This window comes from Chironomus tepperi, unplaced genomic scaffold (genome assembly GCF_022539635.2).
Source record: "Chironomus tepperi strain 1889 unplaced genomic scaffold, CSIRO-AGI_Ctep_v1 contig_177, whole genome shotgun sequence".
Lineage (NCBI taxonomy): Eukaryota > Metazoa > Arthropoda > Insecta > Diptera > Chironomidae > Chironomus > Chironomus tepperi.
Window position 1 is genome coordinate 726333 of NW_027226299.1, and position 559139 is coordinate 1285471.

The 559139-nt window shown below is 31.6% G+C and overlaps 87 protein-coding genes, 3 long non-coding RNA genes and 2 pseudogenes across 121 annotated transcripts; 43 read left to right on the plus strand and 49 right to left on the minus strand.

Moving 5' to 3' along the window:
• Nucleotides 1-4070: 4070 nt before the first annotated feature.
• Nucleotides 4071-9476, minus strand: LOC139089344 (heterogeneous nuclear ribonucleoprotein 27C-like). 4 transcript variants are annotated; one of them, XM_070638856.1, is made up of 9 exons: nt 9131-9476; nt 8797-8928; nt 8651-8696; nt 8553-8590; nt 7780-8447; nt 7590-7712; nt 7300-7416; nt 6923-7012; nt 4071-6793 (listed from the first exon to the last, which is right to left on the minus strand). In XM_070638856.1, the coding sequence occupies exons 1-9, from the start codon at nt 9172-9174 to the stop codon at nt 6789-6791; spliced, it is 1263 nt and encodes a 420-aa protein (XP_070494957.1). In that variant the 5' UTR covers nt 9175-9476; the 3' UTR covers nt 4071-6788. The 4 variants fall into 4 exon arrangements, with proteins under 4 accessions (XP_070494957.1, XP_070494956.1, XP_070494955.1 ...); XM_070638855.1 differs by lacking the exon at nt 4071-6793 and having other exon boundaries at nt 6800-7012; nt 8663-8696; XM_070638854.1 differs by lacking the exon at nt 4071-6793 and having other exon boundaries at nt 6800-7012; nt 7599-7712.
• Nucleotides 9477-11619: 2143 nt separating this feature from the next.
• On the minus strand, nt 11620-13055 carry LOC139089555 (phospholipase A2 inhibitor-like). The gene is made up of 4 exons (XM_070639108.1): nt 12995-13055; nt 12119-12936; nt 11923-12043; nt 11620-11866 (listed from the first exon to the last, which is right to left on the minus strand). The coding sequence occupies exons 1-4, from the start codon at nt 13021-13023 to the stop codon at nt 11839-11841; spliced, it is 996 nt and encodes a 331-aa protein (XP_070495209.1). The 5' UTR covers nt 13024-13055; the 3' UTR covers nt 11620-11838.
• Nucleotides 13056-16805: 3750 nt separating this feature from the next.
• Nucleotides 16806-18164, minus strand: LOC139089514 (tubulin polyglutamylase complex subunit 2). Its single transcript, XM_070639069.1, has 3 exons — nt 18092-18164; nt 17470-18032; nt 16806-16967 (listed from the first exon to the last, which is right to left on the minus strand). The coding sequence occupies exons 1-3, from the start codon at nt 18162-18164 to the stop codon at nt 16806-16808; spliced, it is 798 nt and encodes a 265-aa protein (XP_070495170.1).
• A 10696-nt stretch (nt 18165-28860) lies between these two features.
• On the plus strand, nt 28861-30395 carry LOC139089477 (protein lin-32-like). The gene is made up of 2 exons (XM_070639032.1): nt 28861-29992; nt 30052-30395. The coding sequence occupies exons 1-2, from the start codon at nt 29547-29549 to the stop codon at nt 30236-30238; spliced, it is 633 nt and encodes a 210-aa protein (XP_070495133.1). The 5' UTR covers nt 28861-29546; the 3' UTR covers nt 30239-30395.
• Nucleotides 30396-31179: 784 nt separating this feature from the next.
• On the minus strand, nt 31180-34676 carry LOC139089452 (uncharacterized). Its single transcript, XM_070638999.1, has 8 exons — nt 34202-34676; nt 33667-34134; nt 33431-33606; nt 32668-33373; nt 32506-32561; nt 32365-32445; nt 32096-32306; nt 31180-32035 (listed from the first exon to the last, which is right to left on the minus strand). The coding sequence occupies exons 1-8, from the start codon at nt 34350-34352 to the stop codon at nt 31608-31610; spliced, it is 2277 nt and encodes a 758-aa protein (XP_070495100.1). The 5' UTR covers nt 34353-34676; the 3' UTR covers nt 31180-31607.
• A 331-nt stretch (nt 34677-35007) lies between these two features.
• On the plus strand, nt 35008-36894 carry Grip71 (WD repeat-containing protein Grip71). Its single transcript, XM_070639070.1, has 2 exons — nt 35008-35215; nt 35278-36894. Exons 1-2 carry the CDS (start codon nt 35008-35010, stop codon nt 36885-36887), a joined length of 1818 nt encoding a protein of 605 aa, XP_070495171.1. The 3' UTR covers nt 36888-36894.
• Nucleotides 36895-37206: 312 nt separating this feature from the next.
• Nucleotides 37207-46468, minus strand: LOC139089378 (forkhead box protein D1-like). 2 transcript variants are annotated; one of them, XM_070638902.1, is made up of 10 exons: nt 45740-46468; nt 41922-41976; nt 40422-40680; nt 40283-40359; nt 40168-40181; nt 38821-39007; nt 38536-38713; nt 37911-38056; nt 37743-37835; nt 37207-37687 (listed from the first exon to the last, which is right to left on the minus strand). In XM_070638902.1, the coding sequence occupies exons 1-10, from the start codon at nt 45788-45790 to the stop codon at nt 37575-37577; spliced, it is 1173 nt and encodes a 390-aa protein (XP_070495003.1). In that variant the 5' UTR covers nt 45791-46468; the 3' UTR covers nt 37207-37574. The 2 variants fall into 2 exon arrangements, with proteins under 2 accessions (XP_070495003.1, XP_070495002.1); XM_070638901.1 differs by having other exon boundaries at nt 37743-37853.
• Nucleotides 46469-52931: 6463 nt separating this feature from the next.
• Hexo2 (Hexosaminidase 2) lies at nt 52932-55829 on the plus strand. Its single transcript, XM_070639040.1, has 3 exons — nt 52932-53024; nt 53586-54448; nt 54846-55829. Exons 1-3 carry the CDS (start codon nt 52969-52971, stop codon nt 55697-55699), a joined length of 1773 nt encoding a protein of 590 aa, XP_070495141.1. The 5' UTR covers nt 52932-52968; the 3' UTR covers nt 55700-55829.
• Nucleotides 55712-56856, minus strand: LOC139089486 (probable palmitoyltransferase ZDHHC24). Its single transcript, XM_070639041.1, has 2 exons — nt 56643-56856; nt 55712-56579 (listed from the first exon to the last, which is right to left on the minus strand). Exons 1-2 carry the CDS (start codon nt 56742-56744, stop codon nt 55842-55844), a joined length of 840 nt encoding a protein of 279 aa, XP_070495142.1. The 5' UTR covers nt 56745-56856; the 3' UTR covers nt 55712-55841.
• Nucleotides 56857-57364: 508 nt separating this feature from the next.
• On the minus strand, nt 57365-63297 carry l(2)05287 (WD repeat-containing protein l(2)05287). The gene is made up of 5 exons (XM_070639071.1): nt 63009-63297; nt 62742-62946; nt 61676-62682; nt 60118-61597; nt 57365-57688 (listed from the first exon to the last, which is right to left on the minus strand). Exons 1-5 carry the CDS (start codon nt 63185-63187, stop codon nt 57365-57367), a joined length of 3195 nt encoding a protein of 1064 aa, XP_070495172.1. The 5' UTR covers nt 63188-63297.
• On the plus strand, nt 59522-60055 carry LOC139089484 (uncharacterized). Its single transcript, XM_070639039.1, has 2 exons — nt 59522-59693; nt 59758-60055. Exons 1-2 carry the CDS (start codon nt 59598-59600, stop codon nt 59899-59901), a joined length of 240 nt encoding a protein of 79 aa, XP_070495140.1. The 5' UTR covers nt 59522-59597; the 3' UTR covers nt 59902-60055.
• Nucleotides 63298-63741: 444 nt separating the features above from the next.
• LOC139089453 (uncharacterized) lies at nt 63742-69850 on the plus strand. The gene is made up of 3 exons (XM_070639000.1): nt 63742-63961; nt 69275-69448; nt 69547-69850. Exons 1-3 carry the CDS (start codon nt 63942-63944, stop codon nt 69695-69697), a joined length of 345 nt encoding a protein of 114 aa, XP_070495101.1. The 5' UTR covers nt 63742-63941; the 3' UTR covers nt 69698-69850.
• Nucleotides 69851-70149: 299 nt separating this feature from the next.
• tadr (torn and diminished rhabdomeres) lies at nt 70150-76300 on the plus strand. 3 transcript variants are annotated; one of them, XM_070638931.1, is made up of 9 exons: nt 70150-71107; nt 71233-71378; nt 73137-73331; nt 73399-73475; nt 73557-73706; nt 73838-73992; nt 74200-74591; nt 74666-75211; nt 75280-76300. In XM_070638931.1, coding segments are annotated over exons 1-9 (2040 nt in total). In that variant the 5' UTR covers nt 70150-71105; the 3' UTR covers nt 75657-76300. The 3 variants fall into 3 exon arrangements, with proteins under 3 accessions (XP_070495032.1, XP_070495033.1, XP_070495035.1); XM_070638932.1 differs by having other exon boundaries at nt 74669-75211; XM_070638934.1 differs by having other exon boundaries at nt 70150-71378; nt 73022-73331.
• Nucleotides 76301-78590: 2290 nt separating this feature from the next.
• LOC139089517 (homeobox-like protein HDP1) lies at nt 78591-81827 on the plus strand. Its single transcript, XM_070639072.1, has 3 exons — nt 78591-78886; nt 78963-79032; nt 79253-81827. Exons 2-3 carry the CDS (start codon nt 78978-78980, stop codon nt 81748-81750), a joined length of 2553 nt encoding a protein of 850 aa, XP_070495173.1. The 5' UTR covers nt 78591-78886; nt 78963-78977; the 3' UTR covers nt 81751-81827.
• A 252-nt stretch (nt 81828-82079) lies between these two features.
• Nucleotides 82080-83395, plus strand: wol (Dolichyl-phosphate beta-glucosyltransferase wollknaeuel). Its single transcript, XM_070639176.1, has 2 exons — nt 82080-82234; nt 82319-83395. Exons 1-2 carry the CDS (start codon nt 82163-82165, stop codon nt 83228-83230), a joined length of 984 nt encoding a protein of 327 aa, XP_070495277.1. The 5' UTR covers nt 82080-82162; the 3' UTR covers nt 83231-83395.
• A 245-nt stretch (nt 83396-83640) lies between these two features.
• On the plus strand, nt 83641-88106 carry LOC139089597 (probable citrate synthase 2, mitochondrial). Its single transcript, XM_070639175.1, has 5 exons — nt 83641-83802; nt 84992-85153; nt 85629-85988; nt 86078-86304; nt 86601-88106. Exons 1-5 carry the CDS (start codon nt 83752-83754, stop codon nt 87208-87210), a joined length of 1410 nt encoding a protein of 469 aa, XP_070495276.1. The 5' UTR covers nt 83641-83751; the 3' UTR covers nt 87211-88106.
• Nucleotides 88107-88486: 380 nt separating this feature from the next.
• Nucleotides 88487-106104, plus strand: sky (GTPase-activating protein skywalker). 6 transcript variants are annotated; one of them, XM_070638847.1, is made up of 12 exons: nt 88487-88610; nt 90314-90877; nt 96454-96656; nt 96731-96935; nt 100281-100514; nt 100640-100859; nt 101616-101784; nt 102469-102558; nt 102680-102838; nt 102923-102992; nt 103729-103879; nt 103945-106104. In XM_070638847.1, exons 2-12 carry the CDS (start codon nt 90751-90753, stop codon nt 104084-104086), a joined length of 1770 nt encoding a protein of 589 aa, XP_070494948.1. In that variant the 5' UTR covers nt 88487-88610; nt 90314-90750; the 3' UTR covers nt 104087-106104. The 6 variants fall into 6 exon arrangements, with proteins under 6 accessions (XP_070494948.1, XP_070494950.1, XP_070494949.1 ...); XM_070638849.1 differs by lacking the exon at nt 88487-88610 and adding an exon at nt 88644-88711; XM_070638848.1 differs by lacking the exon at nt 88487-88610 and adding an exon at nt 89415-89493.
• A 1182-nt stretch (nt 106105-107286) lies between these two features.
• Nucleotides 107287-109741, minus strand: LOC139089316 (T-cell activation inhibitor, mitochondrial-like). Its single transcript, XM_070638809.1, has 6 exons — nt 109582-109741; nt 108680-109523; nt 108341-108574; nt 108192-108234; nt 107738-107837; nt 107287-107667 (listed from the first exon to the last, which is right to left on the minus strand). Exons 1-6 carry the CDS (start codon nt 109602-109604, stop codon nt 107433-107435), a joined length of 1479 nt encoding a protein of 492 aa, XP_070494910.1. The 5' UTR covers nt 109605-109741; the 3' UTR covers nt 107287-107432.
• A 5125-nt stretch (nt 109742-114866) lies between these two features.
• Nucleotides 114867-237767, minus strand: GATAd (GATA zinc finger-domain containing protein GATAd). 2 transcript variants are annotated; one of them, XM_070638802.1, is made up of 8 exons: nt 234910-237767; nt 157059-157211; nt 117942-118520; nt 117465-117882; nt 117280-117401; nt 116773-117205; nt 116568-116707; nt 114867-116388 (listed from the first exon to the last, which is right to left on the minus strand). In XM_070638802.1, the coding sequence occupies exons 1-8, from the start codon at nt 235237-235239 to the stop codon at nt 116230-116232; spliced, it is 2334 nt and encodes a 777-aa protein (XP_070494903.1). In that variant the 5' UTR covers nt 235240-237767; the 3' UTR covers nt 114867-116229. The 2 variants fall into 2 exon arrangements, with proteins under 2 accessions (XP_070494903.1, XP_070494904.1); XM_070638803.1 differs by lacking the exons at nt 157059-157211; nt 234910-237767 and adding an exon at nt 133003-133290.
• Nucleotides 237768-238174: 407 nt separating this feature from the next.
• On the plus strand, nt 238175-239171 carry EMC10 (ER membrane protein complex subunit 10). Of its 2 annotated transcripts, XM_070638988.1 has the most exons (3): nt 238175-238227; nt 238293-238387; nt 238446-239171. In XM_070638988.1, exons 2-3 carry the CDS (start codon nt 238319-238321, stop codon nt 239073-239075), a joined length of 699 nt encoding a protein of 232 aa, XP_070495089.1. In that variant the 5' UTR covers nt 238175-238227; nt 238293-238318; the 3' UTR covers nt 239076-239171. The 2 variants fall into 2 exon arrangements, with proteins under 2 accessions (XP_070495089.1, XP_070495088.1); XM_070638987.1 differs by lacking the exon at nt 238175-238227 and having other exon boundaries at nt 238234-238387.
• A 285-nt stretch (nt 239172-239456) lies between these two features.
• Nucleotides 239457-241356, plus strand: LOC139089444 (histone H3-like). 2 transcript variants are annotated; one of them, XM_070638990.1, is made up of 3 exons: nt 239457-239613; nt 240429-240867; nt 240934-241356. In XM_070638990.1, the coding sequence occupies exons 2-3, from the start codon at nt 240464-240466 to the stop codon at nt 241001-241003; spliced, it is 474 nt and encodes a 157-aa protein (XP_070495091.1). In that variant the 5' UTR covers nt 239457-239613; nt 240429-240463; the 3' UTR covers nt 241004-241356. The 2 variants fall into 2 exon arrangements, with proteins under 2 accessions (XP_070495091.1, XP_070495092.1); XM_070638991.1 differs by lacking the exon at nt 239457-239613 and adding an exon at nt 239661-239777.
• A 640-nt stretch (nt 241357-241996) lies between these two features.
• On the minus strand, nt 241997-248418 carry emb (exportin-1 emb). Its single transcript, XM_070639174.1, has 7 exons — nt 248348-248418; nt 245787-247435; nt 245063-245602; nt 244614-244991; nt 244221-244553; nt 243800-244165; nt 241997-243505 (listed from the first exon to the last, which is right to left on the minus strand). The coding sequence occupies exons 2-7, from the start codon at nt 247182-247184 to the stop codon at nt 243356-243358; spliced, it is 3165 nt and encodes a 1054-aa protein (XP_070495275.1). The 5' UTR covers nt 247185-247435; nt 248348-248418; the 3' UTR covers nt 241997-243355.
• A 781-nt stretch (nt 248419-249199) lies between these two features.
• On the minus strand, nt 249200-254683 carry Zn72D (Zinc-finger protein 72D). Its single transcript, XM_070639119.1, has 8 exons — nt 254427-254683; nt 254102-254232; nt 252456-254015; nt 252156-252395; nt 250544-250647; nt 250007-250102; nt 249583-249934; nt 249200-249515 (listed from the first exon to the last, which is right to left on the minus strand). Exons 1-8 carry the CDS (start codon nt 254474-254476, stop codon nt 249442-249444), a joined length of 2607 nt encoding a protein of 868 aa, XP_070495220.1. The 5' UTR covers nt 254477-254683; the 3' UTR covers nt 249200-249441.
• Nucleotides 254684-254692: 9 nt separating this feature from the next.
• On the plus strand, nt 254693-256950 carry CCT3 (chaperonin containing TCP1 subunit 3). Its single transcript, XM_070639120.1, has 3 exons — nt 254693-254845; nt 254908-254969; nt 255167-256950. Exons 1-3 carry the CDS (start codon nt 254815-254817, stop codon nt 256703-256705), a joined length of 1632 nt encoding a protein of 543 aa, XP_070495221.1. The 5' UTR covers nt 254693-254814; the 3' UTR covers nt 256706-256950.
• Nucleotides 256951-257029: 79 nt separating this feature from the next.
• On the plus strand, nt 257030-266353 carry LOC139089566 (G-patch domain and KOW motifs-containing protein). Its single transcript, XM_070639121.1, has 3 exons — nt 257030-257822; nt 265526-265658; nt 265732-266353. The coding sequence occupies exons 1-3, from the start codon at nt 257109-257111 to the stop codon at nt 266286-266288; spliced, it is 1404 nt and encodes a 467-aa protein (XP_070495222.1). The 5' UTR covers nt 257030-257108; the 3' UTR covers nt 266289-266353.
• LOC139089567 (uncharacterized) lies at nt 257824-259062 on the minus strand. The gene has a single exon (XM_070639122.1). The coding sequence runs from the start codon at nt 259036-259038 to the stop codon at nt 257839-257841; it is 1200 nt and encodes a 399-aa protein (XP_070495223.1). The 5' UTR covers nt 259039-259062; the 3' UTR covers nt 257824-257838.
• On the minus strand, nt 259183-264806 carry LOC139089366 (uncharacterized). The gene is made up of 5 exons (XM_070638887.1): nt 263880-264806; nt 263321-263819; nt 261793-262448; nt 261164-261582; nt 259183-260753 (listed from the first exon to the last, which is right to left on the minus strand). Exons 1-5 carry the CDS (start codon nt 264739-264741, stop codon nt 259383-259385), a joined length of 3807 nt encoding a protein of 1268 aa, XP_070494988.1. The 5' UTR covers nt 264742-264806; the 3' UTR covers nt 259183-259382.
• LOC139089569 (sodium-coupled monocarboxylate transporter 1-like) lies at nt 266276-270412 on the minus strand. Its single transcript, XM_070639125.1, has 11 exons — nt 270191-270412; nt 269966-270125; nt 268521-268590; nt 268174-268221; nt 267947-268014; nt 267721-267881; nt 267585-267657; nt 266982-267490; nt 266916-266922; nt 266814-266855; nt 266276-266743 (listed from the first exon to the last, which is right to left on the minus strand). Exons 1-11 carry the CDS (start codon nt 270394-270396, stop codon nt 266348-266350), a joined length of 1740 nt encoding a protein of 579 aa, XP_070495226.1. The 5' UTR covers nt 270397-270412; the 3' UTR covers nt 266276-266347.
• Nucleotides 270413-270540: 128 nt separating this feature from the next.
• Nucleotides 270541-273020, minus strand: Csas (CMP-sialic acid synthase). Its single transcript, XM_070639124.1, has 3 exons — nt 272590-273020; nt 271647-272028; nt 270541-271581 (listed from the first exon to the last, which is right to left on the minus strand). Exons 1-3 carry the CDS (start codon nt 272873-272875, stop codon nt 271440-271442), a joined length of 810 nt encoding a protein of 269 aa, XP_070495225.1. The 5' UTR covers nt 272876-273020; the 3' UTR covers nt 270541-271439.
• Nucleotides 273021-273082: 62 nt separating this feature from the next.
• On the minus strand, nt 273083-289187 carry LOC139089561 (apoptosis-resistant E3 ubiquitin protein ligase 1). 5 transcript variants are annotated; one of them, XM_070639115.1, is made up of 13 exons: nt 285598-286741; nt 284048-285069; nt 279845-280001; nt 279470-279713; nt 278441-279403; nt 277635-278013; nt 277473-277520; nt 277193-277390; nt 276886-277002; nt 276509-276810; nt 276228-276422; nt 276031-276098; nt 273083-275955 (listed from the first exon to the last, which is right to left on the minus strand). In XM_070639115.1, exons 2-13 carry the CDS (start codon nt 284118-284120, stop codon nt 275853-275855), a joined length of 2847 nt encoding a protein of 948 aa, XP_070495216.1. In that variant the 5' UTR covers nt 284121-285069; nt 285598-286741; the 3' UTR covers nt 273083-275852. The 5 variants fall into 5 exon arrangements, with proteins under 5 accessions (XP_070495216.1, XP_070495218.1, XP_070495219.1 ...); XM_070639117.1 differs by having other exon boundaries at nt 284048-285114; XM_070639118.1 differs by lacking the exon at nt 285598-286741 and adding an exon at nt 285511-285563 and having other exon boundaries at nt 284048-285114.
• A 3091-nt stretch (nt 289188-292278) lies between these two features.
• On the minus strand, nt 292279-295533 carry LOC139089389 (neural cell adhesion molecule 1-B-like). The gene is made up of 6 exons (XM_070638921.1): nt 295350-295533; nt 294088-294426; nt 293889-294020; nt 293569-293733; nt 293296-293477; nt 292279-293238 (listed from the first exon to the last, which is right to left on the minus strand). The coding sequence occupies exons 1-6, from the start codon at nt 295405-295407 to the stop codon at nt 292717-292719; spliced, it is 1398 nt and encodes a 465-aa protein (XP_070495022.1). The 5' UTR covers nt 295408-295533; the 3' UTR covers nt 292279-292716.
• Nucleotides 295534-296326: 793 nt separating this feature from the next.
• On the minus strand, nt 296327-298213 carry LOC139089385 (neural cell adhesion molecule 1-B-like). Its single transcript, XM_070638918.1, has 5 exons — nt 297995-298213; nt 297494-297763; nt 297310-297441; nt 297103-297252; nt 296327-296778 (listed from the first exon to the last, which is right to left on the minus strand). The coding sequence occupies exons 1-5, from the start codon at nt 298029-298031 to the stop codon at nt 296405-296407; spliced, it is 963 nt and encodes a 320-aa protein (XP_070495019.1). The 5' UTR covers nt 298032-298213; the 3' UTR covers nt 296327-296404.
• A 125-nt stretch (nt 298214-298338) lies between these two features.
• Nucleotides 298339-300534, minus strand: ArgRS-m (arginyl-tRNA synthetase, mitochondrial). Its single transcript, XM_070638917.1, has 2 exons — nt 300452-300534; nt 298339-300393 (listed from the first exon to the last, which is right to left on the minus strand). Exons 1-2 carry the CDS (start codon nt 300485-300487, stop codon nt 298768-298770), a joined length of 1662 nt encoding a protein of 553 aa, XP_070495018.1. The 5' UTR covers nt 300488-300534; the 3' UTR covers nt 298339-298767.
• A 46-nt stretch (nt 300535-300580) lies between these two features.
• On the plus strand, nt 300581-302952 carry eIF2A (eukaryotic translation initiation factor 2A). Its single transcript, XM_070638865.1, has 4 exons — nt 300581-300662; nt 300820-301599; nt 301661-302266; nt 302356-302952. The coding sequence occupies exons 1-4, from the start codon at nt 300650-300652 to the stop codon at nt 302856-302858; spliced, it is 1902 nt and encodes a 633-aa protein (XP_070494966.1). The 5' UTR covers nt 300581-300649; the 3' UTR covers nt 302859-302952.
• An 8-nt stretch (nt 302953-302960) lies between these two features.
• Nucleotides 302961-306733, minus strand: LOC139089349 (DNA topoisomerase 2-binding protein 1-like). The gene is made up of 3 exons (XM_070638864.1): nt 306557-306733; nt 303673-306504; nt 302961-303608 (listed from the first exon to the last, which is right to left on the minus strand). Exons 1-3 carry the CDS (start codon nt 306674-306676, stop codon nt 303024-303026), a joined length of 3537 nt encoding a protein of 1178 aa, XP_070494965.1. The 5' UTR covers nt 306677-306733; the 3' UTR covers nt 302961-303023.
• Nucleotides 306734-306823: 90 nt separating this feature from the next.
• LOC139089411 (putative E3 ubiquitin-protein ligase UBR7) lies at nt 306824-308304 on the plus strand. The gene is made up of 3 exons (XM_070638952.1): nt 306824-306967; nt 307056-307493; nt 307553-308304. Exons 1-3 carry the CDS (start codon nt 306907-306909, stop codon nt 308203-308205), a joined length of 1152 nt encoding a protein of 383 aa, XP_070495053.1. The 5' UTR covers nt 306824-306906; the 3' UTR covers nt 308206-308304.
• Nucleotides 308305-308530: 226 nt separating this feature from the next.
• On the plus strand, nt 308531-322805 carry Ufd4 (ubiquitin fusion-degradation 4-like). Of its 4 annotated transcripts, none has more exons than XM_070639002.1 (16): nt 308531-308669; nt 310840-310929; nt 312261-312467; nt 312533-313709; nt 313854-314117; nt 314194-314330; nt 314578-314751; nt 315425-315623; nt 315688-315744; nt 315817-315993; nt 316178-316216; nt 316617-316789; nt 316858-319405; nt 319576-321458; nt 321522-322264; nt 322326-322805. In XM_070639002.1, the coding sequence occupies exons 3-16, from the start codon at nt 312261-312263 to the stop codon at nt 322606-322608; spliced, it is 8061 nt and encodes a 2686-aa protein (XP_070495103.1). In that variant the 5' UTR covers nt 308531-308669; nt 310840-310929; the 3' UTR covers nt 322609-322805. The 4 variants fall into 4 exon arrangements, with proteins under 4 accessions (XP_070495103.1, XP_070495106.1, XP_070495105.1 ...); XM_070639005.1 differs by having other exon boundaries at nt 316858-319207; XM_070639003.1 differs by lacking the exon at nt 308531-308669 and adding an exon at nt 309827-310105.
• Nucleotides 311284-312211, plus strand: zuc (Mitochondrial cardiolipin hydrolase zuc). The gene has a single exon (XM_070638978.1). The coding sequence runs from the start codon at nt 311314-311316 to the stop codon at nt 312025-312027; it is 714 nt and encodes a 237-aa protein (XP_070495079.1). The 5' UTR covers nt 311284-311313; the 3' UTR covers nt 312028-312211.
• A 175-nt stretch (nt 322806-322980) lies between the features above and the next one.
• brm (ATP-dependent helicase brm) lies at nt 322981-333741 on the plus strand. Of its 2 annotated transcripts, XM_070639011.1 has the most exons (5): nt 322981-323164; nt 324206-324235; nt 328697-331435; nt 331497-333303; nt 333362-333741. In XM_070639011.1, the coding sequence occupies exons 1-5, from the start codon at nt 323144-323146 to the stop codon at nt 333538-333540; spliced, it is 4776 nt and encodes a 1591-aa protein (XP_070495112.1). In that variant the 5' UTR covers nt 322981-323143; the 3' UTR covers nt 333541-333741. The 2 variants fall into 2 exon arrangements, with proteins under 2 accessions (XP_070495112.1, XP_070495113.1); XM_070639012.1 differs by lacking the exon at nt 324206-324235.
• Nucleotides 323288-325765, minus strand: LOC139089462 (beta-galactosidase-like). The gene is made up of 6 exons (XM_070639015.1): nt 325676-325765; nt 325322-325479; nt 325132-325261; nt 324483-325077; nt 324300-324424; nt 323288-324242 (listed from the first exon to the last, which is right to left on the minus strand). Exons 1-6 carry the CDS (start codon nt 325727-325729, stop codon nt 323382-323384), a joined length of 1923 nt encoding a protein of 640 aa, XP_070495116.1. The 5' UTR covers nt 325730-325765; the 3' UTR covers nt 323288-323381.
• LOC139089461 (beta-galactosidase-like) lies at nt 326181-328430 on the minus strand. Its single transcript, XM_070639013.1, has 4 exons — nt 328346-328430; nt 327354-328283; nt 327173-327297; nt 326181-327120 (listed from the first exon to the last, which is right to left on the minus strand). Exons 1-4 carry the CDS (start codon nt 328407-328409, stop codon nt 326257-326259), a joined length of 1983 nt encoding a protein of 660 aa, XP_070495114.1. The 5' UTR covers nt 328410-328430; the 3' UTR covers nt 326181-326256.
• An 11000-nt stretch (nt 333742-344741) lies between the features above and the next one.
• On the plus strand, nt 344742-351430 carry DIP-lambda (Dpr-interacting protein lambda). The gene is made up of 11 exons (XM_070638953.1): nt 344742-345294; nt 346906-347015; nt 347132-347250; nt 347845-348030; nt 348566-348696; nt 348765-348829; nt 348903-349034; nt 349341-349460; nt 349785-349955; nt 350121-350321; nt 350616-351430. The coding sequence occupies exons 2-11, from the start codon at nt 346937-346939 to the stop codon at nt 350795-350797; spliced, it is 1386 nt and encodes a 461-aa protein (XP_070495054.1). The 5' UTR covers nt 344742-345294; nt 346906-346936; the 3' UTR covers nt 350798-351430.
• A 4943-nt stretch (nt 351431-356373) lies between these two features.
• LOC139089337 (major myo-inositol transporter IolT-like) lies at nt 356374-358381 on the minus strand. The gene is made up of 2 exons (XM_070638839.1): nt 357768-358381; nt 356374-357707 (listed from the first exon to the last, which is right to left on the minus strand). The coding sequence occupies exons 1-2, from the start codon at nt 358029-358031 to the stop codon at nt 356532-356534; spliced, it is 1440 nt and encodes a 479-aa protein (XP_070494940.1). The 5' UTR covers nt 358032-358381; the 3' UTR covers nt 356374-356531.
• A 3060-nt stretch (nt 358382-361441) lies between these two features.
• LOC139089519 (ATP-binding cassette sub-family G member 1 pseudogene) lies at nt 361442-363176 on the plus strand (annotated as a pseudogene).
• A 316-nt stretch (nt 363177-363492) lies between these two features.
• Nucleotides 363493-372274, minus strand: LOC139089520 (lachesin-like). The gene is made up of 9 exons (XM_070639074.1): nt 372254-372274; nt 367556-367686; nt 367423-367487; nt 367220-367351; nt 366794-366913; nt 366297-366467; nt 365859-366132; nt 363737-363836; nt 363493-363516 (listed from the first exon to the last, which is right to left on the minus strand). Exons 1-9 carry the CDS (start codon nt 372272-372274, stop codon nt 363493-363495), a joined length of 1038 nt encoding a protein of 345 aa, XP_070495175.1.
• A 9139-nt stretch (nt 372275-381413) lies between these two features.
• LOC139089416 (uncharacterized) lies at nt 381414-382183 on the plus strand. The gene is made up of 2 exons (XR_011544293.1): nt 381414-381543; nt 381608-382183. It is a non-coding gene; the product is annotated as an uncharacterized lncRNA (long non-coding RNA).
• Nucleotides 382184-383582: 1399 nt separating this feature from the next.
• On the minus strand, nt 383583-384725 carry LOC139089522 (actin-binding protein IPP-like). The gene has a single exon (XM_070639075.1). The coding sequence runs from the start codon at nt 384723-384725 to the stop codon at nt 383583-383585; it is 1143 nt and encodes a 380-aa protein (XP_070495176.1).
• A 7846-nt stretch (nt 384726-392571) lies between these two features.
• Nucleotides 392572-393464, minus strand: LOC139089523 (uncharacterized). The gene is made up of 2 exons (XM_070639076.1): nt 393042-393464; nt 392572-392979 (listed from the first exon to the last, which is right to left on the minus strand). Exons 1-2 carry the CDS (start codon nt 393462-393464, stop codon nt 392572-392574), a joined length of 831 nt encoding a protein of 276 aa, XP_070495177.1.
• A 6648-nt stretch (nt 393465-400112) lies between these two features.
• Nucleotides 400113-402601, minus strand: LOC139089371 (uncharacterized). The gene is made up of 6 exons (XM_070638894.1): nt 402352-402601; nt 402031-402286; nt 401673-401972; nt 401041-401614; nt 400392-400882; nt 400113-400336 (listed from the first exon to the last, which is right to left on the minus strand). Exons 1-6 carry the CDS (start codon nt 402588-402590, stop codon nt 400232-400234), a joined length of 1965 nt encoding a protein of 654 aa, XP_070494995.1. The 5' UTR covers nt 402591-402601; the 3' UTR covers nt 400113-400231.
• A 2829-nt stretch (nt 402602-405430) lies between these two features.
• LOC139089524 (uncharacterized) lies at nt 405431-407711 on the minus strand. Its single transcript, XM_070639077.1, has 6 exons — nt 407476-407711; nt 407164-407419; nt 406806-407105; nt 406176-406749; nt 405619-406109; nt 405431-405563 (listed from the first exon to the last, which is right to left on the minus strand). The coding sequence occupies exons 1-6, from the start codon at nt 407709-407711 to the stop codon at nt 405459-405461; spliced, it is 1962 nt and encodes a 653-aa protein (XP_070495178.1). The 3' UTR covers nt 405431-405458.
• An 893-nt stretch (nt 407712-408604) lies between these two features.
• LOC139089330 (helicase POLQ-like) lies at nt 408605-411731 on the minus strand. The gene is made up of 3 exons (XM_070638829.1): nt 411523-411731; nt 410041-411465; nt 408605-409980 (listed from the first exon to the last, which is right to left on the minus strand). Exons 1-3 carry the CDS (start codon nt 411608-411610, stop codon nt 408614-408616), a joined length of 2880 nt encoding a protein of 959 aa, XP_070494930.1. The 5' UTR covers nt 411611-411731; the 3' UTR covers nt 408605-408613.
• A 222-nt stretch (nt 411732-411953) lies between these two features.
• Nucleotides 411954-413547, plus strand: LOC139089331 (arrestin domain-containing protein 1-like). Its single transcript, XM_070638830.1, has 4 exons — nt 411954-412136; nt 412200-412241; nt 412316-412417; nt 412476-413547. The coding sequence occupies exons 1-4, from the start codon at nt 412058-412060 to the stop codon at nt 413213-413215; spliced, it is 963 nt and encodes a 320-aa protein (XP_070494931.1). The 5' UTR covers nt 411954-412057; the 3' UTR covers nt 413216-413547.
• A 268-nt stretch (nt 413548-413815) lies between these two features.
• Nucleotides 413816-415906, plus strand: LOC139089332 (arrestin domain-containing protein 2-like). Its single transcript, XM_070638831.1, has 4 exons — nt 413816-414029; nt 414094-414135; nt 414554-414655; nt 414712-415906. Exons 1-4 carry the CDS (start codon nt 413954-413956, stop codon nt 415449-415451), a joined length of 960 nt encoding a protein of 319 aa, XP_070494932.1. The 5' UTR covers nt 413816-413953; the 3' UTR covers nt 415452-415906.
• A 1513-nt stretch (nt 415907-417419) lies between these two features.
• LOC139089387 (trypsin II-P29-like) lies at nt 417420-419047 on the plus strand. Its single transcript, XM_070638919.1, has 4 exons — nt 417420-417537; nt 417604-417950; nt 418155-418425; nt 418494-419047. The coding sequence occupies exons 1-4, from the start codon at nt 417498-417500 to the stop codon at nt 418715-418717; spliced, it is 882 nt and encodes a 293-aa protein (XP_070495020.1). The 5' UTR covers nt 417420-417497; the 3' UTR covers nt 418718-419047.
• A 12397-nt stretch (nt 419048-431444) lies between these two features.
• Nucleotides 431445-434804, plus strand: LOC139089483 (globin CTT-IIIA). Its single transcript, XM_070639038.1, has 4 exons — nt 431445-431594; nt 434007-434266; nt 434321-434438; nt 434507-434804. The coding sequence occupies exons 2-4, from the start codon at nt 434052-434054 to the stop codon at nt 434633-434635; spliced, it is 462 nt and encodes a 153-aa protein (XP_070495139.1). The 5' UTR covers nt 431445-431594; nt 434007-434051; the 3' UTR covers nt 434636-434804.
• A 2114-nt stretch (nt 434805-436918) lies between these two features.
• LOC139089525 (actin-binding protein IPP-like) lies at nt 436919-438061 on the plus strand. The gene has a single exon (XM_070639079.1). It carries the CDS (start codon nt 436919-436921, stop codon nt 438059-438061), a length of 1143 nt encoding a protein of 380 aa, XP_070495180.1.
• A 2425-nt stretch (nt 438062-440486) lies between these two features.
• Nucleotides 440487-444221, minus strand: LOC139089414 (ethanolaminephosphotransferase 1). Of its 5 annotated transcripts, none has more exons than XM_070638955.1 (7): nt 444103-444221; nt 442352-442420; nt 441877-442251; nt 441575-441798; nt 441317-441497; nt 440892-441140; nt 440487-440790 (listed from the first exon to the last, which is right to left on the minus strand). In XM_070638955.1, exons 1-7 carry the CDS (start codon nt 444157-444159, stop codon nt 440728-440730), a joined length of 1218 nt encoding a protein of 405 aa, XP_070495056.1. In that variant the 5' UTR covers nt 444160-444221; the 3' UTR covers nt 440487-440727. The 5 variants fall into 5 exon arrangements, with proteins under 5 accessions (XP_070495056.1, XP_070495055.1, XP_070495058.1 ...); XM_070638954.1 differs by having other exon boundaries at nt 441575-441816; XM_070638957.1 differs by lacking the exon at nt 444103-444221 and adding an exon at nt 443896-444038 and having other exon boundaries at nt 441575-441816.
• A 4616-nt stretch (nt 444222-448837) lies between these two features.
• Nucleotides 448838-450571, minus strand: LOC139089405 (alpha-(1,3)-fucosyltransferase C-like). Its single transcript, XM_070638944.1, has 4 exons — nt 450308-450571; nt 450039-450246; nt 449798-449979; nt 448838-449745 (listed from the first exon to the last, which is right to left on the minus strand). Exons 1-4 carry the CDS (start codon nt 450555-450557, stop codon nt 449165-449167), a joined length of 1221 nt encoding a protein of 406 aa, XP_070495045.1. The 5' UTR covers nt 450558-450571; the 3' UTR covers nt 448838-449164.
• Nucleotides 450572-450885: 314 nt separating this feature from the next.
• LOC139089553 (alpha-(1,3)-fucosyltransferase C-like) lies at nt 450886-452372 on the minus strand. The gene is made up of 3 exons (XM_070639107.1): nt 451838-452372; nt 451602-451783; nt 450886-451541 (listed from the first exon to the last, which is right to left on the minus strand). Exons 1-3 carry the CDS (start codon nt 452365-452367, stop codon nt 450928-450930), a joined length of 1326 nt encoding a protein of 441 aa, XP_070495208.1. The 5' UTR covers nt 452368-452372; the 3' UTR covers nt 450886-450927.
• Nucleotides 452373-452535: 163 nt separating this feature from the next.
• On the minus strand, nt 452536-454579 carry LOC139089552 (solute carrier family 23 member 2). Its single transcript, XM_070639106.1, has 4 exons — nt 454060-454579; nt 453808-453993; nt 453427-453743; nt 452536-453366 (listed from the first exon to the last, which is right to left on the minus strand). Exons 1-4 carry the CDS (start codon nt 454482-454484, stop codon nt 452621-452623), a joined length of 1674 nt encoding a protein of 557 aa, XP_070495207.1. The 5' UTR covers nt 454485-454579; the 3' UTR covers nt 452536-452620.
• Nucleotides 454580-456985: 2406 nt separating this feature from the next.
• Nucleotides 456986-462303, minus strand: Su(dx) (Suppressor of deltex). Its single transcript, XM_070639105.1, has 7 exons — nt 462110-462303; nt 461165-461277; nt 459435-461094; nt 458699-459284; nt 458542-458640; nt 458288-458471; nt 456986-458125 (listed from the first exon to the last, which is right to left on the minus strand). Exons 2-7 carry the CDS (start codon nt 461217-461219, stop codon nt 458040-458042), a joined length of 2670 nt encoding a protein of 889 aa, XP_070495206.1. The 5' UTR covers nt 461220-461277; nt 462110-462303; the 3' UTR covers nt 456986-458039.
• Nucleotides 462304-462467: 164 nt separating this feature from the next.
• On the plus strand, nt 462468-465978 carry Hel25E (ATP-dependent RNA helicase 25E). The gene is made up of 7 exons (XM_070638804.1): nt 462468-462587; nt 462833-463059; nt 463271-463675; nt 463856-463974; nt 464919-465197; nt 465259-465514; nt 465655-465978. The coding sequence occupies exons 2-7, from the start codon at nt 462867-462869 to the stop codon at nt 465666-465668; spliced, it is 1266 nt and encodes a 421-aa protein (XP_070494905.1). The 5' UTR covers nt 462468-462587; nt 462833-462866; the 3' UTR covers nt 465669-465978.
• On the minus strand, nt 465944-467129 carry LOC139089313 (uncharacterized). Its single transcript, XM_070638805.1, has 2 exons — nt 466972-467129; nt 465944-466889 (listed from the first exon to the last, which is right to left on the minus strand). Exons 1-2 carry the CDS (start codon nt 467025-467027, stop codon nt 466067-466069), a joined length of 879 nt encoding a protein of 292 aa, XP_070494906.1. The 5' UTR covers nt 467028-467129; the 3' UTR covers nt 465944-466066.
• A 36-nt stretch (nt 467130-467165) lies between these two features.
• On the plus strand, nt 467166-467788 carry ND-13A (NADH dehydrogenase (ubiquinone) 13 kDa A subunit). The gene is made up of 2 exons (XM_070638807.1): nt 467166-467351; nt 467430-467788. The coding sequence occupies exons 1-2, from the start codon at nt 467220-467222 to the stop codon at nt 467673-467675; spliced, it is 378 nt and encodes a 125-aa protein (XP_070494908.1). The 5' UTR covers nt 467166-467219; the 3' UTR covers nt 467676-467788.
• Nucleotides 467789-468234: 446 nt separating this feature from the next.
• On the plus strand, nt 468235-472204 carry LOC139089491 (endoplasmic reticulum transmembrane helix translocase). The gene is made up of 4 exons (XM_070639043.1): nt 468235-468608; nt 468673-471542; nt 471625-471904; nt 471965-472204. Exons 1-4 carry the CDS (start codon nt 468342-468344, stop codon nt 472082-472084), a joined length of 3537 nt encoding a protein of 1178 aa, XP_070495144.1. The 5' UTR covers nt 468235-468341; the 3' UTR covers nt 472085-472204.
• Nucleotides 472186-475482, minus strand: LOC139089493 (arrestin domain-containing protein 4-like). 2 transcript variants are annotated; one of them, XR_011544304.1, is made up of 8 exons: nt 475322-475482; nt 475228-475269; nt 475078-475164; nt 473455-474821; nt 473353-473394; nt 473218-473283; nt 472399-473160; nt 472186-472337 (listed from the first exon to the last, which is right to left on the minus strand). XR_011544304.1 is itself a non-coding variant. In XM_070639048.1 (5 exons), exons 1-5 carry the CDS (start codon nt 473528-473530, stop codon nt 472297-472299), a joined length of 987 nt encoding a protein of 328 aa, XP_070495149.1. In that variant the 5' UTR covers nt 473531-473907; the 3' UTR covers nt 472186-472296. The 2 variants fall into 2 exon arrangements, 1 of the variants encoding a protein (XP_070495149.1); XM_070639048.1 differs by lacking the exons at nt 475078-475164; nt 475228-475269; nt 475322-475482 and having other exon boundaries at nt 473455-473907.
• A 46-nt stretch (nt 475483-475528) lies between these two features.
• Nucleotides 475529-477493, minus strand: LOC139089494 (arrestin domain-containing protein 17-like). Its single transcript, XM_070639049.1, has 4 exons — nt 476918-477493; nt 476756-476863; nt 475808-476629; nt 475529-475745 (listed from the first exon to the last, which is right to left on the minus strand). The coding sequence occupies exons 1-4, from the start codon at nt 476991-476993 to the stop codon at nt 475696-475698; spliced, it is 1056 nt and encodes a 351-aa protein (XP_070495150.1). The 5' UTR covers nt 476994-477493; the 3' UTR covers nt 475529-475695.
• Nucleotides 475581-480977, plus strand: LOC139089497 (uncharacterized). Its single transcript, XR_011544305.1, has 3 exons — nt 475581-476156; nt 476237-479175; nt 479238-480977. It is a non-coding gene; the product is annotated as an uncharacterized lncRNA (long non-coding RNA).
• LOC139089496 (arrestin domain-containing protein 2-like) lies at nt 477647-479214 on the minus strand. Its single transcript, XM_070639051.1, has 3 exons — nt 478751-479214; nt 478653-478694; nt 477647-478593 (listed from the first exon to the last, which is right to left on the minus strand). The coding sequence occupies exons 1-3, from the start codon at nt 478824-478826 to the stop codon at nt 477791-477793; spliced, it is 921 nt and encodes a 306-aa protein (XP_070495152.1). The 5' UTR covers nt 478827-479214; the 3' UTR covers nt 477647-477790.
• On the minus strand, nt 479334-481088 carry LOC139089495 (arrestin domain-containing protein 3-like). Its single transcript, XM_070639050.1, has 5 exons — nt 480876-481088; nt 480773-480814; nt 480622-480687; nt 479766-480563; nt 479334-479702 (listed from the first exon to the last, which is right to left on the minus strand). Exons 1-5 carry the CDS (start codon nt 480949-480951, stop codon nt 479668-479670), a joined length of 1017 nt encoding a protein of 338 aa, XP_070495151.1. The 5' UTR covers nt 480952-481088; the 3' UTR covers nt 479334-479667.
• On the minus strand, nt 481087-483427 carry LOC139089492 (arrestin domain-containing protein 17-like). 2 transcript variants are annotated; one of them, XM_070639044.1, is made up of 5 exons: nt 483275-483427; nt 483090-483216; nt 482800-482908; nt 481837-482745; nt 481087-481364 (listed from the first exon to the last, which is right to left on the minus strand). In XM_070639044.1, the coding sequence occupies exons 2-5, from the start codon at nt 483165-483167 to the stop codon at nt 481318-481320; spliced, it is 1143 nt and encodes a 380-aa protein (XP_070495145.1). In that variant the 5' UTR covers nt 483168-483216; nt 483275-483427; the 3' UTR covers nt 481087-481317. The 2 variants fall into 2 exon arrangements, with proteins under 2 accessions (XP_070495145.1, XP_070495146.1); XM_070639045.1 differs by having other exon boundaries at nt 483175-483216; nt 483275-483425.
• A 697-nt stretch (nt 483428-484124) lies between these two features.
• Nucleotides 484125-485669, minus strand: LOC139089298 (arrestin domain-containing protein 17-like). Of its 2 annotated transcripts, none has more exons than XM_070638789.1 (5): nt 485510-485669; nt 485407-485448; nt 485288-485353; nt 484444-485226; nt 484125-484387 (listed from the first exon to the last, which is right to left on the minus strand). In XM_070638789.1, the coding sequence occupies exons 1-5, from the start codon at nt 485586-485588 to the stop codon at nt 484323-484325; spliced, it is 1035 nt and encodes a 344-aa protein (XP_070494890.1). In that variant the 5' UTR covers nt 485589-485669; the 3' UTR covers nt 484125-484322. The 2 variants fall into 2 exon arrangements, with proteins under 2 accessions (XP_070494890.1, XP_070494891.1); XM_070638790.1 differs by having other exon boundaries at nt 485407-485461.
• Nucleotides 485493-486298, plus strand: LOC139089301 (uncharacterized). The gene is made up of 2 exons (XR_011544287.1): nt 485493-485718; nt 485870-486298. It is a non-coding gene; the product is annotated as an uncharacterized lncRNA (long non-coding RNA).
• LOC139089295 (arrestin domain-containing protein 2-like) lies at nt 485866-488624 on the minus strand. The gene is made up of 6 exons (XM_070638786.1): nt 488114-488624; nt 488006-488047; nt 486775-487665; nt 486615-486716; nt 486527-486556; nt 485866-486391 (listed from the first exon to the last, which is right to left on the minus strand). Exons 1-6 carry the CDS (start codon nt 488304-488306, stop codon nt 486303-486305), a joined length of 1347 nt encoding a protein of 448 aa, XP_070494887.1. The 5' UTR covers nt 488307-488624; the 3' UTR covers nt 485866-486302.
• Nucleotides 488625-488764: 140 nt separating this feature from the next.
• Nucleotides 488765-490584, minus strand: LOC139089299 (arrestin domain-containing protein 3-like). Its single transcript, XM_070638791.1, has 4 exons — nt 490359-490584; nt 490051-490128; nt 489048-489857; nt 488765-488983 (listed from the first exon to the last, which is right to left on the minus strand). The coding sequence occupies exons 2-4, from the start codon at nt 490070-490072 to the stop codon at nt 488904-488906; spliced, it is 912 nt and encodes a 303-aa protein (XP_070494892.1). The 5' UTR covers nt 490073-490128; nt 490359-490584; the 3' UTR covers nt 488765-488903.
• Nucleotides 490585-490628: 44 nt separating this feature from the next.
• On the minus strand, nt 490629-492574 carry LOC139089296 (arrestin domain-containing protein 3-like). The gene is made up of 5 exons (XM_070638787.1): nt 492435-492574; nt 492290-492331; nt 492106-492207; nt 491194-492054; nt 490629-491131 (listed from the first exon to the last, which is right to left on the minus strand). The coding sequence occupies exons 1-5, from the start codon at nt 492508-492510 to the stop codon at nt 490998-491000; spliced, it is 1215 nt and encodes a 404-aa protein (XP_070494888.1). The 5' UTR covers nt 492511-492574; the 3' UTR covers nt 490629-490997.
• On the minus strand, nt 492497-494595 carry LOC139089297 (arrestin domain-containing protein 3-like). The gene is made up of 4 exons (XM_070638788.1): nt 494392-494595; nt 494285-494326; nt 493182-494126; nt 492497-493120 (listed from the first exon to the last, which is right to left on the minus strand). Exons 1-4 carry the CDS (start codon nt 494465-494467, stop codon nt 492987-492989), a joined length of 1197 nt encoding a protein of 398 aa, XP_070494889.1. The 5' UTR covers nt 494468-494595; the 3' UTR covers nt 492497-492986.
• An 857-nt stretch (nt 494596-495452) lies between these two features.
• LOC139089526 (chymotrypsin-like protease CTRL-1) lies at nt 495453-498922 on the plus strand. Its single transcript, XM_070639080.1, has 7 exons — nt 495453-495479; nt 495558-495645; nt 496363-496752; nt 497830-497881; nt 498017-498323; nt 498398-498539; nt 498662-498922. Exons 1-7 carry the CDS (start codon nt 495453-495455, stop codon nt 498868-498870), a joined length of 1215 nt encoding a protein of 404 aa, XP_070495181.1. The 3' UTR covers nt 498871-498922.
• LOC139089575 (putative molluscan insulin-related peptide(s) receptor) lies at nt 497801-503089 on the minus strand. 3 transcript variants are annotated; one of them, XR_011544312.1, is made up of 9 exons: nt 502208-502693; nt 502006-502147; nt 501869-501949; nt 501414-501706; nt 501151-501356; nt 500936-501092; nt 499429-500877; nt 498957-499359; nt 497801-498817 (listed from the first exon to the last, which is right to left on the minus strand). XR_011544312.1 is itself a non-coding variant. In XM_070639140.1 (9 exons), the coding sequence occupies exons 2-9, from the start codon at nt 502231-502233 to the stop codon at nt 499008-499010; spliced, it is 2706 nt and encodes a 901-aa protein (XP_070495241.1). In that variant the 5' UTR covers nt 502234-502358; nt 502731-503089; the 3' UTR covers nt 497801-499007. The 3 variants fall into 3 exon arrangements, 2 of the variants coding, with proteins under 2 accessions (XP_070495241.1, XP_070495240.1); XM_070639140.1 differs by adding an exon at nt 502731-503089 and having other exon boundaries at nt 497801-499359; nt 502208-502358; XM_070639139.1 differs by having other exon boundaries at nt 497801-499359.
• A 249-nt stretch (nt 503090-503338) lies between these two features.
• Nucleotides 503339-505158, minus strand: LOC139089577 (RNA-splicing ligase RtcB homolog). Its single transcript, XM_070639142.1, has 4 exons — nt 505018-505158; nt 504847-504959; nt 504688-504790; nt 503339-504617 (listed from the first exon to the last, which is right to left on the minus strand). Exons 1-4 carry the CDS (start codon nt 505099-505101, stop codon nt 503397-503399), a joined length of 1521 nt encoding a protein of 506 aa, XP_070495243.1. The 5' UTR covers nt 505102-505158; the 3' UTR covers nt 503339-503396.
• A 38-nt stretch (nt 505159-505196) lies between these two features.
• LOC139089580 (large ribosomal subunit protein mL41-like) lies at nt 505197-505897 on the plus strand. Its single transcript, XM_070639144.1, has 2 exons — nt 505197-505382; nt 505445-505897. The coding sequence occupies exons 1-2, from the start codon at nt 505288-505290 to the stop codon at nt 505833-505835; spliced, it is 486 nt and encodes a 161-aa protein (XP_070495245.1). The 5' UTR covers nt 505197-505287; the 3' UTR covers nt 505836-505897.
• Nucleotides 505898-506300: 403 nt separating this feature from the next.
• Nucleotides 506301-510041, plus strand: LOC139089576 (uncharacterized). The gene is made up of 4 exons (XM_070639141.1): nt 506301-506521; nt 506611-508275; nt 509109-509236; nt 509304-510041. Exons 1-4 carry the CDS (start codon nt 506464-506466, stop codon nt 509664-509666), a joined length of 2214 nt encoding a protein of 737 aa, XP_070495242.1. The 5' UTR covers nt 506301-506463; the 3' UTR covers nt 509667-510041.
• Nucleotides 509733-511865, minus strand: LOC139089579 (tubulin gamma-1 chain). The gene is made up of 4 exons (XM_070639143.1): nt 511731-511865; nt 511551-511663; nt 511407-511496; nt 509733-511348 (listed from the first exon to the last, which is right to left on the minus strand). The coding sequence occupies exons 1-4, from the start codon at nt 511777-511779 to the stop codon at nt 510239-510241; spliced, it is 1362 nt and encodes a 453-aa protein (XP_070495244.1). The 5' UTR covers nt 511780-511865; the 3' UTR covers nt 509733-510238.
• Nucleotides 511866-516959: 5094 nt separating this feature from the next.
• On the plus strand, nt 516960-517829 carry LOC139089527 (brachyurin-like). Its single transcript, XM_070639081.1, has 3 exons — nt 516960-517140; nt 517198-517476; nt 517531-517829. The coding sequence occupies exons 1-3, from the start codon at nt 516960-516962 to the stop codon at nt 517827-517829; spliced, it is 759 nt and encodes a 252-aa protein (XP_070495182.1).
• A 546-nt stretch (nt 517830-518375) lies between these two features.
• Nucleotides 518376-519240, plus strand: LOC139089528 (chymotrypsin-like). Its single transcript, XM_070639082.1, has 3 exons — nt 518376-518556; nt 518616-518894; nt 518945-519240. Exons 1-3 carry the CDS (start codon nt 518376-518378, stop codon nt 519238-519240), a joined length of 756 nt encoding a protein of 251 aa, XP_070495183.1.
• Nucleotides 519241-520174: 934 nt separating this feature from the next.
• On the plus strand, nt 520175-522331 carry LOC139089409 (sodium-coupled monocarboxylate transporter 1-like). The gene is made up of 5 exons (XM_070638950.1): nt 520175-520475; nt 520526-520683; nt 520745-520853; nt 520916-521058; nt 521114-522331. The coding sequence occupies exons 1-5, from the start codon at nt 520185-520187 to the stop codon at nt 522174-522176; spliced, it is 1764 nt and encodes a 587-aa protein (XP_070495051.1). The 5' UTR covers nt 520175-520184; the 3' UTR covers nt 522177-522331.
• Nucleotides 522332-527212: 4881 nt separating this feature from the next.
• LOC139089583 (uncharacterized) lies at nt 527213-529226 on the plus strand (annotated as a pseudogene).
• Nucleotides 527775-531223, minus strand: LOC139089582 (glutathione S-transferase 1-1-like). Its single transcript, XM_070639151.1, has 3 exons — nt 529968-531223; nt 529746-529913; nt 527775-529525 (listed from the first exon to the last, which is right to left on the minus strand). Exons 1-3 carry the CDS (start codon nt 530313-530315, stop codon nt 529370-529372), a joined length of 672 nt encoding a protein of 223 aa, XP_070495252.1. The 5' UTR covers nt 530316-531223; the 3' UTR covers nt 527775-529369.
• On the plus strand, nt 530875-532930 carry LOC139089529 (uncharacterized). Its single transcript, XM_070639083.1, has 6 exons — nt 530875-531247; nt 531312-531479; nt 531628-531762; nt 531942-532409; nt 532502-532669; nt 532738-532930. The coding sequence occupies exons 1-6, from the start codon at nt 530900-530902 to the stop codon at nt 532873-532875; spliced, it is 1425 nt and encodes a 474-aa protein (XP_070495184.1). The 5' UTR covers nt 530875-530899; the 3' UTR covers nt 532876-532930.
• A 2235-nt stretch (nt 532931-535165) lies between these two features.
• On the plus strand, nt 535166-538246 carry LOC139089530 (uncharacterized). The gene is made up of 7 exons (XM_070639084.1): nt 535166-535558; nt 535613-535780; nt 535848-535991; nt 536677-536753; nt 536831-537134; nt 537407-537574; nt 538028-538246. The coding sequence occupies exons 1-7, from the start codon at nt 535217-535219 to the stop codon at nt 538178-538180; spliced, it is 1356 nt and encodes a 451-aa protein (XP_070495185.1). The 5' UTR covers nt 535166-535216; the 3' UTR covers nt 538181-538246.
• Nucleotides 538247-541401: 3155 nt separating this feature from the next.
• On the plus strand, nt 541402-551311 carry LOC139089531 (uncharacterized). The gene is made up of 9 exons (XM_070639085.1): nt 541402-541472; nt 541535-541844; nt 541912-542217; nt 546831-546856; nt 547956-548028; nt 549992-550051; nt 550121-550411; nt 550752-550838; nt 550978-551311. Exons 1-9 carry the CDS (start codon nt 541447-541449, stop codon nt 551125-551127), a joined length of 1329 nt encoding a protein of 442 aa, XP_070495186.1. The 5' UTR covers nt 541402-541446; the 3' UTR covers nt 551128-551311.
• On the plus strand, nt 542561-546547 carry LOC139089500 (glutathione S-transferase 1-like). The gene is made up of 5 exons (XM_070639054.1): nt 542561-542626; nt 543983-544048; nt 544123-544181; nt 544238-544495; nt 544861-546547. Exons 2-5 carry the CDS (start codon nt 544021-544023, stop codon nt 545173-545175), a joined length of 660 nt encoding a protein of 219 aa, XP_070495155.1. The 5' UTR covers nt 542561-542626; nt 543983-544020; the 3' UTR covers nt 545176-546547.
• Nucleotides 551312-559139: the final 7828 nt, after the last annotated feature.

The window sequence follows — 559139 nt, forward strand, 5'->3', positions numbered from 1 at the left end:
TTTTACTAGGGGCTTCTCCTTAAGTGTTACTAATGTCAATTAATTATTTCATATTTTTTTCTTTTTTTTATCTCATTATTTAAATTTGTAGGTAGTAATTCAACTTGTCAATTTACTATATATTTTTTGTTATTTTTTCATTTTTTGAGAGATAATTGCATTATGCATATCATCCTAAACACAAATCAACAAACAGTTAATTAAGCCTAAAGATTTTTTTCTTCTATTCCCGAACAGAAAAATTATGAAGGGCATTCCAACGTAAAAATAACTCATGAATTTATTATTATATTTTTTTATCAATAGAAATTGGAGTTGATTCTTGATGATTGATTTTAGAGCTGTACAACAATGTACAAGATTAAAATATTGAGACTTAAAATTTAACGACTTTTCTAAATTCAAATTTTGTCGGTTATTCAAAATTAACGGACAAAATTATTTTAAAATCAAAACATTGCAACAGCTTTTTCAAAGCCTTTCAAATGTTCTTAAGTGCTAGTCTTATCATAAAACTATACAAATGAGTGTTTCAAACCCATACAAATGTTATTATTTCCAAAACCGTACAATTGTTTTTAAATTATGATTGATTAAAATCTATCAGCAAATGCATCCAAATTCATGAATTTGATACTCTAACCTTACAAAATCTATTGACTATCTTATAGACTTTTCAAATTCGAAATACCTAAATAAACCCTGTAAAATGTCATTATTACAAATTGATTCATTCACAGAGCTCAAAGTCGAGCTTTGAGTTTTGTTACTTTTAATCCAATCGAATTAACCCCCTTAGCTGCCCATTAACCAATTCAATCAAAAATCAACACCAATTCCCATCCGTATTTTGTTTCCATTTCGAAACAACAGCAAACTCCACGTCGTTTAAAAGGTCAGAAAATGTTAATTATGTAATCGAACTGTCATCATTAATATGAATTTTTTGTATTCAATTCATTGACCATGACATTACTTCTGTAAAAAAGTCATCCAAAAAAGTTTTATAAAATTTTACATATGTTTTTTTTGTCTTCTCATACTCTCATTACATCTTTTTTATGTATCATGTTTTAGAAAGATCTCGTTATGAAGGCAAGCTTAAGAGTGAAAAATTAGAAAATTAATTAATATTAGGAATTAACTATCAAGAAGAGAGGGGTGGGGGGTAGGGGGGATTGGTGGACAAAAAAAATCATTGCAATGAGACTTGATCATTCTAAAAATCTTCTTATGAGAAAATGAGGAGAGATATCTCCATAATACAATCATAAAACTTATTCAAGATTGATATCCCATCAGTAATTATATTATTAATAAGGCAAAAAAGAATTTATATTTTTTTTTGTTATCAACAGTGATAAGATTCTCCTTAAATTATGCTCGTTCTTACTTTTGAGACGATCATTCATTTATTAATTGCTGGGACTATGAAGTAATAACGTTTTTATTTTATTCTTAGTTTTTTTTTTGCTTTGCTTAATTATTGTATCTTTATATATTGACTCGACTTGACCTATTCAGTTCATTTTTTTCTCAGTAAATTTTTTTTTTTTATCTTTAAATTTAAACTAAAGCTTTTTTTAAATTTTTATTTCTCTTATCATAAACTTTCCTTGTAAAAAGAGGGACTTACAATTTTATTCATTTGAATTCTGCTATATTTATTATAATCGTCGTATTTTTCATCTTTTTAAATTAAAAAAGGTTCAACAGTCTTTTGATTTTTGCTTTATCTTAATTATTTCATCTTAGCAACAAGTTGTAACTAACCGAAAAACTATTAAACATTTCATTTATTTTTTTTTATCGTCATAAAAAATTTTTATTTTTTTTATTTTTTTGTTTTTCTCTTACGATAATTTTTTTTAAGCTGGTTTTTTGAAAATCCTTATCATACCCGTGCAATATATGTATGTCTATAGATTTGTTTTTTTTTCATTATGTATCGTTTAATGGGAAACATGATAATTTAGTCAGATTTTATTGTTTCTTCATCTTTCTTTCTTCTCTTAAATGGGACTTAAGAACATTTTTTTACACAATAGATAACAATTTTTTTATTCATTTTAATATAACATTAAGTTTTTTTGCATCTGATATACCTGTTCGACTTTAATAACTACAATAAAGAATTATGAGAGAAAATTATTTTAAAAAAAAATCTTGAAAAGGACCGAAAAATTAAAAGGAATCCAGTAACACATTCTATCCACTTAACACATGTTTTAATGTTGTTCACCTATCTTTAATTAAACTATTATTATTGTAATCTTCAGCAGATAACGATTTTTTAATCTCATAAGCTTTTACTCGTTTTTTTTCCCTTATACCAAAGATATAATTAAGCTATGTAAGGAGCTTATAGTCGAAATATTGAAAGACATAGATTGCAATGTCGAATTCACTTTTTTGCTGATTTTCAACATTTGTAGATCATTTGATTAATTTTGAAATTATAACGGTCGATAAAAATTTGAAAATATGAATTTGGTCGTTCAGTAATCAATGTTCATCTTCGTTCAGTTTAACGAAATTGTTCAGTAATCAAAACTTCATTTTTGTTCAGTTCAAATTTTGAATTTTTAACGGAAAATCTGAATTCTTTCAAAATCTCATTTCCACAAAAGGTGAAAAGTCAGCATCAAGTAGATCCTTCGTCAGGCAAAAATTCAGCCAATGTGTAAGTATATAGATTAAATTAGTTAGTAGTCGAGGTATTTGATTTCTTAGCAGACAGAATGGTTTGAAACATTACTGGACAGGTGTGAGAACTTTTACATTTTAAAAAAGATGAAGTGATACTTATACTCTATTTTTTCAATATTTAAAAAAACTTTTTTAAGCATTTCTGTCATCTCATTTAGAAAAACTCAGTCCCAATATTAATTTAATTTACGATTTAAATTTACGTTCTTTTAAGACTATTCTCGATGAAAATTTGTGAATTCTTTTTTTTTAAACTAAAAATATATATCATTATTTATCATAAGAAATTTATGAATTAACAAAAGAATTAATAAAAAAAAAATATTTTATGGTTTAAAAAATGCAAAAACAAAATTATTTTGTATAATATATCTATTAGGTTCTATAATTATTTCATTTAAGGACTTTTAATGAAAAAGGATTTTTACAAGTTTTTCTTTATTCAAAAATTTTTCATTTTTTAAGGAAGAATTTGAAAAATTCGGTTTAACTCGCTTATCATTTCTTTTTTTTTGAATATAGAGAATAATTAATCGTGAAATTTACAAATATTTTTTTTTATAATTACGATTACACAATCGACACTTTATTTCCTTTCTGCATGGAGTTCGCTGTATTTTTGAATCTTAACTGTTAATTGATATTACAAGGTATAAATTTTTTACTTATATAGGTTCTTTTCATAGCATTTCTTCTTACATAATTTTTAACTTTATTATTTTTTTGCCATCATTTTTTCTTTTTTTAAATGTTACTTGCAAATGCCATCGTATGATGTTAAAATTTGTTGGACTAGTGAAACTAAATTTCAGCTTTTGTGATCCTTTTACTGATCCAGCGATTTGGACTGACGTCAATAGCTCCTCATTATTGATTAATTCTCAAATTCAGAGTTTAATTTTCCAAACAAAATCTTAGCCGACTTCAAACTCTGCTAACAAATAGTTAAGAGCTCATCTAAATGCACTTTATCAGTCAAAATCATACAAAGCTTAAATTCAAAATCTCTAGTCCAAACCATTTTTTTAAAAAATGTGAAAACTAAAAACTTTCAAATAATTTATGAAATTGCATAAAATTTTCTTTTTTTATCAATATTTTGTTTTATATATTATAAAGTGATTTTTATGCTTAAGTTTGATGTTAATCAGTATAATTAATTAATTAATCAATTAAAAATAACATTCAGCACTTGTTCTTTCCATTTCCTTTTCAATGAGTATTCAGGGTGGGATCAAGTGTAAAACGCCTAAGACCACCGCTTTAACTTTTTTACTTATTACTTCTTTTTTTTATTTGACATAAGAAACTAGGATTATAGTCGTTATGACTGGGACGCTTCTCTTGGACTTGCAGTTCAAGGATCAAACATTTTGATGTTAAATTGCTTTAGATTCGATAAAAATCAAACCTAATCTCAAACCTAAACTGAAGTGAAAAAGTTAAATCCAAGAGAATAATCCATTAAAATATATATATCGAATTATGATCATTATTGTAAGAATTGAATTAAATTTATTTCTCATAGATATTTTTTCTCATTTTCTAAACAAAAAATTAAGATATATATTTATTCAGTTTAGGTACATTATATTCAAAAAAATCTAAGCCATCAGTTCGCATTTTGTTTAATAAAATCAATAAGAGAAAAATAGTATAATTGTGTAATATTTAGGTATTGTATATTCATCATCATACAATATTTTCTTACATTTTGAAAAAATTTAAATCTTGTTGTTTCTTTATCTCCTTTTTTGACACTATATTATTAATTCATTAATTAGAAATTATGAAAAAGCTTTTAAAATTACAAATGGAAGGAAGGAAAATATATTATTTATCAGTCCCACGTGCCTTAAAATGATGTTTTTTTTCTACCACTAATTTATAAACTTTATGTCTATTATCCTTCACGTATTGTATTTTTAGTTGTTTATTCTCTATTTTAATATCGAAAAGGACACTTTTTAAAAGGAAGAGAACGTAAGAAAACAAAAAAAAATATTATTAAGATATAAACGGCCCTGGTTGCTTCTTCTTTATATTCTAAATAGTTTTTTTACATCAAATTTGATATTACATATACTCTTAAGATCGACAAGATGACCTTTTAGAAAAGTCATCTTTTTTAAATGAATTAATAATAAGAAAATTTATCTTCACTTTGTAATTAAAAGAAGTGTTGCTGTCTATCCAGAAAGTTGTCGATGAATGGCTTATGATTCGTCTTGGGTTGAGGATCTAAGAACTAAACTTCTGGGTCTACAAGATTTAATCTATTCATTAAGAATCCTCGAAGGAGCTAGAAATTGTAAAATCAAACTACTCAAGATGTACCCCAAAAATGATCAACTTCCAAGTCCCAATTTCTCTAAGATATTCTAGAGCTTATCCCATGACACCCCAAGAGACTCACAAAAACCATCAACAAAATCCCAAAACAAACCACAACAATATCGATCTATATAATTTAAAATGTGGTAGTAAATAGTATTCTAATTTATGAAATATGGAAAAAATGAGAATTAAAAATTAAAAACAAAAAAAAAAAAAATGATAAAAGCAATAAAACCTAAAATCAAAAAAAAAAATGTTCTGTAAACTAAAAATCACATTTGGTAAGCGCAGCCATTATGAGAAACTTATTTTTATAGAAATCATAATAATATTAACTACTAAATTTTGACTTAATTAGTTGCAGGATTGATAATAAAAAAGGTTTTTTTGTCCTTATAAATCTTCTCTTACAATATTTTTTTTTTCTCGTTTCATCATAACACAATTATACAAATTTCTTCATTTATCGTATATGCTTAATCAAGGTGTTTTTCATACCCTTTCTAATTTTTTTTTTCCTTTTCCTCTATCATTATTCATTCTTATTCTTTTTCATTTAAAATTTAAAATGGGAGAGAGAGATAAAAACTTTTTTAATTAATTGCAATGTTTTTTTTTTCTAACTTATCAAAATGAATCATATTCATCGTATAAATTATGCTGGATTGTTGCTTGAATCTTGTTTAAATGAAGGTCGCTCAATAAAAAGTCCTTAATGTTTGAAAACCGTACAAATGTTTTAGAAATAGATCAAAACTGTACAAATGCTTTTGGAATTTGTATGGTTTTGAAAGTCAAATTGTGATGTTTTGACACAATCATATTCAAGCTGTTGTAATGTTTCAATGTTTTAGAAACTTTTTCTAATGTTTTGATGATAAAATTGAATGTTTTCAAAGTAGATCTTGAGTAGATCTAATCATCAAAATCACTTCTAAGCTATTCCAAATGAACAAATCCAAGCAATTCCAGCATCAGTTCAAAATATTTTAAATCGAGTTATGCATCAAGGATAGTATAAAATGTACTAAATACTATGAACGATGTTCACATTATTCTTAAAAAATTCTAAAAGGCGTTTTTCTTTTGTCTTAAAATAATTCTTTCCAAAAAATTTTTTTAGCTTTTCCATGAATTTAATAAATATAGTGGAAGTATGACAAACATGATAGAATATTTCTTTTTCTTCCTCTTATAACTTTTTTCAACGAAAATGTGTGTGTTTAATAATAAATTAACATAAAATTTTTCATTTCTACATGAGTAAATACAATTTTTCTTCTTCTCAAATTTGATGTATATAATCTTATTCGTCAAGGATTTTATTTTCCATTTTAACAAAAAAACAAAATAAAGAACTTATTTAGTCGACCTACAAATCTAATTATTTTTTTTAAACTTCTCCACTTTTAACGTGAATATTTTTTTCAATTAATTAATTAATTACTTATTTTTTTCTTCTCATAATATGCATATATCATTAATCAAGAGTTGCCCCCGAAATTTTGGATTTTTTTAGCGATTTTTTTGTTTTTCATTATGTCAGTTAAATTTTTTCATAAATTTTTCTTGAAAATGAGACTTGATTACAAATCTTGTAAATCAATTTTGATTTTTTTTATTTCTTTTTTATATAAAAAGGTTTCTGTGAAAATGGAAAAGCAAAATTCATAAAAATGTATAAAATAATAATTAAAGAGTGTTATTAATATATCTATCGATATACATCATCAACGTAAAAGTTATTCTGATTATAAAACAAAAAAAAAAAAAAAATAAAAAAAGGGAAAATTAATTAATTAAACTCATTTTTTTTGCATATCATTTTAAATTATTTGCTTAATATTCTGATTTAAATATCTTTTATAATCGTCACCTGTTGGTGGATATTGGCCTATATCGTTTCCATAAGTTGAACGTGTTGGAGGTCCTCCATACGATTGTGGTTGATCATTTGTGTAATTGCCTAAATATATATATACATATTGAAATATTGAATCTTGATTAACTTTCTTGAAATTTTGAGCATTATTCTTAATTTCTAAATTTTTTCAAATTTGATTTCGTCAATCCAAAGCCTTTTAATGTCTGGATGAGATAAAATTTCCGCTAAATGTGCGAAAATTTAGTGTATATAATATGAATGTGAATAAATGAGCGCGACTGTGTATTTATAGATATTTTTATTTATGTTAAATAGGAAGGAAAAAAAAGACGACGATGATGATGAGTAGTAAAAGAAATTTTACTCACCATAACCTCCATAAGAATAATCAGCAGACGGTCCTTTGCCGGTGTTATTTCCTGCATTTCCTGTAGGTCCCATTCCTGTTGGAGCTGATGATCCCGACTGACGATTATACATTTCGTCTGTGAAAATTTCATTAACAAATCATTAGTAATGCCACATAAAACAGTTACAATGATCAATTTTAAGGTAAAAGAGTTAATTTTGCATCAAATTTTTTTCATTAGACTTCTACTATATTGTATGCCACGAACTATGAAGGTAGAAGAATGATAGAAAAAAAAATTAAACCTACAATACTCACTAGATCCGGCAGATGCGCCGGAATTTGTCAGTGGACCCCAAGAGTTCCAATTTCCTCCAGAAATTCCCGAGCCAGGAGCAGCTGTTTGCGCAGCATTTGAGGAATTGTACATGTCTAAAAGAGGACATCACAGATTTATCACTTATTTCACATCACCAAAAAATTATACTCGATTTCTTACCATATGCAGAGCCATATCCTTGAGTTTGCTGTGCTGTAGCATTATAATTACTCCATTGATGAGGAGGTGGGGCTTGTGGTGCAGCTTGAGGTGGACTTGGACCCCATCCTTGATTATATGCATTTGCAGGACTTGGACCGCCATAACCGTAATTTTGTTGTTGAGATCCCCAACCAGCTGTTGAAGGATATCCACCCATCATATTTGGTGCCATCATATTCATCGGTGGTCCAGCATTCATTTGACTATTCGGTCCTTGCATTGTCATTGGATTACCAATTTGAGCTGATGGTGGTGGTCCCCAATTCGAATTCATTGACTGATTAATTGGATCTTGATTCATCTTATGATTTTGTGATCCATCTCGAGGTTCTGCCTTCTTAATCTCGACTTGCTTGCCATTTAATGTAATATAATGTTCTGTTGTAACACGTTCAACTGACGCTTCATCCTCAAATGATAAAAATCCAAATCCTCTCGATTTCTTCTTTTCTTGATCATACATGATAACAACTTCCATAACTTTACCATAACGTCCAAAAAACATACGCAAATCTGTCTCCGTTACATTGGATGGTAATCCACCAAGGAAAACTTTTGGATATGAACCGCCGCGTGTCTTAGGCTTTTGCATCGTTCTCGGATTACATTGTTTAGGGTCAATGGTCCTTTAATAAAGAAGAGAAGCATACGATAAGTACGAGAATAAGAAGAATTTTACATGTTATGTACATAACATATGTTAACAACATAACACTATATTTTATGCTTACCTTCCGTCCAAATTATGTGGGCCCGATTGTAAAACAACCTGAGTGTGAAAATTAAATTAATTGGACGTGATAGTAGAGCTAAAATCAGAGAGACGTACATCCATACATACCTGCACATTATTTGGATCAGCAAAGGTTACAAACCTACGCAGTAAATATGGAAATGATAGAAAAAAGTATAAGTAAGTGTGCACTGGATATAAGGTTAAAAAATGAGTAAGTAAAATATGGAAATGTCATTTACCCGAAACCTCTCGATCTGCCTGTTTCATTATTTTTCATAACTACACAATCGATGACTTCTCCATATCGGCTAAAGTAACGTTGCAAGGAGTCTTGTGTCGTCTCCCATGATAGACCGCCGACGAAAAGTTTCCTGTAAGTCAATCCATAAAAGCCATGAGACACAAACACAAAATGAAAGTAAGGAAAATATAAAAGTTACGTATGATAAGAATGTGATCAAATTAAATTAAAGACCATTTTTTTTTTTCTTCTCTCCTTTGCGATCATAAAATTTGTCACATCATCAAAAATATTTTTGTTAAAAATAACACTTTAAAATGCCTTATTCTTACCCTTTTTCGTCATCCTCCACATCGACACCAGCATTCATACGCATTTTTCCTCTGTGGGACTGAATTTTGATGAATTTATTGGACAAATGAGATGTGAAAAAAATGCGTTTTTCTCTTTTCTGAAGTTTAGTTCCCCGTACGTAGACTGACTTTTTTTTTGGAAGTCTGTTCTTTCACACGATAAATTTTCTTATTTACAATTAATTTTAGATTTTAATTTACAATTAAGCTTATTTTAAATGTTGATAAAAGCTAATTAATTTGTTTTGGGTGTTTTGTAGATTAAATTAATGTCTAAAATTAAAAATAAAAAAATTTTGCTTATCCTAGAAACTTTAGAGAAGATTTTTTTTAGCTATCACGAAATTCCGTCACTATTTCCACCTTCCAGACATGTCGAAATGTACTTTTATGGCTGGGCTGTTTGCGGGATCTTTTGAATTTCGTGAATTATCTAATTAATGAATACTTACCATCAGAAATAAATTGTCTTAATGCTAAAACATATATTTGACTTTACAAAATGATTTTTTTAAATGATTTGCCTACTGCAATCAATTTTTTTTTGTTATGATTCTTTTAACCGCCAAAAAAATTTTAAAACAAAAACAACATAAACCACAACAAAATTCAAAAATATTAATTTAATTAAATATCTAAAGAAGTACGGCACTTAGAGCTGTCAAAATATTACAATCCATTAGGTAATATCAACATTTACTGATTCTTATAGAAATTCAATCGAGTAACCAATGAAATACTTTTCTTTTTGCAGAAAATTTAAAAATTTTGAAAAATAATGGGAAAAAATTCAAAAAGAAGGAAGACAAACAGAAATGAAATGATCGTCACTGAACAGAACAAGAACACCTAGAAATGACCGACCGTGACTGGCGTATTTTCAGAGGAGATTCAATATCACTATCAAAGGTCGTCAAATTCCTAATCCAATTCTTAAATGGAATGAAGCTAATTTCTCAAACATATCATCAAAACAGTTGGATACAAAGAGCCGACAGACAATTCCAATTGGTTTACAAAATCGAGATAGTATCGGTATTGCAGGTAAATTATCGGCACTTTTGTTTATAGATTTTTTTGCTAATCTGCTCTTATCTTTTTCCAGGAACACTCGGGTAAAACACTTGCATTATTAATTCCTTTATTAATATGGATTTAGTAATTTTCGAAACAAGAACGTCAAGAGAATGTCGTTTGATTGATGTCCTTGAAAATCTATCGTTATCTTATGGAAGAAGGTAATTATCGTTTATTTTAATCCTCAGATTTAAGATAAATCCATGGATTTATTTAATGTTCTCCTCAAAATTTAACTAATGATCTAAAATTAATTTAATTTCTCAACAGCTGACAGAATGATAGAGATGGGTTTTGAACCTGATGTTCAAAAGATTTCGGAGTTCATGCCCGTATCAAATTTGAAGCCAGACAACGAGGATCCAGAGACTGGTGCAGCTATAAGTTTGGTGACAAAAGATGTCAGTCCATTGTTTTATGATCTTAAACAGTTTATTCAATATCAAGCCGTCTACCAGAATTGATGAATCATCCGGATGTACAGCATAAGTCTGGAACTGTAACTAAGAAACGACGCGAGGAGAAAATATTTGCGTGAGTAAAGAATTTTTCATGACCTTTTTCTACCTCAAATGCAATGTTTACCGCTAAAAGATCAAAATAGAATTTTTCATCTTAAAAATACTTAAAAACCATCGCGAGGATTAATAAAGCAATATTTTTTCCCCGATTATTCATGGTCCGACCATTTAAGGTATTTGAAAAGGGATTGATTTGTGCAATATAGGCAAAAGAAAAATGTGTGGCGTTTAAAATGGGACGAACCTTTCAAAAATGGTCTATAATTTTCTCACTTATTGTAACAGACTCTTGCAATGCGAAAAAAAGAAAGAAATTTAATTTTTTACGGCTCATTAGGTTGCTTTGAAATTTGAGGAAGAAAATTGAATCATAGGCTGTTACAGTCGCGTGGTCAAAAAAATTAAAAATATGTTGTAGAATGTCTTATGAAAATGCTTTTAATATGTTCTCAAGTTTTGTGGATGCTTTTTGTCTAGCATTAATTTAGCATAATTTGTTCAATAATCTTGTAGTTCATTTCAGTTCAGTACATTTTAAATTCTAAAAACCGGTAATATTTTAAATTTTTCAAAACCGTTAAAATTTTTGAATTTCATTAAGTCTCAAGTCATGCGCTAAAGTCGTTCTGTACACAATAACTCGATGTTCTTCATCAGTTGTTGCTTTATACAGCGAAATGTATAGATTTAATCTCTTTACTTTTGGTATTATAGTCATTAATAAATTATTTTCGAGTTTGTGGTTGAGAAAAATAAGTAAGAGATTCTGATAAAATTGCTTACTTGCGAAATTGCTTTAAGTAAATTTTTAAGACGAGATAATGAATCAATTTCACTTTTGATTACAAATTACATCTTACAAGATTTTTAATGATTCTTCCTTTATTCTGCTTTCTATTTTCATTACAGTGTTTAATAAAATTGTTTCTAATCATCAAAAAATGATCGAGGGTAAGAACAGAAGCTGTTTAATGAATACTTTTCATCCTTCCTCTGCTTGCTTAATGTTATGTAGAAAATAAAGAGTTGAATGGGAGGTAATAAAGATAAGTTAAAATCACTTCATTCAAATAAGAAGTATAATGTGCTTTATATTATCTGTTTAGTACGATTTTTCCTGTCAAAATCAAGATTTCAGTGAATTTTAAATAACCAGAAGTACCGACAAATTACAGTAGATATCTCGATTCCTCCTTACATCCAACACCGTGAATATTTGAGGAATTCAAAATGATCAAATGAGGCACAACATCAATAGTAACTTTATATTTCTCCATCCAAATGAAAATATCAGCTGTGCGTGCGGAGATGAATGAACAAAAGATTATAAAATAATTAAATTTGTTTTAAAGAATATTTTTCATATTACCCAACGTTGTACAATAGAACTCATTATCGCTTAGCTGAATATGTTTCAAGGACTTTAGAACATCGAGTATGCCATCGGGAAAGATATGCTGACGAAAGCGGAAAATTCGATTGCCATTTAAGTGTAAGTATTTTAATTTAGTTAACGAGATTATTGACTTAAGTGTGAAATTTTCCAACTTGTTGTATGAAAGATCCAAAGTTACAAGAGAATTTGGGAACTGTCCATAACGTACGATGAATGTATTATTTGACAAGTTAAGAACTCTCAGTCGTTCCAATTGTGCCAATGCTTTGTGTGGAATCAAACTCAATTTATTGTTAGAAATGTCAAGCTCTTCCAACTGATACAATTTGTCAAAAGCATCGACGTCAATTTCCTCAATCTCATTATGATTGAGCACAAGCTTCCTCAAATTTGTGCATGGCGTGAAAACTTTTTCATCCAATTTTGTCAATTTATTCCAACTGAGATTCATGTCAAGCATATTTGTTGCATTTTCAAAAGTTTCGGAAGGAAGATGAAGCAAATCGATTCCACTTGCATACAAACTGTTTACAGCTTTATACTTGTTAAACAAATTACTTGGCAACTTGCTTATTGTGCTATTGACAAATCCAACACAATCGAGTCCATAATTGGCTTCGTCATAATTCAAAACCAAACTTGTGCTTTCATCGACGTGGATTTCCTCAAAGAAGCATGATAGTCCATTGATACAACGGTAAGGTAAGTGAACAATTGATTGAACATCAAAATTTGGGTTACATTTTAACTCGATTACTTTTGAGCACTCGAAAGTAACTATCAATGTTGAGCTACAAAAATATTCTTAGAATTCTCATAACAGGAACTAGTTTTGAGTCTAAAACTTACAGAAAAATTGATAAAAATATAAATCTCATTCCGACTAAAAGATTTGTTGTTTGCACAGCGAATTCACGATAAAGACTACTGAATTTTAGGGACAATAGCTTAATATCCACTCTCAAAAATTACAGAATTTTTCTCTCAAATTAGAATATTCGCTCTAAAAACATTTTGCTGTAAGAATCGTCAGACACAGATTAGAAGCATTGGCACTGACCTATTATATCGTTTTTATTTTTGAGGGTTAATGTTCTGATAACAATAAAAATGAGCAATGAGATCTGCGGATGATTCCAAATGTTTAGTTAGACTTTTCTTAAGCTACACACCAATTGATCTAAATTCAAGTGTAAAATTTACAGTTAGAGGTAAATCAAACACTTTAAAGCTTATTAGAAAGCAATCATAGATTAAAGATGAACAAACAAGTAGCATGTAAGCAATTGCAAAAATCCACAATCAGAATTTGTATTATAAATGGACTTTGTGGTCTGAATATGAGTCAGTTATTTACCATTATAGGTCAATGATATGGTGTGAAGCTTTTTATGAAAATTTATGTTTGCGGTTCTTAATACTTACAGACTACATAGATCTTTAAATGGCAATGATATGATCTAACAGAAAGAATAGCAATGAATGATGAGGATGAAATGAAAGGATTTGAATGACTGCTCAGTGAGAATATGATCATAATCAGTCTTTCTGTGTATTCTTAAAAGCATAATCATCCTAAAAATTTCTTTATGATTGATGACACGCCAACAATGAGATTTATTAGCTTCTTCATCGGTATTACTGATCATTTCACACCGTTTAAGTTAATTATATTACAATTAATCGACAATCACATTCACACACAGTCAAAATATTCATTGATGTAAAGGCAGGCTCTCTTTCTCAATTGGAATCGGAATCGCATCATCATTTTCATTTCATTTCTATTTTGGAATTTAAGTCTGTTTAAATAACAATCACAATTATTTACCTTTGATGTTGTTGCGCACTATGTGCTGTGCTGTATGTTACTAGCTTGTTGTGCCTGACATCAAAAGAATCTTCGCGAAGAAATTTGTGAAAAGAAATAATTGAAAGACAATCGATTGCTGTGTTTAGTGCCTTAGTCATTCTTGCAAATTCCATAAATTCTCCCACTGGACCTTATTGGCTGTAAATCGATAATCTCTGTTAAGTTTATAATGAATTCGAGACTTAGACATTCTAAATGCATCTAGACTTTCTGATTAAAAGGAATTAAGGCATGTAGAACATCAAAAAATATTTAAATCACGCAAAATGTCAAAAATATCAAGAATGCTGCATTTTTTGCTCAAGGCACGTGCTTGCATGATTTCTAATTTATTCAGAATAATAATTTGATGAAATTATGGAAGCTGAATATTCATTTAATTAAATTGTGCTTCACTTTGTGAGGCAGGTAGTCATGCAGGCATCAGCAATTGCAGTTATACTTTCATTCATTGATTTTTTTCATTGAATGGACAGTAAATTGGTTCTTAATGGAAAAATTGGTTTCATTGGAAGCGCGGGAATTGACAACAAAAGAAAGCGACAAATTTGCCATTTGATAAACATGATTGAATGCAGCTTACAACGGGTTTTTAGTGTTCGATTTCAATTCGATCGAATGTGAGACAATTTCATTAATTGATTTAATCGATTTACAGCATTAATTACAACTACAACAAACTGAAATGCACTGTGAAGTGATTGCCGATCACTATTTCCCTTTGTTCTTCCACCGATTTATTCCGCAAATATTTCAGATCCGATCCATCGAGAATGATTGAATTCCTTAAGCATGTTTTTCTGTATCAAAATTTTCTTCTTTATTTTACTTATTTTACATCCAATTGCACAACACTTATGGACTAAATACATAATAATAATAATTTCAGTCTTACATAAAACTAATCAACTACTTTGTTCCTAAATTTTAACATGCGGCACTAAGAAGTTATTGTCAAAATTACAATGCAATTAACAAATTGTCTTTAATCTTTAACAATCCGAAAGGAACTGCCGCAAACAGATTTGTCGTATTCTAAATCATCATGTCGCCTCAAGCAGCTTTAGCAAGTATGTATAATGTCCAACAATAGTAGTACTTAAGCAGTCACTCACTAAACAGATTTTTACACGTTTATGATGGAAATCACTTAATAGCTACCTTCAGTCCCTCTTTAGTAACTCATTTAGTGCTGCGATATATGTCTGTGCCATTTGTAGTGTTTCGTATTTTGACAATTTCCTGTCATTTCCCAAATTCGGAACTACATCTCTTAATCTGTTTAGAAGAAATTTCTCATTTAATTTTATATCCAATAAAAATGGAATCAATGATTGCCTTACCTATCAAATGCATAATTCAAGTTGTTCATCCTTTTTCGTTCTCTTGCATTTGCTGCCACACGTCTTCTTTTAAGGATTTCGGGTTTTACAATCACAGACTTATCTTCGCCTGAATTTATCTGAAGACTTTCACATCTGCTGATAACTTTTTGATGATCCTTGATTGTGTCTTGTCTGCAGTTACTGAATTTTTGGCATTCTTCAATTTTATTGATCGGATTTGGTTGCTGATAATATGTCAAGTTGTTCTGATGATTCTTTGTCATATTCTGATCATAATATCCATTATATTGAATATTCATATGACATTGTACATTATATACCGGTGATGAAATGGGAGATGCTGAATGTTGGTATTCATCCGAAAATTCACTTGCCGAGTCATTAAAATAATTGAGTCCATAGTTCGAATATCCATGGAAATTGTTGTAATTCACTGAATTTATTGACGATGTCATAAACACTGAAGTCATTTTTGTTCCTTATTATTTATTTTTTCACGTCTGATCTTCACCTCGAATCAATTCAAACTGATCCGCACATCGACCAGAAAAATTTCTCAACATAAAATAAGAAAAGTAATCATCGATTAGGTTTTTACCTGCGAGCGATATCAAAATACAGACAGCATAAAGGAGAAAACATGAAAATTTTGAGAGAAGTTTGTGGATAGACGAAGAAAAGAAACTGAGTGTAAAGCAGAAAAGATGAAGATTTTGAGTATAACTCACTCACTTTTTAAAAAATCACCACTACACAGATACATCATAAAAATGGATTTAGCCAATCTGAAGATGCTTTGACTCCACCTTTTCGAGTGATATTCATGTAAATTTATTTAAATGACCAGACTTGACAAGATTTATCGCTCAACACTTTGAGTAGTCAATAAAAAACACGATGGTGGTATTGAATAATTTATTGAGTACTTAACAATGCCTTCAATGTTGTAGGATTCTCCGTTGCTAATTTTGAACAATAGAAGAAGGATAATAGACCGTAAAAAATTTTATTTTATTTTTGCAAGGGCAAGTGGCGCTTTATCGAACAAAAATTACAGGGCGATCTAAAGTGCCCAACCCATTTTAAACGCTTTGATATTTCATGGTCTTTGACTTTTACATCACAAATGCCACAAATGGAAGTAAAATGATGCCTTCCTTGAAGATCATAAAGAATTATAAAATATTGCTCTATTAAAAAGTCCAAAAAATTCTGTTATTTCGTAGAACTGAAACATTTATGATGATGGATCAACAAGGTATTGACAGGAAGACTTTATCTCCTGACCACATAATTACCTAGAAAAGAAATGGATCTGCAAAATAGAAAATATTCTACATCCTTGTCAAATATTTTGATGAATGCTTTTATTTCTATCTCCAAAATTATCAACAATTTGCAATCTATTTACGATAAATATCAACAGATATTGAGAAGATTACTATTTATGTTTAGGTGCCTTACTCGAACGTGGCTTACTTCTAAATACAGATGGGTCTAATGTATTGTACGGAGTTTCTTCGTTTCCATTATGAAAATTTTTAACATTTCTCCTCGGTTCATTATTTTCCAGTAAATGTGGTGCGAGTAATAAAAATAATTGCTAATTTGGATTGAAAATCGAGAGAAATTCCGTTTTAATGATCGCAAGTTAGGCTGCTAATGTTTTGGTATGTATAGTATTTGGATTAGGTGAGAGCGCAGGCTTATTTTAATTTATTACTGAGGTTAATTCTTTCAATTTTAGTTGTTTTTGGTTAGGTTTTCAGGTTCTAACATAGCATTTTACATGATTGACCATAAATAATATCGAACACCTTTACAAATTCCTAATCTACAGGATATGACATTCCTACCAAAACACTCTTTAAGAGAAGCTTATCATACTTTTCTTAGGCTTCATATGAAACCTAGTAATCAGACAATATCGTCCCTAATACGAAACCCAGATCACTTTGTTTCTCAAATTCCTAATAATAAACATAATAAGTACCAAAATGAACAACATTCCCAACATCTACCCAAACAAGCTAATAATTCAATTAAACGAATAATAATCCAAATACTAATAAATCAGCTTAGTAAGTGCATTAAAATCATTTTACCTGTGTCCATGGTGGAAGCGTGCACGTTGAGAAACATAATTCCCAATAAGGTAGACCGAGATGTGCAACCGACATACGTAAATACTCTGAAAATGTGTCGGCTAAGAATTGAAGTTTAAGCGATTCCATTTCTAATAAATAAATCCTCATAACGTTCGTTTCTGGAACTTCATAAATCATAACGACTTTCGCTACATCGAGAATTGTGCTTAGTTCAAAAATTTTACTTTTCGGTGTTAGATGTAGTGATGGAATTGCGTCATTAGCAGAAGACGATGATGATGATTTTGATGTGTTTTGATTTGCAGCCATAATCGATTCCATATTTTCTCTAATTAAAGTGATTTGGATGAGATGTGGGATATGAATCTTACCGACACGTTTGTTATCAGTTGCTGAATATTCGTAAGACCAAAAGAGACAAAAGCCATCAGTGCATAAGAAAAAGGCTTTCATATCTGAAGGTAGACTAACATTGTGTCGAGTCTCCCATGCATTTACACTATTCCGTTCGGCTGGATATCTTTTATCGTAATTAATATTGTTGATCCGTTGGATTTGATCTATTTTATGAAAAGAATTGTAATAAATTATCTTAGGAACCTTCTCATATTTTACTCACTTAACACTTTTATAAGACCCAACGTAAGATTCTCGTAAAATGCATCATCTGATGCTGCAACAACTGCTGACATTTTTGCATTAAAATGAAAAATTTAATAAACAGAGAATAAAAGGCTTAAACGGTGAAATCGATCTAACAAACACAATGTGGTCATGGTTAACAAAGGACACAAACTGCGCATGACTCGATAATTTTCATGATCTTGTGCGGCACAATACAACAAAAGGTTGATTCCTCAAAACCAGAAAAGAAGCATAAAATCAGGAAGAATGAGATCAAAACCATAATCCTTTATTGTTTATCAATGCATGCAATCCTTTACAAAAGAGGATATACAGCTAGTGCTATCAGCATGAACACAATTCCCATTTCATGGACATTAGCGTTTGTATAGCAACAAAATTTTATTGTTTTTTAAAAGTCGAGAAAATGAACAATTTTCTGAATATTTTGATTTAAAGATCACTTCCGTTGAATATGAAATATTCTTAATACTTAACTCATTATATTATAATGCGCGAGAGTCAAAACAGCACTTGAACTTAAATTGAATATTAATTGAGAATTTATGAATAGGTGGAGTCAAAATTACTTCAGTTTCTTCATCTTTCCGCTTTCGTCTTGTTCCTTTTATTGCCTCTTCTCTCACAACTTTTTACTTCTCTTTATTTTCCTTTATGCTGTTTTTGATATCGCTCGCAGGTAAAAACCTAATCGATGATTACTTTTCTTATTTTATGTTGAGAAATTTTTCTGGTCGATGTACGGATCAGTTTGAATTGATTCGAGGTGAAGATCAGACGTGAAAAAATAAATAATAAGGAACGAAAATGACTTCAGTGTTTATGACATCGTCAATAAATTCAGTGAATTACAACAATTTCCATGGATATTCGAACTATGGACTCAATTATTTTAATGACTCGGCAAGTGAGTTTTCGGATGAGTACCAACATTCAGCATCCCCAATTTCATCACCAGTATATAATGTACAATGTCATATGAATATTCAATATAATGGATATTATGACCAGAACATGACAAAGAATCATCAGAACAACTTGACATATTATCAGCAACCAAATCCAATCAATAAAATTGAAGAATGCCAAAAATTCAGTAACTGCAGACAAGAAACAATCAAGGATCATCAAAAAGTTATCAGCAGATGTGAAAGTCTTCAGATAAATTCAGGCGAAGATAAGTCTGTGATTGTAAAACCCGAAATCCTTAAAAGAAGACGTGTGGCAGCAAATGCAAGAGAACGAAAGAGGATGAACAACTTGAATTATGCATTTGATAGGTAAGGCAATCATTGATTCCATTTTTATTGGATATAAAACTAAATGAGAAATTTCTTCCAAACAGATTAAGAGATGTAGTTCCGAATTTGGGAAATGACAGGAAATTGTCAAAATACGAAACACTACAAATGGCACAGACATATATCGCAGCACTAAATGAGTTACTAAAGAGGGACTGAAGGTAGCTATTAAGTGATTTCCATCATAAACGTGTAAAAATCTGTTTAGTGAGTGACTGCTTAAGTACTACTATTGTTGGACATTATACATACTTGCTAAAGCTGCTTGAGGCGACATGATGATTTAGAATACGACAAATCTGTTTGCGGCAGTTCCTTTCGGATTGTTAAAGATTAAAGACAATTTGTTAATTGCATTGTAATTTTGACAATAACTTCTTAGTGCCGCATGTTAAAATTTAGGAACAAAGTAGTTGATTAGTTTTATGTAAGACTGAAATTATTATTATTATGTATTTAGTCCATAAGTGTTGTGCAATTGGATGTAAAATAAGTAAAATAAAGAAGAAAATTTTGATACAGAAAAACATGCTTAAGGAATTCAATCATTCTCGATGGATCGGATCTGAAATATTTGCGGAATAAATCGGTGGAAGAACAAAGGGAAATAGTGATCGGCAATCACTTCACAGTGCATTTCAGTTTGTTGTAGTTGTAATTAATGCTGTAAATCGATTAAATCAATTAATGAAATTGTCTCACATTCGATCGAATTGAAATCGAACACTAAAAACCCGTTGTAAGCTGCATTCAATCATGTTTATCAAATGGCAAATTTGTCGCTTTCTTTTGTTGTCAATTCCCGCGCTTCCAATGAAACCAATTTTTCCATTAAGAACCAATTTACTGTCCATTCAATGAAAAAAATCAATGAATGAAAGTATAACTGCAATTGCTGATGCCTGCATGACTACCTGCCTCACAAAGTGAAGCACAATTTAATTAAATGAATATTCAGCTTCCATAATTTCATCAAATTATTATTCTGAATAAATTAGAAATCATGCAAGCACGTGCCTTGAGCAAAAAATGCAGCATTCTTGATATTTTTGACATTTTGCGTGATTTAAATATTTTTTGATGTTCTACATGCCTTAATTCCTTTTAATCAGAAAGTCTAGATGCATTTAGAATGTCTAAGTCTCGAATTCATTATAAACTTAACAGAGATTATCGATTTACAGCCAATAATGTCCAGTGGGAGAATTTATGGAATTTGCAAGAATGACTAAGGCACTAAACACAGCAATCGATTGTCTTTCAATTATTTCTTTTCACAAATTTCTTCGCGAAGATTCTTTTGATGTCAGGCACAACAAGCTAGTAACATACAGCACAGCACATAGTGCGCAACAACATCAAAGGTAAATAATTGTGATTGTTATTTAAACAGACTTAAATTCCAAAAAAGAAATGAAATGAAAATGATGATGCGATTCCGATTCCAATTGAGAAAGAGAGCCTGCCTTTACATCAATGAATATTTTGACTGTGTGTGAATGTGATTGTCGATTAATTGTAATATAATTAACTTAAACGGTGTGAAATGATCAGTAATACCGATGAAGAAGCTAATAAATCTCATTGTTGGCGTGTCATCAATCATAAAGAAATTTTTAGGATGATTATGCTTTTAAGAATACACAGAAAGACTGATTATGATCATATTCTCACTGAGCAGTCATTCAAATCCTTTCATTTCATCCTCATCATTCATTGCTATTCTTTCTGTTAGATCATATCATTGCCATTTAAAGATCTACCTATGTAGTCTGTAAGTATTAAGAACCGCAAACATAAATTTTCATAAAATGCTTCACACCATATCATTGACCTATAATGTTAAATAACTGACTCATATTCAGACCACAAAGTCCATTTATAATACAAATTCTGATTGTGGATTTTTGCAATCGCTTAACAAGCTACCTGTTTCATGCTCTCTATCAATCTCTACTGTACATGATATTCATCAAACAAAAGACTTGAAGAAATTGAACCTGCAACAAAATATATTCCTCAAGTGTTTTTATTCTTTCTTTTATAGTTTGTTTCATTGAAACATTAAAGAACGAAAAGGAGAGGAAAAAAATATTAGAAATGATCCAAGCGATCAGTATTGGAAGTTCACACGATCAAACAACAAAAGAAGTTGGATGTAATTTAGAAATTTTGCGGTATAATAAACACAACGGAGTTGAGATTCTAAATTGTTTTTATAACCAAACAATAAGCAATCCTTATGAGTTCTCTCCGGCTGGTAAAGATAACAATGCGGTATCGTTTAATATTGTGTACTACAATTGCCTTCAACATAGTCTCCTCAGGAAATGAACTGCACGAATGCCTTTTGTGATAGCAAATTATGATTTTTATTTTATTGAAAATGTTTTGATCCATCATTTTAATTGAATGGTATAAAGGAGAAAACTTTTTGATCCGCACATCACTTGAGTCTATTGCCAAGATTTATTTTGAAACAATTTAGAAATTTTTTTTATTTCATATTTCATGTCGGGCCGCATCAAATGAAATTTTAATTTCTAAGCAATCGAATATCCAGCTGCGAAAATTAAAGATAAAATAGTTAATTGAAGATAAGACGATCGGTAAATTAATAGTACGTAATTTATCCAAGGTCATTCCTCAGATTTTAATCGATATTCAATGAATTTCAAAAAATTGTTCGATTATGAATAAATTAAATTACGATTTGTTTCAAGAAGCCGCAAGGTGGAGAAATATTGCAGCATGTTCTATTAAATAATTTAGCACGTGGATTTTTTTGCAATTTCACCAGCACATATGGTCATTAAGGAATTTTTGCTGAGTTGTTGCGAATTTTAACGGATTTTTTTGAATTTAATTAAAATTTAATGTCATATGCCGATCGACGCCGATTTTGAGATATTTAATTTGAAAATTGTATAATTTTAATTTTTCACTTTTTCAAATGATTTGGTTGATAATCCCCTAGTAGATCAATTTTCAAAAATTTAACGGTCATAATTGAGTTGATATTACCCTAGTAGATCATAATTCTAAGAAATTTAAATTTCCAACGGTTCCTTCGACCGATCATTTGTCATAATTTCGCTTCTAGCAAAAATATTTAACATCTCAATTTCACACCACAATAAGTGGCATGTACACACTTGATTTACAGATATTATCATCAATCATGTGTACAAATAGTCACTTAATTGTCATTTATCTTCAAAATAAAAATTTTAAATTTCTAATTCCATGCTAAATTCAAAGAAATGTTCCATCTATCAAAAATTATTACTAACCATCAGCACATTAAATATAACAAGAGTGAGACTAAAAGAAAATAAGATAATATGCGGCTGCCTCGGCAGCTCGTAAGTATCGTCAATTGTATTCTGCCTTATTTTTTTTTAAAGAGAATTCTTCAACGAGATAATTTGTCTCGTACGTAACTACCAAAAACATATATGAAGCTATAAAGTGTTGCTGACTAACTAACGAAAAGAAAAGACGAGAAAAATTGGAAACATCAATCTTTTGCGAAAGACGAATTTGAAGCTGTCTAGTGCTGTCTAGCTTCTGTAATAAGTTTGTTGAAAAAGTACCTAAGTTGTGCTATCAAAAGGAAGCAATTTGCATGAATTCCATAAAGTAGATTATAGCCAACAATATGAAAATGGCTTAATTTTTGTTATTATTAACAAACACGAAGGTGTGATTAGCATAAATCAAGCCTTAAATTCTAAGAAAATTTGCCAAAGCTAAAATGAAATCGAAATTAATCAAAAATTCACTCAATAATGTTGGATTTATGATTTTAATTTATTCACGTCGATGAAATTTTTACATAACTATGTGTCGTCGCATTTAAGTAAGACGTTATGAATGGCTAATTAAGTGTAGTTTATGAATTAATGAAGAAATAATAAAGAATGAGAAGTTCCGGGTTGGATGTGATTGTCACAAAGTTGCACGTAGTATTTTTATTGATGATTTTAAAAGGTATCGCAAATTGGATTTTGTAGCAGCATAAGATTTTGGTTTGACATGGAAATGGTAAAAATGTGTTAAAGATGCGAAACTTTTGCTTCGAATTTTACTCAAAACTTATTAAAGATGCGATAATTTTGCTTCTTAGTATTTAAATTATGAAAGATGCAACAAGTTTTGCGCCATTTTTGCGATTCATGAAGCACAAATCTCTTAATCTGATTTATTAGCGTCCTACGATTAACAGTGGATCAAAAGGAACTAATCATCAATCCTAAAATTCAGATAAGAAGCAATTAAATCGCTTGTCTGCATGAAAGATCCAAAAAGAGATGCAAGAGTTTAAAAGAGATGCGAGACTCAAATGAACCAAATGTTCTTCAAAATTAGACAAAAAACCGTTTCCACTCCTTAATTTAATGTAATTCCTTTAATCCAACAAAACAATAATTTTTAATATAAATTAGAGGATATAACCAGCACGGGCACTTCCTTAAAAAATTTCCAAATTTCTGTAAACTCATCCTAAGGAAACAAAAAACAAAAAATAAATCGGAAATTTCATTTTAAAGTGTTACAGATGCGGAGGAAAGTAGCAATTATCGTTCAGTTGTTGTTATTGTTGATCGAATCGTCTGAACGATGATACTTCAAATTTCTTATAGATTTCCTTTTTCGGAATTTATGATGTTATTTTCTCACTATATTTGTGCCTGCATCAAAATTTATGATGACTTTTTGGGTCATCTTGTTCCTTTTCGTATTTACTCTTGTTTTACGCAATTTTAACACAAAATAAGAAAACAAAAAAAGGAATTGTGAAGAAAAGATTGTGCTTATCTAAATTACATATTGACTGAATCTTTGGAATGTGCAGTAGAAGAAATTTTACAGTAGTTTAAATTTATAATAGGTCACTTATGTGATTTTGATCTTTTGTTTCTTCGTCTAAAGTGCAATTTATGATACTTTAGGTCTTAATTCTACTAATTTCTAAATAGTAAGTAAGCCATTTAAAGATTTTTATCGATGCTTTCTCCTCAATATTTATTGTTTCAGCGCTTCTTTGATGATCAACAAAAAGGCAAGCAAGGAAGAAAATTGCTTATCGAAAAGAAATAAAAGTTAATTAATTGCAATTAAAGTCAATTTTGTTCGAATGTTAGGAATGCGATAATGAATGTTTTATGACTTTCTTCCTTTCCACACAAAATTTTACACTTTTTTTGTTTTCGTCAACAACACAGCACAGACATCTTATCATAATTTATGGTAGGTTTTATGTCAACATCATCTCATGTCTTCTTCCTCATGGACATTCAATTACATGAGTTGTCGTGTTCCTTATTCACATGTACAGTTAAGTAACATCACCCGTTAATGACTATTACTGTTTCTCCTGTTTACAATCGAATGATGTTAAAAATACATATTTACTAAGGCACGAGCCGCTCATTAACCAAAATCATCCTTTCATGCATCGCTGCTGACCCTTTTTTTATTATTATTGAAAAACGGCCGCGGCCGGTCATATGAAGTGGAATATCCAAAAGAAACTCGTGTTTGGATCATCCTTAAATTTCTTCTTTAAAATGCATTTCCAATTCCAAATAGAATTGATTTTTGGATATAATGAAATCAAATTAACGATATTCTCACGTTTCTATTGAGTTGGAGATAATTTTCAAATCCGTTTCGAATTGTATTGATTGAGAAACACTTGATGATGACTTATCAGATTTTATTTTACTTTGTAATACTTCTTCTTTGCATTTACGGATGTTTTTATTGTTATTAAATCAGATTAGTTTGAGAAAAAAGGGTAAATCTTAATTTAGTAATTGATAAAGTCATTAGATTTCATGGGAAATGATTCAATTCAAAATAACTTCATTATCGCTTGCTTACTGGAAATGAAGAGTTAACTGTGCTTCATTAATGGGTTAACTTCTAGAACATTTCCATTGTTCTAAGGGTGTTAATTATTTTTTGTATTGTGTCATGTAAAATTACATGTTGTGACAAGGAAATGAAGTCATTGAAGTCTTTTGTATGAATTATAAGTTGATGAATTGCTTTATAAATTTTTAACGGTTTTTTGAATTTTAAAAATAGCAATATAAGATGCAAATTGTGATGCGAAAGCTTCTGCGTCTTTTTAAGTTTTTTTGTTTAGCTTCGTTATTTTTGCGTCAATTTTCTTAGATTTCAAAATTTTTGCATCAATTTCAGTTCTTTGGATCTCTTAAAATTGACCACAAGCTTGAATTTTAAGTATTCAGGCGAAATTGTCGTATTTTAAGTAGAATTCAACTCTTAAACCACAATAATGTCAAACAATTGAAAATTCTTACAAGCACTTGAATAAAAATCAATTGAGAACAACTTCAAATTCCCTAAAAAATCTTCAATAATTCTCCCAAAAAACAGACATACGCCATAAGGTCCTCTATGGTCATCAGATGAAATTTTTATTGAATGATTGATGAATGTAAAAATCAATTTAATAATGATCAATAAAGACCTTTCTTTTATGACTCGTGCCTTTATTGCCCGAATATCAACAATATGAGTATGGTCACCAACTGACGCTACACAAAAAATTTCTCGTCCTTCTTTTATTCCTGATCGCATAATTCACCTTCTCAACCATAACGATCGCATTGCTATCTTCGGTCTGTTGAATGGCATCAGGGGTGAATATATTTATTTGTTTGAGGGATATGAACTTGCTAATTATTATTCGAGGGATGAGTTCCAGTTCAGGTATAATGAAAATTCCACAACATAAAATATGAAAATTTCAATGTACAATACCAAAAAGTAAGTTAAGTGAATAAGTTCACCCTAGAGTTAAAAAATTGTTCATCCATGACTCTTTAAACTCAACTGAACAACATCAATAAGGAACGGATAGAAAATAATATTAATTAATCAGAACTGATCAAAACAAATGTTAGTTTGAGTCAATTAATCTCATTTGATAATAACACCCTTAATTTCCAAGATGAGATTCATTATGTAGAGAACCTTACAGTTCCACATTTATTTATTAATGCCGCGATAATGTATAATAAGAAGCAGCAGCACGGGAGGGAATAAAAGATTATTCACAGATTAAATTTCATTTCCGTTTCTTCTGTGTTTTGTGGATCTTCTTGAATTGAATTAATTCCCATAGATGCTCTCTTATAATAATGATGAGAAATTTTTCATCTACACAAGGTCTAAAATTTAAATTCATATTAGCTTGAATTATAGTCCAACGAGTACATACATATGAAAATTCTCTCTATTCTCTTACTTTATAAGCTAATTGGGCGCCCAATGATGGTACATACTGAAATATTAGACGATAAACCACCACAGGCATCAGCATTAGCACACTCAATAATGTTTTCGGATGTAATTTGTTATAATTTTACGGCTACTTTTATTCTGTTAATGAATTGTGGAAATTGAATATCATAATAACAATTTTCTTTCTCGTTATTTCTGATTCCGTTTTTCTCTTTCTTCCCTGCGAGCCAGCTCCGATGGACAGAAAACAATTTTCGAGAATTTCATTCAAGACCTAACAAGTTTGAACGCGGGAATCTTTATTTAATTAAATTTCAATTTTCTCAAACGTGTTTATTTAAATTAGCAGCATTTTTCTTCGAAATGCGGTAAGTATTGTTCTTTGTATGAGCATCATACATTTATGAATAAGTCATTAAATCAATTTTCATATTTCATTTATTTAAATTGAACCTTTTTGTGGATCAACGAAATGATTTGTATGTGAATGAAGTGAAATTTAATTTGTAACGAAATTTTTGAATTTGAATTTTTAATGAAATTTCGGATTTCAATTTTTTAACGAAAGTTTTATGTAACGAACTTTTAAAATTCAAATATTTCGCATCTTTTTCAACAAATTCAAATTTTTATTGGCAGTTGAATTTTCAAATCTTTTTAAATGATGACCAACTTCTGGGAAGCTAATGATTATAAAGTCAAAAATTGGCACAGGATACAATCAAAGTCTGGCATGAAATTAGAACACGTTTCGTAAAACTTATCAAACAAAAATTGAATTCAAAAAAAATTACATCAAAAGCCAATAATTAAACTCAATTTGCTGTATCATTTTCGTAACTATAATTACTTCCGCTTCATTTCATTCATAATTGCTATTTTTAATAAAACTTTTCACTATCTCCCGTAATCATCCAACACATAAGATGTGCCTAATTTCACACAATTTCTTTACATCTCCAACTGCCAAAATGCATGCAAAAGTATCGTCAGTTGCATGATTTTTTTGTCGGAAAGATGTTTATTTCTATTGTTACAGATACATTTCTTGACACAAAAGATGAACATAATTCGATGTTTATTCTTCTGGAAGGAACTAATTCTTTTTTGACCACAAATGTTTGCTTTTTCGCATCATAAACATCAACTATTGGTGGTCAAAACATATGATATGTGATGTCTAATTATGCATTTGTGTAGAGTTAATTATGTCCTTATTTTGACTGTATACATCCGGATTTATGTCTGCTAATTTATTGCAATTATTTCAGAGAAAAACATCCTTTCATCCACTTGAGTCCCTTCATCTTGTGATAGTTCCGCCTATCCAATTTTAAGCCATTTATGCTACACAAACAAAAAATTACCAAAAATGAATCCTTTTTAACAAAAAAGGTTCTTTGATGAACCACCTCAATTCCGAAAGACTTTCTTAGTCATTTCTAATGTAATTTTAATGATGATATCTCTCCGGTGAGCATCAAAGAAGTCATTGCGGGTGGCTTTTTTGTTATTATTGAATGAAAAATTGAAAGTCATTGAGTTTCTTAATACTTTAATCCATTCCAATAAATATAATAGAGAATTGTACATAAAAGAATTATTGTTATTGAAGAATTTCACTTTTGTGAAATGAATTAAAACTCAATTAGTGCTGTTGAAAGACTTAAAATTGAGAATTTTCTATGCTCTTATTGAAAATTGTCGTTTAAATTAATTTAAAGTAGTTGTTAATGATCAATAATCAATAAGCGTGTAGCTGACTCATGAAGCATAACTATTTTTTGTACCCTTACTTCTTTATTGTATGTCCATATGACGTTGTTTTTTATTGGTAGAAATAACAAAACTGAAGTTACTGGATGTTATCTTCAGATTTTGTTGTTACAAAGGATTTGACAAATGCTGTTGAATTTATTGAGGGTTCTTTATCTCTTTTCAATTACGATAGAGCTGTTGCAAGTCAATATTGTTTGAAACGAGAGGAAAAACTTAATTAAATTGAGCCAATTGACAACAAATTAACTTTGCTATAAAAATTTAAACGTTTGCTATAAATTTTGAATTTCAAAATCCAAATTTCCTATAAAATTCAAATTTATTTCAACCGTTAATTTTTAAATTGCAAAAATCCGTTAGCATTTCATAGAGACCAAATACTCAAATAAAACGTGAATAATCATGTCAGCAACTCCCAAATCCAATTTTTTTTAATGACATTCCTTGCATTTTAAGGACTTAACATATTTCTTTTTATCCACTTGAAAAATCTCTCGCAAGAAAGTCGAAGGAATCACAAAGCGTAACACAAAATACATCTGTGAATTTCATTTTTAGCCTTCTGTCCTTTTTACATGTTTCGGTGCTTTGTGGGCACCTTAAAGAAGTGAAAAAGAAAAACAAAAGAAATAAAAATATATACGAATTTAATAAATTTTAAGCGAACGAGTGTTCAGTGCGTGCCACATAAATATACTTTAAAGGAGCACCACACATATGACTCTGTGGCACTTTTTGCTCCCTTTACATTTGTTCTGTTCATTTTTGTTTTTCGCCTGATGTCTTTAGCCAGATGATACCAATTTAATTATGAACTGAATATATTTTATAAAAATGTAGGGATCCTCCGTATTCAGTCATTATCCCTTCCAACTTATTTTTTATGGAAATAAGAGTATGCTAGGACAAAAGCTCACTTTTAGGATAGAATGACGATCAGTTGAACTTGAACTGTCTGCAATGTTACATCGCGTTCTCTGAGGGAACCAACAAAAAATATACGAAATTGGATTAATTTAAAGAGTTTTTTTTTGTGGATCAAAAGAAAGAAAAATCAATTTAGAAGCAATGGAAATTGAGGCTTATGGCTATATTCCCAATTATCCAATTACATTAAGTTCATCATCAGATCACGGAAATATTTATAGCCTCCAGTCAAATTACAATTATCAATATTCTAGTGATAATTTAGTATGGAGCAATACTGAAAGCTACATAAATCATCAAAGTGATTTATCCAGCATTTCATCGCCAACATCGTTCTACTACCAAAATCAAACGATAAATTCAACACATTCCGATGAGCAGCAACCAATTGTGATCGATAATTATACGAAAGGTAAGAGAGGAAGGAAAAAAGGTTGCGGTAAAAAAGCAGAAAAATCAGCAACAAGAAGAAATTCAAAACGATCTGAATCATCTCCGGCAAGTCCAACTGTAATGAAGAAGCGTAGACAAGCTGCAAATGCACGCGAACGAAGAAGAATGAGTGGACTTAATACAGCATTTGATAGGTAAATGATAGCTCAATTAAATATATTCAGCAATACTGAATTAATTTATCTTTCAACAGATTAAGAGAAGTCGTTCCGAAATTGGATGCTGATTATAAGTTATCGAAATTCGAGACTCTGCAAATGGCACTTAATTATATTGGAGCAATGTGTGAATTACTTGATAAAGGAACTGTTGAAAGTTCTTTCGAATTTTTCGGGGCTAGTGAGAATAATAACTGCTCCAAAATACTCAACAAAAATTAATTAATGAGCACAAAGTGATTATTTAAGAAAATGATACCAAAAATTGATGTTAAGGGGGAAAAAATTATTATTTATGACTTATACAGTGCAAATGAACTCACCTTTGATCAAGGCTTAGACGTCGTACTTTATTTCGACGGCTTTGTAAAATTTGAAATTTTAACGGTTCTGTAAAATTTGAACATTTTAACGGTGTTGCAAAATTTAAAATTCAAACATTTCTAAAATTTGAATTTTCAACGGTTATTTGAAATTTGAATTTAAAAAGTACTACACCGGTAGATCTAAATATTTCAAAAATTAAAAGTACGTTAAATTTAATCTACTTGAATTTCAAATACTACAATCATAAATATTAAAATAATGATGCATAATGAAGTGTCTAAGACTTTTAGGAAACCTGACAATAACTTTAATGAAATGTGTGCACCTGCTTTCACATACCATTTAATAAGAAAATATAGACAATTTTAAATAAATTTTTACTACTAGTCTGTAAATAAATAAGACAATAAATTAATGAATTATCAATGAGTTTCATCTTTTTATTCTTAAAATTACTGTACATAATAGCTTAACTCTATCATTAAATCGAAAAAATCAGTCAACTGTTTGTAAAAAAATTTACATATCTACACGATAAATACACAAATATGATGCTTTTATGTTCACGAAACGTTTGTACTCGAAGGATTAAGGTAATGAAAAATTGTATATGAGTGTGACTTCATTGACTAAATGCAAAATACGAAACTAAAATAAAATTAACTAAAACTCTTCGTTCTAAACATACAAAAAACAGTCGTTCGCAGCATAAGAAAAAGCTAGATGCCTAATAGAATGATATTAAAAATTGTCACAGCCAAAAAAGTCATGCATCTAGTCGAACGTAAGAGAGAATGTGTCTAAAAAGATCTTTAAGTAGTCATTGACCAAGAAAATGCGTAGATGAAAATTATCTTTATTTTCATACTCATAAATTCCATTGAGATAATTTAATTCATCATTTTTTTATATCCAACATTACGTCCTTAATTGATATAAATAATTAATTAAAGAAAATTTTGACGTAATCTTTATAATGACAATAAAAAATGCTTTTAGAGTAAAACAAGTCATCGAAATTTACTTAAATTCTAAGAAATGAAGTGCCTTTCTTCTTCCTTAGCAGCAATATCCTCAACATTCGAGGATCAGCATAGCATTTTTAAGCATACCAAAATTGCTGCTAAGGATCTACACATTTTTAGTTAATGAAAACACTCATAAACAATTTTATCATTACATCTTATTAAGTGATTCTTAAAACTAAATACAGTTACAATAGTTATAGTAATTCATAAACACTATAGCTAGCTGTCAACGTCCATTACCATGGACCGCCTCGAAAATTATTTCCACCACGAAATCCTCCTCTGCCTCGTCCACGATTCTTAAAATTATTTATATTATATGGCGAATTGTTGCCATTTCCATTATTGCTATTCATACCGCCTCGCATCATATTCACGCCTCGAATTTGTCCACGGAAATTACCTGGATTTCTTGGTCTAAATCCTGGATTGAAATTTGGATTTGGTGGAGGAATTCCGAGTGGTGGCTGCTGTGTATCCGGTAAATCAATATCATCTAATGGCGGTAGATCAGAATTTCCAGGATTATTATGAATCCATGACTTTCTTTGTTGATTCATAGGATCATTATCCAAAGGCAATGATGGTGGCGGTCTATTAAGACTTATTGGATGAGGTTGGTAGCGTGGATGACCGTGCATGTTCGGATTAATGTTGTAGAAATCTAGATTGGACATTAAATATGTTAATTTGTTTGACATATCAATTATTTTCAATTGCTTACCATTTGACATGTTTCCATCAATAGCTGTAAGATCATCGTCAGATAGTTCCATGTCCATTTCAGAAGATTCCATTTCATCAGGACCTTTTGATGAGTCACTATTTATGCTCATATTTCGCGAATATCTCATTGGCGGCATATTTGGAGTTGGAAGTAAAGGAGGTCGTTGATTTCGGTGTTGCGTAGGGAAATTAGACATGCCAGGATGTGGCTTTGTAAGAAAAATTATTATTAATTGAATTTTCACATATTTTTCTTAAAATACTTACCGGATAGTTCATTTGTTGAGGAGGATGATCTAACATTGGCGGTATGAAATCATTATTTCCATTTGTATGCAAGGGAATATTCTAGACATAAAAACGATTCATTAAATGAAAATCAATTTTGAATAAATTTAAAATAATTACATTTTGCATTTGACTTGGGGACCCTGTGAGTGAAATTAAATTTCTGTGATCCACATCTGCAAATAAAATAAATTTTATATAACGGATTTTCAAAATTCAAATTTTAACGGATTTTAAATATTCAATTTCAAATATTCGTCTAAAAACCGTTAAGAATTATACCTTTTGTCTCAATATCTGCACCAAACAATTGTCGATGATCAATGTCATTTAATGAACTATCAATATCTCTCAAGCTTTCATCCACATATTCTATAATGCTACTTTCATCATGTCCTTTGCGTTCATAATTTGGCGGAGACACTGGCGTGTCAATGTGATGCATATTCCACTCATTCCATGAATAGTCATCATTGTTACTTGAATTGAGTGACTGATTATTATTTTGTGAAGTTGGTGGAGGAGGAGGAGGTGCTGTACATATGAAATTCATTGGTGGCGCTGATGAAGGTAATGGAGGTTGTTGAGGCTGTCTGTAGGAATCATTATAACCTAATGCTGGATTATAAGCTTCCATTTTTGGAGGCATGATATTATTATAAAAATCATTTAATGGTGCAGTTGGTAGCTGCTGTTCCTGTGATTGTATGACTTGAATTGATTGATTATGTTCAACGGGAGGAGGCGATTCCCTATAAAATTCATTTACATCAAATGGCAATGGACCATCGTTCAAAAAAGACCCAAATGTCCCGTTCATATTTGAATTGTAGAAGTTGACATCTGCTGGAAGGTCAAAATCATCATTATCAGGCTCAGGTGACGGTGCATTTATGTCTGGTGATGGTATTGGACTGGGTAAATTGCTCATTTTCTTATTCAGTTCCGTTTGAATGGATTTTATCCTTTCTCCGAAGTTCTTATAAGCCTGAAATTGAGATTTTTTATGGATTACTATAATTTACAGCAGTTATGCACAACTTACATAAACGACTTTCTTGACATCTCTTCTTTGGTTACGATAAAACCTTTCTGCTTGATCAAGAGCAGTCAGCAAGGTTTTACGGGCTTTAATTTCAGCATTTATGCTATTGATGAATGACTCATGCTTTGTTGCTGCATTTTCGACTTCTTTTTCCACTTCTTCAACTTGTGTTCGATCTGTGAAAATAAATATTAATTATAGACAAAGCTTATCAGACAATAAACAAACTTTCTTACCTTTTAAACTGTTTCGTACTTTCTCAATGTCAGGAACACTTGCTTTGATAACGTGCTTTAAATTAATGTCAGTTTCAGTTTCAAGTGATACACAGCTTTTAATATTGGATATAAGTGATTGAAGCTGGAATTCATCCTCATTATCGTCTGAGCGATGTGTTGGTGATGATACAGGAGATGCTGTATAGCTTGTTGTGGCCGATGGAGTGAATAATGGCTTTTTTACTTGATTTATTAAGAGCAATCCATTAAGATCAGAAATAAAGTCTTCAGCATAAACTTCACGTTGTTGCCATATATTGAAGATCCGAGATACTTTATCCTTAACTCGTGCATCATCCCTTACTAATGTTGATGCTCTTTGTAATGTAGTAGCCCAGCTGTCAACAAATTCATAGCTCTTTCTCTTGCTATGTTGAATGACATCATTTGCGAGATAAAACAGCGTAAGCCGTTGCTCAATTTTAACTAAAATAAGAATTAATGCCACATTTTTAATGAAAGATCCAGAAAGGATGTTTTTTGTTTATCTTACCTTCTTTTAAAACTTTTAGCCAGCATTTGACAATCGATTTGTGTGCCGCTCTTTTGTTTAAACACCATTTGGAAAGACCTGTGATGGAATCCTGCGTATCCTTTAAGTTTTTCAATCTATGCTCAAATTTTTCACAATCGAAATCTTCCATTTTTATCAAATTACACTATTTTAAGAATTTCACATAATTCACACAATTTAATGAATCATTAATGATCCACAGCACTTTGACAACTTCCAGTCCAACTATTATTTCTTTTAATATGCGTATTTTTTCTTGAAAATTGTCGTCCTTGTTTACAAATCAAATATTCCGCTTAATTGCTATAATTTGTGTAATATAACAATTTACTCGGAACTTTGATGTCAAATTACACTTGTTCACAACTTCTACACTTTCTTATTTTGCTTAATTAAAGTAGAATTTACTAAATTGTCAAATTTCAATTTATTTTTCCAATTTTTAAAATTCAATGTCGACAATCCCCTTATTGTATATTATTGATGTCGATGATTTCAAATTTCTGTTAGTCGTTAAAAAAATAAGGTGAAAATCACTTTAAATTTTTTAACATTTACTACAACTAAATACATAAAATCAAGAATTAACAATTTTAGTTGCAATTTTAGAAACATTTCAATGCTACTTTGATTGTCTAGAGTTGTCTAAATGAAAATAATATTTAACGAAAAGGGGATTGTCGTCAATTGTACAATCTTGTTTTCAAATTCAAATTTAAACAGAAAAACGGTCAATTCCAAAATATTACTCGATATTTTAATTGTTTTTATTAATATTATTAAATATGAGCATTCTTTCCATAAGCTCAAAAACAAGGGTGCATTTGTCAGCTGAGTATTTATCGACTGTAACATGTGAAAGTACACATAATCAAGAAGATTGTGTATCCGATGCATCAATACTTCCAATTTCAAATAGTTTTATCCAAATTTTTAAGTCCTCAAAGGACTCGTGGCTTAATATCTGTAAAATCAAGAAAGAAGGTGATAAAGGTAAGTAACTTAACATATATAAATAAACTAGATGCTTAATTACATGCATTTACTACTTTTAGAATCGATCCAGTTATGTGTAAAAAACAAAGTAGACAATCTTACAGCGGTTGGATCTTCAAAGAAAAAAGGCGCGGGATTATGCTATGCTAGTGGATATTCCAATGGTCAAATAAAGATCAGAGACTTGAAAAACAGCAGTTTAGTGAAAGAATTCTCAGCACCAACAAGTGGATCAAGTGTCTTCTTTCTGGATTTCAATTCCTGTGATGAATTTTTAGCTAGTGTTTATGAAGATGGACTGATTAATGTTTATGGAATGCAAACTTCAGTTAAACTACATTCATTCACATTAGATAATCAAAGTACATTAGCTCGATTCCATCCACAAAAGCGATCAAATTTAGGAGTTGCTTCATACAGTGGAAAAGTATATTTACTGGATGTTCATGCAAAGAAGACAATATTCAAAAATGATGGACATTCAGCTCCGTGCTCAGATATTGCTATGTCTGAAGACTTTATTCTATCTTCAGGTTACGATGGTATTGTGAAAATCTTTGATTTACGTAAGAAATCTCCAGGTCTTCAAATTCACGCAAGTTATGGATGGACAAGTATTTCACTATCCAAATGTGGAGCTTATTTTGTCGGTGGAAATATGAAAGGAGAACTGATGAGCTACGATATGAGAAATATTAAGAAACCCCTTACAAGTGCTCGAATTGAAAGTTCTAATAACAAAATTTCTCGTGTTGCCTTCCTTTCTGATGATGAGAGCTCGTCAATGGATTTTTCAAAGAGTGTACGTCAATCACTCCTTAAAATTGAGGAGGAAATTGATGGAAGAGTAGGAGAATCAAATGATAGCTTTATAGAGGACATAGTTGGTTTCCAGCGTGGGAGAATTTCAGACTTTTCATCAAGTGCCATGTATGGCACAAGAGTAAGCACAGCATCACGTAGAGTGAGCACAGAATCACGATTCTCAGATGTTTATGGACGTAACATGCAGGAAGCACTTAATGATTTTGCTAGTCCATCACAGTCACCATCTATTGAACTTGATGACAGTCGTGTAAATAAGAGCAAACGTCGAAGTGGAAAGTCAATTGGAGTGATTCCAATGGAAAATATTAATGAAGAATTAAGCAATGATAAGGAAAATGATGCAAAAAGTATGAATCTTGAACTTCCAAAAACTCCAAACACAGGCAACAATGCGCCGAGATTTTCCAGTACACCAACAATTGTATTGCCAGATACTCCTAATGTCCAAAAGAATAAAATTGATGAAGACGATGAGGTAATAGAAGTCGATGGCAATGAGTCCTTCCAGAGTGCTGTACAAACTCCACAAATAGCATCAAATAGTAATGAACAGAAAATCCCTAACGGCCTTGATTTCCGTAAAGAGTTCGATGCGTTAGCTGAGAAAATTCATGTTGAAGTCGGGATAATGAATATGGACCAAAATATGCGGTACATAGAGATAATGAGCCATATTGGCGATCAGAAAAGACAGCTTCAAAACCGCATTGATATGATTGAACAGTCAATGGCCATTTTACTAAATGATGATTTTAAGATTAATTTAATTAATGAATTACAAGCTGAAAATCAGCAGCTTCGTAAACAAGTCAATGATTTAACTCGTCGTTTAAGCAATTAAATTAAGTATATTATTAAATACACTTTAATTATTTTATGTATTAAGAAAAGTAATAAGGAAATCAATAAATGCCTTTCGTGATAATTCTTAGTTCTCCGTTAAAAATATGGTCCTTAATGCTGCTTTAGATTTTTGTTCAAATTTTGAAAATTTTTGATTTTTCAAAATTGTTCAAAATTTCATTTCAAATTTATTTTGACCGTTAAATAATTTGAATTATTTTTAGCCGTTAAACAATTCAAATAGTTTTTGATCGCTAGAAATTTAAAAGTATTTCCCAAGTTTAATTGAATAAATCAGCAAGTACAATTTTGTTTACAAAGATTTTATTTGAGTACATAAACAGTTTACAGTAAGAATTAAAAATATTATGATACTTTTTGTTACCTTTTCAATTAATTGTTGATATTTTTTTTTGTATTTTAAATTTAGATTAATTAAACTAATTAACTACAGACGGACGGATGTGCCAAAATCGTCCTTTGTTTAAGCACAAGTACATTGAATAAGAATTATTTAGTACATATTATTAATGTCCAATTACTTAATACAACTAACCAGATCTACAAGAATTTTTAAAATTAATTACAATACAAAAGTATGCACAAATCGTTAGACTAAACAATTAAATACATTAATTAAAACGTCTTTTCATTAGCATTTCCCTTTAATTTAAAATTAGATAGTTTATGTTTGAGGCACATATTTTTGGTAATTTTGATGCGTCGATGTAACATTCTGAATGGAAGTTGGAGACGATAAGACATTCGATTCCTCCTTAACCAGCTGCTGCAGTGACACTGTAATTGAAATACATTAGAGTCATTCAAGCTTGAAACATTTCATTGGACATACTTGTAGGCTCCCAATTGTATAAACTTTGTGTAGGTTCAAAACGTCGTTGTGGATTTGAGCATGATAGTGACGGAGATGTCGTACTTTGTGGAACTGGTGGGAAATAGTAATCTAAGATGAATATTTTCAAGGCACAAAATTCACACAGTTTAATTAACATCTACTCACCACTAATACTATTAGAAAAACCACTATAAGAATTATTAATTAATGAAACTGTCTGTGCAGGTTGCTGTAGCGGTGCTGAATATGAATAACTCGACCGAGATGTGCATGTGTTGTATGCTAAATGTTGAGAGCCTGGCATCCAATGTCTGTCATGAGAAATACATAGGAAAGTTATTGATAAGATGCATGACTTCATTAAAATAATTCATGATCATTATGATCACTTTTAATTGCCTATTTGAACGCTGATAAAGTTATTATGGAGATAGAAATTAATTCTATTCACATATGCATGAATCATTGCATACTGGCACGTGATGATTCAAGAACCAAATTTATTGAATTTTCAACGGACGGAAAAAATTCAAATTTCATTTTAACGAAACACTTAACGAAGAAAATTTTGAATCTCAATATAACCGTTGAAAATCATTTTTTTAAAAATAATTAAAATTAAATACAGTTAATCTACATTCCATTAATAGCTCATTATCAGCGTATAAACCAGATGAACTTGACTCAATAAGGAAGATAATTAAACGGATGGAATCAAAAGAATTGCAATCATTAGACGATCAAACTTTGCGGAATCAATCGACACATAGAATAAAATCTAGAAACTTACGCTGTCTCATAACGTGGCGGATATGCTTGATAAGGTTGTGGAAACACTCCTCGATGACCGAAGTTTCCATAAGTCTCGCTAAACATTTTCTGAAAATGTGATCCTGTTCTGTATGGACGCTTCATTCTTCTACGCCGTCGGTAATTTCCGTTCTCGAACATGTCATCGTACTGTGGATCTATAGGATGGAATAGGAGAGTAGATGTCATTAAGTTTGGGGAACTTACAAAAAGGATTTATTTTAATGCGAAGATTAATTCAAAGACTTAATTTTTAGAGTCATACCTAACGTCCAGTAATTTCCCTTTCGCTCGCCGCCACCTTCTCTAGGAATTTTTATGAAGCACTCATTCAAACTCAAATTATGTCGTATTGAATTCTGCCAGCCCTTCTTATTTTTCTCAAAATAAGGAAATCGTTGAGTAATGTAATTGTAGATCTCACTTAGTGTCGCACGCTTGCTCGGTGAGTTCTATACACGAATGTGAATGAAACGAAGAAAAATTGTTAAGTTTAAAGGAATGTCATTTAGAATCAAATAGCAATTTATAACAACTTCTTTCATGTTTTAGCTTCCGTGCGATCATTTCTATGGAGCTGACATACTGTAATTAAGCAAAATGATCGCATAGAAGTCAATCGTTCCTCATAATTTCATGATGGTATATAAATCATAAGAGATGTTAATCCCCGTGTCGTATACATTTATCAGCTAGCTTTAACATACATCCGATCTTAATTGAAGTGATATATCCATTCTGATTTAAAAGAAAAAAGTATAGGCAGATCAAGGAATTTCCCGAAAATCTTAAAAGATTTCTCATGTTACGAAGTACGGAACGGAAAAAAATTATTTTTCATTAATTTCATCGCTTTTCATTCTCGTTTTTCAAAATGAATCGACTGTGACAAAAGACAACGAAGAAAGAGAAAAAAAATATCACATTTTTCCCGCGTCTCGTACACAGTCGTCGAATGGCACAAAATTAAACGTCTCTAATAAATTTTCGTTTTTTAATTTCTTACGACAGATGGATTAAGCAACATGTTGCTAATTAATAGGTGTATATTTGAGAATAAGAGATGAAATCCTCTACTTTTGATAAACTAATCCATTTAAAATGTCTCTATTCTCTGAATTACTTTCTTTTTCCACTGTTTTCCCCTACTTATTATGAAGAGTTACTTTTTTGTCTGATTTGTAATCCAATCCTAAGTTTCTTGAACTACAAAGATTCGAAAAACAAAATTCAAATTTTAACGGTTTTCCATAATTTGAAAATTAACGACTTTTAAAAATTTGAATTTTACCGGGTTTCAAAAATTTAGCGAATGGTAACGGTTTTCAAAAATTCAAATCCAATGAAAACCTTCGTTAAATTTTCAAAAAATAACTCAATTCAAATTTGAAAAATCCGTTAATCACAAAATTTCCAAGAGATCCCCAAATATTCTCAAAAAAATGCGTTTAAATCACCAAAAGAAAATTAAATAGCAACATTTTACATAATAAATGAGAGCTTTTTCATTTTCGAAGCTATCAATGTCAACTACAATGAGGAACAATTGAGTGAAGCGGGAAAGAAAAGAATTTTTACAACTCATAAAAAGTCAATTTTTGTTATTACTTACAGCGATCGCCATAGCTTTAAAAAAAAGAGGCAAAGAGAAAATAAAAGATGGAAAATTGTTAATTAAATTGAATTAATAAGTCTTTATAATTAGATGAATGTGAGGTTAATAGTACCTATCAAGGCGACATAGCTGTAAGGAGGTTTACTGTTGCCACTTCTCTCAGAATTTGTCGTAGATGCAGCGGATGAGCTAGAAATAAGAAATTTTCTTATGAATCTCATGAATAATAAATCAGATCTCATTACTCCTACCTGGTACTTGCGGCAACTGTTGACGTTGTTGTCGTTGAATTCTGACGATCTTCAATCATTAAATTACTTGTTTCATTTGATACCTCCTCAATTTTTAATGCTGTATTTGTGGATGTATTGTTGCCAATTGATAGATTACTGATATTATTGTTGTTATTATTCTGATTGTACTTGTCGACATCCCTCTCTAGGACTGATGTTGGAATGATAATCGATGACGATGAGGTTGGCTTGAGCGTCTCTTCGTATGATGTAGGAACTGTGCACAAAACAATATGATAAGAATAAATATAAAAATAGAAGGAAAAAAAAGAAAAAAAATTGTCTCGTCAATGGAAATTAATTCAACCATGAGAGAATCGAGTAATGATTCGCGTATTGGCTGCCGCCTATGACCTCTCCAATATGATAAGAACCCGTCTTATCAAATTCATATGAATGTTTTGGAACCGTTTATGAGACCTTAATTGTAAATATTTATATAAATCTATCATCAATGAATCTCTTTTGTTTTCAAAATTATATGCTCTCTAATTAATTTTATTATTTATAAACATATACACATTAAGGTGGATCAAGTATGTGTCCCGAAATAGCGAACGCACGTGCGACATGCGCGCGCGTCAGCTTCTTTTATATTATTTTGGTGCACAATTTTGTAATAACATTTCAATTGAATTTCTGACATTTTTTCCATGATTGCAAAAAAATATAAATTGTGGATTAAAAGTAGAATAATTAATGGGGTCGCACTCGATCAAACTGAAATATGAAGTCAGCATTTCTTCATAAAAAAAAGTTATTTTATGTTCATTATGTGTTGCACAAAAAAAGAGTTTAATTTTGCATATAAAATTTACATTTTGTTGCACGATTTAAAATAAACAATAAATCCATAATTCTTTTTTATCTTAAATGTTGATAAAAAGGATCAGATTTGTGTACTGCTTCACAGTAGCAATGTTGATTTTCTTTTATCTCATTCAGGATGTAACTCGATCGACTTTTAGTTTGGGTTAACTTCATTTTTTTATGCATCAAAATAACATGACCGTGAATTTTTATCGCAGTTTACAGCCCAAACGTTGTGTAAATAAATGATGATTGTTTGTTGATCTTTATGGATTTTATGAAATTTGAGGAAATAGAATTTGATGCTGTGTAAAAGTCGTTTTTTATGCAAATTTTTGAATTTTTTCATTGTAGAACTCAAGGTAGAACTAAAATTTGAATTCTAAATGTTCGTTAAATTTTGAATTTGAAAAGTTCGGTAAATTTTATAGGAAACTTTTAGTTTTGAAATTTCGCTAGAATTTATAGGAACTTTTGAATTCTAAAAGTACGATAAATTTTGAAATGGAAAAGGTCGTTAAATTTTTAAAATACGGCAAATTTCATTAAAATTAAAAAGAATTCTATTAGCTAAACATTTGCAATTTAAGCTACGACTAGCTATAAAATAAAATAAATTAAGTAATAAAAATGAACATTTGTGCCTACCTAATACAGTCGATGGAAAGTTTTCATGTTTTAGCTTGGACATGTTGAGGAAATTCTGTAAAAAAATAGGAAGGTGTAAAATATATAAAAATACATATTTCAACAATATTAAAAAACAAAGTCTTACGGAAGGAACGAGAGATTTTTTTATGATATGAGACTTTATGATGACATGAATGACACAAAATATTTCATTAGATGAAAATTGTCAGAATTAAAATACAAGAAAATGAGGAAAATCTCTTTATAAATCATTCCTGTAAAGTATTTTTATGTGTGTGACGATATAAAAATCAGTAATGGATATTAAAAATTAGCATTAACCGTCATAAATATCCATAACCACTTGCTATTAATGTTTATTAAAATGTGTCTTAATGCTCCCTCCATCACTCGTCGCTTCCATTCCAAATGTGTGAACAGAAAACAATTTTTTTTCCTACTAATTTTCATCGTAATCGTAAATGAATTTATAGCTACAAATTGAATGATTTTTTTTATTTTATTTGAGTTCTCACTCATGCTTTACAATGAAATTGATGAGATTTTGTGTATTTACAAACAAAAAAAAGAACTTTGTGTTGAAATGTTGAGCATTGAACGGGAGCGATTAACACCTCGAAAATGAAAAGGAAGGAAAAAAATCACACACAGAGTGTTTGGTCTGTATGCCTGACTGCCTGCTTCCTTGTTACGGATTTCGTATCAAATTTTGACACAAGTGCAATACGAGTCCGTCTTATCGTCTTCTCCTCCTTCTTATTTTCTATTTTTGTTACAAAATTCGCGGACTGTCGAGTAATTAGAGATATCTGGAATGTTTAGGGTGATGAATCATTCGTGACTTTATGGACGTCTTAATGAAATGAATTTATTTATGGTTCGAGATTGAGGGATAATTAAACTATTAAATGTCGCTTTTTTAAGTATTTTGAACTGAATTATGAATTTGTTTTCTATTATTGATTGTTTTTGCAATTATTTTAATAACAGCTGCATTTGTTTTGCAATATTTTTGCACAATTTTAATAAATATTGAATTAATGGAATTTTTTTAGATTTTAACGGACTTTTTAATTTTGAATTTACACGATACAAGAGTAGAAAGTTTCAATTTAAAAACTAGACAAATTTGCTTCGAATATGCTGTTTTCTATGTCTAAAATATAAACAAGGCATACTTCATGAATCATTTTATCAATTTGAGCAGATCCAGTTGAGAAATTCTCAGTAAAAAGCAGAAATTTCAGCAAAATTAAGTTTGCTATAAAAAAGTTCTCTTAAGAAAAATTCAAAATTATTTTTACAGTTATTCTGTCAATAGTTTCCTATAAAAATTAACATTGCACTTGAAATACGCAAAAGGCATTAGATTAATACAAAAATGAATTGATAATGTTATTGCCTAGAGATTTTATGACTGCAATTAATTCGCCTTTGTTTACAGGAATACAACTCGACTTATGAACGAAATTAAGCTCACATTCAACTTGACCTTTTCATAAACTGCATTTCCTTGTTTGATAAGTTGGAAAATCTATTTGCGAATTTAAGATTTTTATCAGTTCAGACTATAAATCCTAAAATTAATATTGTTTTACAAAAAAATAACAATAACAAAATGTTTTTTATAATCTGTGGCTTTTAATTTCTTAAATTTTTAAGCGGCGCGACAATTTAATTCAAATAAAAATCGTCAATTCCTAAAAATAGTCACTCACATGAGATAAAATTCCTTTAGATTTATTTATAAGGTGAATGAATCACATCAAATTTGATATCTTTTGTTTCTTACATGTCTGATATTCGCGCTTATTCTCATGTCATGAAAAATGGAAGTTAATTAAAAAGAAGAAATGCGTGAGAAAAGTTATTGCAAAATATTTTCATTCCATTGTAATAAAGAAATTCAAAATACAGGCTATGCATGTTCTTCTGTCATATTATTTGACAATTATGTGAGTGTGAACAAGTTAAGGCCAATTTTTTATTAATTCACTTGTCTGCGGTTTTATTGTGAAAAAGGACATTAATTAACTTTTATTTTACTTTTCCATTGAAAAGATTTTTCCAGCATAATGACTGGGAAAATGAGTTTTGAGGTGAATTTAATAAAGCTTTAACGGAAATTTCATTTTTGAAAATTCAACAAATGCTTTTGAGGTGAAAAAGGGGTAAAATTGTAACGAATAATTTAAAATTTGAAAAGTTAACGAAAGTTTTGTGGTAAATTTGGTAAAAATTTTGATTAATTTTGAATTTTAACGTATTTTTTGGTGAGTTGAATTAATTTAGTAGAAATTAACCTTTTAAAATTCAAAATAAATAAAAAACGTGACGATTTGATTAAATTTTCTTCATTAAATACTCCGAATCGCTTGTAATCCTTCCGTAAAATTCCACATATTAAGCATTTCACTTTTAATTCCCCATTTTCAGGAAAATCACGATAATAAACTATAAAATGTCTTCATTCATATATCAGAAAAAAAAAAGAATCTGTATCAGCTGTGGTTTTCATATATGATTAATGTTATTTATTGTCATCACGACAAATAATCATAATTAATGTTAATGTGATCTTTATATGAGAGATAAATTTATCAACAAATAAATTAACAGCAATAAAAGGGATAAATAATTTCTCATAGAATATTCAAATCCTCCAGTGGCTCATAATGTTGATTCCATTTAGCGCACATAACGATAGTCATATATTTAATGGTGCAATCTATTTTTAAGATAACTAAGAGAATGCTTGTAACTTGACATCAGTTCAGCTGTTTAAAATATTTTTTAAGAAAGAAAAAAAAGTGAAAATTTTTGTGATCACATTTTTAATTTGAGCGTATCGGAGGGGAAAATTTTCTCAATATGAGGGAAATTGACGGTGAAATTTCATCTCTAAATCTTTTTATATAAATACTCTTTTTCTTGTCACACTTAATTATAATAGAGGATTAATAAATTTGAGGTGCAAAATTTGTTTATTTAGAATTTTAAAATTGAGATTTTGGAGATTAAAATTTGAATTTTTTAAGGATTTAAGTTTTTGAGTAGAATCTAATTTACTGAATTGAATTTTAAATACCTAAGATTATTATAAACTTAAATTGAATGACAACAAAATGGGTTTCAAATAAGTAAATTGAGAAATTTATAAAGTTTTAATATTGAGGATTTACTAGTTTAATGATAAGGATTAAATGTCTTAAATTCGATCATAAATTGAAACATCCCGATGGTTTTTCCGCAAGATTGCCAGAAAATTTCAATTATTCATAGAAAGTTGATGTTTTAAGTTAAAACTTTATTTAAATCAATTTTTCAATTGCCTTTTAAGTAAAGGCACAATTCAAAAAGTTGTTTGTTCTGGTTATAAACTAGTTTATATGGATTCGAGATTTTAGGAGTTTTTGCAAGGATGAAAAGAATTTAAGAATCAAATTTTAACTCTTTGGATAACTTGCTTCTAGATTAATCTTAATCCTAACTTGCACATCAATATTTATAACGTTTTTTGTGCACTCGAGAATTAATATCCATTTATAAATCTGTTAAATTTACAATTTTTGTGATATTCCACCGTCAATATTTTGTTTAAAATTTATAAAAAGAGTTTTCCTCATTTTCCTTTTTGTAAACATTCCTTGTTCAAATTTTTGGTGCCTTTCAGATAATTCAATAAAATTCTAAATACACAATTTAACTTTAAAACTGGTCAACAATCTTCAAATTCTACAGAAAGTCTCAATCATGTCAAATTTCACTCCAAACAAAGTCAATAAAAGTGTAAAATAACAACAATAAATACTTACCAAATGCCATTTTGGATCAGAATATGTAACTTGACTTTCAGGCAGTGTCATAGCATCAACAATTAACTACGTATTATTATAAGAAATAACCAATAATTTACAATTTCTTACAATATACCGGCGGTATAATTAATAAAGAATAAATTCACTCCTATACAGTATTAAATTTATGCTGATTAAGCTCCTTTTAATTGTGTCAATCAGCAACGTTGTACTTGGACGGAAATTGAAAAATATGTAGTGGATATCTTCTTACAACGACCACAAGTCACACTCCAAATAAATGATCAAATTTACACACAAGAACAACATAAATTTACAAATAGATCCACTTCATAGATATCCCCATACATCTATATATGTTGTGAAATGTCGATGTCACAATAATTAGTTAAAGTTAATTCCTTTCCGACACAAAAACTCTTTCCTTTCTTTTAAATCCAATTCACAAATTTCTTATTTTTTTCTTATATTTTCTTTTCTTTTCGGCGCTTACTGAGCAGAATGTTTACAAATATTCTAACATGTTTTCAAAATAATTAATTTTATTACTTTCAAAATTGTTCAACTTTTATTTGCAAATAATATGAGGACGATCATAACAACGATCTACTTGGGCATCTCCCAAATATTTTTATATAGTCCACACAATATCAAAAAATTGATAAGTCTGATTCACTAGTAATTTAATTAAAGAACACTTTTTTTGGGAAACGTGTTTACTATTTGTTGTTCAAGCGATAACTGACTGCGAGTGAAATACAAAAATATAAATAACGAAAATCATACATACGGATTTCGATTCATCCAAGCACACAATTCTCCTCTCTTACTTTCTCATATAAACATTTTAATAAGTAGCGTAGTAAGTAGGCATGAAGATGTTTTTTTATGTATTGTGCTGGCTTGCTTTACTGTAAAGAATTGCAGAAGAAAGAAAATATTTGAATTTTCCATGTGTATTTACATTTATACATTCGCAACTTGCTTCCATTCGCTGTTTTTTTTTCCTTTCTTAATTGCATTCTTACTCCGTGACTTACTCTTTTTCTTCATTGTGGAAAATATATATTTGTTCTGTGTGTGTGAGTTTGTGCTTGAATGGCATTATATGAGAATTGAGTTTTTTTTTTGGAAGAGATTATTTTATTTATTGAGTCTTTTGATAGACAATTTGGTAAATTTTTGGGATTCAGAATTTGAAAAATAATTAACGGAAATTTTTAATTTGAAAAATTGTTGCTCAGCGATGAAGCTTTTGCTATAAAATTTAAATGATGATTTTATGAGTCATAATTGGAGTTTAGAGCCTGAAAATAAGTTCTAAATCAAAAACCTATGAGAAACACGCGATAATTAAATGTTAGTTTAAATTTGCTATAAAATTCAATAACGGAAATTTAAAATTTGAAAAATATTGTTCTGTTCAGCTCTTGCTATAAAATTTAAATTTTCAAAAACCGTTAAAATTTTGCATTTTTTTGGTACCAAATTGTTACTTTGGATTAAACCCCCAAAAATTTTGTTAAAAATCATTTGAAGTTGAACGATGGCATATTTAATGGTTTTGAAACCTATATCTTTTCTTTGTAGGCTAAAGGTAGACATAAAAAATTTTCATAAACCTTGTAAAGCTCATAATGCGCAGCTATGAATCTTAAAATCTGAATGACTGAAGTTCAATTCAATCATGAAGTTGCCATCTGAGATAGTTTGATACAGTTTTATTTAAATGCCTTGTAGTTGAAATTTGTTATTTATTATCAAAATGGAAAGTTAACCTTAAAAGGCATATTGAGTCCAAATGAACTTAAAACTCCGTGTGGCTTCTAAATGGAGCCTAGTGTCTCATACTCTATTGTTCAGTAAATTTTTGCAATCTTATCAAAATTACAAATATACACGGATTTCCCAATTAAATTTACAGCAAGTAAATGCACAATTAAGAGATTTTTATTGCATTATCAATCAAAACAGAATTAATTTTAATTAATTAAATTCCCTATTATAATTCAGATGACTATAACAAATCCCTATGCATGTACGTAATCTCTTCCTGACACATTCCCAAAATAGCACAGGAACCGCAATTAAAATTCCTTTTCAAAATTTAAAATAGAATGTTGTCAAAATAAAAGATTTAAATTGCAATTCCTGAGCTAGGGATGTAGTCAGGTGAGAACAGATAGCCACCTAAGCTGCCTACATGTTCCTAACTAAGCGCCATTTTGCATTAAAAGCCATAAAGTTAATAAAATATTTAAAAATTTAAATCTGCGGTAATGAAAAAAAGAATAATAAAATTAAGCTATTTCAAAATGTGACATTGCATAATTTATAGTTAAATATAATTTTTTTATCACGGAAAAATTTTATAAATGTTAATAGCAGCACAAGACATGTTTTTAAAAACATTTACTTTACGTTGAACAAAATATTTTGAAAAACATTTTTAAATATTTTGATTTTTTTCCTCAGAAAATTTGAAAAATTAATGTCACTCGGGTTGTTGGAGGCAATTATATCGCGTGAGCTCATTACTGCTGCAATTAACTTACAGCTGATGCATGCAGATCTACTAAAAAAAATGCAATCGACAGCACATGATTCCGTGAAATATTTGCAATTTGTAACACAAAAAAATGTGTGCAGCAACAGATTTTGCGTTTCGATTTTCAATTCTTTTCGATTCCGTTCCCTTTGTCCAAATATGCAAATCGATTGTGATCACGTACGAGCGATAGAATTACAGTAAATAGCTCTCGTCTTGTTGCACTGCTTAGGTTTTTTTAGTGCATTGATTGATGAAAGTATTTAAAGATCTTAGAAATGTGAAAATTATTAGCTAAATATACATCATAAATGCACATTTAGTTATTAAAATTTTGAGGAAATCATTCAATCATTTTACATTCTTTTCTCTGTGCTGTGCGCTGCTTTGTAAAGTGAAGGAAATTCTTTTTTTCTCTGTTGTTATGATTCATTTTCCGCATGCTTTTTAGCTCCGCCTTTATTTTATATTCACACGCTGTAATGTGCTCGTTGTGTGACTGGATGGGGCTGTGTGAGAAAGTAAGTACTGTTGATATATTGTCTGTTTTACTTGTGGATATTGAAGATGGATTTTTAAAGTTTTTGGAATTTTAAAATTTCATGGCATACTATTTTGTAGTTAAGGTGATCCCGAATCGCTGTTTAAACCTTGAATTAATCCATTTGAACACTTCATTCATGTGACTTCCAAAGAGCCGGTTGACTGCTTTTGTATTTCTCTCGGTTGTTCAGTTCTATAATAGAAAGAATAGAAATAATTACTCAATTTAAATATTCTAAATTTTCAATATAACTTTTAATTTCTAGAGGCAAATTCTATGAAGAGTTTATTTCCTTTATGTAATATAAATACGACAGTTTTGACAATTTGCAACAGTTTCTCTTAAACTCTAGCTTATCAGTTGCTCAATTCTAGAAGAGATAGAATAGAAATACTTATTCATCAATTTAAATATTCTAAATTTTCAATATAACTTTTAATTTTGAAAAATGGGGTCGTTAGCTTATTTTGCAGTCAGGAGTGGGTTGTTGGTATGCGAGATTCAAAAAATAGTTTTTCTAAGTATTTCATTGTTTTCTTTTTTGTTATAAAAATTACATCGTAATAATGTAACATAATAAGTGAACGTCCCCTATCTACATTGTACATCAAATAATAGGTAAGTAAATACCTTAATTTTTCGGAAAATAATCCATCAACAATAAGGCGGAGTCAAAAATTTCGGATGCTTAATTAGGTAATTGATACATTTTTGGATTATGAGCGAATGGAAATTTTATCTAGTTTTTTGAGATATATTTTCTGCCTTAAGCCATCATTTCGGATTTTGTATTGTTGATGATACTTATCAAAATATTTTGATGTAATAAATTAAAATTGGATACGCGCAAAAGTTCATTGAAATGACATTAGTGTGGGATGATACACAAATGATGTCTTGAGTATGAAAAGATTCTCAAAAATTTTAATTTCTAACGGTTTTTTGAGCATTCAATAATTTTAATATTTAACGGTTTTTTGAAATTTGAAAAATTTTCAAGTACGGAACCTATCAAGGACCCGAAAAAAAACTGCTATTTGTCTCAATAAATCAAAATATCAAACTCGACTTTTTGAAGAATGAAAAACAGAAGCTTAACAATTAAAACACAGTAAAAGTCGGTAATTTACAGTCAGCTCGTTGCACGTTGTCATTTTAACGATTTTACTCGATTCATTGTCATCAATCAAGTGATGAGAGAGCAAGACTAAGGCATAAAATGTGTCATAAAATTTGAGTATAGTGAGAAAAATTCTTTTTTATGGTTCCTGAATGGAGCATCATTGTTAATTTGTTGTATGAATTGAAGCTATAAATCATGGCAATAATTAAATTCTCACACCTCATGTTACACATAAATATTTGCATGCTATTCATGTAAATATTTTATTTTGATGAAATGAAATACATCTACTGCATTCTCAGTGGCATAAATGCAGCAAAAAAAGGCTTAAAATGTAATAAAAATTTTTACAGAGCATAAAAGATGCCGTGAGATAAAATACGTTTCCTACATGACGAGTTGATAGAATTTCTTCCTCTAAAAATACAAAGTTTCTCAATTTTATTTCCTCTCTTACTCGATTTAATAGGATCATAAAGATGTCTAAAAACTAGAGCACTAATAACATCTTCTTGATTACTTCTTCCATTACTGGTTTTTTCTGTACCTTACAGTCGTTAACAGGTGGTTCATTAGCTGTTTTTGTGTTTTAATTGAAATTTTGAAGAGATTTATAAAGTGCTTAGAATTTATGGCAATTTTAATTGCAAGAAATAATAAACTTTTTAAAAATTGGAAGATTAACGGTTAAAAAATATTTAAATTTTGACTGAACAAAAAACCATACAACAGTTTCTGTTAGTGAAGTATAGCTTTGTTCATTTATTTTTTTTTTCTTGACGCTAGAAAAATCAAATTTTCTCTTTAATAAGTGCTTTATAGTATTTTGTTTCTATTTTTTAATTTGTATCCAATTCCGATCATTTTATAAGATTTTAAAGTCTGTTAGTTGCTACTTACACTTTGCAATTGATAAATAATCTTGATAAATTATCTTAGAATATTCCATGCTTAGGTTATATAGAAAGATTTTAAGTTTTCAGAGCAATTTTTGAGATTCCCTCGTGTCTAAATCTGTTTAACTATTAATAGTTAGTACTTACAACTCCTTTAAATCTTGTTCTTTCCACTTACAGCTCATTTTTTGATAAAAATTTACAAATTTCACAATCTGAAAACTTCAAAAATATAAAACTTTACAACAGTTCAAAAATTTAGAATAAAACCATACAACAGCATATGAAATCTTGTAAAGTCACCTGAATAATTAGCAAAAATGTAATTCCGCCTAATCTCAATTAAGAGTTTCCAAAATAAATTTATTTAATTAATAAAAACTATAAACATCGCCTATAAAACAGTATTTTATGAATATTATGATCAAAGTTCGCCCACTAACTTATAGAAAACAACATTCATTTTAGGTATACAGAAGATTTACAAATAAATTTGTCATTAATTGCATATTTGTATCAATTTAATATGAAATTAATGTCCAATAGATACTTAATTACATTTTTGAAAAGAAGAAAACAAATTAGTTGGGGAAAGAATTCATTGTGACATGGAGAAGAATTTAAAATTTATGCTGCTCAATATTTACAAAACATATCTCGAAAACATTTAAATTGCATTATTTATTCGTGTGAAATGTTTAGATCCAAATGAATCAATTGGCCTAGCATAAAATATGTTTAATGTTCTAAATGGAAATGTGCAGGAAGAAAAAGAAAAGAGAAGAAAATGTTCTATTCATATTTTATTTTAAGATCATCATCATAGATAGCCTCAGCTGTTTGAAATATATTTTCAAAAACAGCAAGTGACGTACAGCTATCAAAAATTTGATGCCTGTACAACATGAGAAAGAAAAGTCGGAAAAATTATTTTATTATCAAAAAATATTTAAAATCCAATAAAAATAGATTGCATATTATGTAATAGATGTAGACATTGAGCATAGAAGTGTGTATAGTGTGTAAATGTCAAGTTGAATAATACAAAAGACTTCCTTTAATGCTCACTTTCATCATCATTATTCTTTTCCTAGAATGCATCAGAATATGTAGAGTATAACTTAGTATTCAGCATAAATCATGCGTTTGATGCATTTTTCTTGGATTTTGGATGTGTATCTACTCCAGGAGGGGAGGGGGTTAATTGTTGACTTAGTCAATCAGAAGACGGGGTCTGGGGTGGCCTACTTGGATCTCTCAAGGAATAATTCCAAACTCCCTCCTTTAGTAAATTAGTAAATGACAAGGTACGGCACGTGACCTGATACACAGAATCTTATTTTAACATCAACATTCTAACCCTCAATATCAAGACTTACACCTCATCCATAGAACAATCATACATTCTAATAACTTAATTATTAATATTAAATATGAACAATTTTCCCTCAAATTACCTCACAGAGAGTAAAAATGAGCATCGCTACATGTTAGGGTCTGACATTTATGACAATAAAATTTTCAAAACAACTGCTCATCATAGGTAGTGTGTGCAGCACACGCCAAAAAGGATGTATTACCTTGTTAAAATTAATTGAGCAGTTCATTTCGCTTTCAGCAGTGATTATATCATTTTACTGTGGATGTAAAATTGTCAGTTAATGAAGATTACGCACATCCTATCATTTTACATTTCCTCATTTACTTCCAAAGCTGACAATTGTTGCTGTATTTAGTTTCTTGACATTTTTTGGAATTTCCGAGTTCAAATTTGTGTATAAAGGCAAGGTTCTATAAACTTTATATCAATTTCTTCTTCTACGTGCTTTGCATCTGTAATTTATGTAAAAAAAGTAAAAACATTGTACAGCTTTGATGTCACACCAAAATATATGCTAGATCAAGCCGTCCACAGAATATCAATGGCATTAAAAAGTAAAAAAATAATCAATTCTCTTTTGCCTCACATTCTATACCACATATATGTGACGTAAAATCTAATACAAGCCATTCATCGTACACATTTTTATTTTCACTTTCCTGATCGGCGTTTAATTGCTTTTCGTTTGTGCAGTAAGACAGTCGTGTTTATTTTTGTTCTACTGTTTGAAAAATATGTACAAGTTAATAATATTCTTACAAGTCATCATTTTGATTGGGTCATCTATCAGGTATTTCTTATGATTTATATTTAGATCAATATTGAGATGATCTAATAAAGTTAGAACAGTATCCGGATACTTTAACGAATTTATTACTGGGTGTTAAGATCTGTGTTGTTTGGATCTGATAATAGATTGATTAGTGTGGAATGGAAGCAGAAAGGAAGTGTGGTTTTCATGCTTTGAAAGCGATCTGAGACTAGACTCAGTGATCTGAGAATTAGAGTAGATGGCAATGAACATCTTATTAGACGATAGGTATATGCCGAAAAGTCATAGATATCTAAGTACTTTTGAGATTGAGAAACAGATATCCCGATCAAGTATTCAAGATTCTAGTGGTTAATTTCTCGGACTCGACCTTGTCATCATAGAGACCATAGCTAGGTTATACCCGAGAAATCGACTTCAAAGAGATCCGTAGGGGCATTGGTCCAAGTCTTACTAAAGATCCCCAGTCGTGTGAGCACAGCTACGTCGCCTAGTTTGTGTGCCAGTTCACCAATATTAGATCCTAACCAAATAAACAGCTATTAATTCCATTAACATATCATTTTCATCTTATTTCAGCTATCAAACAGACTACGTTTGGTACTGTCGTGATGATGTCTATTGTCTGCCTCTGAAAAATCATAATAAACAGTCAACTGTTCAGGCATACAATAATCAAAACATCTGCCGATTAATGTGTGGCAAGTTTGGCGGATTGTGGCCGAAGCCGACAATAAAATGCAATTTAGAAAAGTCAACAGTCGGCGTCAACGCGGAACTCATTAGATTTGAATATCCACAAAGTGATAATGGCATACGAGAATATTTAAATGAAGTGTCTTTCTTATTCCTTAAGAATATAAATGATGAATGTGGAAATATATGCAATAGTCCGTCCGATACTGAAATGTTTATACGATTATCTATAAGTGAATTGAGTGACTTGAAGTTTACTCACGATACTGATGAATCTTATCAGCTGAATATTAGCACATCAGATAATAAAATTAATGTACTGATTTCCTCGAAAACTGTTTTTGGTACTCGACATGGTTTAGAAACTTTATCTCAATTGATGGTCAAGATTGTGGATGATAAGGGTCGCAATGGCCTTGTTACAGTAGCTAATGCTGAAATATCTGATAAGCCATACTACAGGCATCGTGGATTATTATTAGACACTGCACGTCATTTCATTCCAATTGAGACAATTTTGAAGATTCTTGATGGGATGTCAATCAATAAAATGAATGTATTCCACTGGCACATAACAGACTCACAGAGCTTTCCGATGGAAGTATCAAGAGTTCCACAAATGCATTTTAATGGCGCTTTCTCTTCCGATAAAGTCTACAGTCAAAGTCAAATTAATGACATTGTAAAATATGCAAAGTACAGAGGCATTCGTGTTATATTTGAGCTAGATGCACCGGCACATGCAGGTTTGTATTCTTACCAATGTATTATTTAGGTCTAAATGATTAAAGCTAGCTGATAACGATGCTGTTCGTGCGACAGAAAGTAGAAAGATTTTTTAGATACTTATCGTTGATAATTAAATCGTGAGTTAAGTGCTAGTAAGGAAGTAAGAGCTATGTTGGAGTTTCTAATCTTACCAAGAAGTCAAATGTATCGATTTTTCGCGCCAAATTTTTTAAGTTCAAATTTTGAACTTTAATTTGAATTTTGATTTTCAGTTAAATTTCGAATTTTAAATTTCCGTTAAATTTCTCTTGCACTAGACTTGACATTGTTTTCAATGCATCTAGTCGGTCAAATACATTCTGATAAAAAAATACAGTCTGATTCTAATGTAATATATTTTTCATATCTTTTTAGGTCATGGCTGGGAATGGGGAAATAAAGAAGGCTTAGGAAACTTGGCAGTTTGTGTTGATAATCAGCCTTGGAGAAAGTCATGCATACAGCCTAACTGTGGACAACTGAATCCAGCAAATGAGAATTTATATACAGTATTGCGTGATATTTATCAAGATATCCGAGACTATAAAGAGAAAGGCGAGTTCTTTCATATGGGAGGTGATGAGGTGTTTATGGCTTGCTGGAATAATACTAAAGAGATTACGGATTACATGAAGTCAAGTGGTTATGAATTAACAACAGAGGGATTTTTAGATTTTTGGTCTGAATTTCAAAGTAAGGCACTGGAAACTTATGACTCGATAAGTGATGAGAAGATACCGATGATTATGTGGTCAAGTGAATTAACACATCCTAACAATATCGAAAAATACCTGCCTAAGAATCGATACATCATTCAAACTTGGCTGCCAGATACATCAGATATTCCTGAAAAGTTGCTGAATAAAGGGTATCGACTCATCATGTCCACAAAGAATGCTTGGTACTTTGATCATGGATTTTGGGGCATAACTCAGTATTACAACTGGAAGAAAGTCTATGCCAATACTCTTCCTAGACATCAACTAGTCCTTGGCGGTGAAGTCTGCATGTGGTCTGAATACTGTGATGAACATTCTGTTGAATTTAAAATATTTCCTCGCCTTAATGCTGCCGCTGAAAGATTGTGGACCAATCCAACGACTGACCTGAAATCTGCAGAGCCTCGATTCAATCGACAAAGAGAAAGAATCATTACCCGAGGAATCAAAACGGATGCTGTGTATCCTGAGTATTGCACACTTTTCGAAGGTGAATGTGCTAACTATTAAGTAATTTACATCTTAAAATTTTAAAAACATTTATTGTAACCCGAGCTGTATGCTATATACATAGCTATTGTGTGCAGCTCGGGCATATAGCCTTTAAATCATCACACAAATAAATGAATATTTATTAAAATTCTTTGGTAATTTATCTACCCTTTTGACTTTCTGCTGGATTCCAGTAGATTTCAGGTAATTTACTATCAACAAATGGCCAAAAAATGCTCCAGAACCATCGATCACCAAACACAATCTTTAAGTTCTGTGTTGTTCCTAAGTCATAAGCACCTTTGTTCTTTTCATGTGTCGTTGCATTTCTAATGATTAACTTTCCATGATAAACAAGTAGCACGCCGGTAAAAATAGATCCAATCATGATAAGCATGTAAAGGAACAAGTGCCAATCATTATTTGATCTAAAGATCATCATAAACATTGGGAATACCATCTTAAATGGAGTAAACCATTCAAGATATGAAGTTCCACGGACAATCCAGATGTAGTATGAATTGTAAAAGAATGAATAAGTAGCTCCAATAAAGAAGTGAAGAAGGAAAATCATGAAATATCGATTATTCTTGTATCCAACACAATTTCCAGCAAACATACAGTGATGATCTCTTTTCAGCATACAAACTTTGCAAACATCACAATGCCATGAACGAGGAGGAACAATTAGCTCACATTTTTCACATAAATTCCAATCTTTGGCTGTTGGGTCTGTCTGAAATCTAGAAGCTGTCATAAGCTCATCGGACGAAAATACACTTGTATCAACCAGAATGATGTGCAGTAGATTTACGATTATGTTGAACACTAAATATGTTCCAAGGATAAGGTGCGTGTAAAGGATATAATTATATCCATGAATTGCATGCAGGACGTACTGAAAAAGTTGAAAATTCTCAATATCATTTTCATTGAAATTTTAATTTACTTTGGAACTTACCTGGATTTCATAATAAAATACTGTTGGAATGATTGTAAACAGAAATAGAGAGCAGGCAATGTCCTGCTTTGAATTAGAAATGATTGACTTGCGAAATTTCATCTTTGGTATTATCACTGACTCAGTACTTTTACTTAACTTTATGCATAATTTAAAAGAAAGAAAAATTTATGTATTGCTGCCGATAAGGAAAAGTTATTCACATGGCATGCCCTTCAGGATTGAATTTTAAGTGAACGTTATTTTTTTTGTCGTGTACAGGATGAAAATGTTCATGCGATGTAGGTAATGAGGGGATACTTTGTATTTTGAGAGATTGAATTCTGATGATCTGATATCAAGATTTTGTATATTTTCTCAATGCCTACTTTGCTTACTCTATTATGAGAACAAGAATAGAACTTGTTGATGTCTACTGCGTCGACCTTATTGACACTTTATCTTGTCTATATCATCATTATGAATGACGCATGCATATTGGCTGCTTACACTGATTTGTGACTTGGTGTTCTACTGTAGAGCAGGAATATATCCACAAAGACGAATTGGGAGATCTGAAGATGTTTTATGTCCTAAATTCAATGAAAATTAATGGAAAGTTATCAAAAGGAATCAAAATAATGCCAATAGGCTTGACATACTTAAAAACAGCAATTTAGTAGCCAAATTTATGCTAAAAAAATATTTATTTCACTTTTGGTAATTCAATCAAATTAAAAACTTTAATTCTTAGATATACAAAAGTCAACAACTTCATCCAACTTCATGTTCTTCAATTCATTCTCAATATTTAAATCTGCTTCCTTCTTTTTGGCAATATGTTCCTTAATCTTCTTCTCACTTTCCTCATAAGCCTTTCTCTTTACTGCCGTCTCATCAATTTCAGTCACGTCCATTTCCTCATCACTAAATTCAACAACAGTTTCCGATAGTTTGATTGCTTCAGATTTTTCAACAGGTTTACGATGGGATGTCAGGAGTGATGCAACAAATTTAGTGCATAGTATCGACATTGGAGGCATTCCATGATTTGACAGGTTGATTAACTGCAAGAAAAGAAGAATGACATAAATAGACAATTGCAATATTTTTTCATATCATATGCATCATTATCGAATGCAAGTGACAATTCTATTATAAAGTTCATATAGTGCATTTACGTAAAATTAATGGAATCTGCAATTCTCAGATTGGAATTGTTTTTTCCTTGAGTTATTGCCAAGTAGATGATTTATTGTGCAATATTACCTTGACTTACATTATGAATTATAATTTGGGATTTATGCACTTTATTTATGTTAATAAGATTTGAATGAAAGTGAGAAATATACTACTTCAAAGGAGCTATGGGATGTTACTTAAAGATTTTAGTTTAATGCGCAATTTTGAGTTGGATTTTTAACGGTTTTTTTCAAATTTGAATTTTGAACTCAAATGAAATTAAAATTTGATTTTTACCGAATGTCAACGATCATTTTAGATTTGAAATTTGAACTAAACGAAACTGAACTCAAATCCAATTGAATTACTGAACAAATTAAATTCAAAAATTTAACGGCTTTTTGAAAGATCCTGAACAATATGATTCTAAAAACTACATCTGCCTTGCATGACTACATAGAAAAAGGCATGTTACAATAATTTACTTAAATAATCTCCTTATGCGTCTATTGTGCATTCATTTGTAGGACGTTCATTCACACTAGCCAGCTACGTGCACGTAATAACTTTCTATGAAGTAATGATCAAAATTCTATTTCAGGAAGATATACACGGTATGTAAATTTCCGAAAAACTACGTAAGTCCAGCATTGTTATAATTTTGAGCTAATGAATAAATTCATTGACTAGTGACGAAAAAGCTCTTGTTCTGCTTAACAAAAAAATATTCTGACGTAAACATGCTGATGCCTTTGAACTTAAAATAACTCAGAAAAATGTAATAATAATTAATATTTATTTTCGTTTACAGTTATCTGCCCCAAAACCATAAAACCCCCTTAAAAGTGTTTTTGACTGACATCGTTTTGGAACAACGGAAAAAATTTAGCGAAATTAATTTTTTCATGTTTATCCTTTGGGTACATTTCCACATCATGTTATTATTTTTTCTCTGTACCAAAGATGTTGTTGGTTTTCAGTGGAACATGCTTTCGACAAAATTTGATGATCGCGAAAAAAAGTTTTTCATGAATGAAACTTCTAATGTGATTGCATGCTTCTTCCTACATGTCTACAAGACATTTCAATTTTTAAAAACATGTTTTAATGTCATCAGCAGAGTTATGTCCTTTTTAGCAACATGTACTTCATGAATGGGTCTAAACAGACGTCATAAAAATGTTCATTACGATTGTTTTGCCTTCTTACTTAGATTTTAAATGAAAATATAGGAAGAATGTTAAGAATTATTGAATTTTGTAAGACAGTGGCTGATTAGGCGCATCCTATGTCTTAAAGACATTTAATGTCAGCTTTTAAAAAAATTTGTTCTTTTTCAGTTAAAATTCAAAAAATAACGAAAAATTTCGTTAAAATTTGACGAAGAAAATTCAAAATAATTTTGGACGTTATGAAATAATTTCTCACAGACAGGTCAATATTTCATAACAAACAGAACAATCCTTAATTGTCACATCAAAATTTGCAATAGAAAACAAAACTAGCTTTTCCTGTCCATCAAAATATACAATTGATCAAAAAAGACAAAATGTCTTATGCAATGCCTCAACATTCTAAGGAAAATTCCTCACACACAGAAAATATGAAGGAATAAAGCATAAAAAGTTATTATACGAGCTGTGTGAGTAACGTTCAGGCAGAAAGAAAATTATATAAATGCGGTGAACAACATGAGATTTCTATTCAGTCCGATATTGCCTTCGCATCTAAGTGGAAGCTAATCTCTCTCAGAGTTAATTCAAAAGTTTAGTTAAATTATTAAAGGATATAATCATGAAGTGTTTAAGTGTTTTACTTTGCGTGCTATTCACAATTTTATATTTCAATCAAACTGATGCTTATCCTGCATCAAATCCAGAAATGATTGCTGTAAGTTCAGAATCATGTGCTAGTGCCAATGTATGTCAATTAAATGACTATAAAATCTTTACAGGGTCGAGATTTATCGATCATTCCTCAGTTCCATTGCCTACGTTACTTTAAGCATGATGTTAATTTATTGAGGCGCTGTCGATACACCCGATTCTTAAGACGACCTGATGTTGACGAAGGCGATGAATTTGACGGTGGAAATTGAAATTGGATTATGAATTATTACAATTACCGAATTGATGCTCAAAAACCTCAGTTGCAAAGAGACTTAAATTAAATTAATTACCTATGTTATAACATAAACAATTGGACATAAATATTCCCCATTTTGTATTTTCTTAATAATTGTTCAGAATAATTGTGTGCATAAAGTTTAAATATATTATATTAATGGAATAAATTTATTAAGTATTTCACTCACCTCCTTAACATTTCCAGATCCATTCGTGATAATATGTTGAATTGAAATGTCTTTAGCTTGATTTCTTGTGTCTTGTCTTGTCAGCATAGCTGCAAGTGGTGTAGTCGTTGAATATTCATTAATGTCACTCATAAATGGTGTCAAGTCGATGATTTCTTCCGAATTTGGTGACGATAAGCAACAAATCTCTTGATCTTCAGTTAAGAACAACAATTGTGAAGCAGCTTGCCAATTTACACTCAATGATTGTCGTCTTGGATTCTCTTGCGGTACCCAAATTGCACTGCATATTTTCGGGATATTTTTCTGGTGGAATATAGTCATAGGCGGTGATGGATGAATAACAAACAATTCATCGAATTTTGTGAAAATTGCTACAAGATTCGTCAGCGGATCAAGTACAATATGCTTGCATTGAATTTTAAATGAACCTTGGATCTTTAATGTCAAAAGATTCCAAACCAAAATTCTGTTTGATGTGCTAATTATAACGAGATGCGATAATTCATCTGTACAAAAGTGAATGCTGTTTATGCTGTTTGTGTTTTTGACAGGTAAAAATGTGTTTTCAGGCTGTGAGCTTTTATGCTTAATTGCTTCTTCCTTTATCGGATTTTTCAGTAATTTTCTCACTGTTATAATTTTTCGGTTCCTTTTCACGTCCAAATTTTTCCACGTGTTATATCTCCATAAAAGTTTGAATTTTGAATGAGTCTTGACTTCATTTATGCTGCTTCTTAATGATTTGTAAAGGTGTTGATCCTCAGCTATGTTCCTTGATATAAAATCAACAACTTCATTTTCTAATCGACTGCTAATGTTGTAATAAATGTTCAATTTGTGTAAAACTTGAAGCTTCTCATTGAAATTAAGGTTTGCTGTGGACATGACAGTTTGGAAAATCAATTTCTTCTCGTTATGCTTCAAACTCTTAGGCTTAACACTTTCCAATGATTTTCTCTTAAAAATTCGACTTTTTTCTTCCGTCATGTTCTTAACTAGCGATTGATTTGATGCTGGATCATTGATAATTGCATTCATCAACTGTAAAGTCTTTTGTCTTTTCTCAGCTAGACTTGATAATGTATTTTTCGTCTTACTTCCTTTACTTTTGCTTGATAATGAAATTAAAACACGATTTGTTGATCCATCCAGAATAGACGGTGCACTTAGCGCACATTTTAGTTTAAAATCAATTGCATCCCAAACGCATAAAACATTTCCGAAACCAGCAGAAAGGAGGGAAGAATCTTGTGAAAATGTCAAGCATCTTATTGGTAAATTTTTGTATGTCAATTCTTCAATCAACATCCAAATCATTTTCGGATTTTTGATTTCTTCTGAAGCTTCAAGTGACCAGATTTTTATGACACGATCTAATCCAGCAGTTGCACAAATGTAGGAGTTATCAATATTCGAAAAAGCTACGCTGACTATCTTCTTGTCGTGAGGTTGTTCGATTTGTGTGTGCAAGGCATATCTATGGAGAGAAAAAGAGGGTTTAGATATTCAGATTAAAAATATATCCTAGGATTAATTCTAGAGTTAAGTCACTCACGTTTGTTTCTGTTCCAAAAATGACCAAAATTTGAGACGGGACTCGATTGATGATACTCGATCATTCCAGCATTCAATTGTAGCCATCCACATTCCACATGATGAAAATGCAACATGAGTTACTTCCGTTGAAAAATGATTGCAATTCTTCTGTCTTGGAATTGCATTTTGCATTGTAATATCGATGTTGAATAACAGTCTCATAGTTTTTGTTGAGAAGAACTGTAAGTGACCGATTCTGCCATTCAAGACTAAATGCTGATTTCTTGGATTAACAGTGATTTTAGCAGGAAATGGTTCATTTAATCCTAAATCGTATGCTGAAATTTGTGTAAAATCTTGAATTGTCTTAAGCTGATTAAGATTTGAGTTGATGATCTGGATAGCATTGTCATCCAATGATATTGTAAGCTTATCATGTGCTGGATCTACACTAATTTGTTTAATGCTTCCTGATACACGAGGTAAAAAGTTCTTTTCTTGTGATTTTTCCTTGATTTGCCATTTTACAAGTACACATTCAGTTCCTCCAGAATATAAAACAGTTCCAGATTGTGAAAATGCAATACTTAAGACAATTTGATGATGCCAATGCAATTCATTCTTGATTGCATTCTTACTGAAAATATTACTCCAAAGAACAATTTTTCCTTTAATATCTCCAGTTGCAATAACATCATCTGTTGGATGGCACTCGACAACATTAATTGGAAAGAATGAATTTTTGTGATGTGAAAATTCAAAGGATTTCTTATCAACCACAAATAGATCCAGTTTGTGAGTTATAGCTATAAATCCATTTCCAGCAGCAAATTTCACTTTCGCTTCTGAGGTTTTATCTATTCCTGGTAAATTAAATTGATGCACTATCTCGTTTTTCGTAATATCCACTATGACTATGCTGGATTTCTTGTTTGTGTCAATGTAATGCACTAGTCCATGCAAAGTATCATCAATTAATGTGATTAAGAATCTTTTAACTGTTGCCAACATCTGAATATTGAGTTTCTATAAAAGATAAATGTTTATTAAATAATGTATTATTTAGTGATATGAAGGCAGTTTACCTTTTTTTGTGTGATAATATTAGAATCCAGTTTCCAAAACGAAATTTCTCCATTTACTGTGCAAGAAATCAATGACTTCTTTGTTATTGGGTCTAAAAATAATCCAACGATTGTTCCATTTTTATTGTCGGTTAGCTCTGTGATCAATTCTCCTGTTTCTACGCTGTATGCACGAATTTTGTCGTTCCGGATCACATAAATGATTCTAGGTTAAGTGAGACAAACTTTAAAAACAGCATTTTGAATGAATTAATTTATGTTACTTACTCTCCATTTACATCAAAAATTGGTTTCTCATCGATTAAACTTCCACCACATAAACTTTTGATGTTTAATTTTAGTTCTGAAGCTGGACTGTCTGTTTCCATCATTGTTAAATTTCTCGTAAAATTTTGATTCACTAATATATTCTGATTATTATAATGGTAATCTATATCTAAACACATGTTCCGTCAATGCAAACTTGATGGATAAATTATTTTCCTACTTCCCAATTTCTTAATCGCTTCAAATTTAATTAATTCTAGCGATTTTGGGAGACAATGTTTTCAATCTTAATTTACGTAGACTTTTACGCAGACGTTTACGTATAGCAATCAAAAATTTGAATTTTTCAAATACGTTACTCCGATTCTGGAATTTGAATTTTTTTACAACGTAAAATTTCTAACAATTTGTAAAACTTAATGTAATTAACAAAACATTAATTAGTGCAATTTAAATTCACATAATGTTTTGGACAAGCAGCATTAATTAATTTTAAAAAATGTTTAAACTGCTTAAAATAAATGCTTGTAAAATAATGTTTCCAATTATGCTGAACATGTGACTTACTGACTAGGAAATAAATCCTCTCTTCACTTCTCTCTAACTGGTTTTTAAAAAATAATATTTTTGTATCCACATTTTCCTTCTACTTACCATCTCAGTTTATGTATATTTTTAAGTCAAGTCAAGCCAGCATGTTCAGTATTTTTTTATCAGTCAGTTGGTCGCGCGACTTCATGCGATGCAAAGCAAAATAAAAAGTTAAAAGCAGTGAAATAAAGTAGTAATTTTGTGACTTGCTTAATCTCTTATTTTTGGATTAACTGAAACAATTATATTGCATAATATAGTGAACACACGACAAGATTATTTCCCTAATAATTGAAAACTGTCACAAGTTGTTGGCTTTTTATTTAAACTGTGCTTACAACAATGGTAAATTTATCAAAAATGTGAGTAAATGGAATTATTGTTGTGAAGTTGTGTACAGAAATGCAGACGACAGGCTTAGTTTTATGTTCTAATCTGAACTTGTTGCTTCAAAAATGAATTCAAGAAGAAATGACGCAAAAATTTTGCATCAAAAGTGTATTCAGTAAAACAATTCTACATCGAAAGTGCATTCAGTAAGAAAAGACGCGGAATGTTGGGTTTAATAGTGTGTTCAGTAGAATATTTCTGGATTAAAAGTGCATTAAAAGATTACTTCGCTGACCGTACAGATCAAATGTGGTCCATGGCCTTCCACAAATTTTGCCTGAAACTAACCCTATCTTTGAAAATTTCAAATACCAAATGCAATATGTCTCTGTCAACAGCTTCTTCCCACGAATTCTCGTGATCTTGAAAAGTGCATCCAGTAAAAAATTTCTGCATCAAAAGTGCATTCAGTAAAAAAAGACGCAAAGATTTTCAATCAAAAAATCGACCAGTAAAGCTTTATAAAGTTCTAGTAAGCACAGCAATATCATTATGCTAATATCACGTAAACTGCAATTCAAATCTGCCAACCTCCAATTGAGATGATAGATAAACAAGGAAATTGATATTGGCAAATGACTACTCAAAAGTTAACTCGACTCGGTCCATTTAAGAGCCCAATTGTCATGAAATATTAAGTCAATATGCTTTGTAAGTAAAGAGATTAAGGCGATTATTTGAATAAACACCAAAAAGTGTGCCTATTGAATGTACAAAAGCACATAAAATTATCATTTAAGTACATGCCATTCATTAATTGAATAAATTAAAGCATAGATAATAATAGAAGAAAATAATACAGCCACAAAAGAAGCTCTCATCGGATGAACTTGAAATATATTTTTTATAATTGCAGAAAAGTGTAAAGTGGGTAATAAGATGTTGATTTTATGAACTCATACCATAAATTAGTAATTGTGCATTCATTCATTTTGTCAAGCTTAATCTTTTTTTGTTGCTCTCTTGTGCAAACAATGCCACGAGAATACCTTCAATGCGTACATAAATTAAACATGAAAACATTGTGGTACTTGTACATTATTATTGTCATTTCCATAATAATGGACATTAAATATTTATGTCAATTGATATTTGGCAAATGTTTAAAAATATCTTTAATTGTTGTCAATGCACAAATTAACTTAGGGGCCAAAAGATGACGGTTGCTACACAAAGTATAATAAGTATAATGGCTTTGTTGACGACAGAGCTTTTACCTTCCTACAAATTAGTCAGTTAATTTTGTATAATGGAAGTGATGTGGAAATAGAATGGAATGCTGTGGGGTTAAGGAACTAGAGAACATAAAGAAACTATAATTAAGTATGATGCATGCCTTAGTTATTCAGTAGTTCAGATGCATACAAGTTAATTCTCTCACGATCCTTCGTAATTATTGATTATGTCTTAAATTACGCAGTAAGATGATACCAATCATCATCAAAATCAATAAATCATTTCGAGACAGCTACTCATTTCCTTTCGGTAAATAATACTCAGTGGTCATGAACAAGTGATGTCTAGTGTTTTGGATGGAAGTGCTTAGAGACTTGACTTAGGGGAGGTTGAGTTGTCTCTTAACACTCTATTCCATGCTTTACCTATGTTCTTTATTTGAATAAGGCAGGAAGACCATATACTTAATTGGATTATTTACATTTCCTAAGTACTACTCTAAATTCAGAACTGAAGGCACTCGACACCTTCAATGTCGAAGTAGACAACACTTGAAATGAACCCTTAAGCCGATTATTTAGCCAATTTATGTTGAAAAAGTTTGACGTACACTTCAGTGACATAAACGACATAAGCTTAATCATCATGATCATGAAAAGTACATTACCTGTGTAGTTCAAGTGTCATCAATATTATTACTTTACTTTTACATGACATTGACGATGGCATTGATCAATAATTGCTAATAATTTGGTTCTTTCACCATCCATAAGCCGCAGCTTTATTGACATAAAAAAAGGTTAATAAAATAAACAGACGTGAATAAGAAGCAATTTTCTAATTACAAATTGATTGCTTATTGGCATTGCTTGATTTATGTTTTGTTTCTGACTTTAATGCCAAAACAATTACTTTCGATTCAATATTTTGTGGATTAAGAAATAAATCGATTTTGGTCTATTTTTGAGGTAAAATTTAATCATTAATTTAGTTTAATTCCGTGTCATTTGAATCATGCAACTATGTATACATAATGGATATACTTTCATACCTAACAATCAACACATTTTCTTGAATATTGCATCTAACAATTTCATCAGTCATCAGACGTATGCTTCGCATCATGATACGTACTTTTATGCACAAAATAAAAGTAAAGTGAAGTAATAATATACAGGCAGTCAGCAAGAAGAGAGATGAAAGTAATATGTCTGTTATTTTTTGCGTTTCATCTATTAAATAAAACCAGAATGAATGATATAAAATGTGTACGGAGCGCTTATTGAAATTGAATAGTGCACAAAAATTATGTAATATTCCGCATCCATGCGCGTTCTTCGCTCGCATACGAATCAAGTTATATCCAGTTTTATGTTATTGAAAAGATGTGCACTGTATGTAAACACGGACGGTAAATTAAATTAATGCCAAGAAAAATCGTAAAAATATGGAAATTTTGCAGCACTAAAGAGTTAATTTTGTAATTCAATTAATGCGTCGCACATTTAAATGAACCTTTCTTCCATGATATAAAATAAGTTTATTTCTCTTCTACTCTATTTATCATTCGCATGGCAAAACTATCATAGCGTAACACCGCCAGCTGATTTTATAATACCTGCTTACTTAGACTAATAAAAAAAGTATAAAAATTGCAATTAAATCAATATCCATAAGGCGTTCATATAATGTGAGATAACATGAATTTTGTCGCAATAATATCAAAGCATAAAGGCTACTGTTGTTACTGCACAGCATCTACTTTCTTTAAATATGCCAATTATTCCCTTGAGCAACTTAAATGATGATTTGATAATTTCATTTGGCCTTTTCAGTAGCGTACAATAGCTGCTCATTACATTTGATTAAAGTACACCACTGATGACTTCCATGAAAAAATACCCTTAGGCACCAATAAGCATAAGTAATATATTAAAATTCATTTAACGATGATTATGCTATTTTGCATCAATTTGCATTATAATTAATCATGATTGCGAAGTATCATAATTGGAAAATTATTGCAAATATGTGACTATGATGAACAATTATCGTGTGTCAATAAGTTTAAAAATAAAGCTTCATTTTTAATACCTTCTTCCACTTATTTTACAACCGTTGGCAATAAAAGTCGTGATTTAAATTAATAATATGGATTTAATCAACATGCTTTATGTCTCTATTATTCAATTTACATTTTGTAGTTATTCATTATGACAGCTTCTTCTCTTTTTTGGTTTATGGACCTTTTACAATTTATTTGGCGAAACAATTAGGCTGTGCGGATGATGATGAAGAAATATTTCAAAGCATGCCGAAGGATTTACTTCGTGCACATTTATAAGCTTTACTTTGATGTTTCACGATTCAGAAAATTTTTGATACAATCTCCTCAAATGTTATGTTTTATGGACATTTTTATCGTCTGATGTTACTTTTTATGAGTGCAAATTCTCTCAAGTGCTTTAAATAAATTCTTGACATCTAATTGAGTATGCAGAGCATGCTATGATTGTGTCATTTTGTGAATTTTATGTACGGACGGTGATTTTTCTCCTCTTTCCAGTTTTCATGAAGATTTTGAATGCAAATGTCTATAAATGATATGATTCATTTAAATTTGGGTCGAATTTATGCTCTCGTTGAAATAAATTAGATGATGTTTTGTCTTTGAAATCTCAGTAAACTCTAATTTTTAATAAACAATGAAAAGGGTAAATCAACTAAGAAAGGGGAAGTCAGATGTTTTTAGGTGTCTGAATAATCCAAAATTAAAATGACCGTTTAGATATTATTTCCTTAAATAATAAATTTCCTTAAACGTAAGCCAAACTAGCATTAAAAAGGTAATCATAGCGCAAAATACACGATTATGTGCTGTTAAACGACATCAAATTAGATTAGTCGGTGGTTTTCCATGCGAAACAATCATTAGTTCAGCAGATAAATTTTATGTTAATGAAAATGTGACAAACAACAAAAAGTCATCGTAAAGGAAGTAACAACAAAGTGTTGATTGTTATAAACTTTTCTCCATTGCATCATAATCATAAAGATTTGATAAACAACAATTTAATTAACAAAAGAAAACACAATTAAAGATGTTATTGTTGATGCTGGTCAGTTCATCACAAGGTTAATTTTTTATGGTTGACAACTTCACTGATTTATAGAGATAAATTTTGTTTAGCATTCACTCTAAATATGTAGACATAATAATGATGTATGCCTTGTGGACAGAAGAGAAATAACAACAATCTACCATAATAAAATCTATTATGATCATGAGTATGGTCGTCTTGAATGAACAAAACAGGTTCATTATTGAGCAATACCGATTTTTATATTATTTTACATCGAGTTTACACCTTTCATTTTGCTTGTTTTAAACATTCATTTGCGGAAATAAAATATATTGCTGTTTTCAAAATTAAATGTATGAAAAGGTATTTTTATAGACATAGAAATGAGCTAATAACAGCACGTTGCATTAGATTAATTGCACATTTCTAATGGATATCTTGTAAATGTCTCATTGTTAGGTAATAATTAATATTATTAAATTTATAGACCTTTGTGCTGCATTTTATTGTAAATAATGTGGTTTTGGATTGTTTGGATTTTGGGTAACTGGATCATGGTTATTCTGTCTATTTGGTACGGAACTTAAGTTTTGTATATGGAATCTGGATTGAAATGTTAAGAATCCATAAAAAGATATAAATAGCTATATTCTGCATCTCAAACATAATTGAATATTCAAGTGCCATTCAAAATTTCATTTGCATGATATTGGCAGTCTTCAAATTCAAGGAGATTTCAAGCATTCTTAAACAGCTTGTTAGAATAACAACCTCGGAAGTTATTGCGCTTTGATCAAAGACTTTAAATACCTTGTTGACTTGATCAATAAAAATGGTTCAAAACAGCAATTCATGTGCCTTAATAAGCACAGTAGGTGTGCTAATATTTTCTTCTGAAAGCAAAAATATTAAACGAAAAATAAATTGAAATAAACATTGAACTTGCGTCATGCATTTCTGTATGGAACTATAGCACATAGCACAAAAATAAATTTGTTTTATTAAATATTCATTTACATTTTCAAGGACATCAAGGATTGCATTACCGCTAGTAATAGTGCTATTGGCAACTGTAACAAATATTTTTGCACGTCCACACCACACTCCACAGCCTTATGCTCATCCCGCTGTATTGGAGAACGAGGCAATCGAGTCACAATATCCAAGCTATTTGAAAAATCCATTTTATAAAACTCCAAGGTAAGCTTACAGTTTAAACCCAATAATTATCTTAGAAATACATTCCTATATGTGTGGCTTAATTTTATTAATAATAACAATCTTGCTATTAATTTTAGAGTACGTGCATATCTCGCAAGACATAGTTGGCTAGCGTATGGCGAACAACCTGTCGAAAATAGAATTGCTGATGCAGTCCCACGAAAAGAGATTTATAAATTGTTAACACATGCTGGCTTTGTTTCGCGGGATGAGTATCCATACGCGTAGTCATAATCATTGCTGCCTAGGCAATGCCACTTAATGTACCATAAAATTTAATTTCTTGTATTTTTTGTAAATATTAAGCATAATTGTACACAATCCAGCATTTTAGTCATAAATTGTGTGGATAATAAAATATTTTACTATTTTTGATATAAATCTAAGATGTGTCATGGGGATCGTTCACAAATGATGTAACTTTAAGATTGGAATTAAATGCATGAGGACATGGGTTGCCACAACTCAATGGACCTTCATATACATGAAGTCAAAACGTCATAAGTGAACGACTCTATGTCATTACGAAGTTTTGTTTACAGTAAAAGCACATGGCACCAAAAGACGAAAGCTTTCCAGTTCATCAATGCGCATATGCACAACACTCGCCAAGCTTTCCAGTAGATAACATTTCATTCAGATTTTGATGAAAAAAATATATTTTTAGTTTGCTCGAACATTTCGCCACGTCTAGACTGAAAGTCTTTCGAGTTGCTTCCTTATCGTGTTTTTTTACTCATTTTTTATTGATGTAGAAATTTAATGCAGTGAAAAAGGGGAGAAGGAAAGGAAAACATATACAAAGTTCTTTGTCGATAAGTAAATTTACATAAAAACTAGTGATGTATTGCCGCTAAAGAGCTTTAGAAAAGTTTCACACGAGTGAATGTGGATGTGTTTGATCGATTTTACACAAAAATATAAAAAGAGACTTGCTTACTCCTTTTTGAATGTGCAATTTTCGTGTCATTATGTGGAAGAAATGAGAAAGTACATAAAATTCATTTTTAATTGAAAATTTCATCCACATATAGGACGTTGTGTATTACCGCAGCATAAAGAAAATTAATTCATGTTGCATTATGCCATAAAATAGGTTTTAGTTCCTTAAAAATCAATGAATTTTCATATACATTAGTATTTAGTGCTAACGAAAGACATTTCAAATGTAAAGTCGTGTACAGGAACAAGAAGTGAATCAATTTATTGATAATTACTTAAATATTGATGGATGAAGCCATACCGAAAAAGTTCGTGGAATGTGTAATTTTATCTAATCTATTCACAGTGAAAGAAGATTGTTCCAATTTCCGAAAAAAATATATACAAAGGCGCAATAAGAAGGAAAACGTCACTGATTGCCAATTTTCTCATAATAGAAGAAACAATACATAGTAAATGAATATTCTGTGTTTTGGCTACAGGGAATAAATAAGAGTTCCACCCGTGGTGAAATTTATTGTACATGAAATTAACCATTTTAGTAGCCTCGAGCTTTGATTTGTCCCTTGCGCGCAACTTTTCATTGCGTGCCATAAAACAATAAACCAAAAAAAGGAAAGAATTATTTATGTAAATTGGATTTTTTACTGTAAAAATAAAAAGACCGTCTGGTGGTGAAAACCTATATTCAGATATGTAAGCATTCTAATCTCTAATTTTCATCTACAACCATGCACGAGACAATAAATATTTCCATCATTATAAATTTTCTCCTTTTAATTCCTTTTGTCTATTTTAAATGAATATAAACGACATTTTAGGCTGCTCTCAAATATACCAAGTGGAACTTTCGGTCGATGGTGTTTTGGTCTTATCATATTAACACATTTAATCGCATATAATGAAAGTGGAAGTTTGTGCGTACTTGTTGCTGCGGGATTTGCGATGCTTAGTTCTTTGTTAATGGGTAGGTGTCATGATTAGTTATTTCGATAATTATATGTAGTGTAATGCAATATTTACTGATTAACTTGTTACCACATTGAACACGCTGTTGTCGTTCTACTTTACATTGATACTATATAGTCAGGAATGTATTCAGATGCTTCGTGTAGCATATAATTATAATTTGCGATGTTTATTCTTTAGAATTCAAATACAAACTGAGTTTTTGTACGAAAAGGGGTTTACAACTATGTACAATTAATAATATTTAAATCTCAAATGATCGTTATGACAAGGTGGCTTTAATATAATGATAAAACAGGATATTCTAGATACGATAATGTATAAATCTCCTAGATACGTCCGTGCATTTATTTGTTTGCAATTTATCACAAGCTCATTTAAAGGCGATAACTAATGACTGGATTTTACTCGAGTGCTCACTGCTATCCATTTGTTTTATCTAAGAATCACTTGAGCATTGTTGAATGGCAATAAAGCTAATTCAAAATACCCGGAAGGTTGTTTACTGTCAACATAAACCCAGACATGATGATTGTTGCCTCTAAGATGTTTTGACAGAATTGTTCTATAAACATTCAGCCATCATAAATGTCAAAATTGAGGATCTAAAAAAGTATTTTCAAGTCAAGAATTTGATCCGGGTTCAAACAATCAAAAAGCAATTTGAACAGCCAAAAAGCTGAGCTTACTCGTAACCCTTAAAGCCATCATAGAAGCCCCAAGAATTTTGATAAATAAAGCATAAATATTTGTTCTTACTAAAAAGGATACAAAACACTGAACTGTTTATTTTGAGAATAAAATTAAAGACTAAACAGTTTAAATTTCATCTTATCGGTTGCCAAGGCAAACATGTCCCATGATTCTTAATGTTTTCCATTACAAAGCACAATTAAGTAAAAATTTAAAGAATTTCTTAATTGAAAGAAATGTCCTTAATAAGGGTTCTCGCCCTTTTACTTCAATTAAAATGTGCTGTTTCATAGCTGATGAATAATACAGTATTTACTGTCGTACAATAGAGAGCTTTCAAAAAATTCTTTTGTAGTGCTTCAAAAACATATTCTTTTCCAGGTTTTTTGAGATGTAAATACAGTTTATTGTCAGAAACATATGTATTGCATAGTAACCAAGGAGATTTACATATCAAATCATATTATTTTACAAACAAGATACTTTACAATTTTTAGTTGAATATGTTCGTACTAGATTGGGGGTCCTCGGTTTAAATAATTATCCATTTTCCCCTTAGATTAGAGTGTTGTCCTCCACTAGTAGCTTCATTTTGATATTTAGACATATATACATCGATAATGATCGATACCTTCGTCATTAGCAGTATTTCTTTCAAATAAAAATATATATTCAAACCGAGGACTCCCGGATTCTTTCAAAGAAATAATCTTGTTTACCATTGTTTTGACTGATATTTGCGTATCTCAATGTGATGTAAAACAACAAAATTTTTTCGTTCAACAAGTCAGTGATTGATATTTTGATTGATTGCATTAAATTGAGGTTAGCAGAAAGCAACAGAACAATAATAAAAAAAAGGTTGTTATGTTGGGGTTCACATTATTTTCTGTTCAATCGCACAAATTAAATGGGAAAAATTGCTGAATACCTAACAATCATTTTCAGCATGATATTTTTTTATTCATCCGTTGAACCCTTATCAAGTGGATGGGAAAAGGCTTCTAAAAAGTTTTTCTCGTTCAATTACTTTGCATGCATACCTGCTTCATCATTCATCCAGTTTACAGCAAAAATGGACTAAATCAAATTCAAATTCCGTATCTAAGAGCAAGTCAGCGGTTAGATTTCATATGTCTGTTCATGGCATTATGGATGGAACTTTTGGTTCTTGTGGCAACAGATGCTGCTATAATAAGAACAATATCATATTGTCTCGACGCGATGTCTGGAGGTTTAATAAGAATTTACATTTTAGGTAAGATTGACACGAGTGATTGCATGCTGAAAAATATTCATATTTTCATTCTAAAAAACTTTTCAAGGACGCAACTCTAGTCTCAGTGAGCCATGGCCTGACGTTTGTGGAGTTGTTGTTGTGTTCATCGTTTCATTTATGTTTGTAAGATATACATAACCTTGAAAAATTTTCTGACAATTTATTAATGCTATGTCTTATGCCTTGTACCTTATTTTTGGATAGATTATGGGATTAGAGAACTCCAAAATCTTTACAATTTTGATGATAACAGGCGTTCTCAGTATATCCGCTCTAATTGCTGTTATAACGTACGTCCGTGGAAGTACGGACTCGTGGAATCATGAAGGACTCTTTCCACATGATATGTCTGGTGTAAGATTAATTAATTCTTATTAATACCTAGCATTGCTTCCATTTTATCACTAAAATCACTAATAATGACCATTTCTGTTCTCTTTTTTACTTCCATTTCTTGTTCCGTTTATATTTATTTGCACAATCAGATTTTATCTGCTTCTGCGTTGCTTATTATGTCATTTCCGAATAGCCTACCAACAGGCGAACGACATCCGAAAATTAAAGCTGCTTTATTATCCTTTGCTATTTTATTGTCCATTTTATTAATAGCTGGCTGTCTATCGACATTGATAACAATTAGGTGTGTAATTTCAGCATTTCCATATTTTAATCTTGTTTACAATTTTATTGATGTTGTTTCCATGCTTTAAATTCATTTAATATGGGGGTCCTCGGTTTGAATAATTGATTAACCTAAAATATTAAAATTGAGAACTCCCAAATTCATTGTGTCATATATCCTTGCGCCTACATGCTGTAATAATACATTGTATTTTCATTTCAATAGCAAGTCGTCACATGACTACGAAACGGTGCCAATATTACGAATATTGGAAATAAAAAATCTCCACAAATTGATTCCAGCGATAAGTTGCTTGTACATAATATCATGTTCGGGAATTCTCCTTGAATTATTTCCCCAAACATTTAATATCATTGTACGGCTTGCCACATCTGAATGGAAAATTTTATTAAAACAAATTGGATATGAGAATCGCGAGACTGGCAATCCATCGTTAGCCATTTTTTTATCTGGCAGTTTAATTGCAATTTTAACTTTCGCATGTCCTCTACAAAACTTAACATTCATCATTGCCGGTGCGCAATTATGTCATGGAATCTTAGTTGCGATATTCTTCTTATATTCTCCACACCGACCAAAAGTTACAGAGACAAAACGTGAGTTCCGTTTGCTTATTTTTATCTTTTCGTTCACAATAAAAACCAACATAAATTTTCGTTTAAATTCCCAGAAGATTCAACATTAGCATACAGTCGTCTCGACACCGGAACTTCTAAGACCCCGAAGTCAACGGCACCGAAAAGATCAGCAACATGGTTTCTTAATAAAGCTGTTCCGTCCCTTAGCAGTCAAAGCTTATCAAAGTCAATAAACAAGTTGAATAAGAAACATTCAAAAAAGGAAGAGCGTGAATGGCTTTTACTGGCAGAACCATCATCACCTGTTGTTCGAAATGCACAATACGACGAAGAATGTAATGCGGAATCGTCAATATTAAGTGATACGACAACGTCAGATATAGATTGTATAATGAAGGCTGAACAGCTAGATACGGAGACCTCTGAGGAAGAAGAGGATATTGATAGTATTGTTGAGGAGTTCCAACAAAAAATAAAGATTTCTACAACAGGCTTAAAGGATACAGTGTTGAAACTACCCACAATAAATTCATGGAGATTTAGTATACTGTGTATAGCCATAATATTCACAACATGTATTTGTGGATGCTATGGAGCAACTAATGAAAATTTAATTTATATTATAATTTCTTCCATAGGTAAAAATTTATGAGAATCCATTTATCATATCTTAATATTCTAATTCCATTTTTTCTGCTACTTCCAGCAATTTTAATCATAAGTTTCATAATGATATGGATACCCAAATATTCTTCTTCGCATGCAACACCATCATCATTTACGTGCATAATATTCATATACACCAGTTCCGTTCTACTTTCTTCCATAATGTTTGATAGCTGGCTAGCTATCATATTTTGGTTTATATCTGGAATCATTCTATCTCTACAGTCACTAATAAAATGCGACATATTTTGTTGTTTATGCTTAGACTATCCACATAGTTCAGCACAAACAACAATTGTCATGGAAGAGCACATCATTCCAAATGGATCAAGCAATAGCTTGGCTGCTACATCAATTAGAATCAAAAACCCACCGAAAGGACTATCGGTAGTTAATCACGTACAAAAGTACAGATGACATCATATTGATAGTGAATCAGAATCTGATAGTGAGTACTATGAAGAAGATACGGTTGAGGAATGGACTGACTAAACTTTTTTTTATTATAACATTGTGATGTAAAATCAATAATGCGTATAGCTATAGTTTTATGGTGGGGGTTGTTGACATATAAGGTTTGCATGGGATGGGTAGGGTTCACGAACACGTGGCACTAAGCAAGAATGGAAAAGTGCTGCGATAAAGGTCGGGTATTGATGGATACAATTGTTTGATGGACATCATATGTAAAGGAACCCAAGAGAAGATGATGAAACTTTTTCGGAAAAGGAAATTGGGACAGTATTAGATAGATAAAGATTTATGAAACGAAAATGTCTTATAAAAGAGAAAATCTCAATTATTTTTCAATACTTTATCGATTTTATTGTGACAGTATATAGCCATAATGCGAATAATGGATACTCATGAGTGTTCATGAAACACGAAGTTGAAATTAATGTTAAACAATGTCAATTTTTTTTCTAAATGTTATAAAAAGATTTTACATTTAAGAAGCAATGAAATTTTTATTTCTGTTCCTTTAAGCAATTCTTGTAAGTGGAAACAAAAAAAACTTTGAATAAAAACTTTTAATTCCAAAAAAAGTATTTTGAGACAGATATGACTGGAGGTACTTTTATTTACTTTGTGATTAACGGAAGTTTACTTTTTGGAAGTTTTTGAGTGATTTTTTGAGTAATCCTTACAAAGGTTGTTCTGGTTGATATCTTTGTTTGATGGATTGTCGCTGTTTTGAGAATGTAGGTCTTATTCTTCAGGTATTATAATGGAAAGCACAATAGAAACTAATCAGAACACGTGGTCAATGTTAGATTAGTTCGATGCAGAACTCGGCGTTCAATTGGCACCAAGTAAGCAATATTTTGTCACATTAGTTGGTCTTACAGATCAGTTGTGTCACCCAGCCTCCCTCAGATGACACGTGAAGCTATCTCCATCGCTGAACTACCGCATAGCAATTCCCATCACCATGTGTAATACTTTCTTAATTAAAAGCTTCTTTTCCATGAGTTCTTCAACTCTCTGGCAACAGACCTCGTTACCAAACATCTTTAAAACGATTTAAAAGTCAATCCTTTTCATGTTTGATGTAGATGAAAATAACTTTACCCCACTTTACCTTTTTCAGTCTTCATTAAACTTTAAAAATAGCCCACAAGCAATACAGAACTAACATTTAATGAACCAAAGTAAAAGTCAATTACCTCATTTGATTCCTCTGCAATCTTAATAAAAAGTTACCTAGACTATGCAAATAAGGTAAAGAACTTGACATAGAAACAAGCTTGTCGAAAAATTATGAAATTAAAATAATTGAGCACGAATTATTTTTTTGGGGGAACCAGACTAGAATAAAGAAATAAATTTCCTCGTCAAATTATTAAATCATCGACTCCGCCATAGGCAAACATCTTAATTTGTTCATGAATCAATTAACTGTTGGAACTAAAGGCAGGTAAGAAATTTTTCCTCTCTAATGCTTTTGCTTACTTATTTGAAAGAAAGTAAAAGTTATAATAATTGATTTGCATATTTCAGCACCATTACAACGTGTAAATTAAAATACACAACACGTTTAGTATGAAAAAAATCATTGGACCTTAGATAATGCTCGAGCATAAATGGTAATAAAAGTACCACCTTATTAAAAAATTATTGATTTATAATTTATTAATTACTTGTAAGTTATCAATTGATATGAGGTAAGTGGTAAGAGGGTCATTAACATATTACATTCAATATTAAGGATGGATCCTATTGCCTTTATAATTTACATCACTTAAGAACGACACTTTAGGTACGACAAGCTACTCTGAATACATTATATACGAAAAGAAGCTTTTAATTTCAATTTTCATTAAAAATGAGACCAGGAAAAGTTTCATTTACGAATATTAAGGTATTTAGAGCAGTCACATGTTTAGTTAATTAGCAATTTAATGAAAATTTCCATTTCTAATCGTTTTGTGTCTCAAATATTCATTCAAATATAAATTCAACTTTTTAATCTCATTAAGACCTACGATTATGATATTCCATCAGATCAAGCGTGATGATTTCTAATCTGCTGACTCGTCTTTCCGAATCAAATCAAATGGAAAGAACAAATATTGCGAAAAGTGAAAGGCATGTGAGGAAATGATTTACATGCAATTTGATATGTGACAACAATCTATTCCTTTTAATGTGTTATCTCTTTTTATTGTTGAAAAAAATGAAATTACTCCAAATATTCATGAAATGTATCTATGTCTACGCAGTGCAGTCATTCCACTTCTAATGGCAAACAAATAGAAGCAAGGAATGCTTGTTCATTCATTTATTAGAGGCGCATTCTTAATTTGAAAATTAAGACATGACTTCATGAAATGTCTCTTTTGGTATGGTAAGAATTTGTGCCAATTGAAGACAATAAACGTTATTTTTTCAGAAATTTGAAATTTCCCGCATTTTTTTTCATATTTGTTTACAACGTCAAAGTTTTGCTAGGAAAGAATTGAATTAAAGTTTTACAAATTTTAAACGATTTAAAGAGTTTTGTCATCTTAAAAACAGACTTAACAGATCTAAGTGACATAGAATATATTGCTTAGAACATTATAAGAGATTGATAATATCAAATAAAGGTAAAAACAGTGGGAGAAATGTGAACAAATAATTTTAGAGTAAAATCTTTCAGCCATTAAAGAATGAGATCCAAACTGACCATATTAGCATACCAGTCATCGTTAAAAGTACGCAATATGTGTTAATCAATTGACAAAACAGAAAAAGCAGTGAAAGAATGTCGTCGTAGAAAAATTTTTCTTTCCTTCTACGAGAGCTTGCTTAATTCATAACATTTTCTCACTCAATTATCCCAGAAAGAAACTCTCGTATCGCTGTTAATTTAAAGTAAATTCATAGATAATAATGCTCAAACTGGTAGTTGTTAAATTTTCTTTCAATTTCTTTCGGTTTTTTATCGAATAATTCTCGCTTTTCATCGCTCAAGTTCGGGGGCATAAAGAGAATGCCATACTTAATCTCATTTATGCAGATTGAAAAACGCAGAATATTGGAATCATTCATTTTTTAGATTTTGACGAAGAAAGTACTCAAACTCATGAAATATTGAGAGAAGAAATTTCTTCTAATATTTAAAAGACTTATTGTTAAGTGTCTAACCTCAAAATTGTGTGGTTGTAAGTGAATTAGAGATTCAATTAAATTTTTACAAGTGTTAATAATCATTTTACTTCTGTTTATGAAATCTATCAGTTTAACAGACGAATTATGTTGAAGACAAAACATCTTTTAGCGTTATTGGTTTTGTGTTTTGTGAGCTGCGGTGAGAGTTCAATATTCGATCCTGGGAGTCTTCGATTTGAATAAATTTTGGCCACATCAATTTTCAAAAGCTCAACTCGAATTGTTGGCATTTTTGAAAATTTCCCTACAAAAATCCAAATTATTCAAACCGAGGACCTCCTGATTTTCGATATTATTTTCTATTGATAAGAAAGTGGTTCAACTCAAAAGTAAATATTATTTTCTGTGTGTATCTTCAGATGCTCGCGAAGTTAACTGTCCCGATTCAACACGACCGCATAAAACTGAATGCAATAAATATTTTAAGTGTATTAAACTTCCTTCCAACTCATTATCGTGGATAACTTTAACGTGCCAGGAAGGACTAATTTATGATAAAAATTTAAGAAATTTGAAATTTCCCGCAATTTTCTTTATATTTGTTTACAACAACAAATCATGTGCCATAGCTCCTGAAAATTGGGATTGTAATTTGAGTAGTGAAGTTGACGACGACGATGCTCAAAGTGGTGATTCTAATAAATTTGAAAATAATAAAGATTCCGAATCAGTTCAAACTGAGGCAAATGTAGAAGCTGCTGAAGATGATGTTGTAAGAAAAGAAAGTGACGAGTTCCTCGAAATCATTGATGGTGATAAAGATTTTGGAAATATTGATGCAACGTCAAGAAATGTCGATGATGAAAATAGTGGTGAAGATACGTCAGAATCCAGTGGAGATGATGAATTAATAAGTTTTGTGACTCCATCATCGGCCACTGCAAGTATGATTACGACTCAAGTTCAGAGATTAACACAGTTAGTTCAGAATATTCCTAAAAGAACTAGCGACATATCGGCTGATGATATTAACTCATACTTAGATACTCAAAAAATTCAATCAAATCCACCAAATCACAGATATAATTCGAATGGTAAAACGACAGTGCCTGCAGATGGAAAAGTTCATCCAGAAATTGAATCGGAAATAATAAATCTGCAAAATACATTAAATTCAAGATTGACGACATTGCCAATGGGATACACAACACCTCCAACAATAAAGCCAATGTTTTACATCAACAAGGAGCCAATAACTGAAATTAAATTGAAACATGGCCAAGGACTTGAAGGCATTGGAACGCATCAAATTGTAGTTAATCGCCCTGAAGGTTCTGTTATGTTCAATGTCCCAGCTACAAGTGATAATACTAATAAGCAAAATCAGCCTTATTTGTCTCAAGACATCCTCAAAACTATTTTAGAGCTATCAAAGCAGATGGTCTCACAAAAGATTTCAAGCAGTCAAGACAATCATCAACCGACACATCCAATCTACTACGCAATTCCAGTCCCAATTGTTCCACCACAAAGTAATGTACAAAATTATTATGGACAGTTTCCTAATCAATCTATGATTACAACCGAACGTCCACAAGTTACGAACGACATATACCAAACGACTCCTCAATATAAGTCACCATTAGTTAAGAATAGCTATGGTGAATTATATACAGATGTACATCCCGAAATAGCTAGTAATTTAGGTCCCTATCAAGCCCCACCAATAAGCAATAATAATCATCATCATCATCGGCACAATCTCAAAACTTCTCAACCAATTAGTAATCAATACGGCGATCAATCTTATAATGTAAAGAGTCAACAAGGAAATTACCAAAATTATGATCCACAACAACAATATCAACAGCAATACCCTTCAAATAATTATTCGCCTTACAACCCTCAAAATTATCAGCAATATTACAATCCACAGTCTTACTATCAATACTCAGAAAACAACCAATACAGTCCAAATCCACAAAATAATTTCAATCAATTTTCAAATTATAATGGTGCATATTACGGAAATAGACCATTCGTGAGTGATTCATCAGCACCTTTTGTAGATCACACATACAATTTACAAAAGAATCCATATCGAAAAGAAAGTTTTTCATCACCACAAGTGTCGTATGGAAATGATGAATATGATGTATTCCACGAAGAAAGTGATGACGAGTCTGAGAAATTTGATGACGATTTGTTAGAGGATGAAAGTGAGGAAGAGAAGCCAAAGGATGCTACTGATGGACTTATATGCACGTATGCTGTCGCACGACAAATTAATCAGACAGATTGCTTTAGATATTATGTCTGCAATGCAAAAACTAAGGAAGTTATATCATATACATGTCCAGAATTTACAGCATTTAATGATCAAACAAAATATTGCGATTCAAGTATGTATAAGGAATGTAAAAAATCTCAGGATCGAACCACTGGAAGTTTTAAAAATAAAAAGTATTATGCTGAAGCTCAGAAGGCACTGCAACAAGCTAAACGAGAATCTCAGAAAGTCGAACGTATAGCCAATATGGTTAAAAAGCAATCACAGCAAATAATGTACAATAGAAGAAATCAAGTTCAAAATAATTATGATCAAGTAGAAGATGTACCTAATTATTATCAGCAGCCACAAGTCCAACAAGCGCCAGTAATGCAGAGACCTAAGCAAACTAAGAGAACTCGCCCTAAAAGTACCAAAAGAGTAACTGTATCCAAATCCAATAGAAGAAAAAGTCAACCCAAAAAGGTGAAATGCATTACCGATGGAAATATACCAGATCCTAATGATGATTTCTCATACTGGCATTGCTTCAAAGGTACCGATGGACGCATGAAAAGAATTCATAAGAGATGTACCAATAATCTTAGATTCTGTTCCGATTCACGCTACTGCTCGCCATCATGTTGATAGTTTAGCTTAATTTATTTATTTATCTATTTATTTGTGTGTGTTATTGCATCAATAAACCATTAATCGAAGTATTATTTAGTGATGTTACTTACTTTCTCAGTATTTTTATTGCAGCACGTGGTTGAATTTCCGTTTTTTGGAATTACTTAAATGTCAACGGCAATTTCAAATTTGAATTTCTGCAGCTAACTTCACTTTTGTTTACAGTTTTCCTGCTTTGATTTTTCCTCAGTTTTTCTTAATTACAGTACACTAAAAAAATCAATACTGGACAAGCATACTAAGATTAACGGTTGAAATATTTTTAAACACTAGTTTGTTGACAAGACAAATATATTAAAAACAAGGAATCGTAAAAATCATGAAATAGTGCATTTATTTAATTAATAAGACACGTATAAGCATAAAAATGTCATTACTAGGACTGCTATTTACATTAATTTATTATGGATTAGTGTGTTTCGTATTAGTTTTGATAATAGTAAGTATTTGTCATAAATCATGGGAAAATTTCCACGTAATTTTTCCTAAAATTATCAAATCATTAATTAAACTATTATTTTAGCTATGTATAGTACTAAAAATCTCATCAACACCATTCCCAATTATTCACCGGCATAAAGAAGAAGAGTATTTCATAGATCCAAATGATTCGGATAAAAAGTGTTCATTTCCATCAATTAATGATGATCCAACAGTCGATCTTAGTGTGATAATTCCTGCATATGATGAGGAAAAAAGATTACCAGTGATGTTAGAAGAATGTATGGAGTTCCTTGAAGAAAAAGTGAAAAAAGAACCAAATTTCAAGTATGAAGTCATAGTTGTCTCGGATGGCAGTAAAGATAAGACTGTTGAGTGTGCATTAAAGTACAGTAAAAAGTATACGTGTGAAAAATTCCGCGTATTGGAACTAGTTCAGAATCGAGGTAAAGGAGGAGCTGTCAGATATGGAATGATGAGCAGTAGAGGCAAATATTTGCTGTTTGCTGATGCTGACGGTGCCACAAAATTTCCAGACTATACTTTACTTGAGAAAAGTATTTACAAATTAGCAAAAAGCTGGAAGGATGATGTTATAGTTATCGGATCCAGAGCTCATCTCGAAGAAGAATCAATGGCTAAAAGGAGCATTTTCCGTACTTTCTTAATGCATGGATTTCATTTCCTCGTGTGGATTTTTGCTGTAAAAGGAATCAAAGATACACAATGTGGCTTTAAATTATTAACAAGAAGTGCAGCACGAAGAGTATTCAGTATAATGCATGTCGAGCGATGGGCTTTTGATGTTGAGCTTCTGTTCATTGCACAATCCTATAAAATGCAAATCGATGAAATTGCAGTGAGATGGGAAGAAATTGATGGATCTAAAATCACACCGTTCTTCAGTTGGATACAAATGGGCCGTGATCTCATTTTCATTTGGCTGCGCTATCAGATCGGTGCTTGGAAGCTTAAGCCAATCAAGTCTGATTAAATTTTTGTATTGTACCTAGTTTCTCACTTGCTATAATTTTACGATCAATGTATAACCGTCTTTTGCAATTCAAATATTTGTTTAAAACGTACATAAGTTACGTCGCATTTTTTAATCAATACAATAAAGTGGGCGATTCCATGCACTAATTTTATAACAAAGAAACATGTGGCTTTTTATTTTGGTCATAATTTTTGAAAAATAAATTTGCTATAAAAATTTAACGGAAATAAAAAATTTGAATTTTTACGAAAAAAATTTTACTGGATTTTAAAAAATTTGTCTAAAAATCAGCTCCTCAAAAAAAAATTTTTTTAATTAAGTTATCATAGCCTATAAAATAATATAAAGTATAAAAAGTTGTCACGCGCTTGTGGAATCATCCATCAAGAAAAACATTACTTATAAATAGCTGTCCGGAACGCGGTTGAAGTGAAAATTTTGTCTCATCTTCTTTTTTTGAATTAGAGTTAATTCACGTTTCATATCGATCACACGAGCTGAATAATTACTAGTGAACAATGGCTTTATTTAGAGTAACTTCGTCTAAATACATAACCGAAGCACATCAGGTAATTAAATGCATCTTATTACATCAAGCATTTTCTCCTTAGATTTTTTTCTTGCATAAATTTAATCAAATCCAGCTAATGTTACACGCATTCAGTTTTTTGGGACACAAGTTTTGAATTATCATCACTAATTGTGTGTGTGCTATGTGAAATTTATATTACTTTAATTCATGCTGAAAAAAATCTAAAAAATCGACTTTCCATATCGCGCGACTCTTACATAATATATCACATCCATAAACTACAACTACTCGCGAAATTTTCGATAAAAATGATCTCTCGTCTTACCGATGATCTAACAAATAAAATGAACCAAGATACACAGTATTCAATGTCAAAATCACTTTTGATAAAAACAAAATTCCGTGCCAATTATTATCCACTTTTCCTAAAATTGTAATACTTACGTACGATACCTTGATAGTTATAAATATTCATCGAAAAGGAAGTCAAATGTTAATAATACTAGCTAATTAAAATAATATTATAACTGTAAGTGCAATAAATGATATTCTCGGAAACTTATCAACTCGTGATGGATGTCGATATACTTAATTAAATTCCCGATATATCTTTTATTGCCAATGCCAATAATTTCGCCATTTATTGGACTTTTTTTTGCGAAATTTTTCCCAAATATTATTTTTTGTTGACAACAATCTGTGAAAAACAATGTATCTCAAATTGCTCGTGTCGATGTCAATTAGCAGTTAAAGCAGACGGGCCAGAATAACTGTATTAATGATAACAATGTAGAATTACAACTCATTTTTTTCTCGCGTTGCGTCACTCATCTTACAATGCGGTATTTATACGATTTTTTTTGAAAGCATGCTTTAAAACCAGTTTTGGGGCTTTTAAATGAGTCGATCGAGGAAAAAAACCATAAAGAAGGTCTAGATCAATGTTACAAACCGATTTCAAGGTCAGACCATCGTAATTATTATGATTGCGATTACGTAACAGAAATTATCGAACAGAACAGAACTGAAATATAAATAACTCTTTGAACTTGTATTGATGCAATTTTTATATACAGTAGTATAATTTATGCAAGGATAAATATCCGAGAAGATATTATGAGAAAATATTTGACTATTTTTTTTTTGTTTTTCACGAAAATTTGTAAATATATCTTAAAAATATCTTTTTACTCATTTTCATTAATTCCGCCGCTGCCGAAAACCAGAGATTGTTGCCAGCTATCGTAACATGCGTACGAAACATCTCAGCTGATAGCACTGACTTGAAGGGTATTCTTGCAGACAAAGTTCCAAAGGAACAAGAGCGCGTCAAGAACTTCCGTAAAGCACATGGAGCTACAAAAGTCGGTGAAGTTAATATCGATATGGTGAGTAAACCTATTCAAGGCTATATATTTCTATCAATCTCATGATCGCATCTGTCATCCGAGCAACAAAAAGTGCATTTTTATTAAAGTGAATGTGCTTTTTAAATCAGCAAAATGAAATGACAATTTGCAAAAGTATAGACATCATGTGACTATACAGAGACGTAATCAATTATATTATATAGCTATGATCATAAAAAATTTCCTCAAATTAAAACAATGAACTGTACTTTTTTCATTGACGTGATTTAAAATGAAATGTAAAACTATTACGAGATTACTTAGATTTGAATATTCCTAATTTGCTTCTGTAAACATCGAAGCCTTTATCTCTATTTTTTGTTCATAAACACAACATATGAAATGACAAGCAAACGGACAAAGTTTCATTACTGATTACCGATATTGAGATTACATTTTATTTTTATAGAAAGATAATAATTCCCTTTTAATTCTTTTTCGTCGAAAAATGTAGATGTATGGTGGTATGCGTGGCATCAAAGGTCTCGTATGTGAAACATCCGTATTAGATGCTGATGAAGGTATTCGCTTCCGTGGACTTTCAATCCCAGAATGTCAACAAGTTTTGCCAAAAGCACCAGGTGGTTCTGAACCATTGCCTGAAGGTCTTTTCTGGCTCTTGATCACTGGTGATGTTCCAACTCAAGCACAAGTTGATGCACTTTCAAAGGAATGGGCTAACCGTGCTGATTTGCCAGGACATGTCGCCACCATGCTCAATAACTTCCCATCAACACTTCATCCAATGTCACAGCTCTCAGCCGCCGTTACAGCATTGAATCACGAAAGCAAATATGCTAAAGCCTATTCAGAGGTAACATGCATTTTTTTGTATTCATTTAAAATGCGATGATGCAGTTAATTGTATGTACTTATATATGACTATTGAACTAACTTTTACAGGGTGTTCATAAATCTAAATACTGGGAATATGTTTATGAAGACAGTATGGATTTGATCGCTAAATTGCCAGTCGTTGCTGCCACAATTTATCGTAATACATACCGTGACGGTAAGGGAATCGGAGCAATCGATCCAAAACTCGATTGGTCAGCTAACTTCTGCCGCATGTTAGGATATGACAGCAAGGAATTCATTGAATTGATGCGCTTGTACTTGACAATTCACAGGTAAATATCGACCAAACAAAACTGATTTATTATTAATTAATGGAACTGATATTATTTTATGATTCATTCTGCGGCAACTCAATCCATAGATAAACTGTAATCCTTGTTTTGATTCCAATTTATTTTAATCCTTTGGATTTATTATTAAATCAAAGGATTTATTTAAATTTATCAACTTTCCGTGCCCACACACAGTGCTTTAGAATGAAAGAGAAATTAATTGATAATGATGACGCTTAGTGATAGGAATATTATTAATAATAATTGTAATCTTTTCATTTTTTCACACATTTTAGTGATCACGAGGGTGGCAATGTTAGCGCACATACAGTTCATCTTGTCGGATCAGCTCTTAGCGATCCATACTTGTCATTCGCTGCCGGTATGAACGGTTTGGCTGGACCACTCCACGGATTGGCCAATCAAGAAGTATTGGTATGGCTCCAAAAATTACGCTCAGAACTCGGTGATAATGCTAGCGAGGAGAAGGTCAAGGACTTCATCTGGAAGACACTTAAATCAGGACAAGTCGTTCCTGGTTATGGACATGCTGTTTTAAGAAAGACCGATCCTCGTTACACATGCCAACGTGAATTTGCTCTTAAACATTTACCTGACGATCCCTTGTTCAAACTTGTCAGCAACATCTACAAGGTCGTTCCTCCAATCCTCACTGAATTGGGCAAGGTTAAGAACCCATGGCCAAATGTAGATGCTCACTCTGGTGTCTTATTGCAATATTATGGATTGAAGGAAATGAACTACTACACTGTCTTATTCGGTGTTTCACGTGCTCTTGGTGTTCTCGCTTCACTTGTGTGGGATCGTGCTCTTGGTTTACCTATCGAACGTCCAAAATCATTGTCTACTGATGGATTAATGAAGGCTGTTGGATACAAACCTTAAATTTATTTCATAACGTAACACAAAAAAAAAAAATCAAAATAAAGCATTATTTTGAGTTCAGTGAACTCAATGTTAACATTGTAATCAGCTAGAATAATGACCTTCAGCTGCAATAGAAATAACGAAATGCAAAGTTACTTTACCAAAAAATAATTCCTCAAGCAAGCAGCAGCAGCAACGCTAAATTTACATTTATTTCAACTATTTATTTGTTCATGTATTTCAATTTTACTATCACTACACGCAACATAATTGTAATGTATTGATCAAGAATTCGAATGGTACGATAAAATTGCAAATATCTTAAAATAGAAGAAAAACTTGATTTTTCTGTCATTCTAGTATCATTCGATCCTGCCTTTTTTTTATTATTTCTGTTCTTTTCTTTTGTTGATTATAAAATCATCGAATTGGAGACTTAAGTGGGCATTGACTTTAAAACAAAACATTAATAAATATTAAATCTTGTCTGCTAAAACCAAAAAAAGAACGGATTGGCTTATGATTATTATTATTATTTCCTACCTCAGTGAATTATCTCGTCATTACGGTTTTTTTGATATGAAAATTGGTTAATTAAAAAATTTGTTAATTTATTCTTTAATTGTTAAAAAAAGAAGATGAGAGAAACTGCATGCGGAAATATGTTAGAAAATGGTCGTTGTAGGGAACTTAATGGCAAGAGTTAAATTAATATAGTTGATAGATACTAGCAACCAAAAACACATATAACAATAAACGTAGTGAAACGGACACAAAATTACTCGTGAATATTAATAATAGTGATTAATTCGTGGTAAAGGCAAAGAAGATAATAATTTAAAAAATTTGTAATTCACTTTCGGCGATACACATTTTGATTTGAGAATTTCCAATAAAACGTATTAAACGAAAAAGAGTCTTGTTACTTACATTTTATTCGCATCATTAATCCTTCATCAATCTCATATTTCAGATCATTTAACATTTATTGAAAAGTTGCTTGTTGTAAAAATAACGAACTTTTAAAATTTAAAAAGCTTTTTAATTGCAACGGTCGTGAAAAATTTGAAATCATTAAAACAGCGCAAATGTTTGGAAACCAGGGTTGATATTTGTGATTCAACTGGAATTGACAAAGTTTTTGAGAAATTTCCAGATTCCCACTGATTTCAAGTAATGAATTCATGTGTATAAGTCATAAAATCATATTTGTATCCAAGACATTACCTATGACCAGTCATCATCTATGAGATATTTATTGTCCATACCTGGACACCTAGAAACCATCCCTGGATCAAAACCTTACGACAAAAAACAATAAAAAAAGATATTGAAAAAATATATTCACAAAAAATTCAAAAAGCATAATCTGCACATATAAATCATCGGAGATGTAAACTACTGGAATAAATAATCAGGTAAGAGTGAGATGAGACAGAAGATATCAAGAATTAGATCAATTTGGATAAAATTGTTTATTTCATTGCAAAAAGTTTACGATCGAAGAGAAAATTTTTGTGTAATTTCCATTTAATTTTCATTAATAATGTGGAAATATTCGTATGATTGAGGTGTACTGTGTATTTCATAATTATATTCTAAATCCAGTGAACTTGTCGTGTGCCAAAAATAATATTTTGTCATTGAAAAATTTTGTGGAGAATTTTTACAGTTGCTCGTACCTTTTAATCACATTTATAAGATTGCCTTCTTTTTTCTGTTGTATACAGCTTCAGCATTAAAGATTTTTTTAAGCCTCCTCAATTGAAAAAAATTATATATATATATTCAAAGGAAATGACAGAAGTCACGTCGCGCAAATTTTGTTTTCTTAATAATATTACATTTGCAAGTTCTATGTAATTTTGTGAAATTTCAAGCTACAAGGACAATAAAGCCTCGTTAAACATAATCTTTTGAATCTCTATTTATAGAGATAATGTTACAATTTACTCAACAAAACTGTTTATTGCCCAACTCATCGCGCTCTGATGTGCTGTACATCCAATTTAAATAATGCACAATAAAACTTTATTTTTATCCCACTTTCATTCATCCAATAACATCCAACACACATATGTGTGCCGTTTATGAACAACATACAACAAAGTGCAAATATTAATATTATTAAATGTTATCACTTATATTTGTAAACATTACAGAACCAGTACTTGCTGTTTTTTTTTGTTTCATTATTGTCTGTGAATATGTGGGAGTCTGGTTGGTTATTTAGTGCGATAATGATAAGGAATTTCATCAAGAATAATAATAATGACAAAAGTCGAAAGGAGGCAATAAACAGTCAGTATTACGTAAAGCCTAGCATTATGTCTGTGCATCAAGCTAATCAAATGTTATCTTAGCAATCGGGAGAAACAAAAAAATTAAATTTAAGATAAGATTAGTCATTAGTATCTGAGAGCTGACATAAGAATTATCAGTGATATGAGTATTTTTAATTATATACACAGTTTGATAGCACAACCTCCTATATGCTCTAAAAAAATTATTATTTTTTCAGTCGTGTGGGAAATTTCGGTTAGTTTGTTTTATTCCCGTTTTGATTCTTTTTGTATTTTCAATTTTTTATTTTATAACTTTTTGACCATGTGACTTGAAGTATTTGTGAAAAACATGCATTAAATATCAATTCATGGGCATCGAATGAAGTTGTTTATTGTAGATTACATTATCTTTTAGCATAACTATTGTGCATTTTGCTTATTTTTATTAATTGTATAATAGCAATTGTTATTAAATAATAATTGACAAATAAGTGCTTTGTTTTAAAATATTCCTTAGCTGTAAACACCTTTCCAAGCAGCACTTTTCTCTATCATTCGAAGCACATCGGTTTAACATAATTTTCAAATCTGTGTTCAAAAACCGTTCAGTAAATCAGTGTTCGTTTCGGTTCAGTTCATTTGAAATTTCAAAAACCGTTATAATTTAAAATTTTAATAACCGTTAAAAATCTATTTTTTTTGACAAGTTCAAGGCTTGAAAAAACTGCGTCTCAATCATCTACGAAGCGTTGTCCATGGAAAATTTTCATGCATAGTACCCACATCGTTCAAACAATAGTGACTTATGAGCTCTTATTTCTATTTTCTCATTACAGTTAATATAATGGCATCAATGAAATTGAATGTGAGCCGGAAAGTTCTTAGAAAAAAGTGAATAAAGAAATAATCAAATTACGATCAAATCATAGTGCTACAGTAATTAATTAAAGTTTAAAAAGAAAATAATTCGAAGAAAAAAGTGTATTTTTTGTGTGTTCTAACAAGTGAAAAACAACAAAAATTTCTAGTCAATCGGAATTAAAGCTGAAAATAAAAAGCACTTGCCCGGGAAGATTGCCAATAAACCTCAGCTCATTACTTGATAACTAATACAATATTAAGGTCTTGTTTGTGTAAGATTTGCAAAAATAAGAAGAAAAGTTTATCTTCACTTACTCCCTATGACATAGGCATAGAATTGTCTTATTAAGAAGAAAAAGTGAGAATAAAAAATATTAAAATAGGATCAAGACGAAAAGTACGTAATTCCACAATGCCTGGCGGTGGTGCAATTCAATCGGACATGCTGAGCGGTATCGAAGAGGAAAGTGATATGTATGAAGGATTTGCACCGCATGTTGACTATGCAAACATTCCCATTTCAAATGAAAGCTCTCCAGGTAAGTTCCTACACATGTTCTGAATATTTTAAATCTAAACCAGACGAAAAAGTGAACAATGACTGAATAAGAAGTTAATTTTGTTTACAGTCGCGAATGTTTAATTATTCTTTAATTTCTCAAGTATAGTCAGTTCAAATTGACGCTTTATTATACATAAAAATATCATCAAACAATTAGAGTCTCGTGTAGATCATTAATTCGTTCCCTCCTCCTGTTTGCTGCTACACGATACTATTCCCTTCAATATATCAATGACTTGAACAAGTTTTAAAGCATTTTTCAGTTTTATTAGATGTGTCTGCGCACTTATTAATTTTCATTTTACGTGTTCTGTCATGAATAGATTAGTTTTCGATACGATTTGATTTATTTGTCGTTGGTCAAATTTATTTGCTATCGGATACTCAAATTCTAGATTGCCATTATTTTGAAATAACAATTCAATTGAATATTCTAAAGAGGGAATTATGCTAATGAAGAATTATATTCGGCGATTACCATTTGTATTAGAATTTAATTTATATTCTCATTCCATATACAATTCTCAATTTATGCACGGTTGCTACACGTGAAATTAAAAAAAAATTGACTCTCTTGTTTCGTCGATAAGAAATCAATTATGTGGGTACGTCATATGATTCATATTCTAATCTTCTGTATGCTATTTTTGGTTAGACTGGATTAATTATTTGTGTATTACATTAACATTGCTTAAAAGTTTTATGAATCACTGATTAATTTCTTTGAAATCAGTTAAGATCAGCAAATATTTTATGAATGAAAGAATTTTATAATATACTTGATAATTTTTGTTGCGAAAATATTTGATTAGCTGCAGATAAGATTGAAAAAATAATTAGTTATGTCCAATAATCAAATTTCCATGATTAACGGATATTTTTAATTCAAATAATATTCTTCGTTAAATTTTTAACGAAAAATATTCAAAACTGAAAAAGCCGTTAAAATTTTAAAAATTAAATTTCCGGTAATTGTATTAAATTGAAATTGTATTATTAATCACAGTTAGACGCTAAATGACTCGACAAAACGTAACAAGTAGCATCTTTCGCTTGATAAATATTCGCGAAAAAGACCCGGTAACGAAATCAAATAAATAACTAAAATAAAATATGAAAAATCACACATTCGTCTATGTATAGCAATGAATCTGATCTATGATAGTAAGTGAGCGAGGAAACACAATGTTACTCAAAAAAAAAAAAAAAATTCTACTTGTAGATTACTCGAAAAACAAAACACAAAGTATATACAGTAATTTTTACAGTACTACAAATAAAGCAATAAAGTAATTGAGAATATAGTTTGGGCTTGCAATTCAATTGTAATTAAAATTTTATCAATTAAATTGCGGTTTTATCAGGAGCAAAGTTTGATTATGCAATACTGTAATAGCTTTATAAGGCTTTTTATACCAGATCTATAAATGACTGCATATCTACATGCATATATCAATTTCATTTTTCGTTACGTTGACTTATAATTATGATAATTAATTGAACTGAATTAATTAATTTATATATTAGTAAAAAAAATCTTCATACTTATGACATAAAGACAACGATGAGAGGCTCTTGTCTGTGTGTACAAATATTTTTACGACACTACATAAGTGTGCAATACATTTTGTGTCAACAAAAACAGAGAAAAATGACTGAGCGGGAGAGAAATCAGTAGGCAAATCAAGTCAAGTAGAATAAATCGCTCAGTTAAGTGAAGCTAGTGAAACTATTAAGTTCAAATCTGAAAATTAATTTATTTTTTTTTTAATATAGAAAAGGAATTAAGTTCGGAAGTTAAATACGTACGATAATTAAACAGAATCGGATATAAATAATTAACAGATTAAAGATTTCAATCTTCTCAGATTCTTAATGAGGAAATTGAAGCTTGATTATAGTGTAGTGGAATAATTAATTGTATCAAAACAATCCACTTGTAACGGTTTCTCCGATCATCCTTGAACAGCCATTATATCAAGGTCGATAATCACTGATAGTGTGAATGTGCAATTTCACTTCTACAAGTGTCTTAAATTATTTAAATATAAAAAGAGTGAAAAAGTATTAAAGTGAGTGACTAAAGCGCAGTTTTAGATGAAATTGATCAGTTACTTCACACGTGAATGTTTGTTTATTTAAGGAGTGAAGGAATTGTTTATTGAAATTAAGGTTCGATTAGCTTATGACGTTCTACATGTAAAAGTCCAATGTTGACATAATTTATGTCCAACTCCTTAGAATGACAATAGATGTTTACAATATATCATGTTCCGACAAACGTAGTGGAATTCACTGGAACAATGCAAAAGTTGAAATTTGAGTCTTAAGATGGAATTTTAGCCTTGAAAAGGGTTGAATCATTCGCTTAAAGACAGAACATAAATGATATTCGAAACTTGAGGCATTTTTGAATAAACAGAAATTTAATTCCATGTATTTCCGTTACCGCTCATTAAGTATGTATTATGGAAGAAGATGTTGCGGATGTGGAGATGAGGTATACGCACTTTAATGTGGTATGAAGGAGAATTTTCTTCATGGAATACATTGACTCATTAGTATCTCAATTTTAAGGCTAAGAATTCATGAAGGTTGAAGATTTTGTTGCTAAATGAGAATAATTAAGGATTTCAAGCTTCTTAGTGGGGATCAAAATATTAAAAAGTTCAAGTTCTTGCTAATTATTCATTTAATAACGTCTTAATGTTAGCACATGCTGCATTGACTTGAAAATTAAAAGTAGATCCTACATTTTTAGAGAATTTGACTCATCCTCGTGCCTACGTGCATAAAATGTGTCAAGCAGAAGCTTGTTTAGTGACTTATTTGATATAAAAAGCAATGATGAGATTTAAGAAGCATCCGCATGCCTTAACAAATATTTTCATACCTTAAAAAAGTCAACATTTTTCGGCAAATCCTCATTCTGACGCCAATTCTATTGTCAATTGTTGTTTACACCCCAAAAAAAGCTTGATTCAGAAAGTCAACAGCAGACAAGATGTTTTTGTGTGCATTTTTCTTTTGTTCTGTTGGCTATGAATTTATATCTGTGACACTTTTGAACAATAAATCTTAATAAATAAGAATTATTAGCTTGGACGCCAATTTCAAATTGAGCAATTCAGACCTTTTGAGTTTGTAATCCTGATGAAGGAATTTCTGATGTCACAGTTTGAATTACTTATTTGGAGTGACTCCAAATGAAATTCATTTTTCATGACTTTTCAAAGAATTTTCGGAATTTTCATTTAAAAATAAATTTTCAAGAATTATTTTCCAATTTTAAATTCGCTTCTGTTAATGAAGATGAATAATTGCATTACAGGGTATAATACAGTACAATGCAATTATCCTCGCATTCCTTAATAATGAGAAATTCCATCTGATCCTATACTTTGTTGTGAAATTTACATCTTCTCAAGTATGAGATTCTGGTTTATAAGTTGTAGTTCATCTTAAATCTATCAAGTTTAAGGGTTGCTGCCGCCGAGATCAATCCTTCCCGATCTGACTCTCGACAAATCTCGAGATCGAGTCTTCGAGAATCCCTTAATTAAAATGCCTTTCTTCCACATCATTAATCTCACAATCTGCAACTAAACTTCTCAGAACAAGCTACTAATTTAGACTAAATATTATTTGGTCATTATTATTTTTAACTTTTTTGGCAAAAACACCTCCTTTTAAGCTCTATTTTGAATGAGTCTCAGAAATTTCTCGCTAATTCCACCTCCTCAAATCAACAATCATACACAGTGTAGCTGATAACTTCTTCAAAAAATTGTACAAAAAGTAACATGATGCATTATTTAATATAGAGTCAATAAAGTCACGAGGATTTAAAGTCTATTGAAAGAGAAATTCAAGATTAATGTTGATCCATCCAGTTGGGAATGCTACACACGCTAAACAAATGACAATCGATTTGTAAACATTGTTATCATCTGTGTAACCTAGTGTACTTTACTGATTATTATTTACATTCGAATACACACAGCAATAAGCAAGCAGTAGCAATAAAAAAGTAGAATGAAAACATGATTGTGACTTGATACTTTATAGAAAGTCCAAGTAAACAGTCAAGGAGCATCATATATCTACACATAGTTGAAAGAAATTAATATTTATTATTTATTGACACTGATAAAACGGAATTGATTGATTCCATTTGACAATGGTCGCTAGAAAATTATCATCATTTGATGTTGGAATGTCTTCCGATCTTTGTAAACGACCGAGTGTCTATATCGATCCCGAAAGCGACATATTTGAAGGTTTACAATATTTACAACATATCGATAAAGATAATTGTGTAAATTGTATACAGTTATGGAAATCATCATCATCACCAATGACGGAAGGTAACGAGTTTCGATATAAAATCTATACTTTATGAGCCTAAACGATAAGATGTCAAATTAGCAATTTTAATTTTGTGCATATACATGAAAATTTTCCGCTTTAAATTATGAAGATTCTTATTATAAATAACCGTACATTGTTGAATCATCATGTCAAGTTGAAAAACTGAATTCATCAGCCAATAAATTATACAAACATATTTTTTTCAAAAAAAATTATTTGTTTGTTGAAAAATTTTCGCATAAATTAGCATAAATACGTTGCAGTCACCTGACAGAACTCGTGCTTTTTCAGTATTTTCATTTGTAGTGAGCTGTGACAAAATGCAAAAAAAACTACTTGTTCACTGATAATTTATTCGTTATTTTCTTTTAATTTGTTAGTCTGAAAGTTTAGAATACTTTATATTGGAACTAATCTAAATTTTATTTAGTTTCTGGTTTGTTGTTCTCTAACTGGATCTATCTAGTTGAAATTTTTACGATATTCCTTGAAAAAATCATGCTTTATCTTCTTTGTTACGATTAGTTCCTTGTTTACTAGATTATTCTATTAAATTGTCTATAACCTGATGCTTTTATTAGATTTTCTGATCAATAAATTTTCATGGCAACCTTTGATAATGAAATTGTTGGAAAATTCTGTGGCTTTTTGAGTTTTCTTCATAAATTTACTGTTTGACTAACTTTGTTGATGACTTTAGGCCACTAATTATGATTGGCTTCTACTCAAAACAGCCTGAAACTTGAGAAATATTAGTGAATTCTTAAAATTTCTTGTTTACAATTTAGTCAGAAAAAAACGTGAATTTTCAAAATTCAAAAAGCCGTTAAATATTTTCACTTTCTAATACTTTTCAATGAACTCAAATGAACTTAAATCAATAATAGCTAGGTTCTTGATGATTTCACGCAGCTTCCAATAAATCCTTTGTAAAGTTATTTACTCACGTCTTCATGTGACTGAATATGGAACTCATTTATTGTTTGTTAATATATTTATGAGACATGTTTTAAAGTGTAAATTGGCTTACTAATTCTGTACGTAAATAGTATAGTTAATGAAATGCGTTGTTATATTATTATATCGTGAGATCAGAGAGAAAATATTCAGACATAAATCACTTTGAGTCAATTGGTTTAATTGAAATGTAACGAAATTTAATTCTCATTTTTCTATTAATAGCCAAAAAGCAACAATTGAAATCATTCAATGATATAAAAGGTCTGATTCAGCAAGGTAAAAAACGTGAAGTCAAACTCATCATTCGTGAAAATGCATGGCCGGTAAATGCTACAATCAGAAGTCAATTATGGCCGGCATTGTGTGCGCAACATCAACACAGTAAAAGTACATTAGACGGCTATTATTGGGATATGGTCAATCAGGTAATGATTAATGCATAGAATAAATGATGAAGTCCATTCAACCGTATAACTTTTGACTTTTATTTTATCAAAAGGTTTTTGGCACAACAGAGCTGCCTGAAAAGCCAATTATGCTTCCTCCGTTCGTCGACTCATCTCACTGCTTACCATATCATCTTACGAAAAAAGGCAGAGCTGTGGCTGACCGAGTTGTTAGTGTATTGGGATTTAATAGTCCTGATATCACATACAGTCCATCTCTCTATCCAATCGCGGCTGTTCTTCTGCACTACATGTCAGGTGAGCTTTATTTTTGATTTATTTCTATGGAATTTTATTTTGCTGTTGATAATTATGTGGAATTTAATGTTATTTAAAGTGTCATATTATGTCATATTAGAAAATTGTTGACTAGGGTCGACCATGACTATGACTGGTTCATGACGTTATTCTAGATATTTTTGACCGTTATTTTCAAATATTTTTTAACGGGTAATTTTTAAATATTTTTTGACCGTTAATTTTCAAATATTTGTTGGCCGTTATTTTATATGTCATTTATTAATATCCACGAAAGACGAATTTAGTGTCAATTTAAGCGCATATTTTGAAGTTACTTAGTGTCAACAATAAAATTTTGCGATCTATAAATATGCTGCGGCAAATAATATATAAAAATATATCATTGACATCATCGAATACTTTTAAAAAGCTTTCAATTTGAACAAGTCGACGGAAATTACACTTTATTCTTATTCTGCGCGAACATTGCTTCCGTTTTGGATTGTAATACAATTATTATGCTGATTATGAAGGAATTCACGCTGAGTGTTTAACAAGGCGCTCTTATATAGTTTTTATAGCACTCGAAATTCTCTTATTAACTCTATTGAATTTCCTTGGGTTGCCTGTGGAAATTAAATATTTGTGAGCTTTATCGATTTTTCTCTCTTTTCTCCATCAAAACTTTTCAGCAACAACTAGGCTTGTAATTAAAAATAGAAACAGGGTCAAAAATGAAATTTAATAGCTCGACTCTATTAGATATGGGATGTCTATCAAGTTAGACTACATTTTCTGTGGTTTTATCATTATGGAGACATAAATTGCTATTTTGCAATCTTCTTGTCTTGTTCTAGTTCTCTTTATTCTGGAAAATGCTGAAATTCGTACACAACAGCCATGAACTATATTTTTAGCTGCCATAATACAATTAAAATTAATTGAAAATAATGTCCCACGGCATGAAAATATTCAACAGTTCTCAAAGTCCTTAATGGCTCTCATTATGGAATGGGAAGTATTATCAGATTTATCACTTTATCTTCGTGATTATGAAGTCATATAAATTTCAGTTTGTTATTTAGATGTTTAGCATAATCCACAGTAAGCCCCAAAAAAGACCGGCTACGAAGCCTTAATTTATTGTGATTCATGCTTATTATTTTGTTAATGTTCGACGTAGCCAGTCAGACGTCGATAGGTGGTGTTTGGAATAAAATTATCACGTATAGATTATTCAAATGATTATTCATCTATTGACATTATGGTCTATGTGACTAGGTATTCATAGACATTGAAGGATCGATCTGGATTGTTCTATGGATATTAGATTAATGGAAATTGGATAAAACTTGAGTGGGAGGAATAAAGAAATTAAGTTGTCTAGCAGCATCATGTCGTCAGGTCACCTACTCAGTCTGATGCTGTTTGGGTGCTTACGTATGCTAGACTAGATCCAATTATCTGTCGACTGAGACAATATGAAGCCTTAGTCTAAATGATTGACCCTTCAAATCCAGACAATGTTAGATTAAGTGAACATCTACATAAAATTCAGCTTTACAGTCTGGTAACTGCCTGCAGTCAAGTATCATATTTAAAATTAGATTAGAAACTCCTTCCTTATGCCAATTTAAATGTTTATCGTAAAATTTCCTTGGAAAAAACGTCCAAGTATGAATTTATTGATGCCTGATTAATTTGTTGTGTACTTCCCCAGCAAATTTGCCATAACAATATTGTTTACTTTCCAACTTAGCATAAGCAAATTGAGAAAACAAAAGAATTAAGGTTCATCGATTTATTTTCGTCAGTTATTCTATCCAGTTACTTACCAACAATTCTTGAATTTGTTGAAGCCAATTAACATGTTTTCTTGATCTCTATAGCCTCTAATTTTTCAATTTATAGTTCAGACTCGAAGCAAATATAGTCTTATTTAAATAAATATTCTGTTTGTATGCAAATGATATCGGCAATTGTGTAATAATTAAATTATAGCTGCGTTAAGCACTTCAAGCGAATGAAATTTCATCTCAGATTGTTATCGTCGTTTTAAGAAGAAAAATCAGTACACTAAGGAGATGAGATTTTCATGCTTGAATTCCGAGTAGTGTGATTTCTGTCTTGTTTAATTGACAACAAGACATAGGCGATCACACGAGTGCAATTTACGGTGCCAAAAATATTAAAATATCTAGTTTCACATGTATGTAGCTATCATGTGTCAATATTAATTGATATTATTATTACATGAAAATATTATGACGTAAAAATATTTGATGGAATGAAGGCAGAAGTAGATGAAAAACGTGCCGATAGTCGAGCAATTAATCACTGTATTTTTCGTTCTCAAAATCCATAATTGAATACATTCGCATGTGAACGAAAAAGTATTTATACAAAACAATCCCTTAACTTATTTTTAGAACACTTAACAAGATAAAGCTGAGAGAAAATAAAGGCTTTTGCTAATTATTTACGTGACAGTATCTGAGTTAGATTTACGATCTATAATAAAGATGTAAATAAATATTATTAATTCGGTTTCCTGAGAGTTATTGTTATAGGCAACGGATGAAATTATTACACGATTAAAAGGTCTCATGCGATTTATATTTATTATCTATTGTACTTAATTATCAATAAATTTCAAACTTATTATTTTATTCAATTAGCATGACAATTATAACGGCTTTTCACGTTTTGAATTTTTAATTACCTGCCGTTCAGTAATCCATGAGTTCATTTCATTTCAGTTTATTTACAATTGAAGAGCAATCTTAATTTTCGAAATTTCTTATCAAAAAAGAGTATAATAGACCTGAAATCTACCGCAATAAAGTTTCTGGGTCATGACAGATAAGGTTGATGTCCCAATTTAAGTAATTTTGGCGTTTTAAAAGCAGAAATTGGAATAATTATATTTGACGAAACTTTTCTTTTTGACGTCATGAAATCTTCGTTGAATTTTTGAAATTTAGAAGACCGTTAAATTTTTAATTTGCTATAATTTGAGGAACAACTCGTTGAAACTCGTTTTGAATTCTAAATAAAATTGCGTTCAAATATCAGTGAACCAGTCTTTATGACACAATATGACAGCAGCGTTTGAATTTTTATGAATAAATTGCATTTAAATTAATGTTTCTTTAATAATCAGTTACAAATCAATACACTTATTATTAAAAAGATATTTTTGCAAATCAATTATTGTTATGAGGCAATTAGTAATATTTTTTCCATAACAATGCGATGTGCAAATATCCATTTAATATATTTTTGTGTTTTGTAGATAATGTGTTATTATTTAATTAATTAATTATCTAATTTAATATATATTTCTTTTGTGTCTATTTACAGAGGAGGAATGCTATCATTGTATGACCAGTTTGGTAGCAGCAAAAGACAAAGTGTTCATAACACAAACAAAATTATTATATGAAGTCACATGGAAGACTGTGATGCAAATTGCAAAGAAATATGCAAAAAATTCTGTATTATATCTTCAGCGATTGTGTCAGGGTCAAAAAGCTGAGAGATTATTTACAGACTGGTGCTGGTGGATTCTCGGTGGACTGCCATTTCCGCACTTGGGTATGTGATGAGCAATTAAAAGTTTAATTAACTTAATAAGGCAATAAAATATTTTTATCTTATTTATTTTCATTTATTTCCTCCTGCGGTTGACTGTTGCTGCTGTTTTTTATTACAACATCAAGTTCGTGTGATGGATTGCTATTTTCATGAAGGAATTAAAGTATTATATCGTGTGGCATTAGCAATATTGATTCTATTTCATAAACATACACAAAATTCATCTGAATGGGATTCAGATTCACTAAAAAATGACATCGACAATGCAATTCCAAAGTTTTGCAAACAAATACCTGTAACTCCATTAAAATTAATGCGAACTGCATTCAGTATTCGTGCATTGAGGTAATTCAATTTTAATATTATTTTAATTCAATTTATTGTATTCAATTTAAATTAAACTTTTATCGCATTTTTCCGGACTTGTCGCGATTGAAAAAGCGCAATTATTCATTTTATGAGCTTCTGACTGTTTATCTAACTAACTATCGCTTTAATGTAACTTCAAAAGAAGAAAATAAGTGCATTGACTTGATTTATAATCTTTATTAGCACAGATAAACATTACAGATATGTGTCAGACTTTGCCGCTTCTTGAAAATTACTGTTTTTAACTCAATTTATTATTATTTATTGTGATGGTGTGAGATGATGATTGAAGGATAATCAACTTTCCTTGTGGGTTGATGCATTTATGGCTTTAGTAACTTGATAACTTTGAATTTTGTTTACAAAGTAGCAATCTTGTGTTTATTTTTAAGGCAGCCTGCTTGTATAGAGTCTGATTTAAAGTGAAATTCTCAGATTAACATTAGATTAATCCTCGGATTAAATTAAATCCTAGAATTAAAAGTCAAATTGAAATTCTAAGGTAAATCAGACCAAAAATACAACCTGACTTACACGTTTTATTCAGCCAGAAGCACAAAAAATCTCATTCGTGACAGAGAATACCTAAAACCTCAATGCTTACAGCAAATATAATTTTCAATTGTGAATTTCCATGGAAAATGTCATTTACAGCTTCCTTTTGATGAAAAAAGCTTTTGTTAATTTTGAACTCATAACTTAATTTCTCTTTTCCTTTTTCAAAAAATCCAGTTCATCATACATAACACGAGTATTCATAAAGACTGAGATGCTAATCAAGAGTATGTCAGTTCGTAGTGGAAATACGCAACTGATACGATCACGATCAACAGACAATCTACCAACAAGTCAGTCACAAATTAATATTCAAATGATGTCACATACGCTGACAATAAGAGAAGTAAGTGTTTTTAAATCCTGTTATATCCATTGAATCTCATCATTTAATTTTCATTTTGATAAAGGACTTTCCTGGGGAAATTTTCTATTTTTAAAAGCGCATTTTTCGATATATTTAAATTGTGACCGTTAATTTTCAAATTTTGTTTCGTTAAATTATCAAAACTTTTTTCGTTAAATTTCAAATTTAATTTGACCGTTAAATTTTCAAATATTTTTTGACCGTTAATTTTTGAATTCTTTTACATATGTCAAAATGCGCTTCCATAGATCGCTCATGACTATCTTGACTACATCTCCACTAGTTTAATATTCCTTTTAACATATTTTAATTTTCTATTTTATTTTTCTTGCCCCTTTTTATTTCGTTTATTTTAAATTCACAAAAAAAATTAGAATCCACCGCCAAAATTACCAACCCTTGATCATGGCTCATGCCGTCAAATGGTAAAATTTTTCTTGCCATTTGTAATTTGATGTACTTTTTTTATGTTTTTTAATTTGTTTGCTCATTGACTTACTTCCGTTTTGTAGTTAAACATCTAATTAATGAAATTTTTTTATTTTTGAAAACTTAACATGACTTTTTCTATTTTCTCTCTTTTAATGCTGCTTGCCATTTTTGTGTCTAAATTAATCTCTTTAAAAAAATTATCTTAAATTTGAATTAAATACTAATCTTAAGGGTGCCCGTTCGCCCGATGTTCGTGGCGTATCGACGGGTGTTTTCCCAATTCAAGCAATAAAAAGTAAAGTTGTCTTAGAGAATAATGATGTAAGTTTTGGATGTCTAACAAACTAACCTTTTCATTCTTACATTAAATGTCTGTTTTTTTGCTATTGTTAAAATTTGTTATTTATACTGATAATATAATGGATGAATAAATATATTTTAGCTTTTCACATTGTGGTCATGGCTGCCTGTAAGAATAACAATGTATCAACCTGTATTACTGTACACTACAGAAGAGCATGGATGTTCCTTGACTACATTTTATATAAGAGTTGAACAGTATGAACCGACATTACTCATGATAAAGACGTGCAATAATGAAGTAAGTGAACTTTAACAGCATTTCTTGTTCTTGTGTCAGTATAAGGAAATAAATTTTCATTTTTTGCTTCTCTTTTGTGCTTAGGTATTTGGAGCTTACTTGTCATCGCGGTGGTATGAACGAAATTTGAAAGACGACAAAGGAAACAGACAAGGTAAAATTGAATTTATTGCTTATAAAAAAATTGTTGTTTATGCGAGACATGAGTGGATTTTCTGCTTAAGCATCATATTCAATACTTTTGACCTGAATTTTCCGCATAAATACTTGAGTCAAAACTCTACGCGAATCTTTTTTTGTTTATAAACAATTGAAACATCACGAGAATGTCTTGTTTACTAGCTTTTGAAAAATGTTCACATTTTATTGCCAATTTATTTTTGGCACAAAAATTTTCTTCCTTTGTTTTGTAACCTAGCATATGATATCCTAATTAATTTGAAGGTTTTGATGCTTCCGATTTTCATACAATCAGATTTACTTTGTAACGGTTTTCAAAAATTCAAATGAACTGAACGAAAATGAATTTGGATTACTGAACGACTAAATTTTGAAATTTTAACGTATTTTTAAATTAATCCAACAGATTAAAGTTTAATCCGATGGATTGAAATGATGTAAGCATTCAAAGACTCGACAATAATTAAACAATTCAACTTACTCAAGCTTAATCAACATCGCAAAATCATTTGTCCAAGACTAAATGTCGTCAAACCCCAAACAGCAAATAAACAAATACTTTATGTAATCCCAAAAGTTTTTCGTTACGCACGAGTACCAAAAACAATTTGAGTTTTAATTACTCCAAGTCTTGTCTCGTCTCGTTTCATCCAATAAATGACAAGTTTTAGCAACAAGAATAATATTATTTTTTTTCCTATCTTCCACAGCATATTTCGGAACTGGTGAAAGTTTTCTGTTTTCATTATATCCAGAACGTGCTAAATATCCTTGGGTGGGAATAGACAGCGACAGAAATGTTGACCATTCCGCAGAACTTTTCATGGCTGCTGACAATAAAATGTTGACAATTGGTGGAGGGTGAGTGAATGCCTAAATGCCTTATAGCATGTTTCAATTTAATACTCATTTATATACACTTACAGTGATGGACAAGCTATTTGGATGGACGAAAACATAAGATTTGGCAAAAGTGATAGATGTAAGACGTTCAACAATCCACCACTGTGTCCGTCAGGTGACTTTGAGATTAGAGTGTTAGAGGTCTATGGTTTCGTTGGAGTTTAAAGCTTAAGACATGGAATATCTTTAGAATAACTACATTAAATATTATTCAGTTGTCGTCATTGCATTATACTGTGTAATTGGATTCATGTTCTTCACACACAAACATTACATTTATTCGTGAGCTTTTTAAAAAAACGAAAGGAACCGCTTTTTCTGTCCGACATTCTTTATGTCTATGTTCAGCAGCAACGAACAAGATGAAGGAAATGACACAAACATGCTTATGCCCGTAAGAAAAATCCTATAGTTGGATTCTTTCGTACAAATTATTATACGAAGTTATCGAAAAACTTATCAAAAATTCAACGATTCAACGAATTTTTTGAAGGAGAAAATTTAATTTTGTTAATTTTTTGTTATCGCATTCCTGAAAAAAATGCATTGCAATAGACTACGTATATATGTAACAATTATTTTTGAGGTTGACAAGAAAGGATTTTTTGTAAATTTTTATGTTTTTTGAGAGAAAAGGATTAAAAAAAACTGTTGGAAATTAATTAATTTAACCATGTGGAACATACATAAACGAGAGAGTAAATATATTTATTATTATTGATTGAAAAAAGATTAAATTTTGGTTGATAATTATCTCATAGTTTATTTTCATTCCATTCTTGAAGCTAATTAGCTCCTTTGTGAAAATTCGGAAGTAATTTGAGATACATTTCGATCAATTTATTGATTTTTGCGCTTATCATTCCAATGAACTCTAAATTTCTATGTATTCTTGGATTATTGTGGGTTGTTGAGGGTGATATTGTGCGATACATGGTTGTATGAGAGACTTACTAGGTAGCTTTTTTGAATGAAAGCTTCTGTCAAATTTTTAACGGTTTTCAAAAATTCAAAAATAACGATTTTCTAAAGTTTGAATAAACTGAACGAAATTGAACTTAGACTACTGAACAAATGAATTTTGAATTTTTAACGGTTTCGAAATCGGAATTTAATTCAATTGAAAAACAAGACTTCTGCAAGTTCCTTGAATTAATTGCAAATTAAATTCAATCTTGAAAAGAGAAAATCCGCACAATTTTGACCTCAACAAGTCTCAATGTCTCATTGACTTTTCCTATATCTTAAGATGCTTAAAATTGAAATTATAGTCATTTGCATTAATTGAAAGCTAAGATAAAAAGAAATCTGTACACCTATATTATATTTTGAGAATGTAAAACGATATAAGAAAGAAAAAAAAATTGATACCAAAAATGTAGATTTAATTAATTAATTTGTGTGTTTTAAGATTTCATTCTCATCAAATATAGAGCAATATAAATGTAAAGGCAGGAAGGGAGAAAGGCTTAGACAAAACAAAACAAAAAAAAAAATAATATATATATGCAGAAATTTCATTCTACATTGTTCGTTCATAAGTTGACTTGAGAAGCTAGAAAGTAGTAGTAAAGTTCCAATGTATTTAACATTTTTTGAATGCTATATAATTAAAACATAAATGCGTATTGACGTGAGATTCAATTTCTAAGAAGTTAAAGCTAGTAGGAAAAAATAGTTCATAACAAAGTCAGATAATAAATGCTAAACAAGTACTTGATTAAACATTTACAACACAAATCAATGATAAATACTACGTAATCAACCATGAGGAACCAATACGAACAATACTAAACCTATAATAATAAACTTGCTGAAACAAATGATCAAAAAAATTATGAAAAAAAAATTCAAAGTCCTCAGGATCGAATCATTTAAAAAAGTATAAAAATATCAGACAATGAAGAAATTAAAACAATTAAATATTTTATCTGCTTTCGCTCATTATTGAAAGAAATTGTTAAATATTTTAAGTTTAAACAAAGGAATGAATTCCCTATTGTGATTATTTGTTAAGTTATTTTATTGATTGATGTCAAAACAGAAACAAAAAGGAGAAAAGAAAAGATTTTTTGTTTTTCTTTTTATTAATTTAATGATTGCTAGCTTGCAATTGATCTTAGTCTCTAATGGAAATATTTAAAAATAAAATATGACAACATTTAAAAGTGATGAAATTGAAATCAATCATGTCTTAAATCTATTTGATTTGCTGTTTTTCAGGCACAATTCAATTGAAGTTTATGCCAAAATATGTGAAATTGATTTATGGAAATTTATAAACAAATCTAGTCGCTGTTACTGCTTTGAAGGAATAGTTCAAGGAAACGAAACACAGAACAGGCAATTTTTATTTGAAAAGTGTGACAAGCTGTAAATTACTGCATAAAAATAGAAAATATGCAATAGATTAATTCATTTCACACTTTTGAATATTCTGAACTTAATTAAAAATGTGGTCATTCATGCGATCGATTTGAAAAATTTCCATAGTCCGATTGATGTTTTAAAGACCTTTTCTCGTGAGTATATATTTTAATTTGATTATAAATTGGTGGATTAGGGATTCATTTATTGAATTATTACTTGAACATTGTTGATTCTTTGACAATTTTAAATGAAATTTGTTACTTTTAACGGTCATTTTTGAATTTTCGCATCTTTTAACGGTAGCTTTTTGAAAATTTGCTTCCAGTTTTAACTGCCATTTTAAAAGCTTTGCTTCAATTCTGAACATTTGTTGAAACTTTGCATCACTTTCAAAACTCCGCGTCTTTAACTGATTTGCTTCTTTTTAAAACATCTTTCTGCATCTTTAGCTGCAAATTTATAAGTTTAGCGTCTGTTTCGCATCATTCACCGGTAACATTGAGTTTTGCATCATTTAATTTTCTGTTTCTATTCGACAAATTCAAAAAAATCGTTAAAAATTTCCAGATAATTTTACGTCACTCATATTATTGCGCAATTACATTTAAATTAGGTTAACAAGCTGACAAATGATAAATTACGATAACAATATGATAATTATGAAAAATTTCTATAAATTAATTCAAGCATATTAATCATTCTGAAGTGATTATTGACTTGTTTATAGACAAACACCAAACATTGTTGTAGTCATTGAATTTAAGCGATAATGATTGATTTTCTACGTAAAAAAAGTCTCATCTCTGACGAAAATGCTCCATCAATTGTCGATTCCAGTCAGTTACGTTAACTTATTAGATAATCACAATTCAATGTAAATATCGACGTGAGGTTCTAAAACGTGTCAATAATCAGCACATCCTCATCTGATGTAAGTTATTTTAATACTGTAAAAAATTTATCTTTATCTATCCAAATATATCACAACCACAGGCTTTAAATCTCATTTATATAAATTTATTTCTTATCACATTAAGGCATTATGCCTTGTTATACAAAAACAATAAATCAACTAGGCCATCTACCTTTTGCATACCCGTATTAAAATGTCACCAAAAAAATGTTCCAAAATATATATCAATCATTCATTCTTAAAGTTCCAAGGTATGCAAACAGTCCCGTCCGATAATATGGAATAATAATTAGTTACATTAATATTTAAATTATTGAGTTTTAGTTTCGAGTTGCCAATATTAAGAAGACGTTGCATGCAGTCAATCATCATGTCCGGTGAGATGCTGTCATCTTTTATTAACGTGTTGAGTCTCAAGTTTTCAATGCAGGCTTTGTGGAGGTCTTTTTCGATGTATTTATTTCTAAAATTAAAGTTAATTTTTATTTTTGTTGTATTTTTAGGTACGGAATATTGTGTGGATGAATTCTTACTTTTCATATGCCACTTGCTTTATTTTTGCTTCTTCTAAATTCTTGGAAATGAAGTCAACGAGTAGGAAGCCTGGACATGTTGATGGAGCGATCAGTTGACCTATGAGGATTATCAAGAAAGTAATAAGAAATTCATGGACATGATTGATTGGACAGAGTTGGAAGTAATGTAGCGGTCATTGGCATGTCATTACAACAAGCTTAATTGCTCATAAATCAGATAATTAAAAAGGGGTTGTTAATATTATTGGATAAATGCAACCAGGGTTCATCCAAAACTGAAGGTCTGCAGCCCGAACATATAAGGTACAGTCCGAATCAGCAGGTCTGCGCATCTAAAACGCAGTATATGCCGGTCTGCGATTCTTGACCGAACCCTAGCTACAACTCTGTCTTTACAATATTAGAATGACCTTGCCCTCGGCAACACAGTAAATCGTAACTCATATCTCACCTGTCGGACTAATCATCAAAGGTCCACTCTCACTCTCAACAACCTAAAAATAAATCCATACTTAAGATTACTGTAATCTTCAGATAATTTTTTTCATGTCATATCCTCTTCAACTACTCAATTTAATAAATATCAATGTCCAATCATACCAATTCATAGTCAGCCAATGATGTCGGCCATGTCTCAGGATAACGGTTCTTACTCAAAAAGTCCAAGACATTTGTGATTACTCGACTAAGATGACTTGAGTAATTTTTTGCCAATGTACTTGGCATGAACTTCCTACGCGCAATTTTGATGTTCAACAACACTTGTGACAATGTATTTTCGTACATTGGGATTGTTGACAGGTAGACTTCTTGTTTTGGTATGTGCTTAATAAGCTAAAATGAGCACAATATGTTAGTATACAGGATAAATGTCTAGGAATGTTAGAGACCGGCTATTAGATTGTATGGCTCCAAAAAGCCAGCCTCAGAGCAACTCACATCAAGCCAGTTATTCTGGACATCTCCTGTATACAAATGAATCTGCCCGTCGATTCCGACGCCAGTAAATTGTGAAAAGATGACAGTCTTGTTGAGCAAGTACTCCATATCATCGCCATACAAGTCATAAAGCTTCTCCAAACTTTTTAAGCATCCTCGAAAATGTTCATAGTTCCATCCACAATCATAGATTATTTGCTGTAGTCCCAACTTATTCTCAAGTTTAATCCTCAATTTCTCTACTTCCTCACGTAAATCTTCTAATGCTTTCGTACGGATATGTGCTAAGTCCAAATTCTTCCTTACAAACTTCTCAAGATTCTCATTCTCTTTGGCCTTACGGACTCGAATCTGAAAAATATCAAATTCCTCACTAAATTGTCCTTCATTATTGTCGACTTTATATTTAATTCCATTATTTGGTCGTTGACTATAGTCGGAGAAACTTGAACGCTTTGGAGATTTTGGTTCCGAATATATTTTCTCAACATATGTTGTTTCAAGGTCACATGTCTGTAAAATCTTTGTGACAAAGGACCTTGTCGTTTTCTCAATGTGTAATGGCACTTTAACAAGTCTAAATGGATTGGATGTATCCTTATTACGTAAATAAAATGGAAGTGATGGTGGACTAGATTGTGGATAATATTGTCGTTGAAGTGCTTCGAGATGTGCTGATAAGACTTTTAAGGAATTCTCATTGATCGCACGCTGTTCAGGAAACTTGCCAAATAGGTCAGGATGACATAGGAAGAAGAATGGACGTAATGCGGTCTGTAATTGTGATGAAGTGAAGCTCCTTTGGATTACAAGACGTCCAAAGTTTCCGCGATTCTCATGAAGGCTACAAAGAGTGATATTAAGCTTGAATTATTGAAATATAGGACAAATTAAATACTTGCCATGATTTTAAACAGTATTGCATTGTTCCTTACTATGTTAATGTATAAAAATAAAGTATTTAATATGATTAAAAATAATATTGCGACGAATACATTTGTTGAACGAAATTTTTATGTAAACACTACTGCTGTGGCAACACTCGTCTCATAGTCTCTCCTCCTATGCATTGCACATGAAGCTTTTAGTCACGTACACATCTATATTGATCATATGGTCGGCAAAATTTTTGTTTTTGTTTTGTGTAAACAAAAAAGGTTTTCTTTAGACAGCTTTTATGAATGAAATTTTGAATTGAGATTTTCGGTGAAGTACGATGAGAATTGATTTTGGCTACTTTGATTGAAAGTGATGAGAATGTTTAGAAAGGAAAGATAATTGATGGGTGTTATAGGAATATCTATACAAGTGAGAGTTATTCTAAGTTCTATATGATAAAATTGATAGAATACGGATAAATTGATAATGGAGTGGGACTAGAACCATGGTCAAATATATGATTCCCAATCGCCTACTCCTATCACTGAGCTGGAGGACGGTTACTCGGCAATTGGAATATTTAAGCTTATCATAGTGAATTATCATTAGTTATTATAGGAATTCTTGATTTCAATTGATTTTGTATGCATATTAATATCTATCCAAATCTTAGACTCTTCCAATTTTCTCCTTCACCCCTCTTAAGCCTTACGTGATAAGTTACAGGTCCCAAGGGGTAGTTCACCTACTATGTTCGCTTTATATTTGGAGATTGTACAATTTTACAACAGATTAACCCAGTGTGCCCCCAAAACTTTCTGGAAATGATGTAAATAGTAAGTGATGTGCGGTATAGTATGTCGTATCCGGTTCTATTCTAGGCGTCCTACCAAGGTGTATCGTGAAAAATAACGTGCATTTTGTAACGAGGGTGGGGAAAGAGTGGGCATGTTGGTGTCTGAAATTGAGTTCGATACGTAATAAATAAATAGTCTCTACAGATATTCAAGTTGTATATACTTGCCCTAACAGACAAAGAGACCGATTTTAGTGGTATTTCTGTACCATTTAAGCATGCTCTTTGCTTGTTAGGCTTAGTCACTTAGCTAAACTCTTAGCAGAGCTCGAAGTCGAGTCGACTTGAGTCGTCTCAAAAAAAACCGAATCGACTCGAGTCGACTTCAATCATATCGACTTCGAGCTCTGACTCTTAGTATGTCTAACAATGTCTATCGAGAAACGAAATCCTATGATTCTAACAATACTAGAGATAATAGCTGACTGGGGGTTTACCCGACAAAACCGGTCCCCAAGTAAAACCTGAAATTCAACAAAATTTAGACTGCAATGAAACTCAAAAAATGTAAATAAAAACAATAAACTTTGTTCGTATCATTAATAATTTTTATTCGTAAAAAAATATTAGTTACTACTACTTGCAAATATAATTTTTTTTTTCTTTTCAATTTCTCATTTCCATGGTACAATCGCAAAATTCTTAAGTAAAAATTTTTCTTTCACTGTTCAACATTATTTATTTTCATGGGATTTTCTTATTTTTTGTTCATTTCTATCAATCAATTCATAGATAAAGTAAAAGTAGATATAATATTAATTAATTCGATAAAGTAATTAAGCAAAAAAGTAGAGAAAACTGGTACAATTTAGCACATTCTTGTGCAATCTTCCTTAATATGTAATTAATGTAATTTAAATCGATTAAGAAGAATAAACTGTTTAACATCTAAAAAAAATTGTTGGTTTTTATCTTCTTTTTGATTTTTTTTTATTAATTAAAATTAAACAAATTCGATTTATCACTTTTTTTTCTTTTTCTTATCAAATGAATCTTTACTGAACATAAATTGGATTAAGAGGATATAAAATGAGTAAAATGATGAAATGGAGTTTGGGGGATGTAGAGATGTGATTTGGGTATCAGATCAAATTTGAGATTCACAAAAAAAAATTACACATAGCAGGAAAATTAACTTAAAAAAATCTATAACAACAAAAAATATATTCATATATATAAAAAATTAATTAAAAAACTATTGGTAAAATTTTTCCATTTTGGTGTTACTTGATTCCTTAATAAAATTTCATTTTTTCACTTTCTTGCATCTTTTTGATTTTTAACGGACTTTTGAGATTTGAATTTTTCGCGTCTCAATTTTCTTCCATTCAAATTTTGAATTTTCAACGTATTTTTTTGAACTCAATATTTTCGCATCTCAAATTTTGAAGTTCAAAATTTTTGCATCATTTTTCGCATCTTCTTTGATTCAAATCACAAAGGTTCGTTACAACCGAATTTTCAGTATTCAAAATTGTGATGCGAAAATTCAAATCTCAAAAGTTCGTTATTTTTAAAGATTTTAACTACAAAGCAAATCTAGCATCAAAAAATATTTAATTTCCTTCATTTCTCTTCATCATCATGCACAATATAAATCTTTTCTTTATCAAATATTAAAATATGTATAATTCTTCTCCATTCTTACACGTTTCCTTACTTTCTTCCACACAACTTTCTATTTTCTTTTTATTGAAAACTTTCTTATTTACATAAAAAAAAGTCAGAGATTTCAGACATCTCCTGCTAATAATTTTTTTTCCATTCTCGGTTCATATATCTATATATAAATTTATTGATCACTCAATAAGGATCATTGGGGGAACTTAATAGTATTACTTGTCACATGTCAATCTATAGTTACTTTATAAAAACATGTGTCAAAGTCAGCTAAAATAGTTAATTATCATCATTTTCATCTCTTCTTATTAATTTTTTTTGTTCATTTTTAAGGCAATCGTGCGTCGTGTATTTAAAAAAGCAGAAATATTTATTATTTTTTTTGTGTTGCTGGCGCATCGGGGGATAATATTTATTAATTGTTACAATCTTCTTCAAGATTCTCTAAGTAGAAACCTTTCTTTTAATTGATTAATGCTTTTCATTCTGTTTCTTAAAATTACTACAAAATATTTTTTTTTGTTTGTTCCTTGCAAATTTCTAAAAAATTCTACAAACGTTACAAATTAAATTGCGACAGCAAAACGTCTTATCTAAAATTTTTTAATGCTTTAATTAATTCTTTTTTTTTTCTTCGTATAAAGTTAAAATATTTTATTTTTTTCATAATATTTAGCAAATCACATTTTAAAATTCATGTTTTTTAAATCTTCTTCATTAGGATTTGATATTCTACTTTCTAGGTTTTGGAGGAATGAGGTGGTTCTGGATGTGTTTTCAGTTCCTAGGATTGGTTGCTCGGTGTACTCAATAGAGGGTCTAGTCTAGGTTCATATCTAGAGTAATCCTAGTCAAGTTTTGCTAAATTTGCAAGTATTACTCTAGATAATGACCTAACCTAAGGTATGTTCTAGAGTACACCCTAGTGTATATATGAGCCGGTTGCTTGGAATACTATAAAGTATGTACTATATCTTGATTCGAGCTCTATAATTTAGGCAAAAGCAGCTATAGCGAATCTACTTGAACTCTGAACTCCTCATGACTGTCACTTGGAGTCTTTGTCAACAGGAGGTGTCCTACCATCCTAGGCGTACACCAGAGATAGTGCATATCTTGCATAATATACCAAGCACCTGGTTAAAGCTTCAATTTCTCAATACTATGAGTTTAATTATAGATTCTGGGAATCTTAGTCGAGCAAACAATGACTTGCAATATTTTGATGGTTATTCCCAGAATTATGACATTTCCAAAATGTAAACACAATGACAATGGACATTTAAAAGCATCGGGAATATCCCCGAATAGATAACAAAATATTCAGTAATGAAAATACATCCATAACCAGCTCAATCCTCCTAATAATGCTGATCTCATTGAACAATAATGATAAAGAACTCAGAAATTGATTGGAAATATCCAAAAAGAAAATGAAAAGTTGTTGAGTATTTAAAGTATAAAAAAGGGGGTTAATAATTAAAAATTAAGTTTTGTGGGTGTATGAGTGAGAATTTCTAATAATAAATCTTACAAGCAAATCGTATATTGGTGGTGGACGTGCATTTACTTAAATTAAAACTCAAATTTGTTAACATTATTAAAATATATTCTAAAATAAGCTTATCAATTAATAGCTGAAGAACTTAACATTCTTTATAAAAAATTTAAAAAACTAATGTCGATAGAGAAGCCCTGTCATTTCGTACTGGTACACGGTCAAATTATAAAAACAAATTTCTCATAAAAGATTTAAAAATATAAAGTATTAATTAAAATTAAAAATATACATATTTAGGTATTTATCATAAAAATTACGTTCGAATTAATCTCAATTTTTTATTCTTGTTCCTCATTTTAAGAAGTTAAAACTTAAGTATTTCGTAGGCATTGAGAATTGTTTTTTATTTTAATTTGTTCAGATCCGATATTTATTGTTCGTGTGAGATTCTCATGAGATATACTTTATACTTTTGAGAAAATCTGCAGTCGGAATGAGGAACTCTTCTTCTTTATCATGACATGACTGTTCATGACTCTTTTGTCTTTGTAGATTGATCTTTTTTGAGTATATTGTGGTTTGAGGTGTCAACTGGATGTTTATAATAGGTTATTTTGGTAATTATAGGATTTCTTATTAATTCTGACAATGCTTTTTGTCTGGTTTCTGACTAATTTAGATGATCTTTAGAATACACACTTCCTTGATCAAGCAAATTGATCTATCTACATGAATCTAGCTCAAAACTGTTCAAAAGCACCATATTCTAGTCAATCATTGAGTTTGAGACTAAAATTCACTCGAAAAGGTCTTGAATCAAGTGAAAATGAACTAAACTAGACGAAGCCTAACTAAGTTCTACATCCAGTCAAGTGAAAATGAACTAAACCAGGTAAAGTCTAACTTAGTTTACATCCAGTGAGAATGAACTAAACCAGACAATGCTTAACTTAGTCTTTATCCATTCAAGTGTAAAGGAACTAAGCTAGACAATGCCCAGCTTAATCTACATCCAGTCAAGTTAAAAGGAATTAAGCTAGGTAGTGTCTAACTTAGATTACATCCAGTCAAGAATTCTTAATGAATAAATCCAGACAATGCTTAATTTAGTCTAAATCTCAGAGCTCCAAGTCGACTCGAGCGAATTTTGTATGAAGTCGAGTCGACTCAAGTTAACTTGTCCATACAAAATCTGAGTCGACTTCGAACTCTGCAGTACATCCAGTCAACAACTCAATATATAAAATTGTAAAATTTACATTACTCGGTAGTCTAGTGGTGAGTATCTCATATGTGACACAAGTTTACTTACTATTTAGATCTGCATACACTGTATCAAGAGTTTCAGTCAGTCATGATAAAGAAGAAGATTCTCCAAATTCCAACCTTTTTTTGTTCATAACCTCAAAATTCAAAATCTCAAAAAATAAATTTCATTCCTTATTGTTTAAAAAAAATAAAATTATAGGACGCAAAAATTGACGAAACTTAAAAAACAAAAAACTTGGTGCACAATACTGACGGTAATGACATTTTTTTTCGTAAAGGATACAAAAAGTAACTTAATTAAGGATCTCAAAAAAAAATATAAAATTAAAAATTGTTCTAAGTATTTATAGCTGCATTATTGTAATTTACAAATGTTTTACATTAAGTAGTAAATAATCTAATTAATAATAATGAAGAATGGTGAATATAAATTAAGAAGTAAGATGATAAGAAGTGAATTGATGAGTGCAGTAATTGCATGTTATTGGGAAGTACTTAATCATATTACACGAGAATAACGATACACGCACTTTTCAGAAACTGACTAGAACTGAAAGTAATACAGAATAATTATATTTATATTTAAAAAAATCAGGACGGCAATATTTTTTAATTAATTAAGTACTGATACTTCTTCATGTATACTTGAAAATGTTATTCATATCTTTTTTTTATATTTTTAATGCCCGGTTTGTGAGATTTTCGATTTTTACATGTATAAATGAACATCATTCATCCTCGTGTAATTTATTAAGCCTTTCCTCATGCAATAAACATTATGTCTGTAGAGAGCAGCAATGCGGTTGATCGCAAAACAACTGAGAATAAGGTTCTCATTTTTTTTCATTATGTATCACAAATATTTTATCATCTCTAGTATTATAAATTGTAAGTTTTAAGTAGTATGCAAATAGGCAAGTGGATATCCAATTTTGTCTGATATCCAAAGACTTTATACAAAATATGCAATAACTAAGTATTAATATCTTACGTGTTTACACATAATAAGTAATATAAAATATGAATTAAGGGAGTGAGAAAAATGGTGTGCCTTAATAACCTAAGTTCCTTCATTAAAAGCCAAAAAATAATCATATAATATATAAAAAAGTATTCACCGCAACTTCCTCGCACCTTATTATTTTCATTCTTAACAACAAAATCAAAATCAAGACGATATAAAATGAGTTCAGTGCGGCTTCTGTTTTTGTCACTTAATAATCTAACGAGTTGACGTTCCTTTTGCTCAAAAAATATTGTGAATTGAAATTCGAAAACACTTAAAATATTGCTTTTCGAGTTTCTTAATACTTCAATGTTAAGGTTGTATGAGTTTTTTTCTTTTTGTGAATTTTGCAGGCCCCAATATTGTCATACGAATTTATTTTCTTATTGATCGATGGTTCCGCTGCTTAAAATAATGGTTTATGAATCACCAAGTTGTGTTGCCACGAGATTCAAAGGCAAATTACATGAGTCAAGGTCATTTTCGGCCTCGCTTTCATCACCTGAACCTGTCACGTCCTCATTGTTACCACCATCATTATGTACTGGCATGTGTGTACGTAGGAATTGTTGATAGTGCTGATTGGGAAAGAATAATGTTTTAGTATTGGAACTAAAAGATTTCATAATTAAATAGCTGGCTGTGGACACGAAACTTATAACGGTCAAAAAAATTTCAAATATTTTCAACTGTCAAAAAATATTTGAATTTTTCAAAAATTAACGGTCATCATGTCCACACCAGGTTAAATACTTACAGGCATTGCGAATGGACTTCCACCTGTCGCACCGCCATGTTGTGCTAATGCAATTAATAAATTATGATTTTGGAGAGCTGTTAAATCTTGTTTAGCACCACCATTTGCTTCTTGTTCTGGAACTTCTTGATTTTTTGATTCTGTAAATGAATAAAGATATTAATCAGTAAGCTGCACGCAGTCAATATTAATTAAATTATCTCACTTCTTCTGTTTGATTTGTCGCCTTTTGGACGTCGTCGACGTGTATGAATTGTATCACGACGCATCGTGTGTGGACGATTCACGCCATGTAATTTAAAGTACAAGCCGCACGCATTGCAGACCATTTCACCACGTAAATTGCGACGCCAGATTGTTGTTGTTGTCGTTCCACAATTGGTACATGATAAATCTTTCTGTTGTTGATTAGCTTGATTATTATTGGCATTCTTCGGACTGTTATTATTGTTATTGACCTTTGCAATCTCATCATTTCCTGTCCAAATATTATTTACAGATGATTCTGCCATATCTCCTGATGTTGCTGCTGTTAATGGAGATGAACTACCAAGATTTATTTTCTTGATTACTGGCTCTTGAAGACCTGAACGACTCGGGCATGATTGTTTTCGTCTTCCAGCTTGCTTTTGTGCATTCTATCGGATTAAAATAATAAACAATGAAATTTTCTTAGAATTCCTTCTTCTTATTATGTGCTGTATATATTTACCTTTAACAATGCCATTGGCTGATCCATCGACATATGATGTAATTGTGGAGAAAAGGGAATCCCGAGTGACCGACAGTTAATCATTTTTCGTAGAAGTTGTGTTGCTTCATTTCCACCATTTACTGCAAAAGAAGTAGACATAAGTTATTAATGTTAATGGAAAAAAGGAATTAATTAAGACTTACATTGAGTATGCTGAGCTAATGCTTGTAAAAATTGATCTGCTGGATCGTAAGCATGTTCATCGGAGAAATTACTTTCAGGCGTATCGCGTCCAATAGGCTTTAATGTCGGAAGATTTCTATATTCCTCATTATCCTCTTGCGATGATATATCCATTTGAAGACGTCCAGAATCTGAGCTATCATCTGACTTCTCACTCATATGATCATTATCTGTCACATCCATAATTTCCTTCTTTATAATATCTGATTTCATTAATTGTGGCATCATGTTATTTCCAATTGATATTGGTGACATGGTAACTCTTTGATTTCCACTTTGCCTTAGTGACTCTAATGCTCTCATACGTTTTAAACTCAAATCCATTTCTTCCTCACAACTTGGTGTTCTCTTTAAATTATTAATTGAGTAATCTTGAGCCTAAGTTAAAATAATTAGTTAGTTATGCATATAATTATGAATATGAAGGAATGACTTACTTTTATCACAGTTGATGACGATGTAATACTTTTATGATTATTCTTATTGTTGCTATTGCTATTATTATTTTGTTCGTTTAAATTTGGTGATTGTGGTTTAGATGAGGGCGGTGATATAATGACCTTTTTGCCCATATCCATCAGCACGGCGGCTGTTTCGAGATGCTGTTGCAATTGACTGAGATTCTTAACACTTATTTGAGGCGGTGCTAGTGATGGTGATGTGCGAGATGATGATGATGATGATTGCTGTTGTTTTACGATTTGTGTATCTAATGGAATCACAGATACGGAATTGGCTTCCAAATTTTGTAAATGAAATTTACTGATAAGAGAGGTAACTGATGATTTTGTGACAGGTGGCGACGATGTCTCGCTATTTCTACTACTGTTATTGTTATTATTACAATTGCTAATTTGTTGATGATGATGAAAATTCATATGATGATTATTATTGCGCAATGCGGTCAATGCTGCAATTGCTGTCTCTTCGTCTGATGGTACTGATGACAATTTATCTTCATTTGATGATGGTGACAACAGGTCATCTAATTTTGCCGACGATTGTCGCATAATTTCCTGCAAGGAAATAAGATAAAAATAGTATTAAGTAACAAAATTATTCATTGTGTCTGTATCTGTATTTGTGCTGGTCACGAATCAATTTTGTGTATTTTTTTGGGTGGGGTAGAGTGGGGCGCGAGCTTAATCGAAATATTTCATGCCGTCGACTTTTGCTTCCTTCTCCATGTCAAAAGGAATTTTCATTGATTCGCTACGTCACAATTCTTTTTTATTGATTAGTAGCTTGATTTATAAAAATAGAATGTATAGCTTATTGCTTCTTTCCTTAGTTCCCCCCGCTTGAGAGAATTCACATTATCATTATCATGAATGGATGAATGAAAAAAGGATTATTTACACGTTTATCCTTTTATGAAATACGAACACGATATTGCGTGCCTTTTTCAAGATACTTTCAATTTCGGTTCCACTCTCAACAGTTCTTTAGTCCTTCTTCTTGACTTGTCTGAACTGGAGAATTTTTATGGATACAAGAAAAGGTTCGATAATGCTTATAATTTTATTGATTTCCAGACGCCAATGTGTGCGAAATTACTTTTCTTCATTCATCCAATGGATATACGATGAGGTACAATAATATGAAGGAAGTTTATTGGCAGTCAGAACTTGTATCTCATTTCAGAAAAAAAGATATAATATCCGATTTATGGATTTATCATTGTAAAATATGATGAGTTTCCTTGTAGGTATTAAAAATTATATCCTTATGCATCCCACACGAGTATCTTATTAAAAGATTATTGAAATTTAACGATTTTCAATATTTTAAAATTTTTTAAACGATAATCAACTTGTTTATAATTTATGAATGGTTAAATCCACAGTTTATGACTTTCTAAAGGCTAATTTGAAGATGGATTTGAATGATTTATACCTTAACTGATGTATACAGTCAGTTTATTTGTAATTTATTGAGCTTTAAACTGGATTTCTTTCACTTTTAATGAGCTAATTTTCCCGCGTAAATTTTCAAATTTTGAAATTCCGTTAAATTTTTCTTCACAATTCATAAAATAATTTTCAACTTTTATTGTTCACAGTTCACACTTGAATATTTCCTTCACACATGCTATTGTACATGACGAGCTATGCACAAGAAGTGATTGCTTATCGATGCCTTCCATATGATGAATATTTTTCATCATTAGTCATCATAAAATGTTTATTTTAATTTCATGATATTGCTTCGAACGATTTATTATTTTGCCGACATTAATTTTTCGTCGAATTTGAAGAGGGAGATGGAATAAAAATTGTTTATGTAAGTGATTGTAACAATGCCAGCATTCATTTGAAATCATGATTGAAAGTATAATAATGCTTATAATAATGTGATCTCATTTGTGTGATATATACGAAATGCTCCATTGTGATTGTTCTGAGAAAAAGTCGCGGTGGAGAGAGAGAGCCTTCCACTTGATATTGTAAGCACTTTATTCATCTTTCATTGGAAGTAACTAATAGTGCATATTTTAAGTGCATAAAATTGAGATATTTTTCTCGAGAAAATTTCATTTTTATGATTATTTTTTGCTAATATCAAGCAACAGTCACTCGGAATCGATTTACAATTTTTTTTATGCAATTGAATTGCTTTGATAAATGTTAAATTAGCATTAAATAGCAATGACATCACTTGTCTTAATGATATCGAAGTAATCCGCTTCCACAAATCACTCTACATTCATATCCAATAAAAATAAATTCCATATTTTGGCATTTTAGTTGTTACACGAGAGTAGCTCCAAACATATGTTACTTACAATGCTGTTTGTACATTGTTTATGATTGGATATGTATAAATACGGAATTGATTCAGGGATTATAACTGGGTTGGGTATTAAGTATCAAGCTTATATAGATTTTATGATTTTTTGTTACTGAACGCACTGGGGATGCGAAATGTTTTTGCATCTTTTTTTACTGAAGTCACTATTGATGCGAAAAGTTTTGCTTCTTTTTTTACTGAAGTCAATTTTGATGCGAAATTGTTTGCATCTTGTTATAGTAAAGACACTTAAGATGCGAAAAATTCTGCTTCTATTTTTAAGAAATGCCTCAAAACATTATGAACAGTCAAAATCAAAATAAGGTCAGTTCCAGTACAACATGATCAAAACAACATACAACCGCGTACCCTGACACAAAATATGTTGGTTTATGGAAGTATATAAATAGATAGAGAGATACATTGATACAAAATCCAGCATAAAGCAATAAAGAAATAAGAGAAACGATTTTGAAGCCAGCAAAAAAAATAAAAATCGTAGTAAATCCATTTAGTTGAAGAATGGATCACGAAATTTTTTTAATTTTTCATTATATCATTTTTTAACCATTGGCAGATATGGATTAATATATTAATGTATTACACCGTACACACAACATAATGGAATGAAACGAGATTTATCTAATTTTCAACCTCCTAACTACGTACATGCCATAAAGTCATAACTGTTATTTTTTTTTCTTCAACTGCCGCAATGATTGTACGATACATAATGCAATTAACTTTCAATTTTCATTGAAAAATTCAAATGTGATAGCTATTGCCTTTCGCACATAACACACGAGAAGCATTAACTATTAAATAGACTAAGATTGGCAGTGAGCAACGAACACACAAAAAGCATATTATGAAAGGCCAAAAAATCAGTTTTTTTTTCACTCAATTGGAGCTTGTCAGGCGCTTTTCTTCTTTGCCATTTATGTATTTCATAATTAAACAAAATGCATGAAGATGATGAGGTACTTTCTAAAAAAAAGATTCATTATCAGTTTAGATCACAACAAGATGATCGTGATTGTGTTGCGTTCCAATTTTTAGACTTGATGAGCTGTGCTTCTTTGGGCAAAAAGGCTTGGAGGCTAGCGTGCGTTTTGTCTTGATGAACGCAAAATAGTCATGAAATGGGCAACAAAAAATGTATAATGACTTTATGTTTTACATTATTAACAAAATTTTGAGATTCGAACTCACAACTTCTTAAGAAATTTCATACTTTTGCGTCATAAACTTGAGTTTTCTGGTTGCAATTTGCCAATTTTAAACAACTTTGACAAAAACCATTAAGCAAGAGTCAATTTTCAAGATGATGTCCCATATTCCCACCCATTAACTGCACATCTCGATCTAAATGTCTTCCATATCCCATAAAATGCGCGTAATTCAGTCCCAAGCCATAATCATTTCCATAATCGATGTCTATATTTTAGTTCAAGGCATTTGCGTCGTTTTAGAAGAGAAACTAAGAAACATTTTTGGAATTAATTATTATTTTATGAAGACCGTGTGCTGTAGCAATTTAAAACCATTACCATATGGCCCATAAGAGTAATGAAGCTCCCGATTTGATCTTCATTTTTCTTCCTCCATCTCTACTATAACATATTTTGGAAATGCTCGCTTGCGCTTCTCGGAGTATTGTTTGAATGATCATAAATCTAAGCGTGTCAAAGAAGCATAGCACATTAACATGTCGTAGTCTTTTGAAAAGTCCATAAATTTTATGTCACTATGTACTCTATTACTTCTGCTCTGATCTCCATTGCCGCCTTTGTTGTGTCTTTCCAAAAAAAAATTGTACATTTCTGAGATTCTAATGAATTTTAAAGAGACATTAGCTAATGTCAGGAATTTATGCATATCTTTAAAAATATCTTTTAAGCTATATTTTTGAAATTTCCATATAATGATCCGTTCATAATTGGACAACAACATATTTTGCAACCTACCATGAAATCTCATGTTCATTCAAATTAATTTTCAAATCTCGATTGCGAAAGAAACAAAACAAAAAAATTAAATGAAGAAGAAGAAAATTATGGAAACAAATGGACACACGAGCACTTTTCCGAAAGCTGTAATTAACAAAAAAATGAGCTGATGAGGAAAAGAAAAATGTGAATATAGAAAGAAAAATGAGTAGCATGAAGATGAATCACTAATGAGATGACATGCAAAAAAAAGTGAAACATTTCATAATCACTTCAGTAATGAAAGTGGTTTTTCATAATGAAAGCAAAAAGAGGCATGAGGTAATTGACAGTAATTGATTAGATGCTAGAAAAAAGATTTGGATTCCATATGTTTCACTTAGATTTCAATTAAATATTACTTTGGAAATTGGAGCATAAATTAATTAAATTAAGTTTGTTTTGATTGTTGGAGTTGGAATTTTTTGTGATTTTAGGTTATGTTGCTGTTGTGGAAATGCTTTTAGTGCTTTATATTGAAGAATTCTATTGTCCCTTAGTTTCTGAAGCTGCAAACAGTTTGAACTAGAAGCAACCATTCAGTTTCTATGTAAAACTGCTAGTTGATCCAGATTTGTAACTTTATTTTGCAAAAATACTACTGGATCTTCTTAATTGATAAGTTTGAGCAACAAAATCATTTAAATTCTATTGTTTCTATAAAGTAAGCTATTAAACCTTACTTAAATCAACATTTAAATGAGATCCAGTGAGTAAAATCTATAAACTTCCTCATAATTAGTTCAAAATCCAGTATTCAACCCACATGCAATAGAAAAATCCCTAACAACTATCAACACGACAAGGAACTACTGTAAATTCATAATAATTAGCAATTCCAATGTAAAACTAGCATCATCAACGGCTACTTTTATTTCAATTACTACTTCAGTTTGTTGATAAAAAGCACAGGCACAATAACAAAGCCATTGAAAATAAAAAAAGTATATTCCGTTAAGATTAATTAATTCTGCTTTGAATATGAATATTATATTTGCATATTCACCTTGCTCACATTGTGCTGCGATAATATAATGACACAAAAAAGTAAAGCAAATAAATTCACACTGAGCAAGTCAAACAACACATATAAGAAATATGAAGACAAAAAAATTTTCCCACGCGCCACTCTTCATGTTATTTCTTCTTTAAAAAAAGGCAATAATAAAAAAAAAATCTTTTCATGTCTCATATCATAATCAAATATAGAGAAGAAGTAAACTTTTTGGGTATGTTTGAATAATGATAAGATTGTTTCGCATTTGTATGCATGAGGCAAATACACGCATCTATTCATAAGAAAATCCCTTTAAATTATATTTGTATTTGCTGTATAAAAAGATAAATATTGAAAAGGCAGAAAAGAAAATAATTGACATACACAAATAATGAGACGTGTGAAGTGCTTTTTGCCAGCTGGCTGGCTCTTCTTTGCGTTACTTTTATTTTATTTGTTATTACACGTACAATCATCATCAACATCAGCTGTCCTTGGTCTGCATTTAGCGAGTCAGAATGAAATATAGAGAATATTATCGTCTGGAGCAGGTGGCTATAGCTTAATAGTCCTATCAATTAGATTATTTATTGCTTAAATAATTTAACGGTCATTAAAAATTCAAATTTTTTATCGTCCACCTCGAAAAGTTTTTCTCAATTTTTCATCATTAAATCAACAAATTTCAATGATGTGTGCATGCACATTTGATCTTCAAGATGGCAAGAGTAATTTTCCATCCATTAAAAGTGTTGAGGAGTTGTAAATTATTCATAAATTAACAAAACAACGAGCAAGCCAAGCAACCATGAAAAGTGAATGCTCAAAAGCATTTGTTTTGCAAAAAATTATGTCTTCCAGTTGTCTTCCTTTATCAATATGCCGTAAATGAAACAAGAGAAAATTTTGAGTTCGTTTACCTTCGCAATTCGCAATTATATGGGAAGTACATAAAAGAGCTTATTGGGTGACAAACTGCTTAAATTGATTTAATATTACTGACGGGAAAGAATCTATCTTTCATCAAAGCAGCTTTTGATGTTGTCAAGTAACACAAAAAAAAGTACGAAGCAAAAGAAGGAGGAAAAAAATAAACATTAAATGTGCGGAACCCTTTAATGCTCCGTCATTGCCTTTCTTCTTGCTCAGTTCTTTTTATCTTTATTTTTTTTTGTACAATTTTCATAACAATGCTGTTCTCTGTTTATTGCTGCTAAGAACAAAAAGAACTATATAGCTTAAAGAGGAAGTATTAAGCAACAAAGTGCTTTTATTTCATACATTCGTCGACGTTTTTCGATATAATTATAAAGTGCCAACGAAAAGATGCTCGAAAATTATAATGCATAATAATTATAACTGCTGTTGCTGCTGACGGAATAAAGAACTGAACGAGAATCCCTCCTTTATCAATAAATTTACTTCTTTACGGAATTCCCATACACAAAAACCTGTTTCAATTTGCAGGCATTCTGTTTCTTTAATCAACATTTTGGCGCCCTTTTTGTTTGCTTACACTGACCACCTGACTCATAAACAGACACAACATAAGTCTATAATTTTCGTCCGCAGGTAAAAACGGATTTTATTGTGCCTTAATTTATCAACCGATTGATAATTTCACCATTACAAAACATTAATGCAGCTGCAACTACCTATTTATAATTCATGACAATAATGCAAAAAAATAAACCCAATTAATGATGTTGATAGGAAAATTACGGACATTATGAAGAATCTAATTAAGAAATTACATTCGCCTAAAGCACATTCACATGAAATGAATGGCGCTCACATGAGACAGCTCAGAAATTCTATGGCAAAGTAAAGTGACATATAAAATGAAATGTTTGTTTTATTAGTCGAATCCATTAAAGGGAATCGAGTTAATATCTCTTTTGCACCACAGTCTATCTATACAGTATCTATCTCAATGTGAAACGTCACATTTTAAATTCCCAATTGCAAATAATGCGAGGCATTTATTACTCATAATTTGTTCATTAGTTTGCACATTAAACTGGTAATGTGTTTGCAAAATGTGAAACTAACATGTGAAAAGAAGAAGAGAAAGACAAGTCTCAATAGTGAGGGAGCTCAGGGATGTCAATTGGATTCTCGGTATGATATTGATAAATGACCATGGTGAACTCTTTTCTCTCGTGTTAAATAAAATGCTGCAATTACGTTTTCCATCTGTGGCTCTTTTTCATTCTCGATAACTGTTCCTGTGTGTGTTGTTCTTAGTTAGAATTCACACTTTGTCTGGTTGCTTAGATTCTTTTATAGGTTATGTTAGAGAAATTTCAGTTCTGATCAGCTTTTAAGTTTGTTTGAATTTTTTTTTCGTTCCTTGCCACTTTTTTGCTTTTAAATAAGTTCTATAAACTTAATTTCATTGAGTACTTGATGAATTATTCGAAAAAAACTTTTCGAGGTGGAGGAAGAAATTTCAAAATATCAAAATCCGTTGAAATTTTTATCAATTTTTGTTCCATTATAATCATTTTGTCGAGATATTCACACAATATATATTCTCATAATCACCATATGGTGACTTCAATGCATGAACTCTTATCACATTCACTACGTAAAAGCCATTGATCTTATAACTGAATGAACATTAATATAAAATTTCAGAATGAGGACGAGAAAGAAGAACATTTCACACTTAACAGCTGCCAAATATACGTTGTATGTGCACAATCGTGCATGTCCGTATGTATCAGTATTTTAAACCATTTCCTTAATCTATTCTTCACTCCAATTCTTGACGTTAAGTATAAATTTTCCATATACACGTAAATTGCAATTCCTTTTACTTCTCACACTTCTTATTTATTTTTTATCAAATCGTTTATTCTCTCAAATTGCATGAAAATAGTGCAAACAATGTAACGGGCTTTGAGACGAGACAATACAAACAATGTGCGCTGAGCAGAATTGTAAACAGTGTTTTCAATATGAGAATACAAAAAAAAAAAATAATACGAAATGAAATGAAAAGAAGATAAATTAATTTGCGCTGCTTTTATGGCTTTTTCGTGAATAAACACTACATTAAATGTTTGTAGCAACAAAACGGAAGAATTTCTGGTGATTGATCTTTATGCGAAGACATTTCCATGATTACAAAGTGCTTAGGATTGGTGTCAGCATCTAGTAAAATGGAAAATTATTGTTCTCATCTATACTATTACATTGTTCAGCTAATGGATGTTACTATCCTACTATGCACATCAACAGCATAAACATCATCATCATCAGTTGCAAACAAGATGCTCTTTTTAAAATGAAGTGAAAGATCAAAAGGTTTTTTCTTTCCTTCTTCTTCATTGCCTGCAATTTTTATTTCATTCTCATTTCATTTTCTCATCTTTTTCCAGTTAACTTCTATTGCACTCGCATATCACTCGGCTTTACCTATTTATTCATGTGCAATATTTTATGGTAAATGTATGAAATGTGAGATTTTCGTCGGTGTGTCTTTACATTATTGATTTTTCGTGATTTCCATGTGCTTTAAATTTTTAATGGATTTTATTGCTCAACAAGCAGCTTATAGGATCTTATTTCTTTGTTTCTAGATCTGCTCAGTTCTGTAGAATGTTATTCTGTCTCAATATTTACATATTAGTGCTTATTTATAGCTATTTTAGTCAAATAAATCTTGAAGTGAGGAATTCCATCAAAAAAATGAAAAAAATCCAGAGTAAGTGATGCAAGATATTTAAAATTTATGCGCTCTAACAGCTGTGCTTCTTCTTAATGCATACATTCTTGATTTTCTCGCGAAATGTGCAAATTAAAAATTGAAATACATTTTTTTCTCCTCTTTCCATGTTTTCTTCACGCTCTTTGTGCCTTTTTAATTGAATAAACAAATTGTGTGCGATCCAGCACACATAGTGTATATAATTGTACTAGTGAAAATAGCTATCACATTCAAATGGCGTTGATATGGCGAGTAAATGCAATTTGCAATTTTCAGTGCTGGTCAATTGCTGATGAGTAAATTGCAATGTGTTACATAGATCCTACAATTTTGTGTATACATTTTAATTCATTTGTGAGAGAGAAAATCAGTCTTGAGGAACTATGCAGAGCTAATGTGTTTATATATAAAATTGATTATTTTTGCAGCAGCTTATTTGTAGTTTCAATGAGTATTTAAACATAAACAATGCATAATCTAAAATGCATCTGTATCTGGCAAATGTTTCTGATATGTCACATATGTATATACACAATGGGCTTATTATTAAACAGATTAATCCTAATTGCATCCATTATGGCACAATAATTGCTTCTCTAATACTCAATACTAAGCATTCTTTATTCTTGCAACCTCATCCAAAGATGCCTGATTATTTATTCAAAAAAATATTCACAAATATGCAAATTGGGTACGGTGGGAAAAGATATAAAAGTGTGACTCTGATGTGTCATCAAGTATCCAGACAGACGAAATGATGACGAAGATGAAGGCAAAAATATTTCGATCAAGTGACTTGATCATATACATAAATTCGCAGGTCATAAACATCACCATCATTATTCAGAATTAAAATTTAGGGCGATCGACTTAAATTAATTAATCAAAGTCAAATAAAACATATTTTTCCACATTTTCCACATGATAAATGTGAAAAAACAAGAATAAATTTATCTCATTTGGCTGATGGCGACGAAGAAAAAAATTCATTTTTTTTTGCCATATCGTCGACGACATTATAAATAGTTACATGCTCATGCTAGATTTTCATTTACTTTTCAAACGAAAAACTGTTTTTTTTTCGTCAGATTATAATCAATTTTTATTAAAAGCGCAAGTCAAAGATGCACATTTTGCTGATTGCACAAGTAAGAAGATGAACGAATAATGCCATTGATTGTGCAAGCTATTTTTTGCAAGCGGTGGCATTTGCGGTATTTAAATTTAAAGTCATGAGAGAATATCCATTAAATTTTATCGTCACCCCGTCTTTCATAGCGATATTATTTAAAAATTACAGGAAGTGGCATGCTCGTAAATTGCCTTTTTTGCAAATTCTCAATGGCATCAAGCAACTGCGTACTTGTGAGTGTCTACGAAGTCAACCTTTTTTTTGTGTGTGACTGATGATGACTAATTTGATGCATTAAAGCGCCAGCCTGTGCAAGTGAGAAAATTCCTTCATACTTTTTGTGTTTGTGAATTATTTTTACATTTTTACACATTTTGCCCGGGCTGCACACTTCATCTAATCTACAGCTGTCTTATGAAATTATTGATTGCATCGTACTGCATCCAAACGAAGCTTAGGATCTGAATGTTACATTGTCTGCAGTGTCACATCACATAATCAACACTCCAGCCTATCATGTGCTGCACGGAACTTCATAAATACACCTTTATGCGCCAAAGGTTATCGATGAATCATAAAGTTCCGATCCTTGAAGGTGAACGATGAAAAGTCCGAAAGAGGTTAAAAAATTGGAAGCTGTACCCAAAAAACTTTTCATTATTTACCGCAATTTCCTCGTGTCAGCAAAGTGGAAAGCGACATTTCCCACATATACTGACACACGACAGACATAAGGGCGATTGCATGAAAAAACAGAAATGATCCACAGTTATGAAAATTAATTAATATGGAGTGAGAAGCTTGACTGCTGCAGTTTATTGCACCTTTATTCCATTTCCACGAGTGGGGTCGTTAAGGAAGAATTATTATGGTACTTAATTCCTATGACCTTACATAGTAGTAATACATAAAGTTGTAAGAGTAGTAGATGTAGATTTACGTGCAATTGCACAAAAAAAGAAGTCATACGTCACAAGGTTGTAAATGCTCGATTCCCTTTGTCGTTGTTATCTTCACTATACGGAAATCACAAGCAATTGCAGCAGTGGTTTATAATTTCAATCTTTTTTTATTCCCTTGCTTTGTCGTCGTTTATTGTCTTTTTATTCTTCTTCATAATAATTCCATTTGTAGAGTGCAATCAGTGACATCAACGCCTTGCATTTAACATTCAATTTGCCTCAGAATGCGCGGTTTGAGCTTCTTTTGTGCATATGTCTCTCTCTTCTTTATTTTTGTCGAATATATATGCGTGATGTTAATTCATCCATAATAATTTGCATGTTGGCATAAATGTATAATATTTCGCCCTCGTCGGCATTTCGCATGGAACTCGCACACACAAATGAGCTGAATATATTGAGCGAAGACAAATTGAAGAGAATCTCCTTAAATAAATATTTAAACGTATGATGTCATTGACACGGAATCATCGCTTTGTAATATCTCATTGGGATCTTCTTCTTCGCACTTGATTACATTATTTCATGTCTTTTACACATACTTGAACATGCTACATGTCTGATATATTGGACGATGATTGAATTCTCTTGATAAAAATGTGTGAAATATTTCAAAAATTTGTGCAACTTCCGTGTTTGATGTGACTAGTTATTTTCGATGACTCATTGGTTTTGGGCATGTGGACACAATATTTTTGGGAGTTCCCAATTAGTGTAGCAGAAGTAGCTGTTGTAGTTATCATGGGTTTCCCGATTGGCAGTCATTTGACTGCCGAATGGACCACCTTTAAGTGTGCATAGTATTCAGTCCCTTGACCTAAATCCCATCCTGCCTACATCCCTGACTAACTATAAACTATGAAATTAACATACACAAGTCGTGTGTGCGATATGCATTTGAAAAGAAAAAGAAATCCCGAAATAAGTCACTCATTTTTTGATGGATTTTTCTTTATGCCACACACAACCGAGAGAGTATCTTCTTCTTACTACGTCCTCGTACCTCATACGAAATTATTATGTAGAATGTGTAAATAAAATAAATCAGAATAATTTTATTTTCTGCCAAGCGAATCATTTTCTTGTACTTATTGTTGACGGCATGCTACGAATGTAATAAATTAAGTAGAATTTCTAATTCCATTGATGTTGACTTAAGTGGCTTTTGAGGTTCAATTGAGAATTCTTTACCTCTTTCCTTCTCGAATTCATTAAGAAATCGTAAAATCGTAATTGTATGTACGCAATTTTCATAAAATAATATAAAGGAAGCGGTAGAATATGATTAAACAATATATGACATCGACTATTACACTAGGCAAGTATGAATGGCATTGGAAGTTAATTGGTTTAAGGCAATTTTTCATAAAAAAAAATTTAATTAAGTTTGTTTATGAAATAATCGTATATTGGATTATAGTTTAATCTCATAATGAGCATTTTCATGGGTGGCGTGAAAATTTTTATCTCAAAGTCATACTCAAGGATGAGTGATTGAGTTGGGGGTAGGATTAAGCTGAATTACGCAAAATTAGATTATAGTGATTAGTCAACTAGATGATTAGGCTGAAAAATATTTTTAAAACTTGCTTTTTTTCTTAGAAATTTGATTGCTCACAATCGACAGCTGTATTAAGCTATGAGAAATTGATTGACCTTCTAGACAGCTACTATGTTGACAATATATTATACTCGATTCTTTATGAAAATGATTCAATAGTTTCGAAAATATAGCTCAAATCTCGCAATAGCCTAGTCAACATCAAGTCTGTCCCTAGTTCCTCACATTTCCATCCATGTGACAATCCACAGCTGCAATTGAGTCTATTTATACCCCACATTTCCAATTTTAATAGCTAATTTGCATTTCTAATCGAATAATCAAGCTCAAGTCTTGAGTCTTAAAGTCAGCACGTTTCTGAATCATAGACTGTCAACATATGGTCTAATGACTTTAACCAGGAAAAATAAATATTATTGACAATTGCTCAAAAGCCGCATATATAAAAATATAATTTTACGATTCATCGACTGGTTTTCTTTCTTTTTTCATCTCCTGATTACCAGTCAATATAACCAACAATTCTCTACATGCTACTTATGTGACATGTCCATGTTATAAGTAATTAACCGAAAATCCTAATCTTAGCCGTTTGCATTATGCACGCCACTATAATTTTATAATGTTATTTTCGAAATCGTTAAATAGATAAAGATTATGGCATTTCATGTTTGCGTTTTATGGTGCTTTAAGCAATTTTCTCTTAGTCTCTTAAATGCCGCGATTCCGTCACGTTGTTGGATGTATGTTTAAGAGGTATTAACTGCAGCAGTAACATACTGTTGAGGCCTGATGTAGATGAAGCTCTCGATTATAACTAATCTGGATTTTAAAAATTTAATATTTTTTTCTATGTCTACAGCTCTACAGCTCTCCGTCATGACGGAGAATTATGAATTTAAGTTTCCGACATGTTTTCTTTTTCCTCCTCTTTCGACTACTTTTCCTTTCGAAATTGTAATTGAAAATAAATTATTAAATAAATTATGAAACAAAATACATCAATCGTAACATATTTGTTGTGCTTCAATGGAGTTAAGCGCATATAAGGCTTGTGAGAACCTTTATTATTTTAATGGACTTTTTTGTGTGAGGTAGATGTGTGCGTTAATTATGTTTACAGCGGATAAACGGTATGACTGTCTTGATAAATTGATGTTTTAGGCTGTTAATTGTAGTTTGAAATATTTTTGTTTGTTGATTTGTTGAAAGATCGAGGTTAAGTTACTGGATCATGAAATGCTCATCAATTTGTCAATAATCAGTCAAAATATACAGTCGATGCGCCTCAAGCTGAGTTCCATTCTAACTTTCCAAATGTATTTCACCAACCGTTTATGCTTCGGTATGTTCGTTATCATAAAGTAGCAAGCAACATTCGTGTAAATAAATTACTTAATTTAATCTTCATAAGTTATTGCAAATGGATGAAGATTATTGCACATTTAAGAATGCTATTAAGACATTCACATTAATGTGAATCCAAATTATCTGACAATTTAACAGTGTCAATGTCAGTGCATCTCAAATGCCCACAAAATAAATAAAAATAAATGTTCAAGTCGATGTTGTTCTGCTCTTTACTGAAGAGGTAAAGGCAAATAAAATAAGGAGAAATGAGCGCAAGAACTTTGGTGTGGAGGAAGTGATTAATTTTTCTGTTCATATACTCTTTTAAGTTTAAGATCGATCGAAATATTTACAGTTCTTTTCGTTTGCTTGTTGGCTGTCTTGTAAGGATCGTTACAGATCATTGCACCCTTCAAGCAACACTGTTTTGTTCTTTAAATTCAAATGGTATGGACAATTTAAATACAGATATATATGTATAAATTCGCATATGGGCAACTGTATCTGACTAATTGCACAGTAATTCAGCCTACAGACTTTTCATTTTATTATTCTTATTTAAGGCCAACTTCGTGTGATTAAATGCGGTTCATTATCAGCGCTTAAAAATGAATAAATATAACATACGACACCAATTGCAACAGTAGTCAGACCGCAATGACACATACTCGAATTTATATTATGAATTATTTACACACGAGTTGAGACGAGGAACCGTGTCTTAACATTTAAACTTTTTAATCAGTTCTGTTCTGTCTCAAAGCTTGAGACTGTACATGGATAAAAGAAAGAATTCTGAATAAGTCTTGTGGGTGTGTTAACGAATAAATGTTTTGGCATTATTGTCTCCATTTCTGTCTTTTGACTTTGTCCAATTCCATCTCACTTCCACTAATTTTTCATGTGCCGTGATCTCTCGCACAAGCAATGTCTTGTGTGTGTTTTTATTTTGGAAATTATACATTTTTTTATTTGTGCCTTAAGCAAATCATTTATCAATTACCGTGAGCTCTCCACGACACGCCATATGCTGTTGTATGTCATTTATCACTGGCATTGGATTCAATTAATGACATTCAACTTTACAAATAAAGGAAGAAAAGTCTCTTTTTTTCAGGTACGCGAATAAAGTCTTTTATAATAAACTTAATTTCGTAATATTCACAATAGATTAAATGCACTAATACACGCACTAGTTATGTCATTAAATATATTTTTTTTTACTTCTTATTTCACAATATTAATAATTGATACACTCAGCTTAAAATGCTTTGTGTGAATGGACCAGAGGAAGACTGCGTAACGACTAAGCACATTAAGTGAGAAAAAATGAAATCAGACTGTTTATTTGGGAAATTTCCTACAGTGATTTGCTCATTTTTTTACTAGTTCCTCTCCTAGTTTGATTTTTTTTCGGAGATAATATCGAGTTGACTAACACATTTACGATTGTATTGAACAATGAGAATATTTTCTGCTGTGATATCAACAATATATATTTTTTTCTTCGTTTCTTTTCTGTTGGATTCCTCAAATGACGAAATACCAAGTGAAGCAATGAAAATGATGTGTAAGCAAGTGAAAAAAAGCTTATTTCTCACGAAAAATAACAAATATTTTTTTGATTCATTTGAAAAAGTTTTTTTTCTTAGTCGTGACCAAATTTTAGCGCATTCTGACAAGAGTTTTGGGTAAATTGAGTTGACATCTTCAATTTGACTGTTTTTTGAAAATTTAACGAACTTTTAGAATTTGAAATTTTCCCGCAGTTTTGCGATTTTTCAGTAAACAAAAAAGTAGCGTGAAAACATAAAATCATTGATTTTTGTTGGAAACAAGTCATTAAAATAGTAGAATCCATTTGTGGCACCAGAAATAGACGACATAAAATCTAAACCGCATGGAGTAATCAAGAGAAGATCTAAATTAAAGCAGAAAATCGTAAAAACAGAAATTCTACGTCTAATAACTTTCAGCACTATAACTCTTCAACTTTTCATCTTCTTTATTTCATAGCTGCGCATCTTACACATTTATACGGTGGTGATAAGAGACGAGAAGAAAAAACAAAGCAATAAATCTATGAACGTGCTAGTCATCTTTATATCATATTTGAATAAACAAAAAAAATCTGTTGTTTTCAGTCGCTATTTTATGATTTGAGATTTTCCAAGTGAGAAAACCTCCAACAAGATTTATCTTTATCATAACAGATTTACCCCAAAATTTATCTAAATTATTTTGAATCTGAATTTCGCTAGAAAAAAAAATTAGAAACACATGTGCATATTAAAAATCAAGCATGATTGTATTTGTGATATCTCTCTCGATATTTGTGTATAGAAAAAGACCGAATGAGTCATTGGATTTCTCATCAACAAACTGATTACGCGATGATGATTGGAGACAAACTCATAAACTATTTCGAGCGTGGTTCAGTGTGCTTTTATGTATATTTTTTTTCATTGTCATCAAATAACTTTTTTTTTGTGTGATTCTCTCGCTGTTAAGTGGAAATGTCGTTGATTTCAATCTATACACACAGCTGAATGCGATCATATGTAGACTTTTGTTGTGTATAATATTATTATTATTTTTACTCTTTTTCCTTCTTCTTCCGGGCGATTGTGAAAAGAAGAATGTGTTAAAATGTGATGACAACGCGAGAAAATCTCATGAAAAAGAAAGAAATATACAATTTACATGTGAGATCAGTTCAGCATGCGTGGAATAAATAAACTTTATATTTTTTATATTCCTCATTCGTCCATAACATCATCTCGGTTTGTTGCTATTGAATAAAGCCGGGCATTGATAATGAATTTCGGCTGTCGATTTTAGCAGTGAACAGAGAAACACGAGAGAAACAAGAAATAATAAGAAGTAAATATGAATATACATACAATGTCAAGGAACTCATTGTGAAAGCCATAAGGAAAATATCATGACCAGTAAGACATATGAGAGACAGTGCGTTAAGTAAAGACTATGTACGATAAAAAATGATAATGATGTGCTGTACATTTTTAAGAATTTAGTCTCGAGTGTAAGATCACTCGCTGATTAATACATGTCGGGTCTGATTCTAAGAAATCTTTATATCTTTATCGTCCACTAGCTTCTCAAGAGTTCTGTGTCATATTTTTTTTTTGCCTGAAATTTCTTGAGAATTCTTTTTATGGGTATGAGCAGATATGAATGGGGAAATTGCTAATGACGGTTGAGTGAGTTTGAATATTTTTTTATGTTTTCTGGGGATTGCAACATTGTCTTGGGGAATCTTAGCGAGACTGACTGCAAGGAATTTCAAGGATTTCTGCTGAATTGGCAACAGTGATGACTAGATGACTAGATACTGCTTAAGGTGGCATTTCTTTTTGATCAGATAGTTAGAATCATCAGGGTATGTACCCCTACATGTCCCAGCAACTCATAAAAATCAGCCAAACTTCACAAAAGTGTTTTTGGGTCTCGTCAATTAATTCCTGACATTTTAAATCTTTATAGCATGTTTTATATCCATATCATTCGTTTGTCATTAAACGTCTCTTTCCATAAGATGATAAGACCTTTGAAGGATCCCAAATCATAAACAAACAGTCCGCATTAAATATTCACAACTCTTTTTGTATTTCAATTAAGTTAAAGAAATAAAATTCATGTCACGAGAGATCGCGGCATCTAATTTTGGAGGTAACAAGGTATTTTGTAAGATATTGCTGAGAGTAACAAAAAATAGCTAGCTAATGATAGAGCAACGGAGGTCATTAGAGAGCCACCAAAAAAAATTATGATTGATTACAGCTGCGTTTGATTGATGCCCTTTTAAAAACGGCTATAGCGGTGGTGCGAGAAACGCAATCCACAGACACACTCTGCATTCATATTTCACCTCGAAGATATCGAGATGCGAGATGAATGATAGAGGAGGAAAAAAATAATAATAAATAATTGAACTTTTTATGCGGTTCAAAATGTAAATAATTTCCATATCGGCAATCCGCATACGTAAAACTATTCATTTCCCCCCATGATGTAATCCAACGAAAACGAAAATGGGTAGGAAAACAAAAAATTTAGGTTAATCATTGGGTCGTTTGCTCACAGCTGATGCGAATATGCGCGTGATTAATAATAACTTCTTTGGAAATTACTAGCTTTTTTTTCAATTCTCTTTTCTTCTCTCACCGTATGTCTATCACTCGATACATATGTGTATGATTTTTTAGGAGCAACAGCAGCAGCAGCCGCATACATATTATCATTTTGATAATTTACATATTCTGTTGCGGTTTTATTCATATTCTTGTTAATTGCAATTTATGAAGCATATTTAGAGTTGATTATAAGTGTATAACTTAGTATCAATGAGGCAATAGAAGTCTTAAAGTCATTTCTTTTCTCCTTTGACTATAACTTTGTGTGTAGGTTTTCCTAATGACTCACCCAATGTCGTGATATGAAACAACATTTGCAATACGGCTGATAATTATAGAACTAACTTTAGTTAGTCAGGCAGGCGGGCGGATAGCATTTCATTTCATTTAAATTTAGCAATATCTGTTCGATATATATCTTTTGCATGCTCGAATGTGTGTGTTAAAGAGAAATGATAATTCATATTTCATGTAATTCATTAAAAACTATAAATTTTCGAATGTTTCCGCATGGAAATGAAATCAAGCATCAATAATAAAAATTATTTCATACATATTGTGATGCTAATGAACTTAACACATTTAGTATCATTGAAAAATCATTGACGATGAGCACATTGACGTCAAAAAAGAGTGTTTAATTTACAACACATCTCGAGTGGTTATCATCATCGTCATCAACTGCCGCAGTGAGTGATTAGATTAGCAGCAAAATAGCAAATAAAGTCTTTTTTGACATCTCAGTAATTAGTTTTTCAGCTCTTTTTTTTCTACATCGAAATATTTTCCTTTCATTATCTTTTACGAAAATCTCGCGTGCGGTTCCTCTAAAAAAGATGAAAAATCGTATCTCATCATCAATTTAATAAAAACAAGAATGTGATAGACAATTTTCTTCATGTAGCGCATGCATGTTGAAAGGCACTTTAGGTGTTTATGTTTGAGATTGTCATTGGGATGCAGTCATTTTGATTGAGCTGAAAGATGCTGAATCTATGAATTGAGGTTATTCAGCTGAGCTGAATTGAAGTTTTTCAGCAGCACTGAATTGAAGTTATTCAGCAGCGCTGAATTGAAGTTATTCAGCAGTGCTGAATTGAAGTTATTTCTCTAATCTGCTTAATCGAATCCCATATGCTCCCCATCAGTTACCACAAAACTACAGCTTTTTCTACTCATTTTTGATAGGCACTTTATGAATTGTTGCGAAATGTCTCTCTGCTGCCATTCAGTGCTTGAAAATGATTTTCATATTTTTTTCCTCTTTTCATCTTCATGTCATACCATACTTCGTGTTACAAGAAACTTCTCTTGATTCTTTTTAATTTCACGATTTTTCATCATTTTTTCTCAAAACGAAAGAAAAATGAAAATGATGAAAAATCTACAAAATACATCATATGTATGATGTGATTTATTTTTGGCATGTTAAAAGCCTGATAGGTATTTTTCATTCATCCGCTAAGGGGAAAACAGCAAGAGTGAGATAAAAATATATCAGAAGATTATCGGAAAGCAGCACAGCAACAAGAAATACAGCTGAGATGAGACATAAGAGAAAAAAAAAGCTAATTAAAATTTATCGTGTTGAAAAGCTAATAAGCAGCATGACAATTTTTGGCTAATATGGACAACAATTGTTTCAATAATTTTCGGCACACCTGAAACGTCTGTTTTTGCATTCTGAGGCTCATTATGTTTTGTATTTTATGCAATTTCAATTCAAATTGAAGTTTAATGCTGTATATTTGCCACCTTATTAAGCAATGATATCAAATTATTGCTATATAAAAATTTAAATAAGTTAATATGAAGGTTTGAAATGAAAATTTTCTGCAAACTTCTTTTTCACATCGATGCTTAAACAATTTAATTAATTATTCCTTAATCTTACTTTATGCTTAAATACAAAACGTTTGTCACTTTATACTCTTGTGGCATGCTTTCATTTTCAGTGCATTTTACTATGATCAGTTGCATAGGTGTGGGTCAGTTTGACAAAGTGTTGCCTGTGGCACATTAGGTGATTAAGAAATGATTTATGGATCAAGTAAATCATAAAGTAACACAAAAGTTAATCGTGATCATTCATTAAAATTTTGAAATTTTTTGAATCTTACAAAACCGTTAGAATTTTGAATTTTACAAAACCGTTAAAATTTTAAGTTTTACAAAGACGTTAAATTTTTGAATTTTAAATATCCGTTATGTATCCTCAGTTGAAAAGCGCTCAATAGTCCAGCCCCAAAGTATCACAATTCAATGTCCCACTTTCTAAGTCAAGCTAAGATTATGAATTGCGACAAAAACAAGTTAAAATCGAAGTAATGATAAAAATCAGGATTAGTGGCGTTCGAAAATAACAAAATTAATTGATCACATTTGGTGGAATGGCAGACAAACATGAATAAAACAATTAATGATCGTAAATTAATCAATTTGCCGCCCACTCCAATTTAACTGTCACCACATTATACTTTAGTAATCGAGTACATATTATATAGTTTTCATTGCACTTTTATTAGTCAAGAGAGATATAGAGTGAGTAAGATGGAGGATATAGGAGAAAAATATGTGTGCACAGCATTTTACTTTTAGTGCCGATTGTAAGTGCATGATAAAGTCTAAAAATAAAACGCAAAATTATCTACAAAAGTGCATCTTCAAACTGTATGTGCTGTATACACAGAAAGACTGCACACTATTTTGCTTCTCATTCACATCCCCGCCTTGTTATAATCACAAAATTTATGACGCTTTGCAGTGCAATAATTTTCCACAAGTTTGCAACTGCAATTTTCATCTTGCACTTATTTTTAGTTCCATCTCGACTCGACGTTCATTGATTTTTGTAAGGCTTGAATGTGTATTTGTGTAAATGTTTATAAATGTTGAAAGGAAGTGGCAAAAGGAAATTTATCAGCGATACTGGCAGGCAGAAAAAAACAGCGAAAAAAATAATGTAAAAGTGCATCAATAACAGCAGCAAAATAAGAAGTAAAACAAAAAAATTAAGATAAACTTTTTGTTTATATTAAGAGTAAATGCCTTGGCTGTTGACTGCACTCCAGATGTTTTTTATAATGGCTATTAATAAATATTAAGATGAGGATCGACACACTATAATACATTATAGTGTGCTAAGAACGCGTGTAAAGTGAGTCAAATAGGAAAATGATATTGCCAAATGGTGATGAGTTCCATTCCACGAATACATATAGAACAGCTTATTAAAATTATATATATCACTGTTTGACTATGTTCTTAAGTGGAAATTTTCCATTTCTTACATTAATTTGATGTGAAACTTGAGATTATACGAGAAAATTCCATGCCTGCATGTATAAAGCGACTCTTGTGAGTTTAATTACGGAAAAATAGGAAGTTGATTTTTAACGACTTTTTCAAATTCAAATTTTAACGGCTTTTTGAAATTCAAATTTTAACGACTTTTTAAAATTTGAGTTTTCAACAACTCTTTAGCTACTGTTCCAGATTTCAAACTCTCGGCTATAACTTTCAAATCAAATCCCATCACTTCAATTGACCACCCATAAATCCATCAAACAACTGCCACTGATGATCAGAAAAATATGCTAGCAAAAAAATAAAATTTCTCCACATCAACAAAGAAAGCAAGAAGCACTTATGGATGTGTAATGGTGGTAGCTTCTGATCAATATATGCCACCCATCGATTCCTTTCACACAACCATCAACATCATCTTGAATAATAAATTGAGTTGATGTGAAAGAATGAAAATGAAAAATATGATAAAAATAAATGAATGTGGTCCGTTGAGTGCTTTATGGAACTTTGCGGCATCCTCAGCATGGAAATGTTGTGAGCAGCAAAAAAATTGCGTTAGAAACGTTTAATTTCTCTATTAAAATTGATGATTATGGGAAACTAGAAGCAATCGCTCAAGATAGATGGTGTTTGTATGTTAATCACCACATTTAACATACTGGCTGACTGGTAAAGGCTATTTTTGCTGGTATTAAAAATACATTTTGATTCGATATGGGAAACAAAAGCTATTTCTTGAAATGCTACATACGCACAAACACAGACTCTTATTCCTATTTCTTACTGGTACAAAGCAATTAATGAAATGAGCTATTCAAAGTGCTAATCATAAATGGCGATTTACACTCATATAAATAAGAATATGTTAGCAATAATAAATTGGTATAAATGGACGAATTAGAATGTGGTCAGCACAAAATGGATAGATATGTGAACACATTTTATGTTCACATTTATTTTCTGTCATTTGTGCCTGTGATAAGTACCTTTTTTACTATCTCGTATTATAAATGATATTTGATGTGTCTAACATCATATCTCAAGGGTAATGTCTAAGAAAAATATTATTTTTGATGATATTTTTGGCTGGAAGTGAGCATCTGTCTTCATTTTTATAAATTTTGTGGATTTATAGAACGCATTTTTATCTAAAATTGATATTTAGTCCAAAAACACGTGTTTTTGAAGACTTTATTGTAATTTTCCAAAATTGGCAACTTTAAAATTTGTTTATGGACTTTAATCTTAGCTTGCCACTTTTTTCTATCATAAAAACTACAAATGATTGACAATGAAGGCTTAATTAAAGTATAAATTGCAAAAAACTTTACGAAGTGGAAGAAATTTTATTTCAAAAATTTTAAATTTTGACATTTAAAAAAGCCGTTAATCAAGCAAGTTAATGATATTTTGATCCCCATTTCGTCACGGTTCTTTCAAACGTTGGCACTAAATATGTGAAAAATTTCATCATTTCAAGGGAATTAACAATAAAATAATAATTATGGGGAAAATAACAATTTATCACTGTGAAAATTAATTTTAATATCTAATAATTAATGAAGAAGATATTTCAATTTTAAATGACACAGCAAACACGCTATTTTTCATAGCAAATTTTGCTTAATCGTTTAGCCTGTCGTTTCCTTCTTTCTTCTTTGTCGCTTTGTGTATTCTTTCCTTATTCGGAAGACAATAATTTTCTTTTAAACAAAAAAAAAAATCTTTTTTTTTAATGAGACAACAATCAAGGCTCAAAGTTATTGCCATTTATTCGCTGATTAGATATGTAAATTTCTATTTTTTTGGTGTGACCAACTCATTTTTATCTCCGATGATTGTTTATTTCTTCAAATTTTAGCTTGTCTGTGTCTGTGACTTTTGGACGATAGTGAGAGACTCGAGTGATAAAAACACACGCTGATTTCATGCACGTCAAAAAAAGAGTATGTGATATGATATCATTAAAAGTTGTTATGGCGATGCGCACATCATGAATGTGCGAGAGAAAAAAACAAGCAAAATCCATTAATCATAAACGTTCATTTATAAATATTTTTTGAATATGAGAACTGATAGAAAATTGAGTATCGAAGCATTATTTTTGGCATCAACCCTGAAGTCTATCTACACACAAATATTTTTATGTGTCATTCAGAGGTCTCTTAATCGTTATCGATTCAGTAGCATTCGGTCTACTACACATAGTGTTTGTTGCCACTTCAGCATATAACTACCAAGTGCGAAATGATATTTTTATCTCACTCGACGAGCAGCAAACGTAATGGGACACTAACTGGAAAAAAAGGCGAGTGTGCGATAAAAATATCCAGTTTCGGGTAGCTGTTTGTTAACTTCTAGTGCTTATCGTTCAACTCACTTCGGACTCGAACGCTTAAAAGCGAGTATAAATTGAATTTGAATATTGAGAATATGTAAGGAAAATAAAAAATCACGATTATTTTTAGTGTCTCTGAGACTTGATATAAACGAAATAAAACATGTCGCAGTGGGAAATTGAATATGCAAAAAAATGAGAAATAATAAATATGGTATGCGATATTGATAAGAGCTGTTGTGTGTCATTTGACAATGAATAACCGTATTTGTACTTTACAACAAGCCAAACACACTGATAGATTGTGAGATTGATGGCAGAATAAGTATTACAATTTTTTTATTGTAATAAAGCCACATTCTTGCCAAAAGCATTTCTGTTTTGTCCTTCTGATTGAATTTGTTGTTTTTAATTCGATAATGGAACAAGTTGTGTAATTTAGGCTTATTGGATTTGATTTGTGCCAGTCTGTAGATAAAATATCATTGAGGTTATTTTGGTAATTGATTGATTATCTCGGCTTTATTTCATAAAAACTTTTCGAGGTGGGAAAATTAATAATGATCAGGGGAAAAACAACTATTTTTTGAAATGTCATAATCGTTTTAAATATTTAAATTTCAAAAAACCGTTAAAATTTAATAAAAACTCTTTAGCGTCATAGAATTGAGAATCAATCGTCACTCCTTACTTGCCTTTTCATGAAAGTTTTGCCGCAGTACCAGGAAATGTTGCCAGTTATTTTATGACACCCAACATAGATATAAATAAACACTATGCATATGTAAGCAACGAAAAGTTCTACTTCTAGGAACTTTAATGTTTCATGGACTTTTTTTTCTATGTCTTTTAAATCGATTAATCAATCAAGGCACAGCTTAGCAATTTGTTTTTAAATACACACACAAAAAAATAAAGTTTTTTGTATCACTTTATATTCTCGTGTTAACAAAAGACATGAAAAAAATGCACGTGGGTGTAAAAGACCATAAAGAATATCAGAAATTTTTTATCATTTTTATGGAAATTTTTTCTATAATTCTTTTCGTCCAAAATGTGCTGCGTGTGTAGATTCTTTATCGGGCGATTGCAGTCTTCTCCATCATACCGGTCTTTTTATAATTGGAAATCCGATTTATAAATATCCACACATATACATGTATTGATTGTTAAAAAGCTTCTATAAGGAATTTATTATCGCTAATGAGATTACAATATTTTTTTTTTATTTTTTGCACCATTGATTGCTTAATTCTTGAGACTCATTATCTAGAATCGTTACCATACCCATAATACTGTATATATCTATCTACACAATACATATTGTATATTAATTAATATTATTCTATGCTATTATTGATTTCAGCTTTATAGCAGCACAGGCAGCAGCAGATTAATGAGTAATTTAAAAAATATTTCACATTCACTAATATACTTATTATTAAATACATACAGAAATTCACGTGGCTGCCAACTAACAACATTGTAATTTGATAAGCATTCTCGGTTAATGGAAAATTGTAATTTGAAAGGTTTGGTTGCAGAGTTGGTTGTGCTGTGGACTGGGGTTAGTTAGACTATTAATTCATTAAATATGCTGAATTCAGCTGTGTTGAATTAGCTGAATTTCATCCGAAGCAAACGAACTAGAATTTGCTGGATTCAGCTAAGCTGAATAAACTAAAAGTGCTGAATTCAGCAAAGCTGAATACGCTGAATTTGTAATTTTCATTTCTCATTCTCAATCAAGTAAATATCATCAACATATCAAGCACTCAGCTCTGCATGATACTAGAAAATATGAAATTTATGCAAAGAAAGGCGAGAAATTTTTGCTGTAAGTCGATAAGACAGGAAGAGAAAAAAATGAAGTTAAAGGCCTTTCTAGTGAAATTCACATGAGGTAAAATGCAAAAGTGAGAATTTTTTTGGACAACAAAAGATTTTTCAATTGATAATACAAGCCATTTTACATGACTCGTAAAAAAAGACTCTACAGCTCTCATCTGGTCTTTATTATATTTTCTTGTGTATATATTGTATATTTTTTCTGAGACCCAAGGCACGACAATATTAAATTTCTCTCGGGGATCGTGTCGTGTGTGTTCTAGATTTCTTGTTATTATCATATGCCACAAAAAATTGTATTTCATACGAGGCAGTTATTTTTAGATATCATGCACTCACACTATCATACATGTGATTGGGTGCAGCACGGCTGTGCTTTTCATTCATTTTTCTCTTGTCATTTTCTGCACGTTGAAAATACACTTGCAAAAAATATATATAATATTTTGTGTATATAAATCGCTGCATTGAATGCAATTGCCTAAAAAAAAGATTCTATTTTCGTCATCTGCCTTATGCCTCATAATAAATGTCTTGTTTACTCATACAAGCGCGCCGCACAGAGGATGAGAAGCGATGAGGAATAAAAAATAAAAAAAATGCATTCACATGTGATTAATATCAACAGAAACTTTTCTTTCATATCTTCATACTCAAGGGGACTCTATCTCAAATCGTCTGTAATTAATTAAAATATTGCAAAATGGGGCCGAGAGTAAGTGAGATGGAGACAAGCGAGAGACATCAGAGACGAATTAGTGTCGTCGACAGTGTTGAAAGTATACATGAGATTGCAAACTGCATACTGACTAAGTCAATAATAATAATAATGTAGTAAGCTAAGAGATATAAAATAATTAAGAGAGTGAGATGGAAAGATGTAGCATGAAAATATAAACCTTTTGCTGATATCATGCAATCATACCAAATTAGGAGTGACATATAAAAGCGGCAGCTGCAATTGTATTAGTTTTTATAAGCAGTAGAAGGCAATTTGATATTATCAGAAGATATTTTTCAGAAAGAAATACACACATTGATCAATTTATGAAGCGAATTAAGTGGAAAAATAAACGAGCTCGGTTCAAAGTTCTCGCATTAATAATATTGACGTCATACAACATACTTCTTATTTCTATCTTTACATTTTCATTCAAAATGACCTCGATATTACCAATTTTGTCATTGTCAGTGATAATTTTTTATTAATTATTGATATAAATTGTTTAATCGATATTTGCTTTTGTTCTATATTTGTATGGCTTCCGTTCACATGTTCAAGTGGTCGAAATTTTATGATTTATTGTCTTCCTTTATTTTCGCTTATGACAGTGACGGCTTAATTTTTTGTGTTTCTAGGAAAATTGTATTTAATGTTATCAATATTTATTTTGAGGTTAGAATTTTATATGTATGAAATTTTGAGGTTATGATTCAGATGAATACGCTATTTTGATATTAGATTTCCAAGAACTACTAGATTATGACTATTTTTTAAAAACTTGTAATATTTTGAGGTTAGAATCTCAAATTTAACAAATTTTTGAGGTTATAATCCAAATAAATGAATTTTCGTCAAGCTATCTACATTCCCACCCACAAAAAAAGTCATAAAGCACTCATTGAATCATTCTGTAAATCAAATTAAGCTGAACCAGAAAATACTAATGAAATATAATCGAATATGAGAAGGGTTGTGTCTGCCACATGATGTTATGATAAATAGGAATACAATAACAACACAAAAATTATATCGAAATCGAGGCAATAGTCTGCATTGTATTAGAAATAATTAGAAATGATATTTATGGACATTCGTACATATAATTACAGGCGCAATTGTAATCTCTATTTCTATTTTGCCGCCGTCATTCATATAAATCTTTAATATAAATTGAACAATCATCGTTTAAATCTAGAGATGCCCACGTACGTGCGACTTAACAGTCAGAGACACAGGCACAATACACAAGACGATATGGAAAATTGACGTTAGAGATAAAATTAGTGGAGGTGAGCGAGAGTTAACGACTTAGGCAAGATCAGAACCTGCATTATATATAAAGTTATTCATAAAATGATTAATCACTTCGTTTTCGTCAAATCTTTTTTGATTATTAATCGGTAATTTATATAAATGGCTCTATTTGGCATTTGCGTGACTTTATTATTCGGCAGTTTCTTAAGAACGAATTGCACAAAGCCAAAAAAATTATTTTTTAATGAATCCTTGTCATTAAATTGCAAATTGTACAGTTCCAAACATAGTAACTTGTAAAGTAAGTGATTGCCGCACCTTCTGGCATTTTAATATTTGAAAATGACGGAATTACGTGACGTTCCCTAACGAATTCTTAAAAATTGTTTATTTATTTCTAATATTATATATTTTTTTACTCTATGAGCAACAGCACACAATGTATTACACGTAATTGTTCAATTTTTTTTCCTTCTCTATTTTTGGCGCAACTTTTGTTATACATTGATGCTGATGACTTAATCATTTTGGACGTCTGAAGGACTTGTGGACTTGTAGTTAATGAATATTGATTTTTATAACGAATTTTTGAAATTCAAAATTTTAGATAACAAAATTTGAATTTTATAAAACCGTTAAATTTATAAACTTATCTAATCTGCGCTCTTGACTCTAATCCCAAGAGTATTCCTCACTAACATTGATACTCGCATCTCTCGCGCTATCTATTTATGGAATAATTCAATGTTTCAATGGATATACAAAAATAAAAATAAAATAACATCATAAATTGACGATTCGCGTTTTGTAATCATCTCTCAGTAAATGAATGATTCAATATAAATCCATCACATCACTCGCGTCTTAGTTCCCCAATTTAATGTCGATTCTCTTCGTCAATATCGACTTAAGTTTTTTGTGCCTTTTGCCTTCCATACCCAATTCACACACAATCATAATAATCAATTTCAATCCACATTAATCCGTCAAAATGGTCTTATAGAATTTCTTAATCAGAAGGTTCCATTATTTTGTGGCATTTTTTTCGGAATGGATGGATGATGGAATGAATGAATGAACGAAAAAGTCTCACACACATGAGAAGAAGATAATGGAAACATTGTCTTCGTCATGGCACTGATCGTGTTGTTGGGGAAGGGAACTTTTCAAAGTCATCTTCATATCCGCTTCTATGTCTACCGACAAACAAAAAATATCTTGTGGCTTCTCTTACATTAGATTTTTGTCACCCATTTAAAAGCTCCCAAAATGAAAATGACATAGTGATTACAATGGACAAAGGTTTCATGGATGACCATATATACTCGGTTTTTTTTTCTATGAGCAGCAGTAACAGCAGCAATTCAATTTGATTCGACAATTTGTCACACCTTTTTGATGATGATTGAGGGGATTTCTGCCATTTTCAAATAAAATTAATATTATTTTGTCTTTGTCATATTATACACAGAAATGTGCGCGCGGGAAACAAATTGATAAAAAGAGTTTGTCGTGGTGGGTTATGTCCAGCCACGGAAATGTCGAAATTGTTCATTATTTTGATTTTTAAAAAAATAATGACTGTTAATTTTTGAATTTGACAAATTCGACAATTTTTGAATTTAAAAAGTCCGTTAAATTTTGAATTTGAAAAGAACGTTATAAAACTTGGAAATATTTTTGACACTCAGATGTCCATAGCATGGGATATGTATGTGAATTTTTACCTCAAAATACACAATAATAATTATCTTGACACCAAGGCAGAGAGGAATAAAAAAATTATAAATGGATGTCGATTAAAATAATATTTCTTTCGGCCATCGTCTTCATTTATATCTGGATGGTCATTGTCGTAAATAATTTCAAGTTTCGTTATCATCATCAGCAAATCATAATTTTTATGTCTGTATATTTTTGTCAAAGACCTTTATTGCAACGTCTTTTGATGGATCACTTCTTCTTCAGTCGCCCATCATTGCCTTTCAGATTACTTGTCCAAAAACAGCACACACAAAAATTGATCACTGCTTAAATGCGAATGAATTAACGAAAGGAATTGAAAGAAGGTAAGAAATATATTCATTTAAGTGCTTTTATTTCTCCCCTCATTAAAAACGGCAGTGCTCGATCGACGATTTCGTTATCTAAAGTGACACCTCCATATTTTCACATACTCATTGTGTCTTATCTTCTTTCATTTTTTTTTAAATGTACAGCTTCATCGCATTTAAAAATATATTATATGGAATTGTTGGATATTACTTTATTTATGATATTTGATCAGAGACGAGATTAATTCCGAATGGGAATGTTGCTACGTTTTGCAGTAATTAAGATTTTTCAATTAGTATTCTAGCTTAGATTTTGCTCTTGTAGACTTGATCTTGTTAGCCTTATTTCAAATGGGAGGAGTTTAAATTGCTGTGAGAATTTGTTAATTTCAGGTTTCAAATTTCAACGGTTTTCAAAATTTTAAAAATGATTCGTCAAAATCTTCGTTAAATAATTTTGTTTACATTGCATTAAATTCACAAATTAAGAAAATTAAGTTTAAAACTAGGAAAAACCTTCAACATCAGTTGAATTAACGATTCTCAGCCTTTATCAGCACCAAATATCCAAGCTTCAATCAATAACATTCAACAAAAACAACAATAAGAAGCATTTACAATCTATTTCCAAAACCATCGCAGTCAATAGACATAAAAATCGACATTTCCACCTTTTATAATTAATAAACTCCACTATCAGCTGTCTATCCTCAAAACCGACGACGATTCTAATTTTATCAATCGATATCCACAACGTCACAAGCTACACATGATATGTGCGTTATAATTAAACGCCTACTGTGACTCATTTACTTATGGCTTCTTAAAATAGACTATTCCATTTCGTGGTGGCATTAGATTGAGATATTAATGGACTACTCAAAGTAATGTCGTTTCGTGTCTTATCTCTTATTCATTACACTCGAGCTTAATTGTGTGACTGTTTTTATTTTCTACAAAGTTGTTGTTTTTTTTACTAAGCATGTCAATTGATCTCGATTTTAATTTTTTTGTACTTAAAGCTTAAACAGAATTGCTTGTAACATGTTAAATTGTTATGTGCGCGCATTAATTTGATAGTTTCCAATGGGTCTCTCGCACTATGTTGTTGTGTGTCACTTCAAACGCCAAATTTACCGCAAATTGACGCCTTTTCAATTTGCAAAGAAAAAACTTTATGATCAATGTACACATAATTTCAAAATATTTATGCACGCCCCCGAGAGTTTAAGTGCAGAGCATTTGCTCTGATTTAATGATTTCAAAAAATGAAATAAAAATGAAAATGTTGAAAAAAACCTGCCATTTATGGACACACAGTAAACACCTTTGACCTCAAGCTGTTATGTGAATTGAAATCTGCGCACAATGTCGAAAAGTGATTCAGGCTTCATTCATATTTTTGGGTTGTAGACTCGCATGCCAAATAGCTTTTTATAAATGAATTTACTGATGATAATTAGAAAGTGCTTGAATGGAATGGTCATTCATTAATTGAAAAAAAAAAAATCTGATTTGGCTATTGACTGTGGTCAGATTTAAGACGGAGCAATGGAGATCGCATAATGTAAGAAATATATACATTAATGGTCATTTAAGGTTCTGATCATGCCAACAACGGCAGCAATAAACAATTGTGTACAACCCACACAAATTGATTCCTGTTTGATCATTCTCTCTCCTCACTATATAGCCATTCGCGAGTGTCAGTAGCACTCTGAGTAAGGAAAAACCTCCACAACTGATTGTACTAATCTAATTGTCTTGATATTATGGATTTACATTATACATGTATAATGGAGGGCGCGCGAGAGTGAGCAATACTCGTTTAAGCAATTACGAGCTTGCTGAGCTTTGTTGTTATGGTCATGGAATTGATAAAGAACACGAAAAACATTAAAGACACAGTAACTACTTAGATTTTTACAATAAACTGAACGCTTAAATAAGCGGAACTGTCAATAGGGATAATGGCAGCTGTGGTATAAGTTCCAATATGTATATAAAGCAATTCTCAGCTTGAAGAAAACATTGTCCATATGTAAATTATAGCATATCATTAAAATTCCACTCGTAAAAAATTAAGAAGTTGGCAATTAATGTCGTACGTCGCTGTAAAAACATCTTTTTTTGAAAGAAATTGGCAACGATTGAAATTGAAGAAGATAAAATTTGTTTTATTTTTTTCATTTCTCTTCTTCTCCTTTACCTACTTCATATTTTCATCTTTCTTTCTTTCTTTTCAATTTCGCGATGTAAACAAAAATAAAAAAAAAGTGATCAGACAAAAAAACCATAAAAATATTTATTTTCAGCTGTTTAGTCGTTTTTTTTGCGGTAGCAGAAGACGATGGAAATAAATTTACGTGAATCTACGAATTTCATTCAATCTTAAAAGTTTACTTTTTGGGAATTGCTTTTTTAACAAATATTTGTTCATATTGAGTTCATTTTGCACAGTTGACTTTAAAGTTCAAGATTCAGATTAAAGTTTGCAAATTAAAAAAGTCTAATTCATTGTTTTCAGACCAATCCACTGGAAAATTGATATACAGATGTTTTTGCTCACACAATTGTTATCATATTCATAAGTTTAAGTGACATTTAAGTGCCTTGTTAACTCAAATTTGATGGATAAAAATGTCATGTGGAAAATGTAAACAAATTATTGTTTTCGTACAAAATTCAAATTTCAAATAACCGTTTAAATCTAGAGCAAATGCGTCTCATTTTCACATCATCCTACTAGTAATCTTTCTTTCTGTCTTTGCTTCCTTCTCACATGGTCACGTTGTAATTGAGAGAGGAAAGGTAAAGCATGTGAGATTAATATGAATCATGCTTCAATGTTTCATGTTGTGCCGATATCAAAACAATCACTTTTGCATTTTTAGGTTTTAAAATGTAAGTACATTGTCGCGTCTTATCGTGAGCTTAATATTTCATTTTAACTTTGCATATTTCTCAATACATGTTTCCTTTGTGGAAGAAAAAGAGATTTTGTAATAACATCGGGGGTACTATAGACGGCTTGTTGTTTACAAAAACTCTTTAATTCCATTGAATACATAATAAATATTTGAAATCGAGAAGAATTTAATTTCTAAGAATTTTCTTCACATTTCATTAATTAAACATTTAGTAGAAACAAAATATCAAGTATATAATTATAGTTACCATTCCCTCCGTCTTTAATGTAACATTTGGCATAACATTTTATACAATTAAGTCAAAATGTATTGAATTTCGCACAAGAAACGTGATTGTTGGATAAGCTTTATTGTGAAACGGACCAAAAAAAAAAATAAGTATTTCGAACATGAAATGAAAAGCAACAAGACAGCAGAGATAAAAGTTATCTATACTTCCGTGCGCACACCGCGAAATGTGTTTAAGTCTTGTGTAATTTATACATTCACATATTCTGATCTTTTTATTTCTTTGCTCCACATTTCCTTTCTCTCTCTCTCACCATCATCATCATTATCATCTTTTTGTATTGTATTTCGTAAAGTACCTTAACTATGGGAAGATGGAACCGGAAATTGCTTTAAAATATCCATTTTTTCGGTATTCTTTTCTCTCATTTTGTATTTTTTTACCATCCAAATGCGAAATATTTTTTTTATGTGTGCTGAACATCTGATGTTGTTTTTTTTAGAATTCGTTAATGAATTGACTTTAATGCATACCTTCCTGCTTTAAGTTTGCTGTATTTATTACAAAAACCAGCAAATTTTAAGCTTAATGATTATATTTTATCAGAATTGATTCTGTTGGAATGATTTGATCGGTTTTTGGATGAATTTGAATTGCGTGTGTAGCCATGTGGAGCTTACAAATTACATGGATAATTGGGTTTGTAATCATAGAAATGTAAATCGATTCTTTGAGATTTGAACATGCAAACTTTCAAAAATGCTATTCAAACTTTTGAAAACCGTTGAAATTTGTCAAAATTTGATTCAAAATTTTGAAACCCAAAATTGAAAATTTTCAAAACTACTGAAATTTGTCATGAAATAATTCAAAATTTTGAAAACCGTTACAATACATTTTGAAAATTCAAACTAATAAAACTGGTTTAAATCATTAAAAACTTGAATAATCACTAAAATCATTAATTTTGCAAATCTGAGATAATCCTCTTGCTTGCCTCATTCCCACTTATTTGCTTTTTATTAAGCTACCGATTTTTAAAATTTATTTTTCCTTCATATTTTTTCTGTACAAATGAGATTAAAATGGATTTTTGATAGTTTTGGATAGCATCAATTTATCGACCATTCATAGACCCATAATACATATGTAATAAATAAATCATGTAGCATTTGGAAAACAAATTGGCATACATTTATCGATTTAGACACAAATTTCGTTTAATTTATTGATCTAACCTCAAAAAAGTGTCGTCCCTAATCATGATTATCAACTCAATTTGAGTTCGACATGAGATTCTACTCGAAAAAAATAAGCGAATGAACAGACACAGTATGAATTTAGTTCAATGACAAAAAGGAGAGCATGGCAGAAAAGCAATGAGGAGAAGAATCTTTTTTTTTTCATTTTTTGTGCTGCTTTCGTTCGTCATCAAAGATCTCACGATAATAAAATGTCACGTTTTCATTCAATTTGAAACCTTATTTTTTTTTCGTCATGTTATATTATATTCGATTTCTAATTTGAGTCCCATTTGTGATCTACTTAGGGCTTAATTTGGCATTTTCAAGTGATGCTGACAGTAAGAAGAAGATGACTGGGTTGAATTGAAATGTGAGCCCACCGAAAACGATATGAAATTCATTGTTCATTTGCTTGTGATGCAGTAATGAATGAGATTTTTGATGAAGGCAGCTGCACTTTTGAGTTGGATAAGTAAATGGTTTCAAAATTTAACGAATTTTCAAAATTCAAATTTTAACGGTTTTCAAAAATTTAAAATTCTTGTTTGTTTTGAACAATATCTTCCATTTTGAATCTAATAAGCCCAAAAATTAACATTTTACTTCCCAAAGACCAAAACAACACCATAAATCATCCTAAAATAAGCTAAAAATCAACATTTAACTTATTTTGCATTGCATAAATAATGAGAAATTGTTTATTTCCATTTGATATTCATGTACCATTTTAGTACATGAGTTTTGATGATGGAAAAGGTCTAATCTAATGGTCTCTTTAACTCACATCTTCATCTCCATCTGATCTGTATAGGAGAAGACATAAATAGCAACAAAAGCAATAATTCATCTCGTCAAACATTCCATCAGAAATTCATTCACGACTTTTTTTTGCGCGCTGCCAAAGACGAATATGATGGGAAAACCTTTAAATCACTTTAAATAATCATTTTACAGACTCTTCTAACAAAACAGCTCGATCTACAACTTTCAATTTCAAAAATGTAAAAAAATATGGCTCTCAACTCATTTTTTGTTGTTGCTGTTATGTTTTGTTTAATATCAACGTCCATTACACAATTTCCAGTCGCCATTGAGTCATTATCTAGGCACGAAAATAGAGAGATAATGGAGGTCTCCAACACACCGCGCCAAATTATCTATTACATTTAAAGCATTAAAGGCCTCGCACACACAAAAAAAATAAATAAAATATAAATTAGTGGATACATATCCAACCATCGGTTCCAAGTCGTCAAGTGAGTCGAGATTTTGATCTAAAAATTTTCTGCAAAAAGCTTTGAGGGCCAAACTCAAATCCACAAAATGTGCCAAATTATATGATTTGTTGATGGCGGGAAATATGTTTTTTTTAGTCAATGCCTTTAATGTGACTGGACGAACACCTCAAATAAGGTAAGAAGTAAATGAAATATAAATTAATAATGGCAACAAATCTTAAAGTAATTTCATGTTCTATGGCATGAAGCAGAAACTATGTATTGAGAAAAAAAAAGACAAAAGAGAATGGCAATCTGTTATTTTTTGTCATTTGGCGGTTCAAATTAAGTCAGTTTTAAGCATGAAATTAATGGATGGAGTGAAAAAATTGTTAAATTGAAAGCTACAACTTGTTCTAATCACTAATTGAATGAAAAACTGTTCAAGTTGATGTCATTAGACATTTAATGCTTTATGACTATATCAAATCGAAATAAATTTGATGTGGAAGCGAGAGAAACTTTTAATTTGTTCATGATAACGTTCCATCCTCAATTCCATTTCATTAATGCAAAACATGTGTTAACCTATAAACTTTATGAGATCTTTTGCAAAAGAAGTAATTTCATCTAACGGATGTTGATTCTTGATAATGATCTAAAGTAAATTTTTTTTTGTTCTCTTATTTCTACCTCCTCATTCTGATAAGTCTGAGATTATAAGGCACGAAAAAAGGTGAACGTGAGAAACTAACAGTAGCTACAATCTATTCAGAAGTTCAATATTGGTAAACAGCAAATCGATTTGTTTGCTTGTTTTGCTGTTGTTAATATTGAGTATGATCGACGTTTTTATGAGAGAATATGGTGCATTTTTGTCGTGACCAAGAAATAATTCTGTTTGTTTTCTAAGAACTGTATTATGCTCGTTAAAATTGTTAGAATTCCTAATAGTTTTGCATTTTGACAAGTTCGGAATTTTAACGGTTTTATGGAATTCAAAATATTTTTCATATAATTTTTTTCTCATATTTAATTTTAATTTTCAAATAATTTCAAATCCAGCAATAGATAATCAACAATTCATCTAGCAATCACTCCAAAAAAGTGGCAAAAGTTGCAATCCATCAATTTTACCAATCAATCTCCTCAATATTTCATCATTTTGACTCAAAAAATCTCCCATACTTGCAAAAAAACATGGTCATAAAATCTACAATCTAACTACCTATCATGCCAATTACCCATGTCCATCGTGAGGCAAATGGTGAATCACTTTTCAATAAAAATTATTGTTATTATTATTAATTTATATTGCTGCATATGATGATTTTCAAGATTGTCATAATCGAATGTAACAAATCGCTCAAAGGTCAAATAGTCCATTATGTCGATTAGATATAACATTTGCCCATACTACATATTCGGAGAATAGCAAACTAACAAAAAAAAAAATATTTGATGGACGTTTGAGAGAGGAAAAAAAAGTAAAAGGGTGCAGATGTGTATATTTAGATTCCAGATTTATGAAATATCCATTCACTATTAATAGCAGTATCTAAAAGAAGAGACACGGAAAATAATTGATTGTGATCACTGTGCTGTGCTGTGTGTGTTTATAGACGGATCACAAATAGAATTGAAATATATTTTTTTATTCCCATTCACTTCACTCCAATTTGCGCGCGACATTTAATCTTAATTGCCAATCTGAACAACACACAATTGCGAATAAGGCAGCACAGCATGGTAGCCCTAAAGGAACAAGGCTCACAATTTTTTTCTCTATTTATTTTACATACATAATTTACATGAGCTGCTTCATTTGTAATGTAGTAAAAAGCCATTTTCACCTTCAACTAAAAATCGTCATTAGCTACTAGTTTATTAGGCACGGATATAGGAATAAAAACTACTAAATGAAGAGTGAAGCAAAAAATAAAAAAAAATGTTGGCAATATCATAAATTTATGTGCGCCATAATTCTCATTAATATTCATTAAACTTCACACCGCCCGTACCGTTTGGTTCGGTTATTTCGAGGGAAGAGGTGAGACAGAGAAGGAGCGATATTGTGACTGAAAGGAGGAGCAGTCTATGGTGAGAGGGTTGCACATATGATGCAAACTTGTATACTTTTCGGTATAGACATAAATAATCTATAAATATATTTTATTAATTGCTTTTTTTGCAGTTGTTTAATCGTAATTTGCATAAAGAGGAATATCTAAGGCATATAAATGACTGTGCATACATACAACACTCTCTTTTTACTCTCGTTTGACTTTAAAAATTGCAATTTAGTGTCTATTTATTTTGTCGTAGATCATGAGAACTGGGCAAACGGTAAGGAATTGTAGAATTTGAGACAATAAATTTTAACTTAATTTGCTAGCACCGATGGAGATTGCATTTCGTACTCAAGGATGTTGCCTGCGAAAATATTGAGTGCATTTGTAGGAAAAAAAGCGAAAGGCGTTTAAACAGCAGCAGTTACAACGATATAGTAGCTGCTCAGCTTCTATGTGCTATGAATTCTAATTTTCTGCAACATTACACCCTGTTGGAGTTGACATTACTTTAATTTAAAATTATAGAAAATGCAACAACTGCCAACTTATATCGCGCATAAATGGTAAATTGTATATTGAGAGCATGTTGCTTAATTGCTGATATCAGCAAGAATTGAAGCCTTCAATCGAATATAAACATAAGTATATATGCACACACAGAAGGTGCATAAAGAATTTCATTTAAATAAATTTACCATAAAATGTGAGAGAGACACTCATTCACATGCTTACGTACTTACTTTATGCCATTTACACAATTTCCATAAACAAATCATTTGAAATTTATCTGCCTTTTTCTTTATTTTAATAACTCTCTTTTACCTCTATATCTATCGCGCGCATTTGCTTATATTTTATTATCGCGTTACTTCTTTTTATTTGCATTAAATGATGCGCTAGATGTATGCAATTTGGGTGGTTAAGTACAGGAAGTTGATGTAAGTAATAGATTAAAGTTTTATAGCTTGAGAACTCAAGCTTAGCCTTCTTGATGGAGATTACATAGTTGGTAAAGTGATTTTGTAGAATTAAAATGCCATAAATTGATATAATCCCACAATTCTGCCTGCAATTCCATTATTCTATTGTCTTTTGTGTTGGTCCAAATGATTTTTAGTTCTAAGTGCTCAAAGATCATTCAGTTTGAGAATCGAACCCAGAAATGATGCGATACATCTTACTTATGACTAGTTGACCTAGTCCGGCGGTGGGCAACCTATTGCACACATTAGTTGTGACACACAGGTTGACCACCACTGACCTACTCTTATCGATCTACTAAGGTACTTCATACCCTAAAATGCGCTCTGACTGCCAATTTTTCTCAATATTGCAAACAAAAAATTATTATTCAGGTGTCTTTAGAGTCTTATTTGCTATTTCATATTATTGCAAATGTTCATAATAATTGCCTGCCTTCTTCTATCTTGATTGCGTAGTAATTTTTGTCACAATTCAATTGCATAATAAACAAACAAATTGTTTGCATTGGAAACTCTTAAATGCTTCTCGTGAATTAATTTGAATGCAAGTACATGGATTGAAGATCTTTTTTTTCTTATTTACATTGTTGATTTTTTTTTTTGTTGTGTTCATGTCGAACCTATATATCGCGCGCAATTGCAAGTCCCCGAGTGTTAAGACTTTTCCGCGTTAAGAGTGCAAATGAAAGAGAAAACTCACCTGTGGCGTGCCATTTAGCTTTGAGGTAAATTGCAGATAATCGTGGAGTGCTTGATGTGTTTGATGTGCGACGCGTCGAAATCGATGACAAGAGTCTAACTGCTCGCGACACTTAATGCATACGATTGGCGGTAGTCCATCATTAGGTGATGCCTGTAATCAGAATACAATAATAATAAAGAATTGAGTAATGTGCTATTTAACGATTATAATGATGTCATCAATAAATTTAAATTATGTAAATTATATGCTTCATATGTGTGATTCTTTCGCATGTTCCATCAATATAAGTAATTGTCAATTATGATTAATTAAGTATGAGTATTGGCTTGTATCTCGTTATGGTCATTTTGATCACCTCCCCTTTTTTTGCATCACTTAACTGATGCACATCTTCATCAATTTGCAGAACATAATACTTTTCTTCTGCCTTAATATCAACCTTTTCTTATTGTGCCTTTCTTATCTTACCTTTGTTGTCATACATTTATAAGAAAAATATGAATGCATCTTGTATAAAAAATCAATGAGAATGCCATAAAATTTAATAGCATCCTATAAGAGAGCGAGAAGCACTGACAAAAAGAGCCTCTCAATACAGTGTTCATCAATGATCAGAGGCTCTGATGCAACATAAATAATTGCATTGTTATTGCAGTTTATGTTGGTTTTTCTTTTGTGTGTTATTTATTGCCATCCGTCGTCGTTGTACCGCCGCTGTGAGAAGATACAACAACGATTTCGATGTGCTTACATGTGCAAATATCGCGAGCACAAAAAAATGAAAATAAAAAGAATTATAATGCTATTATCATCAATTATTGACTATTTAATTAGTGGCACAATGCAAAATAATTATGCCGTAATTGAGTTATACCAGAAGAGCTTGCAAATGTCGCACATAATTCACTTTAAATGAAACTGTTTGCGGTAAATTTTCCTTTGATTTTTTCCCTTTTTACATACTAATCTTATTTGATGGGTGTTATGATCTCACTATTTATGAAAATAGCATGAATCTATCTACCTAGTCGCTTATTTCACATAATAAATTACAATGTTGTCGATGGAGATTATTAGGTTTCCGATTTTCTCGCTCGATTCTTACTCGATTGCATTTCATTATCGTGAATTAATTTATATTTAGTAGGACAAGCCAATCCGATTAATTCTACATAAATAAATAAACCAAGTAGATGTAATTTTTGTTGTTTTTCACAACTCTTTGAAAGCTGAACATCAGACATGGTGAAATTCAAATGAAATCTTTACTGAAACTAAATACTTATTGAGATAAAACATGTCGTTAGATTGCAGTTTTTTCAGTATTTAGTATTTACCTTGACCAGATATGAGCAGCGTATCAAATTTGGCTTTTCTTGCATTTGCTCAAGAGCTTTTGAATTCATTTGAATCTTTGTTGTGTTGACTGACCTTTAATGGCGTAATTTGATTTTATTTTGGTAATTTCCATGGTAATTTTGACTAATTTTTGGAGATTAATTTGTGAAATGAAAATTTTGCAACTTTTTTAACTTCTTTCGTAAACAAGGGGCAGACTACTGCGTGATTTTTGATGTAAAAATGAGGAATTTTCAGTTTTCAATGCAAACTAGATTAGTGAATAACTTTGTATCGAATAAATTACTATAATTATCAGCTAATTGAAAGCTGAAGTCGATGTTAAATGCAATTTAATTGAATTTTTATCTATGCAGTTGCTCTCCCCTCCTTAAACAAATGAAATTTAAAACTTTGACATCCGTTAAAACAATAAATATTGACTTAATAAAATGTAATATTGTAAATACCAAAAAATTAAAACAAAAACTTCCATTTCATTATCATGACTCAGTGCTTAAATATACAGTGAGAGTCAGGAATACGAAAATGAAAAGGTTTAACAGTTTCTTTTTATTTCATTCAATTATAATTGACTGTCAAGTAGTCACGTTTTGAATTTTTTTTACTCGAAAAGTTGATTCAATGAATTCTAAATTGTTGCAGCATAAGTGGAGAGGGAGAAGTTATTTAAATCAATTTATTAACAATTTCAATGTAATCGTCTTCAAGCTGATCTTAGCATTAATTAAATTTCATAGTAATTGAAAAGTTGTTAAAAAATTGTTTAAACATTTTAATGCCCTTTGTATGTCAATAAGTAGATATGTATGAATAAATGCATGCGCCAACTCTCTCGAGTTGCATTTTAATGCGTGTCGTGCGAGAAACATGTCAAATGACACTGTGAAATTGTAACAAGGCATGTTTGTCAATATTCATAATTGTATTCTAATCCTTTTCAAATATAATTCTCCCTCTCGTTACTCATACGTGCATATATGTTGCTTTTATTTCTTAATCGTCAGACATTTCAATGCTCAATTCATTTCCAGTCAATATAATTTTCATGATTGGTTTAATGAGTATGCCATTTTAAAGCTTACAGTCGAGATTTTGTATTCAATTTTACAATTTCTATAGTCATGCAATCATCAATAAATCGATAGGAATATGTCAGCGCCATCTGATGATGACACGAAAAAAAAGATCGTAAAACGCACGATTGGATTTACACGCAATTGTTCTTAAAGAAACAAATAATACAAATAACATTTTAAATTGAAAAAATGTTGATGATTTGATGTCTTAGGATTGATTGTTGGTTTAAATAGATTTCAATGAATGTACGATTGTTAGAACAATGGAAGTGTACTTCCACCTTCTGTGCTCAACATGCATCACCATATACATTTATTCTATTTCTATTTTTAATTTTCAACTTCCATCGGAAAGGTGATTAAAACATTTTTGAGCTTGGTATTTGAGGTTAATTATGTTAACTACGTCTTGATGTCTACAGAACTGTTGTAGCATTGGGATTGAGCATTGTAATGAAGTAAAAGAATTTATTCAATTTTTTTGCTAAATTGTTGTTTACATTTCTCATATCGAGTTTTTGTTATCAAAATTCAAGCTTATTTGTTGTTCATTTGCTGTTTGAGTAATCAAATCTGATAAAATCTTTGTGAGCAAGCAAATTTTTATCATTATTTGAAGCTTTTTCTGTCTTTAAACAACATTTTTTCCGTTTTTAATGATTTTGTTTACAAAAATGTAAGCAAAATTATTTAAATTCTAAATTTCCGTTAACCTTTCATTCGCCATAAATGCGATCAAATTATTTCCAGCCTTCTTCACACAAAAATTTTAATTGAATTTCTATTCATTCAACAATTAACAATTGAGTAAATTATTTCGATACAGTTGTGAGACCAGAAAGTCATGTCCCCATGAAATTAAGTAAAAGTCATCAGATGATAAAAAAAAAATGTTGATTGTAGATTACGCATACAGCGGTATATCTGCCTACAATTAAAATCTCATTAAAGTTTCTCTACATGGGACGTCATCAACATCATTCACAATTTTATCGACAGCAGTTTTTATTATTTGAATACTTATATTCATTCTCCACTCTTTTATTTAATGTCCAACTTTTTTTTCTCATTCTCTTGTCTCGATCGTTTTGGCTTGTTAACCAAAAAAGCATGTAAAAGCATGTTGAATTATAAAATGTAACATCAACAGTCATTTAAATAAATATAAAATATATGTAATGTTAAAACAGATAATGGCAGGTAATATCAATTGCAATATCAGCAACATTTGACCAGACCAGGCTAAAAAATGGAAATAAACTTATAAGTAGTCGTATTTTAATTCTCAATGTTTTTATACTTATTGATATTGAAATGAATATTTATTTTAAATGACTGGGTTATTAGCCTCAATATAAGTTAGAAATATGAATCTTGTTACTGCTGCTCTTTATTTCGTTTTGTAGGCATGACTTTTAAGTGAGTAAATCAACACATAAAATATTTATGTTGATCGTTATGGTTGAATTTTCATGAAAAGTGGCCTATGGAACATACTTATATTAAGCATCTAATTTAGATGAGGTTAATGAAGGTTTTGAAAAGGTTACTTAGATTTTAAACTTTAAGAAATCGTTACATTTTGAAATTTAAATTCAAATTCCTAAAGACTGTTAAATTCAAAATTTCAAAAGCCGTTACATTTTCAAATTCAAATTCTCAAAAACCGTTAAAACAGAACCTCTATTCCAAATGCAAATACTCAATAACTTTTGATTAAATCTTTTTCAATTACTTGCGACTATCTCACCCGTGATATCCCCAAAGCATAAATTAATTCAATACTCGATATCACGATGCAACAGAAATCTTCAAAGTGCAACCAGTAAACGATAATTTTTTTTCTCTCTATATTTATGATCCTTGACATTTCTATCATCGACATCAACAAGCGTATTGTACTATTTGGGGCAAGTACATCTTAACTTTATTTTTTTATTTCCACCATATTTGCTTATTATGGGAAATTTGTGATATTAAAATGTTTCTATTTCTCTTCATTGCTGATTTCTGTATGCCAATAAATGCCGATCATAATTCAAACCGATTGAAATCTCATCTCTTGCCACCCGTATCAAATGATTGCAAGTTTTCTCTTTTTTTTCTTCACATTTTTGCGATATATCGCAAATGCAGTCACATATGAATAACATTCCATTGCAATTTTTACGGCACCATGTCTATCATATGCTTATTTTTTTACACAAAGTGCATATTTTTGTTTTTTATTTAACTTTTTTTTCGTTGCGCCACAGAATGTGTGTGTGCATATAGTAAACCGCAAAGTGGAATCTTGTCATCAAACAACATCATTCCGGACATTTAAACTAACCAAACCGGGTTGCAATTTACAATTTATCAAAACTGATATCTTTTTTATAGTAATGCAAAGAGTTTCTAAACGCCTTCAACATTGTCATTGTAACACATATTTTGCACAATTTTATAGAACAAAACTTGTTTATGGTTTTTATTTTTATTCATATTGTATGAATGAATTTAAAACTTTTATGATTCACGATGAATTTTTAATCTCCTTTGTTTTTCGGTTTATTGTTACATGGGCTTGCTATCCTGAAGATTTATTATTTGCTAAAAGAACGACATAACTCATTGAATTGATGAAGATAAAGCAGAAATACTTTTCGAGGTGAGGAATTTTTTCAAAATGGCTGATTGAGAATTTTGAATTTGAAAAGTTCGTTAGAAATTAGAATTCAATTTTAATTCATGATGCTCAGAGTTACAATAATTAAATTCCATTTCCTCTCAGCTTAAACACATGGAAATTCAATTAAAAAAACCAGATTCACATGCTAAGTCAGTAAATAGCATTGACAAGTGTCATAAACTTTGAACTTTCTCGATACAACGGATGTGTCTACAGATATCATTAATAAGTTTCATTGACATTTCGACATTAAAATTCCCAAGCGATAAAAAAAGCTCCAGCAGATCAGCAAAAAGAGAAAAAAAAAACCAGGCAGATGTAATGAAGGAAAAAAAGCAGACATGCATCAAATCATCGTTATCTTTCATTAAGGAAAATAATCATAAAAAAATGCTGCCGTAAAAATTACATAAAAATTGACTGTGTGCAATATTTACTAGCTCAAATTACCAACAGTGATTACTCACTTGAGGTAGGCAATAACAAGAAACACATTAGTATACTTCTTTTTTTGTGCACATACAAAATGATAAAGAGCGGCTCTCATGTGTGAGCAAAAAAAGTGAGGAAAACATACACTACTAGCACAGAATTATGCAAACTCTATAAAGCATTATCAGCTGGTTTTTCAGCTGAAAATAATAATAATAATTTTTTTCTACTCTCTTCAACTCTGCCCGTGAGCTACACGAATTATGATGTTTTGCAACATGTTCCCAAAAGGTTTCGTTCATTCTCTGCTTTTTTTTACTATGAACATATAGTAAAGTGAGACAACAGCAGCAATAGCAATAGGGAGGAAAAGAAGAAAAACGACAATGAGATAGAGGAGATATGAAAAGAAGCATTTTCTTATGTGAGAAAAATAACCTCTGGAAAGGCCCCCATATAATATATAAACATATACTTTTTTTGCTGACTTGCCATTATCTCTCCATGAGATTTTATTTAAAAGCTTTTTGCAAAAGGTTAAAGTAGAAATAATGTATATACAGCTGAAGATCTTTAAATCGAAATAAGAATAGCAATAAGAAGAAGGAAATGGAAGAAATAAATATGAATCGAGTAGAAAAACAAATGGCACAAAATGTAATAATGATCCGCGAAAGAGCAAATAGATGATCGTGGGTAAAAGAGGAAAATAGCGTATAGAAGGTTTCTTCTCTTCAATTCAGCTTCATCATCATCATCATTGAAACATGATTTTATTTGAGCTTTATACAAGAACATTAAGAGATCATATGGTCACATTTGGTCGAGCTATAGAGCAGTGTTGTTGTTTGGATTGAAGATCATTTTCAAATTAACTGCTCAATGCTGATGCGATTTGATCTTTAGTTTTCGAAATTCGAAATTAAGTTTGTTTAGTTTTCGAAATTCGACAATTTTGAAGTTCGAATTTTCGAAATCTAAAATTTAAGAATTTAAATGGAAAATTACAAATTTTACAGCAAATAGAAGCCTCAAAAGATTCATTAACTTACTTTGAGGTCATTTGTGATGATTCGAATACCTTGCAAGCTTCAAAAATTGACAAATTTAGTCAGAAAATGCAAAAAATTTAATTTGTTTACAATTGTTTGGTTGACGTTCCCCTAAAACAATTCAGGGGAATTAAACTACATTAATTTTGAATAATCTCAATTCAAAACAAATAAATCCAAATATGACAACAACTTCCACCGAATAATCCACAGATTTAGTCAAATTTCATCACTAATACAACACAGCTTTCCCTTCCCTGTGTCACTCGGATTACAATATGTGAAAATAAAAACAATTTTTCATGATCATATGGTACGAATCATATGATGAATCTAATTTAAACATGCCCATATTGCCAGTGACATTTTATGTAATTATTTTCGATTTTTCAAAACTAATTTTTACTTGACCACGAAAATGTTCAACTCACGATTATTATCATTATATTGTTACAAAACAGATTCTTGCGAGCAACACCAATAGGTTTATAAATATACACACATGAAGTGAAGTGAGCCTTAGGTATGGTAAGAAGAAATTGCGCAATTCAAATAGCTGCTGCTTTTGTCGTCATCGTCAACAACTATTCATTGTTTGTTGTTATGGGCCATCAAGTAAATTTTCATTAATCATTAATTTAAATGACTTTCGGGTGTCACACGCTAATTATCTACGGCCACAATGTATTCATTTCGTTCACTTCCAAAAATGATATTTTTGTCGGTTACTTTTTAGTCTATTTTTTGCTGCTCCTTGGCTATCATTAGAAGCATGTGAGCTTGAGATATATTTACACTTATACTCAAGCTTCATATCGTGTGTATATTTATCAAGACGAGATGAAAAAAAAGAAGCAGTCAGCACATACAATCAGTGCATGTTCAGTGTAATAAAAATAGCAGCAAAATAATAATAAAATGTTACATGAAACACGCAGTTACGTAAAATTTCTCAAATAATTAATGTTTTTATGTTGTTCATTTTCATGTTTTGTTGTCGATGTAATTGTACGTACATCCATACATGCATATCGCTTAGTGTATTGAAAAGATCAAGTGAGAAAGTCATGGGGAAATGCTGATGATTAGAAACAGATAAAGCTTCTGCCACTGAATTTACAATTGAAGAATTTTCAACGGATTTCCAAAATTTGAATTTTTTGGTTAAATTTTTTATCTCACTTCGAAAAGTTTTTCTTAGATTAAACTCATTTAGAACTTGAAAATCAACAAGAATCAAGGTTTATTCTATAGAAAAAAGTGACAAGCATAGATTGAAAGTGATTCTATCCATTAATATTATTTATGCTTCAAAATATTCACAAAAATCCGTATGGTAAATAAAAAAACTAATTCAAAATACAACACAGTAAGCAGAGTAAAGTGCGGAAAGCAAAGTGTGTACAATAGATCACTTTCAATGATAGTTCCAAATAGCAGAAACAATTTTCTTTATGTATAAATGATGAAGCTCTAATTCTCCCATTCATTTAATTTCAATATCATATCAACGCGTTGTGGTTGCATAGAGAGGTGAAGGAAGAAAAGTATAGATATGTTACGGATAAAGAAAAAGAAAAGCAGGAAGAGATGAAACAATTGAAATTGTGTGTATATTTGTGTGTGCATGTATGCCACACTAAAAAAAGAAGATAATACGATTCCGAAAATGCTATAGTGAAAAAAGTCAGAAGCCCAAAATGGGCATCGAAAAAAAGGCAAAGAGATGGAAACTGATTCGTTTGTACAATAATACAAGCGATAGCATAAAAGCATTATAATAATTAGATTAAGAACATGTGATAAAGATGAAACAATTGCAATTATTTTTTTTTTCGTTTTGGTGTTTCAGTTTTTTTCAAATTTAATTAACGAGTTTTTTATGATGCTTTTATACATTCTTTACCATCGCTGTTTTCCTATTGTTTATTTCTGTTATTATTATTTTGAGTGTTGAGTGTTGTCGGTGCTATTTTGAGGTCTCTTTGCTCTCTTTTGCGATCGATAGACACACATCGTTGCACGTCATGAAAAGCGAGTAGTGAGTCGCTGACACCATCAAAGTGGATGGAAGTTCTATTGTTTCGACAGACAAAAAAAAATATATCTATCGACACTGCTTTTACAGGTCGATGGCGGAGCCACATATGAAACTCCACCACACAATAGAACTATTAGCAACACCTGCTTGACGTTTTTAATGAATTTTCAGTATCGATGTTGATTTTTAATTTTCTCTTTTGCTGTTTGCCACTTTTTGAAGTAAATATCCACTTATGGACTTGAATATTTTCCTCATGTTAATCTCTAATGGCATCGGAATGAATATACATATCGGAATAATAAAATGAAAATATTCATTGGTGACCAATAAACAATTTGTTTTCAATTGTCACAACTATTGTCCACTTATTAGAGCAACAGCAATAGGCAGCAGCCACACACAACATCGAGAGATAGAAAGATGCCGATCAACCAATTTATAGTCACATGCCGCTGCATATAATAGCGGTAAAAATGCAACATAACAAACATAAAATATTTTTTCGCCTTGCATAATTTATGAGGCACAATATTCAGTCAGTGTGGTGCTTTCAGCTATGGTCAATAAGGAGGGAAAGAAAAATGCTTCACTAACAAGTGCAAAAAGATTGTTAGATTATAAATTTTAATTTAAATGTAATAACTACAAATCTTATTTTAATTTCTCAACCGTCTAAACTTTAACCAAGCCAATAAATTTATTTGTTAGCTGCTGCTGCTGTTGCTATAAACGGCGTGCAAAACTTCACTTCTTGTACTTTATTTTTGCACCACGAAAAGAAGGAATCATTATAGGGAAGTTGACCGTTAATCTTGTTTTAAGTGGCTGAGCGCATTTTTAACTTTTATGGAAATTTAACGGATTTTTAAAATTTGAATATTGGTAGGGATAAAAAATTGGTGGGAAAATTCTTTGTTTACTTTTTTACAAATTTACAAAAATCACAGAAAATTGTCAACAGAAGCTTCAACAAAGTCAGACTTCCTGGAGACTATTCACATCGCCTACTTAAAATGTTGACAAAAGTAAATAGAAAAACAATCTCACAGACAAATGAGAAAGAAATTGAAAATTTTTAAAAAATACTGAATAGTGGAAATGTTTAACATTCTGTATATTATAGCTGTAGCATATCAAAAAGTTGTAATATTCGTTAATGGCTACGAGGTTGCAAATCTATTTGGAATCGAGAAAGAAGCAAATGAAACTTCAATTTGTGGAGAAGAAATTTTTTACTTAATTTAAATAAATGTTTACGGCATGAAAACAACATGTTGTTTTGCACACAGACCGCTGTAAGATCAATGGAAGCAAAATAATCTCAAATTAATGTGTAACATGTTTAACGCTAACGAAACTGAAATAAATAAAATTTATATACATGCACTGACTCTTTTTTTCCTTTCTAAACATCTCTTCAGCTAATGTTCAATTGAAAATTGTAAATGATCGAAGCTTGTTGGATTTAAGAATATAAATGGGGAGACCTCAAGTACATAAATATATGTTTAACCGACAGATAGTACGACACATTCCTTTCGATGTCACTTGCAGTTTGTAGGATGTCAGATTTAATAAAAAGCAATATATAGAATTGAATGAAAATAAAATATAAACTGAACTAAACTGTCTATAACTGTGACACGAGTGAGAAAAAAACTCCCACAAACTCCTAAATGTGCTTGTTATTAACTTGCATAATCCACTTTAAACTCTACCAAAATTGATAAATGAGATCAGATAGTGTCTAATTGTTACAGTCAAATGACACCAAATAACATTTAGTTTTATTACTGTTTTTTTTCGAATCCAGTTCCATTCCTAATGTAATACATGTATAATTTACAAAAAAAAAAATATGGAGATCGAAGTTAAAAAAAAATGGTTGAAACTAATTCTACAATTGCGGAAAGGATTAAGTTGCCAACAAACGCGACATTAATGAGATGCAAATCGAAAAAATGAATAAAATATTGCATATTTAAACAATATTAAAAGTAACAAAGTCTAGGCATAAGGCATAAATATGGAATATGAGAAAATGAGCGAACAAAATCAGAAAAATCAGCAAGTCAATTAATAATGTTGGCAAATGTAAAAATGTGGAAGGAAAAGTATGTTGGCAAAAAAGCTGAAAAGAAGTTTGAAGTTATTTTGAATTGTTCTAATTAAATATAAAATATATTGTGGAGATTTACAACATAATTTACATTTTTCTAGCTTTATTATTTATGTTGACATGCGAATGAATATAAATTAGCAAATCATTGACGTTTTGTGCTTGATTGGAGTGCAAATTCCTGATTTTGTGCTCATAATATTGACATTTGGAATTTACCGGCAGTTTTAGATTTAAATTTTTTGTGTTTGCTCCACCTCGAATTATTTTTTGTATTTTTCTCACGATATATTCAGTTATTCAAACAGGTTTTAGCTTATTCTTCATTAAAAAGGTAGCAAGGATACAGTCTATAACAACTTTAAGTATCTTCCGTATAGAAAAATCCATAAAAACATCAAATCATATAAGCACATGTAACAAATTTTTCCAATTGATTGATTACACTTGTTTATAGTCAGATACGATAAAATTAAGCACATTCAAGCATGCATACATCTAATTAAATATTATTGTCGCAATCACGTGGCAATCTAACCTTAATCGCGCTACTTTTTTTTATTTATTTTGTCACATTTAACCTTAAAATTTTTCTTGCTGTTATCATTCACAGCAATTGACCTCCACATCAATTAAATTTTATATTATTTTTCTCTCCATGTTAATGTATCAGTTCGAATGTGTGTACATACACACATGTGTCATGTATGAGGAAAATCGTCATTAATGTGATTCAAGTTATTTTTTTTTTAATTAAAATTACTTCTTAACGCAAGAGTGAGAAATCATAAAAGAGTTTCTTTAATGATATCATGGTTGGGTCAGCTTTATGATAACATATATACAGTTCATCCAACCTAAAACTTCCTCTTCAATTGTATTAATGTACATAAAAGAAGGTGTTTAATTAAATGTGGCAAGCTGGTAATGATATGAAAATTTTATTCGTAATTTACGTACATTTGTGGTGTAGAAAATGCGTGAAATTTAATTGAATTGACATCATCGATGCTAACATCCCTCAAAATTGTTAGTTATTCTTTTCACATAGTCATTTGCTGACTGAAAAGACTCTTTAATTTACGTATGAGTTGCGCGAACAATGAAAAGAATGCGGTAAAATGAAACATCATCATCAAGTTCTTGTGGATTGAAGGTTTTGACCGTTAAATTTTTGAAAATCCAATGTCAACTAAGTTGGTGAATTTTTCATGGAAATTTGGTTTACAATTTAGATTTAATTTAATATTGCGGAAGTAGTGACAGTAAGCATGAATAAAGTAGCAAACAGCCCATCCAGAGCAGCCGGATCACCACAAAACAAAAAGATGGTAATTTACCAGTTTTAAAAGAGGTGAAAATCCTCAAAGTCACTCATGCAATTGAAATGGAAATTTATGCTTTTAATCATGATAAAAGAATCAACTATTCTTTATCATTATACATTTTTATATATCATGGTATTATATTAATTCACACGATGGAAGTACATTGAATTAGTAATGACTTTTTGAGTTCATTATATCGTAAGTGAACGTATGATGACATATCAGTGATGTGAGATGCTTTCAAGATCGAGTTGAAGCAATGAAGATTTTATACACTTATCCATAAAACAAAGCCCTAATTGGTGACTAAGTGGTGTTGATGATCAATGATCATTTTGTAGCATATATTTCACGCTAAATAGCGACGGTTAACCAGTGTTAAATATCATAAGATAATCTCACATTAAAATGGACACAAAAAATATAATATAAGAGCCAGTGCCAGAGTTAAGCGAATGAGTGGAGAGGAATCTCAAGAGACATGAATGCACGACAATGATGGTAAGCAATAGTAAAATGAAAAATAAGAAAGAAAAGCGAAGAGAAGAAAAAAAAAAGCGTTTTAAAGCTCACACCTCGCACGATACAGGAAATGTAATTTTTTAATTCGCTTGCTAATTAATAATTAATAGGATTCCTGTTTTTCTTTCTCTCGACATTTCTTTTTGTGTCGCTTTTTCTTGTGCACTTATATATTCTTTATGTATCTCTTTTTTGTTGCTTCTGCCGCCGTGCTTTACAATGATTTTCGCCACAGAACTTCTTAACACATTTTTACTTTCTGTTGTTATAGTTTGCCGTGCATCCCAAAGATTTTGTCACGGCGATAACTCTCTTTTTTTTGTATAAGGGAACACTGAACCGCGAACTGTTTTTCACGCCAATTAAGTTTAAATGCGACGCAAGTCTTTAAGAATTCTCGCCATAATATTGGAATTGGCAATAGTTAAGGTGAAACATGAGTTTTTCATTTGCCAGTGAACCTTCCAAGACGAATTCAATGATAATGTTGGAGGCTTTTGTATGTTGATTTATGCTCACCACTTTTTTATTTTATGTTAACTCGATTTGCACTTGAATGAATAGAGGAGGAAAGTAAGTACGAGAAAAAAAAGCTGTGATTTGATTGTTAACAAATAACATTCATGCCATTTAAATCATGAACAACGATCACCAAGTTGTTTGTACTGCTCATTCTACCATTTTTTTTTGTCGCTATGGGAATTAGGAAGGAATAGATTTATGTATTCAATTTATTTTTGCCATTTTTATTATGTTATGCACTTGTTATAATCACTGATATTCAATCGAGATAAGGGAGTATGCCACCGATAATTGTATAAATTTACACAATGTTTTCATTTGTATCGATTAAGTTTTCTTTCTACAATGTTGATGCGATGCGAGATTGAAAGTGAATTGGATTTTTCCTAGAGCTAAATTGGCTCGTGTAGACCGCAAATTAATTGCTTTGATTTGAACTGCTTTGAAAAATGTAAATTTTTTAACGGCTTTTTGATATTTGAATTTTAACGACTTTTTGAATTTTGAATTTTTAGTTGATTTCCAAGATTTGAATTTTTAGATGATTTCTAAGATGTGAAGCTATAACGGAAATTGAATGTAAAATCGGCTAATTGAAATTAATTTAAATGGTATTTAAGTATTTCCATATAAACGATTCAATTGGCTTTACTCAGAAAACATACAATAACCAATGAATGAGCCATGAAAAAAAGCAAAGAAACCTTTGCTGCAACACATAATTTCCTAGTAATTCACAAAATCCCCATTCTCATTTATATTTAATTCAATTTAACATATTATCTCGAAAATGCCAAAGCATTAAAAATCTCACGTTTTTTTCATGCGCATCTAACGATCTAACAATCAAATGATAATAAATAATGCATACATATCCATACATTTTTTCAATCATTTTCTTTTTATTGCAAACAAATTATAAGTTTTTTCCACACAATTTTGCAATATCTCGTAACGCGCGCGCCAAAGAAAATTGCATTTTGCTAGCACTACGAGAGAGGAATATACAAAATTGGAATCAGTGAAGGAAGAAATAAAATAAAACTGGAAATCATAAAAGATGCTCAATAAATCATAACTTTTTTTATACCTTCCATTCTACTACGTGTGTGCAATTCATTTCACAATTAATATTAATAAGAACAATTAGATAGCTGAGACTGAACGGCGGAAAGTGTGTGTATAAATATTGCCAGCTTATCGCCTCTCTTTTACCCATTTATTTACCTTTTTTATTTCTCCTATGCTATATGAGACTCATTCATTCCTTCTAGTCATTATGTGAATTTCATCATAAATTAAATGCCTATGATTCTATATGAAATTTATTATAGCTTAATGGAATGAAAAAATTGTATTAGATAATGTTTAGGCTTGGAAATTGTGTGATTTTGTTCACTGAATGCTTTTTGAGGCAAAAAAATTTCGCATCTTTTTTTACTGAATGCACTTTTGAAGAAAAAAAAGTTTCGCATCTTTTTCACTGAATGCACTTTTGAAGCAAAAAAGTTTCGCATCTTTTTTTACTGAATGCACTTTTGAAGCAGAAAATGTTTTCTCACTGAACGCACTGCACTTTTGATACTCGTTAACCCTGTCTAAGTGAACGTTTCCCTTCAGCAATTTCTTAACCTAATTATGACCACAATGAAACTATTATCACATCCTTGAACAATACCACAGTGGTATAATAAATGTTGTTAATTAACGGCATTTACCTTTCCTTAATTAGTTTACATTTCAAGACGTTTCATAAAAATTGATAGATTTTTGATTTATTCGAGGCTGATCGAAGAGGAAAAATCATCAAAACACAACAAAAAAAGAGTTGATCGCAACAATGTCGATTACGCAAGAGCGAGGAAAAGAAGAAAAGAAAGAAAAAATTACTTTGTTAAGATTCCCCATTTACCATCATCATCATCATTGTATCGTTTTCCTAATCCTATCATTATATTTAACATTTTAATGGTATTGATCTTTTCCATTAAAAAAAAGCAAACGTCAAACGATATTGAAGAGTCAGCCGTGCTGTACATCTGCATCTAAAGTGAAAAATCTTTAATCATAAAAATTATGGCAATAACAACAAAAAAAATTCTCGGTAGCGCTCATCTGATGCTATTATGTCGCGATCATTGAGACAATCGAATTACAGATCTACGTTCCGAGTCAGCCAATTGGAGATGTGATGTGATGGAGAGTGACCCTTGGGTGGATTTTAGGCTGGTTATGAGTTGCATGCTGTGGAAATTTCAGTGCATTCAGTGACAAATTTGAATGTATTCAGTGAAATATTTGAGTGTATTCAGTACAAAATTTGAGTGTATTCAGTGAAAAACCAAGTAACCTTTGGATGCATTCAGTGAAAAATTTGAGTGCATTCAATGAAAACCAAAGATCGTTCAGTAACTTTTGGATGCATTCAGTGACAAAATATTAGAAGATCCAATTTCTGACAATATCGTCCATAAGGACAGTAAGAAATATTACAGAGAACGTCATTAACGTTTAAATTAATCAATACAATTAACTGCAATAGACTTTATGATCGTCATTTTTTTAATTTTTTTACGATTATTATTATTTCATGTTTTTAGTTGTAAATATAGCATTAACTAGTGTAGCGTTTTGGTACTTGTATCATAAAGAAAACGAAATAAGATAAAAGACGCGAGATTTCTCTTTTTCCATCAATTATTTTATAGCCGTTTTATTAGATGACAGAGGGGTGACACTTATTAACTGCTATAATGAAATTGCAGTTTAGATAATGATGTGGACGCCTCCATATAAACTAAATGTTCAAGTTACTGGAACCACAAGATGATTGCATTTTATGGAATAGAAAATTATATGCGAATAGCGGTCAATTTAAATTGCATAAAATCGTTTCATTTTTATTCTTTTACTCAAACAATGAACATAAAGACGTCATAACTCTTTGCAAACTAAAAACAAGACACAAAGAGTATAAAAATTAATTTAGAATCTTACAACCGTACATCCATCCCCATAGGAGTTTAAATAGTTATGACCATTTAATTTTTATGTAACATTCATTAGAGTCGATTTAATGCTATTTATTTTAACTGTTTGTTACATTGCAGTTTTGAAAACCAGTAGAAGATACTTCAATCTGGATCACTAGATGGTTCGTGGTTGCATCAGTCATAAGGATAAGTATTTCTATTTGTTTTAGTATTTAAACTGATTTATACTTTTTTAAAACTGTCATAATTCTCTGCTGCAATCATGTCTTTATAATTTTACTCCACTTCGAAAAGTATTTTGCATTTTTATTGAAAATTTAATGTGAATTCATAAAACTTTTTATTGGAGCTCATTTAAGTAAATGGCAAGAGTCATTTGAATACACAAATCAGTCATAAAAAGTTGTGGATTGCAGTTTTTTTTAGATATTAAATTTGCTCATTTTGAAATTTTGGCGGGAAAATTTGTTTACAATTTCTGATGAGGAAAGTTTCAAGTCAAAATTACTTAATTCTACTAGATTCTACATTAATTCAGTGATTTGAAACAGAGCTTTATGAAATTTTATGCTGGATCTGCAACTAGCAATTAAAAGACGGCGGAAAAAATTCAATTAATGAAGATTCAACTGTTCAACATCATATTAACACCTATTAAAGAAGCAAACCTGATAATTATTAGTCCGAACTGCATAAGCTGCTACTCATTATCTTCATAGTGAATGTATTTCTCCTGAAGATTTACAAACGGCTCATCCAGCCAGCGAGAAAATTGAATAAGCAATTGTAATTAATAGAAATGAGCTAAAAAATGTATTGTTATTAATTCCAGCACATGTGCAAAATATATTTATGCCTATCTGCATACATTTAGACATCATTTTATTGCATCTTAAAGATAATAAAAATTGAAAATATTATAATTAATATTGGATATATATGTACTTCTCAAGTACCAGAGACGAGAGTGCATTTGCTCTGGGAAAAATAGCAAAAAAAAAACATGAGCAGTTTGTAGTAATTTAATGCATGAAGAAATTAAACGTCGATTACGAGAAGCTCAAGAGTTGTGAAGAGATCTAATCAAACATACATACGGTAGTAAAAGAGAGACCTCGATTGGATGGATAATCTAAACAAAAGCATTTCTTCTTCAATATAATACATTCGGTAGTGTAAAAATGAAATTAAAAAAAAGGCAACAACAATCGAGTACATATCTACATCGAGGAGGTAGAGAAGGAGAGATAAACGAAGGCAATAAACAATGTAGGAAAGAAGACAACAAAGAAATGCAAGAAGTTGGCGAAAAAAAAATTACAAAAAGCTTTTTTATGTTCGACTTTAATGAAAAGTTATGCTTTTGTTATTATGCTACTTCCTTCTTGTTGCCTTTTGTTATTGGAAGTTGAAATTTATGAGAAAAGATGCATTTTAAAGTGAATTTTTGTACTGTTGATTTCTACATCGTCGCGCGCGCGATCCAAAAACCGCTAGAATGTAATTAATAAGGTACCAAAAAGGAGGTGATAAATGACGTCACATTTTCCTTCCTTCTCAATTTGGATTTGTTTTGGCAGCACATACCGAGAAAAGAATGTCAGAAGTGTCGGTTCAAAGAGCTATTTCTACTTCACATCCATTACGGTGATTAAATGTGATTACCTTAAGTCTCTCATTTTTACTCTTTTTCACTTATTTCTTCTTGTTATTATTTATTTTTTCATTTTTAGTCATTGCTCACATAGCTCATTTCACATCAAGCATTGAGAGGAAAATTGAATGTGAATTATTAACTGTCTTGAAGGTATTTCGAGCAATGATTTCTTAATAAATTGCTTTCGATTCCCCGCACAATCGTAAATATAAATGAGTTAATAAGTCTCTATAGATTGGATTTATCTGGGAGTGCTTTTTGTTTTTGTTGTGATTTGATTTTATCACTTGGAATGCTTATTATTTAACGGTTGTCAGCTGTGTTTCATTCCTGCTCCGAGTTTTTCTCCACATCGGGAAGTTTTTCTTTGATAATATGCTTTACATTGTATGTTATTACCTATGTTTTATGTTGTTTTGTGGTAAAAAGTAGCAGCAATCAGTTTATATGATCTTAAAGTATTAATTTTTAATGCTTTTTATTAAATGATTCAAAGTTAATTATTGCAATTTTTTCAAGGAATTTTCGTCCACCTCAAAAAGTATTTTCTCAAATTCTCTTTGGGGAGTAATTAAACTTGAGTTCCATTAACGTCAATCTGACGAAAAAAGTGGCAAAAGCTTGTTACAAGTCATTTTCAGACAGAATCTTCAATAATTTCATAGTAAAAGTGGAAAAACCATTTTCTAACCTCAAAAATTAAGTCAATATGACTGCAAAATTATCTATACCAACAGCTAATACTGAATAGATTTGCACATGTGTGTGGGAATAAACGTTCATTTATGTATTTATTAATATTTCAAAAAGATTTAGTATATGCGCGGATAAGTGTCTTATTAGAAAAAAATATAATAATCATATACACGTAATTATCATTTAACAGCACTACAAAATTCGCTTTTAAAAGCACAAACTTATTTCCATTTTTAAATTGAATATCAATAAATATGTGTGTATGATTCATTCGACAATTACTTTATTCTTGTCTTACTTATTTTAGAGACTCACGAATGAGAAAAAGAAAAGAGCTTCAAATCGTTACTTAAGATCTCTTTTTTTTATTATGATCATGACGAAATCAAGATCATATTTATCGTGTCTTCGAGGCACTTAAAAATATATGAATAACAAAATCGAGTTTTTCATGACAATGAAGTAAGTTGAAATTTTTATATTATTTTTTGTGTGGCTCGAGTTGTTGAAATTTCTTGTTACAGAAAGAAAATTACCTTCCATGCCTTCGTTAGCCTAACAATAATGATCATAAAGAAATATATTTATTAAATAAATGAAACAAAATCCTTTCTATATGTCCGCATACATAAGTATATACGGATTTGATTAGGTATGGCAAAAGTTCAAGGACCAATTTTTAATGTGTGCTCATTATAACTAGATAAATAATTCTTATTATTCTCCGCCACTGACAATTGATCAAAATTGCTTCATATACATAAATAAATAACTATTTTACCTACTATAAAGACGTTGATTTATTTTAATATTTTCTTAAAGAAATAAAGGTTGAGTATAAAATATTGTCGAGATGTTAAGAGATTTGAAGACAACTATAAATTGATTTGAAGAGCTGTAGCGCATTTGTCCTAGTAATTTCAATTTTTAACGAGTTTTCCAAGTTTGAAAATTTAACGGTCACTTAAAATTTGAATTATTCATATTTCAAATTCCAAGAAACCGTTAAAATTCATTTGAACAATGAGTTGACCTCACAAAAAACATTGAAAAACCACAATATTCAGCTCTATATCCTAAAGGCATATTTTTTGATACACAAGATTAATAGACACCTGAATCTTAATTGACATTTCTGACATTCTACAATCAAGCCTTTTAAAATTTGGCATACCGGATTCTAAACTATTAATATCTATGAATCACAATCTAATGATTGAAAGATATCCATAATAATAACATATCACTCATTACTTCCAGAACACCATTATCTCATCCAGCAAATGACATTCCAGCACAGTTAAGACAAAAAATAAAATAAAAAGGTTTTCATTATGTAAATTTGCTCCAAAAAGAGTATTACAAATCAACATTTGAGATAATATCATAAGGGAGTTGTAACTTATTTCAATTTCATATTCATAATCTCTATTTGGTAATGTTGGTACTGCCATTCCCAATTCAATGGATTATAATGGAAGGCAGCGAAAAAAAAATGTTAAGTGAAGACAAAAGCGCTTTATCATGTCAGTTGAAATACGAAAAAAAATAACAAAAATGAAAATTCTTTCTCGCTCTGACTCATGATATCGCGTAATCAGACGTTCCCACAAAAACCTCCACACACAGACACATACAATTGTAAAGTGGAGAATATAATATATCTAGGCAATGCTAATATACTTGATATCGACAAGATTGAAATGATTTTTTTTTTCTCATGAAACGTAATCAGACAATAATCTTATTTCTTCATTCCACTTATTCTGTTCGTAATAATAATAATAACAATAATTGAGCTCAGCACTGATATTTAAGCAAATCATTGGAATTTTATGAAGGAGAAGATTAATATTGACAAGTAAAGTTTTCTTATGATCTCATCGGGAAAAAATAAAGAATAAATGAGTTGATAAAAGTTAAACGCATTTAACGGTCAGTGAATATTCAAATTTCAACGGTTTTTGACAATTTAAATTATTTTCCCGCAATTTTTTTCACATACTTTCAACAAATTTACAGTATTTTTACAATATTCCTTAATTATTAATTAAATCAACAGAATTAATTGCTGATTTCCATCACAAATCATAAAGCCACAAATGATAACAATCCAGTCAACCAAAGTAAGCAATCAAGTGCATGATTTAACTGAAAATTTTGTGATAAAAATAATAAAGAGAGTCCATAAACATGTGTGCGTGCAATGAATGTGCGCTGGCAGCGAACCAACACAAAGCGAGTGATAAGATTTCCAACGAGGTAAACTGATTATTATATTCTTTTCACGTCAACGAAGCGTTTTTTTTTTTGTTTTGTTAAGCTGTCTCAAGCTAAAAACGTTATAACGATCGAGAATGTTCACATAGTGGTATGGGATGGAGGAGATAAATAGAGACTTTAATCACGTTTGCGATGTGGAAATATTGAAATCTATTTATCATATTTCAAGTCATTGATATACCGGAAATTCGTGTGTAATCGTACAGAGATCTTTATGTCGATGCAATTTCACAATGTTATTTAATAACAACATCATGGTGAGTGAGATGGAAGTATTGAAAAAAAGATTTAACCATATGTTCAAAATGATGCAGTAATATACAAGAATTATCACTTATACATCACATTGACCCGTCGGCTATAATACACAACTGATACATGAGATAAATAATCATAAAATATCAATTTATATTCACAAACGATATATGCACATTCTTTTGTATGTGATTCCTCTTTCTACTCTTTACATTTCCACGTAATCTCATTTTTATTTTCGTTTGTCGTGATTATTTTTTTGCAGTTGTTTCTTAGTAATTTATCACACACGTATTATGACTGTAAAAATAAACTTTTAATTAGCTAAACTATCACGAAAAAATTTATTATTCTTATTATTCGCTCTCACTCACTTAATTATTAATTGCAATCAAAAGGAGTAAGAGTGAGATTGCATTAATACTTTCAAGGTTTGCAAGATATCGCATGCTGTTGTCGTCTCACTCCTTTATTTATACTCCACGAGTAGCGCGTGTTGTGCTGATTACTGATAAAAAAAATATATATAATATGAGTTGTGGAGACAAAAAGAGACATTGAACGTGCACAAATGAGATTTACAGTTTGTCGTTAATTTTTATTAATAGCTAATTAGTCCCGTCAATGGTGACGGATATTCTGATCCTTGGACTTTCAAATCAGCTATCAGATAAATGACAAGAATTTTCATAAATAGACATAGAGAGAAAATGACAAGTAATGGGGGAGGTCACAAGGTTACAATTGTCATTAATTAACCTCATTGCATTGAGGAAATCTTGCTGTGTATGGGATCACAGCAGTTGGTATTTACAATATTGCCGCATTTGATTTAATAATCACTGATTGATTATCCTCAAAACATGTATAAATCTACACATAAACAGACATATTGACTACATACGTATGAGAGACAATAAATGAAATTCCCCAAAAACACACACAAAAACTGAATATGAGCAAGTTATGAAAGAAAGCTTATTGATGAGATTAAGGAAGAGACAGAACAGAAACGAGATTGAACATGCTACATATGGTCACAATATGATTCTGATGATCTCTTGTTATTCTTGGAAAAGAAGCAATTGGTGGAGTAAGTAGGAAACTTTGATTTGAGTTTTGATAAATGAGTATTGAGTTACTGCTGCTGAATTATTTTTAAATGAAATTAACGGTTTAATGAATTTCAAATTTACCGGTTTTCAAAGATTCAAAATTTAACGATTTTTAAAAATTCAAATTTCGACAACTGGAAAGGTCTTTGGATAACGAATCAACCTTAAAATGTATGCATCACTTTTGACTTTCAACAACTCATGTCAAACAAATTTGAAGGATGTGCTCTACAATTCGTAAAATATCACTTCAATAATCCAAGTTCATTAAAATATTAATCAGATAAACCAAAAATGTACAGACACACACAAGTCATCCTATAGACACGTATTCCAACCACATTCAAAAAAGGTCGGTGCTTGATTTCACAGCAATAATAAAAGCTTATAAAAGAAAAAAAATTAAGCGTAGGACGTATAGTTTATTCTTGAATGAATCAAGCGGCGCATAAAGGTTGTTGTTTGTTTCATTTGTAAGAAAACACGACGTGATGGAACAGCAACAAACAGAAAAAAATATCATCCTTCTTCTTCTCCCACTTTGATTGTGTATTTTTGTCTTCATGAATTCGTAATGAATTCAATGGATTTAGATTCGTGATAAAAAATTAATAATAATTCGATTCTATTTTTGAAAATGATTTTTTTATTTTGATTGATAATAATCAGAAAAAGTATTTTTTTGGTCTCAACTGTGCATGTGTTTGGATAATAAATTAATGCAAAGCAAAGTCGAGAATGATACGAATTCCATTTGCGAAAAGAATTTTTGTTTTTTGACTTAATTAATATTAGGGTATCTGATTTTAGACAGTAAATGAGGTCTAGACATTTTAATGCCAAATAACGGATTTTCAAAAATTCAAAAAACTAACAATTTTCAAAAATTTAAAAATAACGGTTTTCAAAAATTTGAAAAATAAACGGTTTTCAAAAATTAAAATTTTTTGAAATTTCTCAGTGAACTTTGAAATGAACAATGAAAGATTCAAGCTTTAAATCCCATTTAATCTTATTTAAGAACCGCTAATTAATTGAATTCAATGATAAAAATAAAGGTTATTAATATTAATGGCTTGTAGAATAAGTGAAATCAATTGATAGAGAGATACATTAGACAGAGAAATTCATTTGAAAAATATAAAAATTAGAAATTCATTTGTCTCAAGGCATTATGGCAATTAAATGTAAACTTAAGCCGTTTTATGAGAGTGCATCAGTGAGAAAGAAAATAACCAGGAAAGTTGATTTGGGATTATTTTACATTTACGATATCTGGTAACACCACATCAAATGCAAACTGTGTAAATTATTGCGGCAATAAAAGCTACAAACACCATCAGCTAAACAGTCGTGTGTGCAGTAAATCGCAGAAAGGAAAGGAATGACTAGTGATGCAAAAAATAGCATCAAAAGAGCGAATAGCACAAAACGCAATGTGTCACATTTAATTTTGACTATTTTTCATATTAACGGCAACTGTAGTCGTACATGTGCTCAACATGTTTGACACAAGACGTCGGGAGACAAAATAGATAATTCAAATTGCACACATGCCTGTAAATGAGGCAAATGGAATTTTTCTTTTGGCATTTTTCAAGTCCTTCAGACTAGTTTTTCGAGAAAAATTTAAAATTTATCGCCAAAGTTAGTGTCAAAATGACTAAAGTCTCTTTCATTGTAAGTACTTCCTATGAGAAAAGCCATATACGCTCTAAAACACAAATTGAAGGATAAATCACAATGACTGTGAAATAAAATGAATGTATGTGAGGTGAAATTTGCATTTCCAATTTCCTGGAAATTATCTTTCGACATTCTATCTCCACTTACATGTTTTTACTTAGAATACATTTACAATATGTTAAAAATAATAGTAAAATTGATACTAGAGCTAAAATGTATTTTATTGTAGATTAACAATAACAAAGTTTATTATCTTGAGGCTTTCATGATTATTGTGCTTATTCACATAGTGCATAGTGAGAGAACATGAAGTTCATCTCATCGAATAACAACAAAAAAATGTATAAAACTTTCCACATCTCAATATCTTAAAGGCATTTGAATGTGGCGTGCTTCAATTAATATCCAATTCTAACGCGATCTTTTCTCTTCATGATGAAACTTTATCTCTATTGAAGGACCCAATTTGCAATTTATGGCTTCAACTGTCAAGCGATTCATGCAAATGCTAATCTATAGCATAATTTATTGCCAATATGATTGTCATTTTGGTTGATCGAGTTATAACGGTTTAATTAAATTTGAATTTTTTTGCTCATTCAGTTTTAGAATTTTTCTCAAAGTGTGAACATCGATTTTTAATTTTTCATTGAAAAAGTGCTTACTAGCAGCTGAAAAGACTCAATGAACAGCTAATTACTGTAGTAAACTCGTTCATTCATCGCATAATTAAGAAGTAAGTACTTTAATTGATGAAATGTTGATGAAAATGATCATTTAAGGTTGATTTAGAATTTTTGCCGACAATTTTTTAAGTTCGTTAAAAATTTGAATTTTAAAAGTTCGTTATAATTTAAATTTTGAAAGTCCGTTAAAATCTGAATCTTAAAAGCGCTTAACTTGTAGCTACTCCTTTTATCTCATTTTCTTCTAACATTTCAATGTAACAACTTTTCGCACACATTTCAGCAAGCTCTCTTTTTACGAGACATTTTATCATATCTCATATTTAATATGCACATTGAAATGAAAATTGTTACATGCATTCATTGCAATATATTTATTTTTTGCTCTTCTAAAAAAAACGGCGATTAAGCTGTATACTACACAGACTCACATACTCACTTTTTTATGAGTAAGTAAGTGAATGAATTTATTCATTGCATTTTGAGTACAAAGAGGAATTGAAATGTGCAATTTTTGACATTATGAGAACACGATGTGGCGGCGGCACGGGCCTGGCTTGCGGAATGTATCTCTTATTTCCTTACAACTTAGTTATCTTATTAGGCCTGTTTGTTTATTTGTTGCGTTCATTAATTCTTTTTAGCGCTTTGTCCGCTCATGTGTGCTCAGTGTGCTGCATAAATTATAAACCACATTGCATATTATTATGGATGTTGAGAGGGAATTGCAATTATTTTTAATAATATTATGTGTATTTTGTTTTAAAAATTGCAAACAACTTAATATTTATAACAATTTCATTAATTTCATAAATGCATATGATTGGATATGACGGGCCTTATATCTCTTCAAGCGTTTTACTGCAGAAAGGATCAGGTTTCTTAAAGCTGAATGATTATTGCTCAAAACACCCACGCACGATATATTTACGATTTTGTATTCATCTTAATATGCAATAATGCAGAAAAAATATATTTAATTATGTACAGCGAAGCGAATATTAAAGATTCGCAGAAATAAAAGTTTTTTTACTGTATTTGTGACAACTTGTCATCGTCATTTGTGAATGAATGGAATGAAATGAGCAAAAATGTATATATTCTAAAGAATTTCTTAAATGAATTACATGTGAAGAATTTTTTTAAAAAACAGCTTAGATCGTGACTGATATGGACGTTGCCCCCAATGAATGGAAAGAAATTATCATTTGTCACTTAATTAAATTTACTGTCCCCGAGAAGAGAGGCTTCTCATGCAACCTCGCCAAATAAAATTCATATATAGATATTAAATGGAATTCCGCGTATGATATAAAAAACAGAAATTTGCCGCATTTGGAATATTAATTAACCACAAATGACAGCGTACTTGTGTTGCTTATCAATCACATTAAGAAAGTCATTACTTATATTCGCCAATATCTGCCCCGCGGTAAAGTTAAGCGATCATCAATGTGTGCACTGTGCAAAAAAGCTTCTTAAATTTATTACTTTTTCGTATAAATAAGATTTGTGATTCTCGTCGACGTAGGTAATTTTTGCACATTATTGTTGGTTAGACTTAATGTTGCCTGTCTCTCTTCTCCCTTCTTTTTTATTATTTTCATCGTAACATTCAAATGAACATTATTCTGATTCGGTTGTTGAAGGTAATTGACCTTGTTCCCGAAGTAAATTGTCGAATAATACTCTTTTATTCTCTGATTTTTCATGCCACCAACACACTTATATACATATATAGACATATCAATTGATTATATGAGAATATAAAACAATTGAGTTATCTCTGGAGCATCTATCATTAACTATCCAACTCACTTACCCATCTGTTAAGATAATATTGACTTGCCACATTTATTCTTCTGTTCCATAGACTCATGAACGAGTTTGAGTGAAAGAAAATGTTCTTGAGAATCATTTTGACTAGATTAATTAAGAAAATAAGCTGTTGTGTGTTTATAATCGAATGCTGTACACCTTTTGCCACTTTTTGTTATAAAATAGTTATACATTTAAGTCTAGATAAGCTTTTCATGCTGATAAAAATGCAAAAAACTTTTTGAAGTGAGAAAAACATGTGAAATTCAAAATTAAAAAACCCGTTAAAATTTAAAAAATCCCATAATATTAAATGCTTCATAAGAATCAACAAACTGTAAAATGTCATCCTACTTAGCATTTGTTTGTAACCTACACTCAACAGTTCTCCTATTTAGCGATCGATTGATTCGTGTGACAAGAGAATTCAATTATGATAATTATTATAGCAAATATCAATCAACCCGTAGAAGAAATTTTATCTTCTTCTTCATTAAGTCCAGTAGTTGGAAGTGTAAATAGTTGGATGTCTATTTATAGACATAAAAGAATTCTTCTTGAAGAATAGAACATTCTCCAATAAGCTATGCACGATGCGATCATTTCAAATGTGTGCGCGCGTGATTCATCTTATCAGTAAATAAATAATTCAACGACCAATGAAATCATCTGTAATATGGGGTTGGCTGCATTCTTATCAGTCTCGCTTGTCTATAATGGCATATTACGGAGAGAATTCAATTGTTATTATTTGATTAGATCTCTTATTCTTTTTAATATCACATTGAATGTTTCGTTCGAATACAAAAAACTATTTATTTATTTACCTTAGCCACAAAACACTCCCTAGTTCGACTATTTTTCTTACTTTTTATCTTATATCTTTCTAGTACATATATTTTGTTATCCACTTAGTACCTTTGTACTTTGTGTGTGCTTTACGATATCGCATCACAACCAACACACAAATCTTTTCTCATTATTCTAAAGCGAACTCTATACTTATGTGAATGATATGGCGAAATCACATTTTATATAAAAGGCAGTTCCCATCAAATGAATGTTTTTGCTCTTTCACATTTGCATAAAAAGCAACAAGCTAAAAAGTTCATGTCATAAAAAAACACTACAGAGGGAACGTATAGATATAACAATGAAGAAGAAACTCTGAGATAGATATTGAGATGATAAAGAGTACGAGTTGATAATTTATTGCATTCGTGTGGCAATTAGCGCAGTTTTTTGTTGTAATTGTCTGACTCATTCAACGAACTTTAAAAATTTAAATTGAGGACAAATTTTTGCCCGCCATTTTTTTTCTCATTTCAAAAAGTTTTTTGCATATTTTTCGAGTTCAGGACAGGAAGTTAAGAATATATTAGTAAATATTATATCAACAGAATGGCAAAAGTATGAATGAATTTTTAAATAAAACTAAATGATTCATATTTACAATAAAAAATCCATAAAACATTTTTTCAGCGCAAAACGCATCTACATTAAGGGAATTTAATGTTAAATTTTTGCATACAAGAAAATAATAAAGTATAAAGACGGGATGGTTCCAAATCGTAGGGCAGAGAGTAAGAGAGAGAGGAAAATAAGTGAATGAGTCACAGCCAGGTGCTCTGACCTTTCCTCACACACATTTACTGTTTCAATCGCCCCGGATGAAAATAAAGAAATAAAAAAATTATTTTTTTATACTCCGCTGATTTCTTGATAGCTTTTCTTCGTCTTATTATTGTTAAAATGTTAAGAAAATGAATTCTTAATTCTCTTATATACACATACTTTCCTCTGTACATTCGTTATCGGTCGTATCGTTTGCGAACATGCTAAAGTGCTCTCTACACTTTTTTTTATTCATTGAATTATATTGCGAATGTATTTGTAAGTGAACAACATTTCGTTGGAAAAGAGCACTATTCACAGCAGTTTTATGTCTTATCAAAGTAACCCCATCTTCTTTAATTTTATTATTTTTTCGTTTATTCCGCACAATTCTTTTAATGTAATTTACACAACATCACAATCTTATATTCACTTTTCAGCTGCACGCATACACCTTCACGTTTTGAGTGCGCGCACGATCGACGACTTACGATTTGTTTATCTTACATAGAGTTATCATTAAAGCAATAAAAAATACTAAAAAAAAAATGAAAAGTATTACGATAACTAATTCTATGGCATGCACGATTATTCGAGTTTATTGTGATGCTATAAATTATAAAGTCACCAATTAAAAATGTCCGTTGATGGAGATTTGAGTAAGAATTGTTCTTGTGACGTTTTAATTTTGATGAGTTGATTGTGTGAGGGGATGTTAGATTGAACTTTTGTGAAATTTTAGGAATTAATGACAAAAAAGGAAACAGCAGAATCTCTCTTAAATTGCCAGAATAAAATTAGAATGTTTGGGACTCGAACCCTTTACTTGAATAAGTGCAATGAGAATATCAGAATACTCCATTGAAGCATCTTCATCTGTGACTCTATTTTGAATAAATTTCAAATAGGTGTTATCTTATAGGTCATGGATCACAGTTGATCTGTTATACTAAATAATTAGGATTCGGACAAGAACTGCAGGTCAGCATTTTATATGCACAGGTCTGCAATTTTTGGGTGTACTTTACATTACGTCCAATTCTACAAGTCTGCGTTTATTGTCTGCAGGTCTACAGTTTTGAACGAACCCGATGAATAAGTAAGGAAGTAACAAACAAAACGAGCATACGTAGCAAAATAAATTGCATTACTGCATGTGTAAATCAATAGCACTTCTAAAATCCCCAATTAAATGTCCTGAAAAAGAAATTCTCTGTTTTATAAGCCTACCTTTGCAGGAAAAGATCATCAGTTACACAAATGGAAGCGATTAAAAGAATCCCACAATATGATATATCGATTAAATGTGGCTTATTACGTCTCTTACCTAGAAATAGAATAAAGAATAATAGAATCATTAGTGATAATGTATTAAAAATATCTAGATAAAGTTTATTGTCATGACATTATATTGATTTAGGAGAGACTAAGCATGTAAGCATTCAAGTCCGAGAATCTTCATGACCTCATAAAATATCCAAACGAATTCCAACGATATGTGTGATTTAACTATAATTATCAAACATATTCAGCATAATCAATCCACAATCCATCAAAAAAAAAAATCTTTTTTTAAACCTGACGAATTCATTCCTGAGAGAATGTATACAATGTAAATGAAAAAAAAAATGTTAAAATGATTGACAGACATACAGCATACAGACTGATAAGTTATTATCATACAATGACTAACAGCGCGTATTTTTCAACATTTTTTTTATATCTCTCATTCGCTCTCAGTGCTTGAAAAATTATAAAAATATTTATTTTTATTACATTACATATGTGTGCGTGTGGCTTGTTATTATTCTTTGTAGCACATTATAGTTATATTCATTATAACTATTATCGTCGACGTTGTCGTTGTTGTTGTTGCTGTTGTGGGGGGATTTTTATTTCATTTGCTTTATCCACTGCTATTATCATTAAATCGCTTTTATTTATTTACTTACTTTTCTACCTTCCTTATGTGTTTGGCTGCCTTATAATAAGCACATCAAAACAGAGAAAAACTACTACAAATGTAATATTAACGTCGCCTCAGATTTGGATAATGAAGAGTGGAAATTTTCTTTTTTTGTACTCGCATTGTACATACACAATATTCTTAAAGTACTCAGTTTTGGGTTGATTGTGCCATGAGAGGTGAGAGAAACGTAATTAAACTCCAGAGTTTTATCATTCCTTAATGTATGTGATACATAAAAAATTTTCTAGCTAAAGACGAAACGTGATGACTTTTTAAATATAAAAAAAAACAATCCCTACGGACGTCTGTCAAATATTGATTTTTTTTCCTCTTTCTCTCCTTTTTATCGTCGTCTGATGTTTCTTTTTTTGGATGAACTTTTTTATTATTATGGTTATTGAATGAGTGAGTCGAGTGAATTTCTCTAGAATTTTAACACCTCTTACTCTTAGCATGTACGCAATGATACATTGTTGCTGCTTGTTCTCATATGTTTATCACACAGAGGTAAGACGCACGTAAGCATGACTTAATATAATTTGCTTAATTGTTCTGTCTCTCAACTTTGTTACTTTATTTTTTTTTACAGATGAATATTTTATACACTTTGGATGTTTGGATGACTGAGTTTGTTAGTGATCTAATCATTGATATGAATATTAGAGGGTTTTTGTGGCTATGATATGTGCTGAATTACTCATGCCACATTTTTAGTTGTGATAACGCATATTTTTATCAATTTTTGTGGATTTAAAGTATTATGTTTGATGAAATACTTTTTGAAGTGAGGAAAAAATTGGATTTTTGAAGTAGACCAAATTTGAATTTTAAAAAGCCGTTAAATTATTTTTTCATTTCAATTGTAATAATTGACCATTCAAAGAACATTTCTGAGTATTTCGTCATGCATGATAAAATCATATACAGTAAGATCGATCGAAAATGGATGAAAAATGTTTTAATATTATCATCTATTGAACAACCCTCTCGAGTCTCATTTAATAAATGAGCTTATTCCTTTTTCTACACACGAGTAGATCTTTTCTTAAACAAGAAACGACAAGCCATGAGTGAGTGAAGAGGGCAAAGCCATAAAAGGCTCAACACGCAAAAGCTCAAAATAAAGTATGAAAGAGGAATGAAAAATTTTACAGATTTGATAAGTGTTATTACTACACGCCGTGAGTCTTCGACATTACAGTCACAAAAGATATATATTTTTTATACATAAAAAAAAGATTGTTATTAATATTAATTTTGGGCGTATAAAGTTATTGTATGACTGATGGAAGATGGAACTATTGGCTTCTTTTGGGAATCAAAAAAAAATGAAAAAATTATGAAGATGATTATGATGTTGATGATGATGGTGAGTCAACGACAGGAAATTATTTGTGTGTGAGTTGATTGTGGAAGGTTCAAGGTTTTTTATCAACTCATTTATCTTCATCCATAGTCACTGACAAAAACCGCAAAAATTTACATTGCGCATTAAAAAATGATAATTAAATAACACTAATTTAAATTATAACAATGATTTTTCAGTGTGCATGAGAGACACACAAAGGAGAATTAACATTTTTATTTGACCATGGAAAGTACACAAATTAAATGTAATGCTACAGCTGCTGTTGACTCGATAATTTGTTATTCGTAACCTGACCTTATTCTTTTGCACTCTGGTGTGCTATATCACTCGAATATTTGGCTCATATACACCCCAAAAACATGGCAATTTTTCTTATTATTCATTTTCACTTCAAGTTGAGGTTAAGTCAGGTCTAGTTATCAAAATGACAAGAACATAATTTACAACAATGTGTATACATTTTTTTAGTTCAGAGTTGCCGTGTAATAATACAATATAACAATCTACATAGAGCATTATAAATGACTTAAGCATGCAATTGAATTAAATTATTATCAGTCGCCATAAAGTACTACATTGTGCACGTACAGAGATGTAATTGATTAATTTTCATAGATTATTCTATTTATTTATGCACTCCAGCACTGTAATTGAGTTTAAATAATATTAATTTAGTGGGACTTTGCAAAGTTACAAAAATTCTTAATTCTTTTAAAGCAAATAAGCAGAAAGGCTCATTTTTCATTAATGAATTCAATAATTTCAATAGATTTCTTTATTTATTACAGACTAAATTGTTATTAGTTTACAAAGCGATCTACACTCTACACGAGATGTGGGTAAACCTTGAATTATGTTGCTTTTTACTCTATCTCTATCTGGAACTAAGCATTGCGCGCACAATTTCAAAAAGAGAAGTAAGAAACAAGTCTGCAATTCATCTCAATTTTTGAATTAAAGCGTTTTTAACGACTTTCAAAAATTCAAATTTTTAAGGTTAAATTTTTGTTCACTTGAAAAAGTTTTTTCAATTTTAATTAACAAATACAGCAAGTCATGATAATTTAATAAAGTAAACTACATTAACTTAATGGCAAAAGTTCGAGGATAATCATTAAATCCATTAAAATCAGTCCAATTTTGAGATATTAATCAATCAGCCATCCAAACTGAAAACAAAAGCACGTGTTTTGCAGAAAACTAACAAAAAAAATATTAAACGATATGAGATATACTCGTTTTCTTCTAATGTGCCGTCATTCAGCGAAGTTTAAAAAGTAACGCAATGTGAAGTAAATTACTGAAACACTTTTACTTAATCAACTGTCAATACAAATTATAAGTTCTTTTTTGGTTGCTTTTATGAAATCGCAACCAATGAGCAATTCTCTTTTTTTTGCTGCTTTATGCTTGATGTTAAGGTTAAACAGCCAAAAGTCAGGGAGAAGATTGTGAGTAGCCAAAATATTTGGAAGAAAAAGTTCAGCCTCATGATTTATGATTTTGATTTGTTCATTTGCGATTTTGTAAGAAGTTGGCGGCAATATGAACAGCGAAAACAACAAACCAGCAGCATGTATAATAGAGTGGAACAAGATTCCTTGAATTATTATTCCTGTGGAAGTGCAAACAATGGACAGAGAGAAATAAATAGAGGCAGGCAGTTGTGAGCATATCTTACATTCTTTGAAATTAAATACTAATCGAATTATAACACCATTTATTACATTTGTTTACTCTATTTGCTTCCATTTTTCTCTCAACATGTCGCATTGACAAAATAAAAAATTTATATATTTATTCTCGCTATAACTAATGCTTATATTTCCAGTAAACTACCACAAGTGTCATTATTGGGTAAATAAAAATTGGATTTGTTTATAAATATCGACCCAATTTGTCATTAAGGACATTGTCATGTGAATGACATGAAATGTATTTGAATAATCATAAATTTTACGATTAGATAAAAAATAATAATTAAAATTGACATAAATCTTTTCAACGACTCATTCTTGTCAGGGATTAAATATGTAATAGATTGCATACTATTGCACATGACTTGACAATAATTATTCATAGATGGTTGATTGAATTATATTCTTATTATTATTCATAAATCTAATGTTTCAAAATTTAACGGACAAAACTAATTTGAATTTTTCGCGTCAGTTGAAGCAGAAATATTTTCACGTGTTTTACAAAATTAATTAGTTTTATTGAAATTTAATTAAAATTAGAGGTTGTTTAAAGACTTTTGAGATTGCAATCGTAAATTTACAAGACAAACTAGACTATAAACATGAAGTTAACAAGAAATAATTCAGTTAATAAGAGAAAAAGAGTTGAAATTAAAAGTTTTGTCAATAAAAACTCCCGTCTCGTTTGGTTTAAATAATAATAAATGTCAATGCACAAAAGAGTGCATTTTTCTTAATTTTAGTGCCGACTCCAGCGATTCTGCAGAATAGCTTTGAAAAAAAGTATGTGAAATTTTGCAACATAAAATATTTTTTCCATCTATATGCGCATATACATCAACCCAACATTAGTTACAATCCATCATATTTAAACGTCCTATAATTCATTTTTAAAATACTGTCTATGATCTCTTAAAATGTACTTTTTGCATTGAAATTGCATATAGGTATGAATGAGAGTTGAGTAATTAATAATAACAATAATAATGGAAAAATATTACCTGCAACAAGGATGTTTAATTTATCACTACAACCGTCGTAACAAAAGCGTTTGCTTAATTGCACAATTTGAGTGCCACTTAGCAGTGAGAAAAATTTAAAATAAGGCTTGTAACTTGAGTACTAAATTAATAGGCACTAGATCACTATTGTGACTAATATTTCACTTAAACTTTTCTGCTTATTCCTTTTTTTTCTATTTTTGGTTAATTATTGGGCATACACTTAATGGATATAAATTGATTGACTTAAAGATCGTCCATTTAATAAAGCAAAACTGTCCACTATCCTATAATTATTTACTTTTAAAAAGACCGTATTAATGCGCGAAAAATAAGAAATAATAATAATAATCGACTTGTGCTCTTGAGCCACAGATGTTTCTGGTTCAGATGCAAAATTGAACTGTAAATTGTGCACTTTTTTTTCGCTATGTCGATTGTGGGGATTCAATGTTAGAGGACGCTTCAAAAAAAAATATATATTATAGTCAGAGGTGGGGAATGGATGTATGGAAAGAAAGCTTCATACTCAAATATTGAATCTCCAATCGGAGTTATTGGATGAATATAAAAACGAAAAAAAATCTTCTGACTTTTAGAAATTCTGCTCATTATTGTTATTATTTTGTAAAAAAATGTACGTGTGCATTTAATAATGAGCAGTAAGGAACAACAACAGAAAAAATAACTAAAAAAAAATCCCGTAGGAGGACGTTAAGCATTTGTGGAAGGTATATGAGTAAATTGCCGATAAAAATAGCAAGTTCATTACAAATTCAATTCCAGTTAATGTTAATTAAAAAAAATATTTTTATATTCCTGTCTCTCTCACCCATGTTTATTAAATACCTTCGAAATTTTTTTTTTATATTTTATAAATTTATATCTATACACAAAAATGTTTAAATTAATTACCGCACTAAATTTCAATGTTGCCTGCATTGCATGCAAAACTATTTGGGTTTATTACATTCAGATTTCAGCTTTTTTTATTTCCTATAAGAAAAAATAAATTTTTTTTGTTTGCCTTTTTACTTTACAAAGAAGTCAAAAACAAAAGAGTAAGGAAAAGACGGGGCAGCAGCAAAAAAAAATGATTTTTTAAAGAGTACGAGAACTTCAATCATCACAAATATTTTGATGGATGTGCACGCGCGTTAGAAACAAGCTCAAAATGCCATAAAACAACATTTTAAGAAAGTTATTTTATAATAAAAGACCTTAGAAAATTTCATGGTGAAATAAGTATTGATGGATGAGTAAGACGCAATTTAGAGATGTAGAGTTGTGGATTAGTTTGAGGGTTTCATCATTATTTGGTTGATTTTGGGCGATATTATGCTTGTTTAGGTAAACACTTAACTCAATTCAGCCGTTTTTTCTCTAATTCAACTAAAGTTCAGCAATAATCAACTATATTAAGCTCAATTCAGCGGTTTTAAACTAAGTTCAACAATATTCAGCTAAATTCAGCAATATTTTATTCAATTCACCAATGTTTAGTTTAAAACTGCATTAATTCAGCAATATTCAGCTTATTTAAACAATATTCAACTCAATTCTGCAATTTCAAGTTTGATTCTGCCTCAATTCAGCAATATTCAGCTAAATTAAACAATTCCCAACTCAATTCAGCCATTTCAAGCTAAATCAAGAAACATCCAGTAGACAATAATGATAAAATCACAATCAAAACTGATTTATGTCATGGCATAAAATTGTATAAGCCAATTAAACACTCAAACTGCACGCATCAACACACAACGTTTGCAAGAAAGCACGTCAAAGAAGTAAAATTGATGAGATCTCAAGACGAATAATACACACAATTGAGTGTTCAATTCAAGTAGCAATAGTTAAGAAAATGTATCGCCGCTAGGAAACTTCATTAATTTTAACAGAATGCGAGTGAGAGATTCCGAGAGTTGAAGCCAGAAGGAATAGGCTATTTTTTTATGAAAAATTTCCTCATAAAGCTGCCATTTTAATTAATTACGAAATCAATTTATTGGCTCTAATGAAAATTGCTACACACATTTATTCAACATTAATGAGTGATTTGCACTGGAATTAATAGTCAATAAATCTCCTTAGTAATTTATTATATTCATTTTGACGGTGTGTGGATTTTTCTCTGCATCCATACAATATGCATGAGCTGCTGGTTCACTGGTTACCTTACGAAATCATTAACAATTTTTTTTTAGATATAGGAGATCAAGTACTAAAGACTTGACACAATTTATGTTCCACTGTCATTATGATGGAGTCCTCAAAATAAATAATAAATAAATTTGCTTGTGGGGTATTCGCGTGCTCTAAATAATTTCACGGCAGTCAAAAAAATATAATAATATAATAGCATAAGGAGAAGTAAGGAAAAAACAACACGCCAATTGCTTCAATTCACTAATAATGTCATCGACAAATATTGCAAAATTATGCAGAAAAAAATTCCATAATTAAATTTAACATACACTGTATATAATAGAAATCGAGTAGATTTTTTTCGATTATTTTATATTTTTTGTCGATTGGCATTAAAAATGGCATGTAATTACATTTTAGTTAGCAAACAACTCCAAGCGGTAGTCGTCGAGTTTGTTAAATAAGAAAAAAAAAGACGAAAAAAGAGATTTTTTTCATTAAAATATCGTTTGGATAAAAATGCAGTGCAGTCAAAGAGAGGTAGATCTCTATTTATCGATTTGTAATGAAACATTTTTCATAAACTTCATTCCATGCTGATTTTGTTTCATTCCTTACTCAGCTTCTCACACATTACAAACAAAACCTCGGAATTGTGAACGAGATGCCATTACTATGATAATTTTGTCAAATGCCGTGATATTAAAAACATACAGTCAAGTAATAAACATTCGCATTTACAACTCGCACATATTTTATGATAAATGTCTTTATGAATTAAAATGAGTTGATATCTGGAATTACTCAGAAAAAAAGCTGTGTGTTTTTATTTCGTTGTTCTACGAATGACATAAATCTATTTTAATTGATCTAACTAATGTTTTGTGTTTGATTTATTGTAAATTGTTTGTGAAATGGGTGAAGGAGAACTTCTAGGAAATTTTATTACTTATGGAACTACTTTTTTTTGCAATCAAATTTAACGACTCTTTCACTTTTGAATTTCTTTACTTTTATGGTGGGAAATTTTAAGTTTCAACGGAAATTTTTGAATTTTTAACGAAATTTAATGACAATTTTCAAATTTTGTCTTAAAGAAATTTAACGGTCATTTTGAATTTGTAACAAACTTTGCCGGTTATTTTGAAGTTTCTGTAAGAATTTTCAAATCTTAACGAATGTGTAACGGAATTTCGTATAAAGACCAATCATAACATGATAGTTGAAATCTATTAATTCAATTACAACAAACTTGCGAACCATTTTTAATGAAGTTTATGGAATTTGTGTAAAATTAAAATTTTTACAGCAACAAAATAGTCATGTTTTTGCTACAACGTATTTAAAATTCTTCTACGGCATTTTTAATGAACTTTGCCGATAGATACAAAGCTGAAAAAAACAGCAAATCCTCCAGAAAACCCAAGACATTTAAATAAAGAAAAAAAAATCAGTTTTAATCAGTTGATTGATCGCCAAATATAGAAACAGCAACAACTACGGCAAGTCATGAGAACTTGCCTTACAACTTAAATAGAGAGATCTATTAAAATACATATCATTGCTCATTTTTCATAATATTCACAAAATGTAAAATATAATTTCCATAAATATTTTTTTTCTATAGATTTCAATTATTTTTTTATTTACATTTTATGCAATGTCCTACATCAGGCATATTCACACATTTACTCACAACCTTAACACTTTTTATCTCTCAATTTATAAATAAAGTTTTCGTAATTTTCATAATTTCAATTTTTCGAATGAAAATCTCGCCATTTTCCCTACGGCAAACAACAAAATTGATACATTATCGGCATATGGCTTTCCGTGCTATAACGTTAAATCATAGCTGTTGTATTTCAATTTTCCAATAAATTACAATTAATCAATATTTTAATTAACCCATTCCTTCTATTTCTAGTGATTATTTACGTCATATGTGTATTTACCTTACACACAGTTCTGACTCTAATATCCATGACATTGGGGAGACTTTAATGTCCATATTTACACCCCAAGCATGTCGTTTGCGCCAACCCTCGTTATGACAATAATGATAATAACAATGACTTTTTTTTGCCTATTAAACCCACCATCTCCTGTATTGTAATCTCGTTTAATTAAAAATGCAACACAAGCGCAAGATAATGAGCACTCTTTGAATGCAAAAAAAAAGAGATTTATGAACGAATCGTTTTAATTAAATTTTTTTTTCTCTCTCCTATTCATTATAACTCTTTTATTATTATTATTATCGTGCTGCTGCTTATGCCTCAAAAAAACGCTCACCTATCTGTTATGATCTTTGCTTGTTATTAAAGAAGTAATATCATGAAGGAGGATATAGTAAACTATTTTAACATCATCTGACTGTGCTTTGTGAAAGACATGAATTTTGTTGGGAATGAGAATCTTAAAAATCAGTTCCATTTAATTTTATTTCTGCTATTTATATTTTTTTTTCTATATCAATGTAGAACAGACTGTGTTTGTGTAGCTATTTGGTATTAGAAGTAAGTACATCATTTGGTTAATGGCGATGTTCTGTGTTTTGTATTTATTTTGTAGACGAGATGGATAGAGAAATGAGGATGAGACTGAGTAGATAGAGGAATAAGAAATAATATTGGTATAGTGGATTTATGGAGAATTGAAAGCATTTTTAAGCGATTTCTGCATCAAAAGTGTATTCAGTAAAAATTGATGCAAAATGTTTTGCATTTTAAGTGCATTCAGTGAAAAAATGATGCAAACTTTTTGCATCCTAAATGCATTCAGTAATAGTTTCGCATCTCAAGTGTATTCAGTAACCATTTCTTGCCTTTAAAGTGGATTAACTCTAATCAAAAGCAACATTTTCGCATCTCTTACTCGCAATTCAGAGAACTCAATCAGAACAAACCGATCTGAGCTAGTTACGCACCTTATTGCAAAAAAAATGATCATTTAGAAAGAAACTTTCACATAAAAAAACTAAACTATGAATAATGATGTCGCGGAGTCTCCTTTCGGTTGTGTACAATCTATTTTAAGGCATCATACGAAGATGTTCTTCAATGTGCCGCAAGCTTCATACAAAATATACTCATATGCTTATTTTTTTATTTTATTGCCATTTCACAAAATAATAATAATAAAAAAGTGATGTTATAAATGCATCTTGCTTATATTATAGTCTATCTAACGTGTATGTTAAGATGACTTTAGGGTATATGATTTTAAAATGTTAACAAAATTGATTTAAATTTGCCGAGAAATTTACTCCACTAGATCTGTTCATAAAAATATCAAATTATCATAATTCATAAAATGATTGTTCCTATTCGATGCCGTTTCGTGACATTGTGCAATAAATGTTTAAGTATCTATGAAAAAATAATCAATAATTCATTCATTAGCCCTAAAAGAATGACAAAAAGCAAAAAGATTTCAATTCTCATGTAAAACCACAATTTTATTTACATTTTGTGCAATAATATTAGACATGAAAAATTGTAATAGTGAGAAAATGTGCAGAATTAAAATTATTTAATTTTAGAAATTGAGGAGAAGTAGAAAACAAGATCATTTCGGGTCTAAAGCTGTGACTAAACAATGGGAATAGATGCACATCATACGCTGCTACAAAATAGATTATTAGTCGTGGGAGTACATCTCTAGTTGTGAGATGTTTGTTTCCATTTATCCATACACGGTACTATCTCCAATATGCATCCGTATATCTATAAATTGCGGTAAAGTTTTACATCCATTTTACACACGTTCAATACATTAAATCATTGACAAAAGGCAAACTACACACTGTACAGGCGAAAAAAGTATTAATAATGATCTGAAGGGACTTGTTAGGTTTGGCATTGCAGCGCTTTTTTGGATGCTCTTTAACGGTTTTTTCAAAATTTGAAATTTAACGGATTTTTGAAATTCAAATATTCCATAATGATTTTATGACTTTCAAATTCTAATCCTAGAGTCCTAGAGATATATGCTGCATACATTTTGCCCAGTCAACTATTCCACTCCCCAAAATGTCACCAAGCTATCTTAAACCATGCTATAAATCGCAAATCCATTAATGCGACAATACAAATTGATAAAAGTGCATATAAACATGCTGAATTTAATGTTTGACTATATGGTGAGAGAGAGAAGATTGTGTGGAATATGGCGAGAAGGAATGAGCAAAAGCGAAACGTTTGTTGTTATTTTTTTTAAAAGGTTTATTAGCCCAGAAGATATGGAAATTGTTTTGTGACAGTAAATTTATTGTTTTCTTACTCCAACACGGCAGTTATATGAAATAGTAAGTTGCACAGGATTATTGGTTCTCATAGTGAAACAAAAGAAAAGTGCAGAGAGAAAAAAAAATAAATTTTTGTGTGCACTTCCAGCATGTTTTTCAATTTAATGCACTTCTTATGGAGCGTGAGAAATTATTTCACTCCCTTAGCAAAATGAGACACAGCAGCACCACATTAATAATGTAATAATATCATAAAGAATATTTTTATAGCATTAACTAGGTCAGAAAAGTGAATCGCTTCGCGTTAGCTTTTTTAATGGATGCAATTTTGTGTGAAAAAAAAGGAACGAAAGCTGTCAGTTCCTTACAACAACTTGTGTATGCAATGACGACACAAAAGTATGTATACAGTTAATTTGGCTCCAAGAGATGCTCAATTAAAGGCTGCACAGCATCATTACGACACTCTTTATAGTAACGATGGTGACACTAAGATACAATTATGTTGTAGCTTGCATTTAGGATGCATATAGCAAGAGAAGGAAATATTGTATGAAGAATACATAAAACATAGTTTATGTTGAATTTTGTAATGCCCCAAAGAGGAGAGATTTTATTTGTTTATGACTTTACAAGCACACTGCACTGTGTAGTAATTTTGCTATACTTAATAAACTCTCTTCGGGCTCATGGAAATGCAATGAAATAGAACTAGTTGTAAATGTTGTCATTAAATTGGCACAAAAGTGCATTTTTTGTTGCTAAATGCTTATAATGAGATTTGCAGAGAATTTAACGTGATTTAAAGTTTTGAATGATTTTTCTGCAATTTTTCAATAAAATTATAGATTTTTAAGCACTTTTTGAGGAACTAATGAGACAAAAGAGCTGAATTTCTCTTTGCTCACTAACGACTGACAACTTCTACCAACTATTTCAGCAATTAATCATCTAATTCTTTTAAATTTTGATTCCAAACTTTCGATGTGGAGCCACGTGATTTTCAAACTTTAACCAAAATGACCCAAATCTAATTACCAAGTGACAAACTGCTCTAGAAATGAAAAGAAGTCTGTAAAGAAGCAAAAACACTGCAATAATACAGATAGATAGAAAACATTGTACCCGCTTCCTTATTGGATTGAAAAGTACTTGTTATTGAGTCTCAGTGAGTCTGCCCATTTTGCAACTCATATAGATATATGTAGAGTGAATCAAATAATAAAATAAGAAGTAAAATGAGCAATGAAGTTGGAAACAAACATATGTTAAATGCACCATCGTATACAGAAATATAAAATAAACAAAACAAAAAGTTTTTCTTTAAATAAAAAATAATATTGCGAGTGTCGCAATGTTAAGGCAGAGAGTACATGTTAAATAAGAATGGTGGTACAATTTAATAACGTTATAACTTCGTTATAGAGGTTCCAAGTCAATTAGTCAGAATGTTATGAACAATTTCTTGAGAAATGGTTGAAGTGTCTTGTGACAATGAAATTTACAACTTAAGTTCTTGATGAACAAATTCTGGGAAATTTGAAAAACACGTGGTTCCACCTGAGAAGTTTGTTATCAAATTTTAAGGAAATTAAGAGTTGATTGACTTGTTTTATTAGTGGAATTTGCTAAAATAAAGTGAGCAAACGGAATACTCGAATAGTTTATTCGTGATTTGCTAGTTAAAGCAAGTTTATTGCTGGATATAGTCAGACTATCTTGAACCCCCATTGCAGCCTCGACTGGATCTTAGTTTCTTTTCGAAATACAGCAATAGACATAAGTAAAAGGAAGAAAAATATGAGTACGATTATAATTAATACACAATTCTGTGTTGATGTTGTAAACATTCATTTAGTCTATATCTAAATACATTTGATTTGTGCAGTTTAAAAAGAGCTTTTCATATTTAATTTTACTTTTTAATAAGCATTAGAAATTGGATGAGCTTTTCATACATCCAATCCCGTACATTATATTATTAAAATGTTATGTTACTTCACATTATATTGTAACATGTACTTTTATTTATTTCATGCTTTAACAAGCCATTGATGTTTAATTTCAGATTCATTGTTGATATTTCTCTATGTTACTTATTAAAAACATAAATTCATTTATAGAAATTGAAGAAAACTAGATTCCCACAGCTTTAATTTCATTTACTTTTCCACTGATCGTATGGATTCGATGCCTTTTGATAATGATGATGATCATCATCATCATGGATGATGGAATCTCCCTCAATAAATATTTCTTTTTTTGCATCTATTCGATGATGAATTGAAGTGAAAAGCATACGGTAAGTGGTAAAAATTAAGGTTATGCGCATATTAGATGTAATTAAATTTCTTAAAAAAAGAGCAATCATATTGAATTGGGCATCAATTATTGTGAATTTTCTATTTATTAATTTTATATGCAATTATGCAATCTGTGAAGAAATATTTCAATTCAATGGTCTCTATACATGCTGAATTGATGTGATCTCTTTCACATATTTTTATTCAAGTCAGTCGTCAATTTTTTTTTTGCCTCCTTTCTTATGTGAACTAAATTTAATTGCAAATTGAATGACTTGAGATTTGAGGATGAGTTTTGTACTTGATTGGATGGAGATGGTGCGCTCTTGGAGGTAAGAACTTCTTAATCGAGACTTTAGAGACAAAAAACCCTAAAATTTTCAAATCCTCAAATTTTTGCCGGGAAAATTTAAGATCCATAAGAGTTTTGGCGGGAAAAAATGTCAAAAAACTCAAAATAATGCACTTTCAGACAAACAGTAAGTCAAATAAGCAATATTTCATACAAAAGCAGCTATGAAAGCCTAAAACAATTGATTCCAATTGTCATTTCTGTTCTTTTCACAGAAAAACACACAAGACCTAGGCATAATAAAAAAAAACTTTACCGACAATCGGAGCATGCATGTCATGTGCCTTTAATTTTATTTCAATTGCTCTATGTCAATTACAAATAGTGCCTTTACAATAAACACAAAACATTGCGCCTTCTCCACTCAACATCATTACTATTTGTATAGATAGCACACACCAGACTATTCCTCAATCACGATCACCCAAAATCCGTGCTAGTATGCACATTAAATTGTGTACTCACACGACATGCCGACTTGCATTTTAAATATAAAGCAGAATGGAAATGTATATCGAATGAGGAATGAAAAAATTATGATTATGTGAACGAAAAAGAAAATGATTAATTGAAATCAAACGTCTTTACTGCTCAAAGGCGATGCTAAAAGAGTTTTCCCTCCGATTATAGTCCGATTTTGTAGAGTAAAGAGACTTTTTGTTAACGACAGAAATGAAAGTTTTTTTTTATTTCAATTCAATTCCAATCCAATTGATAAATCTTTGACTCTTTTTATGCTTTTATGATTGCTCAACATTATTTTGTGTGTCGTTTTTTTCTTTCTGCTGGCGCTTTTAATAAGACTCTAATTTTTATAACTTTCCGAGCATTACACAATCCAGTGAGAGAGACTCACAATTGTCAAGTTCCTCATGAGACTTTTTTTACATTCAATATTTTTTTTATTATTACTTTTTGCAATTCAAAGGAATGAGAATAAAGTGAATGAATGCTTGGTAGGGGTTCTAATGATCAGTTCCTTAAGGATCTTTAAGGTTTTTTGTGCCTTTTAAATTTTTACGACTTTAAAAAATTTGAAAATTAACAAATTTCAAAAATATTGAATTTTCACGGTTTTCAAAATTTTGAATTTTCACGACTTTCAACTTTGAACTTTAACGGTTTTCAAAAATTTGAACTTTAACGTTTTTGAAAAATTTGAATTTTTTCAGTTTTTGATGAATATCAAATTTCAAGTCAGAGCAAAGGTTTCCAATAGAAAATCAATATTTTCCCGCATAACCCCTAGCTGCATCATTGTAAACAGACGAACAAGTCAGAAGAAAAACTGCACAGAACACATAGAATCGTAAAATCATACAAGATTTCATTTTAAAGAGGAAAAAAATGTATGTTTCATGTCAAAATTGTTTAAAATGCACTTTATTCCAGCGCGTTTTATGTTTGGCACTCCGAACAGTGACGTTTGTGTTACTGTTGTGCTGTGCCTGTACAAAACGTACATGCGACGAAATCAATTGGCCACACATTTTGCATGTTTTTTTTCATACTGCCGTTGGATGCTGCTGATTCATGTATATCTTTGCCGTACACGTGAAATGAGCCCCTGGGACAAGTCACTAGAAGTCAAGTAATGTGATTGGTGATGATGGTAAACAATTACAGTAGTTATGAACAGAGAAATAATTAGGAATAACATGACTGTACTGTATGCGAGTAAAAGTTTTTATTTTTCATAAATTATGAAGGAGAATATGAGAAAAAAAAGAAGTTTAATTTTCATAGCAATTAGAAGTCGATTGTCATTGCTATTGGATGTACATCAAAATAGCAATGAGACTCCCCTCGGTGACACGCTTTAAGTCACACGAAAGACTTTTTTGCCTCGAAAGTATATTTTTTTTAATTAACAATTAAATCCGTTAATATCATATAGATGCATCGATATACGCTGTACATATTTTTTATACTTTTATTATGGCAGAATCAGATTAGCTTCAATAAATAATCAAGAGATCCTATAAATGCAATTGTTAGTTTTATCGTTTTCAGATCATAAATCCTAATCTTTTTAGATCGCTTTCATTTTAATTCCTCCATAGTCGCCTCATTTTTAAGGCATCACATTTGTAGTTCGCTTTTCTGTAGGAGGAGATTGTATACAATGTTATTTACTTATGGAAAAGTGTAATTAAGGTAAGTTGATTGAAATTTCAGATGTTAACGGTTTTCAAAAATTCAAATTTTAACGGTTTTCAAAAATTCAAAATTTTGATTTTGTCTCATTGAAAAAAGTTTGATATTTTTGAAAAGAAGTAAAAGTTTGAATTTGTAAAAACCGTTAAATTCACATCCTAAACAATGATGCACATTAGTCATCAATTAACCCAGTCTAGCACATCTCCAGCATTAAATCTTCTTTTCTAGCCACGGTAATAATAACACTCACTGCGAGAAGAAGCCACAAGAAGAAACTCTCATTGAAATGGGAAGTGAAAAAGAAAGTAAATAACAAACGTTACTCAATGTGGAAAGATGTTGCGATTATGCTTTTAATATTATTATATATAGATGGTACATACTACATTTTTTGTATATTTGTAAGCTGTAATACGCCATAAAAATTGAAAATGATTAAGAAAAGTTGATGTCATGGGGAGTATAGTAAGAGGGGAACTTCTTATTTTTTCATATGATTTTTACTTTCAAGCTAAGTGCACGAAAAATAAATGATGAAAAGAAAAGAAAAATTGAAGAAGCTTATGACGAGTTTATCGCATAGAAAAAAATCATGTTTGAGCTGTCGAGATGCTTCTGCATTACTTACATAAATTAAAATTCATTGATAAATTTCTCACTACTTTTACTATTTGTACGTAGATTAATGGAAATTATGTTCAAATTAAGTTGAGAAATATTTAAAAAAAAGCTAATCATAAATCCATTAAAATATCAAGTGATGATAAATAACTGTAAGAAGAACGAAGACTCTTTTTAAAAAGTGATAAAAATTGTGCGCATAAATTATGAGGAAAAACATCAGCGCAATGGATGAGAAGTGCTGGTGGGATTTGTATGCAATTTACATGAAATTTATTAAGTACTTAAGCGCCATTTTCTGCTGTGCTTTATGGTTTAATATTACAAAATTTATTGCAAACGCTCATTTTTATGATGTCATAATCTTCTTTCTTTTTTTTCTGCTGTTCTTCGCCTCAACAATGAATTTGTACTGCTGCGCTTTAGCTTCAAGGATGAGACCATAAAAAAGTATGCACTCATCCCACTATGTCGAGTTTTTAAAACTTTTTATGGATCGCTTTTTTATTTTAGATTTGTACACAAAGATGGAGGGAACGGAACAGTCTTTATAGTTATGTATTCACTTCTTTAATGCATGCAAATGACTTCTCAAAAGATACTCGGTGAACATTACCCATTGCTTTTCGTGGAAAATTAAAGTTTGGTGTTAAAAATGGGAAAAAGTTTGAAGAAACTTCAATGAATGCTTTTTTAGTGAAGATGCAAACTATTTTGGAAATTTTTTTACTGAATACACTAAAGATGCAAACTTTTTTGCATCCTTTTTACTGAGTGCACTCAAGATGTAAACATTTTTACTGAATACACTAAAGATCCAAACTTTTTCGCTTCATTTTTACTGAATACACTAAAGATGCAAACTTTTTCGCATCATTTTTACTGAATACACTAAAGATGCAATCTTTTTCACATCAAGATTTTACATTATTTTAATTGAATAAAGATGCACATTCTGTGTGCGTATTTTCAACTAAATGCATTAAAGATGCCAATTCTATTATTAATTCTCACTAAGAAAGTAGAAAAAGATTGCATCAATAATTCATAAACGTCCTGTAAAGTTGCAAAAAAAGAAGTACTTAACACAGTAAAAACTATGAATATTCATGAGTTAAGGAAACTATAATTTCTAATTTTCAACAAAAATGTCTGAGACGAGAACCCAACAGCTGCGTCTTTTTAAAAAATATTTCCTATTAACCATTACTGAGATGATCATAAAACCAGGATGATATTAAACATTCAGTGCAGTTCTATACTGAGACTGAACATTATCAATTCATAAGGCAAAACGAGAGAATGCTGTCATCTCGAGTGTGCCATTTGCATCATTTCAGTTACTATAATGTCATTTTGTGCTTCAGTTACACCCACACAATTACATCATAATAATTTTTCCCTATTTTTTTGCATATTACATTTTCCGATATCGTCGTCGACGTCGTCGGTTACGAAGAAATTTGTCCGATGAGTCACAGATGAAATTTTTTCTTTTTTTTCAGATGCTCCAATTGCAGAAATAGAACAAAACCATAAATTTTATAAAAACATCATGAAAAAGTTTTCTTAGAAGAGCAGCGACGATAAAAAAAAGAACCGACGATATAAATTTTTTTGTGACTTGTGATTATGAGTCGCACACATGCAGATCAGTGCATTTTCTTGGGTTTATTTTTAGCATTTAATTTTAATTTTTTTTTGCAGAGGAATATGCACACAATATACATCAAGTGGAGCCTCACTTGAGTAGATTTAATCAGTCTGCAATTAAATAAGTGAATTTCTGCATTTACAGACACAAAAAAAAAGTCAACATTTTGAATGAAAGACTGTCGAGAGAGTACTTGGCGATGCTAATTTTCCAAGTAAAGCACAAAAAAACAACGACCATTTCAAGTGAAGCATAAACAGATCGAGGAGGAGAGAAAGAGCAAGAAAAAAAAATCAGCAAACTTAATCGCGAACAAGTCAGTTTATGACCATATATGTTTATTAGCTCATTTACATAAATCAGCTTAATTAATGCTACATGTTTTGAGCTTTTTTTTCCTGCCATTTAGTTTATTGTGGAGTTGCCAATAGCTATGAAGTCTCTTAAAAAGAGCTTTTTTTTCGCTATGGTTAAAATAAAAATAGTCTTCAACAATTGCACAAATGGTGTACTAATTTAGTTCCTCATTAAATTTATTTTTATGTCTCTAACTAATACTAATATCAAGCACTTACAGGCATGCATTAGGCTCTCTATGCTCATTAAAAATTGAATTGATTTTTCTTCTTTTTCTGCTCTTTTTTTCCCATCGATGATTATATTGGAAAAATAGTTATTGCATATAGATATAAAGAGAGCATAATCAGAGTTATGTTACAGAATAAAATCATAATAAATTTTCCCCCTCTTGATGGTGCACAGGCACAGTGTCGAATTCACATGGTAAAGATCTTGATGCATCTTTATAGCTTACAATACGAGTTGATCTTAACAAAAAAAAAGAGAGGCTCATTAGCAACACCAAACCTACTAGCAACAACCTGCTGCCATCAACATACATTGTACAATGCGATGATGATGATTTGAATCTATAACATGTGTGTTAAGCCTTTTAATCTCTTACTCGTAATCTTATTTACCTTCTACTTTTTTTCCTCCTCATCTCTCCCAATGTATTCATAACAAGAGCAAAACAATATTTTTGTGCTGTTAAAAATCAAGCAAATATAACAATTTCTTGTTTTCATGCGATTATCATCCACATCTAATCTCTCATCCCCGTACAGGGAATTGCTAGAAGGCGAATAACTTTTGTAGCTGGTTTTCGCGGAAGGAAGATTGAACTTTGGCTCACTTTGAGAATTTTTATTGGATTATTTATTATTTTGGGTATTTTTTATTAAGTTTTGGGTATCTAAGTAGACTCTTGCCACTTTTTACTATGAGGATTGATCAAAATAAAGCTAGATAAAGCTATAATAATTCGTAAATTTCAAAAATACTTTTCGAGGTGAGAAAATTTTGGACAAAATTTGAAATTTCGTTAAATTTCGTTAAATCCGTTAAATTTTGACAGAAATATTAATAAGCGCTATTAATTGCCACCTGAGTAGACAATGCCTTTCCGTCATTTCATTATTATTATTTGAAGAAACTTTTATTTTTCTAACGGCGAAAAGTCACATCATAATAGCGACCGAGAGAAGAAAAGAAAAAAAGATGTAATCAAGTTGAATAAAAAATAGCGAAAAAAAAGCAGTAGCAACAACAGCAGCAGCGGCAACAAAGAGTCATAAACTTTCGTTTTCAATATAAAAGAAATATCTACTTCCAGTTTACGGAAAAATCTCTGTGCTAGAGTAAACCGCATGCTATTGCATTATTAAACGTACAATTCAGTGAAAATGAAAAACTTATGTTTCTGATGACTTTTCCTGCTTCATATGCTACTTTTATTTATGTATATGCTTCACTCACGCGCATATATGTACTTTACTACTTAAAAATTATTGCATATTACAAAATTAAATTCAGATCAGTCGACTTTGATATTATACATATGATTGCAAATTTCGGTCGGTTAACTTTAGCTTGCATTTTTTTTTAATACACATTGCAGTGAATTGTGAGGAAACCATCCATGATTACATTACTTATCATATATACTTGAGTTGTTGCACAAATACATTGCAAACTTTTTTTAACAATATGCTGTATGTTTAAATAAGCTTTTTATGCGATTACAGACACAAACGACAAGACAGTACAATTGTATAATTAAAAATCGATTAAAATTGTGTGATAACGAAAGAAAAAGAGAATTCGCATGTTTGCGCTACTGTCTGACTGTTTGTTCGTTAGTTTTTTTTTTTTAAATTCGTTTCCATTTCGTTGCATTTTCCAAATGGTATGACTCGGTTCCTCAAACCTCCGTTGACTGGCACAAGCACGCCATTCACGAAAAAAAATATACAAAAATTTCTTCTTTGTTTAATTTTTGCTGCTTCGTTACAAAATGCGATGTGCAAATACAATTAAAATTTTTTTTACTGTTTTCAGTCACTGTTAACTGATAATGAAAAGGGACGGTCAGACTGGAGAAATTAACATTGATTTTAATAATTCTGACAATGAATTGAGAGGGTCTAAATGGGTTTTTTTGTTGCGAGAATGATTGCTTGTGCTGTCTTTTTGATTTACAGACTGAGTGATACTGATCGTTGCTGTCTTAAAGTTGAGGATTTTAAAATAATATTTGTTATTTAAATGCTTTAAAGTAATTAAATTATTGAAAAACTTTTCGAAGTGAGGAAAAAATTTCAAAATGATGAACTCTAAATTTTGAATTTTTAATGACCGTTAGAATTTTTCTAAATGACAAACTCTAAAAAATTTGAATTTTTAATGACCGTTAGAAATTTTCTTGCAAATTATTCATTAAACGACATAAATCATTGAATCTAATGAGCAAATTTACATAAAAATTATACAAAATTTTCGGAAGTTAATTATGTATCCGTCCATATTCAGTCTCCCCTCTATACGAATTCGTCATGGGAGTCACAGTACATCAACATTTAATGATTCCATTCTATTCGACAATAATTCAATGAAAAATGTATAAATATACATCAAATAAAAATTTATCGATTGCTGCAAATTGCAGTTGGCTATCAGCACAAGGAATGTTGTTTATGTTGAAAAATTTATGATGCAATATTTCCCTTTTTTGTAAAAGTCACAGTATATGCACATATTGCACTCGAGTCATATGTACATATGGAAATACATGACTCAATGACTTGCTTGTATGAGTGTGTTGTTATCACAAAACTAGCGAACATATAAGTAATAATAATAACAAAGCAGCATAGATTTTATGCTGATCAAACATATAAACGTGATTACCATTTATGCTTGCAATATGTTCGCCTTCCTTTTCAAGCACCGTTGATTTGAAAAGTGTGAGTATGAAATAATCATATCTCTCATTCACTTTACCTATGTACATCCATTTCACTCACTTTTATCGCAACATACAGCTTTATGATGATTTAATGCACTTTCGTTGCACGAGTGAATTATGAAATTGAAATGGGTAACAATGAAGTTGAAAATTAGATTCTTAAATGATTTCTTGGCACGTAAAAAGAGCACTCGGAAATGTTTTTTTAAATGTACATCTATGAGTTCCATTTTTTCAATCTTCTTCTTCTTCTATCCTATATATTTTTTTGATAAATGGATTTTAGCCAATGGCACAATGTATGCCATACAGCTTGTGCTCCATCTTCAAAACTTCAAGGCGCCTTAATTCCTCTACAATCAAGATATGTACAATAATAAAAATGAGCATCCAGCATGAAACAGAAAGACCAAAAATGGAAGGAAATAGCACGAAAAAAAAAATAAAAATCTCAGTTCACACGTTTAATGCTGATTTTGAATAGAAGTAAAGCTTGGCGCAACACGGAAAAAAAATGCGAAGACGCTCTATAACTATTATCATGTTCCGCGAATAGATCAATCGGGTGAGTACAAAAGGTGGCTTAAGTAAGAAATAAGTATGGAACAAAAACGGCTCTGAGTAGTTGTTTCGCAATAACGTGATCTCAGCAACTTCAACTTTTGCTTTTTTTTTGTTTGTACTTTTCTCATGTTTAAGTCCATATTAAGAATATTTTGCGCTTGTTACTTCAAAAAACTTTACTTTTTTTATGAGGTAAAGTATTATAGGTAAAAGAGTCTTTCCGAAAAGACAATAATGAAGCTTTAACAATCTGCATCAGCAAGCGGTATGAGTCGCGTAGTAGAGCACCACAACTTTGTTTTTTGTCTTATTTAGTTTGTGGCAGGGTTGGGGATTTGGGAAGGATGGATTAGGATTGAACTGTAGGAAGGAGAAGCAGTAATGCTACTGATATTCTATCTAAGGATAGGTTGTCTGAATTGGTGAAATGAGAGTCGTCTTTTCCTTTGAATGATCATCTCTTAATGGTCACTAATGGGAATCGAATTCGGGTTCTCACAAAAGGAGTGATCGCAGATATCTGGTCTGTTGCTGAACCACTTGGACACAGAGACCTCAGTTTCTTAATTGCAAATTCTCCTCCATATGATTCGGATCACTAGATTGTGTCTTCCTATGACACAACCCATATCCAGCTCATATCCAACCACAATAATCTCCAACCCTGCTTCTTAAACACCATGTTCCTTGTGCAATTGTAAAGCCATCAAAGATATTAGATAGACATTGAAGGCATTCGATTATTTATAATAATAAATTATATTACATTGCAAATATCTTTCAAGCTCTTGATGTTTCTGTTATTTTTTTTTTTGAAATTGCTATTTAAAAGCTAAATTGTGCAATGCACACAAAAAATATATAAAATAGAAAACATAAATGAGACACTAAAACTTCACGAGTTTGCGAAAAAAAAAGAAGTAAAATAAAAAAGCGTTTTTAAGTCGACACATAAAAAAAGGAAAAAGAATTAAAAGGTGCGAGGTGGAAAAATGTTAATTACAATTTATGGACTTTGTATGTTTTGACAGTCAGCCGTACTTATGTATGTTATGGTCTCAAATGCACAGAGGTCAGTTGTGGGGTCGTCTTGTCAAAAATTGCACTTCTCGTACATGTTCAAGACAGTTTCCATTCACAAAAATCATGTTATGTCTGAAATTCAATCAAGGTAGCAATGATCAGACTTATTTTTTTGGGTGGTCTCATTCATATCCTCCTACTTCAATTTATGTTGTTTTATCCACTCTCATTAATGTTTGAATCTATTGATACATTAAAAGCATAAACGAAACGATTAGCATAAAGCCATCAAATTTATGACATTTCAAATGTTACTTTGCTGTTGTCTTTAGCAACACAAAATATGAAAAATCCATTTGCAATTGATAGTTTTGGTGATCAATCAGCAAAACTAGTAATACTCGATTTTACATTTTACATTCATAATCTTCAATTTGTGCGGTATAATGGCAATAAGTGGCGAGCAAATTTAATTCATCTGTTGTTTTGATTTTCGTATTAAGTTGGAAACTTGAGTTGAAATTAACGGAGTTGGCGCATTTAAAAATGATCAAATTTTTTGTCAAATTCTAACGAACTTTTGAAATTTGAACTTTTTGAGGTTGAAATGTTCTCACCTCGAAAAGTTTTTAAGGAAAAAACAGCTTAAACTTCCTGATTTGTCAACAATTTCTTATAGAAAACTAAACAAAAAAGTGGCAAGAAGTTGGCTCAATTCATTAAAACCTTGTAGACCTTCTGAATTCCACCTTTCAAGCAATTAAACTATTTAGGACAGTTTGACAAATTTCCCGCCCTCAAAATCGCACATCACACCATATAAATCTGTCAGCTAAGTGAGAAATCGAGATATAAAAGTTGAATTGTTGCCCAAGAGACAGCTAAACCTTCTCTCTTAAGCTTTATTTTTTTGTTAACTAAAAGAAGAAAAAATAATTAGCTTAAAGATTAATTAAAGCAATTCATTTTAATAAATTAAAAGTTTCGGCAGCAGCAATAGCACTTGATGGAGTTGAAGAAATCGTAAATTCAAATCATAAATTCCCGAAGTGATTTGGCCTCGACTGCTAGCCGTCATGACGTTGTCAAAATTATGTATTACTGAAGATAAATTTGTTATTTTTTTTCAAGAACTCACTTCATTAATTGAGCTATTTCCATAGCCCCTGAATGTGCAAGAAGTGGGCAGGTCAATATTTTTTGCACACAAAAAAGTCATTGCTATCTTTACACCAAAAATTACTACTTAAAATTTCATTTCTGACAACTCATAGTTTAGTTGTTACACATGTTTTGTTCGTGTTCATGTATGTACATATGTTGTGATCATGATAATTGCTCTCTGTGATCATTATGCAATAATGTATATACTTTAATCGTCAAAAGTGTCAAAATGATGGGAGGAAATCAATCTCTTACACAATTTAAAAGGATATGAGCTCGCATTAGGCTGATTATCTGAATTAGTTAACACAAAAAACACAAGAGATTCTGCAATAAATCCATTAGTGCAAAAATTAAATTAATTAATACCGAGAAGTTGAAAAATAATAAAAATTATAATGTAGAAGAAAATAAGCCAGCAGTGGCTCAGTACACACACACGCGGTAGCTGGAACTACTAATATTATAATGAAATATAACATCATATTACATTGTTCGGTAATTAATTATTTAATTGAGAACCGAAACAGCGTAGCGAGCTGAAAACTTAATTTCCATGGCGATTAAGAGGCTTGTATTTTGCTTGTGAAATCTACATAGAGTTGTTGATGGCTGATTAGATAAGACCTTCATGCTTCAGATGCTTTCAGTTACTCACACTGTACATAAGTCCATTTTTCTTTAAATATACTCTCTGACGACGGTCGGTCGACTTGTGACAGCTGTACTTCGGATCTAATTTTTTTTTGCGGAATGAAAAAAAAAAATCTATCATTGAGCTGCACAGCATGAAACGAATCGGACTGATATGTACGCAATATCTAACGTTTTATATCTATCTTCAAATACCACTGAAATAGTAACTTATTGCTTATTGCCTCGCTTCATATCATGTCATAATTTAATTTCGATATTGAATTTGTAGCAGCAAGCTGCCATGGATTGTAGATTTTGAATATTTAGGTTTTCCCGCCAAAACTTTTGAATAGTTATTTAGTCGAGTCAACACTTTTTTGGGCTATAACTTATGGATTAATCTCTTTGCTCACTAAAATTATATCAATTTCTACCATAAATGCTCTATTTTAGTAAAAATCTGAGTCACAATTTAATGTTGAAATCGTGAAGTGAGGGAAACTTATTCGAAGCAATCTGGCTCAATGCAATACGCATTAGATTCGATCACATATAAAAATTTATGTGTGCTTAAGGCTTAAGTACAATCTTGACCCTCCCGCATCATAATCATCATTTCACTGTGCTTGCAAATTTATTGCGAACTTTGAAATCGAATTAAGTATGAAATAAAAAAAACTAGGGAAAGATTGAAGGAATATTGAAGTAAATTGTAGATCTCAAATAAATTATGGCATATTCGTGATGTGAAAAAAAGCTCTTGAAATAGTCATTTGCAATATAGTTAAATCGTACGGTTGATGGTATATAAATGTATGCAATTGCTCTCCATCAAAGCCACAAGACAAGACAAGCGACACATCACACATCATAGTTAAGAAAATGTAAATGTATTTAAAATTCTCGAATGCTCATTTTTCCATATGTATATAGCGTTAAAAATAATAAAGTTATTTAGCATATAATAGAGCAAGGCAAAAAGTACAAGAGCTCTTTGTAACTCATTTCAATTGAAATCTGAACAAAAGACGTTGAAGGAATAATATTAAAATAATAATAAAAATAAAATGTAAATAAAGTTGAAAGAAGGCAAAACTGCCATTTAAGAAAAGAAAGAGAAAAAATTTTATGTAAAAATCGTTTGTTGAGGTTATGTTACACAAATTTCGTGTAGAGTACATTTTGATTGATTTCTCCTGATAATGAATTTCTTGTTTCTCTTCATTTCGCTTCATTTTCATTCACTTAACTTTTAAGTACTTCTTTGGTAAAAGCGGATATATTATAATATTTCTTTTCTTTCTTACTCCCCTGACTGACTGACTGACTCAGTGTTGTCTGATGTACTATAGCGTGGGAAGATCTTTTTCAATTGCTGGGCTCATAATGACACAATGTAATCAAACACACGAAAACAACTAAATTTTAATTGGATGTACGACCCATCCCCGGTGAGACCCATAAAAAAAATTTTAACGGGTTTTTAAAATTTGAAAAAATTTCACAATTTATTAGCAAAATTCTCAATTAAAAAAGTAAGCATTGGCAATCCGAAAAGGCACATGCAACACTAATAATTGTTATTATGTGCAGTGCATGTAACTAGAACAGTTTTATGATCATTTTTCTTCGTCTTATTTGAAAATATAATCATAAAATATTGAAATTTATTTTCGCAGTTAAAAGAAATGCAAAAAAAAAGAAAGAGTATCATTTCATTTCTAGTCTTAACTGCACTGTGTGTGAGTCATTTCCTAGTTTCTGCCATGTAGTTTTTTTATATTCATTCAATTTCTCGACTTTATTTATTTATTTTTTTCGTTTTCTTTTTGTACAAACTCAACTCAACTCGTCTTCGCCTTTAACTACCTTTCTATCCATTTTCTTACTCTGATATCATTTTAGTGTACTTCTTTCTACAAAAAAGAACTGCACACATATCTACAGTGTTGCATTGCAGATTCATTCAAAGCACGCTCGCCTTCAAGCATTATCTCTCTAATTTCATGAAGAAGACAAAAAAAGGCTACAGAAGATGCGATGAAGAAAGAAAAGAAACGAATTAGAACTTCTTCCTGGCAATCGCATCAGCTTATAAGAAGATGATTATGAGAATGAAAATGAAAAGTGAGATTTGTGAGAATTTTTTCCTCTGCTTGTGCTTGCTTTTATTGGTAATTTTGAGGCATGCAATGAATAAAATTAAATTTTTTTTTGCGCGATTTATTGATGCTGATGTGAATTTTTTATGGGATATAATTTACAGGACACATTAGTGATGTATTGATTTTGTTGTGCAATAAAGTTTTATGGATTTGATAAGACTTCTTTTAGGTAGGAATATGAATATTTTGTGGATTTATTGTGGGTATTTTAAAGAAGATCAATTGGTAGAGGAGATTTGGATAATTTGTAGCATCTTTTTCTGGAATTTTAATAGCCAGATAAGGTTTATTAGCTATACTAAACTCAAAATTGATTGAAAATGTATTTGTATTAAGATTGAGTTCAGTGAAGATGTTCTGCATCTAAAATGAATTTAATAATTGCTTCTGCATCTTTTCGCATCTTAAGTGTATTCAGTGAAAAAATCTCGCATCTTTAGTGTATTCAGTAAAAAAAAATTGGCATCTTAAGTAAATTCAGTGAAAAAAGTTCTGCGTCTTTAGTGTATTCAGTGAAAATATTTCGCATCTTTAGTGTTCTGCTGTCTTTAGAGTATTCAAGTGAAAAAATGTTTTCGCATCTAAATTGGCATTTAAAGGAAGAGTACCTTCATATACTGTTAATTATTCCATACCCATAGGGGTCCGAATGACGGATATCCGTACTGTTTAGTCAATTCAGTTGAAATAGTTTTTCAGTGCATTCAGTGAAAAAATATTCCGCATCTTTAGTGCATTCAGTGAAAAAAATTCTCATATTTAGTGAATTCAAAAGAAAAATCCTAAAAATTGCATCAAGTAAAATAATAAAATATAAAAAAATATGGAACTGCTCTATTAAACATTCAAGTTTTACTAGATAATTTATTAAATACAGTTCAATAAGTAAGCCGTAACCACAGCTGTCAATATTTAGAAATGTTCCCACAATTCGCTTAACAGTTCCAATAAAAAAAAATTGAATTAATTTTTATTGTTTTTGAATATAAATTAATAACATGATTGAAAACAATGAGTTCTAAATTGGCATTTAAAGGAAGAGTACCTTCATATACTGTTAATTATTCCATACCCACAACTCTCACTTATTAACACTCTCACTGTAGATGAACAGTATTAATGTAGCTTATAGCAAAATGCTTTATTTTCAATTTAATTTCTCTCTTTCCTTTTCGATGTTCCATTACCGCATTGAGCCACAGAAGAAAGGCATGTTCCAAGACCGAAGATATTCTAATCATAATAGCAGATCATGGCTGCGACACATGAAGCACTCAAATGAGAAATATAAAAAGGGAAAAAATATTTAAATTTCCAAGCTCAATTTCGTGTGACAGCAAAATCGTGAACTAATGATTTTTTATTTCACATTTTCGCCAACAAAACTATTTAATTATCATGAGACGCGATTTTGATATTTATTTCGAAATCAAATGAGCACTGCTATAATTGAAAAAGCAGTCGTCACACTTTGAAAGAAATAAGAAAAAAAAAATAAAAAAAATTTAAATACAAAAAGAGCCTCTCATGGTTTGGCTTTAACGCGAAACGATCATGATGGATAACGTTGAATGAAGCTCAGACAAGACAACAAGAATAAAGAATTTCTTTTAGGATGGAGAGATAAAAATAATAAAAAGAACTTATCATCTTCGTGTGCGCTTTTATTTTATTTTTTTAGCGGATAATTCCGAGAACTTTGTACTTAATCTGTTGACTACATGACCGACGTGATGATAAAGTATGGGATTTGTGGAACATTTAGAGTTCTTATAGTTCAACTGTTGAAAATTCAAATAAGTAAAATTCGTTAAAATTCAAATTTCAAAAATTCGTTCAAAATTCAAATCTTAAAAAGCCGTTAAAATTCAAATTTCAAAAAGTTGTTATTTTCAAAAGATCAACTTTATGCGCCACAACCTTACTCATTCAATTGTCAACAATCAGAATACTAGTTTGAATATTAAAGGAGTCTGAGTGAGATGGACAAAGAGCGAGAGATAATGATGATATATTTTTAAGGTGAGGTTCGATGGAATACGATACGGGCGATGATGACGAGTATTTTCAAATTTTTATATTATTTTTTTGTTACTCATATCTCAATACTTTATTGGATGATTTTGAACGAACTAGGTTAAAGAGCAGCAAAAAATAATATTTTGAGGTACAAATACAAACATATGATCGGTAAAAAAATAAGAATTCCAAGAAAGCTGTGGATTGATATAAGGGATGACCGAAATTTTCTCCGATCAGCATATGCTGTTGCTTCATTTCGTACACGAACTAACAAAAGGAATTGATACAAGTGAAGAACGTAGAGGTTAAGGCACAAAACCATAAATGTATTCAAATCTTTAAAACATTCTTTTGTTCTGCTCATTTGAAATTAAATAAGTATATACAGCAAGTAACAATTCACCTACACCCTTGCTTGTGTGCCAAGCTCAAAATGATTGATATTTTCTGTCTTGAAATTGTTATCTATCTGCCTTCTCTACCTACCTGAAAATTGACTTTTATTCTTCATCTTATACCTCGTCATCGTTCATAAACTCTTTTTTTTTGAAAAGATGAATTTTAAGATTTTTTTGAAGACTTATAAGAATGGAATGATAAATAATGATGTGACTGTGTGGATTTCTTTCTGCTTTGAGATACATAAGGCAACAAAATCGTGAACTTAAAACTTATTTCTCTTTATGTACATCTACTTTTGTAACCGTATAAAATGAGAAATAAGAAAAATGTCTTATCATTGAAGTGTCTTAGGGGATTTGTGTCTTTGTCGTTGGCATCCTTCAATGTAAAAAATCATTTTTTTGATGAAATCCTTGAATATATTTTGTCAGAGATGTGAAACTCGTGGGATTTGAATTGATATTGAATTTATTGATTGACCTAGTGGCCTAGACTAGTTCATAATTACATAGTTCGGCTGTATTTAGGTCAATATTTTGTATTTTTTATGGATGAATTTATAGTTTGCATCTTTTTATGGATTTTCAAATTGCGTCTCTATTTTTGCATCTTTCAAGATTTGCATTTCGCATCATTAAGAATGCGAATAATTCAAATTTTGCATCGTTATATTGAATTCATTCAAATTTCGCATCAAAAGATGCGAAGAATTCTTTTAATGATTCAAGAATTACTTCCAAGGAAGGCAATTTAAGCTACCGACACAAATACATACGCTTAAAAAGATAAAAGATATTGAAGCAATGAGAGACAGATTTTTGCTTAACGAACGATCAACCCTCAAAACCAAAAAAAAATCATAAAAAAGTGATTAATTAGTTTCGTTTTTTATGGCTTGAAGAATTAACAACATACACAAGAGAAGTAAAAAAGGTATTCAGAGGAGCTTGAGATATTTCTTTTCATGTGTCTCTTTGTTTTCGTTTCATTCGTGTATTTTTGTTTTTTTCTTCTTACCAATCATCCGTCTCGCTTCCTCTTTGGCGCGTACATAATCAACAAAATATAAAAGAAATCGATTTCAAGCAGATATCGTGAGTTAATCTCACAAGAATGTATCGAATCCATCTTATTTTCTTTTATCATTCTCTTCAACTTCTCTTCAATTCTCTTAGCTGTTCTGTTTATGGATATATATTTTTTATGATCAGTCGCATTTTGTCTGATCAGACAGGAAGTTGATGATATAATCCATCATTAGTTTGTAATTTAGATGCTTTTTACATGTGATCTAAAACTTTAATCGTTTGGATTTAGTTCCTATTGTTTTGAATTGATTGAAAGCCACTGGATTACTATTCGTAATTTGTGTTTATTTGTGTTTGCTCCTTCATGCAGCAAGAGAATTGATGTTTTGTGAATGTTCGTTGAGTTTTGTTATCAAAATTTAGAATTTTGAAGCAAAAAAGGTTACTGAGATGCGAAAACATCTGCATCATTAGTTATCCTGATCCTTAATGAAGCGAAAATGTTTGCATCATTGTTCACTGAATGCATTGTAGATTCAGATTATTTTGCAAGACGTAAAGCATTCAAATTAAGCAATTATCCTTATCAAATGCGCCAATCTGCCCACATTTCCGACAATATTCCAAACTCAATGAGTTTTCATTCGAAATAAACAACAAACAAAAAGGCAATAAATGTGAAGCAGAAATGATAAAATCCCAAAATCAATTTAATTTCCGTTTTCTTGATCTCCTCTTTAATGAGAACATTCTTCACCGAAAAAAAGAGAATATATATGTACATATATATGTATTTAAAAGCAAGCAAAAGGTGGAATGCTACGTTTTCGAATTATCGGACCGATAGAGGAGAAATAATCACCAGAAGAAAGAAGGAAGAGAGGAGTAAAAGAGATGGAAATGTGCTGAATGTATGAAAATTGCTTTTTGATATGGAAATTATTATGGTACGAAGAGCGTTTTCTTTTTTTTAATCAATAAGTGGAATCAGATAATCGCATTTCGAGGAATCGATGCCGAAGAAAGAAATGAAATGGAATTCTTTAAGATACTCGTATATATCGTGCTTAATCTCATATCGGACGTCGGTGATAACGTTTATTGGTCTCGGATCGTGTGTATAGCTAATAGTCTATTCATAATATAGCGGAAGTTTCACATTAAATAAATTTTTTACAGCCCCAGTGTCGCTGTAAGGCAAATCTTGTCTCTTATTTTTTTTCAAGTAAGCGATGCCGCAACTATGACATTTTACGATTTATTTTCCCCAATCTTTACGTCTTATTTCTCTCATCTTTCCCTTACATCCCATCCTCCGTTCGGACTCTCTCACACACATTTTATTCTTGATTAAATTGAGTCGCTTAAAGCGCACTCATAAACATACAAATTTATGATAATTTATTAATTTAAAGTCCACTTCTCCGCGCTGTGTGTTGGCTTGCTATTGAGATGATGATGATCTGTTGACAAAACATTTTAATTTAAGACGTGTGGCACATTGGATGTTCACTCTCGACACAAAAGAGACAGGGAAATAGGAGGTCTGCAATTTCATTCAACTTTTATATGCTTTCATGACGCAATTTTTTTTTTTATGAATTAATTTAATGATGCAAAAACAACACAAGAGAAAAGGAAGAAAAGAGAATAGTGATGAATGGATTTCATAGATTGCGGCAATATACGGAAAGAAAAGATTAATCACTTCCAAAAAAAACATTTTTCCATCGCCAATCAATTGATCAAACCATTTTTTTGGATAGTTAAAGAGGAAAAACTTTTTATTTCCACAAAATTACTGTTTAATTACAGTAGACGTGAAGTAAAAATCCATTTAATTACGATTGACTTCTTAATTTGGCTAAGCGCAATTTTAATATCAGTAAAAAAATGTTATTTCATTAATGAAAAGTGTACTGAATTGAAAGAAAAAGTGAAAAAAATGTGCTGCGTAAATTGATTTCAATCTTACATTATAAAATCTGTCCGAACATGTGTATGGACTTCTACTTTTTGCAGGCACACGTTGCTAATTTACAATCACTTACTATGGGGCTATTATAACAGTGTTTTAGGTAATGTTCATCTCTATTTTACTTTTTCGAGGTTATGTTTGCATTAAGTGTTGCTGTCCATACATAGACATAAACTCATAAAGTGAGTGAGTGAGATGGAGAAAATAAAATCAATATTAATTATGTTGGCAACAATCAAAACTGATTATTAAAGAAATTGAAGAAATTACATAAAGAAATCCATATAGCGCATTAATTTTTTTTAGAAATTTAATTATTCGTAAAATACATTTTTCCGCAATACTTCCAAAAATCGGGCAATTTTCCATCAACAAAAAATTTAATTTTTAATGGATTAGAAAATACAGCAATTTTTTTTTTGAGGAAAAAAATATCAATCTTTAGTAAATAGTGTAAATAATAATGAGCGGAATGCAGAATAGCTTAGCAGTAGTAGAGGCGATTACGAGGTCTACTGTAAGTGCAAATGAATGAAGAAGAAGAAGTAAAAAATCTCAATTAATATCGTCTTGTGCAAACTAATCATTAAGCGAGATTTCTCAACGGACCACTCATTGTGTGGCTCGACTGCAAATTAATTGGATTATGATGCTAAAAATACATTTAAGTGAAAACTATTTCTCAGTTAATATTGATTACCTATTTTATGCGAGAAATATTTTTCGATTCATTTATGTCATCATCATTAATTTAATTTTACTCAAATTATATTCTTTTTCTTAATGAAAGTTTTCTTTTCGAAAATGATAATTATGGTGATAAAATCATCTTTTTTGGGGCTATCTGCCCTAATTTTGGTAAATTTGTTTGCTTTGAAGCTTGAAAAGTATAATTTAAATAGAGCAAAATTGTCATTAATTCAGAATATTGAAGCAAAAGCTGATGCAAATTGACTTAAAGAAGCGAAAAGATGCAGAAAATTAAACATTCAAAAGATGCAACAGTCAAATCTGTTTTGTGAAAATGATGCGAAATACGAAAAGCAATGATAATTCTGATTAGAAAATGAAGCAAAAAACACTAATTTGTTGCAAATTTATCACAAATGACGCAAAAAGGAAGCAAAAAATTAATACAAAATGCAATAAAACGAAGCAAATCATCTGATGCAAAAAGCCTACATTGCATATCAAAACCCATCACATCAATCTCAATCAAGCCGTCACGCCCAACGAAGCAACCATTCCAGCAAAAATTACAAATTTTATCAATCGAAATCTTAAAAAAATAAAAAAGTAATTGACCAATAAAATTTGTAAATTACTGGTAACATGAAATTACATGCTTTTTTATATGTTTTTAATAAACATTCATAAAGTCGAAGAATTCTTTTTGCTTATAATGATCGCATAGATTTTAAAAAAATCGACTTGTTGTCGAATATAATAACGTCTCGGGACAAGAGAAATTCAATTTTAATTGCATTTTGATTTGCAATCGAGATTTCGCAAAAAGAGCTGGCGTTTGATGCCTTTGAAGTCGAGTGAAATAAAGGAAAAAAAAATATAATATAAGATTGAAAATGAGTGAGTCAAGGAGAGCAAAAATTGTAAAAAAAAGAGCGACCAGTAAGCAACAAAATCTAATTATAATTTTTTTTCCATCTCCATCGTAGTGCTGCTCACCATTAACCAAGTCTCTTTAATTTAATTTAAATTTTTTCATTCCTTTTAATAAATGTATAACGATGTCTTCTGGAATTACACACAAAATAACTTCACAATATCGTGTTGAGATTGAGATTGAGGAGGCAAAAATTGAAAAGGCAGGCATATTCAGCACATGTTTTGCACATAATTTATGCTTTATAAAGGCAACATTACTTCATTCTGTTATTTTTTTTGCAGCTACTGCACTCAGCCTCTTTGAGAGATGAGGATTGTGTCGAGAAGTTGAACAAAAAGGCACACGGTGCTGGGTTGTATGTATAAAAATATATTTAATTTAAATATAAAATTGGATTTATGTTGAATGGCAGCATAAATTACTGCTGATTTAATGTTGATGCAAAGGTGCTACAATGCGACACAAAAAATGCTATTAATTTCTTTCGCCTTCCCATTTCAGCTAACAGTAGCTCCGTTGTCTGGTAGTCGTCGTTCGTTTCGTCCAGGTGATGAAATTTTCGCTTTTATGCATTTTAAGAGCATTCAATTATAACTTTTTTTTTTTGCTTCTTTCACTTGCACATTACAACAAATGAGAAGCATGCATGTTAGCTAGGCTGCTTAGTGCTCAATGAAAAGGCATTAAAAAATGAGGGGAAAAAATTTAAATGGAAAATCCATCAATCAACAATTAATGTTGTTTATTTTCTGTGTATGGTGCACCAAAAGTCGAAAATCTTTGCTCAGCAGCAGCAGCAGCTTAATCTGTGGAATTTTTTTGCCTCCTTCATTCTAGTTACATTAGCAACTTGCCACATGAATATTATTATTATTAGTAACATGTTGTATGTAGATTTTGCAAAACTTCGTGCCTGACAATCAAAATTGAGAGCAAACGAATAGAACTGCACATTGTCATCGCGATGGTGCGTCAATCTTCAATATATTCGCTTGCTCCAATTTTGTCACTGAAACTTCATTATATTCCTATGTTCGCCTGCTACCTACTGCACGAAAAATGTAAATTTTTCAATTTTATTATTAATGCTTCATTTCTTGTGTGACATGACACATGAGTTCTTTTTTTTTTGTAGATGTGTCTCTTTGCATGTGATCATCGCACTACAGTTCGTTCACTTAAATATAGTTACATCCTATCTCCTCGCACTCAAAACGAGATATTTATTTATCTTTGTGCCGCACTGCGCGCATTTCATCAAAAATAATTTTCAATAATAATTTTACAATTTTTTTTCTTCTCTTCCTTCGTCGCTCCCTCAACTTTAATGAGTGCGATAAAGAAGTGCATATGTGAGATATCACAGCATCTTTACAGCACATACGGTATGTACAGTAAAAAGAGCGAGAAATCATTTTTATTTTTTTCATTCTAAAAATATCAAGGCCCCCGTAATATTCTTCTCTATTCATGTCTATGTACAATATCTTACACACACACACACACACACACAGGCTCGGTTTTAAAACGAGACCATTTAGTCGATCATTCAGTAGAAGTTGAAGGAGGAAAAGAAAAAGAAGAATGAATATAAAAGATGAATAATGAAAAACCATAATATCTACATATGAAGTGGTAAGAAGAATTTTTGTTGTTAAAAATAAAAATGCATTCGTGAAGTGATTTATATTATAGAGGAGAAATGTATGAAGAAAATTTCCTACAGACAGTCGTAAGGACTCGTTCTTTTTGTGACAATTTTATACAATTTCAAAAAATGTCTGAAAAAATCTTTGCATCTCAAGTGTATTCAGTGAAAAAAGATGCAAAATTTTCGCATCTCAAGTGTATTCAGTGAAAAAGATGCAAAATTTTGCATCTCAAGTGCATTCAGTAAAAATTAACCCAAAATATTTCACATCTCAGTAAGCAATTCCTACAAAATTCATCAAAGGATATCCAAAAATTCTTGTCTTTTTTCAATCCCCTTCGCTTTTTTGTTTTAAATGATGTGATAATAAATCATATTGCATAGCATACCGCGACCTAGCATGAGTCTTCTTCTTACCATCACCCCGCATTTTAAGAAGACACTGATTAAATTTCCATATATTGAACGGGATGAAGTGTCATCTTACACATAGCCCAGCAGTATAGAAGTCTGTCTACAAAATGCTTATAATATAAATAACAAATTGTATAAAGGAAGCAAGAATGAGGAATAATGAGCACAGAAAAAATATTGTTTTCCTTCATCGTGAATATATTTCGACAGATAGATATAGAAAGGATTTGCATGTACGTAGTCATACGTGAAAATTTGTTGAAATAATGGATGCATATGGTGTATACAATTTGTAATACACAATGCGAAATGATCAGACTAGCAAATCTCGTGGCTCATTTCTTTGCCAAATGCACTTTTACTGTATTTACATAGTGCGATATGTGCACGATCTTGCCGCAATGAGGAGAGAAGAATGAAGTGTGGAAGTAAGTTGTGATTAAGTATTGAAGCGCTCTTTTTGTGATAAGGGTAAATTAGAAAGATGCAAAAATTTCTGCATCAAAAGTGCATTCAGTGAAAAAAAGATGCAAAAAATTTCGCATCATTAGTTCGTTCAGTAAAAAAGATGCAAAGCCAGAATTAAGTTAATGAGCAAGATGACAAAATATTGACATCAAACAATTTGCTTCCGCGAACTTTTCACCGTAAAGCACATTGCAAACGCAAACAAATCTCGTGAACTAAATTCCTTGAGATGATTTCCATATGTGCTTTTTGTGCAATGATTTTCTTTTGTTTATTTATGCAATTCGGGTTAAAGAGAATGCTTTTTTTTTCGCTGAATATGTGAAGCGAATGATAAACGAGTGCACTCCAAAAAAAGAACACACATTTCTCATCTCCTTTAAATATGTGAATAAATGATCATTGACTGACTTGTTCTAACCATTGGCATTAACGATAATCAGATGCTTTTTGAATGTAAACGAAGGAAATGAGAACAAAAGAGGTACGAACGCGTAATCAATTGATTTCTGAATCATTTACATTCCTAGACTCTATTCATCATCTTTTTAAGTATCGTCATCATCATCATCATCAGTATGATTATTAAAAAATTCTATCACGGCTCCCACACTATCACTATTTCATTCTCATTCTCATCATGGATACAAATTTATCTACATAAACATTTTTGTAAGATATAAAAAAAATGAATTTCTTTCTGCCTTCTCTTTTTGGCTTCTTCTGACGAAGACAATTTTGAGAAATGAGCGATGAGTCTCTGGATTTTTTTTTGTAGTTCAGGGTATCTAAACAAAAAGAGGAAATTACATACAAAATAATAATGGAAGAGAAAAGAAATGAAAAATTTCGACGGCACATTAAGCAACAACCATTTCCCATTCCATCACATTCACCTTTAATCAAAATCGCTCTGTAATGTTTTTTTGAAGAATAATCAACTCATCTACATCCACACTCATCTTTTTTTTACACACACGTAATGAAATAAACATGATGTACATGACGATGGTAAGTAAGCACGATTATAAAAAAAATTTCGAGTGATAATGATTCTCAGAAAAAATATGAAAAGAAATCTTTGAGAAGATTCTTATATGGAAGTAATATTAAATATCTAACACATACAGTCATGCGGATGATATTATAAAAGATACAAGTATTGAGTACTGTGAAGATCAATTGAAGATCACAGAACACTTGAAGTATGCTTTCGGGATGATTGAATTAATTAAAAGAATTCTTAATCTATCTCCATACGAAGGCACAAATACTATTTCATGCTCTTTATTTTCTATTACTTACTTTTAAGAACATATGGGCGTAAAAATCATCAAAAGATAATTTCTGATAAATCGTTTAAGACATTTTTTACTTTACTTTACTTCCTTCATTCGATCTACTCATATGTTGCTTGTTTTCAAGCTTGTTGTTCCTATTTTGACGGATTTTTGAAGGTTGAAGTGATTATTTTGGATCTTTGACTGACTGGATTAATGAAATATGAACTTTGAATGCTTTGAGAAAATGCTTACTTGATTAAAAGTTTTTGTGCTTTTCAAAAAATTCAAAAATATTGAAGGAAAACGCTTTTGCATCTTCAAAAATAATTTTGCATCTATTTATTAATTTTAGCATCATTTTTACAAGTTCTAAAAATTTAGCATCCTCAAGCTTATTTTTGCATTTTTGTCTCTTTTTGCATCATTTTGATTTTAGCATCTTCAAAACTCATTTTCGCATCAACTTTAAGTTGATTCAAAGTGAAAAATGACAGTTAAATATTGAAAAACAATTATTTTCCCTTCATTAATATCTGAAGATCATTCATGCACATTTAAAGTCTCTCCATGCGCTTTGATCTCGATTCTCGCAGCAATTCTCACCCTCCATTCATAAAACTATCTCATAAAAGTTTATGTATATTCTAAAGAATTTCTTTGATACTAAAAATATGTAACATATTGTCGATGTATGTAGATGTAGATAGAAAATGGTGCAGAAAGTGGGCCGAGCAATTCTTATCAAGCTTATATTCACTGATAACGACCTTATCTAATAAAAAATAATCCAATAATAAAAGAAAGAATTCTCATATAGAGCCAGAAGGAACATAAAATATGGAGTAATCAGAGATATAAATGATCATTGAAGAGAGAAGCATGAAGAAGAAAAATGAATGTTTGGAATGTTGGTATAATCAAAAGCAAATCAGATTGAATGAAAATATCTCTTTATTTTTTAATATTCCTTTAATTCATATGAATTTGTTAAGGTCGAAAAATTTTGTTTGGAGTTTATTGATTTCGGTAATGAAACTTCAAGGTTTCGTGCTTACGGATAATTTTTATATTTCGCAAGTTCATTCAAATCGTAGCAAAAAAGGAGGAGATTAGATTATTGACGGAGGGGTTAATGTGCGGATTACGTCATTGATGGTGTGCGTTGTATATTGTGCACAATAAAGCAAAGTATTCTTTGATACTTGATTTTTTTTTGGTGGTGGGAAGGCTTCGCATGGCAATAAAATTTAACTGAGATTTTAATCTTTATTACAGTGCCAGTCATCAAAATTAAATTACTTATCATTAGACCAGCGGATCTCTCCAGAGAGGAGAACAATTTTGTTTTTGGTCCATAAGTAACACACATATACACACAGTCAGTCTCTCCTCGTGCACTGTTCTTATTTTTAGAATTTCTTAAGAAAACATTCCGTAAGCGCTTCATGAAATACAAGCCGTAAAGAAGAAATCGATTAATCTTAAGTCCCGGAGAATGAAAACACATTTTCATCTTCTTCTCATGTACGGACGGTGAGTATGAAGTTAACAAAAAAATAAATAAATTTGTTTCTGGTTCCATGCGATAACCAAATTATGCATGTGTATGGGAACTGTATAGAAACGCAGATTATGATGATAATGCAAAGACTGAAATATCAGAATGTGAACAATGCACAAAACTCTTTATAGTAAGTAATTTCTTCTTTATATTATTATAATATATATTTTCTTCTCTTTACTTGCATGTATATATATTTTTAGCTTGTTTACTTTAGAGGAAACGACATGAAATGTGTCATTTTGACTGACAAGTCTTTGAATTTAATCCTTTAACTTGCTGTTTATCTTGGGACTGTTTTTGTATGATATTTACTGAAAATTGTAGTTAGCAACAGTAATGAATTGTCTCTGAGGTTCAAAGATTTTCTGACTTTTGTATGGTTTTGTAATTTGAATATTAAAAAGTCGTTATGAACAAATTTTGAGATAAACTAACTGTTGTAAGGTTTTAATCATGAAATATTGTCTGTTGAAAGGTTTTGAACTTCAAAATTCATTATTGACCCAGAAATCACCAAAAACCTGCGTCGACACCATCACCAAGCAGCGATAGTGAACTCAATCCTTCAATTCATTGTAATACTGCTCTCATTTTTGTTATTTTTATATCTTTCAATTCCCTTCGCCCATTCTCTGTGATAATACAGAATACAATGCCTGAAAGAACTCTATAATCATGAAAGAAAATTAATAAAATTATATAAAAACCGTAGAATGTGAATTTTTTTTATATCTATAGACACATATTATTGTTATTATCGTTATTGTGGAGGAGAAATGAATTTGAGGAGTGAGAGAGAGCGAGAGACTTTTTAACAAACAACTTCTTAACACAACAAAAAGAAATTTCATTTCATTCTTTCCTTCTTCATATTCCTCAATGTTTGATTAAGATCGTTTATTTTTCTGTATATCTATTCTCATTTTCACGATGCCGTTCATCATCATCATCATCATCTAGCCAAGAAATATTTGGTGATTGATGATTAAATCACTACTATGTGTGTATCTATTTTTGATAGGGTGAAGAAACCCACGAAAAACATAATATCAGTCGTGATTGCGTAGAATATGATTGAAGATGGAAATTAGAAAAATTTTAGGTCTATAGGAAATTACCATCAATTTCCCTCTGCGTATTCGAGTGAGAGAGAGACTTTATAATGGACATAATTTCTAATCATTTTTAAATTTTACTATGAGATTAATTTTTTCTTTCACGAGATTAAGAAAATGCAAAGAAATCAAAGTAGCATTACGCAACTTATTTTGAGGATCGTTCATAAATTATGTCAATTTATGGACCCATGAGTCAATTCGCAAAATCTCTTAGGATCACGATTCTAAGTCTATTCACAGCTAAGTCTCAGACCTCCCAAAACATTAGACGTCACTGCCGAATGACCCCTTATTGTTATTATTTCTCACTACTTTTTTTCTACTAAGGCCTTACTGCTCTCGCAAGGCAGTGTCTATTGCCAAAAAAAGCCAACTTTAATTTCACAAGAGCGATAGATTTTAAGTGCGCGATAATTTCTGTTTCTCTCGTTTTTGGACCTCGAAAAAGTGAAATAATATGTAAAGATAATGATGGAAACAAACTTTCAAAAAAGATCATTTTTTCTTATTATTTATATGAATATATATGTATATTGAACTACTACATTCAATTTTTATTCCATTCATTGTTAAAAATTGTTTCTTTTCGGTGATTTGGAAACGATTTTTTTTTTGTTCCTTCTGTGCTTTTGCTTCAAAAAAAAAAAACTTTGATTACTTTCAGTTGATTATTCAATGTATGGTGAGTTATATGTACATAAAATTTTATGTATGATTGAGAGCACTTCTGGTTCGATAAGTAAAAAAAAATTGTATTATGAATATTTTTTTAGTTCATTACTGCGAAAATAAATGTATTAATGTGATCAGTGTGTACGATAAGTTGTTCATTCATTCATAATTTAGACACTCTATGCTGTCAATTTATTTTGTATGGCTTTTGGGAATTGCTTATCAGTTTGGGAAATTTCTGATCAAAATGTCTTAATTGGAATTTGACACAATTTATGTGAAGATCTTTTATTAATCGATTGATAAATGGATGTTTACTTAATGGATGTGTTACATTATAGACTATTGTGGTGAATTACTTTTATTGGCTATTTGGGGCTACCAAAATGGCTCTTTGGATTGAAATGTTCAAGGATTAAAGCTTATTGTTTTGGAAATAAGAAGTTTCAAGAGTTTTTAAGTGTTTTTGAATTTCTAATTTCAATTTGTAAACAAAAAACGTAAACAAACAAATTTTTGGAAAATTAATCGACTAAAGCTTAGAAAACACATGTTTAAGTGCAATCATAAAGCTTTTGCCACTTTTTTGTACATACTAGAGTGGTTGAATTCAAAATTTCATAAGAAATAAGCTTAAAAATTGTCAAAAAAGTTTTTAAGTGGAAGGAAAATTTTCGGTTCTTATTCTTAAAAATCAATATTCCTTGTCTGGCATTAGATATTGAGCAATAACAAACACAATTTCTTTCCCAAAACTGTCTGCAAAGTTGTACAAAACCCAAATCAAACATCAATTTCAATTTAAATTTCCTCATGCAGCGCTTTATGCAGTGACTTATGTTACTCAACAAATTTTTTTGATTTTTGCATTCGCTACCCTCCGCATAACCAAAGATCACTTTAATTACATTCATCAATCTTATCATTCAAGCAAACTTCAATTTCAATTTTTGTCTGTTTACCTCTCTACCTCTTCTTCTTCTTCATTTCCATCGTCTTTTGTCTTCTTCGTCATTGTGACGACTCTCCAAATATATAGAAATAAATGTATGTATACATTTATTTGTAAAAGAAGAGAAAAAAATTACAACATTTGATTGAAAATTGGATTTTGTTCATTGCTTGATTGATTTTAAAATGATAAATCAAAAAATCTCTTCAAGTATTTTTTTTATCCATCTTCTCCTTATTTCTTCGTGATTATACGCCATGAATAATCCAAGTGCGCAACAATTGAATAGTAGAGAGAAAGAGAGAAATAAAATGATGAATAATAAGGAAAAGAAGAAGAAATAAAGAAAACCAAATCAGACCTTTAAGGAGAATTATGAGTTGGAAATGGTTGATGTGATGGAACGGCAGACATGGGTAGATAATATATGTAAAGGTGTTCGCGATGAAATAAATAAAAGAAGAAATGAACAAAAAATCCATGAACCGAAAGTTATCGGACGGAAACCAATCCGCTGCTTCTAATTTATCATTTCCCTTCGTACCTCAACATTTATCATCATCAGCTTTACGTCTCTTACTATCTCCCTTACTCTTTTCTTGATATCATTTAACATATTAAAAAATTTGTTGAATATTAAGTGAAGAAATTCGATTTTTAGGGTTGTGCACCTTTACCTTAATCGAGCTATTACGAGCAGACAATGGGCAATTTCAACTTTTTTTCATTACCCTACAATGTTGTGTGCTTGTACGGCAAATTGAATTTTGTTATGTTTTTTTGGGTAGAAAAAAATGCTGTGGATATATATCATATTCAGATTGGACTATAATTCGTGGACCATGCATGAATAATATAAAAATGAGAAATTCATCGAACCGTGATGCGTTGCTATTGAAGTGATGGCTTTTCGATATCATGAGTATTTTTTGTTATTTTTTTTCTGTATATGATACGTAAAAAAATTCATTATGGGCTTGTCTGGTAATGTGTCTATCAAGCACTCTTCCAGCCGATCCCTTTCCCCCAATCACACTTTATTTCTCTCTGTCTTTACATGTCGATTATATATATTTGCGTCACCGCTCATTTACAATCAGCTGAATTTGCTTTATAATTTGAAAATTATATCATTTGTTCATTAGTTTCTATGCTGAATGATAATAACATAAAATATCGTTTCTGTGGTCAAGTTTAAAAGAAAAAATGAAATTGAAATGAGTAAATGAGTCATTAAAATTGCATGGTCTAGGCGCTTTACTACTTCAAAGGAATGCTAAGTTAATTGACTATTTGATGGTTCGCTAAGCATGCTATTAAAGATTTAACGGAAATTTTAAATTTGAATTTGGTGAATTTATAATCCGAAGTCAATTATGTGAAGATGTTTGTGATATTTTGAGGTTTATTAGCTTAATATTGACAATTTGTGACTAAATGAAGTCTAATATTCTCATTTTATATGACAAATCGACATTCTTGGATTTGTAAAATAAGATTCTCATTTTCATTTTCCCATGGACATGACTTTCCACTTCGAATTTTAATTTTGATATCTCTCATGCTTAATAAATGATTTGAAGATAATTTATGCATATTCAAAAAGAAAAAAGTGGCAAAGATCACTTTTAGATCTTTTAATCTAATAAGACCGAGCAAAAGAAGGCAAAATCGTGTTCAATCGTACTTCCAAGAACATGAATATTAAATAGGTTAAACATTCCCGTCCACGAAAACAATACCATCAAAACAAAATGCCACAATATCCCCCCTCATTCATACCTTTAACCATAGCTTAATTTTAAAAAAATGATTCTAAATTAAAATAGTACAGAACATTGAGCATTGAAGTTTACCAGAAATGTATATAAGACATATGATTTATTCGGTATAGTATGTCATACTCAACAAAAAAAATATAAAGTATTAAATAAAAACGACGCATGATTTATTTCATTCTACTTCATCACTAATGCTTCTTATACCATTTTTTGAGCATCTCAAATACTACGAAAAGTAATTCTTAGAAGTATTATCAATCTTTTTGAATAGAATACTTCCATCTCACTTTTTTTTTGTTTTGTTCTTTTTTATATCTTTTTTCCTTTCCGTTTTCAATTTTTTTTTCTCTCTCTCTTTTTTCAAAAGAAGTTTCTTAACAGCACCTTATGTATAGATATAAAGATATACATATAGTGAATGGGGGAAGAGAGAAATAAGAACCAGCAAAATAATGACAAAAGCGATTTTTTTTTTACTTTTCTGTTCATTGTGTGATACTTTGGAAAATCCATATTGAGAACATTTTTTTTTGTGGTACCCACACGAGTACATATATAGGTCTTGTCTTATAAGCCAAAATAATAATAAAATGTAAAGTAAGAGAGAGATTCATTTGTGTGATCATCAGGAGAGGAATTGATATTTTCTACCTGCACAATGTTATTCTTTCTGCTACAGATTTTTGCTGCTACTCCTTGTTTGCTTAAAGATGGAATTTTTATGCATCTTGTTTTTGATCTCGCATTTTGCAGATTGATGAGGTTGCTGTATTTCTTTTCTTTCTTTCTTCTCAAAATTTCAATGAAAGGAACGAGAGTCGAAAGTGAAATGGAAAGAGTCTTTTGTTATCAAAATTTTAGTATCTGTTAAGGTATCCATTTTGCAACAAATAAAGGCTCTGTAGGAAGAGGTAGAAATTTTTGTTCCTTCATTCATTTGCGTAAAATATAAAAAATTTACTTTTTGGCTTGCTTTTATCGTTGTTGGCAATAAAAGTGCACGTAGACGACAGCTGATAAATGCTTTGATTGTGTGTATTAAGTGGTGGATTAAGGGGTTCTGGGAGGTCGTGACAAAATTAGGAATTAATACTGTTTACAGCACTGAAAGATCCTTAGTCATTTTTGTTAATCTACGACTACAGTTGCCCTTACTAATCCGCTACTGTGTGCATTATTATATTTTTGTAAATAGCGAAAAAAAATAGGCGGTCGGAGATTGTTAATAATTAATTACAAACTTGCTTGTTGCAAAGTGACGTTCATTAATCGGAACAGATTCACCCGTTCTCGAAAAGATATAAATAATTTATTTATATCACTTTTTTTTATCATCTGCATTAGTGAAGTGAGAGAAAAATCTTCTCAAAAAAAATAATCTTTTTAAGATGCTCCAATTTCACAACGTTATTTATTGTCACTTACGGTGGAATCATCAGCACATCAATTTTCTATCATGTGAACCTATTTTTAATCGCTTATTATCTCGCATCACTAAAAACATTCATGCATAAACTTGTAATCTCTGATTTCATCTTTTTATACAGCTATAACAGCGATAGGAGGTGATTTTAAAATCGACGAAAGGAAATTTTTTGTTTTTCTTTACGTTTTTCCTTGTGGAAAGTTTGTCCGAATGTTAATAAGAATTGCTTTGGTTTAAATGATGCGAAAATTGTCAAATTTCAACTTTTAAAGATGCAAAAATTTAAAATTGATGCAAAAAGGAAAGAGTTGATTGAAAAAGATGCAAAATATCATATTTAGTGATGCAATGCGTTATCAAAAGATGCAAAAAATTGACGCAAAGGAAAAAAAAGTGTCGAAATCAATCAGAATCTCATTTACGATCCCATTTCCCAATAACACAAAATAACAAAAAATATCTGTGTGACGATCGACCGATAAACAACACAGTAAAGTGATATTTTTAAGAGAGGCTAACAAGAAAAAAAAATAAGAATCATAAAAACGCACTACATTATACACGCGGTGTGTTAACGCTCACAATCGTTGCTATTGCGACACGCAATGTGTGTAGAAAATTCTTAGGAAAGGCATATACATGAGCATTCGAGTTTATTTATCACACATTGAGATATATTGAGATTGCGTAAAGCGAGAAATATGTGAAATAAACAAAATTTCCCTGACCACCCTCACTCACTCACTCAGCCCTGCCGCTGCTGTTTTGCTCTCGCGTGTTTTCCTCGATATATAGATATATATACTATGTATGATGATGACTAATAAGAAGAAGGAAAAGTTTTTTTTTGTGAACAGAGAAAGAGAGGAAAACTAAAAATTTTTTTAATGATATTTTCATCCGATTTATAATACATCTATCTGTTATTCTCACATGAATATATGAGAAACGGAAAACGATGTATTTAACTACTTTGTATCATATTCACTCGCGCACTAAAATAACTTATTTTCGTATAGATTTTTCAACGATAATGTAATCAATTGAGAAATCTAATTTAGTATCATTTAAATGATTGTGTGTGTAAATGGTTTTCAAGTGCCTGCATGATAGCCAGTTTGTATATTTTATAAGATGAAAAAATACTTTCTGCTGTATTTTGTGCATTAGAATTTTAAGTAGGTCGTGTTTCTAGCGGAGATTAATAAGGAAAATCAATTAAATGATCTTGAATATGTACTTTTTATTGGTTAACGGTTGATTGAGATTCGAGAGAAGATGCAGACATTTTAGCGTCAAAAGATCGTTCAGTAACAAAAGATGCAAATATGTTCTGCGTCAAAAGGACGTTCAATGAAAAAAGATGCAAACATTTTTTGCGTCAAAAGGACGTTTAGTAAAGAAAAAAGATGCAAACTCTCTTGAGAATGACATTCATTGAATAAATTGAAATACGAAATAAATCTGTAATCCCCAAATGCTGTCCATACTCAAACTCCTCGCGCCAGAATATTAATTTCAATATACTTTTTGGATATCATAAAAATCCCCACACTTCAAAATGATTCCATATCTTAAAATGATCAAAATTCTATCAATATATACCACGTTCATCCATACATTTCCATGATTATGTACTGCTTTTATTAAATTTCATCATAATTTATTAGCAATTCAGCATAAATGGCCTTCTACGTATTCAAAAGGTTAAGCAGGGAAATTTTTTTTAGTATTTCGGCTTGCAAAAAATCAATGAAATATCTTGCACTCGTTTTTCACCATACACCACTTCCAATGGTATTATCAAAAAGCAATTTTAGTTCAAAAAATATGTATAAGTATAAATTTTATGTATATACACACATAAAACGAAAAAGGTTTCCTGTCTCAAAATAAAAAAATAAAGTATGAAATGCTTTTGTGTGTTTGCAATGAATAAATACACTCCATACAGGACATTTGATGTCGGCACTGACTATTCCAAGTACAACAAGAGAGCCATAACAAAACAGAGGGATTCATTTGCAAAAAAAAATGTGTGTACGTATGCACAACATAAATCTCTATCCACTGCCACATTTTTGTTTTTCCTTCTTCGGGGAGTATTCGACGAAGTTTCAATGAATGAAAAATGGGGGATGAATGTGAAGCAGAATGAAGACGATGAAGGGCGCCGTTTTATATGTAGATGTATGTGCAGCAGTAGATTCAATAAAATTGTAATGTAAACACAATTCTCTGCTTTATGTACATTAAAATTTATCTATATCTATGCATGTGAATGTGAAATGATATCATTCATTAGACAACAAAACTGCCTTGGTGTAAAAAATAATTGGAGATGTTGAACTGAAATTGGAATAATGGTGCCTTCACGTGTTCACGAAGGAAGGAAAGGAATATAAAAATGAAGTTGAAAATTGTGAAGAAGAAGGAAGTAATATAAATGGATAATCGCAAAAATGTTGAGATGGTTGTGTGCGTGTAGGACAATAAAAATTCTCTTTTATCGTTGTGTGCTGTCGAGACTTATAATAATTTCATCAGAAAAACAAAAAAATCGATTAAATTAATTCCTTGATCAATAATTTCAATATCACTTTATGTTATTGCATTTACGTAAATGACAATTTTCTCTATTTTTATTATGTATTATATATAGATACGTAGTCATGTGAATATATATAATAACCTAGGGTAAGACAGCGGAATTTAGTTTTCACGTGTTTATTTTATTCCCTGATAAATATGACGCGAAAGTATTTCGCATCTATAGAACGTTCAGTAAAAAAATGACGCAAAAAATTTCGCATCAATATTCCATTCAGTAAAAATGACGCAAAAATTTTTGCATCAAGTTTTTTCAGTAAAAATGACGCGAAAAATTTTGCATCAATGATTCGTTCAGTAAAATCGATAAAACAAGTACGTTCAGTAATAAAACCCATGCTAATATGAAAATCGAGCATCGTCCCCTAGCAATACAGTAATCGATATAAGCTCGTATGTGTAAAATGTGTAAAAAACCACAAATTTCCTTTTTATGCGAAATATCATCACACACATATCGTTGTGTCGTTCTGGTCGTTCGGTAACTGATATAGACTATTTTTGTTTTTCACAATTAAAAATCGTGTATGACTCACCTTAATGGACAAGCACTCCAATATCCTTTCGGTAATATCTTCATCTGAATCATCATCAATGAATCCATTATTAACACTGGTATTTCCACCGCTCAAACTTATAGAAATTTCATTGCTTCTCTTTGACTTCTTATTTAATTGATCATCGTCACGAAAATTATTATCATTGCTCTTTTTATCAATACTGCTCTTTTGCGATGCTTGTTGGCCATTAGTATTAAAAATTGATAGGTTCTTAATAATCTCATCACTGTCATTTGTGCTCTTTGGTTCGACCAATGTCAAACAAAGGCGACAAATTTGATTGAACTTTGGCGGTACGTTCAACATGATTACAAAATTTTATATTCAAAGTTCGTAACACCAAAAACAAAAAAAGTATATATATTCGAAAAATAATGTCCTTTGTTCCTCTTTTTTTATAGTTAAAGTTTTTTTATCCTTTAATTACACAATTTTCTTTCTGTGAGGCACTAATTATAACTTTTTTTATGGCCTCACACCTGTGTCCTTTTTTTGCAGTAAAAAAAAGAATTCACAATGTTTCACTTTTACTCTCTCTGGGGGCAATATCAACTGTGTATTTTAATTATCACATTAATTCATTCACAACAATTTTATGTTCGCTTTTGTTCACAGTGATAATAATTAAAGCCATCGTCAAGTTGATGGAAATAATACAGCAAAAGCACTGAACAATTGAATACAAAAATGTAAAAGTTTTGATGAAAAATCTTTTGTCTGATACTTTTTTTTTAATAATCACACAATCCAAGAAGACAAAACGGAAATATACGCAGATATGATAGTAATGAACAATGATTGGTGGTCTAACTCCAACAAATAACTAACAAAAAAAAGTTGTAATCAAGTTACACGTTTTTGCGTAATTAATTTCATCCACGAATGTTGATGACGACGTTGCGTTATTTTCATGTAAAATGCTTTCCGTTTCTATCAAAATTGATGATTAATCGTCTTCTTCTTGTTCTTTGTGTTAAACATTCAAAACGCAAAAAAAGAAGAAGTAAGTATATAGTATGAGGGGAATTCTCTTCGTACACACGAATTTAATAACACACCAAAATAAAAGAAGTGAAATGAAATCTGACGACACTATGCGAAATCTTCTTTTCCTTTCGTCTGCTCCCGTATTACTGATTTTATCATACGGACGGCGATGGTTCTGCAATAAATGGTAATACCCCTTCCTAATATTTTCTTTCTTTCAGAACGGAAAAGTCGTATATCTAATGCTCCTTTCTTTTTCTTTTTATTGCGTCGTCTTGCTTTTTATCCCTGTTGCTATTTTGTCTGTCTCTCTCGTTCTTTTGCTCTCAATAATGAAGTAATTTTAAGTAGTTTTCCAGTAAAAGGATATATCTGGTGTTTATATTACTATATCCAGCAAAATTTGATACTCAAAAAACAACCAAAACTTGTTCAACTTAAATATTATGTTTATATATAGACTGTCTGTTTCGCTTCGATGTTATCCCTTATATCCTCTACCATACGATCTATGTATGTATATCATGCATGAAGTGATATTATTCCTTTAATGCCTTCTTATCGTTTTAATTGTATGTGTCTCCAGTTTTTATTTTTATATACTTCTTCTTGTTATTCTTTCTTAACATCTGCTTCTTTATGAGTCTCTTTTTTTTGCTGCTTGCTACTTCTTCTGTGTATTTGTCTTTACGATGTTTCTTATGCTCGCCTTTTTTTCGGGGGTAAAATTTTTATATTTTTTCGAAAAAAACTTTTAAAAATTTAATATTTGCTCAAGCACGACGGTTCAATGGATTTTTGTTTACTTCGTCGTGTATTCTCCGTTGCTTTTGTTTGAAGATTTCCTTTATCATAAATTGTATGTACGAAATAAAATTTCTGTCTGGAGCTTCTTCGGAAATTTATAAGCAAATATGACTATGCGCTTCCTTTGATATTCGGTACTATTTTTTATATAGAAGCTAACGCAACGTGATAAGATATTTTTAAATATAATCTTTGAATAGCGTTTTTTTTATATTTTTAGAATCTGGTTTTTATCATTTATCTCACTATTGTCTCTCTATCTCTTTTCAATGCACGAGAAATCACTGTGATATATAAATATATGTAGTAACTCTGTTTCACTTATATACTATCTAGATTGTGTGATCTAATTGTTCTTAATCAATTGTTATTTCTCTCTGTATAATAAATTTAATTATGCACATACTATAGTTTTAAATTGTAATTTAATTCGCTGGCTTTTTTATTTTTTGTTCAATTTCTTTTGTTCACAAAATTAAATAGTTCACTCATACAATGATAATAATGTTGTTGTTATTTTTCTGTTTTGTGCAATATCCTTTTTTGCAAATCGGGGTTTATAATCATCGATTTCTTATCGCACTAGTTTTATGATTCGATAGAATAAACAGCAAAAAGTCTCATAGCACTAAAATGTATTACACCTGGTTATCCAATATCCAATCAAACAAAAGGTCTTTCCAAAAACAAAAAAAAAAAAACTAATCAACCAACACTGATAAATCGAGATTATATCCAAATTATGCTTGATTCATTCATTTATATTTATACACTAATAAACATTTAAATTCGTCCAACCAAAATATTTTTTTACTCTGCTTGCTTTAATTAACTTTTTTTTATTATTTTTCTTGTGTTTTATGTTTTGTTTTTTGTCAAAGAAAAATGAATGAAAATGAACTGAACTGTTGTAAAAGAAGAATTCTAACGAAAACAAATAATAATAACTTAAGAAAATTAAATTTTTTACTAGACACTTTTCACGGTTTACAAAACGAATTTTCCACGAATATATCTGAAAATCTAAGACGACTGAAGTTGTTCGTTCAACAGATCTATAGTAAATGAAATTTGTACAAAAACAGAAACAGAAAATCCCACGATACTAATACATACAAACACTTCGTGAGAATAACAATTGAGAAGTGGGAGAATAAGAGAGAGACTGATTTTGTGATAAGAATTTACTTATGCCGTATATATACTTTCGTTATTATTTTCATTATATTGAATAAGTAAGTGAGTGAATTACAAGTATTGGTAGATTAATAATTTAATTATGTGAGATGTTCTAATTGAATTTGCTCATTGCGTTGACATTTTATTTCATTTACATTAATTTTTGCAATCATTATTAATATGAATGACTCAGAGATATATGCTTACAAGCACGTGTTTCTTAATTGATCTATTTCTCTTAAATGTTAAATTTGAAAACTTAACGGTCAAAAGATTTTTGAAAATTTCATGATCCGTGAGAAAAACTTCTAGGTAATCCAAGTAAGTGACGCTTTTCATCATTTTTTTCTGACCGAAAGAAAAAATATTAATTTATTTAAATTAAGGCTTATCTAGACATAATTTAACTAAAATGAGTAGCATAAAGTTCATCTGGTCTCTGATAGCATCAGTTTTCATACTGATTTCATCGATTTCTTCAGTAAGTAATGAAATATTTGTCATGAAAATTTTTAATCAATTAATTTTTCAACTTCCAGCAAAGTGCATTTGATTCTCATCTATCTATCCAATTGTATCATTCACTTGATGCTCATGATGTTAATGGATTTACATCAAGAGGAAATATCACAATAATTTCCATTAATTCAGCAGATATAGTTGTTAACCAAAAAGAATTAAATATTAAGGAACTGGATGTTTTGAAGAAACTAGCGAAAGATAAGAAGCTGTATAGATTGAAAACTGATGTTGTTGGCAGCGATGGAGTCAAAACAACATTCTTGAGTTCATTAAAAGCTTGTCATTTACTTCAGTCTGCACTTCATGATTTCATCACAATTAATTTTGATCATAATAATGCAGTACTAGGAGTAAACATCAGAGCAGTCAGCTTAGATGGAACTTCTGATGATTGTGATAGCTTGGCATTTGATAATATCAATGAATTCAGCACAGTCGTTAATTTGAAGAATATCGAAGCAGCTCCAATTCCAGACACTCAAAGCTTCATCCAAAAATTAGAAAGAGAGAAGGAAATGCGAGAAAAAGGCGAAACTGACAACAGATCATTCATTCAGAAGTACTGGATGTACATTGTTCCAGCTGTAATATTACTACTTGTTAGTGGTGTCACAAATCCAGAAGCTCAAGCAGGCGCTGCTCGATAAACTGATTAATTTATTTAGTTCTAGTGCAACATTGTTTGATGTTTTGTGAAATAAAGACATGAATGTTTTATAAAACATTGGCTTTTGTGAATTAAAGTGTTATTTTAATGAGGATATTCTTTGATTTTGATTAAAATTAAGTTATTTATGTGAATTAAGTTACAAGAAATTGTTAATACATATTTGGCAGGTCAGTTGATCGTATTTTCTAGCAACAACATCAGAAACATTCAAAACATTGTATTTTGTTCCATTTTCCACTTCCATTCAACTCTCATTGGCTTATTGCATTGCTCTCACGTGGATCGTCTGAAAATGACATTACAGTGAATTATAATTTGTAGAAATAATATGGGCAAGCTAAGATGGTGTATATGCTCACATCATAGACGAACTAATGTTAATTGCGTCTTATTTTCACAGTCAATGCGAATTTATTCATCAAACTTAATACAAAATAAAGAAATTAATTTTTATTGAGGGAAATTTTGATTATCAACCCAAATTCGGTATTCAAACAAACAAGAAAGTCGATAAGGTAAGTGTGTTGCTGATTAGGACATTGAATTATTGTGTAATGAATTGAGAATATTGAAATGAAATAAGATCCCGCTAACGAACAAAAATTCATTTTCCACTATTTGATTCATGCCGACTTTGTTTGACAACAATTCAACCGGTTGAAAAAGACATCCAGTTTTGGTAATGAATTTAATCATGATTAAATGATATCAGTACTGATTTGATTGAGTCATTGCAAATTAAACATAATAAATATTCGCCTTTAGCGAAGAGTACAGTAACATCTTTATTGAACGTGGACAAATTATGACTAATTTAAATTTTGATTACTTTGATTCTCCTCATTTTAATATAAAATTGCTGCAATTAATTATTAATGATTAAATTTAATATTCCACATTTAACGGCTTTCAAAATTTTAAACTTAAACGGCTTTCAAAAATTCAAAATTTGTTTGCCCTCAAAAACTCAAAATTTAACGGCATTCAAAAATTTGAAAAATATTTCAAAAAACATTTTAACCTTTAGATTGATAAGAAGTAAAAATTACATAAATTAACTATTTCCTGAACTATTTTAACTATTAAAAGAAACATTGATTGTTATATAACTCACAAATTGTTAAGGTATGTTGAAGAATATTGATAATTCGTTAGAATTGACAGATTAAAGTGAAATTCATGTAATTTGATATTTTGATGGTTCAATTTTAAATGCAAGCTCTAGTTTATGAAATATTTCATAGAAATGCTTATTTTTTGAATGTCCATCGGTACAAAATTGCATCAGACAACTGCGTCTATATTTACTAACAAACTTATAATATTTCAGGTCAAGAACAAAAGTAAAGAATCAGCAATATTAAAATGGTCAGAACAAAGCAGACCGCAAGAAAGTCGACAGGTGGGGCAACACCAAAAGTCTATAAGATCCTCGAGACTAAGACAAAAATCTTGAAAAGCAAGGGAAAGCAGCTTCCACCAATTGGCAGATCAAAGATTATTGCCTTCAAGAACAAGTCACAAGAAAAGGTCAAGAAACGCTATAGACCAGGAGTATTGGCATTAAAAGAAATTCGACGCTATCAAAAAACAACAGAGTTGCTCCTCAGAACATTGCCTTTCCAACGATTAGTACGGGAAATTACACAGCAATTCAAACGCGATTTCCGCTATCAAGCTTCCGCTTTACAGTGTCTGCAAGAAGCTACTGAGGCATACATTGTTGGATTGTTTGAGGATACAAACTTGTGTGCTATTCATGGAAAACGGTAAAATCATAAAATTAATGAATTAATTAATTAGTGATAATATAAATAAATTAATTTACTTAACAGAGTCACGATTATGCCGAAGGATGTACAATTGGCAATTCGCATACGAGGCGAAACACGTTTTAGACGTTAAACATGCATGATATAATTATAAGCAATGATAATCTTCCTAATAATGTCATATATTTGAGTGACCAAAATTTAATAACATTAAGCACCAAAAATATTAAGAATTATCTTTATTTGAACAGTCCAATCCTCAGACGTTTTTGATCTAAGACAGTTGATATTACTTGTTTGACATGATTTGACTTCTTTTGGATGAAATATATCTGGAGATCAAAAATGTTTGCGTTTTGGAAGAATAACAATTAATATATTGAAGAATGAAAATATATATTTTATTTATACTTATACCTTGTGATCAGAACTAATTTGTATTTCTACAAAATTAATGAATAAAGTTTTTAAACGTTTGGAAATGCACTTCTTGAGTTAAAATTTATAAAAGCTTCAAAAACTGATTTCTGATAAATCTTCGGGTTAACCTCACAACAGTTTCAACGAACATTTGTACGGTTCTGAAATTTAAATTCTCAAAAACCGTTAAATTTCAAAATAAATCATCAAAATCGACAATTTTTCAGAGTTTTTCCTCAACAAATGCTGAAAATCAGTAAGAGAAATGACAACAAGAATAAATTTTTTTATCCACTTTGACTTTTCCTTAATTTTATTTCATAGTTTTCTTTTTAAATAAAACTGAAAAAACAAAAGAGTGTGTTTTGCATTACATTCTCAAAGGATAATGGAACGATCATTATTTTGAAAAAATAGAAAAAAATTTCATTCAACATTGTTTAAATCAATCCAAAAATGAAAAACAGATTTTTCCTAGAATTGAAATTAATTGTCGGTCATTTTTGTCCATTCCATTTGAAAATTTTTTTTAGAAAAAATATGCTTTGATTTTTTTGTTATGTTAAGACTGTCCAATTACATAATTTTATCGACAATATATCTCTCATCGTGTCGTTTTACAAATTTTTCTTACATTTGTTTCTCATATGATTCATTTAAGTAAGGAATAACATGAATGAATAAAGAAAGAAATATCTGAGATATATTTGGTGTATATGAGCTGATTCCTTTTATTTAAATTTTTTTTTTCGTCTATACGGATAATGAGAAGCTTTTTTAAGTTTTTTTGTTTGTTTTAATGAAGAGAAAAATGATGAGGATGTGTGTACAGAATTAAACTTTTTTTACTTTCCTTCCTTTCTTCTTTCATTTTTTTGTGATACCACAATAACTAATTCTATAATTGTTTGTGTGGTTAATTACAATTAACAACCACTTACTGACATAAATTTTCCATTTTTTCATCATTATATTTTAATTATAAAAAAGAACACACGCATAACTTTTCATTCTAAATAATGCGCACAACTACATTCATCAAAAAGTAAATTAATTAATTGAACTGAAGAGGATATTTCTTCTTCCATTTTTCATCATTTTTACTCGCATCGATTGAATTTTTTTTAAATTTTTGAATAAGATTGTAGAAATTTTAACGGTTTTTTGAATTTTAAAATAAATTTCACTTGAAGTTAGCTTTAACAAGCTTACAAAAATTTTAACTGTAGCCAACTTCAAGCAGAATGTTTTCAAAATTTAAAATTGCCGTTGTGAGGTTTTCAAATTTGGTCTGAATTGCTATTATAAGGTTCTTAACAATAACTATTTTTGCGATACAAAGGAGACAAATGCAGCGTTAAGATCCATAAGAACCAACTATTGTTCATGTCTACATTAAAGAACTGAAATGTAGAATAATTCAAAAAACGCAGAATTCTCAATTTAACAACTTTTATCGCCAAATATTTTTTATACAGTTTCTCCTATCCATCTACAATCTTCATATATCTTTTTGCAAAATTAACACAAATTTGGTTGAAATAAATTTTTCAATCGAGTGAGACGAGAAGGAAAGTAAAAAATGGAAGAAGAAACCAGAGTTACACAAAAGAATTATCATTTTTTCACTTAAACATTAATTAATAAAAAAAAATTCATACATTTCAGAGCAGAAAAATATTATGAAATAGATTCGTGCCATAACACACTCACCCACACATCGCTGATGACTCATAAACAAATTTTATTTTCACCTTTTTTTGTGTTGTTTCGCAAAATAAAAACTCTTTTTTTTTGTTGACTTAATAATTCTTTTATCTTGATTTATCTCCTAAAAATTGGTTTTCTGCGTAAAAAAGTTTTTTTTTGTCTGTTTACTTCCTCCAAAAAATGACTTTAGATTTACTTTTTTTTTTTAATAATTTTTGTGATTTCAATACAGTTCTCGGCTAGTTTTGAATCGGAATTTAATTAGTTTTTTGCTTATTTTCTTGATACTGAAACTAAAATTCTTTACGTTATTCTTTACTTATTTTCGATTCCAACGAAAGTGCATGACCACTTTCTATTCATCCTGCATATCCTCAGGTATCTCATGTGGATTGAGAAGACCTGGGACAGTTAATTGATGACGACGTTTCTCATCTTGTGCCTGTTTCAACTCTTGTTCGCGCTCATCCAAGTAAAGATCCGAATCATCATCACCCGTTACTTCCTGTAATACCACAAAAAAAATAAATATCTCGTTAGTTCCAATTAATTAAATTTCATTAATTTAAATCTAAGGATTAAACTTTAATCTCTCCATTGCGTCAGATCAACCCCTGAATTAGTTGATCAGTAAATTGACACTGCCAATAAACTTTGTAAACAAGTTATATGTGCTCCGAAAATGACGTCAATAGACTTTTTATGAGACTATTTAAAGACAGATGGACAAACAAAACAAGGACATGCGAAGTACGAATGAAATATACAATGTAATTGATTGTAAAAACCAACAACTTACTCTTATTTGAATAATGAAATCTCTTAGATGCTCTTTGAATGCAGTTACGTCGTGATCCAAGTTAAACAGACCAGTTACAAAAACTTTGATTTGATTATCGGTCAAATGTGAAAAGGCCGATTTTAAAAGAGATGCAACATATTCCTGTATGTACAAGACATTATTTGGAATTGGTCCTAAAGCCACTGTAATAGCATTTGCCTCAACTAACGAGAACATATGGGCGAGGATTTGAGCATGCGATTGTAACGATGCTGTATGTGATGTATCAGTGACAACACTAAAGATCTGCATTAATATATCTGTGAAATACGTCTGATAGAAACTTTGTGCTGCTTGTGGATGTTGCTCCAAGTTTTGCAAAAGCTGTAAATTAGAATTCATTAGTAATTAGCATTAATTTAAATTTTTTCAATCTTACTTGATATAAAATTGACAATCCAGTATCAGCAACATTCCTCATTGTATGTTTAAATCCCCAAACAATCGAGTCGAAGACCAGCTTAAATTGAGCTGGCGGAATATTTAAGAATGCCTTGAAACAATGCATGTTAACGGCTTGTAGCAATTCATAGAAGTAAGTGCGATGTTGCGGGTAATCTTCAAAGTTTTTGTTAATCATGTCCAACGTACACTCGAAAACAGCATCAAAGATCTTCGGTACTTCCGATGTAATAACACCTTCCAATTTATTGACAATTGCTGCCATTGTACTCAAAACAGTAGGCTCACGTGCGGCTGGGACGATTGTTCGCTAAATAAAAAGCTTTAATTAATTTCAAGGGTCTAATTAAGCATAAAATGAAATATTTACCTGATAATCCATAAGAACAGCATCCAACAAGGGAGGTATGAAGCTTTCCATAACCATCTGAGCATCATTAGACCTCACAATCCATTCACTAATCAGAGTTAATGTTTCCTTCTTAACAACATGCATTGCTTTTATCAGTGGCTGGTTATTAATTGTAATTCCATTAATGGCAATGGCTTGCGAAATATTTTCAGACATGATTTTGTAGACGTTTAACATGTCAAGGTAAATGCAACCCAATTGAATAACATAATTGTGCCCAAGAGCTTTACATGCACGAACATTTGTTTTTAATATGCTACCAATTTGTTTAACTGCTGCCATATCCTTTAAAATGTCAGCATTTTCTGCTGCATGATTGATGATACGATCCCAAACCTTTAAGAGGAAACGATTTTAAATTTATCATTAGAAATTCTGAATAAAATATGAGGATGGGAATAACTTACTTCATTGGGTAGACTCATGTACTTTTTGATAAGAGCGTCTTGCTGAACTTGATCAGCTTGCGCACTAATCATGTAACCGACGGCTTCATAGAATGTATGAACTTGTTGCGGTTGTAAGTCACAAATAATGGTGCTCGTGTTTGTAAGGATTTCTTCAACAAATGTGCATCCTTCGTTTGGTTGCATCGTCACAAAATGTCGTTTACATTTCATTGCTATCTTAATGAATGTATCGCAAGCCATATCTTGAACTCCATCGTGTGTTTCATGCATAAATTCAAATAATTTATTAACGACAGTTTTAAGGAATTTCCAGTGAGCGCGCAAAAATCTTGGGTATTGTCCAACAACATACATAATATTACTGGCAATAATAGCCTTGTTGTCCTTTCCTTTCTTTTGTTCACATAATCCTAAAAGATCCTTTATGACAGCCACCAAAAATCGTTTTTCATCTTCTTCGTAAAATGCTCCAGAAATAGATCCAATCGCCCAGCACAATGTATTCAAGTTTTTCCATGAAAACTCTGTTCCGATTACCTAAAATTAAATTCAAAATTAATTAGATATTTGTAACGAATATTCAATTTTCAAATTTTAACGGATTTTTAAAAATCAAAAAAGTTTAACGAAACTTTAACGAAGATTTTAAAATATTAAAGTTTGTTAAAATGCGAAAAATTGGCAATGAATAATTAGTGTAATTAAGCGAGCAGATACGTACTTGTTTATTCAATTTTTCAGTCATTATACGTTCGGTATCAAAATAATCCAAATGAGTCAAATAGACAAGAGTTTCTCTCATATTCTTATACAAATTGATACTGTTTGTGTCCTTCATAAATTCACGTACAACTTCACCATTCTCATTCTCAACTACAAGCACTTCCTCAGGTTTGGCCATACGAGATATCATTATATTACGTACTTTTGACAATATGCTCGAATAGAATTGACGTCGCGATCCGGAAGTGTTGCCGTAGGGATTTTCCTTGTATAAATCAGACGCAAGACTATTCCAATATTCGAGACATATCTTGAACAATTCAACGTCCTCGACCTCACTGATCATTACTAAATAAATTAATGCCTTGTTTACTGCTTCAGCTGTTTCACGCTTTTCAACAAGCGTTGCATGTATGCGCAAGAATGTGCATAGGAACATTGCTAAATTCTGTACAAAGCATTGTTCCTCATCATTACCATTCGCGTAAATCTGATTCATATTTGTATCGGTCGGTATCATTTGAACGAATTGTTCCATCGTTTGTACAAATAATTGAACGAAGATATGATCATAATTAGCCAATTGAAGTCCGGCAATTTCCGATAAACACTTTAATGTAACATTACGAAACATGGGAATTACAAGAAACTTTTCCACCAACATGTTTATGAGTTTTGTTTCAAAAATATAACCGAGCGGGATCCAGTTGAGGAATTTCAAAAGTGTTTCGAGCGTCGCACTAATTAAGGGTGCATTTAATGAATTTTCTAATACAAATGAACATAACTGAAATACTTGTGAGAATTCAGAGCACATTGTGTCCTTTAAATGTTTCGCTTTTGTTTGCGTAATTTGTCCACATGAAAAATCAAACACTTCCTCGCTCAGTAACTTCAATATTATCATATTATTTTGACAAAGAGTCTCATTTGTCTTTGATGCACCAACAATGTCACTTATAAAAGTTTCCCAATTTTTTGGCCATTCACGTTTCAAAATTTGAACGAGAATGATGTTTAATTTATTCAAATAGACCTTACTCGTCTCCATAACTTTTGAATCAGATGATGTTTTAATAATAAGCCCGACGACATACTTCTTGATGCCTTCACATTGATTTCTTGGCAAAACTTTCCAGCGAGTCTTAATAACTTCTTCGAGAATTTGTAAAGCATAATATTTCGTTTGTTGATTCTCGCTAAATTCTAAAATTGTATCGACACGCGTCCATGCATCCGGATGTTCCTTTAATGTTGTCAATATCTCTTGAGCTAATCGCAATTGTTCTCCTTGACTATTGTACAAACATCCAACAATATTTTCCAACAACGAGATGTCCAATTTTTGGGAAAAGTCAAGAAGCTTTGATGCTTCCTCCATTCGTAACATTGCCATCTTCTAAGTATTTTTTTTATATTCTTTCTTTTGCTCTTTCTCACTTAACTCTCGTTCGTAACTCCTCACACACGATGCTGATTCACACACGCTAGTTCACTAATTTATGCCTTTTTCACTTTTGTTGTTGTTTGTTAATCAATATTGTAAAATGTTGACTTCTCTTTTCACTTTCTTTCACTCGCGTTTAATCCTTTCCTCTCCTCAAATTCAACCATTCACCAAAAGAAATAATAATAATATGAAATATTCTGCAAAATGGGAAAAATAAAGGTACTCATTAGTGATATTACTTTATAAGAATATCCAAAAATCATTTGTTGATATTAAGACTGTTGCTGACTGTGTTGTGATTATGTCTGTATGTATGTAATACATATCGCATAAAATTAACACAAACAACAAGTATCGCGCGGAAAAAGTGAAATAACATAAAATCATCAGCTTATGACCCTTTTTGACCCAATCTCTTTTTTCCGACTTTTTGCTTTTCTCTGATCTTTCGCGAATGATGTGCGTTTGTGTTTGTTATGACGTTAATAGAAAAAAAGAAAAGAAAAACTTTTTTGCCCATGCAGCTCCTCCTCACCAATCAATTTTGTTTTGTTATTCTCCATAATCTGATTCTCTTACTTTTCTATACTGTATTTAAAGAATGAATTCCATGTTCATATTGTCATAGAAACAGAAAAAGTGCGTAGGTGATGAGCATTACAAAGTGATTATTAGATTTCCAATAGAGAAATTAAAACATCCAGTAAAGATGAGCAAATCGCGACTATTGACAAAATTATGAAATTTTTGCTTAAAAACAGTACAACCTAACCTAAAGAAAATAGACGCAAATATTTAATTTTACACTTGACCGCTAAACTATTCGATAAAACGGCATTAAAATGCGTCGAAATATCCCATTAATACTGATTCAATTGATTCTATTCCAGCTTAAAACACAAATAACGCGATTTTTTTCCGAAAATTTCCTTAGTTTTTAACAAGATTTTTTGGACGATGTTTTTCACGATTTTTTCGTAATCTTAGCGCTGAACTTTATGTTATTTCACTTCACTATCGCGTTATTGATCCATTTAACATGTTTTATCGAATCAAATACGCGATTATATTAATTAAATTTAATAAACCGTTTTTATGAAAAAAATTACCAAGTAAAAATGTTTGAATTTTGAACGACCGTTATGATCGAGCTCATTTTTCTTACAATTTTAAATTTCAGTTGGCTGTTACGTTTTTTAAAATTATTTAAATGTAAATCTATGTTAACTACAATTGTTCTAGAGCATATATTGCTGTATTTTCGAGATAAACTAACTTATTACATGAATTATAGTATAAGTTATGAAATTAGTACAATGTGGTCTGCAGGATCGTGAGTCACTAAGGCACGAGGTTTATGTCGCATTATTTCGGCTTATGACGTCATTTTGGATTATTATTAAATTTGTTTAGGACACATTTATGCACATGGTTACAGATTTTTCTATTTTTCTTAGATGGAGATTCAAAGATGATCTTCATCAAAGTTTCTCAAATGACAAGATGAGTTGAATAATAGTATTAAGTAATTCTTAATTCTACAGCATGTGATTGTTCTATAATTAATTTAAATATTGAATGTCAAATTTCAAATATCTCGAAATACATACATTGTTTTACGTGAGTGTCAATTACTTTAAAGATTTACACGCGCTTCTGTTTATGCACATCATTGTCCGTTAATAAAACGAAGTTGCATTTCAAATTCAAGCAATTCAGCTGCAGATTAATGCCTTAGGCCATTAAAACTCGTAGCGTGCTTCAGATATTAAGGAATGAGGTCATAAATATTAAACAATATCAGTAATCTCAATTTTTATTTTAAAATAGCTAATTACAGCATTATTGATGATCAATTCCTTAAAAACAAATTGATATCCAAAAACTTCTCCACAATCGGAAATGCCTGAATAAGGAAAATTTCAAAAATCAATAAAATACGTTATGACTCAACATTCATTTTCAAGCAAAATTATTTTCATTCTTAAATCATTCTTTATTTCATTTTCAAAGAACATTAGTCTCTACATCGAATAAAGTGTTATTGATTGGTTAAATTTATTGTGTGTAATAGTTCCATGTTGAATCTAATCATTATCATTTAATGAATTATGTTTTGAAAGGAAAATCATCATATTTTAAATATATCTTGTAATTCAAATAGTATCTTGAAATTCTTCTTCCATCAATTGTTTATGCTTATTTAGTTCATTTTTTCTGCTGCTGCTTCTGAGACATTGCTTTCTCCATCTTTCTTGACAATCTTTTGGCCGTCACCTGAAAAAAATTAATTAATAAATCCTTACAGTGTTAAAAAAAATTATCAAATAAATGATTATTGTACCTTCAGAAGGTTCTGTTCCTGAACGTCGTCGTTTACGGCTGGTATTAAACTTCCATGGACGATTTCCTTGGTATTTTTGAACTGGAAGTGGGTCCATGCCAAGAACTTTGTGGATCTGTCTAAATGCAATAAAACGCAAGAACTGCTGAGCTTGTTGTGTAATATCTTCTCTTTGTTGCTTGGACAATCCATTAAGAGCATCGACTGGCTCTTTTTCACAAGGATCCATCAATCCTGGACCACAAATAATGAAACCACTTGAAAGACATTCCATAATTCGTCGCAAGCAATCTCCCGGACTTAAAGGAACACCTGCTGATGCAATGACTTTTTCAGTTAATAATTCCATTGCCTGCAATATGATGGAATAGGATTAGATTTAAAAATTAATCGTAGGATTAAAAAAATAAAATGGTTAACTTACCCATTGACTGAGAGGAGTAAATGTTGGATTTCGCTGACATAAATCTCGCAAGATTCTCATGATCATGACACAAGATTGTAATCCTGTTGCTCTAGCCTATATATAATGAATGTATAAAAGAAATTCGATTAGATTCAGCATAAAAAATGGCATTTCTAACAATCCATACAACAATAGTTTTAGGCTTTACAAAAAAAAGATAATGTGCTTTAACTGTTAGCTAGGAAATTTAAAACTCTATGACTTTAAACACTATTAAGTTCATCTTTTTTTATAAGAAAAAAAAATATTTTCAATTCTATGTGTGTGACTTGTAGATTTATAGGCAAGATAATAGGTAGATAATTCTGTTGTTTTTGTTTCTTTTTTACAATAAAAATCTTTATACAATAAAGATGCTGGTTACATATATTTAATAAAAATCAGTTCAGTTACTTAAAGGCTATAAAATTTCATTTTTTAAATTCTTTTCTCAGTTTGGCATATAAAAATTTTCATTTCAATCATCAAAAATTGACCAAAAAAACAAAAACAAACCTGAAACCATTTACTCTGACGAAGTGCACGTAAAGCTTGTAAGCATGGTTCGCGTGGCAGCAGATCTTCTGAATTTGAAACGGATTCATTGTTTGTGGTGGAATCTGAAGTTCAAATTACGGATAGGAGAAATTTTTTTCATTAATTATTAATGCACAGAATGTTTGACCATAAAATGTGTGATTTAATTTAATTTAATTTGATATTTTTTTTTTTGTTGAGATAAAGGAATTAAGTAAGAGAGATAGAGGCACAATGAAAAGTTTTTCACAGAAAATGAAAATTTGTCATATAATTGGAGTTAGCATGATCAATAACGAGGGAACAGAAGTTCTCATTGGATATTAAATATTTGCGTCCTGTCCTCCCCGCTATTAATCATTTCATTTCATTTTTGGCATGTTTTGGTCAAAAATCCTGTTTGGAACCAAAAGTTAATTATTGTCTATTGGTCTCGCGAATCGTCATTTCCGAATCATTTCTCTTGATCATATTTTTTTTCCTTCCAACACTTTTGGCTCATCATTTTTCATTATATATTATTTCCATTTTTTTGTGCTAGAATTTTACCTAGCTAATATTTTAAGCACTTTTTCTTTACAGTCTTAAATTTATTAATTATTAGGCTTCATCCTTGTCATATTGCATGCACAACAGACAATTTGAGTCTTTTTTATATTCAACACAATTTAAATGTCTCTTTAACCATAGATTTGTCACCATTAAGAAAGAATATGTCGGGTTGTGAGATTGTTGTGTAAATTAGCATTAATCCAGGCTGCAACATATTCTTTCTCAACATGTTGATTGCTCCATATCTTGGTTTATTTATTATTTATTTTATATGTTTTTTTTTATCATTTAAGAACAAATTATCCTTCAGTTCATGTATGTATATATTTAATTAATTTTTTTATGGACCACTGTTGCACTTAAAAAATATGATATATAAGAAATCTAGTCCAATGCATCAAGTCGTGTAAGATATTTTGTTCCTTGACATTGTATTCTTTTTTTGTTTGGTTAATCACTTCTTTTTTTTCATGTTAATAACAACCGTCATTTATCGGAAAATAATTAATGTCTCGCAATAAAGCTTTCCGAAAATTCAAGTTCGTTACTAAAAACCTATTTGATTCTTATTTCCTTAACAATGTGTCTAACTTGATTCTTGTTCATTTCTCATTTTCTCTCTTCTTAAACTTTTTTTTATCATCCATAATTACTTCCATCGAATGAAATAGGTTTTTTTTTGTTTTGGGTGTATTTTTAGGAATTTGAAAAATTATAATCATTTGGAATTGAATGTTGAAGCTCCGATTTGGAGACACCAATTTCAAGATTCATAATCACTGAGCTCCTCTTGTATCAAAAAAACAAATTAATTATTAATCAATATAATCCATTTGTTGTTCATCTTCCAAAGTCTTATTTTTTTAATTGGAATATGGTTAAGCTATGTGAAAAGATTGTCATTATTTTAAAGAAATGAGTAAAATTAGGCTGCAAGAGTATGAAACTGGTAGCTCGAAATCGAAAAACTTTTCATTATTTGTCCACTTGATTTGAAACAAAATATTAAGTTTTTGGGACAGAAACATTTTCAACTTACCGGCTGCAGCTTGTTCACGTAATAGAGGAGATGTTAGTGACACTTTGACATTTATCACACCATCGGAAACTATAACTGCGCCATCAACGGGTGCCATTGTAACTGTATATTTTGCATCATCTGCTATTTTCTTCAATTGAGCTGGCAACTCAGATACAACACGTTTCAATACTGCTGATGTCGGCTTTTCGGCACATAATACAACCAACTGGACATTACTGTCTCCTTGTAATAATAGTCCTGCAAAATATACTCATTCATAGCAACATGATAAATATTAAAGGAAATAAAATTAATTACCTTTGGCAAGAAGTCCAACTCTCATTACTCCTTTCAATAAACGTACGGTTCCTTCAGCATCTTTTTGGAAAGTAATCATCTGATTTTGTCCACCGTTTTCCTTATTATCGTCTTTCTTGTCATTAGATCCATTAGTTTTAGATTCAGTTTCAACTTGAACTTCCATTTTCTCTTCCTTTCCAGATTCTGAAACCTGAACCGTCATTGCGTCACTAACCAATTTAAGGGCTCGTTCAGTGTGAGATACAATCTTTTGAATCGATTGTAATTCTTCTTCCTTTGGATAAACTTCAGCATGACGTGAGATTACATGACGATCATCTTGTGTTTCAACGCGACGTCCATTCATCATATTAAACATTGGTGGAAAGCCCATAAGTGGGCGCCCACGCATTGGGAAATTTCTATTCCATTCACCATTTCCAGGACCCATTTCTTCTTCAAATCGTCGTCTTTCCTCCCAATACATTCGTTCCTCTTCATCAATCTCAGCTTCACCCATTCTATTACGACGATTCCAAATTTCTTCTTGCATTTGTTGTCTCTGTTTTTCACGCTCTGCTAATTTACGTTGACGTAATGTCGGCTTAACATCAACAACCAAGTCTGGTTGAACTTTCTTCTTATATTGTAGTCTATGACGTCGTCCTTTTGTATGCATTTCTTTTGCATTTGGATCATTAAACTTGCAATCACACAATTTACAATTAAATGTTGTAACTTTTCCTTCTTGATCTTTCATTTCTTCAATATATTCCTCACCGACAGGCTTTACATCATCACCAACAACTTCGTCATCTCCTTCTTTGTCTTTAGTATTACCAACAGGCGTTGGTTCTGTTGATGGAATTGGCTTTCCTAATTTTGTATGCAATTTAACGACTTTTTGATGCTTAGATCCACGAACATGGGCAGAATATGCATCATTTCCGGTGCAAGTGACATCACATAATTCACAACGAAGATTAGAACCGCGTTGAGTTGTCGTTGGTTGAGTTCCAGTTGTTGTAGTATCTTGTTGTGCTTTTTGCAATGCTTCACGTTTCTTATGCTTTTGTCCTTCTAAATGCTCACGATAGGTTTGTGGCCCAGCGCAACTAATCTTACATACATCACAATAATGAATTTGTTGTGGCTTTGGAGCGACATTCTTACGAGGCTTAAAATTATTTCCTTTCTTAGCCCATCCAGCTTGTTGCTGATTAGTATTTGCCGTTTTATTGTTTTGTTGTGCTGTCATATAAACTGCAGAATACAATGCACTGTCATAACTCGAATAATTGGATGATGTTGTAGCAGTTTGTTGCTGAGCTTGTTGAGGCTGCGCCTGTTGTTTTGCAGCTGTAGTTGTCGCAGGATTCGCATAAGCTGCAGAATACTGAGTAGGTTTTTGTTGAATCGTCGTTCTTGCCGGTTGAGCATAAGTTGTTACCGGCTTTGGTGCAGCATTAGAATCATATTGTGGATTTACATAGCTTGCACTTGCCTGCTGATAGTATGTCTTTGTTGTATCATACGTTTGTGCAGGTCGTCCATAACCATACTCATATTGAGCAGTTGCTAAAGAATAAGAATATGCTTATCAGTTGTAGTGTGCACAAAAAATTTCGATTAGTCATCACATCAATTTTTTGTATTATACTTACTTGCGTATGGCTGCGAAGCATATTGAGATTGATCATATCCAGTTGCTGCCCGTTGTGTTGTAGTTCCATAGTTTGGAGTCGCAACATATCCACTTTGTTGGGCTGGAGTGTAATTTGCAGTGCCTGGAGTACTAAAAAGTAATAAAAAATAATTTTATTTTTTTCGTCTGGATTTTAATGGCTGCTTTGTTCAATTAATTGATACCGGAAAAATGAAAAAATCAATTTTTTCAAAATCTTTTCAACTGGATCATTTAATTAATGTAATTTATAGTTATTGATTTGTTTATCTCATGTTAGTCATGTTAATCAGGTCAAAACTTACCCATATTGAGTTCCTCCATGCTGAAATTGTAGCCAATTCTGATTATTCATGATGGCGATTTTTCTGATTAATAAATTCTTCAGATACTAGCGAAATTGATAAAATGCTATTTCAAATTTTAAATAATTCTATTCCACGCACACCGACGAATGTTTTTATCCGTCTTTCACTCTGTTTATCAACTTATTAACTATATTAAATCACAAATTATTTAAGGTGAAAATTTTCTGAGAGAGAAATCGAGAGAAAACTTCCGAACTTTTGATTTCATAGTTTCATACCCTCTTTTTTTGGGAGTAACGGTTTGTAGTGTGGAAGTTTAGGAGCTATAAAGAAAATCAAAAAATTTTAATTTTAAAAACATTTGTCACATTAATTCTCAAAAATCATGTATGGACAGCAACCAATACTTGTGCTAAGTAATTAAACTTATTGTTAATCGTGTAAGACTCGAGTTTTCATTGATTGTTGATTATTTCAGGCCAAAACACAAAGCGTGAATCAGGCAGAAAAGTTCAACAGGAAAATATTAATGCTGGAAAGGTAATAAAAGGATTACGCAAATAATTCACTCTAATTAACATTATTTTCAACTGTCTCAACTCAATTATGGAGCACTAGTTCGTGTTAAGCACTTTATGATTCATTAATTGTTCTAGAAGAATTTCATATGTTTTGCTTTAAAGGTTAAACTGGATCTCATGACTAATAATTGTATGTTTCCTCAATTATCATTTTAGGCTGTTGCAGATTTAATTCGAACATGTCTTGGCCCACAAGCTATGTTGAAAATGTTGATGGATCCTATGGGTGGTGTTGTTATGACAAATGATGGTAATGCAATTCTCCGAGAAATCACTGTTCAACATCCAGCGGCAAAAAGTATGATTGAAATTGCCAGAACTCAAGATGAAGAAGTCGGTGATGGCACAACATCAGTTATTGTCCTTGCTGGTGAAATGTTGGCTGTTTCTGAACCATTCTTACAGCAACAAATTCATCCAACTGTTATTATTCGAGCATATCGAGAAGCTTTAGAAGATATGATTCAAGTTATGCAGAATGATGTCAGTATTACATTGGATAAGAATGATAGAGCAAAGATGGCTGATGTCGTTAAAGCTTGCGTAGGAACCAAATTTATGGCTCGTTGGTCTGATTTAGCTGTAAATATTGCTCTTGATGCCGTCGCAACAGTTGCACTCGAAGAAAATGGTCGTACAGAAATTGACATTAAGAAATATGCTAAAGTTGAAAAGATTCCCGGCGGTTCTATTGATGATTGTACCGTCTTACGTGGTGTTATGTTGAATAAGGATGTAACTCACCCAAAAATGCGTCGCCGAATTGAGAATCCTCGCATCATCTTACTCGATTGTTCATTAGAATATAAGAAAGGTGAAAGTCAAACAAATGTTGAGATTTCTGGAGAAACTGATTTCACGAAGCTCCTTCAAATTGAGGAAGAATACGTCAAACGTATTTGTGACGACATTATTGCTGTTAAACCAGATTTAGTATTCACTGAAAAGGGTATTTCTGATTTAGCTCAACATTATTTGGTAAATGCTGGAATCACAGCTATCCGTCGTCTCAGAAAAACTGACAATTTACGTGTTGCTAGAGCTTGTGGTGCTACAATTGTTAATCGCACAGAAGAATTGTCCGAAAAGGATGTTGGAACTGGAGCTGGATTATTTGAGATTAGAAAAATGGGAGATGAATACTTTACATTCATTACAGAATGCAAAGATCCAAAGGCATGCACAATCTTATTGAGAGGTGCAAGCAAAGACATTCTCAATGAAACGGAAAGAAATCTTCAAGATGCTTTACATGTTGCTCGTAATTTAATGCTTGAACCAAAGCTTGTTCCTGGTGGCGGTGCTGTAGAAATGGCAATTTCACAAGCCTTAACAAGAAAGCAAATTCAAGGACCTTATCGTGCTGTTGCACAAGCTTTAGAAATTATTCCAAGAACATTAGCACAAAATTGCGGTGCTAATACAATTCGTACTTTGACAGCATTACGTGCGAAACATGCATCACATTCAGGAGATGGGGGTCCATGCACATGGGGAATCAATGGAGTTACTGGAGAAATTGTTGATATGAAAGTTGAAGGTGTTTGGGAACCACTTTCAGTTAAAATGCAAGTCTACAAGACAGCTGTTGAAACTGCAATTTTACTTCTCCGTATTGATGACATTGTTTCGGGATCAAAGAAGAGAGGAGATGGTGTTACAGGTCCGGCTGCAGCAGCTGCTGGACAGGAATAAATTTGATGGTCTCAAATCGCATTAATATTAATTATTTCTCTTAATTTTGCATATTCTTAACACATTTTGATTTTCTTTTTTGCTCTAATAAGTAATATTCATCATAATTCTATCAAATTTTGCATACCCACACATTTTCTCCCAATCGATCAAAAGATTGTATCTTATTTTTAACACCAGCTTGTAATAAAAATGATTAATAATTTAAATAAAAATGAATTAATTACTTTTTCACACGTAAGCTATTTTAACGGTCTTTTTATTTTTAAATTTATTTCAGAGCATCAAAGAGTGCGGAAGTTTAAAATGTTTCTCAATCATCTGATAGTTTGTTTTGAATTCGTTTAAAAACGATGCTGATTTTTGACAAATTGTGAATTTAATTAAAAGTACACATTTAATTATGGAAAATACAACAGCAAAAATATCCTTTGGATTTAAAAAGACGACTGATAAACCAAATTTTCTTAAAAATAAAATAGAAAATGTTAAGGAAGCGAAAAAAATTGAATTAATTGAATCTATTGAAGGTTCACAACTTAAAATTCATGGGAAAGATCCAAACGAGGATGAACTAAAGAAACTTGTGATTCCGATGACAAATGACCAGAAAACTAGACCAATATCAAAATTAATAGAATCCAGAAGAATTAAGAAAGAAAAGGAGGAAAATGGTGAAAAGCCAAATGGAAATGCTGAAACACCAATGGAAGTAGATGAAACGCTGGAACAAAAAGCAGCCAGAGAAATATTAGAGGATCTCAAAAATACTGGAATTAAAAAAGAAAATACAGATTTTGAAGTTCCTTTACATCCAGATGAGCTTCCTTTAGATGGTGCCGTAGAATCGACACTTGATGATTATGAGAGAGTTAATATAGCTGATTTTGGAAAGGCAATGTTAAGAGGAATGGGATGGAAAGATGAACAAGAGAAAGATGATCCACATAAATTTGATGTCCCAATGGTTCGCCCGAAAGGTTTAGGGCTAGGTGCCGATAAAGCAGTTAAGAAACAAAAATTACTCGTTCAGCCTGCTCCAAATGAAGTATTGGAAATTAAGAAGCGCGCTTTCATTAAAGTATTGGCTGGAAAACACAAAAATATGTACGGAACGGTAAGTTAAACTTTTATTATAAAATTTCCATATCAATAATATCCAGAATTAAATGGCGCATTACATTGTTATAATTCTCAACACATTTCATCTCCTCGTCCGTTAATTCAGCATTTTCATTCTCAAAAAGTTGCTCTGGATATTTACATAGTAGTGGAATTGCAAAGTTTGCCATTCCAAATGCATATAGCCCAAAAGTTTTTAATTGATCCTTAAGCATTTTGAAAGGAAGAACTTTTTCAATATCAAGTGAAAATTTGTTCAAAAACTGTCTCATAGAGTTGTAATACAGCATAATCAGTTCCTCCTGTCGGTTTTTTCTAACTTCATAATTAACACAAATAAAGAGATAATATGTCAATTCCGATCCAAGACTACCATAATGTGTTATCTGCCAGTCAACAAGTTTCATTTCATTGATGATATCTTTATTAGTATCGCAGTAATTAAAAAGAATGTTATTTATCCAGACATCTCCATGACAAATAACACTTTGTGATTCCTCACCAGCTTTATCTAATCGCTCAGCAATTTGGTTCCATAAATCGTTTTTGTATGGCAACAACTTTTCAACTATTTTCTGCTCATTTTCATTTTGAAAGAGTTTGGTAATTAGTGATAAGTTTCTCGGTGCAATATCCTTCATTAATTCCGTCCTCATCGTAATGCACATCGGATTCCTTAATGGTCTGAATTTCTCTAAAGCTTTTGGATTTTTATAGTTTATTGCAAGCGATAATCCATGAAATTTCGCAAGTTCTTGAAACAATTTAGCAGTGTGATTAAAATCGGATGGAATAAATTTGTCTTTGACTATAAAGTTCTCAGTTGTTAAGTCTTCCATTATAATAATCGACTTTGATGGACAATCTTCATCATAATGAGCATAAAAGCTTTTTGGAAAGGTCCAAAATCCCTCTTTATCGCTTCTATCTATTCCATGTTCAAGTTGAAATTCCTCAAAAATTGGAAAAATTTCATTATACACAAGCACTTCACGTTCAAATAACAAAAATGAATTATATCTGGAGTTTCGCTCTTCGTCTTCTGGCAAAAATTTACAGTACAATGACAATTCCCTATCATTCTCAATTATACGGCACTTATTTAATAAACCAATAAATCCTAAATCGGATCCTTTTTCAAAAATTAGCTTAAAGTCTTTAAAGCCATTCTCCTCAGCAATTTTGTTAATTTTTGGAATGTAATGATCCATTGCGAATAAAATTTTAGTCAAGACTGACTAGGTGTATGAAATTTTCAAGACATATATGTAAACACACGAAGACTGTATCTATACATTGTGATCGGCAATTAACTTTACTAACACATCTTTAGACATGTGCACAACATGTTACACTTACTTGAATTACGGTAAACACTTGATAAGATTGCTTTATTATGTCATTTTTTACTGTTTACATCAATGGCAGTTATGGAATTTTAAAATAACTAATAATATAGGATTGCATAATTTAAGGGTGTACATATGAAAATGACTTTCAAAAATATTACATACTTTAGACCCAAAATATCTGATTGTCACTTGTGAATGGTCCCTTACAAATATCCATATCTGATTGCATCATGTAAAACTCCACGCATTCTCTCGTTAATTTTGTCGGCATTTTTACCTATGATTTCCGCGTACTGTTTCATAATTTCTTCCAAAACTGCTGGATCTTTGTCTTTCAATTGTTCAGCTGCTACGTCCATATCAAGTAAGTCTTCACTTTTTGTTACAAACATTGGAATAGCCATAGCTGCAAATACTATTGCAACTCGTCCGAATTTTTTCATTTGACGTAGTAAGGCAGTAAATGGGAATAGAACCATGACATCACAGCCCATACGAGCGAGCATTTCGCTCAAAGAATGATGATAAATACTCAGGAATTCATCATAATGCTTGGCTCTTAAATTATGGTCAGTGCACATAAATAGGAAATAGCATAAATCAATGACTGGTGAAACATATCGAGCAATTTGCCAATCTAAAAGCACAATGCTGTCTGGTACGTCCTTTCGTTGGTAATGATATAAGAAGTTGTTGAACCAACAATCTCCATGTGTAATTATCGCAAAAGGTTCAGCATTTTCAGAACTTAGAGCAAATTTCAGCGTAGCTACTAAATTTTCACACAAGTTATTTGCTTTTGCTCTCCTTTTGACGTCATCCTTGTCCAAGCTTTCGACTGCATTTCGCATTGCATTCGTCATCATTGCCACCATTGTGTCGTCCATTTTATCATTTGAAAAAAAGTCTACCAACGATTTAAATTTCTCAAATTGTTCTGGTTTTTGTTCTTTAAAGGCATATGATAGAGCGTGTAAGCGACCTAAGGCAATAAGAAGCAACTTGGCATGCTCATAATTTATCGGCTTAGATTTTTCCCACATTCTGTGTCCACTGTCACGTAAATCTTCCATAATTATAATTGATTCGTCCTGTTCCTTACTGTGTTCAGCGAAATAACATTTAGGAAAGTTGAAGAATCCAAGTGACTCCTTGATGTGCTTATCCTTTTGAAATTCCACTAATTCTGGTAGAAATGTATTGTAAATCAGGACTTCTCTTTCGAATAACTGCATTGCACCCATTTGGTCACGTCTTACTTTACTGTCAGGTGGTATTTTAGCAAGGACATTTAGTGATTTATCTGAATTCACTTCTTTGATTGTAATCTTTATAATTTGTCCAACAAAACCGTCACCAACTCGTGCACCGTGATCAAAAATTAAAGTATAATTAATGAATCCTTCCGATACTGCTACTTTGTCCAAGCATTCTCTTACGTAATCGGATACTTTGATCTCATTTAATTTTGCTAATGGAATCGATGAAGTACCATTAGTTGTGGCTTGAATTTCATTATGTCCATTCATTATTGGCTCAATTTCAGCCATTTTGTTTAATTTCACAGAAAAGAACTAAGTGAACTGGAGTGATTGAAGGCAAAATCTAAACTCAACCTACACTTTCGCTTTTGTTCGATTCCTAAAGTTATCTATTATCTTTAAAAGAATTTAATTTTATCTTATCAATACATGCATTGATAATACTAATCATGTCACCGTAACCCAAACATAACAAAACGTGGATGAAACACGTGAACAGCAATTAAATTTTATTTGAATGTCAGTGATTGGCAATAAAAGGAATAAAAAGCTAGAAAATAACTAAATTAGTTCAAGGTAACTGTTACATTCATGTATTTTTTGACTGCAATGTGCTTCAATTTGAAGCAAAATTGGCACAATCATAATCACTCGAGATAACCGTAATCAATAGCATCGAATATGACGTCGCGAATTCTTTTCGTAAATGATTCAGTTTCTACCATTTTATCGACTACGTGCTCAGCCATTTCATTCATTTCTTGGGAATTTTGATCCATTACGAAATCTAAGTCGACTATTTCTTCATCCTTTGTTATCAGTGCTGGAAGGATAAATGATGCCATAATTACACCAAATTTTCCAAACAATTTCATTTGATTCTGCAGCACATCAAATGGATAGAGCTCATTTGCGTTGCAGTCTAAATTATGAAGCATTTCCTCCAGAGAATTATAGTAGATTTTTAACAATTCATTGAAATGATTTGCCCTCAATTTGTGATCAGTACATATGAAAAAGAAATAAATTAAATCAATCGCAGGTGGCCCATATCGAGTAATTTGCCAATCTATTAATTTAATATCATCAGGTGCATCAGTTTTAGAGTAATGGAATAGAAAATTATTAATCCAGCAATCGCCTGTGAATAATTAAGGAATTAAATTTATGTTCACTCATAATTATTAGGAAAGGATTTCATACCATGAAGCATTACACTGTACGGTTCCACATATTTCGGTTTAACTTGCTCAAAGCAAATGTCCTTTAAGATTTTCTATCAAATTTGTGATTTTATCTCTAGCCACAACTTCATCTGGCTGGAAATAGTCGATGATTCTAGTCACTGAACCTTTTAAAAGCACTTCAAATTGCGGTGTTTGTAAAACATCACTAAAGTCATCATTCAAATGCTGTAATGTTTGGAAAAATTCATGCTTTTTCGATCGAATTGCAAATGACATTGCATGATAACGTCCAAGTGCGGTTAGTAAAAGTTTTGCGTGCTCAAAGTTTATTGGAGCAGATTTTTTCCACATTTTATGTCCACTTTCCCTCAAATCGTCCATGATAATTATTGCATCATCCTTATCTTTGTTAAATTCAGCAAAATATATTTTTGGATAGTTATTGAACATGATTGATTCACTAAGGTTATTCAACTTTTGTATTTCCTCAAAATGAGGCAGCATGACCTTGTAGACGAAAATTTCTCTTTCAAATAAGCTCATCATTTTCATTACTTCGCGGCGTGCTTTATTTTCGAGTGGAATTTTAACAAGAACTGTCAAAGTTTTGTGATTATCCTCGTTTAATGATATTTTGAGCATGTTTGAGACATAACCATCACCAATGTTTGATCCATAATTAACTGTCAAATTATAATCAATAAATCCTTCAGCTATTGCTACTTTATGAATACATTCCTTTAAATAGTCTGTAACAATTATTTCTTCTTGTTTTGCAATAGGAATTGATTTTTTGTCTTCTGAAGACATTTCGAACTTACTTTATCGAGTTTGAACCAACAACTAATGGAAAAAGCAAATTTTATGTCAATGCACCGTTTTTTTTCTAATACAAATATTTCTCGTGGCACACTTATCACACTTGAGTTCCTATTTGGCCTAACTCCAATAACTGCGTAAAATCGCTTACTTTTCGACTTCGAATTTTCGAACATTTTTACCATAGAGGAGGGGAAATGGGGTTTATTGTAGGAACATTGACAAAATTACGCCTTTTCGAATGAAATGTGGGCCGCATCTCCACAATTTTTTTTGTTGATAAAAACAATACATAGAAGCTTTGTCTGCCTATTTAATCCAATTATTTTTAAACAAGATAAGATTAGGTTTCAAGTCGACCGATAAAATATACAGCCTTTAAAATTAGAGTAAAACAGTATAAACAAACCAATTACGTCATTAATTTCAAATTTAGATAAGAGTAATTGTTGTGTTTGTGAATTATTTGATATAAGTATGTACATACGTGGTGCTTAGATTGAAGCTTATTATGAAATCCTCATAAATTGTTAGGAGCCATAGCTAATTCTTAAGTGGATGACTCAGTGACTGTTAGGAGATTCAATCAAATTTGACAAATCGATTTTTGATTATCAATGCTGACTGTTTGTTTTTTATAATACCAGCTGCAGACTATTGGTCATAAATTGCCAGATGAACTTGAAATGGTTCAATCAACTTTTTCATTTCCTGCTTCTATACTCAAAACATTTTATCGTCTCAGGGTCAATCTGTTATCTATGTTACATCAAACACATGCACAAACTTTTATAGTGTAAAATAGCATTGCTTACTTTTATTAAAATTTGCCTTTTAATTACATCTTATGAATGATTTCCTTAAAAAAATTACAAATAGCCATATCGGATAGCATCATGTAACACCTCACGCATTCTAACTACAGATGTTTGATATCCACTGTTTTTCTCCATATATTCCTTCATTAATTTTTCCATCTCAGCTGGATCTGGATTATTCATTTTTTCTGCCATATAATCCATATCCATTAGTTCTTCATTCCTTGTTTGCAACATTGGAAGAATCATGCAAGCCATAATAACTCCGAATTTACCGAATCTCTTTAAATGTCTTAAGAATGCTGTGAATGGGAATTGAACCATTGTGTCACCTCCCATATGATCCAATAATTCTTTTAGTGAGTGATGATAGATGTTCAATAACTCATCGTAGTGCTTAGCTCTCAATTGATGATCAGTGCAGATGAAAATGAAGTATACCAAGTCAATGACTGGTGAGCAATATCTTGAAATTTGCCAGTCAATTAACACAATACTCTCTGGTCTACCTCGTTTAGTATAATGGAATAAATAGTTGTTTGTCCAACAGTCACCTATAATATTAAGGAACTATTTTTATATTTGATCTAAAATTAATACCAGAACAGTCTTACCGTGATTCACAATTCCATAAGGTTCAATGCATTCAGCTGTCATACAGTCTGAAACGCCAGTTTGCATGTAATCAATAAGTTTAGCTGCCTTTGCTCTGCTTTTAACATCTTCAGGAGCCAAACAGTCTATAGCTTTGTTAATTGTGCTGGTCATGAAGAATTGGAAATTGGGATCTGAGAAGTTTTCTCCAAAATAATCACCAAGACTCTTATATTTTTCAAAAAGTTCAGGTTTCTTTGCTTTCATAGCAAATGAAACTGCATGAAGACGTCCGAGAGCAACCATCAACAATTTTGCGTGCTCCAAATTTACTGGATTGTATTTACTCCACATTCTATGTCCACTTTCTCTTAAATCTTCCATAATAATGATGCCATCATCTTTCTCCTCACTAAAATCAGCATAGTAGACTTTTGGGAAGTTGAAAAATCCATTTTGTTCAGTGATTTTCTTGTCTTTTTGGAACTGTGCGAATTCAGGAAGCATAACATTGTAGATGAAAACTTCACGCTCAAATAATTTCATAACTTTCATCTGTTCACGACGAGCTTTACTTGATGGTGGAATTTTGGCAAGAACTGTCAAAGTCTTATCACTCTCTAGCTCTTTAATCACGATTTTAAGCATAATTCCGACAAATCCATCTCCAATACTTGATCCATGGTCAACATCAAATTCATAATTTTGAAATCCTTCGGCTACTGCAACTTTATCAAGAGCTTCTTTTATGTAATCTGTTACAACAATTTCCTGAAGCTTTGCCAATGGAATTTCTGCCTCTGGTGGTCCATTTTTTGGAATTTCACCTTCAAAATGTGCTGTTCCATTGATTTCAACAGTTTCAGTAGCCTCAATCACCATGTTGGATGCCTTTGAATTTTTCGACCTTACCCGTTCAATAAACAAACTGTTATGACATTAATTTGATTTTAGTTCCTTTACTTTAATCAGATTTTTGTTCTAACCAATTGTTATCATTATCTTTTGTCTTTAGTAATGTGATAGTGTGTATAAAACATTGTTAAATTATTGTACCTTAACTTGAGAATGAAAAGAGCTGGATATTGGACAATTTTGTCACTGTGTCTTGATAATTTCGTAAAATGCTTGAAAGAGTCGAGGAAATTTATGAAATTGTTAATAAAATGATTAAAGAGTGAAGAACTCTACATTTACCAAGATATCCCAAAACTGTTGGATCTGCTGTTATTAAATAAATGCTTGATTTTATTGGAAAAACAGCATTGGTCACTAAATAATGTTAAAAGATATTTATTGCTTGAAAACAGACTAGGTTTGTTTTGAAGGGGCTTGCAACTTTGAAATGGCAAATCAACTAATTGTAGTTGCATATCCAATTTAAATATTAAATGACCGTTGACAAATTCTTAGTGTTGTTCCTATATTACATGAAATGCGCCAGCTTCACTTTACCAATAAATTAAAATTTTCATACACGCTTATAATTCATAAAAGGCACTTTTGTAAGTGTGACTAATCAGATAAGATAAGATTAAAACAAAAATTCCCTACATCAATTGACTCTTATCAATCTCTTACCATTTATGGTAAGAATACCACGTATGGAAGTTATCAAACTGTTGAAGTAAGTGTGTCGATTTTTTCCTTATTAAACAATTTATAGATTGAAGGTTTTGATGATGGCGGCGGACGACTAATCATTAAGCTGGCGATAGGGGGATTGAAAGTATTGATGAACGAGTTTATGGTTCAGCCAATATCGAAGCAGGAATATGAAAAATACTCTAAAATATTGAGTAAGTAGTAGAATAAGGCTAACTTCCTTAAAATGAAATCATGTTGATAAAAGATTCCTTTATTCTAAATTAGATTCAGAAAAGTATGAAGAGTTTAAGAATGACGAAAATAAAACATCAAGTGCTGCAACAGATAAACCTGTAAAAGTAGAAAGAAGAAGTCGTTCAATATCTCCATCAACATCTAGAGCAAAAGATGACAACAAAGCATCTAGAAGTAGAGACGAACAAATAGTTTCAAGAGGACGAGATGAAAATAGGCGAAATAAATCACATGAGCGTGAACGTGAACGTTCAAGAGAGCGCAACAGAAGAAGAAGCAGAGAACGAGCATCAAATTATTATAAAAAGGATAAACGTCATTATTCTTCAGACTCGGAAGATGATAAGACATACAATAGAAAGTACAATGAGAGACAACGAAGTCGATCACACGACAAGCATAGAAGAAGACATTCATCGTCTGACTCAAGTAGCGAGAGACAAAGATCGAAGAAAAAGTCTAGTAAAAAGTCGAGTAAGAGTAAAAGTAAGAAGAACTCATCACCAGAACGGTATCATTCATCAGACGATGAGCGACATCATAAGAGAAAATACAAGAGAAGTAAGCACCATCGTGATAGGTCTTAAATTTACAAATCACTTTATTATCATTAAATTTAATTACAATAAAAATTTTAATTTTTGTATTAAAATTCAGTGTCTTTAACTGTCTTAATTGAACGTTCGTTCTTAATCTCATTATCCTTTGCAAACCTTTTCCTTAAAAATGGTGTTATCAATTCCGATGATATGGTTGATGGATCGTTAAATCCAAAGATAAATATTGAGCATAATAGAGATACCAACATTGTAAAGATAGCTCCAACAAAAGTATACCACATATAGCTGATTTTATAGAGCGGAAAGATGTATTCATCTGATACCTTTACTGTTGAATTGGATGGAATGAAACTGTAAGGACATTGATCAGCTGCCAAATCTTTCGGTGGAAATTCCATTTGGCCTGAAGCAATGGCATATTGTGCATTAAAACTCAACCATGACATGAATATCACGCCAGATATGCCGCCTGTTAGTGCACTCTGATGAGATATGGAAGAGATTAAATTAAAATTTTTCATAATGAACTCAATGTGAATTTAATAGACTCACAGATGAATTTATCCATGGCAGGAATATTCCTAAAGTGAAGACCTAAATTGGAAATAAAGCTTTAATAAAGGAATTAAAATCAATAGCTGTGGATGTTCTTACGCCCAATCTGCAATATTAAAATAATAAGGTAAGTCTCATAAATTTATCAATTTTAATCAATCTTACAGTGGACCATTAGTGATGGCTTCCAATGACATTGTTAACTGCAAGACAGTTCCAGCTTTTTCAACAATATAAACCATACTGGCAGATGATATTCCTATTACAACAACAGTTGACCTCATGGTCCAATTTATAATTCGGTCAGTTAGTGGCTTGTCTGTAAAAGGCTTTACAAAATCCTCTAAAACAACAGCACTAAGACTGTTGAGGCATGTTGAAAGAGAGCTTAGAGCAGCTGAAAATACACCCGCGATAAAAAGTCCACTTAATCCAGGAAGTTCACCTAAAGTTTCCATCACAAATAATGGAAGCATTTGATCTTTTGCTTTTGCTAAGTTTGTGCTTAATGGATCACAATGTTTATATGTAGCATACATTAACAATCCGTTATATGAGCATAACATCATTAAAGTTATGACTCCGCAAACGAAAAGCCAAACAGACTTTTTTCCAGCACGTAAACTCGGCAGTGAAAGATACCTCTGTATCATATTCTGTGATACTGCATTTGTCTATATTCGGTCGAGAAAGGAATGAGAGATTTAAATTTTTGTGTGGATAGAGCAATATGTTAGAGCCAATAAAAATTTATGGATTATACAATACCTGCACCCAATAAAACACGCCACCCAAAACTTGGCTCCATAACGTATGTCGAACTAAAGGATTTATGTCAATACTAAATAACGTAAAATTTTATTACTGTGCCGAACAATGAATGCTTTATTGATTTTGTACATACTTTGGCAGTTCCAATCGACTTGTGTTGAGTGCTGAATCAATAATATGTCCAAATCCTCCTTCTTTTAAATCAATTGTGCCCTTTACAGCTACTAGAATCAATGCCAAAAACATTGAAAATGTTTGAACTACATCCGTCCAGACAACAGCTTTTAATCCACCCTAAAGAATGTATTTATCATCAATAATATTTCATCCAATGGATATAAAACATGTAAAATACTGACCACACATGTATAAAATACGCATATGATTACGACTAACCAACTCGTATGATGAATATTTATTCCCGTAACTATAAAATTGAAAATGTACAGGTTGTCCATAAATACAGTTCTGATTGCATTGGTTTGTGAAAGAATTTGTCGACTAGCCGGAAATTTCTAATTCCAAAAAAAATATCCCATTCCAAAAAAAAAATCTGACAAATTCCTTCACATTGAATTCTTCATACCTTGATTAAACGCTAAGCTCGGAATGTATATCACGATCGGTAAATATACTAAAATTATGAGAATGAGAAAAAAATAGAGAGAAGAAGAGATAAGTTTTGTGCATTGTTGTTGGCGCTTAAATTTATAGCGTATGTGTATGGCGACAAGCGTTCTGGCAAGCAGTCATTATATTGTAAATCACTCTTTAAATAGCAGCCTTGAACTTAAATGATTCACAGTAGCCACAACACATTGCAATATACAAGAGATTTGTTTATACTCTGCAAAAAGCTTTTAATTGCAAGATTTCATGCACGAGAAAAAGAAGGAAGCTTTTATTTATGAATGGCTATAAAAGAAAACTTACAAATATTCATTACTGCAAATAGTATTGATCCGAATAGCCTAACCTTCCGACTGTATCGCATTTCTAAATACTAGAATGAAATATAGAAAATTAATAGATTTAAATATTTATGATGCTGAGGAGCTATTAGGGCAGTTATCTAGATTATTGACGATTATAGGTATTTAAAGAGTCACGTGACATCGCATCAATAGCTCAGTGGTAGTGTCAAGTTGAATTTTAATAGGTATTGTCTTCACTGTGCTAGTCTTTAAATTTAGATTAAAGATTAAGACTTTTAACTGATGTGTTCGCTAGGGATCTAATACATCGCCGAGTGGACAAAATGCGTTATAACTAGTTGTTGGCAAGTGAATGTTCAGTTGACGACCAGACACATTTCTGGGGCCTTATAACGTAGACGATGGAATCATAATGGACTCCAAACTTCACATGACTTTCAGATGGATCTTCGTGCCATTCAGGGTATCAAGAAGCAGGGAGATGCTATGAACCTTCGACCTACTCGGTTCCGGTCGAGGATTACCACCAAGGTGTGTCGCGAAAAATAAAAGCTTGACAACCACTGATCTATAGCAAATATCTATAAAAGATTCTAAAATTTCTCATATTGGAAGATGCTGACGTAGCTCGGAGGAAACTCCTGATTTGAATTAGATCATTTCAATCTCAATGCCGAGAAGTTAAAGTGTTGCTAGTTGCATCAAACAAGAAAGTAAAACTGAATCATCATCAATCACGAGCAATTAAATTTTCATGGCATACTTTGTTTGTCATAACTATTTTTATGAAAAACACTCATACAATTTTCCATAATTTCTAATATATTATTAAGGATATCAGTTTAAAATCTAAATAACAACCCTGAGAATAATAAATTATTGTTCTCGAATGAACTTTTTTAGTAGAATCGATATTGACTTACATACCCCTACTGCACATTTTTTTGTTTGTATGGCAAAAAAAGAAGAAGGAATAATGGATAAAAAATATATAATGAATGTTATGAAATGCAGAACAAGCAATTGAGAGATAGAGAGAGAGAGAGGGTTAATATCTGCATTTAAGATGCAAATGAAATTCTCTTGAATCGTCATCGTAAATCTTTATTTCGTTCGGAAACGGATTGCTGTATTTTTAGATTATTATAGAAAAAAAAAGATTTAAATTTTCCTTCAGATTTTCAATTCAGCTTTAATTTACAAAGATAATTACACGTTGGATTTGTAATTTTCATGACGATTTAGAATGAAAGTTTAAGTTCCTCATCGAGTTAATATTTGTTCACGAATCAAGTCAATCATCTAATAAAGAGGTAATCGTCCGATTACATGCAAAAAAAAAAATGAGTATAGTCTTCCTCTCAATTGATTCTTAAGGTCATGAGAGAAATTATTGTTTTGGTTTTATTGTGAAATTATATTTTATTATATTTGATTACATACCTCATAAGATGAAGTAATCTCTAAGCCATAAAATACTGGTAGGTAGAATGTTGACATAATAATTCCCATTAGTACGACACCAATAGATACGTAGACATATTGTATACCGTGAAGATATACTTCACTTGGTAGTCCCAGTAGTGTAATTCCGGATATAAAACTAAACAAGCATTGTAATTAAATTTCAATGTCATTTTTGAGATGCTTTTATGCTATAGACAATACCTTGCAATTAATGATAATGAGATAGGGAAGAAATGCATGGAACGGTTACCAACTAAATATTCAGACTCAGCATCTGAGGTGTGTGGCTTTATGAATCCAAAATAAAGACCGATAAGGATGCACAAGAATAACATGAATGAGAACAGTACATAATCAGGCCATGAAAATCGCTGCAAATGCAACGCCACATCCTCCAAATTTTCCATAATCTGTAGATTCTTTCTATATCACAAATTTTTTATTCACTTTAATTCACGTTTGATCAGTGTGATCACTGTGAGTTTTTTGGCACGACTGATTCACTTTTCTGAAATAAAAAAAAAATTATGGCACTAGAATAGCATGCACTATTATGATAAAATAAATTTTTATTACAGATTCTCCTCTCTCTAAATTGTACAAAAATCAAAACTTAACTAAGCACATGTCAATTTAACGAATCGTTTTTATTCTCAGCTCTCACTTCCCAAGATGCATTTTTTATTTCGTGTTTGTGATGTACAAATTATGAGGTCATATGAATAATAATGGTTTGAAATTGGTGAGTTTTGTCACTGACGACTAATTGGAAATACAACCTAAATCTAGTAGATTATCGTTTCAGCTGATCCAGATTTGATTTTAAGAAGAACTAAGATTGAAAATTCCAGGAAAATCTTCAGAATCTTATATGAAAATTTCTTAGAAGCTAGATATATGTAGTAAAACACATGACTTGATGTGGATAATTTAATTTAATGGAACGTGACAATTACAAGTTCAACAGAGTTATTACAAAAATTACGTCTAATGTAATGTTTCCTTAGCATCAAACCGGAGAAACATTAATTTTGAGCAATTTCTAAGCAGCTAGGTCAGTGGTGGACAACCTATGTGCCACGGCACACTAATGTGCCGCCAAAATTGATTGGAATGTTATGAGCCATATGCCATGTTCGAGATTCACGATCAAAGAGTGCCGCGAAAAATTGAAGGTTACCCACCACTGAGCTAGTTAGCATAAATTAGGTCATGTTGGTACTAGGATTTGAATTGTAGACGGAAAACTCCATCTGAAAATCTAATGAAGATTCCTAAGCTCCAGACGATGGACGTCACGTGTGAATGATTCCATCCGATTACATAAGTTAAGGTTGTATTTCCATTACAATCGTCATTTGTGGTCATTAATTGTCAGTTTCTGAATCATTCGTCAATCAAGTGTGATAAAAATTACTTCCAAGTGCTCGTCAATCAAGTGTGATAAAAATTACTTCCCAGTGCTACAAAAATTCGATTTATCATCTGCATCCAATGTCTTTCTATGTTTGTTCAGCATTCTTGCTAGCTCTAAATCACTCGGTCGATCAATTTCTAAAGAATCCTCATTTTTTATTTCAACAATGTCACAGCTAGAAATTTATTTTTCAAATGGAACTGAAATTCTTTCAATATAGTTGTGAAAATATTTACATACTTATCATTCTGGAACAGTCCTTCATTCAAAAGCTCTCGTTTAGTAAAATAGAACATTCCGGCTTCAATGAATTCTCCATCCCAATCTTGTCTCCTTGGTCGATATCTATAGTCGAAGTTTATTGGAACTACATTCATTCTCTTGTCATCAGCATATTTCCATCTAAGTTTAAAACTTTTTACTGCACTAAAAACGCAATCACGATTTGTGAATTTATGAAAAGCTTCTCGTAAATATTGATGACTAATGAATGGCGACGTGCATTGAATTAAAGCTAATCTTGAAATATTCGGATGATTCAATAGGAATTCTTGTACGGCATCAATTGATTTAGATTCATCTCTTGCATGTTGAGGGTCTCGTTTGTGAATGTTTGCGTTGTCTTTTTAAAATGAAACGTGTATAAAAAGTATGAAAATGTCTATTAGAACTTTGTGTGCTTTACCCAGCGAGTAAGGATGTGATTTGGTTACTAAAAGTTTATTTGGAATTGGAAGGTTATAGGGGCTATTCGGATATGATAGAATCTAGCAATTTGGCAAATTACAGCCAGCGAAAGAGCCAATTTTAGACACCAACTGAGAGAGACCATGGATCACAGCTGATCTGTACGTCCAGCGAAGTAAGTAAATCTTAAAATTTCAAAATATTCAAATATTGGCTCCCCAAAAAGTTTTGACCTAACTTAAGAATAAACCACTAATTGAAACAATCTTGCAGTAACAAGATGAATGAAATTTTGGCATGGCATCAAAAATTTATAAAAATTCAAAAGAATGTCTTGATGTAAATTCACATAGATTCCGATAGCGCATGCGTCATTAATTAGAACTCTAACTTGAGATATACTATTAAGGATGTAAATAAATTTAAGGTTTTCAAAATTTCCACAAGAATTATTCACAAAAATCCACTTCAAATGTCAAAATAAGCTATTACATACATTTCAAACCTTCCTTAGCTATCTCATCATCATCTGTAGATACCCAAATGCTTTCGAAAATTTCCGCCTTTTGAATTTCTTTCAATGAAATTCCCAACAATGTTGTTCCATCTATCATTTGTATATTTTTCATTTTAATTCCTTTTGATCCTCCTCTTGCTAAGATGAGCGCAACGATTCCAGCAGATGAATCATCATTTGATAAATTATTATGACAGTCGACATGGCATAATAGCGATAAAAAAATATGAAATGACACAACAATGGAAATTTTCAGCATATTCATTTATTTCTAGAATCTTTCTTTTCACTACGTCGCACGGAAATGCTTAATTTAAAGAAATGACGACTTGAATTTATTCAAATTAAAGTAAGATGACTGTTGAGAGCACGAAGACCTGTGATGTGCGTAAAATGTGTTTGCATGATGACTGTAAAAGAGCGACTGACTGTGTGAGAGTAAAAAAGTGAGCATAAGGATAAACAAGTTCAGTTTACTGTAAGATTTGAAATCCCTTTATTTTTTCTCATTTTTTATTGGATCTCAAAAAAGTTTTTTTTTTGGTTCAAACAAATCACAATTTTTATTTGCCGCTAAATTTTCCTAAGATCCTTGGAAAGATTAGTTGGGACTTTTGGCTTAATCTTTGCATCTTAAAATCGATTGTACAGGTTTTATCACATAAATATATTTTGGATTTTATTTTATAATTTTTTTGGTTCCATTCTCGTATATTCTTTTGAAAAACAATAAAGATTTGGACTCAATTTTAATGAAGCCTTTCCAAGGATCCATTAATTTTTTTGTTACTTAATAAAATATCTACAATATTTGATTTTGCCAATTCAATTGGAATCGTAAAGCATGTTTTCGAAAAAATTTAAAATTTTGCCTTTTAAAAAATTGCTTAAAGGATATCCGCACACATAGAATCGTCCATTAGATTGCTAAAGTTAATACTTGTGGACGACTTTAGCTGTGCAGGTGATTAGTGATTAATATGATTGACATAATTTATCCCTACAAACATTTCTCAACTAAATTTTTTAAACATATCAATACGTAGCAGTACAGTTCCTAATGCTAATAACCTATTCAAGGGAATGCTTTCTTCAATTATTGATCGACAGATATGCCAAAATGTTTGACTACCTGTCTGTATGTTTTATAAGTATAATAAAAATGCATCATTTTCTTTCATTCAATATTGCTATATGATTTAATTTAGAGATTATTATAATCATTATTCCTATTCCTTCATAGATTGGGGTTTTCTTTCGAGAGATTATACATAAGATTTATCTTAACTTTATAAAGTTCTTACTTTTCTCAAAAATTCAATGATTACATTTTTAAATTATTATTTTAAGGTAATGACTGTATATTATGTAATGTATGTAAGTGTAAGTATGGCAATAATAATTTTTTTATTTTTCTCATTTCAATCATATCACAGAAAAATTTACATTTTAATGGATGCGTATATATAATAAGTAAAACCTTTTTTGAGATGCTGATTTCACTTAAGTGGATTATCGTGGATCAGTTTTTGTGGATGTGAATAGATTTAGCGAATGAGAAAGTGAGCTTTGAAATATGATTAAAATAGAGGAAATTGCAAACTGATCTTTAAATAACCAGCGTAAATTTAAAGTAAAGAACTTTGTTGAGGAGATGAAGCAACAATGCTTATTTGCAAATAAGTATAATTAAAGAATTTCCTTACAGATTTAAGTAAGAATGATGTTTATTGTTTGAAGTTAGAAAACAAACTAAAATATTTGTATGAAGGGGTCAACAACTATGAAAGGGGAAAATCAACTAATTGTAGTTTCAAATATAATTTGAATATCAAACGACAGTTGATATAATCTCAACAAGCATTCTATCAGTAATTAACTAATTAGTGTTTATCAGAGATCGAAATTGACTTGGATTGTTCATAGTCTGAAAGATATTTTGGAAAAGTTTGATATTATGAATTCTGAAGTATTTCTGTGTTGATTAAATGCTAAGAATCGAATGACTAGATTGAAAATTTGAAAGTTTATTGACATCAGTATCGTTTGACCTAACATTTCTTAAAATACATTTTGAAACTAGCTCTAACATCAAACAAGAAATCAGGTTAAGTCAACATCCACAAAACTTAAAATCCACAACAATTTACTTAAATAAAGTCAGCACCAATGTTTTCTAATGTGTGAATTTTTATGTATTCATGAGATTATAGATAAGTATAACTTACAAGGATACTTAGTTCTATTTTAAAAGTTGCCTTGCCTTAAAATTTACCACACGTATTTAGCGATGACTGTATTTTTTTGTAAAATTATTTTTCATGTAAGGCATTTTAAATGATTTCTCTATTTTACTCGCCCACTTTGTGCTATTCTTGTTACTTGAATTAATTATTTCTTTTTATATGTATTCATTGTTGAGGCAGTTTTCATCCATTAAAATTTTTCCACATTCTTAATAAATTTTCAAGTTGAATCAAGGTGTTTTATGTACTTGCAGGGGTGATTTTAAATGAATTGAGTTTTTGCGGAGGTTCTAAACTGTAGCTTCAAGTTTGCAAATTACTTAATAAAAGTTTTTGACATTGTTAAAGGCTCGACCAACAAGAGTCAAATTATAAAGGCAAGCTTTTGGGTGTAAAGCTTCTCATGAGACTCGGCAGTTGGAATAAATAATGAGTGCTAAACCACTAAACCGCAGAGCTATTCCAACACTCAATTATAAAATTGCAAAAACATCAAAATTCATTCAAAATTTCCACGAAGCCCATAAACATCTTTCCTTTTAGGTTATGTATGTAAATTAATGAAAAACTTTTTTTTCATTTTACTTTCTAATTCACTTTAAAATACCTACCACTTAATTTTACAACCTTGTCATAAAATGTACGGAATTTATTGTGTTCTTTGAGAACTTTTAAAATATGGCCATTGATAATCATATGAAAGGTACAATTACATGTGTGGGGAAAACAAGGAAATCTTTCTTGTTCTTGTTCTTGGCCTTCACTTATAAACTTAATTCCACTTTTTAATACTTTTTCTCTACAGTCATTCGCAAATGACGTCCAACAACATGAAATGAGCAGGTTTAGAGTTGTAAGATGATAGAAGGGATCAGGACTAAGAAGAAGAGCTGATGTATTTGATGGACGTCATTTGTGAATAGACCCCTTTAATTCCTTTATATTTCCGCGAAAAAGTTGAAGTTTTTGCGATTTATTGCGATGTAGATCCAATTTTTAACTCATTCCAAAGCCTTCGTTTCCTTCGCTTATAGCAATTAAAAGAGCTCGTTCAAATTGCTCGTAACTTTCGTAATCAGGTAAGCATAATTGATTAAAACTGTCGATAAAGAAAAAAGTTTTAAAAAATGAAAATCAAAGTTCCAGTTGGAAATTATTTTTAATAATTATGTACCAAGTATGTGCTGTTGGCAAATTAGCGAATGTTGGTGCAGAAGTTATTTGAAACTTGGGATTTAGTTCCTGTGAATGAAAAAAATGGAGTAGATTGAAAGAACAAACAGAAACGATGAAGAGAGTGAGAAAAAAGGCATAAACAAATATTTGATTGAATATTATTTAACATTATTTGATTTTCTTGTGTAAACTGACCTGAAAACCTCCATGCGGTAACTGACTGCAGCCAGTAGTAAATTGCAATAATCGTGCCATCTCAGTTTGTGAGAAATTACTTACAGCAGCCCAGAACCAATCTAAAACTCGACGGAATTCCTGATTCGATCCATTGACGATATGATGTGCTTTAAAGTCCGCAATTGAATACTCTCCAGTACCGCAAAGTAACAGCTATACAGTAAACGAAAGAGACATCGTTTGGAGGATAGAAAAAGTAAATTATATTTTTGTATATACTCATTGAAAAGGACAAGTACCTCGAGTTCATTCTCGTCAAATATACTCAAGAGATTATCCGGAATAATAAGGTTTAATCCCTTTAAAAAGCTGTCAATTTCATCTTTCACATTGTTGGATAGTCGATGAGTTGCAAGAGCATCTAAATATTGGCTCTTATTATCATTCCGCACTCTTACTTTCGAGCCATTTGGTATGAGATCTACTGTGCGTATTAGTTGACCCATTGTGTCGTAAACTTCTTCAACAAAATATATTTCAACATTCTCATTCTTATCAAGATCCGTGTCGAGAATGTACTTTATTTTTTGTAAATACAATTCTATGGAAATGGAAATAAACACATTAAGAAGAAATAAGCTTGAAGTCATTAAAATGTAAAAATATATATTCATACCTGGATCGTCCTGTTCAAAATGTTTGTAATGCACACGTAGTCCAATTAATTGTGCCAAAAATGACCTTGTGAAACGAGCTCGAACAAGCTGCCTATAAGACGAGCCCAAAGCGCTCTCTGTTTTATAATATAAATCACAGACAGGATATAAAATTAATAAATTTATAGTCTGCATACTAAAAGCAAGCTATAGCAAGGTAAAGGAGATAAAACTAGCAATTTTTTAATAATAACCCTCTTCCTCTATGTGGCAAATATTTCATTAAATGAATATCTGTTGTTTATAAAATGTAGGAGCTACACATACCATACAAGCATTTTCCAACAATTTTTCCAGCAAACTCGTAATATTTTAATTTCAGATGACTTGATCGATTTGGATTCGGATGAACTAATGCTTGCCGTTTCTCATGAAATGTACAAAATAATCCACCTTCGACGGGTTCAAATAGAGCAGCACATATAATTTCAATCCATTCTCGTCGTACACCACCCCAATCGATAGCTGTTGGATGTAATAAATGTTTATATGCAAAAAAGTTTGTAATTTGAAAAAGGTTGTTAAGACTTATCAGACACAAACCAACCTTGTTCGCCCTGAAATGTGATTTCAAAGTTTCCGCACCAATCCGAAACTGCATGTTCGTGTAGCAATCATGATTATAAGAGGAAGAGCGATGTACATGGCAATTGAATGAAAATGTAAAATGTGAAAAAGTTTCTTTAGAAAAAAATGTCACAATTGTTACCCGAAAAGTTCTTCGTTGCTTTCATACTCGACTCTAATATCTTTTCACGCTGTACTTTCAATGAGATTTTCTCATGGAAACAGTTGGATCCATGAAATTTCCTCACTTCATGATAAAAGAAGTCTTGTTTATCTTTGAATGATTCCGATCCGCCGATATTCTTTATGAGAAAATGTGTAAACGTTGCTGCTATTAAATTACGGTCCTTACTTGATAATTCAATTTTCGGCTGTGAGCCGTCATCAATTATGAAAATTGTTCCATTACTACTACTACTACTTGAATTATTATTGCCATTTGATGATGATATATTTGTTGATGCTACAGTTGTCAATGACGATGATGATGATGATTGTGGTGTTGTTGGTAGGAAATGAATCTGTGTAGGAAATTGATTATTGGAAAAAATTATCCAAAAATTTTGTTTTGATCAAAATTGAATTTTTTAGGTTACTGGATGTGATAAATTCAGCAAGGATTTAAAGTTTGTCAACTTCCGACTTGAAATTTTTCATCATAGAATAGCTTAATCAAGATCCACTTGACTAGCTATCAATAAATGAAAAATTTATGCAACAAGAAATGTTTTTCTTTTGTTTGGCTTAATTTCTTCTACCTACACGAGATTATGTATATAAATTTTCTACAGATGACTATAGAAAGAAGAATATAATAACACTGCATGAGTAGGAAAAATAAAAAGACAAACAAAAGACTGAGCTCCATTGCATTCTATGGAAAAACAAGTTTCATGATCTGGAAGAGCAATAAAAAAGTTCCAAAGAAAAACAAACTTTTTTCTTTACCTTTGTGGACGGGCATAGACGAAATGTCGCAATCCGCTTAGGGATTATCTTCAGTATCATTTCTTTGATTGTAAATTGCTTGGGTCCAATGTAACAAATCACTTTACGTGGCTTGGATTTTGGCAAGCCAGCTACACTCACTATTTTTGCGTCATAAGATATATTATGCTTCCTTGACGCAATATTCTTATGGACCAATGTTGTATCACATGAACTAAGAACAACCATATCGAAATATGCATTCGGAATTTGTTGGCCTTCATAACTAATTCGAGCACGTAAACAAATTGGCTCAGGAAATAATGCGATAACATTTATACGTGAATTCACTTTATCATAATTAAGCGTTATTGCATTACTATATTTTTCGGAAAGTTGATCATTAAGGTCGTATATCTCAACATTATATCCTTTAGTTGGATCGGAATCATTGTCAAAATTGCATATATTGCCGTATTCATCTCTAGGCTCAATATGTAAAACATTTGGCAGACCAGCTTGGCAAACGACGATACTCGTTGAACGTATGAGACGCGATCGATTGGCGCACATTGGACCGGGTATGAATTGCTTAAAAAATGGACTTCCAGCAATGTGTGTGGAACCAATCATAATTGAAATTTTATATTGTCCTGCAGTACGAACACTAAACTTGACTTTGGCTTCATTTGCATTATTTGGATCTGTCGATGATCCCAATTCACTTATTACAACGACTTTCTTTGTACCTTCAGCTGTCACTTCTACAGCTACTTCATCTCTATCACAAATTGGATATGAATTACCATTACGTTGAAAAAATCTCACTATAAAACTAAATGTATGTCCAACTGGCGATGGATCATTAAAATTCCATTCCACTCGGCAATTGGATGGCATTAAATATTTTCCCGTAACATATTGCAATAATGAATGTCGTGCTTCGGGTGCTAGCGACTGATCTGTCATAGCAGCTAGGGTTATCTATTTGTAAATGGTTTTTAATTAGCCATTAAATTTCAATTTTAAAATGGATATGCAGATATTTACCAAACCAGCTACAGATACGGAAACGACCAGCATCCCTCCATACGTCCATGCATCCTGATGATTTGATGTTTTTACAACGGTCGACCATAGTTCCGCTTTCAATGATTCTAATTGTGATTTTGATGTGGGTAGTTTTTGACGGACTTGATTCCATATCGTAAAATCTTTTCCTAATATTTGCATAGCTCGTGAATCTTCTAGCCAATATACATCCTCCAATGATGTTACTTCAGTAGCAATCAATCTAAATTTACAACATCAGACATAAATGGATGTATTAAATTTACGTCCATATATGTAAACATATCTATCATCTTTGAAGCTTTACTGCACTATGCCATACATATAAATTACATCACAATTCAAGTACTTTACCTAGAATAATAGCTTTGTAGACGATTTTCCTTAAGCCATTCTCGTAAAATAAGCTTCTGTTGAAGATTTAAGGCGGCTCTCTGCAGTCTATGCTCATCGCCAGGTGGCAATTCAGGTAACGCTTCCGGATTTCCACAACTCGATAGTGTTGAAATACCTTTTTTTGTCATTATTTGAGGTTAAAAATATAGAAAGAAAAAAAAGAAGGAAAATATAAAATAAAATAAGAAAAAATTGAAAAGCCGAGCATATGTAGAAATATTTCCGACTGCGATAAATTTTAATGCCAATGTCAATTCAAGGCATAGTCAAATCCTTCTTATTCTTCTTTCATTTTCTATGTCTGTATTTATAAAAAGTCAGTCGACGACAAAAGAAAGAAAGCAAGAGAGAGAAAATTGGTATGGATATCGTCACTGGAAGTTTATATTATCATTGCATGATGTTGACGCATTACCTTTTATGAGTTAGGATCCAAAAGTTGAAAATTTAGATCTATGACAAGATTTAGATAGTTTTGGGATTTACATGTTCTGGTTGACGAAAATAATCATTAAATGCTGATAGGATTTAAGCCATGAAGCAGATAAGTGTCCCTGAGGAAAAGTCAGCAAGGTGCTTTACTGAATCTTGAAGGTGGTCAAGGTTTGGTAACTTGAAAATCATTGGTTCGAATGCTTCCATTTTAGAAAGCAACAACGGCACACTAGTGTGTCGTAACACACAGTTTGGACAGCACTAATGTAGAAGATCAAAACAAAATTGGAGCTCTGGGTAATGTTAGATAAGAGAGTGTCTTAGGATTGGGAAACTTGAATTTTAGCACGAAAATCGGAACTAAAGTTACAATTCATGTCATGCCAACTTTAAGATAACATTAAAACAAAGCAATTAGGACGAAAATTCAATTCAAAAATATCTTCCAGCCACCCAAAACGAACATTCATCTAAATCAGCTTCTAGCACTACACATAGAACATAATAATAGAGAGCGAACATTCCATCGTCTTGTATTAAATTGCGACAATTTATTCAACTTTTCGTGCAAAGTTTATTTTTCATTTCTTTTTAGCTTTCTCATTTTTTTTTTTTATATTCTCGGATTGTCTATGTATGCAGTTGGAAAAATGCCCACTCTAAGACAATATATCAAATGAGCTTTCCAAGAGAAAGCTTCATAGTGATAATATTATTTCATTATTTAAATGGAAAATCTTTCAGGACCAAAAGGAAGAAAAGGAGTGAAAAGGATATGAGAATATCGGGCCTCTTAAGTGACAACAACATTTTTTTTAGTAGTTTTTGAATGTGCAATTTGTTCTGCTGTTGGCAAACATTCAATATGCAACTGCATGAATGTTATATAATGAAACATCAAGAGACTACTCAACAGCCTTTTCATTTCTTTTTTTTCTATACAGAGCCTCTGTCATAATCTCACTTTGTGTGTGCTAATGCATGTTTATGTAAACTTTTGATCTCTATATCCTTGCCACTTTTATTTCTTTTCTAACGACTCTACATAGCTTTTAATAAAGTGGGAAATTTACAGCAAGTTTCGCTGCTGCTTTTTTTGTGAGAATCCATCGTGATAATGTTGGACAGAAATTCATGAGCAAGTTCATATCTGAAAATGATGATGATGATGATGATGGAGATTATGAGAATATAAAGCTTGACATAAAATTATGTAAATTCATTACACAGTGAAAAAAATATTATTTAAATGAGAAATGAAGGAAATTAAATTTCAAGTGAATTAAAAATTCATCAAATAATGGGAAATGAAAAATGAAAATTGTAAAAATCGATTTTTTTACTTCCATTGCAGTACTAACAAACTGGTTTATGCTTTTTAATGAAACATTTTTTTCTATGGCTGCAAAAAGTGATTCAGAGATTGATTAAAAAAAGATGAGAATCTATTGAAATGTTGCTTTGTCATTGTTGGAGAAAATAAAGCTGCTAAGCTAATTTGCAGTAAGAATAAGATGTGGGATGACTTGATTGCTTGCTATGAAGCTTAACGATTTAAACGTCCAAGAATTTCAATTTATGATTTATAAAATTTGATTAAAATTATGTTCTGGATTTCAGTTTTTCTAAAGAATCTAGTAAGCTACTAAAGACAAAAGGAGTCGGTTTTTGGTTTAATACCCAGATCCCCTTCCCTCTAGAGAAATGATTGAACAAAGCTTTGTAACTTCAAATCTATTTCCAAATTCAAATCTTTCATTCTTAGCCAACTTCAAGTATGTTTACAAATGAAATTACAACATTTCTAAAACTCTTCATAAGTAGCTTCTTTTTTGTTTACGTTCATTGTTTTTGTTATAGATTAGTGCGATGATAATTACATTTTGAGTAGCAAAAACACGCGTATATAGAAATTGATATCATAGTTGTAAATCACTATTTGGTTCAAAACACTCAAAATTTAAAGATTCGTACTGTGATAACCTCTTTTGAAATTTAGGTTTCCAGAGAACTTTTTTTTGGGAAATCAACCTCAATATTGATATAAATAATGAGTCATTCGCGATAGCCTGAATAAAATTAAATATTATTGATAAGCCCACTTTGATTAATTAATTTAATTTTTGATGAAATAAGTACATGACAAACTAATCCCATAGCTAATTAAATTAAATTCTTATCGAGAAATTCTACGAAGAATGAATTTGAAAAATTTTCTATCAAAGTGGCTTTGGCGTTATATCCACTTCAAACCTTTCCATTTATGGAAATATTTATTCAAAGAACTAGAAGAAATAAGGAAATAAACAGAAGATAAACAAATTATAAGAACTACAGGCAATCAAACTAATTAGAAGTTGTTATAATTGGAAGTTCCACGTGTTTTGTACAAATGATTCTTTTCTAAAACTTTATAATTAAATCTGTAATACTAAACAAACTCGAATTGATAATTTTTATTATTCAAATGTGAATTTTCTAGAATTTTAAATGAAAGCCAACATAAGATTATGAGAAATTTATTGAAGTAAGTAGCGTAACAAATGCAATGAAGTAATAAAACTGGTGAATAAATTTCTCACATGCTAAGTAGCAAGTGCATGCTGATGCATTATTACATTTTAAAGGTTAAATGTAATGTAATACACTTTCTACAACCTTCCTGCTTTGATCTTCCGCATTTGAGTGAAATTTGTTGAATATTCATTCCGGTGAGGTTTTTATGAAATTATGTGTGGTTTATTTGAAGGCAGGGACTGTTTGGATATTGCGTGACTTTAACAAAACTGTAGGACTATATGATATTGAAATTAGCCAAGAATGTCTTGGGATAAGTTGAGAATAAGCTTCAAAATCAACTCTTTAGTGTTTATTCTTCGGAGTTCAAATACAAACTGAACTTTTGTATGAAAAGGGGTTTCAACTATGTACAATAAATATTATTCAAATCTCAAATGAGCGTTATAACAACCTTAAAGAGAAACTAAGTTACTGAAAAGTTATCGCACAAGAAGTCAAGCTACAATCTACGTTTAAACAAACGTTATTTACTATTTTGTTTATTTTTAGTAGCAAATCACTGATTTGGAGAAATATATGCATCAGAAGGATTAGACCAATATTGATCGATCACTAAAATCACTGTCTACTTGAGCATATATTTTTAGTTCTTATAAATCATCCATGAAAATCAACACCTTTTTATAATAATGAGTAAATTTGCATAATCTTGTCAAGCTTTTGTTCATCACTAAAACCATTTTGCTTTTTTCCGGACGGATGTCACTTGAAATTTCACTCGAAAACTTTTAGTAAGCTTCGTGTTGTATTTTCCCAATAGAATTAAGTCTTGTAAGTTTCATCTCTAATATAGAAATCTAATTAAAGTCTGTAAGTATTGATTACTTAAAGTCTAACATTGTAAATGGCCATGATATAGCACAAAAATAAACATTATGTAATGATTCTTCATCCATAAGTGTATGTGATAGATTTTGTACAAAAGATAAAACTATTCTTCTTTCTCCTTATAGAATATTGAAAATGTAGTGCTAGTGGCATAATATTCTCGCTCACGATAGTTCCATAGTAAGAATCTATTTAATACCTCGACAGTACAAAAAAATCGTAATTTGAGCATTTATTTATTCATTACATTGCCGTCCAACATGAAAGTTAAAGGTTGGAGAACAAAAAATAGAATGAGAATGAGAGGAAAACACTCACCCGATGAGGCCGAAATAGAATGTCGCATAGTAGTCATTCCAATTGAATTAATTTCTGACTCTGGGGACCACATTGTGTTGCGCTGTATATTTGTATATATTTTTTTAAGTATAAACTTTAATTAAATATCTCTAGTTTAAATTGTAAACACACGGTAAGTTGTGCAAATGCTTTATCTTATCACATTTATTAAATAAATAAGATTCACTTTTAGTGATGTCAAACAACTTTAGTTCCGTTCCTGTTATTATTTTAATGTTTTTATTTCTTCACGACTCAAGAAATTTTTTATTCCATTGAGTTTCAATATCAAAAGCACACTAAATTTCACACGCTCAAGATTCTATTTTATTCCTTTTGCCTCTTTTCATCCACTGCTCAATGCTCACACACGAAACGCGAGAATGATTGATAAATTACAAAAAGAGCTTTCGCTTCACTTCGTATTGTTCAATCTTCGTCGTTCGACTGTTTCCAAACACGAAAGCATAGATTGTGTATATATACATTATTTTTGCTGCGTTCGATGAATGTTTTATAAACTTTCTTCAAGTTCTTGATTCTTCCTTTGTTGCTTATCGAAAGAATATTATAGAATGGGACGGAAAAATGAGAAGAAAGATATGCTTTGTGCCTTTTATGTCTCTAAATATTATTATTGTTAGTTTATATAAGAATTTTGTAAGTATTGCTTTTTAGTAGAATATCAAATAGAGCATAATGATTCCTATAGCTTCGCTATGCTGATTTTTTGCTTTTGTCTTTATTTACTCGTTAGAAATAGAAAATGTCAAAAAAAAATATATAGGCAGCACAAAAAATGTCGTAATATGAATTCAATATTATTATTATCGTTATTGCATATTGAATAGATTTCTCTTGTTAATGTCTGATTTCTCTGCCACAACTTCTCTTCTGTTCTGTGTTTTTTTGTGAATCAATAATTTTTATGGTCTTGTATGTGTACTCATGGCTCTTTCTTCTTGCCTTTATCCTTTTTTCATTTAATATATTCACAACATCTATATGCAGAGGAAGTTGGTGAAAAAGTTTTCCAGGTAGATATTCTTAAACACAAATTTATGTGGTAAATGATCAGTAAATTGAATTTAAATTTTGTGGTATTTCATACTCGGAAATCTCAATTCTAAAGAAATGGTCAGGTTGGTTATGCTTTCTAATTATATTATTGACTAAAACTTAATAAATGCTGTTAAACAGAAGCACAATAACTTTAATCTAAAAGATAATGATGTTTATTGCTCAACAAATAAAAATAGACGAATAATTCTTGAGAAAGGGGCCTACAACTATGAAAGGTTAAATCAACCTATAGGTCCTTGTAAATATAATTCAAATATTAAATAACCGTTATTATACTCTCAATAATCACTGATTGAAGCAACAGTTAGGAGCACACAGAATTTTGATTCCAAATTAAGCTATTTCATATCCAAACTAACCAAACTTTAGTATTGAACTGAAGTCTATTCCAAAGTGAATATAAATCGCATTTATTCCTTAATGATTTGCGTTTGCCAAATATCTACCCAAGACTGTGCGTTTCAAGTTCACTTAATAGTTAAAATAATTTTATATTTTGTGCCTTTTTTCCATTCGCAATATTAAATGTCTGTGTTTGAACAATGATATCTGCTTTTAAATTGCGCTGTTGACTCACTTGCTATATATTTTTTGGGGTTCAGTTTTATAGCTATAATATTGCCGCTGTTATCATACAATTCACTTCCAAAGAAGGAACTCTTTTCCTACTTTTGACTAAATAAATATTTATCATCTTTAATTAACTTCATTTCAACAGAAATGGAGACGAGGAGGAGAGAGTAGCTTAGATAAAAATTTCATTTGTTATTCTTCTTTAAGTTGCTATGGAATTCCGCACGGAAAATAATAAAAAAATTCTCTCAAATTGTATTTCCACATCCATTTTTTTATTGCACTTATCACAATAACTTGATTAATATTTTTTGTGTTGTTGCTGTATAGAGGAATCACAGAAATGAGCTTTTATTCACATAAATTTTTTAATATCCCTGAACTCGACTTCAATGACTTTTAATTATCTCGCTACTGTACACACACAATAATTTTTTAAATATATATCACAATAAGAACAAATTATCCGGCTATGTCTTTTTTTTCAATTTATATCCACAATTTGCTGTGTTCGTGACATTGTCCAATTAAATTTCCTTTTTTTCTTCAGATTAAATTTCAGTTCCTTTTTTGTTCTTCTCTAATTTAAACATTTATATCCATTTCACCTTCATTTAACTATAGATCTTGAGTTTATTTAACAAAAAAGGATCCTGTCACATCACATTCTCTAGAGAGCGACAAGATAAAAAAGTTTTTTTTTTTACACAAAATATTCAGATTTCAACATAACATCCAACCTCGTCCTGAAATTTTCTGCTCAATTTCATATATATATATATATTTTCACTTGGCATAAAAATCACAATTTTCGGTAATCGAATTTCCAAAATTACCCATCAATTTCTTTCCACACACATACGATTATCTAATTTAATTAGAGTTAAGTCTGATTTCATTATAAATTTTCGGGTTGAAATGAACGAAAAAAAAAATGAAAAAAACTTTTTTTCAATAATTTTTAGGGCGTCAGAAAAAGGAAAAAGTGAACAAAATGGAGCTTAAATAATTTTCACGTTCGAATGTGTCGACTAGCTTTAAGAGACTGACGAAAGCTCTGCCTTTTTCCGTATACGAAAGCACATTACACATTGTTTGATATGAAAGCTTTGGAGAATGTGAGCATAACTTGACTATTTTATGAGAGATAGGAGCATTTTGAGATACTCTTAACTTTATATTTACTTAATGAAAAGCGCAAAAAGCACATGGTATTTACAAACACATCTGATGATTGTCACATGTGCTCACATTGAGATTCAATATTTTTGATTTTTTTCTTTTATTGTTGTTGTTCCTTACAAATAGCTTTCAACAAAATATGATGATGATGATTCCATTCAATTTGTTATTGATTTAAAAATTACATTAAATTGAAAATCAATAGACTTTGAATTATTTTCGACACTGCCATGTGTCACAAAATTGCTCAACTTGAATTCTTTGTCGCATTACTCTTATATTGTTGTTTTAAGGACAATTGTTTTGAGGGTCGCTTGATAATTGATATAACGTACATTTGATATTTAAATATTATTTATTGCACATAGTTGAAGGTCCCTTTTCATACAAAAGTTCAGTCTGATTTTGAACTTTGAAGAATAAACATAATTGTGAATAATTAAATCCATTTGGAGCTCCTTATTCCAATCGAATCCAACCACACACGGTTGTATTTCCCCGATAAATCTAATCATCGAACCAAAACGACCTTAAAATCGCAGCAAATGTTGTGTTTTTGCATAAATCGTTCATTAAAAATCAAAATACGCAGCCACTGATGTTTTTCTCTTCCACAAAATTTTCTCTTTCATTCATGACGAAAACATGCGCAGATATAGTAACACAAAGTAAAAGCTTTCGTTAAAAATGTGCTAATGTATACAAAAACATTTTGCTAAACACTTTCTTATTATGGATCTATTTAATATCATTTAATGATTAAGTGAGCGAAAGGAGCGTGTCAAGGAGGCAATTTACATGAAGACACTGAATTATTCTTTATAATAGTTTTGTATTTGTTTATGGTATGATTGTAAAAAAGAGCCTTGATAATGATTACATGCAAAAAACTTTGTAAATGATTAATGCACCGTAATGAGGAATATTAAATACAAAATTTTATGCATGACATTCATAAAATGACAGCATTATTATATTCACACAAGTTTGACTAAATGGAAGTTTTCAAAAGAACAAACATTAAATTTTTATAACCTGTTGGATTTAGTCTGTTCAACAATTAATATCCATGAATTCTATTTACGAAAGTTTTACGAGCCTTCTACAAAACTTTTTGATTTGCATGAGTATTTTCAATGATATAACAGAAAAGAAATAATACCTCTGATTTTGAATATGAGTGTACGGGGACTGAAAATTGCATTAAATTTTTTCACGGTAAATTACCCTATTAAGATATTAGATTTGATAAGCACAATTTCAAAAAAAATATTATTTTATTCTACTATAATTGAATTGGGGTTTCTATTCGGTAGCACGAAGCATACTTATTGTTTAAAATACGAAACAATACACAGATAGGAGAAAAAGCCGTTTATTGAAAAGTTACCAAGGAAATGCGACTATAACGCATAGAGACTTCTATTATTGTTTTCATTTTTATATTCACTTTGGGGTAAATAAAGTTGAATACGGTGTTGTGGATGGTATAATGACAATCATCAAATAGTCACATGTAATTGCACCAAGAAGAAGCTTTCTGACTATTTTACAAACAAAACGTAAACAATTCAATCAGCAACTCTGATTCAAATTCTCAAATATCACACATCTTATGACCAAGATAACATTCGATTAAAAATTCATTGAATTGACTTGTTATGGCTATTAAATATTCATAAGCACACGATTGGAACATACAGAAGCAATAAGAAAGTTTACTATAGTGTCAATGATGTTCGATTCTGTAGATAAAGTCTGAAGATGTATTAAAAATCCATTAAGACAAAGCGAATTAAACAATAGAATTATTAAAAAAAAACTATGCAATAGAACATAATCGAGTGACGAGACAGCGCGATATTATTGATATTTGTGTCAAGGATAGAAATGTGTAAAAATTTTATAGTTCTTTAAATAAGTTGCTGGTTGAGGAAGAATATTAAAATTTAATATACTTTACTTACCTAGATCGCGAAACAATTTCTTATATGCTCCTAACTCATTCTCTTCCAGCCAATTATCAACTGTATGTGAATTGAAGTCATCGAAATACTTGGTATGAATGCAAATAATAAGTTTCCACAAGGAAAATGTAAACGTGAAACTTAGAACTATCGCTAATATTATTTTTCCGATTTTAAGTAACATTCTTTTAACAACAATCGTTACAAACTGTCGCCAAGGAATTGGCAGAATAACTAGCACCTGCTCATTAAGAACATTTCTTTTAATTAACGCGAAAATATTGAAAAACTAATGAAATTCACTCGATTTATGTGTTTATTGCAATTTGCGATTATTTTTTTAACGAAACAATTTTTCCAGTGTTGGATTCGTTAAAAAGAAAATTTTTGCAAAGCAATCAAAGTTTTTCACAAAACAGCCCTGTAAAACTTAACGAAAGATTAAAGCTTCAAAGCTTTTAAAAAGCTCTTTCAAAAATAAAAGCTTACTTTGATGCTAAACGTTCAAATATTTTATTCTTTTGAATTTTTGTATCAAATCTGACATTTAAGCGACATAAGCATATGAGTTATATGGATAATTGTTGTAATATGGATATGCGAGACGTCCATAGCTGTATGGTGCAGCACGAACAACATTAGCATAGGAATATGCTGCTGGATAGCCGTAGTTTGATGAGTAAACGTATTGTGGATTTGGTTCAGGTGCTGGTGAAGCCAAAACACAGGCCAAGGCAGCGAGAACAATGATTGCCTGTATAAAAAATTAATTTGTTACTTTTAGGTATACACGTTTATAAATTTTTGACTTACAACTTTGAACATTTTGAAAGAATTTGTCTACTTTGACTGGAGAAGTTGATGCTTTGAGATGCTCAAATGAACTGATACTGAACTGAGATTAGATTGCCCTTTTTATAGTGAAGTGCATGTGCAAAATGCTCTGAGCTTAATACATTCGAAATATTCCAATATAGTGACTACCTCAAAGATTCTTATTTCAACAAAAATTGTATCGCATTGCATCTTTATGAATGCAAAATTTATTCACGCCTGTAATTATCATTGTAATTTATATATTGTTCTATCTAGAATTGAGGAACAGATGTTGAATTAATGCTCAGTGAATTAGATTAATTACTTATCATGTTACGACATCAATGTTAAACCACAAGTGAGGTAATGAGATGCTAAGCAGGGGCTGTACCGCAATGAAATCTGATACATATTCATATGCAATCTTCTAAAGACATCCAGCATTTTGTGACAAATAGTCTGAATGGGAATCAATTTTGAACAACCCATAAAGACATTTTCTTGGAAAATCATCATTGTTCTATATGCGGAAGTAAAACTTTTTAAGGTGAATTTCAGAGTAAATTGCTTATCATTAGCTTTTCGAGTGTCTGTTTAAATAGAATCGATTATTGAACACTTTTCAGGTGAATAGAATTAAGATCAGAACAGTTGTAATTTTGATTAGAGATGAGTCAGTAGATTTTTGAGTCGCTAACTACTAAGTTTGACTGAACAATTCAGAAACCAACTTCATCTGAACTGAAAGACATCTAATTTGAAGATATTCACAGTTTAGAAACATTAGAATTAGTAATTATTATTCAATAGAGTTGACTTATGGATGATTAGCCTTTTTAAGTATAGGCCAGTGGTAAGCAACATGTGTGACACAAGTGTGTCGCCAAGAAGTCCTGGAAATACCATGAACCGTATGCCGTGTATGGTTTCGGTTGAGACTGACTACTAGAAAAATTGAAGGTTGACCACCACTGTAAAGACTCATTCTCATTTATTTTGTTCTACCAAAAAATTAATCCGACAAGTTATGCTAAATTTAAATGATTAATTATCCAGCACTGCTCATATAATCATCCATTTAGCAAATCATTTGAACAATAAATAGTTTCACATGATAATGTAAATTATTCTAGATTGATTTGAATTATTTGCTGAAAGAACAAGTAATAAGCACAGAATGAGTTTAATTTTAAAAAGTTTTTATTGGATTCACAACATGTCCGGAAAGAAATGGTCGAAGTCGAAATTTATACAAAGCAAAAGAAGATAGATGTTCTAATTTAGACATATCTGACTGCTGGAACGGCTCCGTAATATCCTCCATAAGTGTATGGTGAGTAGGCTGAGTAAGCTGTTGGGTATGCGGCGTATGATGAGTATGCAGCTGGATAGGCTGAGTATGGAAGAGCGCTATATGCTGAGTAGACGGCAGCACGTTCTTGACGTTCAGCTGGAACAGCGAAGGCAACAGCGAAGATGGCGAAAACGAGAATCAACTGTGAAATTGTAAGTAATAGATAATTAGTTAGTTCTGCATGATCTAGTAGTCTTAATCAATTTTATTCTTAACTTACTGCCTTGAACATTTTGGTTTTGAGGTTTTTTGAGCTTTTTTAGATGATTGCTTGAAGACTTTTGAAAAGTTACTGATGATTTCGATTGAAACACAAGATCCTTTTATACTGTCGCAAATTAATACTTACGCGTATTCAAATCATGTATAGAATGAAAGCAAAAACCATTTTTGCAAGTTCAAGGGCGAAGAATCAACAAAAAAATAACAAGTTTAAGTGATTATTTAATTTCTAGATCTGTTCCATTTTTACTTATTCTCGATTTTCTATTGTTCTATATTCGTATCGATTTAATCACACTTACATGTACGCTTAAAAAATTAATAACGATATTTATCGTTCAATAAGGAAGTTTTGAGATCTGGATGTGACATAATATTTCTTCACGCAGAGTTGATTCCATGTAATCTAGTGGTGTTCATCCTGTGTGCTGCGGCACACTATTGTGTCCACCACTGATGTAGTCTATAGGTGCAAGGGCATATAAATGAATAAATGACATCAAAAGTTTATAGAGATTCAGCTATATAGTCAATTCTGCAGACTTTTAGATGTCATACTCGTCACTTCAAAATTATTCAGTACTTGAATCAGCATGTTTATCCTCTCATCAATTTAATGGCAAAATTGTTTCTAAAGCTTCAGATCAGATTGCCAACCCTGATAATTTATTCTTTCTCATTTATGATTCTTAATGGAGATACATTCACGAATGACAGATTAAAAGCTAATAATTCATTTAATAACCGTCGATTGGAGTGCTTGATATACTTCAATGAATAATAAGACGCGACAAAGATCTGAGTATTACAAAAATCAATTGTCAAATGCCCAAAAAGGTGACACTTTGAGTGAGAGAGAATAACATGTCCGGATCACGAATAACAATATGTAATAACTCTTATTGTTTCAAGCACTTGAGGGCGTATTGTGTAACCAAACAATTTTTGTGTGGCTTAATTCTGTGACCTTGAGAAGCTTCTGAAAAATAAAGTAAATACATAGAACTTTCTCATTTAATTATTGTCATCATATGATTGGTTTATTGCTCAGCATAAAGTTCCTACAGAAAACAAGTTTTTAGTTTCATTATCAAGGTCATGCGGTAAGCAACATGTAAATTGTAATGAATTACAGTTGCTACTTTGCTTATAACAATGTAGATAATAGAATTAAAGTCGGTAAAGTTATTATTGTTGGGTAACTCAGTAACTTACTTCAGAACGAGATAATTGTTAACAGACATCTGACTATAGTTTTAAGTATTTGCATGATCATAAAGATCAAATTATTCATATCCACATTTAATTGCAATAATTAATAAATTGATCTAAATATTCATCTATGACAGTGTTATCCCAACACCTTGATGGTAAACCACGACCGAAACCGCATGCACACATCATGCGTATCGTGGCTAACAGTTTGGACAACACTGATCTATAACAATGCATTAGTGCATTAAATTCAATAAGATTCCCAGAACTACAAGACTTAATCCTGAAAAGTGCTTAACAGCGGAATCTGGTTCATTCTTTTGTTTCTTTGGTGCATTTGCAAGAGTTGTAAATTCATACATTTCAGTTCTTTCACTTAATCCAACATTATTTATGGATGCAACTCTAACTACGTAAGTGGTATTTGGTGATAATTGTGTAATCAAATATGATACATTACTTTGTGCCTCAACATCAGTTATATTATAGTTCTTCCAATCACCTTGCACATCATAATCATCTTTACTCATGACTTCAAATCTATACTGAGTAATTGCAAAAATATCTGCAGTTAAATTTGGTTGAGTAGCTCCAATATCGATATCGAGGACTTGATCGCCAGTTCCAATCAATTTAAGTTTTGCTGGCGGTTCAGGTCTTAAACCTGGTAGAACTGAAAAAAACGATCTTGCTTCTCCTATATCATTTTTTGCTACACATTTGTAATCACCAAAGCTTTTGTTATTATGGAGATGGATCTAAATGGAATTGAATTAGTATACATAAATTTCAAGAGTATAAAGCATACGACTTACTTTTAAAGTTGATAAGTTATTTTCATTCACGATATTATGATGCGATACCTTTTTGCCTTCATGAAACCAAATAATCCTTGGATATGGATTTCCAATTATTTCGCATGTCAGTTCTATGAAAGCGTTTAAAATTGTATATATTTTAGTAATGTTCGCTGTTGGTCTTAACATTTCTGGTTTAACTGAAATCATACATATGGATGTAGACAAAAAAAAAGATCAGTAACTAATCTTGTTTCAGATGAAATATATAATAAATATCTTTCTAATTACAATGGACATCAAGCTGAATTATCTGATCATTAAAATATGACAGCTTTGAGGATAGTTGGAATGCTTTGCATGTATAATCTCCCGCGTCTTTTCTAGTAACGTTCTTAATATAGAGTCCGTCTGCAAGCTGTATGTGACGACTTTCTTTAGTTGTATTGATTGTATCTGTGAAATGGAAATTATGTTTATTCATCCCGGATTCTGTGCTTGTACATAAGAAGAAGCTTAAATATTTGGAATCATGCTAATAATTCATATCCCATTCCAAAAAAATCATATTTTCTTCAAATATTTACCAATTTAAATAAACAATAAATTACCAGTTATCAGTTTTCCATTAAACATCCAACTGATTTCTGGAGCCGGTCTGCCAATTGCTTCACAACTTATTTTCACATCTTGTAGTTCGTTGACTGTTATCGATTCCGGCACTGGCACAAATTCAACGGGAACTGTGCAATAAAATTCATATGAAATTGCATGCTTTATATCACATCAATAATTAATTCACAAACTTACCATACACAAATAATGTGAATGACTTTTCCTCATAAAGTCCCACACATGTCCAATCTCCATGATCCATTTCATAAATTTCCTTAAAAATCAATCTCAACTGTTGATTATCGCTTAAGGGCGAACTAAAATCCTCAACATGAATTCGTTCCTTTTGATCATAGGTATCTACATACGTTCCATTAGCACTTCTCCATTTAATATCATTTCCAATACATGTTATCATTCTTGAATCATTAACGGAATGGATAAATACCTTTTCGTCGGGTATTATAGATAATTCCTCTACTTTTCTTTGCAATTCTTCACTCTCCTCATCACCTTCTTCAGCATTTGACAGGCCTGTGATGTCAAATTAATAATATTATTAGTAAGTATGTATTATTTATTACCAGCGGTAATGAAATGACAATAAGATGTATTTAACAGTCAAAAATATCCATTTAGAATTTATTCTCATACAATGTTCTCTTGAACAGCTAAAAAGTTCTATTGGCGGACTAGATGAGTGGAAACATTTATTTTAAACATCCGTTTAATCATTTGAGGTTCAGACAATGGAACATGAATCTGTTCTTGAGATTCAATTTGTATTGGAATTCTTGAACTGCTGCCAGCTTGTCATCATTTTCCAGTAATCGATCGTACAGCTTCTTCTGATATTGCATTATTTTAATAGATTCCATTGTTGGTTCCTTTATTAACCTTTAAATTTTTCTAACTTTAAAACTTTTTTACTTTTTGTCATTAACTCGCGACTATCCATGATTTCTATGTCTTATCGTTATTATCTAGTGCTTAGCTGTGTTATTTTAATTGTCAATACACGATTTATACATGAGATGTCGACAAAGCAATCCTTGGTAAAAATTATTTTGGGGGTCCTCGGTTTTAAAAAATGTTGAATTTATGAAAATCATTTTAAACCGAATTATTTACAATAAAGGTGCAAATATGTATTGGAATTTAGATTACAAACACCCATAAACGAAAAAAAAATCAAATTATTGAAACCAAGGACCCCCGACTAAAAGTAATAAAATCTGTTCAGTTTGATAAGAATGCAAAGATGAGATTCAAAAATTTAATTATGGTGAAATTCTTGTCTGTATACATCAATATTCCCACAGAATAGAATATGAAGACGCCAGGATGTCCGGCGCCACAATGAAAAAGTGCTTTTCTCAAATAGAAAATTTTCGTTTTTTTCGATGCAGTTTTGGCACTTAATAATAGTTAATTTTAGTATTTTTTTTCTTAGTTACCTATTATTGCACAGATGAATATCACAATTATGTTAATTATGTGCTTCTTTGAATGCATCTCTGGTTTAATTTAATTTAATTTATCACTTTTAATTTATTTATCCTTAATTTAACTAAAGCTTATGTCTTATTCATAATCAGAACTAGGAGTGTACTATAATTAAATAAATTGCTGAAATATCAATGCTAATGATCCTTAATTGTTGAGTTAAACTTTCTAACTGAATCCCTTTTCACTCAATTTCCACTTGCTAAAAGAATGAAAATGTGAAATTTGAGAGTTATGAGAAATAGGATGAACTTCCTATCGTCTCTCAATATTTCTTTTTCGAGAGCATGTACTATTTTGTACTTACGGAGGGTCACAGTGGCAAGCTTTATAATCAATTACTGTTTATACAATTTTGAGCAGCTTTGGATGGTTTACTACATACACTTGTCAATAATTCATGTTAACTGGAGATTTAAAGACGTCTGAAATTGGTTTAGAGTCTATATGATTACTTGGGGAGCATCCAATAGTAAAGGTTCCTGATATTTCGGTTCTAACAAACGGATCTCTCCTAAATACTTTCCGGTATGTTATACGCTTTCCTCATATGCCCTCCATGTGCTTACACCTGCATTACCTGCTGTTCATACTATTTCTTCAATATGATTAACATCATATACGCATGAATCCCACAAAACATGTGTAAGTAACTCGACACTATTCATGTCTATTTACAAGCTCTAGCGATTGTAAAGTCATTAAAGATGACATGTACTTGTAAATTTTATTATCCACAATTGTCTATAAACTGCTCACATGTGATGCAGCTTTCTCTCAATTCTCTTTCCTTGAATCCTCTCTCTCTTTAAATTCTGAATATAAGAAACAAAATTATGAATGAAACACGTGCTGTATGGTTTTACGCATGCTTACGTTATATTTACAAGAAAATTCAGAATTTAAATGAGCATATACATCTGTAGAGTTGAAAAAATAAATAAAGAAGATGATGAGGAAAGATTCACATCAAAATAAACACTTTTCTTTTCGAATGGCTTGTAAGCTAATAAATTATAAATGTACTGAAGATCAATGCAAGTGTATATAAAATAACTCCAGCTGTTTTTGATGTCGTTTTGCTTGGGGAATCTTCTACTAATAGCTCTACTTTTTCTTTCAAAACAAATGTTTGATTTGATTGCCCATGAATATTTGATGCAAGACATGTGTACGTTTGAAGATCATCAGCTGAATCAACATGAACTTGTAGATTTGATGTATAGGCATGAGACGAAATGTGCTCAAATGTCTCATATCCATTAATTAGCCAGGTGAAAATAGGGGATGGCTCACTTTGAGCTTCACAAGTTAGCTGATGTGTTTCGCCAATTTTAATATACACGTCCGTTGTTACCGTGTCTAGTTGGCGAGGTCCATCTGTAAAATTAAATAAAATATTAAGCTATTAAATGATTGATGATTAAATATTTGATAAGGCAAAAGTAAATAGACAGGAAATATTTTATAGCCATTTGAACTTTCACTGAATATCAGCGGTACTTAAAGCTTTTTACAATGTGATACCTTAATGCAGTGGTGGACAACCTTTTACTTTCCGCGACACACTATGGTAATAAGCCTCGACCGATACCGTACACTTCATACAGTTCATGGCAATTGTGTGTCGCGGCACACAGGTTGCCCACCACTGCCTTAATTCCAATTAAAACATGTTGCTAGCCATAGCTGTTAAAAACTTACATTCCACAATCAATTGCATATCTCTCTGCTGAATATTCTTCAAACTTCCTAATTCCTGAACTGCTACACAAGAATATTCACCGGCATTTTCTGGTTTGACATTTTCCAAAAATATTCCATCAGAAACTTCCGTATAATCAACATCAGGAACTAAGGGAAAATAAAATTTTAGGATTAATTGACTGTAATTGATGATTTGATGCTTACCAAGTTCTTGATCGTTATGGTACCAAGTAATTTTTCTAACTTTAGGAATACTAATTGTCTTGCATTTCAAAGTGGCATTGTCATTTTCCTTGACAGTTTGCAGTCGATTAAAATAATTAATTGTAAGGGGGTCTAAGGATTAAAAAAATTAATTATGCATCATATGATGATTAATCAGGCTTACAAAATAGCTTCAAATCAAAATCCTCCTCAACACCGTCAACAATTGAAAGACATTTGTAAGGTCCAATTGACATAGCATTAATTTTCTTTACAGTCAGAACTGACTCATCATATGACAAATTTTCAATCTCAAATTTATCAGATGAATGCTCAATTCTCGAGTTATTGGGAAAATACCACTCGATATTCCTTCCGTTACAGCTGAATTGTTTATCGTCATTAATGAAGCTTACAATTTCGGTCAGAGACTTTTTGGCAGCATGTGTCGACCCTGAAATTTGAAACATTATTAATAGTCTTTACAGTAAACTATAAATTTCTTCTTGGTCTATTAATAGGAATGCTTCACATGTGTGGTTATTGCAGTTACTCAATTTATTTGTTATTTTTAGTGATATGGCTTTTTAATTATAATTAGTTTTTAATTGCTAACTGTATTTTTGGATTAAGTAACTGAAAATATTTCAATTAGCGACAGTAAGTACTTCCAAAAAATGCTCACCAATAAGTACATATACAGCAAGTAATAAAAACCTCATTGCAATTATGTATTCCTAAATTTTTAATATTATAAAATGCACGAAAAAAAAAGTTACTAATTAATGCTTACAGATCTCGTGTAAAAAGAAGACTAAGACAGAGATCTCAAATCTCTCAAAACATTTTTTAATTGGAATTTCTTAAAAAAAATTCTCTAAAATATTTTGTGCCAATCACGTCACAATTTATAGTGAAATACAATCGACAGAGCATAAACAGCATACGATGAGGGAGTTTCATGTTTGTAGAACGAATCCCAAAAAGAGAGTCTGAAAAATTTTTGTGAACTAAATGAACAGATCTATATTTAACATCGTGAAACAAACAGTTTCAATCTTTTTAGTTTTAGTTTAATATAAAATCCTACATATCATCATTATTATAGTCTTGAAGCATAAAATTTCTAAGCGCATTTTCTAGACGATGATGAACCTTATTGTTCACTTTGGGTGATATCGAGTCTGTCTTGTCTACAAAAAACAGTTGCCAAAACAGGTTCAAGTGACATGCACAGACAACAGATCTGTCAAAATTTTTGCTTGCTCACATGCAATGCCTTTTCACAGGCAACTCATAGATTGCCACTTAGGATTAAAATAAATCTTAGGATTAAAAACATTCTGATATTAAAAAGGTCCTGCCCTGGGCAATAGAATTAGAAGCAGGCATTGAGAAAATGCGCTTAAGAACATTCATGCTACACAATCAACAAGCAAGTCTGTTTTTGATCATGTATTACATTTCATTCAAGACTTTTAATCCTAAAATATCTAAACCATCTTTTAATACTTTTCGTGTCGTATTGAAAAGCAACAGACGCTGTGATGCTGTGGCTTTACATTCACAGTTTTTCACATGTAATGTTTTGAAAGCTCGACTAGCTGAATTACACAAATCAAATAGATATTTGACGAGAACACATGACTCTAATTCATTATGCGAATGATAAATTATCTCCGGGTATTTAAGTATTAAATAAACAAGCTCTTGTGCTTCTGGTTCTTTAAGCAGTTCAAGATTTAGTTTTTCTCCTTCATTTATATTGCTATTTTCTCGGTTTAAGCTGAATAATCGGCAATGTGTGTATTGAAATTTAACGCCTGAATCACCACTAAGTTGTAAAATTTTATTCCAATTAAATTCATAGTCACGTTGCCTCCTTTGCCTTAAATCGTTTACTACAATTGCTGATGTTCCTAAAATATCAGCAATACCTTCGCCGCATTTTGACAAATCTACTTTGGTTGTTTTTGATTCCTGTTGCTTTTTAAACATCAAGTCTTTGGCTTCGTCCAGGATGTCTTTAAGGAATACCACATTTCCCTTTCTTGTACTCATGCCTCTAATTCTTCCAAACTTTACATGCTGGATATATTCATCGCCATTCAAACCCATTTGATTTACCACATTTTTTAATGATGTGAAATGATCGTTCTGGCCATTATCGACTACATAAAACGTTTTATCTATGCTGTATTTTTTTCTCCTCCTCAAAAATGCAGCAACATCTCGAGTCAAGTACAGTGTCGTACTATCGCTTTTTATAAATGGAACACATCGCTCTCCAATTCTTACAATCATTTTTCCTTCTTCGTCTTTTTCAAGAATATTTTTTTCAGTAAGTAATTTAATAACATCTTCAATGTCTCTACGTCTATACATTGATTCGAACTCATAAACATCATAATTTATATTTAATCGTTCATATATAACTCTTAATTCCTCTAATGTGTATTGCTTAATTTTTCTCCATTGTTCCATGATTTCATCATCGTTTTTCAGTTCCATTATCTCGAAAATTCTCCTTGCTTTTTCAGCTACTTCTGGATCTTTTGAGGTATTTGCGGCAACATAGACTTTGAGTAGATTTTTAAGTGGATTTTGCTTTATTTCATCATCTGTCAAGTTTTCCATATCAATTCCTACTTTTAAAAAACCAAACTGTGTTCCATAATCTCCTAGATAATTCATTTGAATGACTGTATTGTCAACTCTCTTCAAAAGATTTGATAAAAAGCTACCGATTATTGTGCTTCTTAAATGACCCATGTGAAATGGTTTTGCAATATTTGGTGAACTATATTCAACTATATATTTCTTTGGATCATCTGTCAAAAGCACTTCTGTTGGATTTTTAAATGCATTTTCAATGGATGAACTTTTTAGAAGAAACGAAATTTCTGAAGAATCAATTTTAACGTCTTGGATCTCGTCATTTTTCAAGTTTATCAACTTCTCTGGTATTTGCGTTGCACCATAGACTGCTTTGATTGGTAATTTCAATTCAAATTTGTCTTTATTTTGTTTAATTTGTAATAATCCTTGGACATTTTTGTAACTTCCAGGTTTAAGGTCATTTATCTATTAAATAAAGAATACCTTTAACAGTTATTGATATTATTAGAAGTTTCCAACATACCTTGTTACTTATAAATTTCCTTAAATGGACTGACATGACTTTTAATTAATGTAAACAATTTTTTTGTTTATAAACAAACATTGAGGTTATGATACAAAAAAGATTAACGGAAAAAATTTATTTGAATAATTTTTGTCGGCGATTGGATTTTCTCGAGCTTTGTGCTTAAAAAATTAATTAACGAGAAAAGTGGACAAAATGAACTTTGCAGGTAAGTTTACTATCTAACATTCTTTTTGTAACCTGATTATCTATCAAGTGAACATAAAGGATTTAGAAAAAATCATCAATTAAGTGTTAAATTTGCAAAAAATATATTTTTAATTTCACGTTTCATCTTTCTGTATCTTTTTTTTTCTCCTGGATAGTTCGAAGTAGTTCCGGAGTTGACATCTGGGAGATCAGTAATAAAGATTCCCTAAATGCATCTGGAAGAGTCTTTAAGCCATTTTTTAAAGAAGCTAAAGCAGCAAGAGCTGTTGCCTACAGTTCCACAAGTTTTGCTTATGGCAGTAATACAGAAATTAAAGTATTCAATCTGAACTATGAATTGAAATATACAATTCCTAGATCTCGTTCTCATATCATCAAGTTTTCACCAAAAGGAACATTCCTGATCGTTTATGAAATTTTTGTAAGCACAAAAGAGAGTACAACCAATCAAAATTTGTTCTTCTATGAAGCGGACACTGGAAAGGAACTTATTAGTTTTGCTATGAAAAAGCATTCTGAATGGGAACCATATATTTCCAACGATGAATCTGTTCTTGCATTGATGCTTGCCGGTGATGTTCATTTCTATGATATTGCTAATGGAAATTTCACAAAATCATCTCAGAAATTGAGTGGTAAAATTGGAAGCTTTTCATTATCACCGGGACCAACTACTCATGTTGCATTATATTTGCAAAGTGCTAAAGGAAGTCCAAGTATGGCAAGATTATTTAAATATCCAAATCTCGATTCAAGTCCGATTGCATCAAAAAGTTTCTCGCAAGCCGACAAAGTGGAAATGATTTGGAACAAAAAGGGAAACGGATGCTTAATTATGACATCAACTGACGTTGACAATAGTGGTGCTTCATACTACGGCAAACAAGCATTGCATTTCTTAGCTACTAACGGCGATTCTTACAGCGTTCCTCTTAGTAAGTTAATTTTTCTTATTGAAAATTTTGGTTCTTAATTTCTTTGTTTATTTATTTGCAGAAGGGGAAGGTCCAATTCATAATGTAGGATGGAGTCCAAAATCGAACCAGTTTATTGTTGTTTATGGTTATGAACCAGCTCACGCAACTTTGTTTAATATGAAATGTGATGTTGTTTTTGATTTTGGTACTGGAATTAGAAACTGTGTCTACTGGAATGATTTTGGGAACTTAGTTCTCTTTGGAGCTTTCGGTAACTTACGTGGTGACATCGAAGTCTGGGATGTAAATAAAAAAGTTCAAGTATCAACAAGCTTAGCAACTGATACAACTTTGCTTGAATGGGCTCCATCAGGCGATTTATATTTGACAGCAACGACTACTCCAAGATTGAGACAAGCCAATGGATTTAAGATTTGGCATTACAGCGGTGCTTTACTTTATGAGCTAATGTGGCCAGACAAACAGGAATTGTATGAGCTCACATGGCAAAAATATAAGGAAGGATTTTGGAAAGAACCAGAAGTTAGTGCTAAGAAAATTGAAGGCATTCAATCCAGTCAACCACAAGCAAGTGCTAAGAAGTACGTTCCACCAAACATAAGACTTCTAGGAGAAGAGGCTGCTAACAGTTCTGTTCAGCCACCAGCACAAGGGCCTATTCCAGGTATATTTTAATGCCAATTTTGCATTCTTAGTCTTAATTGAGGTTTCTAAAATGATATAAATAACTTAATTTCAATATTACCTTTCTAGGATTACCTCCTGGCTATACAAGTTCAGCAAAGCCTAAGAAGCCTGCCAACAAGCCGAGGAATAAGCCACCTCAAGCATCACAGTCAAATGAAGGAGGAGCTCCACAAAAGCCTTCATCACAGCCAAGACAGCAACAGAAACCGAGACAACAATCAAATCAGGGTCAAGGCACAGGTGATAAACCTCAAAGTCAACCTAAAGCTGACAAGCCTCAAAGCCAACCTAAAGCTGACAAGCCTCAAAGTCAAAATAAAGTTGACAAGCCTCAAAGTGTAGGCAAAGCTGACAAGCCTCAAAGTCAAATTAAAGCTGACAAGCCTCAAGTTCCTCAACTTAGTGAAGAAGATAAGAAGAAAGTGTCAGCTATTAAAAGGAAATTGAAGGATATAAAAATTTTAAAAGAGAAACAAGAAAAAGGTGAAAAATTAGACAAGAATCAGCTGAAGAAGGTTGAATCGGAAGGTGAGTTAAATAAAGAGTTGGCAGCCTTGAAAATCTCCTAAAAACAAAAATCCTTAATAACATTGCAAGTTTTTTTATACAAACGAAAGTAAAGAACATCATATGAATGATAAAATAAAAAGTATCAAAAACTAAGTCTATATTTATTAATTAAGGAGATAATCTTAAATGACTACACACATATTATTAAAATAATTTTATTAAAATTAACAATCATCGCTCAATAGATAATCATATATGAACTTTATGTTCTTTATTTCTATGCCACAAGATCTCAATGTTTCAGCGTCTTTCTTCGTAAGGCTTTTTGAATTTTCTATAAGGCAGTAATCGATTTTGTTGCGTTTAAGCACCGACACTTTGAATTCTGGCTGCTCATCAATTATAGTTCCTCCACCAATTTCAATTATGTGAGCAAATTGAGCTATTCTTTCACTGTTTACGATTAAAATAAAATTCATGCCTGTAAATAGGCCATTCCTAAATTTCTCTGGATTATTTTTCATCAGCATTCGACAACGATAAGGTCCGTTAAGCAGTTGTGGATCCTTTAAATTTGAAACTGCACAGTTAAATTGTGGATTGCCGAATTCAAAGCAATCAGTTTCAATAAATCGAGCTTGCTCCAAGCACTCATCAATGTAGTCAGAATGTAAAATTACTTTACCACTGGATAAAGCCGAAAAGAATTTGGAGCTTTTTGACAATTTTGTCATAATCAAGTGCGTGAATTCTTGTTCAGTAACTGTTCCACCGAGATGTTCAATTTTTTCAGTGATGGTCAACTTGTCCTAGATAGAAGAAATTAAAAATTGTATTAGCATAATGTTTTATATCTAAATTATCTTAAAATACCTCTGCGTTCATTCCACTGCTTATGCCAAATATGAATTTATTTTCACTATTCTCATCATTTACTGATGCATTTATAGGACTTTCTGGATCCGAAGCATTAATAGGTCTTTCTTGTTCCGATACATTAATAGGTACTTCATCACTTTCATAATTTTGGATATCCTCAATTTGATTGTCATCACCATCTTCCATTTGTATTACTTCTTGCTCTTGCGATTCATGATGAAATCCAGCTGTTGATGGCATTTGAGTGTTTGACCAACGAACGAGACAATCTGGCGACTTTGGATTAAAATCCATCATATTTTTATTCACATTTGAATCATTTTCTCCTGCTTGTGGTGCACTAGAACTTCTTCGAAGATTTTTTTCTTCCTGACTTGTGTTTTGTTTTAATAACTCGTCAAGTTTCATGATATCAGTATTTTGCTGTTGATTAGTTGTAGTTCCATTGGCTTCTGTATCTTCAAAATTCAAAAATTTGGACGCTTCATTCGACATGTTTGCTGTTATTCTTGCCATAAATAATCCATCAGTTTCATCTGCTTTAGCTCGTGGATCTGGACTATCGAAATCAGACAATCGTTTTTTGAAGAAGTCATAACGGATATGCGAAAGAGGTGGTGTCTCTGGAATGTTCTTTAATTCCTTTCTTCTACTTTGTGACACAGGAACATATCGGTCGTCTAAAGCTTCCATTCTTATTTTGTAAAACCATTGTGTTGCAGGTGATGAATCAGGAAATAATGCATAGTTACGATCTGGTGGTAACATGGATTCAGGTAATTCAGGACAAGGCGATGGTACATAATCGAGTAATTCTTTCTCGGTAGTTCCAGGCGTCTGCATCAAGTCTTTTAAAAGTTTTGATCTTGGTGAAACAACATTCTTCTTTTCATATTTTAGAAGAACTCTTGTTGCTACTTCTCTTTCAGGTGTTGCTAAATCCTCTAAAAGCCATGAAAGATTTCCGATTCTTCCTTCGTCGACATTTGGCAACGGAGTTTTTGGTGATGCAGGCACACTTGGATTTTTTTCTGGACTTTTACACATATCAACATCTTCGATGCTATCGACTGACATTTCTTGAGAACTCGGAATGATTGATTCGCGCTTTTTGATGTTCCTTCTTGAAGCTTTTGTATCACCAACAAGATATTCAGTCTCATCGACTCTTATTTTTCTTATGAGACATTCCACAAGCCATTCTGCTTTTATTACTGTCAATCCCCAATTCTTAGCACCTTCATATTTCTTTCCTTCGGGAGACGGACAAATTAAAATTGGACCTTCAGCGCGACTTAATGCCTCTTTGCAAACTCCACCCAAAAGCTTAACTAAAAACCTAATAAATGGTCGTTGTCTGTTAGAATCATAATTAGAGCACACAAATATTTCATCCTTTAACACTTGGTGCTTTTCTGGAATCTTAAACAACGAACGATGATAAAATTTAGGTGGTTCAATGCAGCGTCCAATCTCGACGGATTCTTCTAGCCAAATATCGGACACTAAATTTTTATACTTTAATTTTGGAATTTCAAGATCCATAATGTCTGTAGATGTAATGACATAGTCAACTGTTTTTGTATATGCTAAATCTACTAATTTAGCGCCTAATTTTTCACATTCCTTAATCACTTGCATGCTATCAATATCATTACCATATCCATATACACAAACAGTCTTGTCAATTAATATTTGTATGAAGCTTTCATCAGATGCATCTTCCGTGTAATCAAACCTTGGAGGCGATTGTATTGAACTGTCTTTTTTCTTGGACGGTGCTGTAGGTCTCTTAAATGTTGATTCTTTAACCGAAGTATTTGATTTTGATGGTCTTAGACTAGTTGAGGGTCTCACCGAACTTTCAAGCTTCTGTGGGAAATTACTCGAAGCACGAGTTGACTTTTGAGTTTCGTCTATTGCTATACTTCTTGCTGTAAAGTCACAGATTTCCGATATTACTGTATTATCGAAGCTGAATTTCCCTAAAGCCGAAGTATTTTTAGTTGGTGTTGATGATTTTAGCTTTCCTTGTTTTGTAATCAAATAGCTTTCTTTGTTTAAAGCATATTTGGCTTTTGCTGAATCTATTACCCAGCTTGGATCAATGCAAAGAATTGAATGTTTTGTTGAGGCTTTATATTTGACACACCCGATATCTTTCTGTTTCATAAGAAGAACTTTTACTGAAGCTGACCTGAATGTGTGACTATATTCACCTCCATTGTCCTCAATTAACGTAATGACAGTTTTCTTTTCTTCTTTATCCAATCCAGTCGATGAGAACACAAGATTATTAAACATTTTGAGCTTAAATTTTTCGTGGACTTTTGGAGTAACTACGAAATTAAAATCCTGACTTAACTTCCAAATTTCATCAATCCAAGATGTATGCATGATTTTGATATTGTGCGATCCGGCATGAAGATATTTTTTCGAGAATATATCTTCAGTCACAAGATGTGTAATGTCCTCAGTCAATGAATTGCTATACAATCCACCCATATATCCAATTAGCCTCTTCATCCTTGATTTCTTTTCTGGATCTCCGATTGACGAAAAGCACAGAATCATGTCTTTCATGCATAAATTATTTATATGGAAAATTGATTCGGGAATTTCTAAATTATCATGAATAACTGACATGACACATTTTAAGCCGAGAATATAGACACCAACCATCTTAGATATGTGATCAAATGCTGGACTATCGAACGTTTCAAATACGAAAATGTATCTTTTGCTGGCTGGTTTTTCCATTTCAAAAACATCATCAGGACACAAGACATCAATTATATCAGATTCCGGATGCAATTCTCGAATTTCCTAGAGAAATATTATTAGTGATTTATGGATTTATTATAGAAATTTAACTTACATCCATAACTTTTTCCATGTTATTATTTTGGGTATTTTCATCTGTTTCTTTTACAAAAATAAACTTTATATCTCCACTACTTTGGGAACAAAAAGTCGTTAAATTAATAGTTGTCATCATTTTAATGATCTGTGCTAATCCGTTTTTAAATAATTAAATAATATTTTGGAATTAAAAGACTACACTTTTTGGACAGACACTTTTTGAACGTTTTTTCTCTGCTTAACGGCCACTTTTTGAATTTTCCTACGCCTTTCGCGCCATAATTCAAACCCTGCAAATTTTTCAGAAAGTTTTTTTTGACAATTTAAGTAAACTCTGAGAATTGATTAATTACAACATAAATAAAGATGGATTCGCCAAAGAAAGACGATGTTGTTACTATGGTTGATGTTCTTAATGACGAAAAGGGTAAGTTGCACTTAACATCAATGAAATATCGAAATAATAATATGTTTTTGAAGAAATATCAAATTAATGATTAATTTATCTATTATAGAATTGGATGAAGCTACATCAGCTGTATTGTCAGGATCTGACGAAAAGATATGTACTTTTTCTAGTGGATATATAAAACGTCAAGCATTATATTCATGTTTAACATGCTGTCCTGAAGCTAAAGATGACCCTAGTAAAGCTATTGGAATATGTTTAGCTTGTTCTCTTGATTGTCATGATCATCATCAGTTAGTCGAGTTGTATACTAAAAGATCATTCCGTTGTGATTGTGGACTGAAATATAATTCTGTCGCTTGTCGCTTAGATGCATCCAAAAAAGCAAGTTTGGAGGCCTCGGCAAGTTCATCTGCAACACAAATCAATGATCTTAACAAATACAATCAGAACTTCAGTGGAACATATTGTACATGTCACAGACCATATCCTGATGAAGAGGATACAATTGAAGACGAAATGATACAGTGTGTTGTTTGTGAAGGTAATTTCTTTATTAATTTCATCATATTAATCAATTGCTAACTTAGTATTATTATCTAGATTGGTATCATACTCGACATTTGAACACAAAAGTTCCTGATTCCTCTACATATTCCGAAATGATCTGTGAAAGCTGCGTTGCAAAAAATGATTTTCTACTTGACTATATTGGATTAGCAGTTGAAGTTGTGGATCTATCACAAAGTTCAGCAGATACGACTTTAAATATCACTCAATCGAATGACTCAATTCTTGAAGAAAGCTCACCTAAAAGAATTAAATTATCTGATGAGGCTTGTACTCGACCAAATAATCCATTAAATGACAATACAGCAAAAACACTATTTTTTAAGGATTCTTGGAGAACAAGCTTGTGCCAATGCGAAAAATGTATGAAGGTCTATGACGAAAAGAAAGTTCAGTATTTGATTGATCAAGAAGATACAGTTTTATTCTACGAAGAAAAAGGAAAGAATAAACCAAAAACAAGCAGTTATGATGCATCATTGGCTGCTTTATCAAGTCTTGATCGTGTCAACCAAGTTGATGCCATCACTTCTTATAATCGCATGAAGGATAAGTTATTTGAGTTTTTGCAGACATTTGTTGTCAACAATCAGATTGTGACTGAAGAAGACGTCAAGCGATTTTTCAGAACCATGAAGGAAGGAACTGATAATCAGAATGTCCACCAACCACATTTCTGCCGCTAAGCTGATACATTTTTTATTTTAATTATATTCCATACTTTTGATAATCGTACATTTTTGTTAAAATTAATTTGGATTAAGGAACGATTTAATAAAGTTTTTGTGACAGTATATCTAAAATAAATCAAATTTATTATTTCTGGGGATCTCGTCATTTCAGGGCACTTAATTTGAAGAATGTTTACAATAATTATTGAATATAATATCTAATGGAGTCAGTGGACATGAAATATTACAAAAGCAGGTAGATTTGGAAAAAAGTGCCCTAACTCACAACTTCAACGGTTTTTGAGGATTTAAAAATTTATTTTGAAAAGTGAGACGAAGATAGAGCGATTGGTTTTCAAAAAGAGCAAAAAATTTCAGAAATATCTTAAAAATTTAATTAACAAGGTTTAAATAGTTTTGATAATAGTAAAGGTATATTAAAGTTATTCATAAGTCATTTGTAAACAATACTATCAATGGTAAGAAGTTAATTATCATGGATTAAGGTGAAAAATTGCAAATTGAAAATCGTCACAAAAACGCGAAGAGAAAAAAATGGCTAGACACAAAAATCTTTTGTCATTATCATGGTTTTTAAAATAATACGAGGAAATATCTCGAAAATGTGGTCATTCTCGAATTTATTTCTTTTGAAATCCCATTTGTCATAATTTTGTGCCTTAAAAGTACCTGAAAAATTAGTTTCTACCTTTTGTATGCTAAATAAATATAATTAAAATTTTAAGTGCATTTCATCATCCAGTTAAACATCCAGTGAACTGATAAAAATTGTTTGAATCTTTTTTTTTTCTTTGTGGAAAGTTGCAGCAACTTTTTAAACAACTTTTTTCCATTCCATATCTATCAAAGTGACATAAGCTTTGATTATCGATTTTATTTCTATGCACGAAGAGAGACTCACTCTGTGTAAAAAAATATCAGGCATAAAGAATATAATATGAAATAGCATTAATGTTACCTTGGATTTACAAATATTTTTTTAGTTCAATTAAATTTTCATAATAGACTACATACACGTGTTGAAATGTGCAATATGTACAAAGAAATAATACTTTTATGCTTGATCTCAATTTTCCCATCGTGTGCGATCAAAAAAAGTTCTTTGTTGGATAATTAACATAGTGGAAAATGATGTGATGTGCAGTTAAACAAATAATAATACATAGATAAATGGATATTTAATTAAACAATTTCATATATTATGCAATTTTAAAGTGAGTGAATTGAATAAGATTAGTTGATTAAGCAGCACGAGCTCTAGCTGCTATTTTGTAAATGCGCAACAAAAATTTGATTTCAAGTTCATTGAAATGAAAAATATAATAGTTAGGATGAAAAATCATTTCTGTCTATAAGTCTCACTCTTCGTGTTTTACATAAAAGTTGTTCATTTATATTTTCGTCTATTCTCTGCCATAAAAAATATATACAAGTTTACTAACAAAAAGATGACGTTTAAAATAATTTGAAACAAACTTGAAGCCAATAACTTCTTGAAAACAATCTCTCATTTGCTTTGCCATAATCTCTGTTGCCTGTTTGCCTGCTGTATTCATACAGAAACAAAAAAAAATAATTTGGAATCAGGCCAACGAGAAAAAAAAAACAAACCATGACAGTAATTCTTTGTGATTTTCAAGAAGCAAGAGAGGAAAAAAAGACCAAAGAGCACACAGACTGAATATTTTACGCAAAAATAAATTAATGAAGCTTGCGTCGATACACAAGACAAGATTTTAGTGGAAAGGTTAATAATATTGTGTTGTGTGATGAGAGGCAATAATAATAATTCCAAAAAACCACCCAAAATAATAAGCCGGAAGTAAAAGAAGTGATTTTCAACAACTTTTTATTCATCTTGCGTTTAGTATCGATTTGTATTTATGGCTTTGAGGTATACAAAATGAATAATTTATCTCCGTCCATAGTGCACGTTATTGTATTACTCACAAAAAAGCAACAACAATAGCATATAATGAATGTGGCATTTCCATTTATATAAGTAGTGTACAGAAGAAGAAAAAGAAGAAAATACCTAAAAAAATATTAAGAGCATATACAGTTGTGATTATCAAATTCTCAAAAAAAATTATAACAAATATTGTAAGGTGTCTGGTATGTCGTAACAAACCAAAAAAAAAGCAGTCTTGCACGTTGTTGGAAACATGATTCACAAAAAAAAAATATATTTAAAGCATAGATAGAGGAAAGAAGAAAGTGTAGGAAACCGATTAAACTTCCTATAAATCGCGTACAAGACATAAGAAGAAGAATAATGTTAGTGTTGTATATACACACAAGGTATTTTCACATCTGAGTGCTCAGCTGTGTGTCAGTCAGTAAACAACGCATGTTCACAAGTTATAAATACTTATATATGTACACATATAATAAGAAAAAATAATTTTTCGCTGAACTGTACATGAAGATCAGAAAGAGAAAAATCTTCACACTAACTGTAAAGCTTTGTTTTCATAAATTTTTACTCCATGAAGCAAGCAAATCAGATGATCAAAAGATACTTGAGTTTTATCCGCGTTTTTACTCGTGACTATTTTCACTTTCTCTTCGAATAAGCATTAATTTACAGACCCAACTTAATGTGCGCATTTTTCTTCTCATTTACAGTAGTTTTAGTAGCCACAATAAAGATTCAAGATAAGTTGCTTCCTAAAAACTAAAGTAACACATTGCCCGGATTTATAAAGAACATTCAAAGTAAGTTAAACACTTTTTATGATTTATTAATTCACCCAGTTTTTCCTGTAACAAAATTCTATCATGTCAATATCCTTCTACACATTTATCACAAGCTAGCTAATTAAACGCATTTTCCTGACAAGTTTTTCAATTTGTCTGTTTACGTACGTAAAGTTTACGTAATTTTTAACGAAAATTTTCAAAATTTATATGACCGTTAATTTTTTAAAATTTAACAGCTGTCATAAAATGCGTTTACTATGCTAAATAATATACTTTAAATCTAGCAACATTTATCATTCCTGTCATTTATCATTCCAAACGTCTTAATTTCACAACATTATTTAACATTTCATTATTTCTAGTCAGAATAGATAAGATTAAGGTATAGAGAATATAAAAATGGTTTTATCGAAATTATTAAAATATTTCGGAATTGGTGTTGGTGTTATCATTTGTGGAGAAATTTATTGCGAGAGTGTCAAAGTATTGCGAGATAGATTCCGTATTCAAGATGAGATGGAAGAAGTTAATGAAGTCTTTCGTACACGAAATCCGATAGATGACAATAAGTCGATTTTAGTTCGTCAAATAAAGTTTTGTCGTGAACCAACGTTATACATTACGGAAATATTGGAAAATCTATTATTGTCGGCACGAAAAACAATTCATGTTGCGATGTACATTTTTACAAGCAAAATACTCGCCGATGCATTGAAATCAGTTTATGAGAAAGGCGTTAAGATTTATGTAATTGTTGATCATACAATGGAAGCTGCTTCGGGAACTCAAACACAAAATTTGAAGGAGAAAGGAATAGCTGTGAAAATTTGTTATAGCAATACATTGCATCATAAATTTTGTTTGATCGATGTACCATACAACAATAATATATTCGCGACAGAAGGAAGTTCTGCAATTGACGAAATGAATTGCGATAAACCATGTCAAGTTAATATTCCCAAAAATGGCATATTGATCAATGGAAGTTTAAATTGGACACGAGAAGCATTGACGAGCAATTATGAGAATTTCATTGTTACATCGAATCGAAATGTTATAAACGAGTACTATGACGAGTTTGTTGAGCGTTGGAAAGACTCGGAAAATTTATAAACCTATAAAGTTCCCATCATTATTATTATTAGTGTACTATACGTACCTATAAAATCAGCATTTTCGGAAAAATTAAACAATCATTAAAAAAAACATTAATACACTCAAAGTGGAACATTTGGCATGAAAGAATTTTGAATCATTTCCTATAAATTTGTTTTTTCACAATAAAAAGTCGATTTAAAGCACATTAATACTTATTGCTTTTCCTTATTATTTTTTCTTTCTTTTAGATGAGTGATGTAGATCCAGAAACTCTTTTAGAATGGCTTTCGATGGGACAAGGTGATGAACGTGAGATGCAGTTAATTGCACTCGAACAATTATGTATGCTTCTGCTGATGAGCGACAATGTCGATCGATGCTTTGAAAGCTGTCCGCCGAGGACATTCTTACCAGCATTATGTAAAATATTTTTAGATGAATTAGCACCAGAAAATGTATGTACTTATCTACCTTATAAACTTTTCCATATCTAATGAAATAATTTTTTTGGCATCCACAGATATTAGAAGTTACGGCAAGAGCAATCACTTATTATTTAGATGTGTCAGCAGAATGCACGCGTCGGATAGTTGCAATTGATGGCGCAATTAAGGCTATTTGCAATCGTTTAGTAATTGTGGACCTTTCAAATCGCACAAGTCGTGACTTGGCCGAACAATGTATTAAGGTGCTTGAACTAATTTGTTCGCGTGAAGCAGGCGCTGTTTTTGAAGGCGGTGGATTAAATTGTGTATTATCATATATTCGTGATAATGGATCACAAATTCATAAGGATACACTTCATTCAGCTATGATTGTAGTTTCGCGTTTGTGTAGCAAAGTGGAACCGCAAGGTGCAAATATACAAATTTGCGTCGAAAGCTTAAGTACATTATTGCAACATGAAGATGCTCTAGTTGCTGATGGAGCATTAAAATGCTTTGCATCTGTTGCTGACCGTTATACGAGAAAATCTGTTGATCCAGCACCTTTAGCTGAATATGGATTAGTAGATCACTTAATTATTAGATTAAGTAATGCTGGTGGACATCAATTGCCATCGACTTCAACTGGATCAACACAAAATCAAAAGCTTACTGTAGCTTCATCATCCACAACACAAAAGACACCAAATGCAGATGCTAATAAATCATCTCAATCAATTGCTACGACAATATCATTATTATCGACCTTATGTAGAGGTTCACCTACTATTTCCTACAATTTATTACGATCCAAATTACCAGAAGCTATGGAAAGAGCATTAAAATCTGAAGATGAAAGATGTATTTTAGATTGTATGAGATTAGCTGATTTAATTCTATTATTAATATTTGAGGGTCGTCAAGCTTTAGGCAGAATTGGCGGATCAACAGGTCTTGTTCCAAGAATACGACGAGCAGATTCAAGTACTGAACGTATTCATCGACAATTGATTGATTGTATTCGTAGCAAAGATACAGAAGCTCTAATTGAAGCTATTGAAACAGGCGGAGTCGATGTCAATTGTATGGATGATGTCGGACAGACATTGTTGAATTGGGCGTCTGCTTTCGGAACACTTGAAATGGTTGAATTTCTCTGCGAAAAGGGTGCTGATGTAAATAAAGGTCAAAGAAGTTCATCGCTCCATTATGCTTCTTGCTTTGGACGACCAGGAATTGCAAAAGTACTCCTTAAACATGGCGCTAATCCAGGTAAGTCAAATCAAAATATTTTTTAAGTTTCGTTAAGTTTTTTGAGATTAAAATTAAAAATTTCAAAAACAGTTAAAGTTTATTAAGTTTCTAATAATTTGAATTTTAAAGTAACGGTTAACATATTATCCTTAATTTGAACAGATTTGCGAGACGAAGATGGTAAAACAGCTTTAGACAAGGCAAGAGAACGTCCAGAAGAAGGACATCGTGAAGTTGCAGCGATTTTGCAATCACCAGCCGAATGGATGACTTCTTCAATCAGAAATGATCCATCAGACACCAACGAAAATAGCGAACCAAGAGGAGATCCAGAAATGGCTCCAATTTATCTGAAATTCTTCTTACCAGTTTTCTGCAAGACGTTCCAAAGTACGATGCTTTCAAGTGTGAGAAGATCTAGTCTCGGTATGTTTTGAAATAAAGCCATTACCTTCGTCTGATTCATTAATTTAATTGATTTCATCATTTTTCGTAAAAACAGGTTTGATCAAGAAGATGATTCAATATGTTCACAAAGACGTTCTCGCAACTTTATGTGCTGAACAACAATCCGAGCCGAATTCGGGATCACTTCCATTTAAGATTGTTGAAGTAGTCGCTAGTGTCCTTGATAATGAAGTAAGTCATAATTTCCTCATATTATTATATTGGCCCAGTCAATTGCTCGAAATTATGAATCATGACATTTGATCTTTTTTTATGATGAATCATGTTATTATAAGCATAAACATTTTATGTGAGATCTAAATTAAATGATTTTTTTAAAAATGTGATATGGAAACTAGGTAGATAGGAATCATCTAATCACTCAAAAAAATACATGAAAAATAGTAATACAAGTAATAATATAGTCGTACATTTACAGATTGACTACAGTTGGCCTCCTTTACCTTCTAAAAGTAGTTCTATATGTTGTAAAAAAGTTATTGGTTGTCTTGGGCCAAAAGATGCAATAGTTCAAACTTTAAAGCAACGCCAATGGCGTTATATAATTCCTCCTTCTCCTATTAACAATTGGTCGTTGAAATTTAGCGGTTCGGTAAATTTAAAGTTATTACTTATTACTTTTTTGCGATTTCTATGATTTTTAAGTGTTTTTTTATTTCCTTTCTTTTTATTATCATTATTATTACCATTACCTTTTTATAATCGTTAACATTTTCGTTACTTAATAAAACATGATTGTGATTAGTGCATGCAAATGTCATTTTGCTAACAAGACAATAAAAATCTATTACTTTTGGAAAGTCAATTCTTTCGCACAATGAAAAAATTAAATAAAAACATGGATTAACAAATTCATAAAATTTTCTTTAGACTTGTCATCCAAGTCACACAAAACAAATCTCTCTCATAATAATGACCAATTGTTAATTTACAAAATTCTATCGTTTCCATTTCATTCATTTTTATATTTTATTTTAAAGCGTATTTTTCATTAAACTGAAAACCGTTATTAAATTATAGTTTTCTCATTAGTTTTTAATTTTTCAAGCTACTTAATGTAGTAATTTTAATTTTACTTTACGGGATATTTAATATTCATTTATGGAAAATGCGCTTCCGCCGGTCATGAGTGACTGATAATTATCATCTTTCTTGGGTGTGATTTTGCTTTGTTTTGAGTATCTACTAAAACATTTGATGGATTTAATTTTCTCCATTTACTTAACTAAAAGAAATCTTAAAATTTTCTCTATTAATACAATTAGGATGATGAAGACGGACACTTGGTTGTATTGACAATAATTGAAGAATTGATGAATAAGCGTCAAGAAGAATTTTTAGATCATTTTGCAAGACTTGGTGTCTTTTCAAAAGTTCAAGCTCTGATGGGAGGATCTATTGGTGAAAATGATAGTGATGTTATTAAATCACAAGATGAGCCATCAAGCAGCAAAGCTTGTAAAGGTATGACTTGCGAATAATTCAAATAAATGTTTAAGAATAGAATGTAACCTTTGATATTTAACAGATTCGACATCGACTGGTGAGCCACATGAAGATGCTAAGGAAATTCTCCCTGGAAAAGGTAAATAGATCGACACTTCCCAATCTAATTTTTTTTTTCTAACTCATATCTATGTGTTAAAATTTACTGTAGCTTATTTCTGGCATGATTGGAGCATTTGTCGTGGTAGAGATTGCTTATATGTTTGGTCAGATTCAGCAGCTTTGGAGCTTTCAAATGGCTCAAATGGATGGTTCCGATTCATTCTTGATGGTAAACTTGCAACAATGTATTCAAGTGGTAGTCCGGAAAACGGCAATGACAGCTCAGGTATGCACTTATATCCACTTTACTACTTTTTATTATTTATTCTTGTCTTGTGTTCCTTCCTACTTCTTTTAACAACTCTCTGAGTGTCATTTACTCTCTTTCACTTCATTTTCTTTTTATTATTTTATTAACACAAACGTGCTCACATTTCTTATTCAATCAATGCCATTGATTCTAATTTTAGGAAAAGGTCGATCGTCATCTGATGCTCTTTCGAGCGAAGGTAAGAATTATTCATACACATTCATGTAAATAATAAAACAGACTAATGATGTTCTTGCATTTTATGCTAAAATCGATATCCTCCCTCACTTTATGTTTAGTCAGACTGTAAACTCTTACAGTTGGTAACAAAATTGAGAGTTTTGTAACGATATTTGAAAATTTAAATTTTACTAGCTTTTCGAAATTTAAATCGAGAAATGTCGCTACAAATTATAATTTAACTCAAAATTTTCCACATCAGATTATGACATATATGCGCCTAGATAATCAAAGAGCAGTGATATTTACACGAGCTTATTATTTATTTGTCGGAGAATGATATTTTTTTTATTTGATTCGTATCAATCATGACTTGCATTCATGTTAATTTTATTTATTCTGTGTTATTATTTTTATAGAAAATCGTGGAGAGTTTCTAGAGAAATTACAACGAGCTCGTGCTGCCGTACGACAAGGAACACCATGCCCGATTTTATCGTCGCCAGGACCATTGAGAATTGTTGTTGGGAATTGGGTTTTAAACAGTCAGAAAGAAAATCATTTGCATATCAATAATTCCGAAGGTCATCAGGTATGAGTATAAAAAAAATAAACAAGACAGAATAACAACAATAGATAATCTTGTTTTTTCCTTATTAGGTCACAATATTGCAAGACGACCTTCCCGGATTTATTTTTGAGAGCAATCGTGGAACAAAACACACATTCACAGCTGAAACAACTCTCGGACCAGACTTTGCGTCCGGCTGGACAAATGTTCGTAAAAAGAAGTTGCGATCAAAGGCAGAAGCTCAAAAATGTCAAGTTAAGAATCTTGCACGCGATTTGTATAATCGATATTTCAAGGCCGCACAAGCAATTCCAAGAGGCGCTGTTGCAAAGCTTTCAAATATTGTCCGTAAGATTGAATCGGCACTTGAAGATCAATGTTTACCACAAAATGCTGCAAATATTCTGGGAGGAACAGGAGAAATTACAAAACAGACATGGCAAGAGAAATTGCGCTCTGCATTAAATGATTTAGCACAACTTTTGCATAGTGATGGTGTAATTAGTGCATATGAAATGTATAGTTCCGGCTTAGTTCAGGCATTAGTTGCTGTTTTGTCAAAAAGTTGTTGGGAACTGGGAATGAATCGAAATAAGGCGAGTAAATATCAAAAACAACGCATTGCAATTTTCAAAGATTGCATATTTAAGCATAAGATGTCAGATAAGAATACAGCAAGTATATTAGTTCAAAAATTAGTGTCTGTACTTGAAAGCATCGAAAAATTGCCTGTTCACTTGTACGATTCCCAAATTGGTGGCTATGGAATACAAATATTAACAAAACGCCTAAGATTCAGACTTGAACGTTCTGGTGATACCTTATTTGATCGTAGCGGAAGAAATCTTAAAATGGAACCGCTCACAACAATCGGTCAACTAAATAAATTTCTATTAAAAATGGTTGCGAAGCAATGGCACGACATGGATCGTTCAACATTCTTGTACTTGAAGAAGCTTAAGGAAAATAAGCATAATATATTTAAACATCAACATGATTTTGATGAAAATGGATTAATTTATTTTATTGGAAGTAATGGAAAATCAACCGATTGGGTAAATCCTGGTCAATATGGATTAGTTACAATAACAAGTTCCGAAGGACGTCAATTGCCTTATGGAAAATTAGAAGACATTTTATCACGCGAAAGTATCAGTGTTAATTGCCACACAAAAGATAATAAGAAGGCATGGTTTGCTATCGATTTAGGAATGTTTATTGTTCCTACAGCTTACACATTGAGGCACGCTCGCGGTTATGGCCGTTCAGCATTAAGAAATTGGCTATTCCAAATGAGTAAAGATGGTGTCAATTGGACAACACTTGTTACACATAATGATGATAAAAGTTTAGTTGAGCCCGGCTCGACTTGTACATGGCCTATTGATTGTTCCAGTGATGAAGGCTTTAGACACGTCCGAATTCAACAAAATGGACGAAATGCATCTGGTCAAACACATTATTTAAGTTTATCTGGATTTGAAATTTATGGAAAAGTTTTATCAGTTTGTGATGATATGCAGCGTACAGTTGCGAAAGAGAATGAGGCAAAAATGAGACGTGAACGACGACAAATTAGGTCGCAATTAAAGCACTTTATTCCTGGTGCAAGAGTTATTCGTGGTGTTGATTGGCGATGGGATGATCAAGATGGTACAACAGAAGGAACAGTTACAGGGGAAATACATAATGGCTGGATAGATGTTAAATGGGATCATGGATTAAGGAATTCATATCGTATGGGTGCTGAAGGAAAATATGACTTAAAGTTGTCGAATAGTGATAATTTACCTAATTTTGACATTTCATCTTCAACGTCAACAACAAGCATTAAAAAGTCAAGTGAAAAAGGAAATTCATTAAATAGCCGTAAGTCGAGCTCAACACCAAGCTTGCCTGAAGCAACAGATTGTAGAAACTCTGTCGCATCAACTGATCAAGCTGCATCAGCTGATAATTTATTCTGTCGTAATCAAGTTGAAGTTATTGCTGAAAATGTCTTACAGCAATGTCGTTCTGATCTAGTTGCTAATAATAGTTCTGAAAATCAAGGAAATCCCGATGTGTCTGTTTCACATTCTCTTCATTTACCCGACTTGTCAACAATCAATTCATCAAGCTTCTCTCTTTCCGATTTGGCAACAATCACCGAAAATCTAGCATTGAGTGAAAGTTGTGATAAAAGTGATTTAGAAGGTGCAATGTCATCAAATCTACAACAAGAAGCATGTACAAGCCGAGAATCAATGTCACGTCAAACAAGCTGTGAAGATAAAGCTCTTAATTTAAATGAAGCTAACAACAAGTTAAATCTTAGTCAATCAGCAGGTAGCAGTATCAGTAAAACTTTACATAATACTAAATTGGAAATGTTGGATAAAATTGACATGCTGCGTAACAATACAAACAGTCTTTTGTCATCTGGAATTTTATCTCAAAGTAATTTACTTTCATCTGTTAAGCTTTCATTACCTAAGAACCAAGATCCATCCTCTTCATCTACATCAACTAATAATAACAAAAATAACATTAATCCTGAAGATCGCGACTCAAGAATTAAAAAAGCTTTTAGTGAATTTGAGAAATATCTCCAAATTCAATCATCAACTGATGAAGGAACATCCTCATCTGCTATAAGTAAGCTTAACTCACTCATATTAACACACTTTTCATTCAGTAACTCATTCATAGTTCAATTCAGTTCAGTTCTCAGTTAAGCTTTGAATTTTAGAAAACCGTTAAAATTTAAATTTCGAAAATTCGTTAATTATCAACTTAATTTCTAATAATATTAATAATAATTTTAGGTCAAGAGCCTGCAACATCTACTAGTCCACCACCAGTTTCAATCCAATCGTCCGAAACGCCAAGCTTATTGGAAAGTATTGCAGTAATGGCACGTTCAAGGAACAACAACAATAATAACAATAACATGTCTGAAATTGCTGGCGGAAGTATGAATAATTCAGAAACATCCTCAAATCATCCAGGAGGCGTTAGTGCCTATTTCCCAAGAGGAAGCAATTCAGTTACAAGTCTTGTTAAATTGGCGTTGTCGAGCAATTATCCAGGACTTTTGAGTTCAGTTCAAGGAAGTAATTCAAGCACTGGCTCATCAGCAGTACAGCCTTCGTCTGGTGCAAATCCATCATTAACGATGAGCTTAACATCGACATCAAGTGATAGTGAACAAGTATCATTGGAAGATTTCTTGGAAACTTGCCGTCCACCAACACTTTTGGGCGAATCTGATGAGTTTGATGATATTGAAGACGAGACTGTCGACGATGAGAATGAAGATGAATATCAGGAAGTTGGAAATACTTTATTACAAGTTATGGTCTCGAGAAATTTATTATCATTTATGGATGAAGAAACATTAGAAAATCGTTTAGTTGCTGCTGGAAAGCGAAAGTCTTGGGACGATGAATTTGTTTTAAAGAGATCATTTTCAGCTTTAATTCCTGCATTTGATCCACGTCCAGGTCGTACAAATGTCAATCAAACAAGCGACATAGAAATACCACCACCAAATTCGGGATCATGCACAGAAACAACGATTCAACATGATACATTGGCAATTCCTCAACCGTCATTGTATTTAGTTTTGCGCGGACCAAATTTGCCTGGAATTAATGATGTAGAAATTCCTTTAACAAATCCTGAATGGACAATTTTCCGTGCCGTTCAAGAACTGATTCAAATGACAAATATGTCAAAGCAAGACAAGTTGAAAAAGATTTGGGAACCAACTTATAATATAGTTTATCGTGAAGCTACAAAAGATGATAATTGTAATGTTGATGAGGGACGAAATACACCAATACTTATTTCTAATACACGTAGCATAGGATCTACAACATTATCACCAATTTCTCCAATGCCAACAACACCAACAAATGTCAACACGACTTTACAATGCTCAGTCGACGATGTTCTTCAGTTACTTGCACAAATTAATTTCATTGATAATTCAATTAAAGCTTATGAGAAAGACGACGAAGAAGTCAAACATTTGGGAACTGATTTATACATCAGTAAGAAAATTACAAATAAATTATTACAGCAGATACAAGATCCACTCGTTTTATCAAGCAACAGCTTACCGCCTTGGTGTGAAGATTTTAATCAAAGCTGTCCATTTTTATTCCCATTCGACACTCGTCAAGTTTACTTCAATTGTACTGCTTTTGGTGCATCACGAAGCATTGTTTGGCTTCAATCGCAAAAAGATGTCACGCTCGAACGACAGCGTACGCCTGGCTTATCGCCAAGACATGGAGAACAACAAGAATTTAGAGTTGGTCGATTGAAGCATGAAAGAGTCAAGGTTCCTCGCTCAAAAGAATTGCTCGCCTGGGCGATGCAAGTAATGAAACTACATTGCAATAGAAAATCAGTATTGGAAATAGAATTTACTGATGAAGAAGGCACGGGTCTTGGTCCAACTTTGGAATTTTATGCTCTTGTTGCAAACGAATTGCAGAGATCTGATTTAAAAATGTGGCTATGTGACGATCATGACGTCATCGCTCAAGAAGATGATAGATCAGTTGAAGATGATGTAAAACCAATCGGATACTATGTTCGACGAGCAAGTGGATTATTCCCAGCACCACTTCCTCAAGAAAGTGAAATATGTGATAAAGTTGCTGAACATTTCTGGTTTTTGGGAGTTTTCATCGCAAAAGTAAGTCAATTTTATCAAATAATTTTTGATCATTTTTTAATTGTTTTTTAAATAAATCTTTAGGTACTTCAAGACGGACGACTTGTTGATTTACCATTATCAAACAGTTTTCTTCAACTTCTGTGTCACAACAAGTCATTATCGAAGGTTAAAATACCGACAACAACAAAGACAGATGATCCAATGACATCAAGTATTATGTCAGAAGAGAGTGACCGTGATTTAGCTGAAACTTTCTCGAAATATACCATGAATGAATATCAAAATGACGGAGCTTGGTATGAAGGAATATTGACACATGAAAATCTCGTAGAAATTGATCCAATTCGTGCACAATTCATACACGAATTATCAGAACTCGTCCAACAGAAACAGAATATTGAACAAAATGATGATATGAGTGCAGCAGAAAAGCTGGAGAAAATCAGTCAGTTGAACTTGCATACGAAAACGGGTGGTTCAATATCATTGGAAGATCTTGCATTAACATTTACATATTTACCTAGCTCAAAAGTTTATGGATATTCAGCAGCGGAACTAATTCCAAATGGCGCAAACATTGATGTCACAATAAACAATGTTGAAGAATACTGTGATTTAACAATTAAATTTTGCTTACAAGAAGGCATCGCCAAGCAACTCGATGCTTTCCATAAAGGCTTTTGTGAAGTATTTAACTTGAATAAACTGGCCGCTTTTACTCCAAGCGAGGCTCGAAAGATGATATGTGGTGAGCAAAATCCAGAATGGACTCGTGAAGAATTGATGAACTACACGGAACCAAAACTTGGTTACTCTAAAGATAGGTATGTTATTCTCAAACTATATATTTAGATTTTATAATTAATTATGAAATTTCCTTTATAGTCCCGGCTTCATACGCTTCATAAATGTGCTAATGAATATGACAGGAGATGAACGAAAGGCATTTTTGCAATTTACCACTGGCTGCTCAAATCTACCTCCCGGCGGCTTTGCAAATCTTCATCCACGCTTGACAGTCGTACGAAAAGTAGATGCTGGAAGTGGAAGTTTCCCATCAGTCAACACTTGCGTCCATTACTTAAAATTGCCTGATTATCCAACCGAGGAAATATTAAGAGAGCGTTTATTAAGTGCCACAAAAGAGCGTGGTTTTCACTTGAACTAAATGATGATGAATATATTTAAATGTCTAAATTATTTTTTGCTGTTTGATTGATTCATAATCGCGTTTAGTCTCCAAATTTAGAGTTTATAACAATTACACACATACTGAGATAATGTTTGAAAAAGTTTAACTAAACTGTTAAAAAACATAGAGAAATTTGAAGGATTAATAAAAGAAAAATTTTGATCTTAAAAATATTTCAAAGCTTTCTATTATTTACTTTAAAACAGGTAGGAAGTCATAAAAATTAAATATAATCTTGCAAAACTTTATTTACAGTCAGTGAGATTAAAAATAAATCCGAAGATTTAAACCCTAAGTTTAACGGTTGTAAAAAATTCAAATCGAGGGGCGTCAAAAACTTTCCTACGCTCCCTACAACAACACAAGCAAAGCATTCGAGAAAAAAGATTATTAATTATTTTCTGGTTATTAAGGGATATAAAGTCATTAAAATAAGTGCATAGTAGTGAAAAGTGATTTTTTAATGAAATAGAGTAGGAGTATTGGGGATAGAAGGATTAAAACAACTGAAATGTCTACTCCTCAAAATTCGGTAAGGGAAAATTTTCTAGAAAATTTCTTTATTAAATTTCTCCTATAAACTGTCTATATAATATTGGAATTAAATGTTTAAATCGATTATTCAGTGATTGTGTATGGTAGTAAAAGTGCAAAATTTACTTAAATTCTTTATTTTGTGGATTTTTCAAGTTTTTTGTTATAAAATATCTCTGGATGAATCAAAATGGAGACTTGGCATATAAAGTATATTAATCTTCATTATAATCGGCCTCATTAGAAAAGTCAACTTTCAAGTCTGATGGTGCTCGTTGAAGTTCTAGGATAACGAATGAGTTATCACCTTCTTTAAGGAATTCTTTTGCGATATATAGAGTCATTTGAGGTCCAACTGACCAGTATCGGCCTAAGTTAATGTTATTTACAAACAAACTTCCTTTACCCCAGTTTTTGTAATTCCACCATGTATCTGCTAATTCTTCTTTAGTTGGAATATTTAGTGTTCCTTGGAAAATAACTGGACCATCGTAAAGAAAACCATTTTTCGATTTGGGTAATTCGTAAACGGTATCAGATTTTAACAATGCTTCAATTTGATTATAATCTTCGAAAGGATAGCCGGTAATAGTCCAATCAGAAAGTTCTTCATAATATGGCTCGAAATATGTTTGGATTGTAACATTTCCAAGAATTCCTTTTAGATCAAAGTTTTCTTGGAAATTAATTCGTCCTTGGTTTTCTACCAAAATCTGGACCTTTTTACCAGCATTTCCTTTGCTTATTGGAAGAGACTTGATATCATTTTCTCTGGACAATGCGCCAACAAATCGATTTTCAATGTACACTAATGCTCGATCTCTCAACTTCTCAACGATCAAATTAGCTGGATCTCTGGAAAATACTTTCGGCAAATTTGTTTCATATAGCACGAATCCTGAAAATTGATCAAGCTCCTCAAATGTCAAAAGCCTATCACTTCCCACTATTGGTGTTGATCCTAAATTTGCTCTTCCTGTGCTCGATAATAAACTATCTACTGCACTTACATTGATCGATTCGTATTTTTTCTTTTTAGATGGATCCGATAGAGGTACAGGAGGCAATTGTAAGTACTGTAAAATAAATTCACATTGGGAGCATTTAATGGAGAAAAAAAAATGCTAACTTACATCTCCAATCACTGATCTAAGAATATAGAATTTAGGCGTCAAATCACCTGGTTCACTTAATGGTGCATCATAGTCATAACTTGTAATATCTGCCATATACTTTCCAATTCCCCAGTCATTTGCACCTATTTAGAAAAGTTTTCAATAAGCACAAAACTAACACAATTACCTAATTAAACTTACCAGCCCAAAATCCATAGTTAGTTCCACCGAAAAACATGTAAAAGTTGACATTAGCTTTGTATGGTTCACTTAACATAATTCTCAATGTTGCTGCTAGTTCAGCAGCTCCTCGTCTTGCATTTGGTTCTTGCCAATGTGTCAACCATCCTGTATAAAATTCTGAATTCACTAATGGTCCTGTTGGTTGTACTTCTCTTAGTCTTTGGAAGTTATATTCAACTTCCTTTTCATTAGCTATTCCAAAATCTACAGTTGCAAAAACATCCTTTGTATATCCACAACGAAGTTCATTATCGATGGGTCGATCTGTTGTGAATAAAAGTGCCTTGTCCGATGTAAAATTCAAAGTAAGGTCTCGTAAGAAGTTTTTATACTCTTCATCACAATATTTATATGCTCCATATTCATTTTCAACCTGTACCATAATGATATTGCCTCCATTTCCATACAAATACTTTGTAAACCTTGGCATTAATTCATTGTACCAAATGCTTACTTCCCTAAGATAATCTGGATCATTTGTTCGAACTCGAATGTTTGGATATTTTGTAGCTAGCCAATATGGAAGTCCTCCATTATCGATTTCTGCGCAAATCTATTGAATTTGAATTTGAATTTTAAGCATATTTTGGAATTAAAAGTAACTTACATAAGGTCCCGGACGAAGAATGATGTAAAGATCTTCTTGAGTTGCCAATTGAATAAACCTTTCAACATCCGCAATTCCTGTAAAGTTGTATTGACCATCTTTTGGATTATGTAGTGACCATTGGACATAACTATATGAGATTTAGTCTTTAATTAAGCATATTTTTTACATAAATTTGCTCATAACTTACATATCAACAGCATTCAATCCACCTGCCCTCATTTTGCTCAACTTATCTTGCCAAGTATCTGGATGAGCACGAAAATAGTGAAAAGATCCAGCGACATATTGAAATGGTTGTCCATCTTTCAAAAAGACATTGTTAACATGATCAACTTCGAATGTTCTCTAAATTTTCAAACAAAATAAACATTACTAAGGCTTTATGATCAATTTTAATGAACTTTTACCATCTTAAAATACGATAAAGTTATCAATTTGTAATGATTTGATGATATTTAGAGCAAATTCAAAAATGTTTGCGTGGAGCGTCAATGAGACAAATGAGAGAGAAAAGAGCTTAAAAAATGAGAGAATAACTTACTTGAGCGTGACATGTGACAAAGTAGATAAATAAAAACAAAAACGACCTGAACATTTCTTTTGTACAACTTCACGGACTGACTGCTTGAACACGAATGAAAAATGTCAATTGAACAATTAAAAAAAAAGTGTTGATAATGATGATCATTAAGTGGCTAGAGAAAAAAAGCAGGATCGCATTGGCGGAGTTGCTAGCCTCGTATCAATTTTTTTTATTGGAGTTTACATCAGACCAGTGTTGTTTAAACTGTGTTCCGTGGCACTATAGTGTGCCATCAATTTTTTTGGAAATGTCATGAATCTCATGTCGTATGCGATTTCAATCGTGGCTAACCATCAAGGTGTGCCATGACACAAAAAAGGTTGGACAACACTGCATTAAATGGATGAATTTTAAAGCATATACTTGAGATTATTATGAGAAACACGAAAATTCGAGCCTGGATTGCTTAATCGGAATTGCTAAGCATTTGCTGATTAATTAATAAACTAATACTTGATAGCACTTATTTTTGTATTAACAAGCTTTATTATCTTATCATTTGTCAATTGACAAGCTCCTGCACCAATTACATAACCACTTTACACTGCCTCGTCGTTAATGAAAATCGGTCCATTAACGAAATTCATTTTGAAATTTAAAGGTGCCTTCTGAAGTTCGACTACATAAATTTCATTTTTGCCATACTTGAGAATGTCTTTTGGAATGTACATGGTGATTTGAGGACCAACTGACCAATAACGTCCTAAATTGAAGCCATTCACAAAAATAAATCCTTTATCCCAATCAGTTGTGTCCCAATAAGTGTCTGCTATTTCCTCATTGTCATCAATAGTAAATTCTGTATGGAATACGATTGGACCATCAAGTGCAATTCCACTTGAATCAATTCTATAGTCTTCCTTAGAACTTCTTAATAATGCTTCTAAATCAGCATAATTATCGAATGGATATCCTGTGATTGTCCAGTCACTTAACTCGATATCTAGTGGTGAATCGCTAAAGCTTTGAATTGTGACATTTTCACGAATGCCTTTATAGTCATCAGCTATTTGGAAATTAATTCGACCTTGATTTTCGACTAAAATTGATAATCTCGAGCCATAGTTAGCACTAATCGGAATTGAAGTTATATGATTTTCACGTGACATAGCACCAATAAATTCTCCATCAACATAAATTAAGGCACGATCTCTCAAATCATTAATGACTAAGTTTGATGGATCTCTTGTAAATTTAGGCAGATCCGTCTCATAAAGTATAAATCCTGAGAATTGTCTCATCTGTTCAAAAGTCAAGAGCGTACTTGATGTTGTTTGTCTACTTCCCAATGTGCTACGACCTTCACTTGATAGAATTGAGTTGATAGGCTGTAATGTCAAAGCTCTAAGCATCATTGTTTTCTGCTTATCAGGTATCTCAGATTCATCCACCACTTTTATGTACTGTAATGAGAAAATTAATCTAAAGTCACTGCTAGAAATTACTGTAACTTACTTTTTCAATTATAGCACGGAAAGTTCTATATTTATATGTGGGATTTCCAGCTTCGTCCATAGGTGCATCATAATCATAGCTTGTAATATCAGCTGTATATTTCCCAATACCCCAATCGTTTGCGCCTATAACAATCTATATCAATGAAATATCCGTAAAACTAAAATATCAATATTCTAACCTGCCCAAAATCCAAAATTAGTTCCTCCAAAATACATGTAAAAATCGACATTAGCACCTATCAAAAGCATATAGTCAAGAGTCTTAGCAAGATCATCAGCTCCTCGTCTTGCATTTGGTTCTTGCCAATGTGTTAACCAGCCAGTGTAAAATTCTGTATTTACAAGTGGTCCAGTAGGCTGGACTTTACGAAGTTTATCAAAATTACTTAGAACTGTAGTGAAATTACTAAGTCCAAAGTCAGTTGTGACAAAGACATCCTCAACTTGACCACATTTCAATTCAAAGTCATCAGGACGATCTGTTGTAAACAAGATTGCTTTATCTTTTGTATACCTTAATGTCTCATCACGTAAGAATTCTTTGTAGACTACATCGCATGCTTTAAATGCTCCATATTCATTTTCAATCTGTACCATGATGATGTTACCTCCATTGCCATATAAATGCTTCTCGAATTTTGGCATCAAAATTGAGTACCATTTTTCAACTTCAAATAGATAGTTTTCATCCTTTGTTCGTACTTTGATATCTGGATATTTTCTAGCAAGCCAGTATGGCAATCCACCATTATCGATTTCGGCACAGATGTATGGTCCAGGTCTTAGAATTATATAGAGTCCCTCCTCTTCAGCAATTTGTACAAATTGTTCGATATTGGCAATTCCATCCCAATGATAAACTCCATCTTCTGGATTATGAAGTGACCATTGGATATAGATATCAACAGCATTAAGTCCACCAGCTTTAAGTGTTTTCAATTTTTGTCGCCAAGTCTGTGGTAAAGCTCTGAAATAATGGAAGGAACCAGCTACATAACGGAAAGGCTTTCCATCCATTTCAAATGTGTCTGTTTCATGATTTATCGTAAAAGCTCTAGGTCCGACTTCATTTACATCATCTGATGATCGCGTGAGAAGAATTCCAAGCACTAGAAATGTTTTAATGTTTTGTTCATAAATCTTGAAGATAACACAAAATTGTTTTTATTACCAGTTCCTACAATTGCTGCGATTACAATCACAACAATTATTCCGATACAGTATTTCTTGTTCATTATACGTCTTGTCAATTTGACAACATATAAGCTACTAATAAGTTTTTTTTCAACAATGAGAGAATTTACTGCCTGTATGATTGATAATGAGTATCTAATCTTTAAGGGTATCAATTCTATTTCTGATGACACAAATTGTATACTTTTTGAGTAAATTTCTCTATTCATTTGACATTAGTGCTGCTTAAAACACATCTGCTACCCTAAATATCTAGAAATTTTCTCACTTCATACTTACTGCAAACAATTTGAGCTGTAAAATTAATAAACTATTAATTATATTTTAGATTCCACCACAACAAGGTCCTCCTCAACAATCTCAACAGCCACCACAGAATTCAGGCCCACAAATGAATCCAATGATGCAACAAGGGCCACCAATGAATCAAGGAGGTCCACCAGGAATGCAACAAGGTCCACCTGGTATGCAGCAAGGACCTCCAATGCAACAAGGACCACAAGGAATGAATCAAGGTCCACCAGGAATGCAACAAGGACCACCTGGAATGCAACAAGGACCTCCTGGAATGCAACAAGGTCCACCTGGTATGCAACAAGGACCTCCAATGCAGCAAGGTCCACCAGGAATGCAACAAGGACCTCCTGGAATGCAACAAGGTCCACCAGGAATGCAACAAGGCCCACCTGGAATGCAGCAAGGTCCACCAGGTATGCAACAAGGTCCACCTGGAATGCAACAAGGCCCTCCAATGATGCAGGGACCACCTGGAATGGGTCCGGGAATGATGCAGCCTCAAAATGGACCAAATATGCCACCCATGGGTCAAGCACCTCCACCTGGACAAGAAAATTTGAGTGCACTACAGAAAGCTATTGACTCTATGGAAGAAAAAGGTTTAGTAGAAGATCCAAGATATTCACAATTGCTAGCGATTCGTGCAAATTCAAAATCCACATGTTTATCATCACCTCAATTGGATCAACTTCGAAGTCAGATTATGGCTTATCGTCAACTTGCACGAAATCTGCCATTAAATAAAAATTTAGTAACTGCCGTTAGAGGACAAAGACCAGAAGATGGCCAACAAAATGGCCCAATTCCAACATCTGTTCAATCAGGAATGCCTGGACAACCACAACAAGGAATGCAAGGTCCTCCTCCACATCCTCCATCATCACAAAATAATCAACCATCATCAGCTCCTCCTCATGGTCCACATATGTCACAAAATCAACCAATGATGATGCCACAACATGGACCACCTAATCAACAAAATCAAAGTCCTGCACCATCACAATCACCACAAATGATGCAAATGCAACCTGGCGGTGATTCAATGAAAGCAGTCTCTTTATCTCAATCAAACATGCCACCTCAAGGTGGTCCAAGACCAAATTCTCAACCACAGTCACCACGAGCTGGAGCTCCAGCTGGTCCTCAACAAATGTCTGGTAAAAATCGAGTTACAGCATTAGCAAAACCATCTGGTTTAGATCCAATTGTCATTCTTAATGAACGTGAAAATCGTATGGCATCAAGAATTGCATTAAGAATGGAACAATTGAAGAATCTACCGACCAATATGCCCGAAGATTTGCGTGTACAAGCTCAAATTGAATTACGAGCTTTACGTGTTTTAAACTTCCAACGCCAACTGAGAAGTGAAATAGTCCAATGCATTCGTCGTGACACAACATTAGAAACAGCCGTAAATGTTAAAGCATATAAGAGAACTAAACGTCAAGGTTTGCGTGAAGCACGAGCAACAGAAAAACTCGAAAAACAACAGAAATTGGAAGCAGAAAGAAAGAGACGACAGAAGCATCAAGAATTCTTGACACTTGTATTGCAGCATGGTAAAGACTTCCGTGAATATCACCGCAACAATTTGGCTAAATTGGGAAGAGTCAATAAAGCCATCATTAATTATCACGCTAATGCTGAACGTGAACAAAAGAAGGAACAAGAAAGAATTGAAAAGGAACGTATGAGACGTTTGATTGCTGAGGATGAAGAGGGTTACAGAAAGCTTATTGATCAAAAGAAAGACAAACGTCTGGCATTACTGTTGTCACAGACTGATGAATATATTGCTAGTGTCACTGAGATGGTAAAGGCACATAAGATTGATCAACAAAAGAGAAAGGCTGAAGTTGAGCAGCGCATGAAGCAGAAGAAACGTGAAATTCTTAAATCAGGAGAAATCTTAATGCTTGATGAAAGTAATGAAGTTATGGATTGTAAAGTTACAGTAAAGGAAACATCTACAGGCAAAATCATTTCTGGTGACGATGCACCATCATTGCGTCATCTCTATAAATGGTTGCAATTGAATCCAGGTTGGGAATATGTCGTTTCTGATAGTGAAGGATCAGATGATGAAGATGATGGAAAACAAAAGAACAAGTCGAATGATCAGGATAAGACAGAAGAGGAGAAGGCTAAGGAATTGATTAAGAAAGCTAAAGTTGAGGATGATGAATATAGAGCGGAAGAGAAGAACTATTACAGTATTGCTCACGATATTCGAGAAAAGGTCACTGAACAGGCATCCATATTGGTCAATGGAAAACTAAAGGAATATCAAATTAAAGGTCTGGAATGGCTTGTTTCTTTGTTCAATAACAATTTGAACGGCATTTTGGCTGACGAAATGGGTCTCGGTAAAACAATCCAGACAATTGCTCTCGTCACATACTTGATGGAAGTTAAGAAAGTAAATGGACCATTCTTGGTTATTGTCCCATTGTCTACATTATCCAATTGGGTATTGGAATTTGAAAAATGGGCACCATCTGTCGGTGTTGTATCTTATAAAGGCTCACCAGCAGCACGTCGTTCTATTCAAAGTCAAATGAGAAATACTAAGTTTAATGTATTGCTTACAACATATGAATATGTTATCAAAGATAAATCAGTCTTGGCTAAGATCCAATGGAAGTACATGATTATTGATGAAGGTCATCGTATGAAGAATCATCACTGCAAATTGACACAAGTATTAAATACACACTATAATGCACCGTTCCGTTTGCTTCTTACTGGAACTCCATTGCAAAATAAGGTAAATATTATTTATTTTCTCTTTTAAATTCCAATAACTTATTGTTCCTTTTTTATTATAGCTTCCTGAGTTATGGGCTTTATTGAATTTCTTGCTCCCATCCATTTTCAAATCATGTGTCACATTCGAGCAATGGTTTAATGCTCCATTTGCAACAACTGGTGAAAAAGTCGAATTGAATCCAGAAGAACAGATGCTTATTATTCGTCGTTTACACAAAGTTATGCGTCCATTCTTGCTGCGTCGTCTAAAGAAAGAAGTCGAATCTCAATTGCCTGACAAGATTGAATACATCATTAAATGTGAAATGTCTGGATTGCAACGCGTACTTTATAAACACATGCAGAGTAAGGGTGTTTTGCTTACTGATGGATCTGAACGCGGTAACAAAGGAAAAGGAGGTTCAAAGGCATTGATGAACACAATCGTTCAGTTGCGTAAGCTTTGTAACCATCCATTCATGTTCCAACATATTGAAGAGAAATATTGCGAGCACATTGGTCTGTCCAATATTTCCAATGGTCCTGATTTGTATCGTGTGTCTGGCAAATTTGAATTACTTGATCGTATATTGCCAAAAATGAAGGCATCAGGACATCGTGTATTGCTTTTCTGTCAAATGACACAGTGCATGACAATTATTGAAGACTATTTGAGTTGGAGAAAGTATGGCTACCTACGTTTAGATGGTACAACAAAGTCTGAAGAACGTGGAGATTTATTGAAGAAGTTCAACAGCAAAGGATCAGATATTTTCATCTTCTTGCTCTCCACTCGTGCTGGAGGTTTAGGTTTGAATCTACAAACAGCTGATACTGTTGTAATTTTCGATTCTGATTGGAATCCTCATCAAGATTTACAAGCACAAGATCGTGCTCATCGTATCGGTCAACGTAATGAAGTTCGTGTATTGCGTTTGATGACTGTCAATTCCGTTGAGGAACGTATCTTAGCTGCTGCTCGTTACAAATTGAACATGGACGAGAAAGTCATTCAAGCTGGTATGTTCGATCAGAAATCAACAGGTAGTGAACGTCAACAGTTCTTGCAAAGTATTTTGCAACAAGATGAAGGAGATGATGAAGAAGAGAATGAAGTTCCTGATGACGAAACCATTAACTTTATGATTGCTCGTAGTGATGAGGAACTTGAGCTATTTAAACAAATGGATATTGATAGAAAGAAGAATGAAACTAAGAAGCGTCTTGTAGAAGAGTCTGAATTGCCTGATTGGCTTACAAATAATGATGATGATGATCGCTGGGTCGATGATGAAGATGATTCAACAATCTTGGGACGTGGTTCACGTCAACGTAAAGAAGTCGATTATACAGATAGTCTAACTGAGAAGGAATGGCTTAAGGCCATTGATGGTGATGATATTGATTTTGACGAAGAATTAGAAAATGAGGAACGAGAACGTAAGAGGAAAACAAAGAAACGCAGGAAGGATTCCGATGATGAAAGTGTCACATCAACCATCGCAAAACGTAAAAAAGGAACAACAGATCCAAAAATTAAGAAGCAGATGAAGAAGATCATGAGTATTGTAATGAAATATGAAATTGAAGGAAGGATACTCAGTGAACCCTTCATGAAGTTACCATCACGTCGTGAATTGCCAGATTACTATGAAGTGATCAAGAAGCCATTGGACATAAAGAAGATTCTGACACGAATTGATGAAGCAAAATATGTTGACTTTGCTGACTTAGAGAAAGACTTTTTCCAGCTATGCCAGAATGCGCAAATCTACAATGAGGAAGCATCTTTGATATACGAAGATAGTATTGTACTGCAGAAAATATTCTCGCAAGCTAAACAAAAGGTTGCTGAATGTGATGAGTCTGAGGAGGAAGAGAAGGATGGTTAGTATTTTTAGATAAATTATCAATCAGTTCCTTCAATACTTTTTATAATCCACAGACAATGAAGATTCTAGTTCTTCTGATTCCGAAAGTATGAAGATGAAATTGAAACACTTAAGTAAGGCTTCATCATCAAAAGAAGGTTCCTCATCGTCATCAAAGAAGACACCAGCAAGACGCCGGAAAAATGCTAAAAAGTATATTAATTCCGATGAGTCTGAAGACGATGATGACTAAAAACTTCATTTTCCTTAAATATATTATTTAATGAGTTTATTATTTAGGCAAGACATCTTCTTATTTTATATATTGACTATGATTATAATTTTAATAAATTACTCTATATGGTATTTTAAACCTTTTATGATAACTTCTCTCTTGTCTGTAAAATTGTCTGATTGGAAGCATTAATAAAGATTTAATTAGATGGAAAGAAAAGCAAACCGAATTTCTGTGTAGATTGTTGATGTAGAATAGGTTAGGATCGTATTCATTGTCAAAATCTGATGGACTGGGGATCCAGCGGAATGGCAATCGATTCAAATTTTTGTTCAGAAGAGCTGGTCAGGAAGACATCAATCGAGTAGTATTAATATGTAAATATGGCTGGATAAGGTCACGTGTTGTAGCTGATGGAGAGACACAAGCTTGCTATATCGTCCTCCACTGGAATCCACAAGTTAAAAGAAGAGCTCCAAGAGCAACATGACATAGGACGGTACTTCTGGAATGTCAGTTAGATCTCAAAACTAAGAATTTGTATAAGCTTTGTGATTCGGCCAGCCAGTCAGTTGGAAGGCCTCTTGGAGCAACCTAGACTCCAAGTGTTCCAGTAAGGAAGTCCCTCAAATACAAAGATCATAAGATAATCACGCTATCAATGATTTCAAAGATTCCAAAAATTGTGAATCAATACATTTAAATTTTGCATACACAAATTAATTTGAAGCATCACGTATCTACATGATGAATATAAAATCTAAGTTTCAATAGAAATTCCAAATTCACTTAATCGCTATATATAAAAAAAATTGAACCTTTATTTCGATTCCAAAATTCACAAATTTATTCAAATTGGATTTGAATGTGGAATGATGTGTGCATGTTTATGCAGATGAATAACATAATCCTAATCAATTTTTATTATGTCTGATTCTTTTTTATATCTGCTCTCTTTTTTCGGAATCTACGTCACATACACATGAAATGTTGGATATTTTGAATTTTAAAATCAAATGGAGCATTTAAATGAAATATAAGGATACAAAAAGGATATAAATGCTTCTTTTTTTGGGTATTAAGCACTTAATTCAATATTCCGCTGGAAATGTCTGCTGAAACTTTGTTTCTAAATGATTCATTGATTCTGCAATTTAGGTTATGCTTAGTAAACTTGTACTTTGTTTTGACCAAAGTGTCGGCATGGATCTGATTAGATCCGAGAAACATGATACATCGAACAGCATTTTTCACAAATTACCGATTCCTTCACACAGACACTCAACTGCAAGCCACACTTCCTATTAAGTTTCAATTAAACCAACATCCTTAAATCATTTAGAAATCTGTAAAATTGAATTAAATAAGCTGTTGATAAAGACAGCATTGCAGTTGGCAATCGGTAGTCAGTATCACGTGTCATTTAAGGAAGGTCATGCATCACAATTGATCTATATAACCAGCAAAGTAAGTAAATGTTAATTAAAGTCTATAACTATTTTCCTATTACTCTATAATAGCACACAGAACAATAAAAAAATTCCCCAATGACACACTTAACAAAGTTACAATTAAGTTTGAAACTAAAATGGACCAAGTATCCTCTAAATTGTGTACCGAGTCAAGTGATGTGTAAAAATAGCAACAGAAATTCACAATAAAAAAAAAAGAACTTGCATTCAGTTACGTAATGTATTGTACAGTACATTCATTCAGGAAATAGGAAATGCCAAAACGTAACATGAGAAGCATAAAAACCACATAAAACTTGTATTCTGCAAATAATAGTCAATGACATACGTTTCACATTTTATGGTCAGTTTCATTCCCTCTGATGCTGCTGCTGCTGATGTTGTCGTTGTTGAATATACGAAAAAGATTGGGAGAGGACCCTCTCTCTCACATGTCCATAGAGCAGATGCTGAATCCAATTAGGGAAAATATGAGCTTGATAAAATTTAATAACTTCTGTTATTATTCCAGCCAGTTTATGCAATAGAGACGAAAGAGCAATGCTTTTGATTAAATGAAGAGAAAAATTGGAAAAGTTTTTATAGAGTTTTATGGCATTAATTGATTTTGTTTGTTCCATACAATGGCCATAAGCAAGATGAGGCAAGGAATACAACTTTTGTTACTAAACTTTTTTATTTTTCAATAACAAATTCTACTTCCCAAAATCCTTTATAATTTAATTCGGACTCATTCAATAAAAAATTTAAATTATTTTGTGATGAAAAATTCCAGCAAGCGTCGTTCCTTATGAAAATGGAAACATTCCTTTTCTGAACGTTTTGGGATTGTTCACTTGTTCCGTTACGGAAAAAACAAATTTTTAGATCCCATATCCCTCCTCACTTCGCTGGTCTTACAGAACAATTGTGATCCACGACCTCCATGGATGTCGTCTGAAGCTGGTTCTATCGGTGGTACTTGCCAAGTGTGACCAACTTCCTTCCAAGAGTTCTATGGTGGTCCACAAACTCTTTTACTGATCAGTGACGGGCAACCTAAAAAGCGAACATATCAAGTGAACATCCCCTTATCAAATTGGATTAAATAACTTTACATACTGCATACTTGTGTGTGGACTTGTGAGAATGTGATGAGAAAAAAATTCAATAAAAATTTTCAGCGATCACTTTTTGGTGTCAACGTGGAAAGCTTGATTATGCACAAAGTGACACGAGAAAGTTTGCAAAAGAATCTCTGGAACTGAACATTGAAAGGGAAACTGACATTAAAATAAGTTCACTTTTACATCCAATGGATCTTAAATTGATGTCAATTTATGGAACTGCTGATGATAATAGACACAAATTGAATTTCCCCGAAAACATTTCTGATTCTTGCGTGATTTTTTGTCATCAATAAATGAAATTAGTTGATTCACATTCGAATGAATTGGGATTGGATGTAAGTGTCGATAGACATGAAAGCATCATGTGAAGGTGACAAAAGTTTGGTATTGAAAGAGACGAGGCAAAAAATCATAAATTAGATTAAGGAAGACACCACACAATGGAATCAAATCAAGTTGAAAGCTTGATTCTGAAAATAGCAAAAAATCACGTCCTTAATCAGGACAGCAAATCACTCCACTCCCAAATATTTAGTAGCTCATTTGTTTCATAACAATTCAATATGATTGGCCCCTTAAGGCACACCACTTCTGATGGAATTCTCTTGTGATTTTTCTTTATATTTCTATTAATCCATAACAAGAACAAATTAATGGATAATGCTGGATTTGTAAAAATTATTCAGTGCCTTTTTGCCTCCGGCAAATAATTCGATTAAGAATTTTTAAGTCGCAATTAAATTCAAATTGAGTTCAGAATAATTGGCAACAAGCTGTTGTTGTGCTTGAATGAGCTACTTTTGTTTGACATCAATGAACAATAAATTGAAATAATCGCAGATGTTGCTTAAACTCAAAAATACTCAATTTTCATAAGGAACTGAAAAGTGGAAAAAGTTTTCAATTCATTTGCGAAACAATCGAAATGAGCAGCAACAGAAGTAAGCAATATTTGAATGGAATGGAAGAAAGTTGACAACAAAAGCCATTATCTTAGTCGTTGCACGTTCTCTGGAATGAAATGTAAGCTGCAAAAGAGAAAATAAGAACAGAAGTAAGCAAAACGAGTTGAAAACTTCAACAAATTTGTTCACATTTTAAGTGAAATTGTATTAAATAATTTATTGTCTCCTCTGCTGATTTTTCATTCAACTTAATTTAATCATTTTTAAACAATTTTCATTATATTCTTATGTATTTATAGTAATAATCATGTTTTTTACTATTCTGCTTCCTCCTTTTTTGCTCATTTTAACAATCAAAAATCATCAAAAGTTTCTCATTTCATCTCTCAGATTCTTTCATTAATTTAATACCATTGTCATCAGTTTGGAATGTTTTGGAACATAAAAAACTTTTGTCATTCTGTGTCTTCCTCCATTTTTAATTAGTTTTCATTCGAATCTTCGAGATACAGGATCGATTTGGACTCAAATCCTTAGCCAGTCAGCCAATCATAAACAAATCAGAATTCATGAATAAAATTAATTTCAAAATGAGGTCAAGCAAGCTTTTGTGGTCAATATCTCATAATGTCTTCATTAATTATTATGATTATCGATGGATGTCTTTAACTTGAGATATTTATGTACTGTTTATAAATCCTGTCATCATCAAATGTTCATCACAACTCATAACTCAATTAAATTTAACAGATTTCATCTCATCTTGGTTTATTTTTATATACACAACTTCATTACATAACATCAGATAATCAATTCAGTTCTTGTCATTTCCACATACTGAATTGTCATCATATTTCCATTCATTCAGACTAAATTCATTAATTTAATTAACAATAATCGAATTTAGAGGGTCAAAAAATGATTCCGCGAGCATGCACAATAGTCAGGCTACCGAGCATAATCAGTAAGTAATAACAATAAATTGGCTATCAAATAGTCAAGACAGTTTGGAATGGAACCAAATAATGTGTTAAATATAGCAAAAGTTTACTTCTTCTTCTTACCATCGTCATTATTATTATCATTAGCATTATGTGGATTTATGTCTTTATTTCCTCTATTCAGTTTACTTTTGTTGTCCCTTCTTCGATTCTTCTTTTTGGCTGTCTGATATTTTATATACGATAATTACAATATATTGTCAATATGTGTAACACCCTTTTTACATCCTACACAACTTCCCATCATGTTGCTTATGTAAAAGTTTCTCTGTATTTTTGTTCTATATCCATACAATCAATAGTAGTAAGAATGTTTATAGTCACCATCGTAATTTGTTGATAGCTTATTAATTATCTTATCTTGTGTCACAAAATGGATTGAACAGTTGGAGATCTTTTATAGACTTTTTGAGGACATCATGATAGGCACTGACTGTTGTTTTGAATGAAAACTTGAGTAAATAGCTGAAAGCTCCTGGAGTCAATTAAAATAAGAAGTTTCGTCCAGTCTTATTTCCATCAACTTCAATCTGAACGGCAAAGCATGCTGCATGAAAAGAGAAAGGTTAAAAAAAATGATTCCTCAAATATTTGAGATTCTTCTGTCTAAATCAATAATTTAAAAAGCTGAAGGAACTAAAATTAAATTTTTTTAATCGGATTTACCCAAAGAGTACTTCTTGAACTTCTTGGAATGAGTGGAAAGAAAGAAAGTTTCATGACAAAGAGCAGACTGCAAAGTTTCTTTATGGAATTTTTAATGCTTATCATGAAAAGTTTTCTCAACTGTTCCTCTTCATCCACAATCGATTCAAATTGAGATTAAATGTTGCAATTGAGCAGTGAAAATTCAATAAAAATTTGCATCAAGTGGAAGTGAAAAAACTTAAATTAAAAGACTCGTCTGCTGCTTAAAAACAGTCTAGAAAAGCTTTTTCTTCTGAATTTTAAATTATTCACTTGGGTGCTATTCCATTCTATACATTATAATTCACTTTAAATCCATTTGTATACAACGTGAGGATGATAATTAAATGTATATATGGAAGTAATTAATTGTAGAGCATTTTTGGCTTTAAAATATTTATACAAAGCACATCCAACTTACCCTGTATTGACCTAAATTATTAACTACACATGTGAATGATACGTCACGTCCTTGTGTGACTGTAAGATTGTCCAAAGGTTGAAGAAATTCTGGTTCTTGATCAGTCGTTTGTCCTAATCCTGAGAATTTTGAAGTTCAAGTATAAGTTTTGATTCACTAGATATTGATCAAGATGCAGCAACACGACAGTTGCCACATCTTGTCACACAGACACAATATATTCACCTTTAACTAAAGTAATGACAAGAAGAATATTAAATAGAGCTTTAATTATTGTACTTTGGATGAGTCCAACAATCTCCATGTCCTCTGCTGTTTGTGTATGTCTTTTTATCTACAAGAAGTGAAATGCAGCACTTTAAATTAAGTTTATGACTTGAAATTCTTGAGTAAATGTTGTGACTAAAATGTAAAGTTGAAAGGCATCCATGACATAAGTTTCTCGTCTCTATCTCCTTTAAAGTTCTTAATCCTATAACCACAGACATAGAATAGAGTCGAAAGTATAGAGAAATGATGTCAAAAAGGAAAAAGTAGGAGAAAGTTGTGAGTTGAGGTGAAAAACTTTTCGTTTCATCACTTCCTTCAACATCTTCAACAACCTTACACATCTCATGTCATTCGAAATTGTTTACAAGACAAAAAGTGAACATTTATGAAGCCATAAAAAAGTTTTCGTACCCAAAAGTCATGGATATGTAAAGTAAATTAATAGAAAATGTTCAGCATCAAGAACCTCAATTAGCATCACATTATATCCCTATTATATTCACTTTTTTTGTGTCACTCAAAGTTCAACCCATACATGGGTCATGTCTGCAAACAATGAACTTTCCTTTTTCACACAGGAGATTCTACCGTGTAGACAGTGACTTTTTACTGTCATTCCATAAACATTTCATAATCTGTGCGCTCGTCCTTGTTTGAGTTCAGTTTAATGCCTTTGCAAATAAAACAATGAAATGGAACAACTTGTTGAGGATTTCTTTTTATGATTTGAGACACGAAATGGGAGGAGAACTTGAAAGGAACCGTGAATTATTCAAAAGAAGCATGAAAAAAATTGTTTAAAATTTGTTCTGAACAAATAAAGAAGAAAATGAATGTAAATTTTGTGTAAATTATCATGCGGCAGCCGTTTCTCATTCTCTGTACTTCTTTACATTTCGATTGTCTTTTACTGTTCTCATGTAAGGTATGATAAATGAAAATTCAGGCACATTTAGGGAATGAGAAGTTAATTAAAAATGAAAATAATTAATTTTAAATGCCATTTGAATGAAAAACTATTAATTGATTGTGGTTTTTAATTAATGAATCATAAAATGAGCAGCACACAGTGTTGTTTGCTGCGGGGGGAATATTCTCTGTAATTTTTTAACAATAAATTTCATACGCACGCCTATAATGTTTAAATTAAGAGCATCGGAAAATTATTCTGAACTGATAAAATACCAATAATAAATGCTCAGTGTGTAAAAAATAAGCAGTATGGAGTCAAAATCATTGTATTATTATTTTTTCCATTTCCTATAAAATGCTAGGAGTGTGATGTTAACTTTAAATTGTCTGTCTGACAGTAATCAGCTTAAATGTACGTTGAATGCGTTTTCACTTTCAATTTATTGCAATCCTTTCAATCTATTCAAGCCGTGAAAAGGAAAAGCGTGAAATTTTCCATGCTTTCAATTATTTGTGTTCCACAATATGCACACCAATAGCATACACACAGTCTTATGGTTATATGAAATTCGCATCAATGCTATCGGCAACGTAAGGCAGGATTCATAGTTCGTTCGAACGATAGGAGGCATCTGGTATTGAGATTTTAATAATCTTTTGAAATTTACCTATTAATCCATGTTCTGGATAATGCATCAGCTCGAACTGATGTGTTGGTTGATGTTGGAGATTTCAGGATTTTCCATAACTTTATGCTCATTTTAATAAAGCCTTTAATGCTATGCACTTTTTGGAATTAAATTAAAACTTTTATATTTCAATTGAGCTCATTAATAATAAGTTAATAAGCTTTCAATCCTTTTATGCTTGTAGTCAACTACAATAAATTTTACGTAATTTTATTTTATCGAAATATTTTTCTCAAAACGTCCAGCAGTACGGGTTTCATTGACAACAACTCGATTTGAACTGACAGAATATTATGAATCTACATATCGTACACAGTCAACGAATGGAATTTTGAACTTTATTTTGTGCGCAAATACAAAATGATTTCGAAAATCTTTGACTCGCCTGAAATGCTGGAGAAATCAGTGTTTGATGAGGGGAATGTTGAGGATGAAAAACACAAAGCACAAAGCACTCTATGTTAAATGTTAAATTCTATTAGCAAATTAAAAATCTTTTCTTAAAATTCTAATGAAATTTTAGGATACTTACTCACTAATTCAGAAGAAATCCATGATGACTGAATATAGTTCATTGATACTGAAGTAATAATTCTTTGCAAATAGTTTATAATGACTTATTTCCTAATAAATTGCTTAAATTTTAGTGAAATTCTTCAAAATAACACGAACTTTAATTTCAATGAAACCAACTTCACTCACAACTTGAATTGACAAAAACCGTTAAAATTTAAATTTCATTAAGCTGTTACAAGTAAAATTGCATGATATTATCTCATGACGTTAATGTATCCATGAAAATTTATAATTATTTTGCAGCCAAGCAGAAGCTCATTAAATTTTCTAATTTCCCGTTAATTAGATGTAAAGTCATGAAAATGTCGAATCTCAAAAGGTCATAAAAAATTTTTCAATTCTTTAAAGACATAAAGATGAGGAATGATAAGACTCTAAAAAATTTAATTTCCTGTGCGGTTTGTGGGAAAAAACTTTTCATTTGTTTTTCTAAAGAGATTCAGATATGAATGTTGAAGATGTTCATTTGAGTAATGAAAATTCCTTTTTCTAAATCATAAAAATGATGATAATTTTTTTTTGTGTAGGAACATATTTAATTGTTCTTAATGTAGCATAGTAATCAGACAATAGGTATTAAAATCCTTATTGTTTATATATGAGAGTTTGTGAGTGATGATTAATCGTTTTTTTCTTCTCTCCCCTCATCTATGTATGCTACATCCATAATAAACATTTATAAGAAAAAAAAAGAGTCTGCTCCATGAATGCTAACATGACATGTATGATGACAAGAAAAGCTTAGCGAATATTACGAGACTCATAAAGTAAATGATGTATTGTCAATCTCAACAAGTATCCACTCAATTCACGTTGTTTCCATTTTTTGTTCATTTTTTTGCGGTATAGATGATAGCTTAAGATCAATTTGTCTGAATGAACCAGTAGTATTGAGTAGTTGCAAGCAATGCGATGTAAAGTTGCTATAAAGATTATCATGTTCAGTGAATTATCAATATTTATCAATCGTAGCAATCATCAAATACTGCGCTACAACTCTATTTACTCAGCATGCCATTAAAAAACTATCTTTCATATTTGTTTTGTGATCTATGAAGAGCTATTCACAATCATCTTTCCATTTTTGTCTATGCATTGTTTACAGCATAAAAAACCATTCTGGATAAGTGGCTTTTATAGAAGAAATTTACAACAAAACAATCATGTATCATATTTCATCATGTAAATAATGTCTCAAGGGTAATAAACAGATCAAAAGAGACTTTTTGATGTCTATTGTATTGATTTGATTCTATTTGATAAAGTCATGTGTTGACATTTTATCAGAAGCCAATCAATGCGGCTAGAATATTGAATGCTGTTATGAAACATTTTAATACAATGTAATTTCCCATATCAAAATTTCTGTGTCAATTTTTAGAGTCATTTGTCAGTCAAATGGAATGAGATGGAATTTAAATGATATAAATTTTATGAGCAAAATGGTTTTTGTGACATTTTTGATGTTTGCAAGCTTTAAAATGCAGATTCAGCATTTAAAATTATCACTTCAAATTGTAAACAATGAAAAATGGCGTGAAAATTTGTTAATCTGATTTTAATTCAACAATAAAGCTTTCCAGCAATCATGAACATGATTTTGCATCATTATCAGCACCGATAAAAATTATAATTTTTAACAATCTGTTAATTTTAACATATTTTATTCCCATATCATATTTGATAATCTGAAAATTACCAATTATAATTATATCGACATTGATAATTGGCTTTATTGACTGAACATCCCACAAAATTGATGTAATTAATAATTAACTGAATGTATTGATTATCATCTACAAGTGATTATGACAATCTCACTTTGTTGGCTTTGCATTATATAATGAGGAGGTAAAGCTCGGAAAATTTTCATTTATTAAAGCTCATTCAAACTATTATTAAGTCTATAAATTCATCATGCTTGTGCTGGCAATTGTGATATCGTTGATTTTTAAGCTTGCAGGATCCAAAATGATAGTTTTGGTTGGTGATTCCTACAAGGATTGTTCAAAAGGTCCAATAAAATTCTTAGACTGGTCTGAGCTTGAATTTGTGTACGAGAATGATACAACTTACTTTTTAAACGGTAAAATGATATTTAATGAATTAAATTTAACAAAATTGCGACCATAAAGCTTCTTAATTTAGGTAAATTGAAAGTCTACAACACAATAAATCCACCATGGAAAATGCATTACTTTATTGAAAAATACGATCGTGGAAAATGGTATACAGCACTAGTTGATCGTGAAATTCCAGATTTCTGTAAGGTTATAACGGATAAAAAAGCTCCTTGGAAATTAATTGTGAGTCACCTGAAAAGACCTGAGTGTCCATATGAGCCAAATAAAGATGAAACCTTCGATATGGAACTAATTGATTCAAGTTTGCCATCCTATTATACATTCACAATGATTGGGAAATATCGAGTGACTTTTGTATCTACTTTTACGGATAAAGAAGGGCAACCTTATGAAGAATGTCAAAAACTTAACTTTGAAATTATGCCTTTATAATTTGTTTGAATATTTTACACCGATAATGTACAAAGTTTCAGAGATTTCAAGTCTTGCACCTTGCATATCATGTAATATGTCGTCCAAGTGACTGTAATATGACGCCCAAATTGCTGTAGTATGACGCCTTAATGGCAATTTTCATGTAGACTGCTTCAATAATTGCCACTTGGATGTCATAAGACCTCTATTTGGATGCCATGAAAATCATGTGCCTATCGGGTATGAATCAAAAATTTCAAAATGTCTCGAAATTAAGATCAAGACAATCCCAAGTTACCTTCTCCGACTTGAGAACCTTTAGTTGAGCCCCAGCACCTGACTATAACTCAAAGTTACCATTGAAGCACCAGCCTTGAACAATATCACTTTAATTTGCTAATTTCCATAATTTGTATTCTAAATGCCAATGTCAAAATTTCTTCTTAATTATTTCTATCAAATAAAATTTAATTGAATCATGAAAAGTCATCAATTTCCCCTTTTTCTTCATCTTCCTTAACATTCTCAGTTCCCCGTTCCAAAATATATATACTAAATATTCGTTTCGAACTTCTTCTCGCTTATGCGCATTAGTTCCAGTTCAAAATTCATTGCATGTACGATAACCGACTGCTTGTATCATAACAGTCTTTCAGTTTAAATCGAGATCTTAGTCATACAACCCGTATTTGCGTGTCACGTTAATGAAAAAAAGAACCAATTTTACGGACGGATTATGTGTCGAGAGGAATGAATACAAACAGTAATAAAAGAATATTAAGAGGGAAAGTGGAGTGAACAGAAGAGATTAAAAGTTTAATGAGAATCATACAGATAAATAAAAATAAAAATAAAGGAAGCAAGAGCATCGAAATGGATAAATAAATTGATGAATAAAACATGAAACAGAATCGTTATCTGATGACTGTAAAGTGTGCAATGATTTGAAAGTTCTATCCTTCCTTAAATGCAATAAAAAGCGAGAAAATTAGAAGGTGAAAAGTAAATTGTCGGGAAATAAAGGCAAGAGAGGATAATAAAAGCAAGTGCAAAAAAATAGCAGATATTGGAAAGATTGAATGGATATTGATAAAGCGGCGTATATACTGAAACAATGAAAGCTATTTAATAACTCAAGTAGGATTATTTGGATAGAAACAAATGAACTGCAAAACATTTTCGATTTTTGTGGATGATTTTATCGAAAATACATGAGAACGGGAATTTAATAGGTGTGTGTATATCCAGTGAACTTCAAAAATAATAAAAAAGGCATCATATGGACATTTAATTTTTAAATGGAATCTCCAACCCCTAACTGAGGCAAAAAAACCCATCGACTGATTAAGTTAATAAAAATCTCAGTGCCAGATGCTACATTCACTTGCTATGACTATAAATACTGTTGTTAGTTGCCGATAGTATTTAATTGGTGTTGTGAAAAATTTCATATGTATGTACATATGCTATTGCTGTGCATAGTATGGAATACAAATAATTGAAAGCAGTGAAAATCCTCGCCTATCCACAGATGAAAAAATAATAAAATGATTTTGACTCCTTTCAACTCATCCTGCTTATTTTGTATACACTGAGCCAGTGGTGGACAACCATTCATTTTCGCGGTCTCAACCGAAACCGCATTCGTCATACGGTTCATGAAATTTTATAGAAATATGCAACATATTTGCGTATCGCGACACATAGGTTGCTCAACACTGCTGCTATTTTATCAGTTCAGAATAATTTTCCGATGCTCTTAATTTAAACATTATAGGCGTGCGTATGAAATTTATTGTTAAAAAATTACAGAGAATATTCCCCCCGCAGCAAACAACACTGTGTGCTGCTCATTTTATGATTCATTAATTAAAAACCACAATCAATTAATAGTTTTTCATTCAAATGGCATTTAAAATTAATTATTTTCATTTTTAATTAACTTCTCATTCCCTAAATGTGCCTGAATTTTCATTTATCATACCTTACATGAGAACAGTAAAAGACAATCGAAATGTAAAGAAGTACAGAGAATGAGAAACGGCTGCCGCATGATAATTTACACAAAATTTACATTCATTTTCTTCTTTATTTGTTCAGAACAAATTTTAAACAATTTTTTCATGCTTCTTTTGAATAATTCACTGTTCCTTTCAAGTTCTCCTCCCATTTCGTGTCTCAAATCATAAAAAGAAATCCTCAACAAGTTGTTCCATTTCATTGTTTTATTTGCAAAGGCATTAAACTGAACGCAAACAAGGACGAGCGAACAGATTATGAAATGTTTATGGAATGACAGTAAAAAGTCACTGTCTACACGGTAGAATCTCCTGTGTGAAAAAGGAAAGTTCATTGTTTGCAGACATGACCCATGTATGGGTTGAACTTTGAGTGACACAAAAAAAGTGAACATAATAGGGATATAATGTGATGCTAATTGAGGTGCTTGATGCTGAACATTTTCTATTAATTTACTTTACATATCCATGACTTTTGGGTACGAAACTTTTTTATGGCTTTATAAATGTTCACTTTTTGTCTTGTAAACAAGTTCGAATGACATGAGATGTGTAAGGTTGTTGAAGATGTTGAAGGAAGTGATGAAACGAAAAGTTTTTCACCTCAACTCACAACTTTCTCTTGCTGTCTCCTTTTTGACATCATTTATCTATACTTTCAACTCTATTCTATGTCTGTGGTTATAGGATTAAGAACTTTAAAGGAGATAGAGACGAGAAACTTATGTCATGGATGCCTTTTAACTTTACATTTTAGTCACAACATTTATTCAAGAATTTCAAGTCATAAACTTAATTTAAAGTGCTGCATTTCACTTCTTGTAGATAAAAAGACAGCACACAAACAGCAGAGGACATGGAGATTGTTGGACTCATCCAAAATGCAATAATTAAAGCTCTATTTAATATTCTTCTTGTCATTACTTTAGTTAAAGGTGAATATTTTGTGTCTGTGTGACTTATTGACTCAAGATGCGGCAACTGTAGTGTTGCTGCATCTTGATCAATATCTAGTGAATCAAAACTTATACTTGAACTTCAAAATTCTCAGGATTGGGACAAACGACTGATCAAGAACCAGAATTTCTTCAACCTTTGGACAATCTTACAGTCACACAAGGACGTGACGTATCATTCACATGTGTAGTTAATAATTTAGGTCAATACAGGGTAAGTTGGATGTGCTTTGTATAAATATTTTAAAGCCAAAAATGCTCTACAATTAATTACTTCCATATATACATTTAATTATCATCCTCACGTTGTATACAAATGGATTTAAAGTGAATTATAATGTATAGAATGGAATAGCACCCAAGTGAATAATTTAAAATTCAGAAGAAAAAGCTTTTCTAGACTGTTTTTAAGCAGCAGACGAGGAACAGTCTTTTAATTTAAGTTTTTTTCACTTCCACTTGATGCAAATTTTTATTGAATTTTCACTGCTCAATTGCAACATTTAATCTCAATTTGAATCGATTGTGGATGAAGAGGAGCAGTTGAGAAAACTTTTCATGATAAGCATTAAAAATTCCATAAAGAAACTTTGCAGTCTGCTCTTTGTCATGAAACTTTCTTTCTTTCCACTCATTCCAAGAAGTTCAAGAAGTACTCTTTGGGTAAATCCGATTAAACTTTTTAAATTTTTGATAAAAACTTTCGAAAATAATCGATTGCTGGTTGGACTTAAAATTCAAAGTAGAGTACGAGCAGGCATAGATTCAATATTTTTATTGTGTGAAAAATTCTCTATAAAATTTTTAGGTAGCATGGATAAAATCAGATTCAAAGGCAATTTTAGCAATTCACACACATATGGTTGCACTTAATCCTCGCTTATCGGTAACACATAATGGACATAATACGTGGAAGTTGCACATTTCACATGTTCAGTTGAATGATAGCGGAAGTTATATGTGTCAAGTGAATACAGATCCTATGCGATCACAGGTAAAATTGTGAATAAATTGGAATTAAAGTGCATTTCTTCATAAAATTTTATCATTTTGGGTTGAAAATGAACACTCGACGTGACTGTTACAGCTCCAAACTTCAATCTCAGCTATTGAAATTCTGAGTATGTCTGTAAAAATTCTGATGAATAACTTTTTATGCTCTACATTTATGAACTATTTTCGATTTATGAGATTTCATTGCCCTTTTCACATATTTTTGTGCTGAATGAATCGATATAGTAAATGCAGGAAGGTAGCATAGTCACATAATGCTCATTCATGCAATCTCTCTCATCTTTGAATTCCTCGAATGAATGTAGAAGAATTTTTAAAGTGGATTTTTTTCGTGCATACGTATGCAGCATAAATCAAAATATGAATTAAATCACATTATTAGGTATGAGATATTCATCCATTCCAGCAAGCTCATTTTCAGTCAAGATAAATATTTTTGGAATGGAGAAATGCACTTTATGTATGAATATGAAGGATTTATGCTTATTTTCTTATGATGACAATGACTCTTATAGTCAGGACACTTGGATGTGGTTGTACCACCAGACATCCTCAATGCAATCGAGTCATCTGGAGATGAAAGTGTAACAAATGAAGGAGGAAATGTACAATTGTTATGTCAAGCGACAGGCGTTCCTGAACCAAGGTTAATACTATGATTATTATTGCTCTTATTCTCATGCTTACTACTGATACTATCTATATCCATAATAGTGTGCAATGGAGACGAGAGGATGGAAAAGACATTGTAATTCGCAATGAAGGCAGAGACAAGCAATGTAAATGAATTTAAAAGATTTTTTTTTAATTCCTCAATTATAATGCTTTGTTCCTATTTATTCACCTAATTAGTTCAAAAAGCTATCGAGGGCGAGAGATTATCATTAAGTGGTGTTCAGAGATCAGATATGGGAGGATATCTATGCATAGCATCCAATGGAATACCACCTAGTGTATCTAAGCGATATGATGTACAAGTGAACTGTAAGTGCCCAATTAATTGAAGTTTATTTCCTCTAAATTCACTTGAAAAGGATAATAAATGTCTAAGAATAAATACAAATGCTCGGAGTGAGAATCGAACCTCTGTCCTCCTGATTACTGGCCCGAGCTCCAAATTGGATATTTTATATACGTAAATCCACTTGAAAAGGATTTTGGAAATACGAAAACTGCGAAGAAATTTTCAATTTCCAATTCATGCAAGTCATTACTGTTTGCGAACTAAAGAAGATGTTTAGAGATGATTAATTTATTTTTAATCGCTTCCTTTTCTCTTTTGTTACACAGTTCCTCCATCAGTCAAAGCCGTTAATCAATTAGTCGCAGCTCCAGTTGAAAGTCATGTTTCCTTTGCATGTATTGTCGAAGCATTTCCGAAGCCTCTCAATACATGGTTCAGTCGTGAAGGTGAGCAACAATTTCCATCCTTAAACTCTCATTTATCTTCAACAACATCAATTTCATGTTCCTGAATATCGCCTGGGAGTTTTTCTTTTTTTCAATTTTCCAAAATGACTTGATGCTTTTTTTCTTTCTCTTTCCATGTTTGTGCTTCATCTAATTCAATTTTCACCATTCATTGTTATTCTTATGTTACATGCTGCTATCGTTACTGTTCTGATATATCTTGTACAATGCTCATGCCATTTGTCATGATGTTTATTTAAAAATGAAATGTTACTTAATGTTTCTGCTGGCTGTTGAATATCTGCATGCGGAATGTGGTGACAGACTCAAAATTATATCATGGTGAAAAGTATCACATAATTGAGTCAATGATTAATTCGTTTACATGGCAAATGAATTTAACAGTGAGGAATTTACAGAAAGGTGACTTTGGACAATACGTATGTTCAAGTGAGAATGCTCTTGGAAAATCTGATGCACCAATACGATTGCAAGGTAACAAAACGACAGGAAAATTAATTTTTCTCATTTCTACTTTCTTTCACTTCCAACTCATTAATTTATGGCATTACAATTGTTTCTACTCTTCTCTATTTTAATGCAAAAACTTTTTTACTTTACTGCTTACTCCTGCTGCTTTGAAAATGGAAATAAATGCAGAACTTCTATTACCAAAGAAACCAACAACAACACCAACTCCATATATTTTCACAACAATAAAGCCACAGAGAAACAGGAATAAACAGCAGCATAATCATCAGCATAAGACACAGCATGAAGGTAAAGGAACCAAGGATATAATTGGAGGACCAAATCAAATCCAAACGATTCGTGAAACTGAAACAAATGCTGCGAGTGAAGGTATAACTTTTGTTCTTATCAATTTTCAACTATTTCCTTCATACTTTCTAAAATATTGTTATGTACAGCACAAGTAAACTTTGAGAATTTACTAAAATAAGGAAGAAGCAAATTAAGGAAATTTTTTCTTAATCTAAGGAAATTCAAATAATTTCAACTTCCTCGTCTTCCTTTTTGTGTTGAAAACTAACTTAAAACTTTTCCATGATAATTTAAATTAATTTATGGGATTTTATAAACTAACATTCAAGTAGTTTCATGAGATAAAAAAACTTTTCATATTTCTTTCAACAGTTATGACACAAGCACCAGTAAAAACGAATGGCGATAAGAGCAGGAATAATCAGCCATCAAGTATAATTCCATCACGTCCTCCATGGGTCGTTCTTGGCAGTAACAACAGCGCGAAACTTCAAGTGAGCTTCCTCAAGTACTTCTCTGTACTTGTCATCATATCACAAGCTTTAATGGCTTGAAGTTGCCATTTCATCGTGTGCATTTGTAGCGGAAAATTCATCTGGTGACACAAAAATTGCATATAACATCAACAAATGCACATACATTAAGTGAACAAAACCAGAATAAAAAGAGAAAACAAAAAATAAAAATTTAACAAAAGTGCACTTGAGTGAAATTAAAATAAAATGAAAAAAGTTTTTCTTTGGTGGATTGTGAAAAGGAACCAGGACAAGAATGAAATGAGACGCTTGAAATTTAGAAACAAATTTAATCGGAAATAAAAGTTAAGCAAAAACTTGTGTCACAAGTGAATTTATGAAAGGGTTGACAACTTTTTGACTATGATTGTGCTTCGGTGTAGTTTAGTTGACGATGTGATCGATGTACAGTTTTAATTTGAAGGTTGTGATTCACTACGAAGAGTTTGTAGCGGTTATAGTGGAAAATTGAATTAGACTTGGAAATGTTGAAAATATACGTGATTGAAAGATCAAATTAACTTACCTAAAGCAGTATTAAAGCTAAAAATTTGAAATGTTTACTTTGATTTTGACAATGTTGAAAAAAATTATTTTGTTTTTATCAAAAAGAGTTAATTTTCAGCATAGAAAACATTAAACTGACGAAATTTGATGTACACTGATTCCTTATCTTGCTTAAAATTCATTCAAAATGAATTAAAATCACCTTTAAACTAACTGTTTAATTTAATTACCAAATTAATTACTAAACTTTCCAGTACAAGGGAAAAAAAACTGCGAAAAAATTCACATGCAAATTTACACTTTAATTCAATTCAAAATTCAAAAATCCGTTACAAAGCTAATGAAAAACTCTAAGTTAATCATAATCAAAAAGTTATTAATTCTTTAATATGATGTAATTATAAGAAAATATCACTAAAATTATTCGAAATTAATTCGTAAAAGTCTTCCGAAAAAATAATAAACAAAAATTAAATATCATTAATGATTCAAATAATGAAAAATAAAAAAAAAAATCCAAATATCGAGTGTATAAAGAATTGTGAATATTTAGTCGTGAACGAAATAATTAATTAGTGGACCATTTAATATCAAGAAAGTGAATTGTTTCGAGGGGAAGTAATTTCCATCAAGCAGTTTACACCATAAAAAATCGTTCATTTCAATTATTTCAGAAAGTAAAAAAACAAATGTTTATTTATGACGGAAATGTTATAGACACCTGTGTTGTATTCTGATGACAAGCATGAAATTTTCTTTCAATTCTATACAAATAAAGTAAGCATAAACATAAACACTTATACATATGATAGAGAAAATTAATGAAATGAAAATATTGTTGAAAGAGATCTTTATCATATTTCATGATTTACCCAAAAACTTACTTAAAAACTAACTAACAAGCTATCAACAAATTACGATGGTGACTATAAACATTCTTACTACTATTGATTGTATGGATATAGAACAAAAATACAGAGAAACTTTTACATAAGCAACATGATGGGAAGTTGTGTAGGATGTAAAAAGGGTGTTACACATATTGACAATATATTGTAATTATCGTATATAAAATATCAGACAGCCAAAAAGAAGAATCGAAGAAGGGACAACAAAAGTAAACTGAATAGAGGAAATAAAGACATAAATCCACATAATGCTAATGATAATAATAATGACGATGGTAAGAAGAAGAAGTAAACTTTTGCTATATTTAACACATTATTTGGTTCCATTCCAAACTGTCTTGACTATTTGATAGCCAATTTATTGTTATTACTTACTGATACCGAACATAACTTGATCACTGTGCATGTTCGCGGAATATCATTTTTTGACCCTCTAAATTCGATTATTGTTAATTAAATTAATGAATTTAGTCTGAATGAATGGAAATATGATGACAATTCAGTATGTGGAAATGACAAGAACTGAATTGATTAACTGATGTTATGTAATGAAGTTGTGTATATAAAAATAAATCAAGATGAGATGAAATCTGTTAAATTTAATTGAGTTATGAGTTGTGATGAACATTTGATGATGACAGGATTTATAAACAGTACATAAATATCTCAAGTTAAAGACATCCATCGATAATCATAATAATTAATGAAGACATTATGAGATATTGACCACAAAAGCTTGCTTGACCTCATTTTGAAATTAATTTTATTCATGAATTCTGATTTGTTTATGATTGGCTGACTGACTAAGGATTTGAGTCCAAATCGATCCTGTATCTCGAAGATTCGAATGAAAACTAATTAAAAATGGAGGAAGACACAGAATGACAAAAGTTTTTTATGTTCCAAAACATTCCAAACTGATGACAATGGTATTAAATTAATGAAAGAATCTGAGAGATGAAATGAGAAACTTTTGATGATTTTTGATTGTTAAAATGAGCAAAAAAGGAGGAAGCAGAATAGTAAAAAACATGATTATTACTATAAATACATAAGAATATAATGAAAATTGTTTAAAAATGATTAAATTAAGTTGAATGAAAAATCAGCAGAGGAGACAATAAATTATTTAATACAATTTCACTTAAAATGTGAACAAATTTGTTGAAGTTTTCAACTCGTTTTGCTTACTTCTGTTCTTATTTTCTCTTTTGCAGCTTACATTTCATTCCAGAGAACGTGCAACGACTAAGATAATGGCTTTTGTTGTCAACTTTCTTCCATTCCATTCAAATATTGCTTACTTCTGTTGCTGCTCATTTCGATTGTTTCGCAAATGAATTGAAAACTTTTCAGTTCCTTATGAAAATTGAGTATTTTTGAGTTTAAGCAACATCTGCGATTATTTCAATTTATTGTTCATTGATGTCAAACAAAAGTAGCTCATTCAAGCACAACAACAGCTTGTTGCCAATTATTCTGAACTCAATTTGAATTTAATTGCGACTTAAAAATTAATTCTTAATCGAATTATTTGCCGGAGGCGAGGAGGCACTGAATAATTTTTTGCAAATCCAGTATTATCCATTATTTTGTTCTTGTTAGGGATTAATAGAAATATCAAGAAAAATCACAAGAGAATTCCATCAAAATTGGTGTGCCTTAAGGGGCCAATCATATTGAATTGTTATGAAACAAATGAGCTACTAAATATTTGGGAGTGGAGTGATTTGCTGTCCTGATTAAGGACGTGATTTTTTGCTATTTTCAGAATCAAGCTTTCAACTTGATTTGATTCCATTGTGTGGTGTCTTCCTTAATCTAATTTATGATTTTTTGCCTCGTCTCATTCAATACCAAACTTTTGTCACCTTCTCATCACATGATGTCTTCATGTCTATCGACACTTAAATCCAATTCCTTTCATTCGAATGTGAATCAACTAATTTCATTTATTGATGACAAAAAATCACGCAAGAATCAGAAATGTTTTCGGGGAAATTCAATTTGTGTCTATTATCATCAGCAGTTCCATAAATTGACATCAATTTAAGTTCCACTGGATGTAAAAGTGAACTTATTTTAATGTCAGTTTCCCTTTCAATGTTCAGTTCCAGAGATTCTTTTGCAAACTTTCTCGTGTCACTTTGTGCATAATCAAGCTTTCCACGTTGACACCAAAAAGTGATCGCTAAAAATTTTTATTGAATTTTTTTTCATCACATTCTCACAAGTCCACACACAAGTATGCATGTAAAGTTCCTTTAAATATAGCACAGTGTGAAGGAAGAAGAAAAATGTGTGAAAAAATTTCAGTTTCATATGAAAATTATTTTTATGCTGATCTCTGTAGTTATGGAAGCATACAGAAGCTAAAAGATAAAAAGAGAAATGAAAATAGAAAAAAAGAAGAAAGGACGACTGTTGTCAGTAAAAGGAATTTTTCATAGCGTAAAAAATGAAAGAAAGATAAGTGCAAATATTGGTTTGTGTATATAAAGAAGGGAAAATTATGGAAATTGATAATGTTTGGGTGATAAAGGCGCATTTTGGAATTAGCTATTAATGAATTGATGCTGATTGATTATATTGAACTGCTGATTGTGAGATTTAAAACAAATTTAACTGCAACTTTCTTGTCTTGCATCTTCCCAACTGAGCAATTATAGTATTTTGACTCCTTAAGACTATGCAACCAGGACTAACTTTAAAGCTTAAACATTTTCTAAAGAAGAGAATTTGCTTACTTACTCTCTTGCCGTAACGATCATCTGTGATTCATAACTTCTCTGCTTCTCTCAGTCCGTGTCTACAACTGGCTCTATCGTAAGGCTGCCCTTTGTCAATTAGAAAAAGCTAGTAAATAGAAGATTTAAGTATTATAGTTGATAAGGCTTTTAAAAAAACCAGCTTTAAGTACATTCTAAAGTCCTATGCATTGAATAGTCCTTAAATCAACCAAACTGCACAAATCCCAATAAATCTAATCTCCATAATATTCCGCTAAAATTTGTAAATAAAATGAGAATAGAAAATAAAGGAAAAAAGAACATGAATGAGCAAATATTTGTGTGGCACGATTTGTGTTGAATTTACAAAGAATGATAAGCAAAGCAAATTCTTGTAGAGGAGGAAAAAAGTTCTTGTTGACTTTGACATTTTTCCTCCACTCTTAAAGTGTCTTGCTCTTTTATCTTCTAGACAAAATAAATAATAGGAGGATGGAAGGCAGGAATAAAAAAAAAAATGTTAAAGTCATGAACAAAATCAATTAATATCATTAGTTTTCCAATTTTCCAATCGATTGATTTCACTTGTTTTTGCTCATTTATTGCAGCAACAGAAGCTAGTCCTTTACGTATGTCGGTAACATAGCTGGTCATTTGACAGAAGTCATTAGTCTTCAGTCCGGTTATTTTTGCTTCAATTTCACTGCAATGGAGCGTTTTAATTGATTTTTGCTCCCATCCGTTCATATTTTTTTTTTGCTATTTTTAGTATATGCATGCACACATCCATTAATTTTCCAGTCTTTCTGTAGTGACTCCACCACATCAATATTCCTCTCTCTTTGGCAAAATGATACACAATGAAGGGAAGACAATTGTTCTCCAGCATCCTGATTCGTCATCATTTAAAAAAAAGACTTGTCGCTGGTGCTGGATGTAAATCTCATGCTGGTACGATAGCTCCCTATACTCATATATATTTTAAAATTATAGAGGAAGAGTGAATATTCCCATTTGTGTAATGCTTTTTAATTAAAAGGAATTGTAGAAATGGAAAAGGAAGTACAGCGACACAACACAAATAAGTGTGAATATAACTGTTCATTTAGATCCCATCTGCAAATATAAATTATTGGATATGTAAAGCATCAACATTATATCTTAATGCGCTCAAGCTTGATTGCTATAAAAATGTTTATCTCATCTCCGCCACACTTCCTTTCTTGTTCCATTTCATTTCTGGTTTTGTCTCTTCTCTGGATGATGCTTTTTAATTTTTTTAATCATATTTTTCTCTCCGCTTTTTGTTTAAAATTCATTTGCTTTTAAATGCTTGTGGCACATCATTTAAATTCCCAATATAATTATTAGCATAACATACCAACAGCTTTACTGTATACAACAAAAAAAGAAGAACATTAAGGAATCTGGAATGAGATTTAAATTTAATTAGTATGAGACTTAGTCAGCATTGAAATAGAAACTTGTAGACTAGCTTTATATGCTTTTTTTATTTAAATACTAATTAATATTGTCCTCATATTAAAAACATCCATTAATACTGCAAAATATCTCATAAAAATTTGAACTTCTCTAAATGCCCAAAGGAACTTTTCAAATATTTAATCCTCAGTGAAAAGTTATTCCTTGCGGTTCCATTTTATTTGATCCACCAAAAACAATTTCACCTCTCTGTAGAAACTCATTTCTTGTTTGTCTGATGGACATTTTTGCTGTCTCTGGCAATGTTTTGTGAAGGAGATAAGTAATTGCCATTACTACAACTCCAGATGCCAGAACATAAACTGCATCAAATGTTGAGGATGCTTCAACCTTATAAGTAGTGAAAACAATGACACCGTGGAGCACAAACTCTATGGCTGTTACAAAACACAAGGATCGTGCTTTCTTGACTGTATTAAATGCTTCAGAGGAATAAACATCTGATACAACGCCAATTCCAATTCCACCAGCTACTTCCAGTAAAAATTGAATTGTTTCATAACCAAATGTGAAATTTGAGGGTTGGACGAACACGACTACTGCAAATGCAATTAACAAAACAGCAGTTGCAGCATGTGAAATAAGAAAATGAATTTTCCTTCCATTAAATTCAATTGAAAACATTGTGAACATTAGGACAAGAACTCTGACTGACAAAAATGTCAATGGAGCAAAATTGTAGCCCTCTGCCGAATTGAAGCTGGTCGTGTACTTTAATCTAATGTAATTCAACCCATAATTGAATGAAATCACAAAAGCAATTTTAAGCAACATAATTAAGGCAAGTGGTCTTGTATTACCATTCTCGAAAATATTTTTGGATGTTTCGTCATCTTCCTCAACCATTTTCTTTAATTCATTGTATTCATTACGGATACTCCACGTTTCACTTGTCTCATTTCGTACTTGAATCATTATTTTCATCGCTTCATCAAATTTCTTCTCTCGCATTAATTTGACAGGTGACTCACGTGTAAAGACTAAGGTAAACGTAATACCCATCACACAATAAATTAATCCAAGTATTCCTATATATTGAAATGCGTCTAGTGACTCTTCAACCATTGTTGCAGCAAACGTACTTGTTACAATCATTGATGATAGAATGCATACTTGTAAGGCGGCAATAATCATGCCGCGTAATTTTTGGTGCATTATTTCTGAAGCGTGAATGATTATTGTAAGATAAGAATATCCATGAGAAAATCCAATCATAATGCGCGTAACTAATACAATGTAGTAATTATTCGGTAAAACGATAAGCATTGCTGAAGCCACAGTCGCAAAAGTAAGTGACGTAAACTAAAAATTGATAAAAAATCCATTAAATTGACAAAAAAAAATCAGTCATTTCCTACTTACATAAATATTAATTTTGGTCAACCGGTTTATGGTCATTGATGCAACATAAACACCACCAACTGCAGATGCGAAGAATGCAACAGCTGCTAAATTAACTAACAAATCTGAATGACCTTCTGTCCATGGTAATTTATCAACTCGATTGTCCATTATCCATCCGATTTGCAAACCACTAACCAGCATCAACATTACTCCACCTGCCATTGAATTTCCTTGCGGTTTCATTTTTTGAGAGAACTCAAGAAATTCCCAGCAACCTCCCATTATGATTTTTTTTATTTGACAATTTTTGTTGTCACTCGTTTAATACACAAAGAGAAACTGACAACAAGTTATGTGAATAAGTTTCGATTTTATCGAGATTCTATTTTTGCTACGCTCAGTTGATAATGATTTATATGTGAAGGTATGATGCAAATGTATAGGTATGAGTTTTTATCTCTTTGTGTTTTCAGAGCATTTACGTTTTTTTGAAGAACACTTCAGAGTTTGATTTTCTGTTGTTTACAAATAACACAGCGATGATATGATGAGTCATTTTGAACCGGAATCAGGTTTTTGTGCATATTAAACTCTTTTTAGCCAAAGATAGAAGCTAAATGACCAGAAGAAATTGGAATGATTGTAAATTTTACCTAAAATTGTGAAATTTATGTTAAATGAAAAATTTAGCTGATTTTTGAATGAAATTAACTTTTTAGGATATTACCTATATTGTTTGGACATGCAAATGATGAATTTAAGACTGTTCCAACCGCTTAACACTTCTTTATACGATAAAAATTTTCACACAAATTTTTTTTTATGAACAGAAAATATACAACATGAAGTTAGCTTCAATTATGTGAATTCAAAAAAAATTATAACAGAAATTTCGATTGCAATCACCAATGACAAATTGAATGTGTTAAATTAGCATTCAAAGTTTCTTGCTAAAGACAAAAAGTTAATGGAGAAGAAAATTGGAAACAAAATAGAGAAAAAAAAGAAAATTAATTGATTCTCCTCATGACTTTGACTTTTGTTTTTATTTTCATGAAAAAAAAAACTTCCATTGCTTAATAGCTTTATATTTCTGTCCTTTCTCCTACCCTCAACCATTCAGCATAAAAAGTTTTGAAAGTCAATAGAATGAGAGATTGTTGCCAAAAAGTCAAATATTGGGAACAAACAAAAAGATACAATGGAAAATCTTCTCCACCCCTCTCAACACAAAATACATATATTTGCTCTTGTGCTCCTCTTTAAACATTCCTTTTTGTCTTTTATGCATGCAAACCAATATTTTTGTTTGTTCCATTTCTTTCCCTCTTTCTATGTGTCATGGTGAAAATTTCTCCACTGACAACATTTGTCCTTTTTTTCTATTACAATTTGCTCACATGCGTTTATATCTACTGAGATCAGCAGAAAATAATTTCCATGTGAAATTTTTCACACATTTTTCCTTTTCGCTTGACACTTCATATGTATTTCATTTAAATGAGACTAGAACTGTGAATACTTTTATATGAATTTAGGAATGCAGATATGAAAAAATTTCAATAAAAAAAGCTATGGGAATTTTCAATGTCATGCAGAGAATTTACACTAGTTTTATTGATATTTCGAACTCAATAGATATTTAATTAATTTACGAATAAATGTGAATAACTCACTAATCCACATAGAATCTGTTTGTTCCATAAACCGCGCTTCATTGAAGTTCCTATCTCCATAAATGCGAATCCAATAATGAATTCAAATATTTTCACATTCAAATTATGTTTGTGCGGAATCAAATGTAAGAATGAGTAACTGAATTATTTATATCGCTTCTGGTAATCATGACATTGATGAAGACACCGCAAATTGAATTTCCCCAAAAACATTTCTGATTCTTGCGTGATTTTTTGTCATCAATAAATGAAATTAGTTGATTCACATTCGAATGAATTGGAATTGGATGTAAGTGTCGATAGACATGAAGGCATCATGTGATGAGAAGGTGACAAAAGTTTGGTATTGAATGAGACGAGGCAAAAAATCATAAATTAGATTAAGGAAGACACCACACAATGGAATCAAATCAAGTTGAAAGCTTGATTCTGAAAATAGCAAAAAATCACGTCCTTAATCAGGACAGCAAATCATTCCACTCCCAAATATTTAGTAGCTCATTTGTTTCATAACAATTCAATATGATTGGCCCCTTAAGGCACACCGCTTCTGATGGAATTCTCTTGTGATTTTTCTTGATATTTCTATTAATCCACAACAAGAACAAAACAAAAAAAAAATTGAAATAAAAACCAAGAAAATAATTCAGCAAAATTAATTATCTCAACAATGCTGGATTTGCAAAAAATTATTCAGTCGACAATTCCAAAAATTCCCATTGCCTGAAGCAAAAGACTCGATAATTTGCTTTTTTATTCAACTTAGTTATTAAATTAAAATAAATAAAAGAATCATTTATAACAACATAAACTCATTAATTGAGTGAAAATGGTAAGTGAAAAATAGCTGAGAGGTTAAGGAACATGCTGTCGAAAGATTATTAAAAATCATAAAACGATAAACACTTTTTAAAGCTCAAGCAGATGTTGCTGCGAAAAGTTTTATGATAAGAATAAAAAGGGAAAATTCCCACAACAGTAAAGTATATATAATTTTTCCTCAACATGTTGTCTGGTTTTTATGTTATGATTTTAGAATTGCTTGTGCTTGTCTTAATGATTTAGAAAATAAATTTATATGCGAAAAAAACACTTACAAATGTGTTTCATCCAGTCGATTAACGTGTTTTTCTACTGGACTACTATAGAATTAGATTCAAAACTCACCAGAATCGTCATCCTTACCTCTTTGGTGCATTTTCGGAAAATTATTTCGACGTTGTTTCACGTATTATGCTTTTTTTGATTTGGCACTTATCTAGACATCGTAGAAAGCTATGCTTTGTTTTGATAACTCAATTCTATCAAGTTATCATGTTGCCGGACATTAAAAACCTTAAAAATATTAAATACGATAGTAAATTATTGTATTTCGATAAAAAAATATAAACAATTTTTTCTAGAAAATTTTAAAATTTTCAAAGCCGTTAGAAGTTTGAATTTCATAAAACCGTTATTTTAAAAACCTGTTCATAACATTGATTTTTGACATTTAAAAAAAATTAATTTATAGTTTAAGCATCCAATCAGCATGCTGACTTTACAAAATATGAACCATGAGAGAATTTTACAGTTTTTTCTCACAATTCTCTTTTTCTCCACGCGTGAGCTTTTTGAGTATAAACCTCTATATAATTATTTGAAGCCATACAATGCAATTTTTGTAATAATTAACTGTCAAATTGTAAATATTGTTTATTGAATGAACTAAATAATTTTTGTACTGTAGATTTAAATTTAAAAAAATCAAAAAATACAAGTTCTAAAGTATAAAGCAACAGATATGGAGGTCTTAATGTCAACGATATAATAAGACATTATAATTATTAGTTATAGGAAACTGAGCGAAGGGAAATACCGATTGATTTACTAAGTTGTTATAATGTTCTGTTTTACACATATTCATTTGACAATGAGAATTAAACATGCTGATTTTATAGGAAAGATCTGAAATCTTTTCAGTAGATATTCTGTGCTTTAACTATAGACACGTGTAAACATTAAGCAATAGTAGAAATGCTAATACAATTCAATCATCTTACTTATAGTGTCAAAATAAATTTCTTTGATAAAAGTTTGTAACTTGTTTGTTGGCATCGATTCTAGAGCTCGAATTTGACTTGAAATTTGTATAAGGGACCGTTCACTAATTACGTAACGCATGCCTTTATGGATGGAAGAGGCTTGAGGTACGCCCAGGGAGGAGGATGGTCTTTCTTTACGTATTTGATGAACGGCCCCTACAGTCTAGTCGACTTTTTCATACAAAATAAGAATTGACTTCGAGCTCTGATAGATTCTATTCAAGGGCGTATTAAGAAGGGCAGGGGGAACACCTCCAACTCTAGCTACGCTCTTGATTCTACTTAACTAAATTATTAATATAAATTTTATCCAATATTTAATAGGAAAAAAGACAATTTTAAATGACATAAGTGGTAAATTCCAAGGTGGACAGTTATCGGCCATAATGGGTCCAAGTGGTTCAGGAAAAAGTACCCTTCTCAACTTGCTATCGGGATTTCAAGAAAACAATACTATTGGAAATATTAAAATAAATAATATGGACATCAGCAAATTTCGGTCGAACATTGCATACATCATGCAAGATAATTATCTTCAGCCTCTACTAACTGTTGAAGAATCGATGAATTTTGCGATCAAATTAAAAATTGGAAATAAATTAAGTAAACAGGAAAAGCATGAAAAAATTAGTCAAGTATTGAATGCATTTGGCTTAATTGATGCAAAAAATGTGTTTGTTAAAAATATCAGCGGTGGACAACAGAAGCGATTAGCAATAGCACTTGAAATTGTAGATGATCCAATTCTGATCTTCATAGATGAACCAACGACTGGATTAGATAGTGTGTCATCGACAATGTGTTTGAATATACTAAACAAATTAGTACAGCAAGGAAAGACCATCATCTGTACAATTCATCAGCCGTCCGGAAATCAGCTTCTGTTGTTTGATCATCTATATGCATTATCAAATGGCAAATGCATATATCAAGGAACTTCCAATAATTTGGTTTCATTTTTAAACGAATGTAATCTTCCGTGTCCATCTCATTATAATCCAGTGGACTTCTTGCTTGAAGTTGCAACAGGAATTTATGGAGATAAAATGCATATATTAGTTGATAAAATTGAGAATGGTATGAATGAAATGTATCGTACAGCAACTGCATCAGCAAATAGAGATGATTGCCTTGAACTTTTATGCTCTCCTTCAAATGCATCACAATTTTCTAACTTGTTAGCTAGAAATTTTGTGTCTACTGTTCGCGACAGGAAATTTATTATACTTAGAATATTAATGCACATTGCTGTTGGATTACTTCTCGGAACTTTATATTATGACATTGGGAGAGATGCTGAACACATTTTAGATAACTTTCGTCTTTTATTTGTTGCCTTGTCATTTCTTACTTATACTGCATACTATTCACTTATGGTTATATTTCCAATAAATTTCCCTTGGATTAAACGTGAAACATTCAATCGCTGGTACACTCCCAAGACATGGTTCATGACAATGATTATATCCGACATTCCAATTATTGTGATCACCAACATTTTATTTATATTACCAATTTATTACTTGACGTCACAGCCTTATGAATTATTTAGATTCAATTATTTCATTTTTATATTAATTTTATCTTCATTTACATCTCAAGCTTTTGGACTTATTGCAGGCTCATTTATGGGATTAAAGGTGAGAATAAATTACTTTTTATTATAACTTTATAACTAAGTATTGAACTTTTTTTTAGGGAACCTTAATATTAGCACCGGTTTTAATGATATTTCATGGGGCTTTTTCTGGATTTTATATATTAAAGAAGGATAGTCATCCATTTTGGCATCCATTCTTTGAGCTTTCATACTTAAAATACTCAGCATATGGAACGGAACTTAGTATATTAGGATTTAATAGAACTAAACTTGAGTGTGACTCATTTTATTGTCACTTTAGATCTCCTCAAAAGTTTCTTCAGTCAATTGGCTTTGAGGAGGATTACATGACATGTGTATGGATGCTGCTTTTAAATTTTATTTTAAATATTATAATAGCTTATTTCCTGATAACACATCGTATAAAGCATAAAACATGTTTAAAATAACTATATTTTTATGTAATGGTAATGATAAGAGGCTATTGATAATGGAGGAAGAGGCTATTCCAATTGGTTTGTGATAAATATGTACATAGGTAGAATATACCAATTTTTAAGTTTGAAAAGATTTTATGGATTAATAAAAAATATTTAAATTTTATAATACAATTACTTACTTACTTACTTGGCTGGACGAACAGATCAAATGTGATCCATGGCGTTCCTTAATTGCTCTATCGCTGACTACCGCCTCGCAATTTCCAATGCCAAGTGTGATACTTTCTCTGTAATATTTTAATTAATAATTCAATTATTGGTTTTTAAGCGATATTGTCTATAAATTGCATTGGAAGTCTCGAATTACACATTAAAATAAATAGTAAAATCATTGCATGGCAGTCATTTGACAAATAATTTAACGTCGTCGTCATGACTTGTCACTCGGGAAATGATTTAAATTTTACTGTATATTTTATTTATGAATTAGAAGTGGCTGCATTCCTGCTTGAAATTGATTCACACCTGTTTGTTACTCAATAACTGATAGTTGAGGCAGAAATAAGCTTACCTAAGTTATTTTACACAAGTGATTTTTGATAAAAATATTAAATTTACTACTTACTTATTGAAATCATACTCCGATTTGAAGCCTAGGTTATTACGAAAGGCCTTCCATCTGTCTATATTGCTGGCCACATCACAAAGCTTGTACTTATTCAAATATTAAATTTGAGCTTTAATAATTAATTTTTCACTTGTTTACTTTAAATTTAATTGATTGTCTTGAAGTTGACTACAATTCATCGTTAAACTTAACGAATATATTCAAAAATGTTTCAACCGTTAAAATTCAACTTGACGATTTATTTATTAAATAAATCAAATTTAATCACATTTAACGAATCCATCACTCTAGTAATTATAATAAATTCAAGAAATCTACATTCATTATTCCTGAGTTAATTTGTACAAGGTAAAAAATTCATTTCGTCTCAATTCAGAAATAATAATTCACATAAGACTTTATAACAAGTTGTAATCTCTTTTTTGAGAGTACAGAAAACTTCTCCTATTCATTTTGTTAATACTTTTTGCTGCTTTAGTGCTTCGAAACAATAAAAAAGCGGAGTAGAAAAGCTAAATGGCATTAAACGCTCCACTTGCAATGTTCGAGAGAAAACTAGCAAAAAAAAAAAGTTTTTAAATTCTTTCATAAGAATGTTGGCTGTACATAAAAAAGAACATAATACAGCAATTAAGCTGTAGAGGAAACAAAGGAGATAGAAATGAAAGTTTTTTTTTTGTATCGCTAAAACTTTTTTTTTCCCTTTTACTAATAGAACATCCAGCAATGACGATGAGATAGAGTAAAAAGAATTTGTCGTCATTCTTGTTATAGTTTTAAAGATGAGCATGAAAAGTTCATTAAATAGTGACACAGCAAGAAGACACATTGTGTTATTATCATGTTAAAGATATCCACTGGATGAATGTAGTAGTACTGGCAGTAGAAGCAATATCTAATTTAACAATGTCGTCTGTCGCTCATTAAATTACCTTTTTACTCATTTAACATTATTGTATTTATGGAATGTACAGAATAGACTGATAGTCAGTTGTGTGAGCAATAGAATGTATAGTTTTGACTATTTGTGTGCTTAAACTTAAAATTTTGAATTGGTCAACTTTTGTTAACGGTAATTTTAAATTTGAATTATGTAACTATCTACGGCTAGTTGATTTCCCCTGCCATAGTTGTTTTTACCCTACTCTTATAATTTTCAGTATTTTGTGAGACTTTTAAGTGCAAATATCTCAATTAGGAAGACTAGACTTCTGTCATACTTGACGAGTCACTTGATTAATGCAATTTATAGTTCATAACATGATAGTATCGTCAACTAAATGGAGAGAAATTCAATTAAACTTCTAAATTGGCTATTTCATCATGACAATCATTGTTCATTTAATTCATTCTGTTGCTGCTTACAGCTTTTCATTTGATTTCATTATTTACTTATAATTAAAATTATATTATGTTGTGTAATGAGAATATCATCACCATAATCATGTCTCTAAACTTTTGCAAACACGCATTTCCATAATAAACATTAATGCTTTAAGTAAATCATACTTAATGTAGCTTTCATCTCATAAATTAATTTAAATTATCATGGAAAAGTTTTAAGTTAGTTTTGAACACAAAAAGGAAGACGAGGAAGTTGAAATTATTTGAATTTCCTTAGATTAAGAAAAAATTTCCTTAATTTGCTTCTTCCTTATTTTAGTAAATTCTCAAAGTTTACTTGTGCTGTACATAACAATATTTTAGAAAGTATGAAGGAAATAGTTTAAAATTGATAAGAACAAAAGTTATACCTTCACTCGCAGCATTTGCTTCAGTTTCACGAATCGTTTGGATTTGATTTGGTCCTCCAATTATATCCTTGGTTCCTTTACCTTCATGCTGTGTCTTATGCTGATGATTATGCTGCTGTTTATTCCTGTTTCTCTGTGGCTTTATTGTTGTGAAAATATATGGAGTTGGTGTTGTTGTTGGTTTCTTTGGTAATAGAAGTTCTGCATTTATTTCCATTTTCAAAGCAGCAGGAGTAAGCAGTAAAGTAAAAAGTTTTTGCATTAAAATAGAGAAGAGTAGAAACAATTGTAATGCCATAAATTAATGAGTTGGAAGTGAAAGAAAGTAGAAATGAGAAAAATTAATTTTCCTGTCGTTTTGTTACCTTGCAATCGTATTGGTGCATCAGATTTTCCAAGAGCATTCTCACTTGAACATACGTATTGTCCAAAGTCACCTTTCTGTAAATTCCTCACTGTTAAATTCATTTGCCATGTAAACGAATTAATCATTGACTCAATTATGTGATACTTTTCACCATGATATAATTTTGAGTCTGTCACCACATTCCGCATGCAGATATTCAACAGCCAGCAGAAACATTAAGTAACATTTCATTTTTAAATAAACATCATGACAAATGGCATGAGCATTGTACAAGATATATCAGAACAGTAACGATAGCAGCATGTAACATAAGAATAACAATGAATGGTGAAAATTGAATTAGATGAAGCACAAACATGGAAAGAGAAAGAAAAAAGCATCAAGTCATTTTGGAAAATTGAAGAAAAAAAGAAAAACTCCCAGGCGATATTCAGGAACATGAAATTGATGTTGTTGAAGATAAATGAGAGTTTAAGGATGGAAATTGTTGCTCACCTTCACGACTGAACCATGTATTGAGAGGCTTCGGAAATGCTTCGACAATACATGCAAAGGAAACATGACTTTCAACTGGAGCTGCGACTAATTGATTAACGGCTTTGACTGATGGAGGAACTGTGTAACAAAAGAGAAAAGGAAGCGATTAAAAATAAATTAATCATCTCTAAACATCTTCTTTAGTTCGCAAACAGTAATGACTTGCAGGAATTGCAAATTGAAAATTTCTTCGCAGTTTTCGTATTTCCAAAATCCTTTTCAAGTGGATTTACGTATATACAATATCCAATTTGGAGCTCGGGTAAGTAATCAAAAAGAGATGGGTTCGATTCTCACTCCGAGCATTTGTATTTATTCTTAGACATTTATTATCCTTTTCAAGTGAATTTAGAGGAAATAAACTTCAATTAATTGGGCACTTACAGTTCACTTGTACATCATATCGCTTAGATACACTAGGAGGTATTCCATTGGATGCTATGCATAGATATCCTCCCATATCTGATCTTTGAACACCACTTAATGATAATCTCTCGCCCTCGATAGCTTTTTGAACTAATTAGGTGAATAAGTAGGAACAAAGCATTATAATTGAGGAATTAAAAAAAATCTTTTAAATTCATTACATTGCTTGTCTCTGCCTTCATTGCGAATTACAATGTCTTTTCCATCCTCTCGTCTCCATTGCACACTATTATGGATATAGATAGTATCAGTAGTAAGCATGAGAATAAGAGCAATAATAATCATAGTATTAACCTTGGTTCAGGAACGCCTGTCGCTTGACATAACAATTGTACATTTCCTCCTTCATTTGTTACACTTTCATCTCCAGATGACTCGATTGCATTGAGGATGTCTGGTGGTACAACCACATCCAAGTGTCCTGACTATAAGAGTCATTGTCATCATAAGAAAATAAGCATAAATCCTTCATATTCATATATAAAGTGCATTTCTCCATTCCAAAAATATTTATCTTGACTGAAAATGAGCTTGCTGGAATGGATGAATATCTCATACCTAATAATGTGATTTAATTCATATTTTGATTTATGCTGCATACGTATGCACGAAAAAAATCCACTTTAAAAATTCTTCTACATTCATTCGAGGAATTCAAAGATGAGAGAGATTGCATGAATGAGCATTATGTGACTATGCTACCTTCCTGCATTTACTATATCGATTCATTCAGCACAAAAATATGTGAAAAGGGCAATGAAATCTCATAAATCGAAAATAGTTCATAAATGTAGAGCATAAAAAGTTATTCATCAGAATTTTACAGACATACTCAGAATTTCAATAGCTGTGAAAGCTACAGAATTTGAGACAGTAGGTAAATATAGCTTTAAACTTATCAAGGTCCTCATGTACGGACATTGAGAGCTTCACGCGATTAAAAATCATTCAATGCTCACATTATTGAGTCTATTGTGGAATGAAAATATTTGCAGTTCATTTATTATCCTTCCAAGTAATCCCACTTGAGTTATTAAATGGATTTCGATGTTATTTGCTGTTGTTGATACTGCCCTTCGAAACATGTAATCCTTCCTATGGATGAGAATTCTCTGTCAAATATCCAATTTCTATTTTTCTATTGTGAATGCTGTCTAGAAAAACTGATGACTTTATTCTTTTTCCTATCTCAGTTCTATTACTTATCTATCGATTTTCTGTAGCATAATAATCCCTTTATTGTGCTCCAACTTCCTTACTCATTTTAGTCTTACATACTGTACAGAATTCTCTTCATAAATTTTCACATGCATTAAAGGATCTTTTTAAAGGCAAAAGTCGTATTGGTACTAAAATCATTCGAAATTGGAAGTTCTAGGCGTATGGAATAAGAAATATTTTATTCAATATCTGCGCAGACGTTTTGTTTCGGATGTAATAAGACAAGACAAAAGGAGGAAATCGTCAGCACCACATCATTTCTTATTCTTTATATAAACTTCTGATACAGGCAATTTTTCCGGCTGATTCACGTATAAACTAGTTCTATTTTTTCTGTCGTCTAGCATTTTTCAACATTGACTGAGAATGCTAATAAAAATCTCAATTGCACCATAAGGTGTCTCAAATTGTTTTTATTCCTCCCTACTACTTGCTGGCATAGATCTTTTTTTTGTGCTGATTCAGATCCTCGTTCGATTTTTTTTGGGTTTGTGCTTGATATCTCACACTTGCCAACTCTTCTTGTTATTGCTTGCCACTCGATTTTTTTTTGTTCTTGCTGTTGCCTTGATTTAGAGATTCAGAATGGTTTTTGGACGGATTTGAAATTTTTTAAGAGCTTACTGTGTTGGGAAAATTTTGAATTTTAAATGTTGTTTCGTTAAATTTGAATTTAACGGATTTAAAAAATTTGAAAATTATTTCTATTTCTAAAATTTGATTATCTTGGGAAATTTGTCACCTCAGAATATTTTGACAATTTTGAAGAGTTTTTCGTAAATATCAAGGATTTTATTAGAGTTAGAAGAAGGTAAACTATTATTTTGTCCAATAATATCTTATAATTCGAGCACAACCGTAATCATTTAATACTATTCGAAACATTCGAATCTCTACAACTTGAAAAGCAGTAAAAAAGACGAAAATCGAAAATGAATTTCCTCATTTCGATGTCATAATATACATTGATACACCAAACAAGCAAGTGAGAGAGAATTAGAGTGAAATTGATAGCAATTTGTGACAAAATAAATCACGATAAATCAATTTGGCATTGGGAAAATGAATAACATGCTGGGAAGAAAATTGCATGGAAAATGAGTGTCATTTGTTGTTGTGAGAAAATTTCTTGTTAAAATCAGAATAGATTTCCTCATACATACATTCAAATTGATCGAATAAGAAAGAGAATAAAGAGTGTGAGCTGGTAAATTAAATTGATGATAGAGAATGTTTGAACTAAAATAGATTTAATTTAGGTTTTCATGAAATGATGAGAATTATACGATTGAGGATTTAGGGACCATCCATAAATGATGTCGAAAATTTTATTTCCTTTATTTCATTAGAATATTGGTGGATAAATGACGTCATTAAGGAACAGATTCTTTCTTTGCTACATATTATAAGCATGCATATCAAATAGAATTAAAATGAATTATGTTTAACAAGCAGCTCATGTCATTCGATTGAAAATACAATTTTTGAAAAATTGGCAATTTTCTTTTTAATGTCTATTCATTTGTATAGTCTTTAAGATCAATCAATTATGGAATAGAAGAAATAAAGAGATTTGAATAGGAATTTCATATATTTTAGATTCTGGAACTAGAAACTACAGATTTATTTTTAATAACATGCCATATAAATTCATTAAAATCTCCCTCGACAAGCATTTCTAAAATTATTTTTTGCAATTCTAGTCTCATAGCAGCATAGACTGAATAACAGTCGAGGAAAAATTCTCTCAGAAATTATTAACGTCTACACTTACTAAATTTAAGTAGATAAACTTCTTTATGATAGTAAAAGAACACATTCTGTATGAAGAGAACTGTATATTCAAATGATATCATCATCATCCTCGCATTGCATGAACATTCCTTTATATACCATAACTATCATAAATGAAAGCAAAAGCATAACTAGTAAGGAATTTTGCCTTGTGGCGAAAAATTCTTCTTTCTATTTTATTTTATTTTCTTTTTTAATGAAGGAATTTTCTCTTTCTATATAAACGAATTTATATAATATTTTTTATAGTTGCGGGAATATGCACGATGATGTTGCTCTTTTGATTTTCAAGAAAAAGGAAAATTTATATCTTTCAACAGAAATTCCACCACATCTTTTCATAAAGCATTGAATAAGATGGGTTGGAGATGGAAAACAAAACGGAGGGAAATTTCATAAACAGAGTTCTCGAAATAACTTAAATGTTTGTGCATTCTGGTTCGTTGAAAGAGTTCACAAACTATATAATGAGCAATTCATCATGAACATGCATGGAATTATAACGTATAAATTTAAATTATTTTCAAGAAATCACATCAGAATATTTAAACTTTCCCGCAAATTTATCAAATGTTTGCAAAACTATTGTTTATAAACTTATTTAATATATTATCAAGTAACATTCCTCTTTGCTCACAAATTTTCCACAATTTCCCACCATTTAAATTACAATTAAGTCAATATTTAGCTATAATTTTGCTATAAAAATTTCCATGTGAGAAATGTAAACAAACTTTTTTTTATTCACTTAACAATCTACAGATATAAAATTGTTCAAAATGCTCTTCATCCATAGCTTGTTGATGAAGCCTTAAATTAAGAATATGCTCATTTAAATTCAACTTCTATTCAATATTTTTTAATGAATTAAATACAAAAAAAAGAAATTTTCCAGAATGAAAATAATTTTTAATGATATGGAAACAGAATTTGTATCTCTCATGCAGCAATAATATTTGCCTGCAAGCTATTTGATATGTGTAATATTCTCCATCATTAAAACAAATACAGATTTAAAAGACACGCTTGAATCAACAGCTAATCTTTTTATCTGTTTCACAACATTCACATAAATACACATTTTATTTAAATATTTGAGCAGTAAAGGAAGGAGACACTGTTAGTAGTTAAACATATTTAAATTATTCATACATTTTATGCTTTTTTTTTGTTTCAACTTAAACTTTTTTGTCATACATACGTTATATTAAAGTTGTGGATTATCTTTCGGGAAACAGATGAATGACAACCGATTCCGCATGCTTATTTTAATAGAATATAATTTTATGATTTTAATGAGTATACTTCTAGTTCTATTAGTAGTCTATGAGAGCTTAGCGACAAAACAAATTGAAATTCATTCAAAATCCTTGAAAATCATGATTATATTAAGATTCAAATTAATTCATTTAGAAAATAATATTTGTAACGGTTATTCAAAATTCAAATTTCCGAGTAAAACTTTTTATTCACAGCCAACTTCAGGTATGTTTACAAATAAAATTAAAATCATTAATTATCAAATTTAGGAATGGTTACAAGATTTAAGACTATATGATGCGTCAATAACTCAACGGCGGACCGACTGGATAATATGCTTTATTAGGCTACATCAAAAATGCGCTAAAAATGCAAATTTTCAAGTACCTATCAAAATTAGGATCACAAATGAGGAATATAAACGAAGATTATCAAATGTCATGTATGGCTCATCAGCATATTCGATTGCATGTCGTATTTATCATAAATACCTTTTTAAAATATCCACTTAACAATTTCCTGTCAATTTATAAAATATTCAAGATTGAGTGGCATAAAAAGAATGTAAGGATGAGCCATAAAAAGGAGGAAGCCCCATCCATTCCTTACAAATAAATCAAAAAATCATGAAAATTGTATCATTTCGTTTCAACAATCAATGAATAACTTAACTAAATCCCTTTTCAAACGTTTTACTTCCTCCCCTACACCACCTACTTTCAATGGGCATGAATTCATTCTTTATTTGCCTTTTGGATATTTTTATTCTTTTCCACAATGATGTAAAGCAGAAATTATGCAGGAAAAAGGATATTTTTCAACTAAAAAAAGGAGAAACTCTTTAAGGAGCTTAGAATGATTACAGTTATTGTTGTTTGAATGATATTTTTCCTCTCTTGATATTTATATTATGTATAATATTCCATACTTATGACTTACTGATTCAAAGTCGTTGTCAGGTATAAAGAGATTCTTTCACTTCTTTTTTTTCCACATCAAATAAAAAGCTTCTCACACTTTTTATAGAATATTTTTACTTTTCTCGCTCTACTTCCATCCTTCTCCATCAATTCGTATTTGTTTGCTGGTTAAAGACTTTGACTTATAGAGAGAAAAGGAATCAAGTTGGAATATTGATGTAAGCGGGTGTAATTTCTTTTATTTTAAATAATCATCTTTGGACCTAGATTTATTAGGTATAGCAGTGGTGGGCAACTTTTTGTTGTTCACGGCACCACTTTAGCATCCGCAGTCTGATTGTTGTACTGCCATTTTATAGACGAGATGCTTTGAACTCGCCACATATCAAGTATTTGGAAATATCACGAAAAGGTTTATACTTGACATTGGGGCAGCTACAGAATCAGACTTCGACTGTCCTAATTCTCTAGTTTGCATGGATTTCAGCGGAATAGTCCAGCACCAATCGGACAAAATGTCAACAAAAAAGTTCGCAATAAAGCAAATTTAAGGCAAAAAATGTGGGAAAGGAAAAAAAAAGTTAAAAGAGGATTTAAGGCAGCAAAAGAAAAAGCAGTAAAGTAAATAAAGTTCTTTACCGGTAAATCTTTTTCGTTCGTTGCCACTTCAGTCAGCTTCAAGATTTTTTCTCTCTGGATTTTCATTTTGATTGATTCGCGCCTTAAACAGTTAAGTTTGCTTGATAGATTTATGTGTATGTATCTATTTGTCTTGTGGATGTGTAAGTTAGAGAAAATTCCTTCCTTCCTTTTTAATGCCCTTTATTTCAATCTTTTAAATCCCATCTTTACGCTCCCTGCCGCTTTCTCTTTTCATTTCCCTTTAAATAAAGTTTTTAAACAGTTGTCGATAAATCAGATCGATTTTCTTATTCGCCTGCTTGCTACCAACTGCTACTTTTATTTGCTGCTTCTCCCTTTTAACTTTAATTTTTTATTGGATTTCTCTCTCTTAAGTGCTAATTGTTTGTCGGCTATAAAAACAGAGGAAATTTTTATTGCAAAAGTTTTCAGTGTATTTTTGAAAAAACGGCTGCACTTTGTCTGGTTGGTCCGATGTCGTTAACCAGATATCGCTTTTATTGAGTTATTGGCGCAACAGATAGTCTTAAATCTTGTAATCATACCTAAATTCGATAATCAATGATTTTAATTTCATTTGTTCACATACCTGAAGTTAACTGCGAATGAAAAATTTTACTCGAAAATTTGAATTTCAAATATCCGTTAAGAATAATATTTTAATTTTGTACTGATAATTTTCAAATTTTGAAAACCCGTTCTAAAATTTGAATTGGCAAAAACCGTTAATTGATCAATTTCTGATCGGAGTAACCAAAAATGCGCTGAAATCATTCGATAGAAACGAGTACTTTTTCAAATCTTTTTTCGTTGTTTGCCTAACATGAAAAATGCTGGGCACAAAATTAAATCGATTGTTTGTTAAAGTTTAAATACTTTATTCATGGATGAATAGACTATACTTAATGAATATTTTATTTTCTCTCTTATTCATTTCAGTCCGCATGTTGCCGTCTCATGAATAAAATATTTTCATGTAATTTTCATTGTGATTTAATTTAATTTTCACAAGATTTAATCGATGCGTAAATGAGTGGAAGGGATCAGGAACAGGAATAAGATATAAAAAATATATATCAATTACGTCTGAATGAGTTTGGATTATATAAGAAGACTAATTGAATGAAAATCAATAGGAAGGAACTAAAGTTTTATGTGTGGCAATGATTGAGTCATCAAATCACATCCAAAGAGAGTCATGAAAATCAATTTTAAGTTATAAAGCCACAGGAAAAATCGGAAATGTGGGTAACAAAATATTTTTTATGACTGTTCATGCTTCACTTCAATAAAAATCATTGACTGTAAAAAAGGTGTGAAAAAAAGGATTTTTTTACGGCGAAAGCTTGAGAAATTGGTGATTTTCATTCTCGATTCACATTTCCGATGATTTATCATTCGATTCTAAAATGCCAATTTTTGGTTTGTCTGCTCAATTTTAATCCAATTATAATTTTATTAAATTCCATTGATTCGTAAAAAGTATGCAAATTCTGTTCATGATAAATATTTGTTATTAGATCTAGGGAGTCATTAAAACATATTTTATTTGAGACATGTGGTACTTGTGTACACACACATTGTATAGATCTCGCATAGCAGGGGTGTTTTTGGGACGTCAAAACTTCCTCCTCCTCTCTTTTTTGAAATAAATTCTTTAACTAGATAGAACGTCTCTCCAACTTGCTATACGCAAGTTTAGCTCTAGGACCGTTCACTTATTGCATGACGCTCTTAAAGGAAAGGGTGAGATTGGCTGGGTCAAGATTACCCCTTGGTGGCGAGTTACGTCTTGTTACAGAAAATGGGGAAAAATCGCATTCCATAATAATTGAACAAACTCACATTAATTATAGGAATTAATACTTAAAATTTTTACACTTACTATGCATGTCTAATTAAAAGTTATTAGTACATGATGATATGTTATACAGAAAGTACGGCTTCAAATATGCAGCAAATATATTAAGGCTGCTTATTTAAAGTTTTTTTTCCCTATAGACATCATTTATGAACGAAAATTAAACTATAATTGGTTTTAAAATAAACAAAATGAAAATTAAATTTTTTGTTACTTAAACTGTACAGCTCTATGTCTGCATGATAGTCTTTAATCGTTTGAACAACTGAACTGTGCTTACAATTCAAGTGTAAATATGAAAACATATTCAATGTAAGATTAATACTCAAACTATAAATCAATTAAGCCTGTAATAATCTCCTTATTTTCCAAAGTCTCCCATTTATAGCTATCTTCTGGTCAATCTTCTATCTCGCAACATCCACTGATCTTGTTTGTGAATTTCATGTGATGGATATCTATCCAAACGAAAAAAAATATGGCTGTGAAGTTAAAAATATGGTAAACATTACAAGTCCTGATTTAGTTTATATCAATTCGGCTGTAGGTACACACCAAAATAAAAAAACTGACAATGATGTGGTCTTAATTCAAGCTAATGCTAAAGCAATTCACTATTTGCCACAAGGACTGAAAAATTTCTTTCCAAATTTGAATTCAATGATTTTAAGATACCACAAAATGAAGAGTATTCGATCAACTGAGCTTCAATCATACCCTGAACTTATTTATCTTAATCTTAACTATAATAGGATTGAAGTGGTGGAAGATGGAACTTTTGATTACAATCCTAATCTCCAATTCTTATTCATTAGCAATGAAAGAATAACTCATGTTGGATTGAATGTCTTTGACCACTTGAGCAAATTGACTCATTTATATATTGAAGATACTAAATGCATAAATGAAGAAGGTACAAATAGAAAAGAAGTTTTGAAAGTAATTCTAAAATCAAAATATCAATGTCGAGACTATGATTATGTGAGGTTGGATGGAAAGATTAAAAGCTTGGATTCAGATTCTAAACATTTAAATCGTGAAAATTTTTTAATTTTTGAACAAAATCTCAAAAATTTAGAATTTGAATTACAAAACTCAAGATTCTCATATCTTGATAGTTTCAAGGCAAGGATCAAAGAAATTCAGAAAAAAGTATTTGAATATAAAATTTCGATTCATGGAAGGAGATCAAGCATAGGAAATTTTGATGACAAATTAAAAATCAATCTTTATGAAAAGTTTGAAAAAATTGAAAGAGATCTCGAAGGTTCTCATATGTACATCTTAAAGGCAGTGGAGATTAAAATGAAAGAATTTGAATCGCGCTTGATGGAAAATCTCCAAAAAGCTTTGTTACAAAATATCGGTGTTATATTGAAGACCATGGAAAATGGAGACAAGAATCATCATATTCCTTATGTCAATGGTTCAAATATTTAACCTCAAAATTGACATTTTTAAAATTTCAAAATTTTATTAGAAATTGAAATTTGAAAATTTGTTAAAAATTGAAATTTTAAAAATTTAAATTCAAAAATTTGGCAAAAAATAAAATTTCGAAAATTTTCTAAAAAACAGAGACTAAAACGTAGGTATGAAAAATAATCTTTGATGAAAAAAAAATCATTTTTTTCGATGATGAAAATAATCGTGATTTTTTTCATCACACGTAAAATTTAATCACGCAGAGCAAAAACACATGGTTTACAACTTTTCTCAAAAGTTTTGTGTCCACAGTTAAAATTTTTCATGTTTTTTGACTTTGTGTTGATACTTCTCTAAATTAGAGAAATTTTTAATTATTTTGTTTAATAAGCTTTACTTATATATAAGGACGTATCATGTAATTTTCCATTTTTTATAACTTTTCCCAATCAAGCATGTCTAAAACACTAATTGAACTTAAAATTGATTTTATGTAATTTTTTTCAAAGCAACTCTACTCGGCAAAAACGTCCTGAATTTTGACTTCGGTTTTTGATGTAATTAAAGGTTGATAAGTTAAATTGATTACAACGAAATCACTAAATAGCTAAAAAAAGACAACTCTTGTGTTTCTGATTATACTTGATTAGTTAAAGTTTAAAATTTTAACAAATCAAATTTTCTAAAAACGACAACATTAGAGACAGGAATAAACGGAATTCAACCAATCTGTGGAAGCTGTTTTAAGTAAAATAGCTAAATAACAAGAAAAGGCTTATTATATTTTAGTTTATTACAATAAAAGAGCTAGAAAAATTTCAAAATTTCGTGATTAACACAAAACTTTTGAGAAAAATTGTCATCAAAGATTATTTTTCATACATTTTAGTCTCTGTTAAAAACTTAAATTTATAAATTGAAAATTTGAATATAAAATTTGTTAAAAATTGAGTACATGTTCAGATGTTATACAGAAAGTACGGCTTCAGAAATGCAGCAAATAAATGAGTTTGTTTATTTTTTTTTTTTTTTTTTTTTTTATTTAAAGTTTTTTTTCCTATAGACATCATTTATGAACGAAAATTAAACAATAATTAGTTTTAAAATAAACAAAATGAAAATTAAATTTTTTGTTACTTAAACTGTACAGCTCTATGTCTGCATGCTAGTCTTTAATTGTTTGAACAACTGAACTGTGCTTACAATTCAAGTGTAAATATGAAAACATATTCAATGTAAGATTAATACTCAAACTATAAATCAATTAAGCCTGTAATAATCTCCTTATTTTCCAAAGTCTCCCATTTATAGCTATCTTCTGGTCAATTTTCTATCACGCAACATCCACTGATCTTGTTTGTGAATTTCATGTGATGAATGTCTATCCAAACGAAAAAAAATATGGCTGTGAAGTTAAAAATATTGTAAACATTACAAGTCCTGATTTAGTTTATATCAATTCGGCTGTAGGCACACACCAAAAAAAAAAAACTGACGATGATGTGGTCTTAATTCAAGCTAATTCTAAAGCAATTCACTATTTGCCACAAGGACTGAAAAATTTCTTTCCAAATTTGAATTCAATGATTTTAAGATACCACAAAATGAAGAGTATTCGATCAACTGAGCTTCAATCATACCCTGAACTTATTTATCTTAATCTTAACTATAATAGGATTGAAGTGGTGGAAGATGGAACTTTTGATTACAATCCTAAACTCCAATACTTATTCATTAGCAATGAAAGATTGACTCATGTTGGATTGAATGTCTTTGACCACTTGAGCAAATTGACTCGTTTACATATGAAAGATACTAAATGCATAAATGAAGGAGGTACAAATAGAAAAGAAGTTTTGAAAGTAATTCTAAAATCAAAATATCAATGTCGAGACTATGATTATGTGAAGTTGGATGGAAAGATTAAAAGCTTGGATTCAGATTCTAAACATTTAAATCGTGAAAATTTTTTAATTTTTGAACAAAATCTCAAAAATTTAGAATTTGAATTACAAAACTCAAGATTCTCATATCTTGATAGTTTCAAGGCAAGGATCAAAGAAATTCAGAAAAAAGTAGTTGAATATAAAATTTCGATTCATGGAAATTTCGGAAATTTTACAAGCATAGGAAATTTTGATGACAAATTAAAAATCAATCTTTATGAACAGTTTGAAAAAATTGAAAGAAATCTTGAAGGTTCTCATATGTACACCATAAAGGCAGTGGAGATTAAAATGAAAGAATTTGAATCGCGCTTGATGGAAAATCTTCAAAAAAATTTGTTGCAAAATATCGGTGTTATATTGAAGACCATGGAAAATGGAGACAAGAATCATCATATTCCTTATGTCAATGGTTCAAATATTTAACCTCAAAATTGACATTTTTAAGATTTGAAAAATTGAAATTTAAAAAGTTTATAATTTTATTTACATTTGTTGAAAATTAAAATTTTGAAAATTTATTTAGAATTAAAATTTAAAACTAAGTTAAAAATTGAAATTGTAAAAATTTGAATATACGATTTGATGACAATTGAAATTTTAAAAATTTAATAAAAATCTAAATTTTGAAATTTTATAAAAAGCTTAATTTTATAGATTAAAAATTTGAATATAAAATTTTTAAAAATTTAAATTTAAATTTTGAAAATTAAAATTTTTGATTAAATTTATTAATTTATTGAAAATTATAACATTTACTTTTGTTAAAATTATAAATTTGATAATAATTCAAAACGTGCTGTGTTGGTCAGACATCAAAGGTTCACTAGAAAATTAATCTAGTCTTAATTTACCAGAATGTAAATAATAATTTGAAATTTAAATATTTTCATGTTTTTTACGGTTATTTAAGGGGTCGTTCGTCTATCACGTAACACAAAAATTTGAATTTTCGAAGCCGACCCAAAATTTGCTCAGGAAATTTTAAATTTTAATAAAAAGCGTCTTTATGTAATTTGCGAATCGACCATAACTGCATCTAATTTTTAAGTATTTACCTTGACGAAATTTGTGAAGGATCACAAAAGAATAATTATTTTTAAATTGAAATTTAAGTAATTATTCGACATTGTAAAATCAAATTTTGTACTGAAAACTCAACTTTGGAAAATCTTTGGAATAGAATATCCATAATTAATTGATATTGTTGTTTTATTGAACTGTATACACAATCCATCATATAAAAAATGCAATCACATTTAATGTGAGATAAACAATTGGACATTAATTTCATATAATTATTTACATTCCTTGTTCCTTTTAGTCTTATCATTATAGCAATCTTCTGTCACTCAACATTGGCTGAAAATGCTACATTTGCTAACAAGACGATTGTAATTTCAAGCAATAAACCGAAACTCGATTTTTATGAGCTGTTCCAAAAACTTGAAAATGACCTTTCAACATCCCAAATTTACATGCTGAAAGAAATCAATGTGAAAATTGATGAACTTCAAAATCGTTTGATAAACAGACTCGATAAAGATTTACTGAAAAATGAGAAATGAGATTAAGCTTAATTGAAATTTCTGAAGATTTTTTGAAAATATCAGGAATAAAATACAAAAATCTTTTGACAGATACAATGACTATTCTGTGTTTTTTTTAAATGACAAAAAGTTGTTCCTTGTTAGATTTTCAACATCATTCAGCAATAATTAACAACCAAGCGAGCAAAATCTTTTCCATACATGAAGTTTTCAGTTCCTTTTTTGTTATCATTTGTGATTATTTTTTGAACAAGCAATTTTCTTTTGATATTAAAAACTTTTATGCTACTTATTTCTTGCAGACTCTAATTACGCACTCATTTTTATGAATATTCATGATTTACTCATTGATTTTTTTTTCAACATTCAGTTCCAAAAAAGTCATCATTTCTGTGATTTATTGTTGCATCAACTGAAGTTTAGTTTAATTTTATCGACAATCCTCAATGAGAAAATAGAATCGAGGATGAACAAAAAAGAAATCGATAAAAAACAAAGTTAATAGAAAATTCAAATCTTTGTTTCAGCTCATCTCGTTTGAGTAGCTTCATCACAATAAAAAAATAGAAAGTAATTCCATATTGCTTTCAAATGAAATTGATTTCCATTTATCTTTATCAATTTACCCCCTTTTTTTTGCAGCAGCTTCCTTCGTCTCTTCTCGCCCTTTTGCAGCTCTGTAATCCAGCTGATAATTTTCTTTCGCTTTATTTTGTTTTTATTGAAATTTTAAATTGTTAAAAGCGAGAATAATGGAAATTGAAATTGAGACAAAAAGTAATTGATAAGATTGTAGGAAGATTAGGCGAGAAACTTTTAAATTGTATTAAATTTGTTCGATTTTGAATGTTTTTACAATTGTGAATAATATTCGTAAGGTTCCTTTGATGTTCATTTCATCGAAAAATATATTTCCAAATTTGAAATTTCAAAATTTTTTGCATAAGTTTTAGGAGCAAATAATTTACAAATTCATTATATTAATAATGAACAAAGACATTTCAGGTAGTAATGCAGCCTTTATCTTATTCCATAAATTAGTTCCTTGTAAGAAAACAATTTGCATAATTCGAAATATTTTAAAGCTGCTTAAAAGATTATTTACTTTGTTCACACAGACATGTCGAACTTTGATAACAAAATAAACAAATTTTTGACCTTCAACATTGAGAGTAGCCTCATATATGAGGGATTCGATGTTGATTTTGTCTAGTTCCAACTCTTTTTCTTTATTGAAATTTTTAATTTTTTTTTAATTTGGAAACCATGGAAATTTAAATTTTTGAAAACCGTTACACTTTAAATTTCTGGAACTAGTTTTAATTCAAAAAGTATGAAGTCCGTTAAAAATTTGAATTTTCAAAGATCGTTACAATTTGAATTTGTGAAACCCGTAAAAATTTTATTTTATTTTCTTTTTCTATTTCAAGACCATAAATGGAGCTACTCATTTTTCAGCACAAAGCGGACAAAAATGAATGATTTACATTATATTAATACAAGTATTCTTATATGTCTTTGTAAATTCTCAGCTTATGTCTCATTATTTAGCATTTCATTTAGAGCTAATTTTTTACTTATTTATGAAAGTAAGACGTTCCGTTTCGTTCAGTTTTGATTCTCTCTTCTCACGTTAAACGTCAGAATTATTTCATATGATGTGGTAAGCATTTTTTTACGAATTGCTTAACTTAATATCACTCATTGAATATCAATGTTTTTTTAAGGAAATACACGGTTTTTGTTATTTCACTTGCGGCAATCGCCGTATGTGCTGAAACAGAAGATGAAAATACATTAAAATGTCTTGTAAATCACCTAAAATCAAGAAATGTCCATGAAGACTTTTTCGACTCAGTGTCAAACAAGTTCTCATCACCTGTTGACTGTCCAAGCTTGATTAATGGACGATTGGAAAGAGCACATAACAAACTCGAAACAAAGCTTAAATCAGATGCCAATTTTGCAAAATATGCTGACTGCATTATGACAAACCTGAAGAGAAATGATGCAAATACGGAAATTATGTTGCGTCGAGAGGCAATTAAAATAAATGGAGTTGGAATTCAAATATGGAATTATTTCAATCAAAAGGAATATTTGGATAAATTGAAGAAGGAAGTGGAAAACAACATTAACACTACATTTAGAACTAAATGTGCATAAATGTAACTAACATCAATTGACATTCAAATAAAGATAATAAGGTAAATAATGTGTATACTATATGTGATGAATAATCAATAAAATTTCAATCATATGATGCACAGTGCTGAATGTTGTGTAACTATAAAGTATGGAAATGTTTTAGTTTTAAATTTCAATGCTACAATTGAAGCATGAGCTGAATTTTCTGCGGTGTACATGAGTCATTATGTATGTATGATGTTCAATGCCACACTGGCTGCTGATAAATAATAATGATACGGAAATAGGACTGCTCTTCAACAGTTTCTTAAAGATTTGAATTTTTTGAACTCTACAAAATTTTAAAGTTCAAATTTCGAACTTCCGAAAATGAAAACAAATGAAAAGTAAACAATGTTTTTAAAGTGATTAATTAATAAAAGTGAGATAATAATCAAGAACTAGCAAAGTGAGCAATAGTTTACTGATACAGAATAATTAGATCCAGCACCTGATACTAATATTCAAAGTTAAAGAACTGTTCCAGGTAAATAATCAAATTAACTTTCTAATCATCAAAGTCAAAGGTATTAAATCTTTAAATTATCAAGCCACGAACTTAGATTTCTCTTCTTTCGTCGTGATTTCAATAAAATTGCATTTACATTCTATTATGCTTTTCGTTGCTGCATTCAATGTATATGTGACAAATGATTGGGTTTTAATAATATCAAAATTGATTTTAAATTCATGGCATGAATGCAATTGTGGCTTTTTGTTGTTTTGTACTGCAGCTTTGTATCTTGTCAAATATTATTGGAAATGCAATCGAGCATGAAGCAATTTTGTATATTTCTGAATATTTGACAAAAATCGATTTTAAATTTCCATTCACAGCTGAAGGAAACATGACATTAATCATAAAGAGAATCAAGAACGTCCTTTGACAATATTTTCATTTCCTTCTTTAATCCAGTGTCAGATTTTTAATATTAAGCACGAAAGATAGAAATGAAAAGCTTCTGTCACTTGTGTGTCAATTCTTCCCTTTTTTACTTACAATATCATGAGGACATTTAATGCTGTTCTATGAGCGCCCTTGCATGTCAAGATTTGTTTGAACAGCTAATGGACATGTCAATAAAGTATCCAATTTTAAATCGGATTTTGATGTATTATTGTGTCATTATGGACGACTTTCTTTGCTTCTTATGCTTACTATGTTCTAGTTCAATGTTTGCTCTTTAATGACAAATAATGAAGTGAATGGATCGAGACAATAAAAGGAGATACAGCACAGAAGTGAAGAATTAACTTTAAAGAGACAATTTTTGTTAATTTTTATACCTATTTTCTCTCGAATAGCGACTTCCATTGCTATACAGTCAAGCATTCTTCTTATTGGAACCTCTAAATTCATGCAGATACCATTGTACTGTGAAACTTTTGATGCTGAACAAAATAAACATTTTGCATCGCAATAAAAACCGAAATTCCCTTTAATGACTCAAAGGAGAGACGGAATGGAACATAAAATAAAGTCACAAAAACTTAATCCATGCAAATAATTCAGCTCTAGTTTTTATTACTTTGTATTTGAGTCCAATGTATGAGTGCATTAGATTTAATGAATTTTAAGTAATTTAGAAAGTCTTGGAATGAGTAAAGAGACTTTTTGTACCATTTCTGCCAATATGGATCGTAAATGACTTCTCGTTCAAAGAGCTGCTGATATCCGAATCGATAAAGGAAGTCAGCAAATCGTGGATAATCTGTAGATTCAAAGCAACTGCGATAAATTGAATAGGACATGCTGTCTTCTAAATATTTCTGCAGTTCCTGATTCTTTAAAAGTTCTTGCAATCTTCCTGTATTTTCATTCTTCCTTAATATCACAATTCTCCATGATGGAAACAATCCAAAGCGCACTTCCATCATCAGTTCCATCAAATATTTTTGTCTCTCATTCCAATCATACAACAGCCATCGTGCTGCTGCATAGAAAATGTCAACTTCTGAATTAATTCCAATATTTTCTAATTGCAGCCATTGCTTGACTTCATCCTTGTCCATTTTAACAAAATCGAGAGTAGCAACAACTGTGAGGAAAATTTTCTTGACTTGTTTCATCATCATTGACTGGATTTTCTCATATTTCCATGTTCTTGCTTCCTTGTACAATAAATATGCTTGATCTTCCTGAAACCAGTTGATATTTTGTATGAGATTCCAACATTGCTCGACAAGTTGTGACACCTGAAGATATTCAGCACCAATTAGCAATGGAATCAATCCATCACGTTCAGTTTTCTTTGAACTCGAAATCATCCATCTATAAATGCTATAAAATGCATTCGGATTGATGTCAGTTCCATTTAATTCAATCACTTTCTCGTCCTTTGATCTCTTTGCAAAATAATCAGAATAGCATTGCAATATCAGTAACTGACACTCGAATTTCTTTCCATCAATTTGGACTAGAATGTCATAAGATTTTGGCTTCTTATATTCAGCAATGATGAGTTTCTTTAGATCATCTTTATCCAGCAATTTCGGATTCTCCTTCCAATGGAATTCATATTTATCAGGACAAATTTCATTAATACTGCGCTCGACATCATCACTTTCGGTATTTTTATGATCACCGACTTGACTTTTATTACATTTTGAAATATCATCCAGAACTGCTGTAAAACCTGCTATCAAGTCGTATGACATTTTCTCCTTTTTTGATGGATTTTTTGTTATGAAATGTGGATCAATGTGAACTATGATTATTTTCTGGATTATTAGATACAACATTGTTTGAGAAGGTCATCATATTCATCCCATTAATCCACTTTAAGGCTAAGATTAGATGATGTTCAAAGAATTAAAGGAACTTATTTATTATTAAACAATGTGCTTCGATTTCTTCTTAATCTTCTACATCATGATTATGTCTGTGTCCATAAAAAGAAAAAGGAAAAACTTTTCTCGTATCCAATAATCAGAAAAGAATTTTTTTCATTTGCAGTTAAAGGCTTAAATACACAACAAACTTATGCTATATAATAAGACAATGCATTGAACATTCTGGTGTAAATGAAGAAGGCTCAAATACAGAACAATGTCAATGATAAGAACTAAATAAATGTGTAAATGTAACTAACTAGAGCGTGTGTGTGTGTGAGTCTGTATTTGAATGTTCAAGTGAGAATGAAACAATAGGAGAAGTAAATAAATTGCTTTTCCACCTCATGAAACACACAAGATAATTCTAATTAAACCGAAATTAACGTTATGGAAATTGTATCATTGAGAAATAAATGTGTATATGTATGTTTGGTTAAAGGATATGAGGCGAGACTTAAAGGATTATATTTCTGGAAGGCTTAAAACTTTTCTTCTTAAATTCTTCTTTTTGTTTCAATTTTGCTGCATTTCTAGATGTGATTACTGTGATACTAAGTTTTATCTACACAACTTGACTTCTTGAGGTGATTTAGCTGACTGATGAACGGATTGAAGTAAATTAAATTCAATATTTTATAAATTTTCACAAAAATTCAATTAAAACACTGACTCATTGTTTACAAATTGAGAATTTGAATTTTACAAAACCGTTAAAGTTTGAATTTTAAAAAAACGTAAAACTTTGAATTTTACAAAACCGTTAGAAATTGCGCAAGACAAATTTACCAGTTTTAAAGGCAAGGAAGAGATTATCAATACTTGAATATTTTCTTGAAATATTTATCTTTAATGCTTTTAACTCCAAAAACTAATAATTTTCACTTCACGTGAGATTCCTCGAGGGTGTTCTTAATAATAGTGACGTAAAATTCAAAATAATTTCTATGGAAACTGAAAATTAAAGACATAATCACACACAAAGATATTAAGGAATTTACTCCAATTAATTATCATTCACAACATTGAGCTATAAAAATAATTCACTTAAGCTACTCTCAAAGTCCAATTAAAAGGGGATTAAGGAGAAGAGCTTTCTGATGTTTTCGCAATGCGATACAAAAGGATAAAGAGGAATGATACTAAATTTATTGCCATGTGATGTTATTATTTTATTTAGAGCATCTACTGCAATTGTATTTAGTCATTCTTTATTGTCTTGTGTCTTAATTATTTAAACTTGTATGTATTGTATATTCGGATCAGTGATTTATTGATTTGTTTTGGCTAGGATTAGGTATGCATCGGGTCTTTGATCTTGCATAATTCCTGATAGTTTATGCTTTGTTTGTTTAATTGCTTGAATTTTTGATAAAAAGTTCGTTAAAATAATTTTTTGAATTTTTCACACAAATTTAATTTTGCGGTAAATTTTCAAATTTTTTCTTTAACGAACTTTTTCAAGAACCGAAAAAAGAAAAGTTTGAAGATTTCCTTTTTAATGAAATTTTTCAATCTTTATCTGCTAAATTATCCCGAGAATAAAACTTTATCGTAAACAAAATGAGAATTGTACATCGAATGAGGAAAAAGAATGAAACAGAAATTGAGCTGTTGATTGCAAATGAATTGAGAAAAGGAATCAAATTGAGAAATTTCAGTCACGTTTTGTTATTCAACAAGTTTTTCTTCTCACTCGATGCTTCCGGATGTTTCCAATAAATGGGAAAATTAAATGAAATGGAAAAAAATTTCTTCACGTTTTTCTTCATCGTCTTCTTAATAAAGTTTTAGTTCCAATAAGAATGAAATCAAATATTTGGAAATTTGGGTATTACGTACAGCACATATTCATTTAATTTATTTGATATTGAGCTGTAAATTGCATTTTGCTTTCCTTTAATATTTTCATCTTGCACTTGACATGTTAATAAAGCATAAATCTTCTCATGAGAATTATTTACTCCACTAAGCAACGATACTTGTTTCTATTTCCATTGTTTTGACATTTTGGTTACTTGTGTTGTAAGTCTTTTGAAATATATTGCATATATCGATGACTTGCCATAGAATGCAGAAGAATGTACTTACTCTGTAGAGAGCTTTTTACATTTCATTGTCGATTCCTTACCAAGTTTCAATTTTATTTCCTCAAACTCTAATTCTTGTACATTTTTTCGACTTTATTGACCTAAAACATTTCATTTCATATCTGATAACTTATGCTTTACTCTGTAATTGAATTTGAGTAGCCAGCACTATTTTCTTCGTCTTGTTCTTGTTGTTCCTATTGTTCAATCAATTTATTTAAGCAAAATTGAATCAAATTAAATTACTTTCAATTCCACAAGTCAATGAGAAATGATTCAAGAGAACCAACTAATGAGCTTTTGATGAATCAAATTTGAAATTGAATTTTCTAACAAAGCTGGAATGTTTCTTCATTTTATGATGCAAGTTTATCTTTAGCATGAAATCGCATATACATTCACATTCAATGCAATACTCACTGTGCATGTATCAATATCTTATTCCTCAATTCAAAAGAAATTTTCGTTCTGATTTGGAAGCGTCGAAGTGTGGAAAAAGATTCAACACTCGTACTCAATAGTTCAGCTCTTTGTGAATTTTTTGAAGGAACCTGCTGATTTGATAGACAGTTCATCTGACTGTCTAAATTTTAGAATTCCACTCTTCTGGATCTTTTGATGTTGATGATCTCTGGATCAATAAAATTCGTAGACTTAAGACGTCTTGTTCCTTCATATACTTTACAAACTCATTTTCTACTTGCCAACATATCAGAAGACTTTACTCCTTCCATCATCCTCATCATCTTACGATTTGATATCATACAACTACTGTTCAAATTGTGGAAAAAAGGAAGAAATATCATTTTTATAAGAAGGAAGTTTTTCCGTTCCTTTTTGTAAGTTTCAATAAGCTTTATTGAATTCAACTCGAGTTTTTCTTTTATTTTTCCTGCTCTTTCATACACAATTGTTGCTGTTGTTATTGCGGAGTATAAGAATGAAAATGGATAAGATGGAATAGTAAGGAACATCATCATTCATTGTACAATTTTTATGTTTTTTTATATGACGGGATAATAGTTTCATTTTAAACACAATTTTCCTCTCATTCATTGCAATATCATCGTCTGTTTTTACTTTTACTTCTTCTACTAAGTAAGCAAGAGCTAGAGGAAGAAGGAATGAACGATAAAATTAGATCATGGTAAGAAAATTGAGTCGATGCTGTTGTATCAAGTGGAAGAGAAAATAAAATTATTTTACAGCATCTAGCACTGCTAGTTTTGAGATGAAAATTCTCAATTTTATTAAGCTGTGGTTAAGTTTCATGTCCTCATATATATTATCAACGTCACGTGATATACAAACAGTACATGAATCAGGTAATAGACTACAATTAATTTTTTTGCTGCTGTTGCTATTTCAATCTGATGGTTCCGCGACTATAATTTACATTTGATGCGAAAATAATTTCAGCAAATTTTTGTGTCGGAAACATCCAGTCGTTATTGACATTGAAATATTTCTTGGATTAAAAAAAAATACCGAAGCTATTCATATGAGAATGTGGCAAACAACATCAGGTATCAAATTCCTGCTGTATGTAAGCATCATTCCAACAATTTTCAATCTTGACCTAACTCCACATTATACTCACATACAATGACTTCCTTTTGTTCTTCTCCCAATTAATATTCATCTCGTGACCGCAAACCAAGAACAAAAGATGTCATTTAAGTCTGAAAAATTGAATTTGAGTGTCACTTCTTGCTCTTTATTACCGCGTCCAACGAGATATTCTTGCGAAGGTGTTGCTTGTTCTTATTCTTGTTTCTTGTCCATTAGATAGCTAATTACGATGTTTAATTAATTGAAAACAAATTGAATTCCAGCACAACAAATAAAAGAAAGGGGAAAAACTACTCGATAAGGGTAAATTGCTGTTCTAAAAATTCAAATTCAAAATGACCGTTGACATATTCCCAATATTTATCAATGCTGAATAGATGCGCATTTGAAACTAAGCATCTGAGAGCACTGGAACTTGATGTTTTTATTTCATTATTTTTATTCTGTCTCATTCATTTCAGAATCCTTAATCCTGAGACACTTCTTGCAGAATAATTGAATTTTGAGACAAGAAGAAGAATTTTCAAGTGCCATAAAATCTCTTCCTTCTTGTCTCTTCCATTTCTTGTTTTTTCGTATATCCGCGATACTGGCGAAACAATCCCGAAAGTTTTATAAACAAACATTAAGCTGCATTTGGATGGTGTATTTAAGATCTTAAATAAGGATTTAGTTCCTTTAACTGGATAATGGAGTTGAGGAATGTTCAATGTCTTTCTATCTGACTGCTGAATATAGACCATGAAGCGAGTCTATGACATTCATCTGACCCACCCAACATGTAGAGGCATAGAAGTCAATTTCTCAAGTGTATTCATGCGAAAAAAGGCTTCATCACTGTACAAGACTTAAATAGCAATTTTAGAATGATTTGAGTGCTGTGACTTTTTTCTCAAACCAAATGGAGTTGTGAAGGGGACGAGAGGACATAAGAAGAGGAAAAAATCTTGAAAATAGACTTAAATATGCCGGAAATTTCACTTGACCTTCTCAGTTTGTGAGCAAAAAAATTAAGTAAGTAGCATTAAATGATGTTCATGGATGCGGAAATTAAATCTCATGTCATTACATTCAGCATAAAGAGCTTCTTTAGTGCTTCAATTAATCCAATTTGTGGTCATTTATTGATGCAGCCTTTCAGTTCTGATTCTGTCTAATTATTCACATTTTATCATGAATATGTCAATGTTATGCAAATATTTATCAATGGCCACACATAATTGGTTTCAATCAAGCTACAATTAGTTGCATATTTGTGGCTGCTTCATTTCCATTTTGTAGAAACATTTTAAATTTCATTGGGATTGATTTTTGAGGGAAATTTGTGAAATTAAGTGGCTTTTATGGCCAATATATCATACATCATCGACATTCCACAATAATACTCGATTCCAATTTGATGCGGAAACTTTTATCCAAATGGGAAAATCAATCAATTCCGATTTTTCATGTCCTGAAAAGTTGAGAATATGAAAATGTCGTTCATGTCATGAGAAGTTCCAATGAGAAAAATTTAATTTAACGGAAGCTAATCTTCTTGTGATTTATGTCTTGTTTATCGTTATTTATCAATGGATATCCAACAAGAAATCCTCACAAAAATATTTCAAGTCCATTAATTTACTTTCTTGCCTATCCTCATCTCATAGCTCAGTCATGGTTAAGCTTACAACATTAATTTAAAGCTCATAGAAGCATATTTAAATTAATTTGAGTCCAGGATTAACCTCAAATTGGAGTTAAATCCTCTACCTGATGCTGCCTGCCTCATCTGCCTCATCCTGAACTTTTCAATTTTTTCCTGCAATTTTTCTTCTTTCTGCTTATTTGAAAATTAAATTTTAAGAGACCGACAATTTATTTTGTGGAGTGTCTCGTACCAAATGAAAATGTTGGATATAACAATAATGGATAGAGATAGAAGATGAAACCGCATATGGTTTTCAGCATCAATATCTTAATCTGTGGAAAATTTCTGAGATCATCAAGAAAAAAGTTCTTTTAATGCTCGTACTTAAATTGAAAGCTGCTTTCTTTTATTGCGATTGGATCCAGGGTTGGAACTAGAGATTTTTGATTAAATTTTTGAACTGGAATATTAGTAAGAATTATTTATTAATGTGCCTTAAAAATAGCCTAATTTAATTTTATAGTTGCAACTCTGAACAGCACTCACACAATTTTCATATAAAGCTGTTGGTTGTCACATTACCACACAGCAGCAACATCGACTTTACAGGAGTAGAAGAATCAGTAAACAGCAGCAGTAGTATAAACATAAGCAGTTGTAGAATGAGAGAGAAATGCATTCAACCGAGAACATAATTCATCATTTTAATCCACAATCGTGTGTGGGATTTCAAGTGCAGAACTATCACATTGGTGATTAATGTTGATTCATTTTGTGCACGGAGGATTTCTAGCTGCTTTAATTCCAAAAATTAATTTCTTTGAGTGAAAAAAAGCTTTTTACTTTTATTTTCTATTGGAACTGACGAAAGTAATAAATTTATGAATTTTCATATTTATGGATGTGAGTGAAATGGAGACAGAATATGACAATGACGGCAAATTATTAATGGTGCAAATTATTGCACAACTGCCTGCTTGTTCCCATTTTTCAAATAGAAACATGACTGTAACATGGAAAACAAAATTGAACTGCAAATGGCACTGGACATGGACATTCTATTGCTATTGAATCAGATTCAAATTACATAAATTTGATGGCACTTTAAAGAGCAGTTCTGGCACCCTAACAAACTTGACGAACGATGCAAGGAATTGCTTTTTAGCATATTTAATTGTCACATCTGCTCATTCGGTTACTTCCTCACTTGTGTCTGCATTTAAATAAAATCGGATTTTTTCATTATTTCTTCTCCATAACAAGCATAGCAAGTAAGCATACATAAAACACTTTCGCATTAATTAACTTAAAACCTCCAACATAAATCTCTTCTTTTAACAGCATCAACATGCATCAGAAATGAAATGAAACGGGAGGAGGTGGACAAAGCTTAGCTTTGTTATTTTTTATTCCACACTTTTTTTCTGTATGTTCATTTATCTAGCCACTATAGCTATACATGGCATTGAATGCATTCAGTTCGTGTGTGCTCATTCAATGAAATGGCAATGAAAGAAGAGCAAGCAAGCAGGCCAGCAAGAACGAGGGAAAGAGGATTTATGAAAAACAATAAAAAATGTCATTTATTTACTCGCCATCGTAGTTCCGGTGTTAAATTTCAATACGCTATGTGCCATCATCATCATCATCATCATCCCCAATGTGATATTTAAATACACACTATGTGATAAATATTGTTTGTATGTCCATGTATGTCCATGCAGAAAGAGCATAAAAAATAAACTTTTTCCTCCCTATTCTGTTGTTGTTTGTTCATTGTTCATTTAATTGCCATTTATGGTGAGATTTTTTCTCAATGCCTGCTGCATTTATTATTATTTTAAACCCTCAGCATGCTTTTGTTTTATTTCAATTTCTTTAATGAATTCATCAAGTTCCTCTGAATTTCTACGAAAAAAATGAAGCTTGAAAATTTATAAAGTCATATGAATGTTCATGGTTTCCATAACATATGTGCTTAGAATATGCAAAACCCAAATGAAGAAAGTAATAACAACTACATTTTTGGATAGAAAGAGAAAGAGAAGGAAAATAAGTGGAAATGCTTTTCCATTAACATTTTTTCACGTTTCACAGCCATAAATTTAAAAATTCTTCATACTCTATCCAGTCATTCCTATTCTATGTACTGTTTGGTTTAGCTTCAACTTCTATACTGTTGCTCCACAAATATAATGCTGGTGATGATGATGCTGAAGCTTTTCTGATGTTTGACTATTTAATTTATGAAACATACTGGAATAACAAAAAAAAACAGGCAGGATGAATGAATTGCTTGCTAAAGACGCGAATTTTTGCAGTTTTTGTTGACATTTCAATTTATTTATGTCTATTTAAATTCTCTTGTCATGTCCTCTCCTCACTTCTTCATCATTCCATCTCGTCCAAATATCAAATTAACATCATATTTGCCTCCTGACGTTGAGCTTCTTGGTAAATGATCATCCTCAACTGGCCAATGACGGTCTTCAAATGTAATCATTGATGCACAATTTCCATAAATGTCCGCAAATTCCTTTATCGTATATGGCCCTTCCACATCTAAAACAGCTTCCATAAGCTTCTCATCGGGTGTCCATTCCTCAAGTTCGGATGTAAGATAATATGACTTAAATGCCGTGTCTTCATCTGCCTCTTCTTCCTTGATTTTCTTGAACAAGTAATACATTTTCTTTAAGAATGTTGAAATGTTTCGTTCAGGATTTTCCGATACGTCCGTAATGTCTGGCAAGTTTGCCAAACGCCAAACAATTTTCTCGAAAAATCTCTAAGGAAACAAAGCAAAAGAGGAAAGGATTATAAAGAAACTTTATAGTAATTCCTACAAACCTGATTGATGTTGTTGTAGACTAAAACCACACGAGATTTATCAAAAAGTTCGTCTGAAATTTTACTCAACTGTTGAAAATAATTTCCAATTAATTCATCACTTCCTTCTAGCATGTGAACAGAATACATATCATGTCCAACAAGAAGACCGCCAAGTCGACCATCATCCATTGGATATTTATAAATTTCCTTGATTATCTTGTTGAATGGATCTTTAATCTTATGTGGCTCAATCACTGTCCTGTGTCGTGCTAAGTAGATTACACGTTGAAAGTAACTCCGACGTCCAAACACAAGCTGATTATCTCTTACATGGCCTGCTAATGTTCTACGATTTATAAATGATGGAACTGAATATTGCTCATAAACCTTATTAAGCTTATAATATGGAACATTGGCTGACGTCTCACGGATTGACTTCATTTTATCAAATATTAAGATTTTGTAGTATTTTATGATTACTTAGATTAATTTCGAGAAAATATAAAATATTAAAGGGTTGCTATGGAAATGTTTATATTGAATTCACGGGTTGTCAAGTGCTTTAAAGTTGTTAAGTAATGAAAAATTGAAGGACATGGAAAATTTTGTTTTTTTCAAGGGATATAAAATTTGAACTCGTATGACCTGAAGTTAACTTCAATCAAGAATTAATTGAAGCTAACTTCAGGTCATACAAATTATTTTTTGTTTACATCGATTTTTACTTCGTTTTCATTATTAATTATTAATAAGTTGTGCATTAAGTAATGTAAGTGAATATTTAGCAGCTTAAAGGAGGAATTACATCTACTAAGATAGTTTCAATAGCGTAAATTATTAGTTTATTGTAAATTCGAGCATTTTACTTTAAAAAATATCAAATTTTTACAGTTTCATACAATTTTGAGGATTTCACGACATACTAGATTTACTGATCGATTTGACATTCAGGTACGTATCAGTGATTCTTTAAAGAGTTCATATAAGTCAACAAAAATTAATTTTCACGAGTTTTCAAAGAAAAATTTCCATCCCTTGATTAATATTCATTAACAGTGCCAATAATCGGAGTTTATCGCGGTATTTAACCTTTTAACACCCAATCTTTAATTATTTTTTCAATAAATTTTCAACCTTGTGTCCTTTGAAATTCAATTAATTTACATTTTCATTATTTACCTTGCCGTGAGTTCATAAAATTAAATATTTTTTATATAAATTGGTAAATAATACAGTGGATTGGGAAATGTATTATCAATTTAGCTCACATTGCTTATTGGAAATTCGAATTTATGGGTTTTAATTAGTAAATTTATGTACATAATTATCCTAAATCAATAATTAAGTTAAAAATATAATTTTATGTCAATGAACTTATTGAGCAAATAGTTATTTTGACTTGTGATTCTGATTTAACAAGCTTTCAACCTTCCCCTTCAGTATCATGACATCATGACTGTCCCGATGTGTTTTATGCCGAAAATTAATATTTTCCTGAATCAAATTTTCAAAATAATAAATTCAACATTTAAACCATATGCTGCACACAAATTTCGAACATGAAAACATTATATTGCTCTATGTCACTGTTGCTCTCGTTATAATCCTTTGCAAATTGATATCAATGTTCATTGGTGTGTTAAAAAAATTTTTGGCAATAAAAAAAAGTGCTTAATTTGCATGAAATCTATAAAAACAATAAAAAAGAGTGCAAATTGGCATTTTATTGCAATAATCAATTCATGGACATTTAACGGAAAATTAAATTGAATATTGGGGGGCCGAATTGTTTTTTTTTTTAGGTGAATGGTCTCCGACAAAAAAATCAATTACCGTTTGATTGCTGCTGAATGTTCAAAATATTTATGCGATAAGGGAGAAATTTTTCAGGTTGGAGAAACGTTTTCAGAATAATTTTGAAAATATTGTCTTAGCCATAAGCTTCAATATTTAAAAACTGCTAAAGTTAGTTTGAATTTTAAAATCCGTTAAATTCGAAATTTCGTTAAGTTTCTAAAATCTGTTGAAAACGATGAAATTTGAATTTTAGAAAACCGTTAACCTCAAAATTTCGTTAAGTTTGTAAATTTTGTTTGAATTTTTGAAAACAGTAAAATTTCGAATTGTATAAACTGATTCTTCCTGATTTTTCCAACAATTTCAAAGAATGTTTCCCCCAAAAGAATCAAAAATTAAAAACAAAAATGTTTCATTCCTACAAAATTTCTGATGAGATAAATGAAATCAACAAAAAGGGGGAAAGACAGAAGATTATGAAGCATATGGAAGTGAGAAAGGGGAGAGAATCGTATATAAAAAGTGATGATTCGTGTAGCATCTGTGTGATTCGATTTATCAAAACTATAAACATGAGTAGATCAGCACATTTTTGTGAATAAAATCTCGTTTATAATTTTTTTGCTATATCATATCGCATTTATATGTGCTATTTACTTGCTGATTCTGCCTGTCTTCAATCTTTTTCATCCTCCTACAAATTTTCCTTTGACCTCATCTCATCGTCTTCCTTTTCATACTTACTCATATGAGTAGACACATATGTACACTAATAGACGTAGAAAACTTGAATATAAACAGATGATTTGCAGAATATAAGAAGTGAGGGTAAATATGAGAGCAGTCACATAACTCTTGATTTATGACTACACATTTGCAATATTGAAACGTTTTCATTATTTTTGCACTTTTTAACTTCCTTCCATTTCCGATATTTTACATTTTTCACTAGTGCTTCTTTTTTAAAGGAGTTTCCAAGAGAATGCTGGAAGTAAATGTTGCATAAACTTTAAATTTAAAGCAGTAAAATTAAAATCAAATTTAGATAAATGAGGACATTTTTAAGTCGACCATAAATTTCAATTAGCCATTTTAAGGATTCAAACTTAATTTTTTCTGCATTTTCTTAAATGAAAACTGGATGAAATGGCACTGGTCACTTGATTTAATGAGTGCTTAAAGCGCATTTCAATATTCAACACTTGATTCGATTTTCGAAATTCCAAATTTTGAGCAATTTCAAAAATCCGTTAAATTTTGAGCAATTTCAAATTTTTAAAAATCATTGAATTTTGAATCATTCAAAAACCAAAAAATAATCTAGTTAGTCAGTCAAAGTGAATAAATCAGTCCATTACCACATCAACTCAGTCCATTCTACTTTCAATTGTCCATTAAGACAGTAAAAAAAGCCAAATAGAAATTGAATAGAATTTCCATGTCCCATGTATTAATGTGTATTTATTTAGGTTGAATAGTGCGGAAGAATTTGTTATGATCAAAAGAAAGAAACAAGCACCAAACAATGGTCCCATTTCCATTTCCATTATTCCGACATAAATCTATTTTCTTGTCCTTCCTTTTTTATTATGACTGTGTCGAAAGAAAATGAAATGAAAATGTAATTTGATTTCATTTCCTTATTTGAAGGCAGGACCTTTCTCATCTTGAAATGAACCCCAAACGTTCATTTAAATTACACAAATTTGACCCCAAATATAAACGATAATAATGTCAGATTCATAGATTTTTAAACGCCACAAATTGGGTAATTGAGTCATTTGCATTCGTTTGTCTTTAAGAACTGGAACTTCTGAGTATCACTGATACAATAAAATGGTAATTTGATATTTGGACGAGATGGAATGATGTGAGGAGAGGACATGACAAGAGAATTTAAATAGACATAAATAAATTGAAATGTCAACAAAAACTGCAAAAATTCGCGTCTTTAGCAAGCAATTCATTCATCCTGCCTGTTTTTTTTTTTGTTATTCCAGTATGTTTCATAAATTAAATAGTCAAACATCAGAAAAGCTTCAGCATCATCATCAGCAGCATTATATTTGTGGAGCAACAGTATAGAAGTTGAAGCCAAACCAAACAGTACATAGAATAGGAATGAATGGATAGAGTATGAAGAATTTTTAAATTTATGGCTGTGAAACGTGAAAAAATGTTAATGGAAAAGCATTTCCACTTATTTTCCTTCTCTTTCTCTTTCTATCCAAAAATGTAGTTGTGTGCTGTTTTGTTATTACTTTCTTCATTTGGGTTTTGCATATTCTAAGCACATATGTTATGGAAACCATGAACATTCATATGACTTTATAAATTTTCAAGCTTCATTTTTTTCGTAGAAATTCAGAGGAACTTGATGAATTCATTAAAGAAATTGAAAATAAAACAAAAGCATGCTGAGGGTTTAAAATAATAATAAATGCAGCAGGCATTGAGAAAAAATCTCACCATAAATGGCAATTAAATGAACAATGAACAAACAACAACAGAATAGGGAGGAAAAAGTTTATTTTTTATGCTCTTTCTGCATGGACATACATGGACATACAAACAATATTTATCACATAGTGTGTATTTAAATATCACATTGGGGATGATGATGATGATGATGATGGCACATAGCGTATTGAAATTTAACACCGGAACTACGATGGCGAGTAAATAAATGACATTTTTTATTGTTTTTCATAAATCCTCTTTCCCTCGTTCTTGCTTGCTCTTCTTTCATTGCCATTTCATTGAATGAGCACACACGAACTGAATGCATTCAATGCCATGTATAGCTATAGTGGCTAGATAAATGAACATACAGAAAAAAAGTGTGGAATAAAAAATAACAAAGCTAAGCTTTGTCCACCTCCTCCCGTTTCATTTCATTTCTGATGCATGTTGATGCTGTTAAAAGAAGAGATTTATGTTGGAGGTTTTAAGTTAATTAATGCGAAAGTGTTTTATGTATGCTTACTTGCTATGCTTGTTATGGAGAAGAAATAATGAAAAAATCCGATTTTATTTAAATGCAGACACAAGTGAGGAAGTAACCGAATGAGCAGATGTGACAATTAAATATGCTAAAAAGCAATTCCTTGCATCGTTCGTCAAGTTTGTTAGGGTGCCAGAACTGCTCTTTAAAGTGCCATCAAATTTATGTAATTTGAATCTGATTCAATAGCAATAGAATGTCCATGTCCAGTGCCATTTGCAGTTCAATTTTGTTTTCCATGTTACAGTCATGTTTCTATTTGAAAAATGGGAACAAGCAGGCAGTTGTGCAATAATTTGCACCATTAATAATTTGCCGTCATTGTCATATTCTATCTCCATCTCACTCACATCCATAAATATGAAAATTCATAAATTTATTACTTTCGTCAGTTCCAATAGAAAATAAAAGTAAAAAGCTTTTTTTCACTCAAAGAAATTAATTTTTGGAATTAAAGCAGCTAGAAATCCTCCGTGCACAAAATGAATCAACATTAATCACCAATGTGATAGTTCTGCACTTGAAATCCCACACACGATTGTGGATTAAAATGATGAATTATGTTCTCGGTTGAATGCATTTCTCTCTCATTCTACAACTGCTTATGTTTATACTACTGCTGCTGTTTACTGATTCTTCTACTCCTTTAAAGTCGATGTTGCTGTTGTGTGGTAATGTGACAACCAACAGCTTTCTCATATAAATGCGAAATTTCTTATGTGGATGTGAATTATGCAGGATGGAAATAAATACTATCATAATTTACTGTGCTGCTGCAGTAGAAGTCATGTGTCATATTCACACCAAATTTTCAATTTGGGTGAATATATTGCATTTTGTCAGTTTTTTTAATTTCCTGCATCAGGCTTACAGAATTGACAAATATTTCCAATGGTGGAACTGTGCCTGAAAATACCAATCCAACAGTGAAAACCGCATCTTGATTGGTGCTTCCTGTGTCGAGAAATGTTTCTTGACTCAATACTTTTGGGTATGGCAAGAAATGCCATAAGAATTTTGTAAAAAATCAATTGATTGCAAAATACATTTTTGTAAACAAACAAAAAAATAAATTGAACTGAATCTTATTGGACATTTTAATGGTCTAGAAGTGAACTGGATCCTACTGGATCTTGGCGAAAAATGAGAAGTGAACTGGATCCTACTGGATCTCTTAATGGTCTGGAAGTGAACTGGATCCTACTGGATCTTGTTTTTATGTATCCCGAATTGTGCAGGTCGGATCCTACTGGATCTCATTTTAATATGAAATCCTAAAATCTGGAAGAGTAGTAAGCAATAAATTAGGCTGTACTGTAATGGTCGAGTTGTTACTGGATCTTGTTTTTATATATAAAAGTCATTTCATTTAGTGAATTAAAATTAATAGGTGATCCTACTGGATCTTGTTTTTATGTATCTGGAAGTTGTATGGATCCTACTGGATCTCATTTTAATGGTCTGGAATCGAACTGGATCCTACTGGATCTTGTTTTTATGTATCTGGAAGTTGTATGGATCCTACTGGATCTCATTAAAAATTTCGTGATCTCTTACGACACGTTTTTTGTCTTGTTTTTATGTATCTGGAAGTTGTATGGATCCTACTTTACAGTTCCAAAGTGATTTATTTCGACTTTATTAAGCCCGGCTCGTATAGTTCAGTTCGGGCGAAACTGCTTACAGAATACTGTAACTAAGGCTAACAGTAAATAAGTACTGTAATCTACCCAAGTCGGGCGAGCGAAGCTCAGCCCGGCTCGTATAGTGATTATAAAACAATACCCAAGTCGGGCGAGAGAATCTCAGTCTGGCTCGTCTAAATAAAAGTACTTATACCCAATTGAATCTTACTGACGGTTTTTGATCCCAAGCACTAGAAACTGCATAATTCGGACGCAGTTCATTCATTTAAATAATTTTTACTCTATAAGTAATAATTATTTATCACATTTATTTCATAAATCAATTATTTTGTTCAAGTTGTGTTTTTAATTCTTGCACAGATACAGTTTTCTGATCTACGTTGGTGTGAATATTCCCATTGATCCGCTTCATTACTGACTTTAAAATTGATTTGTTTCTTGACTTTTTAATGTAGAAATTTGATCAATTGAATGGCGAAAAATGAGCCTTTCCGAATTGCGCAGGTCGGGTGTATTAATAAAAATTTTAAAAGACAGTAGTAAGCAATAAATTAGGCTGTACTGTAACCGAGTTGTTACATAATATAAAAGTCCATTTAATGCTTAAAATTAATAGGTGAATTAAAAATTTCGTGTCTTACGACACGTTTTTTGTATTTACAGTTCCAAATTTTCGACTTTATTAATTTCAGTTCCGAAACTGCTTACAGAATAGACTAAGGCTAACAGTAAATAACTTTTTTAACAATACCAAATAAAAGTTATCCATTGATCTTACTGACTTGATAATTGGAGCATTTTGGAAAGTCCTTTGGTGGTTTCGTCATTTGATTAGTTTCTCCAACTTGCAGAATCAAAGACATTCCCTAAAACAAAGCATAGACATCATTCATAAGTAAATTTGGCAAGAATTTAACTTACAGTTTCCAAATGCCAATCAAAGTGACAATGAAACAGCCAAAATCCGGGATTATCAGCACGAAATCGTAGTCGAACATATCCAGGATACGGAAGTATGCACGTGTCTTTATATGGCGGTCTACTATGTGTTTCATTTGGAATACCGCCGTTTTTAACCCAACCAGGAATTGGCTTTTTATCATAGACTCCCATATCAACAATATGAAATTTATGTCCATGCAAATGTATGGGATGAGGTATTTGGTCATCAACATTTACAACAATGAATTCAACAATTGAATTAAGGTCAACTTTAAGTCTATGTATACATCTGCATGCTGTCACATTTCCAAATCCATTATCAGTGCAGAATTTTCCTACTGTACTGTTCTCATTACAGAACATTGTTTCATCAATCATTTCAGGCTGTGTTAATAGGGGAAATGAAGGATATAGCAGACTGATATTATTAAATGTGCCGATGCTGTTGAAATTTGCCTTTGTTGTCTCAACTAGAATGAATTAATATTTAAATAACAGTTAAAAGGGATAGAATTCCTAGATAGCATCACTTCCAAGTCAACTTTAGTCCTTAAACTGACGTTAACTTAATCAATCCATACTGATTGGATTTTCATTTGTGTACGCTGTAATTAAATTTTCAACTTACAACTCATCCGATAATTGGTTCCATTCGTGTACAGAACATCATCACTAATTGTTGGGGAATCGAGGAATAAATAAAATTTATGATCAGGCTCGGATTTAATTATACTGTCGTCATGTTCAAGAGCTTTTAGTGCTAAAAATGGAATATCCTTGACTTTTGGTTTCGGCGAATTGAATATTTTCTTTGCTGAAAAATCCGTTGATTCCCTTGGTGGATCTTTGTCAATAAAGCCAACAGTACCACCTGATGTGTTTCCATATCTCAACACAGCGAAACCTTCTATTACAGTTCTACATGGAAACATGGTTTGTGCTCTAATCCAATAGTCTCCTGGGGTTTTATTTGCATTTATAACAAAGTCAAACCGTTCGCCAGTCAATGAATAAAGTGCATCGATGGTAAATGGTTCAACATAGCTTATTTCTGTGGCAATAATTGACATTTCGTGATGCTCAACTTGTAGCAAAAAAGGACATACATTGAATCCAGAGTTGATGAATCGAAATCGATACTTCTTATTTGGTTCTACGTGATAAATTGTCAACGGAGCCAATTGATACGTTTTGGATGTTTGCTAAAAGAATTAAATTTTTTTATGACTTAGTCGTATCCAAAAAATCAATTTATCCTACATTAAAGAACCTTCCATGTCCATTAATTAGTATACTCTCGGTGAGTAACGAGCGTGAAATCATTCCGGGGAAATCATCTTCGGCAAGATGATGCATCCAATCTGATACGATTATTATATGTTCGGGTAGGTCATAGTCATATAAATGTCTATTCGGATTTGTGTTATCAGGAGCTCGTACAACAAGAGAGCCGAAAATTCCATTTGCTTTCTGATGTCCACTATGACTGTGATAAAAATGAGTTCCATCGTCGTCAGCTGTGAATGCATACCGGAATTTATTTCCATATGGGATCGGGCACTAGAAATAATTAGAATTCAGTATGTCAAGGTCAAGTTTACATGCAATGATTACAAACCTGAGTAAGATAAGGAGTTCCATCAAAATATGGTGTACCCAAAATTTGTCTCATTCCATGCCAATGAATGCTTGTAGCAGTTCCATCTGCATCATTCGTATAATCCACCACAATCACATCATCTTTACAAACATGAATAGCTGGTGCAGGCAGTTGATAATTTATGCTCAAAAATCCTCGTTTAATTCCATCAGCCATGATACATTTTGAATGAAAGCAATGCGATAAGTCACCATCCGTACAGTTTTGACATGCTCTGTCATTCATACGTAATATTTTGATAAGAAATACAGTAAACAACACAAGAAGTTACATACTTACCCGCCCATTATCTGGAATGCCTTAAGTGCAAAATTAAAATAACAAATTCGTCGGTCATTTGCAACACACTTTCGATGACATTCTGCTCCTAATGTAAAATTATCTAGTTCTATTAAATCATCAGTTTTAACGACATCCAGAAATGATTTTAATATATTATTCGTAAGGAATGGATAAGGAATAAATGCTTTGGAAATGCTTGAAGAGATAATTACAATGATGATTAATTTAATGTTCATGTCTACACGACTTGATAATTATTACTGAAATGATTGAGTCTAATTGCTGATAGATTAAGAGAATTCTCTTTTTGATTATGAAATCAGAGATATTTAATTTGAGTATTTAAGCTCGAATTCTCTTGTAATTTCACTACTTTAAAAGCATGCACATCACGTTAAATGGCTCATTTTGACTTTTACGAGATTTTAACCACTTAATATTTATTAATCACGAGTGTATGACAGACACATAAAATATTTAAAAACTAATTTTTAAGTCACATGAAATGCACGAGAACAGAATGTCAAAGTCAAAGCGTAAAAGGCACATGACTTTGTAAAAATGAAGTTTATGGTCAAAATAGCATCTTTTAAAAATTTCGTAAATATTTAAGGATCGTGCTCAAAATTTTCAGAAATTCAAACTAGTATAGACGTGGTCACTTGAGACCGATGGTAACGCATTTTCCAAATAAGGCTATGGATAGGCTCTGACACAAGACCGAGTTCGTAGGCTCGGTGTTTTGACGTACTTAAAACTTTATATAACTATCCTTACACTCAGGCAGTCTTCAGTCTAGACTAACGCACTTAGGAAGTCGTCTATGATAGCTAAAACACTCATACTAACCCAAAAACCCCTTTCAAAAAAGCTTAAACTAGATGAGCAGTCAAGCAGCAGACCAAACAGACAAAATGCAGACAATAGCATCTTTTCCTTATAAGAAAATGCGCTAAAAAGGCAATAAAATCCAACTTTTACGAGAATTTTAAATTGACTTTGGAAAACTTTATGATCGACTCTACAGTCCTTCGAGTATATAAGGACAAGGCAACTCACAAAACTATCAGACATAATTAATTTATCGAAGGAGAAAGTTAAATAAAAGTAAAAATGAAGTTTCTATCAAGTTTGTTGCTTTTAGGATTCACAGGAAGTGTACTTGGCGGCGGTGAGTCAGCATGTGGTACAATTCAATCCGATTACTTGGTATTGCTTCAAATTTGTGAATATATGCTGGATGAAACATACAACTTTGTGAATAGTAAGTGAAAGTTTAAGGAAATTTCAACGGAATTCTGAATATTTGTCGTTATTAGGAACCGTCTTTTTGTATCCATACGTCGGAAGTAGCTACATTGGAAATCTTGAATGCAATCTAGATGTAGGCATAAATTCAATGGCACTTGGAGCTAGTGCATTTACAGGAATAGATCCTGATTATATCTTTGGAATATTCAATGGAACTATTAATCCTCCATTTGTTGCTCCACTTGATTGTATTGAGGAAGAGTTGTTGTCATTCTTGGGATATATACAAAATCTTACTGACAATGTTATTCCTGAATTAGACTCAAATGTAATCACATCTCCTAGTAAGTATTAATTTCATGCTTAATTCTCGAAAATCAATTAAATTTAATTACATGATTATCCAGTCAATGAAAGCACTCCATGTCCAACTGTCGTTCAAATACAAAGTCAATACTTTACCAACGCTGATATTATTACAAGTACCGGAATAGACATTGCAAAACGTAAGGACATAAAAATCGAAATATTCAGGAAAACTAAATCTTCAGAATTTTCATTACAGTTGCTGCTAATGCTTTTGCTTACGTTGGATTGTCAAGCTTATTCTTGGATCATATTAATTTATCAAGAAAGTGTACAGAGAAGATCATGGCAGACAGTCTCGTTGAATTCTATAATATGAACTCAACAATTATCGATGCTTTTGTTGCCAATCAATCAACTCCTGTTCCAGCACCACTAAGTTGTGTCAAAGGATTGATTTCATCTCAAATTCAAAGTATCAATTCAACATATAATAATATTAACAACAGTATTGCTAACACAAGCGTCCCAGCTAGTTGTGAACCATTCTACAGTGAATTCAAGTCATTCCAAAATCTTTGGTTCAGCTATGTCGATAAACTCCGATTTTACACAATAAGTATGATGATCATCAAAAGAACATTCCAATCAACTTAAAATCCTTTTTTCTTACAGACGTTTCCGTTCAATATCCAGTTCTAACTCCATTCTTCATGGCTGATCTCATTTGTGAATTGGATACAATGATTATTTTTGCTGCAAATGCAACAAGCTTTATGTCTGGCGTTGATTCTGATATAGTTTATGAAATTCTTAATGGAAACGCTTCCGCTCCATTCCCATCACCTTTAGATTGTGTTTCTAATGATTTGCTCTACATGCAGAGTCAAATTTATCAGTTGGTTAAGAATGTGATTCCTGGATTTGCAAACTTTGCCCTTAATTCAACAAGTAAGCTTATTTAATCTTTAAATATATCTACCAATTTTTTATACTTCCTTAATTCTTTTCAAAGGCGATATTTCCACTTGTAACACGACATACAAAGCAATGACAGAATATGTAGTGCAGTTAGTTCACTTATTGAACTTGAAGGGATCCTTTGTTTCTTGTAAGTTTCGATATTTCTTATTTTTCACGTGACATTCATCATTTCATTATCCTTCCTTACAGCTGGAACTGCAATGTTTACATCCACCAATCTTGGTGATTTGTTCTTGGATTCATTCGCATCAATCCTTGACTGTATACCAGACTTGGTAGGAAAATACGTTGGTGCTGCTCTTAATGTTAACGGAGCTCCAGTCACTGCTTATGTTAGTGGTAGCCGCAAATCACTTCCAAATCCATTAAAATGTATCAGAATATTGATTGATATCACAAATAGCTTGATGAATCAAGCATTGGTTAACTTTGTTACCGAATCTCCAAATAATTTGATGCTTCCAAAGATCCCAGTCTTTAGAGGATAGACAAACTTAAACTGACTTATTTTTTAAACTGTATTTATTTATAATAGTAACTTTTTTAACAATACCAAATAAAAGTTATCCATTGATCTTACTGACTTGATAATTGGAGCATTTTGGAAAGTCCTTTGGCGGTTTCACCATTTGATTAAGTTCTCCAACTTGCAGAATCAAAGACATTCCCTAAAACAAAGCATTAAAATCATTTATAAGTAAATTTGGTAAGACTTTAACTTACAGTTTCCAAATGCCAATCAAAGTGACAATGAAACAGCCAAAATCCGGGATTATCAGCACGAAATCGTAGTCGAACATATCCAGGATACGGAAGTATGCACGTGTCTTTATATGGTGGTCTACTATGTGTTTCATTTGGAATACCGCCGTTTTTAACCCAACCAGGAATTGGCTTTTTATCATAGACTCCCATATCAACAATATGAAATTTATGTCCATGCAAATGTATGGGATGAGGTATTTGGTCATCAACATTTACAACAATGAATTCAACAATTGAATTAAGGTCAACTTTAAGTCTATGTATACATCTGCATGCTGTCACATTTCCAAATCCATTATCAGTGCAGAATTTTCCTACTGTACTGTTCTCATTACAGAACATTGTTTCATCAATCATTTCAGGCTGTGTTAATAGGGGAAATGAAGGATATAGCAGACTGATATTATTAAATGTTCCAATGTTGTTAAAATTAACCTTTGTAGTTTCATCTGGTGGGAGGATAAAATTTTAATAAATAAGTGTTAATCTCTCTGGTCTTTAATTATAAAACTTACAGCTCATTCGAAAATGTGTTTGATTGGAATATAAAGCATCATCGCTGAGTGTTGGTGAATCAAGGAATAAATAAAATTTATGATCAGGGTCAGATTTAATTATACTCTCATCATATTCGTATGCATTAAGTTCTAAAAATGGAATATCCTTGATTTTTGGTTTAGGAGAATTGAATATTTTCTTTGCTGAAAATTCTTTGGATTCCCTTGGTGGATCTTTGTCAACAAAATCAACAGTGCCACCTGATGAGTTCCTATATCTCAGCACAGCAAATCCTTCGGTTATGATCCGACATGGTGCCATAGTTTGAAGTCTAATCCAATAGTCTCCTGGGGTTTTATTTGCATTAATAACAAAGTCAAACCGTTCGCCAGTCAATGAATAAAGTGCATCGATGGTAAATGGCTCAACATAACTTATTTCTGTGGCAATAATTGACATTTCGTGATGTTCAACTTGCAGTAAAAAGGGACACACATTGAAAGCCGAATTAATAAATCGAAACCGATACTTCATATTTGGTTCTACGTGATATATAGTCAATGGAGCTAATTGATATTTTTTCGATGTTTGCTGTTGGAAACGGAACTGTTAATAATTCCATTCATAAATAAAATAATTGTACATACATTGAAGAATCTCCCATGTCCATTAATTAGTATACTTTGTGTGAGTTGTGAACGTGACACAATTCCGGGAAAATCATCTTCGGCAAGATGATGCATCCAATCTGATGCGATGATTATATGTTCGGGTAGGTCATAGTCATATAAATGTCTGTTCGGATTTGTGTTATCGGGAGCTCGTACAACAAGAGCGCCGAAAATTCCATTTGCTTTTTGATGTCCACTATGACTGTGATAAAAATGAGTTCCCTCATCGTCAGCTGTGAATGCATACCTGAATTTATTTCCATATGGGATCGGGCACTAGAAATAATCAGAATTTAAGATGTCAAGGTCAAGTTTTTAGCCGATAGTTACAAACCTGAGTAAGATAAGGAGTTCCATCAAAATATTGTGTTCCTAGGATATGTCTTATTCCATGCCAATGTATGCTTGTTGCTGTTCCACTTGCATCATTCGTTAAATCAACCACAATCACATCATCCTTGCAAACATGAATAGCAGGTGCAGGCAATTGATGATTAACACTCAAGAATCCGCGTCTTATTCCATCAGCCATGATACATTTTGAATGAAAGCAATGCGATAAGTCACCATCCGTACAGTTTTGGCATGCTCTGTAGATATAGAAGTTACACAATAATTAAATTAATTACATCATGCAGCTACATACCCTCCCATTATTTGGAATGATTTGATTGTCATATTAAAATGACATATTCGTCGGTCATTTGGAATACACTTTCGTTGACATTCTGTTCCTATTGTAAAATTATCCAAGTCTATTTGATCTGCTTTGATGTCTTTCAAAAATGATTCTAACAGGTAATTAGTAACAAATGGATAAGGAATAAATGCAACAGAATAACTTAAAGAAATAATTAAAATAATTCCTAATTTAAGATGCATGTCTACACGACTTGACAACTATAACTAAAATAGATGCATCCAAAAATTGTCACCGGAAGAGAAATTCTCTCATCTGATAATGATAAATGCTGCATCATGTTACTTTCATGCTCAGAGACTTAAAAATGTTATTTTTTTGTCTTATCAATTGATCTCAAAAGATTCTCACTTTACTATGATCAAGTATTATCTTTAGTTAAATTCAAGATGCTCATCCACAGCAAAAGGGTCGGTCACTTATAGTGATGACTGTAGTTTAATTAAAACTACTTCCTTAAGGATTTATAAATGAATAAGATGATTATTTATCTAAGTTTAAAAACAGACTGATCTTTTTATATGAAAAGGGGGTTTCAACTATGAACAATAAATATTATTCAAATCTCAAATGAACGTTAAAACAATACTTCATGCTCATAATCCTCTCTTTAAGCAGTTGAAGCACCTAAACTTCTTCGAACCGATGACTTTCGAGTTACCATACTAAATTTGAGCTAAATACCTAGCCAATTACATAACAGAGGCACTAAACTTCTATACGCCGAGTTTAAAATTCTTGTCCGACCTTGACTCAGCTAACGAAAGTAAAGTAATCAATAAAACACGATTCAAATTTTATTTTATGGATTCGGTAATAGAATTTTAATTTGTCGATGCCATAAATTTTGTTATGACTTTGTAAGCCGATACGAATCTTGTCGTGAATATACGAATTCGTTTAGGATAGCAAAATTTCGATAATTTATAGCAATTTGTCACCATTTTAATGACATTAAATTTACACATTTATGCCTTAATATCACGAATCAAGTGCGGACGGACTTGGAATTCTGAAAAAGGCAATAAAATTACCACTTTTAGTGAATTAATTTATTAATCAATGATATATACAATTTCAACTATTAAGTTTTAGTCAGTTCCATCATTTCATACATTTTTCCTTTGATATTATCAAGTTCTTCGGCAACAGCATGCTTTGCTGCTCGAATGACTTGTCGCGCCTGTCTCAAATTAATTGTTTTAAGAGATTTTACGAGATCTTCTGGAGTTAATGCTGCAACGTCACAAACTGTACGAATTCCTGCCTTATACATGAGTTTAGCTCGTCCAATTTTAATTCCTGGAAGTTCCATTAATGGTAAAAGCTCAGCAGCGCAACAATGAGACAAACGTTTAGAAAATTTCTCAAGAATTTCCTTAAATACCCAATATTCATCAAATACTTCACAAAACTTAAATATGCTGTATGCTTGTGAAGCTGCTGACTGCATCAATTTATGGACAACACCTCGATTGACTTTATAGTTTTTTGAGACCGTAAAAACATCTTTTCCTTTCCACAATTCATTCAATATTAATGCAATATAAAATCTTTTCAATAAAGCTAGTTCCTTTTCAGTAAAATTTGGATTAATGACCATTCTCATAGCTGTTTTCTCAGTTAATCCAATGATTCTTGCTGTATGCAATAAAGCAGGAGATAGTTTCATAAAATTCTCATTGTAAGTCTTGTAGTTCAAAAAACTTGATTCTACTGCTTCATTTGGTGCCACTATAAATAATAAATGTAGACATTCCGTCAACACTAAGCATTCATGTGCTTTTTTGAGATCCATTTCTACTTTTCGAGCTTCTTCTAATGACATTCCTGAATTTACAGCTGCTTTTCCAAGTTTACTTACGTGCAATTCATCACTAGAAAATAAATAGACTTCCTCACCGTTAAGCATGAATTTGGAAATTGGCTTTTGATATCCAAGTGACTTAAAATTATGGACAATAGCACCTTCTACGAGAAGTTCTTCAATAGTCTTAGCTATGATATCACTCAATTTGTCATCAAATTGTTCTTGTTGTACGTGACATAATAAATATTTTGTAAATTCCATTAGATCTTCATAAGACTTACAAAGTCCAGTTCCAATTAAATCCAATGCTACTGATCGAAATAATAATTTATTGTTAATAAATGCACTGGTGGTGCTGTCCATTCTTGATGTTAATAGATTGACTAGTTTTGGATAGTCTTTTTGATCACAAATGAGAATACTTTCACCAGTCTCTGCTTTTCCAGCTCTTCCAGCACGTCCAATCATTTGTTTATAACGACTTAATGTGAGAAATTGAGGTCCAACATAAGGCGATCGAATAATGACGCGACTTGCTGGTAAATTGACTCCTGCTGCTAATGTTGATGTACAGCAAATGACTGTGATGATTTGTAGACGAAATGCTTCCTCTATATGCCTCCGTTCATCATTTGTTAGACCTATGTGTAAATCACAGGATTAATTAAAGGATTAAAAATAATTCTTAAGTTAAATCTTACCAGAATGATGATAAGCTATTCCAAATGGAATAGTTTGCAGTAAAAGTGGACACATGCTTCCATTCGAATCATTCCTTATTGCCATAATTAAATTTTTCTTTTCATTTACCTTGACTGTCCTCATTTCTTTTGGCAGGATATCGACTAGAAGTTTTGCGACATTTTCACATCCTTTTTTGGTAGAACAAAATATTAAGCATGATGACTTCAAAGCAACTTCAAGAACAAGCACACCAATACTGTCAGGATCTCTTTTTGATAATCTATCAGGACACTCAGTACCAATATGAGATCGAGTTACTTTAAATGTTTCTGCGACTGATGAAGGATTTGGATTTATATACATTAAATCACTTCCGATTTTGACATATTCTTTGAGTTCAACTGGACGGAAATTTCTTGTATAAATGTCAGCATTTAAGAAGCTTGCAATTTCATGTAAATTAGCGATTGTTGCGGACATCCCAACGACTTGAATTTGACTGTCATCAACAAAATTGGCTTTGGCTAAGAACGACTCAAGGACATGACCTCGTTGAGGATCTCCAACCATATGTAATTCATCCACAACGACCATACTGATTTCCTTAATTCTCTTTGATTCTATTAAACTATCTAGGAGGATGTTTGCTTTTTCCATTGTGCAGATGTAAATCGAACTTTTATTTCTACGTTTTGTTGGTGGAATTGATCCTTTTCCTGAGCAATATTCTTCGACCAAGAAATCAAATTCAACAGCTAATGGCATCAAATCATGTACTTTTTCTTGTACAATGGAAACATAAGGCAGAACAAAAATGACATTCATCTTTCTCAATATGACTTCCCTCAGCATCAATATTTCAGCCACTAAAGTCTTACCTCCACTTGTTGGAAGTGCGTAAATAAGGTTTCGTCTGTCGTCTATTGACTTAAGACTTAAACATTCTTCTTGCCAATCATAAAGACTCGGGATTCCTTTCAGTTGTAATAAATAGTTCTTTTGTTTTTGAGAAAGTCCGAAGAATGGTCCATAGGAATTGATTTGCTTGATAGTTATGCTGGATCTTCTCTTCTTTTTTGCACTGAATGTTTGTGAAGTTTGAATTCCAGGACTATCTGATGTTTTTTCACAAACATATTGAGAACAAGTAATTGGATTCTCAATAATATCAAAATTATCACTTCCTACAAGCTCATTTATGCAGTCTGTTGATTGAGTCAATGTAACTTCTTTATTGTCATCTAAAACACTCATTAATTGTTGTGTCAAGTTCGGAATCTCATCGTCTTCATCAAGGAAATAATTTTCAGCACAACTGGATTTCTTGGCAGATTTTGGAGTGTTTTTAATCCTCCTTTGTCGTTTTGCTAGATTTTCTGGCGTCTTGAATGTTTCATCTGAAGGTCTCTTCCTTATTGAATTCACAATAAACTTCTCATCATCTGGAAATAGCAGGATTTATCAGTAAATGTTAGTTTTTGCAAAAATCAAGAAATTACCCAATTCATTGTTTTCAAGCAATGCTTGCGTTGATATTGCCATAATCATTGAATTATCGGTGTTAAGAATATCCGTGAAGCTATCCATCCTTAGTTGCTATGAAATATTCACAGCTTCCTCACTTTATACAATACTAATTAGGATGTAAATTAATCTATTTAATTAAAATAAAAAATAAAAGAACTTTCAACGACGATCGCAATGAATGTTTTGTTATTGTTGAATGAAAACATTCAAGAAACGATCAACAACTTTTAAATTTTGGCGGGAAATTTTAAATTTTAACGGAAGTTTTCTTGTAAGCAATGATTCACAACCGACTTGTGAATTGGGACGTGATTAAAAACGGAACTTGTTGATTTTTATGGTATTTTGTGCTGTTATCAACAATATCGCAAAAATGTAATAAACAAAAACTGTAAAATGTTGATAAATACAGCGAAATTTTAGTATTTTCTAGCGATTAGACCAAAGTAGTTCCAATATTTTTGGTCAGTCTAATCTTTTAATTCAAAATATAAAGTTTTTTTAAATATGGTAAGAGATATCAATGTGTACATAGAGCCAAATTCAAATGGCACGCTCGATTTTCATCCTGGTCACTTGCTCAAAGGTTTTTATTAATTCCTCGACATTTAATTAGTGATATTGTAGATTGAACATTTTATTAATTAAGGAATGGTGGAGTACCCACTGGATCACGTAGAAAACATACACTGTAAAGTATTGTATTCCGAGAAACTTCCTAAACCTTCTTAATCCTTTAATCCAGCTTTCAAATTTATTCTTTAGGTTTCTCTGTAACAGTTGTCGGAAAAGCGGAAGTAATTTGGCAAAAAAATGAATCGATAAGAGAGAGAAGTGGTGATACAGTAACTATAGAACACTTTGATGGTATGAAGATTCGTCAAAAGTCAAGAACTGGAAAATCATTGTAAATTTCTTGTTCTAGTAAATTACTGGGGTACAGAATATTCCTTAAATGAAGAAACTTACCTAATGGGTGTTAAAAAAGGACCGTTAATTACACTTCAGCCAGGTGTTTATAGATACAATTTTTCTTGTCAATTACCCCAAAATTTACCTTCTTCGTTTAGTGGAAAATTTGGGGAAATTTCTTACTGTGTTGAAAGCAATATCGACCTTGAGAACCGCTATAGAATTTGCTTTGGACATACACCATTCAATGTGATTCGCATTGACGACTTAAACTTATATCCAGAATTAAGATCGACATTTAAGCTTGAAAAAGTCAAATCATTTTGCTTCATATTCTGCACAGGTTCACTCGTAATGACAGTGACTACACCATGCACTGGATTTGCAATTGGTCAAAGTGTTCCTATCAAAATTGAATACTTAAACAAAAGCAGCGTAGATGTAAAGCATACAAAAGTAACTCTAAAGCGAACAGTACGATTCACATGTCAACATCCCAAAACAGAAACAAAAAAGTTTGATGACATCATAATATCAGTAGTTGCTCAAGGAGTTAAAGCTAGGCAGTCAGATCGTATTGAATCCATTTTGGAGATTCCAATGAATTTGGCTTGTTCAAATGACAGATACTGCAGAATAGTTAATATCAAGTATTCTGTTGACATTGAGGGGGAACTTAGCATGTTTCATTCTAATCCAAAAATTAGCATTCCGATTACGATTGGAAACTTCCAAGCTAGACCTGTGTTTTAGTCAGAATTGGAACAATGACTAGCTTGATCAGCACAGTGTCGAATGATGTCAGCACGGCATAGTACAGTTGAATTGGCAGAGTTCCATATTGGACCCTACTGCAATCGGACTATGCAGACCAACTTCCGGAGTCCTGCCAACTCTGTTATGCCATGTTGTCATCATTTGATCATGATCTGCTAATCATCATCTGCAGTGGATGAAAATCCAAAGAAGCTGATGTTGTCCCTAACCATAGTTACCAGCCATGATGTCATCAGCGAGACATTTATGGCTACAAATTGTCTAAGATACAATAAAGTTATCGTTAAATATTTTTTTTTATCTCATGACATGTATTTGTACATCATTAATTGATATTTTTGTTGCTACCAATCCCATCCAGTTGTTTTTTATCAAATTCCATTCAAGTTCATGACTAAAGGTAAATACTGGAATGTCTTATCATTTAAATATCTTGGCGGGACATGTAGAAACTAACAATAATAATTATATTTCGATTTTACACAATCATTTCATTCAAAGTAATTAAATACTTGATGTTTATGATATTTTCAAATGCCAGTGCTGTTATCAATTAACTCGCGCAAAAAAAAGATAACAAATGAAACTTTAAGTTGTTGACGGCGAGGTGAAATTTTAGTATTTTCTAGTAATTAGAACACAATTGTTGCATTATTTTATGTCCAGTTGATATTTATAGATATTAAATTAAATTCAAGGTCGTTAAAGTGAATTATGACTGTTGTTAATGTATATTTAGAGCCTAATTCAAGTGGCACTTTAGTTTATTATCCAGGACACATACTCAGAGGTATTTATTGACTTGCTAAAATGATAAAACTTTATTGATAATACAAATATTTGATTTATTTTAGGAACTGTGGAGTTACTGCTCGATCATGTGGAGGACATACAATGTAAAGTAATCTGTGTCAATTAAAATGTGTGCATTTAGCTAGATCTGAGTCGGAATATAATGAGAGTCCATTTTTAATCCATGAATCTAAGGTTGATTTCTTGGGTCTATTTACTTCCTTGCCTCGCTGACCGTGCAGATCATATGTAATATGTGTGGGCCTCCCTTAGTCGGCATCTGAAACTGGCTCTGTCGTTGGACCCCCTTTTGGGTATACTCGGGTATACTCTTATCATAATGAATATAGTAGCTGATGCATGCCAGAGCAGTTGACCCTGTTTTTCACATTTACATGCCCACAACTGTGTTATATCCTAACGATCCTCCTCTAATCCAAATTTTGTTGATATAACAATTACCATTTGTTACGAAATTCTATTGAATTTAGAGTCTGACACATACTTTTTATCAATTTATAGGTTTCTATGTCACAGTTGTTGGAAGAGCAGATGTAAACTGGGAAGAAACAAAGACAAAAAGTGTTGGAACGAAGGATGACAAAGGTGGAGAATTTGTCACAGGTAAGGAAGCATAAACAACCAGGGTTATATTAATCAATAAACAATTCAAATTTCAGAGAACTCTTGGGGCAGAGAGGATTACTTGGATGCAGAAACTTACTTTTTAGGTCACAAGACAGGTCCGACAATTACACTTCAGCCAGGAATTCATAGATACAGTTTTTCATGTCAATTACCACACAAATTGCCATCCTCATTAAGCACAAGGCTTGGAAGTATTTCTTACACTGCAATTGGTTCTTTGGGTATTCCTAATCATTATATCAAAGACGGGCATGTGCCATTTGAAGTAGTTCGTTATGATGACCTGAATTTATGTCCAGAATTGAGATTACCATTTAAATTTGAAGAAGTTAAGTCATTCCGTTGTATATATTGCGCATCAGGATCACTCGTAATGACAGTTACTACGCCGTGCACTGGATTTGCACTTGGTCAAAGTGTGCCAATCAAAATTGATTACGTGAATAAAAGTAATGTTGATGTGAAGCAGACACGAGTTAGTTTAAAACGTTTGATTGTGTATACTTATCGCCATCCAGAAAGGAAAACAAAAATGGACAGTGACATCATGTTATCAATTGTCTCTGCGGGTGCTAAGGCAAAAGAATCAAATTATTTTGAAAGTATATTGGAGATACCTACGACACTAATTTGTTCTAATGAAGGATATTGTAAAGTCATTACGATTAGTTATTCAATTGAAATTGAAGGTGAAATTGGTGGATTTCATGGAAATACAAAAATTTGTTTTCCAGTTACAATTGGATCTGTACCAGCTAGAGCGATTTATTGAGAATAATTTAGGGGAGTCATTTACTTATGAGGCAGGGTCTGCTTTATGCTCACAGCTTATTAGAAATCACTATCATGTAAACGTCGCTTGGTTCCACTGGCGTATTCAGGAGGTTTTGGAAGTCAAGATATATTCCAAGTGATTAGTACTACAATGTACACCGATCGGACTATTTAGCTTCTAAGAATGAAGAAAAATAGAAGGGTGACACTAGTGTGCCACGGTACACAGGTCGCCCACCACTGCTATAAGTAAATGACTCAACATATAAATTTAATTTTCTGAGATTTAACAAGTAATGCCTACCTCTTCCACTTACACGTAAAATCGACACTGTTATATAGTTTGTAAACAATTATTACATAGCAGCTATGCTATTTAACACTTGAGAACTTATATAAATGTAAATTCCAAAAAATCATAAAGTCACAATAAAGATAACGAATGCAATTGAATTTGATGTTAAGTAGATTAATATAAGTTATGATATCGACATAATTGGTGAAGTTGACTATCAGGTAGGATACAAAATGAAGAATGTCTCAAACTTAACATTTTTCCTTATTGCTTACATTGCAAATTTTTAATTCGAAAGTATTTTTTTCATTTAGAGTCGTAAAAAGCTATCCTTTAATACTCTAAAAGCAATTCCACTCGTGCATGATCCGGAAGTGAAGTATTTTTCGATTCATCATAATTCAAACGTGATGAAATTTCAAAATATTACAGCATTGAATAAAGCATTTATTTTTCATATTTAATTTCATCGATTCATAAAATTGGACGTGACTGAAATTTTTCCCATCTACTGATTGTACCACAAAATGTAGGAAAAAAAAGGCACAAGAAGTAGGTCCATTTTTGATTATTTGGATTAAACACTTCCTTCCTTCCGCACTTGATTTTCTGTACTTAAATGATGACAAAAAGGAAGCATTTCACACATGAATAATGAGCATCCATACGAGGGACACATAGGTCAATTTTTATCAAGTCTTTTCGGACGTGATAAATTAAAATACGATGAAATTCATGAAAATATAATATTTATGCAACCAGCATCACAAAAAATCTTTTCACTTGAAAACCACTCACAATTTTTACTCTCTCACTCTTTTTCTCCATCTACTGCTGTATATAATCTTGAAAAGGGGAAACTGAAAAATTGAATATACAGCTACAAAACGTGATTGGTTTGAGAGAATGAAAAGTTTTGTGTATTTTTAATGAAAATATAAACAAAATTTTTGAAATTTTTTATGCAAAAATTTATTTTATGAAATAGCTCTTATTATTGTTAAAAGGCTGGCATCTCAGTTGATGGTTTATAATTTATCTATTAATTTTGACAGTTTGCTAAAGTAACTCGAATAACGAACTTTTCAAATTTAAAATTTCAACGAAATGTTAACGAAAGTTTAAATCCAAAATTTTAACGACTTTTTAAAGTTCAAAATTTTGAAGAACTTTTCAAGTTCAAAATTATAACGAATTTTTCAAATTCAAAATTGTTAGATTTTGAATTTAACGAACTTTCTAAAATCAAAATTTTGACGAACTTTTCAAATCTATATTTTAACAAAATTTTAGAATTTAACGAACTTTTCCAATTTAAATTTGGACGAACCTCCAAATTCAAAAATTTATCGAAATTTTATTTTCAAAATTAATTTTTAACGGTTTTCAACTAAAATTTTCCCAACAGAACAAAATCCAATAAAGAATTTATTAGCATTTAAATTTTTATAATGAAAGGCACTAGCAATTTTACAGTCTCACACATCATTTCTGCTTTTGCGAACATACCATAAAATAATTTCAATGTTTATAAAAATTTAGATACTAACAATGTTGATCAAAGAATTTCCCCAAAAAATATTTTCGCATGCTACATGACTCATAGTATAGAGTTTATAGGAAACAATGCTGCTATCAATAAATTGCTAAAATTTCGTCACTTACTGATATCTTTTTATTGATAAAGATAAGACAAAAAAAATAAATTCTCATCGTATAGTTTAGTCAAGTTGTGTATAAAATGTGAGCATGTTGTGGCTTATAATACTGATTCAATTATTTGTAACATGTAAGTAATTTCCTTATGAATATATAATTCTTGTTCCATAAACATCTCATAAACATGTATAAACAGCTCATGGATATGAGAACATCGAAGGAAGAGTTGTGAATGGAATAACAGCTCAACATTACATTCCTTATCAGGCCTCAATAAGAGTGTCAGTAAGAGATTATTTACGTTTTGGAAGGGGTCATACATGCGGAGGAGTTTTAATAAAATCTCGAACTGTCGTCACAGCTGCCCATTGTTTAATGGATGGATTTGACTACAGAACAGTATTTGATATTCATGTTGTTTTTGGATCACTTAATCGGTTTACATTCACACAAGAAACTGTGATTGGATATGTTGAGAGAATTATTGTTCATCCGGACTATCTAAGGACTTTCAGCTTTGCTCATGATATCGGTGTTGTGATTGTAAGTGTTTTGTGAATTTGTTTAGGGCGCGGACAGAATAGTCATCTTCGCAGTGTCTGAACTTTTCAAAAAATTTCCCTATTTTTATGGCCAACCCTTTATTTACAAAGTTTCAAATTATTGAAATTTTCAAAATACTTCCCGATTTTTCTGTCCAACCCCACTTAACATGCATTGAATTTCAGTAACATATTATTTCTACAGCTTAGACGTTCAATAGAGTTCAATGATAACATCAATCCAATACAAATGATAGATTATCAAGTAAAAACAGGAACGGAATGCCAAGTCAGTGGTTGGGGTGGTCTTTATTGGAGAGGACCAATGCCAGCACAATTACAAAAGGCAAATGTTACAATTTTCGACAGACATTTATGCAATTCCTCAAATTCCTATGGTGGCATTATTACCAATGGAATGGTCTGTGCAAATGGTCAAACTGAAACAGGTGAAATCATTGACGTGTGTCAGGGTGGTAAGTATAATTTTCAATAATAAAACCACAGAATGATGTTATCATGCAGAGATGACATTCCATTTTAGATTCCGGTGGACCACTTGTATGTAATAATATGCTTGTGGGACTTGCATCATTTGGTGATCAATGTGGACGAGTTCTTGAACGACCTGGCGTTTTCGTTGACATTTATTATTACCGCAATTGGATTACTGAACATTGGAATGGTGTTGCTATGCAAAAAAGTCACAAAATCTCTATTTTCATGTTCACACTTTTTGTAAATTTAATTTGGAAGTTTGAGCTATAAAAAAATAGCTTGAAACATCTGCCAACACACATTTTTTTGTGCTGCTTTGCAACACACATAAAAAAAATTCCTCAAATCAGCACCATGAGAGTGAGAGCAAGCAAGTAGTAACAGCAGCAATAACAACAATTTTGTGTGCAATTGAAATGTTTGGCACTTTTTTATCAACATTCAAGAGGATTTAATGTTTCTCGTGACATATGGAAATTTCACTTTTTTTGTGCTATGCCAATTTAAACACATGAAAAAAAAGAGAATAACGAGATACAATTGGTGTTACAACCAGATTCGTTCGGTAGACGGTGAATAAAATACGATTATTGATTCAAATTTTTCCTTTTTTATTGGGACATGGTTAAGTTTTATGGCGGAAAATGTAAATGGCTTGAGGTCTTATTGCTTATAAAGCAGTCATTTTTAGCCAATGAAGTTAGATTTAGATGACAATGAACTGATGGACTTCCAATATGAATATTTTAACGTTCATTTGAGATTTGAATAATATTTACTGTACATAGTTGAACCCCCCTTTTTTACATAAAAAATTCAGTCTGTTTTTGAACTCTGCAGAATAAACATCACAAATCCATAAAGAAGTCGTTTTAATTAAACTACATTGATCACAATCACTAAGTGATAAATATTTAATTCATTAGTGTAATTTTATAATGACAAATTGCTTTAAATAGATATAAAACTGTAAATTTCGCATTATAAAAAATTTTAAACAAATAAAAGAGCGGGAAAATTCAAATTTTTGAAAAATAACGTATTTTTTTCCATTGTTCTATGTTTACTCAAATTTGAAATTATCGTTAAATTTTGAAATCATAATGACTTAGATGTCATTTACCCGCCATCGGGCCTCCATGAAAAACTTGTGCCGATCGGACAAGAATCAGAAAAATTATTTATTCAGTAACTGCGCTCCAAACATCAGCAATACGACATCAAACTCGCAATACAATGCACAAATAAAAACACACATCCAACATGCAGTGACGAAACCTCTTCACAAGCTGAATAAAATATTTTTCCAACTCGATGCTCCTTTTATATTAAAATGTGATGCGACTCATGTGCAAATATTTTAATCCCATCTGAAAATTTTCATGCAACGCAATGTAAAAAATAAATTTCCATTCTAGAAAGTCTGTGTGCTTGACATTTTATGCAATTTTTCATTAGATGAAAAAGTCTTATGAATGAAATTGACATCACACACACAATTCGGGGGGAGCAAAAAACAATTAACATTGGTGACTTTATATGAGTGAGTGATGATGGTTATTTATGAGGATCACGAAAGCAAATATGCATCTCCAACTTTTTTTGACGTACGATTTTCATATAAGAATGAAGTTCTATAATCCAAATGACAAATAAATCAACAGACTCTTCACAAACAGAGGATAAGTCATAAAAATTGATAATTTAAATACTAAAAGCTTTTGGAACTGATTTAAGTATAATTGAATAAGAAAACAGTTTTCGTTATTTTCAGGTTGTTGTCAGTCAGAGGAATAAGTTATTGACATTCTCACCTGAGAATTGAGTTATGTGGTCAGTATTTGCATATCCAGTTATAGATTAATGCTGATGAACTTTACATTTACTTAAAGTATTATATTAAATGACCTAATTTGTGGAATTAAGCTATAAGAATGACTGATTTCCTTTCTGTATTATATTTGACTATGATTTACAAGTGTATCATCTTCATTACTGTCTTAACTGAGTCATAATTCCATAAAACATTCAAAATGTATTGGGCAGCATCAGGTAGAGGATTTAACTTCAATTTGAGGTTAATCCTGGACTCAAATTAATTTAAATATGCTTCTATGAGCTTTAAATTAATGTTGTAAGCTTAACCATGACTGAGCTATGAGATGAGATAGGCAAGAAAGTAAATTAATGGACTTGAAATATTTTTGTGAGGATTTCTTGTTGGATATCCATTGATAAATAGCAATAAACAAGACATAAATCACAAGAAGATTAGCTTCCGTTAAATTAAATTTTTCTCATTGGAACTTCTCATGACATGAACGACATTTTCATATTCTCAGCTTTTCAGGACATGAAAAATCGGAATTGATTGATTTTCCCATGTGGAAAAAAGTTTCCGCATCAAATTGGAATCGAGTATTATTGTGGAATGTCGATGATGTATGATATATTGGCCATAAAAGCCACTTAATTTCACAAATTTCCCTCAAAAATCAATCCCAATGAAATTTAAAATGTTTCTACAAAATGGAAATGAAGCAGCCACAAATATGCAACTAATTGTAGCTTGATTGAAACCAATTATGTGTGGCCATTGATAAATATTTGCATAACATTGACATATTCATGATAAAATGTGAATAATTAGACAGAATCAGAACTGAAAGACTGCATCAATAAATGACCACAAATTGGATTAATTGAAGCACTAAAGAAGCTCTTTATGCTGAATGTAATGACATGAGATTTAATTTCCGCATCCATGAACATCATTTAATGCTACTTACTTCATTTTTTTGCTCACAAACTGAGAAGGTCAAGTGAAATTTCCGGCATATTTAAGTCTATTTTCAAGATTTTTTCCTCTTCTTATGTCCTCTTGTCCCCTTCACAACTCCATCTGATTTGAGAAAAAAAGTCACAGCACTCAAATCATTCTAAAATTGCTATTTAAGTCTTGTACAGTGATGAAGCCTTTTTTCGCATGAATACACTTGAGAAATTTACTTCTATGCCTCTACATGTTTGTTGGGTCAGATGAATGTCATAGACTCGCTTCATGGTCTATATACAGCAGTCAGATAGAAAGACATTGAACATTCCTCAACTCCATTATCCAGTTAAAGGAACTAAATCCTTATTTAAGATCTTAAATACACCATCCAAATGCAGCTTAATGTTTGTTTATAAAACTTTCGGGATTGTTTCGCCAGTATCGCGGATATACGAAAAAACAAGAAATGGAAGAGACAAGAAGGAAGAGATTTTATGGCACTTGAAAATTCTTCTTCTTGTCTCAAAATTCAATTATTCTGCAAGAAGTGTCTCAGGATTAAGGATTCTGAAATGAATGAGACAGAATAAAAATAATGAAATAAAAACATCAAGTTCCAGTGCTCTCAGATGCTTAGTTTAGAATGCGCAGCTCTTCAGCATTGATAAATATTGGGAATATGTCAACGGTCATTTTGAATTTGAATTGTGAGAACAGTAATTTACCATTATCGAGTAGCTTTTCTCCTTTATTTTATTTGTTGTGCTGAAATTCAATTTGTTTTCAATTAATTAAACATCGTAATTAGCTATCTAATGGACAAGAATCAAGAATAAGAACAAGCAACACCTTCGTAAGAATATCTCGTTGGACGCGGTAATAAAGAGCAAGAAGTGACACTCAAATTCAATTTTTCAGACTTAAATGACATCTTTTGTTCTTGGTTTGCGGTCACGAGATGAATATTAATTGGGAGAAGAACAAAAGGAAGTCATTGTATGTGAGTATAATGTGAAGTTAGGTCAAGATTGAAAATTGTTGGAATGCTGCTTACATACAGCAGGAATTTGATACCTGATGTTGTTTGCCACATTCTCATATGAATAGCTTCGGTATTTTTTGTTTAATTCAAAAACTATTTCAATGTCAATAACGACTGGATATTTCCGACACAAAAATTTGCTGAAATTATTTTCGCATCAAATGTAAATTATAGTCGCGGAACCATCAGATTGAAATAGCAACAGCAGCAAAAAAATTAATTGTAGTCTATTACCTGATTCATGTACTGTTTGTATATCACGTGACGTTGATAATATATATGAGGACATGAAACTTAACCACAGCTTAATAAAATTGAGAATTTTCATCTCAAAACTAGCAGTGCTAGATGCTGTAAAATAATTTTATTTTCCCTTCCACTTGATACAACAGCATCGACTCAATTTTCTTACCATGATCTAATTTTATCGTTCATTCCTTCTTCCTCTAGCTCTTGCTTACTGTGTAGAAGAAGTAAAAGTAAAAAAACAGACGATGATATTGCAATGAATGAGAGGAAAATTGTGTTTAAAATGAAACTATTATCCCGTCATATAAAAAAACATAAAAATTGTACAATGAATGATGATGTTCCTTACTATTCCATCTTATCCATTTTCATTCTTATACTCCGCAATAACAACAGCAACAATTGTGTATGAAAGAGCAGGAAAAATAAAAGAAAAACTCGAGTTGAATTCAATAAAGCTTATTGAAACTTACAAAAAGGAACGGAAAAACTTCCTTCTTATAAAAATGATATTTCTTCCTTTTTTCCACAATTTGAACAGTAGTTGTATGATATCAAATCGTAAGATGATGAGGATGATGGAAGGAGTAAAGTCTTCTGATATGTTGGCAAGTACGAAATGAGTTTGTAAAGTACATGAAGGAACAAGACGTCTTAAGTCTACGAATTTTATTGATCCAGAGATCATCAATGTCAAAAGATCCAGAAGACTAAAAATCTCAAAGTGAGACAGTCAGAAGAACTGACTATCAAGTCAGCAAGTTCAATTAAAAAATCCACAAAAAGCTGAACTATTGAGTACGAGTGTTGAATCTTTTTCCACACTTCGACGCTTCCAAATCAGAACGAAAATTTCTTTTGAATGGAGGAATAAGATATTGATACATGCACAGTGAGTATTGCATTGAATGTGAATGTATATGCGATTTCATGCTAAAGATAAACTTGCATCATAAAATGAAGAAACATTCCAGCTTTGTTAGAAAATTCAATTTCAAATTTGATTCATCAAAAGCTCATTAGTTGGTTCTCTTGAATCATTTCTCATTGACTTGTGGAATTGAAAGTAATTTAATTTGATTCAATTTTGCTTAAATAAATTGATTGAACAATAGGAACAACAAGAACAAGACGAAGAAAATAGTGCTGGCTACTCAAATTCAATTACAGAGTAAAGCATAAGTTATCAGATATGAAATGAAATGTTTTAGGTCAATAAAGTCGAAAAAATGTACAAGAATTGGAGTTTGAGGAAATAAAATTGAAACTTGGTAAGGAATCGACAATGAAATGTAAAAGCTCTCTACAGAGTAAGTACATTCTTCTGCATTCTATGGCTAGTCATCGATATATGCAATATATATTTTTAAATACATCTGACCAAGGCACTGAACACAAAATAAGAAGAAATTGTATTAGCAATAACAGTAATAGAAATATCACAAGAAGCTGGTTATTGTAACGAGAAAATTCTCATGTGAAGATTTATGCTTTATTAACATGTCAAATGCAATATTAAGTACATGTATGGATGATATTTTTCTATTTTTGCACAGCTGGGAAGGGTGACTAGTTAGTTGATACAAAGTTTTGGAGATCGAATTCCAAATGTTTAAGTTCTGGTTCTATCTAGTGTATAGTGTGACATCTTGCTGTAACACAATGAGTAAGAAGCTGTATTGATCTGTCTAATCCAGTGGTGGGCAACCTTTTTGTGCCAGTGCATACCTGATGGTAAGCTTCAACAGAAATCTTCAGCACATGACATACAATACATGACAATTCCAGCAAATTTTGGATAAACACAAGTGTGTCGCGGCACACAGGTTGTGCACCACTGGTCTAAGCATTGGTTCCAGTTACTCAAATTGATAGACATCTAGGAAACAGGAGTTAGGAGGTTGATGCAGAGTCATTTGAAGATTCCCATCCAATTCCATCCTTATGAAGATTAGCTGGTCACCCTAGACATCCAGCTTAAACATCGTTTACAATAGCTATGAAAAGGATATAAAGTCAAGTGAACTGAACAATGTAGAAAAGGTACTTTCATAAATTTCATGCTACTTAATGCAGCACATAAAAATAAATTGAGTCATAAAAAACTAAGAGAAATTTTTGCTATTTTTAAAAAAATTTCCTTTGACAAAAACATCTATCAACGTACATTATTATATTTTGCTTCTGTGGCCAAAAAATTCCTATTAATAATTTTTCTTTCCTTTCCGATATTTCCTCATTCAATTTCTCCTATCCATGTGATTATATCACATGTGAAAATATTTTTATTTTCTTGGCTAGAACGCCAACATTTCTTATTTATTTACTAGCTCAATTTTCATAGAAAGTCATTGGAAAGACGCAGAAAAGGCCGAAATTTCTCTAAGGCAGTCTGTCTCAATTTTATTCAATTATTGATAATGACCCCATAAGTTAATAAATATGTTTATTATGATATTCTACATAATGGTTAATAAATCACTACGTGAATAGTCACATGATGTCAATTCTTATATTCGTGTGGCTTTCAATCATCATAAATTCTATGGTAACGTGTCTCGACTAAGTTCCATCCAAAACAAGACATTAGAGTGTTCTGACTATAATAAGTACGACTCGTGTTTCATCGAGCATAAATGAACATTATGTAATTGTAATTTAATACCTAAATGTGCGCCTTTTTCAACTTGTTCTAATTAACAAACTTGTCTCTTTATAAATCGATGGATATACGTCAAATGCGTATATTTGTGTATTAGTTAGTAGCGTCTATTTTCTTAATTTCAAGGTCAAAAATATAAAGAAATCATTAATGATTCCTTAAATTGATGCGAAATACTCGCATATAAAGTAACACAATTCACTTAAAATTTGTATTTTTGTCAATTCCTTCATTCCATTAGATTCTCAAATTCTCTCCTTAAGTAAAGTGAATAAGGTCAGACAGGAATGTTATATATAGTAAGAACTAGTCAACAACAAAATAAAAATACTAATTTAATGTTATTGTTTGGTCACGGTTGGTCCCCTTTACATGTGTATAAACATTGGGGGTCGTTCAGTTATGACGTCACACAAGATGACCCCTCCCCCCTTGTTATAAATTTTATTCTGTTTTTTTAAGCTGTTACAAGATTGTAGGGTACGGGCTATGCTTTCTTAATGCCGGGACCGGAACCGGGAAATCTCGGAACAGTCCCGTTCCGATCCCGAAAATCTTCCGAAACCGGGATTTCAGGAAAGCATGAGCCCTCAAAAAAAAACGACCGTAATATGTGAACGACCCCACATTTTAATTTTGTTTCTTCTTCATCGTGTGACTTGATTTGCCTTCAATGTCAATAATCTTTAGATAATATATTTATTTATGTAAGCACGTGGTATAAGTACTTGAACGATATCCAAACGAGCCCACCACATGATTTAAAGAGATGATGTGTTAGTTGCGAATTCTATTTTCACATCGTTTCTTACTAATTTTCACTTTCGATGTCTTTACGTCAAATAACTAGACACGTCAATAATAATTTTCGTAAATATTCACTTTCAGTTCTAATTTAGAAGAAAATCAACAGAAAGAAGAAAGATATCCCACACGCTTCCTGTCATTGCTTGTATACAATTCATAAATTTTTATATAATTTGTTCGACCAATTTCAACACAATTTTTCAATCAGTACCTTGTAACGTCATTGAATTTTGAAGTCATTAAGCATCTGGTCTAGATCTTACGCAACCATTATACAATGTATCGCTGAGGAAATTTTCGAGAAAAATTCTTACTTCTTATTTCCACCTTGAAGCGTTATTTTTTGCATTTAAAAAGAAGACGTGTTATGCATGTGATTAGATTTTATGGCTGGCTGAATGGAAAATTGCTCAACTCATAACTCAGATTGGGTAGATTTATTTTGGTCAGAAAAGTAGACGGAAAATTGGACAATTCATTAATTAACTCAGACTTGATGGACAATTGATCAACTTATTAGTCAAAAATAAGCGGAAAATTGAATCATTTTTAGTTATTTTGAGAATTAATGAGTGTCAAAGCAATTTACTGCCAAAAGTCTGTGACATTGGTTGAAATTATGTAAGGCTGCAACAGAGGATTTATTGTATTATCAATTGATTAACATATTACTAAGTTATGATATGTGAAGTGATTCAGGAGCTGTCATTAGACTTGAAAATCATGCAATTCACAGCTATGAGCTATGGATCTTATGATCTGTGCAACTGAAATGCATCTGTTTAAGCTTTAAAGTGACTGATAAACGGTTTTATTAATTTCAAATTTTTAACGGTTTTCAAAAATTTGAACGAATTAAATTTGGAATTTTCGACAGCTTGAATGACTTTTTCGCAATACTTCACATGACTTAGTTATGGACTTAGCTGAAGCTTTGCCAAAACCAGTGATGAGCAACCTGTGCGTAGTGACACACTGCTGTGCCGTCATTTTTTTTATTACGCTAAGAACCGCATCATGGCTTACCACCAAGATAAGCCGTGACACAAAAAATGTTATCTACCACCCCTGGCTTAAACGATCAATTAGTCATCCTCTACTTAACAATGAGTTATTGGATGACATTCATAAACGACCCCAAATTGTCTACAAAAATGTCTGATTCCATCCATAAATGCACAAATAAATTCCAAAGCCCAAACGAGGTCATCGACCCACGCTAATTATTCAAAAATCAAGTGCCAGTTAAAAACTGCCAATAGGAAACTTCAATCAAGTACTGAAAAATGCGTCATGCACATCCATGACTAGCCTTTCTTTCGTCTAGCTTTCTTTTTCAGGGTTGACTTCTTCTTTTGTATTAATTCACTTTTATTATAGAATGATCATGTGAATAAAGCGACAATAAAATAGAATAAAAAAAGAGAACCTGTTGAGCTTCGTTGAGCACATTTTCGGCGTGTGCATTTTTATTGTCCAATTTTAGAATTGGCAACAGCAAAATTCCAAATAAGCATAAGCGCTTTTATTATTTGTTGTTTGTGTCAAAGTCGTGAAGAGAGCAATAAAAAGGTCTGGAATAGGGGCAGCATATAATAATGGATAATATTGCATCCTCACATTACATAATACATCACTTACTCATGCACAGTCCAAATGAACTCATTCAAGCCATTGTTATAATGATGCGACACAAAAAATTGTGAGCGAGAGAAAGAGAGAAATTCGAGAATGAAGTATTTCCGTTTGAGATTGATTGCAATGAAATAATTCTTCAATTCGCCACTTCAACGAATTTATAAAGCCCTCCATTTGACTCTGATGATATGCCAATTTAACAATGAAGCACATATACTTAGTTTTTTTTTGGATATGAAACCTATTTACAGCGTGTGCGTTTCAAATTCTTCTTCTATCGACATTACTAGAAATTATACTGAGATTAACATCTACAATGATGGATTAATGGATGAAATAAAATATCATTTGCATGGTACTCGACGGTATATTGACTTGAAATAACTTTATGACTCAAATGCGCAATAATTAGTGTCGAAATTTTTTGACTCTGTAAGGCGTGAAGTTCCTTTCTGTGTGAGAAGCATTGGCAATTAACTCATTAAAATTCCCGCCATAAACTCTCGTTCGATCGGGTCCCATTTTTCTTAGTCTTTATGGCTAACTGCTCTTGAGTGTAATTTTGTCCGTTACAAAAAAATTTCAAAAAAGGTTGAAATTTTAAAAATTCAAATTTTTGTTTACATTTTAAAATTTATTTTGTTCTTCAAAATATTGCCTTCCTGGACATAATAGCTTGTCATATTATCGATCTATAGCTAATATACAGCCAAAAGTTATGCAATAAACATTGCATAAGCAAAGAAAATTCTTGAATTTGCATGTTTCTAACATTTAAATTTTAATATTGCATTTGTTACTAAAATAAGAAGAACGACAACGACTCGAGAGCAGTTATTGTTATGCTGGATATTTTATTTTTATATATTTTTTAATATATGTATCTTTCCATGCTATACATACTCTTCTTCCCTATACCCATGTTGAGTTTCTTTTTTTTAATAAATTTAAAATAAATTTAACTGGCAGGGCTTAAGCGAATACATGCGAAAGGGCATTTCAAGGTCTTTTTTATTGAAAATACAGAAATGTTTTTGGTGGGCTCGCTTTTTTTACGACTTTTCTTCAATTAATGATTCATATTTCGACAATATGTATGTATGTAGACTCCATTCGTATCATTTCATTTGTTTTATATTAAAACTGCAAGATGCTCTCTGTCAAAATGTCTAAAGCCCCTGAATATATATATCCAATGTTCATACTATGCTGAGCTGTCTAATGTTAATTTGTGATGGTCAGAAAATTGCGTTCTTTTTGAGACTTCTCTTTTCGACTCCTTTCGGCTACCACAAAACATATAACGACGAGTAATTGATCATTTATCCTCACTTATTTTGTACAACGCATTTGGTTGCCTTGTCATGACTTGGCACGGGGTGAAATAAACATAATAAAAAATTGGGAAATGAAAAACAAAAATCACATGATTTAATAGATAAATAACAGTATTAATGTTATTGTCGTTGACACATCTAGGGCTTCCTATTACATATTTTCGGTAGTTTGTTATTGTCTACATATCTTCATTGTCATGTACGATCTAGAAATAGGAGGATTGTGATTGATTGAAGATAACAATAAAAACTAAGTCGTGTGTAGAGCTTAGCAGATTGAAATGAATGGTTAGTCGATCAATGATGGTCTTATGCAATCCCACATCTTCCCTCAAGCTAGCCCCACGCGAGTCATGTCACAAATCATCCAAATTCCATAATAGTACGTCAATCCAGAAAAATCTCAAGCTACAAAAAATTAACAAATTCATTCTTTAAATTATAATAGGAATTTTTGATTATATAATGGAAGCAGAATTGCTTCTTCTTGTGCTGCTCGTTTTGCAAATCGTCTCGGATGGATAAAATGAATATTCAAGTGCAATACTATTTTGCATAAATGTGCTAAAAAGAAGGCAAGAAACAGCGAATGGAAAATTTTGTTGTTCTCCGTGCTGTTCTTTTTTTTTTTTGGTGCGAAGCCGGGTCTTCTTCTCCTTTACTTTCGTACATGTGTAACAAAAAAGCTTAATTCCATCATATTGAATATGAATATATGAATAGTTGAAGATAGGCCAGCATTTCTAGATGATGATAATTTTATTATGTTATTTAAAGATACTAAATCCTTTATGGCTAAAAGTAGCATGTGATGGTTAGAGAGGAATTTAAAAAACGATACACGTTTTGCATATTATTATTTTAATTTGTTTTGTTTTTGGATTTGTTTGTTGATATTTAATTTCAGAGTCAATAACATTTTAACGGATATTTCAGATTTGAATTTTTTGAAGGATCCAATGTCCATCATGATATTCATAATTTCATTAAAAATGGCTTTAAATTCTACCTTTGAATGATTAATTGATGTGAATGACTTCAAAAGACGCTCAAATATAAAGAAACTTTACATTCTCTTGCAGAGTACGTCGAGTGGTAATAAGAAAACACTAAATTCCATTGAAATTTCATTGAACTTTGTGGTAATTTTTTCGTAGGATTTTTCTCAACATTTTAGTCTAAAATTTCGCCTGAAAATCTTAATAATTAATTTAATAAAATTACAGATATCTTGCCTTGAAAGTCAGCAATAAAATACAGCTAATAAAAGAGAATTCTAGAAATTTATGCATAGTTTCATGATCGCCTCATTTTTGTAAGTAAACAGTAAGAGATGAAATTTGAGTATGAAGAAGTTTAATTTCAACAATCTATACAAACTGTTTTAATTCCTTTCAGTTAAATCTAAATATGAATAGGTGTGAATAAGTTCATTTCTTTTGTATATAAGACTATAATTTAAAGAATCTAATGAAATTTAAATATTTGTAATCATCGCATTCGCAAATTTTTCAACAAGTCTCTTGTCTAAATAAATAATTTTGCTTTATTGAGAAGCTGCTTAGGCTTAAATCTAGTGTACGATAAAACAAACAAGAAATTTCCCTATTATATATTCGAAGAGATTACACAATACTTGAGATGATTATGCCGGTTCTATTCCAATGGAGGTCAATTGTTATGCTCGTGTTAAGCAAGTTAAGAAGAAATTTATCAACATTAGCGAGAACATTCTTTATGATATTCTGTGACATCTAAAATATGTGTTTAAATAAGGTGACAAAAGTTCAATCAAGCAAATAATTTCAAGCCACGTCAATTGAACACATTATTGTACAAATTTATTTTAAGTAAAAATAATAATGTCGTGTATATTGCCGAATATTCAGTAAAGTGGGAAGCAAAATTTTCGGCAAAATTATAAAATCAAAATTTGAATGTATCCCCATCCTATACACAAATACAGTAGAAATGTATGAGGTTTTTTTTTGTTTTCCTCTTCTTCCATACACGTGCTTCTTCGGGGACGCTGACTGTTGAATAATAGCCATAGCTGCTGTCTATTTTGATATTGATTTATCATTAAAAAACAGAATCATATCACCTGACTTGTTAACATCACGTAGATACAAATTTTGCAATATTGAAGCAATTAGGTAATAGAAGAGCTTTTTTTTGCTCTTATCAAAAACGAATTGTACAACACTTTTCAGCAATAAATACATTTTCAAATATTATCATGTGTATAAATATTTGTTGTACCGAAAATACATTTTATCTCTCGCTCTGTACAATGCAGAGTATTATGAAAAGAGTTGATTTTTTTGGCCGGTGCTAAATTAATTTTTCCGTTAAATTTGAAAGATTTCTCATGCTCCAAATGGGTTCCTTTAAGAAAAACTTTGTGTGCATGTTTGAGTGTATATATCGAAGTCGATAATAGGAGAGAAAAAGAAAAGAAAGGAAAGAAAGAATAACAACAATAGCGTCACAAATGAATGATACGAAGATGAAAAAAAATTCAAAAAACTCACGTAGCACTTAAGTTGGTAGAGTACGGAGCAAAGAATATTCAAAGTCAGTTTGTTTGCAGCCGGCATCCGAGTCACAAGTGCTCTTAAAAGCTAAAAATTCCAGTAAGTATTCACTTTGATACTTTAACTTGTAAAATTTTTTGCATACAACGTGGAACTTTGAAAATTTTTTGAAATTTATTTGAAGAAATTTTTCCAAATTTGAAATTTTTTTTCAATGATTGCTTTGAATTTGAATTTGATTCAAAGAATTATTTGACATTTTCAAAGATTGTTTTGATTTTTCCAAAGAATCTTTTGGATTTTTCAAAGAATGCTTTGATTTTTTCAAATTTTTCAATGTTTGCTTTGATAATTTTCAAAATTAATTCAATTCAAATAAATTTCAAAGAATTTTCCAAGAAGTGAAATGAAAAAGTTTGAGAAAAGTGACAAAAAATTCAGCATGTGTTAACCGTGTGATGCATATTGCAAGGATATCGCATTGCAAAAGCGTGGTCGCATTCAAATGCAAATGCAAATGATACGCGTCATGCAATTAATCTAAATTATTCTTTCATGTCTCATGATAAATTTATTTTCGGGCATGTCATGAGAATTGAGTGAAAATTCCACAAATATGTATCTATTCTAATATGTTAAATTGAAATTAATTGGAAATGATTGAATATGCATACATACATATATATTAGTGCCGGTTTTGATTAACGAATTTCTTTTTCTTGTTATGCTGTTATGCATCATCGAACTGATGCATGTGTTTGTTAAGGCGTCGTTTTCATCCAAATATGCCACAATTATCACGTAGGACCATGTTAATTGGAAACTTTTTTTTTTGTTGTTGTGAGCAAATCTTCTTATTGCGATTCTTTTCTTAGATTTCATTTTAATGCCTTTTCGTTAACATGTTTGCCAAAAATAAAATAAGGCTTCCAGACATGGCTTTATGATTCATAACGCGAATTCTCTTTTTCGCGAAAGAAAAGAAGAGAGAGAAAAGGAAAGAAAACAAGCCGGCAAATTTAAGACACTTCGAAACAATTCAAAAAGCCGGTAATAATATTCGTTGTTCCGTAGATGCGCAAAATAAAAAAAGAAGAGAATCAGTCACTCAATAGAAGGCTTGTCGCTCATATACATTTAGATTGCTCACCAGAGCAGATCAAAAAAGTGATCGAACGACAAACAGATATATTTAGAGTGAGTGAGATGCGCGCGGGAAAGAGCGAGAGCTACAAAAACAAAAAATATTCTGCGCGTGTTATACAATATAATTTATGGAAATTTTTGCGCAGTTTGCCAAAAAATATAGCATATAGCAACTCTAAATTAATAGATACAAACGATGTTAATTTAATTTAGTTCAATTGAATCTAATCTAAAAGAATAATATTTTTCTGTGCTGTTGTATAGCATATAGCACGATAAGTTTTGCAAGATAATTAAAGCCGTTGATTTATCTAATGTTTAAATTCCCATTTCCATGCATGAATAAACAATTAAACTTTATAATTTGAGAGTATCGGATTAATAGGAACCCCATGCGTTTGCATACTCTTAAATGTATTGTTTATTCAATTGGTAACGCATTGGACTTCTTATTTTCTCTCTCAATTAAAGTAGCAAAAACGAGATGAAATTTATAGTCGATTGCAAAACTTATGGCCATAAAAGACGCTGAGAAATTCTCATTCCATTCTATTCTTAACATTATTCATTCAATCTTGAATAAGAAATTCGTGTGCAGGAAATAAATGGATTAAAGATTTTCTTATTCTCCCTCCCAATTCAATTCTTGTTCGTTCCTTTTTCGATGACTTTTCGTCTTTTTCAACTGGAGAGTCTGAAGCGTTGGGACGCGATTCTCATGGGTTATTTTTGCACATCCAAAACAATAAAATTAAAAAATGGAGAATTTTATGATCATGAAGAAGAGGAACTTGACTCTTTTTCTCTCCTTCTTTATGATCGTCTTCTGCAAAAAATGCGGTTTCTTATTAAAATAAATTAATAAAAAGAGATCAAGAAGAAGAAGATGAAAACCACGCGCACTACAAGCCAAGATTTCCATGCCAAATGTTCCTGTTACACAACTCATTTGGCGCGATCGTTAATGTGAATATGCCGGCATCTAGAAATAACACGCGCATTATCTATAAACTTTACTTTTTGAATAAATTTACATTCTTTCTGGATGTTGTTGTATGTTTTGGATATATAACAAGTTGTGGGTCATATTATTGTCCATTTTTAGATTTGCGCGTGATTTCCAAATCTTCTTAATCAAGATTATAATGGCACGGATTTAAATTAGACTTAATTAAATTAATTTAATCACTTAATATGCCTCATGCATGTGTATGTAGGAATTTGGGAGATCAATTAGTTTTTTTTCAATTCTCAAACATTTTCTTTTCATCTTCTTTAATTATGATTGACACGTCTTTCCTGTCACTTGACTTTATTATTTAACAGATGCCTTAAATAACTCTTTTATGTCTTCTTCTTTTGCAGAATTTTCTCTTTGTTCGTTGAACCAATCTAAAAAAAATTGTCAATATGGTCGCCACACCAGCAATGCCTTCAATGACCGACGCTCAAGTCGCCGCCGTCAAGGGAGATTGGGAAAAAATCAAGGGATCAGGAGTTGAAATCTTGTATTTCTTCTTGAACAAGTTCCCAGGAAACTACCCAATGTTCAAGAAATTCGCCGGCCAAGACTTGGCAGCCGCCAAGGGAACAGCTGAATTCAAGGACCAAGCTGACAAGATCATGTAAGATCAACAGCATAAATCCACAATAGCATCTAATTAATTGTTTCTTTACAGTGCCTTCTTAGGAGGTGTCATGGACAAATTGGGATCTGACTTGGCTGGAGCAAAGGCTCTCCTCAACCAATTGGGAACATCACACAGAGCTATGGGAATCACCAAGGAACAATTCGACGTAAGATATAAAAAAATTTATGCCTTAATTCAAATTTATTAATTAAATTTTTTATTTCCCAAAATTAGCAATTCCGTCAAGCTTTAACTGAACTCTTGGGCAACCTTGGATTCGGTGGCAACATCGGAGCATGGAACGCAACTGTTGATTTAATGTTCCACGTCATCTTCAACCAACTCGACGGAACCCCAGTCTAAGCATTTAAACCCAAAATTTTAATATAATCCATTTTTTTTTCTTTTTGATTTTATTTTACTTTTGTGCCTTTACTAACTCGAATATCCACTCGAACCAATTATAGAAATACAAAAAGTATCAATAAAAGTATTTTACGTATATTTTGCTATCACGTAAAAAACAAACAAACATTTTCTATTGACTTCTTACACCTCTTATTTCCAGTATACTGAATATGTATAGTTTTCATTTCAAAAATCACGTAGACTTTACATTCCTTTCTTCTTGACTAATTTGATAGATTTTGTTATTAGATGATAAATAATTATGAGAGTCATCGTAGGCATGCTGAACAAGATTTTCAATCAAAATCCAATAACAAAGATTCAAATCGAGAAGAAATTCAAGTTTTCAATTTAGGAACCGAATTTTTATAGATTCTCTGCAAGATTGTTGCTGCTGTTTTAGCCGAGACACAAAATTTATATGGAAAAGTATTTTTAGCCAAGACACAATTCAGCTTAAACCCACAAAAATATGAGAAATTTCATGGCAATCAATCTCTTTACCTGATGTGTCAACCCATTTGCCTGCATTCTTATGCAGTCTGGGAATGTCTTGTTTTGCTTTACATCGATTTTTAATCCTGATAGGAATCCCTTTTAATAGGGGCTATCCCTAATTCTTTAAAATGAAATGTGAATCTAACGGAAAAAGAAGAACTGCCTACGTGCAGTCTGGCACGCACAACATTACATCATCATAAATCTTTTCTGGAATCGTTGTAAGACTTGTAATGATCAAAATAGCTCCACATCTGTCATAATTAACATATTTAAAGTGAAGCTATTAACATATACAGCAGACGTAAAATCAATAGCCGTAAATGCTCTAAATAATTCAGCAATAGTAGATTTAAGAGCAAAACAAGATATGAGCATCACATGGCAATAAATTTAGTATCATTCCTCTTTATCCTTTTGTATCGCATTGCGAAAACATCAGAAAGCTCTTCTCCTTAATCCCCTTTTAATTGGACTTTGAGAGTAGCTTAAGTGAATTATTTTTATAGCTCAATGTTGTGAATGATAATTAATTGGAGTAAATTCCTTAATATCTTTGTGTGTGATTATGTCTTTAATTTTCAGTTTCCATAGAAATTATTTTGAATTTTACGTCACTATTATTAAGAACACCCTCGAGGAATCTCACGTGAAGTGAAAATTATTAGTTTTTGGAGTTGAAAGCATTAAAGATAAATATTTAAAGAAAATATTCAAGTTATGATAATCTCTTCCTTGCCTTTAAAACTGGTAAATTTGTCTCTTTTTGGTTATTTTAGGTTATTTCAGCTCAATTTCTAACGGATTTGTTAAATTCAAACTTCAGCGGTTTTGTAAAATTCAAATCCCAACGGTTTTGTAAAATTTAAAATCTCAATTTGTGAACAGTAAATCAGTGTTTTTGTTGAGTTTTTGTGAAAATTTCTGAAAATTGGACTAATTTTATTTCAATCCGTTCATCAGTCAGCTAAATCACCTCAAGAAGTCAAGTTGTGTAGATAAAACTTAGTATCACAGTAATCACATCTAGAAATGCAGCAAAATTGAAACAAAAAGAAGAATTTAAGAAGAAAAGTTTTAAGCCTTCCAGAAATATAATCCTTTAAGTCTCGCCTCATATCCTTTAACCAAACATACATATACACATTTATTTCTCAATGATACAATTTCCATAACGTTAATTTCGGTTTAATTAGAATTATCTTGTGTGTTTCATGAGGTGGAAAAGCAATTTATTTACTTCTCCTATTGTTCCATTCTCACTTGAACATTCAAATACACACTCACACACACACACATGCTCTAGTTAGTTACATTTACACATTTATTTAGTTCTTATCATTGACATTGTTCTGTATTTGAGCCTTCTTCATTTACACCAGAATGTTCAATGCATTGTCTTATTATATAGCATAAGTTTGTTGTGTATTTAAGCCTTTAACTGCAAATGAAAAAAATTCTTTTCTGATTATTGGATACGAGAAAAGTTTTTCCTTTTTCTTTTTATGGACACAGACATAATCATGATGTAGAAGATTAAGAAGAAATCGAAGCACATTGTTTAATAATAAATAAGTTCCTTTAATTCTTTGAACATCATCTAATCTTAGCCTTAAAGTGGATTAATGGGATGAATATGATGACCTTCTCAAACAATGTTGTATCTAATAATCCAGAAAATAATCATAGTTCACATTGATCCACATTTTATAACAAAAAATCCATCAAAAAAAGGAGAAAATGTCATACGACTTGATTGCAGGTTTTACAGCAGTTCTGGATGATATTTCAAAATGTAATAAAAGTCAAGTCGGTGATCATAAAAATACCGAAAGTGATGATGTCGAGCGCAGTATTAATGAAATTTGTCCTGATAAATATGAATTTCATTGGAAGGAGAATCCGAAATTGCTGGATAAAGATGATCTAAAGAAACTCATCATAGCTGAATATAAGAAGCCAAAATCTTATGACATTCTAGTCCAAATTGATGGAAAGAAATTCGAGTGTCAGTTACTGATATTGCAATGCTATTCTGATTATTTTGCAAAGAGATCAAAGGACGAGAAAGTGATTGAATTAAATGGAACTGACATCAATCCGAATGCATTTTATAGCATTTATCGATGGATGATTTCGAGTTCAAAGAAAACTGAACGTGATGGATTGATTCCATTGCTAATTGGTGCTGAATATCTTCAGGTGTCACAACTTGTCGAGCAATGTTGGAATCTCATACAAAATATCAACTGGTTTCAGGAAGATCAAGCATATTTATTGTACAAGGAAGCAAGAACATGGAAATATGAGAAAATCCAGTCAATGATGATGAAACAAGTCAAGAAAATTTTCCTCACAGTTGTTGCTACTCTCGATTTTGTTAAAATGGACAAGGATGAAGTCAAGCAATGGCTGCAATTAGAAAATATTGGAATTAATTCCGAAGTTGACATTTTCTATGCAGCAGCGCGATGGTTGTTATATGATTGGAATGAGAGACAAAAATATTTGATGGAACTGATGATGGAAGTGCGTTTTGGATTGTTTCCATCATGGAGAATTGTGATATTAAGGAAGAATGAAAATACAGGAAGATTGCAAGAACTTTTAAAGAATCAGGAACTGCAGAAATATTTAGAAGACAGCATGTCCTATTCAATTTATCGCAGTTGCTTTGAATCCACAGATTATCCACGATTTGCTGACTTCCTTTATCGATTCGGATATCAGCAGCTCTTTGAACGAGAAGTCATTTACGATCCATATTGGCAGAAATGGTACAAAAAGTCTCTTTACTCATTCCAAGACTTTCTAAATTACTTAAAATTCATTAAATCTAATGCACTCATTCATTGGACTCAAATACAAAGTAATAAAAGCTAGAGCTGAATTATTTGCATGGATTAAGTTTTTGCGACTTTATTTTATGTTCCATTCCGTCTCTCCTTTGAGTCATTAAAGGGAATTTCGGTTTTTATTGCGATGCAAAATGTTTATTTTGTTCAGCATCAAAAGTTTCACAGTACAATGGTATCTGCATGAATTTAGAGGTTCCAATTATAAGGATGCTTGACTGTAAAGCAATGGAAGTCGCTATTCGAGAGAAAATGGCAATAAAAATTAACAAAAATTGTCTCTTTAAAGTTAATTCTTCACTTCTGTGCTGTATCTCCTTTTATTGTCTCGATCCATTCACTTCATTATTTGTCATTAAAGAGCAAACATTGAACTAGAACATAGTAAGCATAAGAAGCAAAGAAAGTCGTCCATAATGACACAATAATACATCAAAATCCGATTTAAAATTGGATACTTTATTGACATGTCCATTAGCTGTTCAAACAAATCTTGACATGCAAGGGCGCTCATAGAACAGCATTAAATGTCCTCATGATATTGTAAGTAAAAAAGGGAAGAATTGACACACAAGTGACAGAAGCTTTTCATTTCTATCTTTCGTGCTTAATATTAAAAATCTGACACTGGATTAAAGAAGGAAATGAAAATGTTGTCAAAGGACGTTCTTGATTCTCTTTATGATTAATGTCTTGTTTCCTTCAGCTGTGAATGGAAATTTAAAATCGATTTTTGTCAAATATTCAGAAATATACAAAATTGCTTCATGCTCGATTGCATTTCCAATAATATTTGACAAGATACAAAGCTGCAGTACAAAACAACAAAAAGCCACAATTGCATTCATGCCATGAATTTAAAATCAATTTTGATATTATTAAAACCCAATCATTTGTCACATATACATTGAGTGCAGCAACAAAAAAGTCACTGAAAAAAAGCTTGCAGCATAATAGAATGAAAATGCAATTTTATGGAAATTGAGATAGGAAGAAATAAAGCTTGAAAATAAAATCAGCAGCAACAACAATAAAAGGATAAGGATTCAATGAATGAGAAATAAGAAGCATCGTCACTTACCGATTCATCATGTTGCACATTTTTTCCTGTTATTTGACATTATTCCTTTCAATTCCATCTAGATTTTCATCGCTTTCGCTCGATTGATAAGAAATTAAATTTAATATTTTTTCTCTATTCTTCCCATAATCCAGTGATGAGCAAGCTGTGTGCTGCGGTACCTTAGTGGTAAGCCACTCTTGAAGCCTCACACAGCGTTCAGTTCATGACATTTCCAAAAACTGCCACTTGCGTATCGCAGCACACATCTTGCCCACCACTGCCATAATCCCTGTTCATGTATGCCACACACAAGACATAAATGACTGACTTATATTGTGTGGGAAAAAATGGAACAACATTTATGGAATGGGAAACACAAGAATGCTTTTTGTGTGGAAAAATTCTTTGACATCATTTCAATGCGTTCTAAGCCATGTACATAAAATTTGTCAAATATTTCCGTCACAAAAGATGCCATACGCTGTGAAGATTTAAGATGGAAATCAAAGAGGAATTTTCTTTATGTCTGGAAAGTTCAGAAAGGAAAATTCTTGAGAAATGAGATAAAAATTCCTTAATTTAAGATTTGAATATAATTTACTGTTATTGTTTAGATGCTTTGATGAAATTGGGACTTTTTGATGTTTCTGAAGGTCGGATGGTAAGGATATAGTTATTAGTGACTTAAAATGTCTGTAAAAGTTTCTTTGAATTCTGGTTCAATAATTTCCGTTAAATTTTAATTCAAATATTTCCGATTCAAATGATTTCGTTAAATTTTCGTTAAGAAGAAATTCAAATTTCAATTTTCCGTTAAAAATTAATTTCCTTAAATCTAACATTAAATGACTTTTAAAGTTCACGTCCATCAATACAGATGCAAATAAGGGAGAATTCCTTCCTAGTATTCACCCAGAATTTAAAAGATGAGGAAAAATAAAGGAAAAGAAAATTAAAGTTCGTAAAAAAGCAATCAAGATTTAAAGACTTGAAAATCCCTCACAATTCTTTTTTCCATCCTTGATTCGCTTATTTCCAAAATCCTCATCGATCATAAAAAAATGCGAAAAGAGAAAGGAAAATTCTCGATATTATTTATACATACATATCGTGTGTATGGACGTAAGGCATATAAAAATCATCAAGTGAAGATTTATTTTATTCAAAAATCCATTCATGGATGTATGACTGATGTTCCTCAATAAAAGCATGAAAGTCACTACGCAGCAGCATCATAAAGGCTATATAAAGCTATACATAATAAGAAAAAAATATGAATAATAAGATTTATTGAGGAAAGATTGAATGATGATGAAAATTTCTATGGATATTGATGCTCATGTTGTTGCCTTAATAATACTGGAATCAAATTTTAATGACTAGATATTGCTCTCTGCAATGTTAATGGAATTTTTATTAAAGTATAGATTTTTCTTTTCGCGAAAAAAGGCACTAATTTCCCAGCTGTGCCGTATTTTATGTCACATAATTTTACTGTTATTATATACATAGCCATTATTATCATAGTTATATCCTACTACTTATGCGCACTAATATAAAGTTAATTTATAAAAGTTAAATTAGTTTTTCTCTCTGTCGTGTTGCATCCAAAAAAAAATGCTCATGAGGCTTTAAACTTTGTCTCGCACGAATTGCATAGCTTCACCATTTCTAGCTGACTGCTTTGGCTTAATCTAGGATGTGGGAAATTTTTTTGCATTATCATAGATTATCATCATAAATAAAGATATATTTTTTAATATTAACTACAACTGCATGCTGTGTAGAGACTTACCGTGAAACATTTGATGCCAAAATGCTGACACATTTCGTTAACAACACTATAGCCATAATGAAAATGCTGTATGCTTAAAATACCAACTAATATATAGAGAATGTACTTTTCAACAACAAGTGTCATTTGTGGAAATCCAAAAAGTGGAAATGGGAAAATGCAGATGAGAACGGTGAGGAGATAAATCCACAATTGGGAATTCCAGCCATCTGTTCGTGTATCACTCATTTGTGCCACAATCAAACGACACTAGGAAAATGGAAATAGCAATTTATAAATATTGGATGTTGAAGGCAGTGGTGAGTAACCTTTTTTGTGCAACGGCACACTTTGATGGCAAGCCTTAAGCTGAACGGCATAAGGTTCAAGGCATACTAATGTGTCGCAGCACAAAGGTTGCCCACCACTGGACAACATGAACTTACGCTAATATTGGAGAAAATTGTTCCAGTAACCATAATAAACATCCTAGGATCCACATCCATAATTTTGTTAGGTGAAAATACTAGCCAAAGTGTAGAAACAGCAAAAAGTCCAAAAACTGGATAAAGTGGACGGAATAATTCAATCATTGGCCTCATCTTGCCAGTTTTATCACGATATGATCTACAAAAATGTGAAAATAAATTGTTGCATAAGTTTAAGGGGGGACATCCAAAAATAATTTATATTTCATATCATACTTGTAAATATTCCATGCTATCACCGGATGACTTGTCAATAGTCCAGATATATACATTATTAATTCCACATAAACCGTTGGCGTTATGCCAAAAATTGGTGTCACAAATAATTTTGGTCCAAAAATGCCAGCAATGAGTAATGTGAATGAACATGACCACATAACGTAATCATATGCATACGGAAGAAACAGAACATTCGTATTGTATTTTTCAAAGTGCGTGAGCTGTAATGTGCACGTATTCTATATATAATCTCTGAACAGTCATTAAAATCCGTTATACGTGTCATCGTATATACTCACATAAAAATTTAAGTAAACACAGTAAGTTATAAAATGCATCCTCACAGCCGGTAAATCATTTGTACCAAAAAGACTAAATAAATATATCATGATAAAGATACTTGAATATGAATCGAGTCCATGGTCAAATAATTCACCCAGTGGTGTTGATGTGCCTGTTTTTCTTGCTTGCTTTCCATCTATACCATCCAATGTATAAGCCACAAATACATTTATACCAGCTAGAATAAAAACCCATCGTGGAATTACATAGTCTTCTGTTCCATTTGCCACATGAAAATAATAATCGTAATATCCAATCAGGAGATAGTTAAAGACGGTAAGCATAAAACCAGCAAAGGTGATAAGATTTGGAGCAACATACGGTGGCACAAACTAAAGTCACATAAAAAGGAAAAGTATTGTGTGATAAATAGACATAAACATAAAGTTAAAGAAGGAAGTAAATATGTTTTAATACTCATAGAATCCTCACCTTAACAATCCAATTCCAGAAGGGATGCATTACGAATTTACTGAACCAACTTGTGTCTACACATGTGTACTGTACGGATGGGAATCATAAAATATTAGTAACGATTTTCATGTGATGTTGTAAAAAGGTATTTTTAATAAATTTTTAGATCCTTTTAATGAGCTGTTGTCATTTAGGGGTGGATGGTCATGAAAGAGTTGGGAAGGAGCTGTGTATGAGCTTTAAATATAGAGAACTACAAGATCCAGAATGGGAAATTTTTGAATTGAACTGGATTTTCTCATAAAAAACTGATTCTACAGCAGTTCTTTGCTATTTTCTTTCTATATATGGTTAATGTAGTAAGCACTCAGCTTCCTCGACATGAACATCCAGTCAAATTCCAAAAACTTTCAATCCGGAAATGATCTGTCAACAAAGTCGCATCAAACTATTCTATTTCTATTCCAATAATGATAAACAAATCATGAACTAAATGTCAGTCGAGCCCATGTCGAAAACAAAATACCAATAATCAGGAGATTAGTTCCAGGGCAACGGAAAGTTCAAATTTTAATTTTAATTTACATGAAATATGCAGTGTAAGAGAAATTAGTCACATCATAAAATTTATTTCTGTTTACGATCGTTGTGGTGTTATAAAAGAGATAAGAGTACACTGAATTCCTTCCTATACACTCTCTATTTACATTAATTTCATGACCATTCACCATCTGCTTCATTATCAGTTGACAATAAAGTTTTTTTTTTGTTTATAATTAAATAAATTTCATTCAATTTTGGTTCATTACTCCTGGACACTCATACTCTCTAAATAAATCACTTTATAGAGTAAAAGAGTACATTCGCCCGTATTGCTATAGATTTTGCAAAGAGAATCAATCTCTATGTGTCATGCGACCGTGCCGTGACGTATTTATTTTACGTAGTTTAATATTCCTATCAGTTTACTTGAAAAACTCTTTTACTTTTCACGACTGCCACAAAAATATGTAGATAGTGTCACTAGGCTGTCGCGCAGGACATAAACAATTGGTCTTGTGTCATTTTGAAGAGTAATTAGTACGTGAAGAATTCTTTGAGATTTTCCCGCTATTTTTATTTATTTTAAAATTAAATTGCAAATTTTCATTTTCTAAGGTCGATTAAAGTACAAGCAAGCTATAGATCTACTTGCTCATATAAATCGTATCGAATTCAAGAGTTTCAAACGTAAATTGGCATGTAAATAAGCTAAAATTTAATGACAAACTTTTGATATGGAAAATTTAATTTTCCCGCGTAAAATATTCTTTCAAAAATACGATAAATTTTACTTCAAGCAATTAAACCTCATAAGCCGGAACTAAAATAAAACTTTTTTACAACTGATAATATTATTCAAATAATTGTGACCTTGCTATGGATCTTGATTTGAGAGTTGACATTGCTTTGAACTTTTGGATTGAGAATGTGATTCAGTCTAAATGCCTGAATATATTACAATTTGCTCGACTTTAAAGGATTTTAATCTTCTCCATATCAAAGTCGAGAATGTAACGGACATAAAAATATTACAGCACTGATGAGGTATCACTGATTTATATTGACATAAATTTCAATTTTTAAGCGATAAGAACTCTATTTTATTAAAAACGTCACATTTTTCTACACCATGCTTGCCACTTTATTGTAATGCAGTAGAATAAAGGGTAGATTCGTAACTTTATCTTATCTGATTTGTATTATTATATTTATTCATTTGTCATCACCTTATATTTATCAAATCCCGCAAGATGATCAGCGTTGAGATATTTTTTGTTCCACATTGTAAAGGCTTTTCTTAACACTAATTGTACAGAAAAATAGACTAAAATATGAACTTGTTGAAACGACTTTTAAACTCAGACTGGAAGAAGAATAGATTAAGTCAAGATGAGTTGAAAATGAGATTATCAATATTCTCAATTTATTCTTATCAATACTGTTTGTGTTACCAGATCTCAAATTGCTCAGATATTTTTGGAATTTTTAATACGTGTTCTGACCTGAACTATATGTATGTAGATGCTTATCAGTAAATTAGTAAGAAAAGTATTAATCTGTTAATGGATTGTGAGAATAAGTCAACTGTCGTTTAATATTCATATTATATTTATGACTACAGTTAGTTGATACTCCCCTTTTATAGTTAGTGGCCCCTTTATATGAACATTTTAGTTTGATTTAGAACTTCATAGAATAAACATCTCATTAATCAGTAAAAAAGTGTGTTGTGATTAGAGTAGGCATTTCCAGTCAAATCTTAATATGGCAAAGAACCAAAAGGCGACTCTGAAATACTAAATTACGTCAATATGCATCATAGCAATAAAATGTTCACACATGCCACAAAAATAAAAAAAAACTTCAATTTATTCGAAGTAATTTGATCTAACCTCATATTTCATATTATTTTTTAGCTGATGGAACTGTATATAATGATCATTAAGAATGTTTCGATAGTTAAATTAGCAAAATAATGATCAAACCTTTTTTCTGCACTTACGAATTGAATAGCAATTTATCACGCGAGTATATCAAATTTATTGACCTTGTAGATACAAAATTAAGTAGCACAGAATAATCTGCAGTGCTTGAGGCAGGTTAATTAAAATTATTGACTTTGTTCTGTCTTTAAAATATTGTTCGCATGCTCAATTGTTTATATAAAGAACTGCGACTTTCTAGAATTCAGAATTGAAATCTTAATCCACATTTCGTACTTTCTAAATTAAGTTTTTACTACAGCAACGTCAATTACGTAGTCAACAACCATAGTACGATAGTTTTAAGTATATTTTGGATAAATTACGTTGCTTGTTTATTAGAAAACAAATTAAATTTTATAGCTTTTTAATCCCACTTCCAACCCCCCTCATTTTGCCATCATTAATGACTTTCATCTATTTAAGATTTTCGTTCCTTAAAATAAATCATTTTGTAGGAGTTAATCATGCGATTAAATTGAATAATTTCCATTTCATGAAATTTTTGTTTTGTGTCTCTATCACACTCTCTGTTCTTTATTTTATAAATGCTAATTTCATTTTACAGCAGCTTAAGACTTAAGAACATTTTCATCAAAAAGGATCTCTTTCGCTTTGCTTTGTCTTTATTGTTTTTTTCATCGTCTTAAGGATTTTCCTTTAAACATTCGAATTTCACAAAAAAAAATAATACAAAATAAAATAAAATGAGATTTTGATTTTTTTACAATCGCAAAAATTATAGAAATAAAAGGAAATTCCCTCTTTGAAATTTATTCTTCAATTCTTTTAAAGAAATTGGAGATGAAGAAGGGGAATGAGGACTTGTGATTAAATTGCAAATGTTGTTACGGTGAATTAAATAATAAGACGATCGAATGAGCAATGAAAATTTATGGACTGGGGGAGATGGATTGAAGCGCAATTTATGTGTGGTGTTTAATAGGAATTGAACCTACATCCTGATGGATTATTATGCAAATGTTGTTTAATCAAAATTTATAAATAAATGAGATGTTTATTCTTCGAAGTTCAAAACCAGACTGAACATTTTGTATGAAGGGGTTTTCAACTATGTACAATAAATATTATTCAAATCTCAAATGAACGTTATTTAGTATTAACAGCATACGTGTTTAAAATTGAAGAAATTCAACAATCATCTGCTAGATATCCTACTTTGCTAAATCAGACAAAATAGACACAAAACACATTACCTCCAAAAATCCAGCTACAAAATTTAAACCGATGAATAAAATTTTATTTCAGAAACTCAAAAAATCAATAAAATGTATGCCAAGATGCGTGTGAAATTGAAAAATTCACTTGTCTTAAGGAATCTTAAAGAAGAACGTTTAACATGAGGTGTGGAAGTGTAAAAATTCCTTTACGATCCATCAATCAAAACAGAGGAAGAAAATTTAATTTCACAAAAAAGTTTAATGCAATAAATCAAAGAGAAACTTCAATAGATAATTCTTGAAGTACTTGAGTCATATTAAATATCTTAAAAGTATTCATTCAGTCAGGCATTCATTCTGGTTTCTATCGATAAATAATTTTCATGAAAAACTTTAAAAACTTTTCCTTTATTGAGAATTGGAAAATTATCAGCTGGATTACAGAGTTGCAAAAGGGCGAGAAGGGAAGAAGGAAGCTGCAAAGGAAGAAGTGCTGCAAGAAAGGGGGTAAATTGATAAAGATAAATGGAAATCAATTTCATTTGAAAGCAATATGGAATTACTTTCTATTTTTTTATTGTGATGAAGCTACTCAAACGAGATGAGCTGAAACAAAGATTTGAATTTTCTATTAACTTTGTTTGTTATCGATTCCTTTTTTGTTCATCCTCGATTCTATTTTCTCATTGAGGATTGTCGATAAAATTAAACTGAACTTCTGTGGATGCAACAATAAATCACAGAAATGATGACTTTTTTGGAACTGAATGTTGAAATAAAATCAATGAATAAAGCATGAATATTCATAAAATTGAGTGCGTAATTAGAGTCTGCAAGAAATAAGTAGCATAAAAGTTTTTAATATCAAAAGAAAATTGCTTGTTCAAAAAATAATCACAAATGATAACAAAAAGGAACTGAAAACTTCATGTATGGAAAAGATTTCGCAAGCTTGGTTGTTAATTATTGCTGAATGATGTTGAAAATCTAGCAAGGAACAACTTTTTATCGTATTTTCAAGTCATTTTATTTTAAAAAAAAGTTAAGTGAAGAAAGTTGCAAAATCATTGCGTCTTCTTCAAGACGCTCGTCTTCTTGTTGATATTTTGGATTTATAGTTGATGTCAGAGTTCGAAGTCGACTCGAATTTTATATGAAATCGTCTGAAGTTGACAAGATCTAGCATTTAGTCTTATCTGTAAGTTGAATTCCATCCAAAATGAAAGGGCAGATCCAAAACTCTCATTTCTCATGATATACTTCATCTTCATCCAACACTCAATAAATGAACACAAATAGGAAGTAAACTCATTCAAATTGATATGCAGAAGACATCAACAAAATAAAAATCAGCATCTGCTGTGACAATAAATGTTTAATTAACTTGAACACACTTTACATATTTTTCACGCATGATTGGACAGTGGGACTACATATAAAAATACAATTGGATTTAAATTGAGGTAGTAGACCAAAAATTGGCATTTTTAATTCCAAGATGGAATGAGAATCAGATGATAAATTGAAAATCTCCAATTCCTTAAGCCATAAGCCATAAAAATCCTTTTTTCACACCTTTTTCACAGTCAATGATTTTTATGGAAGTGAAGCATGAACAGTCATAAAAATATTTTTGTAACCCATTTTTGTGGCATTTCTTATTCATTATTCACGTGTGCATGATTTTCATGTGACGAGTCAAGTCAATCAATGCCTACCTAAATTGATATAAAATTACTCTCTACAGCCTATTGATTTTCATTCAGTTGACCTATTATGTAATCTTCAATTAATCTATTTAAAGACATCTAATTATGTCCTTAAAATATCGATGGTTGAATGCTTTCAAGGATTAAATGGAATTAGAATCAATTTTGTGCCTTTTTAAGTTTTTTCTTTACATTTTTTCGAGTGATTGGATACCTTCTTAGGCTCTCATTTAACTCCTCAATTACGTAGCTTGAGGCTGAGATGAATATTGCCTTACGTCCTCCAACGATGAAATTTATGTTCGTTATATTGCCAAGGATTAAAAGGAACTGAAGAATAATGCGAACTTTCTTTTCTTTTTTGCAATTTTCTCATTCGCCAATTTTTAATTTTCAAGTCGTTTTAAAATGCGCAGGCGTCTACAAATAGACACGAAGTAATTTCGAAAAATCATTGACAATTTGTGGTGGGGATTGATGATTGTTTTATGGAGAGGGAGAAGCAATTGATGAGAATATACATAATTTTCATAAGTATTGAAACAATTCAACGATTTTTTATTGTACTAATTGAGAGAGATTAAAATTTTGTCACATGAAATGGCAAAACACTGACATAATTCCCTTATCGCTGTATTCTCATGCTCAACATTTTGACAAAAATGTTCAATTGTCAGAGGATGTCGGATGTGAAAAGCTGTGTTTTCATTAAAATGACTTTTTTGATTAAATGAAAACGAATATGTATTAATTTAGAATCAAAATTTTGATACGATGAGGAGGCAATGATAAAATCATCTTTAATTACAGTTGGGCTTAAAAGCCTCGAAGGTAGAATAATAAATGTAGTTTAATCAAAACGAATTCCTGCGAATTTATAATTTCTTAATGTTGTTTATTCATCAGAGTTTAAAAACAGACTGAACTTTTTGTATGAAAAGGGGTTTTCAACTATGTACAATAAATAATATTCAAATCTCAAATGAACGTTACAACAAAATTTCATCAAAAATCAAAGCAAGAATAAACAATTTTAATCCACAATTCCATCATATGCTGCAAAATCAAACCATAAATGCACATATCGTAAATAATTACTCCACAATAATGAAGACAAAAGAATTTTTTTCTATAAAGAAAAGGATTTACTGCCTCTAAAAGATAATAATGACAAACAAAAGCTTTTTTCCATTCCAATTGTTTTTACTCTATTTATCTTTTAATTCGTCAAATGGAAATGGAAATGAGCAAGTGATTGCATGATGCATTGTCTTAAAAAATAGGTATATATGATGATGGAAATAATTGCACTGTTTTAATGACGGAAATCCATCTTCCCATTCAAAAGACATTAGGATGAAAACTTTAAGTGACTCTGTCGATTCCTTTGAGTTTTTAATGGAATCCTTGATGATTTTAGCACATGCCATCAGTCCACCAAGAATGTATATCAGGATACATGTGTTCTTGCTTGATAAATTCTGGATCATTGAGTTTCATACAAAGATCACAAAATCCAATTTTAAAGGATATATTATCCATAACCACATCATAGTATTTCTTCCACCAAAAATATTTTACATACTCTTTAGGATTAGACATAAGGAATTTCAAATGAGAAACTAAATGCTCAATAGAATCGAAATCATTGGCATCAATGTAGCTATTTGGTGGCGCATAAAGTGACATATTGCCACTGTTGAAGACAATTGGAATAATATATTCAGTCAATGGTCTGTAAAGCTTCTCAGTTATGTAATCTTTGCATAAGGAATTTTCAAATGACAAATAGAACATGTAATTGGCTGTAAGCATATCCAAACATAATATGGAATTCTTTTCGCATTGTAATTTGCCACATTTTCCATAAATGTCGACTTTAATGAATTTTTGTAGTCCATGGACAAGCTCTTCGCGTTTGGAAGCTGACTTACAATTTGATGCGAACCATGCCATAGCTTTTTTCTTCTTTACAACGATTTTATGTATTTCAGGATCTGGAATTAGAGGTTATGTGACAATTCTTACAATGTTGCAAATGCTAAATACCATAAAAGTTGCTGTCTGGTTCCCTCCATTTTGTAGTCGTTAAAGGTGCAATTATCTCACGCGTAGATTTTTCAACAATTCGTCCATAAAACCAAGGAATGTCGGAATCAAATCGATATGTCATAGTCAAATTGTAAAAATTTCTATATCGAGTTAGATCTTCAACTGTTAGGTACGGCGACCTGAAACAGATAATTTTGTTTCTATTTGCTTAACACAATCTTCATTCTATTTGACTTACTCTAAATTAGCAAACACATAGAGCTGATCATTATTTCTAACATTTGGTGTAGGATCTTTCAAATATTCAGCACCATGAAACAGAATCGCATCATATTGAGTGACATTTGATAAATATGTTCTATTGTGAGTGAAGAAGCAATTTGTGACTGGACAATTTAGAGATTCAAGAAATTCTTTTCCAGCTTCATCACTTCCAAGGTACCAAGCTATTTATGGGAAGTATTGAATTTACATATTCATAAATCAAACAAATGATGAGCTAGTTACATGGCTTATTCCAAAATTTTGTCCAAAAAAGGATATTTTTAACATTCTGCGATTCCTCATTCACATGCAGTATACTTGATGGATCATGATGATGCATGATATATTTCTTAAGAGTCAATGAGTTCACTTTGTATTCATTTAACACAAATCGATAATATAGGAAGAATAAAATCACAGAAATGTACACGACTGTAAAAATATTTTGTTTACTTTTGCAGCCAAGCATTAAAAATCGCTTAAGAACAAACATTTCCGATTTGCGCGGCAGTAACATACTAAAATTAGTGAAATTGAAATGAAAAGCCTGGAAATAAGGCTTATCAAGATGACAAATAATCTACAATATAACAGATAAAGATAAGGCTGTTCACGGTCTACGTAACGTACTTTAAGGAAGGGGGAGGGGAGTTGGGTTTGTTGACATTTTGGTACGCGTCAAGCAATCTAAGTAGATTTTGCTACGGGGGAAGAGGAATGGGTCAAAAAGGGGGTGATTCTAACAGTTACGTAATTAGTGAACAACCCCCAAAGTGATAAGATATACTTAATGTCAAATGTTCATCACAATACCTCAAAGGTTCTTCTAAAAAAATGTAATAAAAACTTTTTATTAAGCTAAGCTAGTGATTGTCAAACTTTATATGCGACTTTTGGTTGCACATGTCCCTATTTCGATACCATTCATTGATGTCTTCATATCGATGCTGAGCTTTCATGAAGCTTTCAGTGTTGAACTTTTTACACATTTCACACAATGTATATGGATATGTTGGATGGGATTTGATTGTGTAGTGCTGTTTCCACCAAAAATATTTCACATACTCCTTAGGATTGTCTATTAAGTACTTCAAATATTTTACTAGTTCTTCTGGAGTATCATAGTCATTAGCATTAATATAGCTCTTCGGTGGTGCGAATCTTGTTGTATTTCCTCCATTAAATACAATTGGAATGACATACTGAGTTAATGGTCGATAAAGCTTCTCAGTCACATAGTCTTTGCATAGTGAGTTTTCAAATGATAGATAGAACTTGTAATCAGCTGTTAACATATCAAGACACTTTTGATCATCAACAGGACAGTTTAATTTGCCACATCGTCCATAAATATCTACATCAATGTGCTTTTGTATTTCAGCAACTAACTTGTTCCTGTTTGATTTTGTATAGCAATTTGACACAAACCATGCAACAGGCTTCTTTTTGTTGTTGAGCATGTCTATTATTCTGTCATCTGAAATATAAAGGGATATCCAGAATATTTTGATAATTAAGTACAGGCAGCAATATTTACCATAAAAATTATCATCAGGTGTTTTCCATTTTGGATTTACAGCCGGCGCAATGATTTCATTCGTCTTTATGTCTATGACTTTTCCATAATCAAATCTAATATCGGAATCAAGTCGATATGTCATTGAGAGATTATAGAAATTTTTGTATGCTGATAGATTGTCTAAGACTGCTGTTGGTGACCTTGAAAGTATTAGAAAATGTAATAAATTATCAAAACTATATAAATATGCTTACTCAAGGGACACAAAGATGTAAAATTGTTCCGGACTTCTAACATCGGGCAGCGGTGTTCTTCTAAATTCAGGTCCATGAAAGGCTATAGCATCAAATTTCCTTATATCTCCGAGAAGTTCTTTATTATGCGTGAAAAAGCAATTTGTTACAGGACATTGCACAGATTTTAAAACATCCTCGCCTGCTTCCTCTTTTCCTGTATACCAGTCAGGATTATCAAAGAATCTCGTCCAAAATAGAATATTCTTAGTTCCTCCAATTTCAACTACTTGATCTTTGGCTTGTTGATCAATTATTATGTCATAATACTCATTATCCTCATCTGATTCTGAGTCATTAAATTTGTCACTAGAATTGTAAACTGAATTTATACCTAAAAAGTTACGTGGAATGCATGTATAAATAAATAATACAGTAAGTGTCACAATAATTAAAAAGATAAGCGTTTTTAATTTCTTTCTAGGTATGACTTTTAATTTTTGATGTTCATGCTTTGGAATCAATTTTATTTTATCCACATTCATTGACATCTTACTATGTAGACTAAGAAATACTAACTAACTTAATACTTATAAATTCTAAAATTTCACAAAGTATACATTCAATCGTACCTTTTAGCAAGCACTTAAGTATTATCACAACATAAATACATACAATAAATGTAAGTACTAGCAAATAAATATAAACGCACACCTTGCTTCCGAATAGGAACAGCTGAATGGTTTTTTCTTTATCAGAATGAATGCTGTTATCTACACAAAGACTATTAAGCATGTACTAAAGTTAAAATTTTTTCATTTTATATGTTGGTGAGAATGGTAAGTAGTAAGTGAATTTCCATTTCCTCAGCATATCCATTCCAATCGGGAAGTCATAAGTTGATTTTTCAGTTGTTCGTTCATCAGTTGACAGAGCCATTTCCTTCGACCATTGAGTAATTCCACGTTCTTCCTTTGTTCCTGGAATTATGTGATCAAGTAGACATCCTATGACACTTCCAACAAGAATTGTAGTTCCAAGAAGTACTGAAAGTGTTGAATCTAAAATTTCAATACCGGTATTGATGGCATTTGGATGTTCTTGGATCCATGGACATAAAACGAGCGGGAAGAACAACGAGATTCCAATGATATAAAGGTTTCTAGAAGATCTCAAATCAACATATTGTAATGCAGACAGTCCAAAAGCTGTAATCATTCCGAACATAACGCAAAAGCAGCCGCCAATGACTGGATCAGGAATTAATATGAAGCATGCACCTAATTTGCCAAAAACTCCTTGAATAACCATTATAACTGCTGCCCATTGAATTACACGTCGAGAGCCAATCTTTGTGACTCCAATAGCACCAACATTTTCTCCAAATGTATTTGTTCCATTTCCACAACCCCATAAGCCTGCTAAGACACATCCTAATCCCTCAGTTCCAATACCTCGATTTATAGCATGAACTGGTGGGGATTCTGCATCACACATTATTGCTACTGTTGGATAATAAGAAATCGATTCAACTGTACATGCTAGAACACCTAGAAAACAATAAAAATTTGAGAATATCCAAAAACAAGGAACTAGGATGTCAATTTAACCTGCTAACATTCCAAGAATACTAGAAACTGTAAATGTCGGAAGCCCAAACTGAAGTGGATAAGGAATTCGAAACCACGGTGCATCGTCTAAAACCTTAATCCTTACATCAGTTCTTGCTGGATTTCCCGGTCCAAAAACGTTTGTTGATGTTAAAATTCCACATACCAGCCACATAATGCCGATGGCAAGCAAAACTGGGAATAATTTGAATAATTCAAACCATACAATTTTAAAGCCAACTCCTTTACGATAAGTTACTGCTGGAACTTTGACATCAACAAGAATTTGAGAGAACAAGATTAACAAAATTGTTGTGCTGAAAAAAATATAATTCAAAATTAATCTCAGGATTAATCATTGGATATAATCTCTTGATGTACCTAACAGCAATAAACCAATTTTTGGATGCAGTTTCAGCAGCATGCTTAAACAACGTAATTCCAACTAAACTGACTGCTGGCATAATAGTCAAAGGTGAAATTATTTTTACAAATTTTCCAACGAGGCCTGTATATCCGATAAATACTTGAAACAAAGACGCTACAATAATTGCACCCGATAACTCTCTGTAAACATAATAAGTACACTTAATTGAAGTCATAAAATCATGAATGTTTGCTTTCAAAATTTACCGCATTCTTATCAGCCACAAATCTTCTTTCTCTTCACTCGTCATAGACGAAATATCCTCAGGACATCTCCATTTATCGAGATTTAATATTGCAAGTGTTGGAACTAAAAAGCTGATAGTCCCACCTTGAATTAATGGCAGTCGACATCCAAATGTTGTTTGAAAAATTGTTACAAGCCCAGTCACGAATATCATCGTAGATATGATAGTTCCTCTGGCAGGATTTTCATCTTCCATACATAAAGCAGGCGTTAATATGAAAGGAATTGCTACAATCGCTCCAATCATCGTTAAATAATGCTGAATGGCCATGAAGAACGATAAATACCAAGGAGGAACATCATCAATTCCATAAGTTATGTCACTTTTTTTGGTCTCATCCTTAGATGTCTGATTATTATTGCTTTCAACTTCGGGAAGTTCCATGATACAGCTTTATAAAAATGTCACTCATTCACGATTAGACAACTTATCACTTGAAACTTTCAATCGTAAATGATTTTTCTCTCCCTGAATAATTATTTAAGTACTGATGAATGTATATGCGTCGAAACAAGCAAATATTTCACAGCTTTTATGGATGACTTGTTAATTAAATACACTTTATCTCAATAAAAATTTACAGTAATAGTTAAATTAAATGTAATAGAAAGCTTTTGTTTCCGCGCAATCTGTGCTCATAAATGATTGTAAAATCACTGAATAAATACACTTTTAAAGCTTAGTTAAGGAATTTTAAGAATTGAAATTAAATTTAAAAAAATGTTCGTTGGAAATCTTAACGAATGTTATAATTCAAATTCAAAAAAGACGTTAAATTTTTATATTAATAAAATAGTTCAAAGTAAAGAAAACAAGTCATTTGTGCATCAGAGCTACATATTTTCATTACGAAAATGCTACAGAAGATTCAAAAAATATTGCTCAACAAAAAATTAAAGCCATTTAATATCAATAAACATTTATTGATTGTCAATATACTTTCTTCTGGATCTTTTATGCTTATTGGAGAAATTTTTGTTCAGCGCATAAACAATGTAAATGAAAAGAATAGACATGACTTTGAGAGAATCAAACAATCAACTGTTGTAGGATTAAGTCAAGGTCCATTACATCATTATTTTTATTTGTGGATTGAACGACTACTTCCTGGGACATCTAAGAAAGTCATAATAAAGAAAATTCTTGTTGACCAATTGATTGTGTCACCAATATTCATCTCTCATTTCCTGTACACATCATATTACCTGGAAGGAAAAAGACTTGAGGATATTCATAGCTTATTTAAACAGAAATTCCTTAAAATTTACGTCACAGACTGGGCAGTTTGGCCATTAGTACAGACAGTCAATTTTCTATATGTTCCTTTAAAATACAGAGTCTTGTATGTCAATGTAATTTCATTATTTTACAGTACATTCTTATGCTATATCAAGCATAATCCATAAAATGCTGTAAATAGTAATAATTTGAAGTTAAAAATAAAAATAAGTGGAAGCACTTCACAAACGAATATTTATGAGCATTAATTTTCTCTAACCTTGACCCCATCAGTGCACCTTCCACTTCACGCAAACTACCTAACTGTTTAAATTTGCTTTAATTTATTAAAATTAATGGAAAATTCAATTCCAATAAAAATCGATTTTAGTCTTTTATTTACAACGAATAGCTTAACAAGGTTCTTTAGACATGGATCCACTGTTTATATTTTATGACATCCATGAGCTTATCACACAGCATTTTAGCTACAATGATGTCTTCAGAATATTTAAGGTATCAAAACTTTGGCACAACTTAGTTCTTGAAAATTCAAAGTTTGCTATGAGAAAAATAAGACTTAATGTCAATGAATCAAATCATGATGAAGTGTATAATGTCCTAGATCAAAAGATCTCTGAAATGAAAAGTGACATCCTGGATCTTTTAGATAGTCAGAGGAAATATCAAAATATAAAGGTTTATGTTGATCATGGATGGGATTTTATAGATCAATTAGTCAGGAACTTAGCAGAGTCATTAGTGTCTATAGAAGTTTCATCAGACATATTTGTTGAGAATTTAAAAATTCCAAATTTAAAGTTTTTGAAGCTTGATAATCCATTGTTAGATGGTCTGACTACATGCTCAAATAAATTAAAGGAATTGGCAGTGAATATGAGCGGAAGAGAATATTGGCTGAAAAAGGAATCTCCAATAGCCATAAAAAGTGCATTAAAGAAGAATTCTCAACTGGAAGTGATAAAACTTGACGAAGATCTTACATCCATAATATTTGAGTCTGACATATCAACGGAAGTGAACTTTAAGCTGAAAAGTTTGTCAATAGAATTTTCAAAGATCAATAACGACGAAGAAATTTTCGGAAATGCCAAAAAGTTCCTTGAAAGGCAACAAAAAAGCCTAACTAATATAATCATAACATTCCCTGACTCACCAACTATTCAATGGATATACGAGAATGTAACAAATTTGGAATCTCTTCAGATTAAAATTCATTTCGAGCAGAACCCACATTCGTTCCAACTATCAACAAACGGAGCTATAAAAAGTCTTGATCTGGATATTTCGTCTAATTGGCAATACACTATGAATATTAAGTTTGCATTGAGAGCATTTATAATAAGCACACCTAATTTGGAAGTTCTTAAAATTAGAATGACATCTCCATTGGAAATCGATGACTTTCGATTTTTGCTGTTTAACTCATTAAAACTAAAGAAGCTTAGTCAATATGCTGACGGATGTCTGCATACTTATACTGAAATTTATGAACAACTTAGACAAGATCATGACAATATTAGTCCGCATGTTGAGTTTTACAATAATTCTTATTGAGGATCTTTGGTCACTTTGATTGAATTCTTGGAATTAATTTTAATCCGACGATTTATTTTTAATCCTAGGATTAATTTAACTCAAGTTAATTATTTTTCACTAATTTTCTTTTATTATTTTTCTTTTCATTCATTTTAATAGAATAATTATCTATTTACAATATCTTTGCTATATAATACAAACATTTCACGTAGCATTCACAAAATATTATTCATTCAATGATTCTCACCTCATTCACGTTGATCCCGTTCCATAAAAGTTTAATTTCATTATAATTTGCATAATTTTTTAAATATTAAATAAATTGAATTTGCTGCATTATGCAAAAAATTGAACTACATTTAATTCAGCTATTGTCCAAATATGATTTGAAAATTTCACTATTGCAATTATGACGGAAATTTCATTTTCTTTTAAAGATTTAAGGTACAAGTTCATAAAACATTGGGATCAACAATAAATTTCTTAATAAATTTTAATTAACAAATAAAAATTGGTTTTGCTAACTTTTTAATGCCGAAAGTGCGAGCATTTTGAGGAATTTTTCATGATATTTAAAGGTAGCTGAAGTACGAATTGGTCGATGCTGTGGACGGCTTGACCGATAAGTTAACGATTTTTAAAAATTTAAAAAAATTTCGTCAAAATAATTTTAGGCCAATTCTTGAATTAAAATTTACCGTTAAATTTTGAAATAGATTTCTTCAAAAGTCAATCTAATTCCTCAAAATTTTCGCACTTTAATTTTACCCATAATTTAGATCTAAAGGTGATTCCCCTATTGAGTGCAGTTTTAATATTTATCGAAAAATGTTTCTTTGAAAATTTAAAATTGTTGCCTGAATAAAAAAATAGACTTTCCCAAAGAAAAATATCTTTATGCCTTTTTTTAAGCTTATGATAATGCTCTACACTGTCAATATTTTTTTTCTTTAAGATTTGGTAGATTTAATAATCATAATTTATACGGATTATAATTATAATCTTATCTAACAATAACATATTTGCTGCTTAATTGCCTTCCTTCCTTTAGTAATACACAGAATAAAGGTAGAAATTGTGATTATCATTCAAGGATGCAACTTAATAAATTATATGAATATGACAAAGAAACTTGCACATATATACTGGAATTAGCTGCTTTCACTCTTGACCAAATCCTTCGGTTTCTTCAATTGCATAATTTAATTTCTCTACAAGTTGATCATAACTTTTATAGGGCGGTAAGTCTGGAAGAAAAGAAATAAATATAAAATTGATTAAATTCAAATTTAAAAATCCAACGGACATTTTGAATTTAAAACTTAACGAAAGATATGACTCATGAAATTTTTAAATTCAAAATGACCGGTAAAACTAGTGTTCAAAAGACACAAAGACTGTTGCCTTACCTAATCGATTAAAGCATGTATGTGAACGTGGGAGCCACGTATCTTTGCCGACTTTTTCTATACAAAATCTTTGAGGTCCATTGCTACCCATTAGTTCAGCAAAACCACCAACTGGAACGCGACAAGTACCACACACAAATTGAAGTAATCGTGCACGCTTCTCATTATCCGTCTCACGTACAAACTAATTTGAATAATGAATAAGTTCAATTAGTTTCAACTTTGTTGATGTCATTTTTAAAATTTACACATACCTGCCAAAACCACACAACCTGTTTACTGTTTCTGTTATAATGTCTATAAATTGAATTCCTTTGCCAATCATCAACATCTATCTCTTGCATACCACAAAGCTGCCGTAAAATAACATTGTTAATTAATGAATTTTAATTAAATTAAGTCAGCATTTACCATTAATTCTAATTCTCGTTCATCGAAATATTTCAACCATTCTAAGGGTACAACTTCGTTGAATCCTTCAAGGAATGTCTTGGTCTGTTCCTCGATACCTCTCGTCATTCTCCATTCTGTCATAAGAGTTAAATATTCTTCCTTATTCTCCTCTGTGACGCGCTCTTTATCGCCATTTGCTTTCAATTCGTGATGTATAATTTGTCCAAGGACTTCGAAATCGACAGAAAACCACAGCTCAAGACCACATTCGTCAATGTTATTGTCGCGAACCCATACAAGCGAATTGTAAAATTCTGGATCAATCGACTCTATATCTTTGGTCGTCAATTTTTTATTAAGCATACGTTTATAAAAGGGCATAGTGAAACCACTATAAATAAATCTGCCATGATATAGTGCCATTGCAATAAAGCGACCGATAAATTTAAAGTATTGTAAGTGATCTGGATTAACATAAGATGCCGGATTAATTTGCAATGAATAATTTGATTTGTTAGCGTATTCAAACAAACAGTACATAGGATTTAACACTTCGTGTGATAACAGGAAAAACCATTCTCGTGATACACCACCATAATCCAATCTGTAATATGAAAATTAATTGTTTTAATTAGTTCTTCTAAAACCGTTAAAAATTCAAAAATTATTTTTCGTCAAATTTGAATTCTTTTCGTTAAGTTTTCAAATTCGAAATGACGGCTAGATTTTTGAATTAAAAAATCGATTAACTCACCCTTCTTCACCCCTAAATATAATGTATAGCCTTCGCCGTAGTTCATATGCAGGCAATCGCATAATTTGATGATAAGAATCTTCAAACAGTGTTTGCCTCGTTAGTGTAATTTTAATGTGTGAAGGTAAAGCATTTGATTGGCATAGATATCGGAACTGACTTAATTTCCATCGGAAAGATCTTTCATATGCACGTGGAACTCCGTACATTCCTTTAACTCCTTTTGGTGCACCAGGTCGTGGATCTTCGAATGTTGTTCTTCTTGTATTATGATCCACAAAGAATCTTTCACCAGTTGCCGTATATCGAATTTCCCAGCCACTCGGGAGCGGTCCCTCAGCACCCATTAAGCTTACTTCTTGTCCTTGCGTTCTCGGATCTTCCCATTGTGTTGTTCTATTCTTATGATTAACAAAATAAACTCGATTATCAGGCTGAACTCGTTTCTCCCAGCCATCAGGAAGTGCTCCTAATCCATCAGCATCATCATCTTGAACTGGTGCCTGCGTTGTATTTGATTGTTGAGCATGTTGTGGATAAAGGAATCTCTGATTTCCCTGTGTCATAACATGTGCACGTTGACCCTGCCAATGTTGGAAATGCATCAATCGTTCACTATTTGGACGTTGCCATGTTGTTGTACGAGTATTATGATCGACATAATATACTCGTCCGCGAGGATCTCTTCTTATTTCCCATCCAGGCGGTAGTGGTGATGGTTTTTCCCAATAAGTCGACCTTGTATTATGATCAACATAATATCGACGACCGAAAGGATCTGTTCTACGCTCCCAACCATTTGGTAATTCTTCTTCATCTTCATTATCAACGACCCCCATTGCTTCGCCATTTGGTGGATTTTGAGGCATAATTGGAATTGCACCAGCTGAATTAGCAGGTGATGGAATTTGTTGCTGTGGAGATGGTGAATTCATTAAAGGATTTGAAAAAGCAGGTGTTAGGCGTTGATGATTATTTATAGGCGGTGGTTGTTCCCATTGATTCATTCCACTTGATCTCCTTACAGCTCCCGTCGATGGACTTTGTATTAAGCCACCATTTACACTATTTGGTGATGCTGTCATTAAATTTGGTGTCCCTTGTTGAATTCCATTTTGCGGCTGCACATTATTATTACTACTATTACTATTATTTGTATTACTTCGAAGCCTCATACGCGATCGAATTCCTCCATTAAGGATCGAACTTCTCATCATTGCACCATTTTGAAATGAAATATCTACAGATCGTGCCGTTTCGCCATTGTTTTGAGACGGCATTGTGCTCATATCAATTTTTAGGCCATTAAATACTGCAACAAGCTCTCCATTCTTTATCTGTCTTCCTTCCGACTTCGATTCATACAAAAGATCCATCGCAAGCTCTAAATTCTCACAACGTCCATTATAATGCTGTAATATCTGTACTAAGTGAACAGTTTGTTCGCCAATTAATGAATCTTTCCGGAAATTTGAGTGATCAAAAATTCGAAATTGCAAAATCGATGTCGGAGTAACTAAAACTGTAAATGTATCATTCCATTTTGGTAGATATGTATTCTTTTGATGCTCCGTCTTCCTCGCCAGGTTACAATCAATTGAAAGCTCAACATATGGATTTGGTTTTAAAAATGAATAATTTCTTAGTGATGCATGTTCAACTAGAAAAAATACAATAAAAATGTTATGTGTAATTGCATTTAATTGGATCAGCAATAATTAATTGCTTACTCGTAATCTGTAATTGATGAAATCCCTGACTGGGAACTCTAGTTGAATCTGCCATTTAGCTTTATATTTTATTAATGCGACTTATGGATCTCAAATAAACAACATCGTGACAACTAATGTAGGTATAATAAAAAAAAAGTAGAAAAGAGAGAGTTATTATTAGAAAGGATGATTAATAAATCACGGCATGTCTGTGTGTGGATGAATTATTTATTATGTTTGTCAACTAAAAAAGATCCAGCGAAATAACAAAAAATTCAGGGAATGTCTTAAAATAATAATCAAGAACGATCGTCAAGGTCAATTCTGAACAAGACTAATGATTTTTTTAATAGTCATAAGAAATCAAATCTTTTTCAAAGCCCTGCTCTCATCATTTTTATATTTTCTTACGCTTGAGTGATTTTTACAGTACATTATGAGAACTAGCTGGATGAATCAAACTGCATATCACGATATTATCAAAAAAAGATTTGTTTTTGAACTCTCATTTGTGTATCATTGATAAGGATTTCTTTATCTTATCAATCACTTTTTGTGATATACGCAGTCTATAGACTTTACTTTTGTGTGACTTGCTTGATAATATGTTATTATTTCTTACAAATGAAATGAACAATAGCAGAATCAATCAATTGAATTTACTAATTGATTGCAATATGATGAATCATGCTGTCTAAATCCATTGATTGTAGAAAATATTAAGGAATTATGATGAAATACAAATAATTATTAAGTATGGACAACAGGTCTTCTTTTCTAGATTATTTTTAATCAATTTTATATATGCTCATCAAAAAATCTTGACGTATGTTACGATAATAGTTTAGTGAAAAATTGTCCGTATAATGTATATAAATAATTAACAAGTGTGGGAGTTTTTGTTATTATGATCAAATATGTAGTGAAATTAATTTTTAATTTCTTTTGTTGTTGTATTTTTACCCAATTATATTATTTGATGAAAATATACCAAATCTATTAACAATTTCCTATATCTATAGACACGAGATTAACACTATTATCGCATAAATGTCTTTTTTCGTGCTTTAAGATCCTTAAATCAAACAAAAATTGAATAAAACTATAAAATTTCACGACTAATATTTCAAAGCAATCTTTACAATTTTCACAAACTGAACGCCCTTGTAGCAAATTTGAATAAATTGTGTAACGATTTTTTCGCAAGGACTGTTTTTAATAAATATTTACATGAAAACAATTTTTAATCAAGTCCTTTATTTTATCATAATATTCCAATCGTTTAAATTACAATTTTTCATAATATTTTACCTGAATTTAACAAAAAATTCGAGAAAAATTAACAAAAAAATTTTAAAAATAACGGTCAAAATAGTTTTGAAAGGAGAAACTTTACTTCGACAAGTTGCTGAACGCACCACTTTTCAACGCCACAAATTCTGTAAGTTTAATCAATTTTATTTAGTTAATAATAGTTTTTAATTCATTAAATTAGTCTTAAACTATTGCTTATCCGCTAAATAACAAATTTAATTAAATTGTAAGCTTTAAAAATATGAATTTCGAGAAGAAAATCACATTTTAAATTTGCGGCATCTTCCATTTCGTTTTTTGTCGTAAAAATGTGCTTGGCTAAGTTTTTTCGTCATTGATAACTGATTATTTTATTTTCTATTCGTGTTCCAGTTGAAGTATTAATAAAAAAACAAATTTTATAACAATGGCCGACAATGATGATCTTCTCGATTATGAAGACGAGGAACAGACCGAGCAGGCAGTTGTTGATGCATCAGAGAAGAAAGATGTGAAGGGAACCTATGTGTCCATTCACAGCTCTGGCTTCAGAGATTTCCTTCTTAAACCAGAAATCTTAAGAGCTATAGTTGATTGTGGTTTCGAGCATCCTAGCGCAGGTAATTAAATTATTTTAATTTTTATATTCTAACTTGTTCACTTCCGTTACCTAATATGATGAAATAGAAACACAGATAGGGACATCTGAATAAACAATAGTGTCGATTCTGTTCATTATTCTTTCTGACTTACTTCCTCAATAACACTTTTTATCAATTTTATATGAAACTAAGTAATTAATCAATTGTTATGTTTGTTTAATCTATATAGTACAACACGAATGCATTCCTCAAGCTGTATTAGGCATGGACATTCTTTGTCAAGCAAAATCTGGTATGGGAAAGACAGCTGTGTTTGTATTAGCGACTTTACAGCAACTTGAACCAACTGATAACCAAGCCTACGTATTGGTTATGTGTCATACTCGAGAACTTGCTTTCCAAATTAGCAAGGAATACGAGAGATTCAGTAAATACATGTCAGGTGTTAAAGTTGCTGTTTTCTTCGGTGGAATGCCAATTCAAAAGGACGAAGAAGTTTTAAAGACAACAACACCACATATTGTCGTCGGAACGCCTGGCCGAGTACTTGCTCTTATTCGAAGCAAAAAATTGAACTTAAAGAATCTTAAACATTTCATTTTGGATGAATGCGACAAGATGTTGGAGCAATTGGGTATGTAAAATTCTATAATTTATTATAAAACTAGTGTTTTAATGATGAAAACTTTAGATAGGGACATATGAATATATCAATGATTAATTATCTTTAATCAATCTGAAAAAACATTCAAAAACACATTAAATAATTTTGTTAACATAACATGTAAGTAATGAGTATATTATTTATTTACAGATATGCGTAAAGATGTACAAGAAATTTTCCGAAACACACCACACGGAAAACAAGTCATGATGTTCTCAGCTACGTTAAGCAAAGAAATTCGCCCGATTTGCAAGAAATTCATGCAAGATGTAATTCGCGTTCCAATAATGATAAGCACTTGAAAAAGTTATGATTTCGCGCGATTAGGGTTGCGACTGATGGGCATTAATCAAATAATCAGCTAGAATGGTCTCTAGAATAATAAAAGCTCAATATAATACGAAAAGTTATAATACAAAGTCCATGTCCACAATAATAATCACATATTTAGAACCTATAATACAATCCCATATAATATGTTAAAATTCGTTACCTAGAGATCAAACGCGAATTAAAAGCTTTGACATGAAATCAGCTAGTTTCATGACATAAAAGAAGATTGGGGTTAAGATTGATAAAGTTAATTGGGTTGGGTTGAAAGACAGTCAGTCAATTGTGCTCCAACACAGACACATTAATAAGAGGATAAAATGATGATACAACCAACTTTAAAATTTCAACTGTTCGAGCTGGATCCATGGTGAAGATACAATCAAAATTTAATTCAGACTACGGACATTTAAGAGTTCATAACGGCTGTTAAAAATTCAAATTTTATGGAAATTAATATTTTTTTGAAATTTGAAAATTTAACAGTTTTTATTATTAACGGCCGTTTTGACATGTCCGCAGTATGATTAAATTTGTTTCATGAAAAATCAGGACTATTCTAATTTGTTGGCATTTTTTTTATTTGTTATATTTACAGTTGATCAAATTTTATCTATCTGTATTTAACGTATAATTTGCCTGGATATCAAATGTGTGACGAGATTTTTAAATGAACCGAAGATTCCTAATTGAATTGATGGTAGCTAAAATCATCAAAATGCACTCTTATCATCAATATACCTTTAAAAAAATATGTTGCTTGAAAAAAAGAAATATTCCATCTCGCTCCCGCGCTTAACAACTTTTTCTATTGTCTCTTAGAAAACATCCCTAAACTACTCATTTCCATTAAATAACGTTAAATTTTTTAAATATCTTTTAGCCTATGGAAGTTTATGTTGACGATGAAACCAAATTGACATTACACGGATTGCAGCAACATTATGTTAAGCTGAAGGAAAATGAGAAGAACAAGAAGCTCTTTGAACTTTTAGATGTCCTCGAATTCAATCAGGTCGTAATTTTCGTCAAGTCTGTACAAAGATGTGAAGCTTTGGCTACATTATTGACTGATCAGAATTTCCCAGCTATTGCAATTCATCGTGGAATGGCACAAGAAGAACGTTTAGCTAAATATCAACAATTCAAGGATTTCCAAAAAGTATGTAGACTCTATTCCAGTTCATTGAACTCTTGTTGATTTTATTCATTTCTATTCACAGCGTATATTGGTTGCCACAAATCTTTTCGGACGTGGAATGGATATTGAACGTGTCAATATTGTATTTAACTACGATATGCCTGAAGACTCAGATACATATCTTCATCGTGTAGCTCGTGCTGGACGTTTCGGAACCAAAGGTTTAGCTATTACATTCGTTTCAGATGAGAACGATGCTAAAATCTTGAATAGCGTTCAAGATCGTTTTGATGTCAACATTACAGAATTGCCGGATGAGATTGATCTCAGTTCATACAGTAAGTTTATTTTAACGATTTTTATAATTTTGAAATTTATTCGTTCGGTTCTTCAAAAGTTCATTTTCGTTCAGTTCATTTGAATTTCAAAAATCCGTTAAATTTTATGAAACTAATGCAAATTTTCTTTTTAATTACAGTTGAAGGACGATAAATTGGATAAGAAGTAACAATAAAGGAAACATCATCCCGCATTTTGGATCTTAAGAAACTTATATATACCTACATATAATTTTTTAGAAATTAAGTATTTTCATAATTAATAATATTTATGTGCAAACACTTTCTTTTGAATTTCGATGAGGCACATAACATGAAGAGTTAAAACCATTAAAAAATAATCTTGTAGAAGATCGTCATTTAACATTTTTACTTTCCACAAAAAAATAGACTTGTATCTGAAAATTTACGATTAAAAAAATAAAACAATTTAATTTTTTTTCTGATTGTAAGGACTAAAATAATTTGATTAAGTTTATTGATTTCTCCTAACTTTTTCTTATCACATCATCAATGTTACAGTTCTGAAAAGAAAACTAAAAACGGTAAAGCTCACCACAAACAGGGAATTTTGTATCCATCATAATTAATAAGATTCCTTTCATCATGTTTTGGTGAAGAAACAACATGAGTCGACTGATTAAAATTTGTCATCTTTTCGTCGCCAACAAAAGATTTGGTCGATGAATTTCCACTAGCATCCATTTGTGTAATTGTAGTTCGTGTATTCCCATCCGGTGTTCTTTCGACTTTCCTTGTCTCAGACGATCCGTCTGAGTTTCTAATCGAAATGACTGTTTTACCCCAAGACCTTGAATGTCCTTGATGATGCTGATTATTGGATGGTGGAGGAAATTCATGGAAAGGTGGCAAAGCTGAAAAATGATGTGGGGATAGCGGCGCTTTATGTATATGACGTTTTCTTGGCTTCACAGGAATAACGGGCTCTTTGTAAGTACCATGAATTATGTCCATAATTTTCTCTTCATCAGTCAATTTTCGTATAATTTGAACATTCTGTAAGTCAGTTTCATTCTTCTTCTTGCCATCCTTTAACATTAAATCTGGATTAATTTTCTTTAATATAGTATCCAATTGATCTACATAAATTTTGCCGTCTAAATCTTGATCACTCTTTTGTTTAAATTGACTGTAATTATCGTAGAATTTTTGTAGGTTTTTCTCTTTAATATGCTGATCATCGACTTCAATCTCTTCCATAGCATCAATAATTGTTTTAAATTGCTTTAGGATGCTGTTTGGGAAGCCATGAAAACGAAACTTGTTGTCTTGAAAATCGTTGAAAAACGTCTCTAAATCAAACCACTCATCATCTTCATCTTCTTCATCGAATTTCTTGAAATTAAATTTATCACTGTATGTATAGGTGAGATATTTTCAAAGAAAAATCGTAAATTAAATTTTTATCATATTATATCACAAAATTTATTGCTTGCCTTCGTTTCCTGTCTTTATCATCACTTTCCGAGCCAAAGAATTTCCTCCAATCCATTGGTAATACACAGATATTAAGTGTATCTACAAATTAATTTATAAATCTAGAACTTTTTTCGAGACAAAATAAAAATACACTCAGAGAAAATAATTTATGACGTCACAAAAACAAAACAATCCAGGTGATGTGATTGGTTTGCAGGCCCGCATGAAGTGACGCGAAAAAGTTTGTTGTCCCACATAGGAAAAAATGAATTCGATCAGAAAATTCGCAAGTTTACCACAATTAAGGAATCTTCGACATGCTCGATCAATTAGCACACAAGTTTGTGGTGCATTGAGATCAGCAGAAGAAGGTGGCAAAGTTACACACACAGGACAAGTGAGAATTGCAATTATTTTTATTTTTGTTGTTGTTGGAATTTTGATTAAATAACAAAATATTAATTTCTTGTTTTAGGCTTATGCACCCGATGATTACAGAAATGTACGTTTTGTGAATGCTTCAAAAATTGTCAATCCAAATTGGGCTGCAGATTTGATTGCTGAGGAGCCAATTATTGAAACTGAAGACCGAGTAGTTTGGTGTGACGGCGGAGATCCTCGTTTGGGACATCCAAAGGTCTATATTAATCTTGATAAACCCGGCGCTCATTCTTGCGGATATTGTGGATTGAGATATCAGAAAAAGGAACATCATCATTAAATGAAAACGACGGAAATTCAAGATCCAGAATGGAATATTCAAAATTTTAGTGAAAGAAGCATTAAGCGTGTAAACTATTAAAAATAAAATGTCCTATGTTGGTAAACACTAAAGGATGTAATGTACGTAGTTAATTATTGAACTATTTCCTTAATTTATTGAGTATTTCAGGATAAAAACAATGAAAGTATTAGTGTGAAGTTTGCTGATAATTAAAATTGTTCTTTAAAGGAATTGTCAGCAACATAGATTTGTCTCATCATATACATTGATTAGTAAAGTAACAACTGATAATAATTTATTGTTAATTAACTTCATTTAAATCAAATCTAAGCATGCGATGCAAAATTTGAAGCTAATTTCAAACAAGTTTTCGCGTCAATAAATTTCAGAGTTGTTGATCAGGTATAAAATTAATTTTAGTTTAATTTTATTAGTTTTTGGCTTTTTCAGTCCACTTATGAAGATTCGCTTATATCAACCGAAGTGATTAACTACAAAAATATCCTTCCCGATTGAAAAATTGATGTTTTTTGAGTCATAACTGGATCGCCAACTCTGACAATTTCGTGGCTCAAAAACAAGAAAATCATCTCAAGTATCGGAAAAGTTGGATTTTCCTATTTATTTCTCTAGTTTCTCAAGATAGTTAATTAATTATTAAAAATGTCATCAAAACATCGACCGAGGATTGATGAATTAATAGAAAGTATCAGTCTGCACATCCCGAATCCAATTTTATTACATTGGACGATTTTTCCATTCGTTTTTCTGTACTCATTATGTGTATATCTCTGGATATATGTTTATGGATTCTCGGAGTATTATGAGGCTGCATTGATAGTCATCGTAGGGATTGCATTCGTCCAAATTATTACATGTCTAAGTTGTTTTTGGAGTGTACATTTTAGAACATTTACAAGTTGTCGTAAAGTAAGTTGAATGATTAACATCCAGTAATCATGACATAAATTTAACAAATTTTATTACTTTATAGGTCAAATCGCCTTCATCGGCAGTTTTAGCGAAAGTCGTCCCGACTGAAAATAACGGATCAAGTGAGTTAGTTAAGATACATCAAAAGATAATAAGTGGGAAGGAAGACATAGAATATTACTTCACATTCCAAAAAATCAAATATGTATGGGATGATAACAAGAAGCAATTCCAAGCGACTGACTTTCCAATCAACCGTCCTTACATCGAATATTTTGATTCAAAAGGACTTGAAGATGACGAGTCATTAGCAATAGCTGAAAAGAAGTTTGGAAAGAATTCAATGGAAATGGTAGTGCCGGAGTTTCATGAGCTGTTTATTGAAAGAGCAACAGCGCCATTCTTTGTGTTTCAAATCTTCTCAGTTGGTCTTTGGTGCTTGGATGAATATTGGTATTATTCACTATTCACATTGTTCATGCTGGTTGTGTTCGAATGTACTTTAGTCCAGCAACAGTTAAGGAACATGTCAGAAATTCGTAAAATGGGAAATAAACCACATACATTAAACGTATACAGGAACAGAAAGTGGCGACCAATACAATCAAATGAATTAATTCCAGGAGATTTAGTATCAATGATTCGTTCACAAGATGATAATCTAGTTCCATGTGACATATTATTACTACGTGGAACTTGTATTGTCGATGAATCAATGCTGACTGGTGAATCAGTTCCTCAAATGAAAGATTCCCTTGAAAATGTCGATGATTTGAAACGAGAATTGGATGTAGAAAGCGAAGGAAAATTATACGTATTATTTGGTGGAACTAAAGTTGTTCAGACTACGTCACCATCAAAAGGTGCTATGCGTGCTCCAGATAATGGATGTATTGGATATGTCTTGAGAACTGGATTTAATACATCACAAGGAAAATTATTGAGGACAATTTTGTTCGGTGTCAAGCGAGTCACAGAAAATAATTTAGAGACATTTGCCTTTATCCTGTTTCTTATGATCTTTGCTGTAACTGCTGCTGTTTATGTATGGATTAAAGGAAGTGAAAATCCTGAAAGAAATCGTTACAAGTTGTTCCTTGAATGCACATTAATCTTAACATCCATCATTCCACCTGATCTACCCATTGAATTGTCACTTGCTGTAAATTCATCACTTCTTCAACTGTCTAAGCTCTTTGTATTTTGTACTGAACCATTTAGAATCCCATTTGCTGGAAAAGTCGAAATTTGCTGCTTTGATAAAACAGGAACGCTGACAAGTGACAATTTAGTTGTCGAAGGAGTCACTGGACTTGACGGAAAGAAGGATATAGTTCCTATTGGTGAAATTCCAGAGCAAACCGCACAAGTTCTTGCAAGTTGTCATTCATTAGCTATACTTGATGACGGATTAGTTGGAGATCCTCTCGAAAAAGCAACATTAACAGCTATTGACTGGAATTTAAGTCGAGGAGATTCAATCATTCCAAAGAAGGGCAAATTCAAGGCATTAAAAATATATCAGCGTTATCATTTCTCATCATCACTTAAGAGAATGTCAGTTCTTGCTGGATATTTGGAATCGTACACTGGAGAAACTCATTACATTGGAAGTGTGAAAGGAGCACCAGAAACGATTATGAAGATGCTTAAAACAGTTCCACCAAATTACGAAGAAACATATTTGGAATATTCAAGAAGAGGAGCTCGTGTGTTGGCATTAGGAATCAAAGATTTTGGCAAGTTAGAGCATCAAGCTGTGCGTGAAATGAAACGAGAAAATGTCGAATGTGAATTGACATTTGTAGGATTTGTCATCATTTCCTGTCCACTTAAGCCCGATTCAAAGGCAATCATTAAGGAAATTATTCAAGCATCACATAAATGTGTCATGATAACTGGTGATAATCCATTAACAGCATGTCATGTTGCCAAAGAACTTAGATTTACTAGAAAACCAATTTTAGTTCTTACATCTGATGAAGATGGTTTGAAATGGAAGTGGCAAGGAATTGTTGGTGCTATTAAAATTCCTATCAATGGACCACATGCAAAGAGTATTAAGGAAATCATAAAAGAGTATGATTTCTGTATAACTGGTGACGGATTGATTTATCTTAATGAATATGACCACGATTATTTGAATGAAGTCCTGCCTTATGTAACAGTCTTTGCACGTGTTGCACCAAAACAAAAGGAATTCGTCGTAACAACGCTCAAAAAAGCTGGATATCATACGTTGATGTGTGGAGATGGTACCAATGATGTTGGAGCTTTAAAGCATGCTCATGTTGGAGTTTCAATCTTAAGTAATGCACCGCTAAGAGCTGGACGAATTGAAAAAAAGAAAGAAGATTCACCAATTTCAGCAGCTGGACCAATTAGACGACCAGCTTTATCAAACGATGCTGAAAGGAACTTGACACCAAGAGAACGTGCTTTAAGACAGCAACGTCAAAAAATTCAAGAATCACAAGAAAAGATGCAAAGAGTTTTACGAGAAATGGACGAGGAATCGATGAAAATTGTAAAATTAGGAGATGCCTCAATTGCTGCACCATTTACCAGTAAACTTTCATCTATTGCTTGCGTATGTCAGATCATCAAGCAAGGCCGATGTACTTTAGTCACAACGCTACAAATGTTTAAGATTCTTGCATTGAATGCATTAATCTCTGCCTATTGTCAAAGTGTGCTGTACATTGATGGTATTAAATTTAGTGATACACAGGCAACACTTCAAGGTCTCTTCCTTGCTGCTTGTTTCCTTTTCATTACACGATCAAAGCCACTTAAAGTCTTATCTAAACAAGCCCCACTTCCAAATATCTTTAATGTCTACTCAGTGACAACTATTTTAGGACAATTCGCAGTTCATTTCGTTTCATTGATTTACTTAGCACAAGAAGCTACTTTAAGAGCTGGACCACGGTGAGTTTAAACTTCTAGGATTAAATAAATCTTAGGATTAAAATTTAAATCCAGAGATTAAAAATTTCAATTTATATTTTAGTGACACGACTGTCAAGCTGAACATCGATATGACACCAGAGGAGAAGGATGCTGAATTTGAGCCAAATATTATCAACAGCACAGTATATCTAATTTGTATGGGTCTTCAAGTATCGACATTTGCTGTAAACTATAAAGGTCATCCTTTCATGGAATCGCTAAGAGAAAATCGCTTACTTATGTATTCTATTTTGGCATCGAGTGGTGTTGTCGCATGTTTGGCATTGAATCTCGTGCCTGATCTCCAAAGCGCCTTTCAAATTGTTGATTTCCCTCCAGATGTAAGTCATTTAAAGCTTTAAAATTGATCAAATTTGACAATTTATTCTTAATTATTTCAGTTCCGCAACATTCTCGTCTTTGTGCTCCTAGCTGATACTATTTTAGCATTTCTTGTTGATAGAATATTTGCATTCTTATTTGGAGATAATCGTAGAAAAATTGAAGTCCTTAACTATTAAGCAGTTTGACATAGGTTGATTGTTTCCCAACTGATTCATTATTTTGGACTGATTAAAAGAATTAAAAAAATTTTACAAAGAGTTTGAGGATAGAAAATAAATTACTTAATAAATAAATAAGCACTTTTATTATTGTATTGGTTTGCATGTGATTAATGTTATGTTAAGGCATGTAAGCTTGTATAAAGGATGCAGTAGAGTCATGGAATATTTTAATGTGGATTTAATCTCATCAATTCTTCGTATGAAGGAGCTGAAAATAATCAACAATTTCGCTACAGTTAGGAATATATAAAGAACAACTATAGACATACGTAATTCATTGTCAAACTGCTCTGCAGGAGGTGCTGATGCATAAGTGGGCATCGGTATTTGAGGAATGACTCGCATTGGAATTTTCCCAATAATAATTGGAATTTCAAGCTTTATATCGCCATTGATTCCGCATAATTCAGGCTCAACATCCAACATATACCTAACAGAGATGATTCCACAATATTTTGTATTGGAAATGACAACATCCGGTATTCTAAAGTCAGTAGTAACTGATTTTTGATTCCGTGCATTCACTCCATCTGCATAGTTTTCTACAACTACATATTTTTCATACTTCGTATGCGACCCTTCCTTATTTTTATACTCAATTGACTGAACGAGTGCAATCTTTGTCCTCAATATGTTGTTATCACTGTTATTCTCATAGAATATCGTTATTGGAATAATCTGGTCAGGAACAAATCCTGAACAAGGAAGCATAATGGTTGTACAGAGAGATTCAAACAGTGCCACACGCTTGACTGGTTCTTTCAAACTTTCACAATAATTCAAGTCATCACAATCAACGAAAAATGGAACTCTGACTTCCTTGTCAATCAAATATGGCACTTCAAGTACTGCTTCCACAAAATATTCAATGTTCCCATACTTAAGCTTTGTTGAATTCGGTAGCCGCTCTGGAAGTTGACATGAAAATTTGTACTTGTGCGTACCTGCTCTTAATTCAAAGGCTGGTCCATCTTGTCGACCAAAGAGGTAAATATTTTTGTTTAAATAGACTTCAACTCCTTCTTGTTGAACTAAAATATGGAAAATTGGAAGTTAGTTGACTGTAAAATGTTTAACATGTCACATACTTGGTTTTTTTGTGCCTTGAGTAAGGAATTCTGTTCTGGATTGTCCAAATACTCTTAAAGCCAGTCCTGCAAATTAAATTTTAAAGAAAAAGTTAGTTCCTTTAGCTTTATTGTGATTTGGATCCACAACTTTACCTCTGAATTTCTTTGGATTAGTCAGAGACAATGTAACAATTCCTAAAATTGACAGGAGTGGTTATTGATTTTTTAGACATAATTTGATTAAATTTATCAAACCTCTGAGCATCTGCCCTGGACGGAATATATTTTCTGTTGTATCATATGGATTTAATGTCAACAAGAGACTTGTCATTTGAACAAAAGTCTTAATTAAATTAAGTTATTATCTATTATTTTTGCCGAAAATAATATTCGACTGCCTTTATTGAACGCATAGAATTTACTGACTGATTAATATGACTCATTGTTACAGACATTTTCTATGTTTTCTTCGTTTTTCATTTTTATACAGAACAACAAGAGTAAATCTTGGCAAGGCAAACAAATAAAAAAGGAAGCTTATCGGTACAATTGTTGCTTTTTAATATATGATGTCATATTCTGAAGCTGTGTTGACACTTGATTTTTGGATTGGATAGATGTTATTATTGTGGACTAACCTCAATTCTGGATCATCTTCATCGCTTCATCATACGAAGGAGCTGTAAAGGAATGAACAGTAACGCATTATCAATTATCAATTCAGAAGCATAACTTACGCAAGTCATTCTCAAGCATCTTTAAAGGTGGCGCTGATGGCAATACTAACATCAATTCTGAATCTATTTCTGACAATGGTTCCATAAAAGGTTCTGATGCTGATGGTTCCAAAAGAGGTGCTGATGGTTCAACTGATAGATTATCTTCCTCAGATCTTATGGGAATGTCACCAATTGTTATAGGAATTTTGTATTTTATTGTTGCATGCTCTCTGCCTAAGTCTCCTACTACTTCAATGAAGTAACTGATTGTGATTATTTTGCAAAATCTTCTATTGGAACTTGAAACATTGGGTATTTTAAAGGATATAGGAATAGATTTAGATTTTTTAGCATCAATTCCTTCTGCATGAACTTCAACACATTTATATTCCTCAAATTTTAACTCGGGTATTGTGCTGCTTCTGAATTCAATTTTTTGATTGAAAGTTACAGTCGTTCTCAAGACATTGATGTCGCTGTCATTCTCATAAAGAACTGTCATTGAAACAATTTGATTAGCAGCATATCCTGAATGGGGTAGCATAACAGTCACACGAAGTGGATTGAATTCATTTTCGGTATTAGGAGATGCGAACATTTTTGTATCTATGATCTTTACAGGTTCCTTCAAAAGCCTATTAAGATTCAAATCATCACATCGAGCTACTGCAAACTTCATTGTACTTTGCTGACCAAATATCCACGAAATGTCAGGCATGACTTCAATGAAATATGAAATATTTCCGTTCTTAAAGTTGACTGAAGATGGAAGGTTCTCAGGAAGTTGATAGGAAAAGTTGTACTTGTGAGTTCCTGTTTGTAGTTCAAAAGTTTTACCGTCCTTGGGTCCAACTAGGAATATGTTTGTGTCTATATATACTTCTAGGCTTTCATATACTTGAGCTAGAAAATAGAGGTAAACTATTTAATTAACAGCACAACGTGTTCCTTTGAGCACTGCTATGTCGCTGCATTAGCCGCGAAGTGGCCCTGATGGCACTGTCAAGACTGATTTCGATCCATTATACGTAAGTTTGATACCGTTTGATATTTAAGTATCCCGGTCGTCAAAATGGCAAAACAGTCCTCACAGTGCTGTTAGAGCACCTTCACGTCATGCTGTCGACATTGCTACTCGAGTATTGATTGTGTCAATTACATTCTACATATCTACCCTGCCTGCTAAACTTCTCCTGCTGTTTTATCCAATGAGTTCTTGCTCGTCCATAAACTTTGATGTAAATGCCTTAAAAATGATGGAAGTATAATACATAGTTCTATAAATCATAAGCTGACTACTCAATCTTACCTCTGAATTTTTTAGTCCGTAACAATGTGAATATAGTCGTTCCTAAAAGCAAGTAGATTCAAGAATGTGTACAATATCACTTAATTGGATATACCTTTAAGCACATGACCAGGATGATAGATGTACTTTCCATTTTCATTTGGTTCCAATGTCAATTTTATGTTCATTAATGACATGGCGAATTTTTAATTTAAGCCTGGATCTTATGTCTAGCTTTACCTTAAGACCTAAACAGAATACTTTGGATACATGCGAATAGGAGTAACTATATACAGCCATGATAAGATCTTATCTTATCTGATTATGAAAGATATATTAGCAAATAAACATTTATTCATTATTCAAAAGTTTTTAAGGTACAATTGCTGATGCTGCTTAAGTTAAGCCTTAAAAATATTTGTATTAAAGCTATAAAGTTGTAAAGATTATGTTAACTGATGATTGATAAAGTTTAAGCCAAATGTGAATTTATTGGATTTCCTCTGCTGATAGCTGTATAGCCTCATCATATGTAGGAGCTGGAAATACACAAAATATCCATTAAAACATACCAAAATTACATTTAAGTCAATAAACTCACGTAAATCCTCATCAAGTTCTTCTTCTACTGGAGCTAATTGATCAAACGAAGGCGGTGCTGATGGCTGAATAACACAAGTTGCTAGATCTTCGTCGAATCTTATTGGAAGTCCTCCAATAATTATTGGAAGTGATAATTTTGGTTCCACATGAACTCTGCTCATTTCTGCTTCAATGTCAATGGTATAGCATACTGTGATGACTCTACAGAACTTACTATTAGAATAAATTGTTGGAGGTATTTTGAGGTTAGTCAAGAACTTTTTTGAATGTTTAGCTTCACATCCAATAGAATTAGCATTCACAACTGTCTTCTTAGTGACTTTGGATTCTCCATCCATTGGACTAAAGTAAGTGATTATTTGAATCAGTTTGATGCTGGTCTTCACAACTTTGGTATGAGTTTCATTCTCATAAGTTATTGTTATAGGAACACTTTGACCAACAGCATATCCTGAATAAGGCACAGAAACTGTCATTTTAATGAATTTAAATGCGAATGCTGAGAATGTAAGGATGCTCTTCGATTCAACAAGCTTTACAGGCTCCTTCAAATTTCTATAAAAGTTCAAGTCATCAACTCGGAAAACCGTGAACTTGACTTTAACTTCTTTATCAAATTTCCATGGTATATCAAGCACTGCTTCAACATAATAAGCTATTCTTCCAAACTTTAAGGTCAATGAGGATGGAAGTTCGTTTGGAATTGGAAAAACAAAATTAAATTTATGAGTTCCTGGTTGCAACTCGAATGTGGCTCCATTTTGTTCACCAAAAAGGTATGTCCTTGAGTTTATGTAGACTTCAGTACCTTCGAATATTTCTATGGATATGAAAGAATCAAAATAGGTAATGATGTCATTTATATGTTACATCCAAAAATTTGGGAATTGCTTTTAAGTACAATGATCATTTATGGATGACCTCATAACTACATAGATATCCTTACTTTTGATTTTCCCACTTTCTTTTGACCAAATCGACTTTGCCTGTCCAAAAATCTTGATGTAAAATCCTTTGAATTTCTTGATGCTATCCAAATACAGTATGGCAGTTCCTATAATTTTATCAATATCCTTATCATATTGATACCTTAGAATTTAAGTCCTACCTCTTAATTCCTCTCCAGGATAGTAAAACCTTCTTCCATCCACATTTGGTTCCAATGTTAATGTAAGATTAGTCATTTAAGGCTCTTAATTAAAACTGATCAAGCTGCGTCTAACTAGAATATGATTTAATGAACTAATGGCGACAGTAAGTCGGTACTAATGTCCTGTGAGTAAATATTATTTTTGTAGTAACACAAGATTGCGTATGTAATCTTCTTTTTGTTCATGTACTCAATATCCAATGCGCAAATGTTTACAAACAATAAGGAATTCCGATGTAGTGATTCCGTCATCAATTACATTGCATGCTCTAACTTTTCCTCATTGTCAAAAACAATACAGCCTTAAAATGACCGATTGCTTTGTCTTACATCAACTTAAAGGACACTCAAGTAACAAACTTCAATTACGCGCCAAATGGAAACTCGAATTTCATTTTCAATACGTCCTTGAATGTTTGTGTACAAACAGATGATGATTCATGCTTGATGTGTGCTACTGCGCATTGTTTGTAAAGGCAATCCCATTTTTATCAACAAGTGTTTCCTTTGAGACTATTAAATGTTTCATTTACTGTCACATGAGTTAGCATTAGACTGACATTATGAGTTAGCAGTCGGAGAACTCATGTCTAAAAGGTGCCGTCATGATGAAACTGTGGTGAACCGCATTTGTGGCTATGTGTCATCACTGTAAAATTCTGCTATGGAGAAGAAAAACACTCAAAATATTCTTTGGTAGTGCTTTATTGGATATAACATTAGATACAATAGATTTGAGATTAGGTCTTCATTTGCTCTGCATTGTCGTATTAGTTGCCTTTGTTGGAGTAAAGTATTATAAAGGATTTATGCTGCAAGTTTCATTGATTATCAAATCTTAATCGGAACCGATCCGATAACAACATGAAATTTAAGTTTTGGGTTGTCATCTACCCTTGTCTCTGCTACAACTTCAATAAAATATCTGATTATGACAACTTGAGAAAATTGTTCATTTGTTGTCATGACATATGGAATTTGTATCTCTGCTTGAATGGTTTTGGAACTTTTTGCCGGAATTCCTTCAAATCTAGCTTCATTAACAACAATTTCCTTTACTTTTTTCTTCGATTGCAATGGACTGTTGAAGACCATTGTTTGACATAATTTTATTTTAGTTCCGATGATATCCTTGCTGCTGTTATTCTCATAATGGATGTACACAGGAGCATAATCGTTGGTAGCAAATCCTCTATAAGGAATCGTTCCTGTCATATGAAATAAATTTGATTCATGGGTTGGTGGAGTAAAACATTTCGATGTTTTGTATCTTAATGCTGATTTCAATTCTGGATATAAATTTAAATCATCATGTGGAAAAACTGTAAAGGCAACTTCAGCATTTTTATCAGTTTTCCATGGAATGTCAAGAACAGCTTTTACATGATAACTTATTTTTCCGTGTGTTAATTTCAATGAATAAGGAAGATGAAATGGAAGTTGGCCGAAGAACTTATAATTATGAGTTCCAGCAGGTAGTTCAATGATTGGACCTCCATATTCACCAAAGAGATAAGTTCTTGAATGTACGTAATTTTCTATACCAATGTATCTAACTATTTGGTGTCGATACAAAACCCATTTACTTTGTTTCCAGTCGGATTTCCCACTTCCAAAAACTTGAACGTAGAAACCTACATAAGTAAGATTTAAATAAGTATTTCCAACAATTAATTTCATAATTTTACATCACCTCTGACTTTTGTCGGAGAATCCAATTTCAATTCCACAGTCCCTAAGAATTCAAAATTGCTTAATTAGCGAATCCATTAAATGGATAGTTTTAATTACCACTTAAAAGCTGTCCAGGATAATAGGAAGTACTTCCGTTTACGGTTGGTTCAAGTTTTAAAGTAATGCTTGCCATTTGAAGTCTTACTTGCTTGAATATTTTCGATCAATTGAGCGACTTTGTGATTCTTTAATGATTCTATTCAATTTAAAGTAATACATTTAAGTATTTGATTGCTTTACTCTCTGTTATGGCGTAATAAGATGTACTCGCAAGCAAGTGCGTGCTCTCAAGATCAGAGCAAGCTGAGAGTAATATCTTGTTAAGTTTCTTTTAGTGGAGCAAGCTATCAATATTCGAAGCCTGATCATCGTCTATTACGGGATGTATGTAATTCATAATTGTAATATCAGTCATAGAAGCGACATACCCAAGAGACACATAATTTCTTACAAAAGAAGCCGAATCAATTAAGGGAATTAAGGTACGTTCATCTATTACTTAACGCGGAAAAATCGACTTGTGAACGATCTCCTACTAACTTAGTTACTTCGCTGGCGAGGACAGATCAATTGAAAGCCATTTCCTCAAGGTTTTTGGCAGGCTTTCGCTTGTCAAGCTACTGAAGTAAGAGACAGTATATTTTTGTTAATAAGTCGTATTTTATTAAGAAACATATAAATCCGAGTGGACAGAAATAGGTTATAATCAGTTAAATGCAAGTCAATGACTAGTTCTAACGTCTTTTTGTCCACTCGGTAAATTGTACTGTAGCTACAGTAGTTACAAAATAAGTATTTTTGTTCAAATTTGTATAATATTAGCACATCAATCCATGAGGTATCCAAAGTTAAATGCAACAAATAACATATGATAATACATCTAAGTAAGCTTTTGCACAGTAATAAAGTCATTAGTATTGAAACATTGTAAATAAGATGCACTTCCAGTGTTAATTGACATTAAGGCTAATTTATTACAACATTTGCATAGTTTCTCCATAAGATGGTGCTGAAATTAAAATAATTCATATTAATCTACAGTCTAGACTCAAATAATCAAAATTTAACATACGTTTATCATAACTGTATGGCTCTTCTTCAGGTGCTGATGGTTTCGTCACCTGAGCTGGACTATATTGATTATCAAATGTCAAAGGCACAGTTCCAATAGTTATAGGAAGTCTGATCTTATGATTGGTATGCAATCCAGTTGATTCTGCTTCAACTTCAATGCAGTAAGTAACAGTGACAACTTGACAAAACTTATCATTTGAGTTTATGACTTTTGGAATAGTTAATGCAGCTTGTAACGTTTTGGAATGCGCTGCTAAAACGCCTTCCCCTCTAGCTTCAATTATTACTTCCTCTTTTTCTTTCGTTTTTGATTGTTGAGGACTGTTGTAGACAATCATTTGGATCAATTTGATTTTTGTGCATGCAATATCAACGCTACTCTCGTTTTCATACTCAATTGTCACCGGAACAACCTGATTGATAGCGAATCCTCTGCATGGAATTCCAGCTGTCATCAATAAAGGTTTAGAGTCACTAAACAATGTAATGAAGTTTTTCCTTTCTGCTCGTCTCATTGGATTCTTAAGTTCCGGATATAAGTTTAGATCATCATATCGAAGAATTGTAATATCAAGCTTAGTTTCTTTATCAATTTTCCACGGGATATCCAGCACAGCTTCAATATGATATGAAACTTTTCCATGTGGCAAGCTCAATGAATAAGGAAGCTGATGTGGAAGTTGGCATTGAAACTTGTATTTATAAGTTCCAGCTTCCATTTCAAAAGTTGGACCTCCATATTCACCAAAGAGATAAGTTCTTGAGTTTACGTACACTTCCGTTCCAGTATAAGTATCTTGATAATATTTTTAATTAGATTAATTAGAACATAATTAAGAAAATGTTAAGCTTACGAGAATTTTTGCCACTTCCTTGCGTCCATTGACACTTTGCCTTTCCAAAAACTTGGATGTAAAAGCCTGCAAATAGACGAAATTTAAATGTAAACAAAAACAACCTTGAAATGAATTAGTTCTATATTTCCAAAATATTCTATAACCGCACCTCGGAACTTTTTCGTATGATCCAGCACTAGCTCAACATTTCCTAAAACAATAAAATTTTCATTTCAAATTACAAGAAATTCGCATTAAAAGTGATAAATAACCTTTTAAAATATGTCCTGGAAAGTAGAAGAAGGTTCCATCAACATTTGGCTCTAGATGTATGTTGATGTTTGCCATTTTTCAGGTTTTCTACTTAAATTAATGAAATTTAATTAAAATCCACGAATATTTTATTTACGATATTTCTGGCGAAATTCTCTGACTGTTCTCTTTACACAGAGCTTGTAAGTAAGTCGTACATATCTTTGTGACTTTTTTTTTCTCTCCGGAGCATATTTATTCTCTCTTTTATTTCAAATTATGAGAAGCTATACAATGTGCGATCAATACATGCGTACAATTGCGCATTTTTATAAAAATTCATGACTTAAACTCATTGAACAATTGCTGACTTATTAATAGAATTACTAATTTTAAAGCTTATTAAAAAATAATTTGTCAAAAACAAAACAAAATATTGGATATTCTATAAGTTATTGATGATCATCTGATTGGTTTCGGCATGCTGAGAGCTTCTTCAAATGTTGGAGCTAAAAATAAATATTTTTTTTTTGTAGACAGTTTTGACAATTGGTCAGGTTTAAAAATATTATTCATCATATGTGTATGTGGATCGTTTACTTATGACGTCAAGCAGAATATGGGACCTTGTATGGGACACTGAACAACTTGAATTGTCATTTGGGGGAATATGTGGGGATTGAAATTGAATTCAAATGGAACAAAGTGAGTTCGAAGTGGATTTAATCAACCTCTGGATAAATATCTGATCCAACAGCATAACATGTTTGCTAGGGCAATTCTACGTTTCGCCGTATTCGGTTGTTCTAAGAGTAGGGTGGGCTGTTGGTATCCATGGAGATTCTGCTCGAAAGTAGAAGAGGGAGGTGGGGGTTAACAGGATGAAACAGTCGATTTGCCCTATTGTGTGCCACTCGGACAAGTGTAGAATCAGAACGATTGCTAGACATCATAAGCAAACGACTCAAAATATTATCTTACTTATATCACTTCTTAGCTGATTTACACAAACATTTGTTGTATCCCTGCTTTGTGTTGAACTTGTATTTGATGTTTGTGAAACTTGTTGACTGTATTGTCTTTGAAGACTTAAATCTCTATTCAGTGGATTATGTATTGTATCAGTTATTTCTGGTGTTCTTGTATCTGGAAGTAACTGATTATTTCTTAAAGGCAGAGATGCGATTGTGATTGGGAATAAAATGATCAGGTTCTTATGATATCCATTCACTTCTCCAATGACTTCAATAGCATAATCAATGGCAATTATTGGACAATATCGTCTGTTGGAACTCTTCATAGACAAAGGAATATAAAATTTGACATTAAAGCTTTTTGTCTCGCCTGGCTTTACACCAGCTGCATTTGCCACAAATATTTTTTCATCCTCAACTTTTTTAGCAATTGGATCATGACTTGTGTACACGACTCTCCTTAAAAGAGTGACTTTAGTTCTTAGAATTTCAACATTGCTGTCGTTTTTGTAATTGATGGAAACAGGAACACTTTGACCGACAGCAAATCCTGTGCATGATATTGTTGCACTCATAACAAGTGGCTTTGATTTCCATAAGGCGAATCCAAATGTCACTACTCTTTCAATATTTCGGACCTTCCTTAATTCTGGGAAAACATTCAAGTCATCAAAACGGACAATTGTGAATGATCTCCTAACAGTTTTGTACGGTCCAAAGGAATTTTCCAGCACTGATTCAGTATAATAAGCAACACTTCCATATTTCATATCCAGCGTGTACGGCAGATTGTCAGGAAGTTGACACTCAAAATTATATTGATGAATTCCTTGATTAATCTGTATATCATGTCCATAAAGCTCACCAAAGAAATATGTTGTGGAATCTAGTAGAATCTCTACAGACTCGTGGACAACTGGAATAGATTAATATGATTAAGAATTCAGTTCTGATTAAGGACATCCAATACCTTTCCTTGAACTAAAGACACTTGACATAATGTGTCCACCTCCTGTCCTTTTGCCAACATTTTCCGACCAATGCACCTTTCGCTCGTCCAAAAATTTTAATATAAAGACCTGCGAAATGGATTTAAAAAATATTGTCAAGTGCCGGCTGTATAGCTGACCACAACAACATGAAAAATATAAAGCGGATTTCACTCAGCTGCTGATTTATGAAAATAATTCAATGACCTTGGAAAATTTTCAGACGTAAAAAATGAAAAGCAAATTTTAGTATGTATGATCACTTAATTACACAAGCTGTCTCCAAATCAAATGACATGAATTTGATATCACACAATGAAGCAGTTAAAACTCGATTAAATGCATCCATCAACTACCTCGGAATTTCTTGTTTTCTTCCAATGTTAAAGTCACCGTTCCTGAATTATAAATTGATCATGGATTAATATTTAATTGCTGGTAATTAATTGTGCCTACCTTTCAACAAATGTCCCGGACAGAAAACATTTTTCCCTTCTGAATTTGATTCTAGCTTTATCTCAACATTCGTCATTATTCTTCTGTATTCTACAACATACTGACTCAAATTCAGTCTTACTATATGCGAGATCTTCTTTGTCCTCTTTTCTTTTTTTATCCCCGCAATAATTAAGAACGTGAAAGAAAAAATATATATCTTTTGATGACTTATGCGCGCTTCTGCTTGATGTTTGCTAGTTATTAATATTAGGTCTGGATATTATTATAAGGGACAGTCAAATGACAGTCATGCTGTATGAAATTATAGACCTGGGATTTGATAATTTTGGGATCATTTTATATTTAAATTCGCTCACTTAATTCGCTGTATGTAGGTTGTTATTTTTATAAGAATCACTGAACTCAACGTGTTGCTGTCCTTGACAGTTTCGGAAGTGAACATAAAGTTCTGAATTTCACCATCTACCTATATTTCTGTAATTACACGTGTAAAAATTATGGAAATTTTTCATATTTTTGAATCCGGAGTAAGCATTGGAACTGTTTATTTTTAAACGTAAAATATGTGTCAGTGCATAACTTGGAGAAGATTTTTTTTCAAGTGCAATTCAATTTTTAACCAGAAGAGAATTAAATTGCGCCTCTCTTAAAGCTTTCTCTTGATATTATAGAGCTTTTCTATGAATGAGTAGACTGAGCTTTGATCGGACGAGATATTAAATCAGTAGTGACGATTGGGGGTCTTTTGGATAGGTTGTGGAATAAAATGGATCCAAAGATTGCTTCTGTAATGCAAGTGTCAGCGTACTGACCGTGACGCAAATTAACGGCGAGATGTATACGGCTAAGTTAAGTTGAGGAAGTCAATTTTATTATCACAAAATTTGGGCAAGTTTGTTACAAAAACTAAAATTGCTTGCTATTTAAATCAGGCTGGAACCCGATCAGCACAAATTAATCATGACAGTCATGTGGCTACAATATGGCATCCAAGTGGCAATTTTCATGTTGACTGCCATGTTGATCGGGGAAGAGTTATAGCTGTTTATTCAATACTGCAAGAATATACTCCTGTTCCCCTCAGCCTCATAGCTTCCTCAAATGTTGGTGCTAAAATAAATTTCTAACTTAAAATCTTTACAATAATCTAGAAAAGCTAAACTCACGTGAACTATAGTCTGGTGGCTTATTGATCAAAGCTGACGATTGTTCATCATCATCTAATCTTAATGACACATTCCCAATTGTTATTGGAACTGAGACTATTGGATTTGAATGAAATCCATCGGCATCACCTTCTACCTCTATTGCATATTCTATGACAACAACCTGAGAAAATCTTCTATTTGAGGTAAGTTTAACAGCTGGAACTTGAACAGTAATTTCAATTCCTCTAGATCGACCAGCATCAACACCTGGCACTAACTTTGAACTTAATCTGACTTTTTCTATCTTGACTTTTTCAGGTGACTGACTTGTGAATATCAAGCATTTGACTAATCTTACGGCAGTTTTCTTAATGTCTACATCACTCTGATTGCTGTAAAGGATATTAACATGAATTTCCTCACCACTTGTGTATCCAGTTCGAGGAATTGAAACAGATATTTGGAGGGGTCTTGATTCCTTAAATAGAGTAAAAAACTTTTTAACAATTTCACGATTTTGAGGCATACGTAGTTCTGGATAAATATTCAAGTCTTCAAATCTAATAATTCCAAATTCCTTTTTTAATTCTAAATTGAAGCTCCAAGGAATCACAAGAACTCCTTCGATAAAATAAATTATTTCTCCATAATCTAATTTAATTGAGTAAGGCAAGTCATTAGGTAGTTGGCAAGTAAAGCTGTATTTGTGGTTTCCTGGATCTATTTTCAATGTCGGTCCTCCGGCTTTTCCAAGGATGTAGTTTCTTGAGTTCATGAAGACTTCTTTGCCTTCATAATGTGCTGAAAAATACAAAATTAAATATAAGATACAGCTCAAAACTGCAGGATTTCGGTTACTTACTTTCGGATCTTCCATTCTTCTCAGTCCAATGCGCCTTCGATTTTCCAAAAATTTTAACATAGAAAGCTATGCAATAAATGAAAATCAATTTTAAAACTGACAACTAAGGAATCTATTACCTTTAATTTTAAAAATCTTGGTCAATGATAGCGTGATTGATCCTATAAAGAATAACTGTTAAAATTCAAAATTCAATCGTTCAATTTTTATCAGTTTCAATACCTCTAAGCTCTTGTCCTGGATAATAAATATAATCTCCAGCTGCATTTGCTTCTAAATGCAGTGTAATTTCATTCTCCATTTTCCGTTCAATCCACACCAGCCTATCTAAAGGAATAAAATTTTTAGATGAAAATCGATGGCGCCAAACTGTCGAGTCTGATTTTTTTCATCCAAACTATTACGCACAATCAGACGAGAAGGGAGAATAAGTAAGTGTTGAGAGATGCAGATTTGGCATGATTTCAGATGACTCACTGAATAAGATTCTTGTTGCCAATAATTGGATGTTGATGTTTTTTTGTAGAGGAATGCTGTAAACAGTAATGAACTGATTCAAATCTATTTGTTTGGGTGTTTCAGATGCTAATTTTATTCAAGCTGTTTTAAGTATATCTTAAGGCATAACATATCTGTGATTTATTGTATAATATCATCAATAATTAATATTTTTTGTACGTTTATAGTGAACACATCCCGAGCGCCACATAGCGGTGACCCACATTACTCTCCATGAATGTGGGTCAAAGTCTGCTGTCACGGTGCCGTCAGGGCAACTTAGTCTTACCGTTGATATGACGACGTAGTGATGCCTTAGCGAACACAGTGTGCTATTCAGGAACAATATTTTTAAAATATGATAAGATTTTCAACCTGTGATATTCTATTGTGTAAACAGCAATAACCCCGAGACAAAGACACAATGAATATTATTCAAATAACAAGTAACCGTTATAATATTTTGTATGAAATTTATAATTAATATATTATTGTCAAGTTTGTCAATTTAAATGCTTTATAAGCTCCATCCAATATTTCCTGCCGTTGGATTTTCCGTCAAGTTTGGTTGTACAGGAACATTTGCAGCTTGTACAGATGTTGACGCTAAATGAATTTCAACATTAAATTAAGCTCATAATCAGAGCTCGAAGTCGACACTAATTTAAGACTTTTTCATACAAAATCAGAGTCGGCTTTGAGTTCTGCTTATTTTATAATGTGGCATATTTGAATACTTACGCATCCTCATGGCTTCTTCAAATGATGGCGCTGAAAAATAATATATAATTACTATGCATGCATATAAAACATATTTGTTTATACTTACGCAAATTAGGTGCTGACGGCTCGACAGTTGGAATTGGACTTGGAGACTTATTTGAAGTTAAAGGTGGAGATTGAGGATGAACTACTTCATCAAATGATGGAGCTGAAAAATGATGTATAAATACTATGCATGTATATGATACATATTTGTCAATACTTACGCAAATCAGGTGCTGATGGCTCGGCAGTTGGAGCAGGAGACTCATTTGAGGTTAAAGCAGGTTGAGGAGGTGGAGCTTGAGGTAGAACTTCAGGCTGTGCTACGATAATCGGCTTTGTTCCTATTGCAACTGGAAAAATAGCCTTGAAATTTTTATGGAATCCATCTACAACTGCTTCGAATACCATAAAATAATCTATCTTGACTACGTTACAGGATGCAAGAGTGATATGCGTTTCTTGAGGAATATCAAATTTGGTTTCAAATGTAATTGAACTATTTGCACGAACACCATCGGTATGTGCCGCAAATGCGCTTTCAGTCTTTTCTTTTCTTTTACGGTATGGTGAAGAGGCAAAGTACTGAATAACTCTTTTCAAAATCATTTTTGTGCCAGTTACAACTGAAGTGCTTGTGTTATTATAACTAATTTTAACAGGAACTCTTTGTCCAATTGCAAATCCTGAGTATGGAATAGTAACTGTCATGTAGATTTTACCCGTTTTGCAGAACCATGCATAAGTAGTTTTATGTGTTTCGATATATTCTGGACTACTTAAACCATCATAAAGGTTTAGGTCTATATTTGGAAGAACTCTTATAGCCATTTTACTCTCGTCGTCAAATTTCCATGGGATATCAAGCACTGCTTCAATATAATAATTGATTTCAGCATGCTTCAAAAAAAGTGTAGGAGGAAGGTCTTCTGGTAGCTGAAATTGAAGCATAAATTCATATACACCAGGTGGCTTTTCAATGGTTGGTCCACCTTTTTGACCAAACAAGTAGAATCTATTGTTGATATACACTTCAGTTCCTTCAAATTTAGTATGATGCTTATCATCAACCTTCCAATGTGCTCGCGCTTTGCCATATATTGTTACATGAAAGCCTAAATATAAAGAAAAATAAGAAGTTTATTAGCAGTCAATAATCTCTTAGAGTTCATGGCAGTTTATCAAATCGGAAGTTTTGATTGATTTCAAGGATATATGTTGACCTTATTACAGAAACGTATTTTGGGTATAAGAACAATCTTCCCCAATTTCAAAAGTTACTGGATCCACTCCTATCATGAAATCATAACATTTGCTTTTGCGCAAAGATTTCTAGGAATTTAAGGAGTGTGCTTTCGGCAATAAAGGAACACAAATCAAATTATAACAAAATAATGCTAATTAAATGGAAATGAACTTGTTGCTGAATTTTGAATAAATTTAAAAATATTTTACTTCGACATGTTTTGGTGTGTGTCAGATGTAGCTGCACTTTCCCTAAAAATAAATAGAATCTTCAATTTATCTGATACTAAAAACTTAAAAATTATTAATGACAGTTACCTTTTAGTAATTGACCAGGAAAATAACACAATGTGCCACCTACTCCTGGGTCTAAATAAAGCTCTATTCTTGTCATAGCTCTAATTGAAACTAAATGTGAACTGATAATAAGTATGCGTAAAAATAATCGAAGAGAAGAAAAAGCTGACTGATTATTTCCCGCCGTTAAAACATACTGAAGATTTACAAGCATTTTCGAGCATGATTGGGGGATTTTAGGCGCATTTGTCACGTGGTGATCAAAATTTTGACTACAAAAGGGTGTGAGACAATTCGAATGATTTTATGCTTTATCTTATTCTTATAGGAACTCTAACGGATGACTTAACATATTACTTGCATATAGATGTAGCTATTATAAGCTTTGGAAGAAAAAAATGAGAACTAAGTCAACCGGGAAGATAACAGATGCTGTCTATTCTATATGATGTCTGGTTATGTCATAATCACCAGGGGCGTATTCAGAGGAGTCAAAAATTCCTCAATTTGCTTGGGCATTTTATTTTAAAAAAAATCCCTTCTACCCACACCTCCCCTATTAAATTTTGGAAATTCATACAAACCCCAATTCAAAAAATTTGTAGCTACGCCCCTGAATACCACACTGTAGCCAGTCTGCCGAAAAAAAAATATTGAGAATGTTGTCGTTGCTTTAATGTTTCACATAGTTTTATTCTACGCGACGAATTTCACCATCATTGAAATCGTATACATTTTGAGAGTATATACATTTTTACAGTTCAAGGACAACTAAAAAGTTCGTCATGATGATTTGTGTGATGCTTAAGTTTTAGTGAACATTAATAGGTTCCTGCATTAAAGTCAAACTTTGTTTTTCTGGTGCTTTCAGAGCTTCATCACATCGTGGCACTGGAAAAATACCAACAATTATTGCCTTACTCTTTAAAAATACAGAACATAGGAATTAACTTACGAGATTGATCGATTTCTTCCTCATTCATAGGAACTGATGGATGAATGAACGACGTTATGGTCTGTGAAAAACTATTTTCATCTTTGATAGGAACAGTTCCGATAACAACTGGTAAACGGACTTCCGGATTTGGATAATAGCTGCTAAATACTGCCTCAATTCTCATTATGTAGCTTATACAAGCACTCTTACAGTGCTCTTTGTTTGAACATAACATATCTGTTGGAATTTTAAAACTCATTCCAAATGAATGAGTGATTCCTGCTTTAACTCCTACACTAGACGCCTCAAGCACGACTTGTTTTTCAGTTTTGATTTTCCTACTTGGTTTTTGGCTAATATACTGAATTTTTCTATATAAAGTTACTTTGGTAGCTGTTACATTGATATGACTTTTATTGATATAATCGATGTCGATAATAACGTCATGGCCAACCGCAAATCCTGTACGAGGTAGATGTGCAGTCATCATGAGGGAACCTGGGATACAGAGTATGGAACATGTGCACTGTGTAATTTCAAATGTTTGCGAAACTTTAAGATTCTTGTATAAATTTAAATCTTCATGAGGGATGATATGTATTGGAATCTTAATCTCCTGATCGAATTTCCATGAAGTATCGAGCAAGACTTCAACATAGTATGATATTTCTGCGTACTTTAAAGATACTGAGTATGGTAAATGCTGCGGAAGTTGACAAGCAAATTCATATTTATGAATGCCTGCTAATAATTCTAGTTCTGGTCCATCTTCTTGACCGAAAATATGATCGGTTGTGTTTAGGTATATTTCTGTACCTTCATAAGTTCCTATAATAATACAAAGGGTTAGAATTTACAGCTTTATAATGATAATATTGGTGTTTATTATTTGAAGTTCCAAAAAAGACTAAATATTTATATGTAGGGGACTAACAACTATAAAAGTGGAAAATAACTACCTAATATAATTTGAATATTAAACGGCAGTTGACAATTTGAACTGAACATAGAATTTCCTTACTTGTTCTTCCTCGTTTTCTCATCCATTTCGTCTCTTTCCATTGTGTCTGAGCGGACCCAAAAATTTTTAACGACAAACCTTACAAAAACAAAAATTTAATTGGGGTCAATTTTCAATATTACATTAAGGTTAAAAATTCGTGTTTGATAAGATTATCAGCGTTTGTATAACAGGTTTTCTTGTTAGACTGTAGATAATGCTTTAATGTAAATAATACTTTAGAATACCCAATTAGGCACTTAATTAAAACTTAATTAAAATAGTTTTACGACTTGAATTATTTCGGCATTAAAGCTATAAGAACTTACCTCGGAATTTTTTTGCACTTTTGAGTTTCAACTCCACAGTTCCTGAATTTTTTAATGATTTATGATTGAGCTATAGAACATTTCAAATCATAACAAATACCTTTGAGTAACTGACCGGGATGATAGTTTAATTTCCCATCTACATCTGGTTCAAGCTGCAAATCGATACTAGTCATATTAATTAATCAAATAGCTACTGAAATAAATTGTCACTCCAACAAATTTAATAGCTTAAATCATACTAATGAGATAAAAAACTAACGGCCCATATCTTATCAAGAATGTATACAAGCTTTATTTTATTTTTGAGTATTTTACATTATTTATTCGTGTTTTTTAAATTGTATAACTTGATTAGAGCACTGAGTAATTAATATATTACTCATAAAACTATGTTGATCATATATAAATCATTGTGACTCAAATCTGTATATCCTGATAACTATAAAATGCACTTGACTCAAATAGGATAAGGCAGTGGTAGGCAGTAAGCTTCGACCAAAACCGAATACGATTCATGACATTTCCAAAAATGTTTGGCGCCACTACTAGTTTAAGCATACATATAGTTTAAACAACAAGCAAAAGATTACAATACAAAATATTCTAGGCACACATTTGAGGTTAGGTACATATAGTTTATTGTTTTTCATTGGCTGGTGCACTAGGCACTTCAATGTTCCAGCCAAAATTTCCGGAAGGTGATGGTTGTGGTTGTACTAATGGTGTACATTCGGGTTTGGGCATATTCATTGCTTGTTCAAATGTTGGAGCTAGAAATATTCAAATTTTCATTAGGATTTCATGATTTGCTTAATAGTTTAAGTAAGCTTACGTAGATCGTTCGCATATTCATCACCAACAGGTGCTGATGGCTGAACAAAAGGAACTGGAGGCACAAAAGGTTGTTGAAATGGCATTTGTGGTTGTTCAATCGAAGTTTGTGGTGGCACAAATTGATTGTCGAATCTGAGAGGTATATTTCCAATAACAACTGGAAACGCTATCTCTGGATTAGAATGACATCCATCAACTTCTGCTTCAATTTCCATCACATAACTGATTCTTACAACCTGACAAAATCTTCCATTTGAACACATCATTGTTTGAGGAATATCGAAAGTTGTTTGAATGCATTTGGAATCTCCCTTTTTGATTCCTTCAACCAGTTTTTCAACCATTTTTTCTGTGTCTGTTTTTGTTTTTCTTTCTGGCGTATGGCTTGTGAATGCGATTGTCCGTTTTAACTTTAATTTGGTCCGCAAGACATCAACGTCACTTTTGTTCGTATAATCAATTGTTATGGGTACAGGATGGCCACCACAAAATCCAGTATAAGGAATTGTAACGGTCACAATTAAAGGACCTGATTCACAAAAGAGACAACAGAATGTTTTCACTTCCTCAAACTTTTGTGCAATTTTTAGTTCAGGGAACAGATTCAGGTCATCATATCGGACAACTGTAAATGGCGCTGTAATTTCCTTATCGAATCTCCAAGGAATATCAAGAACAGCTTCAGCATAATATCTAATGTGTCCATGTTTCAATTCAGTTGTATAAGGCAGTTGGTCAGGAAGTTGACATGCAAACTCATATCTATGAACTCCTGGTTGTATTTCAAATGTGTGTCCTCCTCTTTGACCAAAGAGATAAGTTCTCGAGTTTAGATATACTTCCTTTCCCTCAAAATGGACTAAAATTCGGTCATTGACTTAACTGTTTCTCAAAAGGATATTCTAAATACCTGTATAAGTTGTAGTTCGTCTATTTTCACCCGAACCAGTTGTTCTTGTACGTGTTTCCGTCCAATGTGCTCTTGCTTCTCCATAAATCGTGACATGAAAGCCTAAACAACGAAAAATTGTTTATTAATATATCTGTCCTTCAGATTTTTTAATTTACTTCTTATTTGTTTTTGATATAAGCACCTCTAAACTTTTTAACACTATCTAGAGTCATTTCCACAATTCCTGAAATTCAAAAAAATAATACAAAGTTGTAATACATAATATGTACGAATATCTATTTTTAACGTGATATTGAAATAACTACGCATGGCTACGCATAAAGTACCTTTAAGAAAATGACCAGGAAAGTAAATCAGCTGGCCATTTGGATTTGGTTCTAGTTGTAAATTGATTTTTGTCATTATTATTTATTTACTTAAGTTCTTAACAAAGTTATAAAAATATTCGAAAAATAAATTTTACTGCATCTGACTTGATCCAGTTGTCGTAAAAGACTGAAAAATGTTCAATGCTTTAATGTTTTGCATCCGATGTTTTACTGATCTATGTTGAATGTTTTGTTATCTTTTTCCATGTTTTATCTATAGCTGATGTTGAGCATAGGTCAATTGATAAAACAAAAACCATTGTTGCTAACCAATCGACACATGGAATCACTGTTTTGAATTTTGTTTACATTAAGTGTTATCTTATCATTATTAAAACATGGAAAAATATTGCATAATTTTACTTTTAGTGACATTAATTGTATGTTAAAAATGTAGTACAAATGTATATCGTAGACATAAACACTTAATTAATAAAAAATAAAGGCACATGTTAGATCTGACATTAATATCATGAATAAATGCGAAAATGTATGAAGTGAATAAAGCACTTAGAGATTATTTTTTTCGGCGAGTGGAGCCGAAGGCGTAGAAACATTCCATCCGAGATTCGCGGATGTTGATTGTGGCATGAATGCTGAGTTTTCAGGCATCGGCATTTTTATAGCTTCATCGAAACTTGGAGCTGTAAAACAGATGTTGAAAACATTAAACATGCTTTAGTTTAGAATAAAAATTTCACTCACGTAAATCATTTTTGAATTGTTCCTCAACAGGTGCTGATGGTTGATATTGTACAGGCGGTTGAATGGGTTGAATTTGAACATTCGCACCTGGTGTGATAGCATATTGATTGTCAACTCTTAGCGGTTCAGAACCGATTGTTATCGGAAGTAATAATTCTGGATTCGTGTGACATCCATCAACGTGAGCTTCAACTTGTATGAAATATTCAATTTGAATAACTCTGCAAAATCTTCCATTTGAACTCATCATGATGCTCGGAATGTCAATAGTATTTTCCAAAGTCACTGATTCTCCTGCCTTTACTCCTCTGCAATTTACTTCTACCATCTTTTCATTATCTGATTTGGTTTTTTCATGAGGAGTTGTACTTTTGAAATTAATTAATCGTCTCAATTTGATACTTGTGCTTAAAACATCAGTATCGCTTTTGTTGGAATAATGAATTTTGATCGGAACGTACTGCCCCTTAGCAAATCCAGATTGTGGAATAGTTGCTTGCATCAACAATGGTCCAGATTCACAAAACAGGCAACAGAAAGTTTTTACTTCTTCCACCGCTTGTGCTACACGCAATTCTGGATAGAGATTCAAGTCGTCATGTCTGACGATTGTAATTGGAGTTTTAACTTCCTTATCAAAACGCCATGGAATGTCTAAGACAGCTTCGACGTAATATCTAATCTCTCCATGTACTCCATCGAATGTAGCAGGCAATTGTTCAGGAAGTTGACATGCAAAATTGTATTTATGACTTCCTGGCTGAACATCAAATGCTGATCCACCGCTTTGTCCAAATAAATAAGTTTTTGAATTTAAGTAAATTTCTTTTCCTTCAAAATGGACTGTATGATGAGTTGTACGGCGATTTTTTCCAGTTCCAGTTGTTGATGATCTCGTTTCCGTCCAATGTGCTCTTGCTTGCCCAAATACTGTCACATAAAATCCTAAAAGCAAAGAAAATAAGAAGAAATCTAATTGCATCTGGTTTCAATCACGAAACAATGAGAACGACGCTCTGAGGTCAAAATAAATTTGACCTTGAAATTCTTGAATTTATGGATGTTTCATTAAAATAAGCATTGATTCATAAGATGAGACACACCTCGAAAACTTTTTGTACTTTCCAGCAATAATTCGACAGTCCCTAAAATGATAAGATGCAAAAACTGATTGATTCAGTCATTTAAACATTAATAACATCAAAATTACCTTTGACTACTTGTCCTGGATAATAAACAGTTCCTCTTTCTGAAGGAGGTTCCAAAATTAAGTTTATATGCGTCATTTTTAAGTTTTTTAAACAAAATACAACTTAAATTTAAATTTATTTGCAGAAGCACATACGCCACGTACTACGTAATATATTTTCGGCAGCTTACTATGTTTCAATTCATTCTGCGATTGGAATAAACAATTCTTATGTATTGGACATAAAGAATTTGATAGTTTTCGTTGTTTTTTGGGGATGTGTGGAGATTGTTGTGCGTACTGGATGTTTTCTTCTTGGATTTGAATGTTGAAATTTTTGGAAAATCATAGTTTTAAAGCAACGAAGAATTCTCACATGTGACTATAAAAAGCTTTAGTTTAAGGTCTTTCAAGGACGGAATAATTTGACTCATCATTGAATCTAAGCATTATCATGTGTCAATATAATTACCGTGAATTAATAACAGGTGCAATTTAATGCATCATAAATTTATTGCTTTTTTTACCCTGATATATGTAAAGCTTTATCTGATTGAATACTGATAATGGAAATGCGAGACATTTTATTAGATAAAAACCTTGCAAATTGCATTAAGTCTTATCATTTTGCCCTAAATCTGGCGAGTTTGGCGGTCACTTTTGCATGATACTAGTGTTTTATAGGCAATTAAATTTGATCTGATTTTTCAGGGTATCCAGTCCAAAACCAATCCGCTTCTTCTGAATTCGCCGAAATCGGGGAAGTCGAAGTCCGACTCCGAAGCTGACCCAATGTCAAGTCGTATTCCCTGCAACCTTCTCGCGACATTCCTTGTTACCTAAATACAACAAAATAATCCTTCCATAATTGCATGGATTAAAATGTTTTTAAAACCATCAACAATCAAAATTTTCAGATCAGAATCAAATTAAGTCCAGTCAATAAATTGTAACAAACATCAACAACTTATAATACATGTTTAGAACGTCAATTAAAAAATAATTTTGCCAATCGGAAGTTCAAGGTCGCATCATTTTTATTATATCTAAAAAGTCTCATTGTTCCTCAACATCTTAATTGAATGTATTTCTATCTTCATTTTAGCTTTGTTCGACGCATCATCACTAAAGCAAATAAATATTCAAACTAGTTCAATGGCAACACAACCGATGATCAAATTTATTAGAAGTCGAACGCATTGTTAGAGAATCATCATCATTATGATCGTCAGTGGAAATTACACGCTTACAATGAAAATGAAATCGCAAAAAAAGGTAATTTTGTTGCTGTCGAAGAGCAGCACCTCTCTCTATGAGAATTCTAAGCATTGCGTTTGTTGATTACACGGATGAAAATAATGCAGGTGTATTAAATTCATTAATGGTCAATTGGGAATAGTTTTGAGACTTAAAGTTCCTGAATTCATAGAGAAAATTGTAATTTTTCAAGATCCAGTAAACATCCAGCAACAAAACCTCAAGTCATATTTCTTAGAACCAAGAGTTATTAGACATGCCAAAATAATTCATATGCACAAAACGTACAATTTGAATTTCCATCGGACCATGTATATGTATTCAATATAGACCGGAAAACAAATATTTCCGATGATGATGATTCTCTCTATTCTGAAAATCTAAACGATTTTTTATTCGCTTGAAAATATTTTTAATAATTTTCGTCTGCAATACTGTTGAATACAGCAAATAGAGGTAGTGAGCTTTCAGTCATAGCCGCGATCAGTCGGAAAAATTCTCGTATAAGTGAAATTGAAAGTTCTAATAGAGAATAGAATATAAAAGCGAAAGGGTCATAAAAGTGAAAATGAAATTAAAATTGTTGAATATTTTTATGGTATTAAGTACCGGAAATTTTATAAATTTTTGTTCTGCAGGTGAAAATGGTAGAAAAGTTATTTTTAGTTACTTCCAATTTCTTTAGAAAGTTTGCGAAATTTTGATTATCAAATTTTTTTCTGTGATATAAAATAGCTGATCATGTTATCATTGATACGGAAAATATAAACAGTGAGAATCGTGAAGGAAGGGCGATAAATGCAGCAGCAACATATCGTCTTGCATGTCCTGGATTAAATGAATGCGTTGCATTACGTGATTGTCCTCAACTCTTAGTTGAAGCGACATCAAGGTGCTATAATAGTGATCGTAGCTTATTTTGTGGTGCAAATCAGAACTATGAGCCTTTTATTTGCTGTCCAGTAAGTTACACGACCCCATCATTTCAAGGAGAGAGCACAAATACAAATAACGTTAATAATTATCAAGACAAACTATCCGGAGCTTGTGGAAAGGCATTAATTCAGGGAAATTATTATAAAAAGCTTGGCGCATTTCCGTTCGCAGCTCGAGTAGGATTCAAAAGTAAGTTTTAAACATGGGAATTTTGCAGATGATTCATAATAATTCAATTTAATATTCTACGTGCGAATTAGGTCAGAACAATTTGTTAGGAAAATAGCTTTTTTGATAACACAGAAAAAGCTAATGCCCTTTGTTGAAAAATTGCCATTTAGAGCGCAATTCACAATTTTTGTGGACATTTAATTTTGTGACAAAAACTTTTGACGGTTTAGTTACTGATGTGATACAGCAATTTTGTTAAATTTGGTCAAGTTCTGTTAATATCCAAAATTGAGAGTATGTATTGTAGTTCCATTAAAAGGATAATGGAATAAATTTACCAAGTATTAAGACTATGAAAAATGATATTCAAGACCTTCTTCTGTTACAAAAGATTGTTTTGTTATTGTGTTTAGGTTTTACAATAATGATATCGATGTGTATTGCTTGAAGTTCGAATACAGACTGAATCTTTAAACGGGATAAACAACTATGTTACATTTAAATATAATTTAAATTACAAATGATCGTTAAAACAGACTGTTTATGAGTGAGAATTGTAATGTTTTTAGAAGTTTTAGAGCCTGATTTTACTTAAGATACATGAACTTTCTTTAAAGCCATACTTTTTCATCTGTACTTTCGTATCTACTCAAGTATCTAGAACTGACCTAGAATCTAGAATCACAATTTTTGGCAATCCATTATATTCATAGGAATAACAAAAAACCAAACTGAATATAAAAGTGCATTAGTTCCGCAAAACTACGCTAGAAATTTCCATAAATTAAAAGCGCATAGATGTAAAATGTTGCGTCTGACTCTTACGTAACTTTGCATGTTTATTTTGTGTAGCAATGATGATACACTTTTTTATCATCGATTATTGCAAACAGATAATTGACGAAAAATTTTTGTAGAACAGTCATAAAATTGTGCTCATTGATGTATCACAAAACATTGTAATCTTTTGTTTGATTCACTTACTGATTGCCGTTGAAATGTTATTGTAAGCTCATTATTGAATCAATTTGCGCAATTATCAAAAAATTTAAAAGCCTTAATAACTTTATTTTTTATATTTTGATTACTTCACAGATTTAAATACGGGAAATTTGGTATATCCCTGTACTGGCTCAATTATTTCAAGGTTTGCAACTGTTTTTAAGTCAAATGCGTAAAAAATGAATGAACGTGAAGATCTAGCGATAAGAGCATCTAACTTTTACTACAATCTAGCGTACCTATATCTAATTTGCCTATTTTGTATTCATTTTGCATCTAGACGAGTGATTCTCACAGCTGCACATTGTGCACTTGCTAAAGCTGATGGACATAGACTGTCATCTGTTAGAATTGGTGAATTTGATTATAGCAAGGACCCAGACTGCGCTGAATCCGGCTTTTGTGCACCACCGGCAATTAATCATGCTATATCACATGTTGTCGTCCATCCAGACTATATCAATGGACAATATCATCATGATATTGCTTTGTTGATACTTAGAACACCAATTAATTATACCATTTCCGCACAGCCAATTTGTTTGCAACGTGACCGTACTGGATTAACAGTTGGAAAAAGAGCAACTGTAATTGTCATTTGCATTATATGTGACTATTATTATCATCTGAGATTAATAACATGTATTCTGTTTATTTAAAGGTTATTGGATGGGGCAAAATTTCATTGTCAAATGTTCGATCGTCTGAGATGCAATACCTAGAGCTTCCGTTAGCGTCGTGGGATCAATGTTTAAGGGTTTATGGATCGTCTGGTGCTTTAGATTCACAAAAGTCCATTGAAGGTACATTTATTTTGAGATTAGTTCCATTTCTGACTATTTAGTCACTGGTCAAATTAAGTTTACATCCTTGAAGTTACTTCATCTAATGTCTGTGTGATGCACTAAACTTGTGTATGTTTTAGGACAATGGATGTGTGCAGGTGGTGAAGGAAAGGACGTATGTTCCGGCTTTGGAGGCAGTTCACTGTTTATTACTGAAAATTCAGTATCTTATCAGATAGGTATAATGAGCTTCGGATCAGAGAATTGCGGCGGTTTAAGGATACCAAGCGTGTACACTTCAGTTGCCCATTTTTATAATTGGATTCAAGACAACGTTCCAGTGGAATGAAATGTGTCATTAATTTATTAAAAATGGAATGAGATATGTTAAATTTTTTAGATCAAGAAATAAAAAGTTAAATAAATTAAATATACTTAGAACTAAGATTTGGACTTGTAACTGATAAGCATCTGAGATAATTAAAATCATTCATCATCATGCTCATTAATGACTGCTAGTTGATTAAATTGACTATTGTTGTGTTGAAATGGTGAATCATCAAAATGCATCACTTCCATTTCATTCATCAGAATATCATTATCTTCATGATGCCTTAAAATCATTCTGATTCTATGCCTATAATATGACGAAATTGCAACTATAATAATTGCTGTTAATACAAAACTTAAAATTGCCATAATCAGTCCAATTGAAGATTTTTCGTCTGGATCGATGACTTTGTAGCGGTGCCAATCTGTAAATGGCCCTTTTTGTGCTAGGGACACAGCCCTTATTCGAAATATGTAATCTCCTGGTAAAATGTCCTTTTCAACATATCTGGAAGTATTTAAAAACAAAACTGATGGAAATTCTAGTTTTACAGGATATGATTATGTTTAAACTTACACAGATGAATTTCCAATAAAGTGTTGACACGAAAAGCATTCAGTTTTGTGCAATTGATCATTGATTTCCTTGATCTCAATAATGTAGTTTGTAATTGCACCATTTTTCAATTTTGGTTCATTAAACTTTACTCTAAAATCAGTGCCTTGATATTCCTGATCTAATGGATTCAGTTCAATTTGATCATAATTCTCATCATAAGCAGTTCTCATGTATAGCAACTCATATTCTCCACAGTGTGCAGCACATGCAAAAATTTGAAAGGCATATGATGTGTATGGCTTTAAATGCGTGACTGTATACGTTTTAATTTCTTCACTTATTGATCTATATTGCTGGAAATTTGGTTTATTTTTAAACTCTGCTCTGTGCTTTTCTGGATCTGATCTTCGAGACTTTTCACTGAATTTGATAATATCTTGAGCAAAATCATCATCATCCGTCTCTATCTCTTCCACTTCATGTTTAACTTCTTCACAGCATATTGAACAACATCTGTTATCAATTTCATGTACTAATTCTCTTTTTACCATTGAAGATGTTTCATATTCTATTGGTTCCAGACAATAATCTCGTATATTGAGTTGACTTTGAATCACTGGAACTTCGAAATAATACAGCAAATATCTATTGATGGCTAATTCTTCACTTTTTAATACACTCCAGCTTAAAGTAATTGAAGTTGATGTTTTAACAGGTACCGTAAACCTTCTCACCCTTGATGGTATATTCATTAATGTTTTGAATCTCTTCGGTTCTGATATTCCACTGACAGAGCTATTTGAGTCTGGATTGATGATGAAATATGATGTATCAATCAAGTAGCGTTGAATCGTAAATACATATGTTGTAAATTGCTTCAAATTGGATAGAATATAAGACTTTGTTGCGTTAGGGAAGTGAACCTTGTTTGCATCGATTATTTTTTCTTGTTCTAAGATTTGACTTTCCCATCCAAAAGATGAACACATATCTCTTTCAAAGAGCATATTTTCCTCAAATTCTTTCTCTTCATTTGCATCAAGTGTCATGTATTGTAGGATATATCCATATTTCGTATCCTTATTTTCAAGCTGTGTCATATCAAACCAAGCAATTTCGACTGAATCGGATGAAAGAACCTTTTCAAAAACTTTAATATTTCCTTTACGACATGATTTAAGATTTCCATTGTCCGACATGTACTCTGGCATATTCGTTGGATTACTTTGTATCAGGATCTTCTTAAACTCTTCAATTTCACTCTCACAAAGCATATTATTGTTATTTATCTGAACATCACCATGTCTTAATTCTAATGTCTTACCGTTTCTAAGTCTCCAGTCAAAAATTGATTGAAGATTTTGATTCTCAAATATACGAATTGAGTAAGGCGCTGTTTTGTTGCTTTTCAGACCAAACACAAGTCGTAATTTGTTGAGGAAGGACAGACTCGAAATTGGTGTCGATCTGTAAGCACACAATATGTTTATTCTGTTTTCTTTGCATGCACGCATTTCCTTTATACCTGTGGATTTTTAGCACGCCATGAATTTCTTCAATGTCGCCTAGATAGACTTGCAATTCAGCAGTCAAATTGTGAGCATCTTCGTTGAAATTTATCTCTAAACTTCCATTGATTATAGTGCAACCACTTCCTAATGCTTCCAAATGGGCGATTGTTTCTGTAAGAATAATCACATTAATAACAATCGGAATTACCTAGTGCCTAGCTTGACTTACTAATTTCTGGAACATTTGAGCAGATTCTAGGACATTTTTCCAGGCAAGGAACACAGAAATGATCTAATGGAACCATTTCGTCCTTTTTCATTTTGACCATATAATTTGCAGGGCAATTTTGGACACAATCTTTGCCGTGAATAAATTTCCCTGCCTTGATGCATTCATCACCTGTAATGCATCTCTTTATTTCAGCATTAAGAAACCTAAAGTTAAGTTTTGTGAGAAATGAGACAATTCATATTCAAGGAAGTGACAATTACCTGAATTCTGAACACTGTTGGACACATTCACCTAATTCTGATATATCACGGCAAGCGAAGCATCCTTTAGCTGTTTCATTTACACATTTTCCTAAACACAATGGATGACACAAAACTTTTCTTGATCCATAAACTGTATTTTCTTGATCAAATCGCTGACACATGTGATTATTCCAACATAATCCTCTGTTACATGAATGACAATTGTTATGCTGATTACCGCAATCTGATCTGAGAATATTTTCACCAATCATTACGACATGTCCACTCATAATAATACTATCCCAATCAATCTGAAAGAAATGATCAAAAGAGTAATAAAAATGAATTCAAAGTCAAGAAGTCAATTGATATGAAATGATGGAAATACTATTAGAAATGAAAGATATGGAAAGATTCATATTAAATCAATTAAATATTAATATAATTCAAGTGACTACTGCTGATATACTTACCTTTGGCATGCATAGTCTCGGATTCTGTCCGGAAAGTCTGACTGAACCGCGACTGATTCTTAATAAATTTCTAAAATTAAGCTAGAAACAAGAAGTAATTTTGAGTGTCTGGAGTCGATAAAGCAATTAGGAATTACCTCTTGGAATCTAGTTTCAGCTATTACGAGTGCATAGTTATGAAACAGACGCATTCCACGTATGATTGTCAAATTCGGAAAGAGACTTCCAGGTGAGTGAATATCATCAATATCATAAAATATCATGAAACCTGTTACTTCCCTAAATTGAACAAGAATGTTCAGGAAAATTATTGATTAATCGTAATAAGCAGCATGTTACCTTAGTGGAAATGTTCGATTTTCCATGTTATAGCTTGAAGACTCACCAAATGACGAAAATACAATGCAAACATATCCATATACCACAGTGCAGTTGTTTAGCTGGTCAAAACCATCATACGAAGTTATTTTAATCGATTCACATGGATGTTCTTGCAAGACATAACGTGTTAATATCACAGGTTTAATGATTATCACCAATAAAACTATTAGTAGATTCATTTTTTGTACTTATTGTAAATTAAAATGATATTGTTGGAACTAAAACTACTTCCAACATAATTTATTTAACTTAAAATAGCCTCTTCGCGGAGATACGACTAGCTTATTGAACGACAGAGCGAAAAATAAAGAACTAAACGAATTGGAATCAAATTGTGACTTGCTGAATGTATGTATGCGTGCTGTACAATATATTTTTGTGTGCTTAATTACATTAATTTTAAGGAGTGCACAATTTTTCGAATGCAATTGATGAGATTTTGTATAAAGCATGTAGCAAGAAATATTAAGTAAATACCTACCTCATCATCTTATTGCTTCTAGTGTATTGTAAACAAATCACATAGATAACTCACAGATTTTGTAAAATAATTAAAAGTTTACGACACTTTTTCGTCTTTCGGCTTCAAATAATACAACGCAATCTGCTAAACATAGAATTTTTGACCTTTCACTTTTTTGATTTCTTCGTTCGCACAACATTTATGATTTTTTGCTGATGACACATATTTCACTAGATTAAGATGAGAAAAATTAATTAATTTCTATGATATCTTCGTTAAATAAAATTTTTCAAAATTCAACGGAAAAAAACATAACCTAAGTCTGAATGCCATCTGAATCTGGTGATCCACCCATGCCACCGTATAATCGCAAAGGAGAACTGAACGTTCGTGATATTATGTTGAAAGTAAAAGCTTCGTACATTCATATTTCCAACGTCCATTGCCTTCATTTTTAATCTCTAGATTTATTTTAATCAGAGCATTAATTCAAAATCATAATTAAAATTTAAATTTCAAAAAGCCGTTGAAATTTTATCAGATTTTTAATTTGATTCACATTTCAGTAAGACTAAGTATGTATATTTCATGTCATAAGTACTGAATAAATAATAAAAACAAGCATATTTTTTGGTTAAACACAATCAGTTGGAGATTTTATTTTATTTTATAAAAATAATTTTCTTAGCCTTTAATTACAGCAATTGGACGAAGTTTTACACATTTTTTGCTGATTCCAGCTGAATGGCATGTGTCAACAACATCTGTGACATTTTTATAAGACTCTGGAGCTTCTTCCATAACAAGTTTAGGTGATGCAACTCGAATTGCAATGTTTTTAGATTTCATCTGATCTAGAATGTCTAAATAGTCAATATTTCGTCGAGATTTGGCTCTAGAAAGTGCTCTGCCTGCTCCATGACAAGTTGATCCAAAAGTTTCTGTCATTCCTTTTTCAGTTCCTGTCAAAATGTAACTACAAGTTCCCATCGTTCCACCAACAAGGACGGGCTGTCCAGTAAGTTGATAATCGACAGGAATTGAAGGATGATGAGGTGGAAATGCACGTGTTGATCCTTTTCGATGAACTAACAATTTCATTTCCTTTCCATCAACAACATGATTCTCAATTTTAGCAATATTGTGACTAACATCGTAAATTACATGCATGTCTAAATCATCAGGAGTTGTATTAAATTGTTTAGCAAATGCTTGTCTAGTAAGGAATGTCATGGAACTGCGATTAACCCAAGCAAAATTTCCAGCTGCAGCCATAGCTTTTAAGTAATTTTGTCCCTCTTCAGATTGAATTCGAGCACAAGCTAGTTGTCGATCATTTGTATCAATTTTATCTCTTTTCATTGCTTTTTCCATTTCTACGAGTGCATCTGTTGCCACTTGATGTCCAAATCCTCGAGATCCTGAATGAATCATTACACAAACTTGTCCTTTCTCTTCTATTCCCATTTTACTTGCTGCCCATTTATCATAAATCTCATCGACTACTTGAATTTCAGCATAATGATTACCAGCACCTAACGTTCCTAATTGTGGCAATCCACGCTTTTTGGCACGCATACTAACTTTTGATGGATCTGCATTCAACATTCTACCGTATTCCTCACAATGTTCTTTATCTTCTGCCCAAACATATCCTTCACGTAATGACCAATCCATTCCCATTTCTAATGCTTCTTCAAGATCTTTTGAATTCATTGGAATAATTCCTTTTGATCCAACACCAACGGGAATGTGATCAAAAAGTGACTGTGCTAACTGTTCTTGTACTGGTCTAACATCCTTTTCAAACAAATTAGTACGAAGTAAACGGACACCACAGTTGATATCGAATCCTACGCCTCCGGGACTTACAATTGATAAGGGATTATTCATGTCAAATGCCGCCTGCAGAAATGATTAAAATGTATTACATTTAAAGTTAACGGTAAATCCAATGATTAAATCTAGTAATTACCATATTTCCAATAGCAAATCCATATCCAGAGTGAATATCAGGCAGTCCAACTGATCTTCCTACAATTCCAGGCAGGGCAGCAACATTAGCAATTTGCTTCATGCTACATAGATGATGAAATCAGATAAATTTGAAATATTCTAAAATTATTCAATTTACCCTGGCAAAAAGCCTCCTATTCCATCAGATCTACATGAATTTCTTAGTTCCTCAAACATCAATGCTTCTAGATTCTTATTGACATAGAAAATTCCTTCAACATTCATATTTTCCTGAAAGTAAAATTGTGAAATCAGTGCCGGTATATTTTATAAGCACTTAACAGCTTACCTGGAAACCTTTCTTGATCCTCCAACTATAGTCAGTGATCTTTTCAATATATTTGAGCTCCTCTTCATATTTTCTAACTACCATTGTGCTGAAAATTAATTAAAATTTATTTTTAAAGATTTTTGTTGATTTCAATTTCGAATTTAATTTTTCGAAATTAATTTTTAAGCCCTGGATTTTCTTCGAACATAAACAGAAGAAAATTGTTGATTAAAAACATTAAATTTTTTCCTAAATAAAAGCATAAACCTGCATATAAATTAATTAAAAATGAATTATCTATCACCGTTAATTCATGTTAGCAGAAGGCAGATCTCAACATCATCTGCATTAAATGGAAAACGCAATTTTAGGAAGTTCCTTTTGTAAGTCACATTTTTAAAATTTAAATTTAACATTAATTAACAAAACTTGACATTATTTTTAGATACAATAAGAGAGGAACAAGGATATTCAAGGCAGAACGACATTTAAGTAATCCAGACATGCCAATTGATAAAAAAGGTGTACGAGATACAGGAAGAATTATTGGAGGTCAATTTGTGGAGATTCCAGAAATGAAGCCAGAAATAATTGTTCCTGATTTGACAGACTGCAAGTTTAAGCCTTATGTTACATATAAAGCAACAGATGTTATTCAGTCAGAATTCACATCCCAAGATTTATTTAATGCTATTTATGCTCAAAAAATCATTGACGACTTTAAGAACGATAAATTGAATGAGGATGGAACCAGTAAGGAGCCATCAGTTGAAGAGGAATTAACACCAGAGGAAGCATGGGTTAAAGCAAGAAAAACTGGATCAGATATGTTTTAGATGTTAATGAATTAATAGAGATTGTATAGAAAACTTAGGTCTTAATAAATTTTTAAGCTTAATGCAAAGTGTTTGATTTATTAAATGACTTGATTAGAGATATAGAACAGATATAAACCGCATAACTGTTAGAAAAGTCTAAATTCCGTTAATTCGATCATTTTAAACCAAATTAAATTTTAACGGCTACTTTGATTTCAAATTTTAACGAAACTTTACCGAAACATAAAGACTCAAAAACATAAAATTTTTAAATTTTCTTGGAATCTCAAGTTTTGATAGAGTTTACTTAATATAAAAGTATTGATTAAACATGGTAGATTTTAGCATTCATCAAAAAAAGTGCATTAAAACTGTAGAAATTGAAGAAAATAAAACTTTGCAAAGTTAGAGTGAAACAACCAAAAAGAGGCCTGCTTTTTTGACGAACCCCTAAATAGCCGTGCGTCATATTTGGGAAAAAAGTTTTGCAGTCTTCTACCGCTAGACGCTCAGTATATTTTCTCTGTATGTTGCAAAACAAGTTATTATTTCATATTTCAATTTTTAAGCATTAAATGTACTATTTTTAAGAATAAATGGATCGTAACTAGTAGCAATAAACTTAAGTACACCATTACAATACAAAATGAAGAAGGGATTACTTCAGAGAGCCTCAAAAAATTGGGAAGAGGAAATGAAATTGGGTAATAAATTTTTCCTTTAATAATAAACAATGTTGAGTGAGTGAGATGGAAATAAAGATTAATTAATGACATATTTTTATCATTTTTAGCAAATCTTCCGATGGACATAAAGGAAGAGCCGATCTTGGAATCAATTGATTTAAGGAAGAGTGTGTTACAATCAGAATCCAGTAAGATGAGCAGTACAAGCAGTAGTAAATCTGATAATGAAAATATTCCAGTAACATCAATGAGACATCAACGTAGAGTTCAAAGTATGATATCAGTAAGAAAAGATTATTCATATAAGTATACATCAAATAATAAATCTAAAGCACCAATTACTTCATCGCAAGAAAAATCATTCAATTGCCTTGACATTTCACAAAAAGTTTCACAATCATCATTTGGTGAACAAAATCAAAATGCTAAAAGAGAATTGGGAAATGCAACACCTGGGAGTAATAAGCAACATATGTCATCACATAAGGGATTAATTAAACGTAAGGAACATCCTAATAGACGTTCAATTAAACCTAATATATCGATACTTGAACGTCATGATTATGACAAAGGGCCAGCCAAGGTCATGAAAATAGAGAAACTTGTAAAAACAGATGATGAGGATGAGGATGAGGATATAGATACAAATTCCTCATGTAGTGCCATTGAAGATAATACTATTAAATCACCATTACCATTAAAATTGGAAAATCTCAAAGAATTAACCGTGCCAATAGAACGACTAAATATTGATGGAAATTACAAGAAAAGTTGTGAAGAAAAAAGTGAACGTGATGAATTGAAGGTCATTGTTGCGCATGAAGAAATTGAAACAACTCCTTCAACGACAGTTGTTAAACAGGAACAGAGTAGTAGTCCGGAAGCATCAGCATCACTCAGACAACCAACATTATCGACAGAATCAAAAGATTCACAAAATATTAATAAAATTAATAATAAAATCAACATAATATTTCAATTAAACGATAATACAAAGAGGAAGAATATAATCTTACATAGACGTACGCCGAAGAAAATGGTGCAAAAAATTACGATAAAGGAAGCAAATAATAACAGCCCAAAAAGTCAGTCGGATGAAGCTACTTTAGTACCTGATAAAATTTTGTGTACAAAATTCTCTCAAACGGAGGAAGTGCTGCAAAAGAGATTTAGTATGAATATGTCAATGACAAATCCACTAACGGATGAAATCACGGAATATTTATTCTTTGAAAACGATATATTGATAAGTCTTCAATCTAATACTATAAGTTTCTTTGAATATCATCGACTAAACTCATTGCTTAAAAAAGGCGAACCTGACTTTAGGCTTATTGATAGAATTAATCGACGACTTCATGATATTCAAGTTGATTCTGACAATAAATATCAACGGCTGTGCTACAATGATTCTAACTCACTGCCAATTTATCTCGAGATGAGGGCAAAACAGAAAGATCTCGACGACCCTGAAATGTGTCCAATTGCATTTCTGTACTGCAACATTTACTACATTGATCAAAAGCGGACGAAATTCTCATCTGTTCATTTAGATACTGTCAAAAGTATTGTACATGATATTAAATATACGACTGTTCCTCACAGCAGCTACTTTATTATGTCGTGGCATGAAAAGTCTACCGACATAAAGAGCAACATCACTGGTATTGTAAAATACAAATTGACTCCGAATTTAGACTTAGCCAAACTAGCGAGCATCCGACAATTTCCAAAACTGAGTTATCAAATAAAACAAATGTACTGTGCAAAAGGTAAGTGTGCTGTTTTTATTTCGTTATCTTGCTTCTACGAATCATGCGCGACGCAGATTGACTCATTAGCTTATCAATACGTAAATAATCAAATTGATTATGCGTTTTTAACGGACTTTGGAATTTTTAAAAAATTAACGTATTTTTTAAATTCAAAAATACAATATAAAAATACAATGGAAAATTGTGATAGTGTTAGTTTTGTTTGGGGCGAAGTTTGTCTGTATGACCACATACCCTGAATTTACGTTATAAGCCACTACTCGTTACTAAGCCACTGGCTTAGTAAAGAAATTTGACTCAGGAAAAATTTTGTATCCGTTAATAAGCCACTACCAAAAAGTCATTAATTAAACTAGATAAAATAAATTTTCCGATTTTAAATGACATATTCCATTAAAAACACACTATAAGGACTAGAAGAAATTAATAATTTTTAAGATTTCCATGAATTTTTTCGTTTTTTCTTCATTTGTTTACATTTTTCACTAAGCCATTACTCGTTATTAAGCCTTTTTTTGCGATTTTGAAAACTTTTTTCTTCCGATAAGCCACTGGCTTATAACGTAAATTCAGGGTATATAAATATTGGCAAAAATATTATTCGCTAAAATTTCAAATTTAAAAAATCTGTTAAAAATTCAAAATTTCAAAAGCCGCTGAAAATTAAGTCAAAGTTCAAAAAAATGCACCTTAGTCATCGTACACAGCACATCGACTCCGCAATGTTTTTCATTTCCTACTGTCTCGCACATATCGAAGAACATTCTCCTACAGACTTGTTTACATATATTTTTTTAATTCACAATTAACATGTCATTTGCTATTTTTAGATTCGCAACTTATAACTCTAGGAGATACACAGGTCTCAATTTTCAATTATGATCATGGTGATTTACTGATTTCATGGGATTTAATGAAAAACTATGGCATCAATTTAGCAACAATTACATTTGAAGAAGTAATAATAATGCAATTATATTCAATTGACTTGATATTAATTAATTCCAATTCCAATTTATTTTTAGAATTATTTCTTCATGGTTTATCTGACTGATGGAGACGATTTAAGTCCGAGAAAATTAATAGTAATTGGTATTCATAGACATGATAGTAATAGTCTGAAAGTCATACAAACATTGCCAGTTAAAATTGGACATTATGAGAAGCTCGTCAGTCGCTCTGTCACATCAACTAATCACTTGATTGCATCATTTTCAAGCGGAAGTTCATTAATGATGTATCTTGAGAATTTTACAGACGTTCATTTAAAACGCTCAGCTAGTGACACGACACTCATTGCACTCAATGATCATATACTGACGACATCAGACGATAATATAAGTAATGTAGGATTATGCCATTTTACCGAATTTTTCCTTAATAATTAAAAAAGTGAGCATATTGGCGATTTCTAAAAATCGATGACAGTTCTTGTGAAAAAAAAGAAGAGAAGATATTGATAATATTATTCACAATTTATTATTCATTTCATTATCCATCATTTAAAACAACCTTGTTATTTTCCTTTTGGGAATCAATCACAAATGACGTTCAAAATTGGATATCTAGACTCCCTCCTATTAAAATTTTAATAGACTTCTTTTTTAAATATTCATAAATGTAACTTAAGTAACCCCATTTTCATCCAATAATTTTGAACGTCATTTGTGAATGTGTCCTGGTGCAAAATATGAAAGAAAAAAAAATTGAAAATGAGATTTTTTTATTAAACGAATAAATCAATTAAGGACATGAAAAATTAATCAGTAAGCGTTTTGTGCATGATTTTCAGCATATTTTCGACTGGCATCAAAATCCTTGAATTAACTTAAATTACAATTAAATTTGCAGGTTTAAAAAAATGTGAGATTAAAATAAACGGATTAAAATAAATCCAGTCATCAATGAAATACGCCTACTTAAAAAAAATATTTTTGGCAATAGAGATTCGGCAAGAAGACTATTCCACGTCCTTTTTGGCTTGCCATTGTAAATAATCGCTTCTTGTTGCTGCTTCGTATTCCTGAACGAGGGAATCAACAACATCTCGAGAATCGTCAAGTTCCGATAAATTTTCCTTAAACATATCTTCTTTACGGAATTGATCGAGGAAAGCACCTCGTTTGCGTAACTTATCGTATTGATTTAATGCTCTTTCGAATAATGAGCAAATACTTGTGTGGTTTGCAAGCATCAGACCCGATACGCGATGACTGCTTTGTACGTATGGTGAGGATCTTGATAAAGCAACTTGAATGCTTGCTGGACCCCAAGGAATGAATTGAGCCAATTTACGTTCACGTATACGTTGAAGTGATTTATGGACTTGTGTCGGATCTACTTCACCTTGAATAATATTGAGTATTGAAATATAGCAGTGATGATTTGATTTGTCAGGTCCAGTTGATACCATCATATTTTTAGGCTGTAAAAGTCGTCTCATGACATCAAGCACTGTTGTCTTACGGACATTGACAGTATCAGTATCAGTTGTTAATGGAGTATATCCAGTCATTAAGAAATGAAGCTGTGGTGTTGGAATCAATGGTGCTGTTAATCCAATCAAATTATTGTTCATGTATGATGGATATCTTAATGTTGTTGTGCTTACTGACATGATTGTACTGACGAGAGTATTAATTTGAGTAAATGATGGATTCTCTAAATGTAAACGATCAGTAGCAATGCGATTTAATGCTGTATTATCAAGTACAACAACGCAATCAGCACAGCTGGTGAGTCTTCTTAGTGTAAGTAAGGAATTGTAAGGTTGAACAACAACGTCACTAATCTCATCTTGATTTGGAAAGACACTATAAGTCTGTACAAGTTTCTTTGGGAAATGATCTGATAGACGTTCCATTATGTAACTTCCCATACCGCTTCCAGTTCCTCCAGCAATTGAATGGCATAAAACAAATCCTTCTAAACTGTCACTTCCATCTGCTTCTCTGTCAATAATATCGAAAACCTCCTCTTGTAATTTCTCTCCTTGACTGAATCCACTTGCCCAATTGTTACCAGCACCTCCTCCGTCCTTTGACAAGTAAATATTTTCCGGATTATACAACTAAAAATTTGAATGGGCAAAATTAGCAATATGATTCATATACGATTAATTAAATTACTTTTGCATATTGTGACTGCATTATTGTATGAATAACTCGAGGCTCCAAATCTAGAAGCACTGCTCTCGGAATGTAATGATCATCATCAGCCTAAAATTGCATAAATTCTATTAAAAGATCCAGTAAATAATTATTAGTACTTACCTGATAAAAGAAAACATCCTTTCTATCAGGCCCGTCTGTAGCAAAGTCCTCAAGTACTCCTGATGGTGATATGCCATGTTCAAGACATAATCGCTTCCAAAATTCAAAACCAACTATCGGAATCCAGGAACAATAACTGTTTAAAACGACATACCAGAAATAAATCGCATTTTTACTTACTCTGATTGCCACATTGGCCTAATTGAAGTGTTATCATTTCACTTGGCATCTTTGCTTTTGATTAACTTAACAAAATCACTGTATTAATGCCTAATTTAATTAAAAACTTAACAAAGCTAATTCTTTATTTTTAAAGTATTTTCAAAATGCATTTTTGCAGAACAATCGTTTTAGCGCCTTTTTACGAAACACAATAACGGACTAATTTTAAATTTGAATTTTTCAAAGCCGTTATATTGAACTAAGAGTACAGAAGGATACAACTTTAGAAACAATAATTGGGTAGTTGAACTCTGTAGACACCTTTTCATTAGGTTCAGCCAGGGACTCAGCAATCTAAAATAACACAACTCAAACATTCTATTTTATAACATTAATTAATCACTGCTTTTATTCATTTAATATATTTTCGATGAAGGTACTAGACATGTCTACAAATATTAGTCAACAACTAGTCAGGATTACCTTAAATTCTATTTTTGCACCATTTGACTTCCATGAATGCAAATAAATTATTGCTTTTTCGAAATCAGCCGATGTATATTTGGTATATCCAATGTCGTGGCATTCATGGAAATATTCAATTTTGAAGAACAGAAGAACTAGCTACAAATGTCTATAAATAGTCTAAATTGAATAACACTTGAAACAGTAATAAATCACTTGATGTTCTTTATGACTACTTATTTTTTGCACTGATTATTTTTAAATGAAGTGAAATGAAAAAGGAAGTGAAAAGGAAATGAAAAAAAAGTTTAGTTCCAACAACTATCATGAATCGATAAGAATCAACATTGATTTGATGGGATATATCATGTCATGGATAAGTGAAAAAATCATTGCATGTTATAAATCACTTTTCGTTTCCGTTTTCGTCGTTCCTTATCCTTATCTGTCTTGCGTCTTACTATGAATTGATTTCGGCTTTATGAATCACAAACATGCTCTACATTCTGCTTCAGTCAGTCTGAATTTATCCATCTACCTCTACGTATCTATAATTCTATGCTTCTTTATGCTACTTTTATGTCGAAATTTTGAATGATATGATGAGTCCAATGCCAATGAGCAATGAGAAATGGAAGTGATCAAACAAATTACTGTGCACCTTTAATAACTGAAACATTTAAAGATTTTCTTAATTGTTTAAGTTGTTTCAATAATTTGCTTTTTTTACCATCGCCAGCTATTATACCCTCAGCAAGTAAGTAAATCTCTCGGACAGTCTCAGCACTTTTGAATCGAGCAATTTTTGGATCTTCATCCTTATTTGCTGTCTTTCGTTTCATTTCTTCTGGTGACATTGGCAATTTTATTTTACCAACCATTGCTACTTCCTCCTTCTTTCCATCTCCATCATCCTGACGATCCTCAAATGATGACATATCTGATGTCAATTGTCCTTTCAATTTACTGTGGAATAAAACATTAAGGAACAGTCAAAATAGTTCATCATTAGTCTCACCTTTCTTCAGCCACAGTCAATAGATGTTTCTCCTGATTTTCTTGTTCCTGCTCTAGAATCTTTCTCGTCCTTAAGCTTTCCCTTTCACTCAACAAAAAGTTCTTCAAGTCAATTTCACACTCAGTGAACTTCCTGCTTTTAATTCTTGTCATATCCATAATGTCAGCCTTTTCAGGATCAAAGATGTACAACGTATGTTCTTCAAGCATTTTTTCACGATCCTTTTTCGTTTCAATTTCGTTGATTCTCTCTTCTTCTGCCATTCTCAGTCTATCTCGTTCCCATCGTTTGCCTTGCTTTATCAGTTCCGTTGCATTTTTTTGCTTAACTGTCATCAATTTCTCTCGTTTACTCATCAGTAAAGCATTCGTCTTATTATTTACCATAACAATTGGATGTTCACTAATCTTTTTGGAACCTTTTCACCTCCTGCATTTCCCATTCGACGAGCTCTTTCCAGTTCCGTTACCTGACGAAATTTAAGATTCTTTAATGACGATTCATTGGATTTAATTGACATTATTAATGTTTTGGATATGAAAAAGCACAGAAATAAAGGATAAAAAATGAGGAATGAACTTTGGCTGTTCTTCGTTGTCGATGAAGTTAGTAAATATTGTGAGACATGACGAATGACGAAAGGGTTTTTAGAATTGAGTTGAAAAGAAGTGAATAATGATGTAGAAAAAATTGAACGACATCAATCACAAAAGTTATAGCTTAGCATTCATCGAGCATTTACGTAAAATGTCTTCGTATTCCATTTTGTACTTCTTCCTACTTCCAAAATTGAACGTAACTGATTCACGTGATGTATTAAAATGAAGGAGGATTTTTGGATATGGATATGCTGATACCAGGCAGTTATCGACAATAAAGTACACAAATAAGTCAATATGTGCTGTGCTTATATTTACCAATACAATACTTTGTGACGTGAACAGGATCCTTTCAAGGTCTTCAATGTCTTCTGGCGGATTCAATAATTTTTGTAGCTGTTTCTCCACTTCATCAGCCTGATTTTCGTCGTCAATGTTATTGGCAATGAATTTTATGTTCAATGATGATGATTAAGGTAGTCAAAAGGAAATCAATCTTACCTCACGTTTGGATATCCGTTTCAACAAAGTCTCATGATAATCCTCTTGAATTCGCTTCTGTAGATCTAACATGTACTTCCTATCCGTTAATCGAACAATACTAAAATGGAATGGAAAATGAGTCCAATGAGCTCAACGAGTCGACACCAACTAAATTGCAGCAAGGCACGAAACAAATGTCGAAATTTCTCACCTGCTCCCCATCAATCGCTCTAATTTCTGAGCAACCCTCGGTAGGTTGAAGCTATAATGTGTGAGAAAGAAATGGAAGAAGAATTAAAGACTTTAAAATTGTTTCCAACTGCTGCTCTACATTCTCTCAGCTCATACTACACACTCATGAGCAATTCTTCCTCTTTTAAAATTGCCCGTGAAATCACGAAAAGCTTTTGTTTTTGCTGCTTGGATGTATATCCACAGAAAATCAATTCTGACTCAATACATTTCTCTTGCCTGTGTTTTTATTTATTTATTCTCATTTCATTTCCATTCGTTGTCTATTTGGGGTTGTTTTCATGTGAAATACATCTGGCTTTGTTTTATGTGAATTCAGTGCATTTGACATGGAAATTTATACTCTTTTTTGGCAATTCTAATGGTTCCTAACTCGTTCTTTATTGAGCATTTCATTTCACTTTCATTACTGTGGATTAATGTGCTTTAAAGTTGACTTACTCATAAACAACTGGATCCTCAACCCACCATTTTCTTGCCACCTTCTTCTTCATTGTTCTTGTTCTTGACTTTTAAAGAACTGTGAGGATCTTGAACTTGACAAAAAGTTTCTTCTTCTTCCTAACTGAAGCAACAAGCACGAACAATTTGAACTTTTTCTCCCAAAAGCTTTCTTTGTGTGTGTAGAAAAGCTCACTATTATTAAATTTTCATTTGAACTCACCTGCAGTCAACAAGAGGTCCAATACTCATTGGAATGACATTCTTCTTAAGCTTTTTGGACTTCATCCTTTTTGCGAAAATTCTTCTCGGAACATAAAGCTTCTTATCGTCATTTGATCCTTCCAATGTGCATTTCCTACCAAGTTTTGGTTTTGGCTTTTCCTTGTCATTCACTTCCTTCTTCTTTCGTGTCATCTTTGGTGTTAATTTTGGTGGTTTCGCACTTGCTTCTTTAGAATTTCTGTAATTATAACAATTGACACAAAGAAAGTTCTAATTAAGCTATAAATTTCAATTTCGTTCCTCATAAAAAGCACTTCACACAATTTCTGTTCATTTTTTGCTCTTTTCTAATACTGCACGCGATCCTTGTTCCTTCAATGAACAGCAACAATCGGAATTTTTATAGCACAAGTTGAAAAAAGTTTCAAGCTGTTCCTGCTTATAAGCAATTGAAAGTTTTTCATGCATTACACAGCAACCGCATACCTATCTTGATTCTTTGATGATTTAGTTCCTTCATCAAGTTCTGAAATTTCTTGTAGCCAAGTTCCAACACGTTCTATATCCTTATTTCCTGCATCTTTTGTGACTGGATTCTTTTTGTCCACTAAGGTGTCCAAATTATTCCAAAATTCTCCTTCATTCATTTCACACTTCCTTACTGGATGTCAGTGCTGATCTGAAACACTCGAAAGCTTTCAATAAAATGAGCATGAAATTTGCACTTGCACAAAATAAGCAGCATGAACACGTGCCAAATAATAATTTTGAACTAATTTTACAATTTCATTTCCACTTAAACAGCATATCCACCTACATATTTATTTCTAGTGCCATTCTCAAAACCTTTCAGCATTACTCACATGTTGGTGCATGTTAACATACTTAAAAACATTAAGTTTGATGCTCTTGACATGAAACTCAGTCCTCATTTTGACTCTGTGCATTTATTTTTAATCCACAACAATTTCAGTTATAATATTCGATACCTGGATATTGTTGGATATAAAAAACAAATTGAAATTGTGAAATGGAAGTGAAAAATAATTTTTGAAAGGCACGGACGAAAATCAATAAGTCAAAATTGAGTTCATGACTATTTCCTATTAATCAATTTGCAATTTTGTTGCCATTTGCTTCATTTTATGCTCATTTTAAGGTGTTTTGAATGCAATTTAATTTTATGGCATTAAGGCTGCTCGATAACAAAGTTCAAAAGTAAAATGCAAATATGAAAATCGAAAGTTTCCCAAGCAACAAATCTGTCGGAAGTAAAACAATGTTTCTCACACATGTTTTGCTTCCAATAATTCATCATTAATCGATTCAGCCTTCGATCAAAACCGCACGTGCTTGATTCTGATGAAATTTAATATGCAAATTTGTGGACTTGCTTGAAAGTTGAAAATTTAGTGAATTCTGGATGTTTGTTCCTATTGGAAAATTCATTGTAAAATGAACTCAGCATCACAGCCGACCTTGATTGATACAATCAGAGCATTTGTATGTCATTCTCAATGGTGAAATTCAAAGTCAAACAGTGCGCAGTGATGATTTCAAAAATATTTATTGACAGTCATTTCTTCCTTCAATTAATCAGTAATAACTTCATTTAGCGTCTTAATCAAGTTCTATTTTGCACACAATGGAGAATTAATTATTAAACTGCTTATTGTTCCTTAATATTCAATGAAAAATTTCAATATAAAATCGAAGTAAGTTGCTGGAGATCCATCATTTTTATCAGAACTTCCAATTGTAAAGATGAAGTTTATTGTAACATTTACATTCTGTGCATTAGTGTCTTATACTTACGCTATTCATAATGGTGCAGCTGTTGAGCCAAACAGCATTCCATATCAAGTTCTCTTATTTGTTCATCGTGATGGTAAGATCAGTAAATGTGGAGGATCCCTTGTGAAACCTGATCGGATTCTAACAGCAGGTAAGGAACCTAAAACTCATCCTCAATATCCATAATCAAACAATGTTTTGCTTCCAGCTCACTGTTTAAAAGACAGAGACTACGTTGATGTCTATGTTGGAGCTCATCATGAACACAACACTCATGAGAAATCTCGTCAGTTCCGGAGAGTTGAGTCAAGTGATTTGTATCCACATCCATTATGGGGTCATGGCAAGGGATATGATGTTGGAATCATTAAACTTTCACATCCATTCAAACTCAATGAATATGTTGGCTTAGTCAAATTACCATATGGACTTGAAGATACCTCCTTTGTTGGTGAACATGCTCTAGTTTCAGGATGGGGTGAAATTGGTAAGTCCTTTGTCTTCAAAAGTGCTTCCTTAATTAAACCTATTTAATACCTAGACAATGCACATGATCACGTTGGAGCACTTCATGCTGTGACAAATCCAATCATCAGCAACTATCATTGCGCAAAGGAACACATAAGAATCGATGATGGAAATATTTGTATGTCTGGTAAGGAAGGCAGAAGAACTTGCGGTGGAGATTCTGGTGGACCTGTAGTAATTAAAGATGATGGTCAACATATTCAAATTGGTATAGTCAGTAAAGGAGAAGAAAGTTGTGGAGGCGTCCATCCTAGTATCTTTACACGAGTCACTTACTATTTGGATGACTTCATTACAGAGAATTTGGAATGAATGCAGATTTGAGATTTTGTTGTTTGTTTTGATTATGTTGGATATTGATAAATAAAGTAATTGAATATTTTATTGTATGTGCTGATTTTTATTGCTGATCATGAATATACCTGATGCTGACTCTGATCTAACAGAACCCGATTTCTGGTCGCATGCTATTTTCAATGTATATATACATCTTCTGTATCATGCATCTTCACCCTTAACTACTGCACCCTCTATGATACACCGCTGATAGGCAATTGCAGGAATCCCATTCAAACCCTACTTCCATCTATCATATTACAGTTCATAAGACTTCAATATATTTGATGCTAAAATTATTTATAATCAATCTTACAACCTTCAGTAAAAGCTATGCATACTTGCCTAGCATTTAGATAAAACATTATAAATTGATTAAAAAGCTCTAATTTGCATTTCGATGAATTGGCAAGTGATGGGAACTGAATTATTGAAATTGTTATTTCACAAAGAAGTGCTGATATAAAATCGAAGCAAGATGCTGGATGCTCATCAGTTGCAGTAGAGCTTTCAATTGCAACGATGAAATCAATTGTGTTATTAACAATCTGTGCCTTAGTGTCTTATGCTTACGCTATTCATAATGGTGAAGTTGTGAAGCCGAACAGCATTCCATACCAAGTTCTGTTGCTAGTTTACCGTGATGGTAAAATCAGCAAATGTGGAGGATCTCTTGTTAAGGCTGACCGCGTTCTCACAGCAGGTAAAAATCTACTTAAACCTTTTTTAAGGCATTAATATTAAAATTTGTTATTTCCATAGCTCACTGCTTAAAAGACAGAGATTACGTCGAAGTCTTTGTCGGTGCACATAAGCTACACGATCGTAGGGAGAAATCTCGTCAGACTCAAAAAGTTGAACCAAGTGCTTTATTTCCACATCCATTATGGGAGCCTGGCAATGGATATGATGTTGGTATCATCAAACTTCCAAAGCCATTTGAACTTAATGATGATGTTGCTTTGGTCAAACTGCCTTATGGACTTGAAGATAAAGATTTAGTTGGTGATATAGCTAAAATCACTGGATGGGGCGAAATTGGTAAGTCATAACATACCAGATTGAACTATATGCTCAACTTAAACTTCCAGATGATGAACATGATCATGTCGGTCCACTCCGTGAAGTTGAAAATCCAATAATCAGCAATAAGGAATGTGAAAAGCACATCAAGATCGATGCTGGAAACATTTGCATGTCCGGAGAAGGTGGACGTAGAACATGTTCAGGAGATTCAGGTGGTCCATTGGTCATCAAGAATAATGGCGAAATCATCCAAGTTGGTTTGACCAGCAAAGGAGAAGGAGGCTGCAGTGGTGTGCATCCAAGTGTCTTCACACGTGTTACTTACTATTTGAATGACTTCATTAAAGATAATTTGGCATAAAGTTACATCCACAGTCATTAATATTGTTGTTGTCCAAATCATTTCACTAATTAAATAAATAAAGGAAATTTAATTAGCACAATCACTGTTTTTCGCAAATTAATGCATGTGTATAGTCTGTGATAAATTGAATTGATAACAGTAATGAATAAGTAAGTGCATTATTATCATAATTTTCAGATGATGTTCTATTCTCTATTAAATTACTCACACCTTGCTGATTTTTTTTAGCATAAATTGTGAATAATATGTAGACGTGGATGTTCTGTCTATTTGTACATGAATCTGAATTTTTCTAACCGAGCAGCAAATGCTTGACATTGATAACTGTCTATAGCATTGGTAAGCAATCTTTTGTTTTATACTGCACATCTTGGTGGTGAACCTCGACTGAATTCGCACACGACATACGGTTCATGCAATTTTCAGTGTGCCGCAACACAAAGGTTGCCCACCACTGATCTACAGACATATATAGACTGTCTTTTGGATGTTATCTTAGGTCCTATTCGATGATTAACGACCAAGCGCCTGACTGTATGCTAGAGAAGCAAAGTGATTAGATGTCACGAGGTCAACCTACCCTAATCCACAAATCCCTAGATATAATATTGAAGCTGGCTAACATTTCTAAATTCAACTGTGCCTCTCGGGTCAGTAATTGCTACACATAAGATTCAATGTCACTCAATGCGCTTTTGTCACCCATTTATGAATGCTTTTCAGTAAAAAAGAAAGAAAATTTGATAGACTTTTTGTGATATGAACGTGCTATAAATTAATGCTCATTGTGAATCCACTTACATTTCACTTGATAAGTATCTTTTTTTAAATAAATATGTGTGCATAAATAGAGAAAATATAATTGACAATATCTTAAAAAGGCTTTTAAATCAGTTTTGATTTATTTTGTAAATCAGTTGCTTGTCAGCTCTTCAATCGTGATGGACGTGTCAACAGAAAAGTCATTGAATTATTTTACAGTCATAGACTATGGAGTTTTTGTTGCGATGCTTCTACTTTCGGCATTAATTGGTGTCTATTTTGGGTTTATATCCAAAAAGAAGCAGAACAACACATCAGAGTATCTGCTTGGATCAAAGAAAATGGGATTCTTTCCTGTTGCTGCATCTCTCATTGCAAGTCATATTTCTGCATCGACCTTACTTGCTCTTCCTGCTGAAATTTATCATTTTGGATCTGAGTACATTTGGAGCATTGCTTCTGCCATTTTGGTAAGATAAGCTTCAGACTTCCTTAATATTATACCTTATTAATATTTCAGACAGGTTGTGCTCTGATTCATGTGTTTTTGCCAGTATTTTATGGTCTACAAGTGACTTCCGCATTTCAATATTTGGAATTAAGATTCAATCGTAATGTGCGGTTAGTGGCCAGCCTGATTTTCGCGCTTACTGGAATCACCTTCATACCTGTTGTTGTGTAGGAACAGATTATATGCTATAAATACAGCGAATAATTGCCATTTCTGATTAATTAACAGATACGTACCTGCATTAGCCTTATCGCAAGTTTCAGGCATCAATCTCCATTTAATTACAACATTCACAAGCATTATTTGCATTTTCTACACAACTTTTGGTGGATTAAAAGTAAATTGCTGGAATTAATTAATGTAGAGCAGCTAGTAACATTCTTATCATTAATTCCATAGGCCGTCTTATGGACCGATACTTTGCAGCTAATTATGATGATCGGTGGAATTGTTTGTGTAATGTTTCTGGGACTGAGTCATCAAGGTGGATTTTCTGAAGTGCTTAAAACTGCATACGAGAATGGACGGTTGGATCTCTTTAAGTAAGTCTAACTTTAAAGCTGTTGACGGTCCTTGACATTATAATTGATTCCCCAGCATGAATCCATCTCCTTTTGTAAGGACATCATTCTGGACTTACATCATTGGATTATCATTTGGATGGACAGCAAAGTTAGGAGTCAGTCAGTGCTGTGTTCAAAGATTTCTTTCAGTTCCAAATATACATGTAGCAAAGAAAGCAGTCTACGTATTTGTTATTGGATATAGCTTAATTAAGATTACATCTGTAATGGTTGGCATAACTATTTATGCTAAATATGCTTCCTGTGATCCAATAATATCCGAGAAAATTCAAAAAATCGATCAAATCCTTCCACTTTTTGTAATGGAAGTAGCGTCTAAAATACCCGGACTGCCTGGAATATTCATAGCTGGAGTTTTTTCAGCTTCATTATCATCAATGTCATCAAATTTGAATACAATAGCTGGAGCTCTTTATGAGGATTTTATTAGACATAAATACCCAAATTTGTCTGAAAAGCGAGCAAGTGACATAATGAAAATATTGGTCTTAATAATTGGAATCATTTCACTTGGTCTAGTTTTTGTTGTCGAGCATATGGGACAAATATTTCGTGTCTGTTTCACAATCAATGGACTTTCTGCTGGCGCACTTTTTGGATTATTTACAGCCGGGATGTTTTCAAAGACGATCAATACTAAAGGTGTGATCACTGGAGCTATTTCCTCAATTGTAGTGCTGACAATAATCATCCTTGGATCTCTAGCTCTTCCAAAACCAGTTCCATTGCCAATAAGCACAAGTGGCTGTGATTATCCATATAATAATACAATGGTTCCTTCAAATTTGGATGACAAAATTTCAGCAGATAATATCCCAATAATCTTCAAGTTAAGCTTCATGTATTACATCCTGTTAGGTACAATAGTTCTATTCTTAGTGGCAATTCCTGTAAGTCATATGACTGGAAATTGTGAACCATTTGATGAGAGACTTTTAGCACCAATTTGTCGTAGTAAGAACTGGAAGGAGAAAAGTCGTAAGGAACTAGAAAGTAAAAAAATGGCAAAAAGTGATCCAATTTATGAATTAAAAAGTGAAGTCATTAAAAGTAATGATAGTAAGGATGAGTCGTGATAAAAGGCAATAAACTCCTTTGAACAGTTCAGACATGAATGTAAGAAACTTATTAATGAGCTTTTGATTACTTTTATCACGAAGTTGTTCCTTATTTGATTATTAAGGTCTGAGAACTATAATAAAACAGCTTGAGAAGCCTTTGACACTTAAAATTGCATTTTTCATGAACCACAGCAATTCAAAACACCTTAAAATGAGCATTAAATGTAGCAAATGGCAACAAAATTGCAGATTGATTAATAGGAAATATTCATGAACTCAATTTTGACTTATTGATTTTCGTCCGTGCCTTTCAAAAATTATTTTTCACTTCCATTTCACAATTTCAATTTGTTTTTTATATCCAATAATATTCAAAATCGAAATATTATGACTGAAATTGTTTTGAATTAAAAATAAATGCACAGAGTCAAAATGAGGACTGAGTTTCATGTCAAGAGCATCAAACTTGATGTTTTTAAGTATGTTAACATGCATAAACATGTGAGTAATGCTGAAAGGTTTTGAGAATGGCACTAGAAATAAATATGTAGGTGGATATGCTGTTCAAGTGGAAATGAAATTGTAAAATTAGTTCAAAATTATTATTTGGCACGTGTTCATGCTGCTTATTTTGTGCAAGTGCAAATTTCATGCTCATTTTATTGAAAGCTTTCGAGTGTTTCAGATCAGCACTGACATCCAGTAAGGAAGTGTGAAATGAATGAAGGAGAATTTTGGAATAATTTGGACTCATTAGTGGACAAAAAGAGTCCAGTCTCAAAAGATGGAGGAAAGAAGGATATAGAACGTGTTGGAACTTGGTTGCAAGAAATTTCAGAACTTGATGAAGGAACTAAATCATCAAAGAATCAAGATAGGTAAGCGGTTGCTGTGTCATGCATGAAAAACTTTCAATTGCTTATAACCAGGAACAGCTTGAAACTTTTTTCAACTTGTGCTATAGAAAAATTCCGATTGTTGCTGTTCATTGAAGGAACAAAGATCGCGTGCAGTATTAGAAAAGAGCAAAAAATGAACAGAAATTGTGTGAAGTGCTTTTTATGAGGAACGAAATTGAAATTTATAGCTTAATTAGAACTTTCTTTGTGTCAATTGTTATAATTACAGAAATTCTAAAGAAGCAAGTGCGAAACCACCAAAATTAACACCAAAGATGACACGAAAGAGGAAGGAAGTGAATGACAAGGAAAAGCCAAAACCAAAACTTGGTAGGAAATGTACATTGGAAGGATCAAATGACGATAAGAAGCTTTATGTTCCGAGAAGAATTTTTGCAAAAAGGATGAAGTCCAAAAAGCTTAAGAAAAATGTCATCCCAATGAGTATTGGACCTCTTGTAGACTGCAGGTGAGTTCAAAATAATGAAAATTTAATCATAGTGAGCTTTTCCACACACAAACAAAGCTTTTGAGAGAAAAAGTTCAAATTGTTCGTGCTTGTTGCTTCAGTTAGGAAGAAGAATAAACTTTTTGTCAAGTTCAAGATCCTCACATTTCCTTAAAAGTCAAGAACAAGAATAATGAAGAAGAAGGTAGCAAGAAAATGGTGGGTTGAGGATCCTGTTGTTTATGAGTAAGTCAACTTTAAAGCACATTAATCCACAGTAATGAAAGTGAAATGAAATGCTCAATAAAGAACGAGTTAGGAACCATTAGAATTGCCAAAAAAGAGTATAAATTTCCATGTCAAATGCACTGAATTCACATAAAACAAAGCCAGATGTATTTCACATGAAAACAACCCCAAATAGACAACGAATGGAAATGAAATGAGAATAAATAAATAAAAACACAGGCAAGAGAAATGTATTGAGTCAGAATTGATTTTCTGTGGATATACATCCAAGCAGCAAAGAAAAAAAACAAAAGCTTTTCGTGATTTCACGGGCAATTTTAAAAGAGGAAGAATTGCTCATGAGTGTGTAGTATGAGCTGAGAGAATGTAGAGCAGCAGTTGGAAACAATTTTAAAGTCTTTAATTCTTCTTCCATTTCTTTCTCACACATTATAGCTTCAACCTACCGAGGGTTGCTCAGAAATTAGAGCGATTGATGGGGAGCAGGTGAGAAATTTCGACATTTGTTTCGTGCCTTGCTGCAATTTAGTTGGTGTCGACTCGTTGAGCTCATTGGACTCATTTTCCATCCCATTTTAGTATTGTTCGATTAACGGATAGGAAGTACATGTTAGATCTACAGAAACGAATTCAAGAGGATTATCATGAGACTTTATTGAAACGGATATCCAAACGTGAGGTAAGATTGATTTCCTTTTGACTACCTTAATCATCATCATTGAACATAAAAATCATTGCCAATAACATTGACGACGAAAATCAGGCTGATGAAGTGGAGAAACAGCTACAAAAATTATTGAATCCGCCAGAAGACATTGAAGACCTTGAAAGGATCCTGTTCACGTCACAAAGTATTGTATTGGTAAATATAAGCACAGCACATATTGACTTATTTGTGTACTTTATTGTCGATAACTGCCTGGTATCAGCATATCCATATCCAAAAATCCTCCTTCATTTTAATACATCACGTGAATCAGTTACGTTCAATTTTGGAAGTAGGAAGAAGTACAAAATGGAATACGAAGACATTTTACGTAAATGCTCGATGAATGCTAAGCTATAACTTTTGTGATTGATGTCGTTCAATTTTTTCTACATCATTATTCACTTCTTTTCAACTCAATTCTAAAAACCCTTTCGTCATTCGTCATGTCTCACAATATTTACTAACTTCATCGACAACGAAGAACAGCCAAAGTTCATTCCTCATTTTTTATCCTTTATTTCTGTGCTTTTTCATATCCAAAACATTAATAATGTCAATTAAATCCAATGAATCGTCATTAAAGAATCTTAAATTTCGTCAGGTAACGGAACTGGAAAGAGCTCGTCGAATGGGAAATGCAGGAGGTGAAAAGGTTCCAAAAAAGATTAGTGAACATCCAATTGTTATGGTAAATAATAAGACGAATGCTTTACTGATGAGTAAACGAGAGAAATTGATGACAGTTAAGCAAAAAAATGCAACGGAACTGATAAAGCAAGGCAAACGATGGGAACGAGATAGACTGAGAATGGCAGAAGAAGAGAGAATCAACGAAATTGAAACGAAAAAGGATCGTGAAAAAATGCTTGAAGAACATACGTTGTACATCTTTGATCCTGATAAGGCTGACATTATGGATATGACAAGAATTAAAAGCAGGAAGTTCACTGAGTGTGAAATTGACTTGAAGAACTTTTTGTTGAGTGAAAGGGAAAGCTTAAGGACGAGAAAGATTCTAGAGCAGGAACAAGAAAATCAGGAGAAACATCTATTGACTGTGGCTGAAGAAAGGTGAGACAAGCGATGAAATATTTTGACTGTTCCCTAATGTTTTATTCCTCAGTAAATTGAAAGGACAATTGACATCAGATATGTCATCATTTGAGGATCGTCAGGATGATGGAGATGGAAAGAAGGAGGAAGTAGCAATGGTTGGTAAAATAAAATTGCCAATGTCACCAGAAGAAATGAAACGAAAGACAGCAAATAAGGATGAAGATCCAAAAATTGCTCGATTCAAAAGTGCTGAGACTGTCCGAGAGATTTACTTACTTGCTGAGGGTATAATAGCTGGCGATGGTAAAAAAAGCAAATTATTGAAACAACTTAAACAATTAAGAAAATCTTTAAATGTTTCAGTTATTAAAGGTGCACAGTAATTTGTTTGATCACTTCCATTTCTCATTGCTCATTGGCATTGGACTCATCATATCATTCAAAATTTCGACATAAAAGTAGCATAAAGAAGCATAGAATTATAGATACGTAGAGGTAGATGGATAAATTCAGACTGACTGAAGCAGAATGTAGAGCATGTTTGTGATTCATAAAGCCGAAATCAATTCATAGTAAGACGAAAGACAGATAAGGATAAGGAACGACGAAAACGAAAACGAAAAGTGATTTATAACATGCAATGATTTTTTCACTTATCCATCACATGATATATCCCATCAAATCAATGTTGATTCTTATCGATTCATGATAGTTGTTGGAACTAAACTTTTTTTCATTTCCTTTTCACTTCCTTTTTCATTTCACTTCATTTAAAAATAATCAGTGCAAAAAATAAGTAGTCATAAAGAACATCAAGTGATTTATTACTGTTTCAAGTGTTATTCAATTTAGACTATTTATAGACATTATGTAGCTAGTTCTTTTGTTCTTCAAAATTGAATATTTCCATGAATGCCACGACATTGGATATGCCAAATTTTCATCGGCAGACATTGAAAAGCAATAAATTTTTTGCTTCAAAATTTGACTTTTGCATTCATGGAAATCTAATGGTGCATAAATAGAATTTAAGGTAATTAAAATTAGTTGTAGGCTAGTTCGAGTGATACAAAGTAGACAGAAGCAGGATAATAGATAGTAATACTCCAAATGGGACGTCCACATGGAGCCTCGTGTCGTCTAGGATAATAAATGTAGCACAATAATGAGATACAAAATTAATAAAGGAATACATAGAAAAACAAAAGAAATTTCCCTATTATTAAGCATGACACAGTTCTAACATTTTTTCTGAGTATACTTAATTTCATAGGAAAAGTAAGCTTCATTGTGCAACGGTTTTTTAAAATTCAAACAATCGTTTGAGCTTACAGAATGTTTCATCAATGTTTTTCCAATGTTTTCATTGTTCAAGAATATTCTTGAAATTTGTTAAGTGATAAATTATACCAACAGTTGATTCTGCTTATCTTATCGCATGTTTGATCAAACCAGAACGTGGATCATGCAATGTTTTCTTTAAGAACATTACATATTATGATTGCTAAACATTCAGTTTAATCTCTTGACCGTTGAAACTATGAACTCATATTTTATAGAATACAAGAATTCAAAGTATAGACCCTTAAGTCAAGCATGTGAAAAGCAAACCGGTTAATTAAGTATTAGAATCTCTCATTAATGCATCAGTTCACGACTCACTGGGCAAACCGGTTTTGTTATTCTCTTATTCACATTTATATTCTTTAGTCTAGTAAGAATCTTCAGGCACATCGCATTACCAAGTGTTTTATCTCTGGAATTTCATCAAAAAACTGACATAACAAGTAACAACAATATTCATCATGTCCAAGAAATTAAATGCAACACTTTACCACAACATCTTCAGTCCACCAAGTCGTATGGCGTACTTAACAGCCAAGAACTTGGACATCGACATTGAGATTCGTGACCTTGACATTTTTGGCGGCGAACAAAACAAGCCAGAATTTTTGAAACTCAATTCAATGCATCAAGTTCCGACACTTGTTCATGATGACTTTGTTGTAACGGAAGCGAGAGCAATTATGATTTATCTTGCAACTGTCGCTGAATCAACACTTTATTCGTTAACAGACATCCGAAAGAAAACTTTGATTGAATCGAGATTATTTTTTGATGCGACAAATGCATCACTTGCTGTTAAAAACTTCATTGTAAGTTTATCAGGTATTCTGTGTCATGTGCTGCAACTTAATCAATTTTCTATAGAATTTATGAATTGATTTAAAAACTTCATCCTTTACATCTAGTTCCCAATCGTAAGGAAAGGAGCAAAGACCGTTGATCCGATGCATCGTGAAGGTTTAAAGACTCTGTTGCAGAACTTGGAAATTTTGCTGCAAACATCTGAATATTTTGCTGGAAATGAGTTGACCATTGCTGATTTTGGATTTTTGGCTAACGTTGCAACTATTAAGGTTTGGACTTTTTAAAGATTCCTTTATATTTTATAAAATTTCGCACTTCCAGGCGCTTGGAGCTGACTTAAGTGTATATCCAAAGCTTAACGCTTGGTATGAAAGATGCAGCAAGCTTCCAGGAGCCAGTGACAACGAGAAGGGCTCTAAATTGATTGCTGACCGAGTAAAGAGTCTTCTTAATGAGCCTGCATGGATCTAAAGATCAATTTCACAAAACATGTCATCCCTACAACGCATGGAAGTTCAAAAAGCTCTGCAACAACCAAAAATTATTGTGTCATAGAAATTCTTTGCCTTATCAATCAATAAATTTCTTATCACTGATGGTTATTAATCGACTTTTTGATAATAATGTCCATGACTATTCGTGTATGATACAAAATATTTTTAGTTCTCTTTCGGACATTTGTTTACAAAGTTATCTCTCAAAAACTATGAAGCTTTATCACGAAAATTTGTCAATTTTTTCACAGTCTTGTTTACTTTTAATAAAGCACTTGAATCTGCCAATTGAAGTTGAAGATCATGAGCCACATGATGAACAATATGTCAGTGAAATCAATCCAATTTTTAGAGTTCCAGTTTTCATTGATGATGAGCTAGTTTTGACAGAGTCGCGGGCAATTATGACATATTTAATTGAAAATCTCCAGCCTGGACATACGCTTTATTCAAAGGATTTGAAGAAGCGTGCATTGATTGATCAAAGGCTGTTTTATGATGCAGCAGTTGTTGTTCCTATTTTGATGGAATTGATTGTAAGTGATTTCGTATATTTTGATACAATTCAATCGCACTTGAGTTTTGTGCTGCTCGAGTTATTGACCATCCAGATTTACATCATTAAATCCATTTCAGCGTCCAATTATAGTCGAAAAACGGAAAGAAGTATCTCAAAAATCCAAAGATGCATTCCTAGCTGTGATTCGTGTATTGGAAGGACTTCTTGCCAATAATGATTACTTTGCTGGTAATGAAATGTCCATAGCAGATTTTTCAATTCTTCCAAGTGTCGCGATAGCAGATGTAAGTGACAATTTCAATATTAAATTCTATTTAAAGTCAAATTTACCTTTATTTATAGAAATTGGGATTGAATTGGTCGCAATTTTCACATCTTCAAGAGTGGTACAGAAGAATGCAGCATGTTGCTGGATATGAAACAGTGAAAGATTGTGTGGAACTGATTGTTAGTTATATTAGAAATATTACTGGTGAATGTATTCTTTAGGACTGTGTTGTCCAAACTGTGTGCCGTGACACATGCCATGTCTGTCCACAATAAATAAGTTTGGCCAGCACTGCTTTTGTAAATAAATAGGTATTTGATGAAAGTTCACTCTTTATTTACTTATCGATAAGAATTTGATAAAAGTTTAAAGTAACTGATTAGCAGCATGACACATCAAAAACATGCTGTAGACTCAAAATTGAAATATTGATCCACCAAGTCGCTTTCTCATAAATGCTGCATTGACTTTGCTTCCATGTACATTCTCCTCAAATCCGGGCATCAACTTTTCTAGCTTGTCATGCCAAGCATTTAGTTTTGGGTATTTATTAAGGTCGAATCCAAATTCCTATAGAAAGAAGATGTCAAGATCATATTATTGGATATAAACTCGAGCGACACAAATGAAGAATGCTCCGTCACGGAATTTAAATAAGGCTGTCACGTTCATATGGCTGCCGAGTTTAAGCAGCTTCAATTTGGTGTAAATTTAGTGGAGCTTTAAAGCTTCCTTGGCAAAGCCTTCTTCATTTGTGCCGCCCGGGGATATAAAATCTTTCTAGTCATACCTTAGCTGTAGTCACACTTGGTACGATTGAGAAATCAGCAATTGTTAAATGATTTGAGGCGATGAATTCATTCTCATTCAAATAATTATCAAGGACGGTCAATGACTCTTCAATTGGCTTCTTTAAAGTTTGTGAAACTTCCGTTTTCTCATGGACGACAACTGGAACCTTAGAAATAAAATTAGAACTAATGATTTATGTATGTGTAGTTCCGATTCTTACGATAACAGACAGCATATTTGGCAAGAAGACTGATGCATCATAGTACAGTCTCTGGTCAACTTTTCCACGTTCTTTTGGATCTGTTGGATATAATGGATCTCCAGGACGTCTTGAATTTATTAAATATGCAAGAATAGCTCTTGACTCATACAGCACGTAGTCATCATCAACTAGAACTGGAATTTTCTTCAATGGATTCAATTTTGCAAATTCTTCACTAAAATGCTGCTTCTTAGGTATGAAAACTTCTTTAATCTCAAAGTCAAGATTCAAGGTTTTCATTAATAAGTAACAAGCTCTCGACGGCATCGAGCCGCTGAGGTAATAAAGAATTAATTTGTTGCTCATTTTAAAATTTGTCAGCACTTCTATACAGCACGAGACTATGTTATCTACTGAATATTTAAACTTTTTTTTATATAGACTATTTACGCAATGCCTGTATGCTTGTGTTAGTCAAGGTCAAGAAATATTTTTTGTGAATTTTGGATCAGCTGATTAAATATTTTTGTGTATTGCCTGATTTTCAAATTAGGGGGTGTGTTCACAGATATTTTGGGAATATTGTGGATATGTGAAGTCATATTGGACCGAATCTAAGTATTTGGGAGGCATACTGCTGTATGTTGCATATCAGTTAAGGCCTAAATCAGCCGGTACAATCCATTCGGGTAGTTATCAGCCGTCATGTCATCATCACAGCGATTAAGCGGTATCCTAGCGACTTTAGTGTCCCGTTTGGAGCTGTTTTAGTCCAGAAACATATATTCCTACCTGACCAAAGTATCCATGATTAAGAATTCCTGTTTGTTTTTATTAATTTCGCATTTTCCAGCCAGCATTTGATAATAAAGTCAAAGATAATGTTTATATGCCATAACAAAGATTACAGCAATCTCAAAAAACAGCTTATTTAGTACTCAGTAGGAATTATGAGTGAGAAGTTGATACTTTACTATTTTATTGGCTCTATGCCATCTCGAGCATGTATAATATTAGCAAAAGTGTTGAATATTCCAATAGAATTAAGGTCAATAAACTTATCTGAACGTGAGCAGCATAATGATTGGTACAAAAAAATAAATCCTGATAAGAAAGTTCCAGTTCTTGTTGATGGTGACTTTATATTAACTGAATCGAGAGCTATTATGGCTTATTTAGTAGACACACGACATCCTGGAAGTAGCTTGTATCCAAAAGATCCAAAGAAAAGAGCAGCGATTGATGAACGTTTGCACTTTGATGGATCTGCTGTATTTCCGAAAATCAGTAAAGCATTTGTAAGTTCAATAATAATTGTGCATGTTATCAGTTACTCTTATCAGTCTTACAATTAATTTACAGCTATCAAAGATAAGAGGCAAGTCTGATATCGAATGCAAAAGAGCTGTCAAGGAACTGACATTTGTAATTCAAATTTTGGAAGAATTTTTGACTAAATCTGAATATTTTGCTGGAAATGAGATGACGATTGCTGATATTTCTATATTGCCTAATGTTGCATCTGCTTATGTGAGTAGACTTGTAGTAAGGACCGTACGTTGCTGCATCAGATGCAGCATGTGCAGGTCTATTGAACCAGACGTCGAGCATGACACTCAAAAGCCGTTCCTGTTTGAATTTCAATTATTTTAATGCCCTTTTTGATTATTTAATTCAGGATATAGGAGTTGACCTGACACAGTATCCAAAGCTATTCAGTTGGTGGAAGAAGATGCAAAGCATTCCTGGAAACGATGTAAACATAGCTGGAGCTCATGTCCTTTGTGATTTGTTGGGGATAAAGTCTAAACTATAAGCTTGCTGAGTCATTCAGGCACTCTGCCTGAACACGTTTCCCCTTTATCTAAATACAATAAATGCTTTCGTTACCGGCTCGATCAACAAAGATCCAAAAATAGCACATGTCGGTAAACTTTATTTAACTTATTTTTAAACAAACTGGAATTACATTCGATAGCAAGTTTATAAATAAAATACAGCCTAAGAATCTTAAAATCTTTATTTGCGACTGATAAGAAATTTTCAAATAAAAATTGCAGTAACCATCCAACAGAATTTACTTTACAGGTTCAGTATTCATCAAGCAACATGACAGACAAGTTGAACATTTATTGCTTCATTGGCTCCTTGCCATCACGAGCAGTCATAATTTTGACAAAATTATTGGAAATACCATGTGAGTTAAATAACGTCAATATACTCAAAGGTGAACAGAACAGCTACTGGTACAAGAGGATCAATCCAGCCATGAAAGTTCCAGCTCTGGCTGATGGATATTTCACATTGAGTGAATCCAGAGCAATCTTGGCTTACCTTGTTGATACGAAAATGCCTGGAGGATGTGGCTTGTACCCAAGGGATCCAAAGAAGAGAGCAAAGGTTGATGAAAGGTTGTTTTTCGATGCCGCAACTTTCTTCCCAAAAGTCAGCAGCATTCTTGTAAGTATGAAAGGTATTTCTTAGGAAAAGTAGCGTTTTCTGTTGACTGTATGCCTGGATTGTTACATAATGACTATTACTTGATTTTCCAGCAAGCATACATGAAGAACAAGTCCGAATGCGAGCGTAAACAAGCAATCGAAGATCTGATGCCAGTTCTTAAAACCATGGAAGATTTCTTGGGTGAATCTGAATACTTTGCTGGAAATGAGATGACAATTGCTGATGTTTCCATATTCCCAACTTTCACAACAGTTTATGTAAGTTTATAGAATGATTCTTAGTCAGACTATACTCAGCTATTCATATCAATCTACATTAATTACAGGACATTGGAGTCGACCTTTCAAAGTTCCCAAAACTAATCAGTTGGTGCCAAAAGATGCAGAAAATTCCTGGAAATGATATCAATGTAGCTGGAGGCAAAGTTCTCTTGGAAGCATTAGGAATGAAGCCTAAATTGTAAACATTTGAAGCATTCATTCATGAATAAAATTCAGATCAAACAGACAGTTACAAAACATGCCTTTTACTCTTCTTTTAGGCTTCAAACCATTCATTTGATTAAATTTTAATTGCCAATTTTGGGCTTCAGTTGTTTCAGTTCCTCAAACTCTTGGAATCATTAAGAATTTTTAGATTCTCAGAAGGCTTGCTATGGGCAGGTTGGGGATCTCCAAGGCATATTTTTGAAGCTAGTTAAGGTAATGAATTTGTTCTGCAAACCCGATTGGCACGAGTTTTTCATAGCTGAACTTGAAAATTGCCTCTTGGACGCCATATCCAGTCATGAATAATTTGTCCCGATCGGGTAAGATTGTGCAGCACGAAGAGGAAAACTCAAAGATTTCTCAAATTATGGAAAAGCTTAATTGACTGTTGATTAAGTTCCGAGAATTGACTCAATTTTTGTAAACGTTTCTTGGATTGAGAAGAAGTCAAAAATAACATCCGACAAAATTATGCTGAAAATCTTCTTCCTATAGCAAAGTCGCAGCAAATTTCATCAGAAGGATGAGCAAAGAAGCTGCAAAAGACACCAGCTTAAGGTTTCTATAATTATGTAAATATTTTTGTTTAAATTTCTTCTTGGATTTCCAAAGGATTTAACTGTTTTCAAAGAGTAATTCTCAGTGACTTTTTGATTGTTTTCACCCAAATCTTCAGCATTAAACAGCATAAATTAAATTATAATTTTAATCAGACTTGTCTATCACATTAATTTGCCTATTTTTTTATCAAAAAGGTAAGAGGATCACAATGAATTTAATTATTGGAAGCTGGATGGATTAATATCTAATTGAGAGTAGGCGAGGATGATTTTTACTTTTTTTGAGTATTTGGGTAAATCCTAATATTAATTCAAGTGTTGAAAAATTTTAGTGTAGGCAGCTATGTAAGGGCTGTTTGCTTCTTATTTGTACAATAACGAACCTTTTTTTAAAAGAGCAATAGAATTCCTTGAAAATCTATTGTTTAAGCATGCTTCACCCACCTATACGTTATCATGATTTAACAATTTTTAGAGGCCTAGCCAGAAGGAATAACAACTTATATTTAGATTTTATTGTTGTGATAGACATCCAGGAGATTGTTTTTTTGATTTCGAAGACAATAAATTATCAATTCTGATCATTGCATGACTCAAGGTATGTCAAATATTTGTGTCGCGAACCACACATACTGAGTTGACATGACGAGACAAGCAAAGAAGCTCCTTTATTTAAATAAGCGTATCATTCCTGAGATTGAACCCGGGTCGTTAGACCCTGACAACATTTATCACTTGACACCTAAGTTGTCCACCCCTTGAGCTGCTTTTTCGGCGGTGTCTGAGAGCAAATTGCCAATTTTGTTGCTAACATCCAAAATTTGATAAGAAGACATTTACTGTAATGTTTAAAGGAATTAAATTTACAATAAATAATTATGAGCATTAACCCTTCCGACACTCCCCACTTTTCATACTGCTTTTAAATTGGCTGGATCCTAAATTGAAGAAAAGTTAACAACCAATTAAGGTAGCTGAAAAATTCGAATAAATTAATTCGCTTGAAGATATGTCTTCATCTTCCGAAAATGGAAAATAATTGAAGAAAACAATTTCTCTGACTGTCAAAAAGAAAAGCATCATTAAGAAGATACTTTATCGTCCTACACAAAAGAGCACGTTCAAACACGACCTTCTCATTTAATTAATTTTATGAGAGAATTTTTATGATTTAATTATTAATTGTCAGCTATTGGAAATTGTCACTTGCTTATTAATTTATGATTTGTAGGATTCAAATACTGACCTTTCGCATTATAAGGCAGCATATGTATTCGAATGTTAATGCTGGGAAAGAAACACAAGTTTGATACACGATCCTTGTAAGAAAGAGGCAAGGAAAAAAACGTTCTGGAGTTCCAAAAGCTGAACAGTGATAAAAAATGTCAGCTTAACGTGTGGATAGAGAATTTGTACAAATTAGATGACAGAGACCAGCTACAGAATCGGATGTTCCTAAGATACAAATAGAGACATGGTTACAGTAAGTATCATCTTCCTGTTAAACCTTGATGCCCTGCTTGATTCCTATTCTATAATTCCTTAATAATTGAAGACTCAATAATTGCATCAAAACACATTTTACATCCAACAGAAACCTTAAAAATTTAAATAATTCTCTTGCTCTCTTTTCTCTCATTCTCAAAGATTTATGAGCAATGCATACAAAGACTTGACTCTTTCAGGGTCATAAGTAGGTAAACAAGAATTAAGCAGTCTTTGTAGATCATTTGAACAGACCACAAGTGGAATTAAAATGACACTTACGCTTTATTTTGCTCATGGATCACCGCCAAGTCGTGGAGTTTTGCTTCTTATGAGGAAGTTGAAGCTGGAATTTGACTTGAAGATTATTGATTGCGGTGCTGGTGATCAATTTAAAGAGGAATTTTTAAAATTGAATCCATTGCATCAAGTGCCGGTTTTAACTGATGGTGACTTTATCCTAACTGAATCTAGAGCTATTATGGGATATCTTATCACTAAATATGGCAAAGATTCATCATTATATCCATCGGATGCTGCAAAAAGAGCTAAAGTTGATGAACGATTGTACTACGACGCCACTGTTGTATTCTCATCTATCGTACAAATTATCGTAAGTACTCTTTAGAATGAAATTGAGAGAATCCAACAGTTTGTCTCTTTCCAGCTCTCAGTTTTGTATGAGAGAGTCAAGAAGATTCCCGAAAAGCAAAGAGAGAACTTAATCAACACGTTGAATGTATTGGAACGATTTCTCAATCAAAACATCTGGTTTGCCGGTAGTGAGATGACCATTGCCGATATTTCTATTGTCCCGACAATCACTACGATTAAGGTAAGCTATTTATTGTGGCTTTTTTCTAGGAAATAACAGAAATTTCAATGATTTTGATTGAATATAGGCACTTGGATATGATTTGACCAAACATCCAAAGCTCAATGAATGGCATCAAAAGCTCGAATCAACATTGCCGAATTTCGATGAGAATGTGAATGGTGCCAACAGCCTAGCAGAAAGAATGTTTAACATAATGGATGATAAATTGTAAGACACATCTGGTTTATCAATCAAAACATTTTTATCGCTATATTTTGACTTAATGCCCATCATTTGTCAGATAAGGTGATGAATGTAAAAGCAGTGATGTCTAAAAGAAATGAGAATCAATAAAGTGTGGATGTATTGAAGGAAAAAAGTGATGTTGCTTTGATTTTTTGGCAATTTACTTGGAACAGTGTTGTCCAAACTGTGTGTCGCGGCACTCTGTCTACTTCAGAAGTGAGCAATTCCAATTTCAGGAGCGATCTATAGATAATTAAGGTGTGGCTGAAGTACGTCTGCGGCACGAGTTACATGTTGGCCAATTTATCTAGGTTTGAGGTGTGAAAAAATTTTCATGGTACAAAACAGTTTGTCCATCACTGAACTTCTAAATTTTCAGGATTTCATAAAAAAGCTCAGGCATGTCCATTAAAGCTATACCCATTTTATAAGAATCGAAAATAACAAAATTCCCACAAGGGACAAATCACCATGATAAAGCAACCCGAAACTTTATCAATGAATTAATTCCGTAATAAATTGAATTTTTGATAATGAAAATTTTTCAGTCCACAACATGTAGACATACCAAACACATCATTAATTACTTGACATAAAATTTAATTAGCCTAGGTACAGGTGATAAGTGTAACTGACATATTCCACTTTCAGGAGCGATCTATAGATAATTAAGAGCTGTTAATCAAAATTTAATTGATTTTTCAACCATGAAGATTTTTATTGCTGACTTTTCACCTCCATCAAGGTATGAACCGCAAAAGGATTCATCAAATTCTTCCATTCCAGTGACTTTAATTCTATCCTTTGACTTCTTCTTATCAGAACAATTTTGATGATAATCCGCAATCTCAACATTAAAGTTGAACTGATTCACATAAATTTTTCACGTGGTGAGAACATGAATGAAGATTTTTTGAAGCTTAATCCAACAGGACAAGTTCCAGTTCTTGTTGAAGACGATGGTTTTATTTTGACAGAATCACGAGCAATAATAGCTTATCTCGTTGCATCAAGAGATGAAAACAGTTCATTGTATCCGTTGAATGATCCCATCAAAAGAGCTTTAATAGATGAAAGATTATACTTTGATGCCACAACTGTCTTCCATAGTCACGTACAAATTTTGGTAAGAAAACGTAGATTGTCATCTTTTGTGTGTTTACTTTTGGGACTTTTGTGAAGTTAGATTGAAATTTTGAATAAATATGAATATTTCGGTGAAGGGGGAAATCAACCAGAAAAGGGATATCAACCAACTTTGATATCAACGACAATTCAAATTTCAAAAAACCGTTAAATAATTCTCAACCAAAAATCAATTTCAATCTAACAATTCACAAGTAGCTTCCAACAACTTCAACACATCATCATGAAAACATTCTTTTATCCCTTAATCAGCATCCAATGATTGCAAATAGTGACCCGAAAATTCCTGAAGAAAAGAGAACAATTCTCAGAAATGTCTTATCCGTGCTTAACGGCTTTCTTGACAACAAGAATTGGTTCACTGGTGACTCGCCAACTATTGCAGACTTTGCCATTCTATCGAATATTATTGTTATATTGGTAAGTATGTCACTTGGATTATATAAAGCTTTATGTGAGAATGATTTATTGTGTAAACAGTAAAAATATGATTTTTTATGAGGTTATAGCTTCCGATTGAATTGTGAAGTAGCAGTTTTATAAGGTTGTTAAGCTTGATGAATTTTGGGGTTTAGTGGCAATTGCTCGATATTTCTTGAACTAGATTAGAAGTTTCTTGTTGGTTTTTGGTTGGCCTTGTAAAAAATTTTAGACTGGACTAGACTGATTATGAAGCTACTGTGTCAAGCTTTGGTCTAAAATTAGACAAGAATCCTCATAAAAAAGTCATAGCCATTCATGTCTACAAAGTCATCAACTAAATCACCAAAATTAATTACATCTAAAATATTTGAGTTTCGAGACATCCTCGAAAGTGCTTCCACTTCTGTTGTCCATAAAAACATATTTTATTGCAACTATTTCCATCCACAGTGTGCTGGCATTCGCATAGAAAGCTATAAAAATTTGTCAATGTGGTATGAGCGATGCAAAGGATTAACAGGATTTGAGGAGAACTATAAAGGAGGTCGAATGGTGATGGAGCTTCTCAAGAAGAAGAATTTACCGCCCATTACGGTTGACTAGCTATAAATGTTAAGGATTTTTCTGTCATTCTTACTTTTGACAATGGAAATAAAATTCAGCTTCAAATTTTCTTCTTAATTGTCCCGAGAAACCAGTAGAGGAAAGTCTATCTCTAAGTAAAATTGCGTATGAGAATGACCTTTAATACAACAACCAATATTCATAATATGACCGTTTATGGTTACTTCTTATGCGTCACAAATAATCTTAATTGTCCTAATTCTGTGGACATTTATTGCTAATGGCTGTTTATTCTTACTTTTTCTGACTAATTTTAAATTCTCGTCTCGTATCTGTTTTGATCAACAAATCCTACTTGTGCTGAATATCTAATTCTTATTTACAATTAAATGACAAGATGAGGACATTTAAATGATCAACAGCTATAAAATTTTAATTACTTTGAGTCTATAGTGACAATTTATTTTCATCGTCAGGCATGCTTGCTGTTGAATGAGATTACTTTTGAATATCTAATTCTTATTTACAATTAAATGACAAGATGAGGACATTTAAATGTCCTTGATATTGCCTGTTGTTAAATGAGATTATTTTGGAGTCAGGTGAATTAGACTCTAAAGTCAGGAATTTTCAAGGAAAATTCCCACATACAAATACAATAGCTCCCACATACCAAAACAAAAGCTCCTTAATTCTCAAAAATTTACACCTCAAGCCACACTTTTCAGCATTTTTCATCAGTTTTTCATTGAAAATTTTCTTTTTAATTCTTCTTGATTTTAATTCCTCTTTTTCACTTCTGGCATTAAATTTGTGAATTTACTTAATGATTTCCCCAAGACATCAGCACATTCATTCATCTCTCGTCTCCACGAGCTTCCACACAATGCTTCATGCTGCTGAATTAATTTTTCCTTCAAAAATTTTGAACAAAAAAGTATGTAGCATGTGTCTTGAAAAATATTCATTGAAGTAATGTTTCATAATTTTTATCGTAAAATGGTACAAACATTTACACACATCAAAGGAGGAAGAAGAAGAGATGCTCTGAAATTTAAGAACAACAGAGAAGAATTAATTTTAAAATTAAACTTTACTTACTTGCCGCCTACTTGAATTTTTTTGTAAATTTTAAGCTAGTATGAGAAAGGTTTGGGATGATTTGTCTGTTTAGGTGTTTCCATTTGAAGTAAGTATGAGGATGTTGCAGACTAGTCTAGAATGCTTTATTATGGGTACTCAGGACTATTAATCCCGACATCCCCTTCTTCCCCACTCCCAAATTTTTGCGTTACATCCATACATTCACGTCCTGATGAATTGTACGGTACATGCCTCTTAGGTACGGTAAGGATATTTAATTTTGAGATCAGTAGGGTTGCCTGCTGTAGAGATACAGGCTCCTTGTAAATGCGCCTTAACCAATCAAACTGTAATTTTCTTACCTGTTAGCACTTCCATTGAGTTTCATTGTTTCTCAAAAAGAAGAAAAGCTCAATGAAAAAGCTCACTTTTTTGTCTTATTTTACACAATGTGCGCTTCTTATAATCAAACGAATTAAATTGGTATCAAGAAGATTAAAAAATGTTTCTTGTTCTTCTTATCTTCATTTACTTAAAGCACTTCTATTGTTCGCTAATTCCACCCATAAAGCTCATAAAAGATTCATTATTTAGAGCTTAAATTGCTTTTTGTAGTGTGTAATGAACTCAATATGACTTGTTGACTTTACTTCAATGTTCGCGATTGTTGTGGATTAAAACTCCTTTTTGATGTCACTTCCATCTAATGAAAATGCTAAACAACATCATTTTTAATGTCCACAGAACTGCATCTTTCATGAAAAAGGAATCAAATATTTAAAAGCATGTTTAATGTCAGTTCCATTTGTTTATACTTGTTATATACTTGCTATAAACAAATTTTCTTTTAAACATTGGGGAAAGTGTTCATTTTCAAATATCTTAAGCTTGATGCTGGCACTTAAATTGAGTTGTAGAATTCAAAACGACATGAACTTGAAATGAGTTTGAGTTGACGTGACACGAAAGGAATTTCACTTCTTTTTTTTTGAGAAATTGTTGCCATTGAATTTGATTTGATGATGTGACAATATTAAATGGAAGTGATGCTTTTGAAAAACCTTTTCAGACCGTAATCAAGTGAAATGATTTTATAAAGTATCGATTGATTCCGTAATTTTTGTTCCATTGACAAATGTTGAGTTCATTGAGAAAATTTTTATGTCACAATTTGTTGGTAATTTGGAATTGATATGGGTTTTGGCCAAATTGCCAAGAAGTATGTATGATCAATGAATCTTATCCGTCAACTAAGTCTCGATCAGGGTGTCGATTCTGTCTGTTTGAGGCTGAAATCAGATGTTCAAATTTCTCGATTCTAGCACTAACTTCTGTGGATTCTCTTAAGATGTCACTTAAGATTCACCAGAATGTCTCAATCTTATCATCAACGTCCTGTCAATTACTGCAATTCAGCGCTGTCATTTGTTCTTATTCTAACCCAGATACAAGCAGAAGTTCTGCATACATTACCACAAGATGCATGAATAATTCAATTCAACTCGCTGCTTACAGTTTGAGTTCAGTTTTAGAATCAATATAAGATTGAGTAAATACGAGCATATGTACAATGATTGCTCCAAAGTATTCACTGCAATATTGATGTAACTTGAACGTTAAGGTAGTGACACTCATTAAAGTTTTGTAAGTAATATGAACTTTTTTATTGTTTGAATAAAAGTGCAGGCAGCCCGATCAGCACTTATTTGAATGTTGCCAACACTGTGCCGAGACAGTAAAGATAAGACTATAGCAACTATTTTGACATTTCAGGAATTTTCCAAAAAGAGCGTAGAGGATTGATCCCAAAACCCTCAGGATACTCCCCTTGTTGCACCATTTGACTCAGTGTCTATCGTGAGATAATGCTGCTTGAGTCTGGTTTCAGTCTAAAATAAGACAACAAAAGCTAGAACTTGGTTTACAGGCATGAAAATCAACACAAAAGCTGTTTTCAGCAATACAGCATAAATTTTTAAAATATCGATTTTAATGCCTTAACAGCATAGAATGATAACGAATACAAAGGCAAACGCGGCATTAATAAATGAATTTTTTTCCCATTCTATAGCACACAAATGCATAAACAGATTCGCAATCGCATGTAGAATCGAGAAAAAAAAATATAAAAGTATGTAGACAATTTAAGTTCCCCTCCAGTTGATTCAAAGCGTTGATTGAATTCGCACATCAATAAAAGTAAGCAATTTTGTGCTCGAACAATGAAGCTGTATCATATGCCGGCTAGGTAAATTGTGTTAGGTCATGGATATGATGTGAAGATTTTAATTAAAAAATTAATTCCTTCAGTCCACCTTCACGAAGTGTTTTGATGACAATAAGATGTCTGGGATTGGATGTCGAAATCATTCCAGTCGATTTGCTTAATGGAGAACAAAGAAGTCCAGAATATCTGAAAATAAATCCTATTGGTCAAGTTCCTGTACTTGATGATGATGGCTTTATCCTTACTGAATCGAGAGCTATTATGACATATCTGGTAAACTCGAAAATGCCTGAGAGCACTTTGTATCCAAAAAATGCAAAGGATAGAGCGATTGTAGATTCTAAACTGTACTTTGATGCAACGAATATTTTCTCCCTCATCTTTGCTGCTATGGTAAGTCATGGATGCTTCCTTTTAAAAATGTACATAAATTAAATCCTAAAATTCCTTCCTCCTACAGCGTCCATTGTATTTTAATGGCGAAAAAGAAGTATGTGCCGAGAAACGTGAGAAAATCAAGCAAGCCCTGCAACATCTAGAAAACTTTTTGGATGGGAAGTTATACTTTGCAGGCAATGACCCGACTCTTGCTGATATTTCAATTTTATCGAATATTGCGTATCTAAAAAATGCCTTTGGAGGAATTGGAAATTTGCCAAATTTAGAAGGATGGTACAAACGATGTGAAGATATGCCTGGATATCAGGAAAATGTAGACTCTGCTAAAATTGTCAGTCAGATATTAGAGCAGATCGGAATCAAGCTTGCACCCTTGGAATAAATTTAGAAGTTCAGTGCTTTCTAAATTATTATAGTAAATATGTAGAATATGATGTTGTAGCAGAAGTCATACATGAAGCACTCAAATATGAGAAAACTTGACATTTAGTAAAGTTTTCGAAGGACACGTCAAGGCAAAATATACAAAATAAGTTTTGAATGTGGGTATCATTGCAGCATATAGAACTTTTGCCTTCACAAATAAAATTAGATTTAGTTACATTTGGCACCTTCCTTGAACTTTATTTTGTTGATATTCTCTTTTTCAGAAGCACCCATCCACCAAACCCTCCAAAGCAAAGTCTCATCTCAACCATCCTCTCCCCACCCTAACCACTTCTCCCTATGACCGTTACATGGTCCCATACTTAGTAAGCCGGTATGCCCAAACTAATGTAAGTACGCAACTCTATAAACAGTCTCAAAACATGCATACTGAATATTCTCATTACTAACCCAAACAATTATAGCTTCGTGTACATACAACAATCAAGGCCATTACATCATATTGGATAATTTTAACAAAGTCAAGCTAGAATAATGACGATTAATATTGAAATTATGAATATTAAAACGATTTTACTTCCATTGTAACATTACATTACTTCCATTGTTGGTATGACTGATGAAGATTACATTCTTATTTGTGTAGTGACGTGGCAATAATTTAATGACAGAACATTAAAGCTTATAATTAAAATGCTTCATAATTTTCATTACTATTATTGAATACATAATTGAATATCTCAATCCACGTGCATGTACATGCTAACGATAAATGAATGTAGTCACATGCTTGATAAGCTTGAATATTAATTAATTACTGAGCTTTTTATAGAAGCTTGAATGTTAATGGCTTTTGTTTCATAACTTTTCAAATGCTGAGCTTTTAAGCTATGGATGGGAATATGGGATCATTCAACTGTAGATATACAATGTTCATCATCTATTGAGATCAGCATGCATTCATGAAAAATTTTCCTGAAATCATCCTTCAAAGTTCAAAAATGCGGAAAAATTCAATTCGAATTCCAAAATCATCATTACTCGTGTATCCTCAATACATGCTTACTGGATGACTGACTTTCAACAATTCATGCTTACTATTTTTTATTACATCATTTTCCGCAAACTCAAAAATACTACATGGGAAATTCTTTTCTACATCAAGCGAGCCATCACCATGACTAGGCATAAAAAATGCAAAGCAGTTCTACTCTTGCGTATGAGAGTCAGTAGAACATTTCTTTCATATCCAACCAACACAAGGCAAATAATGAAAGAAGAATAAATACGTGGCCATAATTCAATAGTTCTTGATGAATTGATATTAGTAAGTAAGGAGAGTTTGAGTTAGAGCGACTTTCAACATGATGTTGTGGACGTTAGAAGTTAAATCCGTCCAGATCCTTACCATATCAACAGCACCTTATGTGCTCATAATGATGAAGATCGGCGTCTGGTGGGAATCGAACCCACATACTCACAAAAGAGTGATTTATACATATTTCCGATCTGTTGCCTGACCTCTCGGCCACTGAGGCTTCACTCTCGCTCTGGTTGATTCGCCTTTATACGATTCGATGCCTCAGATCCCACTCCGAACAGACATCATATCTCCCAAAAAGCTCATACAGACAAACATCATATCCAAATCTACTCATCCACTCCAATAACATGCTAATAATTCTAAGCCAGAAATTATTCTACTCCGGCTATAAAATCCATTACAATTATAGTCACTTTTTTAGTTTGTTACAGACACTTAAACTTGTCACTTGCGTGAAATATGTCTTTAACCTTGTATTACTCTCCTGGTAAGAAAAATCGATAGCTGTAAAATAAATAAAAATTTCATGTTCTACATATTTTATTTCATGTGACCCTAAAGCATCACCACCGAGTCGAGCAGTTTTGCTCACACTCAGGAATTTGGGGCTGGAATTTGAAGTGAGTAAATATTTTTATGCTTATATCATGATGACTTGTAACTCCCATTCCATTAGAGCAAAATTATCAATATGATGACCGGTGAAAATAAGTCGGATGAATTCCTTAAAATTAATCCTCAAGGAACAGTTCCAGTTGTTGTAGATGATGACTTTGCAATGAATGAATCGAGGGCAATTTGTTGCTATTTGGTTAATGCGAAAAGTCTGGATAATTCTCTTTATCCCACTGATGATATTAAGGCTAGATACATTATCGATCAACGCTTGTATTACGATGCCTCGACATTTACAAGCGCTTTAACGGCAGCCGTGGTAAGTTGAATTTTTGTCGGTTTTACACATGAAAGGAAAGAGAGGAAATTGATTATGTGGAAAATTTTATGAGTAGTTGGTGGCTTTTAGCTGTGGATTAATGTTGACTGCTTTAATGTGGAACTTCTTGGATGTGTTTTTAAGGAGAAAGGCTTGAATTTTTAATGAAAGCTAATTAAGGTCATTGCGGTCAACATAAATAATGTAAAAGCTTTGACCTTCCCAAAAGCTTCTCATACATTCCAAGAAAAGTTCCCACGCTAATTATTTACATTTCATGAAAAATATCACTAAACGCCATTAAGCTCCTTATCATCTTCAGAGCATTCACAATCATTAATTCCAATTTAAATGTAATTTTACAGGGTCCCATAATACGGAAGGGCGAGACTGTCATCAAGCAAGAGCATAAGGACAAGATTTTCTCGGTCTTAAATACCCTCGAGGCATTCCTCGATGGATACGAGTGGTTTTCAGCATCCGACAACGTCTGCATTGCTGACTTGTCGATTCTTGCTAATTTCTCGACCATCTACCATATTGGATTGGATTTAACCGACTATCCAAACATTTCCGCTTGGTATGAACGTTGTAAGGAATTGCCTGGAGCGGATGAGAATGAACGGGGTGCAAAGATGTTTGCCATGTATTTGAAGAGTAAATTAACAGAGCCATTTTAAATAAAAAATGATGTTCATGAGAGATATTTGTGGGATGTGAGAGACGTATAAATAACTTCATACGGCAATTAAAGATGATTACCCTTGCATCTTAATTCCAACACAGTAATATCGATTTTTTTTTATCTTCTTTTTTAATGGGCTGACTTTAATGTGGAAGCTTTTATTTCCTCATATCAGATAGAGTTATACGTGACTCTCTCGTATGCAATTTCGGTACAAATGATGTGGGTTGTACGGAGCTGAGAGAAGAATTTTAGAAATCTTTTAATCCAGCATGAGGTTTTATCTTTAGAGAATAACTTTGTTGAGCTTTGAAAAGCCTCATAAAGTAATTTAACCAAGGACTTTGGTATCTTTAATGTGAGATCTTGCAGACTAATGGAGAAGTTGTAGCATTTTATTATTCTGTTGGACATTATAACATTACTTGCTATACTTAACATAAACGAATTTAAGACTTTCTAAAATATTCAAGTTTAACGGAAGTTCAAAATTCAAAAATTCAAGTTCAAATTTTAGTTAAGTTTGTAAACAAAGAAAAAAAAATATTTTGAAATTAAAGCGTGGAATTCAAAGAAATCTGCACATCCTGGACAATAGCATCATTCGTGCTGTCCGAAAACTCAAAATTAGAAACTTCTTCTACTGCCAAACATTCGATTATTTGAAAATTTAATAATTTTGGCGAAAATAAAGGAAATTCTCAATTAATCATATCCTTGATCAATTAAATGTAACTTCCATGACTATAATCTAAAAGTGTCTAAAGTCCTCATGCCAAAACATCAACCCTTAATAATTTGTCAGGACAAAAACATTGCCTTTTAATTTTCAAAAGGATCAAAAAAATATAATCATTATTTATTCATTCGTGGCAAGAGCCAATCTGAAAAATTGAAAAAGGTAGTGAAAGGTGTACTAAAGTTCTGCGGGCAAAGCTTGTCATAAAAAAGGAGCATCTTAAAGCAAATGGCTGAGATTAAAAGTTCTTCTTCATTAAATGTACTTTCAGGAACGGAAAGGGTCGTTCATTAAGAAGAAACTGTATTTTTTGAGGTAAATAGTCATTGAGAATTATTAAAGACTTTGTTGGCAAAAAAGCTTTAAAAAGTTTCGAAGGTTTTGTAATTTGGGAATTGAGACTGGCTACTAAGTGATTTAGTTGAGCTTGATGTTGTCATGACTCAACAGTTGAAGGAAATCGACACCGAAATGAAGATACAGTGAGGAATTGAATGAAATAATTTCTAAAAGTAGAAATAAATTGAAAAATTTGAGCTTTTCTCATCTATTTCTGCTCAATTCTATTCATTGACACAATTATACTCTCAGTTTATAGCCAAGAGTACAAATAAGTATAAATAAAGAACTAGCCTACGGATTTAAGGATGATGTTTATTGTTTGAAGTTAGAAAACAGACTAAAATAATCATAACAAGGGGTCAACAACTTTAAAAGGGGAAAATCAACTAATTGTTCTTGCAAATATTGAATATTTGAATACTAAATGACAGTTGACATATTCTCAACATCCTTTTTACACTTTTTGTGAGAAAGAACATTCTACACTACTGTCAGTTCCAATAAATTACCAACACCCTCGTAAATATTCATTAATTTCACTATTATGATTGTTATCATTATTTCAATAGTCATTAACAGCTCAAGATAGCTGCTTGTGATAATCAACTCATTGGAAATTATGTTTAACTCGTAAGTGTCATGCAAATAATCTATTAGACTCATCGCAGCTCATCACTTATTAAACTTAGAGACGATAAATGGGAAAAATTTATTTTCGTAGTTTTTGTGATTAGTTTACGGTATTGTGAGCGCGTCTTTCTTGATGAGCTTTATTAAAGCTTTGTGAGTAAATTTGGACATTGTTGCTATTGCTAATCAAATTGTTTTTATATTGATTGCTATGGTTAATTTATTTTTGGAATAATATGTCCGAACAGTACAATGTGTTTGCTAGAGCTACGTCATCCCATACATCGCTTTGAACTTTAAGTCGCCATATTGACAGGAAAGACGCGAAGTTGCCATGGCGGCATCTTGACGACTGATTTCGTAATGTGCCGCTCGGAATGGGTTCAATGCTTTAGAAAATTAGTTTGAAAACTTGTCTCGAACAGAGCTTTATGCAGAAGCTCCGGCTAGGGTTAAGCTCTCTAGCATTGCTTTATGTTAGCTAAATATACAATTTGTCATCGATTATCTAGTCAAAAAACTATAAAATCAAAATGAATACCCCTAATTAGACTATTTTTATGTACGTCACATCCTACACATCTCTCAGAACAATAAACAACCAGTTCAATAGATTAGACATAAAACTTAATGTTCATCAATTGTCACAATTTCTCTCTAAATGGATTAAAATAAAAAAATATGGAAAAAAGAGAATAAAAAGTTTATCAATACAAAGTTGAGCATTTTTATATTATTTTTATCTATTTCAACAAGATAATACACATACTATTGTTTGATGTTATGAATAATGAAATGACACAGCGATGAATGGGGGAATGAGAAAGCTCATCATTTTGTTGTTGCTCGATTGGATAAATGATGAAACATAATACTCAATTACGCTCAGTTGTTTTCGATAATTTGAAGTTGATAGAACATTTATCACATTTTTTCCTTCCGCATATACAGGCATAAGGTCTTTAAAAACTAAGCAATAATGACGCCGATGACATTGTAAGGATTAAATTATTTAAAGTTTGAGTGGGAACTATAAAGCAGTTAAAATTATTATTTATTCATAGATATGTTGCCAGCATGAGTACACCAAGTCGAGCTGTTCTCCTCGTCGTGAGAAATTTAAGCATTGATATTGAGGTGGGTGGAATTTTAAGAACTGAAATTTTATAGTTTAGTGTATGATTCATACTATATGAAGCAGTAGTTCGGAAAGTATGTAACGTTACGCATTTGGAAATGCATGGATATGACTAAGCAGGTCTAGACATGACTAAAGGGAAATGACTAAGCAGCTTGCTTACATATGTATGCAGAATGACAGAATAAGACAGAATTTCAAAAGGCTTTCCAAAGCCTAATAGTTCCTTTAGTTCTTGGGTGAATTTCAAGGTATTCAGCCTCAACAGGAAGATGTAACAAAGTTCATTTTTCAATATAAAATAGGGCAAAATGTGCAGTCACTTAGTAGTCAGGGCACCCTCTTCGTTTTGCCTTGGCAACATTTCGACGCCTTACTGACTTCATTGTGCTGCTCTAGCAGCCTACATTCTTGACTAATTTGCTAGATGTATAGATTAATTGTGATATTTGACCTCTCTTAGATAGCGCCTGAAGCTGACTAGCACTTGCTAATTACTAACACAAAGTGTAATACAGCTCCTACGCACTTACGCTCCTTAACATCCACACGACCCCATACATTAAAATTTTAAAATAACTTTTTTGAAGCTTTTTAAAGTTTTGAGTATAATTATACATGCATAAGAAATCGATTTCATAAAAGTTTCTGAAAACAATTGAAGCAATCAAGCATACTTCCTATTCCTCATTTGAAGACATTTATTTTCGATTCTCATGAATTATGTATCCAACAAAGAGATTCCTTCAAAAGCTATTAATAGTCCTTTTCCGTAATAATTCATGAGTAAAATTTCCTTCAATTGGAAACAACAAGCTATTGTACTTCCTATATGCTGCTTGAAGAAGATTAAATTATTAATGAAAGTTTTATCGTAAATACCAATTGGATTATGGAACGTACATGCTTTTAAGTGTGTACCTATCGCGAAAAATATGTTTTTCAATGGTTTTGGATATGAGCAGCATATATCCATGGGAATCTATAACAAATAAAAAAATAACTTCTGTTTTTCAAGCTGTATTAAATTCTTTGGATATTTTTCATGAAATACAACAGCATAGCTACATATATTGTCATGCTTATGCGAGAATTTAATGTTTATTTATGGGTGGGTTGCACATCTCGTTACTATTTATAGCAGCATACATCGAAGATCAAGAAGGAAAAGGGTTTATGTAATCTTATTAAATATTTCAGAGCCTTATTGCCAGTCGTAAGCTTTTATTGTTGAGTTTGTCTTGACAAAAATGTTAGTAAGAATCAACTTTAATCTAATTTACTAAAGGAAGTGACTTCAGTCAGTTCTAAAGCATTTAAGATATATCACACTTAGGAACTGACAATAATCTCCAACTGAAGTTTATCAAATCGTTTATCAACTTATACAGCTTATCAATGACTGGATTAAATGCACATGTGATAAGTGAGAAAATCTAGTTCATAGATAGATAGACTGAATAGCTCTTTAAATACAGATAAAATGGAAATTCTCATTAATCCATGTCCTCCTTATCTCACGACAGCTGTCACGATTCCTACGGGAATGCTGTTTACTATTAATGCTGAAATTGTTTAATAGTAAAATGAAGATTCATGGATTTTTAAGTCTGTGGACTATTATTGCATCTTTTATAGCCATTATGCCAGTGCTGATGAAACTGTGTGCCGTGGCACCATTGCCATGAATCGCATTCTGTGTGGAAATGTTTGAACCGCTTGCTTTGATCGGTTTCTGTTGTGGTTTACCATCAAGGTGTGCCATGACACAAAACAGTTTGGACAGCACTCCAACATGCTGAAAAATAGTCAATTATTCTCCATAAACTTCCAATTTCAGTTCCATTTCCGAAACAGCTAATAAATTTCAGCATGATCGTACTAAAAAACGGATATAAATCCCCACATATCTACGTCAACCATCACATTCCTAATCACTATTTCAATCCTATTCATTCACAGATAAAGCAACTCAATTTATTGGCCGGTGAGCACAGGAGAAGCGAATTTACAAAAATAAATGTATGTAGATTCCAGTTCCTTTCAATGAATGACAATTTTCATTATTTCCTCTACCATTTTTTTTTGTAGCCACGATGCTGCGTACCGACTTTAGTTGACAATGATGGACACAATGACTTCATATTGTGGGAGAGTAAGGCAATAATGATTTATCTTGCTGAAAAGTGCCAACGTTTTGGACATTCATTGTATCCGAAATGTATGAAGTCAAGAGCAGTCATTCATCAGCGATTGTTTCATGACGCGTCGGAGCTGTATGTGAGAATTCTCGATATTGCCAATTTGGCATTTTCCGGTGTCAATCCAATGATCACCGTCCAACATAAAGAAAATTTGAAGAAAGCATTACAAATATTGGAGGTACGGAAGTGACATAAAAAGAAGAATATTTTTTGAGGTTACTGATTTTGATGACTTACTGTCAAATGTCTAGATGTGTTTGGGTATGTGATTTTATGGTTGAAGAAATTGGTCTGTATAAATATTTATGGGTCCAATAGATGTTGGCGGAAATGTTCATAGAAGTTAATAATGTCTTGTCTGTAGACTGTGTGTAGGCAATGCAGCAACGTCTTGCAATGACCAATTAACCTCACATAAATCAGGGCAAATTGAAGATTTATAGCGCATAAAATTTGCCTCAATTAATTATAAATCAATAGCTTATTCATCTTATTTCCTTAATTTTTTTTCTTTGTAGAGCTTCCTCGAAGGACATGACTACATGACCGGTAATAGCATAACCATTTGTGATTTTGCTTATTTCGCATCTGTTTGTACATTGGTGGTAAGCATTTATTATTTAGTAAGAAAGTTTTTATGCTTTTGGGATATAAATCATATTAGAGGTCAGGGTTAATGGATGGGGATTTGAGGTTTGAGTCTTATGGACGAAATGGAAGTAAAATTTATTCTAATTATTTCAGCACTTTGGATACGACATCTCGAAGTTTACATGCATAAATCAATGGTACCAAAGAATGGGGAAATATGAAGGAATTAAGGAATGTGATGAAGGAGCACAAGAGTTTGGTGAAATGATTAAGGGAAAACTTGGAAACAGCTTTAATGACTAATAAGCCTCATGTTGATTGATTCTTCTTTAATAATTCATGTATTGGACAACAAACAACAAGCATAACAGTCGGTGCAGTTGTTAATTGACTAAATTAATTAATTTCTATGTTAACACGTGTTTTGATGTTGCGAGAAGTGGAATCATGTTACACATCCATTGGTGATGTTTGTTTATTGATGTTTTGGTGATTTCATATTTATGTTGAAATAAAAATTGTTTTGTAATTTTACAATGTCGTCATTTTGTGGCTAATGGCTATGGCGATGGCGATTTGCCATACTTCAACATCAGATTCCGTCAATAACCATTTAAGGGTAGCTGTAAAATTGTATTTGATTTGAAAAATTGATTAACTGCTGTGTGCGGTTTGATGATGTCCCGAGCGGCACAGATGAAGAAGGATTTGCGACGGAGCTTTTAAGACCATATGACCATATGCCAAATGGCAGTCATGGGTGTTGGATCCCGAGCGACATAACAGCTATCCGGTAGCATCTTCTTAATTTGTGTCGCTCGGATATTTAATACCAAGTATTCGATCACTGCGTCATCAAGTCACACTTTAATATTGCGTCGCAACAACTCTTACTTTGTTTAAGGCACAGAAAAATCAACTCCCAAGTAACTTAAAGGAATCTTTACAAAGTCTATGAAATATTTTTAAATTTATCATCGTATAAAAAAATTTCTAAACTTGACAATTTTTCACAGGAAATTCCAACAGAAAAGATTAATGATGATGTTTTTAGGTCGAATTTCATGTCTCAAATGACATTATGACTTTGGTGTTATAGCAACGTGAGATATTTATTGGCTTGTGCAGAAGTTCATCTTCATAATTCAATTTCTAAATATAAATTTAAAATGTCGATTATTGTTTGCTGTCTGAAATAAATTTGAGGTGTTGATTTGAGATGATATTCAGGAATGAGAAGCATAGACAATGGTGGTCTATGCTGAATGTTTTAGGTTGTGGATTATTTGAATTTTAGTCGATTTAAGTTCAATGGATCAATTCAATTAAAATATGATTTAATTAGGGATCATCCAAAACTGCAAGTCTGCAGTCGTGGACGAACTATAAGGAACAACCGAAAGCTATAGCCATACGCATCCAAAATGCAGGAGATGCTTTAAATTTCAATAATTTTCAATTAAAGCTTTACATTTTCCAGAGAATTCTCGATCCAATGATTTTTACATGCTGTTCTATAAATCCAGCACCAATCAGTTCCTCATCTACCCACAAACTACACAATATTAAATCTATTTCCAATTCAATTAAATCAAATTCTATCAACAACATGGAACATTTTCAAAATACACACATTATTAAATCTAAGTTAGCATCCAAGCGAATCCAAATGAATTAGTTCCAACTCAAGTTTAATTCTGGATATGAAATTTTTGAATGCAATTCAATTTTCCATATGAGATAATTATAATACATTTTAAATTAAACTTTGATTGAAGAATTTCAAATGAAATTTTACGATGCAGATTGAGATGATACAAAAGATTGAGGAATGTGAAATTATGAGCAGGAAAACTGATAATTAGAAGGAAGAATTAGGATAATTGTCATTCGTAAGCATAATTATAATTTATGAATTCTAAGTTGGGAAATGATTGGAAATTAAGCTATGCTTAGGAGGGGGATGGGAGGGGGGTTACATTTTTGGGAGATGGGAGTTCATGAGTTTGGTACAAAGCGTTATGGTTGGGGAAGGGGGTCCAAAAATGGTATTTAATATTAGGGGTACCATACATATTACGAAGAGCTCTTTGAAAGGAAGAAGGAGTACTAAGTTATGCCAGGAGAAGTAATGTCAAGAAGAAGGGGTGTCTGGGGAAGGTGGTACCAAGAGATTTGCCAACCAAGGCTGGGGGAGGGATGCTGGGTTTTTGTATTAAACTCAAAACTTTAGAGGATGGGGGGAGGGGGGACCATGTTATGATTTTTTGTAAAATCCAAGTCAAATTGAGAATTTTGTCCAAAAAGGTTTTAGACCCAAATTTTAAAATATCAGTCAAAAAGTATTGTTCGTCAACAATTGAACATTCTAATTCTCATACTTGCTTCATACAGACTACATGTTCATTCATAATCATAAAGTACAATCACCTCATCATTCATTTTCACTCTCATTCTCTTTCTGGAAGCGGTGGAAATGAATTCTGTAGAAATGAAAATTTTCACATTTTTCTCTCACTGGAAAATGCATTCGGAAAATTCAGCCTTCCAATGAGTATATCTGCTTTTTTATAAGGTTAAGATAAATTGATCGAAACGATGTGAATTTCTTGCAGTCTATTATCGTTTGTCGATCGGAAATATAAAAACGAGAAAAAATAGTCGGGAAGAAAAAAATTAAAAATAATTAAATAAAAAGAAAAATTTTAGTGAAAAATTGTGTAAAGCTTTAAAAGGAATTAAATGTACAAAAAGTTAAAATAAAGCAAAAAAATTGGATTTTTAATCAAAAAAGGCTTGAAGCTTGTGGATATAAAAAATATTTAGTGATTAAGTGATCCTTAAATTTAAATGTAAGAGTTTGTGGAGTTACTGCATGACAGCATGGAAATAAATAGTAGATGTGACTTGAAATTGGATATATATTGACTTTGTGGACAATTGAAAAGTTAAAGGAAATTTGAAAAATTTTCAAAATTTAAAATTTCAAAAAATTCAAAAAATTCAAAATATTTAAAAAAAATTTAAATAAATTCAAAAAAATTCAAAAAAATTTCAAATTTCAAAAACACGCAAAATAAGCCACAAAAAAGTATTTACCGAGTCACATGCCTCTAACAATTTATATTCATGCTGTCAAAACAAGAAAAAATTTAAATTGAAAGCTTTCAATACCTAAAAAAAAAAAATAAATTAAGAAAGCCAAAAAAATGTGATAAAAATTTAAAGCGACACATTCTCACTTATCATCGTGTCTGATGTGCGAATTTAATGGATAGAAAATGAAATTCATATTTTAATACGGAATTTATTGTAGGAAATGTGTGAAGAATTCACAGAATGTGTTAAGAAAATAAGATGAAAAATTGCCTTGAGGATTGTGTGATTAAATTGGCATTTAAGGATGTAAAGGAACTCATCAAAAATTTAGGACTTAATTTATAGATTCCAAAAAGTTTGTCTAGCTGCAAAAAACCCCATCAGTATATTACATGTCATTTTATGCTGCATTAATAATTCATAAATTCTGCATGCAAGTTTTCAAAAATTCACAAACTTGCCAAAGTTGCTGCTATGTAATCAGCAAAAGTGCCTATCTTAGGTATCCATAAATTTAAATATTTTTGGGGTACAGTTTTCATACATTGAGTCATGGTATGCTTTAATTCACAGAATTGACATGAAATGTTCTTGAATTTTACTTCAAATTCCTCAAAATCCTAGCCGACTTTGAGCTCTGTTCCACAATTTCCCCAAAATATCCATTAACTGCTAATTTTAGCTTACACAACATGCATCCACGCAATTTATCTAAATATACTTCTAAGACTATTAAATGCATTGAATACCAATTGTGACTCGAGACCAATAATTCTCGTTGAGCTTCTTCCTCAAGCTTTAATTACGAAAATATCTACAAATCGTGTCTAGAATATAGCAACAATTTATCAGGAAATAAATATGTTTCCCAACATTCTGTTGCCGTAATGTTGCAGGACATAATTTCCGCTGAGAATCAAGAAGATATAATTTGTGTGGATTTGTCTCAACAGCATACTGTGAACATGTTGCTGGAAAATATCGTTGTGAAACTTGATATGTAATTTATAGCATTATGCTTAATATACATTTAATAAATGCATATTTAATGGGATAATAAATTGTACCTGTTTAATGAGAATGGGAAGTTTATAGGTGGTAAATCATTAAAACTCAAAAATTGAACTTTAAGCTCAAAAATTGAACGTAAGGTTCAAATATGGAACTTAAGGATCAAAAAGTGAAGTTAACAAGTTAAAATTTGAAGATTTAGGTCAAAAATTGAACTTTAAAGTTCAAAAGTTGAACTTTCTACTTCACTAAACCTCAATTTTCCAACAATTACTCCACAATATACTTTAAATCCTGTTTATCGCATCCGCATCAACATTACCCAGCACTCCGTAAAATAACTAATTTAACATCGCACAATCCACTTAAAATATCCAGCAGTCTCCGCAAAAAGCTTCCATTAAATGTGAATAACCTAACACAGTCCACAATAGAATGTCAAACAAATAACCCGTTTCACACTTATCTTTCCATTTCATTACGACCATAAAAACTCATTCATACAAGTTGAATTTGTCAGCCCACAATGTGCTGATCGTGGATAGCTTCATGTGACATCCGAGGTTACCACAATGTATAATAACAATTCGCTATAAAGGAAAAAGTTATAGTACTATTTACGATTTTTTATTTCCTGACATGTCACCACTTATGAGACATAAGAATATTTTATAGAAGAATTGTAAGGATTTATACTAAAATGGTGGTTTTATGGCTATTTGTTATGCTGATTAGACTTTTTCCGGAAGTTGTGAGGATTAAATTACTGTGGATATTGTTGAAGTTAAGTGTTTTGTTGTTCTGATGCAGTTAATAATACCTCGTCAGGGGCAACCGTTAATAGGGGGACTTAACGGGAACCGTACCTTAGTAAACACGTTGTGCTGGTCGGGTTTGACTTTAAGAGATAAATTTAATCATTGCTTTTAGGAGCTCAAGTGCTTTAATGTCACCTGTCAATCCATGAAGTGTTCTTGGGTTCTAAACTTGATCCTCAAAATGCACTTTACATTCCAATCAACTTAATTACTTCTACAAAGCTACACTAAGTCATTAAAATTCCAAATCAGCAGTTCCACATTCAGCGTCTAAAACATTAAAAATTAACTGCATTAAAACAATTGCGTTTACAAAGCAAAAATTAGTGTAGATAAAGCATATAGCTTAAAACTACTTAATACAGATGCCTTTTTGCAATAAAATAGAAATAGGGAAATTTATAGCATACCAATTTATCTATCCGACATTTATAATTGCAAACTATTAATTATAGCCATTCATACATGAACAGTAAATTTTAAATGATCAGAACTGACAGTGGAGATGAAAATGTAGATGAGAAAATTGAAAATGGAAATGAAATTGACTTTTGATATTGAGATACATCCATGAACTTGTAGCCATGTGAAACATTTAGACATAAAATCAAGCATATGATAGTCGTGTCTAAGAAAAAGTTTATAGTATAAACAGTTTAGATTTTATTAATTCAAAGAAGTCCACGCAATCGATAATTTTGAATGATTTAGCACTGACTGATGTGAAAATATGCAGAGTCATAACAAAATCTCTAAACCTTTTATAACCCATTTGGTCGATAGATTTTATTTCTGCACATTCATGATTTTTATGGTCTGTTACGTCATGAGGAATCTGAGATGAAAATTTGCTTAGATGAGATTTTAGCTCATTTGAGATGGAAATTGAGGCAAATAAAAACGAAAATCAGTAAATGTAAAAGTGTTGGAGATTCTCAAGTAAAACCGATCGGCACACATTATTTATGGATTTCAAATGCTTCCAAGTGGTAGTTTAATGGCTACTTACATGAAGATTATCACCAGGATGGCATGCTGTCGGCTTGGTTCCATAAAAAGCTTGTGTTGATCAGGAAGGTTTAAGTTGGCATTCTGTGATGCTTCAGAAAAAAATATGAAGCATGAAAATGTGACAGAAAATAGTTAGGACACGGATTCGATCGAGACATTTCTTATTAAGTATACTTTACCCAAACGGGTCCATTTTGGATGCCATTGCCACTTAAATTGCTACTTGGATGCCATGTGATAAGCCACCTCGCTACCGATCAGGCTTTTCTGTCAAACCTAAAAAATCTAGAAAAAATGCCAACTGCGATTTGAAAACCAATAAATACCCAGGTTTAGCAACAGAAACTTAATCATATCCCCAACTAATATCATTAATAAATCACACACAATAAATCATTAAGATAAGAGAACAAAAAAGGGCTGACATTATCATATTTCTTAATAGGATATATCCCTAGCACGGAAAGTCTAAGCACTAAACTATTGTTTCCTAGCCATTGAAATTCTTTATAAAAATAGAAGTCACTCTCATAACCTTGAATGCTAATCAATCTCCTAAATATATACAAGCACGTTGCCGTGTTCATTATCAAAAAAATGTCCATTGAAAATAATAATTATGGTAACATTATATCCACGATTATATCCACATAGTGACCAATTAATTCTTTTATTTGAGAATTTCATGATCAGTTCAAGGTGAAATGTTGGAAGTTCAAGATGAATTCTATAAAAGAATCGGTATAGTAACTAGAAACTTTGCCTTTATTCCTCAAAATTGCCATGCTTACTAAATTGGATTAAATTTTTCTGCTTTGAAAATTTTCCAAATTGAGTCTAGCATGAATATTTCAGCAACAGACTGCTCAAAAATGGCTCCTTAAGTACATAAGCATTTTAGTGCACATTCGTGCTGATCTGAAGTATTAAGTAAATCCTCTGTACATGAATTTGAAGGATCTGATATCAAATTTGAAGAAGTAAATTCCTTCCGTATATTCTCTGGACAGCAACATCCAATATCCAAACAAATTTTTAATCAATTGTAAACTACATCCAGTTACGAGCACGTTTCAACAGACAATTTCAATATTCAATGAATATAAAATTCACACAAGGTCATTAATGTGAATTGGATGTATAAAATTGTCGATTCCATGGCATCGTTAAATTTAATTACATAGAATTTATTTTTTCGTCTGCCTCCTGCGCCAAGATGTAAATATTTATTGCTGAACAGAAAATTTCCATAATTTTTTTTTAAATGTTTGAGGAAAAAACTTTAATTTCTTCTTATTAACTTGCTTTTCATTCCTCAATTTCCTGCGGAAGAAGACTGTGTGAGATATAAAATTATTAAATAAAAGAAAATGTGATAACCAGCATGAAGAAGCTGAACAGAAGTCAAAAAATATGATATTTATTCATAGCAATTCATTTACATAAGCAATAAAATACTCTGTGAAGCTTAGAGCACTTTAATCCACACGCGCTGTCAATTTTATCGGATATTGAGCTTATAATAGATTTTAATATTCACAAATCCAGTCAGGTATAGAGGAAGACATTGAGAAATTGATCTCATTCTGGCCTATTGAATTGTATTAATCCGAATAGCACAATATGCTCATTAGGGCATCGCTAAGTCGCTGTATTGTCGATAAGTCGTGAAGATGCCAAATAGGCCGTCCACGGGTTTAATATGCTGAAAAGCTGAAAAGGTTTAAAAAGTTAAAATTCAAAAAATCGTTAGAGTTCAAAAATTCAAAAAAATTTAAATCATTAAAATTCAAAAATCAAAAAACCGTTAATAATTCCCAGAATATATCAAAATAATTCAGAAGTAAATCTCCATAAGGACAACATCGAAGTTAATCTGTATTCAATTGGTGTCTATAAACTGAATAAAAATCAACCCCTGTAAATGACACAATTGTGATTGAAATTCTTATTGTGAGCGGATATCCTTTTGTGATTGTGCGTTATTGAAATTTTCATTTCAATTCTCTTTTTGTTGCTCAAATAATTTTTTCATTCATGTTAAAGAGGTAGAAAAAAGCTATAAAAATAGACATAGTAAGCATAAAATAATCTACAAGCTGAACGTCAGCATATACAGACGTGTTAACGTCTAAATAACGCCAACTTCCTTCGAAAAATTGTTGACATAATCTTAAACATGTTGCTTCACTCCATATGCTTAGTGCAAATCATCCTTAGAGTATTGATGTGGATAAAAATAATGCTCAATGCAATAATTCCGGATTTTGAAGTGTTCTTCCTTCCCACTCGATTTCTTTTTTTGATGACGAAGTTCTCGAGTTTCATTTTATTGGATTTTCTGTTCCTTTTTATGTACAAACTATGTAGATCAGT

Coding starts and splice junctions, on each gene's coding strand:
- LOC139089344 (XM_070638853.1), bottom strand. CDS start 9,174: ATGCGTATGAATGCTGGTGTCGATGTGGAGGATGACGAAAAAGG. Junction 8,929..9,130: donor GTGGAGGATGACGAAAAAGG/GTAAGAATAAGG, acceptor ATTGACTTACAG/GAAACTTTTCGTCGGCGGTC. Junction 8,448..8,552: donor CCACATAATTTGGACGGAAG/GTAAGCATAAAA, acceptor TCTTTATTAAAG/GACCATTGACCCTAAACAAT.
- LOC139089555 (XM_070639108.1), bottom strand. CDS start 13,023: ATGAGATTTATATTTTTATCAATTTTTCT. Junction 12,044..12,118: donor GTTCTATTGTACAACGTTGG/GTAATATGAAAA, acceptor CCGCACGCACAG/CTGATATTTTCATTTGGATG. Junction 11,867..11,922: donor GAGGAATCGAGATATCTACT/GTAATTTGTCGG, acceptor TGATTTTGACAG/GAAAAATCGTACTAAACAGA.
- LOC139089514 (XM_070639069.1), bottom strand. CDS start 18,164: ATGTCAGCAGTTGTTGCAGCATCAGATGATGCATTTTACGAGAATCTT. Junction 18,033..18,091: donor GGGTCTTATAAAAGTGTTAA/GTGAGTAAAATA, acceptor TTCATAAAATAG/ATCAAATCCAACGGATCAAC. Junction 16,968..17,469: donor CGCTTCCACCATGGACACAG/GTAAAATGATTT, acceptor AATCCAAATTAG/CAATTATTTTTATTACTCGC.
- LOC139089477 (XM_070639032.1), top strand. CDS start 29,547: ATGGAAATTGAGGCTTATGGCTATATTCCCAATTATCCAATTACATTA. Junction 29,993..30,051: donor CTTAATACAGCATTTGATAG/GTAAATGATAGC, acceptor ATCTTTCAACAG/ATTAAGAGAAGTCGTTCCGA.
- LOC139089452 (XM_070638999.1), bottom strand. CDS start 34,352: ATGGAAGATTTCGATTGTGAAAAATTTGAGCATAGATTGAAAAACTTA. Junction 32,562..32,667: donor TGCAGATATTGAGACAAAAG/GTATAATTCTTA, acceptor TTTTATTTGCAG/ATGTGGATCACAGAAATTTA. Junction 32,036..32,095: donor TGATGGAAACATGTCAAATG/GTAAGCAATTGA, acceptor TGTCCAATCTAG/ATTTCTACAACATTAATCCG.
- Grip71 (XM_070639070.1), top strand. CDS start 35,008: ATGAGCATTCTTTCCATAAGCTCAAAAACAAGGGTGCATTTGTCAGCT. Junction 35,216..35,277: donor CAAGAAAGAAGGTGATAAAG/GTAAGTAACTTA, acceptor TACTACTTTTAG/AATCGATCCAGTTATGTGTA.
- LOC139089378 (XM_070638901.1), bottom strand. CDS start 45,790: ATGACACTGCCTGAAAGTCAAGTTACATATTCTGATCCAAAATGGCAT. Junction 38,714..38,820: donor GGGAAATTACTGGACGTTAG/GTATGACTCTAA, acceptor TCCATCCTATAG/ATCCACAGTACGATGACATG. Junction 37,854..37,910: donor TTTTTCTAATAGTATTAGTG/GTGAGTAGATGT, acceptor TATTCATCTTAG/ATTACTATTTCCCACCAGTT.
- Hexo2 (XM_070639040.1), top strand. CDS start 52,969: ATGTACAAGTTAATAATATTCTTACAAGTCATCATTTTGATTGGGTCA. Junction 53,025..53,585: donor TTGATTGGGTCATCTATCAG/GTATTTCTTATG, acceptor ATCTTATTTCAG/CTATCAAACAGACTACGTTT. Junction 54,449..54,845: donor AGATGCACCGGCACATGCAG/GTTTGTATTCTT, acceptor ATATCTTTTTAG/GTCATGGCTGGGAATGGGGA.
- LOC139089486 (XM_070639041.1), bottom strand. CDS start 56,744: ATGAAATTTCGCAAGTCAATCATTTCTAATTCAAAGCAGGACATTGCC. Junction 56,580..56,642: donor TATTTTATTATGAAATCCAG/GTAAGTTCCAAA, acceptor CAACTTTTTCAG/TACGTCCTGCATGCAATTCA.
- LOC139089484 (XM_070639039.1), top strand. CDS start 59,598: ATGAAGTGTTTAAGTGTTTTACTTTGCGTGCTATTCACAATTTTATAT. Junction 59,694..59,757: donor CAAATCCAGAAATGATTGCT/GTAAGTTCAGAA, acceptor AAATCTTTACAG/GGTCGAGATTTATCGATCAT.
- LOC139089453 (XM_070639000.1), top strand. CDS start 63,942: ATGGTAAATTTATCAAAAAT. Junction 63,962..69,274: donor ATGGTAAATTTATCAAAAAT/GTGAGTAAATGG, acceptor TACATTTTCAAG/GACATCAAGGATTGCATTAC. Junction 69,449..69,546: donor CCATTTTATAAAACTCCAAG/GTAAGCTTACAG, acceptor TATTAATTTTAG/AGTACGTGCATATCTCGCAA.
- tadr (XM_070638931.1), top strand. Junction 73,476..73,556: donor TCATCGTTTCATTTATGTTT/GTAAGATATACA, acceptor ATTTTTGGATAG/ATTATGGGATTAGAGAACTC. Junction 74,592..74,665: donor AAAAGTTACAGAGACAAAAC/GTGAGTTCCGTT, acceptor TTAAATTCCCAG/AAGATTCAACATTAGCATAC.
- LOC139089517 (XM_070639072.1), top strand. CDS start 78,978: ATGTTGAAGACAAAACATCTTTTAGCGTTATTGGTTTTGTGTTTTGTG. Junction 79,033..79,252: donor TTTGTGTTTTGTGAGCTGCG/GTGAGAGTTCAA, acceptor GTGTATCTTCAG/ATGCTCGCGAAGTTAACTGT.
- wol (XM_070639176.1), top strand. CDS start 82,163: ATGTCATTACTAGGACTGCTATTTACATTAATTTATTATGGATTAGTG. Junction 82,235..82,318: donor TCGTATTAGTTTTGATAATA/GTAAGTATTTGT, acceptor CTATTATTTTAG/CTATGTATAGTACTAAAAAT.
- LOC139089597 (XM_070639175.1), top strand. CDS start 83,752: ATGGCTTTATTTAGAGTAACTTCGTCTAAATACATAACCGAAGCACAT. Junction 85,989..86,077: donor ATGCTAAAGCCTATTCAGAG/GTAACATGCATT, acceptor TAACTTTTACAG/GGTGTTCATAAATCTAAATA. Junction 86,305..86,600: donor TTGTACTTGACAATTCACAG/GTAAATATCGAC, acceptor CACACATTTTAG/TGATCACGAGGGTGGCAATG.
- sky (XM_070638845.1), top strand. CDS start 95,081: ATGGTCGCTAGAAAATTATCATCATTTGATGTTGGAATGTCTTCCGAT. Junction 101,785..102,468: donor ATACGCTGACAATAAGAGAA/GTAAGTGTTTTT, acceptor ACTAATCTTAAG/GGTGCCCGTTCGCCCGATGT. Junction 102,839..102,922: donor TAAAGACGTGCAATAATGAA/GTAAGTGAACTT, acceptor TTTTGTGCTTAG/GTATTTGGAGCTTACTTGTC.
- LOC139089316 (XM_070638809.1), bottom strand. CDS start 109,604: ATGCAATACTGTTTAAAATCATG. Junction 109,524..109,581: donor CAATACTGTTTAAAATCATG/GCAAGTATTTAA, acceptor CACTCTTTGTAG/CCTTCATGAGAATCGCGGAA. Junction 107,668..107,737: donor AAGCAAGTGGCATATGAAAA/GTAAGAATTCAT, acceptor CTTTAATTTTAG/AAATAAATACATCGAAAAAG.
- GATAd (XM_070638802.1), bottom strand. CDS start 235,239: ATGTTGAACGTACCGCCAAAGTTCAATCAAATTTGTCGCCTTTGTTTG. Junction 157,212..234,909: donor TGGAGTGCTTGTCCATTAAG/GTGAGTCATACA, acceptor TTCTGATTACAG/GCATCACCTAATGATGGACT. Junction 117,402..117,464: donor ATTAGCTCAGCATACTCAAT/GTAAGTCTTAAT, acceptor CTTCTTTTGCAG/TAAATGGTGGAAATGAAGCA.
- EMC10 (XM_070638988.1), top strand. CDS start 238,319: ATGAGTAGCATAAAGTTCATCTGGTCTCTGATAGCATCAGTTTTCATA. Junction 238,388..238,445: donor TGATTTCATCGATTTCTTCA/GTAAGTAATGAA, acceptor TTCAACTTCCAG/CAAAGTGCATTTGATTCTCA.
- LOC139089444 (XM_070638990.1), top strand. CDS start 240,464: ATGGTCAGAACAAAGCAGACCGCAAGAAAGTCGACAGGTGGGGCAACA. Junction 240,868..240,933: donor TGTGCTATTCATGGAAAACG/GTAAAATCATAA, acceptor TTTACTTAACAG/AGTCACGATTATGCCGAAGG.
- emb (XM_070639174.1), bottom strand. CDS start 247,184: ATGGCAATGTTACGAATGGAGGAAGCATCAAAGCTTCTTGACTTTTCC. Junction 245,603..245,786: donor CTGAAAAATTGAATAAACAA/GTACGTATCTGC, acceptor ATTTAATTTTAG/GTAATCGGAACAGAGTTTTC. Junction 244,554..244,613: donor CTGTTCTTATGGATTATCAG/GTAAATATTTCA, acceptor CTTTTTATTTAG/CGAACAATCGTCCCAGCCGC.
- Zn72D (XM_070639119.1), bottom strand. CDS start 254,476: ATGAATAATCAGAATTGGCTACAATTTCAGCATGGAGGAACTCAATAT. Junction 254,233..254,426: donor CATGGAGGAACTCAATATGG/GTAAGTTTTGAC, acceptor ATTACTTTTTAG/TACTCCAGGCACTGCAAATT. Junction 250,103..250,543: donor GTCAGAGTAAATGGTTTCAG/GTTTGTTTTTGT, acceptor CATTATATATAG/GCTAGAGCAACAGGATTACA.
- CCT3 (XM_070639120.1), top strand. CDS start 254,815: ATGTATGGACAGCAACCAATACTTGTGCTAA. Junction 254,846..254,907: donor GCAACCAATACTTGTGCTAA/GTAATTAAACTT, acceptor TGATTATTTCAG/GCCAAAACACAAAGCGTGAA. Junction 254,970..255,166: donor AAAATATTAATGCTGGAAAG/GTAATAAAAGGA, acceptor TTATCATTTTAG/GCTGTTGCAGATTTAATTCG.
- LOC139089566 (XM_070639121.1), top strand. CDS start 257,109: ATGGAAAATACAACAGCAAAAATATCCTTTGGATTTAAAAAGACGACT. Junction 257,823..265,525: donor ACAAAAATATGTACGGAACG/GTAAGTTAAACT, acceptor AACAATTTATAG/ATTGAAGGTTTTGATGATGG. Junction 265,659..265,731: donor AAAATACTCTAAAATATTGA/GTAAGTAGTAGA, acceptor ATTCTAAATTAG/ATTCAGAAAAGTATGAAGAG.
- LOC139089567 (XM_070639122.1), bottom strand. CDS start 259,038: ATGGATCATTACATTCCAAAAATTAACAAAATTGCTGAGGAGAATGGC.
- LOC139089366 (XM_070638887.1), bottom strand. CDS start 264,741: ATGGTGATTGAGGCTACTGAAACTGTTGAAATCAATGGAACAGCACAT. Junction 262,449..263,320: donor GCTATCCGATATGGCTATTT/GTAATTTTTTTA, acceptor AACTCGATAAAG/TAAGTTCGAAATGTCTTCAG. Junction 261,583..261,792: donor ATTTGAAGTGCTTTTAAAAG/GTTCAGTGACTA, acceptor AATTATTCACAG/GCGATTGCTGGATTAATAAT.
- LOC139089569 (XM_070639125.1), bottom strand. CDS start 270,396: ATGGAAAATTTGGAGGATGTGGCGTTGCATTTGCAGCGATTTTCATGG. Junction 267,491..267,584: donor GCGTGTTTTATTGGGTGCAG/GTATTGTATAAT, acceptor GACCGAATATAG/ACAAATGCAGTATCACAGAA. Junction 266,744..266,813: donor TGCCATGGATAAATTCATCT/GTGAGTCTATTA, acceptor ATATCTCATCAG/AGTGCACTAACAGGCGGCAT.
- Csas (XM_070639124.1), bottom strand. CDS start 272,875: ATGAATATGCTGAAAATTTCCATTGTTGTGTCATTTCATATTTTTTTA. Junction 272,029..272,589: donor AGCTAAGGAAGGTTTGAAAT/GTATGTAATAGC, acceptor CATTTTAAAAAG/ACAACGCAAACATTCACAAA. Junction 271,582..271,646: donor GGACTGTTCCAGAATGATAA/GTATGTAAATAT, acceptor ATAAATTTCTAG/CTGTGACATTGTTGAAATAA.
- LOC139089561 (XM_070639114.1), bottom strand. CDS start 289,057: ATGTTACTTAAAATCGGAAAAATAATATTAGCGATAGTTCTAAGTTTC. Junction 280,002..288,873: donor GAAATTGTTTCGCGATCTAG/GTAAGTAAAGTA, acceptor TGACAAAAAAAG/GTATTTCAACACTATCGAGT. Junction 276,423..276,508: donor TTGACGAGAATGAACTCGAG/GTACTTGTCCTT, acceptor TTTACTGTATAG/CTGTTACTTTGCGGTACTGG.
- LOC139089389 (XM_070638921.1), bottom strand. CDS start 295,407: ATGCATTCAAAGAAGCACATAATTAACATAATTGTGATATTCATCTGT. Junction 294,021..294,087: donor ATTCACATTATTTGTGTATG/GTAAGTTTGTGA, acceptor TTTATTGCACAG/TTCCCGTTGAATTTGTGCCA. Junction 293,734..293,888: donor TAATGGAAAACTGATAACTG/GTAATTTATTGT, acceptor TCCATTTCACAG/ATACAATCAATACAACTAAA.
- LOC139089385 (XM_070638918.1), bottom strand. CDS start 298,031: ATGAGGTTTTTATTACTTGCTGTATATGTACTTATTG. Junction 297,764..297,994: donor TGCTGTATATGTACTTATTG/GTGAGCATTTTT, acceptor TTCAAATTTCAG/GGTCGACACATGCTGCCAAA. Junction 296,779..297,102: donor TATGCAATTGATTGTGGAAT/GTAAGTTTTTAA, acceptor TTAATTTTACAG/ATGGACCTCGCCAACTAGAC.
- ArgRS-m (XM_070638917.1), bottom strand. CDS start 300,487: ATGTCAGTCCATTTAAGGAAATTTATAAGTAACAAG. Junction 300,394..300,451: donor GGAAATTTATAAGTAACAAG/GTATGTTGGAAA, acceptor TTTATTTAATAG/ATAAATGACCTTAAACCTGG.
- eIF2A (XM_070638865.1), top strand. Junction 301,600..301,660: donor TTCTTACAGCGTTCCTCTTA/GTAAGTTAATTT, acceptor ATTTATTTGCAG/AAGGGGAAGGTCCAATTCAT. Junction 302,267..302,355: donor AGCACAAGGGCCTATTCCAG/GTATATTTTAAT, acceptor TTACCTTTCTAG/GATTACCTCCTGGCTATACA.
- LOC139089349 (XM_070638864.1), bottom strand. CDS start 306,676: ATGATGACAACTATTAATTTAACGACTTTTTGTTCCCAAAGTAGTGGA. Junction 306,505..306,556: donor ACATGGAAAAAGTTATGGAT/GTAAGTTAAATT, acceptor ATATTTCTCTAG/GAAATTCGAGAATTGCATCC. Junction 303,609..303,672: donor GCAGTGGAATGAACGCAGAG/GTATTTTAAGAT, acceptor TCTTCTATCTAG/GACAAGTTGACCATCACTGA.
- LOC139089411 (XM_070638952.1), top strand. CDS start 306,907: ATGGATTCGCCAAAGAAAGACGATGTTGTTACTATGGTTGATGTTCTT. Junction 306,968..307,055: donor TGTTCTTAATGACGAAAAGG/GTAAGTTGCACT, acceptor TATCTATTATAG/AATTGGATGAAGCTACATCA. Junction 307,494..307,552: donor ACAGTGTGTTGTTTGTGAAG/GTAATTTCTTTA, acceptor ATTATTATCTAG/ATTGGTATCATACTCGACAT.
- zuc (XM_070638978.1), top strand. CDS start 311,314: ATGGTTTTATCGAAATTATTAAAATATTTCGGAATTGGTGTTGGTGTT.
- Ufd4 (XM_070639002.1), top strand. CDS start 312,261: ATGAGTGATGTAGATCCAGAAACTCTTTTAGAATGGCTTTCGATGGGA. Junction 312,468..312,532: donor ATGAATTAGCACCAGAAAAT/GTATGTACTTAT, acceptor TGGCATCCACAG/ATATTAGAAGTTACGGCAAG. Junction 319,406..319,575: donor AACATCCTCATCTGCTATAA/GTAAGCTTAACT, acceptor TAATAATTTTAG/GTCAAGAGCCTGCAACATCT.
- brm (XM_070639011.1), top strand. CDS start 323,144: ATGTCTACTCCTCAAAATTCG. Junction 323,165..324,205: donor TGTCTACTCCTCAAAATTCG/GTAAGGGAAAAT, acceptor TTTTCTTTTTAG/ATGGATCCGATAGAGGTACA. Junction 333,304..333,361: donor TGAGGAGGAAGAGAAGGATG/GTTAGTATTTTT, acceptor TATAATCCACAG/ACAATGAAGATTCTAGTTCT.
- LOC139089462 (XM_070639015.1), bottom strand. CDS start 325,729: ATGTTCAGGTCGTTTTTGTTTTTATTTATCTACTTTGTCACATGTCAC. Junction 325,480..325,675: donor TTGTCACATGTCACGCTCAA/GTAAGTTATTCT, acceptor TTGAAAATTTAG/AGAACATTCGAAGTTGATCA. Junction 325,262..325,321: donor GGATTGAATGCTGTTGATAT/GTAAGTTATGAG, acceptor AATCTCATATAG/TTATGTCCAATGGTCACTAC.
- LOC139089461 (XM_070639013.1), bottom strand. CDS start 328,409: ATGAACAAGAAATACTGTATCGGAATAATTGTTGTGATTGTAATCGCA. Junction 328,284..328,345: donor CGCAGCAATTGTAGGAACTG/GTAATAAAAACA, acceptor AAACATTTCTAG/TGCTTGGAATTCTTCTCACG. Junction 327,121..327,172: donor TCCGTGCTATAATTGAAAAA/GTAAGTTACAGT, acceptor TTCTCATTACAG/TACATAAAAGTGGTGGATGA.
- DIP-lambda (XM_070638953.1), top strand. CDS start 346,937: ATGGAGATTGTTGGACTCATCCAAAATGCAATAATTAAAGCTCTATTT. Junction 347,016..347,131: donor TGTCATTACTTTAGTTAAAG/GTGAATATTTTG, acceptor CAAAATTCTCAG/GATTGGGACAAACGACTGAT. Junction 348,697..348,764: donor ACAGGCGTTCCTGAACCAAG/GTTAATACTATG, acceptor TATCCATAATAG/TGTGCAATGGAGACGAGAGG.
- LOC139089337 (XM_070638839.1), bottom strand. CDS start 358,031: ATGGGAGGTTGCTGGGAATTTCTTGAGTTCTCTCAAAAAATGAAACCG. Junction 357,708..357,767: donor TGACCAAAATTAATATTTAT/GTAAGTAGGAAA, acceptor ATCAATTTTTAG/TTTACGTCACTTACTTTTGC.
- LOC139089520 (XM_070639074.1), bottom strand. CDS start 372,274: ATGAATTCATGCCCATTGAAA. Junction 367,488..367,555: donor ACAGGCGTTCCTGAACCAAG/GTTAATACTATG, acceptor TATCCATAATAG/TGTGCAATGGAGACGAGAGG. Junction 366,133..366,296: donor TGCACCAATACGATTGCAAG/GTAACAAAACGA, acceptor AAATAAATGCAG/AACTTCTATTACCAAAGAAA.
- LOC139089522 (XM_070639075.1), bottom strand. CDS start 384,725: ATGTCATACGACTTGATAGCAGGTTTTACAGCAGTTCTGGATGATATT.
- LOC139089523 (XM_070639076.1), bottom strand. CDS start 393,464: ATGAAGTCAATCCGTGAGACGTCAGCCAATGTTCCATATTATAAGCTT. Junction 392,980..393,041: donor TCTACAACAACATCAATCAG/GTTTGTAGGAAT, acceptor TTGTTTCCTTAG/AGATTTTTCGAGAAAATTGT.
- LOC139089371 (XM_070638894.1), bottom strand. CDS start 402,590: ATGAACATTAAATTAATCATCATTGTAATTATCTCTTCAAGCATTTCC. Junction 400,883..401,040: donor AACCAATTATCGGATGAGTT/GTAAGTTGAAAA, acceptor AATTCATTCTAG/TTGAGACAACAAAGGCAAAT. Junction 400,337..400,391: donor TTGATTGGCATTTGGAAACT/GTAAGTTAAATT, acceptor GCTTTGTTTTAG/GGAATGTCTTTGATTCTGCA.
- LOC139089524 (XM_070639077.1), bottom strand. CDS start 407,711: ATGCATCTTAAATTAGGAATTATTTTAATTATTTCTTTAAGTTATTCT. Junction 407,420..407,475: donor TCATTCCAAATAATGGGAGG/GTATGTAGCTGC, acceptor CTATATCTACAG/AGCATGCCAAAACTGTACGG. Junction 405,564..405,618: donor TTGATTGGCATTTGGAAACT/GTAAGTTAAAGT, acceptor GCTTTGTTTTAG/GGAATGTCTTTGATTCTGCA.
- LOC139089330 (XM_070638829.1), bottom strand. CDS start 411,610: ATGGATAGCTTCACGGATATTCTTAACACCGATAATTCAATGATTATG. Junction 411,466..411,522: donor GCTTGAAAACAATGAATTGG/GTAATTTCTTGA, acceptor TGCTATTTCCAG/ATGATGAGAAGTTTATTGTG. Junction 409,981..410,040: donor AATAGCTTATCATCATTCTG/GTAAGATTTAAC, acceptor ATTTACACATAG/GTCTAACAAATGATGAACGG.
- LOC139089331 (XM_070638830.1), top strand. CDS start 412,058: ATGGTAAGAGATATCAATGTGTACATAGAGCCAAATTCAAATGGCACG. Junction 412,137..412,199: donor TCCTGGTCACTTGCTCAAAG/GTTTTTATTAAT, acceptor TTATTAATTAAG/GAATGGTGGAGTACCCACTG. Junction 412,242..412,315: donor TCACGTAGAAAACATACACT/GTAAAGTATTGT, acceptor TTTATTCTTTAG/GTTTCTCTGTAACAGTTGTC.
- LOC139089332 (XM_070638831.1), top strand. CDS start 413,954: ATGACTGTTGTTAATGTATATTTAGAGCCTAATTCAAGTGGCACTTTA. Junction 414,136..414,553: donor TCATGTGGAGGACATACAAT/GTAAAGTAATCT, acceptor ATCAATTTATAG/GTTTCTATGTCACAGTTGTT. Junction 414,656..414,711: donor AGGTGGAGAATTTGTCACAG/GTAAGGAAGCAT, acceptor TTCAAATTTCAG/AGAACTCTTGGGGCAGAGAG.
- LOC139089387 (XM_070638919.1), top strand. CDS start 417,498: ATGTTGTGGCTTATAATACTGATTCAATTATTTGTAACAT. Junction 417,538..417,603: donor GATTCAATTATTTGTAACAT/GTAAGTAATTTC, acceptor ATGTATAAACAG/CTCATGGATATGAGAACATC. Junction 418,426..418,493: donor CATTGACGTGTGTCAGGGTG/GTAAGTATAATT, acceptor ATTCCATTTTAG/ATTCCGGTGGACCACTTGTA.
- LOC139089483 (XM_070639038.1), top strand. CDS start 434,052: ATGGTCGCCACACCAGCAATGCCTTCAATGACCGACGCTCAAGTCGCC. Junction 434,267..434,320: donor GACCAAGCTGACAAGATCAT/GTAAGATCAACA, acceptor GTTTCTTTACAG/TGCCTTCTTAGGAGGTGTCA. Junction 434,439..434,506: donor TCACCAAGGAACAATTCGAC/GTAAGATATAAA, acceptor TCCCAAAATTAG/CAATTCCGTCAAGCTTTAAC.
- LOC139089525 (XM_070639079.1), top strand. CDS start 436,919: ATGTCATACGACTTGATTGCAGGTTTTACAGCAGTTCTGGATGATATT.
- LOC139089414 (XM_070638954.1), bottom strand. CDS start 444,159: ATGTGGAACAAAAAATATCTCAACGCTGATCATCTTGCGGGATTTGAT. Junction 442,421..444,102: donor CGGGATTTGATAAATATAAG/GTGATGACAAAT, acceptor CCATCCGTACAG/TACACATGTGTAGACACAAG. Junction 442,252..442,351: donor TCTGGAATTGGATTGTTAAG/GTGAGGATTCTA, acceptor ATGTGACTTTAG/TTTGTGCCACCGTATGTTGC.
- LOC139089405 (XM_070638944.1), bottom strand. CDS start 450,557: ATGTTTGTTCTTAAGCGATTTTTAATGCTTGGCTGCAAAAGTAAACAA. Junction 450,247..450,307: donor AAAATTTTGGAATAAGCCAT/GTAACTAGCTCA, acceptor TCCCATAAATAG/CTTGGTACCTTGGAAGTGAT. Junction 449,746..449,797: donor ACCAGACAGCAACTTTTATG/GTATTTAGCATT, acceptor CTCTAATTCCAG/ATCCTGAAATACATAAAATC.
- LOC139089553 (XM_070639107.1), bottom strand. CDS start 452,367: ATGTCAATGAATGTGGATAAAATAAAATTGATTCCAAAGCATGAACAT. Junction 451,784..451,837: donor TACATCTTTGTGTCCCTTGA/GTAAGCATATTT, acceptor AATACTTTCAAG/GTCACCAACAGCAGTCTTAG. Junction 451,542..451,601: donor ACCTGATGATAATTTTTATG/GTAAATATTGCT, acceptor TTTATATTTCAG/ATGACAGAATAATAGACATG.
- LOC139089552 (XM_070639106.1), bottom strand. CDS start 454,484: ATGGAACTTCCCGAAGTTGAAAGCAATAATAATCAGACATCTAAGGAT. Junction 453,994..454,059: donor TTGTGGCTGATAAGAATGCG/GTAAATTTTGAA, acceptor TTATGTTTACAG/AGAGTTATCGGGTGCAATTA. Junction 453,744..453,807: donor AATTGGTTTATTGCTGTTAG/GTACATCAAGAG, acceptor TATTTTTTTCAG/CACAACAATTTTGTTAATCT.
- Hel25E (XM_070638804.1), top strand. CDS start 462,867: ATGGCCGACAATGATGATCTTCTCGATTATGAAGACGAGGAACAGACC. Junction 463,060..463,270: donor TTTCGAGCATCCTAGCGCAG/GTAATTAAATTA, acceptor TAATCTATATAG/TACAACACGAATGCATTCCT. Junction 463,975..464,918: donor GCAAGAAATTCATGCAAGAT/GTAATTCGCGTT, acceptor AATATCTTTTAG/CCTATGGAAGTTTATGTTGA.
- LOC139089313 (XM_070638805.1), bottom strand. CDS start 467,027: ATGGATTGGAGGAAATTCTTTGGCTCGGAAAGTGATGATAAAGACAGG. Junction 466,890..466,971: donor GATAAAGACAGGAAACGAAG/GCAAGCAATAAA, acceptor CTATACATACAG/TGATAAATTTAATTTCAAGA.
- ND-13A (XM_070638807.1), top strand. CDS start 467,220: ATGAATTCGATCAGAAAATTCGCAAGTTTACCACAATTAAGGAATCTT. Junction 467,352..467,429: donor AAGTTACACACACAGGACAA/GTGAGAATTGCA, acceptor TTCTTGTTTTAG/GCTTATGCACCCGATGATTA.
- LOC139089491 (XM_070639043.1), top strand. CDS start 468,342: ATGTCATCAAAACATCGACCGAGGATTGATGAATTAATAGAAAGTATC. Junction 468,609..468,672: donor CATTTACAAGTTGTCGTAAA/GTAAGTTGAATG, acceptor ATTACTTTATAG/GTCAAATCGCCTTCATCGGC. Junction 471,543..471,624: donor ACTTTAAGAGCTGGACCACG/GTGAGTTTAAAC, acceptor TTTATATTTTAG/TGACACGACTGTCAAGCTGA.
- LOC139089493 (XM_070639048.1), bottom strand. CDS start 473,530: ATGACAAGTCTCTTGTTGACATTAAATCCATATGATACAACAGAAAAT. Junction 473,161..473,217: donor TCAAGGCACAAAAAAACCAA/GTATGTGACATG, acceptor TCCATATTTTAG/TTCAACAAGAAGGAGTTGAA. Junction 472,338..472,398: donor GCAGTTTGACAATGAATTAC/GTATGTCTATAG, acceptor GATTATTTTCAG/CTCCTTCATACGAAGAATTG.
- LOC139089494 (XM_070639049.1), bottom strand. CDS start 476,993: ATGACTAATCTTACATTAACATTGGAACCAAATGTGGATGGAAGAAGG. Junction 476,630..476,755: donor AGAAAGTGGGAAAATCAAAA/GTAAGGATATCT, acceptor TCATATCCATAG/AAATATTCGAAGGTACTGAA. Junction 475,746..475,807: donor AGAACTTGATGAGGATTTAC/GTGAGTTTATTG, acceptor GTGTATTTCCAG/CTCCTACATATGATGAGGCT.
- LOC139089496 (XM_070639051.1), bottom strand. CDS start 478,826: ATGGCAAGCATTACTTTAAAACTTGAACCAACCGTAAACGGAAGTACT. Junction 478,695..478,750: donor TCCTGGACAGCTTTTAAGTG/GTAATTAAAACT, acceptor TTGAATTCTTAG/GGACTGTGGAATTGAAATTG. Junction 478,594..478,652: donor TTCTCCGACAAAAGTCAGAG/GTGATGTAAAAT, acceptor TTACTTATGTAG/GTTTCTACGTTCAAGTTTTT.
- LOC139089495 (XM_070639050.1), bottom strand. CDS start 480,951: ATGGCAAACATCAACATACATCTAGAGCCAAATGTTGATGGAACCTTC. Junction 480,564..480,621: donor AGGAAGTGGCAAAAATTCTC/GTAAGCTTAACA, acceptor AATATTATCAAG/ATACTTATACTGGAACGGAA. Junction 479,703..479,765: donor GCCATACAGTTATGATAAAC/GTATGTTAAATT, acceptor TTTTAATTTCAG/CACCATCTTATGGAGAAACT.
- LOC139089492 (XM_070639044.1), bottom strand. CDS start 483,167: ATGGATGCATTTAATCGAGTTTTAACTGCTTCATTGTGTGATATCAAA. Junction 482,746..482,799: donor TGTCTTTAGTTCAAGGAAAG/GTATTGGATGTC, acceptor AATCTATTCCAG/TTGTCCACGAGTCTGTAGAG. Junction 481,365..481,836: donor TCAGCTAAGAAGTGATATAA/GTAAGATAATAT, acceptor ATTTATTTTTAG/CTCCAACATTTGAAGAAGCT.
- LOC139089298 (XM_070638789.1), bottom strand. CDS start 485,588: ATGGAGAATGAAATTACACTGCATTTAGAAGCAAATGCAGCTGGAGAT. Junction 485,449..485,509: donor TCCAGGACAAGAGCTTAGAG/GTATTGAAACTG, acceptor TATTCTTTATAG/GATCAATCACGCTATCATTG. Junction 485,227..485,287: donor GAAGAATGGAAGATCCGAAA/GTAAGTAACCGA, acceptor TGTATTTTTCAG/CACATTATGAAGGCAAAGAA.
- LOC139089295 (XM_070638786.1), bottom strand. CDS start 488,306: ATGCTTGTAAATCTTCAGTATGTTTTAACGGCGGGAAATAATCAGTCA. Junction 487,666..488,005: donor ACACACCAAAACATGTCGAA/GTAAAATATTTT, acceptor CTTTATATTTAG/GCTTTCATGTAACAATATAT. Junction 486,392..486,526: donor TGAAGAAGCCATGAGGATGC/GTAAGTATTCAA, acceptor AAATTCATTTAG/CGTCAACATCTGTACAAGCT.
- LOC139089299 (XM_070638791.1), bottom strand. CDS start 490,072: ATGAGAAAACGAGGAAGAACAA. Junction 489,858..490,050: donor GAGAAAACGAGGAAGAACAA/GTAAGGAAATTC, acceptor GTATTATTATAG/GAACTTATGAAGGTACAGAA. Junction 488,984..489,047: donor GGAAGAAATCGATCAATCTC/GTAAGTTAATTC, acceptor GTATTTTTCCAG/TGCCACGATGTGATGAAGCT.
- LOC139089296 (XM_070638787.1), bottom strand. CDS start 492,510: ATGACAAAAATCAATTTACAACTAGAACCAAATCCAAATGGCCAGCTG. Junction 492,332..492,434: donor TCCTGGTCATTTTCTTAAAG/GTACTTTATGCG, acceptor TTTGAATTTCAG/GAATTGTGGAAATGACTCTA. Junction 491,132..491,193: donor TGAATATGCGAACGATCTAC/GTAAGCTTACTT, acceptor GAATATTTCTAG/CTCCAACATTTGAACAAGCA.
- LOC139089297 (XM_070638788.1), bottom strand. CDS start 494,467: ATGACGCATATAAACTTAATTTTGGAACCTCCTTCAGAAAGAGGAACT. Junction 494,327..494,391: donor TCCAGGACAAGTAGTCAAAG/GTAATTTTGATG, acceptor TTATCATTTTAG/GGACTGTCGAATTATTGCTG. Junction 494,127..494,284: donor AAGTACAAAAAGTTTTCGAG/GTGTGTCTCATC, acceptor CTTTGCTTTTAG/GATTTTATGTGACAGTATTT.
- LOC139089526 (XM_070639080.1), top strand. CDS start 495,453: ATGTATTTCTATCTTCATTTTAGCTTT. Junction 495,480..495,557: donor TCTATCTTCATTTTAGCTTT/GTTCGACGCATC, acceptor CAAATTTATTAG/AAGTCGAACGCATTGTTAGA. Junction 497,882..498,016: donor ACTGGCTCAATTATTTCAAG/GTTTGCAACTGT, acceptor TTTTGCATCTAG/ACGAGTGATTCTCACAGCTG.
- LOC139089575 (XM_070639139.1), bottom strand. CDS start 502,428: ATGAATCTACTAATAGTTTTATTGGTGATAATCATTAAACCTGTGATA. Junction 501,707..501,868: donor CGAGACTATGCATGCCAAAG/GTAAGTATATCA, acceptor CATTTCTTTCAG/ATTGATTGGGATAGTATTAT. Junction 500,878..500,935: donor GGCGTGCTAAAAATCCACAG/GTATAAAGGAAA, acceptor GTGTGCTTACAG/ATCGACACCAATTTCGAGTC.
- LOC139089577 (XM_070639142.1), bottom strand. CDS start 505,101: ATGGTAGTTAGAAAATATGAAGAGGAGCTCAAATATATTGAAAAGATC. Junction 504,791..504,846: donor ATAGGAGGCTTTTTGCCAGG/GTAAATTGAATA, acceptor TCATCTATGTAG/CATGAAGCAAATTGCTAATG. Junction 504,618..504,687: donor GATTTGCTATTGGAAATATG/GTAATTACTAGA, acceptor TCATTTCTGCAG/GCGGCATTTGACATGAATAA.
- LOC139089580 (XM_070639144.1), top strand. CDS start 505,288: ATGAATTATCTATCACCGTTAATTCATGTTAGCAGAAGGCAGATCTCA. Junction 505,383..505,444: donor AATTTTAGGAAGTTCCTTTT/GTAAGTCACATT, acceptor CATTATTTTTAG/ATACAATAAGAGAGGAACAA.
- LOC139089576 (XM_070639141.1), top strand. CDS start 506,464: ATGAAGAAGGGATTACTTCAGAGAGCCTCAAAAAATTGGGAAGAGGAA. Junction 506,522..506,610: donor GGAAGAGGAAATGAAATTGG/GTAATAAATTTT, acceptor TATCATTTTTAG/CAAATCTTCCGATGGACATA. Junction 509,237..509,303: donor CAACAATTACATTTGAAGAA/GTAATAATAATG, acceptor ATTTATTTTTAG/AATTATTTCTTCATGGTTTA.
- LOC139089579 (XM_070639143.1), bottom strand. CDS start 511,779: ATGCCAAGTGAAATGATAACACTTCAATTAGGCCAATGTGGCAATCAG. Junction 511,497..511,550: donor AGGATGTTTTCTTTTATCAG/GTAAGTACTAAT, acceptor ATGCAATTTTAG/GCTGATGATGATCATTACAT. Junction 511,349..511,406: donor TGCAGTCACAATATGCAAAA/GTAATTTAATTA, acceptor TCAAATTTTTAG/TTGTATAATCCGGAAAATAT.
- LOC139089527 (XM_070639081.1), top strand. CDS start 516,960: ATGAAGTTTATTGTAACATTTACATTCTGTGCATTAGTGTCTTATACT. Junction 517,141..517,197: donor TGATCGGATTCTAACAGCAG/GTAAGGAACCTA, acceptor TTTTGCTTCCAG/CTCACTGTTTAAAAGACAGA. Junction 517,477..517,530: donor TTCAGGATGGGGTGAAATTG/GTAAGTCCTTTG, acceptor TTTAATACCTAG/ACAATGCACATGATCACGTT.
- LOC139089528 (XM_070639082.1), top strand. CDS start 518,376: ATGAAATCAATTGTGTTATTAACAATCTGTGCCTTAGTGTCTTATGCT. Junction 518,557..518,615: donor TGACCGCGTTCTCACAGCAG/GTAAAAATCTAC, acceptor TTATTTCCATAG/CTCACTGCTTAAAAGACAGA. Junction 518,895..518,944: donor CACTGGATGGGGCGAAATTG/GTAAGTCATAAC, acceptor TTAAACTTCCAG/ATGATGAACATGATCATGTC.
- LOC139089409 (XM_070638950.1), top strand. CDS start 520,185: ATGGACGTGTCAACAGAAAAGTCATTGAATTATTTTACAGTCATAGAC. Junction 520,684..520,744: donor ACCTTCATACCTGTTGTTGT/GTAGGAACAGAT, acceptor ATTAATTAACAG/ATACGTACCTGCATTAGCCT. Junction 520,854..520,915: donor CAACTTTTGGTGGATTAAAA/GTAAATTGCTGG, acceptor TTAATTCCATAG/GCCGTCTTATGGACCGATAC.
- LOC139089582 (XM_070639151.1), bottom strand. CDS start 530,315: ATGAGCAACAAATTAATTCTTTATTACCTCAGCGGCTCGATGCCGTCG. Junction 529,914..529,967: donor CAAATATGCTGTCTGTTATC/GTAAGAATCGGA, acceptor TTTATTTCTAAG/GTTCCAGTTGTCGTCCATGA. Junction 529,526..529,745: donor CAAGTGTGACTACAGCTAAG/GTATGACTAGAA, acceptor TTCTTTCTATAG/GAATTTGGATTCGACCTTAA.
- LOC139089529 (XM_070639083.1), top strand. CDS start 530,900: ATGAGTGAGAAGTTGATACTTTACTATTTTATTGGCTCTATGCCATCT. Junction 531,248..531,311: donor CGAAAATCAGTAAAGCATTT/GTAAGTTCAATA, acceptor ATTAATTTACAG/CTATCAAAGATAAGAGGCAA. Junction 532,670..532,737: donor CAACTTTCACAACAGTTTAT/GTAAGTTTATAG, acceptor CATTAATTACAG/GACATTGGAGTCGACCTTTC.
- LOC139089530 (XM_070639084.1), top strand. CDS start 535,217: ATGACACTTACGCTTTATTTTGCTCATGGATCACCGCCAAGTCGTGGA. Junction 535,559..535,612: donor CATCTATCGTACAAATTATC/GTAAGTACTCTT, acceptor GTCTCTTTCCAG/CTCTCAGTTTTGTATGAGAG. Junction 537,135..537,406: donor ATAGTCACGTACAAATTTTG/GTAAGAAAACGT, acceptor TCCCTTAATCAG/CATCCAATGATTGCAAATAG.
- LOC139089531 (XM_070639085.1), top strand. CDS start 541,447: ATGAAGCTGTATCATATGCCGGCTAG. Junction 550,412..550,751: donor AAGCATTACAAATATTGGAG/GTACGGAAGTGA, acceptor TTTTCTTTGTAG/AGCTTCCTCGAAGGACATGA. Junction 550,839..550,977: donor CATCTGTTTGTACATTGGTG/GTAAGCATTTAT, acceptor TAATTATTTCAG/CACTTTGGATACGACATCTC.
- LOC139089500 (XM_070639054.1), top strand. CDS start 544,021: ATGTCTTTAACCTTGTATTACTCTCCTG. Junction 544,049..544,122: donor AACCTTGTATTACTCTCCTG/GTAAGAAAAATC, acceptor GTGACCCTAAAG/CATCACCACCGAGTCGAGCA. Junction 544,182..544,237: donor ATTTGGGGCTGGAATTTGAA/GTGAGTAAATAT, acceptor CCATTCCATTAG/AGCAAAATTATCAATATGAT.